The sequence below is a fragment of the Lissotriton vulgaris genome, chromosome 2_1 (assembly GCF_964263255.1).
Source record: "Lissotriton vulgaris chromosome 2_1, aLisVul1.2, whole genome shotgun sequence".
Classification (NCBI taxonomy): Eukaryota; Metazoa; Chordata; class Amphibia; order Caudata; family Salamandridae; genus Lissotriton; species Lissotriton vulgaris.
Window position 1 is genome coordinate 2,134,963,731 of NC_141687.1, and position 576,716 is coordinate 2,135,540,446.

At 45.5% G+C, this 576,716-nt stretch overlaps 1 protein-coding gene and 1 pseudogene across 2 annotated transcripts; both read left to right on the forward strand.

The window, feature by feature from the left end:
* Positions 1–32,126: 32,126 nt before the first annotated feature.
* On the forward strand, positions 32,127–484,402 carry LOC147733823 (uncharacterized). Of its 2 annotated transcripts, XM_086958408.1 has the most exons (13): positions 32,168–32,342; positions 59,610–59,689; positions 147,541–148,269; positions 156,184–156,243; positions 236,488–236,540; positions 348,457–348,601; positions 356,465–356,877; positions 368,477–368,705; positions 387,222–387,336; positions 422,250–422,364; positions 449,752–449,863; positions 478,693–478,805; positions 479,461–484,402. In XM_086958408.1, exons 2-13 carry the CDS (start codon positions 59,675–59,677, stop codon positions 479,531–479,533), a joined length of 2,172 nt encoding a protein of 723 aa, XP_086814534.1. In that variant the 5' UTR covers positions 32,168–32,342; positions 59,610–59,674; the 3' UTR covers positions 479,534–484,402. The 2 variants fall into 2 exon arrangements, with proteins under 2 accessions (XP_086814535.1, XP_086814534.1); XM_086958409.1 differs by lacking the exon at positions 59,610–59,689 and having other exon boundaries at positions 32,127–32,342.
* LOC147733824 (uncharacterized) lies at positions 287,251–289,082 on the forward strand (annotated as a pseudogene).
* Positions 484,403–576,716: the final 92,314 nt, after the last annotated feature.

Consider the following 576,716-nt stretch of genomic DNA (forward strand, 5'->3'; position numbering starts at 1 on the left):
TTGTGCTCCCCTGCCAGGACATTTTCCCAAGGCCTGGAGGGTTGATTAATTTACTAATTGCAGGGGCCTTACCTCTGTTCATGTGCTCCTGAGCTGAAGGTCTGCGGAGGGCTAAGTAGGTTAGTAATAGCAGGGGCTTTGCTGCTTTTCAGGTGCTCCTTTGCTGAAGGCCTGGGGAGGGCTAAGTAGGTTAGTAATAGCAGGGGCTTTGCTGCTTTTCAGGTGCTCCTGTGCTGGAGGGCTGGAATGATTTTGTGACAAAAAGGGGCCTTGCGTTTTTTTTTAGGTGCTCAGCATGTAGGCCATTGTCACCTTGGCCCTGTGTCCTGTGCAAGAACAGTATCCTCCCACTTTCATTCCTTGTCTGTGCAAATAGTGTTTCATGAAAGGGCACGCCCCTTGAATGTGGGCCACGCCCCTTAAATATGGGCCACGCCCCTTGAATGTAGGCCACGCCCCTTAAATATGGGCCACGCCTCTTGAATGTGGGCCACTTTTTTCGTCAGTGCCCGGGCCGAATTGTGATCCCAATCCGACCCTGATGGTAACTCAACCATGTTTACCCAATTTGCATGCTCGAATCAAAGCAATTAGCTCAGCCACTTGGGCAGAACGTATTCCTTTCAGACAAGATGCGTCTATGACATCTGCCACTGTACATACAGCATATGCAGCACTCAAAGTTCCTTCATCTGTTCTTAAACAGGAACCATCCACAAACAACACATAATCTGATTCGTCCAAAGGTTCATCTTTAATGTCAGGTCTTGGTTTAGTACAGTATTCAAGCACATCCAAACATTTGTGATCAATATCATCTTTCAATTCCACATCCAAGGTATCAGGTAACAATGTAGAAGGATTCACATTGACCCATCTTGCAACTGTCACATTGTCTGCACCCAAAATCACCTTTCAATATCTGGTCAGGCGATTATTTGTCATGTACTGTGTTTTAGTCCGGGTGAGGAGTATTTCCCCTGAATGTGGCATGTACACCTTATCCGGATAATCCATCACAGTACCTTCACTCTATTCCAAACTAACACTTGTAGCAGCCACAGCTTTCAGACACCCAGGCAATGCCTTTGCTACTGGATCCAACACTGCTGAAAAATATGCAATAAGTCTTCTCATTCTGCCATGTCTCTGAATCAGAACTAAAAATGCACACCCTTCTCTCTCACTGCAATATAGTTCAAATTATTTTTCATAATCAAGTGCTGGTGCTTTGCACAGACTGTTTTTCAATTGTTCAAATGCTTCCATTTCTTTTTCATTTAGCACTATAGGATCTTTTACATCTCTTTTTGTCAATCTCTGCAAAGGTTTTGCAATTAATGAGAATCCACTTATCCATTGTCGACAGTAACCAACCATACCCAAAAAACATCCTCACTTGTTTCTGTGTCTTTAGTGAATTCATCCCTCTGATAATTTTGATTCTTTCTGAGGTCACTTTTCCCACTCCTTTTCCAATCTTATGACGTAGATATTATACTTCTTGCTGACAAAACTGTAATTTTGATGAAGACACCTTATGTCCTCCTTCTGCCAACTGGTTTAATAGTGCAATAGTATCTGAAATACAACCTTATTTGGTCTTTGACGGTCCCAATAGGTCATCAATATATTGCACCAATACTGATTTTTCTGGCATGTTCAAACTCTCTAATGACTCTCAGTATACCCCTGAGGAATTCGGCACCATGCCAAAATACGCTCACTAAACCGGAAAGCAAAAATTGTCTGGCTGTCATGGCGTAATGGATCTGTAAAGAATGCATTACACAAATCAATAACAGTATACCATTCTGCATCATGTGGAATTTGATATAATATCACTGCTGGTTTTGGTACAATTGGACAGCATGGGCCAACTATTTTGTTTACCTTTCTCGGATCCTGCACTATACTAAAAGTGCCATTTGGCTTTTTCAGACCCATAATTGGTGAATTACATGGACTGATCATTATTTCTTTCAAAATTCCTTGCTCAATCATTTTGTCAATCACTGGTGTACCTCCTTCAATTATTTCTGGAGTTAATTTATATTGTGGGACATTTGGGTATATGGCATCTTTTTTTACAGTAATTTTCACTGGACTTACTCCTTTCATTAGCCCTATTTCTTCTCCTGTGAAGTCCCACACATCCTCCTTAACTGTTAAATTGGGATCTTTTCTCTGTCAAAAACAGGGAATGTTTCACTTCTTTCTGAATCGTTTATTGACACTGTCATTTTATACAGACTATCGTCATCTGCTGTTTGGAAAGCAATGCCAACTGGTGAACAATCAATGGCACAATTCATTTTGCACAGCATATCGTGTCCAAGCAAATTTACAGGACTGCTGTCACATACCACAAAACGATGCATCTCTTTGAATGTACCAATTTTCACTTCCACAGGATGTGTTAGTGGGGTTTAATCTGTCTGTTTGTTACACCTACCACTTGGATTACGTCTCCGGAGACAGGAAGGTATTGAATTTCTACTTATCTAACTGTAGAATGGCTAGCACCTGTGTCCACTAGGAAAGTAACATTTACACCATTCACCTTTCTATTTACAAAAGAACCAGATTGATCTACCTCCAGAGTTGCGCCAAGCACGCACTCCACTTCCTCTCCTAGGCACCGTCAGAAGCTCTTATCAGATTCATTTCCATCGGATCTTAGTTAATACTGCGGACCAGCGGTCACACGCGGTGATCTTTTTACCTGCTCTCCTCTTTAGAATCCTGTCTCTGCACTATATTTCTTAAGATTAACACTCTGTGGGAGAGGGGGTAGAGGAACCTGATTTTGCTGTGTGACTACCTGCTGCTGTGGTGAAGACTGTTGAATTACCTCATTCTGCACCTGCGGATTCAATGATTTATTTTCCGGATTAACCTTTGGGGGCAATTTACACTCGTTCCTCCAATGCCCTATCTTTCCGCAATTAACATGACCATTTCTTTTTAGCCTCGTCTATATTCATTTGTCCTTTTCCCTTACTCATAGTATTTTTAACCTGACTCCGTCATTAGTTTGATGAATAATTTGGGCTTCTTGTTGTTCTGCGACCTTTACTTGTGCCCACATTGCTTTCTCTTTCAGCTTACGCTGTCTAGTTTCAATATCCTCACTGCAATATTTTGCATATCTCAAAACATGGTCCACTGATCTGGACAGCCAGCACATCATGTGGTGCCTTATCCTATCTCCTATTTCAGGTCTCAAACCAAACACAAATCTATATACGAAATGACTCATATCTTTTTCACTTAGATTTTCGTATCCACTGTATTGTTTGAAAACTAGCAGCCATCTTTCATAATAAACATGTGCTGATTCTTTTGACTCTTGTATGGTTCTATCAATTTTTATTGAAAAGAAGGGAGAGGTGGCTCACTCGGTCCCAGGGGGCTAATCCTAGTCTAAGGAAAGCAAGAAGAGGTTCACCTGGACTCCTAGTAGTTGGTAAGTATTCACATCCAAAACTATTACTCACTCACAGATATATCATATCTTATATATCTTATATATATATATATATATATATATATATATATATATATATATATATATATATATATATATATATATATATATATATATATATATATATATATATATTATCCTAGAGCTCGATAGTCGTTGGCCCAATGGGCTCAACAATATTGAAGGAATGCATCACTTTCTAGAATGATTTAGCATCTCATTGGTTTTGTTTACATGCATTTCCGTTCTCTGTTTTCTTCTCTATGGCCTTATTTTTAACAGGGGTATTTGTTTCACAAGTTAGGTTCCCTATTTGTGATACATATCATGTCTGCCTACGTTGCTACAAATATTTGGTACTTTATGGATGGTCCTTTACCATGTAGAGAGATATGTATATATATATTCTGGTACTTTACTGCACTTTATTCAATTAATGTTCTACATATGTGCCTGTGTTCTATGAAATTTGGATTTGATACTGTGCTTTGTCTGTTCATCTTGTAAATATATGGGATATAGTGCTTTTTATATATATACCCATTTTTTAATTTTTGATATACATTTTTGATACCAGCTTTTACCATATGTGATTTTGAGTGCTATTATTTATTATATTTATTGGTCATTTTCATTCAGGGATCTGAATTTTTATGAACAATTATATCTTATATAGCATCTCTTGTCCTATGATAATGCGGCTCATTATGCACTTTGGCACTTTTTCGTCACAATCGCTTGGTTTGCACTTTATCTATTCATGCACTTTACTCCCTTTTTGCTGCTATCTAATTTTGCTACTTTGCACATGACAGTCGATTGTTTACATGTTCCTAAATATTAGCTTTTTGCTTGGAAAGTTATACCATTTGTACCATCTTTTCAATTTTGATGGGTTAGTAATGTAACGAGTAGATCACTTTTATTATGATGTACGAAATATTTGCACTCTTAGAATTCATTTATGGATTCTGGATTTAACCAGTCAATTGCATTTCTTTGTGCTATAATGTCATTACTTTCCTCAAGTGGATTTAACCTGAGACTGTTGTTCTATGTGTGCTGTTTATATTTGATTTATGCAGCAAAAGTCTTTTTTCACTGTTGTTACTCACGTGACACGGGAGGTTACCACCAGGGGGTGGTAACAGAGTGTTAGCATACTGTTAAAAGGCTTATGATTGTTTCATTTAACTGCAGCATGAACAAGGGCACTTGTGCTTAAAACGCGTCGCTGATTTGGTTCTGTGGAGCTAAAATAAACAAGATCATTGCTGACTTGGTGGTCCGTATCCCTTTTGTTGTTGGCGTGGAGGCTGTGGCCACGAGCGCAGATCAGACAGAGGAGGAACTTTGTGCTCATATATATATATATATATATATATATATATATATATATATATATATATATATATATATATATCTTTATTTATTTCACTCTTCCCTTAGTTTACAAGATTTTCCACATTGTGGCATGAATCTAGAACCAAACTAAAAAGTAGTGCTAATTTGTATTTTTTATTTTTTTAAACCATTTTTTACTTTACACAAGCATTTAATTGTATCAATACAATTATTTAAAAAAGGCTCCTTCATAAATGTATATGAAAAACATACAAAATATATAAAAACACATCAATTATAAGCAATTCATAATACAAGAACACAAGACTCTATGGCCTCAAACAACACGATATTAAAATTGAGTTGTGGCCAGACTATAGATCCAAAGCAGATATATAATGTGAAGGTAATTTCGGCAAAAGACTGTATTTTCTTTTTTGTCCTGAAAACCCTTCAGCTGTAGATTCTTAGAATGTGCGTTGGCGTGTTTCGGTGGTGTCAATGCTTATTACCCAACCACCTTCTTCAGGACTAACATTAATAGACACAGGGTCTACTATTCCACTTTTGCAACAGGTTAATCTAAATAAGATAAAACAGATGTCAGCCTCATCTCCACATATTGTATTTGTTAAAATAAGCATAGCATTCTCTTATGTCCCCTAGATACATATGAATGCAGAGACATTTTTCCATTTGTATTTCGCTTCCTACGTCATTTGGATCAACCAGATCATCTTATCATTTTACATTTAAATTTATTTAGCACTACCTTCCATTGCGGATTTCATTAAAAGGTGGGGTACCACCCCCTAGAGTCATCCCTCCTTGGAAGATATGTCCCTCCCCATGTTGATCCAACTATGTCACTACATACTATCATACCCATTCATACACAGGCACTGTACTATTGTACAATCTCATCTAGTAACCATTAGATAGGATAAATTCTGGCACTGCAACCATATCTCTTATTTGGTTCAGGTAAAAGGTATCCCAATCTTAGGTCCGCTTGCTAGAGCTAGGATGACATAAAAGGGCGAAAGCCTTATTATTTTACATGATAATACATGATCCTCCTTAGCGAATGGTTTCAAAATAACTATCTTACCTTCCGTGTATAAGGTGAGATATATATTGCTTTCTCTGATTGTGCTGTTATCTTTATAATAATTCCTTTAAGCCTTTCTCTCCTGAATCTCTCGTTTCAGTATCTCCTGTGGAGTCTAGGTAAATAGTTCCCTCATATACATTTATGAAGGAGCATTTTTAAATACTTGAATTGATACAATTAAATTCTTGTGAAAAGTAAAAAAAAAAAAGAATTTTTCTAAATAAATACAAATTAGCACTACTTTTTAGTTTGGTTTTAGATTCAAGCCACAATGGGGAAAATCTTGTAAACTAAGGGAAGAGTGAATACTTCATGCTGATATATCTGTGAGTGGGTAACAGGATTGGATGTGAATACTTACCTACTACTAAGAGTCCAGGGGAACCTCTTCTTGCTTTCCTTTATCAATTTTTAACCAATCCATCTCTTTTGGCGGAATTTTGTTCTTCAAAAAGGTTATAACTTGGTCATGTTTTTTCATTACTTCTGGACCGGGAGCAGCTGTTTTTACATCTCTTGGATATCCTTCTTTTGGCCAGTCAATCGTAATTTTATATTCAGTCCATAAATCTGCTGGTACAACTATGTCAAATAATCCATCTAAATTTTCCCACAACACTTTTGAAACCTTTACGAATCTGTCCACTTGCCTGTACTTCTACTGGTTTTTCTCACAATCATTTGTAAATGACAATACATCCTGTCAACTCCAGGGCACATATACATATCCTCCTCCCGGTATTTCTCTCATAGGATATTCTGTGGCTACTACTGGTTATTTTTCTTTAACAGGGAAAGCTAAAGACATTTTATCATTGGCTTCTTCCTTTTTAGGTCGCGCTGAGTCAGCGCGCATGCGCTGTCAGAGAGACATTTAGTAGCAGCTTTTAGAAGTGCTACTAAAGCGGAGACCAGCTTACTCTCACGCGCACAAGCACGTGCGCTGCTGTGCACGCATCCCCTCGTGTGCTTTAGCAGCGGGTCATCAGGATCACTTTCGCTTTCACAGTGATCGCATTTACTTTCTTGTGTTGGACTGTAAGAAATTAATGCTTTTAGTTCCCCTCCATGCCAATCTCGATTGCTCCTGTAGGCAGAGGAACAGATGCAGTATAAACCGAGCCTTTCCCCTTTCAGCTAGGGCACTCACATTAGAAGGGTTTCGCACTTTCCACAAATGAATACTTTTCCAATACCTGGCAAAATGTTTTTTAAAAATGCCCTCCGAACTTTGAGCTGTATGTAATTGCCTGTTTCTCACTAGCATTAGACCAATAGTCAGTGGCACTCTGGTCTCCAGATTTCAGAATGTTTCTCCCCACTGTACGCTCCCATTATCAATTATAATACCCACAGTTATTTTGTATGTAGAGCAACCACAACTAGTCTGCTCTATTGTACTCAAATTGCTTAGTACTACGAGATAAACCTACACCACGGTTAAAGAAAATACTTTTAATTTATTAGCTTGTTTTTCATTTTTAGCGGTTCATTTTTATACACAATATATAATTTCAAAATAGATAAAAAGTGGTTTTCCAGAATAAAAGCGTGCAAAGAAAAAGCGTGATCAGGAGTGTAAAACAAGTGAAAAGAAAGGGAAATTCATGATAGTGGACAGAAATTATTCACATTATTTGACAAACAATATCAGACATATAATTTGCCGTATTAAGAACCTGGCCAAACCTTTTTGAACTTTTTGCAATCAGAACATTTATTACATACAGACATACATGTCTTGAGGTTTTTGCACTATATAAAAGGTTTTGATAATTGGTCCAAGGTTATATAAAGGTAGCGTCGACGTTTCGACTCGTCTTAAGCCCAAACGGTGATTTGAACCTGGGGATTGCGAGTCTTCATCAGGACTGGAAAAACAGAAGGGGCAACCAAGGGATAATAATAACCCCTTCAAAAATGAAAGAACAATAGGGACTAAGGGTAGAATACTAGGGTTACAATTAGTGAATACATTCCAACAGAATACAGCAAACTGAAAGGAAGCTTAAAAAATGTGTTATATAGTATGCTGGGTTCTGATTTTTAAAAATGTCGCCTTTTGTTTCTCCCTCCTCCTGATCACAATGGTGGCAACACTGGGGACAACATATTTCCATACTCTTGTTTTACTTTATGGCCAAAGAATTTAATTCTGTCCATTTAGTGTAGGTGTGTCAAGCTGTGTCTGTGGAGTGAGTGCGAGTGGCATGAAGTGAAAAATTTAGGCCAGTCACCGCCGAGTGTGCCGAGTGTGTTCCCTTTTCAGGGAACATTGTTGTTAGAGGCCCCGGGCCTCAGGAAATGCAAGCCCTACACATGAAGTTCGTCTCTCTCTCTCTCTTCCCACCCACCCCATCTCTCTGTCTCTCTCACTCTCTCTCTTCCCCCCTCCGCCCCATCTCTCTCTCCAACCCTTCACTCTCTCTCTCTCTCTGTTTCGCATGTGTATGTCTGTGGATGGATGAAGTTTTTCACAGCGTACAGTTGTTTGAATTTCACGGTGTTAAAGGGCCATGCCTCCGGGGCAGGCATGGCCATGCTATCACATTTCAACCATATTGCTTCAAAACGCATTTTATCCTCTAGTCCTGAAGTACGGCATAGACCAGAAGATGCCCTTTATGCGTTACTGGCAAGATGTGTCAGTAAATCAGATGCTCACTCCTGACATCGGTTTTTACCTGCGGATCCTACACGTAAATCATGCCTAGGCAAGCTCACTCTTTCATCCTTCCAAGGCCGGTATATTACACACCCTTAAAAATTAGGTAATAGTAACGCTCGCCACTGCACAAAAAGTCTGCTCTACATTGCTGTTCACTACCGGTAGGTGAGGTGGCCTCTTATAGAATTCTCGGCGCTTCAACACTCGCCAGTCCTCTGATAGCTCCATACTCATCTCACGCATCTATGACCTAGGCTACTGAGATTAAATGTTACTATGTTATGTTCCGTCATGATGGTACCTTGACTCTACAACTTGATAGCAAAGCATGCTGTTCCGTCTCACAATCCTCATACCCCACTATGCAATTGCTCCTCTCTCTTCTATACTGTGCCTGTACTTTTTGTTTTAAAAATCTCAATTAAAAAGATGCTGAAGCGCGTATAAATACCTGTTGCCTGGTGGCGACTTCAACAGAGCACTCTACTCTCGGACGGCGGGGAGGAACCTAACGGGACCCACTAAGATTGCAGTGCGTGTGTGGAAGGATGCCAATGTGGCTATGGGGTGGAATGATCAACTGACGCGAGCGACCCCTTTGTTTGCTTCGGAACGATTGGGATGCCTCTGGACGACGAAAGGCTTCGAGAACTGGGACACGATTGGCATTAGTAGAGTGGGTGATCTTTGGGTGCAAGGTGCGGTCAAATCCTTTGCGGTGCTTCAGAGTGAGTATGAGTTAAGTGAACGGGAGTTCTTCAGATATGCACAGGTGCGTCACGCTTTGCTGTCGGTCTTCACGGCCGGTACCACGGTCCCTGAATCTTCCCCGCTTGAGGACCGTATACTCGATGGTCGTCTGCCCGATAGTACGATTTCCTTGATTTACAAGAAATTAATCAACAATCGGGCGGATCTCCTTGTGCGTCTCAGGGAGGCCTGGACTGGAGACGGGTTGGAATTGGACGACGAGGACTGGCAGTCCGCACTATCCTCCCCGAAAGAGGTCGCCATTCCGGCCCGTCTCCGTCTCGTCCAGCTCAAAATTCTTCACCGCGTGTATGTGACGGGTCCTCGTTTGGTTGCTATGGGTTTTTCTTTGGATGGTTTGTGTAGGCGCGGTTGTGGAATGAGTGCCACCTTCCTTCATCTCCTTTGGGAGGGCTGTGATGTTGCGGCGTATTGGCACCACGTGCATGCTGTAATGGAGTGTAAATGTAAATGTAAATGTATGAAACTTATATAGCGCAGGACTTACCCTGGGGCATCTCCGCGCTTGCTTAGGGAACCCGTCCTGGTATTCCCCTGTGAGATAGCCCTGGAAGGGTATCCCCAAGGTGAAAGCCAGGCATCCCGCCGCGAAGGGCCGATGTGGAGATTAAGCAAGCTATTGCCCAGAGTCGCAGAGTGTGAACCCGTGAGTCAAGAAGGCACCGGAGCGAGAATTAACGAGTCCGTGGGATTATTGAGCCCAAGACCCGCCGAGGCGGGGAATTGAACCCTGGTCCAGGGCCGAACTCAAGCTCCAGGTCTGCCGCCTCTAACCCCTGAGCCACACTTCTCCACCTTTGTCACTGGGGTTGCTCTGTTGCCTGAGCCTCAGAGATGTTTGTTGAATGTGTGGGAGCCGAATGACTACAACGTTGCCAAGGCCCGGTGGGCGGCACTTGGGAACATGATTGCCAAAAGGGATATTGCGCAGCTTTGGGGTTCCCAACGGCCTCCCACCGTGTCAGTATGGAAGAAGAATATGGATTGGTGTATGTTTAGAGAGAAGACGGTATATTTGGCTAGGGGCAAGCCTAGGGCGTGGAGTAAAATTTGGGGCCAGTGGAACGCATACCGAGGGAACATCTGTACGCCCCCCTTCGAAGACATCCCGGACATTTCCCTGTCCCCCTGACCTCTGAGGTTCCTTGACTACTGTATTCTTTTGCTGATTGTCCTGACTTCCCCACTGCCTCCCCCCACCGGTCATTTCTATTATCCTCCTGATTCTCTATCCGGTATGGTAGGTCTCCCCCACCTGAGCTCGACATCTTTTACAATGTTTCTCACTTTGAGTTTTGTTCTTTTGTTTTTCTCTTTATTCCTTTCTAAAAATTTAAAAATATCTTGTATCCTGTATACCTCCTGAGTTGCCGAACATGTATCCTGTACTTCTGCTGGACTTCTAGGGATCAGTCGCTGCTTTTTGACGCTATGTAATTGATGTACATCCACTAGCGGCCGGGCCCCATGGTTGTAGGCCCATATCTGTAATGACGTTGTTTTGCACAATAAAGTTTAAAAAAAAAAAGATGCTGAAGCCCTTTGAGCCCAATCGGCAACACGCCTGATACTGACTGACCACTGCTGTAGGTGCTGAGCTTCCTGGTGCAAGGTCGGCAATCTTTGGACCAATCTATGTAATTTTCTCTTTCAAAGTAAAACCAGCAGAATCAAAAAGTTTTAACTTGTCAGCTAGAAGAGCCATGGGCCAGATGTTCAAAGCATTTTTGTGGTCACAAGCGATCTAGTTTGGAGTTTGTGACCTCACTGCATTTTGCAACAAGCATTGGCATAGCCAATAGGTTTCGCCTTTGTGACCTTATAAGATGTTGTTGCACCAAGGATATTGTGCTGGATAATTAAACACTTATAAGATCCCAAAGGCGAGACCTATTGGCTATGCCATTGCTTGTTCTTTGTCCACCTACTTCTCCATCGATCTACATCTCCCCATTTTCTCAGCAATACAATTAATTCTTTTATTTGGTTCAATCTTCCTGCTGCGTTTAAATTATCTATGTCTTTCTCAGTGAAATCTACTCTGTAGGTCTCTGCAACATTTTTATTTTCGCAAATTCTATCCCTAATTCATTTGCAAGTTCTTCCAGTCTATTATGTAGATTTTTATCTCTCCATGTTATACTTTTACTCCTGAAAATCAATTCTTCGTCCTGGTATGTTTTTTATTTTTCTGAACTTATTGTCCCAATTATTAATTCTTCCATATCTATTTTTAGTCTAACTTCATCTAAAAGTTTAGGTTCCGAATCTTTTTGCTGTAATGTTTTAAGCCAATCAATTAATTCTTCTGCCGATGGTCGTACTGCAGTTTTAGTCAAATCTATATCATATCTTTTCTCCGGTGTTACGGTTGCTGATTCCGCACACATTGATGTCCTATATATTGGACTCTGATTCATAGTTAAATCTGGTGGTGGTGTCCTAATGGTACTCTTGGTTTCATTCAAATCTGGGTAAATCTTTTCTCTTACTTTTTTCATACTTGAGTTTAAAGGAATAGTTAACGAATGTTCATCTACTTTCTGGTTTTCAAAAACTGGTATTACAGGACCTATAGTTACTGGTACCATTACAGCTTCTATAATTTTAGTTAATTTCTTAACCTTCTCAACTAATTCTTTCGTTGATCTCTCTAATTCAGAAGTACTCGCTTTCTTAATCTGTACTCATTTTTGTTCTTCAGAAGTATGTTTTACTTCTAAATGTCTTTTTGGGGTTTCTGTTACATCAATCTCCATTGGCTGTGCATTTGGAGTCACCAATGCAGAAGTTGACTGATATGGCGGTGGTCTTCTATTCAACATGCTTTCCAGCACCTGGTCCTCTGTATCACTCATTCAACAACCACTCCTTTCTGAAACCTGATTATTTCTCTTCTCTGTGCATTTTCTTCCTACTGTTTCATCTACTGTCAGTACTTTATACATACCATCCCACATATCAGCACACCTCCATCTCTTCATTCTACTCTCATGCGTAGTTCCCCAATATCCTTTAAAATGTCCTCGTCTCTCATTTATATCTCTGAACCTTTCTTCCTCTTTTGCATGCATTTCTTCCTCCCATTCCATCAAAGCCTCAAACTGAGTTGGTCCAGGTCTCGGTTCAAGTTTCAGGTTTCAAGTTTCATAATTCTTTTTCTTAAATTACTTAAAACTGATGTGCTAAATGAACCTGTTTCTGGAAATGCCAATATACCATCATTTTTGGTGTATTTCTCCCAGTTTTCCAACCATATTCAAGTATGAAAGCTATATTTCGTCATCATGTATGTTGAGGGCGTCCTTGGTGGAGGAAGCAATTTTCCCTCTCTTGTAACTATTTCTTTGCCCTTTTTAAACCAATTCTTTAATTTCTCAAAACATGAAGGTTTTTCCCTGCCTGTTCATAATAATAATCCATTGTCACAGATTTTCTCTCTCAATACGATCGTACACCTCTTTTTAATCTGTATTGTTATCCTGACCAATCCCAGCGCTTCTCGAACTAACACACCAATCAATGCAAACTATGTCACAATATTTCTGACCAATTCCAGTGCGCCTCACACTAACGCAGCAATCAGAACTGTATATGTCACAGTTACGTGGACCTATCCCAGCGCGACTCTTGCTGATGTCAGCTCTACTCCTGCTTCTGCTGACCCCTCATTTACAAAATTTAACGGCACATATTTATATATTTTAAAATACGTAACGTGTTATTTGCTACATAAACATATTTCCATTGCTTGTTTCGCTAAACCAAAAAGAGATAGTTTGTTCAAAGTTACAAGAATTTTGTATTTCCAGTAGGCAGCGCTTACCTCTTCCCTACCACAGAATATCGTTTTGCCGATAAAGCTGCACTTCCCTCTACTTCACCCTTCTAACGAGCTTAGGGGAAAACCTGGTACTCTCCCGAGGATAAGTTTTAGTCAGAGTACATTTGACTCCTGTTCTTAAGGCTTAATGTCCCCAATGATAACACAAGACTATGTTACCACTCTGAAATCAGACAATGTAGAGTGCAACTTCTCTTGCCACACATTTCCTCCTGCTGACATAAAGGGCAAAAACCAACTTCCGACTTCCCGGACGTTTTTAAAATTCCAACTACATATAACGTAATACAAACTCAACATATAGTGTTAAAACATAAATCAAATTACCCTATAGCAACCAAAATCTCCAAACTGATGTATAGTAACCAGACCTCTGCTACCAAGAAATCTGATCCAGGGGAGCTCTACAACAACCCTCAATAATCATCCCACTTTACCCAGGGGTAACTTATTTCTACTCATTGATGGGGGCCATAGCACCGCAAGTCACTCATACACACACAAAACACTACTCCTGAATCAGTGGAAAGAAGGCGAGCTGCTGGTTAGCGGGGTACCTAGAATATACACTTTATACACAATACACATTTATAAAGTTTTATATCATGCTAACCTGATTAATAGGAATACAATACATCAAGGTACCCTGTTATTTGGTCGATGGACCAACTAGTAGAAGTCAGTTGATGGCGATTAAGACCAGCTCAATCACAGTAATCCTATACCTTTTAACATTTTATTCTGTCATGACATTTATCTAAAATAAAATATACAGACTCGAGTTTACATTTTTTAAATAGTTTATCTAATTCATTCAAGAAAGGAAATTTAGCAATATATTTAGACAAGTAAAGTTTAAACATTTTATTTAGTACGAGTTAAAAGGAAATGAAATCAGAAAGAAAATATTACCAATCTATCAAAGTTTATTTGTTGCTCGAATCATGTATCTCTTTTCAAAATGAGGCTTCCTTTCCCACGTTACTAGAAGCAAGCATCCATTGGGATACTTCCTCACTCCAGGCCAAGCTGACCTTGATATCGTTCAGTCCGTGTACAGGCCATTCTATTTGCACAATTTATCAAACGTGCATGCGTGGAGGCCTTCTTTTCTCAAAGCGATGTCAATGCTTTAGTCAACTGCCATTTTCCACAGCCAGGCCACGTAGGCCTCAATGAGAACTAATGCGGAAACAAACATAACAGAAATTAGATTGAGTATTTTAGCCCTTCTGTTTACCTCCCGCCATTCTAATATCCCAGTTAGTTTGTTACCTAGAAGAAGCAAATATGTAGCGTCATTTTACTTACCAAATGCATTTTCTCTTGCCTCGAAATAATTTTTATTACTTTTCAGCCCATCTACACACTTATTTTAATTAAATATATATTATTACAGCTCTATATTAATATAACTCGTTTACAACTATTAGTATATTATTTTTGAAAATAGCAATTAGTTTCCCACGTGTAATGTAAAATGTTTAAATGCATTTTCTTGGTCAGTTTACATGCTTCATTCCATTAGTATCATTATGGTTATGAGAGATTGACTTTACAAGGGGTACACAAAATTTTTTGTCATTCCCCTGCTCCATCATGGGCCACGCAGCCCCCTCCCCCTCAGACTTTTTTTTAAAAAGGCAGGCCGGCCCCGGAGAATGGGGTCACCGGGGCCATAATTGGCCTGAGGAGGGGGTCCTCCTTTGTACATATTAAAAAAAAAACGACCAGGCCCTGGGGGATGGGGTCCCCATGGGCCACACAGCCCCCTCTCCCAATAATAACATTTGTATTTATTTTATTAAATGCAAAGGAAAGGCCGGCACCTCGGGATGGGGTACCCGGGGCCCAATATGGCCTCGGGAGGAGGGCCGTGTGGCCCCCTTCCACTTTTAACAAAAATAGGGGTCAGGCCCTGGGGGATGGGGCCCATAAAATAAAAAAGAAAGGAGGGCCACACAGCCCCCCTTCTTAAAAATAATTCATTTTAAAAAACACACGCTCGTGCATGAGGCCCACCCCTCCCAGCAACACTCTACGGCGCGTTTTAAGTTGGAGAATTAATTCCCCTTCAATACTGGGGGTCCGTGGGGGGCAACTAGCCCACCAGGTACCTCCAGTAAGCGCCACAGGGCTGCCTTGCAGAGAGGTGGTCCAGGCCATGCCCTTTTTACACCTCTCTGCAATTCAGCTCTGTGGCGCTTACTGGAGGTTCCTAGTGGGCTAGTTGGACTCCAGGGACCCTCAGGATTCAAGGGGACTTAATCCCCCAACTTATAATGCGCCACGGGGTGCATCTGCACAGTGGTGATTGGAGGGAGTGGGGCCTGAGGTGACATGTGTGCAAACGCCATGTGACGCGTTTTAAGTTGGGGAATTAATTCCCCTTCAATTCTGAGGGCCTCTGAGGGCCAACTAGCCCATCAGGTACCTCCAAAAAGCGCCAGAGGCCTGCGTTGCAGAGAGGTGGTCCAGGCCATGCCCCTTTTTACACCTCTCAGCAACGCAACTCTGCGGCGCTTACTGGAGGTACCTGGTGGCCTTTTTGGATCCCAGGGTCCCTTAAGATTCAAGGGGAATTGATCTCCCAGATTAAAACATGCCACAGGGCGCATTTGCACAGTGGTGAAGGGAGGGAGTGGGGCCTTTCTGCACCTCTGACTTAGAGGTGGTTTTAATCCCCCTACCCTATTATGTACTGGGGCCTTACAGAGGAGGTCAGGGATACCCCAACCCATTGCCGTGGATCCGGCATCGCAAATAAGACAGTGAGTGCTGCAGCCAGTCAAGTGTGTGTGTTAATTTGGTAATGTAAAAATTATCGCCGCCACAATGGTTTCTGATTGCACTCTCTTCAGTGCACTTTGGGAAAGATATAATCTGCAACTACATGCATGTAAACTTGCTGCCAATTCGTTTTAAAATGATCGGTGGCAGTGAACAGTAGTTCTAAGCCACGTATGTCCCAGGGAAATGCCTACTGCATAGCAGACAGGCCTGTTTGGATACCTGCAGATAAAGTGCTCGACCTGTACTTGTGAAAGGATAGCAGAGGCATTTCATTAACGCCCTGCCACGTAACTCCTCCGCCCATACTCGCACAGGCTGCCTTTCGGGTTGTCTTGCTCCGGAAGCACTTAGTGTGCCGAGTTCACTGCCACATGGCCCCGTTGCTCTCTGTCCAGCAGGAGAACTGCCCTTGAAAGGCTAGGGGGTAACTGATGGATGAGCGGTGACCCTGGCTCAGCCTGTTGCCCCTCTCTAACCCCCTCTTCTGTCACTGCTCCTACCACATCCCTCAGTACACTGACCAAGCCATTCAATCAATCAATCAGTCATTTGTTAAGCGCACTACAAACCCGCGAGGGTCTCAAAGCGTTGGGGGCGGAGTAGGAGGGGGCCGCTACTGATCGAACAGCCAGGTCTTTAGTATCCTCCTGAAGGTCAGCAGGTCTTGGGTCTGTCGTAGGCTCAATGGGAGCGTGTTCCATGTCTTGGCGGCGAGGTGGGAGAAGGATCTCTCGCCGGTGGTTGTTCTTCGGATGCGCAGGACGGTGGCGAGTGAGAGGGCGGCGGAGCATAGCTGGAGGTTGGGGGTATAGAAGGAGAGCCGTCTGTTGAGGTAGGCTGGGCCTTGTGTGTGTGGATGAGGAGCTTGAAGGATATCCTCTTGTTGACGGGGAGCCAGTGCAGGTTTCTCAGGTGGGGGTGATGTGGCTATGTCGTGGTACATCGAGGATAAGTCGTGCCGAGGCATTTTGGATGCGTTGTAGTCGATTGATGAGCTTGGTCGGGGCTCCCGCGTAGAGGGCGTTTCCGTAGTCGAGTCTGTTGCTGACGAGGGCCTGGGTGACTGTCTTTCTTGTATCTGTCGTGATCCATCTGTAGATCTTGTGGAGCATGCGGAGGGTGTTGATGCAGGAGGAGTAGACGGCGTTGACTTGCTTGGTCATTGAGAACGTTGAGTCAAAGATGATTCCCAGGTTGCGTGCGTGGTCGGTGGGGGTCGGGGCTGCCCCCAGTGCCATTGGCCACCAGGAGTTGTACCAGGCTGATGGGTTGGAGCCGAGGATGAGGACCGCCGTCTTGTCCGAGTTCAGTTTCAGACACCTGATCTTCATCCAGTCGGCGACGGCCTTCATTACTTCGTGGAGGTTGGCTTTGGCAGTGATGGGGTCCTTGGTGAGGGAGATGATCAGTTGAGTGTTGTCGGCATTGAAGATTATGTTGAGGTCGTGCTGTCTGACGACGTGTGCAAGCGAGGCCATGTAAATATTGAACAGTGACGGGCTATGGGAGGATCCTTGGGGCACGCCGCAGATGATCTCGGAGGCTTCGGAACGGAACGGGGGAGGCAGACGCTGTGGGTTCTGCCGGAGAGGAAGGAGGTGGTCCATTCCAGAGCCTTGTCTCGGTTCCTGCGGCGTGGAGGCATGCGTGTAGTATGCAGTGGCAGACGGTGTTGAAGGCGGCGGAGATGAGAGGATGAGTGCTGCAGTCTTCCTGTTGTCTAGCAGGGTCCTGATGTCGTCGGTGGCAGCAATGAGGCCGGTCTCGGTGCTATGGTTGCTGCAGAACCCTGACTGGGAAGGGTCCAGGATTCTGTTCTCTTCGAGGTATCGGGTTAGCTGTCTGTTAACGATTTTCTCTATGACCTGGACCAGGAATGGGAGCAGAGAGATGGGTCAGAAGTTCTTGAGGTCTCTTCGGTCTGCCTTGGGTTTTTTGAGTAGCGCATTGATCTTGACGTGTTTCCAGCTCTCTGGGAATGTTGCGGTCTCAAGGGAGAGATTGATGACATTGCGTAGGTGGTGTGCGATGGAACTGCTTGCTTTGTTGAAGACGTGGTGCGGAAATGGGTCTAACGGAGAGCCGGAGTGGATTGTGCTCATGGTCTTGATGGTGTCATCGACGCTCACTCTGGCCCAGGCTAGCAAGGGGAAGTGGTCGATGGTGTGCGGAGGGTCTGTAGTGTTGCTGTCTGTTGGGGCTGTCTGGGTGTTGAAGCTGTTGTGGATGTCTGCTATCTTGCGGTAGAAGAAGGTGGCGAGAGAGTCGCACAGGGCTTGCGACTGCGGGATGTCGCTGGTGTTGGAGAGTTCCTTCATGATGTTGAAGAGCTCCTTGCTGTCGTGTGGGTTGTTGTCGAGGCAGTCTTTGAAGGAGGTCTTCTTGGCAGCCCTGATGAGGTGGTGGTGGTTGCGGACGGCGTCCTTGTGTGCTGCGTGGCTGTCCGGAGTTTGTTCACTGTGCCATTTCTTCTCTAGTTTACGGCAGGTTTGCTTGGAATCTAGGAGTTCTGGGGTGAACCAGCTGGCCCTCTTGCTGGTGTCTCTTTAGGGAGGTTTCTCGATCCAGCGTCTGAGCTTGTGGGTGGTGTTGTCGGTGTTGGAGGGTTAGGTGGGTGGGCTGAGAGCGAGGTTTGCATGTAGTTGGTCTTCTGTGATTTTGCTCCAGCGGCGGCGGGGGATCTGTTGGGTGCAGGGGTGTGTGGTGGGTTTCTGGAAAGTGAAGTGGATGCAGCGGTGGTCGGTCCAAAGGAGTTCGGTGGTGTGGCAGACGGAGATGTGCGGGCTTCAGGAGAAGATAGGGTCGAGCGTGTGGCCGGCGGAGTGGGTGGGCGTTGTGACGAGTTGTCTCAGTCCGAGGTTGGCGAGTTTATCGATTAGGGTTGTGGAGTTGTTGTTGTTGTTGTTCTCACTGTGATAGTTCAGGTCTCCGAGGAGGTGGAGGTCAGGGCATGCGTGCTGATGAAGTCGGCAATGGAGTCGCAGAACTGGGGGCGGGCTGGGGGGTCGGTAGATGAGGGAGCCTCTGAGGGTGGAGTTTGGGTCTGTGTGGATCTGGAAATGCATGTGTTCTGCAGTGCTGAGCGCATCGTCGGTGCTAGTCGAGACCCTGATGCTGTTCTTGTGGATGATGGCGATTCCTCCTCCGACTCCGCTGGTGCGGTCTCTGCGGGTGATCTTGTAGCCATCTGGGATGGCTATGGCGATGTCGGGTGTGGAGGAGTTGTTCAACCAGGTCTCTGTCAGGAAGGCGACGTCCAGGGAGGTTGTGTTGAGCAGGTCCCAGAGCTCGATGGCGTGTTTGCGTACGGAGTGGGTGTTCAGTAGTATGCATTGGAGGTGGTTGAGGTCTTTCTTGGCAGGTGGTTTGTCGGCTCTGTGGCTGGTGTTGCTGCAATTCCGCAGGTGAAGGGACCGTGTGTGCATTTCGGGGCGGCCTTGAGGCAGTTGTGGGTCTGTGCGGTGTTGAGAGCGTGCTGAGTGCTGGCATCGTAGTGGCGGCGGTCATCGTGGCGGGTGCGGGGGCCAGGGGTTCTGACGCTTGGCGCGGTCCAGGCACGGACGGGTACAGACAGGCTTGCCTTAGGCGCGCCAGCGGCGCAACCGAGCAGCAGCCGGCATGTATGGGGAGGTGGGAGTGAGGAGCAGCTGGGAAGCGGGAAGCGAAAGGCGGGAGGCGGGGGCAGCAAATGGGCAGTCAGGAGGGCGGAGCCGCAGGGGAAGCAGCGTCGGGAGCATTGAGGGGCGGCGAAGGAAACGGAAGGCAAAAGGGCACAACAATTGAGGGGGAAACGAGTGGCACAGAGGACAGAAAGGTCACAAAAAGGGCAAAAAGGTCACAAGAATACAGGGGGAAATGAATGGCACAGAAGGCAAAAAGGTCACAAGAAGGGCAAAATGAGTGGCACAGAAGGCAAAAGGTCACATGAAAGGGCAGAAAGGTCACAAAAAACGGGGGGAAACGAGTGGCACAGAAGGCAGACAACAGCAGTCACAGACACAACAATGAAAATGCAGTCACTACAGCAGGAGCAATGAAAGAAAATACAGGCAATACAATGGAGGATGAGCAAACCTAGGACCCACCACTGGCCACCAGGGATGAGGCGTGCAAAGGTGCCCTGGCAGCCCACTCCTCTCTCCTGACCTCCACCCTGACCCTCGACCTATACACTTTGCCCCCTCAGTATCTCAGAATGTAGTGGAAAACAATCCCTTCATTTGCATAATGTGCAAGACAGGTATCCGCCTGCCTACAATGGATCTTACAAAAGGGGGTGGTGATGGACGGAGCATCTGAATCAATCAAACACTCACACCCAGTCAAAAGATCTGGGTTTAATCCATCACCGTTCTTAGCCCACTCCGCCACCCCAGTTCAGACATGGCTATATGCAAATCAGTCTGACCCTGTGCCTCATGGGAACAGTCCAGCCCGAACTGCCAAGCCATGTCTTCCCTGGACCGGAAACAAGCTTCCGAGGACCGGTTTCTGGCATTCCAGCCGTCTTCAGCCTGGCTTGCTTGAATCCAGTGGCAAAGTGAGCAAGGGACTCACGTCTGAGCATACCCTGTCTCACTTATGGCAGCCAAAAGCGGTACAAAAGGGGGTGGTGATGGACGGAGCATCTGAATCAATCAAACACTCACACCCACTTAAAAGATCTGGGTTTAATCCATCACCGTTCTTTAGCCCACTCCGCCACCCCAGTTCAGACATGGCTATATGCAAATCAGTCTGACCCTGTGCCTCATGGGAACAGTCCAGCCCGAACTGCCAAGCCATGTCTACCCTGGACCGGAAACAAGCTTCCGAGGACCGGTTTCTGGCATTCCAGCCGTCTTCTGCCCGGCTTGCTTGAATTGAGTGGCAAAGTGAGCAAGGGACTCATGTCTGAGCATACCCTGCCACACTTATGGCAGCCAAAAGCGGTACAAAAGAGGGTGGTGATGGACGGAGCATCTGAATCAATCAAACACTCACACCCAATCAAAAGATCTAGGTTTAATCCATCACCGTTCTTTAGCCCACTCCGCCACCCCAGTTCAGACATGGCTATATGCAAATCAGTCTGACCCTATGCCTCATGGGAACAGACCAGCCCGAACTACCAAGCCATGTCTTCCCTGGACCGGAAACAAGCTTCCGAGGACCGGTTTCTGGCATTCCAGCCGTCTTCAGCCCAGCTTGCTTGAATCCAGTGGCAAAGTGAGCAAGGGACTCACGTCTGAGCATACCCTGCCACACTTATGGCGGCCAAAAGCGGTACAAAAGGGGGTGGTGATGGATGGAGCATCTGAATCAATCAAACACTCACACCCAGTCAAAAGATCTGGGTTTAATCCAGCACCGTTCTTTAGCCCACTCCGCCACCCCAGTTCAGACATGGCTATATGCAAATCAGTCTGACCCTGTGCCTCATGGGAACAGTCCAGCCCGAACTGCCAAGCCATGTCTTCCCTGGACCGGAAACAAGCTTCCGAGGACCGGTTTCTGGCATTCCAGCCGTCTTCAGCCCGGCTTGCTTGAATCCAGTGGCAAAGTGAGCAAGGGACTCACGTCTGAGCATACCCTGCCACACTTATGGCGGCCAAAAGCGGTACAAAAGGGGGTGGTGATGGACGGAGCATCTGAATCAATCAAACACTCACACCCAGTCAAAAGATCTGGGTTTAATCCATCACCGTTCTTTAGCCCACTCCGCCACCCCAGTTCAGACATGGCTATATGCAAATCAGTCTGACCCTGTGCCTCATGGGAACAGTCCAGCCCGAAATGCCAAGCCATGTCTTCCCTGGACCGGAAACAAGCTTCCGAGGACCGGTTTCTGGCATTCCAGCCGTCTTCAGCCCGGCTTGCTTGAATCCAGTGGCAAAGTGAGCAAGGGACTCACGTCTGAGCATACCCTGCCACACTTATGGCGGCCAAAAGCGGTACAAAAGGGGGTGGTGATGGACGGAGCATCTGAATCAATCAAACACTCACACCCAGTCAAAAGATCTGGGTTTAATCCATCACCGTTCTTTAGCCCACTCCGCCACCCCAGTTCAGACATGACTATATGCAAATCAGTCTGACCCTGTGCCTCATGGGAACAGTCCAGCCCGAACTGCCAAGCCATGTCTTCCCTGGACCGGAAACAAGCTTCCGAGGACCGGTTTCTGGCATTCCAGCCGTCTTCAGCCCGGCTTGCTTGAATCCAGTGGCAAAGTGAGCAAGGGACTCACGTCTGAGCATACCCTGCCACACTTATGGCGGCCAAAAGCGGTACAAAAGGGGGTGGTGATGGACGGAGCATCTGAATCAATCAAACACTCACACCCAGTCTAAAGATCTGGGTTTAATCCATCACCGTTCTTTACCCCACTCCGCCACCCCAGTTCAGGGTTCAGGGGATGAGGCGTGCAAAGGTGCCCTGGCAGCCCACTCCTCTCTCCTGACCTCCACCCTGACCCTCGACCTATACACTTTGCCCCCTCAGTATCTCAGAATGTATATACAATGCAGTGAAAAGCAATCCCTTCATTTGCATAATGTGCAAGACAGGTATCCACCTGCCTACAATGGATCTTAGACACACTATAAATAGGTAAATGCATTTCTAGGCCAGTTTATGAGCTACTGTTCATCTTGCCTCTTGGATCCTTGAGGTGTACTTCAATCCTCTTCTCTGTTTTGCTAGCTTTCCACTTCCATGTTTCTCCCCAGTTGTGGAGAAGTAACTGCCACAAACATACTTGTAAATGTGGTTGTGCAGGAGGAAGCGCTTGGCGGCCTTGGTTTCTGGTGCTTTGAAGCAGTTTTAAGATCTTATTAGAGTTTTTTTGTTCCACAAATGGGTGTAATTTCTGAATTTCATGTTTCCCTTGTCTTCACTGCTTGATTTTTTATTGTGAGAAGGTGTCACTCATAGTTGTTGAATGTCACTCATAATTACAGTGAAATTATGAAAATGTCACAAATAAGCCATCTGAAACCTTGGCAGCTATGGTCCAGTTCTGGCTGCAGCAATGTCACTCCCTCGGCAATTCGCTGTGGGGTGATGGTCGTCATTTACAATTTACTGCAACCATGATAGTGCAAACAGCGCTGCCATAATGTGCTCCCATCACCTAACCAGCCTCCCAGTCTCACAAACAACTGCAGCAGCCGCGGCAGCACTAGCAGGAGGTGACGTCCCTGTTGCGCGCCTAAAGAAGTCTCTGACTTTATCGCACGATGTGAGGTCAGTCAGAGCGGCGCCGCAGCAGGAAACCCCTTCTATATTGATACATTGTAGCAGTCAGCTGCTACTAGTTCAGCCAGCTGAGCCCCCAAGCCTGCGGGCGCAGCGCACCCACGCCACAGAGCGCTGCCATACACTCCAGCTCTATTTTAAAATAGTAGGCACCGCGAACAGCTTGACAGCTAAGGTGCTATGATTGTAATGCGTGACAATGCATTTCAATCAAGTGATGCGGAGCACAACACTGAAATGTGCAAGTCTAACACCTGATATGTGAAACTTGGTACGACTGCTTGTAACTCCTGTGCAATACCGATTGAAAATAATAAATCTACATGGTCAGGAAGCTTTAAATGATTCTATCAATTAAAGCCATTACTGGCTTCCACGGACCCTTTACATTTGCAGTTTGAACAGATGTGCACATTTACATTTCTTTCAGGCAAGCCAGCAACCTGGCAAGAAGGCTTGTTTAGCTGTCTTCCCCTTCCTCGGTTTCACTGCACAGAAACCTCCATGCCTTACATTTTAGCAGAGGTATTTCAGTTCTCGGAATTAACCTTCCAGAGACGGTTGTATTTTCACTAAGTGGGGGAATTTTTTTAATTAAATTAAAAAAGTATGGGCACATCGTGCCCCTCAGATCCCTCCCACTTCTCCACATGCAATAATTGAAAAGGCACAGAGAGTCCCACCCCCAAAATACAGATCAGGGACACATTGTATGAAGCACAGAATGTTGATTCACATGCTGTAAGCTACGCCCTCAATCACTAAGCCCACACCCTTAATCACTTAGGTCACACCTCTTCTAAGGGATTCTTAACGTCACTTAAATAGCGAAGGCCCTTTTAGAGACTCCCTACTTTTTCCATTTCACTTAAGACACTAATTAATGGTAATTGTGGGTGACAACTGCCTTTCCTTCACTACCAAGCGCATGCTTTTTAGGTCTTGACTATTCTATCCCGCAGGGATAAATAGACGAGAGTATAGTAGGCAAAACAAGCTCTTGAACCATTTCGAATTTAGTACAGTTTATGGGAACATAATCACGCGCATTCTCCCCACGGGCATTTTTTTCAAGAGCTTTCAAGAGTTTTCATTGGCTCTTCACCCTGTCCAGCGCCAACCGTGACGCTTCTTCAGCGCGCGCTTGGCCCGTTCCCCACCACTCGCTCGCATCCCGCCCCCTCAACAGGTTCACGCTTCTCCAGCTCACGGTTGGCCCGTTCCCTCCCACTCGCTCGCATCCCCCCCCCACCAGGCTCACGCTTCTCCAGCGCGCGCTTGGCCCTTTCCCTCCCATTCGCTCGCATTCCTGCCCCCCCCACCAGGCTCTTGAATAAACCTTGAGGCTTTTCCAGCGCGCGCTTGTTTCATTTCGCGGCCGATTTTGCTTGTTTACATTCAGCAGCTCACGTCATTGCTCCTGGTTTCGTTTCTTTAGATTTGCTCTGGGCCGGCATCTTTTTGTAGGCTTTCAGATGAACACTTGTTTACATTAAGCAGTGCACGTCATTGCTCCTGGTTTCGTTTCTTTAGATTTGCTCTCGGCCGGCATCTTTTTGTAGGCATTCACACGAGCGCTTGTTTTTTGGGGAGGAATAATTGTTGCAAGTGAATATATTACGCAGCATTTCCCTTCCATCGCTGCTTCTTTTTATTAATTTTGGCTTTCCCTCTTTCTGCTTTACGTTAGGAGCCCTCCTCCGACACTCTAAGCACAAACGCAGTCCTTTGTTTTATTTGTTGCTTTCACCCTCCCACCTCTCGAGCACAAATGCATTGGTTCCCTTCCCCCACCTTTTCTGAGTGCATCACTCACTACACCTCAGATCACATTCACAGTGCTCAGTTGCCCACTGGGTTGCTTACCGACGGATGTGGGCTCTAATCTCCTACAGCACAGACATCGCCAAGGGGCATCAGGGAGCGTATCTAAAAACATTTATAACTGTTGCAAGTACAAATAGTACGAATGCAAAATTTCCCTTCCGTCCCTGTTTCTTTTTAATTTGGTCTTTCTCTCTTTCCGCTTGACGTTAGGAACCCTCCTCCCACTCTCCAAGCACACACGCAGCTTTGGGGTTCCCAGCACACATGTACATGCTGATGTGGTGCTGCTATAGCTGTATTACACTACGTTCTCCTCACCCTCCACTCTTGGTAGAGCTGTGCCTCGTGTGTAAAAAAAGGTGTGTGTGCATGACAGGCAGAGCAAACCCAAGTGACAGCGACTTTAATTAAAGACCTCCCTTAAGCAATCTCATCAGTAGCCATGCTTCTCCAGTCCTGGTGTCTGTGTGTATCGCTGTAAGTCACTGTGTCGGTTTTAATGTATCTGTCAGTGCGTACTGGCTTTTACTTATATTGTCTGTTGTGTGCTTAAAGTATATCTCTGTGTCGCTGGGTCCGTTTGCAGCGGCATTTCTCTGTCACTCACACTTAGACATAGCTGTTTGCCCATGTGTTGTGTGTGTCTCCATGTGCCTCTGTTTCCTTTTCACGTCTAGAAAATTGTCTGTTTATTGTGTCTGTTTCCGTGAGTCGCACCTACACACTGATTACCTGTCTTCATCTGTGTGTGTGTTCAGCTCTTTGATGATCTAGCTTGTGCAGGTGGTGTGTCTCTCAACCCGTGGGCTCATCTGTTCATTCATGTGTGTGTCTTGGCGTGATCAACAAATCCAGACTACTCTGAAGCAGCCTCTGCCTCACAGATTGGGCCGTGTTTACATAATGTTGATCATTGTAACCACCCGCTGAATAACACACAGCAGGAATTAACACATCTCTGCAAGGACGCGCAACATCCTGTGATTCTGGGCAAATCACTTAATCTCCCAGTGCCTAATAAAAATGAATGTGCCTCTTGTAACGTTACTAGTGCTTGTGTAAAGCACTCTGATACTCTATACCTTTGATTCAGGTTTGCGCTATATAAAACGCTAAAAAAAAACACCAACATGTCCATGAGACCTGTCCCGGTGTGTGCATTAGCATGCAGTTAAAGTACAGAAGATGCATGCACAGTACCACTGTCTGTCGCATGGTTTTCTCTTGTTCATCTTCCGTTTTGATTTCCATACCACCTTCTCCATTGCGCTTTATGCCACTTGTATAGCTATTCTTCGGCATGTCTCTGTTCCCTTGGCCTTTCTGTATGCCTTCTGTTTGCACCCCTTCTATATTCCCGCAAATTTTACACCTTGTCTCCCCTTTTACCAGTCCAATCTGAAGGGACTACAAATACTAGAATCTTTGCCCCTTGAAGCAGTAGTGCACTCCGGACCTGGAGCTTCCGCTGAGCACCCCCAGCAGCCAGTGAAACTGAAGCACCCTCGACATATGGTAAACTTACCACCCAGCACTCCCACGGCCTTGTGTGTAAAGCTATACTCTCAGTGAGCAAGAGTTCAGACTGTGTTTGTAGAATCACAGATCAGAGCCAACTACACTCGCGTTTAGAGCCAGGATTCAGTAGTTTCGACACATTGATACCCATTTATTAGCTGATTTGTACAAAGTTAAACCAGAAAACCGGGACACGTTGTGCCTCATCCAGGCTGTTTTGCCTCATCCTTTTGTCCCGTCTCTCTCCTTTGTCTCCTCTAGGATTTCCCCTGTCTTCCATTTTGCTTTCCCATTTATCTCAGCTTCCCTTTGAGATTCCTATCTTTGCTTCCCGTTGTCCCATCTATCATTTGTCCGGTATATCACATCCTCGCGTTTTCTTTTCTCTTTCTAATCTTTTCTCTACTCCTCCTTTCTTCCTGTCCCTTGTGATATACTTGCATTTGTAGTTCTTTTTATCCCATTATTAAATCTGGACTACATGTCCCATAACGTGAAGGAAGATTCTGATCATGCTATACGCTGGCAAGGGAGTGTGCACCGCGAGAGGCCTGTATATTCTGTCTAAAGTGTATATACTGCTAAATTCTTTGTAGGTTTCTATAACCTAGTACACCATCGATTGTATGCATTGAGGTCTGCAGTCTGCCCAGAGGAATCTCCACCACTGTTAGCAAAATATACTTTCTTTGTAATTGGAGAGCTCAGTCGAAGCATAAGGTCGCGTTATACACGTCTCTTGGTTCAATGCAATTCTTCCAGTGAAACGAAGTGCCGGGCCCGCGCATCGCTAGAACTGGCCATGCGCAGGTTCATAGCGGGACAGCTGCTTCTGTAGCTGGAGAGACTTTAAACCCGCCCGCCAGCACCCCCTGCTGTACTGAATCACTCAGCGGCCTGCTGTGAACATCTACCGTCTCCTGGGACACCCTGGCCATCTGCTACGTTTCCTCACTAACACCATCCCGCGAGCCCTGTTAGAAAATAAACTTCAAAATCAGCTTCTAATTGGGAATTTGCACACCGGTCCTTAACGCCTGTCCCCAACCCGCCATTCAGTTTACTCTCTATGCAGGAAGAAGGGATTACAGTGAAGTCCAAATCCAGACGGGGCGAAAGTGGAGGGCAAGTTTAGCCATCGTTTGCAATTTGCCTTCTCGCGTGGTCTTTTGCACTGTCGTTGTTTACCGTAACTTTCTGACAGTGTTTGCATTGGTTTAATTAACAATCGCTTTCCTTCCACTTCTTGATTGGCAGTTGTCTGTTAGTGACAGGATTTAGAAGGATGCAAAAAACACAGTTGATGGACAGAATGCAGAACAATGTCTTACATTCACCCCAGTACAAAGATCTGGGCCTAAATCCATCGTTTTTTTGCACTCCACACCACCCTAGGTCAGACACTGGCTATATGCAAATCAGCCTTGACCCTGTGCCTCATGGGAACAGTCCAGCCCGAACTACCAAGCCATGTCTTTCCTAGACCGGAATCAAGCATCCAAGGACCGGTTTCTGGCTATCAGCCTTCTTCAGCCTGGATAGCTTGACTCCAGTGATGTGGAGAGCCTGGGACTCACGTCTGAGCATCCCCAGCCCACTCGGGGTGAAAATTGCAAAAAACACAGTTGACGGACAGAATGCAGAACAATGTCTTACATTCACCCCAGTACAAAGATCTGGGCCTAAATCCATCGTTTTTTTGCACTCCACACCACCCTAGGTCAGACACTGGCTATATGCAAATCAGCCTTGACCCGGTGCCTCATGGGAACAGTCCAGCCCGAACTACCAAGCCATGTCTTTCCTAGACCGGAATCAAGCATCCAAGAACTGGTTTCTGGCTATCAGCCTTTCTCAGCCTGGATAGCTTGACTCCAGTGATGTGGAGAGCCTGGGACTCACGTCTGAGCATCCCCAGCCCACTCGGGGTGAAAATTGCAAAAAACACAGTTCATGGACAGAATGCAGAACAATGTCTTACATTCACCCCAGTACAAAGATCTGGGTCTAAATCCATCGTTTTTTTGCACTCCACACCACCCTAGGTCAGACACTGGCTATATGCAATACAGCCTTGACCCCGTGCCTCATGGGAACAGTCCAGCCCGAACTACCAAGCGACTGTGACCAGTGACTGTCCATCAACTGTGTTATTTGCAAATTTCACCCCGAGTGGGCTGGGTATGCTCAGACGTGAGTCCCAGGCTCTCCACATCACTGGAGTCAAGCTATCCAGGCTGACATTGTTCTGCATTCTGTCCATCAACTGTGTTTTTTGCAATTTTCACCCCGAGTGGGCTGGTTATGCTCAGACGTGAGTCCCAGGCTCTCCACATCACTGGAGTCAAGCTATCCAGGCTGAAGAAGGCTGATAGCCAGAAACCGGTCCTTGGATGCTTGATTCCGGTCTAGGAAAGACTTGGCTTGGTAGTTCGGGCTAGACTGTTCCATGAGGCACAGGGTCAAGGCTGATTTGCATATAGCCATTGTCTGACCTAGGGTGGTGTGGAGTGCAAAAAATGACGGATTTAGGCCTAGATCTTTGTACTGGGGTGAATGTAAGACATTGTTCTGCATTCTGTCCATCAACTGTGTTTTTTGCAATTTTCACCCCGAGTGGGCTGGGTATGCTCAGACATGAGTCCCAGGCTCTCCACATCACTGGAGTCAAGCTATCCAGGCTGAAGAAGGCTGATAGCCAGAAACCGGTGCTTGGATGCTTGATTCCGGTCTAGGAAAGACATGGCTTGGTAGTTCGGGCTGGAATGTTCCCATGAGGCACAGGGTCAAGGCTGATTTGCATATAGCCATTGTCTGACCTAGGGTGGTGTGGAGTGCAAAAAAATTATGGATTTAGGCCCAGATCTTTGTACTGGGGTGAATGTAAGACATTGTTCTGCATTCTGTCCATCAACTGTGTTTTTTGCAAGGATTTAGAAGGATGGCATGCGAGAGCAGGGCATACTGCTTATTTTGTACAAAATTACTTCCACTGTAAACTTCAGAAGGCATTTTGCGCAAACTATGTAAATACTGAAATGTGCAGTCAACCACGAGAACAGCGGAAGCGGGTGTGTGAGACGTAATAATGGAAAACCTCAAGTTAAAAGCTTTGTTAACAGCGCAAGTTGTTAGAAAGGGTAATCCTGTGACTGAATTATTGCTTTACAGGACGTAGCCCCGGGACACACACATACTTCCAGCAGGGTGCTGCCACAAACCCCCATCGCTCCACTTTGCTGTAGGCCATTGAAACATCCGTCGGAATACGCAGCTCCTCGCAGAAATACACAATCACCTGCAAATTGCTAGGCGTAAAACACACAGACAAACATAAGTACAAAGGGAAAGCCCTGGACAACACATGCTCTTTCAGGCGCGTTCAAGAGACACCAAAACCAAACGCCACAGTTGTAGGGCAGCTGCAGGTGACATATGGCTTTGATACACCCCAATTTCCTCAAACACGCAGAAAAGCCAGCAGTTTACAGGACCTGGGGTGGAACTCAGAAGGGCACTTTCAACACATGTCTGGGCACGTTACTGCGTGCACTGAAAGTGTTGGCGCACCACCAGGCAAAAGACATGGGATTACATACTGCATGCAGCAAAGCATGTAACTCAAAACAGATGCGAACAAAAATAGCTCAGTATGAGCAGTTGAATCACTGTAAGACCGCAATCAGCAGCACAATGTGCACACTCAGCCACGAGGCTACGGTTCTGTTGGCAGGCACTGGTACTGCTGTCCATGGACATGAATACCACCCCCCCAGCCCCATCCGACTTGCAAGGAAGCCTGGCTCTTGAAGCGCAATGCTTCCCCAGCGCGCTCTTTGCTCCCCCGCCCCCACACCAGCTGTAATGAGGCTCCTCTTTTTGCACTCCCCCCTGCTGCTCACATTCCACCCTACCTTTTCCTCCAGCCCTTCTCAAAACCTTTGCTTTCAATCACCCCTCCTTTCTCCCCCGCCCACAGGCGTTCTATAGATTAATAGTTTTGCCCTTCGTATGGCGTTTTAACTAAGAGCTTAGCTGCACATCACGGACGTTTAAAGGGCTAATAATGTTTTGCTACTACGTGTTGCACTGGACGTTAATGGCACTTTCGGAATTCAAGAGTTTTACTCTTTATTTTTTTAGTAGTACTAATTCATCGGCTTGAAGTCTTTCATCCCACACGGGGTCACCTTTCAAGTTACGTGACTAGCGCGGTTTGCACAAACACTCATTGTCTTTATTGCAACAGGAATATTATTCAATGAGCATGGACGGGATCATTTCTATTCTTTCTTTTGTGGTGCTCCACTTATGATTGCATTGGTAGACCCTGTTTTTATTTATTTTCTTTACCCCAGGTCTTAGATTTGCCAAAATCATGCCCCTGACAATATGCGTGCTGCCAAGTGCATCTTGTTACTATCCTAGTAGTACATGTGCAGTCTGTTGCTCGCCAATGCAGTTACAGACAATTGCATCCTATTGCCATTCCGTCTGTATATTTGCCGTCAATTTGCACCATGCTGCCAGCATGAGAACATACGTGCAGGCAATTGCACCACGCTGCTAGCATGACAACATATGTGCCGACAATTGCCCCCCCGTGCCATCTTGATGCTCCACGTGCAGTTGGTCCCACTCTGTGCCATCCTGACAATGCACATGCAGCCAGTTTCACTCCGAGCCACACTGACAATACATGTGCAGTTAGTTCTATCCTGACAATGTTCGTTGTACCCCGGTGCCATACTAACAATGCACGTGCAGTCAGTTTCACTCTGTGCCATACTGACAATGCACGTGCAGTTTCTTCCACCCTGTGCCATCCTGACAATCCACGTGCCATCAGTTCCATCTCAGTGCTATACTAACAATGCACGTGCAGTTGGTTTCTTCCACCCTGTGCCATCCTGACAATCGAGGTGCAGCCGGTTCAATCCTGGGGCTATTATGACAATTCACGTGCAGTTCGTTGCACACAATCCCATATTGACAATGCACATACAGTCACTTTCACTCTGTGTCATACTGACAATGCACGTGCAGTTGGTTTCACCCTGTGCCATTCCGACATTGCACACGCAGTCACTTTCACTCTGTATTAATTATTAAAAGAAAATAAAAGCCATTGTTATTTGTAATATTAATACATCTAAGTCATGTAAATACAACACATATTGCATTACAAATGCTATAGGTGTCACGTTTGCAAAAGTTAAAACTATTGGCATTGTAAATGACAAAGCTATTACTTTCGCTATTTTCAAAATCAACACATAAATAAAAAATGTGTCATTTACAATACCAATACCTCAAACTTTCCTAATGCGAGACATTGCATTGCCAAATGCTTGTTTTAAAGTTTTGCTCAGGTGCTCATTGATCATCAGCACCGCCTCTGGGGTAATGTTTACTCTGTGCCCGTCTTTGCAACCCCATTACGGAACGGTGTCTCAAAACTGGCACATTGTTGGTAGCTGTGCCGAGGGATGACTGAACTTCCGCATCACGTGATTAGACGTCGTTGCTAGCAAGTTTTCCTCTAGTAGGCTTCTCGCATTACATGTACGCGCAGAAGCTAGGCCGTAGGTCGTATGTCACGCGAGGTTGCACGGTTGCTAAGGATCATTTCTCTAAAGTAGGCTTGTCACTCCCGTTCACCTACTGAAGTTGGTTAGAGTCGGAAAGCAAAGCGGTCCTATAGGGCTTTTAAGGCCATCTGTCGGCAGGTCGCAGGTAAGGGCGAGGTTTTCCAATCTATTTTCTTTCATGCGTATCGGTATGTACGTAGGTAGCAGCGTCTGCTTTAGAGGCAGCAGCTACTTTAAGAACAGCCCCTAACTCAGTGGTCTTACCATACCTTATGTTATATTTAACTGCTAGTAGTATGTAGATTGTGTAGGGAACACTTCTAGTAGCCACTAGTTCATAGTTATTAATATTTCATGTTTGTTATGTGTGATAGGTCTAAGATGTCAGTGTGGTTCTAGTGGCATTTTACTGTCAAATGTGTAACGTTTTTCTCATAAGTAAATGTTTTCTGTTACTAGGATGTGTGGAAGAGGTAGTGGTCTTCGGTATTTCTCAAAACGATCTGTCCTGTTCTCCCCTTTGCATCTCTTACCTCTGCAGTATCTCACACTGAGGTCCCATTTTTCCCCACATCATTTTGAAACCCCCCAACTGCGTATCCTGCATGTCATCTCCTATCTGTTCATCACTTTTGTTTCACTCTGTGCTTCTGCACCAAACACCCACCCGTTCTCTCTTCCCTTGTCTGTAGACAAATCTTTTTCTTTATATTTGTGTCCGTCAGTGTTTTGACAGCTGTGTGTGCATACCTTTTTCACAACCTCATGTAAAATGGTAATTACAAATGGCAAATGTGTGAACATTGCTCTGTGTGGTATGCAAAGAGACCAAGTACTGGATGAGGTCGTACCGTTAACAACTGTATCAATCACTAAAAGGCACTATGAGAAACTCTTAAGACCTATCAACTTTGCCCAGTCTTTCACACCCACCCATAACCTGAACTTACCCAGACACTTAGATGCGAATTGATTCAGAGTATGCACTATAGAAGAGTAGTATGTTAAATGGAAAAAAAAAGAAGTGCAAAAAACATCATGTCAGAACCCCTTTTGGAGTGCCATGTGGCACACAGGCGCTACTGGGCCCAACAGTGGTGGTTGCTGCCTTTTACTCCTGATGTCCCAGAGCCCTACCTACCGTGTATCCCGCTTAGCTAGGCCAAGTACATCTTCTGCACTTGTCTCTTGGTGGTAGCTGTGGCCGAGTAGTAAAGGCTCCCTTGGGGGGAAAGGGGAGGAAACGGGGATCAGTGGACATGACACACACCCCGGTAAGTTTAAGTGTCTTCAATATCTTCAAGACGAGAACCACCAACTCCAGCTGCTGATCCGCCTGTTCTCCTGGTCAACTGTCGCACACGAGACGCTACCATGGAGATGGAACAACTAGCCTCATGCAGCAATTAGAATCATTACAACAGACTCCTAACCCAGCGTGCAAATTGCACAACCAATAAATCAATTTCCAGCCAAATAGTTGCCTTTTTAAGAAAAGGTAGTATCTTATTTCTAATCCTACACATGCAAAGACATGCAATATTCAAATGCAATAACACAAGCCCCGATGAGGGCTAGCTCTAGTAGGTATCAGCTGATTCCTGGGCACACCCTCCTTCATGTAACATGTTCAGGGTTATTCCCCTTTCAGTGGTGGCCGACTCATCAGGGAATGCAAACTATTTGGCTGTACTCAAGAGTTCCCTTATGACTCTTCAAGATTTTGTCAAAAGTGTTCATGGTGCCACAGGACCTTCAGCAGTGATTCCCATGGGACCACAAAGGCCCAATCAATCAATCAATCAATCATGACATTTGTATAGCGCGCTACTCACCCGGAAGGGTCTTGAGGCGCTGGTGGGGAGGGGTCCGTTACTGCTCGAAAAGCCAGGTCTTGAGTTGCTTCCTGAAGGAGAGATGGTCCTGGGTGAGCCGAAGGTGGATGGGGAGGGAGTTCCATATCTTGGCTGCCAAGTAGGATAAGGATCCTCCTCCGGCAGTGGCTCTGTGGATGCGTGGAACGGTAGCGAGGGCGAGGCTGGGCGATCGTAGCTGGGGGGTGGGCGTGTAGAAGGTCAGGCGGTTGTTGCTGTACTTGGGGCCCAGGTCGTGGAGGGCCTTGTGTGCGTGGGTGAGGAGTCTGAACGTGATCCTCTTGCTGACAGGGAGTCAGTGCAGGTCTCTCAGGTGGCCGCATATGTGGCTGTGTCGGGGGATGTCCAGGTGAGTCGTGCGGAGGCGTTCTGGATGCGCTGGAGTCGTTTCTGAAGTTTGGCTGTGGTTCCAGCGTAGAGGGTGTTTCCGTAGTCCAGGCGGCTGGTGACGAGTGTCTGGGTGACCGTCTTCCTGGTTTCGGTGGGGATCCATCGGAAGATCTTTCGGAGCATGAGCAGGGTGTTGAAGCACGATGATGAGACGGCATTGACTTGTCTGGTCACCGAGAGGGAGGAGTCCAGGATGAAGCCCAGGTTGCGTGCGTGGTCTGTTGGCTTGAGGGTGGTGCCCATGGCGGGGGGCCACCAGGAGTCGTCCCAGGCGGAGGGCGATAACCCCAGGATGAGGACTTCCGTCTTGTCTGAGTTCAGTTTCAGGCGGCTGTTCTTCATCCACTCAGCGACGTCTTTCATCCTTTCGTGTAGGCTGGTTCTGGCGGCGGCAGGGTCGTTGGTGAGGGAGATGATCAGCTGGGTGTCGTCAGCGTAGGAGATGATGTTGAGGTTGTGTTGGCGTGCGATGGCTGCGAGGGGGCTCATGGAGACGTTGAAGAGGGTGGGGCTGAGCGATGATCCCTGTGGAACGCCGCAGATGACTTCGGTGGCCTCGGATCTGAACGGGGGGAGGCGGACTCTCTGGGTTCTTCCGGCGAGGAACGAGCTGATCCACTCCAGTGCCTTCTCTTGGATTCCGATGTTGCTGAGGCGCTGCACTAGGGTGCGGTGGCAGACAGTGTCGTACGCTGCGGAGAGGTCCAGGAGGATGAGGGCCGTTGTCTCCCCGTTGTCGAGCAGGGATCTGATGTCGTCAGTGGCTGCGATGAGGGCGGTCTCGGTGCTGTGGTTGGCTCGGAAACCGGACTGCGAGTGGTCGAGGGATCCGTTCGTCTCAAGGAAGGCGGCCAGCTGTCTGTTGACGGTCTTCTCGATGACTTTGGCAGGAAAAGGGAGGAGCGAGATGGGGCGGAAATTCTTGAAGATGGGGCGGAAGTTAGTCTTATCCACTCCTGCAGCACGGAAGCATTTGGTATTACAGACAGTGGGTGCTTTCATTATGGGCTGCTGGCGGTACATATCTGATCCTGCTCAAAGAACTTGGGCTGCTCACGCTACATGTGGCAGCGTCGGTGAATGCAGGCTAATTCTTCACAGCTCACAGTGGTGCAGTAAGTCACGTTCTCCCTGGTGGGGGGAATTCAGTCCTTCTGCTTTCTACCGGGGTCCTGTGCTGGCAAAATAGCCCTCCTCAGCATCTTCTTGGTCCACGGAGATCAGTCAGGGCTGATCCTTCAGAGTGGCTAGACCCGCTGGTCACAGCTTTACTCTCATCCTGGGGCAAAGGCCCGAAGTCATGTGATTTTGTCCCCTCAGCCCCTCCTGGCACAAAGGTTTGCTGTGGTACATTCTGGATGCAACACAGACTCTTTAGGTGGCCCCTCATAGCATACAGGGTCACCACTCAGGCCTTCACAAGTCCAGGCACGCTGGTCGCACTTCTTCACCTGTGGCCCGATCTGGCATATAGTGTCACCGCATAGAGCCTGTGCAGCGCAGCACTCCACATCTCCACATCGTACCTGATGTAGGCCAAGGGTGAGTTAGCGGTACAAAAGGGGGTGGTGGTGATGGACGGAGCATCTGAACCAAACACTCACACCCAGTCAACAGATCTGGGTTTAATCCATCACCGTTCTTTAGCCCACTCTGCCACCCCAAAAAGAATTCAAGATGAAGTAAAATGTGAATTGCAAACATTCACTGCATCGCTCTCGTAGTTTACCTTAAGGTTTTACCATTGCTGTGTGCACTCTGCAGAGAAGTCAAAAACTGGATGAGTATGTACTCTAACCACCTGTATGACCACCTACATGCATTGCAAGAAACTTTCACTGCCTTGAGCCTCTGCTCTAGAGTTTTCAATCATTCATACATCATAAACATCCATCAATAGCCTGAACTTACCCCTTCATGGAAGCAACTCAGTTCACAGTACGCACTGTACAAGAGTCCCGTTTCTTGAAAAATACAACAGAAACAACATCTTCTGGAAAATGTAAATGCGTTTTGGGAATGCAAGCTAAATTAACGTATTACCAAAGGCTTGATTTTAGCCTGTCTCATATAATTTTTAAATAGCTTTGATGGACACATTTATACTTTTTTCGATCTTCAATACTTTGCTTTTTTTCTCCATTTACGTTCGGCGTTCCTACAGGAGAGTTTTTCAATTTTCAATGATTCTGTGAACCAGGGTGATACCCTGGGCTTAAGTTTGACCCTTGAAAAGGGACCAAGGTGTTCAAGGTTAATGTGATTGCGGCCTCAAAGGATGTTGCTGCATGATCAATATTCTCGGTACAAGATAAAGAAGGGGGGCAAAAATGGGCTGAGAAAGTGGTAGGAGTGACTTTCCGCCAGGGCCTTAGACATTCTAGCTAGCAGATCTAAAACGTTCTCCTGCAGGTTTAATCATTCTTTACTTTCAGATGCCTCTTTTATTGCCTATTATACTGTGCTCATTGAGGAATACTTCCACCTTAACGACACTAGCCAAATACCATTTCACTCTATATGGGACACGTCTAAAGCAGCATCACTAGGTTTTATCATAGATTATGTTAATTCGAAAATGAAGTCTATGCCTCAAAAGTCTGCTTCCATTTTCACACATATAAAATCCCTTGAACATGATTATTATATAACTAGCAAGACGCACCTTGAAGCCTTGGCCACAGCTAAATTGGAGTTCAACAAATATACAACCGAGCAAGCATGTGGTGCACTTCTAAAAGTAAACGCCAGATATTACGAAGGTAATAAAAGAGTGGGATCTCTTTTAGCTCAGTACTCGAAACAAAGAGGAGATAAAACAACTATTAAATCCATTACAGACAACAACGCTGTAAAATACTTCAGAGACACCAGTATTGCAAACATGTTTTGCTTCTTGTTATAAGGACTTATATACTGCAAAACACATGCCATCGGTAGACTCTTTTAACAATTACTTTTCTAATTTTAAACCCAGATAATTGCCACAGGTTGAGCTCCCATCTCCAGACCTCCTGCTCGAACTTGCAGAACTCTTAACAGCCGTACAGGATCCTCTAAGGGTTAAGCACCAGGCCCAGATGTATTTACAGTCTAATTTTATCTTCAGTTTGATAATTTCCTTTTACCCAAGCTCTTGAAAATACTTAATCATGTCATAACGTCAAGTTCTGCTTCTGGTTCTTTTGCAGAAGCCATGATATGTCTAATTATATGTCTAATTCCTAAAAAAAGGTCAGGATCTGACCCAATACAACAGACCCATTTCCTTAATCAGTAAAATGTATGCCAAAGTCTTTGGACCTGATTACGAGTCTGGCAGTCCATGGATCGCCAGACTCGTGGTGCTCTGACTGCCGGATTACGACTCTCTGAGTCATTCTGGAGGTGGAGCGCTGGCTGCGCCAGGGAACCACAATTCTCTGGCGTTGGTGCAGGGGAGGGGCTATGCAATATGCTGAGCGGGACTGGCACAGTCCCCCCAAGCATATTTCGAGGTCCTCTACCGCCATCATTTTCATGGCGGTGAGCCCGCCTCGAAAAGCCTGGCAGTTGGGCAAAAAGGGGGCCACTAGTACCCCCATGCCTGACCCCAAGGGAATGCTTTCAGGGGGGCACAACATGTGACACCCTGTCTGCTTGCACCCCCAGTTCCAGCACGGCATGCACTTCACAGTCCATGCCATGCTGGAACATTTTTGCCAATCCATTACAGTGCCCTTTATCAGGCCACAGCCATGAGAATAGCAAAAGGATTGTCTGCTGCATTAGTTGAACTTGTAATCAGGCCGGCGTTCTTTGCGCAGCTTTGGCAGTACCGTGCCGGTGGAGAGCCAGGGCAGCATTGCCAAAGTCGAAATTAGGCCCTTTGCTCTTTGTTTGCTCAGTCACATGTCTAATCCTATAGACTTGTACCAATCTGGATTGATTTCTAATAGAAATGTAGCTGATAACTGTCATATCTTTCTAAATATCTTTAACAAAGCTCCCAAAATCAAGGTTCCTCTGCCAGCTTTATTACTGGATGGAGAAAAGGCCTTCGATAGGATTATTTAGTGTTTCTTATCAAAGGCCTTGGAATGGCATGATTTTGGCCCTAATTTTCATCATATTAGATCCATACTTTATTCATTACCACGTTCTTCGGTCATAGCAAATGGTGTTCAGTCTCCTTTTTTAGGTCTCGCGTGGGCGTGGCAGCAAAGCTGCTCTGTCTCTGCGAGAGATATTGTTAGAAATGTTTTTCTAAAGGGGACTCTAAACCCCGCCCCTCCTTTCAATTGGGTAGCGGGTAAACGCTGGCTTCCCAATCTAAAGAAGTGTTTTTGGGTGCCACCCTGTCCGTTTTTTCAGACAGCCCCTCCGGGCACCATGGCCTGGTTTGTGGCTTGTCGTAAAGACTTTTCCTATCTGCTTGTTTATTTTAACAAGCAGATAAGAAAATTCTTCAGTACAGCCCTGAAGCAGGCATGGAGCTGAGAGGCACACTGGGAGGACAGGGGGGTCGCGGTAGACTCATGCCAGTGAAATAAAAGGTTGCTCTCTGTAGGTGGTCTGCTGCATTCATGCCTCTCGGGCCAGGTACAGTATGGAACCGTGTGAACTTGGCCTTTGTGGAAAATAATTCACTATGAGCCCAGTTACCACCACGCAGCTACTTATGCTGGGTGGCACGTTTACTCCGAAAGAGGGGGTGGGGGGGAGTCTCGGAATCGCACTATTCTCCTTCAGCCACTCGAGGAAGCTTTGGAGGGTCTGTGTGAAGCTTTTGTAACCTGACTCCAGGGCCGGCCATATAGTTTATATCCGGCCATTTTTTCTGTCTGTTTGCTCGGAACGTACAACAAAGTTATTTATTCTGTATTCATGTGTAAAGAACGGCAAATTGTCACTTTGGAAATAGTGGAAGTGTGGGTTGGTATTTTAAAATAAAAAGGTGCATATCCCACTTTCCTAACCGCTTTGCTTGACTGTCTGAGGAGGGGCTTGAGGGGAAAGGACGTATTCCTGTGCGGAGTCCCAACAAACAAGTTAAACTTTCCCCCTGTTGTATGCGGTGCGGCCGATACCCATCTCCATTGTGGCAGGGCTGTATGCGCAATTGCAAAGCTCCCTCACCCCGGTACGGGAGACAATCCTCGGGACAGACGCCGGGTCGGGTCGTTGTCTCTTGGCCCCTTCAAAGCGGCGCTGATTACATTCTAAACAGAGATCTGAGGGCTCAGATTCACACCCCATCAAGAGCCCACTGAGAGGGTAAATAACTCATTAACTGCCTCACCTCAGGCTGGCACAGACAGCTGCAGAACTGATTCTCATCATATCTGTTTATTTTCAAAGCCCTTACTTCCTTCCTTCGGGCAGCTGTAGGGTGCAGCCAATAATGTACAGTGGCTCCTCACACGTGTCAACACTTTCTAATGTATATAAAGCAATACCTGGTCGATTATTGATAGTGCAATGTCCAGTGGCTCTCAATATTAAAGTATTTTACTTAGCGCTGACGCTAAAAGGTGGTTTTAAATAAAGAAATGTTGTCCTTCAACAGACGTTTAAACATGACAGACCAGACCAGTCCAAGCGGTGGAAAATGGTGTTGTGGGATGGGGTAAGGGCATCAAGAGGATTTGTTCTTTCCAGATAACCTTGTCCAAGGAATGTTCCAACTCCACCTAAAAGTAGAGTTTGTTTAAAGTTTATTTAAAAAAAAAAATAAAAAAAAATGCAGTGTTAGCCTGAAACTGTCCAAGTTTCAAAAAAGGGCTGACTTTTGATGTTTTGTGAGGGTCTTTCTATCTTCTACAACTGGCTCAACATGAAGGGGGGACTCCAGATTTTAGACTTCAAAGGAGCAACCAGGGTTCCTAAAATGTAAAAAAAAAAAAATAATAATCTAGATATCACCTTTTCGGACTGCTCCCATCCCACCCCAGGATTTCTCTACAGCAGCGACTGTGCTTTCCAAAACACAGTCACTGCTGTAGAGAGCAAAGTGCTTCTTGATTGTAGTGCTTTTGTTTCATTGGGACTTCTGACACCTGATAGTTTTGTGTTTTTCTTTCATCACAGAATTGCCTATGCAATAGCTTGTAGTAGCAGGGCATTTAATTTTTCCTATTTTCTTTTAGTTTTATATAGCGTGAACTGGGTCCGAAGGAATCGGATCGCTTTACATGAGCACCAGTTGGGTTACAGACAGACACATTAATTTTGTTAGGCACGAGGAGATTACGTGATTTGCTTAGGATCACAGGATATTGAGCGTCCCTGCCGAGATCAAACCCGGTTCCCAGTTTCGAGGTCGACCGCTCTAGCCGTTAGGCCACATTTTGTTGTTGACTTTGTGTTGAAATAGGTTTTACAATTATTTTTCCCCCTTTAAACTACCAGACTAACTCTATGACATGTCACGAGAGCTGCGAATAACCGCAACAAACAAGCACCAGAGGCAAAGAACTATAAAAAAATGTTGCTTACATGCCACAAATGCTTACTAATCCACAGTCCTTTGTATGTTCACTACCAGGCACACTTTCAGTATGACAGGCACAGCTCAGAGGTGCTCGACACTACAGAAGTATGTTAAGCATACGTGTTTTACCATTACCATTTAGTTGCACATAGAGATATCAGGTGTTTCTAAAGGAGTACTCCTGCATATTTCTTTCTCACTCTGCTCTAACAGCATAGTGAATGGAATGTAACCTGGCTATATATAGAGATGTAAGTTCTGTCATAAAGTGCCACCTTCTTTAGGTATCGCGCCTGGCGTTGCACTGTGTAGCAGTGCTACGTGCAGCGCGAGGCATTTTGTACACAAAAAAAGGGGTTTTCAGAACCACTTTTCACAGTAAAATGCTCATGCGTGTCCTTTTTTCTTTACTGTTACTTCATTGGCCTTGGCGTTGTTTCCATAATGAAAGACTTAAATCTATTGGCTTTTTCCACGAGCATTGCTCCTCCCATGACCTATTGGTGTCTATTACGAGCATGAAACTCGTAACCGACACCAATAGGCCGTAGGAGGAGCAACAGAGCTACGGGCATGGTAAGAGAAATGACACGCCTTGCTGTAGCGCGCGCGCATGTGTTTAGCAATTACGGGCTTCGAAATGACACGCCTTGCTGTAGCGCGCACGCGTGTGTCTTTATCGATTACAGAGAAGTACAATGGTAGGAGTGAGATACAAGCTGGAAGAATGTGCATGTTTACCAATTACTTTATTTATTTATGCATTTTATGTACTACGGACTTTATCGAGGCTTCAGAGCGCTTCACACTAGGAACAGAACATACATGAGGAGAACATAACACGTGAACATATTACAAAAGCTGACGTTAACTTACATAAGGTAAAAGTGATAGTTGTGAGTAAACAAAATACATGAGAGCAATAACACGCCTTGCAGTAGCGCGCACGTGTGTTTCGCAATTACAGGTTTTTAAAATATTTTTTTGTTGAACGGCGTGCTTTAAGGAACAGTAATAGAAATGACACTCCTTGCTGTAGCGTGCACGCATGTGTCTTTATCGATACAGAGAAGTACAATGGTAGGAGTGAGATACAAGCTGGAAGAATGCGCATGTTTACCAATTACTTTATTTATTTATTTATGCATTTTTATGTACTACGGACTTTACCCCGAGGCGTCAGAGCGCTTCACACTAGGGACAGAACTGATACATGAGGAGAACATAACACATGAACATATTACAAAAGCAGACGTTAACTTACATAAGGTAAAAGTGAGAGTTGTGAGTAAACAAAATACATGAGAGCAATGACACGCCTTGCTGTAGCGCGCACGTGTGTTTAGCAATGACATTTTTTTTTTTTTTTCATTAGGCCCTGAAGTAAACTGTTTATAGACGAGGGACAATATAACACAATAGTAAACATTGAGCAGTCAATATGTTGTAGAAAAACAAGCAAATCAACAATTGCAGCAAAAAAGAAAAAATATAATGATAAAAGAGGTAGGAGTAAAATAAAAACACGTTTGATCAACATGGGCCCCTATGCAAATATTGTTCGTTCCTTTCAGACCTTTCTGACACTGCCTCTGTTGAATGCCATCTGCTCTTTTTATGGCCAAAACATCCCTGCGCACATTCTTGGGTTATTTCTCTTCTTGAGCCATATTCAGCAAGTTGCAGCTCCTTCACAAAATATAACAAGCATTTCCAATGCAATTGGTCTAGCATTATTAAAGTTTGAGCTATTGGCCTTGTAAATGACAATGCCTTTTATTCCTTTGCATCGGTGCATAAACAAGCACTTTGTACTTATAGTCCATGCTTATGAGAAGCAAGTCTGGCAGTCTCTTTTACTGCCAGCCTTGCTCATCGTAAGCAAGGAAAATACGTTCAAAGTGCGTGTTGATGCACCAATTGCAGGTTTTAAAAACAAAATAATAAAAGGCATTGTCATTTACAATGCCAATAGCTCAAACTTTAATAATGCGAGACCTATTGCATTGTAAATGCTTGTTTTAATATTGTATGCCATTCACCACAACCATGGCGACTGGTACCTACAAACGAGCTGAAGGAATCCCTCTCCAGCCACAACCATGCACCATAGTGCAGAACTCGTGAGAGCATGGCTTGTCTAATCTGGTTCTAAGAATGACAACCTTTGGCCTCCCCTTGCTCGGGCAGACTAGAGAATGGCGACCCTATTAGACTACAAGGGCGGCCGCCTTTGTCTTGAATACACCAAATTAACAAATGATTAGTGTAGGCCTCGGCGCTCCGCCACTGGTCTCTAGGGACCGACGTGGTCTGGGTCAGTCAGAGGTGGGGGTGACTGCCTAGCGGCACAAGTCTCCAGCATTGACCCCCTTAATCTCACGCACAGCTTCGCCTCTGACCATATCCCTTCATAAATCTCTGTTTATGTTGTAGCCAGGCCCAGGGTGACGCAGCAGTCAAGCCCAATGGATAACAGCACTTCTAAATCTGTTTGCTCACAAGGACTGCCTGCTTTGTACCTATGTGCATTTCGGATTATGGGTATGAAAACAAGTTTACGATAGCAGTCTAATGACTTTGATCTGAATTGCCCAGAAAGGAAGTTGTTGCCTTATCTCCCACTAATGGGGGCAGAAAGCGGGGAGCCGGCGAGGTTTGAAAGCGGCATTACATAAAGCTCAAAAAGGGGCCGTGTAGCCATGAACTATATGGCATTACGGCCACAGGTGACAGACCCGCCATTTTATACCCCAAGACTGAGGGGTTCCGAGGGACAGAAATAGAAGACTCTATTGTAAGGTTTCTTGCACCAGTACAAACTGCTTGAAAGAAAGGTTATTACCATTACAATTATGCCAAAATGCCAGACCTAACTTAAAATATGTACCATATTGACGTATTGGCTGATCGTCCACGTAAATCGATGCGGAAAGGACCGTGAGGGGAGCAGGGAGGCCGGTTACAAGTAAAAAGGTTGGATTGATGAACAACCGTTGTTGATACTATTTGACGCTGCAGGCAGAATTGAAGGCATCCAGTGGCGCGAAAATAAGGGATATAAAATCCCATTCATAGTGTTTTCTATACACAACACAGTGGCCCCACTCCGGTATCCTCACCAACATAGAGCTCCTGATAAAATAAGGGACTGCTAACTGGAATTTAAGATACCAGAAGCTCTACATGTCCAATTGAGTTCGACCGAAAATATTCCTCTAAATTGAAAGAGAGAGGAATTTGAAAAAGTAACACACAGAATTGTTTGTCCTGAGGAAGGTGTTATCACTGATTCACCGAAACGCTGTGTCGACAACAACAACAACTGTGATTCCTGGACTAATTGTTTTAAACAAATTGTGATTTTTTTATCGTTTTTAGATCATATTTGTCTTTGGGCACTATTATTGTATACATTGTTTTAATTTGATTTGTAATAAATTGTATACTTTTATAACAAACACACTATCTAGGGTTCTTGTTTTGTTTAACATTTGTTTTTAATACGTCAATATGGTACATATTTTAAGTTAGGTCTGGCATTTTGAGGTATATGAGAATTACACTAAGGTTTCTTATGAGTTGAATCGTTCTGGGACCTTCCTCGTTCTTTCAACTTATGCTCCTTGTCCCCTATTACATTGTAAAGGAGGCCTCCCTTCCTTTTTCTACTTACATTACAATTATGGACACCTCTGGAGTCAAATTTCTAAGGGGGTAGCAGGCACTCACTTACAAGTTAAACAATTGGACGCTACATAAATATGCAAAAACATAAAATAAAATGAGTGTCAGCTGGTGTGTGTGTCCCCCAGTGGACAAGTTTCTGTTAGTGCATATGTATGTTTATTAATATGTATGTGAGTTTCAGCAGATGTGTGTATGTTATTTCCATTATGAGTGCCAATGTACATGAATTTAAACGTGCATGCATGCAGAACTGCCATTTTATGTATATATATTAATACATGCTGTGATGTTAGTTAGTGTAGGTGTTGTAAAGATTTGCAGAATTAAGGGGCAGTGAGCGTTTCCACTAAATTCTGTTACCACACAACAGTTTCAGTGAAGTTGTTACTTGAGCTCTGACTTTACAAGGCAGTTTATACCAGAATACTCAGTTAACACTGGCTCTGACTTTTAAAATTTATTTCGAAAAGTATTTCTTGGTCCGAAAATCCCAGAGTAAGTGACGTTTGGCTCTGGAGCAAGAGTAAATTGCTCGGAGGAACAAGCATTTGCAATGCAATAGGTCTCGCATTTAAGTGAACTTGAGCTATTGACATTGCAAATAACAATGCCATTTATTTTTGTTATCGTTTTTAAAACACAAATAAAAGGCATTGTCATTTACAACACCATTACTTGATTATTGCTTCACAAAGGGAAAAAAAAACCAATAACATTTTCAATGCCAATAGCTCAAAACAATGTAATGCATTGTAAATGCTTGTTTCCTCTTTAAAGGGGTACTCACCCGGGTTGCCCATTATCTCCCTTTTAATTTGTCTTAGCTCTCAAACCTTTCCTTCATTAACTAAGGATTTCAGAGGAATTTACAGGTTTTAAACTTATCACGCACATTAAATTCACAGTTTATGCTGATATTCTTTTATTTATGTCTTGCCCAGACTGCTCTCTTCCTGTTTTATTCATACTTCATTTATATTTTTCTGTATCAGGCTATAAACTTAATGTAGATAAAATTGAAGTTCTACCATTTAATAGTCACTGTACTGGGTTGGTCTTCAGAGACACAGGCTTATCCTGTGTTTCTTCCAAAATTAAATGTGTGGGTGTAGGGTACTGCAATACTCTCAAGGACACAATTAAGACTAATTCAGTTGTTTCGTGTTAATAGTAATCTGTGGGCAGGCTTTTTGCATAATCTATTTAGGGATGTTGTGACATTGGGGGTTGTTCTAGAGTCGTGGCAAGGTAGCATAGTGCAACCAATTTATAAAAGCGGCACGGTTTCAAACCCTGCTAATTAACTACTAATTTCATTGACTGAAAGGTGTTTTAATGGAACTGGAAGACTGGGCTACGAACGAGATTATTATTCGAATTTAATCAGACTGGTTTCCAGAAAGGTCAATCCACTATCACTAATTTGTTGGCTCTAACTTTGCTTGCGGAAAAGGCTGTCTTGAATAAGCAAAATTTATATATTGCTTTTATCGACCATAAGACAGCCTTCCACTCCATGCCTCGAAACTTATTATGGGTTCAAGTTAAGATTGAGGAGGGTAATTGCTTAACAAGGAGGGTTCAAGTTAAGATTGGGGAGGGTAATTGCTTAACAAGGAGGATTAGAACATATAATGGCCTAAAGCAGGGCTGTGTTCTTGCTCCCTGCTTATTTAATTTATTTCTATCAGACCTTTCACAGCACTTGGATGTTGTTAATGGGTATGTTACCAGGATAGGGGGAGTGCCAATTCAGTCCCTGAAGAGGTCCCCCAGTGTCTGGATGTCCGCCTCTTTCCAGTGCTCTAGCATCGGCCTCACGAGAATTCCGTCTCCGCCCATAAAAGCCTCCAGAGGCACCGCAGGTGCATATGTGAGAACCCGTCGGGTGAGGGCCCTGCGGTAACATTTGTACGCTACTGCCAGCAGCAGCGGGACAGGTCTTGCGGGTGTCTCCAAGGGATGAAAGAGCCTAGTGACCCTCTCCAGTGAGTACGGCGGCTCCGCCGTGGCGGTATCCTCTCTACCTCTGTCCGCCAACCAGCGAGCAATCCATTGTAGCTGCGCGGCTAAGTAATAGTGCTCGTAGTACGGAGCGGCCAGCCCACCACTGTCCGTTGGCAGGTACAACTTTGCAAGCGCCAGCCGATGCCGGGACCCACCCCAGATGAAATTGCGCAACATCGCATGTAGCGGCGAGAAGAATGAAGGTGGCACATAAAGAGGCAGGTTAACAAAATTGTACAGGAGTCGGGGAAGCATGATCATTTTGGCAAGGGCCACCTGACCCATTGTGGTCAATGGAAGGGAGGTCCAAAAGCGTATCTGTGACCTAAGCGCTGCCACTGCTTTGTCCAGATTGCCTTCTAGGAGCTCCGCTGGCTGCCGGTAGATCTGGATACCCAGGTACTTGAAGGTGTCAACCTTCCATTGGACCCTTGTGCTGCCTAAACAATACCCCGAGTCTTCGACTGCCGCGTTGAAGGCATAGAGACCGGACTTGCTCGTATTCGCCCGGAGCCCCGAGACAACTGAAAATTGTTCCAGCAACTGTGCCAAGCACTCCGGATGCACCCAACGTCTTTGACGAACACCAGCAGGTCATCCCCGTAAAGCAAGACCTGATGAGTCGCGTCTCCCAGGGGTATACCCGCCCCCAGAGTCTGCCGCATGGCCGTCACCAACGGTTCCACAGCCAGCGCGAACAATAGCGGGGACAAAGAACAACCCTGGCGAGTGCCCCGGCCCACCACCACCGACTCAGAGATGTATGGAGTCAGAACACTCCCAGCGCCGAGACTCTAGACGCAAGGGGTTACATGATGGGGTCACGGCACATATGTATTTAGCACTAAGCCAGTGGCTCTCGTTAAGTCTTACAGCGCGCGCTCAGGCGTCTGAAAAAATCTGGTGTCGGCGCCCTGAAAAGACGTGTGCAAAGGATGTTTACATTACAAGCATTGTGAGAACAATGTGCGAATGGGAAAAACGCAGCGACTAGAAAATTAGACCATTGTTTTCACGTTTAATCGGGCGCACAAAAACAACTTTAACGTACAATTGCGTGCGGCTGGCAGGGAGGGGCGCCAGCTGTACATGTTTAACAATGAAAGTGAATGTATGGCAACGGCTCAGTCACAGTGGATGCTAGCGCGTGTTCACACGTGCATCCACATTTCCAGTCCGGCCTGCAGCCTGCGCGTGCCCATCTCTTGTCTCCCGTGAAAGGCCTTAAGAGCCAAGTCAGCGACAGTGGGTTTCGCTGGCGACCGCGCTTCGCGCTTCGTCGCCAGGCGCGAGACCTAAAAAGATGGGCTCAGGCTGAGATTGCTCAGGATCCCGGATCACCACACTTGCCTCTTCTCAACCTGGGCCCGTCTCACACTCCAACTACTTGGGGTAGGACAGCAAGCACAAAGTTATCCACCTCTCTGAGAGCTACAGTGCTACAGTTGTTGCACAATTCAGAGAAGCTTATTAGGCACAACATTGCATTTTAGTGCGGTAATGAGGACACCAGTACTAAAATGCATTCTACTAACCCGAAATGCCTGGCACTCGGTAGGGCTGCCAGTTGTATTGACGATGGCTTGTAATCACCAGTGAAAGTAAATACAAAGTATAGGAACTGTTTGTGATCCTGAGAAAAAGGGGGGCGGTTTTAGTAAATGTGGGGGCAGGGTCAAACATGTAGCAAGAAGAAAAATATTTTCTATAACCATTTTGTTGGTGTCGACTACAGATTGCTGCAGGCAAAATATAATTAGGGCTCCCAGTTTTCTGTTTTTACGGATATATACATATAAATAAAGACGGAAATCTATATTTCCTTTGTCTGTATTTACATTTATAAACGGCAAAATACTCGCAAATTTTGCCACACTGTCGTCTGGTATTTTGCTACCGACAGGGCACTTTGAATGGAAGATAAGGCGCATATACCCGTGGCGGACATTTGCCACATTTACATTTTCTACACCGCAACTGTTTGTTTAAATTTAGAAAAAAATATGGGCACGTGGCTCCCACTTGTGTAAAAGGCAGCTCTCACAGGGGGTAGACAGTACTGTCCGCATTGCCCCCTCCTTGGTCTGTACCATGGCGCATCGCTATGAGCCCCCACGCAGACAGTCGCCTCCCTCTGCTTGTAAATTACATTGAGTCCACATGTCGCCCCCGCTCCCTTACACCTTACTCTGCTCCCACCAGCCAACATCAATAGCCCCCTCATGTGTCAGTCCAGACAAAGGGTAGCTCAGCTGTCCATGGCGCCAGTACCAGTCTGATGGGCAGCAGGCCCCTGCCCTTCCCTCCCATCACTGTAAATGAGGTGTGAAAGGCAGGCTGGAAATGCACCAAGCAGAGGTCACACTTCCAGGCTACCTTCAAAGACAGGTGAACAATTAGAGCAGCCCCTCCGAACTGCTGAAGGACCTGCGCCCCCTAGACTGGTAGCGGGAGGGGGTGGGTTTAAAGACACCATGCCTCATGCCATATTCCTGCATCACTGTAGTCCAGCGAGAGCACTAGGATGAACCCAAACTGCATCTCCCAGAAAGCATTTGGCAACTATTCTTAACATGCAACTCTGACTCAGATAGGTGTAGCACGCGTATATTTCCCACCCATAAAACCACCCTCCACACTTATCCGTCATACTTTCAATAGGCGAGACAGGGTTCCATGAGCATAGACCGAAAGAAGGGACTCCGGGGAGAGGCAGCAGGTTTCGTTACAGTGCGGGAGCTGCCTCACGCGCCTTTTGGGCACCGTCAGAACCTCGAGTCTGCCAGGAAGACAGACATCTAAAGGACTGAAGCGATGTCTCGTCCACTAGCTTTTATGTACTATCCACATGACTGCCACCTGACACTACTGTCTGTGTCACAGTACTACACTGCACTGGGTCTGGCCACACTACCATCTCATAGGCACCCGTACCATTCTAGTAACTGAACTCTCCAGAGGAGCCCCTGGCTGCCTGGTTCCGCACTGCCCTCTGAAGTACCCAAATTTCTATAGTGGAACTGGTTACACTGCCTACCTGACTGCCCAGTCCATGCAGTAGGTACCCCGACCACTTTGTATTTGTTTTAATTTTATTTTTGTCTCGGATTTGGAGCCCCTTTTAAGTTGGCATCACAGCCTGCACTAACTAAATGGAGGGACCGCTGCTGCTGAAACCCGGGACCCCTTAGCCTACTGGTACTCTAGGTCTGTAGCATTGTGGGCATCACAGGCTGTAGCAGTTATAATTAACTAGCAGCCCGCCCCGACCTTGTCCGGGTGCTTTCAGGCTTCCCCCTACCCCCGCCTGCCCCGACATTGCCTAGCAGCCCGTGCCCCCTCCTGCCCCGACCCCCGCCTGCCCCGACATTGCCTTTAGTAAATCCCCGTCCCCCGCCTGGGCCGACACCCGCCTGCTTACCTCATTCTCCGCTCCTGAGTGCAGGTCCTCGCCGCTCTGCTCCTCACCGCCTGTCCGCCGCCGCTCCTCCCCCGCGCCATGTCCGCCTCTCCGCTGGTCTCTCACCGCCGCTGGCCTGTCCGCTGCAGCTCATGTGACCGCTCCTCCCCTGGGCCATGTCCGCCGCATCTCTGACGCCGCTCTGACGCCGTTCCTCGACGGAAGCACGCACGTCGCGGCCGGCACTACTTTGGGGGACTACTTTTTTTTAAATTATTTTTTTTAAAGTTTATATAGCCTATAACCATCTACACACCCTGCCGATTTCTACTGGGTATCGGGTGTGTAGATTGGCGCAGTGGTTCCCGCGTTTACTTGCCTCAAAGCCTGCAAGTTTCTCCTTTATTATAGTATTATAGATAAGTGGTAGCGAGGCCTGGCCATTTATTCATGTATCAGCCGCTTTCACGTGCACTTCCTTCCTATCTTGGCACCAACATAAAAGTGGCCCCATTATCGAACCATAAACCTTAACAAGCATTGGCATAGCCAAAAGGTCTCGCCTTTGGGACCTTATAAGTGTTTATTCTTGCAACAGTTGATGTTGTTGCACTAAGGATATTGTGCTGCATAACTAAATACTTATAAGGTCCCAAAGACGAGACCTATTGGCTATGCCAATGCTTGTTATTTTTTCTAGTACAATATATACTATACTGTACTAGAAAACTAATAAAATATATGGAAAAATACTAGCTGTAGGGGGGGTGGAGCTAGCCAGCAGCGCGATGGACGCCTAAAGCTGGAGCTCCGCCAAGCACAGCAAATTTATCCTTCACAATCCTTTCAGAGCGACAACCTAGACTCCCCACCAGCTCCCCCAGACACATGAAGGTGAGGTCGACTGGCGACCCCCAGAAAAACGGGAAGAAACACATCCTGTACGGTGCCGCGGCTCGGCGAGGCCTCGGACCTGGTAGGCCGTGAAGTAGCGACCTCGCGTACGGCCAGAGGCCGGGCAACGTGACGCGATGTGCGGCTGCCCAGGGGGGAGCGACCCGGAGCTCCTGCGCCTAAATTGACTGGAGGACGCGGAGTGCCGCAGGTGAGGTGTGGAAGCGGGGAGCGCCAACTAAGGCAACAACTTGGTGCGATCGCTGTGGTGTGGGGCCTCTTTGCCCCCCCCCCCCCTCCTTCGGCCGGCGTTGAGTGGCGAGCGCGCCTGCAAGCCAAGGCCCATCTGGTTTCCCGGTGAGACGCTATGGCAACTGAGGCCTGGTAAGCTGCGTGGTTGGACCCCTTGCGGTTTGGGAGCCTGCAATGTGGAGATTGGCCAGTCATACTATCGCCGGCAGTTTGGCCGCCAAGACCCCCCCCCCCCGGAAGAGCACGAATAAGGCGGTGCGACATAGCTTTTTGCAAACGGCGCGAAAGTGGCCCACACACTATCAGTTGAAATACTAGCGCCTCCGCGCTGCCTTTGCTGCAACCTGGGCTTGCCTAGTCCATAGTTGGCCTCCTGAGCGATTAATTACTGGACCACCAGGAGTGAGGTAGTTTCCCTTCCCCCCCCCTCTGATGAGCACTCGACAGAGGGTCGCCATTGGGAGAAATCTCTAGAGCACTGGATACATGAAGCAGCACTGTGCTCGGCCCAATCCTCTACTGTCCTGAATAGGAGGTGAGCCTGGATCCTGAGACACAGCACTGGACACAGGAGGGTTGGGGAGGTTTGGCCGTGCTTTTCTACCGCACTAAGTGAGACACTATTCCAGGGGCAAGAAGAGCTGCAAGTGTAACCGGGGAGTGGTGGACTGCAGCGACAAACTTGGCGCCCTTGAGGGCAGCGAGCAGAGCCCGCGATCTCCCTACCGACGGGTGGGCTGCCAGCCGCAGGATGGGCAAAGGCGACAAAACCCAGAGCAAACTGCCCTTTTCACAAAGAAGACTACAACAACATAGCCCACTGCTGGAGACTGGGACAGTTACGCAACCGGAGGAAGACCTAGGGGCGAGCTCAGACATTAAAGCCATGCTTCTATCCATGGAGCAGAGTCTACAGTCTAGCATATCAGCGCTAGGCACCAAAATGGACGCCATCTCGTATCGAATGGACCGTATGGCAGAGCGGTTGGATAAACACGCAGAAAGACACGATATGGCCGAGAGGATGATGCAAGTCCTGCAGGACAAGACCGAGGATTTGGAGGCTCGTTCACGGCGCTGTAACCTCCGCATCACGGGCCTTCCGGAGAGTACTCATACAGGCCCTATGGAGCACTTTGTGGAAAAGTTACTTATAACACTCTTGGGAGAAGGAGTGTTTTCAAACATGTTCACGGTGGAGCGAGCACACAGGTCTCTAGCCCCGCGCCCCAAGCCCGGGGCGCCTCCTCGTCCTATAATAGTGAAGCTACTCAACTACAGCGACAGGGACACAGCTCTCAGATTGGCGAGATCCAAACAACCGCTGCAATATGAAGGGTCAGCCATATCTTTGTATCCAGACTTTACGGCGAAAGTCCAAGAAGAGCGCAAACAATTCATTCCGCACAAGAAACGTATCAGAGAGATGGGACTGGACTACGCGCTGCTTTACCCGGCAATGCTACGTGTTAACAGACGTGGACACTCCCATATATTTACAGATCCCAAGGAACTGCAGCAGGCCATGAAGCGCTGGTCGAAGGAACGATCTATGGACACTGTCGAGAACCTGGAGGAGGGTGAGAACGGTAGCCGCTTGGATGACCAGGACTGAGTCTCTCTTTGGGACGCGCACTTGCTACACATCAGATTGGCGGCGGGCGGATGTGTCTCTGACAGGCACAAAAATGAGACGCAAGACAAGAGAGGACGATTTAGTCATCGGTGAAAAAAAACAATCACAGATAAGTGGTTTGAGACATGGATGCGGGAGGTGAAGTTTGTTAACCAGAACGCATGCCCCCCCCCTTTTTTTTTTCCACACATTTATTTCCTCGCAGGTTCTAGTTTTGGACATTCTGCAATGCTTAAATCTGCACGAAGGACATTAATGGTGCGGTAATTGTTGTGGAGGGGGAGTAACTGGGGTATACATTTTAAGTAATAGCGTATAAGAGGACGTTGCTCTGATTACTCAAACTGTGCATGGCGGGGGCAGGTGGGAGGCTAAACGAGAGTTCTGAGATTTGGGCAAAGACTATGACTCGAGGCTACCTGAGCCCCTGCGCGTTAAGCATGGTTGCACTGTTAGTATTCAGAGTTGGGGTTCTGACATTGGGAGGGGGGGTGGGGGATAGACTTCTGACGGACCAGGTTGGGGAGGGTCTGCTGTGGGCGGGGAGGGGGGGCACCAGGTGGGGTAAGGGGAAGTTAAGAGTACTGATGTTAGTTCCGCATGCTAGTACGGTGAATATGTGTTGCAATGAGAAGACTTGCTGTTGTTGCTCGTCCGAATGGCACAGATGACCAGTACTCCAGTGGTACCTGCTGGTGGTGCCGCGGAAACCCTTAGAGCTTTAACCTGGAATGTCAGAGGGTTGAACGATCATCGGAAACTAAGGAAGGTGTTGAATTATTTGCAGAGACACCACATAGACTTAGCTCTCATACAAGAAACTCACCTTCCACTAACAAGTAAAATGCTTCAATGCAGGGGCCTATTGGGGAACACCACAGTGGCAGGGTTCACTACGCATTCCAGAGGAGTCCTGACGTGGATAAACCCTAGAGCCAAGTTAGATCTGAGATTAGTGCAAGCAGACCCAGAGGGTAGGTTCCTCATAGCAAGATGCACAGGGAAGGGCCACGATCTAATTGTGGTCAACGTGTACAGCCCAAATTATGACTCCCCAGACTTTTATGAGAAGTTGGCGAGGAGCTGCCGAGAATATTCCACAGCGCAGATGCTCTTGGGGGGGGGGGGGGGGGGGGGCGGGGGGGGGGGTGTGACTTCAACCTAGTAATGGACCCGGAATTAGATAGATCTTCAGGCCCCCAGCGTAGACCCTCGGCGGCTGCAGTCACACTCCAAGCTGAATTACTGACGTTGGACTTGGTTGATGTGCGGAGAGGGCGAAACACTGATAGAGGGGGATACACTCATTACTCAGCGTACCACGACATCCACACCAGGAATGACTACTGGCTGGCCTCCTTCTCAGTCTCTAGGCACATATTGTCATGTACAGTTCTATCACGCACACTCTCAGATCACTCACCCCTCCTCCTGGTGTTGGAGACACCGATAATTCGAATACCTCCCTTTCCATGGCGCTTCCCCCCCGTACTCGTTGCTTGATGACGCCTTTAGAGGGGAACTAGCTGCTGAGATCGACACCTATTTTGACACAAATATTGGTTCAGTAGAGAGCTTCCAAACAGTCTGGGAAGCGTTTAAGGTATTTATATGCGGTGTAGCAATGGCCAAACACTCGAGTGTCCTAAAAGCCATACTCCAGCGCTTGAAATTCTTAGAGTCACAGTTGGCAGACCTAGAGAAGCAACAATTGAACAACCCTGATCCCGCCACAGCAGACCAAATTAAAACCCTTATCGCGGAATTCAACGAGGAGGCAGATAGGGAAGTACGACATATGGGGAAATATGCAATAGCAAGGACATATGGTGAAAGTGAACGTCCAAGTTCTCTATTAGCTAAACTGCTGCGTAACAACAGGAGACCCCCGAAATTGACAGATCTGGATACGGCTTCAGGGTAGCTGTCACGTCAGAGGAGGAGATTTTGAAGGAATTCAGGGACTTTTACTCCGATCTATACACGTCTAAAACTGAAAATCGGAAAACATGGATGATTATCTAGAACACATACAATTGCCCTTCTTGACACAGTCTGATCGTGAGTTTCTAATGTCCCCTATACAGGAGGATGAGATATTGTAAGCATTAGCTAGCATGCGAGTGCATAGCGCTTCTGGGGCGGATGGCCTAACAGTAGGGTTCTATAAGGCGTTCAAAGACAAACTCATTCCGCACCTGACCGCTCTGTTTGGCGACATTTGCGTGGAGGGTAGTATGCCACAGTCAATGAGAGAGGCATTAATAGTCACCATTCTAAAACCCGTCAGGCCCTCCAACGTGTGTGGTTCATATAGACCTCTATCTCTACTAAATGTGGATGTGAAACTATATGCCAAGGTTCTTGCTACACGTCTGGCTCTGATAGCCCCGGACTTAGTGGCCCCGGAACAGGCAGGATTTGTGCCAGGGAGGAACCTGACCTATAATATTCGTACAGTACTGGGGACCATACAGCATGTTAGGCAGGACACGAAAGCAGTCCCCATCTTCTTCGACATGGAGAAGGCTTTCGACTCCGTGGAGTGGCCATTCATGTTACGAGTTCTGCGGAGGCTCGGACTCGGGGAACCTTTCTTACGAATGATCGGTGCATTGTACTGGAAACCAACGGCCAGATTGCGCATTGGTGATTGCGTATCTGATCCCTTTGAAATCAGCAGGGGTACTAGACAGGGCTGCCCGCTTTCACCATTATTATATGCGCTGGTGGTAGAACCATTGGCCAGCGCGCTACGGGAATACCACTGGCACCGGGGAGTTAGCTTCCCAACTTATAAGATTATAATCTCTACCTACGCAGACGACACACTGCTTTATGTACGCAACCCGGAGGTGAACCTGGCCTCAGTATTGCGGGAAGTGGTCCGATTTGGCGCGCTTTCCGGACTAAAGATTAATTGGAATAAATCAGTGGTGTTTCCACTGACCCCCGGTGACAAACCACTTTGATATGGAATACCCTCTACGTTGGTCAGCTTAGCCGGTGCTCTATATCGGAATTATGATTCACTCGGACCCTGAGGTGCTGTTCCGCAAGAACTACAGGGTAGCGTTTAGCAAATGTGAGGAGGACGTCGAGAAGTGATGCAGACTCCCGTTGTCACTGATGGGCCGTATAGCCATCATGAAGATGGTGGTACTGCCCCGGTTCCTGTTTCTATTCAATAATCTGCCCATTATTCTATCAAAAACTTTCTTCAGGAATCTGACGACACTCATGGTTCGCTTGGCCTAGGGCGGAAAGCAGCCAAGAGTGCAATGGACTACACTCACGCTTCCGTACGAGATGGGAGGTCTGGGAGCTCCAGACCTGGAACGTTATTACAGAGTGGCACAGGCTGCCCACTTACACACGTGGATTCACGGAGGAGCAAACATCTCCCACGTGCAGATGGAACGGTTATTCGCGAACCCACTCCCTCTTCCGGCCACGATATGCACCCCAATGGATCGCAGGACTGGAGTGCTGGACTCGATCACGTGGTACGCGCTGCTAAGGGCTAGAGAAGGAACATTGATGTACTCCCCTTTAATGGCAATAGAATGGGCTCTTTGGTTGCCGCCTATCGTGGAGAAGGGCGTTGTGCTGGCGATGCAAGCGCTGGGAATTGAGAAGACTGGCGAGCTTTTCGAGGATGGCAAGGTGAGAACTTGGGAAAATGTGGCCCAGACATCGGAAGGTACTACGCTATTACAGCAGTTTCAATTCCACAGAGTCCGCAGTGCATTGAAGGACGTTTTAGGCCTGGATCTGGAAGAGCCCCCGGAGCTTCCAGAACTCTCCCATGCCATAAAAACGGCACAATCACGGAAAATGATAGCTCATCGGTACAAAGCCATTGCTCCGCACAGAGCTCAGGAACCCTCGAAAGCCAGGCTCGCTTGGCAAAGGGACTTGCAGATCAATATTGACGACCCAATGTGGAAGTACTGATGTACTAGCACCAAGAGGTTGTCCCTAAATGGACGGCACTGGTTGATCCACTTTAAATTTTTGCAAAGAGTGTATTACACAACGGAACGACTACACCGCTACGGGCTCAGGCAATCTCCCGAGTGTGAGAGATGCAATGCACCCATCGCCGACCTCTTACATTTGGCATGGGGATGTCGCAGAATACGCACATTTTTGGAGGAGGGGATAGCGGAGTTAGGAGAGATACTAGACATTGAACTACACGCGGACCCAGCCCTGGCGCTGCTTGGCCACTCCAGGGGTCTGCCTGTGGCGGTTAGGCGGTTGACAGACATGGGCATGTTAATGGCTCGACGTGTAGTGGCGCAATGCTGGATGAGAGGACCGCTCCCGACGAAGAGGAGGTGGGCCCGGGACATGCTATATTGCTGCACGCAACCGGAACACTGTAGCGAGCTTCTCCCTCCCACTAGTCGCCCGAAGGACTTCTGGAGTCTATATCGCACCTTTAGAAGTGCGAGAGAGGTCACTGCTGACCCACAGACCGACAGACAGGCAGAGGACCATAGCAGTTAAATAGATTGTAATCCACTATCGCCCCACACTCTGGGTAAAAACCTAGACGCCCATGGAGGAAGGCTGTCCAGAGACTTCGTAGGACACATCAGGCAAGCGATACCTGAGGCATAGCTCTGCTAGGTGGTTTGTGGCATGCCCAGATTAGGTAGGCTGGGCTGGGGAGACACATTCATGACACCTGTAGATGGGTAATTACATAGCGAGGTAACTCGTTGTTAGGCAACACATGAAGTGAGATAAATAGCTGACACATAGCTAGGGAACCAGTTTACTAGTAGGGGGGGGAGTTCAGAGGTTTCATTCTATAAGGGGTGGGGGGTAGTCCTTAGGGGGTAGAGTACTAGTAGGGGAATTTCTGAAAATCAAACACACCAATGCCGATTACATGCTATGAGACGACCTACACTGTACTGGCACTTCAGTTACCAGGATGCCCGGCGGCCTGATATTACAGTGCGATAACTGTTAAACGGAATTAAGATTTTGTTTCTGTATATGGTACGCCGCCGGACCCCAGGGTTGTCGGCAATTCAGCTGTGTATTATCGAGCTGTTCAGAAGCAAGTCCATTAGGATAATTACGCTGCCGGCCTTAGAGGTTGTAGGCTACAAGCTGTGTATAACCCTCAGTACACAAATAAAGGTGTTTAAAAAAAACCAAAAAAAAAATACTAGCTGTAGTGTCGTCTTTTGCTTGTGGCCAAAATAGATGTGGATAAATACAGAAAAAATGCCCAAAAAATAAATATGGATAAATAGACGGAAATGGCAAAAAAATAAATACCATGAAACCGGGAGCCCTAAATATAATACAATCACCATAAATAAAAATAAAAAAGTAAGATAAACTAACCTGTGAATAATTCCTTCGTAGGAAAATAAGTTTGGACCACGCATATCAGCTACATGGTGAGGTGGGGTCCTAAAGCAGCTACCTCATTACAAGAGTGGAACATTGTTGTGGAACTGACTTCTAGGAGATGAATACCTGGAAAAGCCCTTGGTCAGTTAGCACCAGCACTGAAGTTTGTTATCAGCATATTTAAAGGCTGACAGGAAAACACTGAAACCATCAGGTGGCAAGTATCTGGGGAGACACACAAAACTAGTTGAAGGGTGAAACTCCAGTTATGAGAATCCTGAGCAAATACCAACAGTGAAGGGGCTCTTAACCTGCAGCACTCTTTCAAAACCCAAAGTCAATTCTCCTGGACAAGGGAGCCGACAGAGGGACTGGACAGCCAAAGCTGTTTGTAACATACTTTTAGGCCCTGGAGCAAGGCCTTAAATAGTCCCAATTTGAGGTGGGAAAGGAATGTTTGACAATGAAAGGCACAGCATCAGGTGTGGACAACCCAAACCTCCAATAGCAGATCGATAATGGCTGCCCTGAATAAGTGTGATTAATGGCACTATGGATTTAGGCCCACATAAGCAGAACAATGGCAGGTGACAGAGACAAGCAAGGTTTACGCTGCTCCTGCCCTTTTTGGGTATATTCCAGATAGATAGCAACATTGTGGTTTTCAAATTGCGGAACAGACATTTTTCTGGCAGCTCTCACTATTGCGGCTCTGTCCCTCTAATTGAGGATTTTACCAAAGAGGGCCTTCAGCAGTGCCCCAGAAAGAGGTGCAGATACCAGAGCACTATGCGCTCTTGCAATGACAAAGTGTTCAGAGAGATATTTAAGACGCAGCGTGAGTCGCACCTAGTTTTACAGGACCTGCTCCACCGACAGGCCCTCTATTTTTCAGGAAAACTCAGCAGGCACACATTACTTTGGCATGACATCCCCTCCGTGTTCACCACGCAATGTTTCAAGGTATAAGAGACAACTGTGAGCTGGAAATCTTGCTGTTTTAAAAGACGCACCTCAGCCTGCAGCAACTTTATATTGGGTTTCGCATTCGCCATTTGGTCCACAACCTTGCGGAGGTCAGCGTACAACAAGTTCCCCTCAGTGGAAACTCCTGCAATTAGTCCTTCAAGCACTACTCTATGGCGGTGGATGGCCTGCAGGAGGGCCACTCGAGAAGGCTCCTCTTACACTCTGGAGAGTGCTCCAGGGTCTCTGAGTGTTCCTCCAAAGTGAACCTCTGCATTGACTGAAGTACGGTAGTGTACTGAGTGATGGTATTGCCCTGCATGTGTCTCTGAGAGGTCTGTCCTACCCCATGATGTGGCCAATGAGGAGACCGGCACAGGAAATCCTCCCGGGGCTAATCATGCAGCAGAGCCAGTCCTTCACAGGATAGTGTCACAACTTTGTAGTTTCAGTCCAGGGCTTGCAGGAGGAGGAGGTAAGGTAAGTGTGCCCTAGAGGACCACATCTGGGCCAGGAAATGCCAATGGACCACGTGCAAATCAGAGGGGCTGTGGGTCAGCAGCTACTGAGGTAAGCAGCCGAGTGGCAACGGCAGAGGCCCCCAGTAGCATCTACGGGTCAGGCGGCAAACCTCAGGCCCACCTCCAGGATGTTGATCACTCCCAATCACTCCAGGCACCAATTACTCTGTGAGGAGTTTAAAAAACAACACAGATACTGTTTCAGACCTTAATTCACATATTTTGTCTGGCCATTGGTCTGAAGGTGGAAACCATAGGGGAGTGCTACCTCGATTTGCAAAAAGATTTTAAAAAATGGGAAACAAATTAGAGACCGTGGTCTGATATTATATCTTGAGGGGGCACATGCAATTGGAAATTCTTTTGTAAAAATATCAGTCCCAATTCTTTAGCAGAAGATACTTTCCTTACCGCAGTGAAATGACCCATTATAGAAAAGGAGTCAACTGTGACCAGTATGACAATATTAACGTCGGACTGGGGTAAAGCAGTAATAACGTCTGTGGATATGGTATGCCAGGGTTCTGGAGGGACAGGTAAAGGTGGTAGCAGCCCTGAATGTTTAGAATGGGAAGTCTTATTTTGGGTGCAGACTAGACAGGAACCTACATTTGACTCTGTGTCTTCCCTGAAAGACGCCCTAAAAAAGGAACGAAACATGAGCTCCTGAGTGGATTTGACACTACTGTGACCTGCAGCTGGTTAGTAATGACACATTTTGAATGCCTCGAGATGGAGTTTCTTCGTGGGAATAAATAATGTTGTTCCTCTAGACACTAAATAATTTTCTAGCAGTTACTCCTTGTAGGTAGTCCCACTGCTCTTGAGAGACTTTGAGCTACACAGCTTGGATTTTCTCCAGATAGGATTGTATGACTACTATTATTCATTGGGGAGGGAAACGGTTCTGATCAAAGAGTAATGGAATTTCAGGATATCTGCATTATACTGCACCTGTTAGAATGTTTTTGCTGCCGGGCGGGTATATAGGGTATGTCGAAGTCATACTGGCTAAAAAAGTATGCCTAGCGGGCCTGACGGCTGTTTCTGCACTGCATGTTTTTAAGGCATTAGAGATTTTGATGATAAGGTCGTACTTCAAAAGGTTCTTGAACTTAATTTAAGAAATGTCTTCACCCTGTGCAGGCTCTTTTCATGACTAGGTGCTCTTTCTCGATAACGGAATAATTATTTTCTGTATCAAATATGATATGGGTCAGATAGAAGATTGGATGCTCAAGCCAGTCCTCTTTATGCCATTGGAGAAGCACTGCTCTGATAGCTTGGTCTGAGGCAACAATTTCCACAATTAACTTTTTAGTGGTGTCCAGATGACGCCGCATTGGTGCTTGCGTAAAGGCTCTTTTTAAGCTCAGAAAAGCATTGTTGGCTATATCATCCCAGTGAAAACCGTATCGGAGCATATCTTTATTGAGAATTCTGGTAATTACGCTGGTTAGTTGGGCAAAATTCTCAAAAAATTGTTTGCAAACCCTAGGAAACACTGGCTTTCTTTTACATCACTTGGAGTTGGCCAATCCAGAATGGTGGAAATCTTGCACTGATCCATAGAGACTCTCCTTCCGTTGATCCAATATCCTGGGTATTCTATTTCGATTTAATCGAATTCACATTTCTCCAATTCCCAAAACAGTTGGTTCTAACATAGGAGTACCTGTCTGACATACTGATGAGGTAAGAGGGAATCTTTGGAGAATACTAGGATGTCACCAAGGAATACTACCACATATTGGTTGAGCATGTCTGAAAAACTATAGTCCATGAATCGTTGAAAAACTGCTGGAGCATTGCTCAAGCTGAAGTGCATAACTCAGTATTCAAGATGACCCATTGGAGTTCTTAGAGCAGTTTTCCACTCCTCTCCCTTCTTGATGCATAATAGATGGTAGGATCTGTGCAAGTCTAATTTGGTAAATATCTTCGAACCTCTGACCGCTTCCAAGGTATCTTTGATCAAAGGGAATGGGCATCAAGCCTTTACGGTAATCTTATTTATTCCCCTATAGTCAAGGCAAGGTCTTAATTTGTTTGACTTTGAAGGGACGAAGAACAAAGTAGCATAAGTCGGGGATGAGGACCAGGTCATAATGCATTCCGCAAATTCTCCATCAAATATAGCCTTAGAGTTTCATTTTTTAGGTTCAGAGAGAGAATAAACCCTTCCAAAGGGAACAGTGGCTCCATGCTCCGTGCTAATGGTGCAATCAAATTCCCGATCGGACACCAGAATCAGTTCCCTTGTTTTTTTTTAATAGATCAGCAAAATCCAGATATTGGTTGGTCACTCCCTGAAGAGAGTTGATTATACTAGTTCACATTGTAGGGGAGTTGACTCGCTACTTAGGGGTCCAGTAATCGTCTGCGGAGTAACAACATTTTAAGACAGAATTGGGAGGATAAACAAATAGTCCATTTCCAATTTATATATGGGTTGTGTCATGTCAAGCACTCCCTAGGAATACTATGTGATGAGATCCAAGGCTATAGTTTCATGATGATTACCAAAGGTAAGAACCAGAAGTAAACTAGAGGTGCTCCATCAACAGTGTGAACTTGTTCAGGAGACTCCTTGATGATGCGAGGAATGTATACACCAATGGCATCACTGTCATGAAGGCCTAATATCTTTTCCTTACCCCCACTCAGGACCTCGGTGTATCATAGAAAAAGGGAGGCTTTGAATTTTCGAGACATTTCCACAAAAGGGGTTTGAGGTCATCCCGTTCGTTCCCCCTTCACTGAGGATGGGAAATGGCGTGTTCCGGCAACTTCTGAGGGCGCACCGGACAGATTCTGACTAGGTGCACTGGAGATCCGTAGTACATACAAAAACCGAGAACACTCTACTTTTCTACTGGTGGTCTAGTACTGCTGTAGGGGGGCAAAGGACGAGCTCAACGTTTCCACAATTGATGCTCCATATGTAGGGCCTGACCCATCAATGTTAAGAGACTGTCCTCTCGGGCAGAAAGGACAGGCGCATCCTTGATCTCTTCCTTAAGGCCCCTGCAAAAAGAGTAAATAAAGTTTATTCCACCCATGTAGTTTCTCCTGGGTAATATAATATAATGGACAATATAGGGTAATATAGGACAAAACGTCTAGCCCTCCCTGTTGAATATCGCAGAGTGCCTTTTCTGCCGAGAATTCTAGGTCAGGTCTCTTGAACATTTGTTTGAACGTCGACAGGAAAGTGGAGTAATTTGACAGGCATGGATCTTCTGTGGCTAGTAAGGGGGTCGATCAACCCAGGGCCGCACCAGCAAGGCACTCATCAGGTAACCAACTTTGGCTCTACCGTGTGAAACTGCAGCTGGATGGAAGCTAAAGAATACCGTAAGGGTGTTCAAAAACTCCTTCAATTTATTAATGTCTCCAGAGAAGCATGGAATTACCTGAGATGGTTGGAACATCAGATGCCATAGCTGCCAGAGCTTGCCACAGAGCCAGATTCTGGTCTTGCAGTTGTTGGAGCTCCTCTGTCTGTTGCTGGACGGTCTGGACTAGGGCCTGGGCTTGGTCGGTCTGAACATCCTGGGGTAGAACTTGTGTCTCCATATCTGCAGAGTCAGACTCGAATAGAGGGTTTTGCAAACTGTCACGATCGGATGCTGACCTGGAAAATGCTTACATTTGAGTACGGTCTTGTTTCTTTTGGTCTTTGAACAAGCACTTGACTGAAGTGTAGTTCTTCAGTTGGCTCATTAAAGGTCTGAGTATCCGGATACCCAAAAATTTAAATGTAAATGTAAATCCAGTATTTGTAAAGCGCACAGCTACCCGGAGGCATCCTGGCGCTGGGGGCCGTCGGGAAGATTAAGCGAGCTATTGCCCAGAGTCACATGGTGCTGGACTGACCTGCCGCCGGTGCCGGGGATTGAACCGTGAGCCCCAGCGTCCGGTGTCAGTCACCCTGGCCGCAGCGCCACACCTCTTCCCAAGAACACGCCCACCTGCTCCAAGCACGAAAAAGGACCTGTTGAAATTCCAAAAACTTAAAAAAGAACTAGATGCATCACAATTACACTGGAGAAATTATACATAGACACTGATAAAATATGCCTCCACTGTTCTAAGTTACCATTTTCAACTTCCTTCCCAATATATATGTACTCGCTGAAGAAGAGAGTGTTTCTTTAGACCTTTTTATACAGCTCAGAGAGATCTTAAATTTCCACGGGGTTTTAGAACTTTTTATTATAGTTGCTCTTACTTTCTTACCAAAAGGTGTGACCAGTTTATACGATCAACACACCTTAATAAAAACATGTCATGTTTTCGTCTACTTAATCCACCTTCACATGTAACAAACCTGCACTTCCACACATATTCCTGGATTTTATGTTATTCGTGTTTGTTTTGTGCATGTTCTGCCATTGATATGGCCTCATAGTGGTCTCACCTTTAAGCTACGATGATGTATGCAAGATTATTTTTACCTGGTGTACTCTGTTGGATGTTTCTGTGTGATATATCTTGTGGAGAGTGCTGATGGGAGCAATGTGTAAGCAGACTATGTTACTTAGCCTGTTTCTATATGTGATGCTCAGGCTAATGTGAACCTTTGGGTGTGTATTTTTCAGTTTAGTTACATCATGCTTACCTAACCAGAAGAACAACTTAGGTATGTGTTAGTTTACACAATATAAATTGTCCAGTATGCCATTGCCAGTAATTTAGATGGTTTATTTACAAGAACCTGTACTCAATTTGTTTATTTCATGTACTGTTGCTTCAGTCCACTAGTTGTACAAAAACCTCATGAAAAACTAAATTGATTTTAGTTTTTATGGGCTGCTTAGGTTTTCCTTGTTTTTGTGCCCAGTGTTGTTGAATGAGAAGATTGACAAACCTAGGTCCGACTGTGTACAAAGGGGATAAATAAGCTTGGACACATGTCCAGAGCTTCTCACAAAGGTTCAGTGCCATGAGGCAGGCAATGGCACTGAACCTTTGTACGAAGCACCGGACCTGGAGCATAGGGTCAATGGCAGCGATTCTTCCTCCTAGTTTATGAAGCCCAGCACTCACACATCCCCAATGTATCTTATGGACCATAAACAATGCATTAGTTGGCTGTGATGAGCGAAGGCTCCTGACTTTGGGGGGCATTGAGACAGAAGGTCACATACGTTCCTAGTTTATGGTTGTTATTGTTATTATACCTTTGATTGTATAAAATGAATCGGCTATCTTTATAATCAACGGTTGGACTGACTATTGTTCAAATACAGGAGTTGATATACTGATTTCCTCTGATACACAGTGATATGCCTTTTCGACACACATAATATGACTAGTCGCCAAGGCCCACCTTCCTTTACAGGCTTATAGGGCATGCCTATTCTTGCAACCTAGCCATGTCATTGATGTGCTTTGTGTGTTAGGCCATCAGACAAGCATTAAAGGATATTCTATCTCTAACTGTATGCCCTACTATCTGTCATTTGCATTATCCTTGTATCAAAAAAATGAAAAACTCAATAAACAGATTTAACCAAAATCATTCATGGTTTTAGCAAAAAAACTATTAATTGAAATCTGAAGAATCAGTTGAAAAAAATAGAAATGAAGGACAACTTTTTTTGTTTGTTGTTGAAATATTTTTATTTGCATTTTATCATGGAACAACAATACAGTCATGTCATCATCGGTCAGCACACCCCATCCCCCCGCCCCTACCCACTGATCCTCACCAATAAAAGCAATACAATAGTATTCACATCGAGAAAGGTCACCAGAGTTTTCCATGCCCATGGTAAAAGTGCCCTGGCCAACTGCCTTACACCGTACTCATATCTGTGGGGTCGCTTAGACCATTATCCCTTTTCATAGCCCCCATCGAGGCCATGATACTTCCGCCACCGACTCCATACTCTACCAAATTTCTTAGGGCAGCCCCGTGCCTTATAGGTGACCCTTTCGGCTGCCATGTAGAGATCCATACCTCTCCGCCATTCCTCCAATTGTGGTATCGTGGTTCCCCCCCACTTCTTTACCACATCCCTCTTCGCAACCACCAAGGCCAGGACCAGGAAAATCAGGCGCGGGCGTGCGAGATCAACATCATTGGTCATACCCAACAGGACTAATTTAGGGTCAAGTGGCAGGGAAGTCTCCAGTACCTTCCCCAGTTCTCTCAGGATCAACACCCAATACTCCTGAATCATCGGACAAGACCATATTACTTGGTAGAAATCCCCTCCCCTCTTGTCCACATCTCAGGCAATTTGTATCTCCGACTCTACCCATTTTGTGTAGGCATAGCCTATCAAAATAGGTTCTATGAAGTACGTTGAGCTGAATGAGCCTCAACCGGAACTTAATAGCTACCTCCCTCGGGTGCATGAGTACAGTGTCCCAGTCTACCGTGTCCATTTCACCCACCTCCCTCTCCCACGTACTCCTAAGGGTACTAAGATTGTTTGGCATGTTGTTCATAAGAGTTCTGTATGTGAGCGATACTGCCCTTTCCTGTACTTGTACCTGGAGCAGGCGGCCTTCTAATGGTGCATATTCAGGGAGTGTGTCTGCTGGGACCCCCTCCGCCTGCCATACATGTTTCAGTTGTGCATATTTAAAATATTGCGTTCGGAGCAAGCCAAATTCGGCAACACCTAGAACTACTTCAAGTCCCCCTTGGCCGTCACGTCCCGAGCGTCGAGATCCCTATATCGTCCCACCTCTTAAACCCCTTCAATTTATTCAGTTCCTGCAGCCAGGTGCAATGCCACAACGGCGTTTGTTTGGTGGGCCTCTTCTCCTAGCCTATTGTCTAATTCGCTTGGTTCCATACAGTCAACGTAAGTCTAGTAGCCGGAAGCAGCCTCCCTTTCCCTTTGCCCCCGTATAAATAATGGTTATACGGGCGAGCGCCCATCGTGTACCTTTCAAGTGCATATGTGGGGTGTGAGGCCGGGGCGTGGAACCAGTCATTGATGGGCATTAAGTGTTCCGCCCAGTAATAGGCCTCGATATTAGGAAGTGAGATCCCTCCACTGTACTGGTACCTCTGTAAGGTCGTCAGTGCTATCCGGGGTTGCTTCCCTAACCACAGGAGGGTCCTCAGTTCTGCATTAGTTTCCGTGAACACCCTACGGGGAAGGGAGTAATATTCGTTCTGGAATGCGTACACGAGCTTGGGCAGCGTCCTCATTTTAAACATGGCCGCACGGCCCAGGAGTGTAAGGGGTAGGAGTCGCCATCTACTCGCATCCTCTATAAAATTACGCACTATTCGTCCAATGTTTTTGTCATACGAGCGGCCACTATCTAGTGTCGCAAACACTCCAAGGTACGTAAAGCCCTCACTAGTCTTCTGTAGCCTCTCTGGGAGGTTCGTCCATTGTTCCTGTCCCCGGGGACTTCTGCCAGTTTATCCTGTAGCCTGCGAGGGCTTCGTATCTTTCAAGCTCTGTAAACATGAATGACAACATTTTAATCCGTAATTGTTTTGTCCTGGAGGTCGATTTTCAAAAGTTGCATATTGTTGGCTCCATCAAACCTTTCTGATTGTTGGGCATACATTATTTATTGATTGTCGAAATACATGCGATACCAAGAGCCAGCAACTAACTAAGCTACAATTTCTAATGATTTTTCATTGTGTACCGACCATGCATCAGTTCCTATGGTCAAATCTAATTAATGAAATATAGCTATGAAGGAAGCTGTTTTGTTTTTAAAATCTGGGCTAGAACATGAGTTTAGTAATATTGGTTGTTGTAAATGGGGTTTCTGGTTGGCCAGAGTATGCTCCGGAGCCAGGTAGAACCCACCACTCTAGTGAAGGTAGGGGAGTTAAACACCTAAGATAACACCTGCTCGCCCCCTTGGTAGCTTGGTAAGAGCAGTCAGGCTTATCCCAGAGGAAATGTGTTAAGCATTTGCTCAACACACTCACACCAGTGACACAATAAATACACCACCAAAGATACTCCACACAATATTATATAAAAAATATATCGTACGTAACCCATAGACCAAAACAACATATATCGGTGCTTATTTTGCCACAAGGCAATCAACAAAAACATCACAATGCATACATTCAAAGAACAACTGTTATGTTGTAAAACATCATGAAAGAAAACATTTGGGTGTATTTTATGCAGCCCTGACATAGTATTGGTTATCCCATCAGTATAAGGCATCAACACAACATACATCATCATATCAGGGCCCAAAATGCAGTAGTTAAATGAGAAACAGAAGTGTCACCAAGACATCCCCATATATACATATACACAAAAACACTGATAATCTACTCAAGCTATAGGACACAGTACTTGTGTGCTCCTATTAGGCATTATGCTGTAATCTCGGGCTCCCAACGTAGAGTACAGGAACATCTTCACTCTCCTACACTGTATATGGTAAAGTCTGGAGCTCTCTGAATGTAAACACAGCCCCTCTCCATTCCTGGGGTCCTTTCCAGAGGATCCACCCTCAGGAATGCAGGGCAAATGCACCTCAAGATCGATACAAACATGGGGGCAATCCCCATGAAACAACATGTACCAGGTAGCAACTAATGCTGTGGGCTTGCCCACTTGGGGAGTTACGGTACTTGGAACAAGCCCTCTGGCTTATGAGCTTCATAAGGAGCAAGACTCTGCACTTTGACTCACTCGGTCCCCCACGTCTCCATGGGCAGTGACTTCTGCAGCTAGGTGGAGGTCTTGGCGTTGCCAGGCGACCCAGAACTCCCCTGGCCGGGGATTCCCTCAGAGGCCACCCACATCCTGGAGCATGGAAACATGCGCATCTTCCCAGGAAATATTGAGCGCCTTCAGCACACGCTGACTTTAGCAGAGGACGGTGTAAACAACAAGCACTTACCAGGCACTGCTATTGCAGAGGTCAGGAACACAACCAGGGTTCACCATGCACTGGTCTTGTGGTAAAAGACAAATGAAAACGAAGCACTCTCCACTCGTATTCTCTCAACAGAAGCACTCCCACACGCTGGATGTACAGAAAGTATAAAGCGCTCTCCATGTGCTGGCAATAGAACGTAGGAACCCTCCAGCACATCTCTCCACACGCTGGAAGTAGAGCTTGTAGCAAAACAGGTAGGGGGCACACCACTCAGCCCTTGGAGAACAACTGGGGAGCACGAAAGCACGGAACGAGCTGCAGGCCAGCACATCAGGGTACTTGAAGCAAAGCAGCATTCCTTCTTGTAGCCCAGCAGACCACAGGTGAGCACAACAAGCAAGTCAGTCGAATGGCAATTCTTCCTGGCAGCGTAAAATTTTCTTCCGGCAATGTGCAGTCTGTAGAGCCAGCAGTGTCTGGTTGCAAATCATTGTAGTGCCTAAAAACAGAAGGTCAGAGCCCCTGTACTTTTACTCAAAATGTCTTTAATCTAAGGGGAACTTCAAAGGAACCTTAGACGTGCACAACACTCCCTTTCAACCCAGCTCTGGTTCCAGATGATCCATTTATGTGCAGGCAGGCCACAGCCTATACAATTGTAAGTGTGCTCTTCCTCCCTCTCTCCCAGCTCCGGAATACCATTCAGTATGCAGATGTAACCCTGTTACACCCAAACCCTCCCTGTGTTACGTACAGCTGTCTGGAAAGTATGAACAAAGCGTAGCTGTCACTCTGCCCTAGACGGGGGTTAAAGTTAGGCTGCAAAGCACAAAGAGTCATAAGTACAGAGTATTGCCCACGTTTTAAAAGTAGCATTCATACAATAGTAATGAAAAATCCACTTACACCAATAATCAGGATTTATCACCACTATTCCAAACATACCAAACAGGGTAATGTTACTCCTTTCAAATCAGCAATTTCCACTGAAAATCAGATAAGGGAATTTCCAATGCTAACCTATGAGCAGAGCAGCACTCACAGTAGTGAAAAACCAAATAGGGTGTTTGTCCCTACCGGGACATGCCACACAATAAAGACTCATGTCCTACCTTTTACTTACACAGCACCCTGCCCATAGTACTACCTAGGGCCTACCTTAGGGGTGACCTGTATGTAGTAAAAAGGGAGTTTCAAGCTTGGCAAGTAACTTTAAATGCTAAATCAAAGTGGCAGTAAACTGCGCACGCAGGCCTTGCAGTGGCGGGTCTGAGACAGGTTTGAAAGGCTACTTCTGTTGGTGGCGCAAGCAGCGCTGCTGGCCCTAATAGCATTTCCTTTACATGCCCTGGGGATATGGGATACTACTGTACAAAGGACCTACAAGTTAATTAAATATGCCAAACAGCTGTAAACTAATCATACCATGTTTAAAGGAGAGAGTACATGCACTTTAGCACTATATAGCAGTGGTAAAGTGCCCAGAGTCCTGGGGGGGGCGTGGCTCGCCTGGCTCGAAGATGGACACAGCCTGAGTGAGCTCCGGCAGCCGCCCAACATTATCTTGCATGATTTCGCACCATCTGGGCATCTGATGGCAATATAATCGTTGGTAGAAGCGATTAAGGCGGCTGGGAGTAATCGGGCAATGTTTGGCGGCGCTAGCTACCCTGCAGACGGAGAGGTGCAGAGCTACGCAGTGGAGCTCCGCGGAGGCTGGCGACTGCCATATTGGACATTCTGTGGAGTGGGGAGACGCCTGCATCAAGCTGTGACACGGTGGCTGATCGGTGGTAAGCTGCCTCATCGACTGCGATTGAGGAGAGAATCGCCCTCTCTCTGCGTGCCAGCATCCTTATCGGCTCAGGGGGAGCGCCGGTAAGACCTGGAGTGCACATTTGGGGGCTCATGACAGCTGGTCTAACATCAGTGGGACACAGCGCCCTCTCCGGCCTGGAGGAGACACCGCCTTGACAGCACAAACCTTGTCGGTGATTAATCAAGCTCGTGGCACTTGCCTGTGATCTTCCTGCCTCGCGGCTGCCATTGAGGGTGTGCTCCTCGTGGGCTGCTGGACCTGCAGCGTTACTGGAAGAACCGGCGCTGGTGTCCCCGGCGTCACCAGAGGCTGTTTTATAAGATTGTCTTCTGGTGTCCCTGGCAGCGTGGGCTGTTCACCGTATCCCCAGAGCACATATGTGATATTTTGCCTGCCTAACACAGGTTGGGATCCCTCGCTCCAGAATGCGGGGCCATGAACACCGTGTACCAGACATTGAGGGGTGTGTAATCGAGCCTTGCACCAGCTGCACAACAAGAACTAGGATAAGTAAGGAACACCTGTTTGGCCTTGAATGGGGTGGCTTCACTCCCATTACTTTGCGTTGCTGCCCAATGTCTGAGTGAATTCTGTCCTGGGTACAATTTACCTGCATCCACTGCCTAAGTAGCCCTCTGTGACTGAGACCAGTACCCCTGCTATTCCCTCCGTGATGGTTGGCCAGCGATTGGAGCCATGGGTAAAGACGACAAGTTACAGTCGAAACTCTATTTCGACCGGCGTAAATTGGCCCGAGACGACGACCTAGAGTCCACGCTGGCTATGCTGTCCGAGGACACTGTAGGTTCTGAATGGGGACATACGGCAAATTCTGGGGGCTAGTCTTTCCTCTATTGACTCTAAGATGGACTCCCTGTCATATCGCAGGGACAGAATGTCCAAAAGGGTGTACAAGCATGCAGAAAGGATTGATATGGCGGAGTGCAGTATTTCTGAGGCAGAAGACGCTCAGACTGAACTGGGGGCAGTGCAGAAACAAAGGGAGAAACTAGTGGTGGCAATGAAAGAGAAGGCCGAAGATCTTGAAGCACGCTCCAGGAGCACCAATGTGCGAATTCTAGGACTGGCAGAGTCCACATCCCCTGGCAACATGGAAATATTTGTCAAAAAGCTGCTGGTACAACAGTTGGGCCGTGAAACATTCTCTGATGTCTTTGTCTTTGAGCGGGCACACAGTTCGTTGGGCCCTCATCCCCTCCTCCCTTCCCCCCCCTCCCGGTGCGGCACCCCGACCATTGATTGCTCGTATACCTAATTACCGGGACAGAGATGCCGTTCTGAGGCGTGCAAGAGCATTGAAAACTCTAAACTATGAAGGTTCTGAACTGTCCTTTTTCCTGGATTTTACTCCGCTTGTACAATAAGCACGGAAGAAATTTGGCTCTGTAAAGCGCAAACTAGGAGAACTTCAATTGGATTACGCTATGTTATACCCGGCCCGACTCCGGGTTAACTTTGCTTGCCAGTCCAAACTAAACTGTATGTTGACCCTAATCATTTGCAGAAGGATCTCAAAAAGTACAGTGCAGAAAAGCGAACAGGTCGGCTCCATCAACTTTGGGGGGTGAGGCCTCATCAGGAGATGCCGAACTGGGGAGTGCGCCTAGATCAGATGTGGTATCCTCGTCACTCTCTTAGGTGCACTGCTCTCTGCTAAAGAGATTATTAGACGCACACCATCATTAATAATGCCTAAATCGTAAAAGGTATGTTTTCAGGTCTCTGAGATTTGCTGTTCTTGTTCTACCACGCTGTGACTCGGCTTAAATTCACAAGATGCCTATTTGGCGATGTTATAGGCGGGCGGGTCCGGCCTACCCAATACCACCACGGGTCTGGCCGCCATTGCCTCTGTGTGTATAACACTGGGGTACCTTCCATTGGGGAACTGTTCAATTTTGGGGGGGGTAATTTTCAGGGGAACTGGGGGAGGGATCCTGCTCTGCAGTAATTCTGGCGTTGAAGCACACCGGGGAAGGCACTCGGCCTCTCCTGGTGGGGCCCGATGAAGAAGCATGTCAACAACTAGGTTGGTAAGTGAGAGCTTTTTAAAGAATCTAGTATGATTCTTCATGCTCGCTCTTCTTGAAAGAAGGCACACTCTTTTGTTGTTTGCATAAGGTTACTTAGCATCAGGCTGCTATTAGTTTCCTGTCCTGGAACGTTAGGGGTCTTACTGACCAGAGAAAAATTCGTAGGACAGTAGCATATCTGTGCAGACACAATGTAGACGTGGCTATCCTGCAGGAGACGCACTTATCCCCTGAGATGGGGTTGTTGTCCCAAAGAAGGACGAAGGGTTTATGTGTGGCAGCTGGGTTTACATCGCATGCTAGGGGGATGCTCATTTGGGTCTGTAGAAACTCAGGCATACACATATAGGCCAGTGAAGTTGACACAGGCAGCAGGTTTTTTCTGGCAAAGTGTCGTAAAGAACATTTCAGTGCTCTTTTGGTTGGGGTTTATGGGCCCAATTATGATGACCCGCACTTCTACCATTCCTTGCATCATAAGTTTATGAAGTACTCTCATATGCCCATACTTTGGGGGACATCTATTGTATTTAGAACCCTGACTTAGATAGGTCAAGGGGAGCCACCAGACCCCCATTGCACGCAGCTCGGGCTATAGGCAGCATTGCACAAGCTGAGGGACTGCAGGATGTCTGGCACCAGCTTGCCCCCCTGGGCAGGAAGTACTCGCACTATTTGGCGGCCCATGATAGTCATACCAGGATAGACTATTGGTTCGCCTCCAGTACACTGCTTTCCTCAATACATGACTTCAGACATATGTCCCGCACCTAGTCAGACCACTCCCCGGTACTTCTTAAGTTAGAGCTCCCAGATGCATGCACCAGTAGTCAGACATGGAGATTTCCCCAATACTCTCTCCTTGACTCAGTCTTTCGTACGGAACTAGGCGATTGATGACTACTTCCTAACAAACCTGGGTAGTGTCACAACAGTGTGCTCCATGTGGGAAGCTTTCAAGCTTTACATAAGGGGAATTGTGATTTCTAAGCATGCGGGTGTTCTCAAGTCCATTCACACTCAAATACATAATATCGAGACTACACTTAAGACGCTGGAGGGCAGACTCCAAGGAAACAAATGACCCTCAGATACTCTGGCAGATTAGGGCCCTAATCAGTAAATATAACGAGTTAGCTGACGACGAGATTAGGCATCTCGGGAAATTTGGCGTGGCCAGGGCATATTCGAAAGGGGATAGGCCCAGCTCCACTTTGGCAGCGACGTTCAGACCACACAGGGGAGACAGTCCCATCGCAAGTGTGTACAATGCACAACACACACTAGTGGACACCACACCAGCCATACTGGAGGCTTTTGCTGATTATTATACAGGTCTCTACACATCGAGGGGGGGGCTACAGCCCCTGAATCTTACGATGAATACTTAGCTCACATAGCTATGACTTGGTTAGCAAATAGCAATAGGGAATGTCTCAGTGAAACCCACTGAAATAATCGATGCGCTGAAAGAAATGCCTAAAGGAAAAGCCCTAGGTGCAGATGGTCTAACAGTGGCCTTTTACAATGCGTATTAAGATAATTTGATTCCTCATCTAGTACACTTATTCGAAGAGATGGCTAAGGCTGGGAAAATGCCACCTTCTATGAGGGATATATTTTCACAAACAAGGGGGACCCAAATAAGTACCTAAGGACCTTGGGCAATCATTTATTACGAAAAACAGAGGTCCGTAGGATTAAGTTTATCAAAAGTATAGCCAAATTAGGAGCAAAAATTGCTCCCATACTCTTCCCCTTAATCAGCTGGTAGAAGAGTCCATTAAAGGTAAAGAAGTTTCAAGTAACTGTAAAATGAATGATGTTGGTATTGCATGAGGGCGTGGGCGTGTATCTAGGGTTTTTTGAATCACCTTCAGAGCCGCTACCTGGGCAATTTTTGCTCCTAACTTGGCTATACTTTTCATGAATGAAATTGAAACTGAGGTTATACTCTCGCCCTCCAATCCCTTCCACTCAGGAATTGGATTATGGCGCAGATACATTGACGACATCTTCATGATTTGGAGATGTGAAGTCAATGATCTGCGCCATTTCCAACACTGGATGAATAATAATTGCTGTGGCCTCCACTTTACCCTCACATCAAACAAAACCTCCATTGACTTCCTGGATCTCTCCATTTTCCACCAGGATGGAGTCCTCTTGACGCGCCTGTTTAGAAAAACCACAAAGCGGAATACACTATTAGATTATTCCAGCAACCACCCCAGAGCCTTACGGGACTCACTACCATTCTCACAGTTCCTGCGAATTAGGAGAAACTGCTCGTCTAGGCAGGACTACTTCAAAGAAAGTGCCATCCTAGCAGCCAAACTTAAAAACAGGGGCTACCCTAGACGCATTGTCAAGAATGCCCTTAAAAGAGAATGGTACAGACCGAGAGAAACGTTGCTAACTCCAACTCAAAAAACCCCACAGGAAAGAATAGCTTGTGTTACTACGTTCTCCCCAGTGTCAAACAAACTGAGAAAAATGATACTCCGCCACTGGCCTGTTATTAATGCGGGCGCACTAGAGATTGAGCGTCCCTTATTTGCTTTCAAAAAAAGCAGAAATTTGAAGGACCATTTAGTCCGGGCCGCATTACCCAGTACCAGTCAACCATCTACACTTGAAACTATATGGGGTCTGTCCCCCATTGTAGGACATGTGAAATGTGGCAATTGCAGTGTATGTGACATAACTATTGAAGGAAAAAACAGGGTATTTAATAACATCACTTTTACCAGTTCCTCACTGTCAAACTGGTAACACTTGCAATGTGATATATTTGGTTCAATGTCCATGTCTGAAATTGTATGTAGGCCAAACCTCACAGAAGGTGAAAACAAGGATCTGCCAGCACAAGAGCCGCATTCACTGCCAAATCCAGAATGCCCCGCTTGTGGAACATTTCATCAGTGCAAAGCACACAGAAAATGATTTAAAGTGGACTGTGCTGAAGGCTTTAAATTTACCACCCAGAGGAGGCTGTATGGCTCAGCTTCTCAACAAGGAGGAACTAAAATGCATTATATTGCTGGACACAATACAAAATGGTCTTAATCGGACTGAGGCCTGGGCAGGATTGCTGTAAACTGTCAATGATGGTTCTAAAAAGCGCAATGGGGTCAAAAGTTAATTCTGCTCGTTGATCAGATATAATGGGTTTTATTAACATCCTTTCTGCCACTGCTCGTTTTTGTCTAATATGAACAGAAAAACTGAACTTGGTTAAATTGCCATGTGAATATGTGCCAAATTCTTTTGTCCTCTCATCGCAATCTGTACTGGAACTGCTGAGGAAACAACGTGTTCAGCAGGCTTATGCAAACGACACCATTCCAAGATGGCCGCTGCCTGGACACCCTTTTTGCACTTCGCAATCCTTCTTCTATGTTTATTGCACTCGTTGACAATGCCCTGTAACTGTGTGACAATTGGTACTAATTTCGCGCATTGTTATTGCCATGTAATTGTGTGCTAAATGTTAATGCCCGCATAAGCGAATTAGGGCATTGTAAAAGCATGCCCACAACATTCACGTAATGAATCCACTCCAAGATGGCCACCACCGGGAAACCACCCCCTCGCCACTCCCACTCCGACCTCGCGCCACTCCTGCCTCGATGCCCGACAATGATTATTACACGCGTCTCTGCGTTGACGCTTACTTCCACAATTTCGGGAAGCCGGCGGATTGCCATTGAGCACACCGCCCGTTCTTCGCTCGAATCGCGAGTGAAGGAGCACTGTCTCGACGGAAAGGTAAGGGTTCCTGACATCGCGTTCGCTCTTCCTGCCACGAACCCGTGGTGCCTTCCCTTGCAAACCTTAATTTTCCACTGTCTGTTTTCAGAAATTAAATCAAACGCAGAACCACAAGCGGTCTAACTTAATATACCGGCCAACTCCAGCGGAAGCCAATAGCTGGTTAAGGAACCAATGGCCATCTTGTTATATGCATTATAACAGGACATCGAGGTAACATTCTGCTCCCACTCGCCACAAATTCACGGGCACACTCACTTAAGCCCTGAGACTTATTTTATTCTTTCTCATCTAGGCACCAGCCTCTACCCCACAGTCTCTCCCAGCATCATAGGAGACTCGTGAGGATCGTTTGCAGAGGTGCGCAACTCGCCTTTTATCACTTTTAATCTCATGAGGCATATAGAAACCTCTGTTACGTCCGCCCACACAATGCATGATTCTGACACTTATAAGATTTATTATCTTGACCACAGCTCTAAATGTCCGTACTCGTTTATCATGCACCCCTACCGGCATGTCCTGAATTGCTATAAATTCCACCTGATTCTTCACTGGTCCAAAGCAACAACGGTAGTCACAACCACATTAGCGCCTAAACACTCACGGTGCCATAAACCGAACCGGCTTAGGCCAAACTGCTCTCACCATTCTGTACAGCATGAGATTGGCACATTGGAAGATAGGTTGTCAGAAATCAAACGTCACAATGGCATGAGATCAATGTATGGTTTGTGCATTTTACCTGTAAAGAACAACTTTAATTAGTGCCATATTTAAACATATTTTTCCTTTTTCCTTCTTCTCTCCCATTCTTGTTCAATGTCACGTTTATCAGAAAAAGCACATACAGGCAAAACATTGTTTATGTCCTGATGATGATCCCAGTTCACTAGGAGCCGGGGATCGAAACGTCGTCGACACTTTGTCAAATTCTGTAACCTTACCATCGTGTTGAAACTGTTACTTGAATTTGTTGTCTGAACTTGCCATGCAAATATGCCACTGATGCAAGGGACAATTGGCTCCCATGTTCTTTTTGCCTGATATTCTTTACCCTCTTTTCCTTGCTTTCTTGCCTATTTTCTTTCAATCCTTTTGGAGTGTACTTTTGGATAGGTACAGGCTTGTACCCTATCAACGTTCGCATTAGACCTCTCTGAATGGTCTTTTAAACTTGTTTATATTTGGAAATAAAATTTCAGGCCCGGCTCGGTACTGAAAACAAAATATAGTACTGATTGGAGTCTATATTTACATCTGTCCTTTTGATAAACTTAATCCTACGGACCTCTGTTTTTCGTAATAAACCTTCTATGAGGGAAGCCACTATAGTTACTATACTCAAGCCCGGTAAGCCTCCTGAACACTGTTCTTCCTATTGGCCGCTATCCTTGTTGAACATTGATACAAAATTGTTTGCGGAGGTGTTGGCAAATAGACTGGCCCCTTGCTCCCTAAATTAGTATGGCCAGAACAGACCGGGTTTGTTCCCGGTAGGTCCTTATCTAGCAATCTTCGCACACTGTGGAACCATAGCGCAAATTAATCCACAGGTTAGGGTGGCAGAACTGTTCGTAGACATCGAGAAGCTTTCTATTCCATGAAATGGAGGTTTTTATGTGCTGTCCTGCGTAGGGTGGGGGTTGGGGATGTTTTGCCATTAGTAGAAGTGCTGTATGTGCAACCACTGGCCAAGGTTAGGATCAACAGTATGTTGACTCGAACAATTGCAATAACTTCCTCTGCCCCCTTTTGTAAGCCCTGGTGGCGGTATCTCTAGTATGCGCAATGTGCGAATATCATGCATATCGAGGTATTCGGTCCTTGAATTACAACCTCACTATTGCTGCTAATGCGGATGATACCTTACTGTATATTCGTAATCCTGACCATAACTTGATCCCAATGCTTAAAGAAGTGGAACGTTTTAGTCACCACTCAGGGCTCCATATCGATTGCCCAAAGTCGATTATCTTCCCGTTAACTGCCAGCACTATGCTGGTGCAGACTACTTACCCTTTGGAATGAACTACAGACCCGGTACGGTATCTGGGCATAAAAATTCACACGGACGCCGAGATCGTTTTATCGGAAAAATATGGGTGTGCAGTGCAGAGATTAACTGAGGCTGTAGAAAACTAGATTAAGCTGCCACTATCTCTAATTGACCGTGTTGCTTTGACAAAAATGGTGGTGCTCCCACATTTTCTATTCTTATTTGTGAATATACTAATTAGTCTGCTCCAGTCCTTTTTCCGTACTCCATGTGCACTGCAGATACGGCTGGTTTGGGCAGGGAAGTAGCCGCGTGTTAAGTGGGATACCCTAACGAAGCCGTATTCGGAGGGCGGTTGAACGCACCTGACATGGAACGGTATTATATAGCTGCCCAGACCCTGCACGCCCATTGCTGGATACATGGCCCTGATCATTTGCCGCACCACCTTATTGAGAAAAATATGGTTTCCCATGCCCCACTCCCACAATTGCTGACCGGTGCTGCATGAATCACCCCACGCACGATAGACCCTGTACATTGTACCGGGCACCAGCTTTCTAAAATTGCCAGCAAGCACCAAATTAAATCAATATACTCTTCCAACTTGCTGCTGCAATGGTGTGATTGGCTTATGCTTAAGGAGGACAGAGCTGCAATGCGCACCCTGGCTAAGCTGGACATAAAGTGTCTGGGCGACTTGTTCCAAGAGGGGATTGCTAAAACATATGACCAGGTTTCTGCACAAGTGGGAGCGGGGGTGGGTGGGTTACTGCACTGGATGCTTTTCAATACTACAGGTTTTAAAGGGCCCTGCGCAAGTTGTAAGGTTCAACCATGCATAAAACCAGAAGGGATGCTATCACTGACATACCTGTTGCACACTCGATTCCCGCAATGCTGCATAACAATACTGTATAAATCTGTTAAAATCTGTAACATGATACACAGATGCTTGTATGGTACCAGCCCCAAATATCTAAGAGAAAAATTTGTACCATACATCCCTAGACGTGCACTACGTTCTAGTAACCACCTGCTGCTACAGGTCCCAAAGATAAGAAGAGCCAGACAGGGAGGCCGAGCCTTGTCTTACAAAGGACCCAGGTTCAGGTTTTAATGTCTTTATTTCGATGATAAAATCATAAAAGACAATTTTGGCAGAACATTCAAAAACAGTTTCAAAATCTCCACATTATACAAAATCTTATTAAAAGAATAATGTCAGTGTATTATCAAATATACAGTAGGCCTAAAATCCACAGTTAAAAAGTTATTAAACCATTGTTGAAAAGAAACAAGACATTAAGTATGACTAATCATAAAAGTGAGTTTTGACATATGCAAGAAAACACTATGCACATTGCACTACAAAGGACCCATAATCTGGAACTCCCTACCCACCGAACTGAAACAGATCAGGAATCTAGTATTATTTAGGAAAAAAATGAAAACTTACCTTTTCACCAGGCCATAGTTTCTCATCCTATCCTCCCTCTTCAGCCTCAATTCACAAAGTAAACTGCCCTAAATTGCAAGCAACAGCGCGGAGATATCCCTTCGGGAATTGACTCAGGCACTTTACAAGCAAATAAATAAATAAATAAATAAATAAATAAATACACTTTAAAAAATCAGGGGGCTCAGACCAAGTCACGTGTCAGCTGGATTGGGAGGAGGAACTTTGCATAGAACTCCCTATTGCACAGTGGACATGATGCTTCAATAAAAAATAGCTGATGCAGATGAATCTCAGGCAGAACACAATCGTACTGGGGCAGGTTGAGCAGCACACTACTGTGGGGCATACATTGAAGTCTTGATGAGTCTGCTACAGGGTAAGGTTTTAATACTCCGATTTTCTGTAGGAATATCCAGGATGAGAATCATATTTTCAGGCTGTGAACTTAATGTGTTGCAGAATTAATATAGTTAATGACATGTCAGCGCTGATATACAATCGCACTGCTTGGTGTTCATGTGGTACCGACATTATGGTGTATACTCCGTAATTACTGATGAAATGCCTTTTCTTATGTTTGTTTGTTTTCTGTATTGTGGAAAATGATCAATAAAGTTTTTTTAAAAGGAATAAAAGGTGCCATGAGTCCTAGAGCCAACAATAAGAAGGTAATACAAATACAGGAGGAAGACAGAAAATGTAGGTATAACCCTGCAAAAAGGGCCAGGTCTAACAGTGATTATTTTGTGCAACTCTGAATTTGCAGTTAATCCTAATACCATGTGAATCAGAGGGAGTTTGCGAAATGTGCTTACATTTTGAAGCCATAAATGAGGAGAAAATAAATTTCTAATACCAAATGTTAAGCTATTTAATTCTTCCTGATAAAAAAGGGTACTCCATTTGTGTGGCTCGGTGAGACACCTGTAATGTAAAAGACCCCTAAATGTAACAAGGAAACATCAAACGTCTGCCTTTCAAATAATTGACCTATTCTGGTGAGTTTAGCTGCTGTATTTAAACCTGTGGTACAAAAGGGGGTGGTGATGGACGGAGAGTCTGAACCAATCAAACACTCGCACCCAGTCAAGCGATCTGGGTTTAATCCATCACCGTTCTATAGCTCACTCTGCCACTCCAGTTCAGACATGGCCATATGCAAATCAGCCTGACCCTGTGCCTATGGGAACAGTCCAGCCCGAACTGCCAAGCCATGCCTACCCTGGACCGGAAACAAGCTTCCGAGGACCGGTTTCTGGCATTTCAGCCGTCTTCAGCCCTGCTTGCTTGAATCCAGTCGCAAAGTGAGCAAGGGACTCACGTCTGAGCATACCCTGCCAACTTATGGCGAACAAAGCGGTACAAAAGGGGGTGGTGATGGACAGAGCATCTGAACCAATCAAACACTCACGCCCAGTCAAGATATCTGGGTTTAGTCCATCACCGTTCTTTAGCCCACTCTGCCACCCCAGTTCAGACATGGCCATATGCAAATCAGTCTGACCCTGTGCCTCATGGGAACAGTCCAGCCCAAACTGCCAAGCCATGCCTTCCCTGGACATAAAACAAGCTTCCGAGGACCGGTTTCTGGCATTTCAGCCGTCTTCAGCCCGGCTTGCTTGAATCCAGTGGCAAAGTGAGCAAGGGACTCACGTCTGAGCATACCCTGCCAACTTATGGCGAACAAAGTGTTGTGAACGTGTCTAGGACCCTAATTAAATATTCCCGATTAATGCCCTTATGTGGTTATAACAAATCATACCCTTATAAAGGCATAAGAATCATATCCATATTTAGTAATAGCCAATGCAATCAAAAAATGGCAAGGCTACTTCCTTAGACTCCTAGAAAGTACAACGAGTTCTTTCAACAAACCAAACCTCCAGCAACCTGGGAATTCCCCATGCTTTTGTTTTGATTTGTCCTAGAACTTCTGCGAGTCCGAAAGAACGGCCAGTTCTTAGTGACATCTTTTATTGACTTCTTATGTCCAACCTTACGTCAAACACGGCACCTTCCAGGTATAAATATACCAGCGTTTGCCTTAAGCAGGACACGGTGGTTTGGAGCAGAGCGGCTATCTACTTATCCGAAGCCCAGCTGATGCGAGTGCCGAAGGAAGCCATCCCTCCCATTTGACGCACTGAGAAAGACGCTGTCTTTTTCTCCTGCCGAGAAAATCCAGCTCCAGTGTTTCCAGTCACCCTTGCGGGTTACTGGGAGATCGAGTCCTGAGAGCGAGATACTAGTCCTCCTTCATTCTAAAACCAAGGTACGGAGCTGATTAGATCCTTAAAGAATTCTTGAGTCAGATTCTTGGCAAAACTAACTTAACTTAAAAAACTCCTTTACTCCTTCCCACGTACTAAGCTTAGGTTAGGTACACTGGGGTAGGTGTATTTAGAAACATCAGTTGAGTACGTTTAGTCAACTTTTATCATTGTATGTAATTGTATATATTTTATACCTTTTAAGTATCATATGGCTCAGAAACCATATCAATGCTTTTACAGTATTATTTCAAAAATACTCATTTTACTGTACGCACTTTACTTTATGACAAGTATTGCAATTGTAGCAATTCACTTCTCTTGCATGAGAAAGAAGACTGCTCAATAAATAACACCTTTTATTGAAAACGCCCGTCTCTCTATTTCTCTGCACTCTGGTGAAACTAAGTATGCACGATTGACTGAGTGAAATAGCTATCTATTGTTTTCACACGACTCTGGAGATATACTCCTTATTCTGGGGGATGCGGTTGTCAGAAGCTAATCCCTTCTTATCTAATCAGGGAAGTTAACTCCTCCCTGTTCATTCGAGAAAGTTTCTAGTGACCTCTGAGCTAGCTGGCAAACCTAATTAAGTCTAACATATTCAATAGAGACCTAGTCGACCCCCAGTCCTACATCTAAACTATTGTTTGTTATTCCAATGCGCAGAGCCTATTGGGAAAATAGGAACTACACTACATGGCGCCCAACGTTTGGTAAGGCGATAATCTAACACAAGATACTAGAGTAACTCAGTCGTGCTTTTTCACACAGACCCCTTTTTCCCGTAAAAACTCCAATAGACGTCTGGAGTGGGTGAAAGGTTAATAACCGCCGGAACTTAGTAGGATTAGAATCCTATGTATTAGTTTTTGGTTTAGTCAACGTTGAAGGATACAGTGTTCCAAAATATTGTGCACCTAATCTTTGTTTCCTCAAAACTTGCTCTGCAAACTTTCTGTCAGTAAAAATGTCAGACAGTGAGGATGAAAGGGACAGAGCTAGACTAGCAGCTCAACTCGTAGCGGACGACACACTTGTCCGAGATGCAATATTGATCCCGGTCAATATAAGAAAAACCATAACTATAAAACTTATAGAAAACGGAGTAACATCAAGAGGTGGTACAGTCATATTTGTGGTAGAATAAACAGAACAGAATGGCTGGATAGGAAAAGTTTGTATCGTTAATATCAGTCACGCAGTCGAAATGTACTACATTACCAAGGTCTTCTGTACCAAAAACACATTTATTTAATTTTTATCTTGTTTTTAGATTTATCAAAACGCATGGGCAAACCAAAGACTGTCACGACAGTGAATACATGAATACAATATTTACATTTATACACACATACCAATATACATTATTTACAAGGTGAAAGAAACACAATTGAATAAAGACAGTTGTAAAAGACACACCACAAAAAGCAATGACATTAATCAATATTCAAACAATTGCATTTATATACAGTGAAAAAATTCCTACAAAAAGCAAGGGTACAACCAGTCCATGGGGATGTGAAACCAAAGGACAGGCGGGGACAGATGGAGTAGTACGCCTGCCTGTCTGACAACACTGTGGTTGATATTTATATTGGGTCGCACCAATAGGGTCCCAGGTGGTATTTACTTTCTCTTCCTAGGTGCACCCTTTTGAATGACCACAGGGTGGGTATGTCGACGCGTTTCGAACCGGATTATTGACGGTTCTCTTCAGGACGGGGACTGGGAACAATGAGTCTGTAACAATATACAGAGTGGGTGTCAGGGTTAGATATCATAGTTGTGTAAAAAAACTTTTTGCAATGACTCCACACCATAAGGAGACTTTTACCTGCACGTGGCAAAGAATGTGCCTTGGTGTCGGTAAATCGCCGGGGAAAGGGTTGATTCTGTGAAAACATACAAAATTGAAGCTTAGCACCCTGGTCCGCGGTGGAACTTACGGGTTATACTGATACATATCACCTAGTGCCATCAAGGACAAGAGCTCGTACCTGTGGTTAGCCGGTTCGGGTTCTTTAAGGTTTGATTGTCCGCCACGCGGTACGCACACGAGCGTGGGACTGCTTACATATTGACTATGTTTCGATGTGCAAGCTGAAAATGACACACAGAAATCGGCGCGCGAGATTAGACAAGTACTTCAGTGTGAGACAAATGCTGTAAGTTATGGAGCCGAGTAACAATTCCTACCTGGATAAGTAGCTTGTGGAACGTGTAGCCTGATGTCGAAAATCACTTCAGAGCTGGTATATAAGTGAGCCGGGACCTGTGTTACAAGAAAGCAAGGGTAATTAAACCAAGCTTTCCCGTGGGGCGGGGGGTCGTGGCGATATGGCGCTTAGCGCGTTTTAGCAGGGAACCTGCAATCCACTTACTTTATCAGGAGGATTCTATCACTCGGAGTATCTCGGACTGGAACACGCACAGTCTATTAGTGTGTCTCAGCGCTGGCTTGAATATTTGAAAACTCCCGGGCCGATTGGCTTGTGGGAGTGGCTAGGGAGCGGAGTGAGTGAAGGATCATGGTCCATGTAGTTCGGGCCATTTTTAGATAAATATTGACAGACTTTTGTAGGGCATTGTGTCCACAAGACCTAGTGAGTACAGCGTGTGGGCATACCGGGGCATAGGTATTTACAATCAGATTAACTACGTGTTGGACACTATATCAACAAGACATAGTGAGTTTGGAATACTCAGAACCTACCAACTGTTGGACAGGGTGCCAAGACAGTGCAACAACAATCATAGTATGTACAACATGTACAGACTATTATGCAGAAAATAAACAACTGTATATAAATGCAATTAATGTTTGAATATTGATTAATGTCATTGCTTTTTGTGGTGTGTCTTTTACAACTGTCTTTATTCAATTGTGTTTCTTTCACCTTGTAAATAATGTATATTGGTATGTGTGTATAAATGTAAATATTGTATTAATGTATTCGCTGTCGTGACAGTCTTTGGTTTGCCCATGCGTTTTGATAAATCTAAAAACAAGATAAAAATTAAATAAATTTGTTTTTGGTACAGAAGACCTTGGTAACGTAGTACATTTCGACTGCGTGACTGATATTAACGATACAAACTTTTCCTATCCAGCCATTCTGTTCTGTTTATTCTGTTGTTGAGATCCGGGCTGGGTAGACGTAGGATCCAAAACCTTTGTTGTTCTACAGAATATTTGTGGTAGAGGCACATGAATTTCGGCAGACAGAAGTATTCTATTCCTGGATAAATTTTCCAGCAGCACATGCTGTAACACATGAGTTCCACTACTACAAAATAGCAGAAGCTCCAGAGGAATACTCTCCTTTCGAGGAAGTTGAAATTCCACTAACATACCAAGAGCACCTGCTCTGGATTAATGGCGCTCTAAAACATCAAAATCACATTACCAGGCTCGGTCCACTAGGTAGACCAGGAGCCACATGGCAGGTTCTAGCCAGCTACACACCAAATCCTGACATTGAAAAAATTTCAAGCGAAGAACTCTTAGTTAAAATAAAAGAATTAACAAGAGCATATAGGGATTTAGTTCAATTAACAATTGACGGTACAAACTACCGACTAAATACACTAATTGAAAATCCTGAAAAAACTTTTATTAAAAATAATCTCAATTCTCAAAAGAAGAAGTGGGAGGATAATAAACAAACCACTCCCAGAGAAAAACAGTTTCATACCTGAGGAAGGTCTCCCCAACAAAGAGATAAATCTTCCAAACGGGGGGGGTAAGTCTCCCCAAAGGGAGCCCTCTGAAAAAAGATACAACTCTAGAAATAGGGACAATTTGAGAAAACGTGACAGATATCAAGATATTGATACACGTCCCTCTCGATCTTTTCAGACTTCATCAAAGAAATCGGAAAGAAGAGGACGGTCAGAACATAAAGAAGAGCACGTCAAGTCCAAAGACAAGGAACCTGCTCATCAAAGTAAAAATTACAATTTCCCAGAAAGAAGGTAGCCAGTATTAAAATAAAACATGCCGAGAATTCTGAGGACACAACTGAAAAACGGAGAGTGGGCCCAGACAATGCTAGACAGCGCAGCAGAAGTGAGCATAGCTCGCAAGATCCTGATGAATCTTCTGGAGACAGTGGCCACGAATGAATACATTGAAGTGGAAACTGCAGACACTCGAGTGAACGTGCCCCATAAACTATATGAAATAACATTACGTTTAGAGGGAGATAAAACTTGGAAAAAAAGGTCTCTTTTGGGAGAATCTATCTAAAGGCTATGATATCCTTCTAGCAGAAAAAGACTGGCCACCAGAGTTTGTCAGGGAGTGCCCACATGGCGAAGAAATGATTATGCCTGCCTGCTCCAATCACATTCCAATACATAAAAAATGCACACTTGCTAGAAAATGGGCAGTGGCCCAAGCCCCTGCAGTATATAAAAATCTTGTAGGATGGGATGAGGATTCTCCTCACCATAAAATCCAGTTAAAAAATCAACCTACTGCACAGAGGCAGTATCCTGTTAAGCAAGAAGCTAAAAAACAAGTAAAAGAAATTTTAGATCAACTTGAATATCAGGGGGTGATTGAAACATGCACCTCACAAATGAACAATCCTTTGTTTCCTGTCTCCAAGCCAGACGATTCATATTGTCTAGTTTTGGACTACAGAAATCTAAACTCCTGCTGTAAAACGTTTGCAGTACAAAACTCATACAGTGCAGCCCTAATGAATAACATTGTGCGCAAGAAATATAAAACATTACATATTTCAAATGCTTTCTTCTGTCAAAACATAGCACCTGAAAGCAGATATTTGACCGCTTTCTCCAGCATGGGGACCCAATAACAATTTTGTCGTCTCCCACAGGGATTCAAGAACAGCCCAGGATTATTTTCAGCCAGGGTAACAGAGTTACTACAAATGTATGATGATGAGGCATTATCCTATGTCGATGACATCTATCTTACAGACGATGAGCTGGAGACTCACTTGAAAAGAGTGAACACCATAATACTTGGCTTCGCATCTGAAGGGTACAAATTTAACTTTAAAAAATCACAAATTTCCCATCTAACTGTCCTATTTTTAGGATATGAATTATCAAGTGAAGGCAAAAGCCTAGCAGACAACTTCTTAGAGAAGTGTGCAGTACTCCAAGCTCCAAAAAAGCTGAAGAATTTACAATCAATACTAGGTTTCCTGAATTTCGGAAGAACATACATTCTAAATTATGCAGAGAGGGTTAAACCTCTCTACGAACTAATAAAACCTGATTTTAAACCAATTAATTGGACTCAAAAACACACAGAAATTTTAAGATCATTACAGACAGACATGTTAACTAAAACAAAACTGCAAACACGCGCAAACGAACGCAACCTTGTAATCCGAGTAATCCCAGGAAGATGCGGATTCACATACCTGACCTTTAATGAGGGAGAAACGGTACCAATAGCTTACAAATCACATTTGTAAACACAAGCTGAAATGAAATTCAGTTCTACTGAAAAAATTCTAACTGCGGTTCAAACTACTGTAGCAAAAGAAAGAGCCCTAGCTCAAGGGAAAAGGATATCTGTTTTAACAGCAGTATCAGCCCCTGAGGCGGTAACAATACCAGGCAATCTTAATGCTAAAGCTCTAGATCCAAAATGGATAAAATGGGAAACTTCTCTTGCAACTGAAGACGTGACACACGCATTTGATCCGAAAATGAAAAAACTAGAATATCTGGAATATGAAAATGAATGTCCCCTGCCGATCGAAATTCTGCCTCTCGGAACAGTACACCTGTGTAATCTCCACGGACAGATTTGCACAACACTACGTTGTGGAAAAACAGATTTACAATGCAGCGTGCGCGATTGTTAAAGGTTGCTGGCGCTTAGGTAACTTCAGACCGATGGTCACTAAAACAGAATCACTCAGAAACTGTACAGCTCAGCGAGCTGAAATAGGGTCTTTAAAGATGGCGCTTGAAAATGCCGATCGCGAATTCCCGACACTAATAGTGTGCGATTCTCCTTACTGCGTCCGATCTTACATTAATTCCATGCAGACCTGGATAAAAAACGGTTACAAAGATGAGACCGGTGCCACAATAAAGCATAAAAAAACTATGGGAACAAGTAGTTCTTTTGCAGAAAGAACTACAAAAGACTCGTGTGATACATATGCAGAGTCTTCAACGTGATGGCGTTCACGTTGCAGGGAATTCATTGGCTGACTAAGCCACAGTGGCAGCTGATCACTCGGCTTCCCTAGCCTCAAAAAAGCGTACGAAAAAACAAAAAGATGGCGAAACGCTGCTTGCAGTAAAAGCCTCAATGGAAGGTAATTATGCGGCGTTACCTCTAAACTATCCACTCGGCAAAACATACATAATTGATGCGAACTCCGTTCCGTTTGCTCAAACCTCTGGAGTGGGGGATAGAGTAATTCCAAACACGAACCGGAGAGTCTTCTTGATACAAGAAGCACACATGGGATTGGGTCTGAGGCACCAAGAGATCCTAAAATCTCTAATAGAATTACAATCACAATACTGGTGGCCGGGGATGAGCGTAGAAATTTATAACTTTACTATGAATTGTGAGGACTGCAATAGAGATCGCAGTTGTGAACCAGACCAGATACCAGCCCAGACACCTCTATTAGACAGCATTAGACTGTCTACACGCAGACGTCCGACCGGACAAATGCGGTCCCATAAATATTAAGATGAGATTCATTTAGATGAGACCCCCAGCGCTCGGCTGACACCGGAGCTGTTATAAAAGATTTGCGAGTCTTTATACGACACATACGCAATTGGCATGCTACATTCTGACCAGGGTCCTGCGTTTAGCTCTCGGGCTTACAAGGATGGCCATGGCCAGCATGGGCATTGCATTGCGGTATTCTAGTCCATTCCATCCCGAGGGAAATGCGGTAGTGGAGAGAAAAAAACTGGACATAAAGCAATCTATAACAGCGAGGGTATTGGGTTCGGGTGACGGGTGGGTCAAACATCTAATAATTGTCCAACGTAGTCTTAATAATATGCCAAGAAATTCTCCAGGAGGTATCAGTCCGTACAAACTTTTATTTGGTACTAGAAAGATCATTCAGGACTTGGATTGTCAGACTTCAGTGGTGCAACAAAAAGCCTTTGATATCAAAGATCGTTTGGTTGTTTTACAGGACTTAAATGAAACAAGAAAAAGTCTGAGTAACGAAAAGCTAAAGCCAACTACCACTAAAGAAAAACCACCTGTCCCAGCAAGACCTGTCTGGATTCCAAAGATCGGTGAAGAAGGATTTTGGGCCTTCTTACAGAATAGCAGTACCTGTCTTAGCTGTCAGCGGATCAAGATCAGTTGTACTACCGCCCCTTGCTGGTAAAAAGGAGAACCAAGTTGTATCAATCGACCTGTTGAAACCACAACCATGTGGCCAATAATAAGTAGTAGGCCCAGTGGACTCCCAAGAAATAGCAGAACACCAAATCTTGCTACAATCCATGAGGTTCAAACTAAGAGACTAATCACATTTGACAAACCTGCAGTGATTAAAAAAGGACTATGCAACAAAGCCATGGAACTTGTGCCTCTTGAAACCCAAATTGCAACAGTTAATCGAGAAACACCAGTCTACAACGATGTAGCCTCGGACTATACAAATGTAACAAAAGAAAATGCAAAGATCAATGGAAATCCGGAAGCAATCCTACCAATTGACTGAACTGCATCTGGCTACTTTATCAACTTTGATGACTTTTCTGATGATCCTAGTGAACATGGAGACAAGCCAGCAACAAAAACTTTCAAAAATAAAATCACAGAGCTCTTTCATCAACTAAGAGAAACATATCTAACTTCACCATAGATTAAATTATGGATTGTTTTAGGTGTACCTTTCCTCCTTCTATGGCTCATCTTGGTTTTAAGTTTGGGTAGATTTATTGATGGAAAATATAGTACAATGCACACAGCAAGTCAGACCATCAACTTGGTCCTGAAACCACACAGATCCTCACACATCGAAAAAAGAGAACTGTCAGTAGTCAACATCACAGCAAAGCCTATACCTGGTGGTATAGCATGGGACAAAACTGATTATGAAATCTGTTGCCCGGTTGAGCTCTTGAAATATCCACACCAATTCAAGATTTCTTTAAGTGACTTTGTATCACCTAGTACTTTCTCTGATGATTGGGACTTTGAAAATATTAATAATATGATGTCAGATTTAGAAAAGTCAGCAAAATTTACAGAACATGATTATTTACAGGGTTCGTCGAATTATGAGGAAATGTATTGTTACAATCACTTTGGGCATCATTATCTGCATAAATCTGCAAATCCTAGAAATGTTTTCAGTTATAATCAATGGGAACATTGTCTAACCCCGCCAAAAGGCAGTTCAAAAACATTTTTTGAGAAATTTCCATACTTCTCAGGGTTTAATTACACCAATCCAGAAACGTTATATTACAAAATGTTAAATAAGACAGGAGTGAAAAACATGTTGGCAAATACTAAGCTGATTTATTCTGAAAAATTTTATGAAAAAATGTCTACATTTGGTTTTGAATTTTGGAAAAACAACATTGAGACAAAAACCATCTGGGGTACAAAAGAATGGCAGATACAAGGTCTAGAAGCATTGTTTAGAGCCTGCATGATCCCAGAACAAATAATGTTCCTGACTGACACAATTCAGCAAACAACCTGTCTTGGTTTAGCCAAGATAAAAGATTTAAACATCCCGTCTATACCAAAACCTATACCGATAGAAACACCACTACAGTTGAGGGGTTAGATGTGTCCTATATTTTAAAACAAAACAGAACACTGCCTGCTTGGAACAAATGGTTGATCTGGCCCACAGATACTAATAACTGTCAAGATAGATTCCTGAACAAAGTACAGGGTTTCAAACGGAACAGGCCAGACCCAAGATATTCGCAAAGACAACATCTAGGGATAGTTACAACAAACAGTGTAGGAAAGTTATGCCTCGATTGGCTATGAAGATCCACACTTCCCGAAATTAAGCAACACTTAACTTTACTTAAAGAAGGTGCTGACTTGCGAGATTTCATAATGGGACCTCGCAAACAGCGTCAAAAACGTTTCATATACGCCGGTATATACGCAGCTAACAATGAAGCTTGGAAATTAAATCAAATTGCAACTGCAGAAAAAATACGAGAAATTGATCGTATTAATTTGGAAAAAACACTTTCTGTAGTGGACAATGGGTTAACAACTCTGTCCTCCAGAATCTATTCACTGGACAGCATTGTATCATCTGCTATTGATATAATGGAACAAGATATGATAATGTTACAACCTGGTCAGTTCCAATTGCGTTCTATTGTACAGCTAGGCTGAACGTTACAAAACCTGCGTTCAGGTCACGTGCCATGGCGTCTAATCAACATAACGTCATTATTTTCTATCTTTAACCTTACTGATAGACAAATCTCGTTGGCACAAAAAGGAGCAGACTGTACAGTGCTGAGCATTGAAAAACTTGAGAGATTACCACTGACAATGTCAGAAAGACCCGTCATTGAATGGATAATACATGGCACCATTACAATCCCGATAACAACTTTTCAGTTTCAATACTGCCAAAAGTATATACCAGCAGACCTGTATGAAAGGTTGGGTAAAGGATACATCAAATCGACCTGGAATTTACCTTATACACATAGATGTTGTAGTGGGGGCAAGAAAGAGGTATTTTTTAGTGGTAATAATTGTAAAACATCACTGAGCGGTACACTTCTATGTCAAGGTATAAACTTGAATAGAGCCTGCGAAGGTTCATCAAACAACCTTTGATGTCATCTGCACGGCACCCCAGCTACACAGATAGAGCCCTTTTTCAGACAACTTTTCAACGGTAGCTACGTTATATTAAGTGACCAAAGCTGTTGTGGCATGATGCCAGGACAACCCTATCTCATGAGCGTTTCTTCCAGGGTCATTGTTGTATGCAAGTATTGTATCCAAACAACAATCCAGACATGGAGGCAGCATTATGGCCTTCTGTGAATATCTCTTCTATTCAAATTGATACTTTAAGCCGAATGAAGTCTATTCTTTTACAGACAACTGTGCCTTTAACCTCGTCCACAGAGACGTATGACCTGCAAGCTGCAAGGACAGCTGCAGAGATACATACCCTATTATCGACAAATTGCCCCGTGCATTTCGTAGAAATGTTAAGCCAAATTTTTAACATGTCAGATACCAGTGGCATCGCACATGTATTTAAGACAATTTTTTCAGGACAGTTAGCACACTTTGAAACCGTTCTGGGCATCTTCCCAAATTTTGTGCATTCTCTTTTCGGTGGCCTGCCTCTTATTTCTGGAACTCGTAGCAGGAATTTTATTTTTGTTCCTTCTGCTCCGATATGGCAAGCCAAGACACAGACAAAACTCAGGCTACGATGGAAGAAACGATCTTAGCAATACGATACAGAGACCGTATCACTAAGGTCCTGGGATTGGCCCGGCGAAGAGATCTGAATACTACCTGGTTTCTTTCATTCAGACCGATCTGGCAAAATTGTATCTTACCTGTGCTTCGATGTCTGCTATGCGGAGAAGAATGCGTGTTGGACGTCTGTCTTACACTACCATCAGCAGTACCAATGGATATCGACGCTTTGCTTTGTCCGGTAACGACTCTTGCAACGTGTTGTCCCCAGCGGCTACCGATTCTGATGACGGCATTCATTGAGACTTCACCATTACGATTAGGTGGCGGTGAAGTACGAGATGAAAGCGACAGCACACAGGTGCAACCTTCTATGAACATTGCTGATCTGAACACCGATGATGGCAATGCATCGCATGTATGCACTATTTCTGATTTTTTAGCGTTGGCCCAACTTTCACCTACTGTTGTAGACAAATTTTTTGCTGATCTAGCTGATGTAATGTTCTCTCCTAACAACAAGAATAATATTTGAAATAGCGAGCACACAGCGTTCCCTGAACTCTGAATTCGGCCTTCCGTTTTTATAAACAACACTGCTGAAAACACTTGGAACTATTTTTTCCCTTGAAAGCAAAATTATTTTTCCCAACTTCCAAAATATTTACCTTTTTTTTGGCACAAGGTACTCTGCTTAAAGTAGAACTATTTTTAGAGAACAGAGCTTCTATTCCTAGAGACTCTAGAGACAATATTTTGCATCCGCCTCGAGCACATGTACAATCTTGTATAAATATGTGATGAAATGGTCTCGACCTTCTCTTCTGTATTAAGAGCCATTTCATAAATGTAATTTTCGCAATTCATTCAGCTGATATTTATATTTGCATTATCTGAATGATACCACTGCTTGAAAGCGTACAGTATAATACTCATTTTCGTGTATCTATACCATTTCAAATGCATTTGATGTATTTTGGGGTGGGCTAGAAAACACATGCATACCTATATGTTTATATATTGCTTAGTATTTAGTAATGATGGACTTTATACGTGGAGTGGGTGTTGTGAACGTATCTAGGACCCTAATTAAATATTCCCGATTTATGCCCTTATGTGGTTATAACAAATCATACCCTTATAAAGGCATAAGAATCATATCCATATTTAGTAATAGCCAATGCAATCCAAATACGGCAAGGCTACTTCCTTAGACTCCTAGAAAGTACAATGAGTTCTTTCAACAAACCAAACCTCCAGCAACCTGGGAATTCCCCATGCTTTTGTTTTGATTTGTCCTAGAACTCCTGCGAGTCAGAAAGAACGGCCAGTTCTTAGTGACATCTTTTATTCACGTCTTATGTCCAACCTTACGTCAAACACGGCACCTTCCAGGTATAAATATACCAGCGTTTGCCTTAAGCAGGACACGGTGGTTTGGAGCTCAGCTGATGTGAGTGCCGAAGGAAGCCGTCCCTCCCATTTGACGCACTGAGAAAGACGCTGTCTTTTTCTCCTGCCGAAAAAATCCAGCTCCAGTGTTTCCAGTCACCCTTGCGGGTTACTAGGAGATCGAGTTCTGAGAGCGAGATACAAGACCGCCTTCATTCTAAAACCAAGGTACGGAGCTGATTAGATCCTTAGAGAATTCTTGAGTCAGATTCTTGGCAAAACTAACTTAACTTAAAAACTCCTTTACTCCTTCCCACATACTAGGCTTAGGTTAGGCTACACTGGGGTAGGCGTATTTAGAAACATCAGTTTAGTACGTTTAGTCAACTTTTATCATTGTATGTAATTGTATATATTTTATAACTTTTAAGTGTCATATGACTCAGAAACCATATCAATGCTTTTACAGTATTATTTCATGTTAGACCTGACATCATTGGCTTGAGACTCTCCTCCATTTTTTCTGTTTGCCTCCACTGTTTTACGATGTTTTGCTGGTATAATGCTTTGGGCGCTGTGCCACTGCTGATCAGTGCCACAGTGCAAGTGCTCCCTATGTTAAATTGATGTATCAATTGAATTCCATGTTTGGCTTCTTTGGTTTACTGTCAGTCCCTAGTCTAGTGCACCAGGAGTGCCAGGGCTTGTAAATACAAATGCTGCTTGTGGGCTTGCATATTTACAACAAGGGGTGGTGAGGGCTTGCAGCACATGTTGTGCCACCCACAAGAACGGCCTAGTAAAAGTGTGTCTACAGGTCTGCCATTGCTAGACCTACGTGCAGTCTGGTACTGTCACGCTGACTGCACAAGTACACCTACTTGCCAGTCCCCAAACCTTCCCTTAACTTCATGTTAGTCATCCCTATGGTAGGCCCACAGGCAGGGTGCATTGTACGCATAAGGTAGGACAAGCCTGGCCAAGTTGGCATGTCCTAATAGTGAATTACAGCCATATTCGTTTTTCACTATTGTAAGGTAACCTGCTCTCCATTAGTTAGAATGGGCTGCCTGGGTTATTAATGCTATAATCCTAGCTGGCTCGGGGAGCATGGTGCAATGTCCAGTTTGGTATCCCTGAACTCGGGGTTTAATTACGCATCCATTTGTGTGGATGGTTTTTGGACTCTGGGTTTGAAAATAGCACTTTTAGAAAGTGTCTATTTTCTTGTCTAACCATTTCTGGTTTCTGCTGATCTTGCGTGTGTGTGATAGGAGCTGGGTGGCTCCAGAGGTCTGAATGAGTCAGTGTGGGATGAGTGGGACATTTGCGTTGAGAGTAGGGGGAGAGTAGTTGCTGATAGCCTGCCCTGCCTGATACAATGCTGGCTCCACCTCCTGCCAAGAGGCTGATGGCTCTGTGCCTGCCATGGACGATCCTGGCCCCACCTCCTACCAGGAGGCCGATAGCTCTGCTCCTGCCAGTGACAATGCTGGCTCCACCTCCTGCTGAGCGTCTGAGGACCCAGCCCTGCTCAGTGAATAGGCCAGGTGCCTCTGCCTGGCTCCACCCACAACAGACCCAGGATGTTGGGAAATTCCCCGGCATGGACAAAGGGATCAAAGCCAAAAAGGGGTATAAGAGAAGGACCCCTGAACCAAGACTTTAGATCACTTCTGACAAGGAACCCTGAAACCAAGGACAAGAAGCCTGCTGATCTAAGGACTTGCCTACCCCTTCTGCCAGAGTGCTGTTTGCTGGGGGGGATCCTGCAGTGCTTCTTTATTTTTGCCAAGGAACCAGGAGAGAGGAACTGTGTGTGTACTCTCACGCTTTGCTAAGAAAATCTCCAAGGACTGGAAGAGTGCCAGTCTCCTGTTGAAGTCACAGGGCTAAAGGACTTCACCTGCTACAAGTGCTAATTGCTGGAACCTGTGAATCCAGCGCCTCTGAAAGACACCAGCAATCTCGACGCCGACGGACGTCGCCGAATCCAGCTCGACACCGTGAGTAACGGCTCAAGTGTCCCACTTCCTCGACGCCGGCCGCCGGGCCTGATCGACGCCAGCAGCAACGCCAGTGAGTAGTGAGTTCGGCTCCAGCTCCAAGGGACCTCGTGTCTGCACCGCTGCTGATCGCATCGACTTCGTGCCCTCTCGACGCCGTGAGCGCTGCTCACTCTTGCAACCGCATCATCGACAACGACGCCTGCTGAGGCCTGATCGACACCGACGACGCGACGCCGGATTGCTCGATGCCGCTGATCGTCGTGTGCTTCATTTTCCAAGGTACTGTGTTGTTGGGGGTCCGTGTGTATCCGGGCTCGACGTAGCGCTCCTCGCGGTCGACGCCGAACTTTTGGATTAACTTTGCCTCGACGTCGTGTAACTCCCGTGTGGGTTACATTGTTGCTAAGAACTGTGTTTCCAAGAAGAAGAGTTGCTTTGATACTAAAGACTTTGTGCTACAAAGAAACTACGCTTGAACTATTATTATTTTTCCTTCCAAGAGTATTTATTAAGACTGTGGTATATTTTTGTCGTTATTTGGTCTTGTGCTAAGCCTTATATAAAAATCCTTATTTTTATAATACTACTGTGTCGTGTCCATTTGTAGTGTATTCACTTTATTACTGTATGTGGTCATAAATGCTTAACACACAGCCTCTGAGATAAGCCTGTCTGCTCTGCCAAGCTACCAAGGGGGTGAGCAGGGGTTATCAAAGGGTGTGATCCCCTTGCCCTGACTGGAAAAGGTGGGTCCCTATTTGTCGGAAGTGCATACCTCTGCCAACTAGAGACAGCCGGTTCTAACATTTCATAATATTCTTTTTACTGAACGCACTTTACTCTATGACAAGTATTGCAATTGAAGCAATTCACTTCTCTTGCATGAGAAAGAAGACTGCTCAATAAATAACACCTTTTATTGAAAACGCCTGTCTCTCTATTTCTCTGCACTCTGGTGAAACTAAGTATGCACGATTGACTGAGTGAAATAGCTATCTATTGTTTTCCCACAACTCTGGAGATATACTCCTTATTCTGGGGGAGCAAAGTTGTCATGTTTATGCGGTTGTCAGTAACTAATCCCTTCTTGTCTAATCAGGGAAGATAACTCCTCCCTGTTCATTCGAGAAAGTTTCTAGTGACCTCTGAGCTAGCTGGCAAACCTAATTAAGTCTAACATATTCAATAGAGACCTAGTCGACCTCAGTCCTACTTCTAAAGTATTGTTTATGTTATTCCAATGCGCAGAGCCTATTGGGAAAATAGGAACTACACTACAAAAGCGGTACAAAAGGGGGTGGTGATGGACGGAGCATCTGGACCATTCAAACACTCATACCCAGCCAAGAGATCTGGGCTTAATCCATCACCCTTCTTTAGCCCACTCTGCCACCCCAGTTCAGACATGGCCATATGCAAATCAGTCTGACCCTGTGCCTCATGGGAATAGTCCAGCCCGAACTGCCAAGCCATGCCTTCCCTGGACCGGAAACTAGCTTCCGAGGACCGGTTTCTGGCATTTCAGCCGTCTTCCGCCCGGCTTGCTTGAATCCAGTGGCAAAGTGAGCAAGGGACTCACGTCTGAGCATACCATGCCAACTTATGGCGAACAAAGCTGTACAAAAGGGGGTGGTGATGGACGGAGCATCTGAACCAATCAAACACTCACACCCAGTCAAGAGATCTGGGTTTAATCCATCACCGTTCTTTAGCCCACTCTGCCACCCCCGTTCAGACATGGCTATATGCAAATCAGTCTGACCCTGTGCCTCATGGGAACAGTCCAGCCCGAACTGCCAAGCCATGCCTTCCTTGGACCGGAAACAAGCTTCCGAGGACCGGTTTCTGGCATTTCAGCCGTCTTCCGCCCGGCTTGCTTGAATCCAGTGGCAAAGTGAGCAAGGGACTCACGTCTGAGCATACCCTGCCAACTTATGGCGAACAAAGTGGTACAAAAGGAGGTGGTGATGGATGGAGCATCTGGACCATTCAAACACTCATACCCAGCCAAGAGATCTGGGTTTAATCCATCACCCTTCTTTAGCCCACTCTGCCACCCCAGTTCAGACATGGCCATATGCAAATCAGTCTGAACCTGTGCCTCATGGGAATAGTCCAGCCCGAACTGCCAAGCCATGCCTTCCCTGGACCGGAAACAAGCTTCCGAGGACCGGTTTCTGGCATTTCAGCCGTCTTCAGCCCGGCTTGCTTGAATCCAGTGGCAAAGTGAGCAAGGGACTCCCGTGTGAGCATACCCTGCCAACTTATGGCGAACAAAGCTGTACAAAAGGGGGTGGTGATGGACGGAGCATCTGAACCAATCAAACACTCGCACCCAGTCAAGAGATCTGGGTTTAATCCATCACCGTTCTTTAGCCCACTCTGCCACCCCAGTTCAGACATGGCTATATGCAAATCAGTCTGACCCTGTGCCTCATGGGAACAGTCCAGCCCGAACTGCCAAGCCATGCCTTCCCTGGACCAGAAACAAGCTTCGGAGGACCGGTTTCTGGCATTTCAGCAGTCTTCAGCCCGGCTTGCTTGAATCCAGTGGCAAAGTGAAAAAGGGACTCACGTCTGAGCATACCCTGCCAACTTATGGAAAACAAAGCGGTACGAAAGGGGGTGGTGATGGACGGAGCATCTGAACCAATCAAACACTCACACCCAGTCAAGAGATCCGGGTTTAATCCATCACCGTTTTTTTGGACTGTTCCCATGAGACACAGGGTCAGACTGATTTGCATATGGCCATGTCTGAACTGGGGTGGCAGAGTGGGCTAAAGAATGGTGATGGATTAAACCTAGATCTGTTGACTGGGTGTGAGTGTTTGATTGATTCAGATGCTCCGTCCATCACCACCCCCTTTTGTACTGCTTTGTATTTAAACCTGGGCTCAGCCAGTAGTGAGGAAAACCCTTTCAAACTTTGGCATTTATGAAAAGAAAACACCAAAGTAGTCCAGGTTGGTATGAGTTGGGTTGATAGCGCTGTTTCTTACCAAGCCTGAATTTTGCAGCTATTTACCATGACAAGTGAGAATAAATTGTGATTTCTTTTTTTGAAAACAAATGTTTTATTGTATCAAAAGTAACATACATTGCAGTTCCTTACTCCAGGAAAAGTCTGCTATAGTAGACATTTCAAAGCATTTCCATTGACGTTTGATCCACACATTTTCTTTATCATCGCTATTGTAGAACCAAAGAACATAAACACATTAAACCCCCCGTGCTGCTTTAACTCACCACTGCGTCGTATTTGCCACTGTATACCCTGGTTCTACATCAAAGGTCTCCCACTGTTCCCCAAATCCTCCTAACCCAGGGGCCCACGTATCCCTATAAATGCCAATTATTCCACCGGGGGCACTATATCCAAGTCCAGGCCGCGATAATCTGCCCATTTCTTCCAAACTTTGGGATGCTTTTGTGGGCAACCTCTGGCCTTAAACAGACATGCCATGACCCTCCTCCAAAAGTTCGTGAGTGCTGTACGGTGCCAGAAAATGTGCATCAGGGATCCCTCTTCCCGATTTCAGCACAAACATATTGGGGATGTAACCAGACCCGCCCTCCACAGCCTGAGCCTGGTATAGTACACCCGGTGGAGGTATTTGAATGAGGCTCAATCACATCGCTATTGCTGCCTCTCTAGGAGACACCAATGCTTCCGTCCAGTCATCACCATCCAGCTGACCAATGTTCCCAACCCATGCGTCTCTGAGTTTATCTAATGTATTGGCGCTGTGTGTTACCCGGGACCTGGTAGATCTTTGATATCTTGTAGTCCTGTAGATCACCCATGAAAACCTTGGCTTCCACCAGGATGAACTCAGGGAATACTTCTATTCCCAAGATGCTGGGGTAAATGGCATGCCGAAACTGGAGGTATTTATAAAACTGGGTTTTTTCGGCATCTGTACTCGTGTTATAAATCCTGGAATTACTTCAGCTTCAAGCCTCGCATTACGTCTCCTAACATCGAAATGCCGATATTATCCCACCCCCGTAACCCGGATAACGCAGCCAGCTGCTGAAGACGACCATTGGACCACAGTGGGCTTTCCCTGGTCAGCTTATTCCACCACCCCATTTTGCGGAGAGATTGTTTCCATAATTGAAAGACCACTCTTGTTGCTGGCGGAAGAGAATTACGCAATGTCACCGGGTACAATATGGTATGGAGTGTATTCCCCCATACACCGCCGTTCCACCCCGTAAACGGGGTCCTTCCGGTCCCCATACCATTCATTCAAAACCAAAAGATGAGAAGCCAGATACTACGAGTTGACATCCAACATGGCTAGTCCCCCCACAATGCGGGGATCGGAAGCAGGTCCGCAGCGCCATTCTGGACACCCCCTGCCCACAGGAATTGCTCTAGTACCACGTTAACTTGGGTGAACCACACACGAGATACTGGGAATGAATGGTTCTGTAGCTGATAGAGCAAACGCAGCAGCGATACTGTCTAGAAGATAGTCGATCTGCCAAAGATGGAGAGGGGCATACGTGACCAGTTTTTCATCTCCTCACGTACCCGTGCCCATACTGGTGCTAGGTTGCTGTCCCATGCCACTTTTGGTGATTCTGATAAAAAGACTCCCAGGTATTTCACGCCCTCCGACGTGACCTGGACTGCTGAAGCCCAAGGCACCAGTTCTGCAGCTCCCCCTAGTGTCCTGAGCGTGGATTTAAGCGGGTTTATAAATAAACCGGATATTTCCCCAAGGATTTGCATAATGCGCAACAACCGTGGTCCTGTCCTATTAATGTCTGTTAGGAAAAAGAAGACATCATCTGCATATAAAGCGATGCGGTCGGATAGCCCCTGGTCCCATTCAAACCCCACCACTTGCGCATCCATTCTTACCTATGCCGCCAGGGGCTCCATTGCTAAAGCAAAAAGGTACAGGGACAACAGACACCCCTGGCGGGTGCCCCTACCAAATGGAAAAGTAAAGAAAGTAGACCCAACAATTCGTACTGACTCTGTACGGTCTGTGTATAGCAGTTTGAGATATGACAGGAAGCGAGGACCTATATTCAGTCGGTCCACCAATGCAAGCAAATAGACCCAGCTGAGGGAATCAAATGCTCTATTCATATCTGCCAACATGAGCGGCCCGCACTCCCTTCACCTGAACCGCAGCTATAGCTGTGTGTGATCGTCTGATATTGTGACGTGTAGCCCTGTGAGGCATGAATCCTTCCTGGTCGGTATGTATCAGGGTAGTTATATGAGATTGGAGGCGATTGGTTAGCGCTTTGGCCAGAATGCTGGCCTCAACGTTTAGCAAGGATATTGGGCGATAAGAGGCATGTTGGTCTGGTGGCTGGCCTGGCTTATGGAACACCACTACCTCCACATGCCTCCAGTCACATGGTAGATACCCCTGGTCCCGGGCTTCCTCAACGACCTGAAGGTAGTGGGGCCCTAATTTGGTAGGGTATTTCTTAAAGAATTCGCATGGGAACCCAGAGTTCAGATCTCCCAGCGCAGCGCCTATCTCCTCGACTGTAAAAGGAAGGTCCAGGGCTGCGCGCGCCTCATCGGAGAGAGTGCGCTGCGGTAAGTTACATAGAAAGCTCTGCACCACAGTATCCTGCTGGAGCTCCCTAGGGGTATATAACTCTGCATAGTAGTGTGCAAAACTCTCTGCAATGAGAGACGGATCTCCCATGATCCGACCATCAGGTCCCGGTGTATTTGGGAGAACCTGTGGTTTCAAGGCCCCTTGACACAATCTATGCAATTATTTACCAGACTTATCGCTCCATTGATAAAATCTGCTACGGTATGCTAGCCATGCGAGTCGAGCCTCCTCCATCAGGGTGTCCGCATGGGATTGTCACTCCAGTGCCAGCTGTCGGCTCACCAAGCGGCCTCCCTCCCCTCTACTACTCTGTTCCTATTCTAGTAAGTGGGCCTCCGACTGAAGGAGCGATTCCCGCCGATGCTGACAAGCTGCTGCTCAGCCGCGCATTATGAGATATCCAACCCCTGCAGGGAAGGCTTCATAGCCTCCCACAGGGTTGCATCCTCAGCTGCCATACCCAAATTCGCATACTTCGGTATTACTCTATAGCCTGCTCCATGTGTTCCCGATACTGTTCATCTTGCAGGTGGATAAACGCGAACGGAAGGGCTGCCTCTCAGACCCAGTCACAACGTCAAAAGCACTGGGGAGTGATCTGACAGACCCCTTGGGAGAATCTCTACCGCCCTCGCCTGTCCTACAGCACCCATCGGTACAAATATATAGTCAAGACGGTAGTGGGAATCATGGGTGGTCGAGAAGTACGTATAACCTAACTCTTCATGATGCAGTCGCCTCCACGTATCCACCCAACCCCTACACCAAGGCGTTCAATCTGGTACCATGTGAGATAGCGGGATGCCCTTCCGCTCTCCATTTGTCTGTGGTCAAATTCATTACATCATTCCAGTCACCCCCACAATCGCTAGCCCCTCTGAGATATCGGCTCACAACGCCATAAGGCGCTCCACCATAGCCCTTTGCAGCAGCGGGGGAGCGTACACACACCCTAAAACCACCCGTTCCTCGAATATGGCACACTGGATTAATACGTATCTCCCCTGAGTGTTGGTCCATGTCTTGATATGTTTGTAGGGGACTCTGCGGTGGAGCAAAATCACACTCCTCTGGATCCCCTGGTAAAACCTGAGTGGTACACTTGAATATAACCATAGCAAAGGAGACACCGGGCCTTATTACCTTATTACCTATTGCCTTATTACCTATTCGGTGCGTGTCCTGAAGCAGCAGGACGTCATCTTGGTACTGTTTGGCCTGCTGGAGTAGGGCACCCTGCTTGATTTTATCTAATGGTCCTCTGACATACCAGCTCACTATCTGAAGATCCCCAGACTGGGGTCGCGCCCTATCTGTTGGGACTGCCATCTAACAATCTCTGGGTAGCAACGGGTGGGACAGCTATGGACCAATGTACAAGCTGTATCTGTAAGTGGCAGTGACGCAGTGCAAACATATAACATGCATAACCCAACTTCCTCCTTTCCCCCACCCTATACCTCAAAACAACTGAAGTATCTGTTGTGGTGAGATTGGCTAGGAGGCCCCGCTCATACAATTTATTCCCCAACAACCTGCCCATCTTCCACAGGCTTGCCCCTGAACTACACCGAATCAAACAGAGGTTCTAGCCCCTGCTCACGTTTCGCCGGTTCAGCTTCATGGCACCAGCCGTCCCTCATCATGGAGTAATTTGAAGTGTCTATGATGCCAAAGGCCCCAGCCGGGAAGCTGAGGCAGATCTGCAAGGATCACTGCAGGATTTGGAGCGGCGTATGGATCTTGACCTTCTAACTCCTTTAGCTTTGACCTTAGGCGGCCTGCAAGAGGCCTCACTGAATGAGGAGTCCGATTCCAGCCGAGGCGGCGTTCGCTGACGAATCTTTACGGTTTCATCAGTTCACTGAAAAACATCTTCTGGAGACTTGAAAAATAGGGTCCGGGATTGGTACACCACTCTCAATCTGGCAGGATACAGCGATGCGTTAGGAAGTTTAAATTCGTGCAGTCTGGCCTTGGCCGCCAGAAACGATTGTCTCTTCTGTTGGACCAGCCTAGTGTAGTCCAGGAATATGAGGATGCGAGTATTCTCAAACAGCAGGGGTTCCTTAACTCGGGCTTTCTTGAGGATCGTGCCCCTGTCATGATAGTTTAACATCTGGTCGGGCGCCGGGAGGAGTCGTCTGCATCAGGGCCCTGTGCGCCCTCTCCACTATGAAACAACTGGATAACGATTCTGAAGGGAGGCAACTCGTAAGCCACCCACTCTCGAGGTCAGGCCCCTTGTGATCGTTTTCAAGGATGCAACCTTTTTTGGAAAGGTGACGACCGAGTTTTCAACTCCCGAGACTCTGGTCTCAGCCTCAGTGATGCGCTCAACTGAATTGCGAAGATCCCTCTGTAGGAGCATAACATCCGACCCCAGCTCTCCAATTTTCGCTTCCACAACGGCTCTGGATTGTGTAATGGCTGCCATGAGTGCAGCATTATCTGGAATGCCACCCCAGGCACCTCCCTGGTCCGCTGTCTGAGCTCCCGTTCCAGTGTAACGATCTATCTATGGTACTCTGCTTGGTAGATCCTCCGACCACCTTGTCCCTCGTCATTGTGCGGTTCGGATCGCCCAGTGCTCCAAATGGCGGATCGGTGGCCCTTCAAACCGGCGTCCAGCACGGGCAGTGCTCTCTTGGCCCATGGTGCATTGCCTTTCCCCCACAAAGGCACCTGTGGTGATCTTGTCACCCGTCTGGGGGCAATTGGGATGGGAGATGCGGGTGGGACCTTCTTGCCCACAAGCCACACCAAACGCTAGCCCAGCCGCTTCCGTGGACCGTTGCGGCCCCACCCCCCTTAATGAGTGTCCCCTGTCCTAATGCTTACTCGTCCTCGATCTCGCGTGTAGTGCGATCCACCCACAACAATGGATCCTGTGTCACCAATGTCTATCCCCAAGCCAGATAGAGAGCAATGTTCGAGGTGGGGTCCAATTATGCCACCTTCAGGCTCCTGCACACTGCGGTGCCAGCAGAAATGACTCACGGGGCCCGTCCAGGTCGCCCACAACCTGGCAGTGCTCTGTAGGCGTCATCCGCCGCCTCCGTGGGCCCACAACCGGCTCAGCCCTCCAGCAGCCCCAAGCGACGTGTCCCTCAGTCGGATGCAGACCAGCCCCAGGTCCAGAGTACTGCGGCCTCCCCGTCAGTGCGGAAACAAAGTCTCTACGGGCAGGAGTCTTCCGGGGCACACAATACCCTGCGGCCCCCGCAGCCACCCCCCGAGCCGCAGATTCCGGTCCCGCCACCATCAAAGGATAAAGCTGCGCGGTCCAGCCCCCAGGCAACACAGAGCCTCTGGGGTCCCGCTGGTTTGCATCTGGAGTGCTGCAGGTCCTGCGCCCAGTACCAGCCCCCCAGAGAAGAGAACCGTGTCCCACGAAACAGGATATGTGCAGGATTTTAGAGCTGGGCTGAGCGGAGATTGCCTAACACGTATCCACCATGTTGGATCGCTAGGCCACGCCCCCAGAAATTGTGACATCTACCTGGCATAGTTTGGATATATGGTCCAACAGAGTGGGGTAAATCTCGACCATTCTGTTTGTCATGTGGCATAAATAATGTCTGGAGGGGTGGGAACTGATGCCAAGGTGGATCAGCACCCCACCCCATTCCTCTTTTCACTTTCTATCACTGGTAATGTGATGCTTTAAGCCCCGGCAAAAAGACAGTTGGAGCTGTATGGGTGGAGGTGCGGCATGATGCCAAGAGTGGTTGGCTTCCCACGCTTTTTTAAAAAAATTATTATAAAAATAATCTATGCCTAGCATCCATTGGTTTTCTGACTCTCCCTGTGGGGAGCAGATTTTGGTTAGGTCCTCCATTCTCCCCCTTAGGGTGGGAGGATAAAGACTTTTGGAGCTCTAAGATTGGGGTATATAGCCAAGCGCCTTTTGTTTTATGTCTTTATGAATCCCCGGAATCTGGTGGACTTTCTGCCAGAAGCTAGATTGCTAGTGAGAAACCTCTGTCTGCAGGAAGGTCGAGAAGCCCAGGTCTTTACTGTCTTGGTTTGAAAGAGGTAAGGGTGACCCCTTCAAGCATCCATGATGCCACAGACACATAAGTGCGCCGCTGAAGATGGTGCCTTTCAGAAGGAGCCCCAGATAGAGGAAAAAGCCAAAGGAAAAAACTTGTTGACAGCAAAGATTCAGATAACCGTAGAAACCCAAGTACAAGAGGCGGGACTCCAGGGAATTGGAGATTTCAGGATATACAAGAAATGCTAGGAGCTGGAACTAAACGTCTAAAGGACTAGGAAATCCCAAAACTGATCAGGAGCCAGGCAACATACATTCCCTCTGCCAGGGAAAAGAGGGAGAGAGCTGCAAATCATAATGGCAGGTCACCTGCCACGTGGTAAATCAAACAACCATGTGCGTGGTGGCCTGCCAACAGCAGCCTGGCACAAAACGCTCTCATGAAGCCGCATTTCCTGCTCATCCAAATTCAGTTCAGGAGCAGCCATCGGGCAGGACGCCAGTTTAACACTTTCAGCTCTCCCCGAAGGGGGCAGAAACACCTTTAGTTTCAGTAATGATGGCGTGGTTCAATGCCAGTGCCAATCTAGCAGTCTTTCTGCTTTCCGGAGAACAGATTTGGTAAAAATCCTGCAGTCTGCCCCTGGGAATTTGGCATGTGTGTGCAGAAACGCTGCTAGTGCAGTTAGGGGTGTTACCATTGCCATCCCATTCCATTATTTAGAAAACCATAATAAAATCACTAGCTTTTTGCTCGACCCGAGGGAGAGCAGATTGGGGGAAAATCCTGTATATACTGTGCCTGCTGCCACTGAGTAGTACGGGTGAGGTGGAGGGATTGAAAAATACATTTAAAATTACTCACGCTGCTGCTGGCCGCCACTGCGCCTCCGTCCTCTTTTGCTCGTGCCGGAAGCAAAAAGCACACAGAGGTTCCCCTAAGCCACTCACTACACTGCTGTCACCGTGACATCAGCGTTGTGATTGGTCTGAACCCTGTGGTTCAGCGCTCTGATGGGGACTCTGATTCTGTGCATGTTCTCATCCAGGCTTTAGTACAGCCTGGTAGAGAACATGCAAAGTGCGTATGAATGTTTGGCTTTCCCTAGACGGCCGGCTAAAACGCCATGTGCAATTAAGTGCCCCAACCATGCCTCCTCTGCTAGCTGTGACAACATCACAGCCCACCACATGTACCTGCCTGACAAAGGAAAAATAAAATGATAATAACACATTGTTATCTTCTTATTTTCCCTTTTTCCACTGCTCAAAGAGCAGTGGGGCAACGCTCCTCCGCCTTAGCGGAGGAGCCGCCACTGCCTATATGTCTTCTGAATTAGGGGCAGAAAGACTGTTGTGGCTTTTTAGGGTGGAAGTATAACCATATTCCTGGGTTGGTGGTCTCATTCAGTATTTCTTTTCTAATTTATATTACAAGTGCTGATATCTAGTGGGTTTCCTACCCTCGGGGGAAGCCGAAAGACTGTGGTGCTTTGAGGGTATGGGGCGATGCCAGGGTGGGTTGCCCCACCCCATTTGTTTTTCTCTTCATTTTTTTAAAACAGACATTCCTGGGTCTAATGTGCTTAATGAAAAAAAAATAAAAAATAAAAACATTCGCCTTCCGGGGGGGTGGGGGGAGACTGAGGTCTTAATTTAATTTTTTGCAATGTTTTTATTTTTATTTTGCGGGTTGGGAGCACGTCTGGGATGAGACATTCTTGACCTCTAATCTGTACCAATGAGGTAGAAATCACTGCTAATACGTCTCGTCCACTGCCTTAATGCGTTTAACAGATTTTATACATTTTATGTATTGGGTTTACTGTGTAGGCTCCCCTCTCATAGAAATCACTGGTTTTGCATATAATAGTCTTTTTTTTACTGGCCTCCACTCTTTTCAGACCTGAATTGACTTCTGTTCCATATCACAACCTTTCGATATCCATCGACTTTTGTAGTAATAAACGCGGCAAAGGGAGATTTCATAAGCATCTTGAGCTCACATAGGAGTGCAAGCTTTTTTTCATTGTAACCGACCTCTATCATGTTACTGAGCTGACAGCCAGAAAACACAATGTACCATGTAGCTAATGACAGCTTAATTTTGTTCAGCTGCATTAAGCCCATGACGGCTAAATACATTCTGATTCCATTCATAATATTGATTGTTTTTAAAGTGTAAATAGCATTTTGTAATAATTTCGACTCATTAATGGACATAAAAATAGTGCTGGACAGTGACAAGCCACTTGCCACATAGTTATGTTATGTGTATTTGTAAAGCGTACTATTACCCTCAAGGGTATCCTAGCGCTGCTGAAGTACGTGCTCTCGTGGTCTTCAGTAACATTTTAAGTGGGATTGCAGGTGTTGCCTGTTCGCAGATGTGCTAAAAATCTGCCACAACTACGTGCATGCATAGTTGTGTATTTTAATATCCGGACTAGCTGTAGTTGAATCTCATGGCGTGTTGAGGTTTGGTAAACATTTTTGCAGCCATTTAAAAGAAATCTTTATAAATGTACGACAGAGCCTGATGTTGACAGTCTGCCCCATTCCCCAGAACAGGCTTCTGCCATTACAGGGCGAACCCCTAAACGCAGCATTAAATACTGGAAAGAAGGGGTAGTGGTAGTGAGAGAGAAAAGAAACAGCCAGGACCTCACAGTCTCGTCAAGCATAATTCTCCTTCTATTCAGGTCTTTCTTAGTATGATGTTTGCAGGGTGGTTTTCTCAAGTAGGTAAGGGGCACACTAAATGCAAAATAGAGATATATATTTACAGATATATTTAACACCGTCAGTATGAATGCAATAAAATAACCGGATTTGCTTACCAACTTTAAAATGGCGCCCGCTGGGAACCCACGTTAACACAAATGGAAGCTAGTGCACAAGTTGATGCTCGCAAGTTGCTTGCAATCCTGGAATCAAGAAGTAATAGGAAACAAATACCAAGCCGTATCCTGAATCAAATTCAAAATTCAGGCTTTAAGTCATGCAATCGAGGAAACCTAAACAGGAAGAAAATAACCAAGGTAAGGGACAAAGCAACAGCGAACAAACTGAAATGGCAAGAGGTAATGGCATTGCAACCCTGATAGTTACCAAGCACCTTCCCAGGAAAGTTCACCTCTTACATAGCGTAGTTGCCTGCAGTCTCACCCCTTGACCTTTTCCAGCTAATAGTCTTGGTTCCTCAACTTCCACAGGCCACGTGTCAAATTGTATTTGACACCACTTAGAACCAAATAGTTTGGTGATCGCTAAACATAGGTTTCTGAAATTATAATGCAATGTACGTTTATTTTTTATGGGAAATGTTATGCAGTGCTAACTACATTGGATGGATATATATATATATATATATATATATATATATATATATATATATAATATATATACATATACATATATATATATATATATACATATACATATATATATATGCGCTTGTAATGTTAATTCCCATAGGAACCTTTAGCCACACTTATAGTCCGTACCGCTGAAAGTACTTACACCACACTTGACAGGGAGGTATATGTTAGTTCAAGGAAGGGTCTTTTGCTTATTTGGAATAAATCCGTTCAGTAGTTAAGTAATGTAAGTTGAAAATTATAGTGATATCTCTAATCGTAGATATTTTGCTGTGGCTTTGCGATTAATCTTGAATATACATGCCAATGGGAATGCTCTGATTGCTGGACGGAACCTGAACAGAAAGTTATGGCTCAGGAACGGTTCCTTGGGCTGAAAATGTCTGAAAAGCTAACATAAAGAGTCAGAATAGATGTACTCTGACCCCATGCTTTAGAAATAGGGGTGTTAGTGACACAAGTTATGTGTCCAAAATTATTTTTTTTTTTGCGATATTTGCAACGATAACGTGAATGCCAGCTCGGCCACAGCGTACTATCGCCGGAGACATCACAACGGTCGACGTCATCACCAATATTGGTGGAAATCTAAAAAAAATCTGTGAGCCATTAATACGCATTGTTATAGAGCTATTAAGATTTTGATGTTATGATAGTTATTTATATAGTGAGTTATGTACAGTGATGGTTAGAATTCGTTAAATAGTAATTTTTTTTAATGTGTTGGTGGCTATTGAATTCCTTCTTTTGCTTTCCACTTTTGCTACGTAACCGCGGGGATCGCGATTACCGATGTCATTGCGATCTCCATTATCACCTCAATAACATTGGGGAGAGGAGTTGGCCTAACGGCTAGGGCGGTCAACCTCGAATATGGGGAACTGGGTTCGAGTCTCGGCAATGACGCTGAACATCCTGTGATTCTGGGCAAATCACTTCATCTTCCTGTGCCTAACAAAAATGAATGTGTCCTCATGTAACGCAACTGTTGCTATGTAATGCGAACTGAAACCCGATTCGGGTCAAGTTCACGCTATATAAAACTCAGTAAAAAATAAAAATAAATAAACAATGGGAAATAGGTCTTAGAGATGGTTGTTCTAGAAATACACTAGAAAACCACGAGTTTGAAGTGTACAGTAATAAATCCCTAGTGTGTAAAATACTGTCCATATATGTGTTTTCACTTTATGGAAAAGGCGTGATCATTGCAGTTAACGATGACATTGAGAAGTCCCGAATAACTACTAAAACAGGAAATAGGTCTGAAAGATGATGTTTACAGAAACTTAGTAGAAAAATAGGCGTTTAAACATGCTTTGCAAGAAAATTGTATGTTGTAATATGTGCAGGGCAATGCTAAGAATAGAATGTTTTAAATATTGTTTTTGGATGTGTTGGTGGTCACTGATGTCTGCTTTTGTTTACCGTTTTCACAACGTGTCTGCAGGGACGACGACATTGCAAATATTAAAATATTTAAAGAGAAAATAAAACAACGCTTATTAATCCACTGAAAAAAATACAAGCCTATAGAAATACTCCTTGTAAAATCATTTTAGAAAGAAACTACAATTTAAAAACCTTAAAAATTGAGTACAAAAATCAATGGTTACATGGGTGTTAACCTTAGAAATTCACTGAAAAAACAAAGGGTATAGGGATGTTATTGTGAGGATTTAGCATTTAAAAACCTTAGAAATTCAATGAAAAAACAAAGGTTACAGGGACATTATAGTTAGGCTGACATTTCACTCATTCAAAACCAGAGAAATTCAGCAGTTATAGTTAGTTAGCCGAGCTAAGTATAACTCCCACCCCTGCCATGCACTGCTTATGACCTTACATATTACATCTCTTATGACATGGTCAGTGACATCACCGATTATATCATCCAATGACTGTGAGTGTTTTTAAAAGGTTTATGCGTGTTAAATATATATATATATATATATATATATATATATATATATATATATATATATATATATATATATATATATATATATATATATATATATATATATATATATATATAATTATGGACCCTGCTAAATTTCACTGCTGAACGGAGTTTCTCCTCTAAAAAAAGAGCTGGTTGTGCTAAATTGTATCTTACTTAAAAGGGGTATTTTCTCTTTTTTTTCACTTTGTTCACATTTAGAAACTTTGTATAAATTTCTGCCAGTGACATTAACTGATACAGAAGCCTAAACATTGCTCTGAGCCTTAAAGAGAAATGTTGTTTATGTCTATGATTTATTGTGTTTACACCTTTAAATAGTGGGTTGAGAAAAAACGCGGGTCATGTGACCAAGAACAACTTGTTGTTAGAAACGCGTTATCTCTTGACTTTTGTGCCAGCCGAATAAAGAACTTTTCGGATGAACTGCGGGCTTGTCTGGATTCATTGGATCGGATTCTGTTTATATATATATATATATTACCTTCTGGCGGTCGCCAGTAGGTATATATAGTTAGGATTTCTTCTCTATGGGATTTTTGAAAATTCTATGTCTAATAACTTTGGCGTTTGTGGACGGAATTGGCTGAAATTTTCAGGAAAATGGAACATTTTGTTTCTGAGCAGCCCCTGACAATTTGGGGGGGTTTCATCAAGGGGGGGCCAAGAAAAAAGGGGGTCCCAAAACGCGTTTTTCCCATGTTAATTTCCATAGGGCGGTTGGCCTCACTTTTAGCTCGAACGGCTGAATGGATTTGCACGAAACTTGGAAAAATTGTAGGGACTGTTAGCCCGATGTGCCTTTGCTAGGTCTCAATATATGTGCTCCAGTGGATTTTGAGTAATTTAGGTTAAAAAAAATATATATATCTGGGCGGAGCCTAACCACACATCTGATCTGATTGGCTGTCAGCACTTCATCCAAGAAGTGTTGGCAGCCATCTTGGGACCAATATACATGATAGCACCTCATTAAAAAGCATTGTAGTTGATAGAGGGTTTTAGGACTTTAGTTACATTATAAATCATTTGTTGATGGTACCATACTCGTTTTAGGAATTGTGGTGGGTTCTAAGGTGATTTTACCATGTGAAAAAGCCTTCTGCTGTGATATCATGAATATTGTTTGAAAGAAAACTAATATCTCATGATTTTCCCACAGTGGTTTGGAAGGGGATCTATAAGCTAAACTGAAAGCATATTTTCTGTAAATTCACATTATCTTTCTCAGTCATGTGAAAATGAAGTCTGACATTCTCAGTAAAACATGTACATCCAACAAGGACAGAGACTGTCAGTTGATTCCTTTGTGCTCTACTGCAGCCTCCTAAAGTGTTCTAAAGAACAACTAGAGCGCTAACAGTCCTACGTATTACAAAGGTATAGCACACCTGGAGCCATCGTGATGGGAATAAAGTGGTAACTCTTAAAACATTTAATTTAAAAAGGAACAAAATGAGGGGGTATATTATGCAATAGAAGGTATTATTAGTGCTGCAGAAAGAAAAATTAGGGCACATTTTGAGTGACTTTTCAAATCCTCTTCTATTTCATTAAAAAATTCTGACATGCAGTCTCCCAAAATGGCCACCAGAGACAAAAGAGCCCAAATGTAGCCCAAATATCACCCAGATGTAGCCCAAGTATAGCCCAATGACAGAATGTCCCAGAGTGTTCTAAAGAACAACTAGAGCGCTAACAGTCCTACTTATTACAAAGGTATGGCACACCTGAAGCCATCTTGATTGGAATAAAGTGGTAACTCTTAAAACATTTAATTTAAAAAGGAACAAAATGAGGGGGTATATTTTGCCATATGAATTATGATTAGTGCTGCAGAAAGAAAAATTAGGGCACATTTTGAGTGACTTCTCAAACCCTCTTCAATTTCATTAAAACATTCTGGCATACAGTCTCCCAAGATGGCCACCAGAGACAAAAGAGCCTAAATGTAGCCCACATATCACCCAGATGTACCCCAAGTATAGCCCAATGACAGAATGTCCCAGAGTGTTCTAAAGAACAACTAGAGCGCTAACAGTCTTACTTATGACAAAAGTATGGCACACCAGAAGCCATCTTGATTGGAATGAAGTGGTAAGTCTGAAAACACTCCATTTAAAAAGGAACAACATGAGGGGGTTAATTTTGCCATAGAAAGTATGATTAGTGCTTCAGAAAGAAAAATTAGGGATCATTTTGAGTGACTTCTCAAATCCTCTTCTATTTCATTAAAAACATTCTGACATGCAGACTGAAACATGCACTTTGAATACCAGCAGCAGACGTCCCTGGTGAGCAGTAGCTTTACTACAGTGATCCAATGTGCAACTAGAGTGCTAACATTCAGAATTTATGGCAAATGTGTGACACATCTGAATGCCTTCTTGATGGAACCAAAGTAAACAAGCATTGAAAATGCAATAGATCTCGCCCTCGTTTAAGTTAAAGCCATTCTGTTTGTAATGAGGTGGCTTTTTAGCTTTGCTTTTATTAGTGTTTTTTCAACTTTCATGTAAATAACATGCATCTGTATGCATATAAGTATATGTATGCATGCATTTATGTTTGTATTTATATAGATATACAGATGATATATGTTTATATATGTATGTATATATATATATTCACTGAAAAAACCATTGGTTATAGACCATATATAGTTAGGAATTAGCATTTACAAAACCTTGAAAATTCACTGAAAAAACCATAGGTTATAGACCATATATAGTTAGGAATTAGCATTTACAAAACCTTGAAAATTCACTGAAAAAACCATAGGTTATAGACCATATATAGTTAGGAATTCGCATTTACAAAACCTTATTTTACTCACACAAAACCATTGAAATTCCATATATAGTTAGTTGCACTAACTATATATCGCGCACCCGCAATCCACTGCTGATGATGTCACATATTACATCATTCATGACATGGTCAGTGACATCACTGATGACATCACTGATGACATCTCAAATGACATCACTGATGACAACATCCAGTGACTGTATGTTTCTGTAAAGTTAAAATATGTCTTAAATATTGAAGAATGAGTGGATGTATAAGTGTCTGGATGAAGGATTTAGTAGGTGCATGACTGACTGTATGAGTGAGTGATTAAATGTGTCTCACTGAGTGCATGGGTTAGTGACTAAACTGTCTTAATTTGTGCATCATTATGTCTGTTGTTCTGTAAACTGTTGCATGTGTTGATAAGTAGCTATATGAGTAACTATATGGGTTATTGATTGGTTGCCCAAGTATTTGTATGAGAGACTGAGTGTGTGTGTGGGTGGCTGGGAGGTGTATGACTCTGTGCATAGATGTGTGAGCAGTTGATTCACTAGATGTATTGTTTCAAAAGTGCATGTGGAAACAGCTGTATGGGCGGTTGACTGTGTGCATGAGTGTATTGGTGAGTGAATGGATATCTCAGTGCTACATGTCAAAGTAAGTACATATGTAAAACACAGTACATGTGAGAGTTGACATATATAAATAACTGTGAATAAGAGCCAGTGAATGTGTGAGTGGCTGTATGGATCATTGTGAACTTGTATCAGGGATTGTATAAGAGAGTAAATATGTGTTAGTATATGTTTGAATAAGTAAAGTTTGTATAACTGTATAGTTGAGGAAATGGAGGTGTGCTTGATTCTTTGCATGACTGACTAGGTGTGTGAGTAACTCCATGGATGAGTGACAGTCTGTGAGTGTCTGTTTACACTGATTGTATCTAAGGTTATATTAGAGTCTGAAGAGGTTCATCGTATTATCACATGAATGATATCATCAGTGATGTGATCAGTAATGTCAAATGAGATGTCATCAGTAATGTCATCAGTGATGTCATTTGAGATGTCATCAGTGATGTCATTTGAGATGTCATCAGTGATGTCACTGACCATGTCATGAATGATGTAATATGTGACATCATCAGCAGTGGATTGCGGGTGCGCGATATATAGTTAGTGCAATTAACTATATATGAAATTTCAATGGTTTTGTGTGAGTAAAATAAGGTTTTGTAAATGCGAATTCCTAACTATATATGGTCTATAACCTATGGTTTTTTCAGTGAATATATATATATATATATATATATATATATATAGAGAGAGAGAGAGAGAGAGAGAGAATCTGCTGCGTCACAAGCAAGTTTAATGGAAAGTTGCACATTATGGGTGAAAAAGCCTTCGAAATTCACTTAAAAAACCATAGGTTTCAGGCCTTATATAGTTAGCAACTAGCATTTAAAAAACCTTGCAAATTCACTTAAAACACCATATAATAATTTGCAAGGTTTTTAAATGCTAATTCCTAACTATATAAGGCCTGAAACCTATGTTTTTTTCAGTGAATTTGCAAGGTTTTTTAAATGCTAATTCCTAACTATATCAGGCGTGAAACCTATATTTTTTTTCAATAAATTTCAAAGGTTTTGTAAATGCTAATTTTATTAGCGGATAACGTTTATATATGTTATTATCCTTCTGGGACCACCTGAGCAGCCATCTTGTTTCTCAGGAGAAGTGAGGCACAAGAGAGCACAAAACAAGAGTGGAAAACGCGAAAAGGGGGGCAGGGTAGAGACCCCCTGACCCCCTAACCCTTCTCAGGTTGTCCTAGAAGGACCCCCAAGGGCAAAATGATTATTATTTTTTTTTTATAAAGTCACGTAAGGCCTGAAACCTATGGTTTTTGAAGTGAATTTGCAAGGTTTTTTAAGTGCTAATTCCTAACTTTATCTGGCGTGAAACCTATTTTTTTTAAAAAAACTTCAAAGGTTTTGTAAATGCAAATTCTATTAGCGAATAACGTTTTTATATGTTAATATCCTTTTGGTACCACCTGAGCAGCCATCTCATTTCTCAGTAGAACTGAGGCACAAGAGAGCATAAAACAAGAGTGGAAAACGCAAAAAGGTGGCCCTAGCCCTTCTCAGGTTGTCCCAGAAGGAGCCCCAAGGGCAATTTTTTTTAAATGAAATCACAGGGTACGCGCACGGTACGCGTACGTACGTGGACCTGTACGCGTACCGTGCGCGCACCCAGCGATTTTTTTCAGGTTTTTTTTTTTTGCCCTTGGGGGTCCTTCTGGGACCCCCTGAGAAGGGCTAGGGGGTTGGGGGGTCTCTACCCTGCCCCCTTTTTGTGTTTCCACTCTTGTTTTGGGCTCTCTTGTGCCTCAGTTCTTCTGAGAAACAAGAGGGTGGCCAACTCTTCCTGGTTTGGACAGTTTGAAATGTTGACAGTCGACTGCCAGCCAATCAGGATCGCGCTCGCGCACGTAAGGGTACGCGCACGTACGCGTACGCGTACGGTGCGCAGACCCGTAAGCTCATATAGATATATATGTGTTTTTTAACCTAATTTTCATAAAAACCACTGGAGCAAATTTCACCAAACATAGCAAAGGCAGATCTGCGTACCAGTCCCTACAATTGTGCCAAGTTTGGCGTAATTCCGTACAGCGTCTATATATATATATATAATATATATATATATATATATATTTATATTTATATTTATATATATATATATCTGCAAATACCTCGCAGCAGCGCTCCTTACAAAGAGACTCGAGGCAAGGACCAGCTTTTTCTCAGCATTCTTTTATTCAGCCATTCGGTAGTATGTCATATATATATATATATATACACGAAGTAACAACAATGAGCACTCAAACAAATCAGACCATAATAAATCTGACCCAGCTTGTCCTCCCCAATGATGAGAAATACATTTTGTGTTTCGTATCACCCCCACGCAATTTCAACTAACCGAGCACACAATGTGATTTGTATAAAGCTGTCAGGAAGCTTAAGCTGTGGAAATTCTATGCACTTAAACCAAAGAATAAAAACATCTGTCAGCAATCCTCTATGACGGCATTGGAGGATGTACCAGGTACCCCCATCCCTGAGGAGATTACAGAGTTATGGATTACTGAAGGGGCGGGATATGGGCCTCAGACCCTTAGATCAAATTGCATTGACAATATCGATGAAGTTGGCGATCGGACTTCAGCTATCACTCCCTTCAAGCCCCCATCAGTGTTTAATCCCATTTTACCTCGTGATGCGATTGATGTTTTTCACGTGAACGTTGTCAAACAACTTAAGGATTTACACAAGAATACATGTGCACAAAAGAAAAAATATGATAAGCAGTCCCAGTTATACATGGCCCTTACCTCACGTCTTACCAAAGAAAAGAACATTGTTATACGTGCCAGTGATAAGGGTGGAAATATTGTACTGATGACAAGATCTAACTACGACAAGGAGGCATACCTCCAACTCAGTGCGTGCTATGAAAGAACCAATATAGCAAATCTCAATACAATCAAGGCTGAATATCACCGCAAGTTATTGAGATGGAAAACAAGTGGCATGATTTCTGATATAGAATTTAAATATTTGAAAGTTGAGAACCCTGTGACTCCTCTCATATATTTTATACCCAAAGTGCACAAAAATGCTGAAAACCCCCCTGGCAGACCCATCATCTCAGCCAGAGCGGGGTTTACTGGAACATACATCTATGTACATCGATTATTTTTTGCAAGGGTATGTTCGATCATTGGAATCATATGTGCCGAACACAAGTGACTTTTTACAGACAATTCAACACGTCGATTGGATGGAGGGTGATTGGTTAATGGCTCTTGACGTCACCGCCCTATATACCAGCATAATTCATTCTGATGGTTTGAAAGCTGTAAATCATTACTTATCACGACGTCCCCCTATATTCAAGGATCACAATATGATGCTACTTCAGATGTTGGAATTTTGTTTGTGCAATAATGTCTTCATGTAAAATAACCTCCTTTATAGACAGCTACAAGGTGTGGCAATGGGGGCCAGCTTCTCCCCGAGCTTCGCATGTTTACACATGGGCGCTTGGGAGGAGCTGGTCCTCACAACCACACACAAGGAGGCATTTGAGACTAATGTGAAGGGTTGGTTTCGATTCATTGATGATCTTTTTGTCATTTGGAGGGGGAGTGAATCACAGGCGGTTGAATTCATCAATGCAATCAATACCAATAATCTTAACCTTGCATTTACTGCTACTTTGAGTCAGGAATCTGTCACCTTTCTTGACACAGTGGTGTATGTATTAAATGGCAAATTGGAAACAAAATTGTATCGGAAAAGCACTGCCGGCAACAGCATTTTGCATGCGAGCAGTGCCCATCCCTCCCATCTTATTGCTAGCATCCCCTACGGGGAAATGCTACGCATAAGAAGAATCTGCAGCAATCCAATTGATTTAGAGGCAACCCAATTAGCAAGCAGTGAAAGATTTTTACAACGAGGCTACTCTGCACAACTTATTGAGGGAGCTTGCATTAAATCCATGGTTCCCAGCAGACAGGACCTGTTCAAAAAATATACTGAAGACAATAGGTGTATTGAGATGGCTCTGACAAATGATGGTGACTCCAAATCAAATGAAAACAAAACGTTTAGGATCATCACTTGGTATAGTAAACAGCACAAGGCCATATATAATATCATTAACAACAATGGGCCTATTGTTATCAATGACCCGGTTATTGGATCCACTTTACCGAACAGAGCAACACTTACTTTCAGTAAAGCCCATCACTTAGAGATCAGGTGGTAGATACCTGCCCTGAGACCCTGGAGAGGACGACGTGGCTTGACAATAACAGTGGGTTCTTTCGGTGTAAAACCTGCAAGTCATGCACACATGGGGTCAATAAGAAGTTTTACAGGGACGGTTTCAGTACTACTGAACATCCTATTACACAGTTCCTGACATGCAAAACTGAATTGAGCTATGTTGGCAGCACCAAATTACCTGTACACAAGCATGTGCTACAACATTTAAGAGCGATAACGAATCAAGACAACACGTACCCGGTGGCACGTCATTTTCGTGATCACCATCAGAGTAATAACAACAGCCTAAAGTACTACGTTATCGACTCAGTTAAGGCCAGCCGACGGGAAGGTGATAGGGAGGCAAAGCTGCGAAGACTTGAAACCCGTTATATATTACAACTGGATACTAAGGCTCCGGGAGGCCTCAATATAACGGAGGACATGTACACATGTCTACCAGAAAGATGATGTCTATTACACTCCTGATTGACAACTGACTCTGTGTGTTTCGAATATATTCTGGCCAATACTCTGGTATTTGCCATTTCATTGATCTATCTGTGATACCACTGTGATATACTCCTATATTATCTTCCCCCCCACAAATCATATGACCAGTTATTGACCGGTCCAAAAAGGAATGTTGGCACCCCGGCTGGGGGCCATTAGGTATTTGACCGGGATAACAACTGTTAATATCTGGCTTTGCTCTGAACTTTTATACAATTTGATATATCGTTTTTTTTTAACGTTCTACTGCTGCTATGATCGATTCGATCAGATATGTAAATAGACACTAATATTTTAACATCACAGTTGGATTGGGCACTTATTTTGATTTGTTACTCTATATGAGTCTTAGTAGCAACATGGACATTAGCAGTCGACATGTATTAGACATACTGTATTTATTCCAGTCGGTGGAAGGACTGGAATGGAGTGTGTTTACAGTAACACTTGTACGTCTATCAGCCTTATTATTGCACATTTGAAATTCTAGCTTTGTTCTTCTAGGTAAATACTGTTATTCACAATAAACAAACCTATGAGGACTACAATTACTGATGTATATAATATGTAAAATTAATTTTATTATTTGCGTATTTTGCACATTATCATGAGAGTATCAATGTGATTTTGCACTATTAGCTATGTAGCACAATATGATTAATATCCATAACCCTCGATATATCAATGGGCTAATGAGATACAAAATGTTTACAATGCGTATTTTGCACTTATTTTGCTGATTTGCACAGAAATTGTTTCAAAGCGAGAATTTAGGCTATTTATTTCTGGGACAATCTGATAGTTGTTTATTCTAGTTTACACGTTGTGACATTTTTATATGCGGTATTTTACCAGTATTTTATCACGTTAGGGGAAGCTTTAATGTATTATATCAGTATGCATTATCATCAACAAGTTTTTAACTGCGTATATTTCTTTTATGTTCATTGAACTACACATCATGTGGTGTTAATCAAATGAAATCACTGGCACTTTAAAAATGGGCAAGCATATGTGGGACGTTGTCATGTGAGCAAGGCTCCAAGGAGCCGAAACGTCATGCGGCGTACTCTGCGATAAATAAATGATATGCACCTAACTGGTCCGTGTCCTGTTGATCTTTGGCGTCCTACCTGGTGTTGACATGTATGTTCGTAATATATATATATATATATATATATATATATATATATATATATATATATATATATATATATATATATATATATATATATATACATACACATTTTTTAAATGTAATTGAAACATTTATTCTTTTAAATTGCAATATTTATAATATTTTTATTTATTATTTTATTTTATTACCCTTTACACCCTAAAAACTAATCCCACCCTGCTCCCTTTAAATACCCCTGCACCCCATAATCATAACCCACCCTTACTCATTAAAATACCCCAACACCCTTAAATACTAACCCATCTTAACCCTATAAATATACCCTGTACCCCCAAACCCAAACCTAGCCCTGAACCCTATAAATACCCCTGTACCTCAAAACCCAAACCTACCCCTGAACCCTAAAAATACCCCTGTACCCCAAAACCCAAACCTAGTCCTGAACGCTAAAAATACCACTGTACCTCAAAACCCAAACCTACCCCTGAACCCTAAAAATACCCCTGTACCCCAAAACCCAAACCTAGTCCTGAACGCTAAAAATACCACTGTACCCCAAAACCCAAACGTACCCCTGAACCCTAAAAGACCCCTGTACCCCAAAACCCAAACCTAGCCCTGAACCCTTAAAATACCCCTGTACCCCAAAACCCAAACCTACTCCTGAACCCAAAAAATACCCCTGTACCCCAAAACCCATACCTAGCCCTGAACCCTGAAAATAACTCTGTACCCCAAAACCCAAACCTACCCCTGAACCCTAAAATACCCCTGTACCCCAAAACCAAAACCTACCCCTGAACCCTAAAAATACCCCTATACCCCAAACCCAAACCTAGCCCTGAACCCTAAATATTACCCTGTACCTCAAAACCCATACCTATCCCTAAACCCTTAAATCTACCCCTGTACCCCATAACCCAAAACTATATCTGAACCCTTAAAATACCCAAACACCCCAAAACATATACCTCAGTACCCCAAAACATATACCCCTATACCCATACTTACCTTATCCAAACATTAAAAGAAAACCATGCTTTTACCATTCATGCATGTACAACGAATTTCGTTGTAAATGTATGCGTGGTAAAAGCATATAAAATGTAATGCCATGCCTTATAATGGCATTGTGGAGTCATGGTACTTTCGTAATGAAAGTATGCAGATTGATGGTATGCAGAAAGAAAGTTGCGGAATAATGGGTGTTTACCCTCCCCCGGTAAGTACATTGGTGGCACGGCGGCCCACATCTCCAGCACCATACTCATATTTTTTCACCATACATTTGAAAAATGCACAGGTCTCTCTCATTGATGGCCAGCACCGACATACACTTTTAGACACACCTCCCGCCACAAGTTCTAGAATTGCGAACTTTAGAGCAGGGGAGCTACTTTCGAATCTCGGCATCAGCTCAACATCCTGTGATTCCAGGCAAATCGATTTGTCTCCCTGTGCCTACCACAAATGAATGTGTTCTTCTGTAATGTAAATTGTGCTCATGCCATGTTGTCGAGTTCGCTCTATATAATATTGCAGGGAAACTCGAGTTCACACACTACTGAACGTGCACTCTTAAGTGCATCAGCAGTGCACTGTGAATCGGAGCGTTTCACAGGACTGTCACATATAAGAAATGCTATCAAAACGAAATCCTACAAAACAATATACTACTGGCCGGCAGATATATATATATATATATATATATATATATATATATATATATATAATCATGGGCTTCTGTTGATCGTCTCGTCTCAGCCATACATACTGTAGTAGAATTGAGCTACTACTACTTTGTCATATATACAGTTGGCTTGGGCACAGGTGATCTGGGTGCAGTGCATTATCAGAGGCAGATGGTAGTCCCAGCAGGTACCAGGAATTTGGTTCTGAGAACAAAATGTGGGGTGCAAGAAAGCAGAAAATATTGATGTAAGACCTGACCCATTAACTACTCGGATTGAGGGCATTTCCTCAGGATGTTCCCTTTGACCAAGACCTGAGATCGTTATTCACTGTGTGTAGCCAAATGTAATTTCCAGATTGTGAGAAGTTGGCCTGGCATATTCTGTCGACTAGTTCTAGTGGGCACCTTGCACCAGTCCAAACAACCCTTATTGATGATAGGTTTAAGACAACCTTTATTGAATACTATCCTAGTGGTAGCTAGGGAGAGCAGCCTTCAGGCTAAGTCTTGAAGGGGTTTAAATCAGCTTGGTTTACCAGATTATAACATCTTGAATTACCAAATGAAAGGAAAACCACACAAGGTATATATAAAATATATGTATTTATTTCTAAACACTCACTACTAGCCTCTTTATGAGATTAGAGAACAAGATACACAATATCAACACAATAGAACTTCAGTAAATATCACAGTATTTATTGGGCCCCAGGGGGAGACCAAACCATATATTAGGAAAGTGGTATAAGAACCAGGACTTGACTAGACACAGTGCCTGGAGCCTGTAGAATCGCCGGGACCCCAAGGAACCACCCAAGGTTGTGAAACAGGGGACCCACGGGGAACATGTGCAGTGTGAGAACACTGCGTTAGCTTCTATGGGGAAAGTCGCGGTTTGATTTTTAAAGTTAAAGGACACATAGGAGAGGACTTTGAGCAAACCCCTTTAGACTTAGGGGGTTTCTAGGGCCAACACCCATGGGAGCACAGGAGTACTAGAGTTATCTCACCCAGGGGAAGCCGGGTGCATCGGTGTCAAATGGTGTTGGGTCGCTTCATCGTTTTCAATGGCGACCTGCTGCAAAGTGCTGCTGCCGTGAAGAAGGAAAGTGTCCGGAGGGATCCATGACTGGATCGAAGATATGAAGAATCTGAAAGCAGAGGAGACAGAGTCTGGGTCACTTGCCATTGACCAGGGGCACGATGGATGAACGCCCACCGATGTCGGGTGCTTCAGGTGCGAAAAGGTGAAGCTTAACTCTGCAGCCATGAGGACCAGGAGGAGTCGATGATGATCAGGAGCTGGATTCGAGCTGACCCACGAAGGATGTCGAGTGCTGCAGCATCGGTGTTCAGATTGAACACAACAAGCCTTGGCAACCGTAACCCACGCAGGAAGAGAAAAGATGCTTCGGTGCGGACCAGTAAGGTCCGGGGGACTCCCCAGGTGGTGGAAAGTCAGAGCACGTCTGAAGAAACCAGGGAAGCCCAATTAAACTTAGAGTTGCCTTCCCAGGGACCCACCAGTCGACGGACCAGGGATTGCGAAGGGACCTCGAGAGGAATCACACAGTACCAGCCCACGGGACACTCGGTAAGTGTAGGCCGGTAATCTTCGAATGCTGCTCTGGGCTTGGACTACAAATGGGCCAAAGCACAGCCTCCAGGATCGCCAAGAAGCATTTGCCCTTGCAAATGTGCACAGTGTCCAGGGGTTCCGGTTCCACAGTTCCTGCGAGGGCTACTGGTCACCGCTTTGCTGGGACACCGGGTTCGGCCTCTGGGAATTCTGGGAAACCACCTCCTGTGTTCCAAATTCTTCGTAGTCCGGTGGGAACTTTGGAGATGCAAACCGGTCAGATGCGTCTTAGGTGCCTGCCTAGCAGGGGAGTAACTCCTTTACCCCAAGTGTAGCGCCTTGTAGATTGTCAAAGTTCCAAAATTATGTATCAGAATTTCGTCCAGGTAAATCTAAAGTACTGTAGTCAGGGGTTCCTACTTTATACCCAAGGAAGGGGTGGGACAAACTCTGACATCCCACCTATGGAAGGGTCAGGAAAGAAGGGTGGTTACACCCATTTTTTTTGTCCATTTTCGCACCAGAGCAGGGGCTACCAGTTTGAGCTGGACTATGCACAGGGACAACATAAAGTGTAGACATCAAAGCACTCTTGGAGTGCACCCACCCAGCCCCAATACACTAAAGCCTGTCTGGGGGGTGGTTACACATCCCTGTGACAGGAAACCAATTGTCCAGGCCTCCTCTGCTGGAGTTTCTTCCAGCAGCAGGAGGCCAGACTCGTGTCTGTGGCTGCAGCATCCATTTTGGATGCCAGGGTTCTCTTAAGCTGGTACCGGTTGTACCGGTGTAGTCCCGTTTCTTGCTCTAGGAGTGTGGAATCATACCTCCTCCACCAGGACTGGCGGGGAGGTATAATTCCAAGGTGTTTGACACAAAACACAACATGTTTCCTTGCACCCATTCCAAAGTTAGCATTTACTGCGAGGTTATAATGCACTTAAGAGTATATGGTCTGGCTGCATCACAGAACAACCCTTGATAATAGATTCGGTAGGCTGCAGAGGGGCCCTGCCCATGCATGGGCACCCTCTCACACAAAATCCAACACCCTGCCTCCAGGATTGATAAGGCCTGCCGCAGGGGTGACTGCTAGGTATATGTGTGCAGTGATATAAGGTATATATAGGGAACCTATATCTAAGTAAGGGGTGCATACACCACCTTACACAGGCTTCTGTAGCAGACCTGTGGTGTCATTTTGAATGGTCTTTCAGGGTTGGGATATTACTTGCTGCAGCCCCCGAGAGGCCTCTGGGGTACCTATGCCCTAGGTATATAGGATTCCATATACTATGGACTTATAAGGGCACCCCAGAATCCAATCTGTGGTGTACCTAACGTACATGCAATCATTTTAGAGAGGAAGCAGCTATGCTGGGGTCCTGCATAGCAGGGCCCCAGCAGGCTAAAGTCGAAAAACAGTGAAACATCAGCAAAAAGTGGGGATAACTAGAAGAAGCAGATCCTACTCTCCTACAAAGACAAATTATCTGTTGTATTAAAAGCTACATTTTTTGTGTATGATCTGTATCTTCTTTACAGCATGCTTTATTGTTAGCACGCTTACCTCTAAGGAGAAGAATTGTGACAGTTTCATGAGGTTTTAGGCTGCCAAATCAGTGTATCCCATAACTATCAGATTTATAAAACTTCCTTGTTGTTCAGCTCGTTTCCCCCCGGAGTTGTTCAGAGGTCTTCCAGCACCTTGACTCAGTATCGCAACCAGTTTTGTGATTTCCGAGCAATCCCCATCCTTTAAACTTCCCAAGACAGCCTCTCCCATAATGGTATTTGTGCTGTTCTTTTCACTTTCCATTACCTCAATTCCACTGAGATCTTAATCACAGTTCTTGTTGGGGTTGGGAAAACAATCTCTTGGGTACACCCAAAAAATAGATGCATACACGCTTTATCTCAATTAGCTTCAAGCATTAGATTTACAGGTGGGTCCTTTCTTGGTAGATAGACTCAGCGATTTATCGTTGCAATTTGTAATACCCAGTAAAAGCTTATGATATCAGGTACCACAGTTTGAAATACCAAAGAATCATTTTTTTGGATTGAATTCCAATATATAATGTAAGATGGGCTGTTATGAACAATAATAAACTTGTCATAAATGACACTGAGTAGTCGCCCAAAACCTGTTTCGTTGAGAGTTGTTCTATTTCACTTCCAGTCTCCAATTTCACAACTCGCATGCAGTGCACAATATTCACATTTTGGAGTCCTTTTGTATTTCTTATACATTATTTTCTGCAATACTAACATTAGACTATTAGACTGTGAGTTGGTCCAATATGTTCTTCTGAATGAGTATTTTTTTGGGAATATGTTCGCGAATCCCCTTAAAAGAATAAATAGTTGTATTGAGTGACTCCCCAGGAACCTAGGTGTTTCTTGTTAGTTTGTTGTCCCGCTGCTTTTCCCAAAGTCTATGACTGTCTTTTTCAATATGCCAAGTATGAAATCCCATTCATCTGTGTCCAGTGAAAGGCTAGTGAGCGGCCCTTCATAATGATCTGGGCAGAGCTGACTATTGCTCTGATTTCTGCTGTTCATCCTGTTAACTCTTCCTGCATTAAAGCCTAATTGATATGGTTGCACGAGTCTTGTCATCACTATACAAACTGTTGGTGAGGGGGCCAAGGAAAGAACAGAACAATCTTGACTGATATAGGCGAAGATCAGTATGAAATATACTTTGGCATGCTACTCTAGAGTTGATTCAACAAATATGTGTACCCATCAGCGAGTAATAGACACCATGTAAAAAGTTTCCAGAATTGCACATTTAACTCATAGTACCAGGGCCCATCTGCAGAACTTAAAGTTCACGCAGCCAGGAAAGGCAGGGCAATACTATGCTGGAATTGTTTGGGCGTCCCTAAACGTATGTAAAACCACACCCTTGTGATTCATGTTTTCCAACAGCTCAATCAATTCAACGACCTGCTAGGAATAGGCAGATGTTTTAGTCAAAACACAACAGCTTTCTCTTTTTTATTCTGTCTGTCAGGAGGAATCAGCCTTTGTTAACAAGAAAGGCTCCCTCAGACTACAGTTACTGATATATTCATATGGTCATGTAGGTGTTATATCTCCCTTTCCTTTCTGTGTTTCAGCTAACGTTTCGAAGGGTTTGACCTTTGGCATATCACCTTTGTTTACTGTTTTTGTCTTGGCAAGGAGGCCAATTTATAACCTTCTTTGAAAACTAAAATGTATTTATTATTTTGTTGTAAAATAGATAAAATATTTATTCTTTTAGATTTTCCTCTTAGTTCTATGACTGGTGATTTATGAAATGAATACATTTGTTCTAAAATACTTTAATACAGCATTGCCTTCTCCAAATCAAGATTTGGAAAATATCGCTGTGTGTGTCTGTGAATTTTAACACAGTGCCTTGCACCCTAAGATACTTGGAAGATTCCCCCGCCCCATCCGCCTCCCTTCCCCCAACCTGATAAAAGGTTTAGCAACACGTCTGGATGGAATGCTTATTTGTTTGGTCTTGTTGGAATAACAAGACCTAAGGTGTAAGATCCATTTTATCCATTTGTTCTTTTGCCTGGGATTGTTTGTTCTCTTTTTGTATTGTCAAGATTGGTATACTTAAATATACTAAAAAGTGATGGGTAGAGTGCGTGAAATTACTAGCTGCATCCCAGTTGGTTATTTTGCACACCATAATACCAATTTCGAGACAAAGCGGTACAAAAGGGGGTGGTGATGGACGGAGCATCTAAACCAATCAAACACTCCGTCTACAGATCTGGGATTAATCCATCACCGTTCTTTAGCCTACTGTGCCACCCCAGTTCAGACATGGCCATATGCAAATCAGTCTGACCCTGTGCCTCATGGGAACAGTCCAGCCCGAACTGCCAAGCCATGCCTTCCCTGGACCGGATTCAAACTTCATAGGACCGGTTTCTGGCATTACAGCCGTCTTCAGCCAGGCTTGCTTGAATCCAGTGGCAAAGTGAGCAAGGGACTCACGTCTGAGCCTACCCTGCCAACTTATGGCGAACAAAGCGGTACAAAAGGGGGTGGTGATGGACGGAGCATCTGAACCAATCAAACACTCAAACACTCATCTTCAACAAAGCCATCGCCACCATCGCACCCCATCTCCACAGAGCCATCAACATCTCCTTTTAGACAGCGACCTTCCCGGAGAGCTGGAAGCACTGCCCTACTCAAAAAACCCAAGGCTGACCCTAAGGACCTCAAGAACTTCCGACCTATCTCCCTGCTCCCGTTCCGGGCGAAGGTCATCGATAAGACAGTCAACAGACAACTGACCCGCTACCTCGAGGAGAACAGTATCCTGGACCTATCCCAGTCCGGGTTCTGCAGCAACCACAGCACTGAAACCGCCCTTATCGCTTCCACCGATGACATCAGGGCCCTGCTGGATAACGGAGAAACCAGGGCCCTCATCCTCCTGGACCTGTCAGCTGCCTTCAACACTGTCTGCCACCGCACCCTACGCCTGTGCCTCCATGACGCTAGGATTCGAGACGAGGCTCTGGAATGGACCCCCCTCTTTCCTCTCTAGCAGAACCCAGAGCATCCGCCTCCCATCTTTCCGCTTTGAAGCCACCGAGATCATCTGCGGCATACCCCAGGGCCCATCCCTCAGCCCAACATTGTTCAACATCTACATGGCACCGCTCGCCCACATCGCCCCACTGCACGATCTCAACATCATCTCCTATGCCGGCGACACCCAGCTGATCCTCTCCCTCACAAAGGACCCCTCACTGCCAAAACCAAACTCCATGAAGGAATGAAAGCCGTTGCCGAGTGGATGAAGAGCAGCCGCCTCAAGTTGAACTCGGACAAGACAGAAGTCCCCATCCTCAGCCCCACCCCCTCGGCCTGGGAGGACTCCCGGTCGCCATCCGCACTGGGAACAGCACCAACACCCACCGACTACGAAAAAACAGTCAAAACCTAGAGAACGGACAGTGGATATGAGCACCAAGATATAGCACCAATCTCGTATCAACCAAAAGTAATCAGTAATTCAGATATATGTCCAGTGTGCCACTTGCAAAAACGGTACCCTCTGTCCAGGGGCACCTCACGTCAACCATGAATCCAAAATGTTTATCATCAAGTTTTTAGGGCACCACTCCAATCATATACAATCAATTTCAATTTTTCAGAGTCCACATCCAATTAAGAAGTCTTGATATTTCCTCAATTCGTTTTTTATTATTTTCTTATACTCAAAAGGATCATCAGCCAACGCGTTTCGTTCTGACCACCAGAACTTCTTCAGGGCGTGTATAGTAGTAGAAAACACCAGCTGTAAATACCACTGATATGTGTAGGATCCTTCCAAACCACAAGAAATTATTATTGTTCCAATTAAGATATCTGAATAAGTATAACTGGCTGGCTTAAACCCACACAGGCAATAACGCGTTTCGTTCTGACCATCAGAACTTCTTCAGGGCTGGAATAATCAAACATACATAAAGACAAACTGTCACATAAATATATATAAAATACATATAAAATTGTACATACAACAATATACATACATTTACAAACATATATACCATGTGTGTATTTTAAAAACACGACCAAAGACATTACATGACAATAGATTTACTATGTTTGTAATTTTTTAGAGGATTACAACCTCATTTCTCTTTGACAGTCAAAAGTTTCTCACTTGTTCCTAAGATACTGGACTCTTGCTACATGAATTGATGAATTCAAGATGTAAACTATTACTATAGAGAATGGAACATAACGACAATCAAAGGTTCAAGCGAAACAGAAAAAGGGGGGGGGGAGGGGATATAAAAATAGAAATCTCTGCATACCGTGTATAGTAGTAGAAACCACCAGCTGTAAATACCACTGATGTTTTCTACTACTATACACGGTATGCCGGATTGAGGAAATATCAAGACTTCTTAATTGGATGTGGACTCTGAAAAATTGAAATTGATTGTATATGATTGGAGTGGTGCCCTAAAAACTTGATGATACCCACCGACTATGCACTCAACCTGGGGTTCTCCCTCGACTCTACTCTCTCCATGACAAAACAGGTCAACGCTGTCTCGTCCTCCTGCTTCAACACCCTCCGCATGCTCCGCAAGATCTACAGATGTATCCCCACCAAAACAAGAAGAACGGTTCCCCAGGCCCTCGGCAACAGCAGGTTGGACTACAGAAACGCCCTCTACGTAGGAGCCTCGGCCAAACTCCTGAAACGACTACAATGCATCCAGTACGCCTCTGTGCGCTTGATCCTCGACATTCCTCGCCGCAGCCACATCGCACACCACCTTAGAGACCTCCACTGGCTTCCCGTCAACAAGAGGATCACCTTCAAGCTCCTCATCCACGCACACAAGGCACTCCACAACACCGGACCGGCATACCTCAACAGACTTCTCACCTTCTACACACCCAACCGCCAGCTCCACTCTGCCGACCTCGCTCTCGCCACCGTCCCCCGCATCCGAAAAGCGACCTCCGGCGGCAGATCGTTCTCCCACCTCGCCGCCAAGACCTGTAACACCCTGCCCACCCTCCTACGGCAGACCCAGGACCTGCTAACCTTCAGAGGACTACTCAAGACCTGGCTATTCGAGCAGTGGCAGCATTCACACCCCCATCTTTCTCCCCCCAGCGCCATGAGACCCTAACAGGTGAGCAGAGCGCTTAACAAATGTTTGATTGATTGATTGATCCATAACTAGATTTGGAACCTCTAACCAATAATGTACACAAATCTCTGCTTTGGGTGCAATTAATAACTGCATGATCTTAATGGAATTATAGACTGGTGGTCTGTAGGGATACACATTTTCTTTTCATTTATTTGCCGCCTTATACAGCCTGAATCAGACACCGAGGTGTATCATAACATCGATCTCTGCAGTAGGTGCAGGTACCAACAGTTTTCTGACAGGAATTACAACTTGAGACCTGCATGCTAAATGGGTATCTTTGGAGTGGTTCCTTAACCTACTAAAATATGACTAGGGTTGAAACCGGCAAACTGCAAATTAGATGTAATTCTGCAACGTCCACATTCCATGTGGCATCTGTCGACTTGAATTTCTTACTTAAAAATTAATTCTTCGACTTCTAAATATATCAGTTACCTGGCTTTTGTCTCCTTTTTGTGATAGGCCAGTAAGATTCTCACACTGTACACTGTGTGCTAGGTTTCTTGATGCTAGACTATAGGGACCCTATGCTCTCAATTTTCATAATCTTAAACCTAGAACAACCCTTTTTTTAAACCGGTTGTAGAAAGTTCTTTCTTGTTTCCTAGATCTGCAGTCTCCTTTAATTATTTCCCTCTGGTGCTTTTTATTTTAGCCAGTATCGTTCTTAACATTTGCTGCTTCATATTTTGATGCTCTTGAGAGCTCATGTCCTAGCTTTCTTTGTCTCATGTTTCTGTCCTCTTTCTGTTTTCTCAATTACATTCCTCTTGCTCCAGATGTCTTTTTTCCTCCCACATGCATGGATGGGTGCTGGAAAGGGTCATGTGGAGTAGAATCTTTTTGACAAAACACCTGATATCATAGACCTGTCGATATCAGAGTGGAAGCCCCCATCCAAGCTCCACCTACACCGTCACATGCCCATCTTGTGAAGAGACACAACCTCCTGAAGAGCCGAATACACATTACACAGATCCTCCAAAGAATTACGCACACCATGCAGACATGCTTACCACCTCTGCATCGACAAAAACATTCCAACAGAGACACTCACCCCGAACAGACATTTGCAACCATACTCCCCCGGTGCTGTTCTGTATTTGTTATTTCTGTGGGCTCCTCTATTGCTTACGTTATGGTATATATATAGAATGTAATCACTCTGTTGGTGCTTTTACCATGTGTTATGCTGTAATAAGAATTGTGTGGACAGTGGATTGGAACACCTGTATCAGTTGGTGCTGATCGCCTGGGCTCGTTGGACATATGCTCTTGAGTTCAATAAACTTCAAGGAAAAGCTGCTCTGGCTGTAGATCTCATCTTTACACCCCTCCCCCCTCCCTGCAGTCACGAACATGCAGACACGCACCCTTGAAACACTCTCTGGGGGGACGGCCACACCTGGTTTCTCATGCTTAGTGGCCTGTACTGTGAAGAAATAGCCGTTCTAGACGTGCTCCCCTCATCTTGATAAGTGCTTCCTACCCCGTCCCAGCAGTGCCTCTATGAAGCTGCGGCCCCAGTTGAGGGCGGCGGGAATTGGCTGCAGACACCCCTTCTTCATGATGAAAAAACTAAAAATTTCCCCCTCTGCTCGCTTCAAAGGTAACCTCACTATCTCACTCTATAACAACGGTACTGTCTTGATCCAAGGCAAAGACAACTGCCTCTCGCTCTTTGACTGCCTCTTCCCCTCCTTACTCCCCTCCTCTGCAACCGGATTTCCCCATGACTTTCCTTCCAGCTCCACCCATTACTCCCTTTCCCCTCCGCAGACTCCACCTCACTCCAATTGGCTGCTCCCTCGAGAAGCACAGGTCGGCCCCCTTCCTTCCCCCTCCCTTGTGACCTCCCCTCCTATTCCTCCCCCCTCACAGTATGTCCCTTCACACATCACTTCAGCCTTACCACAAGCCAATACATTCCTCATCCCATCTCCACCATCCCGATTCTCCAATCTCTTCTCCTCCCCCATATTCCTTCCCATCACCCCCCTTTGTAGTCCACCTCTCCTCCGTCCCTCTCCCCCAGTGTACTTTACCTATGCTCCCCTCATCCCTTCCATCCCTCCTCCCCACCCCCTCCTCCCCTCGTTATTCACCCCGTCTTCTCCTGAATCCCACGGCATCTCTCTCCTCCCTCCTACTCCTCCAGTAATGCTGCACCACCCCCCTTCCCTGCCCAGTAACCCCTTCCACTTCCCTCCCTCGGGCCCAGCAGAACCACTTCCTTTCCTCAACTTCCCTTTCTCCCAACCCCCCTCACTCTGCCAGATGCCCGTTCCCTCACAGCCACCTCTCCTAGCTGACAGGTCCTCCACAACCACCGCACCTCTTTTCCTCCCAAACCTCCTATATTCTCATGACTCCACACAGGCCTCCCCTCTCCTTCTACCCTACCGCCGTGTTCCACACCCCGCTCCCCCTAAATTTGTCCTTAATTCCTCTCCCTCTTGCAACACCAACAAAGACAACTCTCCCTTAACCTCCGTTTCACTAACTCCCGCTCTCACCCACCACCCTTCCCCACTTATGAACCCCATACCCCAAATTACCTCCTATCCTGCCACCTCGCCCTACCTGTCGCCACCTACTCCACCCCCCCTTGTTTCAATCGAGCCACCCAACCTTCCCCAACCCAACCTTCCGTGCTCTGCCTCATTCTCACTGGAAAACACGCTAGGCTCTCTTATCACTTCCATCTCCCAGCTTACAGCTGCCATCTCACTTTTATGCTCTAAGATTGTCACCCCTTCTTGCACCGCTACTCCTTCCCAACTTCCCACGAGATGCACCTCGCCCCCTCACCCCAGTACAGCCAAGCTTAACCTATCGTCTGAAAACTCTGTTAACTCACTCAAGCCCCCGAACGCCACCCTTCCTCAACCGGCATACCCTAGCAACCCCACTATCTACACCATTCCGATCATCACCTCTGTCAGAACAAAGCATCCACCTAAACCCTCCCGAGCACCCCCTTATAAGTACAATATCCCGATCATCCTTCAGAGCCCTAGTGCCCCCGTCACCAAAACAGTTTTGACAGAGCTGCGCTGCATGCTTCACAACTGCAGATCTGCAGTAAAACACAAACTTGAAATCTCCGATACCATCACCCTTCATAATATTGACATGCTCTTCCTCACAGAGACCTGGTTCAAAGATACGTCTCATTCTATATTTGATCTCCTGTTACCCACAAACTACTCTTTATTTAGGAATGACAGAACTGACAACACTGGGGGAGGTGTTGCAGTCATCTTTAGAAACACCCTCCAACTTAAGGCCTCTCCTAACAGCTCCTCCAAAACCTTTGAATGCCTTTCTCTTGAGCTTCAATTGCAACACCGTTCATCCCTCAGATTCCATGTCATTTACCGCCCGCCTCGTAGTGGCCCTTCGTTTATGGATGAACTCACCGACTTCATCAGCGACCAATACTCGCGAAGTGACAATCAGACCTTCGTGGGTGACTTCAATCTCCACTGGGGAGTACCGCAAGACTCCTCTGCGAACTCACTGGCCACTTTCCTCTCTGCAAACGATCTTATCCAACACTGCACTGAATCATAAGGGCGCAATTCTAGACCTCGACATCCCACGAACCAGCCACATCTCCGGACATCTGAGAGACCTTCACTGGCTCCCCGTCAACAAAAGAATCACCTTCCGCCTCCTCACCCACGCACACAAAGCCCTACACGACCAAGGCCCGAGCTACCTCAACAGCCGGATCAACTTCTACGCTCCCAAACGCCACCTCCGATCAGCCAACCACGCCCTCGCCGCCGTCCCCCGCATCCGAAGAGCGACCACAGGAGGAAGGTCCTTTTCCTACCTGGCCGTCAAGACCTGGAACTCCCTCCCGACCGACCTGCGCCTGACCCAAGACCACCTCTCCTTCAGGAAGAAGCTGAAGACCTGGCTGTTCGAGCAGTAGAGGCACCCCCCCTCCCCCAAGCGCCTTGAGACCCTACGGAAATGTAGCGCGCTCTATAAGTGTCATTGATTGATTGATTGATTGATTGATTGTTATTTCTAAAGCAGGCACGCTTTCTACCACTACCCCAATTCATGTAGATTGGTCTGACCACCTCCTCATCCCATTCTCTCTTCAACTTTCACACTCTATAACTCTTGGCCAACCCAAGAGGGCCATCTCATGGTTCCGGGATGCCAAAAATATTGATGTCGGTCCCCTCTGTGAATCAGCTTTGTTATCACTTCCAAGGCTCGACCCGAACCTAGATGTTGACGAACTCACCTCCCAATGCCTCATAGTTCTTGCAGCTGAAATTAATAACGTCGCTCCACTCAAAAGCAAAAGGTTAAGGCCCACTCCCTCAGCACCTTGGTTCAACAAATCCCTTTATGAGGAAAGGAAGCAGCTCAGATGCCTGGAGAAACATTGGAGGCAAGTGCCCTCCTCCGACAATTTGGCCATGCTTCGCTCAGCAAGATCCAAGTACCACAAGCACATCTTCCTTGGGAAAGCGACACACTTCAAAACCCTCCTTGACTCCGCCAAAAATAGACCCAAAAAACTATTCGATCTCATCAAAATGCCTAACTGCTCTCCCCCAACCTCCAAGGTGGATGATTCTACAAAGAGAGCAGCGGACTTTGCTATTTTCTTCGATGAAAAAGTGAAATCACTTGTGGATCAGGTCGCTCATCCTACCCCTCCAGAGGAGCGCAAATCCTTAGCCATTTGGCAGAGCTTTGACCCCATATCTGAAGATGCCCTTCTCAAGTGCATACGAAAAACAAAGCCATCCAACCATTCTCTTGACCCTATCCCCAGTGCCATTGCCATTGACTTATATACCCACTCCCTCTCCTATTGGACCACTCTGATCAACCTCTCCCTCTGGCAAGGCTCCCTTCCTGCCTCCTTCAAAACTGGGCAGGTCACCCCTCTTCTTAAAAAAACCCACTGCTGATGCGAATGACCTCAGCAACTTCCGCCCCATCACTAACATTCCCTTTCTGGCGAAGATCACTGAAAGATGTGTAGCAAAACAACTCTCCCGTCATATCAAGGACAATGATCTTCTTGACAACTGTCAGTCTGGCTTCATTCAAAACTGCAGCACTGAAACAGCTCTACTGCAAGTGGTTGATGACGCGTTGAGGATACTCGATTCAGGGGGGTCCTGTCTTCTAATTCTCCTTGACCTCTCCGCAGCCTTTGACACTGTCAATCACAACACCCTCCTCAATATTCTTCAACAGAGAATGGGCATGGAGGGCACTGTGCTTAAATGGTTTGCATCCTTCCTTTCTGGCAGATCCCAAATGATCAAAATAGCGAACAGTCTTTCACCTCCTGTGGCGGTAGGTCAAGGTGTTCCCCAAGGCTCGATACTTGCTCCCACACTGTTCAATCTCTATCTAGAACCACTGGGAAATCTCCTAAGTAAATCCGGGATTCACTATCATCTCTATGCTGACGACACTCAACTCTACCTCAAGATTGCCTCTACTCACGATCTCTCCATCCTAAGCTCCACTCTCGACTCCATTCAAAACTGGATGTCAACTCATCAACTGATTCTGAATCCCTCCAAAACTGAATTCCTCCTCTTCTCCTCCTCACTCTCTCCTCCCCCGGTTCAATCATGGATGGATCAGATGAATCTACTAAACAATAAACCCATCATTGTCGACAGCGCCAAATCCCTTGGTGTCATACTAGACAAAAAACTCAATCTAATTCCCCACATCAATTCCATTGCAAAATCTGCTCGATACCAACTGCGCCTTCTTTGGGGCATCCGTCGCTTCTTCCCGGAGCGGGACCTTATAACCCTGGTGCAATCACTGGTCCTCTCCAGACTCGACTACTGCAATTCTCTTCTTACTGGCCTCCCCAAATCCCACTTGTCCCCACTTAAGTCTGTTTTCCACTCAGCAGCTCGTTTCATTTATGGGGCCAAAAGAAGCGATCACATCACACCGATGTTATCCACCCTCCGCTGGCTTCCCTTTGAGGCTAGAGCTATCTACAAGACCGCTTGTATCACCCACAAAGCCCTGCACTCCTCTTCTCCTCGCTACCTGGCGAATAAACTGAAACTCTCTGGAGGCTCTAGACCTTCACGCAATGCGGAGAATCTACTGCTTGAACCTCCCACTTTCAAGAAGGAAAGAACGATGGCCCAATCCTTTTCGGGCAACGCAGTGAGAATCTGGAACTCATTCCCGCCTCAGCTCCGGACCACCGCCTCCTCACAGGCCTTTAAAAGGGACCTCAAAGTTCTCCTCCTCCAGAGACACCTCCAAAAGTAATTCACGTCCTCTCTTTTATATAAAGGAAGACCTCCCACTACGGAAAATTTCTACTTTTCATGTCCATGGAAGTGCCTTCCCAGTGTGTTCTTGTGGTTTGAGTGTTTGCCTTTTATTGCAGTATTATCCATGTACTTGTGTTGGTACCCTCTTGCAACTTGCACTCACCACTTTGCCCCTGTAACACACGGTTTGCTTCCTCTCACATGTTTTTTACCTTGGATACTTGCACAAGTGCCACCTTCGCCTACGTAACGTTTGTTCTTGTGCCTGAGTGTCTAGCATATATTGCAGTATTATACCTCAAATTATACTCTATTTTCTCTTGTAGCCTGCACACTTGTCACTTTTTCCTCCTGCACTTTTTACTACCTCATGTATTTTGTTTGCTCAGAAGTGTCACTATTACCTTGTCTATCTCATGTATTTTTGGTTGCTCACAATTTTTACTACCTCATGTATTTTTGTTTGCTCACAATGATCACTTTACCGTATGTAACGTAACGTATGCTTTTGCAATCTGCTGTTCGTGTAATGTTCTCAGTTTGTATAATTTCTGTTCCTATTGTAAAGCGCTCTGACGCCTTCGGGTAAAGTCCGCGCTATATAAAACTGCATAAATAAATAAATAATAAATACCGTATTGGTGTGTTATCCAAATTATTTCAAGGACTAAAGATTACAATTCCCAGGATACACGAGGTTGTTTAACAAAAATCCAAGACTGGAAATGGTATCCACAAGGAACAGATGGCAACGCTAAACCGAACAAAACGTGTATCTTAAACTGAGAGGAAACACTCATTTAAACCAAACGCCATCGCCTGCTTGCACGCTCCCAGACTGTGCAAGAGCCTGCGCATGCTAGCCGCTAATAAGGACTTGTAGGTTCTAGGCAACAACAAGAAGCATCTTGCATACATATAAAAGCATTTAGAGATCCGGCCAAAAAGCCTTGCGCAAATCATAACAGATTTGGCAAGATCCAACCCTGCCTGACTGGAAACGCCTTGCATTTAAAGAAAACAGACGGTTGTAAAAGCGGGTTTGTTCCGAGGACGAACACAAAATGGCTGTTATGTAACTGTGGTAGCATTGGAAGGCAGTGTATTGTGTGAACGTAACAAGCAACATGCAGCTGGATTTCTTTTCTAAAGCTTCGGGTGTTGCCACCAATTATGTCAGTTTAATACCTACTTTAAAAAATAAAATGGCTGGGCGGAATTTGCAGCCTGTTTCATCGCGTCAGAGGAATGATACTGTGGTGTCCTGTAGTAACAGTTCGACACCCACTAAATCCACTAAACCCACTTCATCGGTGTTGTGAAAATCTTGCCTGTGTCTATTTAAATATACTTGGATGTCGATTGTAATGTAGTACTTAATTTGCTACAAAGCAGAATGACGCAGGATCTCTACGCACGCGCTGTCCGAGCAGAAGTGTAGAGGTGAGGTGTGATGGGCCTCGAGGAGCTGTGTTCTGGCGCCACACGGGAAAGCGATTCATTTATGACAGTGAAAGGGCAGCGGAGGGTCATAGATAGAATGTTACAAACGAAACCCAGGAGCGCTCGGTGGGACATGACTGGCACCTCCTTTCTTTTGTCTCAAGCTTGAGCTGTTTGTGAGCTGTATCAGGGCCCCTGCGATCCATGCTTTAACCTCCCGAGAGAGCTGGACAGCGTTCAGGGAACATCTGGCTCCAGGATCAATAGTGCCAGCTCAGAAGCGCTGCTTCTAAATTTCACCCCAGACAAATAGCTGCCTTGCATACACTTTTCTCCATCTGGTGGGTGGTGAGGAATTTGGGAATCAAGATAGCTCATTCTGTGTTTCAAATCACTGCACTTCTTTCCATTCCTGAGGGACTCGAGAACATCCCTCCTCCCTCTTCCAGCCCCCCCCCCCCCCCACACTGGGGCACATGAATCACACGCATTCCTTGGTAGTGTAGCCATTGCAAGGTTGGCAGTCCTACCTCATATACTGTAAGTTCCAGGCTATCTCTCTATCCTTGTCGACAACCTTAATCAGCCGGTTCCAGGCGACCACCAATAGCTTCATGTAGAGCTGGAAGCTCCCACATGTTATGAATAGTTTTATCTTTCGCCCAGCAACAGCCGGAAGACCAGCTTTGCCAACTCTACTCTCCTACCAAGCCATGCAGCTGTGCTGTTTTTTTAGTGGATTGAGACAAGATTGAAATATCAAAACAATGGTGCTTCTTTGACTACTTCCCTACAGGAATTCCTATGTTCAGAGACACATGCTTATGAGAATAGCATAAGAGTTGAGATCTGTACTCTTCCCCTTAAAAGAAACAACCGTGGAAGTGTAGGAGCAGTGAGACACATGAAAGAGTTTCACCTCTTACCCCTCTCCATTCACTCAAGTCAAGTCAAGGTATGTTTATTATGACCGTAGTCTTTAAACAAACAAGCAGTGAGCATAACGCAATAAGGGGGGTGTATACAGTAAATACCTATACTTATTTTTAAAAAGTTATTCTTTAAAACAATTCTACATTTCATTTCCAAAAATACAAAGTCCAATTATAAAATACTAATCACCAATAAAAGTTACAAATGCCTTAAAACATGTTATAAAAATTAAAAACCTATTCACTTTTCTTCCCATCGTAACAGTTTCAGTCAGTAAATCTTCATACAGTACTACATTTTTCCCTTGGTTCTCAGTACACTCTGGGTCACCTTTAAAAATTTCCCTAGGGCAATTGCGATGTCAATGAAGGGTACTTCTGTTAGGAGGCTGGCTGCCTGCGTCCTTGTTTTAATTCCATATTTTAGGAAAACTGGGCGCAGCCATAGTTTTCTCTGCTCTAGGAGAAACAGGCAGTCCAACAAAATATGCGGCCAGTCACCCTTAGTTCTCAACTTACACTTGCAGCGGCCTTCTTGGTCTAGAATTGTGACTTTGAGCTCTTTATTTATTATCCACGGGTTAATCCCAATTCGACACCTCAGGATCTCGTGCCTGAACCCGCGGTTGGGTAGTCTATCAAGGTAGGGGAACCAGTTTTCGTTGGGCCAGGCATTTAGCATATGCGCATCTCCATTCACTACTGTACAGACTTCACCCCAGGCCTTGACAAAAGGAATCGAAATTTGCCTAGCTTACGTAACGGTAAGTTTCAATTCTATTAAGGACACGGAGGCGAGGATTATGCTATATCTTCCTTCGCTTTATTAACATAAAGAAACCACAGCAGCTCAGGAAAAGATATAATAAGAACACAAGATGCTTTAAACATAAAGCATTGACGTAATGTTCAACAAAAATCAACAACAACTCCCAAGAGTCTCTTTGCTTATAATAATAGTCCATAGTCCTTTGTCTCTGTCCATCGTCCCTATATAACCGGACTTCCCATCATCTTCCTCCTCTTTCTTCGCGCAGATCACGCTTAAGCCTCATTGGTCCTGTTTCGCACCGTCGTTGCCTGCCAAAAAAGGAACAGCATCAGCGAGGTGGCCCAGGAAATGCGACAACAAGGCGAGGAGCATTCAGAGAACAACACAGTACTGACAACGTAAAGGAAAACGCTTTACTTACTGCCATACGGGTGGGTAGAGACACCACCGTAGTCCGGGTGGGATAATCCTCGCCTCCGTGTCCTTAATAGAATTGAAACTTACCGTTACGTAAGCTAGGCAAATTTCGATTCTATGTCAGGACCGGAGGCTTCAGATTATGCTAGTTTAAAGCTTACTTACCACCAACTGAGCCAAATCCACCACCGGCTTAAAATAAAACCTCTTGAAGGTGGCATCCGAGGACCAGTCCGCTGCTCGCATAAGGTCCTCCAGACGAGCACCCACCGAGAATGCCTTAGAGGCCATGGCCCCCCTGGCGGAGTGTGCTCCGAAGAGAGAAGTATTGATGCCCGCTTCCTGCATGACCCAACGCACCCACCGAGCAATAGTGGGGGAGGAGACAGCTTTGTGTGGCTTCCGCAGGGCAATCAACAACTGACGCTCGCCCGGAGGGCGCAGATCCAAGGTCAGGTCCTCATATGCTTTGAGGCATTGCACGACACACAACTTAGGAGTGTCACTAAAGGCTGGATAAGAAATGGAACGCGACGACGTCTTAGTGCGTCGGCCCACCGTAAAGGTAACCCCATCCGGGGAAAAAATGCGTGCAGAAACATCCAGCGCGCGCACGTCCGAGACGCGCCTACAAGAGACCAGACATAACAACATGGCTAATTTCGCCGAGAGCTCCTTAAGAGACAGATAAGAATTCGCTGGCCACGACAGGAACAGATTCAGAACCAAATTGACGTCCCAAAGGACGGAGTACCTGGGCTCTGGCGGCAGTGCGAGGCGAACCGCTCGCAGAAGCCGGCACACAAAAGGGTGTTCCCCTACCGGACGGCCATCGATGTTATCATGGCCCGCAGATATCGCCGACCGGATAGCATTGATCGTCCTATACGCTAAACCCTTGTCGGCCAAATGAGCCAGGAAATTCAGCACGGGAACAAGGCCGGCGACCATGGGATCCAAATCCCTTCGTAAACACCAACGCATCCACTTAAGCCAAGCGGATCTGTAACGCTTTGTCGTACTATCGGCCCATGCTTTGGAGAGCAAGTGCGCAGCTGACCCCGAAAGGCCCGGGAGCGCCCAGCGTCTCCTGAGAGCCTCCACGCCACGAGGCGGAGAGTGTTCTGCATGACGAGAGGGTGAGGTTCCTGATCCGGGCTCGTCAGGAGCAGAGGAAACAGGGGGAGTAGGATTGGAAAATCCCAAGAAAGATCCAGAAGAACCGGAAACCATACTTGCGACCTCCACAGCGGTGTAACCAACACCAGGTCCGCACCCTGGCGGCGTATTTGAGCCGCCGTTCGCATGATCATGGAGAACGGGGGAAACGCAAACGGCTGTTCCCGACTCCAATCCTGCAAGAACGCGTCCGTGGCCTCCGCCAGAGGGTCCGGCCTCCAGCTGTAGAACCGCGGCAGCTGGTGGTCGAGACGGGACGCGAAGAGGTCCACCGAGAAGGGGCCCCAAAGGGAGTGTAGCCACCGGAAGACTCCCGGATCCAGTTTCCACTGGCTGGCATCCCTGAGATGTCGAGAGTGCCAATCCGCTACCTGATTGCACTGGCCTGGCAGATACTCCGCCGTCACCGCAATGTGACGAGACAGGCAATAATCCCAGAAGTCCTTCGCTAAGTCCGCCAAGGCGCGGGACCGAGGACCCCCTAGGTGGTTCACATACCGGACCGCCAAAATATTGTCCATCCGTAGCAGGACACAGGCCTTGACCGAATCTTTGGTCCAACAGCGAACAGCGAAGGAGCCCGCTAGGAGCTCCAAACAATTGATATGCAATTGTTGTTCTTCTGACGACCAGGCGCCGCCGGTGGAAAAATCCCCGCACCGGGCGCCCCAGCCCGACCTGCTGGCGTCGGACTCTATGATCAAGTCCGGAGCCGAGCCGAAGATCGCTCGCCCATTCCATGCCTCCATGTGAGACAGCCACCATGACATCTCCTCCTTCACTTCGTCCGTGAGGGGGACCCACTGATCGTAACACATCCCACGGCGCAAATGCTGCGCCTTCAGGCGCTGAAGAGCCCTGTAGTGCAGCGGGCCTGGGAAAATCGCCTGGATGGAGGACGATAGAAGACCCACCACCTTGGCGACATGGCGCAGTGACGTACGGTCCCTCGCGATCGTCTGCCGAAGCAGGTGTCGTATCTTTGCGACCTTCCGACCCGGTAGGCTCAAGACCGCCTGTACCGAGTCCACCACGAAACCTAAAAAGGTGATCTGCTGGGAGGGAACCAAAACCGACTTGGAGCTGTTGATGACGAACCCCAGTCTCTGAAGCAGGTCGACAGCTTGACCCAGCTGTCCTGCCAGCACCTCTGGGCACTGCCCCATGAGGAGGATGTCGTCTAAGTATACTAGCATACGGACCCCTTGACTTCTGAGAAACTCCACTACCGGGTGGAGGACCTTCGTGAAGCACCACGGGGCCGAAGAAAGACCGAACGGCAGGGCGGTGAATTCGAACACCTTGCCGTCCCACAGGAATTGTAGGAAACGACGATGAGGGGGGTGGATGGGAACGACCAAGTAGGCATCCTTGAGATCCAGTCGCACCATCCAATCCCGAGGGAGGAGCACGTCCCGAAGGAGGTGGATCCCCTCCATCTTGAAGTGACGGTAGACCAACCACCCATTGAACTCCTTGAGATTGATCACAGGCCTCTTGCCCCCATCTGTCTTGTCGACCAAGAAGACGTTGCTGAGGAACCCATGTGGATGGCGCGTTGATAGACGGATGGCTCCCTTGCGCAGCAAGTCTGAGACCTCCTCGTCTATCAATCGCGCGTCGGAGTCTGAAAAAACCATCGGGCGCGGGGGCCACGCTTTAGTTGGCTGGTCGTAAAACTCTATATGGAAACCTCTCACAGTTTGCAAAACCCAAGCATCGGCAGTGAGCAATTCCCACTCCCCGTAAAAGCTTGCCAGCCGCCCCCCAATCGGAACTTGATCCAAGCAAAGTACACTTACTGGGGGCATTTCCTTGTCCGGAGTTCTTCTTGAACCCTCTGCCACCATAGCGCTGTCCCCTCGTGGGGTAGAAGTTGGTGTAGTTGGCCGAGGTCTGGTACTGACCTCTTCCGGAGCCTTGTCCACGGTTGTTGGTCTGCTGACCACGGCCGATCGCGCGGCCCCTGCCGCGACCGGCCCCTCCAGAAAAACGCTGGTGGAACACCCTCTTGATGCTGGACTGGGCCTTGTCCAGCGACGTGAACGTATTCACGAACTTTCCCAGCTCGCGGATGAAAGGCTCACCGAAGAGGCCACCCTGGGCCACGGCACCTGCCTCCGACGAGGCCAGGTCCCCTAGCTTCGGATCCAGCTTGATAAGGAGCGAACGCCGCCTCTCCGTGGATAGGGCACAGTTGGCGTTGCCCAAAAATACGATCACCCTCTGGGCCCAGTTGGAGAGCACCTCCGGTGAAATGGCGGTGCCATTCGCTCGAGCCTCCTCCGCCATATCAAGGATCTTCGTGGCGGGCCCGACCGCATCCAACAGCTTGTCCTGGCAGGCCCGCCAGGACCGGTCGATCCCCTTCCTGGGGTCCTTCATGAATTTCGCCAGGAAGGTGGCCATCTTGGGGTCCAATTCTGGTGTCATGGCCACTTTCCCTTCCAGAGTAGGCCGAGGGCATTCCCCGCGCAGGCAACCCCTCGCCTCCTTCTCCAGGGGCTTGCGCAGCCTGCCCGCGACAAACTTCGCCACCGTCTCCCCCGGGGCCCAGGCCGCGGATCGGGGGTGGACGATCTCGTCCGGGTCCAGCATGCCCGACTCGTCCCGGGGCATCTCCTTCGATGAAGGTGTCGGGAGCCAGGAGCGGGTCGACTCCCCGTCGTCATCCGTGTCCGGAGAATCGTAGATCGGGGAGGCGGGCGCCGTAGACACGTCGCCCGAAGTGCCAGGGTCCACCAAGGGCGCCGGAGGCACCGCCGTCGCCTTGGCCAGGAAGGCGTCACGAAGCCGCTCGAAAGCGCCCTTGTCCACGCCTTGGGCCTCCGACGAAGGTCCCTCACCACGGGGCCTCTTCGAAGCGGGTGGCAACCCGCCGGACGTCCCCGGGAGTTCGGGGGACGGAGGCACCTGTGCCGCTGCCAGCTTCGCACACTCCTCCACGATGCGGGCAGAAAGGCGGTCCTCCATGGGCCCTACCACCTCCGTCACTCAACGATAGATGGAGTTGTCCACCGCCTGATAAAACTCATCATCCTGCAGATAGGGGCAGGCCTCCTCATCGTACTCCCCTTCCATCTCGGAACCAAGGGCAAATGCGGGGCACCCCAGAGGGCGGCAACCGAGAAAGTTCTCGAATGTGGGCAGGCCCAGCGGCTGCGATCACGTTTTGGGCCAGCTGACGTGGCAGGTGGGCTGCACCAACCCCCAAGCACGCAGACCCTCCTCGCCGGGACCGGGTCTACGTACCCCTCAAGCGCGCTAGGCCACACACGGGAAAGAGGTGCACAGATCTCGCCCGAGGGCGATTCACGCGGTCAGAACCGCTATACAGACCCCAGAGGGCGTCAAAATTGGTAAAGTACAGACCCGGATCACCAGGTGTCAGAGGGGTACGCGAGGGTCGGCCCCTGCGCAAGCAGACCCCACGGCGCGGCTCCTCGCACTGCGGAGGCGCGCCGGAGGGTCGGCGAGACGACAGGCCGCCCCCTTGCGGTCTATGTACACACCGCACACAAGTGGGAATAAAGTCGCGTAGGAACGATAGAACGTTCCCGCAACCGGGGACTCTGAAAGGGAATAAACCATGCAAGGAGTCCCCAAAGACCGCACACAAGACAATCAATCACAATCAAAAGAAGTCGAAATAGAAAAGCACTTATCTGGCTGCGGGAGCAGCGAAGAAAGAGGAGGAAGATGATGGGAAGTCCGGTTATATAGGGACGATGGACAGAGACAAAGGACTATGGACTATTATTATAAGCAAAGAGACTCTTGGGAGTTGTTGTTGATTTTTGTTGAACATTACGTCAATGCTTTATGTTTAAAGCATCTTGTGTTCTTATTATATCTTTTCCTGAGCTGCTGTGGTTTCTTTATGTTAATAAAGCGAAGGAAGATATAGCATAATCTGAAGCCTCCGGTCCTGACATAGAATCCAAAAAGACTGGACTCCAAGAAGTGGAAGGGTTTTGCAAAGTCGAGACTGTGCACAATGGCTTAATGGGAAAAAAACAATGACCGTCTACAGTGCCCTAGATTAATTCAATGCAGCTAGGAAGGGCAACTCAACAGCACATTGTGAGCTTGGGAACAGTACATACTGAAGTAAATGGCCAACAGGGGATTATCTACAAAGTATGTGATACAATTATTTACTGTATTACTGACATGTCTAAAATTTATAGACTTATAATAATTGAAGAATAATCAAGGAAACAAAATATAAACAAAGCAAAACTGATCAACACAGTGCAAAGCAACAAACAGGAAAAAGAATAGGCGTACAACAAAGAGAGCATTAACTCAAAGAGTTTTACACCTAAAAAATTAAACAACAGTAGTGGGGTAAAAGGCAGCAAGATGTAATGTGCCAGCTTGAGTCTAAAACAAAATTAGTCATTAGGCACTAATTAGTGCCACTTCTCATAATCGGAATTCAATTTCAAACCTTAACTAAACATCTAACAACTGATCGCGGACTGACTAGTCCCTACTGAGAGTGGGTTATCATTTGTCTAAATTTGTACTAGACCACCATGAAGAAAAAAAACATACAGGCACCAACGAGTGTATTCCTCAGTGCCATGCTTTTATGTTAGGGGCTAAAAGAGAAATGCCACCTGACTGACTGGCCAGGTTGTGTCTCCTGCCATTTGATTGCTTAGTTTGTTTCGAATTACGAGATACGCAGTGTTTGTAGTTTGTTTCCGTCAGGCCTCTGGATGGTATTTGCCATTAGTGCACCACTACCAGCGAGTCACAATGTAGAGACTGATGCAAATAATCACATAAATTACCAAAGCAGAACGCAACTCTTGTAAAAACATGCACATACTTGGTATTCCATTCTATGTTATGAACCTGCCGAGACGATAGTTAAAAATATTTATATAATACATTTCCAGCGTTAGCTTCTTTCCTGTCTATTCATGCGTAGATGCCTCGTACAACAGTGCTTTTTAATTATTACGCACGATCATATTGGTGCCTGTATGCTTTTTATGAGAGGGTAAACAGGAAGGGCCTTGGCAATGCGTATCTTGTTTGTGACTAATCAGTAACTCGGCTTCCACCGTTTGTGTGACCTTGTGAAAACGAGGATTGACGATTGGTATGACTCGGCAATATGCAAGCACAGTTCAAAGTCTGCACACGACTACAAGGTTAAATTCAATAATGGTCGTGGGCGGAAGTGTATTTAATCATCGAACCAGATATTGTTTGTTTTATGATAGAGGGAAGCCGTCCCAGCCTGACCTCTGAGAGCGCGTAGACTTTGTGCTTTGAAACCATTCGTCTCTTTGAGGCGGCTATTTTGCAAGTCTTTAAGTGGAGGCCCCGAGAATGATCACAACTGAGGCCTGGTTACACGTTGAGGCGGTATTTATTGCCCCAGATAAATAATGTTGCCAGGAGGGGCGTTATTTATCGGGTGCGAGAAATAACACTTATGAGTTTATGAGGAATAACGTGGATTTCGGTGTTTAACGCACCAAAATCCGCATGATCCAGTAAACACCGTATGTTTTCTCCTATAAAATGTTGGCAAGTTTTACCTGCCGAAATGTAATGAGTCTGGGATCATTTGATAATCATTGGACGCGTTAAATAAAAACAAACTTGTAATTCTGCCCCGTACATACACAGGGGTTTACGCACCAGACGGAATTAACCACCCACCTTGTAATCCGGCCCAAAATCTCCCCATAGCAGTTTCTGTGCAAACTTGAGGCTATGTGGTTATTTGTTTTGAAATTAGTAATGTGTGTACCTGACATTGCTGTGTTTTTATTAATTTTGGAATTGGTTAGTCGTTACTCAACTACCACCACATCCCCAGACCATGTGCATGAGACGCCAATTTGCGCAGTTCTGTTGGGTTTGGAACTGAATTGGGTATTCCTAGTAGCCATAACGTCTTTTTCTTTACAATATATGTTGGCATTGAAGGTAGTTCATATTGAATGACTACACTGTTACTAAGAAAGTAGGGTCCTTGATAGTACAAAGACTAAACATTTTTATATGCCCAGAAATCTGCGCGGTCACTTAACTTAGTGTATTTTCTTTTTTTATTGATGATTCTGTTTCTTCTCTGACATCCCCACCACAAATATTTTTTTCTGATGGAGGAATCCACTCTTAGACCTACGTAAATATGATTTAAGTATTGTTTTTGCCATTTAAATTCTAGTGTTTGATGGCATTTCTGGATGTAATTAGAATCAAACCTCTTCCAAAAACTTTTACTTGTATTTGGGGAAGTGTTGGTGCTGTACTTTTGGGTAAGCTGGCAACTTGCCATTACTGTTGTCCCATGTTCAAAGCTTTCTTTTTTAATTTAATAATATACAATGGTTCAAACTCGCTTTACCCTGCTTCCAAAATCTTTATGGACAACACTTGTGTGAGAGCAAGCCTTACCTGACTATAGATACCTTTGCTAGATATATCTTTGCATCAATAAGTGACTAGCTCTATTTGTGATCATTATAATGCATTGTTTTACCTGGATTGACATTTCTACAAAAACTGTATTTTTCTTTTTTAATTTCAGGTTATAATGGAAATTATTCAACCACTTGCTCCTGAACCTCATGCAGTACAGGATAGTACGAGTTCTGCAAACCAAGCTCGATGTACAGTAGAGAATGTCCACGTTGGTCAAAGATTATGTCGCTTCTATTCCCAAGGAAGGTACTGCCAGTTTGGTAAAAGATGCCGTTTCCTCCATCAACAAGTGGATCAAACTGCATTATCCAGAAGACCTACACCAGGCCAAGAGTATGGTGGTGATCAGGGACCCTCATTATCCTCTGAGAGCACCTCAAAACCTAGTGCTGTGGAAAAGTCTAATGAGATCACGTCTGCTGATGTCTCTCCAGCATTGCAACCATCAACAAATGCTCCAGTAAAAGCTCCATCAAAAAGGCAGCGGGCTCCAAAGTTATGCCGGTACTTTGCAAATGGTTACTGTGCCATGGATAACAGATGCCGATTCTGGCACCCGGATCAGCCACTGCCCAGCCAACCACCCTCTGTAAAGAGACATGAGCCTCCAAAAGCCAAGCCTGCAGCACCGGAGAGTCCTGCTAGTCGCCCTTCTGTACTCAAGGAAGAGATGAAGTTGAGTGAAATGACTCCTGAAGTTGCCAAGCAACTGAGGGAGACCGAGATTGCCCAACTCATAAAAAGGATTCCAAAGGATAAACTGATCATCCAGGAGAGGGAAGATGGCAAAGTCACCTACTACAGAGTCACTGTGCAGCCGACCGATCCGGACTGGGTATGTTTTATGTAGCCTTGTTTTAGGTACTGAGCTGCTTACATTAGAGGTTAAACACACAGAACGTGATAAGTATACTATCAGTTCATAATGTTTCTGCTTTATATGCGGAATGGTGGTGCAATTGCTTGTTTTGAAATTGCCCCTTTGCTCAGTTGAGCTTCACATTATTTGTAAATCATTCAGCTTAACAATGGCCATGTTTGAACTGTGTTGAATTATTTTTTAGTGGTAGGACAGTGGCATGGTGATTATATGTAGATATGTGTGTCTACCCTTGTAAGTGGTAGGTGACTCGGCATGCTTCCTTTGTACAAGATACTTCTTCACATGTCCATACTTCGGAAAGTGCCACAAGTATTATCCTAAGTAAGTATACCCTATGATACTGGAAACAAGTATTGATATAGTCCAACAGTAAAAAGCTAAACATTTACTCCGGTGCTTCCCCCTTCCTAATCTAATAACCATAAACATCGACTTATCATCATTGCATCATTCCATAATACTATTTTGCTAGCCATCTACATATTGAAATATTATTAATCAAAGTACTGTTTGAATCCCAAAGCCTACTATAAAGCTGCACATGAGCCACATTCATGCACAGGTGGTATGAATGTCCATCTCACGCTTAACATTTTGGATTGTTAGTTAGTATAACAGATAGAGGTTATCTGATCTGCGTTACAATGTTGTGGATGGAGTAGCAGGAGCTAAAATTGAAAGCTTCTCTGATAATGACACGCCTCCATCAGCTTCTGTTGTACTCGAAGTGATGGCCAAAAGAGGAGAAGCTGCTTCACTTACACACCCATCTATTTGAGGATCCCTGGTTTTTATCAAACCCATCGTACCTCAGGCATAGAGTAGAAATGCTCACATCTTTTCTGCTATGTAATGGGTGCCTCACCAAAACTGAAGCCCTAGTCCTTGTAGGTAGTCATTTTTCCAGTACATCAATGGTTGATGCAGTGCTTATGGATATGTACTAAATTGCATCAAGATCCCTTCAGGCCAATGCTGAAAATCATTGATTGCATATTTGACTACAGAAAGGCTTAATATCAAACACATTGGAGGCAATCTCAGGCCTATTGACTGAACTACGCCTTTTCCTAGCACTGTAAATAACCGGTATATATTATTATTCCGTTTCATGATACTTAATCTGTTGAAATGGGTAGGATACAGGCAGGGTTGAAATGGTAACCCCAAGACCTACAGGTCAAATGCAGATCTCAGCAAAAATCGTGTTAATCAGCGATCCGCCTTACAACCTTATGTTGTACAGAAGTACACTGTTTTTGGGCTAAGTGTAGTAATGAAAGATGTTAGCAATTAATAATGTCATGCCGTCCTTCTGCAGTCACCTCTGCATTAGCTCATTTTGCGAGTTCTTTTCATTGTACTGTATAGTCCCTTTTGCGATGTAGCTCTTTATCTAGGCTCAGGAATCCAAAAGAGGTCTCCTCCTTTGAACTCCTATATGGCATCTTTCTAAATCTCATCTCTTATCATGTAGTGCCTTTTTTTTCGGAGTCTTAGATGACCAACTCCATGTATGGGTGCTTTGAATGACCGCTCTCGCTCCTTAAATCACAGTTCATTTCTCCTCACGTTTTTTACACTCTTTATTGGATATTACCCGCCTGTCAGATCTTTGTGTCATCTGTGAATAATCTGACCTTCCCTGCAGGGTCACTATTCATTGCATCCAAAAACTTGCATGTGTGTTGAATAAAGTCAGGCACAGGGTTCTCTGAAGCACAGATAAAACAGATATTGAAAGTCTTTGCAGCATTAGAATGGGAGCCTGAAGGATCATTGTTTTCATTAAAGGGACATTCAGATATCAACCGCAAGAAACGGTGTTTAGCCTCTAGGCTTGTAGATCTCCATCGTGGCATCTTTATTAATATCCAGAAGTATTGAAAATCACCCCACATATGCAGCGTCCTGAAACATGTTCTTGCAGAGAAATATCTCTATAAAAATAATAGTTAAAGAGATAACTGTCTAACGGCAGCACATAATGTGTATTTTTAAGAACGTCAATTAATGTCACAAGCTTGCATAGCAAATCTGCTTGGTTTAAAAGCCCGTGCTTTAATTTCTCATTTTAAGAGGAAAATAATACACTAAATGTAACCAAATAACACTTTTTAAGGCAGATCGCTCCTAATTCCTATAGAAAGCTGGGACTACTACCTTTTCCACTCTAAAGCAAGGATACATATTATTGTATTTCTCTACTTCTCTATAGAAATTCGACACTGGATTTTGTGTATTTTGTTTATCATTTCCAACCATTCCCTTCGCACATTTTTCAAATGTGTTACTATTTACAAACCCCTATGTTATGTTATGTTATAGGTTTGTTGAGCGCGACAGCTGCCCCAGCAACGGGGCGTCCCGGCGCTAAGAACCATAGCACAACCTGCAAGGGGGGGGGAGAGAAGGGGCTTATAGAGGTGGGAAGAGGTGAGTTTTTATTGCTTTGCGGAAAGCGGACAGGTTGTCGAGGCAACGGATGTGAAGGGGAAGGGAGTTCCAAAGTTTTGCTCCCAATAGTCTGAAAGAGCGACCCCCTATGCGGCAGAACTTCGTGCGAGGAACCACTACTAAGTGTTGCCCCGTATAACGAAGTATGCGTTGGGGGGTGTAAGGTGTTAAAAGCGAGCGGAGGAGTTCGGGCCATCAGTTTTCAGGATTTTGAAAACAGTGGTAAGGGCCTTAAATTGAATGCGGGCTTCCACAGGAAGCCAGAGGAGTCTGTGTATGGTGGCTCTAGCAGAACACCTTCTGGGGAGGCCTACTATTGCCCTGGCCGCAGCGTTCTGTATTCGCTGAAACCTAGTTGTCTCAGCTTTGTTAGCGCCTAGTAGTAGGACGCTTGCGTAGTCTAACCTGACCAGGATGGTGGATTGGACAATGAGCTGCCGTGTATTGTGGTCAAAGAAGCCTAGAATGGGGTTAAGGCTTCTCAGCAACCCAATGCAGGTAGCAGCTACTTTTTTGGTGTGATTCTGGTAGTTCAGTGCGGAATGGAGCCATACACCCAAGTTTTTAACCAAAGATTTGGGAGGGGGGTGGGGGGGTAGGGCCCAGCAAGGAGGGCCACCAGTGGTCGTTCCAGCAACTAGGGTTCTTGCCTAGGATTAACACCCCGGTTTTTCCTGCATTCAGTTGTAGGCAATTTGCAGTCATCCAGTTGGCGACTGCGGCCAGTCCATCCCTAAATCTTGTGGCGGATGTGGAGGGCACCTCAGTGAGGGTGATTACCAGCTGTGTGTTGTCGGCGTACAACACCAGCGTGAGATCCCATTCTTTGGCCACTGCCGCAAGGGGCTGCATATATAAATTAAAAAGGGATGGACTGAGGGAAGAGCCCTGCGGGACTCCCTGGCCGATAGCTTGGGATTGGGAGATAAATGGGGGGGCTGACACACGAAAGGACCTGTCCGTAAGGAATGATCGGAACCATTCAAGTGCCAGTTCCTGGATCCCAATGCTTTCCAAACGACGCAGTAGGATGTTATGGGAAACCGTGTCAAAGGCTGCGCTGAGATCAAGCAGTATCAGCGCAGCTCTCTGACCGGAGTCCATAATCCTCCGGAGGTATTCAGTGGTGGAAAGAAGGGCGGACTCCGTACTGTGCCCAGGCCTAAACCCATGTTGGGAGGGGTCCAAGATGTTATTTTCTGCCAAATGGTTCTTGAGTACGGTATTGGCGTGGGTCTCTGCTAGTTTGGATACCCAGGGGAGCAGTGAGACGGGCCTGTAATTCTCCGTTTTTGTGGGGTCTAGGGTGGGTTATTGATTATGGGATTGACCCAGGCCTGTTTCCAGCATGTGGGTACTGTAGCCGATGAAAAGGAAAGGTTAGGGAGCGTGGCCAAAGAGGGGAGAAAGAAATCTAAAGCTCCTAAAAAATGGGCTGGTCTCATGGGATCTGAGGGGGCACCGGATTTCACCTTTCTGCAATATTTAGCTAGGTCCTCGTGAGAGATAGCTGGCAGACGGGTGAGCCTGGAACCCTTAAAGGGGAACTTAGGAGGGCTAGTGCAATCAGAGGGGTTCTGTGAGAAGGTATTGTAAAATTTCCTCACCTTATCAGTAAAGAAAGTGGCGAGATCCTCACACTGCTGAGTGGAGGAAATAAACGAGGCAGGATTGTCTCTGGTTTGTAATTTTTGAACCAATTTAAAAACTGTTTTTGTGGGATTGGAGCTTGCATCGATTTCCTTGGCATAGAAGGATGCGCAGGCAGCGCGTATAGCTTTGTGATATGTTTTGAGTGAGGTCAAATAAGATTTGATTATTAGATATTATTAGATATTAGATATTATTAGATATTAGATATAAGTATTTAGGTCTGGCGTTAGCCAAGACCTCTTGATTTTACCAAAATATGTATAATCAACTCACCTATAGGGGATATCAGCCATCTCTCTTCATCCATTGGTCTGTTGTATCATTCACATTTTGCTTCCGCCCACTAAGGCATATAGCATGGCACAGTGGATCAGCCTACTTCAGCCACTAGCTGGTTAACTTTTCTTTGAATGGCTGCACTTAGCCGTTTCATAAGGTGCACATCCACACAACATCCACACACAAGCTAGTTCCCTAAAGAAACAATATTTTTGTTTCTGCTTAATAATTTATTTTGTGTTGTCTTTGTGTTCAGAGCCAAATGTGATAGTCGGATGCTTCTGATGCACATTCTATTTTTATCCGATCCCATCTCCTGCCTATGCTGTTGTAATATTTTTTGGAATGTTTTGCTTTTCCGATGCTTCTGCTTTTCTGAATGCTGCTATTTCACAGTATATCAGATTGTATCATTTTGAAACTGTTCTGTATTAAAGTATCCTATTTTTGCTCTGTATTAAATTATCCTTTTTTTAAAAGTTTTTTCCTTTCACTCCTTTCTTTCTTCATTTCCTAATTTGTTTCTTTCCTCCTTTGTTTTTCTTTTTTCTGCCCTGTTTCTTTCTTTCCTCTATTCAGTCTTGCCTTCTTTGATTCTTGACTTTTATTTGTTTTTCTTTCTCCTTCCTTCTCTTCCTTGCTCTCTTTTTAGCCTTTTGTCTTTCCTGCTTTGCTTTCTTTTATTTTTCCTCTTCTTCTTTCCTTCTCTTTCTATCTCTTGCCTTTCATTCTTGCCTTCTTTCATTCTTTCTTTCTATGTCCTCTTTCTTTTTTCCCCTTCTCCCTTGTTTTTCTTTCTTTCCTTCTCTCTTACCTTCTTTCCTTTTCTTTCTTACCTTCTTTCCTTCTCTTTTGTTATTTTTCTTTCTTTGTTTCTTTCGCTTTCTTTGTTTCCTTCTCAAAGGCAAGAGGCTTGCAGCCGCTGTTAAATGCATTGACTTTTTTATTACTGTGTTATTTAAGACCGTGTGATTTTACAAAAATTATGTGTATAACATTGTCACTTATTCGGGTTTCAGCGAGACTTCATCCATTAGTCTGTGGTTGGTGTCATTCATATATTTTTTCCACCCACTCCTGCTTGCATTAAGGAGCTATGTATCAATGAGCCCACTTCAGCCATTGACGGACTTAATTACGAGCTACGGCATGCCGCCCATTAACAAGGAACACACCCTCACACAAAGTAGTTGCCTTCAGTGCAAAAGAGTACTATGGTAATGTGTGGTTCTTCTGAGACCAACATTTTTTTTTGCCTTAAGCAAAATATATTTTTTTATTGAGACCCGGAATATTCCTAAAAGATAACATTTTGCAAAAACATAGACACTGCAAGAATACCTCAAGGCTAGCAACCAACATCAGACCTATTGAATTTGAAAATGCTTGTTCGAAGGTGAAGTGTATATTTTTGAACTATTTTCCCCTTCTGATCTCTTTGACACTGTTTAGGTCCAGTAAATATATAAACAGGCTGTTGGTCTCGGAAGGAGTTGCATTATGGAGGAATGTGATATTTGTCAGGGTTTTGTATTTTAGAAGAGAGGAAACTCTTCTGGAGGCAAAGCTGGGCTGTTAAGAAAGCGATGGCGTACTCCTCCTTATAAAAGAATGCTTCAGCATTAACTCAGGTTTCCAACACTGAGGAAAAGGGGGTCTCAGGAGGTGGTATCTACCTCCATGTCAAAAGTTATTGAGACTCCCTCTAATACCTCTAAATGTCCCTGATCTAAAGTGCTAGCATTAACGTCCAGGCCAAGAGCTTCAATTTGGAGGGCTTCAATGCCCAAGGCCTCTTCTGTGACTTGCTTGATATCTACTTGTCCTTTGACATTGCAGTCTGTTCTGATATAAAGGATTTTAGCTTTAAGTGATATATCCGTATTGGCAGGGACCTCTGGCCCAACATTGACATTGAAAACCTCTCCTTATAGGACCCAGGCTGTGCTTCTGTCTGTGATTGAGATGAAAGAGACATAAAAACATGAGAATTCCCTCCAGGATGAGGGATAGATCATCCAGAAAATGTTACAGAAACTCTGAGCCAGCTGGTAGAAAAATACATCCTATTAATACCAGCCCAGTAATGGGAAGGCACATGCATTCAGCTTCTCTAAGCTCGCCTTTTATTATCTCATCCTGGATGATGTCTCAACAAATGATCTCACTTCCATAGTATATACTCATTATGTTTTCTCTATTGGAACATACAAGCTTGCCAAAAAAAGATGAGGCCTATTAGTTTGGTTGGTGCTGTTCTTTGGACTACATCACGAGGGCGGAATGCCACGCCATGTATGAGGCATCAGTAATATCAAGTTGCAAGGTTACAACTGTTCCTCTGTACAGGATTCCCTGGATCAGGGAGTAACAAGCTGAAACGAGTGTTAGCTCTTGGATTTCCACATGGGGTTTTCTAAATCTGGCCTTTTTGCGTGAATAAATTCCTGCATGTTTGACTTGAAGGATTTGTCTTTGCAAACGATTGTGTAATTACTGGAGAAACTCAAGATTTTGTCCCACATCGTGTTAAGAGGCCACTCATGATTACCGTATTTTCCGGCGTATAAGACGACTTTTTAACCCCTTAAAATGTTCTGGAAAGTCGGGGGTCGTCTTATACGCCGGATGCTAAATTTGAAGAATTGTTTTTATGCGTTTTTACATAGCGCGGACTACACCCGAAGGTGTCAGACTGCTTCTGCATTATATAAAAATGGGCTGATGTGAGCAACAATAACAATGGACAAATTACAAAAGCAAACATTAAGTTACATGGATCAAAAGTGACAATAGCGAGCAACCAAAATACATGAGGTAGCAATCGGTACATTCCTGGAGAAAAAGTGATAAGTGTGCAGGTTACAAAAGCATACAAAGCATACAAAGTACGAGCCAAAATAAAATAAAATACATTCTCAAAATGGCTATGCAGGACTGCGTTGGACTGCACTGGAAGTGGGGGTAGTCTTATACGGCGAGTATAGCACGAAACCTACATTTTATTAAGCAAAGTAGGGGGTCGTCTTATACGCCGGGTCGTCTTATACGCCGGAAAATACGGTAGGTCATTTGTGTTTCACTATCTGTCTTCTCCCTGCTGTCATTACTTAATTTTCCACACAGTCAGAGTGCATGAACTTCAGGCAATACTTTAATTTGAGAGTTTTACACTTTTGATTTAATTAAGAATGGAGGTGAAGACGTTTAAGAAGAGGCTTAGTCGAGTTAGCATTGTGTTATCGCACACCTTATCCATCCTATCGCATTACAATAATAACAGCCTAAGTGCCACTTGTCTTCAGTCTGCACACGTCCATTTCTCCCAATGCCTTGGACTGTCTATCTAAGCCTGTGTAAATCATAGATGTCAAATTGCTATTCTTTCAAGACAGAAGGCAGACCAGAGGGACGCCTGAATGACGCTGTGCCCTAAGCTCCTCTTTATTTATGAATGTCATTCTCTTTTCTTCATAGCCTTTCGACCTGAAGGAAATGGATATCATGGTGTGCTTCCCAGAAGACTACCCTTCAGAAGTAAGTGCTCTTCCATCTACATTGTACTGCTGTATTTTGTAAGTATAGTACTTTAAAAAAACCTAATGTACAAACTGTTATACAAAATATTATTGCTAGTGATTTTCCATTAATTCAGATGGTTTTATTCTTAATTCTGGGTTTAAGCAATGTAGATTTGTTTTGCTCTATTCACGTGCCTCTCCGTTCTCACTAAGGTATTTTAAAAACGAGAAGAAAGAAGCCTTCTGGGTCCAAACCATTTAAAATGCAAAAAAAGGAGGTAGTGTCATTGTGAAAGGCTTTTTGGGTACTTGAGATGGTTTAGCCGTATGCAGCCCAGCTCTCTCATCAATTGTAACAAGAGTGGCTGATTCATTGGAAACAGGCAGTGACCTATATACCCAGGATTAATTTTGGACACTACACCGACAGTGTTTTCAAATGCCTGCGTTAAAAAAAGTTCTGGAATCCTGGAATTCGTGTTTATATGTTTTGAAGCTGAATCTAAAATTTCCTATTTATGCTGAAGAAAAGTTATAAGTCTTTTAATGCCATGGAGGCGAGGATTATGTTTGCTCTTACTTTGCTGATCTTGCCGTCATCCAGTTAAAAAAAATAACTTTAGACCTTCTGAGGAATATGCTGCATAAAAAATGATCTGCCATACTAATTGAGTATCTCCAAAGTTCACACACTCCTCCTTTTTAGGTCTCGCCTAGCGTTGCAGCCTGCATGCGCTACTCGCTCTGCGAGGCATATTGTAGTAGGGTAGGTTTTAGAAGTGGAGTTGAAGCCCCGCCCATCTTTTTTTATTGGCTGGTGTCATCATTTATGGTAAACGCTGGCTTCTCATTGAAAATGAGGCTTCTTTGTTACCGCCCTGTATACTTTTGGGACCGCCCATCTGGACTGGATTGTTTACTTGCTGCGTTACACGGTGGACTTTATCTGGTGGGTGAGCACTATTTTGAAAATGGACACTGATGGGGATAATGGCGGCTGCAGCGCTCTGCGCTCAAAATTGTATCCTTTTTATTACTTCAATGAGCGTGGCGTCGCTAGGGACACCGCGCTCACTTCACTTACATTTAGCATTTATGTTGAGCACGGCGTCCACTTCAGGGACAATGCTTTCTGTTTTTTTTTTTACTTTAAAACTGAGAGTGGCGCCGCTTTAAGGACACCACGCTCGGTTTCTTTATGTATTTTTTGACTTTAACACTGAGCGCAGCGCCTGCTTCAAGGACACTGCGCTCAGTGTTAAAGTTAAAATAAGAAAAAAAGAAACCGAGCGCGGTGTCCTTGAAGCTGCATGGTGCTCAGTTTCATTGCAAATGCTTGTTTAACATATTGGGGATGTGTCAGAGAGTCGTGGAGCTTTGAGAAGCATCTCAGCGCTATAGAGGAGAAGGGGAAGCTCTGAGTGCAGTCATCGGAACAAGGCCAGATAGTGGTGTTTAGTCACAGGTGGCGTACTCCACGGGTCAGCGAGGTGGGAGTGTACATACTCATTGGCCTTTTACTTAGAGTAGGATCCACACCAGTTTCTAGTCCAGCATCCATAGCTCAATCTTAAGCTTGGTGACCCTCCTGTGAGTCTGGCTACAGACAGCTTCAGCTGTCGGTGCTCATGTGGTCGATAAAGGAGCGCATATAGTTGGATTGTGGAATTGACTTTACATTGTGTCTTTGGTGATGTGGTGAAGTAGTTCTTACTGCGCACACAGCCACCGCAAATCTCTCTGAAGCAGAGTCCCTTCTCCGGGCCTCAGAGGGGCTTCCCACCGGGGGCTCGTAGCCCTGCCACCCGCACTCGGCCTGATAGCTGCACATACCCCAAACCTATCGTACTGAAGGCTACTCCCCCTAGGTAACCACCCCTTCACCAGATCTTGTCCCAGGTATGTTGGCTTTGCCAGTACTTGTGTACCCTCGCTGGGGTGGGTGGGGTTGAAGTTCCTGATGGAGGGAGAGGTTAGAGGGGGCTCAGACTAGTATTCTTTTTCAGGAGGTCACAGGGTTGGTATGGAGGTGTTCTTCCAGATTAGGGCCCTCTTTGTGTGTGTGGTTACTAGGCTGTGTTTTCCTGGTGAGTTGGCTGCTAATGGGCAGTGGTTTCTTTGGTGCAGCTGAGAGGTCTGGCGTCGAGTCCTGGTTTTGCAGGGCAAAGAACCAAGTTGAATTTTCACGGCGCTGGGTTCTGTTTGTAAGTAGCACGAGCTCTGTTTTCGGAGGCTCAGCTTCAGAAAGACAAGGCATCCTAGTTTCAAGCCCCCACACGCAATCCCTGCGAAAGGACCTGGAGCACTAGTGAAAATGAGTGAATAGAAGGCTTTGTGTTCAGGAACAGTTTTACCTCTGGCCTCTCTGGTTACAGCTTTTGTTATTTTGACCCTCTATTTTCAAATGCTTTAAAACTGATCGATAATTTGAGGACTACAATGTAAGATACATTTTAGCTTTGCCTTAAAGCTGCTTGGAGCATTCTGTTACTGAGGTTACCAGCATTTGTATAGCGCTCTGAACCATTAGCGTGGCTTCGTGGCACTTTCTCAATCTCGGTTCCCTAACCCACATTCCTGAGGCTTCTCTCCTTCAATCCAGTTAGTGGTTTAGCATTTTTGTGTGTGTGCCTCCTGGAGAGCTGAGTGTTGAATATAAAAGTGGAAAGGTCGTGGTTTCGGTCTTCGAATCTCTTTGTAATGTCTTATTTGAGTGGACGACTGAGCCGAAGGGTTATTCCTTCGATTTGGGCAGTTGGTTGTCCATGGTACAGCCAGTTTACATTCAGGCTACCAGGGGCCTTATTTAAAGGAAGGATATGGGCCCTGGCTGCTGTTTGAACGATTCAATATAGCATAAATCAGGATTCAGTGGGCCCCTCAGGACTCTGGGTCCCGTTGCTACTGCACCTGCTGCACCAGTGGAACCCACGGCCCTGATTACTCCATGCAGATAAATCAGATGTATGTTGAACATGTGATTGTGTGATATGTTTGTGCTTGGTGTATCTGAGTTGGTCTGACATTTGTTAGTGTAGTGACATCCTTTTCGAGTTGGTTGTTTTGTGATTTTATACATTTTTTTTCCTGCTATGCATGATGGTATCTTCTAAGACTTTGCACCCTTAGAAACGGAGTCGCAATATATAATTTTTGTGGCGCTATGCATGTCGTCACTTTATGTAGGGCATTTAATGTCGTTCCTAAATGATGCATGTATCAGACTGGAGGTTTGAGATTTTACAAAGATTGATTTAAATAAGTACAACGTACCATTGTTTTATTACTGTTTTATGTCGTGTGGACCTCCATAGGAGTTTCTTATCATAATAAATTAAACTGAAACTGAGTTGGCATCCCTTTGTCAAGTGTACCAGTGTGTCTCTTTGGTGCCCTGCGGCCACATGGTTGGGCGTGGTCTGCTGTGCACTATTAGATAAAGGCCAGCTGTGGACACGATGGGAGAGATGGTTTGTGGTGTTTTTGACGGCTGTCAAGTGCAGTTTATGGCATATCGGGTGTGTAATGGATGCATGAGGTAAGGACTGTCCTACCTGTAATTATCATCATTTGTGCGGTCTACCTTAAATTTGGGGGCTCTAAACATTCATGCCTGATCTGTTGGTCTCCCAAAAATAAGGGTCTCTGCCCTGGCCACGACAGAAGATGTGATGTGACACCACCCACCTATAATATGGTCACACTGATTGAGATAAAACTATAGGCAGTGTATGCGCCGTTTATGATAACTCACTTCTTCACTGTAACTACATTAAAAATTCAATAAAGAACCACGGGGAAGAAAGAAAAGGATGAGAGAGACTGTTCGTGTGTGTCTCTGTCTATCTCTTCATGGAATATTTTATTTTCATTGTGGTTCTTTTAAAAAAGTCCTGTCTTTGTTTATAGCATAATGGAACTGACATTTGCTATAATAACCTGCAACTTCATTGCCTGACCGAAGTAAGTGATTCGTTTGGAAGTGGCTCTTAAAGTCATACCTTCCATCTAACATGATTTACTGCACAGGTTACCTGTGACTGCAAGGAAATGTAAACACAAGCTAATAAAAATGTTTGAGACTGAAAAAGAGTAAAATAATTTTGTGGAACGTTTTTGTAAGATGACTACTGGAAACGTTTCATTCCCTCGAAAGGACGACAATGAAATTAAGTTAAATTGTCAACGTCATTAACATCACATTCATGTGTTGTGCAGAGAATGAAGTCTGATCAAATGTAATCATGGTTTCTGCAGTATAACTAGTGAGGAGGCTTCACCAAATACCCCTAATGTATTATATAAATGTTGTTATCACAGGAGTAGGATTAAACCAAAGAAATTGAGGCTAAATGGGCTTATTCGGGTGCACCGTGTTAATTTTCGCGAAGACCAGGCTTGCTTGGGCATGGCCTCTGAAGTATTCCATTACAAATTATTCTCGTAAAAGAGGCCAGAGATTGAATGGGTGTTAGGATTCCTCTCTTTTCTCCAACTCGAATTTCACTTCCTTCGCAGAGTTGCTACATATTAAGGATGCATGGGCTCTCCAGCCATGTGGCATCCATCAGTTTAGTGGTTTATCTATCTGTCTCTGTCCACTCTTCGGTCTGATAGTCGGTTCCTCCATTTCTGAGTCTGTGTGTTGACTGTTTGAGTTTATGTATATGCGGGGCCTGTGTATGTGTTTTTGTTTGTGTGCGTGAGTGTACACAGGTTATTAGTTTGCTGCTGTTCTGTGTGCTTGGGGATACACGTGTATGCCTTTTGATCTTTGCTAACGTACATCGTGTGTGTGTGTTTGTAGCAGTATATCTGCATGTGTATTGTTCTTCTGTGTCCATGCTCTACATAAACTCGAGACTTCTTGGCTTTATCTCTAGACATCTTGGCTTTATCAGTGCAAGCTTAATTGGTCACTTCCTTTCCCTCAAATCAGAACTAACCCCGTAAAAATGACCATGTATGCCCCTGGTCTTCATAGAGCTGCTGGTGACATTCCCGCAGGGCTGGCACTGCCTGTTAACCTTCCCAGGCGTATTACAAAGTTCACTAATGCTGCCCATGAGTTCTTTGAACTAATTAAAACAAGCATTTGCAATGAAATATGTCTCACATTTGTGAGAGTTTGAGCTATTGGCATTGTAAAGGACAATGCCTTTTATTTATGTGATTTGAAAACCTGCAAGTGGTGCTTAAACGCGCCCTTTGTATTTATAGTTCTGGCTTACGAAAAGCAAGGTTGGCAGTAAAAGAGGAGCAGTTACTGTCATACTTGCTTCTCGTAAGCAACGACTAAGTACAAAGTCCATGTTTACGCACGGCTTGCAGGTTTTCAAAACACATAAATAAAAGGCATTGTCATTTACAATGCCAATGGCTCAAACTTTTGTAAATGCGAGACCTATCACATTGCTTGTTTTTCGTAGTAGTCAGCCAATGCATCCTTTTTTGCTTCACCACAGTAATCTTGCACACTTAATTTGTTTTGTTTTGTAGCACCCTCTGTTAACTGCAAAAAGAACAATTGATGAAAGAATGCAGAACAATGTCATACAGTCACCCCTGTACAGCGATCTGGGCCTAAATCCATTGTTTTTTTGCTCCCCATGCCATTCCAGTTTGGACCCAGCCATAGGCAAATCAGTCTTCACTCTGCACCCAATGGAAACAGTCCAGCACGAACTGCCAGAACAGGTCCTCCGTCGACTGGAAACAAGCATCCAAGGACCGGTTTCGGGCTTCCAGCCCTCATCAGCCAAGATAGCTTGACTCTAGTGTCATGGAGGGCACGGGACTCACGTCTGAGCATACCTGTCTCACTCGGGGTGACAAATGCAAAAAGAACAATTGATGGACAGAATGCAGAACAATGTCGTACATTCACCCCAGTACAGAGTTCTGGGCCTAAATCCATCGTTTTTTTGCTCACCATGCCATTCCAATTTGGACCCAGCCATATGCAAATCAGTCTTGACCCTGCACCCAATGGGAACAGTCCAGCCAGAACTGCCAGGCCAGGTCCTCCCTGGACTGGAAACAAGCATCTTAGGACCAGTTTAGGGCTTTCAGCCCTCATCAGCCAGGATAGCTTGACTCCAGAGGCAAGGAGAGCACAGGACTCACTTCTGAGCATACCCCTCCCACTCGGGGTGACAAATGCAAAAAGAACAATTGATGGACTGGAGGAGAGTGCTTGCAATGTTCAACACTCCATCCATCATCCCCTTTGGATTTGCTCTGTTCGCCCTAAGTTGGCAGGTTATGCCCAGACGTGGGTCCCTTGCTCACTTTGCCACTTTGATTCAAACTAGCCTGGCTGATGACAGCTGATTAGCTAGAAACTGGTCCCAGGATGCTGACTTTCGCTCCAGGGAAGACATGGTTTGGCAGTTCGGGTTGGAATGTTCCCATGGGGCACAGGGTCAGACTGATTTGCATATGGCCATGTCTGAACTGGGGTGGCGGAGTGAGCTAAAGAATGATGATGGATTAAACCCAGATCAGTTGACTGGGGGTGAGTGCTTGCAATGTTCAACACTCCGTCCATCATCCCCTTTGGTTTTGCTTTGTGCACCCTCTGTTAACTTCATATTAACATCGCCCTGTCATGGATTGTAACTCATTGAGGCTGGAAAGGAACAATACAGATTGATAAAGTCTGACACTACTCCTGCTTCATGGAAGCAATAATCCCATCCTTGTGTCCTTAATTGAATTATTACTTTGCTTCAAGTAAACTGGGCAGTTTTACATCCTATGTTGGGACCAGAGGCAAGGACAATGCTCTTAAAAAACTCACTCAACACCACAAAGGCAATATCAGTCAGCGTTTTTTCATAGTAGTTTTTAAAAAGTTAGTTCTGCAGTACAGTCGGCCACCATCTCATTATCTTCAACTTCCAGCACAACAGGAAAGACTTTGAGCCCAACGCCCCTCTCAATGAATTCCAAACCTCAACAAGTCCAGCTCCACCTTCTGCATGATCTACCTGACCCAGCAGGCCAGAGTAAGGAACACAACTTAGCAAAAGGCTTCCTGAACAAAATCAATAGCTGATGGACTCACATAGACCTGATCTCTCCCTTGTACTGTAAACAAAAAAAAGTACAGGGTGGTCCATTAAGCTCTGTTGTTGTAAAAGTGTTTGATTTGATTCTCTTTGAGAGAGTGAATGTTAGAGCTTTTTGAGTAGACAGTCAGTCCCTCACTCTCTTCAGTGCTAACAATTCAAGACTCTCTTTTACTTAAAACCAGACATAAAAGCATTGTGATTACACCTTTCCTAAAAAGGCTTCTCTTTAGTAGCCATGCTAGAAATAATTCTAACAGCGTATTGACACCCCAAAAGATGAATACTTTAATTAGTGGGGTTCAGCACGTTTTGGAAACCTCGGCCCTTGAGGAGCTTGCACCCTAAAGGGTGCTCTCCTATTGGTACATCAGTCAACAGGACATATTTCACCAATATAGCTGATCTAGAGGAAGTCATCATCCTGTCTTCGTTTTTTTCTTTTACGTATTGCAACAGAACATTGAAGGTGTGGATAACCCGTGCTCCATGGGTTTGTGATTCCTTATCATATAACAACTGCTCCATCTCTTCCACTGAGACTGGTCCCTTTTGTTAGCTACTATGCATCAGCCCTGTTTCAGAGCATAGGGCAGCATCTTACATGTAAGTCAGATTTTGCCGTGTATGTTTTCACATACAGTTGTAACCTTAAATATATTGGTAGTACCAAGTTGGAAGTGCACAAGAGGATCCTGCAACATATCCGTGCCATTAATAACAATGATGACAGCTATCCAGTGGCGGGACACTTTAAAACCTACCACAGCAGCAATCCTAAGTATCAAGTATTATGTTATAGATGCAGTGCCTCTGCAGAGAAGGGGTGGAGATAGGGAATCAAAACTAAGACGTTTAGAAACTACCTTCATTTTACAGTTTGATTCCAAACACCCTGGGGGCTTAAATGTTAGTCAAGATCTGTACACATTTTTATGAATATTAATGACTGTTGATTATAGTCTGACACTGAAAATAAGAAATATACATAAATATGAAATGAAACTTAGGCCCAAATGGAATGTATGGATATTTCCTCTTGAAATGATTTGGATACATTAATTGGGAGATTTTATTGGGATTTTTATGATAGTGCAACTGTATTTTATACGTATATATGATATTTATAGTTACATTTTAGAAATCATTTTTTGTATGGATAGTATGTTTTATACTTCTATTTAATTATGTATTTTTTAGGGGCTCTACTATGAAATGTCTAATATATATAAAGTTGCGTTGATTTAGAGTCCTTAGCACGGTTGCAACTTTGATGTCATTATTGCACTTTAATATCGGCCTTTGGATGGGACCATAAGTATTTTACAGGAATATCTGAATCAAGGCCGATTAAGACAATCTGACTACAGCAATATTTGCCACTAGTGGTTAAGTCAGGTAGATTTCCTTTCTATATGCTGGAACTAGATATTCATTTTTATATTTAGATTTTTTACACAATTAACAGGTTGGGAATGCACTTTTATATTTTTTAGCCTCACAATGTGATTTGGAATGTTTTTAGGATAATTTTAGGCATTTTACGCCGATATTAATATAATAAATTTATTTAATATGAAAGTTATCCTATTATTATTTGTGGTGACCAGTTTGCATCTAAATATTATCCCCCTTTTTCTACATATTTATATGACAAAATGTTAGGGGATTAAGATGTAACCTTTATGTATTTATTAAATGGAAAAGTCCCATTTCAAAAACAAATGTGTTTTTATGCCCATTGTGAGGTCATTTGCACTTGCACTTTAAAAAGCGGAGTAAATGTCTAGGATGTGTCATATGATCAAGGGAGGGATCGTCTGAAACGCGTCATGGCAGACTGGCAATAAACCTAAAATATTGCACAATATATGGGTCCAAGCTCTTCTTTTCCTGGAGGTAAAGCTGGAGTTTTGATGGAGATATATATATATATATATATATATATATATATATATATATATATATATATATATATATATATATATATTATCTTAAACACACTCAGTGCTCCTGCACTGAGATCGCCATGACCCTGCCACTTACGACGGCGGTCCGTGGTGAGGAGGCGAGCCTCCAAACAACAGAAAACTCACTGTGAAAATCCAAAGGACGACAACAGCAACCACGGACTCCAACTGGCTTCATAAGCAATGATTTATTCGGCAAGAATACCGGCAACTCAATGCGTTTCGGGACCCTGTCCCTTGATCACGAGTGCCGTTAGTGCAATCCAATTTCTTTAAATAGACACTTGACTTGTCAAAACACAAATAGTGAAAACAGACTTCCTTTCCAAATGTGTGCAACAATGTAACACAAATAAACAATAATTTTCGCCGCTTTTGTCAGACAACAAATCCTCAAGAAAAACTATCACAAGTAAGTGTCAAAACTTGGCAGTGTTCAATGAGTTAAATACATATACCGCGATGTGTGCTCGCGCTGGCAGTTCGGGAATTGCATTCACATAACCTGCGTGTTCAAATGTTCACGTGAAACAAAGTTACGGAGCATATCAAACAAAGAAGCATAGTGCTACATTACTAAATTCAAGAAAGCAAACTTGCTTCTAACGTGTCGCACTGGCAGTTTTGTGAGTTTTATTCACTTAACCAACGTGTTCAAATGTTTCCGTCGAACAATAAAGTTACGGGGCATTTCATTTCTAAAGGCAGAACGCTTCATATATATATAAAAACAAAGTTGCTCCTTCCGGAGCGCAGGGACCCATGAAGAGTGATGTACACGCCGGCAGAGCGTACTAGCAAATAGTATCCCAAACAAAATTCAATGACGTACCCTCTGAGGAGAATAAGCAGGTCATACATTGGTGACCTGCTTATTGTCCTGAGTGCGTACGTCATTGTATTTTGTTTGGGATATATATATACATAATATATTTACTGAAAAAACCATAGGTTTCAGGGACGTTATAGTAAATTGGACATTTCACTTGTACAAAACCATAGAAATTCGGCTCTTACAGTTAGTTCTGCTAAATATAACTCGCGCCCCCGCAATGCACTGCTGATGACGTCCCATATTACATCATTCATGACATGGTCAGTGACATCACTGATGACATTGACCATGTCATGAATGATGTTGTATGTGACGTCGTCCGCAGTGCATTGCGAGGGCGCGAGCTATAGTTAACAGAACTAACTATAACGGCCAAATTTCTATGGTTTTGTACAAGTAAAATGTCCAATTAACTATAACATCCCTAAAACCTATGTTTTTTTCCTGTGAATTTCTAAGTTTTTTTAAATGCTAATATCTAACTATAACGTCCCTGAAACCTATGTTTTTTTTAGTGAATTTTAAAGGTTTTTTTAAATGAGATTTGCTAACTATAACATACCAGTCACGTTTCCAGAGTGGTGGAGAAAGGTGAGCGTGGCCTCCGAAACACCTCTTAGCAATCCCACTGTGTGGGATTTACTGGAGGTAACAGGAGGAGTAGTTAGCCCCCAACGTCATCCTTTGGGGCCAACTACCCCTTTTATTACCATCAGTAAGTCCCACACAGCAGGATTGCTCACTTCTTAGAACAGGCCCGCCCCCTACCTGCATCACTGTGCAAACGCGACGATATAAGTTGGGGGATTAAGTCCCCTTCAATCCTGAGGGTCCCTGGGGGCCAACCAGCCCACCAGGTACCTGCAGTAAGCGCCACAGAGCTGCTTTGCAGAGAGGTGGTCCGAGGCCACGCCCCTTTTCATACCTCACTGCAACGCAACTCTATTGCTCTTACTGGAGGTACCTGGTGGGCTAGTTGGCCCCCAGGGACCCTCAGGATTCAAGGGGACTTAATCCCCCAACTTAAAATACGTCACTGAGCGCGTTTGCACACTTGTCACATCAGGCCCCGCCCCCTGCCTTCACCACAGTGCAAACGCACCCAATGGAGCGTTTTAAGTTGGGGTATTAAGTCTCCTTGAATTGTGAGGGTCTCTGAGGTCCAACTGGCCTATCAGAGCTGCTTTTCAGAGAGGTGTAAAAAGGGGTGTGGCCTCGAACCACCTCTGTGCAGTGCAGCCCTGTGGCGCTTACTGGAGGTACCTGGTGGGCTTGTTTGCCCCCAGGTACCCTCAGGATTGAAGGGGAATTAATCCCCCAAATTAAAACGCGCCACAGGCCGTTTGCCAAGTGGTGCAGGGAGGGGGCGGGTTCTGATGTGACAAGTGTACAAACGCGCCCTGTGGCGCGTTGTAAGTTGGGGGATTAAGTCCCCTTGAATCCTGAGTGTCCCTGAGGGCCAACTAGCCCACCAGGTACCTTCAGTAAGCGACACAGGACTGCGTGCAAAGAGGTGTAAAAAGGGGCGTGGCCTCGGACCAACTACTGCAATGCAGCTCTGTGGCACTTACTGTCCCGGGGTGGGCACCCCGGGACTCTGCAGGAGCCGACCGTGGGGGGTGGCGGTTCCCAGGGCCATCGAGGGCTCCAACGTTTGAAAAGCCCCGGGGAGATGGCGGTCCCCGGGGCTGCGGGGGGGGCCATAAGCCCCCCGTGGTTTAATATGAAATCCCCGGGGAGGTGGTGGTCCCCGGGGCAGCGTGGGGAGGTGGTGGTGGCGGGCTGCTGGGGCCCATAGTGCCCTACATACATTGTAATAAGACCCGGGGAGGTGGCGGTCCCCGGGGCTGTGGGGGCCCCAGCAGGCTCCCGCTATTATTTTTTTCGGCAATGCTACCGGGACCTGACCCACCCGGGAGCCTCATTAAAATGAAGTGCGGGATCCCGGCCTTCCTTCTTTAAAAAATTTCGGCGGGATTTGCAACCCCACCACGAATTCCGCCCCCCCAAAAAAATGCTTTGTTTGGCCCTGGGGGTCCTTGTGGGACCCCTTGAGCAGGCTTAGCCCTTCTCTTCATTTTTCCCTTTGTTTTACTATTTTCTTGTGACTACTGAGTCACAAGATGGCTGCCAGCAGTTCCGGTTTGGAGTGTTGCCAGCCAATCAGAGTAAAGCTCCTGCTCGGGAGGGTTCGTGAACTCACTGTGGCCTTAGATATCGAAACTTTTTCTTTTTTAGATTTCTCTGGAACTACAAACGGATTTACACCATTTAAGAAAAATGACTCTTTCTGAACCAACACCTACCTTTTTGCCAAATTTTGTGTAATTCCGTTCAGCAGTACGGGCTGTAGCTATGGAAAAATACATGGGGAACATGTTTTGGGACCCCCCTTTTTTCTCGGCCCCTGCTTGTCGAATAAACCCAAAACTTTCAAGACAGGAGCTGACTGGAGTGCCCCACGTGTTTTGAAAATGTCGTGAAGATTCGTCAACCAGCGCCAAAGGTATTGGGGAAAACAAAAACTGCTTTTCCTATGGAAACCAGGTCCTAACTAGAACTACCTACTGGCGACTGCCAGTAGGTAATATATATTTATATACATATATACATACATAAATGATGTGTCAACATTTACTATGGCAATTTCTTCCCGTCCCGTTTTTAATTCGGAGTATTTAGCCACCCTAGATTTACATTGTTTGTCCCCTAAACCCCCTAACTGCATCTGGGAACAGATATATCTTGGTGGTAGTTGACCATGACACCACATACCCAGAAGCAATACCCCTCAAAAAGGGCTCTGCTCCCACAGTGGCCGGAGCCCTATTTGGCCTCTTCACCAGAGTGGGGTTTCCTAAGGATGTGGTCTCAGACAGGGAGACTAACTTTATGTCCACATATATGTGGGTGATATGGGATAAATGTGGTGTTACTTACAAGTTCACCACCCCATATCATCACCAGACCAATGTTCTGGTGGAAAGATTCAATACGATCTGAAGGGAATGATCATGGGCTTATCAGACTAGCTCAGGAGGAGATGGTATTTTCTCCACCCACGCCTGCTATTTGTTACAGAGAGGTGCCACAGAAAGGGGTTGGTTTTAGCCTCTTTGATTTACTGTTTGGCCATCATGTAAGAGGGCAATTGTGTTTGGTGAGAGAAGCTTAAGAGTAGCCTCTCAAACAAGACGTGCTGGATTATGTTCTAGGCCTGTGGTCCTGCATGGCCGAGTACACGAGGAGAGCAAGCAACAACCTGGAGGCCGGACAAGATTTTATTAAGCTTTGGTGTGGCCAGAAGGCCACTATGCCGGAGTACCATTCAGGACAGTTTGTCTCGTTCTTGGAGCCCTAATAAAAACTCCTAATTTTTTTTGCAATCTAAAGACCTTAACCCGTCCACCGTGGTGCAACTTGCAGTGGTTCTGTGTCCTTTCCCATAATACTATACAACACTTGAAAGTACGTACACGGCTAACATTACTCATTTATTTACATTTTGTTATGGAAATTTCTGTAATCTGTTGAGATCCATAAAAACAAACCAGCATTCCAACATGTCTCCACATAAAAACGAAACCCAATTTTTGTTTGAAAAGGATAAAAACAGAACACAGACATATCCAATTTATGCAGTGAAAACTTAATTTTTTTGCAATGAGGGTAGCTATGGATTTTGGCCCCTCAGCCGGCACCTAGGCAAGCTTGCGCATTTTTTAAAACGACACATCCAGGGGAGCCCAGGGCTGTGTGACTTACGTGGCTCTCACTAGGTAATTCAAAAACATTGACGGAAGCCGCTGTCACAGGGTTCCTGTCAATGCCTTTTTACTCTTGACGCACTGCTTCATCAACATGATGGAGCCGTCGATCAATTTTTAAATTCATTTTCAAAAACAAAATCCTGACTATGGATTTTCTTTTTGGGGGGAAAATGCCCCTCTCACCATGGGAGCAGTGCATTAGACCGTTTTCACAGCGCCTTGCCATCATGGTTTTTCAGGTGGTGACAGAGAGTAAAAACTGACCCTTATGCATATCTAAAATGGGTGGGCAGTCATAGAGGTCAGCTGCAGATGCCCCTTACTCTGTCGGGTAATAGAAGGGGTGCAGCCATGCCAGAGATTTAGTAGTCTTTCCCATTGTTACACCATTGGTCCGTGCACACATTTCTGACAGGCAGACGCTTATCTTCATGGTAAAGATACTCTCTCACCATTGCGATGGAGTATCCTGACTGTCACCGATATATATCTGGTACAATGTTTTAAAGCTAACCCACCACTTAGCCTGATTGGTTTTAGCACCTCCAGAAATGCTAGCTTCAAAGCACAAATACTTTTCAGGCTATCTGAATATAGAAACCAAGACAACCGATGGTGAGCCATAAAGCCACGTCAAGGCACCAACCGCTTTATGGTCCATCCACACGCCATTCACGCACCACACACAAGATTTTCATATCACTGGCCTGAATGTGGTGCAACATACAGAGCTGCCAACTTTGGGACTGGGGACACAGGTTCGAGTCTCTGCATCAGCTCGTCCTCCTAATCAGTAACAGACTAAATACTCATTTAAATTAAACTATATCACAACAAAAAAGGAAATGAACGCGTAGAGGTTGCGTTCCCTGTCATGAGGAAATGAGTTATTGCCATGGGATAACTAATCAAAGGACAGGCTGCATGCCCAAATGGGAGCAGGGGCCATCACACCGCTGTGAAGCAGCATGACAGCATTGAGATGGATGACCAAAAGAAACAATTTGTGAAGTTGCCATGAAGAGGGAACAGACACGCAAAGGAGGAAGAAATACCAACAAAGCTTTTCAGAATGCCACAGGTTACAACCAATGGGCGTGTCAAAAGCCTACAGAAGAGATAACAATAGGTCTTGCAGAGGCTCGATCTAAAAATGAATAAACAGTTTACTATGTTTTTACCACCTGTCAAGTGACTGCCTCCTTTCTAAACATTACAGAATGCATACCTAGTGAACTTTTACCAACAGTTCCCACGACAGCCACATGAGACTCAGAAAGACATGTCTCACATGCGTCTTTAGCTCAATCACTGTGGTATATCCAACTCCTTCTAGTTTGTGGATGCAAGTTGGGGTGTCTGAGGATGCCTTATGAGGCCTCCATTGCTCGAACCGAGTAAGCATATATACCTTTGAAACTAAGGCAAACATGCTGGGGATTACTGCCTAATATCCCTAAAGAGCATGTCAAATATTGCGACAAATGTTAGTTTTTGACACATAGGGTGGTCAGTGAGAGCGTAGCATATGTCACGTCCACTGCTAAATGCAGTGCTGTGACTGTAATGCGTTTTTTATACAGTAAACTGAATATACACTAAGTCCTGATGGAGGATGTACATAGAAAGCAGGGCTAACATTTTACCCATATGTGCAGCGTGGGTGCAGACTTCTATGTAAAGTTATGATTTTTTTTGTAAAGTGCATTATCACCCAATATGCACTAATTTTAAAGACTGCGCATATGTGTAGAGGCAAGTTATTGACTCCAAAAGAGCGGAATGAGGGGAAGAAAAAATTGACCTCAAATGGACTAAAACGACCTCTCTTTCTATTTTTTTTAAAGGAAATGTGTGGTTTCCCATGGGGACTGCGTTCATCCTAATCTCCTCGTCTGTCCCGCCCTCAGGAAAACATACATTTAAAAAAATTAAAAATAATAGTGCCCACTGTGGTTGGGTAGCCCCAACCCCTAACAATTTCATATATTTTTAAATTTTTTCCTTTCCCCCAGCCTGGAGAGAAAACATTATTTTCATTTTTAAAAATGTGTTTTCCCTTGGGAGTGGGGAGGGTGTGAGTTTGGGGGGTTGGCGCATTACTGCGAGGGCTGACCCTCCAAATAAGGCCCGTGGTGGCCTAGCGGTTTTCCTGGCTGTATATTGTGGTTGCACTGTGATACACAGCCACGAAAATCTTTCAGGAAGGCATTGTTGGAAAGAGGAGACTCTCCTCTTTCCAACGATGCCTCCATGAAATCTGGGGAGATATTTGGGAACCCCAAAACCCACGGGATGGCGGAGCAAGGACTCACCTTTTGTCTTCTCTGCCACCGGGGGGAATCTATGACTTCAACCTACAGATGAGAGAAAGAGGGAGCTGAGGCTGAAACGAAAGCAATTTCATGCCCCCCCAGCCCTTTTGTTAAAAAAATAAAAATCCTTTGCTGCTTGCCCTGAAGGATCCTTTGTAACTCTCCCTAGTGTGGGCCAATATCCAAAACCTGCACTAGAGGGGTTAAAGTCTGTACAAAAGAATGTTCATGATTGCTTCTGATCTTTTTTTAATCTCTTTAAGCCTCACCACCTATCAAGTTAAATGACTAAGAGATGCAAACCTCTTAGTTATTAAGCAACGTAATCTCAAAATGTATGGAGGTAGATCACTAATTGTACACCCTACCTCAGCCATTAGAAACTAAGACACATCTACTGCATTCCTTGTAAAGCCCGGCCTACATGGTGCTCATCCAAAATTAAAACCATGGAACTTGCATGACAACTCCTCACTCGTTCTACATATTTTGTTAGCCATAATCATAGGACAGGCCTACCATTGCACAGACCTAAAGGCTTTCACACTTATGGAGACATTTTGCCTCTTTTCATATGAACATTCGATTACCTTTTCATTAGGCAAGCAAACAGCCTCACAAACAGTTGTGTTACATAAAACTAAGGCACATCTGCATGCATCTGTACCAGATTGGCACCTAGAATATCCAGGAGAAATAAATGCAGTGTTAGATAGTAAAATTAGATTAAGTTTTTATCTTGCAGAAAAGCAGTCTCCTGTGTGACTATTCATGCTGTCTGTCAGTCATTTTCTTTGAGTACATCTTCACCAAGCCTCCCTCTGCACTAGAAATGTATTACCAGGCATTTATATACCCCAGAAGTCACAGGCAGGGTGAAGAGGGAAAAATATATTGGTTTGACCTCCCCACTACTAATACATAAATCTCAAGAGTACCCAGGAAAAAATGCAGATTAAGAAATTGGTGAAAGAGCTCTAGCCTTCAAAACTAAAAACCATGGTCTCTGTTTTTTAGTACGGGTTGAAATTAGAGTATACCTTGATATGTATTTGCCAATGCTTATTCAGCTATATGTCTTGGTGCCATGCTGTTGCATATTTGTTTCTGGAATTGTGCCTAATGCGTACATTTTATGTGATTTATGTATTCTGCCCACTAAGATCTGCTGAATCCAGAATTGACCTGGAAGAGGGAAACCTAACCAGTCTTTGCAGACATAAATGCATTAAAACCAGAGCAGTCATCTGGTTAGGTTCAAGGTATCAAAAATTATTTATAAAGCACTGCTAATGCTCAAGTGCGTCTAGGTGCTAAGGACATACGTTAAAAAAAGATGACTTACAAAACCTTAGCGCACCCTTGGTTAAGGAGCAATGCTTCAAGATCTTTAAAAAAAAAACAGTGCAATCTGATGTACCAGGGCCAGCCTGTTCTGTACTGTGGTTTCTTGAATTGCTTCCAAACATCGTCCAATACTTGTCCTGCGAAATTTGGATGAGGAGTTCTGAGATCTCCGATGTCTACTGGGCACCTAGTGCTCATACTCATCCTGCAAGCTATATGTTATCGCTGACTGATGAACTACAACGGGTCCGGCTCAATGACTATATCCTCCATGAGTCAGGGGATCCACCTCTCTATTTTCCTTATCTCTGTTGCATTACTGCTGCTTTGGTCTTAATTGTACTGGGTTTAGGCAAGGCTGCCCAAGGGTATTTTCGGGTTGCCCAGTTTGTTTTGCGAGTTCTATTAGATACAATGGTGGGGCAGCATTCAGTGTACTTGGGCTGCAGGTCTCCTTCCCATTCTCCCCGCATACCCATTATTCAAGAGTGTAATATTGGAGGTCTCTCTAGAGTCTAGGTTAGTCATGAGCTTCCAGGACTACCTCTGTGTATGTCTGACCATCCTCAATCATGTGGGCACTCTATTGCTGGCTTTTTTGTGGGTATTCACTGTGTGACATTTGTATTCATTTCTTTAGCTGCCTATCCTGGTGTATTTTGTCAGTTCGCTGTGGCTCTCACGGCGAAGAGTACTCTAGAAATGTAGCATAACCTTCAGCTTCCTGCCTACTTCAGTTTTCACATTTGCGACTATACTTATTAGGGGCCTTTTCATCGATAGCCATTTTTTTTATCCATCCAGACTTTTCCGTTTTGATGCTGTTACAGATTCTTGGATTCTGTTAGCCCACTTGCTTTCACCCTGTGCTGAGGGCTGAGGGTCACTTACTTCCTGTTTAGTTGATGTCTGTCTCTCCGACAAGTCCGTCTGAGAAGTGCCAAGGCATGAGTCGGCACCATCATTGGAGCAGTATTCCTGCCACCAACTCAGATGGCTACGTTGAGGACCTTTTGATGATCCTGTTGCAGTAGGTTAAATATGTGATCAGGAGTGGCTCTGACTACTAGTGATCCTGTTGTGTGATCAATCTGGATTGGGCCATTGGACCCTATTCTGCAATTTCATGGCAATAAGTGTTGGGCTGCTTGTCTGTCTTTTTTTTCTTTTTCACTTTGCCCTTGTGCTCTTCCGCATTCCTCAACATTTGCTTCTGGGGTTCCCAACCACCTGAGTTGAGGCAAACTAAGCTAGTTTGCCTCAACTCAGGTGGTTGTTACGTCCATTAAGTTTGTGTGTGTGGGTGTCCTTCACTTGGATTTCTTTGACAGTTGGACAGTCTATGGTGTGAGCATGTGGTGTGTCTCTTTTGCTCCTTTATGGGTCGCATTCCGGTGCTTTAGTGTCTTATGAACCTGAACGATGTAAGCTCACTTGTTCTACTGTTGTGCTTCTGGTTCTGTTTACAGCTGTTTTGGCATTCTCTCTTCCCTGATTTCATGGCTACAGATGGGTATTTCGTCAGGGTTGTACTACACTAGACCACCCATTCGGTCTGAGCTCTTTCTATCACTCAGCCCTTTAATCAGCTACTTCCCATTGTTGGTGGTTCTGTGTCTGACCCTGGGTTAGGACTTTTGTACTAGCAGGATGTGTCATTGGTGAGCTACTATCTATGGCCCACAAGGAGTGGGATCTATGTATGGGACAGAGGTAATATTCAGGATTTTGATGTTGCACAAAATGCTTTGGATGTGAGACAGGCCTTCAAGAAGCAAATTCTCATTACAATGAAAAAGTACAAGGACAATAAAGGGATAATCGGGGAGTAAGCCTGTGGCTTAGTAGCAGCTATAAAAACCCATTCTACAAACGTGAAGGAGGATGAGGCTTAGTCATGGTAGAGGAACATCTCAGCAGTAAACACTTTTACAGACTACAAAAGAACACCGATTGTTGTGCAGTTAGCAAAATATTTATGTTTCTGATCAAAATAAAAACAAGCATTGAAAAAGCCAATAGAACTTACCTTAAAAATGTGATCGCTAAGCTTCTGGCATAGTGCAAATGATATATATTCATTCAAAGCGGCTAGTGATGGGCCCCAGGTGGATGTATTGGCGACCATTTTGGAATGTTTTGTCTGTATGAGAAAAACCCATTCCAAGCTGGCCTCTGGTTCACCCTGACGTGTGTGCTAGTAAGTCTATGTCTTTGTATTGTGATGTTATAACTCAATTTGTACACATCGTCAACACACCATGGGTATTTTTCAGAAGCTTTTTTGTAAGTTTAATTACCTTTTCCAAGTTGGAATTTTGAATTGTACTTGAGATTGCACAAAGTAAGCAAGGTAGCACAAAAAACAGAGGAGCAAGCAGCCCAGTAACAGTGTGCAGATGCCAAGAAGAGAAATAAAAAGCGAAGGGGTGTGGAGAGCTGACGACTGGGGGAGGAAAAGCAATGGAGGAGGGGATGAAAAGATGCGTAAGAGCAGGGGTGGTGGAGCAACAGAAGGACTAATGCGAAGGGCAAAAAGCAACAGTATGGGAAGTTGTGGCTAAGCTATCAAAGAAATGGGGAGGGTAAGCTCCATGCATTGTAGAAAGTGGGTAGCCGAAAATGTAAACCCTCAATTGAGAGGGTTGTTGAGTTGCTCAAATCAGATAAATCTGGTTCTCCCTTCGACCCTTGTCCTCCCAAAATAGCAGTATTAGGGGCTGATACCATTGCACCCAAGCTCAATGCTATCTTCCACCTTACCTGCTGCTCTAGGCAGTTTCCATCAGAATGGGAAAAGGCACTAGTTCTGCGTGTTATTAAAAAATCTTCTCTAGATCCTTTGCACCCGAATAACTAATGCCCAATATCCTGCCTGCCCCTTCCAGCAAAAACTAATTGAAAAGATCCTGAATGAGCAATTGGTTAGCCATGTCCAGGATATTAACCTATTGGATTCTACTCCATTTTGATTTTGGGCCGGACACAGCAAGGAATCCGCTCTCATAAAAGCAATAGAGGAAATTAAAAGTTCTCTAGATTATGGGGGCAGCTCTGATTCTGTTTGACTTATCAGCAGCCTTTGATACTGTAAGTCATGGGCTGATGATGGAGAGGGTAAGCAGGGTAGGGGCAACTAAGGTGGCATGGAAATTGCTAGACTAGTTTCTTAGCGGACAGGTACAGTCGGTTCAATTGGGTGACTTTTCATGTCATTAATTTTCTTGGCCTTGCGGTGTACCCTAGGGATCGGCAATTAGCCCTACACTGTGTAATGTCTACATCACTCCTCTGGCAGACCTAATAAGATCTTTTGCCTTCAACCTTACTTCTTATGCAGACGACACACAGGTAGTTGTCTCGTTGGATAGTGGGATCGAGGTGGTTGGGGCAAAATTCTGTGAGTGTGTACAAGCTGTCAGTTTATGGATGGCCTGGAACTGCCTGAAGTTAAAATCAGGGAAGTCGGAGGTTCTTATCTTCGGTTCTCAGTAGGCCTGTAGAGATAGGCCCACTCGCCTCGCTGGTGAAGAGAACTAAAAATGTGAAAGTTGTTATAAATGATTTGCTCTCCAATATCAGGCAAAAAGAAGTCACTTTGGCTGCTTTTTACACTCTGAGATTCAGAAAAAAAAAACCTCCGTATATACCCAATCATTTACGGAAAATAGTAGTTACCTTGCTGATGTTATCAAGGATTGACTATGCGAATTGACTGTATTTAACTGCCCATCAGCATGTGTTAAGCAAATGACAGACACCGCAGAATGCTGCGCCTCGTACTCTTAAAAATCCCCAACTATCACTCTGTTTCAGGGTCTATTCGAAAACTACACTGGCTCCCTGTGAGGCAGAGGTTGCTTTTTAAGGCTCTCCGTAATGTTGACAAGGTCTTGCACAACCAAGGTCATGAATTTTAAACAAAAAGTTTTATTTGGCACTCACCTCCCAGATCACTGCAAACTGCCTCTGCTAAAGTGGTATTAGTACCTAGGTATAAGCGCGCCGCCTGTGGCGGCAGAGGCTTTGTCATGGGAGCCACAAAAGCTTGGAACAATCTTCCGCTTAATATCAATTCAATTTCAAATTTGCAGGCTTTCAGAAATTCGCTAAAAACTTATGTCCTGCTAAAACCCCTCAGGTTTATTTCTTTGGCAGTTTTTCAGCTAGCACCAAGACGCCCATGGGCATTCGAGCGCTTAACAAAACTATCTAACATACCATAACATAAAACAAAACAAGCACACCCAGGTGAAAGAGGAAACACATGCACACCAATGGAGTGCTAAAGAAAACATATTTCCATAAATGTTAATTTTTTATAACACCGGAGTCAATTTTAGATAAAGATCCCTCTAAGAAAAACACACAAAGAGCTCCCTTGAATTTTCAAGGTTGAGTCCGCCGAGATACCTCTTTGTATCTGGGCGAGAACTTCATGATGAAGTATGCTATTGAAAAAAGCATGCTATTGAAAATAACCATGGTATCTGACAGTCCTTTAAAAAAAAGTTGAGATGCTGAAGTGGGTCGGTCTGTATTCCCCACTGGGGGTGTGTTCACTTCCTTTGATGTTTTGATAAAGAAAGAATACAAAACCTGAACAAATCACAGATGGCAATCTTCGATTTCAGTGCCCATTAACTTCTCCCTAGCCTCGTCTTAACCAACCAGTCTTGTTAAATTTTCGAGACAATGACAGATTATTTTTCTCAGATTAACATACATAGAGCAGTAAGTGTTTAGTAAATCAGAAATAGATAGCATACATTAAAAAAAACAGTTCTAATTTTCGGTGTCTTGCTTTATCTTCTCTTCTTCCAGCTTTTTTGCTATTACCTATTCTTTTTCCACACTTTTATTCTCCCTCTCCTTCATCAGGTCCCATTTCTCTTCTTTTATTTCTCTTTACTCTAATCCTTTCACCATTCTCCTTTTTCTCTCATTTCTCCTCTGCTTTGTTTTTTCTACTTGTTTCTCCTTCTCTTATTTCAACTTCTCTTTATTTTTACTTTTTGTGTTTCTTCCACATAATTTTGTCCCCCCCCCTCCATTTTATCATACCTCAGGTGTTTTTTCTGTCACTCACTCTCATTTTTACATGCTATGCCTTTTTAGGTCGAGTTTACTCGAACCTATTGTTGTCAATCCCAAAAATTCCTTTCCTAACAGGCGGATTTGGCGGATTTTGGACAGTGCACGAGAGAGTCACGTGATTCCTCGTGGACGAGCATGCCCAGCCTTCCCACTACCAGCAGCATTTCTCCACGGCAGCCAGGCCACATCAAAGGCTTCCCCAGCACTGCCCCGCCCATCAATCACCCTCCCACGCCAGCAGCTCTTCCCGCTCCGACCCCTGCTCTCCGCCCCCTGCTGCATCAAAGGCTTTTTTTTGTGTGGAGGCGATGTTCTTTGTTAGGGTTTACTCCTTGTGTTGATTTGAGAGGCAGGCACAATTCTGATGTGTCTCCGTCTCCTTTCGCTGAACGCTAAACTCATCGGTCTGAATGTCTGCTCTTATTCAACTCTATTTTAATTTTGTAGCATGTTAAGTCAATATATTTAGTCATGTCATGGCCAATCGTACATCTACCCAACCACTCACTGGCACATTTTCTTCTGGCATCTCCTTGCAGATCGGAACTAACGCAGCTCTTAATAATCCCGCTAACATGAAGATGGCTTAGTGAGTAACTATTTGCAGCTGACATCTGTGACCTGCAGGTCACAAACTTGAATCTTGGCATCCCGTCCGTGTACCGTTCTGAGGTCAATATATTAAGTTCCATTAAATTTGTTTATAGTACCACTTCCTATTTGCAGTGCTTAGAAATGAGGAAAGCACATGATTATTACTCTTGGTCCTCAACACCTTTTTAATTTACTCTCATCTAATGCTTGCCACGCATTCCACATACTTCCCACCGGCCTCATCCCTTGCACCCTTATGCATCTTTAAGTCATGCCTCCTTTGATGGCCCTCCAAATGCCTTTAATCTCACTACTGCAGCTGCCGTCACCATAGAAAGTAAAGCTCCCATACACCAGGGCTGCAGCATCGGCATGCATTGCTGTAATCAAATTTCAAAAGAGACATGTGTGTGCTTTCTTTCAGTGACTCACGAAAGCCTAGAAAAGCTTACTTTCTAAACCATCGACATGATGGGCAATCTAGAGGTCAGCTGCATCGATTAATTCTTTTTGACATTAGATCTGCAGTCCATTCTATAAACCATTTTGTATTCTGTTATTTACTTAAAAAGATATGAGCTGGAAAAATGCATGTGAAAGCTGCTGGAATTGAAAGACGTTGTTGATATACACATGCCAACAGACCGTATTTGATTCAGGTGGTTGCCTAATTATATGTCAATGGGGAAAAATCATTCCCCCTATTTTCTTTTCAAATCTCCTACATTCCAATCAGAAAATGTTGACATGTATGTTGAAAACACTCAAAGAGATTACACTGCTTTGGTCTGTTCTGTGCCACAAAAGTCAAACTTCAAACTTCTGCTCCACAAAAGTTGCTGTACATTGCTCCCGCTTCACGCTCCTTTTAGCTAGCAATTTTCACTTCCACAAGCAGACCTGATGTTCCAAAGGCAGAAAGATCACGTGACAGAGCAGCCGTCGATATCTTGGGTCCAACGGCATGCAACCTCATCCTTTGTTCCAACAACTAGTGAAATGCCAATGCTTTGAGATCGTGAAGCGAAAAATAAATAATTTCTACCGGTGCATAGAGAGTCCTATATCAAATCCATGAGTGAAAAACACAAATATAATATTTCGTGTTTTAACGCTCACAGAAAGTAAAGCATATAATTAATTACATGTGCACCAATGCACATCATCCCACTTTTACTATTTTCTGCTGATGTTCAATGTTAGACCTGGCATCTTTTAGCAAGGGTTCCCCTGCACTTTTTAGGTTGCGTAATATAATTACTCGAAACCTATATTGGTATGCACAGCGCACTCTCTCCCCCCTCCCTCCTCCTCACACCAACATTTGTCTCTCACACCACAGGCTGCTGCTCCCCCGCCCACCCAGCAATGCCGAGAGCTATTCCCTCCCACTTACTGGCTCCCCTGCTCCCCCACCCGACTTGAAAGGAAGCCTTGCACAACACGACCAGGAAAACACACACACACATTCACAGCAAGATTTTTCTGTGTTTTAAACGCTCGCTGCTGACATCTTCAGTTATGTGATAAAGGTAATCTGCGCAATCAACAAGCAACAGACATCCACAAGCAACACACATCCAAAGACATCAGGCATCCACAAGCGTCAGGCATCCACAAGCGTCAGGCATCCACAAGCGTCAGGCATCCACAAGCGTCAGGCATCCACAAGCGTCAGGCATGCACAAGCGTCAGGCATGCACAAGCGTCAAGCATTCACAAGCGTCAGACATCCACAAGTGTCACACATCCACAAGCATCTACAAGCAACAGACATCCACAAGCAACAGACATCCACAAGCAACAGACATCCACAAGCAACAGACATCCACAAGCATCAGACATCCACAAGCATCAGACATCCACAAGCATCAGACACCCACAAGCATCAGACACCCACAAGCATCAGACACCCACAAGCATCAGACACCCACAAGCATCAGACACCCACAAGCATCAGACACCCACAAGCATCAGACACCCACAAGCATCAGACACCCACAAGCATCAGACATCCACAAGCATCAGACATTCACAAGCTTCAGACATCCACAAACATCAGACATCTACAAACATCAGACATTCACAAGCATCAGGCATCAGACATCCACAAGCATCAGACATCCACAAGCATCAGACATCCACAAGCATCAGACTTCAGGCATCCACAAGCAACAGACATCCACAACCATCAGACATCCACAAGTGTCAGGCATCCAAAAGCATCAAGCATCCACAAGCATCACACATCCACAAGCAACAGACATCCACAAGCATCAGACATCCACAAGCATCAGACATCCACAAGCATCAGACAACCACAAGCATCCGACATCCACAAGCATCCGACATCCACAAGCATCCGACATCCACAAGCATCCGACATCCACAAGCATCCGACATCCACAAGCATCAGACATACACAAGCATCAGACATACACAAGCATCAGGCATACAAAAGCATCAGGCATCCACAAGCATCAGACATCAGACAACCAGGAGCATCAGACAACCAGGAGCATCAGACAACCAGGAGCATCGACATCCACAAGCATCAGGCGTCCACAAGCATCAGGCATCCACAAGCATCAGGCGTCCACAAGCATCAGGCATCCACAAGCATCAAGCATCAACAAGCATCAAACATCCACAAGCAACAGACATACACAAGCATCAGACATCCACAGGCATCAGACATCCACAAGCATCAGGCATCAGACATCCAGAAGCATCAGACATCCAGAAGCATCAGACATCCAGAAGCATCAGACATCTACAATCATCAGACATCCACAAGCATCAGACATCCACAAGCATCAGACATCCACAAGCATCAGACATCCACAAGCATCAGACATCCACAAGCATCAGACATCCACAAGCATCAGACATCCACAAGCATCAGGCATACACAAGCATCAGACATCCAAAAACATTAGACATGCACAAGCATCAGAGATCCACAAGCATCAGGCATCAGACATCTGCAAGCGTCAGGAATCCACAAGCGTCAGACATCCACAAGCGTCAGGCATCCACAAGCGTCAGACATCCACAAACATCAGGCATCAGACATCCACAAACGTCAAGCATCCACAAGCATCAGACATCCAAAGACATCAGGCATCCACAAGCGTCAGGCATGCACAAGCGTCAGGCATCCACAAGCGTCAGGCATCCACAAGCGTCAGGCATGCACAAGCGTCAGGCATGCACAAGCGTCAAGCATTCACAAGCGTCAGACATCCACAAGTGTCACACATCCACAAGCATCTACAAGCAACAGACATCCACAAGCATCAGACATCCACAAGCATCAGACATCCACAAGCATCAGACATCCACAAGCATCAGACAACCACAAGCATCAGACACCCACAAGCATCAGACACCCACAAGCATCAGACACCCACAAGCATCAGACACCCACAAGCATCAGACACCCACAAGCATCAGACACCCACAAGCATCAGACACCCACAAGCATCAGACACCCACAAGCATCAGACACCCACAAGCATCAGACACCCACAAGCATCAGACACCCACAAGCATCAGACACCCACAAGCTTCAGACACCCACAAGCATCAGACATCCACAAGCTTCAGACATCCAAAAGCATCAAGCATCCACAAGCATCAAACATCCACAAGCAACAGACATCCACAAGCATCAGACATCCACAAGCATCAGACATCCACAAGCATCAGACATCCACAAGCATCAGACAACCACAAGCATCCGACATCCACAAGCATCAGACATACACATGCATCAGACATACACAAGCATCAGGCATACACAAGCATCAGGCATCCACAAGCATCAGACATCAGACAACCAGGAGCATCAGACAACCAGGAGCATCAGACATCCGCAAGCATCAGACATCCGCAAGCGTCAGGCATCCACAAGCGTCAGGCATCCACAAGCGTCAGACATCCACAAACATCAGGCATCAGACATCCACAAGCATCAGACATTCACAAGCATCAGACATTCAAAAACATCAGACATGCACAAGCATCAGAGATCCACAAGCATCAGGCATCAGACATCTGCAAGCGTCAGGAATCCACAAGCGTCAGACATCCACAAGCGTCAGACATCCACAAACATCAGGCATCAGACATCCACAAACGTCAAGCATCCACAAGCATCAGACATCCAAAGACATCAGGCATCCACAAGCGTCAGGCATCCACAAGCGTCAGGCATCCACAAGCGTCAGGCATCCACAAGCGTCAGGCATCCACAAGCGTCAGGCATGCACACGCGTCAGGCATGCACAAGCGTCAAGCATTCACAAGCGTCACACATCCACAAGTGTCACACATCCACAAGCATCTACAAGCAACAGACATCCACAAGCATCAGACATCCACAAGCATCAGACATCCACAAGCATCAGACATCCACAAGCATCAGACATCCACAAGCATCAGACATCCACAAGCATCAGACACCCACAAGCATCAGACACCCACAAGCATCCGACACCCACAAGCATCAGACACCCACAAGCATCCGACACCCACAAGCATCCGACATCCACAAGCATCAGACATACACAAGCATCAGACATACACAAGCATCAGGCATACAAAAGCATCAGGCATCCACAAGCATCAGACATCAGACAACCAGGAGCATCAGACATCCACAAGCATCAGGCGTCCACAAGCGTCAGGAATCCACAAGCGTCAGACATCCACAAACATCAGGCATCAGACATCCACAAACGTCAAGCATCCACAAGCATCAGACATCCAAAGACATCAGGCATCCACAAGCGTCAGGCATCCACAAGCGTCAGGCATCCACAAGCGTCAGGCATCCACAAGCGTCAGGCATCCACAAGCGTCAGGCATCCACAAGCGTCAGGCATCCACAAGCGTCAGGCATGCACAAGCGTCAGGCATGCACAAGCGTCAAGCATTCACAAGCGTCACACATCCACAAGTGTCACACATCCACAAGCATCTACAAGCAACAGACATCCACAAGCATCAGACATCCACAAGCATCAGACATCCACAAGCATCAGACATCCACAAGCATCAGACACCCACAAGCATCAGACACCCACAAACATCAGACACCCACAAGCATCAGACACCCACAAGCATCAGACACCCACAAGCATCAGACACCCACAAGCATCAGACACCCACAAGCATCAGACACCCACAAGCATCAGACACCCACAAGCATCAGACACCCACAAGCATCCGACATACACAAGCATCAGACATACACAAGCATCAGACATACACAAGCATCAGGCATACAAAAGCATCAGGCATACAAAAGCATCAGGCATCAGACAACCAGGAGCATCAGACAACCAGGAGCATCAGGCGTCCACAAGCATCAGGCGTCCACAAGCATCAGGCGTCCACAAGCATCAGGCGTCCACAAGCATCCGGCGTCCACAAGCATCAGGCGTCCACAAGCATCAGGCATCCACAAGCGTCAGGCATCCACAAGCGTCAGGCATCCAAAAGCATCAAGCATCAACAAGCATCAAATATCCACAAGCAACAGACATACACAAGCATCAGACATCTACAAGCATCAGACATCCACAAGCATCAGGCATCAGACATCCAGAAGCATCAGACATCCAGAAGCATCAGGCATCTACAATCATCAGGCATCTACAAGCATCAGACATCCACAAGCATCAGACATCCACAAGCATCAGACATCCACAAGCATCAGACATCCACAAGCATCAGACATACACAAGCATCAGACATACACAAGCATCAGGCATACACAAGCATCAGGCATCCACAAGCATCAGACATCAGACAACCAGGAGCATCAGACAACCAGGAGCATCAGACATCCGCAAGCATCAGACATCCGCAAGCGTCAGGCATCCACAAGCGTCAGGCATCCACAAGCGTCAGACATCCACAAACATCAGACATCCAAAAACATCAGACATTCACAAGCATCAGAGATCCACAAGCATCAGGCATCAGACATCTACAAGCGTCAGGAATCCAGAAGCGTCAGACACCCACAAGCGTCAGACATCCACAAACATCAGGCATCAGACATCCACAAACGTCAAGCATCCACAAGCATCAGACATCCAAAGACATCAGGCATCCACAAGCGTCAGGCATCCACAAGCGTCAGGCATCCACAAGCGTCAGGCATGCACAAGCGTCAGGCATGCACAAGCGTCAGGCATGCACAAGCGTCAAGCATTCACAAGCGTCAGACATCCACAAGCATCAGGCATACACAAGCATCAGGCATCCACAAGCATCAGACATCAGACAACCAGGAGCATCAGACAACCAGGAGCATCAGACATCCGCAAGCATCAGACATCCGCAAGCGTCAGGCATCCACAAGCGTCAGGCATCCACAAGCGTCAGACATCCACAAACATCAGACATCCAAAAACATCAGACATTCACAAGCATCAGAGATCCACAAGCATCAGGCATCAGACATCTACAAGCGTCAGGAATCCAGAAGCGTCAGACATCCACAAGCGTCAGACATCCACAAACATCAGGCATCAGACATCCACAAACGTCAAGCATCCACAAGCATCAGACATCCAAAGACATCAGGCATCCACAAGCGTCAGGCATCCACAAGCGTCAGGCATCCACAAGCGTCAGGCATGCACAAGCGTCAGGCATGCACAAGCGTCAAGCATTCACAAGCGTCAGACATCCACAAGTGTCACACATCCACAAGCATCTACAAGCAACAGACATCCACAAGCAACAGACATCCACAAGCATCAGACATCCACAAGCATCAGACATCCACAAGCATCAGACATCCACAAGCATCAGACATCCACAAGCATCAGACATCCACAAGCATCAGACAACCACAAGCATCCGACATCCACAAGCATCAGACATACACATGCATCAGACATACACAAGCATCAGGCATACACAAGCATCAGGCATCCACAAGCATCAGACATCAGACAACCTGGAGCATCAGACAACCAGGAGCATCAGACATCCGCAAGCATCAGGCATCCGCAAGCGTCAGGCATCCACAAGCGTCAGGCATCCACAAGCGTCAGACATCCACAAACATCAGGCATCAGACATCCACAAGCATCAGACATTCACAAGCATCAGACATTCAAAAACATCAGACATGCACAAGCATCAGAGATCCACAAGCATCAGGCATCAGACATCTGCAAGCGTCAGGAATCCACAAGCGTCAGACATCCACAAGCGTCAGACATCCACAAACATCAGGCATCAGACATCCACAAACGTCAAGCATCCACAAGCATCAGACATCCAAAGACATCAGGCATCCACAAGCGTCAGGCATCCACAAGCGTCAGGCATCCACAAGCGTCAGGCATGCACAAGCGTCAGGCATGCACAAGCGTCAAGCATTCACAAGCGTCAGACATCCACAAGTGTCACACATCCACAAGCATCTACAAGCAACAGACATCCACAAGCAACAGACATCCACAAGCATCAGACATCCACAAGCATCAGACATCCACAAGCATCAGACATCCACAAGCATCAGACATCCACAAGCATCCGACAACCACAAGCATCCGACATCCACAAGCATCAGACATACACATGCATCAGACATACACAAGCATCAGGCATACACAAGCATCAGGCATCCACAAGCATCAGACATCAGACAACCAGGAGCATCAGACAACCAGGAGCATCAGACATCCGCAAGCATCAGACATCCGCAAGCATCAGACATCCGCAAGCGTCAGGCATCCACAAGCGTCAGGCATCCACAAGCGTCGGACATCCACAAACATCAGGCATCAGACATCCACAAGCATCAGACATTCACAAGCATCAGACATTCAAAAACATCAGACATGCACAAGCATCAGAGATCCACAAGCATCAGGCATCAGACATCTGCAAGCGTCAGGAATCCACAAGCGTCAGACATCCACAAGCGTCAGACATCCACAAACATCAGGCATCAGACATCCACAAACCTCAAGCATCCACAAGCATCAGACATCCACAAGCATCAGACATCCACAAGCATCAGACAACCACAAGCATCAGACACCCACAAGCATCAGACACCCACAAGCATCAGACACCCACAAGCATCAGACACCCACAAGCATCAGACACCCACAAGCATCAGACACCCACAAGCATCAGACATCCACAAGCATCAGACAACCACAAGCATCAGACACCCACAAGCATCAGACACCCACAAGCATCAGACACCCACAAGCATCAGACACCCACAAGCATCAGACACCCACAAGCATCAGACACCCACAAGCATCAGACACCCACAAGCATCAGACACCCACAAGCATCAGACATCCACAAGCTTCAAGCATCCACAAGCATCAAACATCCACAAGCAACAGACATCCACAAGCATCAGACATCCACAAGCATCAGACATCCACAAGCATCAGACATCCACAAGCATCAGACAACCACAAGCATCCGACATCCACAAGCATCAGACATACACATGCATCAGACATACACAAGCATCAGGCATACACAAGCATCAGGCATCCACAAGCATCAGACATCAGACAACCAGGAGCATCAGACAACCAGGAGCATCAGACATCCGCAAGCATCAGACATCCGCAAGCGTCAGGCATCCACAAGCGTCAGGCATCCACAAGCGTCAGACATCCACAAACATCAGGCATCAGACATCCACAAGCATCAGACATTCACAAGCATCAGACATTCAAAAACATCAGACATGCACAAGCATCAGAGATCCACAAGCATCAGGCATCAGACATCTGCAAGCGTCAGGAATCCACAAGCGTCAGACATCCACAAGCGTCAGACATCCACAAACATCAGGCATCAGACATCCACAAACGTCAAGCATCCACAAGCATCAGACATCCAAAGACATCAGGCATCCACAAGCGTCAGGCATCCACAAGCGTCAGGCATCCACAAGCGTCAGGCATCCACAAGCGTCAGGCATCCACAAGCGTCAGGCATGCACACGCGTCAGGCATGCACAAGCGTCAAGCATTCACAAGCGTCACACATCCACAAGTGTCACACATCCACAAGCATCTACAAGCATCAGACATCCACAAGCATCAGACATCCACAAGCATCAGACATCCACAATCATCAGACATCCACAAGCATCAGACATCCACAAGCATCAGACACCCACAAGCATCCGACACCCACAAGCATCCGACACCCACAAGCATCCGACACCCACAAGCATCCGACATCCACAAGCATCAGACATACACAAGCATCAGACATACACAAGCATCAGGCATACAAAAGCATCAGGCATCCACAAGCATCAGACATCAGACAACCAGGAGCATCAGACATCCACAAGCATCAGGCGTCCACAAGCGTCAGGAATCCACAAGCGTCAGACATCCACAAACATCAGGCATCAGACATCCACAAACGTCAAGCATCCACAAGCATCAGACATCCAAAGACATCAGGCATCCACAAGCGTCAGGCATCCACAAGCGTCAGGCATCCACAAGCGTCAGGCATCCACAAGCGTCAGGCATCCACAAGCGTCAGGCATCCACAAGCGTCAGGCATCCACAAGCGTCAGGCATGCACAAGCGTCAGGCATGCACAAGCGTCAAGCATTCACAAGCGTCACACATCCACAAGTGTCACACATCCACAAGCATCTACAAGCAACAGACATCCACAAGCATCAGACATCCACAAGCATCAGACATCCACAAGCATCAGACATCCACAAGCATCAGACATCCACAAGCATCAGACACCCACAAGCATCAGACACCCACAAACATCAGACACCCACAAGCATCAGACACCCACAAGCATCAGACACCCACAAGCATCAGACACCCACAAGCATCAGACACCCACAAGCATCAGACACCCACAAGCATCAGACACCCACAAGCATCAGACACCCACAAGCATCAGACACCCACAAGCATCCGACATACACAAGCATCAGACATACACAAGCATCAGACATACACAAGCATCAGGCATACAAAAGCATCAGGCATACAAAAGCATCAGGCATCAGACAACCAGGAGCATCAGACAACCAGGAGCATCAGGCGTCCACAAGCATCAGGCGTCCACAAGCATCATGCGTCCACAAGCATCCGGCGTCCACAAGCATCAGGCGTCCACAAGCATCAGGCATCCACAAGCGTCAGGCATCCACAAGCGTCAGGCATCCAAAAGCATCAAGCATCAACAAGCATCAAATATCCACAAGCAACAGACATACACAAGCATCAGACATCTACAAGCATCAGACATCCACAAGCATCAGGCATCAGACATCCAGAAGCATCAGACATCCAGAAGCATCAGGCATCTACAATCATCAGGCATCTACAAGCATCAGACATCCACAAGCATCAGACATCCACAAGCATCAGACATCCACAAGCATCACACATCCACAAGCATCAGACATACACAAGCATCAGACATACACAAGCATCAGGCATACACAAGCATCAGGCATCCACAAGCATCAGACATCAGACAACCAGGAGCATCAGACAACCAGGAGCATCAGACATCCGCAAGCATCAGACATCCGCAAGCGTCAGGCATCCACAAGCGTCAGGCATCCACAAGCGTCAGACATCCACAAACATCAGACATCCAAAAACATCAGACATTCACAAGCATCAGAGATCCACAAGCATCAGGCATCAGACATCTACAAGCGTCAGGAATCCAGAAGCGTCAGACATCCACAAGCGTCAGACATCCACAAACATCAGGCATCAGACATCCACAAACGTCAAGCATCCACAAGCATCAGACATCCAAAGACATCAGGCATCCACAAGCGTCAGGCATCCACAAGCGTCAGGCATCCACAAGCGTCAGGCATGCACAAGCGTCAGGCATGCACAAGCGTCAAGCATTCACAAGCGTCAGACATCCACAAGTGTCACACATCCACAAGCATCTACAAGCAACAGACATCCACAAGCAACAGACATCCACAAGCATCAGACATCCACAAGCATCAGACATCCACAAGCATCAGACATCCACAAGCATCAGACATCCACAAGCATCAGACATCCACAAGCATCAGACATCCACAAGCATCAGACAACCACAAGCATCAGACATACACAAGCATCAGACATACACATGCATCAGACATACACAAGCATCAGGCATACACAAGCATCAGGCATCCACAAGCATCAGACATCAGACAACCTGGAGCATCAGACAACCAGGAGCATCAGACATCCGCAAGCATCAGGCATCCGCAAGCATCAGGCATCCGCAAGCGTCAGGCATCCACAAGCGTCAGGCATCCACAAGCGTCAGACATCCACAAACATCAGGCATCAGACATCCACAAGCATCAGACATTCACAAGCATCAGACATTCAAAAACATCAGACATGCACAAGCATCAGAGATCCACAAGCATCAGGCATCAGACATCTGCAAGCGTCAGGAATCCACAAGCGTCAGACATCCACAAGCGTCAGACATCCACAAACATCAGGCATCAGACATCCACAAACGTCAAGCATCCACAAGCATCAGACATCCAAAGACATCAGGCATCCACAAGCGTCAGGCATCCACAAGCGTCAGGCATCCACAAGCGTCAGGCATCCACAAGCGTCAGGCATGCACAAGCGTCAGGCATGCACAAGCGTCAAGCATTCACAAGCGTCAGACATCCACAAGTGTCACACATCCACAAGCATCTACAAGCAACAGACATCCACAAGCATCAGACATCCACAAGCATCAGACATCCACAAGCATCAGACATCCACAAGCATCAGACATCCACAAGCATCAGACATCCACAAGCATCAGACAACCACAAGCATCCGACATCCACAAGCATCAGACATACACATGCATCAGACATACACAAGCATCAGGCATACACAAGCATCAGGCATCCACAAGCATCAGACATCAGACAACCAGGAGCATCAGACAACCAGGAGCATCAGACATCCGCAAGCATCAGACATCCGCAAGCATCAGACATCCGCAAGCGTCAGGCATCCACAAGCGTCAGGCATCCACAAGCGTCGGACATCCACAAACATCAGGCATCAGACATCCACAAGCATCAGACATTCACAAGCATCAGACATTCAAAAACATCAGACATGCACAAGCATCAGAGATCCACAAGCATCAGGCATCAGACATCTGCAAGCGTCAGGAATCCACAAGCGTCAGACATCCACAAGCGTCAGACATCCACAAACATCAGGCATCAGACATCCACAAACCTCAAGCATCCACAAGCATCAGACATCCAAAGACATCAGGCATCCACAAGCGTCAGGCATCCACAAGCGTCAGGCATCCACAAGCGTCAGGCATCCACAAGCGTCAGGCATCCACAAGCGTCAGGCATCCACAAGCGTCAGGCATCCACAAGCGTCAGGCATGCACAAGCGTCAAGCATTCACAAGCGTCACACATCCACAAGTGTCACACATCCACAAGCATCTACAAGCAACAGACATCCACAAGCATCAGACATCCACAAGCATCAGACATCCACAAGCATCAGACATCCACAAGCATCAGACATCCACAAGCATCAGACATCCACAAGCATCAGACATCCACAAGCATCAGACACCCACAAGCATCAGACACCCACAAGCATCCGACACCCACAAGCATCCGACACCCACAAGCATCCGACACCCACAAGCATCCGACACCCACAAGCATCCGACATCCACAAGCATCCGACATACACAAGCATCAGACATACACAAGCATCAGGCATACAAAAGCATCAGGCATCCACAAGCATCAGACATCAGACAACCAGGAGCATCAGACAACCAGGAGCATCAGACATCCACAAGCATCAGGCGTCCACAAGGGGGGCGTGGCTTGGGCGCCGATGGCGATGGTCGCCTGAGAGCTCGGCTCCGGGACAGAGCCCGGATTTATCCTGTAAATCGGTGGCTGCGGGGCACCCCAGACCCTGCACTCGGCTGAGCGGACCAACGGAGACCTGCCGGGGCCCTTGGTGGAGCTCAGACGAGGGTTGTTCCGGAGCGCAATCGAAGTTTGCGGAGTCGCGGAGTGCGTCCCAACATGGCGCCCGGACTTCTTTGTCCCCCTGGCCGGACCCACTGACTTGGAGGGGCGTAGCGAGCGGCGACTTGCGCCCGACTTCGCCATCCCCGACTGCTCTGTGCACTGGCTGTCTATTGGATCGGACCTCTCACGACGACTTTGCACTCGGCTGGGTGGCCGGGCGGGTGCCCACGTTGTGGGGGACCCCGGGAGCGGACGCCCTGTGCTCTGGGCGGTGACCCGTCTCGCGACTCCGCACCTAGCTACATCTTCCCGGCCAGCCCACTTCCATGGGAGGCGCGACACCTTGGCGCTACACATCGTCCAGTGGAGTTGGGGACCCTCACCCTGGATCCCTAGCGGGTGAGCGGGCTTGCCTGGCACGACGACGGCTGTCTCCGCCCCCTCATCGGTGCCCTCGGACGCCGTGGCGGTGGCGTGAGTTGAAGCGGAGAAGTCTCCACAGGCCCTGGAGACGGAGATCTCCTGTATTCGATCTGAGGACCAGGAGCCGGGAGGGTCGTGGTCGACACCTGCGCCCGGAGACGCCTACTCCGGGACTTTCACGGAGTGCCCCCGGCGACATGGGGAAACCTAGGGGAGCCAAGGGGCCCACCCCGACCGCCTCGGACTCGGAAGCCCAGGACAAAGAAGAGCTTGGGGACCCAAAGAGTTCTGATGGCGCGCCGATGCAACGGCAGTTTGACCGCGTCCTAGAGGCGATAACGACTACGAGATCGGCCCTCCAACAAGACATTGCCCAGGTGGCGACGAGCCTTGGTCTCCTCAGAGCGGACCATGGCAAACTTTCAGACCGGGTCAAAGAAGTGGAGGGCTCGGTGAAGACCTTGGAGCCGGCGCAGCGAACCTTGGCTGCGACGATGAAGGATGCCCTGTCCCGAATTGCGTCCCTGGAGCAGAGGGCGGAGGATGCGGAAGGCCGCAACAGGCGGAACAACATTCGTGTCGTGGGCCTCCCGGAAAAAATCGAAGATGGCGATATGGTGACATACTTGGAGGCCTGGCTCCGCGACACGGTGGCTCCGGAGGGGCTATCCTCCTTCTACACTCTGGAGCGTGCCCACAGAGTCCCGGCGCGGCCGCCGCAACAGGGACGCCCCCCGAGGCCGGTGGTGGCGCGTTTATTACATTTTCGGGACAGGGATCTAATCCTCAACGCCGCCAGGCGTGATGGTCCATTCAAAGTAGCGAACAGTCAGGTGAACATCTTTCCAGATTACACCTACGAGACTCAACACAAGCGTTTCTCCTTCCTGGCGGTCAAGCGCGAGCTCAGGAGCGAGGGCATCCAGTACTCACTTCTCTACCCTGCGAGGCTCCGCATCATAATAGACGACAAAACTCAGTTCTTCGACACCCCGGAGGATGTCTGTGCCTGGCTCGAGCTATATAGGGCGGGGAAAGATGGTTTCGGCTCCTCGTCCCAACAGGCAGATGAGCCGGAACAGAGGCGGCGATCCAGGAGGATCAGGAATCGCCGTGGCCGCACGGGTGGGCCCTCCACTGCAGAGACATCATCGGAGCGGAGGGGAGTGCTGGAAGTGTTGTTGGAGTTGTCGGGTGCCCGGGACGAAGCCATCGAGGAGGAGGAACACCCGGGTGAAGAGGTGGCACCATCGGACTCGGAGGACTCAGTAACTGATAGTGCCCATACTCCGGTGATCACACCGAAATCGGTGGAGGACCTTTTGGATGGACAAGGGTAACGGGGTTTGCTGCCTTCTTTTGGGTGGGGGCCCGGCAGGGGGGAGGCGGTTGCCGTCTATAAGTTGCTGACAACGAGGGGGGGGGGCCCTGCTTCTGCCCCGGGAGAGGTTGTCGACACTGTTTAGGGCTTGCAGTGGTCCTGGTGGCCTAAGCGTCGAGGGCCCACTGCCTCCGCCCAGCCCGCACCTGGCCCTTAAGGCCTTCCCACGGTGGCGACCGTGGGATTAGTTGGGGTTATTGGGTTGCTGGAAGGCGAGGTTTGGATGGGATCTGGATGGCATAGTTTGGGTCCTGTTCTGGGGCGGGTGGGTGAGGGTTTGGTTCGTTCTTGGGTGGTTTGGTTTTGGTTGGGGGAAATAGCCGCCATCAGCGCTGGGAAGAATGATGTTTTTCTATTGTGGGGACCCGGATGGGGAGACTGTGCGAGAACATTATGGGACAATGCCTGATGTTGCTAATTTGAAATGTGTCACTTGGAACGTAAGGGGGCTTCATACTATGTCCAGGCGCCACAAGGTCCACGCTTACTTAGTGCGTAGGGGAGTGCAAATGGCGCTGCTGCAGGAAACTCATCTGAACAAGGCGGAAGGGGCGGCGCTACAGCGTAGATGGCGGGGGCAGGTCTTCTCCACCTCGTACTCCGCTTATGCCAGAGGGGCGCTAATATGGATCAGGGCGGGGGTCCCCTTCCAGGTCACGAAAACAGTGGTAGATCCAGAGGGGCGTTACGTGGCCATCTCGGGAACACTGGGAGGGAGGGACTTGAACGTTTGCTGTGTGTATGCTCCTAACGTGGACCAGACTGCCTTCCTTTCCAGGTTATCGGGCTCGTTGGCCCACTTCTTCTCCGGGCCCCTTCTGCTTGGCGGAGACTTCAATTCCGTAGTGGACGTAGACATTGATCGCTCGCATCCACCACTTCCCGATTCTCCGGTTCGTCGCACAGCTAAGGGTCGCCAGGATTGGCAGACTCGCTGGGGTTTGACGGACATCTGGAGAGCGCATCACCCCGCAGCTCGGGATTATTCATATTTCTCGAGCCTTCATGAGCTACATGTCAGACTCGATGGCTTTCTGGGGTCGCCCGAACTGGTCTCGGCGGCGCTCCGATCCGAGTACTTATCCAGGACCATCTCGGACCATAACCCCCTCCTGCTGGACCTTCGCTGGTTCCCCGGGAGGCCGGCGGTGCCCACCTGGAAGCTGCAACCCGAGACCCTTGAGGACAGTGTTTTCAGGGCGGACCTGGGGGACAAGGTGGTGGAATTTTTTGCGTCCAACGGCGGCACCGCGAGTACCAGAGCGTTAGAGTGGGATGCTTTTAAGGTAGTGGTGAGGGGTTACTGTATCTCTAAAAAGGTGGGCATGAGGCGGGTTATCCTGGCTGACTTAGATGCAGCGGATCGGAAACTCCGCGAGCTTGAACTTCGGCGCCCCGGGCACCCGGAATTGCAAGTACCAACGGCGGAGGCGAGGGAAAAGGTGGCGGCAGAGGTCGAACGGCTCCGCTGTTTTGACTATAAGGCCTACATGGTCCGATCCATTGCAGAGGGGGACAGATCGAGCGCGTTGTTGGCGTGGTTGGCGAACCCTACGCGCCAATCCCAATCGACGACGAGTATGCGACAGGCGGACGGCACCGAGGTGCACACCCAACCCGAGATTCTTAGCTGCTTCCGGCATTATTACGAATGTCTATACCGTAGTCGCTCCACTCGAGACCCTGACCGACTTGAGGATTATTTACGTCCACTGGAGCTCTGCACGGTGGAGCAGGAGGTGGCGAAAGCCCTGGGATCCGACATTGAGTTGGGAGAGATCCGCGGGGCCATCAAACGGATGGCGAGAAACAAGACCCCGGGCCTAGATGGCCTGCCGGTAGAGTTTTATGCAGCTTACGCTGACCTCCTAGCCCCTCGGCTATTGGTGGTCTACAGGGAGGCGAAGAGGCTGGGGCGACTCCCGAGCTCGATGTGTGAGGCGTTGGTGGTTCCTCTCCTGAAGCCAGGCCGCGACTCATCCGACCCGGGGTCTTACCGTCCTCTATCGATGCTGACGGTGGACTATAAAATATTGAGCAGCATCCTGGCCTTGAGGCTGCTGGGACACATGAGTTCCCTAGTGCATGTGGACCAAGCTGGTTTCATCCCACGACGGAACACGACTATGAATATCCGCAGGTTGTTCCGTTTGCTAGGGGAACCTTTTGTGGATGCCCCATCCCCGGTTGTCCTGTCGGTGGATTTAGAGAAGGCTTTTGATAGCCTGGAGTGGGACTACCTCTGCGCGGTACTGCGGAGATTCGGCCTCGGAGAGGGCTTTATCAGGTGGACCACGGTTCTATATGCCTCCGCGTCGGCCAGGGTCCGGGCGGGACCGCTGATCTCCTCGCAGTATCCGGTAGAACGAGGCACGCGGCAGGGGTGTTCGCTGTCCCCACTTCTCTTTGCGCTGGCGGTGGAGCCACTTGCGCTGCATCTTCGATCGGGAGCCCATTATACGGGCTTGTGGACACCTGCGGGCCCGCATTATGTTTCACTGTATGCGGATGACCTGTTGCTCTTCCTGGAGGACCCGATCGACGCTTTACGTGGAGCGGCGGAGGCGCTTACGGAGTTCGGGGAGGTCTCGGGGCTCCGTGTGAATTGGCCCAAGACCTGTCTTTTTCCGGTGCGCAGGGGCACTCCTGCCCCTGCTCTAAGTAGGGAGATTAGGTGGGAACCCGACTGCTTTAAGTACCTTGGGGTGTTTGTCTATCACGACCAACCTGACCTCCTAGATGGGAACATTGCCCGCAGCATTCGGGCACTCCGAGGCTGCATGGCCTTTTGGGCCACGCTGCCGCTTTCGGTGGCGGGACGGATCGCCCTGCTTAAAATGGTGGCGCTTCCTCGGCTATTGTACTATTTCCGGACTCTACCGATCTGGGTCCCACCGGCCACGTTTCAACTGCTACGCTCCATGGTGGTCGGATTCCTCTGGGGATCGGGCCGCCGGCGGGTGGCCCTCAAGACCCTGATGAGACCGAAAGACGAGGGGGGGCTCGCGGTGCCGGACTTCGAAAAGTACTATCTGGCGGCACAGCTCCAGACCTTCACCCAGGAGGTCGCCAGGGAATTCCGGGGCCCGGAGGATGGGAGGGGAACGGGCATGGCCAGGCATGTTCTATCCTTTATAGCGCTGCGACAGCGACTGGCCCTTCGGGACTTGTCGATGGAGGAGCGGACTATCCGCCTGTGTTGGAACCGGGCCCACGCCCGGGGCCAATTGAGGATCCCGTACGCGCCTGAAATACCGTTGGGGATGTTGACGGCCCTCCCCCACGGCGGGGATTGGTCGCGCTTGGCGGCCTGGGAGGATGCCGGCTTACAGCTGGTTGGGGATTTATACGAGGACGGAGCGCTCTTATCCTTTCAAGATCTTATTGACCGCTTCGAGATCCCCCGTGGTGACTTTCTGCTACACTCGGCCATTACGAGAGCGATCCAGGCCCACTGGAAGAACGGGCAGGAGGAACCCCCCTTATCTCAGGTGTGTCAGTATGTGATGATGTCGGCGGGCACGGTGAAGGCGGTCACTTGCCTCTACGGCAGGCTGATCAACGAAGGGTTAGCCCCTCTCACCACTCTCAGACACCGCTGGGAGGAGGACATTGGTAGGGAGATCCCAGAGACGACTTGGTCCCAGTTGGTGAGACGAGCCTGGAAGGGCACTCGCAACGCCCGTTTCCAGCTGGTGCACTATTACGTTCTCCATAGAGCGTACCTAACTCCGGTGAAAATCCGGCGATATTTTGCCACGAATTCGGCGGCATGCCCTAGGTGTCCGGCGCCGGAAGCGGACCTCCTACATATGTTATGGGCCTGTCCAGGTCTGTCATCTTACTGGCGGGAAGTGGAGACGACCCTGGAGGAGGTGACGGGGAGAGCCTTGTCATTCGATGCGGCGGTGGGGCTCCTGCACTGGTTCCCCCATACCCCCAGAAATAAAATTTCTAGTAAATTTATCGACCATGGGCTCCTCCTGGCTAAGCGAGAGGTGACCAGGAACTGGAAGGCACGGGTTGGTCCGACAGGCAGCAGATGGCACAGTGAGCTTTTGAAATGGGCGGCGGGGGAGAGCGCGCTGAGGTATCAACTAGCTTGGAGGCAGCGTAATGAGAAGGCGCAGGAGGCCGCGTTGGAATGGGAAATGTTGGTTCAGGCCCTCAGGGATTATTGTGCCCCCAGCGACTCGGAAAGTGAAGAAGCGACTCGCCCCGAGTCCCAGTAAACGATTGTACTGATGGTCCTATTGCTTTCCCCGTGGGTCCCAAGGCAGATCCTATATAGATGGCTCCCTAGCGCTGGTGGTGGGGTGGGGTGGGGTTTCTTTGCTTAGAATTTTGTGGGTGGGGGTTTTCTTTCCTTTCTTTTGGGTTTATAGGCTTGTTTAGAAAAGCAGATGACGGACAGTGTATCATCCGGACCAGCTCAAGCATCCTACGGACCCCCCTCTGTTTTTTCGCCGCCCGACCCCAGGGTTGTGGGCCGGATGGCTGTGTTTGGGATTGAAGGTGGGGGGCCAAGGGGTTTTCTACTGTTGATACTGCCTATGATACAAAGCTGGTCGATACTGTAACGATTTACTAATTCCTGCAATAAAAATATATTAAAAAAAAAAAAAATCAGGCGTCCACAAGCATCAGGCGTCCACAAGCATCAGGCGTCCACAAGCATCAGGCGTCCACAAGCATCAGGCGTCCACAAGCATCAGGCATCCACAAGCGTCAGGAATCCACAAGCGTCAGACATCCACAAGCGTCAGACATCCACAAACATCAGGCATCAGACATCCACAAACGTCAAGCATCCACAAGCATCAGACATCCAAAGACATCAGGCATCCACAAGCGTCAGGCATCAACAAGCGTCAGGCATCCACAAGCGTCAGGCATCCACAAGCGTCAGGCATCCACAAGCGTCAGGCATGCACAAGCGTCAGGCATGCACAAGCGTCAGGCATGCACAAGCGTCAAGCATTCACAAGCGTCACACATCCACAAGTGTCACACATCCACAAGCATCTACAAGCAACAGACATCCACAAGCATCAGACATCCACAAGCATCAGACATCCACAAGCATCAGACATGTACAAGCATCAGACATCCACAAGCATCAGACACCCACAAGCATCAGACACCCACAAGCATCAGACACCCACAAGCATCCGACATCCACAAGCATCAGACATACACAAGCATCAGACATACACAAGCATCAGGCATACAAAAGCATCAGGCATACAAAAGCATCAGGCATCCACAAGCATCAGACATCAGACAACCAGGAGCATCAGACAACCAGGAGCATCAGGCGTCCACAAGCATCAGGCGTCCACAAGCATCAGGCATCCACAAGCATCAGGCGTCCACAAGCATCAGGCATCCACAAGCGTCAGGCATCCACAAGCGTCAGGCATCCACAAGCATCAAGCATCAACAAGCATCAAATATCCACAAGCAACAGACATCCACAAGCATCAGACATCCACAAGCATCAGGCATACACAAGCATCAGGCATACACAAGCATCAGGCATACACAAGCATCATGCATCCACAAGCATCAGACATCAGACAACCAGGAGCATCAGACAACCAGGAGCATCAGACATCCGCAAGCATCAGACATCTACAATCATCAGGCATCTACAAGCATCAGACATCCACAAGCATCAGACATCCACAAGCATCAGACATCCACAAGCATCAGACATCCACAAGCATCAGACATCCACAAGCATCAGACATCCACAAGCATCAGGCATACACAAGCATCAGGCATACACAAGCATCAGGCATACACAAGCATCAGGCATCCACAAGCATCAGACATCAGACAACCAGGAGCATCAGACAACCAGGAGCATCAGACATCCGCAAGCATCAGACATCCGCAAGCGTCAGACATCCGCAAGCGTCAGGCATCCACAAGCGTCAGGCATCCACAAGCGTCAGGCATCCACAAGCGTCAGACATCCACAAACATCAGGCATCAGACATCCACAAGCATCAAACATCCACAAGCATCAGACATCCAAAAACATCAGACATTCACAAGCATCAGAGATCAGACATCTACAAGCGTCAGGAATCCACAAGCGTCAGACATCCACAAGCGTCAGACATCCACAAACATCAGGCATCAGACATCCACAAACGTCAAGCATCCACAAGCATCAGACATCCAAAGACATCAGGCATCCACAAGCGTCAGGCATCCACAAGCGTCAGGCATCCACAAGCGTCAGGCATGCACAAGCGTCAGGCATGCACAAGCGTCAAGCATTCACAAGCGTCAGACATCCACAAGTGTCACACATCCACAAGCATCTACAAGCAACAGACATCCACAAGCAACAGACATCCACAAGCATCAGACATCCACAAGCATCAGACATCCACAAGCATCAGACATCCACAAGCATCAGACATCCACAAGCATCAGACATCCACAAGCATCAGACATCCACAAGCATCAGACACCCACAAGCATCAGACACCCACAAGCATCAGACACCCACAAGCATCAGACATCCACAAGCATCAGACATTCACACACATCAGACATTCACAAACATCAGACATCCACAAGCATCAGGCATCAGACATCCACAAGCATCAGACATCCACAAGCATCAGACATCTACAAGCATCAGACATCAGGCATCCACAAGCAACAGACATCCACAACCATCAGACATCCACAAGTGTCAGGCATCCAAAAGCATCAAGCATCCACAAGCATCAAACATCCACAAGCAACAGACATCCACAAGCATCAGACATCCACAAGCATCAGACATCCACAAGCATCAGACATCCACAAGCATCAGACATCCACAAGCATCCGACATCCACAAGCATCCGACATCCACAAGCATCCGACATCCACAAGCATCCGACATCCACAAGCATCAGACATACACAAGCATCAGACATACACAAGCATCAGGTGTCCACAAGCATCAGGCGTCCACAAGCATCAGGCGTCCACAAGCATCAGGCATCCACAAGCGTCAGGCATCCAAAAGCATCAAGCATCAACAAGCATCAAACATCCACAAGCAACAGACATACACAAGCATCAGACATACACAAGCATCAGACATACACAAGCATCAGGCATACAAAAGCATCAGGCATCCACAAGCATCAGACATCAGACAACCTGGAGCATCAGACGACCAGGAGCATCAGACGTCCACAAGCATCAGGCGTCCACAAGCATCAGGCGTCAACAAGCATCAGGCGTCCACAAGCATCAGGCATCCACAAGCATCAGGCATCCACAAGCGTCAGGCATCCAAAAGCATCAAGCATCAACAAGCATCAAACATCCACAAGCAACAGACATACACAAGCATCAGACATACACAAGCATCAGACATACACAAGCATCAGGCATACAAAAGCATCAGGCATCCACAAGCATCAGATATCAGACAACCAGGAGCATCAGACAACCAGGAGCATCAGACGTCCACAAGCATCAGGCGTCCACAAGCATCAGGCATCCACAAGCATCAGGCATCCACAAGCATCAGGCATCCACAAGCATCAGGCATCCACAAGCATCAGGCATCCACAAGCGTCAGGCATCCACAAGCGTCAGGCATCCAAAAGCATCAAGCATCAACAAGCAACAGACATACACAAGCATCAGACATCCAGAAGCATCAGACATCCAGAAGCATCAGGCATCCACAATCATCAGGCATCCACAATCATCAGGCATCCACAATCATCAGACATCCACAAGCATCAGACATCCACAAGCATCAGACATCCACAAGCATCAGACATCCACAAGCATCAGACATCCACAAGCATCAGACATCCACAAGCATCAGACATCCACAAGCATCAGACATCCACAAGCATCAGACATCCACAAGCATCAGACATCCACAAGCATCAGACATACACAAGCATCAGGCATACACAAGCATCAGGCATCCACAAGCATCAGACATCAGACAACCAGGAGCATCAGACAACCAGGAGCATCAGACAACCAGGAGCATCAGACATCCACAAGCATCAGGCGTCCAAAAGCATCAAGCATCAACAAGCATCAAACATCCACAAGCAACAGACATACACAAGCATCAGACATCCACAAGCATCAGGCATCAGACATCGAGAAGCATCAGACATCCACAAGCATCAGACATCCACAAACATCCAGAAGCATCAGACATACACAAGCATCAGGCATCCACAAGCATCAGACATCAGTTAACCAGGAGCATCAGACATCCACAAGCATCAGGCATCCACAAGCATCAGATATCCACAAGCATCGAATATTCACAAGCAACAGACATCCACAAGCATCAGACATCCACAAGCATCAGGCATCCAAAAGCAACAGACATCCATAAGCATCAGACATCCACAAGCATCAAACATCCACAAGCATCAGACATTCACAAGCATCAGGCATCAGACATCCAGAGGCATCAGACATCCACAAGCATCAGGCATACAAAAGCATCAGGCATCCACAAGCATCAGACATCAGACAACCAGGAGCATCAGACAACCAGGAGCATCAGACATCCACAAGCATCAGGCGTCCACAAGCATCAGGCATCCACAAGCATCAGGCATCCACAAGCATCAGGCATCCACAAGCATAAGGCATCCACAAGCGTCAGGCATCCACAAGCATCAAGCATCAACAAGCATCAAACATCCACAAGCAACAGACATACACAAGCATCAGACATCCACAAGCATCAGACATCCACAAGCATCAGGCATCAGACATCCAGAAGCATCAGGCATCCACAATCATCAGGCATCCACAATCATCAGGCATCCACAATCATCAGGCATCCACAATCATCAGGCATCCACAATCATCAGGCATCCACAATCATCAGGCATCCACAATCATCAGACATCCACAAGCATCAGACATCCACAAGCATCAGACATCCACAAGCATCAGACATCCATAAGCATCAGACATCCACAAGCATCAGACATCCACAAGCATCAGACATCCACAAGCATCAGACATCCACAAGCATCAGACATCCACAAGCATCAGACATCCACAAGCATCAGACATCCACAAGCATCAGGCATACACAAGCATCAGGCATCCACAAGCATCAGACATCAGACAACCAGGAGCATCAGACAACCAGGAGCATCAGACAACCAGGAGCATCAGACAACCAGGAGCATCAGGCGTCCACAAGCATCAGGCGTCCACAAGCATCAGGCGTCCACAAGCATCAGGTGTCCACAAGCATCAGGTGTCCACAAGCATCAGGCGTCCACAAGCATCAGGCGTCCACAAGCATCAGGCGTCCACAAGCATCAGGCGTCCACAAGCGTCAGGCATCCACAAGCGTCAGGCATCCAAAAGCATCAAGCATCAACAAGCATCAAACATCCACAAGCAACAGACATACACAAGCATCAGACATACACAAGCATCAGGCATCAGACATCCAGAAGCATCAGACATCCACAAACATCCAGAAGCATCAGACATACACAAGCATCAGGCATCCACAAGCATCAGACATCAGTTAACCAGGAGCATCAGACATCCACAAGCATCAGGCATCCACAAGCATCAGACATCCACAAGCATCGAATATTCACAAGCAACAGACATCCACAAGCATCAGACATCCACAAGCATCAGGCATCCAAAAGCATCAGACATCCATAAGCATCAGACATCCACAAGCATCAAACATCCACAAGCATCAGACATTCACAAGCATCAGGCATCAGACATCCAGAGGCATCAGACATCAGACATCCACAATCATCAGACATTCACAAGCATCAGACATCCACAAGCATCAGACATTCACAAGCATCAGACATCCACAAGCATCAGACATCCACAAGCATCAGACATCCATAAGCATCAGGCATCCACAAGCATCAGGCCTCAGACATCCACAATCATCAGACATCCACAAGCATCAGACATCCACAAGCATCAGACATCCACAAGCATCAGACATCCACAAGCATCAGGCATACAAAAGCATCAGGCATCCACAAGCATCAGATATCAGACAACCAGGAGCATCAGACAACCAGGAGCATCAGACGTCCACAAGCATCAGGCGTCCACAAGCATCAGGCATCCACAAGCATCAGGCATCCACAAGCATCAGGCATCCACAAGCATCAGGCATCCACAAGCATCAGGCATCCACAAGCATCAGGCATCCACAAGCGTCCGGCATCCACAAGCGTCAGGCATCCAAAAGCATCAAGCATCAACAAGCAACAGACATACACAAGCATCAGACATCCACAAGCATCAGACATCCACAAGCATCAGGCATCAGACATCCAGAAGCATCAGACATCCAGAAGCATCAGACATCCACAATCATCAGGCATCCACAATCATCAGGCATCCACAATCATCAGACATCCACAAGCATCAGACATCCACAAGCATCAGACATCCACAAGCATCAGACATCCACAAGCATCAGACATCCACAAGCATCAGACATCCACAAGCATCAGACATCCACAAGCATCAGACATACACAAGCATCAGGCATACACAAGCATCAGGCATCCACAAGCATCAGACATCAGACAACCAGGAGCATCAGACAACCAGGAGCATCAGACATCCACAAGCATCAGGCGTCAACAAGCATCAGGCGTCCACAAGCATCAGGCGTCCACAAGCATCAGGCGTCCACAAGCATCAGGCGTCCACAAGCATCAGGCGTCCACAAGCATCAGGCGTCCACAAGCATCAGGCGTCCACAAGCATCAGGCGTCCACAAGCGTCAGGCATCCAAAAGCATCAAGCATCAACAAGCATCAAACATCCACAAGCAACAGACATACACAAGCATCAGACATCCACAAGCATCAGGCATCAGACATCGAGAAGCATCAGACATCCACAAGCATCAGACATCCACAAACATCCAGAAGCATCAGACATACACAAGCATCAGGCATCCACAAGCATCAGACATCAGTTAACCAGGAGCATCAGACATCCACAAGCATCAGGCATCCACAAGCATCAGATATCCACAAGCATCGAATATTCACAAGCAACAGACATCCACAAGCATCAGACATCCACAAGCATCAGGCATCCAAAAGCAACAGACATCCATAAGCATCAGACATCCACAAGCATCAAACATCCACAAGCATCAGACATTCACAAGCATCAGGCATCAGACATCCAGAGGCATCAGACATCCACAAGCATCAGGCATACAAAAGCATCAGGCATCCACAAGCATCAGACATCAGACAACCAGGAGCATCAGACAACCAGGAGCATCAGACATCCACAAGCATCAGGCGTCCACAAGCATCAGGCATCCACAAGCATCAGGCATCCACAAGCATCAGGCATCCACAAGCATCAGGCATCCACAAGCGTCAGGCATCCACAAGCGTCAGGCATCCACAAGCATCAAGCATCCACAAGCAACAGACATACACAAGCATCAGACATCCACAAGCATCAGACATCCACAAGCATCAGGCATCAGACATCGAGAAGCATCAGGCATCCACAATCATCAGGCATCCACAATCATCAGGCATCCACAATCATCAGGCATCCACAATCATCAGGCATCCACAATCATCAGACATCCACAAGCATCAGACATCCACAAGCATCAGACATCCACAAGCATCAGACATCCATAAGCATCAGACATCCACAAGCATCAGACATCCACAAGCATCAGACATCCACAAGCATCAGACATCCACAAGCATCAGACATCCACAAGCATCAGACATCCACAAGCATCAGACATCCACAAGCATCAGACATCCACAAGCATCAGGCATACACAAGCATCAGGCATCCACAAGCATCAGACATCAGACAACCAGGAGCATCAGACAACCAGGAGCATCAGACAACCAGGAGCATCAGACAACCAGGAGCATCAGGCGTCCACAAGCATCAGGCGTCCACAAGCATCAGGCGTCCACAAGCATCAGGCGTCCACAAGCATCAGGTGTCCACAAGCATCAGGTGTCCACAAGCATCAGGCGTCCACAAGCATCAGGCGTCCACAAGCATCAGGCGTCCACAAGCATCAGGCGTCCACAAGCGTCAGGCATCCACAAGCGTCAGGCATCCAAAAGCATCAAGCATCAACAAGCATCAAACATCCACAAGCAACAGACATACACAAGCATCAGACATACACAAGCATCAGGCATCAGACATCCAGAAGCATCAGACATCCACAAACATCCAGAAGCATCAGACATACACAAGCATCAGGCATCCACAAGCATCAGACATCAGTTAACCAGGAGCATCAGACATCCACAAGCATCAGGCATCCACAAGCATCAGACATCCACAAGCATCGAATATTCACAAGCAACAGACATCCACAAGCATCAGACATCCACAAGCATCAGGCATCCAAAAGCATCAGACATCCATAAGCATCAGACATCCACAAGCATCAAACATCCACAAGCATCAGACATTCACAAGCATCAGGCATCAGACATCCAGAGGCATCAGACATCAGACATCCACAATCATCAGACATTCACAAGCATCAGACATCCACAAGCATCAGACATTCACAAGCATCAGACATCCACAAGCATCAGACATCCACAAGCATCAGACATTCACAAGCATCAGACATCCACAAGCATCAGACATCCATAAGCATCAGGCATCCACAAGCATCAGGCCTCAGACATCCACAATCATCAGACATCCACAATCATCAGACATCCACAATCATCAGACATCCACAAGCATCAGACATCCACAAGCGTCATGCATCCAAAAGCATCAAGCATCCACAAGCATCAAACATCCACAAGCAACAGACATCCACAAGCATTAGACATCCACAAGCGTCAGACATCTACAAGCATCAGACATCCACAAGCATCAGGCATTCACAAGCATCAGGCATCAGACATCCACAAGCATCAGACATCCACAAGCATCAGACATCCACAAGCATCAGACATCCACAAGCATCACAAATCCACCAGCATCACGCATCAGACATCCACAAGCATCCACAAGAATCAGACATCCACAAGAATCAGACATCCACAAGCATCAGACATCCACAAGCATCAGACATCCACAGACATCAGACATCCACAGACATCAGACATCCACAAGCATCAGACATCCACAAGCATCAGACATCCACAAGCATCAGACATCCACAAGCATCAGACATCCACAAACATCAAACATAACAGCTCTTCTGCCGGGCCTTTCTTCCCTGTTCATTCTTGTCTCTGAGCCCACAGCAGAAGGCGTGCAGTGTGTTTTATTTATTTTACTGTCCATTTAAATCTGATTTTGTTGGTCAAAAAAGGATAAACGTCTGACTCGCCCCGACTGGAATCAGACCCCAGATACTTCTTGTTGCACGCAGAAATATGTGGTGTAGTTAACTTGCTGAGGTGCCTTCACTTCATGGCTGGATAGAAAGAAAACTGTAAGGAGGCAGTCAAAACAATGAGCACACTGGTAGTAAGCATGGGCGAATTTTGCGGATCTCGCGTTCGCGAATTTGCGGATTTTTGAACTCGCAATCCGCAAAATCCGCGAATTCTTGCGAATTTGCGGATTTTTTTTTTTTTTGTGTTCGCAAGGATTTCTGCCAGTTCGCGAGGGTTTCGTACCAGTTCGCAATTGCGAACTTACATTTCGTCGCGCAACGGTCGCGAATTATGTTGTTTCTACGTCTGGTTCATCATCACAGGTTCCCAGCACCCTCTGTTTCACCACTGCAACCCTCTGTTACATCAATGCCACCCTCTGGTTCATCATTACTGTAGATTATGGGGGGGAAAAGCAAGCACACCATCCCTGCTTCAACTCAGATGAATTAATTTGGGGTTAGTTTATTAATGTGTCACTGTTTTAAAATTCCAGTCTGGCACCTGCTTCCTTATCTGTAATTTTGCTTTCTGTTGCAGTGCATTTTTTTTCCCCAGGACCTTCTTTGTGGCCTACTTGTAGCTATTGTATGAGCCTGCTGTGAGGGTCAGAGCAGGGTCATACAATTGTTGCAACTAGCAACTGAATTCTGGAGGGGCCCCAGTCAGGAAGCACTACCGGGAATTGTTACTAATGATGAGTTTGAACTCTTGCCCCTGCCGAGTGCTTTCACTTTTGAAAAACTCGTTTTTCTGCAATTTCGCGGGGTTCGCGGGGTGCGAACACGCGCAAGATCGGATTCGGAAGCCGCAAATTCGTGCGAATATGCAATTTGTTTTTTTTGCGGCGTGTTAGTTGGCAAGGTTTTGTGCGTTTTTGCGAGCCGCTCGTAGCGCAAGACGCGAAGTTACCCTCGCGGTCGTTCAAGGGCGCAGCCATCTTGTTTGCCTGACGTATTTCCGTTTCCGGGCGCGAAGTGTAATCTCGCAAAGTCCGCGGTTTGCCAGTACAGTCTCGCGCGTGTTCGCAAGGAAAATCTCGCGCGAACTTACCCGCGCGGTCGTGAACGGGCGCGGCCATCTTGTTTCTCATTCATTGCTATGGTTCTGGGCATGGTCTTTGTATCCTCTGTCAATCTCTGCCATCCTTTGCTTGTTTGAAGTTTTTTTTTATCTATTTTACTTATTATCTATCCCTCTATTTTTCTAGCCCTATATTTTTGTGTTTACTGCTACTTTTGGTTAATTTTAAACTACTTTTGTAAACTCTTTTCTTTTCTTCTCTTCCCTATTCTATTTTCTTTATTCCTTTCCGCCCAGACCATGGTGAAGGGAGCCGGGAAGCATCCCGAGAAGGGGAAGGGTCCCGCACCCCGTGTCCGGCTCCCGTGCGGGCGTTTGAGGGGGGAGCTAGTGATGCCACGGGAGATCTTTACCCCGGAGGAGGTGGGCCAACTCATTTTTTATGTTCAGCGCCGCCTCCCCAGGACCATCATGGGAGGCGGCAAGATCAGTGCCGGGTACGGGGCCCGGGAGCGCCGGAAGCGGTGGGAGAAGGTGTGCCAGGCCATTTACCACCACTCTCGGGTCTGGCGCACCTACAACCAGGCCACCCACCGCTGGACGGATGTCCTGACCCGTGAGCGAGATCTGCTCGACCTCCTTGGCCTTGAGATCCCCGGGCTTGGTGAGTAGTAGTAGCTATGTCTTTACTACTATGTTTTCTCCTGCTGTGTTATTATATTGCAAATTTTTGTTTTTTACCAAGAGCAATAATGCTGCTCATTACATTGTAGGTACATTTTATTTCAAAATCTTCTGTGCATTTCAGGTACACTGCTCTCCTTCTCAGTAGTGTTGCTACTATGCTTATTTGTTTTAGATTTTGTGTTCATTTCATTGGCCTGTGAAATTATGTATGAGTGTAGTTGAAAGAACTGCGCAATGCTACACACTAAGGTTCAGATTTTTAATTACCGGCGCATCCCTGCAAAGTTGCAGGGATGCGCCAGTAATTGTGCGTCACGCCACCATCACCCATGGTGCGCCGTATTACAATGCGGCGCGCCATGGGCCCAAAACGTCACCAAAGCGTTACGCATCTGTGCCGTAAAGGTGGCGCATTGCTGGAGTTGCGTCGCAACGATGGTGCAGCTCCATCAATTCTCTGGGGTGCCCTATCTCCCCAATGCTGCGTCAAGCCGTACGTCTGCTTCAAGCAGGCGCAGGGTTTGAGTCACGCATCATTGTCCTCAAAGTGACTGATTGAAATCTTGTAGATTTCCCTCAGCCACTTTTAGGATGCGTTCCTGCGCAGGAACGCCCTCCCTTGCGCCAGAACACCCCTATTGGCGCAGGGCTTTACAACGTGATGCATCTCCCAGATGCGTCACGTTGTTAATATACGCCGCACCATTGCGCCTCTTTTGTGCTGTCGCTGCGTCACAAAAGTCACGCAACAATGGAGCAAAAGAGCCGCAAGGGCCTTATAAATCAGCCCCTACAGACTCAAGTCCAGTCCTTCCTTTGTACACATGGCGATAAGAAGAAATAGTGGTGGTGGATTAATAGTTTGAGTATTTTAATGACTGGTGAATGTAGTAGGAAACTTTAGTGTTGTCGCTGATCTTCAATCACGATGGACTTTGGCTGTCACTTTGCGTGCTGCGGACTGCTGCCTGCCAATCCTAGGCAAACCTTTTTAGTACTTTGTTTAGTGAGTTACATAGGGTAGTTTCCAATTCGACGGTCCGCAAATCAAGCAATACTAAAGTAATGACGTAGTCGACCACATGAGATTGGTCAATAATATATCCCGTGGAGTCGTTCCCTATTTGCTATTTCGCAAAAATATTCTGTTACTTTGTTAGTTCTTTTTTAAATGTTTGATTTGGTTGAGAAATAAATATCATCCATGTTTTCTGTTTTTCTTTCTTTCATGTTGTACATCAGCTTCCCCCAGGGGCAAGAGGAGGACACAGGAGGAGGGTGCTGTTGTCGATGCAGGCCAGGACCGGGCAGTCGAGGGCTCCTTTGCTGGCCCCAGTAAGTTTTAATTTTAATATAGAGTACTTATTTTTTCCTAGCGTTCCTCATTCGATTTTTTCTAAATCGTCTTTGATCTTCTTGTAGACAGGATCTAAATTCTTATCCCTATGACTCCGTGTGGTATTACTAGATTATTCTTATTAGTCTGTCTGTGTAGCTAACTAAGATTGCACATTTGGCATTTCCATTGGACTCCCATTCTAGTCAGCAATAGCTCTATGCACTGAGTGTAGTCCTCTGGGATTGTCCATATTGTCTTTTCAAGTATTCTAAATGTTTATGCTTTGACCATTGCCAACAATAAAAAGGTGAATGACCACCACCAAGAAATAATAAGATACTACTTTACTTTTGGTTTGGATAGGACAATCCATTCTACTACTGTTGCAGGGACAAATCTGCACAAACAGAACTATGGACACTAAATAATGCATCGCTTAGCTTATCAATTATAATAGGTGCTGTAACTGTTAGACTTTCCACAAACCTCAGTGATAACAGACTTTGTAGTTGAACCCCGGCCCCAATCTCCTTACTGACTAGATAGTGTGGCAGAGTCATTTAGCTCCCAAAGTCACCGATGGCAGAGGCACGGACTCATGCTTGCAAAAATTCGAAAACCTTTAGCTCATCCACTCTAGTCTGGAGGACCAAAAACCACAGAGTCTATTTAAGTTTAAAAGCTTTATTAAAAGTAAACACATTTATTAAATTCAAGTTTGTCATAAAAGTGAACGTGTAACTGAAAATGGAAAAGTGCTTAGTGCTGACGATTAATTGGACACATTTCTTGTGGTCGAGCCGAGCTCTCACCTGGTTTGAACTTGATCCTGCTCGTGTTCTTAGAAGTCAAGGTTCTGTCTGTTAGGAGAAAAAGTGGTGCGTGTTAAAAAGTAAAAAGCAAACATTCATCAGTTGTGCCAAAAAGTGCAGCAAGACAACAGCCTTCCCTGGAAAAAGGGACATTTTTACTCTAGAGTACACAGTCAAAAATTATTAAATTGTACACTTTTTTTCACATTTCTTTCTTCCTCCTAGACCAAATATTATATAGTAGTGAGTGGTGTATTCTAACATTATTAAATGTACTTTGTAGGTGGAACATCTGGAGACGGGGCCAGCGCGGAGGTGGTGGCATTGGACGAGGAGGACAACTCTGGGGAGGAGGCGGTGCAAGTGCCGGAAAAGGACATGCCTGTGAGGGTTCACACGGTGGTGGCGGGCAGAGGTAAGCTATACATTCCTTAGTCATTGAGATTGAAGACTGCAGAGTGTGCTTTCTGCACGGGTGTATTATAAAAAAAGCAGGTAGTAGCCTCCTCTAAATGTACTTCGACTTAGCTGTGAAGTTTTTGGCGAGAAGAATCCCAATCAGATCTGAGGTGAACTTGATGGATGGGATGAACGAAAAGCGAAAGAAGGGTGTAAGTAAGTGTGGAAGCACGAGAAATGTAATGATGACTGGCAAAGAAGAATGATATGTGTTTGCTTGGTCCCCGAGGTGGCTGGGAAGGTAAGAAAATGGTATGGTGCATGGCTGGGTGAATGATGAAGCAAGGATGGGTGGAAGGAGAACAGCCTGGGTGGGTGAGACAGAAACTGTATGTGTGCAATATACTTTGAATGGATGGATGCCTGGATCATTCATGGTACTATCTGACTCTTAGATAGCATATGTGAATCTAGAGAGAGTAGACGGTCACTGGATGAACTAAGTGTTACTTTGAAGAGCATGTAACACCGCACCCGCACGTCCGTTCCAGTGTAGGAAAGGCAAGGAAAAGAAGTTGTAACGTTGTCCAAAGACTACCATGAATAGTAGCAGTAGTTTGTATTGCAACTGCAAGCACAGCATATATCCAGTTATTACGGTGGGCACTCCCTACCTCCCTTAATAACTTTAGTTTAGTAGTAGTACGTCATTCATGTGTGGGGGTATCACTGTTCACTCAATAATAAGCAAAGCACCTAAAGTCATCCCATATGTCATCAAATACATCCCATGTGAAGTGATAGATAATCAGATAATTTAGCTTCTTCATTTTCCTTTTCTAATACTCATTTGCACTGTAGGGTGAAAGCTAAATTAATTAAGCAGTAGCCCTTTTAACAGAGTATTCTCAGTGCCACCCGTAATAGAAAAGTAAGAGCTTCACCACCTGCATGTACTGGACCGGTACAGTAACGCAAGTCTGTCTCACTCACCATGGTGTGCGTCTGTTTTTCTCGGGTGCAAGTTCACTGCGCTGGCATTATGCCGGCTTGCATAAGATAACGTACCAATTTTCCTAAACAAGAGAGAAGAAGAAGAATAAGAGTGGTGTACTGTCATAGTCCACTGTAATAGAAGTCCATAGTGCTCGTAGAATTTGTTCCTTAAACTCCCACTAATGTTAGAGCAAGGATGAAGAAGTCGGAGGTTACATAGATACTGTCCTCAATAGTTATGCACTGTGCTTTCAATTTGCTACTTGTACTGTGACAACTTTCTGCTCAATCATTTTGTGTTAATCTTAAGGAGCATTGGTTACAGACTATGTCTTTCTTTTTTCATGTAGTTGCTCCTTCCAAATCCAAGACACCATCAAGGAGGAAGGAGCAGGCTCGAATGGCCCGGCAACGGAGGCTGGATGCCACTGTTGCTGAATATCGGCGGCTGGTGGCCCTGGAGGAGGAGGAGACGCAGTCTGGAACAACAACAACGTCCACTGGGACAGCTGCCTCCTCCTCCGTGCGGGCTGCCAGCCAGCGCAGTGCTCCAGCGGTACGGAGCCGGGCTACCAAAGCCAAACGCCACCGCCCAGCAGCAAAGAAAGCAGCTGCCCCTCACAGGATTTGCAAGGCACACCGGCGCCGCTTATCCCTCAGACTGTCCTACCTGGAGCAGGAGGTCCATAATTATAAGAACGTGGTGGAGGGCCTCCGCTTCGAACTTGCCACCCTCCGCAAGGAGCATGATGCCCTGGCTGCTAATTCCAACAGCACCCTGCCATAGTGTCCCTTGCCCCTTTTTTAGAGACTTTTGGGGGGTGGGAATTGGGAGTTGTGATTTTTGGGGACTTTTGAAGGACAATCGTTGGGGTTAGGGAGGGTCTTGCGGGAGATTCTTTTGTTAGGGCTATAAAAATATACTTTTTGAAACTTTATCTGACCATACCTGTTTTTTACTGCTTTTGAGTCTGGTGGGTGGGGGTTTAACATAACAGTAAGTTTGTTTTCCTGAATAGTCCTAGGACTTTAGTAGTACTACCGTCAATCAAATCTCTCGTCTCTCCTAATACTCCATTATACTACCTCCAACCAAACGCCTATCTTACCTGTAATTTCTGTTTGCAAGTAGGGCTAGGCCCAGGGCTGGCTCCACGGGAAACAGCAAATAAGGTTGGCAATCCTGGGCGGATAAAATTTCCTCATGGCGGTGATACTACTGGTGTGACACAGTGGCAGTTGCTTGCCTATGAAAAAAAGAAAATGAAATCTGGTTTGTCCTCCTGAGCAATACAAAGGTACAATACAGAATATAGCAGGTGACAGAAGTACACTAGAACAGTGCCACGTTGTAGCTTAACAAATGTTAAAGTATAACTAATTGGGTTGAAGTTCTTTGACATTAGCCATGGGTCTTTGTCAAGCAGAGTAAGAATATATCCTCGGATTTCTTCACCAGCCTGTTGCTATCACCTTATCCTCCCCAGCAAGTGTGTGGATTTATTGCTGTAATTTAGTCACACATCAATCAAAACCACACAGCCCGGGGGAAGAGGGTTAGGGCTTGAAAAATGGATGGGTACGGGGGTTTTTGGGAAAGGTTTTGGGAGACAAGAAAAAGTAGCACAGCATGGACGAACAATTGTGAACATAAACAAATCTTTGGGTACAAACCTATCCCTCAATCTTTGAAAGTGCATACACTACTGTAACTGCATGCATGTCAGTTAAAAGTAATTAGTACTTTCGACAACTGTGGAAGAAAGAATGCAACAGTACAGGGCGTGGGTGGAAATATTGATAACTATATTCAACATAAGGTCTCTGTAGCCAGATACCTGAGAGCCTTGCTGGTCACTATAAATCCATTCACAACAACACTCAATGGGGTTGGTCTGGAAGGTGTCAGGTTTACTCCCCGTGAATGATCCAGTTGATGCAAATATGGTTCCACCTCCAAATGTCACCAACACCCAGAAGTGTAAACACAGGGTGTTCGAGGCATTAGGCGGGGGAGAAAAATAACAAACTAAAATAAAAAATGTGGGATGGGTAAAGGTAGGGTCAGCAGGGAAAGGATACCTGTAACAGAAGACAAGACAGGCATCAGTGAAGTGCTGTCCTAACATACAAGGGTACTCTCATATAGTCTCACTAAATAGTCTGCAAGTCTCCCGCCTACTCATGGGAAATGTAGTTTCATAGTACGGTAGGCGCTTAGGGGCTGCGTAACCTGACAGAAGGTATAGTAGATAGAAAAGGAGAAATTGCTTTTTTTCTAGGTGTCCCCTCACTCACCAGGGTTGCCCCTTGGTGACATGCTTCATCATTGGGGCCATCCCAGTCCTCTACGGCCTGGGGCGTGCTGCGACTTGCGAATTACGTAGGAGCACTTACAAATGACTATGTGTGGTGCAGATGTGATAGTGGAGTGGACTAAGTGATGTGTTAAGGGATCAATGTAGAAGCAGAGAGAGAGCCAAGAAATGCAGTCACAGTCAGAGAAAAAGGCAAGGGATACTGTATCTATGTGGTTGTAGTGGTCCTGTTGGAAGTGGTAAGTAAGTTGCCCGCAGAAAAAAAATCCTCCTATTAGCGGCACTCCTCCATTGCAGCCGACGCTTCGTCCATCGATGTTGGTCACCAGAAGACACCCTGTCCACTGCCTGCCTGATGCTGAATTGTGGCTCGCTACTGTGAAGCCTGACTCCATCCTTTTTTCCCCATTGCAGAGACTGAAACCCGGCCTGTAATTATTCAACGAAAAACAGGAAGTGATATAATATTACAACACCACTGATAAATAAATATAAGGCATGTAGGCTGTGGAGTGCAAAAAGTCACAATTTGTTTTTCCTAGTAGACAGTACAATGTTTTTGAAAGTGCGTACTCTGAGTCACCTTTTGAAGGATGTATGGGCAAATTAATGTATCGGATCTTGCCCCTCAAGCTAGGTGTACTGTAAACTGTGTTTTAGAACAAAATTAGATCTTCCTAGCAGTGCTCCCACCCAGACCCTTACTAAAGCCAGTCGCAAAAATGTAGAAGACCCCCAATCAAATCTCAAAAAACGAGGCCTAGCAGAAAACTGGTGACAAAACTTACTTTGAAAGTAAAAGTAGGCCGAAGTACCCTAATTACCCATTACCCACCGTGGATTGCATTCAAACCACTTGCAAGCAACCAAGCAAAAGTAGCCATAGCCAGCATCGCTCCAAGACTCGAAATCCCCCCCACTCAAACACATGCAATAGAAATACTGCTAACCCTAACGAACCCTAAGTTAAGAATAGTGGCAAAGGCTTTCTTTAACTATGCCAAATCCCCCCTTTCCCACCATGGATTTTCTTCAAATGACTTGCAACCAAAATTACACATTCTCACGAGTGCTCTAAGACCCCAGAACTCAGTTTGAAAAATCTAGAACACCCCGAAACACATGCAATCCTGCTGCTAGGGCTAACCCTAACGAACCCTAAGTTACAAAAAGTGCCAAAGCTAAAGGCTTTTCCGCGCGGATTTTGTCCCAACCACTTCTACCCGGTATTAGACCTTCCCAGGAATGCCCCAAGACCCGGCAACCCACCCGCCAAGAAGCGTAACACCCCCAAACAGGCCAAAAGCAAAATCTCATACTTGCAATATTTCTGGGCCTTCGGTCCAAACGCGCTGCGTAGCTAGGCCATAAGTCGGGGTTGGCACGACGGATTTCCTGAAAAGCAAATGCAATCAAGATTAGAGTGTCCCAGCAGTGCTCCCAGACCACGAAACTCACCCGCAAACAGACGGAACCCCCCCTAAGAGCACCTCAAAGGCAAGCAAGTCATCAAAAACACAAAAAAAAATCCGCCTGGGATTTGGTCCAAAACACTTTTATCCGGTATTAGAGCTTCCCAGCAATGGCCCCAGAGCCGTCAACCCAGGAGAAAACGAGTAGAAGACCCCCAAACAGCCAAAGAGCAAAAGTACAAAAATGGGGACTTAGTCACTTTTTCACAAATTTCCCAAATCACTCCGCGCGCGCTCTGCAGCTAGGCCCTAAGTCCCCTCAGCCACCATGGATTTGCTTCAAACCTCTTGCAAAGTAAAGTATATATAGCCAGCAGTGCTCCCACACCACGAAACTCACCCGCAAACACCAGGAAGCCCCCCAAACAGGCCCCCGAAAACGCTACATAGAGCAAAATGTCAGAAATAGCCCAAAAAAAAATCGGCCTGGATTTTGTCCCAACCACTTCTACCCGGTATTAGACCTTCCCAGGAATGCCCCAAGACCCGGCAACCCACCCGCCAAGAAGCATAACACCCCCAAACAGGCCAAAAGCAAAATCTCATACTTGCAATATTTCTGGGCCTTCGGTCCAAACGCGCTGCGTAGCTAGGCCATAAGTCGGGGTTGGCACGACGGATTTCCTGAAAAGCAAATGCAATCAAGATTAGAGTGTCCCAGCAGTGCTCCCAGACCACGAAACTCACCCGCAAACACCAGGAAGCCCCCCAAACAGGCCCCCGAAAACGCTACATAGAGCAAAATGTCTGAAATAGCCCAAAAAAAAATCGGCCTGGATTTTGTCCCAACCACTTCTACCCGGTATTAGACCTTCCCAGGAATGCCCCAAGACACGGCAACCCACCCGCCAAGAAGCATAACACCCCCAAACAGGCCAAAAGCAAAATCTCATACTTGCAATATTTCTGGGCCTTCGGTCCAAACGCGCTGCGTAGCTAGGCCATAAGTCGGGGTTGGCACGACGGATTTCCTGAAAAGCAAATGCAATCAAGATTAGAGTGTCCCAGCAGTGCTCCCAGACCACGAAACTCACCCGCAAACACCAGGAAGCCCCCCAAACAGGCCCCCGAAAACGCTACATAGAGCAAAATGTCTGAAATAGCCCAAAAAAAAATCGGCCTGGATTTTGTCCCAACCACTTCTACCCGGTATTAGACCTTCCCAGGAATGCCCCAAGACACGGCAACCCACCCGCCAAGAAGCATAACACCCCCAAACAGGCCAAAAGCAAAATCTCATACTTGCAATATTTCTGGGCCTTCGGTCCAAACGCGCTGCGTAGCTAGGCCATAAGTCGGGGTTGGCACGACGGATTTCCTGAAAAGCAAATGCAATCAAGATTAGAGTGTCCCAGCAGTGCTCCCAGACCACGAAACTCACCCGCAAACACCAGGAAGCCCCCCAAACAGGCCCCCGAAAACGCTACATAGAGCAAAATGTCTGAAATAGCCCAAAAAAAAATCGGCCTGGATTTTGTCCCAACCACTTCTACCCGGTATTAGACCTTCCCAGGAATGCCCCAAGACCCGGCAACCCACCCGCCAAGAAGCATAACACCCCCAAACAGGCCAAAAGCAAAATCTCATACTTGCAATATTTCTGGGCCTTCGGTCCAAACGCGCTGCGTAGCTAGGCCATAAGTCGGGGTTGGCACGACGGATTTCCTGAAAAGCAAATGCAATCAAGATTAGAGTGTCCCAGCAGTGCTCCCAGACCACGAAACTCACCCGCAAACACCAGGAAGCCCCCCAAACAGGCCCCCGAAAACGCTACATAGAGCAAAATGTCTGAAATAGCCCCAAAAAAAATCGGCCTGGATTTTGTCCCAACCACTTCTACCCGGTATTAGACCTTCCCAGGAATGCCCCAAGACACGGCAACCCACCCGCCAAGAAGCATAACACCCCCAAACAGGCCAAAAGCAAAATCTCATACTTGCAATATTTCTGGGCCTTCGGTCCAAACGCGCTGCGTAGCTAGGCCATAAGTCGGGGTTGGCACGACGGATTTCCTGAAAAGCAAATGCAATCAAGATTAGAGTGTCCCAGCAGTGCTCCCAGACCACGAAACTCACCCGCAAACACCAGGAAGCCCCCCAAACAGGCCCCCGAAAACGCTACATAGAGCAAAATGTCTGAAATAGCCCAAAAAAAAATCGGCCTGGATTTTGTCCCAACCACTTCTACCCGGTATTAGACCTTCCCAGGAATGCCCCAAGACACGGCAACCCACCCGCCAAGAAGCATAACACCCCCAAACAGGCCAAAAGCAAAATCTCATACTTGCAATATTTCTGGGCCTTCGGTCCAAACGCGCTGCGTAGCTAGGCCATAAGTCGGGGTTGGCACGACGGATTTCCTGAAAAGCAAATGCAATCAAGATTAGAGTGTCCCAGCAGTGCTCCCAGACCACGAAACTCACCCGCAAACACCAGGAAGCCCCCCAAACAGGCCCCCGAAAACGCTACATAGAGCAAAATGTCTGAAATAGCCCAAAAAAAAATCGGCCTGGATTTTGTCCCAACCACTTCTACCCGGTATTAGACCTTCCCAGGAATGCCCCAAGACACGGCAACCCACCCGCCAAGAAGCATAACACCCCCAAACAGGCCAAAAGCAAAATCTCATACTTGCAATATTTCTGGGCCTTCGGTCCAAACGCGCTGCGTAGCTAGGCCATAAGTCGGGGTTGGCACGACGGATTTCCTGAAAAGCAAATGCAATCAAGATTAGAGTGTCCCAGCAGTGCTCCCAGACCACGAAACTCACCCGCAAACACCAGGAAGCCCCCCAAACAGGCCCCCGAAAACGCTACATAGAGCAAAATGTCTGAAATAGCCCAAAAAAAAATCGGCCTGGATTTTGTCCCAACCACTTCTACCCGGTATTAGACCTTCCCAGGAATGCCCCAAGACCCGGCAACCCACCCGCCAAGAAGCATAACACCCCCAAACAGGCCAAAAGCAAAATCTCATACTTGCAATATTTCTGGGCCTTCGGTCCAAACGCGCTGCGTAGCTAGGCCATAAGTCGGGGTTGGCACGACGGATTTCCTGAAAAGCAAATGCAATCAAGATTAGAGTGTCCCAGCAATGCTCTCAGACCACGAAACTCACCCACAAACAGACGGAACCCCCCCTAAGAGCACCTCAAAGGCAAGCAAGTCATCAAAAACACAAAAAAATTTCCGCCTCGGATTTGGCACAAACCACTTTTAGTGCTTCCCAGCAATGGCCCCAGACCCGTCAACTCACCTGCAAAGAGGTAGAACAACACCCCCACAAGTGCTGAGTCTTTCTTCATTGGGCGTAAACCAGCCCTCTGCTTTGATGGAAATAGGAGTCTGGACTCTGGAGGAGGAGGATAGAGGAGCATGTTCTTCTGAACTTGTGAACCTGAGGAATGCAGACTGCGGCACCTTCAAATAAATTAGCAAACAAGTGAAGACAGTTCTGCTGATGGGCTTGTCTTTGTGATTATCTGATTAAAGTTTGAATTATATTAACTGTGCACAACAAAGAAAGACAGACACACAGGAATAAAAGTGAATAAGGATGAAAAAGAAAGTTATTGATTCGTTGTCTCATTTTCAGGGCTCGAAGTCGGTATCACGGTCCAGGAATAAGAATAAGGCTTCGTCATCATACTCTGCGAATTCAGCCCGGGTGAGGTCAGTGCCACCTGACAGAGTAGAAATTCCCTCATCTATGGTGCTGGCCACCTCCTCTTCATCCGGCACGCTCTCTCGTACTCTTATATCTGGTGGTATGAGGTGCTGATTCATCTTGATCATTGTTAACCTCTCCACATTTTTGGGCGAGAGGCGGCTCCGTTTGGGAGTTACAATCCCACCAGCCGCACTGAAAACCCGTTCAGAAGACACACTTGCGAGTGGGCAAGACAAGTAGTTTAAAGCCAGGTTGGTGAGCTGTGGCCACAATTCTTTTTTCCCATGCCAATACGCCAATGGGTCAGAATTAACATAGACCTCTGTGGAGTCATTCAGATAGTCCTTCACCATCGACTCAAGGTCCTCCTCCAAGGTTCCTCCACTTTGCGTAGCTCTTGCTGTGCCTCTGACCTTTTGAGAACCAAACCCACGCAGAGCTAGCCAATCCTCTTCAGCCTCCAATGTTTCTGTTGTCTTTCGTGCAGATGATCCGGTTGCCGGTGTCTTTAACGGCTGAGAGGTCACTTGTGCCACAGCCACAGGTGCAGAAGTGGATTGTTTTGACTGGGGATGGCCTGCTGATGTACTGCCATTTCCTTCAATTTCCAGCCGTTCTGTTTCAAACTTCTTGGCTGACAAGGCTAGCCAACGTTTGTACTTTGTAACATCTTCATCAGCAAAAGGAAAGAATGCTCTGCCTGCCAGCGCCTTTTTGTAGCGTGGATCCAGAATAGTAGCACAAATGTAATGCTGTTCTGAGTGGATCTTTTGAAGACGTTCATCACCTTGTAGGAGCTCTAATAATTTCTCAGCCAGAAGCAAAGAGTCTTTCTTTTTGTCATCTTTTCGAAACACAGAACACACCTCCTTCAGTTGGTCCTCCAGCATGTACAACAATGGGATAGCTTTTCCCAAATTAGAGTCCTCCTTGCTGACTGCACGTGTGAAGACCTCAAAAGGACGAAGCATGCGTGTTAGGCTTTCAACTATGTTCCATTGCGGCCCACCCATCCTCAGCTCCTCTATACCCTCTTTCAAGAAATATTGATCGAGTTGCGTATACTGCTCATACAGACGCTCAAGCATGTAGAAGGTTGAGTTCCAACGTGTTACCACCTCCTGGATGAGTGCTTTCACTGGCATTTGACTTTGATATAGCATGCTCCTCAGCTGCTTGCGGGCCTTAAAAGAATGCCTGAAATGCTTGCAAATTTTTCGGCAGTTCTCCAATACACTGTACGCTGCACTGCGTTTATTACCCAAGAATTTTTGGACAACCAGGTTTATACAGTGCGCCAAACACGGCACTCTGAAATAGTAACCGTCCCTCATGGCCTTAACTATATTGGAGCCATTGTCTGTGGAAACATAACCAACCTTGCGTTTTAGTGGGGACAGACAGTTAAGGACCTTTGTGTTAAAGACATCCAAAATGTTTTCTGCTGTGTGACGTTTCTCCAAACCAAACATGGCTAGTGTTGCATGTTTCCGAGCACCTTTAAAAACAATGTTAGTGTCAACACCTGAGTTTAGCTTTGCTTTAGCCCCTGAAAAAGAGACCCAGTGTGCAGTGATGCACATGTAATCAGCGCCTGCGCCACTGGTCCACATGTCTGTTGTCAGATGTATAGTGTGAACAGCACTCTTCTGCAAAGCTTCCCCAATCACCTTCAGAACATCTTCATGTAGTGCTGGAACCGCAACTCGGGCAAAATAGAACCGGCTAGGAACCTTCCATTTAGGGCAGAGCGCTGTCACTAATTCTAGAAAACCAACCCCTTCTACAAAAGAAAAAGGGAGAAGGTCCAGAGCTAGCATTTTAGCCAGCTTAGTGTTATACAGACGGGTCATTGGGTGGTTGCGTTCATATTGCGCTTCTGTAAACAACATCTTTTTAATGTTGCCCTGGACCAATGATTTACGGGATGATGATGATCTCTTCGACCCAGTTACGCTCGCTGATGAACTTTTCCGCATTGATGTCTCACTCTCTCCCACACTCTTAGTGTGGCTCCCATGGGGTGTGCTGCTGACATGGGAACTGGGTGTAAGTGAAGTGTTTGAATCGTCTTCTACCTCCTCGTCATCAGCAGATGACAAATCAACGTTTTCATTACGTGCAATTCCGGCTTTCTTGACCGCCTCTAGGTGCGGAAACCATTCGACAGGGTGCCTTCTCTCAAGATGACCTCTCTGGCCTCCGGTACCATAGTTAGAACCAAGCTTACCACGACTAAATCGAAGCTTACAAAGGCTACAAATGGCTATGTTTTCCTTTTTTGGGCAAACACTAAAGAAGTCCCAAACTGGAGACTTGAAATGTCTTCGGGGGCCGGAGGAGGCGGCGATACTGGTGGTGGTGGTCCTGCTGCTAATGACAGATGAAGTGGAGGATGTGGATTGCCGAACTTCAGTACGTTTTGCACTTTCACCACCGCGAATTGAGGTCGAGGACGAGGTGGGTACCTTCTTGCGAAGAAATATGGAAGCGGTAGGTTTTGGTGTACTACTTAACTCCAAATCTAATGATTCCATTTCCATTGCCTCCTCGCCGACATCATCATCACGCTCAGCAGCTTCTCGGGATAGGGTCAAAATGTCTCTTTGCTGCATGCCCGGTGGGGCTGCAGTGACCTTTGTGATGACTGGCTCGTCGTCATCGTGAGAGGCTTCATCACCAGCAGTATCTGTCACTTCTTGTTGAGCCTCATCACACTCCATAGGTTTGAGTTTTTGGACGACCTTCCTTTTACGCTTAGGTACCGGTGGCAGATCATGGTGTGCCTCTGCCTCACTGTCAGACCGCAGTTGTGGTGGTTCCCAAGACAGATCACTTGCACCAGAACGAGGTGGGCTTGAAGAAGATGTAGACACCCCCCTTGATCTTTTCCTTGCTAGGGATGTGGAAGACAATGAATGATCATCAGGAGGAGTGGCTTCCAATGATACCTCAGCTTCATTGTCGATTTCCAAATGTGCCCCTACTTCGGGAGGAACAACTATTGTGGGCACTTGTGAACGTCCATGCACCTTTGCTTGCGCATCTCCTTTTGCTGCCTCTCCTTCCACATGTACTTGGGCGTGTACTTGCACATGGTGTTGTTGTTGCGGCTGTGGTTGTTCAACACTTGTCAGATGAGTTACAACAACCTGTGTTGATTCAGGGACATTGCTGCTACTTTCTTGCGATGAGCCAACATCACTGGTCGATGGTGATTGGAGAAGTACACTGACTGCCTCTGAAGCACTCAAGGGCTTTGACTTAAGTTGGCGTGGTGGTGGAGGCACTGAACCCAATGGAGCAGGGGTGCTGCTCTCAGGTTGGTCCCCAGCAGATCCTGCTGCTGCAGGCGTACTTTTTTTTTTGCTCCCAAAAAAAGTGGCGGGTGGCACACCAGCCTCCTTGGTAACTTGCTTCTTCTGCTCCTTACTAGCAACTTTCTTGCTAGAGGAGCTACGGAGAACTTTCTTTGGGGCCATCTTCTTCAGAGCAGGTCAGACAGCAGGCCGCAGTTGCACGAATTGTAGAGTTGTCTGAGGCCAGACGTGACGTCGCGTGACGTTATGCTGCACACACACACCGCTGCAGGACTTCTTCCTGGCACTGGTGGTTCTCTTGAGTCTTGTGCACCTAAAAAAAAAGGAAGACAGAGGAACATCAGTTCAGTTATAGAGCACAAAAAAATCGAAAAACACTGCAAAATCAGCACAATCCCAATCCATCCATGCCCTCCATAATGTTTAAATTCAAGACAACCCACAGAAAGACTAGGCCCATGCAAGACTCACTACCCCTGGGCATAAATAAAGGTTGAAAAGTAGGGAAAATGGTTGGAGGCCTAACAACAAAGCCTGCATTCAAAATGGCCACTTGCCTGCCAGCACATGGCCAGTGCCTGTAGCTGCACTCAAAATGGCCACCAGCCACATGGCATGTCCCTCCCCATGAACACCCCCAAAAATCGAAAAACACTGCAAAATCAGCACAATCCCATTCAATCCATGGCCTCCATGATGTTTAAATTCAAGACAACCCACAGAAAGACTAGGCCCATGCTAGACTGAAATACCCCTGGTGAAAAGGCCACAAGTACAGGCCCAAAAATCGAAAAACACTGCAAAATCAGCACAATCCTATTCCATCCATGGCCTCCATGATGTTTAAATTCAAGACAGCCCACAGAAAGACTAGGCCCATGCTAGACTCAAATACCCCTGGTGAAAAGGCCACAAGTACAGGCCCAAAAATCGAAAAACACTGCAAAATCAGCACAATCCCATTCAATCCATGGCCTCCATGATGTTTAAATTCAAGACAACCCACAGAAATACTAGGCCCATGCAAGACTCACTACCCCTGGGCATAAATAAAGGTTGAAAAGTAGGCAAAATGGTTGGAGGCCTAACAACAAAGCCTGCATTCAAAATGGCCACTTGCCTGCCAGCACATGGCCAGTGCCTGTAGCTGCACTCAAAATGGCCACCAGCCACATGGCATGTCCCTCCCCATGAACACCCCCAAAAATCGAAAAACACTGCAAAATCAGCACAATCCCATTCAATCCATGGCCTCCATGATGTTTAAATTCAAGACAACCCACAGAAAGACTAGGCCCATGCTAGACTGAAATACCCCTGGTGAAAAGGCCACAAGTACAGGCCCAAAAATCGAAAAACACTGCAAAATCAGCACAATCCTATTCCATCCCAGGCCTCCATGATGTTTAAATTCAAGACAGCCCACAGAAAGACTAGGCCCATGCTAGACTCAAATACCCCTGGTGAAAAGGCCACAAGTACAGGCCCAAAAATCGAAAAACACTGCAAAATCAGCACAATCCTATTCCATCCATGGCCTCCATGATGTTTAAATTCAAGACAGCCCACAGAAAGACTAGGCCCATGCTAGACTCAAATACCCCTGGTGAAAAGGCCACAAGTACAGGCCCAAAAATCGAAAAACACTGCAAAATCAGCACAATCCTATTCCATCCATGGCCTCCATGATGTTTAAATTCAAGACAGCCCACAGAAAGACTAGGCCCATGCTAGACTCAAATACCCCTGGTGAAAAGGCCACAAGTACAGGCCCAAAAATCGAAAAACACTGCAAAATCAGCACAATCCTATTCCATCCATGGCCTCCATGATGTTTAAATTCAAGACAGCCCACAGAAAGACTAGGCCCATGCTAGACTCAAATACCCCTGGTGAAAAGGCCACAAGTACAGGCCCAAAAATCGAAAAACACTGCAAAATCAGCACAATCCTATTCCATCCATGGCCTCCATGATGTTTAAATTCAAGACAGCCCACAGAAAGACTAGGCCCATGCTAGACTCAAATACCCCTGGTGAAAAGGCCACAAGTACAGGCCCAAAAATCGAAAAACACTGCAAAATCAGCACAATCCTATTCCATCCATGGCCTCCATGATGTTTAAATTCAAGACAGCCCACAGAAAGACTAGGCCCATGCTAGACTGAAATACCCCTGGTGAAAAGGCCACAAGTACAGGCCCAAAAATCGAAAAACACTGCAAAATCAGCACAATCCCATTCAATCCATGGCCTCCATGATGTTTAAATTCAAGACAACCCACAGAAAGACTAGGCCCATGCAAGACTCACTACCCCTGGGCATAAATAAAGGTTGAAAAGTAGGCAAAATGGTTGGAGGCCTAACAACAAAGCCTGCATTCAAAATGGCCACTTGCCTGCCAGCACATGGCCAGTGCCTGTAGCTGCACTCAAAATGGCCACCAGCCACATGGCATGTCCCTCCCCATGAACACCCCCAAAAATCGAAAAACACTGCAAAATCAGCACAATCCTATTCCATCCATGGCCTCCATGATGTTTAAATTCAAGACAGCCCACAGAAAGACTAGGCCCATGCTAGACTCAAATACCCCTGGTGAAAAGGCCACAAGTACAGGCCCAAAAATCGAAAAACACTGCAAAATCAGCACAATCCTATTCCATCCATGGCCTCCATGATGTTTAAATTCAAGACAGCCCACAGAAAGACTAGGCCCATGCTAGACTCAAATACCCCTGGTGAAAAGGCCACAAGTACAGGCCCAAAAATCGAAAAACACTGCAAAATCAGCACAATCCTATTCCATCCATGGCCTCCATGATGTTTAAATTCAAGACAGCCCACAGAAAGACTAGGCCCATGCTAGACTCAAATACCCCTGGTGAAAAGGCCACAAGTACAGGCCCAAAAATCGAAAAACACTGCAAAATCAGCACAATCCTATTCCATCCATGGCCTCCATGATGTTTAAATTCAAGACAGCCCACAGAAAGACTAGGCCCATGCTAGACTCAAATACCCCTGGTGAAAAGGCCACAAGTACAGGCCCAAAAATCGAAAAACACTGCAAAATCAGCACAATCCTATTCCATCCATGGCCTCCATGATGTTTAAATTCAAGACAGCCCACAGAAAGACTAGGCCCATGCTAGACTCAAATACCCCTGGTGAAAAGGCCACAAGTACAGGCCCAAAAATCGAAAAACACTGCAAAATCAGCACAATCCTATTCCATCCATGGCCTCCATGATGTTTAAATTCAAGACAGCCCACAGAAAGACTAGGCCCATGCTAGACTGAAATACCCCTGGTGAAAAGGCCACAAGTACAGGCCCAAAAATCGAAAAACACTGCAAAATCAGCACAATCCCATTCAATCCATGGCCTCCATGATGTTTAAATTCAAGACAACCCACAGAAAGACTAGGCCCATGCAAGACTCACTACCCCTGGGCATAAATAAAGGTTGAAAAGTAGGCAAAATGGTTGGAGGCCTAACAACAAAGCCTGCATTCAAAATGGCCACTTGCCTGCCAGCACATGGCCAGTGCCTGTAGCTGCACTCAAAATGGCCACCAGCCACATGGCATGTCCCTCCCCATGAACACCCCCAAAAATCGAAAAACACTGCAAAATCAGCACAATCCTATTCCATCCATGGCCTCCATGATGTTTAAATTCAAGACAGCCCACAGAAAGACTAGGCCCATGCTAGACTCAAATACCCCTGGTGAAAAGGCCACAAGTACAGGCCCAAAAATCGAAAAACACTGCAAAATCAGCACAATCCTATTCCATCCATGGCCTCCATGATGTTTAAATTCAAGACAGCCCACAGAAAGACTAGGCCCATGCTAGACTGAAATACCCCTGGTGAAAAGGCCACAAGTACAGGCCCAAAAATCGAAAAACACTGCAAAATCAGCACAATCCCATTCAATCCATGGCCTCCATGATGTTTAAATTCAAGACAACCCACAGAAATACTAGGCCCATGCAAGACTCACTACCCCTGGGCATAAATAAAGGTTGAAAAGTAGGCAAAATGGTTGGAGGCCTAACAACAAAGCCTGCATTCAAAATGGCCACTTGCCTGCCAGCACATGGCCAGTGCCTGTAGCTGCACTCAAAATGGCCACCAGCCACATGGCATGTCCCTCCCCATGAACACCCCCAAAAATCGAAAAACACTGCAAAATCAGCACAATCCCATTCAATCCATGGCCTCCATGATGTTTAAATTCAAGACAACCCACAGAAAGACTAGGCCCATGCTAGACTGAAATACCCCTGGTGAAAAGGCCACAAGTACAGGCCCAAAAATCGAAAAACACTGCAAAATCAGCACAATCCTATTCCATCCATGGCCTCCATGATGTTTAAATTCAAGACAGCCCACAGAAAGACTAGGCCCATGCTAGACTCAAATACCCCTGGTGAAAAGGCCACAAGTACAGGCCCAAAAATCGAAAAACACTGCAAAATCAGCACAATCCCATTCAATCCATGGCCTCCATGATGTTTAAATTCAAGACAACCCACAGAAATACTAGGCCCATGCAAGACTCACTACCCCTGGGCATAAATAAAGGTTGAAAAGTAGGCAAAATGGTTGGAGGCCTAACAACAAAGCCTGCATTCAAAATGGCCACTTGCCTGCCAGCACATGGCCAGTGCCTGTAGCTGCACTCAAAATGGCCACCAGCCACATGGCATGTCCCTCCCCATGAACACCCCCAAAAATCGAAAAACACTGCAAAATCCGCACAATCCTATTCCATCCATGGCCTCCATGATGTTTAAATTCAAGACAGCCCACAGAAAGACTAGGCCCATGCTAGACTCAAATACCCCTGGTGAAAAGGCCACAAGTACAGGCCCAAAAATCGAAAAACACTGCAAAATCAGCACAATCCTATTCCATCCATGGCCTCCATGATGTTTAAATTCAAGACAGCCCACAGAAAGACTAGGCCCATGCTAGACTCAAATACCCCTGGTGAAAAGGCCACAAGTACAGGCCCAAAAATCGAAAAACACTGCAAAATCAGCACAATCCTATTCCATCCATGGCCTCCATGATGTTTAAATTCAAGACAGCCCACAGAAAGACTAGGCCCATGCTAGACTGAAATACCCCTGGTGAAAAGGCCACAAGTACAGGCCCAAAAATCGAAAAACACTGCAAAATCAGCACAATCCCATTCAATCCATGGCCTCCATGATGTTTAAATTCAAGACAACCCACAGAAAGACTAGGCCCATGCAAGACTCACTACCCCTGGGCATAAATAAAGGTTGAAAAGTAGGCAAAATGGTTGGAGGCCTAACAACAAAGCCTGCATTCAAAATGGCCACTTGCCTGCCAGCACATGGCCAGTGCCTGTAGCTGCACTCAAAATGGCCACCAGCCACATGGCATGTCCCTCCCCATGAACACCCCCAAAAATCGAAAAACACTGCAAAATCAGCACAATCCTATTCCATCCATGGCCTCCATGATGTTTAAATTCAAGACAGCCCACAGAAAGACTAGGCCCATGCTAGACTGAAATACCCCTGGTGAAAAGGCCACAAGTACAGGCCCAAAAATCGAAAAACACTGCAAAATCAGCACAATCCCATTCAATCCATGGCCTCCATGATGTTTAAATTCAAGACAACCCACAGAAATACTAGGCCCATGCAAGAATCACTACCCCTGGGCATAAATAAAGGTTGAAAAGTAGGCAAAATGGTTGGAGGCCTAACAACAAAGCCTGCATTCAAAATGGCCACTTGCCTGCCAGCACATGGCCAGTGCCTGTAGCTGCACTCAAAATGGCCACCAGCCACATGGCATGTCCCTCCCCATGAACACCCCCAAAAATCGAAAAACACTGCAAAATCAGCACAATCCCATTCAATCCATGGCCTCCATGATGTTTAAATTCAAGACAACCCACAGAAAGACTAGGCCCATGCTAGACTGAAATACCCCTGGTGAAAAGGCCACAAGTACAGGCCCAAAAATCGAAAAACACTGCAAAATCAGCACAATCCTATTCCATCCATGGCCTCCATGATGTTTAAATTCAAGACAGCCCACAGAAAGACTAGGCCCATGCTAGACTCAAATACCCCTGGTGAAAAGGCCACAAGTACAGGCCCAAAAATCGAAAAACACTGCAAAATCAGCACAATCCCATTCAATCCATGGCCTCCATGATGTTTAAATTCAAGACAACCCACAGAAATACTAGGCCCATGCAAGACTCACTACCCCTGGGCATAAATAAAGGTTGAAAAGTAGGCAAAATGGTTGGAGGCCTAACAACAAAGCCTGCATTCAAAATGGCCACTTGCCTGCCAGCACATGGCCAGTGCCTGTAGCTGCACTCAAAATGGCCACCAGCCACATGGCATGTCCCTCCCCATGAACACCCCCAAAAATCGAAAAACACTGCAAAATCAGCACAATCCCATTCAATCCATGGCCTCCATGATGTTTAAATTCAAGACATCCCACAGAAAGACTAGGCCCATGCTAGACTCAAATACCCCTGGTGAAAAGGCCACAAGTACAGGCCCAAAAATCGAAAAACACTGCAAAATCAGCACAATCCTATTCCATCCATGGCCTCCATGATGTTTAAATTCAAGACAGCCCACAGAAAGACTAGGCCCATGCTAGACTCAAATACCCCTGGTGAAAAGGCCACAAGTACAGGCCCAAAAATCGAAAAACACTGCAAAATCAGCACAATCCTATTCCATCCATGGCCTCCATGATGTTTAAATTCAAGACAGCCCACAGAAAGACTAGGCCCATGCTAGACTGAAATACCCCTGGTGAAAAGGCCACAAGTACAGGCCCAAAAATCGAAAAACACTGCAAAATCAGCACAATCCCATTCAATCCATGGCCTCCATGATGTTTAAATTCAAGACAACCCACAGAAAGACTAGGCCCATGCAAGACTCACTACCCCTGGGCATAAATAAAGGTTGAAAAGTAGGCAAAATGGTTGGAGGCCTAACAACAAAGCCTGCATTCAAAATGGCCACTTGCCTGCCAGCACATGGCCAGTGCCTGTAGCTGCACTCAAAATGGCCACCAGCCACATGGCATGTCCCTCCCCATGAACACCCCCAAAAATCGAAAAACACTGCAAAATCAGCACAATCCTATTCCATCCATGGCCTCCATGATGTTTAAATTCAAGACAGCCCACAGAAAGACTAGGCCCATGCTAGACTGAAATACCCCTGGTGAAAAGGCCACAAGTACAGGCCCAAAAATCGAAAAACACTGCAAAATCAGCACAATCCCATTCAATCCATGGCCTCCATGATGTTTAAATTCAAGACAACCCACAGAAATACTAGGCCCATGCAAGAATCACTACCCCTGGGCATAAATAAAGGTTGAAAAGTAGGCAAAATGGTTGGAGGCCTAACAACAAAGCCTGCATTCAAAATGGCCACTTGCCTGCCAGCACATGGCCAGTGCCTGTAGCTGCACTCAAAATGGCCACCAGCCACATGGCATGTCCCTCCCCATGAACACCCCCAAAAATCGAAAAACACTGCAAAATCAGCACAATCCCATTCAATCCATGGCCTCCATGATGTTTAAATTCAAGACAACCCACAGAAAGACTAGGCCCATGCTAGACTGAAATACCCCTGGTGAAAAGGCCACAAGTACAGGCCCAAAAATCGAAAAACACTGCAAAATCAGCACAATCCTATTCCATCCATGGCCTCCATGATGTTTAAATTCAAGACAGCCCACAGAAAGACTAGGCCCATGCTAGACTCAAATACCCCTGGTGAAAAGGCCACAAGTACAGGCCCAAAAATCGAAAAACACTGCAAAATCAGCACAATCCCATTCAATCCATGGCCTCCATGATGTTTAAATTCAAGACAACCCACAGAAATACTAGGCCCATGCAAGACTCACTACCCCTGGGCATAAATAAAGGTTGAAAAGTAGGCAAAATGGTTGGAGGCCTAACAACAAAGCCTGCATTCAAAATGGCCACTTGCCTGCCAGCACATGGCCAGTGCCTGTAGCTGCACTCAAAATGGCCACCAGCCACATGGCATGTCCCTCCCCATGAACACCCCCAAAAATCGAAAAACACTGCAAAATCAGCACAATCCCATTCAATCCATGGCCTCCATGATGTTTAAATTCAAGACATCCCACAGAAAGACTAGGCCCATGCTAGACTCAAATACCCCTGGTGAAAAGGCCACAAGTACAGGCCCAAAAATCGAAAAACACTGCAAAATCCGCACAATCCTATTCCATCCATGGCCTCCATGATGTTTAAATTCAAGACAGCCCACAGAAAGACTAGGCCCATGCTAGACTCAAATACCCCTGGTGAAAAGGCCACAAGTACAGGCCCAAAAATCGAAAAACACTGCAAAATCAGCACAATCCCATTCCATCCATGGCCTCCATGATGTTTAAATTCAAGACAGCCCACAGAAAGACTAGGCCCATGCACCACTCACTACCCCTGGTCAAGGCCCCAACAACAGGTCAAAAATCGAAAAACACAAAATTTTACAAAAAAAAAAAATCGAAAAACACAGAAAAATCAGCACAATCCCAATTCATCTATGGCCTCCATGATGTTTAAGTTCAAGACAACCACAGTCCACCCACCACTGAGTACCCCTGGGGAAAAGGCCCCAAAACAGCCCAAAAATCGAAAATCCCAAAATTTTAGTTGCAGCAACTGTAATGCCCCAAACAAACTTACTTGTAAAATTTCTAATCCAACAGTGATCCAAAGAAAGTCAAAAAGGCCTCAAATCCAAAGATCCAGCAGCATCCACAAAAAGTAATCCTTCCAGGTCCACATCCGAATGAAAAGTGACCAGGAGATGGACAAAGCACTGGGAGGAGCCTGCTGAACAGGAACAGGAAGTTGAAGACTATGGGGCACTTCCTTCCTCCCACCCCCCTGCCCCCCTCCCCAAAATGGACTCCTCGCTAAAAAAGTGCAGGCAAATGTCAAACTAAGGAGTTATTCACATAAAAATCATCATTTCTAGAAGGTTTATGCTGCTTGCTGGTGGATTTCTTGTGCAGAATTGCAAATTAATATTTTCGCTCGCCGCATCTCAAATCTCGCAATTGCGAAGTACCGCGAGACGTGATCTCGCCGTACTCGCGTTGACAAACTATCGCTGGCAAGCCGCGATGACGTAATCGCGCTCGCCAATTCCCGCGGGATCACACAGCAAGATCCAAAATGGCGCAGCACTCGCAAACTATCGAAAAAAACAACTCGGCAAACGATGATAAACGCCGCGCGCCGCAAAAATTGTATCACCAACGCCGCGCGCCGCCAAAAAAATCCGCTGCGTGCGAATTTGCGGATTTTGCGGGAAATCCGCAAATCTCGCGGATCGCGGATTTCCCGAAAATCCGCAAAATCCGCGAGCGGAACGGATTTTCCGCCCACGCTTAACTGGTAGTCCGGCTTCTCAGCACTCACTGTGCCCGCCCGCTGAGAAAGCACAAAACTGTCAGATAAGACGCTTTGCCTATGTGCAGGAACTAAGATCTGAACTCAGGTTTTGTGCCTTTGAAGCCAGAGGCCACATGCCTTTTGTTTGGTTACAGTGATTAATATCTGCAAATTAATTTTTGTTAGTAGCATAACACAGGTGCTCAATTGCACACAGTAAATTCCTCGAATACGGGATGTTTACTGTCGCTATCTATCTATCTATCTATCTACCTATCTATCCATCGCTCTTTATCTATCTATCTATCTATCTATCTATCTATCTATCTATCTATCTATCGCCCTCACTCTATCTATCTATCCATCTATCGCTCTCACTTTATCTATCGCCCTCACTCTATCTATTGCCCTCACTCTATCTATCACCCTCACTCTATCGCCCTCCCTCTATCTATCTATCGCCCTCACTCTATCTATCGCCCTCGCTCTATCAACTATCTATCTATCTATCTCCCTCACTCTATCTTTCAATCTATATATCGCCCATACTCAATCTATCTATCGCCCTCACTCTATCTATCGCCCTCACTCTATCTCTCTATCTATCGCACTCACTCTAGCTATCTATCTATCGATCGCCCTTACTCTATCTATCTGTCTATTTATCGATCGCCCTCACTCTATCTGTCTATCTATCTATCGCCCTCACTCTATCTATCGCCCTCACTCTATCGTCCTCACTCTATCTATCATACTCATTCTATCTATCGCCCTCCCTCTATCTATCTATCGCACTCACTCTATCTATCACCCTCACTCTATCGCCCTCCCTCTATCTATCTATCGCCCTCACTCTATCTATCGCCCTCGCTCTATCAACTATCTATCTATCTCCCTCACTCTCTCTTTCAATCTATATATCGCCCATACTCAATCTATCTATCGCCCTCACTCTATCTATCGCCCTCACTCTATCTCTCTATCTATCGCACTCACTCTAGCTATCTATCTATCGATCGCCCTTACTCTATCTATCTGTCTATTTATCGATCGCCCTCACTCTATCTGTCTATCTATCTATCGCCCTCACTCTATCTATCGCCCTCACTCTATCGTCCTCACTCTATCTATCATACTCATTCTATCTATCGCCCTCCCTCTATCTATCTATCGCACTCACTCTATCTATCACCCTCACTCTATCGCCCTCCCTCTATCTATCTATCGCCCTCACTCTATCTATCGCCCTCGCTCTATCAACTATCTATCTATCTATCTCCCTCACTCTCTCTTTCAATCTATATATCGCCCATACTCAATCTATCTATCGCCCTCACTCTATCTATCGCCCTCACTCTATCTCTCTATCTATCGCACTCACTCTAGCTATCTATCTATCGATCGCCCTTACTCTATCTATCTGTCTATTTATCGATCGCCCTCACTCTATCTGTCTATCTATCTATCTATCGCCCTCACTCTATCTATCGCCCTCACTCTATCGTCCTCACTCTATCTATCACACTCATTCTATCTATCGCCCTCCCTCTATCTATCTATCGCACTCACTCTGTCAATCTATCGCATCACCACAGCATCACTCACCCCCACCACAGCATCACCACTCAGGGGCACCACAACATCACTATGCGCTACCATAGCATCACTGAACGCCACAGCATCACTCGTCGCCACCACAACATTACTCAGCGCCACCACAGCATCAATCTGTGCAATCAGTCAACAACAACTGGTTCAAATATGTCCTCTCAATGTTTCAAGCTTTATTACAAATGTCACAAAAAGATGCTAATATTTCACTTCTGTTCTTGGATTTTCGTCACAATAAATTACACTGAACATAATCTTTACAAAAGTTATTTGCAAACATTCAAGCTATTGCCATTATAAATTACAATAACTTTTAAGTATTAATTATTTCAAAAAATTAAAAGCCATTGTTATTTATAATATCAATACATCTAAGTCACGTAAATACAACACATATTGCATTACGAATGCTATAGCTGTCACATTTGCAAAACTTAAAACTATTGGCATTGTAAATGACAAAGCTATTAATTTCGCTATTTTCAAAACCAACACATAAGTAAAACATGTGTAATTTACAATACCAATAGCTCAAACTTTCCTAATGCGAGACCTATTGCATTGCAAATGCTTGTACTTCATATCTTCTTGCTTACACCTTCCCTCTGGATCGTACCTTTACACACACTCATCTTACCAGTTGTCTCCTAACTCTCTAACCTTGTCTTTGTTCCCTCTTTCTCCTCCACTTTCTCCACCATCAATCTCTTTTTTTTATGGCCTCATACCACCATGCAGAGGATACGTATAACAGTAGGGAGGTGCCATATGCCCTATGCGTTAGGTTTGCCAAGTCTGGATGTGAGGTGTGATACAACCCGAACCACTTTGTCCACTGTGCTGTAATCGTAGGAGTGGGTTTTGCTTTTTAAGATTCAACAGGCTATGCCATATACCACCCGTTCTCCTACCAGAAGAACACTCAACATCCAGTTTACAGGTGCATTCTATGGCTATCAGTCACAACAGAGGGGAAGGTGTGATAGAGTGTAGCCAGAGATAGAGGGGCAGGCTACAAATATATGCTTGTCATTAGGCTCGAGGCAGCCACACCTTCTACAACAAGGGACCTGATTTTTTGCAAACCCCGGGATCTTCTGAGGGGTCTAATAAATCCTCAGAAGGGTGTAGAAATGTTTTCTTTTTAGTGTTGCAGATTTACCCGTGCTATATAGAAGTTTCAAGGATAATTCTCAAAAGTACTGTAACTCCCTCTCCTGCATCGATCCCTCCCAATCTGGTGTGCGGCCTTCAGCGCACCATCAATCTCTTTTCAGTCACCAGTCCATCCCATCTTGCCCCATTTCTCCCTTCACTTGACCCTGGTCATTTCACAATTAAAATATGTAATTTGGCTCCCTTTATAAACTCTCCTTTCTCGTCACCGCCTTCTTTTTTTGTCCTGCACTTTCTCCCCTCTCATCTTTCCTTTTTCCTCATCTTCCTCTCCAGATACCCCTCCTACTCTTCCCACTCCCCCCTTTCTGTCTTTCAAAAGGCATGTGAGACAGTCCTCCAGGAAATTGCTTGGTAGACACCTGTATGGACCGCAAGAGGTTGGTAAATTTTAAGGAATCGCTTTCCTGGCTGTCTACTGGCCAAGTACCCCTTGCATGTTGGAAGTATGCAACCTGTTCATAAGTCTTTATTTAATTGATCTGTCAAAATTGTTGAGGATAAGCCACTGTCTTGTGCATGAAATGGGTTGATCCCTCAAAGACCTGAAAATGTATAATGTTTAGTTATGTTGTAATGAAACTTTTGCCACATTGCTAATCATGCTCTGTTGCATATAATGAACAATTTACTATGGATCTCCAGTTGTACTATTTGTATTTTCAGGTGTTCTCGTTGACCATACCAGAGGATCAAGAATTGCGATCCGTTATGGGCAGGTAGCGTAAAATTATTTTTAAATATGTATATAAAATTCTCTTTGTCAAAACCTTTTTCTTATCGGATTCCAGATGGCTTTTAATGATGTATTGTGTTTAGTTGGTGCATGGGTGCTTAGTGGCTAAATGGTTGCCTCCACTTTAAATTACTGAGCATCTATAGATGGTGACTGTACATCTTCAGTTTGCCATTTCCACAATGGAGAGATTTCATGTGTGTATTGTCAAAATGCCGCAAAGAAGGTCTACACCACAACCAGGGCGGCCAGGGACATAGATGTATGCAACTGGAAGTGCAGGTTACCGTGGAGATAAGTGAGTAATTAAATAGGAGAAATACTGAGCAAAAGACGTCTTTGTAGAATATGGTCTGATGCAGGAGGGAAAACGAGTCAAAAGTGTTTGGAAGAGTCACTTTCGCGTTTTTCCTTTTGTTATTTTTAAGTAAATATGTACACCAGTTAAAAATAGACAGAACAAGGAATATTAAGCCTATTATGTAGCATTAGTCCAAAAAACGTGTACAGTGATCAGTCTCCTTTTCATCGGGGATTGGAATTACCCATTTTCAACCTGTGTAAACATATAGTTCAGCATAGCACCCCAAACAGTTGATGGATTGATCTATAGATTCATTTAATTCTCTTGCACTAAATTTAAATTTGTGAGGTTTTTTTTTTCGGGGGGGGGGGGGGAAATAAAGTCTAAAGCCAACCACCTCCCTTTATGTGGACACACTTCTAAATCTTGTGGTGAGAGTAAAATGTTTTAATCTAGAATTTTGCTGTTCCTTTATGAAGGCGATCCGCAACCTGATTGCCAGACGTTCTTTTGTTTTTTTTACACGTTTATTTAACATGTTATGATTGAAGAACATGACACACTTCTGACATATTCTATGACAAGCATAAAGGTAACGGGTTGTGGCAGGGCAGTAGAAATATCGTTGTCACTCTATAGTAGCATTGCTAAACAGATAGTCTTCTACTATGAAAAAAGCATAACTTAATGTGGGGAAAGGGGCTCATCCCTCGCAGCGCCTAACCCCAGGCTACGAATGACTAGTCTCACAACTCTTCGTCAGTGAGTGGGTCACTCATCGATTCTGGGCCAGACAGTGTCCATCTTTTAGATGCTTTTAATGTCTTTGACATGATAAGGTGAAGACCCCCTGTCTTCTGCTGGCACTTTATGTAAGTGGTGATTGAACGCCGTGTCGTGTCAAATTTAGCAACTCTTACCTGTAGTATGGTGGTGAGTTTTTCCATGGTGTATACAGACCATATCTTCCTCCAGCACATGTTCATGGAGGGTGTCTGTGGTTGCTTCCTCATCTGAGTAATCCTCAATCTTGCTGCTACGAGAAAGTCGGAACAGAGTTTGCCTTGCAGAGTTGTAGTGGGGAAAAGTCTGTCCGCACCCGGGTTGCCCTGGAGAACCAGGAGCGGGTCATGTGGCAATGTGACGCTGGTGATGGAGTGTATTATACTTAAGACTGCGTCCCAATATAACTGTATTGCTGGACAAGCGCACCAAGTGTGCAAAAGTGTGCCCCTACCACCGCAGTCCTTGCAACATTTATTTCTCTGATCCCCAAACATCCTATGAAGCCATACTGGGGTGAGATATCAACGGATTATTTGTATGAGTTTTCTGTGTAACGGAGGCAAATAGAGGACCTGGAGGCACTCTGCCAGATTGTTCCCCAGGTATCATCTGTGATTTCTGTACCCAGGTCTCTTTCCCACTGCGGCACATATGCATAGGTTTTTCAATGGCGTAAAGTCATGGATATAATAGCCATTTTACACCTGTGGCATATATTATAAAATCAGAATCAAAAAAAGATATAGAGTTTCTATGGGTGTTTCCTCCCTTTGCATGGTCCTGCCTGCTGTGGGTCACCAATGTAATGCCTGACTTATTCAATATGCCTCTTGCCGTGGTAATGTATATTTCTCTGCAATGTCTCCATTTGACCCCTAGTCCCTGTCAACATAGACATCTCGAAGGTTGGCCCTACCTAAAGGAACTAGGGTAACCTGTGATTGGGAGGAAGGCAGGGTTGTTTGCAAGCGGCGTAAGAGGAAAATGATAGGAAGTGAACTTGTGCCGAATGCGCACGTCTCCCCAGTAAGGATCCTAGGAGCATAGATGTCAATGATAGTAGTCACCCCGGTTGATTTGGGTAACAATAGGAGGCCTCCGGGAATTGCTGCAGAGAAAGCATGTTCGCCTTGGACTGTAGGGTCGTATCTGTGCTGCTAGAATTGAGCTGTCTGGGAAACCTATGCCGCCTACAGCTGTTGTACGAAACAGTGATGCCCAATCCACCCTCGGTGATTTCCCTCCCCAGAGGAAGCATTACATTTGTCTCTTAGCTGTACCTGCATCGATTTGGGGGCAGAGTCTGAAAAACATATAGTAGTCCTGGTATGAAGTTAATTTTAAGGCAGTTGAGCCTGCATAACCAGGAGATCGCTAATCTGCCCCAGTTGTATAGATCTTTGTAGAGAGCATTAACCAGAGGGGGGATATTACTTTCATAGAGGGCATTTGAGTTCGTCTGGGATATGGGGGTGGGGCCCAAGCTCAGCTGTGAGATAAGGTGCACAGGAGCGGGATGGTAGAAAAGTGGATAATCGGGCCTGGAAGTACTTGTTTTGAAGCCTGGCCTTTTGGAATTTGAGTGTTTGCACTTAGGTCCAGACATTGCGCTTATTTTCAAATAACTTTCTATATGGTCTGTACACCCACAGAATCGATCCATTGAATCATGGTGACTGTTTGCAAGTAGATATGATGGAATCTAAGGCTTGTAGGCTACCAAAAGAAGCAACAAAAGGCACCCTTGGCCCACCCTAAACAAAATCCTGGAACCGGGCCTGCTGCACCCTGCTCATACATGCACCTCTGGTTTTGACGGGAAACTCCGGCCCTGTCAAGTAAACTATGGTGTTGCTTTGGCTTCCTCCCACTAAAAATGATCTCTATTCAAGGGCAAGTTAATGGGGGTAAGTTATATTTCCCCAAGTATTATTTTCTTCTCCCTCAGTGTTGCCTTTTGTGTATGCTTACCTGCAGGGCCTGACTGGCCGTAGCGGGTACCGGGCATTTCCCCGGTGGGCCTCTGGGTTGGGGGCCGTTTTTGTTACAAGGCCGTTTTTGCAGCATAGCTGCAATATCGGTCGCTGCAACAACATCGGACCAAACCGGCCCTGGCAAAAAGCTGGGCCAGACCTCCAATCTCCCGGGGGGGCCTGCTTACCTGTCTGTACCTCGACACCAGATAGCTTAAAGTGGCAGCACAACACCAAAACTGTGATGTCAGCTTCCCATGACTACATTCAGACTGCTGGGATTCAGTCTCGCCACAACTACAACTACTGTTTTTATTTGACAGCCATAAAATGAATCACTATAAAATAAACATTCTGTCCATATAAGTACAGGCATAATGGGCTATTGGCCGCTTAATACCCTACCTAGTTCCTCATATATATTCACTTTTGCTGCCTCTCTCCCCCCACCTTTCCCTGGCCATAGTCTACCAACATAGTAATTTAATGATTGACAGAATTCTCTTCTGACTTTGTTAGTTATTATGCTTCTATTCAACTGGATTGCCATGTAAGGCTTATCGAGTTCAAGCTTTTGCGCTCCCTATTTTGCCCTCTAAACACCCCATTGTTTCATTATCCCAGTTTGCTCAAGTAGTGAATCCCAATTTGTCAACCTACCTCCCATTTTGGGACTGGTCTATGCTGTTGTCCACTGTGGCTATGTAGCGTGGTACTTGGGCCCCAAGCCTTGCCATCCAATGTCCCAGCAAGCTTGCCCGTCAGTTATTTGTCTTTTTCTTCTGGTCTCAAAATGCGTGCCCTAATTTAGGGAACATCCCCTGGTCACTGCTGTATCCCCTGCAGGGGTTGTAATACTTTCAAAGCAAATGTTAAATCAAAAAACTTCTTCGTATATCTCATTTATTATTTCTTTATTTAATTTTCTCTTTTTTCGAGTTGTAATTCACTCATCTTTCCAATTTTTCATATTCCCAAATACATGTTATTGAATCATCCAATGCATTTCGGCTAATGAATAGCCTTTGTCAAGGAACCTGTTTCTGAAAATAATTATATGCTATTTTTAAGCTATTTAAGACACGAGGACATAAATGGTTTAAGTGTTGTAGCATATGCCAAAGTGCAGTGATGATACAGTGACAATGTAAACTACTTTCCCACTCGTGTGTGTAATAGTGCTCTATATTGCGTCAATATAAAACGAAAGTGAATGGTTAATCAAGGGTGTCAATCTGACAAGAAGAATAAGTTCAATGGGTGAAAAAGATGGACTTGGCCAGTATTGTGACTGTCTGAGTGCTGTGCTCGAACAGTAGTAAGTGACCCATTGGTTCTCGAACAATATGTGATTAAACGTGCAAAGTCAAAATACAGTGTGATGGTCATATATGGCCCGTTTGTTGTCCAGCAACAAATGTTAAAATATACGGAACCAGTTGTAGGGCAATCGTTAATAAAAGTAAGTGATGAGATGCTAAGAAATTCACTGTTACTGCCCCTCAGATCGGTTCACGTCGCGACTGTGCGCTATACCTCAGAGAATTGTCCTTTGGTGAAACGTGCACCGCTAATAGTGCCTCTAATTAAATCTATAAGCGTCGCAACTTACTTGGGGTATTGCGTAGGGTGTACAATGTTATCCTTCACGAGTTTATCGAGCATTGTATTAATGCCAACATAGTCGATGGACTAGAATATGTAGAAGGCTGAAAAATAGGGACCATCTTGTAATGCATAAAAATATAGATGAAGGGCTGAATGTGGGGGCCATCTTGCCTAGATAGACTCTGATTATAATGTGCGGAGAAAAGGGACTAATGAGGCTGCTATAGTGGGTGCCATCTTGAAAACCTGATAACTTGTGATTAAACCTTAATTCTCAGGGTAATGTGTTTCACAGTAAGGTGTTGACGAAACCCAAAATTCTAACATATTAAAAAAGTGATGATGCAATATATAAGCATTAAGATGTGACTTCTTCAGTTCAAATATATCAAACAAAGAAAATAATCCTGTTACTATCCAGTTGGCAAGGGAGATATTTCAGAGGCTAGTTAGAAGCTTAGAAAAACTAAATACATTGATCAATGTTTATAGGTAACAGCTATATTCGATTCTTTCATTCATCCCCAATGGTTTGAGGCTTTCCAGTCTGCGTATCCAATAGTTCTCTCTTTGCAGCAGTAGTTTGTTGTTATCTTTTCCTTCAGTTTTTTGTACAATCTCCAATACTGTAAATCTGAGTTGGCTAATGTTGTGTGATCCTTCCATGAAATGGCTTGCCACCGTCGATTTTGTCCTTTTGTTGCATGTATTAGATTTATGTTCATTTATCCTGCTCTTAATTTTTCGTTCTGTTTTCCCCACATAACCTTGTCCGCAGGGACATTTAAGAAGGTACACTACGTTCGTCGGGTCACATGTACAGATACTTTGAGTTAAATCTTGTGGCCTTTCCTTGGGTGGGTAATCGTTGTACCTTTTATAACATTATTGCAATTACTGCAATTGTTACATGGTATTATACCTTTGTGTATTGCTTCTGTATTGGAATGTTTGGACTTGAGTATCTCTCCCAGGTTGTTCGCTCTCTGATATGCGAAAAATGAGTTCCTCCTTGAATATATTATTGAATTCTTGTTCTTGTGCCAATATGGACCAGTGTCTTTTGATGATGTGTTTACAGGCCTTACTTTTGGTAGGGTATTTGGAAACTATTACTACCCGGGTGTTTTATTTTTTGGGTGTTCTTACCAAAAGTTCATCTCTGTTTCTTTGTGCACACTTGGTCTAGTACATTCTGAGGGTACCCTCTTTGTCAATCTTTTTTCCATTTCCTGAATGCGGTACTTAGCTCTTTCTGGTGATGATACAATTATTTTTACCCGAAGCATTTGTGAGTATGGTAGGTGCTTTTTTAACCTATCCTGGTGGAAGCTGTGATAATGTAGGAGGTTGTTGCGATCCTTGGGTTTGCGGTATATATCCGTATTGAAACCTGTGTTATTTCTTGTGATCTCCACGTCCAAGAAAGTAATTTTAGTAGCCTGTATTTCAGATGTGAATTTAATACGTTCATCCTTTTTATTATTGAGATCCGCAATGGCTTCGATTAAGGTTTATTCAGGTCCACTCCATATTATGAACACATCGTCTATTTATCTTAGGATGAGTTTGGTGTATGTTTTCCATGGTTCTTTTGAAAGGATATTTTCTTCCTCATATCTTTCCACGAAAAGGTTTGCATAGGCAGGTGCTGCCGAATTTCCCATGGAAGTTCCCGATTGTTGCAAAAAGTATTGTTCTTTCCATTTAAAATAGATGTGGAATAGAGTAAAACATAGCAGTTCCATCAAAAATACTTTCATTTCCACGTCTAGCTCTGTTTGTGGTAATGGGTATTCAATTGCTTCAATCCCATCTTTGTGGAGGTGTAAAGTGCTTTGACATCCATAGTGCAAAGTAAGATAGGTTCTTCTGGTGTTAACTTAATGCCTTATAATTTGTTCATGAAGTCGATAGTGTCCTTAACGTATGTTCTCATTTTCATCACTCTTGGTTGCAAGTATTTGTCTAATAGTTGTCCAATAGGTTGGTGGATGCTTCCCCTTGTGGACACTATTGGCTGGCGAATAGTGTCCACAAGGAGAAGCATCCACCAACCTAGGGGAAGCATCCACCAACTATTGGACAACTATTAGACAAATACATTTGGGTAGAGGGTCTTACAGGTTAGGGAAAGTATGCAGACAGACCAAATTGTTGGTATTCTTTGTTCAACTATTTTGGATGGAAATTGTGAGTATGTTTTTCAGCCACTCTTTTGCCTTTGACCCACTTAGCGACATTCACAGGTAATGTTCTTCCAGTCCGTGATTGTGAACCTCCTATGTGGTATCAGGTGTGCGGGGAAAGGTGTTATGAAAGGCAAGAATGTTGTTGAAGATTGATAATCTTAAAGATGAGTGGCCCGAATGGGCACATAGGTAATAAGGATCTGGGTTTCACACTGGCTGATCCAGAAAAGGGCCAGGTGGTCTATGATGTCTGTGTCTGCTACATACTTAGCCTTGTTGGTCTGCGTGTGTCTAATAAGGGGTTTAAGCATCCATTTTATTAGAGGGAAAATAGTGAGTCGTACCAAATCAAGAAAGTAGAGGTAGACAGCTGTGACAGCAACCCTGTGGACTACTGCTCAAGTACAGCAAGATGGTGGACGAGGGGTTCAGAAGTCCCAGCGAAGGAAATTATCTTAATGTTGAAGTTATTGGAGCTCTCAATCGGATATATCCCCAGATCTGGCGGAACCTAGGTCGACAGAACATTTAAACATCTATTTTTATCATCTAACTGAAATCATTAGCAGAACAACTTGCCTCCCTCCTAGTGATAAACCCTCAATACGTAAGTGTCCTGCAATTCCATCACCACCCAGATATTGCTTTTAGTAGGGTGGCAGAGTTTGTCGTTATGCGCCATGTTCCTTACTAGACTGTAGTAGAACACTTAATCCACAGTCTTTTTTCTAAGTTATGATAGTTTCTTAATTTGTCCAAGAGTATATAAATAATATTTTACTTGAAGTTAAATACGTTGTCAAACTATATCTTTATTGCTTAGTAGAGAAATGGTTTTTCTTGAGGGAAAACGTTTGTTACGATAGTATATGAAAGAGTAGAGATAAATGCAAAAGGAAAAATATGAATTAACATTGTGCAAAGCACAGAGTACAAACAGCTGTGTACAATGCAAAGGAGGTGCAAAGAAAAGAGATTAAAAAATAATAAATTTAGTGTGCTTAGTACATTTAAAATAGGAGCTACTCCAAGATTTTAACAAACCAAGGTCTGAAACGGGGGTGCCTCCTGGCATTTCTATACTTGTTCATTTTATAAGCGGCTGGCTACAGTAACATGGATAGATAGTGAAAAGATCTGCCCACCCAGAGTTGTCTCTGCTCTTTTGCCCATCTAGTAATAGGTATATTATTGGATGACAGCAAAGATTTCCTGGAGCAAGCAATGAGAATTTGGATTATTAAAACTTATTTAGTAAACTGCTGGAGAATGGCCCTAAGACTAGTAGCAGTATCTGTGCACCCTAAGAGGGAATCTAGTGTTTAGTTTTTTATTACCTCTCAGATTCAGTAAATTGGTAGTTGCAATTACCAAAGGCATTTGGTTGAGGATCATGGTGCGCAGTGAGACCACCAGTTAGACTTGAAAAGTAAAATATAATCTTTGACTTGTATATTGAAAATTTGCATGTGAAGTTGGGAAGTCCCAAGGCCACTCCTACCGTTGACGTTTTGAAAACTATATTTTTGCCTTCTCTGAAATGGTGTGAAAGCTCATCCTGAAAGGTATACTTATTAGTTGAATCTTGTGCAGTCATTACTTGGTGCTATAGTTTCAATTTGACAGCCACAGATTAGGCTAGAATCTAGTCTTTATTTTTAATTGAGGTTGTACAGCCTTTCAAACTCTGTGACAATTTCCAATTTCCTCCTATGTATGATTTGGGAAGGATTGGATCAACACTATTCATGTCTCAATAACTGTTGTCTTCTCTTTCTAGAACATAGTTTAGAATATCTAGAATTCTATGTTAATGTTAATAAATTTATAGAAGCGCTCAAATGCCCATATACGTTTTGGTGCTAGCTTTGCTGCTATCAAAATTACCCAGTAATACATAGAAGAATATAGCTCATTCTACATTGAAAAATCACGTTTTCAAAGCCTTCCTAAAAATTAGTAGATTGGGCATGGCTCTAATTTTCAGAGGGAGAGATGTTAAAGCCTTTGCAGCCCCTATTATGAATATCTTTTAAAACCTAGACACTACTGCACGTTTATTTGGCTATAATGGACCGTAGTGTCCTGCCTGGGACATACCAGCAAAATCTGTTTTAGAGAAATTCTGGGCCTTGGTCGTGTATCACTTTGTAAGCGGTTCATAGGCCTTTGAATGTGATTCTCTGTCTAACTCTCAGCCAGTGTTACTTTCTGACTTCTGTGACTTAGTGGATCATCATATTTCAAGTATACTGCTAAAAAAACTTTTCACGCACTATAGTACAGTGTTCTTTGAGACTGTAGTAGAGACATATCAAGTAGGTACCCTTCAAAATAATTTTAGAAAGGCCATCACTCCTTTTGAGTGGGAACAATTTATTAATATTCAATTTTCTTCCCATTTAAGGTGTAGACTGTGTGGTTTTAAACAAGAATTTTTATTGCAAAATTACAAGCCAGCATGCTCTAAGCATAAAGATTCTAATGCAACGTTTAACTTGTGAAAATTTTGTTTGCACATTCAGTGGAAGTTGAAATTTTGCAACTGTTGTGATAAATTGTTATTATTTTTTCAAAGTGAGATGGCTTAGATTAACTTTCAGTAGAAAGATGTAGTTTGATTATACAGTGAGCTTCTTCAGAGAGTGCATTTACGAGAAGCAAGACAAAGGGAGAAATAAGGGTTTGGATTAGGATTAAAGGTTTGAATTATTAGTACACTGACCTGTGGGGGGGACGTTCTTCACTTCCTCAAAGAAAGTTCAGTAGTCATATGATTTTTATGAGGATTGGTGGGCATCTCTGCATTGAAAGCTGGAAATCTCTTTGTTTTCAGCCAAAATTAAATTTTCTAGGTCTAGAGCGTACCAGGGATTTTCAAAGGACTGTGTAGCTTGGCAAGGCAGTGCAAATGGACTTCACATCTAAAATACTGTGGAGCTTACTTTTGAATTATCTTGAGTGTTATATCAGCATTTAGTAGGGTGCTGAGCAATGAGACCCAGCATTGTAGAACTGGCCATGTGTGTGGTTTTATTCCCTGATTCACTGTTTTTCTAGTCATTCTGCTTTGAGTCCTTTAGATTTTCAAAATATCTAATTTAAGAGTGAGGTGAAACTAATGACACCCTCGCCCAGCTCAAGAAACCCTCCAACAGCCACGCCAACAGGAGAGCCACCTGGTTCACCAACGAGCTCCAGACCTCCAAACGAGCATGCTGGAAACTGGAGAAGACATGGCTGAACGAGCACACACCGGACAACCACGCAGCCCACAAGGACGCCACCCGCAGACACCACCACCTCATCAGATTAGCCAAGAGATCCTCCTTCAAAGACCGCTTGGATAACAACGCACACAACAGCAAAGAGCTCTTCAGCATCATAAAGGAACTCTCCAACCCCAGCGCCAACGCCAACAACATCCCGCCCTCACAAGAACTGTGCGACTCAATAGCCATCTTCTTCCACCGCAAGATCGCTCACATCCACGACAGCTTCAACACCACGACTGCCGCGACTACGCCAGACTCCACCCCCTCTGTGAAAACCACCAGCATCAACCGCCTGACCTCCTGGTCCAACGTCAACGACGACGACACATTCAAGGTCATGAACTCCATCCACTCAGGATCTCCGTCTGACCGGTGCCCTCACGACGTATTCAACAAAGCAGACACAGCCATCGCATCCCAACTACAAAATGTCATCAACATCTCCTTCGAAACAGCGCCATTCCCGGAAAACTGGAAGCACGCCAAAATCCGCGCCCTCCTAAAGAAGCCCAAGGCAGACCCCAAAGACCTCAAGAACTTCCGGCCCATCTCACTGCTCCCCTTCCCGGCAAAGGTCATCGAGAAAATCATCAACATGCAACTGGCCCACCACCTGGAAGACAACAGCATCTTGGACCCGTCCCTGTCCGGATTCAGACAAAACCACAGCCCCGAGACAGCCCTCATCGCCGCCACAGACGACATCAGACGCCAACTAGACAATTGCAAAACATCAGCCCTAATCCTCCAGGACCTGTCAGCCGCCTTCAACACGGTCTGCCTTCGTACTCTAAAGACACGCCTCTTAGAAGCCGGAATCCAAGAGAAGGCTCTCGACTGGAACATGTCTTTCCTCGCTGGCAGAACCCAGAGTGTCCGCCTCCCACCCTTCAGATCCGAAGCCACCGACATCATCTGCGGCGTCCCTCAGGGCTCACCCCTCAGCCCGACGCTGTCCAACGTCTACATGGTCCCCTCGCACAAGTGGCCCGCCATCACGACCTCACATCATCTCCTACGCTGACGATACCCAGCTCATCCTGTCCCTCACCAAGGACCCACAAACCGCCTAAACCAACCTCCACGAGGGAATGAAGGCCGTCGCCGTCTGGATGAGGAGCAGCCGTCTGAAGCTGAACTCGGACAAGACGGATGTCCTCATCCTCAGACCCACCCCCTCAGCCTGGAAAGACTCCTGGTGGCCGACCACACTGGGAACAGCACCAACACCCACCGACCACGCACGCAACCTAGGTTTCATCCTCGACTCCTCCCTCTCCATGTCTAAGCAGGTCAACGCCGTCTCCTCCTCCTGATACAACACTCTCAGCATGCTCCGCAGGATCTACAAGTGGATCCCGACCGAAACAAAAAGAACGGTGACACAGGCCCTCGTCAGCAGCAGACTGGACAACGGCAACACACTCTACGTAGGAATCCCAGCCAAACACCTACAATTCTACAACGCATCCAAAACGCCTCCGCCCGACTGATCGTCAACGTCCTCTGCCGCAACCACATCACCCCCCACCTGATAGACCTACACTGGCTCCCCGTCAACAAGAGGATCACCTTCAAGCTCCTCACCTACACACAAAAAGCATTCCACAAGGCCGGACCAGCCTACCTGAACAGCAGACTCAGCTTCCACACCCCCACCCGCCAGCTCCGCTCCGCCAGCCTCTCCCTCACCGCTGTCTCCCGCATCCAACGGACGACCTCCGGCGGCAGATCCTTCTCTTACCTCGCCGCCAAGACCTGGAACACCCTCCCCACCCACAGACGGCAGACCCAATACCTACTCACCTTCAGAAGGCTTCTCAAGACCTGGCTCTTCGAGCAGTAGCAGCACCCCCTCACCCTAAAGGAGTGAATAGAAAGAATTTTAATGAATGAAACTGGCTCTCTGTTAATTTGCGTGGTTGAAGGAGACCTGTGTGATTGTTGATGCTGCCTTTTTCCATCTGTCTTAGTTCCCCATGGCATTGTTGAAGCGTCATATGTTAAACTGGTTTCTAAACAAGGGCAGCAGCAGTGGTCAAGCTTCTTCAAAGTTAAGTAACCCAGTAGCCAAGAAGTAAAAAAAGACTTCCAGTTAGGAATCCTAGACTTCCCCCTGGTAGTGTAGATGTTGTTCAGAGTGACAGATTTCTGCCTGAGAAAATGTGCATGTTGTGTTTAAGCAGCTTCAAAATAACGATAAAGTAAACAAGCTAAATAGTGGGAGTCAGGACTTTTTCGCGATCGAGATGGATGTGATCAGGTAGAGCTCCGGTGCAATCATCTCCTCCTGCTTCTTGCATGGGAAGGGGGTAGCTGCATACAGACCTAGCAAGTGGCATAGAATGGTGATGGAGATGCCATGCAATTGGTAAAGCTGTTTGGTTCAGCACCAACAGCGGTACAGGCTGAACCATCAATTGATGGTTCAGCACCAACAGCGGTACAGGCTGAACCATCAATTGATAGAGTAAGGCTGTTATCTCCAGGGAATCAAAGGGTGTCTTGACATACCAAGGAGCTGCCAAAACAGTGGTGTAGCAAGGGACCAAATGCAGTCCTAGTGGGTGAAGCACTGCTGGCCTCCAGGCCATAAGATGCACACACAGTATGTAGTGCAAGTAAAAGTGAAATCGTATTGAAGGGTCAAGTACACCATCTTCTCTTCCTCTAACATATAGCCACGAAGCTGGCAAAGTAAAATCTCTGAGAATAGACAATAGTGACTACCTGATGCCTCTCTTATTTCTGTTGAGACATCAGCCTTCAGGTAGATTGTTCTTACAGACAAAATGAATGGTCCAGTTCCATCTTTTGATAATAAGACCCTCACCTCCACTGACTACTCCCACAAGACAAATATAAAAAGGATAACATTTCTACCTCTGTAGCTCATGCTTAGGAAATGGTGTATACAATTCAGTCTGCCATAACCTGTTGTCATGTGGCTCATGATGAATGGCTGCTCTAAAGAATTTCACACCCTGGATTAATTAATAATTTTCTTGGACTTCGCTTGATGATTCTTCAGTGGAAACAACACAGAACTATCTGATCACTCATGAGAACTAAGTGATCATTGAGCAGAGCCCCGACATGTCCGATAGGCGTCATACTGACTGGGTCCAGTCCTTTCCCAAAGCTGAAAGCATGACACTTTGAAATCCTCTGAAGTATATTTAAGGGGGGATTGAGCCCATGATGGTATATGTACAACTGGCATGGCTTACTATTCATCTAATCTGTATACAGAAATGGGTTGTGTGGTTAAACAAGATATAGGGGATACCCTCAACCCCATGCACCTGTTATAGGTTCTTCATTTAGTTGACTACCACAACACCATCTACTCTAGCTCCACACATGTGAAATATGCAATGAAGTTTACAAAAACCTTTAACTTTTAGGCATGTGGTGCCGCCACTTCTTCGCACAAACTGTTTGTTAAAGATTCCACTACAGTTCTTAGGAAAGGACTCTGCAGAGAAAATGTATACCAACCCTTTGCAACTCCATTCAATTTAATTCCTGGAATGCAATCATGTAACTCCTCCCCAGTGCTACCGCTTGGCTCTAAATATTGTTAAATGTCAGTGGGCTAAATATGTTGCTACTAAATCATCAAACATTGGACCTGATTTAGAGTATGGCTTAAAGGATACTCTGTTTCAAAAGCAACGAGGTATCCTTTCCACTGGACTGAAATTCTGCCTTCCGCCTTTAGAATCGGATAGACCTTCAGTATGTCAGCAGCAGACACTACTCTGTCTCCACTGCTGCCTTTCATCTCTGATGGAATAAGGCCCTTCAGAGGTGTTTGGCCATTTGCCTGCCCCCTCCAGAGCCCCTGATTCAGAATGGGCGGTCAAATGGCCAGTTTTCACTGTCTATCACCAATCTAAAACCTGGTGGTAAAGAGCAGTGAAAACTTGTAAATGACCCCGCGTCATGGGAAAAACAGTTTTTGTGACTTTGTCGTTGAAAATAATAAAATATTGAATGTTTGATGTATGGCTTCATCATGTTGACACCGTGACGGCGGTTCCTGCTAATGCAAGAAATGTCCACTGGGGCTGTGGACATCTCTAAATTCAGTGGGTGGGTACTCTGTCAGCACAACATAGTACTTTACTCCATCGTCCTGACGAAGAAAATCCACTCCACCAAACTATAAATCAGGCCCATGGTCCTGTTACAAGAAATCCAACGATGTTTCAAAGATGTTGAGAAACCTAAGCGAGAAAGTTTGTATACTCTTCAGGCGCCCGGTCTCTGGTGATGGAACCACGGCACGCCACATCTCCTGAAAGAGTGGGGCTAATTTCCTTTTTCCTTACCTATCCAATTACTAAGATCCTGTTCAGACTCTGAAAGCTGTTTCATGTATGCTAAATTCAAATTGCAGAACTCTTCCTTTGCTGTAGACTTAATATATGTCCCCAAAACCTGTAAATCTAACTTTATTGCTTAATTGAAAAGGACCATGGTGAAGTTTAGCAATTCTAAACTTCCCATGGAGGGACTGGAATCTAGTCTTTGACCCTGTCGTGGATAGATCTGGAAAACCCTCCAGTGTGGGAGCAGATACAGGGGGGTATTCTTAAAGACCTAATGTCTGATCATGCAGTAATGGATCCTTGGTGGTTAAGAAACGCATCCAAGGAATTGTGAATACACTTTTCTTGTTACTTGAAAATTTGTGATCACAGGAATGTATTACTTTTTGAGTTTTCACCAGCCAATGAAAAATATGCGTGGAGGGTGGGCGAGGCGTCCACAGCACTTCACATCATACCCTACTACAGCATACCATACAGAGCGAGCAGCGCATGCGTGCTGTAAAGTTAGGCTCGACTTAAAAAAGAAGGGGGCTGACAGCACATTAAGTGACATCACGGTGCGTGACATCGCGTGCGGCATCACAGGAAGTGGTATCACAACACATGACCTCACACGAAGTGACATCAGATCCCAAGACCTCACATATGTTTAGCAGGTCTGTTAAGAGTATATTTGAGCGCTTAACAATTTATTTATTTTTTTAAACAGACTTTATTCAGCCTATTGCAAAAATTAGACAGTAGTATTAGAGCACACAGCTTGTAACCAATAACAGATATCAATGGGTATTGATGTCGGGCGCATATTTCCCGGTGCATATTCCACCATGCGTAGCCCATGCTGAAATCGAGATCAAGTACAGTGGTCAAGTTCAAGTTCTCAGGGAAGTTATGCGCTGTGTCAGTAGGGTTAGGAGATCAGCATCCCAATAAGTTGTCCCTGTCCGAACTGATTTAGGTCACAACAAACAATAATCAATAAGAATAACATACCTCTTCCCCCTATGCAACTCCTCTCTCCCCCTCCCCCCAGGCATGCCGCTGGGTCGTCAGTAAGTTCGTGGAGAATCGTACCCATCCATGGAAGACAAGAGGTACAGTAATTCCAATAGGGAGGCATCAATCACTGGTAGGCCGCCACTTACTATATATTTGTATTCCTCCCACAGGGCACAGCTCAATAGGGCATGGTTTCAGTCTTCGCTGACAGGTCCACTCACTCAGTGTGCAGTTCAGTATTATCTGTCGGGCCCTTGAGCAGCTCAACTTGAGCGCTTTACAATATCTAACAAATTAGATTTTGTATTGGGGTGTGCCAAAATATTGGCGCATCCCTGACGCAAAATCTGGCCCTCAACATATACATTTAATTTTTTAAGACCTACCACAAAGAAATTGGCAACAAGGGGAAACATGGCAGTAAATCTGTTCTGCTTAATTGGTTGCAGTGTCTGCATTTTAAAATATCTTATTGGGTGATAGCACCTGCTGCACAGATCTTTTTGTACCACCTAAATCTCAGATAATAATAATATTGGTAAGATAACTCTGGGGAATAACTTATTTGTTGGAGACATCTGTGTTTTGCCTAGTCCTAGTTTTGAATCAAAGTATGATAAGAGGGTTAATATGTCTCCTGCAAAGCACATCATGTAACACAAAGTTGACAGAATGTTATTTTATGTAAATGGGTTACTGCTTTAAGACCGGAATCCTTTTGTTACTTGCCGTTCATAAATTGTACTCCTTCTAATGTATCACAGTGAGGTTTGAAGGCCATGTGGCTGCTACACCTTGTAGCACTCACTGTCGTATGTAACTATGGCTTTTGTTATGGGCGGAGCTGGAGTCTAATAATCCCCTTTTCTGCTTGCACACGTCTCAGAACAAAAGCAGACAACATGCACGTGCTGCTGAAAGTGTCTCGGTGTCATAAAATTACACCGGAACTTGATCAGCAAATTTCTGGGAAAACTGGGAAAAGTAGTAAAGGACTGTGGCACCGCGCTGTGTAGATGGCGTTTCCCTCTGAAAGTAGTCGGTAGACCGCGTCTACCCTCCTCTCGACTCGAGCTCTGATGATGCCCCTTATAGCCGCATGATGAGGCAAGAACATAACACACCAATACTGTTTGGGCCTGACTGCTGCCCTCAAAGCCATGGTTGGTTCTGGAAGCCTGTGTAGTGGCTGTTAAGGTGGATATGAATTAGGGGTGGAGGAAGCTTGCGCTGATGGCAGCTTCTGCATTCTGGGAATTGTAGTCTTACATTGTTTCTTCCTAATCAAACGGACTGACGGATTCCAGAGTTGAAATTATAGACGTCAAGATGTGGTCCTTTTTGTTACCTTCTTAAGTATGTGTTTGACATTGTGGAGTGAATTGTTTGACAACATTGTCATTACTCGAATATGGTGTAAATTTCATGTTCCGATTACTCGTACTTTTTCCTCTCATCACACCACCCAGTGTCTTTTACAAATTCACCCCTGATGACGTAAGTCCATTACGTTTGTTCAAGTCAACTATTTACATTTCTGCCTTAGCTCAAATCGAAATGAAACAATTCCACATAACCATCAGTCTTAATTTCGAAGAGCACCATATTTCACAACACTATTTCCTTGAGCAGGAAATCCTGTCTTTGTTCTACCCAATCCGAGATCATCTTTCTAAATTGTAGGTGTAGACACCGCTGAAATACGATGGATATCATACATATTATTTAGAATTGTATAGCTTATCTCCAAGGAACCTAATGCAGGCAGACCTTATCTCCTGATTACTTTATGACTTCTCAGCAATTACCTTGAGATTGCAAATGGGGCAGAAAAAGCGTTTGACTTTATATTAAGGGCTGACCACCTCCGGCAGCGGTGCTGTGTGAGGTGCACTCTGATGCTGGATTGGTCCCGAAGAGAGCATTTTAATCCCTGTGCTTAATATTCTGTTCTTGTTTAAATGACGAGGATGAACAGTTAAATCCTCCAGTGCAGAAGATCATTGCTCTTTTTAATACAAAGAGCGTAAACAAACTGCAGATGCCACGAAAGCGTTGATATATATGTTTTATTTAAGTGTTCTCTACGTCATCTGCTACTGACCTTAGCGATTGGCAAATCGACACTATTAACTGTTTCAAAACCAGTCACTGGTCTTCCTATAGTACTCAGCTGGATATCTTCGGATTCTTGCATCCCGATGAAAATTGCCTGTGTGATGTATGTATGTTTGTGTGTGTGCATCTCTAAATCCTCCAGCTGCGTAGCAATAAAGCTGCTTATCTCTCTGGTTCCAGTAGCTTTAGAAACAAGATCAGCTCATCCTTTTAGTGCCGAGCTCCTCTTAACCCATTACAAAACCAATATCTTTTTATCAGAACGCTGTTGCCGTATAGCATCAACTCCCAATTTTATTGAGAAGAATAGTTGATTTTCAATTTTTGCAGAAACAATGGAAGGTTAGGTTGTGGACCTCTGTTTGTGATATGTAGCAGTTTGTTTTCATATGTTATTTGACAGCGTAAGTATACATTGTAGGTCTTAATATATGTTGACAGTGTTTGTGCATCAAATATGCTCAGTCAGCACTGGGCTTCAGAATCAGTCCTTTTTTTTAACCACTTTATTTTAAAACTTTTTCACTGTTAAAGCATTAAAATAAATAAAAGTAGGCAGTATTCCAGAGCTTACATAGGTCCTCACATAGTGTAGGTAAGATGTGCTCATAACACAATTAGTATTTGTCTGTATGGACATACTTAGTCTGGAGTATCCTGTTCATATGAACTAAAGAAGGGCAACAACCATACATGGAGATCAGTCGTTAACAGAGTTCGATCTTATTTCATATAGGCTTTGAAATTAAGCCCGATTGCGTTGAACTTGTCTTTTCTCCACCAGCGCCATCAGTTTCTCAAGGGCATAAATAGTCCAGAGTTTGCCCCACCAGACATGTATTTATCAACTGTTTCCAGAACTGGGCCGTGGCCAGGAATACTGCGGTCAAAAATTGTGTAATGAGTTTGTCAGTTGGTGTGGTTGGAGGTGTATATGCTGCCTACACCAGTCTCGCCCAGAAGAATGAGCAGCGGGTTGGGCAGTCGCGGGCGTGATGCCTACTATAATTCTAGTGGGAGAGAGGATTTCTTTCCAGTAGTCTTGGACAAAGCAACAGGACCACCACATGTGAGAATGAATTCATCTCGCCCACATCCCTTCCAGCAGTTGTCAGAACTATTGAATATTGTGTGTACAGGGGAACACTTTGCAATGTGTGAGGAACTTATATGTTTTTTCTGTATGTAAAATGCTGAAAGATGATTTTGCTGCTCTACTACAAATCTTTTCCCATTGGTCAGTTGGAATTTCATGCCCTCGTCCCCTTTCCATGCCACTATGTAGTTATGTGGGAATTAGTGCCTTAGTTTTGGTAGCACTTTGTAGAAGGGTTATACGTTTTCGTCGTAACCCCTTCGCTGCTGATGACGAGCTCAGCTCGTCATCAACTACGGGTGGCGTGTGCTGATGACGAGCTGAGCTCGTCATGTAACGCGGTAAAATGAAAAAAACCGCACAGCGCAAAAATCGCCGCAGCAGCGATGCGGTTAATTTTTATTTGCAAATATCGCTTCCAGAGTAGTTTTATCCCTGTGTGATGCAGGTTCATCTGAGTTTCCCTTAAAAAACGGGACATTTTTTGATTTTAGGAGAAAGTATTCAGTTGCCAGGATAGTCCTTCAAACACTGGGACTGTCCGGGCAAATCTGGGATGTCTGTTCACTCTAATACTTGCGACAGTTCTTCATGATCAATAGTAGGTCAGGTACTGGGACATCACTGGGACATTAGGAGTCAAAAGCCTTAACCACCACGGTTTGTGTTAATTTGTTTGCAAATATCGCTTCTAGAGTGGTTTTATCCCAGCTAGGGATAGTTTTGTCTATCATTTCTCATGTACCCGCCCAATGGAGCAGCTATGTGAGGCAGAAGTCAATTTGGTTACCCAGGTGCCATTCTGCCTGTAATTCGTCTAGAGGGCAGGGCTCAGGATCCAAATTCAGTTCGTCCAGGGTAGGAGGGTTCCACGCATTTCAGCGAGCAAATCGCGGTGCTGTAACCCTGGGCGGGAAGTCTGCATTTCTGACAAAAGGAGTCATTATAGACAGGAATGATGTGGAGTCTTCTTTATGTGTAATATGTTGCCAGTACTTTAACAGAGTAAGCGTAGTTTTGAGTTTAAGCTGCTTTTTGGGCCGTGATTTCTAAGGAAGCCAAAGTATTGCCTGGATTAGAGTGGGGCAGGGTAATAGTATTGTTCAATATACAAAAGGCTTTTTTTCACCCTCATTAGAGTTCCAGTCTAAAGCTGGACGAAAATGTGCAGCCATAATGTAAGATCTAATGTTCGAGAACCCCAAGCCTCTATCAGCGGAGGATTTGTAGAGGGTTGCTCTCGGGACCCTGGTGTTATGCAGGTCCTATGAATTAAGTAGGACTGTGTATCTGGACAACATGAACTTCAGAATATGGGGAATCAGTTCACACATATTATTAGAAAATGTTGGCATAATTCCTAGCTAGATCACAGTGCCTCATCTGAATCCCTAACCTTACTACGGTACCAGATATAGGACAGAGACAGCAGGGTTGCATCCCAGTCACAGTGCATTGCATTCCAAGACAATCCCAGCATAAAGTGCTCCTCTGCTGAATGTGGCATGGAGGCTGTATATATAATAAAAGCACCAATCCAACTGCACTGTGTCAAAGGTGCAGAGCTGATGCCATGGTTTGTCTGGTAGCCTAGAGCTGTCGCCAGCCAGACAACGTAAATGCAAGAGCATCATGCTCTGTGTGCCTAGCCTTGGACCGAGTGTATAAATGACATGATAATAATACTCACTAAGAAATTAACTGCATGTGTAATAGCTTCTCAGTACATTATCGTGTAAGTGTAAAGCATGTAAAAGTCAGTACTAAAAAAGAAGCCAAGCTAAACATAAAACTAAAATTGAGACCCAGAGCAGTCCCTAATGTAACCGTACAACATTAGGAGCCCACTTTCTCCAAATGAAGTTTAGAAACTTTTTTCAATATGGTCCAGAATCGAGGTAGGAAATTTAAGCAGTAGGGTTTACTTCACGCCAAGAAGCCTCTGTAAGAGGTTCATCTTTACAGAGATCATCCAGCCGGCCAAGAGATTTAGAGTCCCTTTGGGGAGTGTAGAGAAGAAATGGTACTTTGCACAGATATAATTTCATTGGAGACTTAGGGATGTGAACTGCTAAGTACAGAATAGTGTCTTGTGCCTATGCAAAGCCATTATATGTGATATTGCAGGACTCCGACATGGTAGCTGCCATGCTCAATCCTAAAGATGTTCTACAATTCAGTGAATCCTTTGTAAACTGTGCTAGTTCCTCCTCTAACCCGGGGATGGAATTGCTGGGGTCAGTGAAGAAGCGTAGCACATTGTGCACATAGATTGCAAATTTGAATTCTTTGGTGCCCACTTTCAGGCCTTGAATATTGCGTTTAGTCTGTAGTCTCTGGACAAAGGGCTCCATCAATAAGACATACACCAGTAGGGACAAGGGTCAACCCTGCCTGGTGCCCTGCGTGATGGGTATTCATTCACTTTTAATTTAGCTGTCCGTGTGTGGTAGCTGGCTAAGATCATGCGATTCAGTCTCAGACCAATGGGGGTTCTATCTAGCAGTTTAGAGAGATAGGGCCAGTTGACTCTGTCAGAGGCCTTCTCTGCGTCCAGCGAGAGAAAGACCATCTGTGTCTTGGTTCGGCTGCTTCGATTCTTGGCAGCTAGTCAGGTATTGACCATTGTGTGGCAATTTCGATTGAAACCTTTTTGTTGTGGTGAGCTGAGATTAGACCATATTGAGGGCAGACGAGTGACTAGTATGGATGTAAAGATTTTGGCATTGGTGTTGAGGAGTGCAATAGGTTTGTATAAGGAGCATGAAGTATCAGTGACTATATTGTGTATAACTATGTCGGTGTAAACGACCGCCAGAGGTGCTGCTAATAGTGTGGTGAAAGCTATGTAAAAAGATGCAGGGAAACCATCTTGGCCGGGTGTCTTTTGGCCTGATAGGTTACAGATTGTTATCCTGACTTTTTCTGCTGTTATCTCCTCCTCAAGAGATATGACATCTTAACACCTCATTGGGCAGTAATAGGATGCATGGTAAGGGTCTTAAACATCCTGTGAGAGGCCATCGCCCGCCATGAGCGTTGAGTAGTACATAACGAAGCAAGTGAGGATATTCTTGGTGTCTGCATGGGTTGTTCCCTGCTCATTGTGGATGATAAGGTTTCTAGTACATGCTTGTTCAAGTTGTTATGCTATTTTGTCACTTTTTTGTAGTATGTGCATTTTAAGTAAAGGAATTCTTTTGCAGTGATGCGCATTAATAAGGGCTGTAGCTCGCCCCATACCTTTTACTATTTTCTCGATGTGCAAAGCGAGTTGTCCGGTATATGCAAAGCCTCTAAGCGACCTAGTCCCCCCTCTAATTCATCTTCTTTTGTCAGCAATGCCTCTCGTAGATTGTGGTATTGGACATGAGTTCTCCTCTTATGACCTCCTTGGCTTCGTCCCCTTGGACTTCCCGGCTCACCTTACCGTTGTTGTTCTCTTGAAAATAATTTGCAATCACTGCTTTTATGCGGTACCTCACTACTGGGTCTCTGAATGCCACTTCATTAAGGAACCATGGGCTGCAAGGACAAGCAGAGGGCATTATTGTGTCAAGATTCAACCACACTGCCGCATGGTCTGAGAGTGTTTTAGGACCTATGTCGGTGGAGACAATGTAAGGTCGGAGAGCTATAGAAGTTAGAAAATTGTTAAAATGTGTATGTGGCCTGTGGTTAGAGTAAAAAGTGAAATCCCTGTCCCCTTGATGTTGCACTTTCCATATGTCCTCTATGTTCAGATCTGATATACCTGTGATGAGTGAGGGTGTGGATGTCGCCTGGCTAGGTCGGGCTGGAGATCTACCTAGATCAGAATTAAGAGTAGTATTAAAATATCTGCCTATTAGGCTATGGTCTTTGGATGTATGTGCGATCTTGGGCATTTTGGCTGCATAGAATTGTTTTCTCTCATCATTGGAGCTTATAGTGAATATATATTCAGGGGAAGGCCTCTTAGCCTGCCTTGGATTCCAACCAGCCTCCCTTCCTATCCAGAGATTTTGATTCCAACTGAAAAGTTAAGCCATGCCTTAGCAATATAGCCACACATCTAGTTTTAAAAGTGATAAGAGCAGAATCTTGGAACATATTTTTGGAGAAGTTGAGTATGGCTATATCAACATCCTTAGATTTAAGCCATTGTAATATGTTTCTCCTCTTGACCGGGCAGTTGAGTTCTTGAACGTTTAGTGTGACAAATGATGTAACTGTCATGAAGATGGTAGATTGCACCTATGTGAGGGCAAATTTGACAAAGAACGGGTCCCCTTGACCAGCAAACACCACCCCTCCAACAGTTGATCTAAATGGAGTGAAGTACTATATTGTGATACTCTGTATGCAGGGTATTGTTGGGCACTGTCTAGGCTGTTGCTGTATGTGCAGTGAGATGGCGAATATAACAGGGAACGATGAAATAGCAAAAACATAACTATGAAGTAAAACATAAAAAACTAATTCTTAAGAGGAGTTATACGAACATGTCCACTGGCCATCCGTGTGGGTACGGACCAGATGGCATGTGAGGCTTGCTCCGGGAACAACTCGGCGAGCCCCCACCTTTCGCTGAAGGAAAGATTGTGGTGTGGTGACAAACACAAAAACTTACCACCTAGTCAACATCCAAAACCGGCGTCGACTGGAGACCCCAGGAGCACGTTGACCACATTCATGAGAATCCCCCATCCCGAAGGGTAGTCGAACGACAATTGAGCCGTTTAAAAGCAACCTCTTCTACATTGCAATTACCTTAAGCTTTCAACGGAACTCAGTCATCTTCAGAAGACTCCCTGTAGTCGCTGTTGTCTTTTCCATTCCATAGGGACTTTGCTAGTGTTAGGTGTGCGCCAGGCTCCTCAGACGTCTGCTTTGGGTTGGTGCTGCTCCTTCGTAGACTAAGTCGCTGGTGCTCCCCAAGCCAGCGATGCTCTTCGCATCAGCAGTCTCACTGACTCAAATTGTGGCCTTTGACACATATTGTGTGTCTTTGTAAGTGAAAAGCAAGCAGAAGGGAAATTCCCATCTGAATGGAATGTTCTTGTTTGTGCAGATTAGTAGTGATCGGTGCAAATTCTCTGCACTAAGTCAACATGAGTAGGGAAACATCAGAGAATTGAGACCAGTCTTGTCTCTGAAGTGGATGGGTTCCTCTCATAGTCCGGCATGTAGACTAGCTTCTATAACAGTGAAAAAGGCACCCTCATGCGGACATAAAGTTCCTTTCTTGTTGGCAAGCGGAGAGCACTCTGTTAGTGTGGTTGAGCCAGGGCGGGGTCAGCTGTTGGATTCTGCAGGAGGTGTGGAAACTGCTTACTCCGGACGGAGAAGTTAAAGATGCTCACGTTGGAAACTGCTTCCTCCGGACGGAGAAGTTAAAGATGCTCACGTTGGCTCAGTTCTTTTCTGCCCTCGACCCTCAAGACTGGATTGTAGCATTGGAGTTGCAGGATGCATATTTTCATATCCCAATCCTGCCAGCCCACAGGCGTTACATACGGTTCACGGTAGGCCACGAGCATTTTGAGTTTGCCGTGCTCCCCTTTGGCCTTAGCAGCGCCCCCCAGGTGTTCACGAAAGTGATGGCAGTGGTCGCAGCTCATCTGTCCAGATCAGGAGTTCCAGTCTTCACGCCTTCAACAGCCAGTTGTCGAGATGGGGGATCACCCCAGGCTGTCTTCTCCCACCTCCAGACTACAGCAGACCTCCTGCACTCGCTGTAGTTCACTATCAGCGTGCCGAAGTGACACCTGACTCCCCCTCTGAAACTTCTTTTTATCGGAGCAGTTCTGGATACAACACAGTTTCGGGCTTATCCTCCTGAGCAGCACCACGTTTCATCCTCTATCCCGGAATTCGGTGAAATTGACCCTGAGGCTGCTGGGCCTCATGGCCTCTTACGTCCTGCTGATGGATCATGACAGGTGGCATATGCTGGCTCTGCAGTGGGACCTGAAGCTGCAGTGGGCGCAGCGTCAGGGGTATCTTTCTGACGTCATGCAGGGGATTGCACGTCAGCTCACGAACCAAGTTGGGTTAGCGGCAGATCCTTTCCCTTCCCCAAACAGAGCTGACAGTGGTGACGGACGCATCACTGCTGGGATGGGGCGGCCACCTGGGGGAGGTGGAGATTAGAGGTCTCTGGTCCCCGGCAGAGTCCAGTCTCCACATCAACCTTTTGCAGCGCCGGGCGATTTGTCTTGCACTGAAGGCATTCCTTCCTTTCACCATAGGAAGAGTAGTGCAGGTGTTCTCAGGCAACACCACTGCCATGTGGTACCGCAACAAACAGGACGGGGTGGGGTTGTGGACCCTATGTCAAGAGGCTCTTCACCTTTGGACATGACTGGAACATCAGGGCATATCCCTGGTGGATCAACACCTGGCAGGTTCTCTAAACGCTCAGGCGGACAAATTCAGCCGGTGCACGATGGATCACAAAAGCCGACTTCACTCGGAGGTGGTGCCAGGTCTCTTCCAGAAGCTGGGAGGGCTTTGGTTAGACCAGTTCGCTACCAACCAGAACGTGCAGTGTCCGCAGTTCTGTGCGTTGGAATTTCCAAGGCAGCACTCGCACAGCTACACTTTTTTTCGCAAGTGGAACTGCGGCCTCCTGTACCCCTTTCCGCCTGTATCACATCTGCAGAGAGTGCTCAAGAAGATCAAGCGCGACTGGCTCCAAGTCACTGTTGTGGCTCCCGACTGGGCACAAAGAGTCTGGTACCCCGAGCTCTTGATCATAGCCATCGATCCTCAGATCAGACTCCCTCTTTGGGAGGATCTTCTGTCACAACAGCAGGGGACCGTCCTCCACCCGAACCTGTCCAGCCTTCACCTCATTGCGTGGAGATTAAGCCGCAACAGTTCACAGCTTTAGACCTTCCTCCGAAATCTGTTATGTCAGCTCGGCAGCGAGGTGTCCCTCCACTAAAACGGTATGCGCCGCTACTTTTCGGCCATATCTGCCTTGTCTTTTCAAGTCCCCTATTGTAAATAGATTTCTGGAGGGCATTATTCATCTATTTCCTCCTACTCCATTCATAATACCCCAGTGCGACTTGAGCCTGGTCTTAACCTATCTTATGTGCACTCCCTTTGAGTCTCTTCACAACTGTCCTCTCAGGCTCCTTACTCTGAAGACAGCTTTCATTGTTGCCATTCCCTCTGCTCGCAGAGTGAATTAGCTTCAAGCTCTATCCTCAAAACCTCCTTTTGTGGCTGTTTCAATCCGGACAAAGTGGTCCTTCGCAGCAGGCCCTCTTTTCTTCCCAAAGTGATTACCTCTTTCATATGGGACGGACCAGCCCTTTTCCCACCTACTTCCCACCTCCACACCCTTCCAAAGAGGAGAGTACACCATCTGGACCCAAAACGTGCGCTGTCTGTCTATCTCGACCGTACAAAGGATTTCCGGGTGGACGATCAACTCTTTGTTGGCTGTGTGGGTGTCAAGAAAGGTTGGGCTGTGCTATCTCTCAGTGGGTTGTCTTAAGCATTAAAATCTGCTATCCCCAGAGAATAAGGAAGCTCCAATGGTACTGCATGCCCACTTCACTAGTGTGACGGCAGCTACTGCTGCCCTGGGACGTGGAGCCCCACTCATTTTTTTTTTAAACAGATTTTATTGCCATTTATCATTCAGCAAAATTCAGATACATTTTCATCCAATCAAGAAATATCTACAAACCCCAACATAGGGTCCGTCCCAGTGGGTCGTGTGTCCCCCCTCAAAATCTCTGCGTATCCTATGACTGTTTGCTACGTTATGTAGTGCTTGCTGTACTGGATTCTCAGCAGTGTGAACAACCAAACAGTACCCCCCTCTAGTGGAGCCCCACTCATAGGCATCCAGGTGGGCATCACAGGCGGCCAAGTGGGCATCTCTGCACACGTTTACTAAATATTATTGCCTAGACAGCCAAATCCGGAGAGATGGCTATTTTGGCCGTTCTGTTATCCAGGATTTTCTGGTATGAACTTAGTTCGCATATCCACCTCAGGGGTTGGCATTGCTGGGGTATCCATTCTAAGGTAAGGAATCTATAACTAATAGTCTCTTTCAGATGAACAAGTTACTTACCTTTGGTAACATATGTTAGTTATAGATTCCTTACAGTCCCTCCCTTCCTACCCGTTCTGCGAACGGACTTCTAGGGAACGGGGCTTCCTTCCAGGGTCCTAGTTATGTGCACCAGTGGTCAGTGTCTTTTGATGGCTCTGCACTTCTGGCATGGAAAGTCGTGTGTCAGAACTGACGTCAGGGCGCAGTGGCTGCGTCTAAGTAGACATTGCAACATCATACCGGAGCCCACGACGTACTCGGAGTCGACTAATGCCACCTACCGATGCTCAGGGGTACTGCTAACGGAAAAATTGTACGGATCCAGTCTGACACCGGGGGGTAATTCTAAGGTAAGGAATCTATAACTAACATATGTCTCGTACAGACACTTTGTTATCGAAGGTAAGTAATAAAGGACTGGGTTTCTCTAAGACCCAGCGGTGCCAGGGATAACACCTGAAACCTTCGTGGGTTACCTGTTCCGGCGTACAAATAACAGAGACACGGGACACTTCCTTCGGCGTCAAAGATTCAAGGTTTATTTACTGCAGGGAACACAGAAGTCACGAGAAGTACATAGCATGTAAGTTCACGGAGTCTGATTCGAATTGTATCTGTAGATCGCTCCTTTTATACAATTTTCCGTCATAGGATAACATGACAGACAAAAGGTTACAACCCGCTTCCCACAGTAAATCTCACAGGGGGTCGCTTTCATGTATTCAAGGCCCGGAACATAATTACAGTAGCATTTGGCAGTTCCCAACTGTAAAAGTACATCTTCCCACCATTAGTACATTCCGTTTGACTGTAAACGAATCAAGGAAGAGGCAGAAACAGGTGCAGAGGAAGACAAGGACAGCGAACAGATCGAAGAGAGTGAAAAAGGGGTGGTATCAGGAAACACGATTGCAAGGATCAAAGGGAACGTGCCTAATGAATGTACAACTGGAGACAATAGATCGGAACGGCAAGATGAGCCTCGAGCGGGGCCATCTGCCTTACAGTGTCATCCCCCTCATCATAAAGACACCCTTAAAGGAACACGTGTCTTCCGCAAGAGTTTGGGAATCCCAGGGTCACGAAGCGGACAGCGTCCGTTCGCTGGCTACTTGAGGGCAAGAAACAAAATGGATGCCGTATCTAAAATGGAACCCGTGGGTTCAGATGAAGAAACCCACGAAACAAACGAACGGTGTAGGTTAGTACAGCGAAAACGCGTACACCCACTAAACTCATCATTTGCAGTTCATAGATACCAGACTCGACCATATTCGGGCGAGTCGAAAACACCACTTACAATTGTCACAGAACCTCAGTAACTTGTTCATTATGTTATCTACTGTGGAGCCACATAATACTCCCTGTACAGCTGTTGTGGATCAGAGAGTTCTATGTTAAATCTCTTCGGGCCGAAGGGTAAAAGGCTATTCTATCTGGCCTACCACTGGCAGAAGGGGAAAGCCTCCTGGAGATTACTAGATTACGGTATAGGAGGCCATGGAGACAGGGTGAAATACGGGAAAACAGGGCAGTGGAGAATAAGGAATTTCATCACCAGAACTGCAACTCGCACTCACACGCAATGCCTCATCCACAGTTGGAAATTTCTCTGAAGAGAAACTTCTGGGTTATTAGTGGCTACAGTAATTATGTCCTACCAGGGTACAAGGGGCAAGTTATCTAGTAACATTGGTTGTTGTGACTCTTTTGACACCCACTATTGTTTGCTCCTAGCTATTCTGCTTCCACACATTTATTTTCTCCCTCCTCAGTTCCCTCCGCCCTGCGTTTCCCTGATTTTTGACTTGCCCATTTCCTTCATCTTGATCTTCATGTGTCGGTCGTCTTGACCTCCACTAGTCTCCTTCCTTCCTGTTGCATCAGTGGAGTTCCATCCTTGTTTAGTTTCTGAGTAGAACTCCTGGTATGTTCAGGGACAAATTACATATAATCTCATGCTTGCACTGGGTAGGACCATATGCACATCTTCTGAGTATATGTTATCCTTTTCCTTTTTGTGACTCCTTCACTGATGTGTGTCCTCTTATATTTAGATGGAAACCTGGTCTGCTCTCATTTGTGATCTGAGGTCTTGTGCTATGTTCCTTCCAGTACAGATATGCCACAACCAACCTGCAGGAGCATATCTCTTCTTATCTCTCCCTAACTCCTTTTTCCTGTAAGGTTGGGTCCTTACCACCTTGAGTCCTTACCAGAGGGGTTGGCAGACTCCTAAGTCTGAGCAGTAGGGACTGACCTCAACCTTCACACATCAGAGTACCACGATTGTGACCGAATGATCTCCTCAGATGCATTGCTTGAGGATAAGGGGCTTCTGGCACCCCGGAGCACAGACCCCAGAAGAAACACCACACCCAGGGCACCTTTTTCATCTTCTGCACCGAGTCAGTCCCACTGGGTTCAATCTCAGAAGTGCTCACTTGGAGGTTGAGCACTGCTCCTGAGGGAGTTGGACTAAGAGCCATGAGCTTAGCCTAAAAAGCACCAATCCTCTGCGCCTGTTCATACAGCCAACACCAAGAGACCACCTCCGGCCTGAGCGAGCTGCAAGTCCGGGGCGTTGACCAGCATCTCTCATCCACGCCACCTTGACCCTAAAGGCCCAAAAACATGTCAGTCACAAAGGAAGTCAATACCTAGAACCCTATCATATTGCACCACCCCTCTCCCCCCTCAGCCGCCATATTCATCCTAGAATCAGGTTACACAGTTCAGATCAGGGTAGCCCATATGACACTGGAAAACCATGTTACAAGCCTGTTGCACCTGGCCTAGTTCCTGTGCGAACTATCGAGTCAACCATCAAGATGACCTCGACCTAGACCCCTGTTCACTTAAGTCGTCCCCTCCCAATAACACCACTGTATGCCACATAGTTAATCAAAGGGCATCTCAGTACTACAACATCAAACTTCACGTAAAATGGAGATGACTTTTTAGTGTAGACTCCGTCCTAGACTGAAAGATTGGTTCAGTACCTCCCTATGCTGTGCAGCATGATTAAGACCTCCAACTACAAGGACCAAGTCAGTGCTAGAGTTGTAACTCCTCCTGGGGTGAAAAAAAGTATAAAGCAACTCCTGACACCCTGGTGTACATCATAGGCCAGATCGCGCAGAAATCCCTATCGGCCCATACCACTAGAGATAGAACCTCAGACCAGGCTCAAAGCATGTTCCTCCCTCAGACAAGCAATCCATGTAGCTGGCAAGTGTGTGGCTATTGGAGGTGGTCACACAGTGGAAAATTGTTATTTCAGTGAGACTATTTACCAGGTCCGGCTCCAGCAAAGGGACGAACTGGAGGAGCAACCCAAATACTCCCCAAAGCCCTTTAAAAGAGGGGTCATAGTGGCAGAAGGTAAGATCATTTCAAACACCAATATAAGGTGTTTATTGGTCCCTGATGATACTGCCTCTCGTGTGAAATGAACACCAGTATCCTACTGCAGTACAGTCTAGCTGGTGTCTCTGGCTTCAGACCAGAGTAACAACAACATCTCCTCAATGTGCCACTCAAGGGTGAGCATCTGTTTGGCCCCCAGGTCGATTCGATGCTAGAAAAAATAAAGAAGACCATGGAGACTGCCAAGTAGACTTACAGACCTACACACCTAGGTCTTATGTTCCACAAACAAAAGGCCAGAGGAGGAGCGAAGACATCTCCGCCCCTGCAGAGGCAAAGGTATCTCCGCAAAGTGTGTTTTCAGGACCCACGAGCACCTAAGACCTACAGAGGGGCATTGTTCCAAGGTAACAGTAGAGGTGGCTGCAGCACGGGCACCTCTGCCTCTGAGTAGTGACTTCACTGCCATCCCCCTTCCAATCATTCAACACCTGCCGAGGGAAGACTGAGGTTCTTCCTTCCTCGATAGGAGGAAATTACTTCAAACTAATAGGTACTTCTGGTGGTGTAGCAGTGCCACTGCCTGACATTCCACACGGCCAACCATATCACCTTGCCATAACAACCTCAGTCGCAACTTGCGGAAGTGAACGTGTTACTACCCAAAGAATTTTCACTTCATGGTCACTTCGACCCCAAATGTCTAACAGCAGTGGCTGTACACCTCTGCAGAAATGCCATTCCCCTCTTTTATTACCTAGACCATTGACTGATAAGGAGCAGAAGCAAAGGCCAAAGTCTAGCACAAACTCTGACTGCAGTCCCTCTATTACACATGCTAGGTTTCACCCACAGTGCCAAAAAAGTCCCACCTCTAACCATCGCAGGTTTCTAGTGCATGTTCTAAAGGCTGTCACAAGCAAAGACTACCCCTAATAAAAGAGTCTGATGGTATTCCAAAAGCTGCTGCCTCTTTTACATGACGCCGTCTCATGGTAAGGGCCGTGATCTACAGCATTTCTACGCTTTGAACAAATAGTTAAAGGCTTACTAATGCTTCCCTTAACATAGACTATTCTGTTCCTAGTCCATATCTCACAGAGATGTTACTTGCTGCTACACAGATGTTTTACGACGAAGGTACCATTGCCCTCTGATAAACCTTGTTCCATATTTTCAGGTGCAGAGGCTAGCTGTGGTGGCATTCTTGGTAATGCTACTGCTGTAAGATTGCTTTGAATAGTTTATTGCTCTTTTTTTATAGAAAGTTCACTATATGAACTATTTTTAGTTCATTATTTGAAGACATAATCCATGACTAATCCTTTAAGAATAGCTCCCGTAAATACTGCAGATTTTGCTTCAGGGAAGGATGGTTTAATAAGATGAGTATTATGAAAGTGGAAAGAACCTCCATGTTCTGTAACACTTTTATTGAAAAACATCACTAGGATTTTCATATACTGATTTATGTACTGATATGTGCATTCGTTTTGTGCCGCACACCTTATTTTGTTCCCTGAATTGGGACCTCTTATGTATTTATTTTTTTCAACTTTATTTTTATTTGGATTTCTTTCATCCCTCACCAGCAGTACAACAACCTGCTGTCTGACCATGTCAGATAGATCCAAAAAGATACTAGTGTTATAAAATTAGATTGCTCATATCTTTATCTGCAACATCGACTCACCTTTAGCCTACATCGGGACAGCAACCTATGTGATCCATAGGAGAATATTTACCTACTTGGTGTGCCTCTGATGCAGCTAGAGTGTTGCATGTACCCAAGACTTTCAGTAATATGGGAACAAACTAAAGGTTATGAGGAGGAAAAATGGGTAAGGATTTTGCAGGTAGTGTGCAACCTGGGGGAGGATATTGGTTAATAAAGAGCCTACGAAATAGCCCTGGCCAGGGAAGGTGACACTCCTAGAAATTAACAAGTTAATCCATGCAGGGCGAGACACCAGAGGAGTCTATGAAGGGAAGCTTGTTTGTCAAGACTCCCCCTTCAAGAACTGGTTCTCCCCTTTGCATAACCTCACATTATCTGTATATCTCTCCATGGCATCCTTTGTGACTTCAAATTTTATCTGAATGAAAGTGTGATAGGAACTACACAGGATAGTTGTGATTCTAATATACTAGGAGTAATGAAACCAGCTTCTTCTGTATTTCTCGGTTCTTGAAGTTCGTCTAGGAAGACTACTGATATTTCTGTCCGGTTAAATACTGAGATTGCTTCTCCCCTCATAATGGATATGCTCCAATAAACGTTCATTATACAAAGCACCAGCATATCCTGATGGTGACAGCAGAAAACAGTCATGACGATGAGCGAGTTTATGAAGAAAAGGGGAGTCAGGAGACCAGCAGCAAACGGCAACAGATAGAAGATTGTTAGCTGAACAGAAAAATCTCTTGCCTTCACTGAGGTATAGTTAGCGTCGCAGAGGAGGGAGAAACGTAGAAAGAATATATACTTTAAGAGCCAATCAATCAGTCTGGTGAAGCTGGCACGAGGACGAAGGCATAAACACGGAGAAATCGGTGTGCTCGAGGCATGTGGGCTGCTGAATTCATATCTTGTGCATAGATCGCCGCCTAGTGTTGGGTCCGGATGATTGCACATTGTTGTCCTGGAAGAGTTTTCGTAGTATCACGAGATAGGTGGCTCCTCCCCTGGACTACAGTGCGCATGGGCATCCTCTCCATCTTCAGATTGTTTTATTCCGCCATAGGATTCAGATGTACTTTCTTGACTCAAGTTCGGAATTGATATAAAACACTTTTCGCAAAACCAAAAGGCCCTTCGGGGCGTCGGTATTGTCTCTCGCTCGGTGCCCAGTACTTGATCCAGTTCTTCGAACAGGACGTCGAAGGCCGTTTGCATTATCGACACCTACGGCCCCGACAACGATCGACGATGGAACGGAGCCCGTTCAAGAGATGCCCCGTCTGCAACTCACATTGATGTGCACCCAGTGTGCAATAAGTGCCTATCCCCGGACCACGACGACGCCAGCTGCATGGCCTGTTCCAAGTACCGGTCAAAGAAGACACTTCGGCTTCGGTGCGCCGCACGGCAGTCGGCGCAGAAAACAGCGCCCGACCCTGAGAACATCTTCGAAGCTGATGATGAGGGCGTAGATGAAGAGGATCCTGACCAGCAGTCAGACCCTGTGTCGGAGCATGACTCAAACTATACTGTGGACGAAGAAGAAGACTACGTCCATGAGGAAGACATCGTCGAGGTAGGAGACGACGCAGAAGCCATCTGAGCCCTCGATGACGACTCGAGCGATGAGCAAGGCCTATCTGCAGTCGCGGGGCCCAATACTGACACTGTACTCTCTAAGGCTCAGGTCGAGGCATCGCCAGAAGGCCTTAGCCAAGATCTTAACCCGCATTCTATAGCCCCGCGTCAAGGCCCGGCTAAGAATACTTCTACGGAGCCATCGATCGATCAGCCACTTTCAGCGGTGAAATCGAAACCGAAACCGACAGATGCTAAATCGAAATCGAAACTGCTAAAGACAGTCCTCGGATCGACAGCCTCGGATTCGTCGGTTCCAATCAAATCTAAAAGTGTCATCAACCCTTCGGGGTCACAAGGGGGCGTCGACCCAAAAACTGGGACGCCGAAGCCTGTCTCTACCGTCAGGAACGTCGCGCAGACGCTGTCGACATCCACGTCCAAAGATGGCGACACTGGCAAAGGACTCAAGGCTAAGAAGGCTATCGATCCGAAACTTCCAGCCTCCAAGCCAATATTAAGCAAGGCCTTCGAGTCGAAGAGTACACCCGACCCGAAAGAGCATGTCACGTCGAAGCAAAAAAGCGTACCTGTTGCGCACCGAGAGCTCGAATCGACTCAGGGCCGCAAGCAACCCAGTGATCAGACGAAGTCGGTCGGATCGAAGACAGCGACACCCTCAAAGAAGGTCGGTTCGTCTCCAATGCTTACGCCACCAATTAAGTATGAACTGCCCCCCACCGCTCGACCAAAAACGTTCGAGCCACAAATGGGCACCGACACAACCAAAAAAGTGTTGGTGGTTTCGAGGACTCAGCCCGTTGAGGAGGATGTGGTGCTCCAAGCACCCTCCTATGACAATCAGTCAAAACTGTTCATCGACTCGGAGTCTGGCAGACTCACCATTTACAAACGGAAAATCATTCCAGAAAATCATTTAGAGTCATACAAAATCTCTCTAAAAAGAAAAAGGGACTCGGCCACCTCACCTGTTCTTTTTGAACCTGTGGAGTCCTATGGACAAGACTATGCCTATTCTCCCCCACGCACCAATGAGGATATGGGGGAGGAATACAATGAGGATGACTTTACTTATCCTGCTGACACAGATCAGGATGAACATCAACCCTGGACTGACCCTGTTGACCCTGGTGAGCCACACACCACGCCTGACACTCAGTCCTATACCGTCAAAACCTCGCCTACTGAAGATACTGCTGCGTTTAACGCATTGATTGAAAGGGCAGCCAAGAACCATGACGTGGAAATGCATGCTGACCCAGTAGAGGAGGACTTTTTGTTTGATACTTTCTCAACTTCGGAATGATCAGTAAAAACATTGCCTATGCTAAAGGGTGCCCTTAAACACGCTACTGATATTTTCAAGGACACCACAAGGGCAAGGGTTGTAAACCCAAGGATTGAAAGGAAGTACCGGCCTGCTCCTGTGGACCCTACGTACATCAAAGGCTAGCTCCCATTGGACTCCCTTGTGGTGGCTAATGCTCGTAAAAGAGCAAACTCTCAAACAAGTGGTGATGCTCCCCCTCCGGACAAAGAATCCAAAATCTTAGAAGCATCTGGCAAGCGAGTAGCGGCTCAAGTGGCAAATATTTGGAGGATCTCCAATACACAGGCCCTATTAGCCAGATATGATAGCGCACATTACGACACGTTAGAGCAGCTACTACAACACCTGCCTGAGGCTTATAAGGAGGGAGCAGAAATGCTCATACAGGAGGGGAAGTTGATTTTCAATGCATCCATCAAGTGTGCGCTTGATGCAGCAGACACAGAAGCTAGGGCCATCAACACAAGTGTGATGTTTAGAAGGCATGCCTGGCTACGCATCTCTGGTTTTAAGCCGGAGATACAAACAACTTTACTCAACCAGCCGGTTAACCCTGACTTTCTCTTTGGTCCTGATGTAGACACGACCCTTGAAAAAATAAAAAAAGACACTGAGACAGCAAAATCCATGGGGGCTCTGCAGTCACAACAGTTCAGGGGCGGTTCCTTTCGTCGCTCCGGTAACAGGGGAGCCTCTAGAGGTCAAGCATCACAGCAAGCCCAATACAACAAAGGGGGCACGCAGACCACCTATAACAAGAACAATAGGGGTGGATATCGTGGGAACAGCACCAAAGGCAGAGGACGCGGAAATAATAATGCCAGATCCTCCGCCACCAATAAACAGTGACGTCTTGTCACTGCCCCCAGACCATATAACACCGGTCGGGGGAAGACTTCAGCAGTTCCTGCCAGTCTGGGAAGGCATTACCACAGGCAGATAGGTGAGAGAACGTATCCAATACGGCTATTGTCTAGAACTAACCTCCACTCCACCCAACATACCCCCAAGACACCATCCTATGTCCGCAGAGCACCTGTACTTATTGCAGCAAGAAGTACTCTGCATGCTGCAAAAAGGGGCCATAGAAATCGTGCCTTTAAAACAGCAGGGTACAGGGGTGTACTCACTGTACTTCTTAATCTCAAAGAAGGACGGGTCTCTCAGGCCCATTCTAGACCTTAGACCCCTGAACCAGTACATCTTGTCAGAACATTTTGACATGTTAACTTTACAGCAGGTTCTACCATTGCTCAGTCAGGGGGACTTCCTAGCAACCCTAGACCTAAAGGACGCATATTTCCACATTCCCATTCACCCAGGACACAGGAAATATCTCAGGTTCACCATAAACAAACAGCATTACCAGTTCAAGGTCCTGCCTTTCGGGGTCACTACTGCCCCCAGGGTGTTAAACAAGTGCTTGGCGACAGTGGATGCGCACCTTCGGAGACAACACATCCATGTCTATCCTTACCTGGACGACTGGCTTGTCCAAGTAAAGTCAGCCCAGCAGTGTGCCAGCCACATGTCCCGCACGATTCAACTCCTACACAGTCTAGGATTCTCACTGAATTACACAAAATCACATCTTCAACCCGCACATGTACAACAGTACCTAGGTGCGACAATAAACACAACAGCGCAACCAACCTCTGCCAGAGTCAACAGCATGTAATTGCTAATTCAGAAATTCAAGCCCCAACACTCACTCCCAGCGCAGGTATTTATGCAGCTGATAGGCATGATGGCCTCCTGCATCTTCATAGTCCCTCACGCGAGGCTACACATGCGTCTGCTTCAGGAGTGCTTGACACAACAGTGGAACCAGGCTCAGGGACATCTAAAAGACCGAGTGTTGGTGACCGGTCGTGCATACAACTCTCTGCATTGGTGGGACACACAAAACCTTTGCAGGGGACGACCGTTCCAAGAGCCTGTACCACAGATAGTGCTGACAACGGACGCCTCTCTCCAGGGCTGGGGAGCACATGTCCTCCACTATACAGTGCAGGGACTATGGACGACGCAGCAGCAAAAGTTGCATATCAATCTGTTGGAGCTGATGGCAATCTTCATGGCGATGAAGGTGTTCAAATTGCATCTGTGCAACAAAGTCGTGCTGATCCGGACGGACAACATGACTGCCATGTATTACATCCAAAAGCAGGGAGGCACTCACTCTCCACAATTGTCTCATCTAGCCCAGAGCATGTGGAAGTGGGCCATTCAAAGAAACATGTTCCTCATGGCGGAACATCTCCCAGGCAAGGACAACCAGATGGCGGACCTGCTCAGCAGACACAGCCATCAGATGCTCGAGTGGGAGATACACCCCTCGGTGCGCCAACCATATTTCCAGCAGTGGGGTCAGCCAGAGATAGAACTATTCGCCACAAAGGAAAACGCAAAAGGGCAATGGGATATGGATGAACTGGTCAGGCAGGTTTGCGTACGCTTTTCCCCCAGCACCGCTCATACCGCTAGTGGCACGCAAACTTCGACAACACTCCATGACGCTCATCCTGGTTGCTCCAACGTGGGCAAGGCAGGCGTGGTACACCACGTTCCTAGAACTTTCAGTGGTGCCTCACCAACGACTGCGCCTCACTCCCAGTCTCCTCACTCAGAGGCCTGGAGACATTCAGCACCCAGATCCGCAACAGTTGAGCCTTGCAATATGGCTCCTGAGGTCATAGTTTGGCTACCTCAACTTGCCCCCTGACTGTATGAACATCATCAAGGAGGCAAGAAGACCTACAACCAGAGCATGCTATGTGGCCAAATGGAAGCGATTTGTCATTTACTGTTCCAATAATGACATAAATCCGCTAGATGCGTCCACGCAAAACATTATATGTTATTTGTTGCATCTATACAGATGCAATCTAGCATATAGTTCCATCAGGATACATTTGGCTGCGATGGTAGCTTATCTTCAAAACAGACAGCATCTTTCACTTTTCAGAGTGCCAGCCATTAAAGCCTATTTGGAAGGTCTCAAAAGGGTGATTCCTCCTAGGCACCCTCCTTCACCTGTCTGGAACCTGAACATAGTTCTCACCAGGCTAATAGGACCACCCTTTGAACCTCTTCACTCTTGTGAGATACCGTTTCTGACATGGAAAGTGGCTTTTCTAGTTCCAATCACGTCGCTAAGAAGAGTTAGTGAGCTTCAAGCCCTAACTATTCAAGAGCCTTTCATACAGATTCATGCTAATAGGGTAGTGCTACGTACCAACCCTAAATTCATGCCTAAGGTAGTATCGCAGTTCCATATTAATCAAACCATAGAACTGCCCGTTTTCTTCCCAAATCCAGATTCAGTGGCAGACCGAGCACTGCACACATTAGATGTTAAAAGAGCTCTCCTGTATTACATAGACAGGACAAGAAATTTCAGGAAAACTAAGAAACTGTTTGTTGCCTTCTCTCCTCAACACAAAGGCAACCCCATTTCCAAATCAGGTATAGCCAGATGGATTGTTAAGTGCATACAGATATGTTATCAAAAGGCTAAACGCACCTTAACAGTTCCCCCAAGAGCGCATTCCACACGCAAGTTAGGGGCATCCATAGCTTTCCTGGTAACATTCATCTAGAGGATATATGTAGAGCAGCCACATGGACCACCATACATACATTTACCAAACACTACTGCGTAGATGTACACTCCAAACTGCAAGCTGCTGTAGGACAGGCTGTTCTCAGAACTCTTTTTTAGACTGCTGCAGCTGGCACGGGCAACCAACGCTAAGGAGGTAACTGCTATTTATTCTATGCAAAAGATATGAATTCAGCAGCCCACATGCCTCGAACGGAATATGCTACTTACCAGTATGCATCTGTTCTTGGCATGTAGGGCTACTGACATTCATATCGCCCACCCTCCTCCACGGTGCCTGACGCAGCTGTAGCACTCAGAATCATTCTCAGGCATGGTCATCACTTACTGTATTACACTCCATCTCTGCCACAATGGCAAAAAACAATCTGAAGATGGAGAGGATGCCCATGCGCAGTGTAGTCCAGGGGAGGAGCCACCTATCTTGTGATACTTCGAAGACTCTTCCAGGACAACAATGTGCAATCATCCGGACCCAACACTAGGCGGCGATCTATGCACAAGATATGAATGTCAGCAGCCCTACATGCCAAGAACAGATGCATACTGGTAAGTAGCATATTCCTTTATAGAGGTACTGTACCTGACAGTGCATGAGTACAAACCGCACACAATCATTTTGAAGAGACACGAGATGTGAGGCGAGGCGATGTGAAAGCAGATTACGCACATATGTGTTCAGGAAGTAAGCCTCACTAGTGCTAAAGCATGAGCTACTACTGTGCTTTATGGGCAAGTGCTGAAGCATGAGACAGGACTGCGCTATACATGCGAGCTGACGCTTGAGCAAAAATTGCGACATTCCAGAAATAGGTGCATGTATACAAGATTTAAACTGCACCCTAAATGAAATCATTGCTGCATTATGTGAGATGTAGTTGGGGGTAGTTACTGTGTAACTTTGAAGGTGGATCTGGTAGCAATGATTTGCACACCATTTACAATATAAATGGAATTGTACTCAACCAAGTTTAAAGTGGCAGCCATCTTAGGTTGTAAAACGAAGCAAACCCATTTTCAGTGATTCTCACATGAAAGCCCATTAAACATTGGTGATATGGACCCCTGGGTTAACAATTACAAGAATATCCACTATATATTGAGTGTATTTGAGAACAATTATTCTTACACCTTGTTTAAAGTTGGAAAACACAGCACACACATTTAGCATATCAGCAAACAGTGATACGCGCACCCAGTCAACAATATCCATATGCATATGTGTTGCTTGATAAGCTTTTTAATCATTTTTCACAGATTGTACACAAGGTAGAGATTTCTGTGCATTAACATCAGACAATATATTATCCATACACAGTTAGTGTGGAATTTGCTGGGTCTGGTGGCTCAGTAGACTAATGTGTCTACTGCAGGGGCCTGTGTTCGACCTCATGGGTTCAAATCCCGGCGGGTCCACTCAGCCGTTCATCCATCTGAGGTCGATAAAATGAGTACCATTGAGTTGGGTAACAACAGACATCTGTTATTCAGTGCCAGGATACCCATATTTGTGAACATGTGCTTTAAAAATACACATGTTAGGTTATGTTAAACATCGTATTATATAGTTGTCAATCAATTTTAAGCCCTGCCCACTTGAGCTGAATGCATACTACACGTTTATTGTAATTCTTTTTTATTAATTTTATTGTTCAAGAGAACAGATGGGGGGTGAGACAACCCTTCGAACAAACATACTGGATAATACTCATAGTTTAGAACATAATTTTGTATTAATCAAACTAAAGTTAACGTAAGAGGATAAAATGAAGAAAGACAAAAATGAGTTTTGATATAGCAGCCTGGACCAAATCTTCCTCTATTTTAGAAAAGAGCAAGGGCCTCTGGCCTTTGCTAGAGCCAGATCGGTCTCAAACACCTGTCTAAGCAAAACCCAAAATTCATAAGCCTTTGGGGTAGTAGGGTTTATCCAAGCCCTGGCAATACAGAGACCGGTACATACAATAATATCCTTATCAGTACGCTGAATTGTCCGACCAAGGCGCTCAGTTAGCAGAGAGCAAATATCTTCCCAGAATGCTTTCAACGTGGGACAATCAGCAAACGTTTGCTTTAAGTCAGCTGTATAAAGCTTGCATTTCGGGCAATACGCCTTATCAGAGACTCCAAATGTTGTCCACTTAGCAATAACCTCTGGTGTATAATACAACATAAACACTGTCCTATGTTGCTGCAGCTTCAAACTAACAGATTGATTGTTCTAGCATATCTAGGGCCACCTATATATCTGGTACAGTAATATCTGATACCAAAAGCCAACTTAATTTAAGAGATATCTGCAAACTATCATCTGGTGCCGAATACATAAGACTTCGATAGAATGAACTGATGGATGTTTTAACAAACTTCCCGTAGATGCCGGATAATATTTCAGAAGTAACTGGGGTATTGTGCAGATTCTGAGCATGCTGTAGGTAGTCCTTTACTTGCAGGTATTTTAAAAACCTTCTGAGGGAGCCCAAACTCCTCTCTCAATGAGAGAAAGGAGCGGAACACTTGGTCATCATACAGTTGGCGCAAGTTAGATATCTCCATGTCTTGCCAAGCTTTCCCAACATTGTCCTGAAATAATCCTGGAAGTATTGGGTTGCCCCATAAAACAGTAAAATAGTGAAGCTGAAGCAAACAATATGCTTTAGAGGTTTCATGTCATATCCTGGTTTTATCCCTAAGTACCTTAAATCTGACTCTTTTGTATTAATTTGGATATGAGGTCTTGCAAAGAGTAAACCCAATCACTAGTCCACAGGCTCATTTGATAGGCGAATGAAGACAGCCCGCCGTCCTGCCCACGTAACAGGCTCTGGATTCTTCCAGTGAAGGCAGCCCACCATTATAACTTAAAGTAGGGGAGCTTAAAGACCCCCTGCTTATAAGAGAGTTTAAAGGGTCCCTAAGCGCTTCTGGCCCGCCTCTACCCCCAAATATAACTACTGATAACCCTTTCTAGCCGCTTAAACAAAGAGCCTGGGGACCCCGAAAGGGGATCGAGCGGAATAGATACAAAAACTTAGGCAGAACAATCATTTTAATAATATTGCTCCTGCCAAGGATACTGAGTGGGAGTTGATGCAAAGATTGAATTCGCTTCACACAACAATAATAAATTCCCTCATGGCCTATATACTTTGTACATTGAAACATAGTTCATTTCACTTTCTAGGACCTCCAAAACACTGCAATAACAATTTCTTTGATTATATTTTCAAATGTTTATTTCTTTTTTATATCAGTACTTTTCCTTTTTTTCCTTTTTTTGAATTCATTCTATTCTTTCAATCATTTTAGACAAATATAGCATAAAAAAGTTTTTTCATCATTTAAATACATACATTATCCCCATTTTATATAATTCAACACATTTTATATAATACAAATTAGTATTAACTTTTTTCAAAAAACAACCCAAGAAAAAAAGGAAAAAAGAAAACCCTGATTTCACAACACTAATCACATTCATATACTACTCTCACACAGAAACATACACTTTCACACTAATCACTTCTAATCAAATCTGTACATAAGGTATACTGTCCAGCAGAGAGAACTCTGCCTTGATGAAAACCACAGAATGTTTTTGTGAGGTTCCACGCCAGGTCGACTCGTGTTTCGGTGGATTGTTACCACCTTCCTCAGGACCTCAACAGATATATTCTCTTCTTTTTGTGTGAAAACAGGGCATCTGTAATTACAAGTAAAACGTATTGCACACATCCCAAATTGCTACAGATGGAGGACAATTTATTAAACATTACAATATTATTATAACATTGATTTAATTGGAGCTGACGCACACACAAATGCCACATACATATGGGAGCATCAAGTTTAATACAATTAATAACTCATAGAGGAAATGTCTCAAGCTTATTTTACGTGTGACTATCCTCAAAGAATGATCCTATCAACACTCATTATCAAAGAGTAAAAATTCGCTTTAACCAGCTTAAGGAGTGACTCATAATTCAATGCAAATATATCCTCCACTTTACTACTGAGACAAATACCTTAATAAGTAGCAGTGTCTGAAACCCCTAAAGATGTTAACAGGGTATCTGGTTGATAATTCAGAATAGTCAGTGTCGTAGCCAGGTTTCGCTTGTACCCAGAGAAGGAGCCGAAAAGCTCGGCCTCTTCTGAGAAACAAGCTTTAGCGTCCTATAGAATAATAGAGAAAATAGCAATATCGTCCGCATATGCTTTAAGCTTAAGTTCTGTTTCATTTAAGCAAACTGGGAGGGTCCCTGGATTACCCAAAAGATGTATAATAAAAAGATCTATATACAAGGCAAATAAGAGCAGGGAAAATGGACACCTCTGCTGTGTCCCTCGCCGGAATGGGAAGTATGTTGAAGAGACGACAATTAGCTTGATTTTGGCTACCAGGTTCTTGTATAGTTTCTGAACCAGGGTAATAAACCGGCTTCCAAGTCTGAACACTGTCATGGTAGACCAAAGCGCTTCCCAGGCTACTCTATCAAAAGCTTTCTCGGCGTCCAGCAGTAGCATGCTAATGTGTTCCTTTAATTTGCCGGATACATCGAAGGCTGTGATAGCAGTATTAACATGAGCCGGTGTGGCCCTACCCGGGAATAAACAGTATTGTTGTTCTGAAATTTACATGTGTAAGAGGGGCCAAGCGATTTGCCAGAATTTTGGAGTAGGTTCTAAACGGGCGGAGCGTTGCCAAGCTAATAGTCTACATGCCCCTCCACACAGGCGGACCATGGGGCATATTACTGCTAATACCTAAATACTACGGATTCAAAACTAACCGTATGTATACCTGATAGATACACACATTAGGTGTCTCTATCTATTTAATTGTTAACCTTATTCTAGATTCACCACCGGAGTGGCATACATGGGGCTGGCCCCCATGTTGTCCGGAAGAAAACGTGTAGGGGACACCTTGAAACATGTCGACAAGATAGCTAGGATTCTGACCACATTATTGATCTAATTCCTATATCTAACCCCTTTTTACTATACCAACTAGAGGCAAGAATAAATGTGTTGGCTTACTAGCTAGGTATTTTTAACTCACACAAAATCACCAGTCCACAATACACTGTACTACACATAGTTTCACCATAAAGTGCTCCTACGTATCCTTCGCAAATCGCAGCACGCCCCAAGCAGTAGATGCTTGAGAAGCCCCAATGGTGAAGCATGTCACCTAAGGGCAACCTCTGGTGAGTGAGGGGACTATAGAAAAGAATTTTCTTTTCCAAGAAAGGCTTACCCATTTTGGAAAAACCTGCTATTACCTTTTGACAGGCTAGTTTCTCACAATCCATTTGACTATGGGTTATAGTGCTATACTTTGGGATTCAAGAGGCCGAACCTAGCCTTAGCCTCTTTCTCCCTCCTTTTGATCTTAACCCAATAGTTCAACACTTAGATAGTAAACATATCAGGACAGTCGGTGTTAGGGCCATGAACCACACATAGCAAGATTTTTCGTCCCAAGATCAACAATTGAGCTATCGCCCATCTCCCTTTAGGGTCAGCTAACGTGGGTAAGACAGTGACCTCTCCATTCTTAACTTTCAAAATGCCAACCCCTCATATTGAAACTGCCTGAGAAGTGCATACTTATACATCAATTCCTAATTGATTCAACATAGAACTGTCCTTATAAGCCATATGCCCGTCAACAAAAGAATCACCTTCCGCCTCCTCACCCACGCACACAAAGCCCTACACGACCAAAGCCGGAGCTACCTCAACAGCCGAGTCAACTTCTACGCTCCCAAACGCCACCTCCGATCAGCCAACCTCGCCCTCGCCGCCGTCCCCCGCATCCGAAGAGCGACTACAGGAGGAAGGTCCTTCTCCTACCTGGCCGTCAAGACCTGGAACTCCCTCCCGACCGACCTGCGCCTGACCCAAGACCATCTCTCCTTCAGGAAGAAGCTGAAGACATGGCTGTTCGAGCAGTAGCGGCACCCCCCCTCCCCCAGCGCCTTGAGACCCTACGGGTATGTAGTGCGCTCTATAAATGTCATTGATTGATTGATTTGTGACCAAGTATATTTGGCTTAAATGCTTTAAGTTCTTGACAAATCAAACACCTCTTCCTAACTTGATTGAGTCCAGCCACATTCCAAAACATACATTTCACATTAGCCATTTCATAATCTAAACCAAACTGCCATCCCTTTAAATCTTTTTCCTTGCTGCATTCCATCTATGTGTATACTTCCACAGGCCATCTGGCCATCTGACCCCCCCATCCCAAACTATAAAATAACTGAGAGTTACTCTCAATAAACACCACCCTCCAACCCACCCAACCCAAAGCCACCAATCCCCGTACCTAAGAGAGGGAATCATACCCCTGCCCTGGTGTCGCTGGTTGATAGCCTACAGGGAGCAGCCTCCAATCAACCTCCCCTCCCCCCCGGGCCTCCACAAGCCCCCTGCGCCGTCCCATCAATATAGGAAAAAAAGGCGGATCCATAATCAATAAAAGCAAAGAGCCATAAAACGAAGAGCCGCCATCAATACTCCTCGTTAAGGCCCCCCCTTAAACTGAGTCAGATTGCCACCTGGAGAGCGTTTGCTTAGCCTCTGTCTCTCTATAGAAAAATTGCGAATGTCTATCTTTCAATATCTTCAGCTGGTTCCTGCATAAACACTTGCTAACATACTGCCTTGAAAGGGTCAATCAGCTGACGAAGCTTCCACCTTCTTACCTTTGTAGCCTTACACAGATCTGTGTAATCTGTGTCTCATGAATAAGGAGATTGAGTCGATTTTTTACAGGGGTGGTGGAAAGAGCCTTTACATAAATGGCCTGTCGGAGTAAGAAGTTGCAGATGAACACCTGAATTGGGCGAGGGTGCGATAGTTGGGCTTGAGCACCCTGTGCTAAGAAAGATGGTAGGCGATGAGCCTACTGTGCCAGTGAGTCCATATCCCAGGCGGCCCACTCTGGAAATGCCTGCGGAAACATGCTGACAATAAATGGCCTAGGTTCCGAGCCCTCCCTCCCCTCCGGAATGCCAAAGACCCTCCGATTGTTCCGGCGCTGTTGATTCTCAAGGTCCTCAACTTTCTTCTGTAGAAGCGCCATATGAGTTTTTTGTGCTTAATAGATCTAGCAACTGAGGTGTTAGCTTCCTCTGATACTGTGACCCACTGTTGCAATTCCAAGACATCCGAAGATAGTGAGACAACCTTTGCTGTAACATCTGTTAGTACCTGCTTAATCTCTCGGCTATCTGCTTTAGCTTGTGAGTAATATTCTTGGGCCTCTGTTCTTTGGGTGAGCAGGATCTGAAGTATCATGGCCAGGGAGGGTTCCTCAAGGTCTAAACTTTTCTGACTATCGGCAGCTGGCCCTCCCAGTGAGTCAGACTGGGCCGTTTCTGAAACAGGAGTAGAGTGCTCAGACCTACCGGCTTGAAGTAATTCACCTGCCTTCCCCGAGCGTAACAGCCTTAATATGAGATTGCCAACCAAAGAGGCTGAGGCAGCTTTGGAAGTCTGGCAGAATCGAGGAAAGGATGCTGACTCACTCACGAGTTCAGAGGCACCAGCGGCAGCCGCTTTTCCTTGGCTGGGAGCTGCACCATCACCAGCTCGACTGCACCCCTTCTGAGCGGCAGGACACTGAGGTGCCATGCTGGGATTTACTGACGCTCCACTGATGCGGAGACCAGACACAGAGCAGGACACCGAGGCGAAACACCTTGCTTCCCGAATTGATGGGAGAAAACAGCAGGCTGACACGGAGCACTGCCAACACATCCATAGGCAAGGTCAGAGCAGGAGTTCGCCGTTACATTTCTGGGTGCTTTATTCATTTTAATTTGATGGATTTTGATTGTAGTTATGAAACATTTGTTGTAGAACATTAATGTTTCGATTGCACATTATGTTTAGACGTTTGTTGGTTATTGGTATTGTCTGGTTCATGTAGGTTCATAAGGAATTTATATTCATAACTAGGAATTAATGTCAATTTTTGTATATATTTTAGCCCTGAAGAAGTCCGTATGAGGATGAAACGTATTGGCGATTATGGATTTTAAGAAATTGAGAAAAGAATAAAGAGTTTTATCACTACAACCAAAATCCATCAGTGTTTCTTTACTTTTTGAGAAGATCTTAATATACTGTTGTCTGAATGTTGAGTCTTAAAATTTGTGGAGTATAAACAAGTTCCATTCACATGATCTATTAGTTGAGTGCTGGGCCACCCCTTGTTCAATCATAATTATATACTCATCATCGCTATAAACGGGCACATAGATAACATCACTGCTCCAATTACAAGTTTACCATGCTCAGGTGAACCAGTTTGAAATGGACACAACGGTAAAAGAGATTCCTGGCATATATTGAAGCAATTGTAGGGGATATTTATATAGATACATGCAAAATAGCTCTCTTGAAACATTGTTTGGTGACAGAAGGGTGTAGAGTACTAAAACATTACTTCCTCATGTAGATGAAGATAAATTACATTTGACACAGAATTGAAACAATTGGTTTTACTGTGTAAAAACAGTAATGTAGGTAGGTGCAAGACGCATGTTCTTGGGTAGGGGTCAGCCGACAAATAAAACTATTGATTCATATGTAAACTTATCAAGAGTTTCAGCTGCTACATGTAACTAGCAATTTTTTATAACCACATGATACAAGTTTAATTGGTGCCTAGAATTAATTAAAAATCAAGTTACAATAAAAGATGCTTTTTAGGTGATGATTTAACACTAGAAAAACCTTTGCCACAGCTCATCACTTCGAAGAAATGACCATTGGCACGAGAGAGCTATCTCAGCAAGATAACAAAGATTTGAATATACAAGTGGATAAATAAAGCACTTGAAATGAGAGAAAACAAAATGTAGAAAATTAAATAAATAGATAATGTGTGCTCTTAATTTGCCAATCTGTGGCATTAGGTTATTGATATATCTTGTCAGTCTATTGGGCAAATGTGTCGTGTGTAAGGTTAAAGGTCACTATGACGTGTAAAACCAGACACATCAGAGTAACCTTTAATCTTACATACTCTACTACACATGCGAGGTTTAATAAAAAAAAAATCAACTAAGTTAAATATCTCAGGAGAATAGGGCTTAGAGCAGAGGTCTTCAAACCTTTTTACTCTGAGCCCCTCCTAAGCCAAATGTTTTGAGGTTGGGCCCCCCTCGAAAACTTTATGGCAAGGATTGGGGGAGCGGAAGGGACATGGCGGCATGCAGGGAGGGGGCCTTATGAGATGATTTCAGGAATACTTTGTTCGAGGCATATGAGCTGCAGATCATACACTGTGCATTAGATCGCCACCTGGTGTTGGGCTCGGATGATTGCATGTTGTTGTCGTCTTGGAAGAAGTCTTTGTAGTCACGAGATAGGTGACTCCTCCCTTGGACGATAGTGCGCATGGGCATAGGCTCCATCCTTAGTTTTTTTCCGCCACTGGGTTCGGATGTACTTTTTCCGTTCTGGTTCGAAATCTACTTTTCAAGTACTTCCACATGTAAAAACGTATTCAAACTTCACCAAACTACTTTCGATATTGACAAACATCGTCTCCACTCCATCAGCTCGCTTCCGGTCATCGACGCGGGCCGTTGGGCTTATCCAGGCCGTGAGGCCTACACCTCCTGGAAAGGACCAGTTGGGGCCATTCAAAAGATGCCCCAACTGTGGAGCAAAGTTCCCACACAGTGACCATCACGAGGTGTGTAACCTGTGCTTATCGCCAGAACACGACAAATCTGCACAGCCTATGTGTCCTTTCGATCTAAGAAAACAATTTGAGATCGGAGGGCCCGTCGACACGACATGCAGAGATTGGCACCGGAACCGGTGGCTATCTTTGACGAAGAAGTTCCGCTCATTCCCGAAGAAGAATCAGACGATCTCCAAATCATATCTGGGGCAGACGACTCCGAAGACTCCATACCATTGGGTCAGCGTATCAGTACTACTGCCCCTGCCCCATACCCAGCACCCAAATCGAAGGCAAAGGTCAAGACTCCGCCTCCGGGGCCCAGTCGAGACCGAAAATACACTTCGAAAGCCCCACCATCGAGCCCGGCTCTGAAGAAAATACTCAAGCCTTCGAGTAGCTCCTTACTGAGCAAACCACACTTGCCGATCCCACCAGCACCGAAACCGAAGGAAGTCTTGGCTCCCAAACCGCCAACTTCTAAAGACAAAACTATGAAGCCAGCGTCTGACGCCTCAAGGCCGACGAGACCATCTTCTACTCCGAAGCCAATATCTTCAGTACCGAAACCTACAAGACCTGATTCCGATGCGCTCAAGCCCTCGAAACAGCCTTCTACTCCAAAAACAACACCTTCTGTGCCTAAATGTACGCCGAAGGACACAGTTACAACTCTTAAGGCTAAAGACAAGCAGCAACCACGCCCGGAACCGAAAAAATCGGCACTGGCAAAGGTTCCGCTAGGAGAAGAACTTTTCCAGCCTGATCCTCTACAAAAGAAGATCTACATTGACCCAAACACAGGTCATGTATCCACTACACCACACAGGAAGAGGAAATCAGACACAGCACCTACACCTCCAATGCCTGTCAAGAAGAAGGACTCTGCCACATCTCCTATGCACCCTTCTTCTCCTATACTTCCTTCTCCTTCATCTCCTGTTCCTCCTAACAAATCATCTCACAATTCTCCTGAACACTCTCCTCCTCATTCTTCACCACATACACCTCAAAATGATGATGAGTATAGTATAGGGGGAGGTGTAGACCCAGATGAGCCTTTTCCCTACCCTGTTGATGATCCAGATTGGGAGTACCCAAACCCACAAGATGTGCCAGATATTCCTGACCCACAGTCATATCCATCAAAACCTTCTCCCCCAGAGGACAATATTGGTTTTGGGCACTTACTGAATAGGGCTGCCATTTATCATGGGGTCACCATGCATTCAGATGAGGCAGAGGAAGATTTTATATTTGATACGTTTGAACAATCCCAAAGGTCTGTTAAAATTCTTCCTATGATCAAAGGGGTCATCAAATATGCTCCAGAAGTATTTAAAGATCCTGTACGTGCTAGGATCCTAAACCCTAGAATTGAGAAAAAGTACAGGCCTGCTCCTAGTGATCCAGCCTATATTAAAGGACAGCTACCCTTAGAGTCACTAGTTGTCTCAAATGCTAGAAAAAGAGCAAACTCAGACGTCAGGTGAAGCACCACCCCTGATAAAGAATCTAAGGTGATAGATGTTTCAGGAAAAAGAATAGCTGCACAAGCTACTAATATATGGCGTATAGCTAACACACAAGCCCTCCTTGCAAGATATGACAAGGCTCATTATGATCAGTTAGAAAAATTAATGCTACATCTACCTGACCAATAAAAGGCACAGGCAAACAAACTTATACAAAAAGGCACATTAATTTCAAATGCCTCAATCAAGTGTGCACTTGAAGTAGCAGAGACTGCATCTAGAGCTGTAAACACTAGTGTCCTACTTAGACGTCATGCGTGGCTACGCATTTCAGGATTTAAGCAGGAAGTGCAAACTACCGATACGGTGAACGGTAGGGGGGTGGAGTCCAAGATGGCGGAGTGAGGACTGCTGTGCGGCAGACCGAGAGCTCTCCCCTCCACACTGGTATCAGCGGTTCGCTAGAGCCTCTAAACCCCTAAGATCTAAGACTGAAAGTGGGGAAAAACTTGAAATTCTAATGATTGTGTACACGGCGAGGAAGTAATCGGAAAAAGGAAAGACGAAACGGACCGGACCTGATTGACTGAATCGGACCGGCATTGCGGCATTGCAGCCGCTCCCTTCTACTTCTACTTACAACTCTCCCGGGTCGTCTCTCCAGCACTCTCCACAGCGCTTTAATCGGATGACTGATGCTGTGGCTGTCTACAACTATCTGGCGAGCGGTTAGGGACTGGTTTGAGAACCGGCTCGCCCGTTCAAGTATCGATTTGTTTGGTCTGCCGGCGGCGTTCAAGATGCGGAGTGCAACTGTTTCACCAAGAGTCATGTCGCCCAAACACCCTCCGCGCACAACGCGGAATACCAAGACCTCCGCAACAGCTGCAGCAGCGGCGGCGGCCGCTCTGCCTACGTCTACAGCCCCAGCCTCTGTCACTTTGGTTACCACGGCCGTGGTGACAACAGAAGATACGGCGACGGGGGGAGCTGAGAAAGCGAAAGGCAGCGCCGGCAGTACCGGCCCAAGGAGACACGGACGTTCTTCAAAAGGCTGCTATCTTGAAGGGGAGCGATAGGAAGGCGACAGGTAAGACGATCCTGCGCCCTCCTCTACTGTTGAACTGCGGGACAATACCTAAAATGGCTACACAGAAAGGTGCAGACATTACTGATGGTGCTAATTCCGGGGTGGCTTCGGGGGAGGTGCGGGACCCCTCGTTGAATACCAGGACACAAATCATTTCCTTAGCATCAAATGGCGAAAGGGAAATACAGGTTGCCTCACACTCCTCATCAGGGCTATGTATGGATAAAGCCTCTTCCCCCAAAGAAGATGGGGCAGTAGCATCTACCCAACCTACTGTGCTATTGGATAATGTAAATCTTGATGATTTTGCTCTAGCAGCACTTCCAGTTATCTCGACTACATCTTCTACCCTCACTGAAGGCAGTGAGACCCGGGAGACCTTAGAAAGCCTCGAGGTAACAGAAGGAATAAAGGTGGCAAATGGGGGGCCCCACTCATTAAATACCTCCACGACACTACCGGATACTTTAGTCATCCCCTTGACTATCAACCCCAAGGCTATAGCTACATTTTCGAGGTTGGAAGGCCCAACAGACACAGGCACTGGCATAATAGAAGAAAATAACGGTCCTGTAATATGCCCAATGGGTAACTCTTATTCGGAACAGGCCTTGGAATTGGCTGAGGAACACCTCTCCTTTGAGGACTGTGATGATGATACAGAGGAGGAATTGGATAAGTCTACGGATAAATCCTTGAGCAGGCTACCTCCACAGAGATGCAGAGGTAAAGCCAAGACAATCCACAAGATGAGAGGGAGAGTTTTGTCTAACCTGGCTACAGGAGCAGCCCCCTTGATTACTAAAAAAATGGTCATCGACAAGAGCCCGCTAAGAAAGTGGATTGAGGCCAAGGGGTTAGTCAAGAGCATGGCTTTAAGGCTTTCAGGGGGTAGCCCTACAGATAATGAGACGCTACATGCCCCCGTAATAGGGCCTCTATGGCGCAAACTCCCAGCCACGTCCCTTCTGAGTTAACCGCAGGGGAAAAAGATTTCCCATTAACTGCCACAGGCTCTAATCTACCGATATCTGTGAATATAGATACTGACTTAAATAAACCCTTTGTTGAAAATACAAACACAAACTCAACGGAAGAGATCAGGTTGGGACATACTGGCCACCCCCAACTGGATACTATATTAAAACTTTTGATAAGTCAAAGGGTAGAATCGGAAGCGCACTATCAGCAACTGAAAAGTGACAATGTAAGACTGCAAACCTCCATAACTGATCTAACCTCTATACTAAAGGGCGTTACACAGGAGACAATAGAGCTCCAGCAGCGCACAGTCGTGGTAGAAGAAGGAACCCAACGGTTAGAAGCCACTGTGGGGCGCCACGATGCAGAATTAACTCAACTTCAGGGGAAAGTCGAGGACCTGGAAAACCGACAAAGGAGATCCAACCTCAAACTATACGGAATCCCGGAAGGGCTAGAGGGATCCGATCTAAGGGCTTTCATGGTGAAACTTTTGCCTCGCGCCTTCCCGGATCTTTCAGACTGGGATTGGGACTCCCAAATACAAAGAGCACACCGACTTCCACTTGTCCCAAAACGTCAGAATAGTAAATTCCCACGCCCACTCTTAATATATTTTGGTAATTTTCTGCTCCGACAAGCTGTGTGGCAAAAAGCTAAGCCTAATACCCCAATAACTATTGACAACCTTACCATCTTCACTCGTTCAGATCTTAGTAAAACTACGATGGACAAAAGATGGGAAATGCGAAAATTAATCGACCCAATCAATAAGTTGGGAGGCCTAGCATATCTACAAGAACCCGCCCGACTTAAAGTGATTATGAACGGGCGCACAAACTTCTTTAGCGATGTACAGGAGGCACAGACATTTCTTGCCAGCGTCAACAGGAGTAAAGACTGAAGGAAAGAGAGGGGGTTAATCTTTCTCTCTACATATGCGATATAGAACCACTAGATAAATAGAAATGTGATTATGAAGGGGCACGGGGAACTCAAGACCTAGGTGGGGCACTGAATCATCAAACATTTAATCACTTAATTTTTATTCTACTATTAAGTATTGCTAGACCGTACTGGATTTATAATACACCCAAATATAACGTGCTATCTCGAAGTTAACATCAGTGTTGATGATGCAATACTAATAGCTGACGCTCCAGTGGGAGGGGTTATCGGTCCACTGCCGCAGGCGCTGCCTCATCAACGGCAGCAGTAGGTAAGGGGGGGGTAGGTCTTCGCAGACAGGGGAGGGTGTGGGAGATGAGGGAAGGTGGAGGGAGGGTTGGGGGAAAAATGAAAAAAAATATTTTCAACCTGGTAGAAGGACATGATTTGAGATTTGTGTTTGTAAAATATATTCTTTATTTGGAACTATACATGAAAAAAAAGAAAAAACGAAGCATTTGGATTAACAGAAATGATCGAACGAATGCTGATTATCGACACTACATCTTACATCAGTGATGCATAATATTAAATGTTTGGCATGGAATGTCTCAGGGTTGAACAACAAACGTAAAAGACGCTTAGTTGCCGAAGAACTAAGATTATACAACCCCCACTTAGTATTTTTGTCAGAAACCCATATTATAGATAAAGATAAGAAATTGCTTAGCCAATTGGGCTTTGAGATGATAACCAACTCGGCTGTTGCTTCACCTACAAGAGGGGTTGCTATACTGAAAGACAAAAGGTTAAGGCAGAAATAATTAAAACAACGTGTGACAAATGGGGTAGATGGGCAATTACTCAACTCTGCTTTAATAATGTGAAGCTTGTAGCCTGTGTTGTCTATGGGCCTAACAAAGAAGATCCCAGAATATTTGAACAGTTAAACATAGCTTTATTAGACTGGGAGGGAGAAGTAATAATTATGGGTGACTTCAATTGCATTCTGAAATGTCTAACGGATACTACACGTCCGGGTAATTACAAACGAATGCCCAAAACTAGAACATCTATCTTAGATCTATGTAAGATACACAATGTCAGAGACGTATGGAGATCTCTATACCCAAACTCTCCTGGTTACACATACTATTCAGCACCCCACAGGCTATGTTCACATTTAGATATGGCTTTTGTTTCAGATTCACTGATGAAATCCACATCAATGGTAATATATCCACGTATAACATCTGATCACAACCCCATTATGATCAAATTCACTACTTCTCTGAATCGTAAACCCCCGAGACCTTTTACATTTCCTAGGAATTTAATATCAAATGCGACTTTCATCTCGCAACTAAAACAACATATTACAGAATTTTTGACTATTAATAGAAACACTGCTTCAGGCTTAACAGTATGGGATACATGTAAAGCCAGTATCCGAGGGTTTACGCAATCATTTGTCTTGAAACAGAACCACGAAAGATACAAATATAATTTAGCCCTGACCTCTGATATCGCTGCCGAGGAGACAAGGCTAGTACAAGCTTTAAGAGATAACTTATCCACTCTGGAAATTAGTGCAAATCTTAGCCAGCTAAAATGTAAGACTAAAGAAATACTTCTAAAAAAAAGAAGCGCACAGATCCATAAATATAAATTCTCACAATATGAGGGCGGAGATAAAATAGGCAAAATTTTAGCATTTAAAGTGGCAGAGGATAGAGTGGAGTCTACGATCGTCCAAATTTTGGGGGTTGACAATAAGAGATACAATCAGCCAAATTATATAATCCAACAGTTTGCTAAATATTATGAAGCTCTGTATACACCGGAGAACATGCCTAATGACCTTGTAATTGAGAATTATTTAAAAGAAAATTTAACGAACCAGATAACAACAAACGAATTGGCTATAGAAATAACAAGTGAAGAACTAAAGGAGGCTATACAATCACTGCCTATAGGAAAAGCCACGGGTGAGGATACCATTCCTCTGGAAATCTATAAACTATGCTTAGACGAGTTAATACCCTTTCTTTTAGAAGTAATAGTTCATATCGGCAGAACTGGGTCAGCCCCCCGCTCCTGGAATAAAGCCAAAATAATCTTTTTTCATAAATAGGGTAAACCTAAAGAGAAGATGGGCTCATATAGACCGATCTCCTTGATCAACGCAGACGCAAAGATCTTTGCAAAATGCTTGGCTAAAAGACTTGCACCACTAATGCCCAAAATTGTAAATACACAGCAGCACAGGTTTATAACAGGGAGGGATACATCAGCTCATGTCAACACAGCAATAACAGCATTTGACATAGCAGAGATAGAGGTAACCCCCCTTGCCATGATAATGCTCGACGCCGAAAAGGCATTTGATCGGGTGGGATGGGACTATTTATGGCATACAATGGGATCAATGGGGTTCGGTGGAGAATTTTTAAACGGGATTCGAGCACTTTATGACAAGCCAACGGCATACACCAGCTATGGAGGTCTCACCTCGTCGCGCTTTCCAATTAGGAGGGGCACACGTCAAGGGTGCCCCCTTTCACCTTTACTATTTGCCCTCTCATTGGAACCGTTTTTAAAGGCTTTGGAAACTCAGCCTGGAATAATACCCTTTAAGACTGGTAGGCAAAGCTTAAAAATCACTGCGTATGCCGACGATATCGCTATCTATTCGTCTGAAGCAAATGAGTCTCTAAGAGCTATTAATATTGAAGCATCTAAATTTGGCAGAGTATCAGGCTATAAATTGAATGTTCATAAAACCCAAATAATAGCTAACTTCGTCTCCCTCAACCGGTGCCTGAAATATGTAAGGTCGCGACTTATCTCGGAGTTAAAATTACCTCAAACATTAAAGAACTTAATGCCATCAATTATAATGATCTAATGAAAACTTCTCGAATTTGAAAAAATGGCATCGACTCCCACTAAGTCTAATTGGTAGAATAAATTTGATAAAAACGAAAATTATACCTAAATACTTATATTTATTTAGATCAATCACTTTGACACAGAACAGGCTTTTCTTTAAACAACTAGATGGGATTTTTTGTAACTTTATTTGGGGGTACAAGAAGGCTAGGAGATCGTTAAAGTCACTGAAAAACCAAATTGGATCTGGCGGTCTTAATTTTCCCGACATGAAATTATACTTTTGGGCTTCATTTGTAAGACGTATACGATCATTACTGAATACAGAGGACTTGCTTTTCTATCACCATTTATTACTAAAGGGAGATTCTAAGCAATTTCTACTTCATATCACAGATCCCAACTACTACAAACGGGTCAAATTCAAGACTGCACGGGATATAGTAAGAGTATGGAAGGATATCCTTGATTATTGTAAAACTACTATATTTCATTCTCAATTGATTCTGTGGAACAATCCTGGTCTTCCGAGTGTATTTAGTGATGGGGAATCTCGAAGGTGGCAACTGAAAGGTATAACGGTTCTGGGTGATTTATATAACTCTCAAGGCATATTAGATTTTCTTACTTTAAAACACTTATTTGGATTATCTGAAATACATAGGTTTAAATATATGCAAATTTATGACTTTTTAGTGCATAAGAACAGAATTAATACTGTGTCGAGCGGGGGTATCTGGGACTTCTTAAACTCTAAAAAAGAGAAATCTATTATTAGCTCGACATATACATTTTTTATAGGTTTAAGATCTGACGACAACGATGCACTTGCTAATAAATGGAATTTAAAATTTGGAACTAATCTTACAGGAAAACAAATAAGTAAATCCTACACTAATATTCATTATCACGTACGGTCATCTAGCCTACGACTTCAACAATATAGAACTATCTATATGTTATATTATACTCCAGAAAAATTTTCTAAATGGTCCTCAAATAATATCTTGGGAGAGAAAACCAAATGCCCGAAATGTGCTGAATATGCGGCAGACCTTGTACACATGCTGTTTTCATGTCCAAGACTTGGAAAGTTTTGGGAAGAAGTGGAAAAAACTTTAGTTGCAAAAAATATTCTTAGCTCTCCAATAACGGCACCTATGGTAATACTTGGCCCACATTTGACTAATCAACCACATCATATACTGTTATCAATATTATTTTCATGTGCCAAATTAACTTTAGCCAGGGCCTGGATTAGCCCTAACCCACCTAATGCTATGGAGTGGTGGTACTTGGTCAATGAAATTAAAATTATGGAGTGCACGTTGGCAGAACTTAGAGGTGTTCGATCGTTAAAGAAATTTGAGAAAATTTGGGGGAACCTAGAATTGAACTGATGGATCCAAAGACTACTTTTAACTGTCTATTTGAGTTCGTTGTTATGGCTTAGCGTTTATACTTAGTAATTTGAAAAGTGATCTATACATGTTTGGTTGATGTATGTGACATACTTGATGAACTGGAATTACTTTGAATGTATTGAAGTCTCATACCAGGTGAAAATAAAATAAAACTTTTTAAAATAAAATAAAAAAAGGAATTGCAAACTACCATCTTAAATCAGCCATTCAACCAACATCAATTGTTTGGACCAGAGGTAGACACAGCACTTGAGAAAATGAAAAAAGATACAGATACAGCCAAATCTATGGGAGCTTTGCAAACCACACAGGCCAGAGGGCTCCTTTCGTCGCTCCTTCTATAGAGGAGGCTCCAAACAAACTGGAGCAGACAATACAGCTTCCTTCAAATTCAATATACAGCCATCCTATAGTAAAGGATATTTTAGAGGAGGCTATAGAGGCAACAACAATAAAGGAAGAGGTTGAGGTAACAACAATAATCGAACCTCTTCCAACACAAAACTTGACTTTCCTCTGCTCCCCCAACAGCACTCCACTCCTGTGGGGGGCAGACTAACACAGTTCCTACCTGTCTGGAATTCCATCACAACAGACAGGTGGGTAAGACAAATTATCCAGTATGGCTACTGCCTCGAACTTACAGCTACCCTTCCACACATACCACCCAAGCAGCGTCCAATGTCTGCAGAACATCTTACGCTGCTCAAACAAGAAGTCCTATCACTTCTTCAAAAGAACGCAATAGAAATAGTTCCTTTACAACATCAAGGAACAGGGGATATTAAGACAAATTCTCAACCTCTGGCCCCTCAATCACTATATACACTCAGATCATTTTCATATGATCACTTTACAACAAGTGCTCCCATTGCTGCAACAAGGCAACTTCCTTAAAACACTAGATCTAAAAGACGCCTACTTCCACATTCCTATACATCCTTCTCACAGGAAGTATCTAAGGTTTGTACTGGAAGGACAGCATTATCAATTCAAAGTCCTTCCATTCGGGGTAACAACTGCACCAAGAGTGTTCACAAAGTGCCTAGCAGTAGTAGCTGCACATCTCAGAAGACAACAAATACATGTCTTCCCTTATCTAGACGATTGGCTCATAAAAGCCAAGTCATTCAATCAGTGTGTCCAACACACATCTCAGACAATTCAAACATTGCACGACTTAGGCTTCACAATCAGCTACACCAAGTCGCACCTACAGCCCTCTCATTAGATCAGTATTTAGGGGCTAAAATAAACACGTCTACGGCTCTAGCGTATCCCAGTCCAGCAAGGGTACAGAGCATTCAAGCTTTAGTCACAAAGTTCCAACATCAACACTCTCTCCCTGCCAGAGTGTTCATGAGACTAATAGGCATGATGGCATCTTGCATCTTTATTGTACCATATGCAAGACTGCAAATGCGTCCGTTACAGGAATGTCTAGCACAACAGTGGAGTCAGGCTCAAGGACAATTAACAGACCTGGTGTTGGTAGACAGCCGCACACATTACTCTCTGCAGTGGTGGAACACCAAAAACTTGAAAAAAGGGCGGCCGTTCCTCGAACCTGTTCCACAAATAGTACTTACAGCAGACGCATCTCTCACAGGATGGGGAACCTATCTCCTACATCACACAACTCAAGGGCAATGGACCAATCAACAAAAATTGTTCCATATCAATCACCTAGAGCTGCTAACAATATTCTTAGCATTCAAAACATTCAAGTACAAGTACAGAGCAAAGTGGTCTTAATCAGACCGAAAACATGACATCTATGTACTATATACAAAAACAGGGGGACACACTCTCTACAGCTGTCCCAGCTTGCAGAGAACATTTGGAGATGGGCCATTCCACAAAACATATATCTGTTAGCAGTACACCTTCCAGGAGTTCACAATCAGATAGCAGATCTGTTAAGTCGGCAGACACAACAGATTCACAAATGGGAACTACATCCGCAAGTTCTGCAACCATTCTTTCACAAGTGGGGTCATCCGGACATAGATTTGTTCGCCACACACGAAAACGCAAAATGCCCAACCTTCACCGCCAGGTTTCCACACCCGCATTCCAAGGGCAATGCGATATGGATGAACTGGTCAGGCAGATTTGCGTACGCTTTTCGGCCACTACCACTAATAGTGCGCAAGCTATGACAACAGTCGCTCAAACTGATTTTAGTAGCTCCCACATGGGCACGCCAACCGTGGTATACAACTCTGCTAGAACTATCCCTAGTTCCTCACCAAAAACTACGCCTCACACCATCCCTGCTAACGCAAAACCATGGAGACATCAGACATCCAGACCCAAGTCAACTGAATCTGGCGATCTGGCTCCTGAGGTCTTAGAGTTTGGTTATATTAACCTACCACCAGACTGTATGAATATCATTAAAGAAGACAGGAGACCTACTACTAGAGCTTGCTATGCTACTAAATGGAAAAGATTTGCCATTTACTGCAACAATAACCAAATTGATCCACTAGATGCTTCCATCCAAAATATCATTTGTTACCTTCTACATTTACAAAGATGTAATTTGGCATATTCGTCTATACGCCTACATCTGGCAGCAATTGCAGCATATTTACAAAATAGACAACATCTGTCTCTATTTAAAGTGCCTGCTATTAAAGCGATTATGGAAGGATTGAAAAGAATCATTCTTCCCAGGTTACCACCCTCTCCAGTGTGGAACCTAAACATTGTTCTTACAAGGCTCATTGGACCACCTTTTGAACCTCTACACAAATAGGAAATACAATTCCTCACATGGAAAACAGCTTTTTCTAATAGCTATTACCTCTCTTAGGAGAGGAAGTGAGATTCAAGCTTTCACTATACTAGAACCATTTTACAATTACACCGTAATAAAGTGGTTCTCAGAACAAACCCCAAATTCCATCCAAAAGTCATTACTCCGTTTCATTTAAACCAATCTGTAGAGTTACCAGTGTTTTTCCAAAACCCAGACTCTGTAGCAGAAAGAGCTCTACACACACTAGACGTTAAAAGAGCTCTCCTCTATTATATAGATAGGACCAAATCCTTTCGCAAAACAAAGCAATTGTTTGTAGCTTTCTCCCCACCACATAAAGGCAACCCCATCTCTAAAGATGGAATTGCAAGGTGGAATGTAAAATGTATACAGATATGCTATAAAAAAGCAAAACTTACATTAACAGTTCCTCCTAGGGCGCACTCCACACGCAAACTAGGAGCCTCCATGGCTTTCGTAGGGAACATTCCCCTAGAAGACATTTGCAAGGCAGCAACATGGTATACAACACACACCTTCACTAAACACTAGTTGATGTACAAGCTAAGCAGCAAGATGCAGTAGGCCAAGCTGTCCTCAAAACCCTCTTTCAAACTACTGCAACAGATACCGGTGACCACCGCTAAGTGGAGACACTGCTGTACAATCTATGCACAGTGTAAGATCTGCAGCTCATATGCCTCGAACGGAAAATGCTACTTAGCAGTATGCATCTGTTCTTGGCATGTAGAGCTGCAGATTCTTACACGCTCTCCCGCCTCCCCAGTGCCTTTCCAGTTCTATCTTAATTAGATATACACGCAGGACATCTTTTTTTCTTTCTACAAACTCCATCATTTCCCATCATGGCGAAAAACAATCTAAGGATGGAGCCGATGCCCATGCGCACTATCATCCAAGGGAGGAGTCACCTATCTCGTGACTACAAAGACTTCTTCCAAGACGACAACAACATGCAATCATTCGAGCCCAACACCAGGTGGCGATCTAATGCACAGTGTAAGAATCTGCAGCTCAACATGCCAAGAACAGATGCATACTGGTAAGTAGCATTTTCCTTCTATCGATTATGAATCGCACCAAATAAGAGACATACAAAACAGCAAATGCATCAAACAAAAACAGATATCCCAAACAAACTGCTCCCCATAATTGGGGTGTTGTGAGCCCCTCACAATCTTTGACCCCCAATGCAACTGTACCTCCTGCACTAATGATAACTGCAGTCCTTAGTAGCAGGCTATCTCCTCTGCCTCTTTTACTTCTTCCCCACCATGAAGGATTATCACCTATGTCCTAATGCGTGAAAGGACAATAAGCTCTGATGCCCCTTTTTAGGTTTTGCCTCGCCAAAAAGATGCGCTCTGCGCATCTTTTTCGGCGCAGGCGAAAACCTGATGAGAATTGTAGTGTGCTTTGGCTCGGCCCTCGTCATTCATTGGCTGGCTCCGTAAATGGAGCCTTGCCATTGGACGAGGGGCCTGTCCGTCAATGCCGGACCAGACACGGGGGCGTTCCCGACATTCTTTGGCTTTTGCCGACGTCACGCGACGCCGGGAACACCCCCGAGTCTGGTCCGGCATTGCCGGCACTTCTGCGTCTCTCCTGCCCCGTGACTGGCCGGCCGGCCAATCCTAGCGCGGCCGGCCGGCCGGAAGTGCCCGCCCCCCGCAGCCCGGGGGAAGAAGGAAGACGGCAAGCAGTATGGCGGCGCCCGCGGGGCTCCCGTGGCCTGGAGGGAACCCCGGCAATCGGAGGACAACACCCGTCTACACACCCCATGGATATCAAGCTATGACCTCCACTCACCACTTTTTCGGATTCCAGATGTCTGGGCTGCCCAGCCTGTCGCTGCTCGCCTCCCAGACCGATCGTCACGGTGCTCTGCTAGAGGTGCCTCGAGATCCTTCGAGGTTCCGCTGCCTTGACGCTCTGCCGATTTGGAATGCCTTGTCCCGTTACCTCCGTTTCCCTTCTTTGTGCGATGGTGCCCAGATGTGTTTGTCTGCTCTGAGCCTGGGATCGGCTCCCATGGACCTGCCTGGACCATCGTCCTCACTCACGCGCTGCTGCGGGGAGTTTGCTTGTGCGTGGTCAGATTGCCCTGGACGACATCACGGCACGGGCTCCGCTGGTAGTACTGAGCCCGGGACGATTTCGCTGGTTTATTCTCCACCGTGGAACGCAGAGCTGCACCAAGCGTGGAGAAAAGGTACACCATGTCCACCGCCCGGTCCCCCGCGTGGATCATGGCCACACCAGGTACCCAGGATGGCCGAAGAGCACCTGACTATCGAGCGCTAACCGACCCAGCGCTAACGGGCTCAAGATCATGCCCACCCAGCACAGCTAGCCGGCCGGCCATGCCAGGTAAGAGCGCTACCAGGGGTCTGCATCATGTTGCTGATTTGTGTGTCTAGTGTGCATCTCGTTGTGTTGTGTCTGTATATGCTACCTCTAAATCGGATGGGTTGTCTGTGTGTGTTTTGTGCTGTTTTTTGTCTATGTCCTGTTTCCTACGTGTCACCAGGTGGTGTAATATATTGATGGTCCTGTATGTGGGTCTGTGGGGTGTGCTGTTTTTTGTGGTGTCTGTCTATGTTCTGCGAGTGTTGCACTGTCTGTGTGTTTGAGAGTCGTGTGGGCCTGTAAGTGCTGTTGTGTGTTGTGTATGCCTGTGCCCTGCTTGTGCTGTGCGTGGGTTGTCTGAGAGACTCGTCTGTTCACATGAGTTGTGGGTGTTTTACTCTTTAAAATATGATGCCTTTTTTATTTTATGTTGGTAGCTACTACTTTATACAGTATATTATTAAGCTAGATGCCCGTGTGTGCTTGGGGATCTGCTAATTTGAGGAAAGTCTCTGTGTTGTAGGTGTATTTTGTGGTGAGAAGCTTTCAAATAGTCACTTGTTCACTGTGTATGCTGGACGTCATTGCGGGCTTTGTGGGTGTCCAGTCTTCCAGAACATGAATAAAACTACTGTGGCTTACACGCTTCCTTTTGCCTTGAGCTTTAAGCCGAGCGCGTCGAAATACATTATGTATTCGCTTTCCGTGGCCCTCAAAAGGTATGCTAGTCAAATTTAGACTGTAAGCACCACCCTCGTGCATCTTAATTTGTGTTTACTTGCTGGCTTTTTTTGGGCTTTAAAGGTTTTCTTTTTCAAACTGCTGGTGTTTTACCTGTATTTTTTTCAAACCTTTGTACCAGGCAAATAAAAAAAAAAAATTACCCATACCCAAGTCATTCCATAGTGCGCTTCAAAGCGCTATGTGCACTCCAGTCTCATGGAAGTTGGCCCGTGGCACTTTCCGTTGCCCGAGCATTCTGGCAGTTACTTCTATTCTGACTTAATCGGTGTAGAAGTGCGCACACATGCATTTTGTTTTGCAGCAAATGCTACAAAAATCCCCAGCAACGTTCAGTTCTTCTGGGCTCCTGGGCTTCTGGGATCCTGAGCTGTGTGGCGGTTGTAAAGTAGACTGGGCCTCGCATCCAGGAGGCTGTAGTGATGAGGATAATGATTCCAGGGACTTGATGGTTGGGTAGGAGAGTGGAGAAGAGGAGGGAGGGAGAGAGACAGAGGATTGGAGAAGGAGAAGGAGAGAGCAGCGAGGTGGTAGGTGTTGTAGTCTGTGAGCTGTCGCAGATAATGGCTTGTAGTTGGTGGTTTCAAGCTGTATACAGACATCTCTCACAAAGCTCTTTCAAGGTTAAGTTTATATCAGGGAGGAGACGGAGCAGAGGCTGCTATAGAGAGAGAAGAGTCGAGTCTGGACTTGTCAGGGCGGACGTGTGTTACAAGACCATTTTTCTGGCATGGGAGATGGTGTGCCAAATGTGTGTCGGTCCGCTGCCCACACTGTGAAATACCCGCAAGCTCTTCTATATACAATGGCAAGTACCTGGAAACTGCGGCACAGATGGACAAAGGCTAGTAGTTCCTCTGTACACATGGCAAAATAACCGCAAACTCCGCTATATAGACTTATGCATACAAGCTAAGTTAGACATACAAACCTCTCCAAGCTCTGCTGCACATAACTGACCAATAACTAGAAGTTCCAGAAATCACTTGCCTCTGTTGCATATGGGGCCAAATTCACACAACCTTTGCTACATGAATGGGTAAATACCGGGGCCCCCACTATGTACAAACAAAAGTATGCTATAATGCACACGACAAATAACCACAAGCTATACTACAGACCCCAGAAACTGCTGCACTGACGGACAAATACATGCATCTCTACACATACGGAAATGCTAAACATACAGTCAATACTTGCAAGGTCGCTGTGCACACAGATTTTCTGCCCTTCACCCCCACCCTGTGACTCCTAAGACTTTCCTTTATACGTGATTGTTTTTCCACCAACACAATGGATACATTGAACAACTCCTAGTGTCCTTGATTTAGGGGTGAATGAGCTTTGTCAAGAGAAGGTTAACTGCTTCTGCAGTACATGAATAACAAGCATTGGAAATGCAATAGGTCTCGGATTTATTTGAGTAAGAGCTAATGGCATTGTAAATTGCAATGTCTTTTAGCATTGTGTTATGGAGTGTATGCATGTGGTGTGTACTGGAATTATGTGGGTTGGATTGGAATTGTAGCAATCTGCGCTTTGATGAATATGTTTAAAAAGTTTTTTTTTTTTTGGTCCTTGTCTCTGACCCTGCCTCCACAGCGCTCTGAAGCGTAGTAACCGTACTCGTGGTCGCTTTGACTGCATATACAACAACAGTTTGGTTGTGTTTGTTGTAAAATTATATATTTCTGTCAAATGGCTTCAGATTTATTAGCAAAACAAAATTTTTCGGCCAATAAATAGCGATCATAAATATAGACGCACTTTCCCCGGTTTTGTAAAGCAAGTCCAAAATCAAACTCTCGAGCAGTAAAACTGATCAGGCGTTTACTTATTTCATCTACATTAAAAATAATGAGTGAGTCGGCCCTTGGGCCTGGAATTTTTTGCATGCCGGTTGCGCCAACCTCTTTTAAGTCGGCGCATTGACCCGCTGAGCTGCCTCGCTAGCCTGCAAGCCAGGAGGTTATTATGGGTCACCAGAGCTGCAATGCTGCATTGTTTTACGCCACATCAGCCTCTTGCGGAGGCTAGCGCAGCGTACGAAGGGGGTGTTGAACGGCTCCTGTCAGGATTGGGAGGTGGGGGCTGCGTCATGCGCGCGCAGTTTATTTTTCCGGGTATCTCGCGCTCTCCAGTGACGCAGAGATTGATGGATCGAATACAGACTGCGCAGAATGATAACTAATGCACACCAGAAGGGTCTGGTATCCTCTGTGGATGAGATCTAAAGCCCTGTGACTCGCATTAAATGTAGCATACTTCTGCTCTGTGTGGGGGGGGCTCTGTGTGGGTGTATGTGTGGAGGGCGCTGTGTGGTTGTGTGGGGGGGCGCTGTGTGTGTGTGTGGGGGGGCTCTCTGTGGGTGTTTGTGTGTGGCATTTGCGAGAGATTAAGCTATTGGCATTGTAAATGACAATGCCATTTATTTATGTTAAAAAAAACATAAATAAAAATAATGTCAAGAGCAATGCCAATAGCTCTAACTTTAACAAAGGCAAAACCATTGCATTGTAAATGCTTGTTTAAAAGGTAGACAGTCCTAATTGTGATGCAGTGGGCTCCCCAAATTCCTGGTCCACAGTCCTGCTGCATCTGCTCCTTTATGATAACCGCCAGTGGTGGCCATTTACACACTTGGCAGCAGTACCAGCTTCACTAGTGAAGTAGTGTGGCTCACCGGTGTGAAGTAGTGTGGCTCACTGGTTAGAGGCGGCAGACCCGAGAGCAGAGGACAGCCCGGGACCAGGGTTCGATTCCCGGTGCGGCAGGTTTCTGGACCAGGGTCAGCGGACTCGATAATTCTCTCGCCTCGGTGCCCACTCTGATCAGCGATCACACTCGGCAACTCTGGGCATTAGCTTGCCTCATCTTCACTAACGGCCCCACCAGACCGCCGGGGATGCCTGGTCTCACCCTGGAGATACCCATTAAGGGACCATCTCTCAGGGAAGCCAGGAAGGGTTTCGCAGCGGTCGAAGCGCCTTGGGACCCTACGGGTAAGTAGTGCGCTATATAAATGCCAATACACATGTCCCTTTAAAAAAAAACACTTATATTTGTCCCCTTCTTTGGAGTGTCTCTCTGGAGAAGCAGTCTCTGGTCATTTGTAAACATAAAAATGAGGCTGCATACAGTGCTCCCTATACTGGGCCTTCTCTTTAACAATATCTATGAATCTCGATCCTTTCCTCTGTCTCCTAGACCATTTCTGTGAGGCCCCAAGGAGAGAATTAGGGCTCTGCATCTGAATGCAACCCTGTTGGCCTTCTACCTGCCACCCCATGGACTCGGCATTCACAAAAAACTTTCCATGAATGGTTAATACTGGCTTTGAGATGCCTTTGCCTGAAATCGAAGTGTGTGCTGGTAGTGCAGAAAGTTGCAAAATAAAACAGCCATTTTACCAGCCATTAATTGATTGAGCCACTTAAAACCAGGGCCACTGGAATTATGAGTTTCTGCAGCAGCAGCGTTTTCCACATAATTATCAGTTTACTGCATTTGCTACATAATCTGCAGATTTCAACAACAACAAACTTGATTGTAGCTCAAATGGGACAAAAGTTTCTTAAAGCGTGACAAAGTGTTCTGAAGCAGTGGAAGACCCTTTGCAAATTGACTGATAATCTTGTAGTTGCTTCCTGCTGTATTTGGGTGTAATATATGTCCCCTGACAGCGTTACCGTGAGTTAAAATGACAAAATAATGAAGTAATGCTAACCACAAAATGTGGCGCATTGTGCCACATAATTTACCTTTTCTTGCTGCATAATTTAGTCAAACCGGGCTGCATAATTTTGTCCTTCTGCTGAATAATTCCAGTGGATCTGCTTAAAGCTTTATGGTGGAAAACATCTTTTATTTTTAAGATGTAATGTAAAGGAGTTATCAGCTGGGTTCTGGAATTGTGGAGACACTAACAAAAATGTCTGCATTAGATACAGTTTGATTACTTATTACTAAAAAGTATATTTTGAAAGAACTTGTTTTATCTCAATCACTGCATAATTTTGAGGCAGCATAGCTTAGAGTATGTAAATACTGTTTTAAAATATTGACTTGCATATTCACAATGCTTTCTGCCACAGGCTGGGTCCTCATAGCACTATAAACAGGGCCATTGGAATTATGCGGCAGGAGAAGGCCAAATTATGCGGGATGGTTGACTAAATTCTGCAGCAAGCAAAGGCGAATTATGCTGTATATTTTGTGATAGCATTACTGCACTATTTTGCTACTTTTACACTTGTTAACATTGTCCTGGCCTTTATTGCTCCTCATACGTGCCACATAAACACCCGCATATAGCAATAAACAACAGAAAGGTGACCAGTCAACCTTTAGAAAGGGCCTTCCACTGTGAGGTAACATGTGTTGCGGCATTTTTTAATCTGCAAATTATGCAGCAGATGATGGATTATGTGGCAAATGCAGGAAAACCATAACTATGCACTGTGAGTGCAGGCTGAGCGTGAAAGTGAAGGGTGAGAATGAGGAGTGAGTTGTCTGAATGCCGGGTGCATTCCCAGACACTTGAAGCAAATCACATCAGTGCAGGATGAGTAGTGTGCTCATGCGACGGCAGGGTGATGTACAGGGTGGTTCAGTGCAAGTGCATTGGGAGTGCAGAGTGATCACTGTGAGCGCAGGGTGAGCGGGTGAATGGTGTGAGTGCATGGTGATTAGTGTGAGTGCATTATGATCTCTGTGAGTGCTGGGTGAGTGTGAAAGTGAAGGGTGAGAATGAGGAGTGAGTTGTCTGAATGCAGGGTGCATTCCCGGACACTTGAAGTAAATCAGCATGTTATTGACTGGCATAGGGTTTCATATAAGTTAAACTATTGCTTTTATGGAATTAATCAGGGAGTCGAGGTTGAAGGAAATAATGTGCTTATCCTGCAACAAACTTCCATTCTTATGATTGGGGTTGCCAGCTCATTATTTTATTTTGATGTTGCAGACGGTACAAAAATAAACAGTCACCTAAAGCCCTATTTTCAGCACTTATCTGTGCAAATATAAAGCACTTTTTAAATGTGTTCTAGGGCTGCCTGAATGATTCATGACTGAAAATAAAAGGAGCAGACAGAAAGTCCCATTACAAATGAATACATACTTTTTTATTTGCAACCCTTGTTTGTATTCTTTTTCATGAAATGCATTTTCACAATACAGCAGTAAATTTAAAATACAAATGTAAGGAATAGGCAGACTTGGGGCTCTAGGGGTACTGGAAAAAGAAAAGTAAAACTAAGCCTTGGTAACCAGTTTCCAAAGGTATGCAAATGGTCTTTAAAGACCTGTGAAAAACTCAGGCGTGCTAGAGTCTTAATAAGACTCCAGACACTGCACAGCCGAGCCCCCAGCAACACACCCACTAACCTCTGAGGGCTTGGAGTAAATGAAGACAGCCTAGAAATGCAGCAAATAAACATCACTGCACTTCCAGGCATCTTCATTTACATGTGCTTGGAGAGGCCTTTGCGCCCTCCCCTGGGAACACATCCACGCCCCCCCAGGGGGCGCGCCCCACAGTTTGAAGAACTGCGGCTTAGAGTAACACATTTGTTTAAGAAGTATGTGAAGAAGAACTTTTATAATATACAAATATATTCACCAGATATAAGGTTTTTAGAAGGTTATGGCAACAAGTGCATTGATTTGGTAGGATATTTTCAGCCCACCATTGACTTTAACAGTAAATTGAAGATATATACAAGGGAGGAGTCATGTTTATTGGGGTGGCCACAACAGAGAGAACTAATGATGACATTATACCCCAACCACCTTGTTTATGTTCTGTGGTGCAGTGATCTAACTTTGAGAGTTTAAGACAAGAGGACGGGTAGCTGCTCAATGGCCAAAATATTTCCAAAAGTAGTTTGAGGCAAATTCGGACTATTGTAAGGATTCACTTAAAAAATCATATTAAAGAGGCGAGCAACAGCTAAACTACATTAAAAACGGAAATATTCTGATATCAGTAAGGAAGACGATTAAAAAAATGTGTGTAGAGCAATGAGTGCAGTATTGAATTCTGCAGCGTAAAAGAGGCCATAATGTAGGCTTCTGTGTGTGACTCCTTTGATACTAAGTGTGTATCAATTACAATGACTGATGCTAGCAACACTGGATTGGAAGCAAATGTGTTCCAAAAGCTGAGGTGGAATGGTGGTAACCATAGCTTATGCATCTAGAAATTAGGATGAGCAGAAAGAAGTTATTGAACATTAGAAAAGGAAACTCTAGTTTGATGATGGAGTACTAATAGATATATATATATCATATATCATCCAATCATCCACCAATGTTGCCCTTAAGGAGCCACCGCACAAGAAAGGGTTAACGCTCACGGCGCCACAGGTAGTTAGCTGTCAGCATGACACATCCCATTAAAACAGCCATACGCGTTCGAGATAGAGAGCTCTTGTTCACTGGCGAAGTGATGAAAAGTGAGCCATAAGCTGGGAACATAATTTATTCAATACACGAGTCCCGCCCATGTGGGCGTTGCTACAGGCATGCTGGTAAAGGTAGTCCATAATGTGCCTGAAGACTCAACAGTTCATTTAGGCAAGTGCGCTGCACATAACATCACTTAAAATGTTGATCCCCAATGGGCAAAAGTTCCTGCAGCATGGCGATCAGCTTCCTAATATAAACCTGTGGCTCAGGCCCCCTCCTTTCCTGCGAGTGTCGTTTGTCACCAACACCTAGGATCCACTGGAAGCGGCGGGGCAGCTCCGCGACCGACAAGGCCGCTCAAAATTTCATCCACCAAGGTTGCCCTTAAGGAGTTGCCGCACAAGGAAGGGTTAACGCACACGGCGCCACAGGTAGTTAGCTGTCAGCATGACACATCCCTTTAAAACAGCCATACGCGTTTCAAGCTAGAGAGCTCTTGTTCACTGGCGAAGTGATGAAAAGTGAGTCATACGTTGGGAAGATAATTTATTCAATACAAGAGTCCCGCCCATGTGGGCGTTGCTACAGGCATGCTGGTTAAGGTAGTCCATAATGTGCCTGAAGACTCAACAGTTCATTTAGGCAAGTGCGCTGCACATAACATCACTTAAAATGTTGATCCCCAATGGGCAAAAGTTCCTGCAGCATGGCGATCAGCTTCCTAATATAAACCTGTGGCTCAGGCCCCCTCCTTTCCTGCGAGTGTCGTTTGTCACCAACACCTAGGATCCACTGGAAGCGGCGGGGCAGCTCCGCGACCGACAAGGCCGCTCAAAATTTCATCCACCAAGGTTGCCCTTAAGGAGTTGCCGCACAAGGAAGGGTTAACGCACACGGCGCCACAGGTAGTTAGCTGTCAGCATGACACATCCCTTTAAAACAGCCATACGCGTTTCAAGCTAGAGAGCTCTTGTTCACTGGCGAAGTGATGAAAAGTGAGTCATACGTTGGGAAGATAATTTATTCAATACAAGAGTCCCGCCCATGTGGGCGTTGCTACAGGCATGCTGGTTAAGGTAGTCCATAATGTGCCTGAAGACTCAACAGTTTATTTAGGCAAGTGCGCTGCACATAACATCACTTAAAATGTTGATCCCCAATGGGCAAAAGGTCCTGCAGCATGGCGATCAGCTTCCTAATATAAACCTGTGGCTCAGGCCCCCTCCTTTCCTGCGAGTGTCGCTTGTCACCAACACCTAGGATCCACTGGACGGGTCTCTTGTATTGAATAATTATGTTCCCAACGTACGCCTCACTTTTCATCACTTCGCCAGTGAACAAGAGCTCTCTAGCTCGAAACGCGTATGGCTGTTTTAAAGGGATGCGTCATGCTGACAACTAACTACCTGTGGCACTGTGTACGTTGACCCTTCCTTGTGGGCAATCTTGGTGGATGAAATATATATATATATATATATATATATATATATATTTTTTTTTTTTACAGGAATGTGATAGCTGCTTGCCTACCAAGCCAAGACTGCTATTGAAAGAGGACAAGCTATGTGGAAATGAAGACCAAAATTCGAATACAGTGGTGTTAGAGTGTGACGTTTTAGTGCGTTATATCACTAAGGAACAATGGAATGAGGCAATAGGGAAATATGTATCTATGTTGAAGGTATAGAATACATTGGTACAAACTGGCCAAGAAAGAATTTGTAAACAGAAGACATTTAACCAAATATTAATGTTGTTGATGATCTTTCTGTGATAGAAGGATTCGTTTTGAGGGGCAATCAACTTGTGGTATCTCTAGGGTTAAGGAAGACAAAGTTGGATATGGCACATGTAGGACTTACATGCATGTCTAGTATGAAGAAAAAAGTTAAATGGGACTTTTGGCTGTGAGGAAATTTATCAAAGCAGTAAGATCCTGTATAGAGTGTGCAGTAAGTGAGAAACACAAAATATTAATACACAATCTTGCAAAGTATTGTCTAGCCCAAGTTAAGTTTATGAACTGGTGCTTGCATTGCTCGCATTGCCTCTTTGGATAATTCTGCCATTCTGTAAATTGGCCGCTTTGCCTTTAAGAGTGTCTGGGCCAGTTTATATCGTAGCGCTCGCATTGCCTGATAGAGTTTAATTAATACTGCCTGATTGTGCCAGTGCCTCTGCCCACAGCGTAATTCCTATTTGTGCCCCAACCTGTTCCGGTTTCACTTTTGCTGCCATTTTGTTGTTGTTGTGCCTCGGAGCCCGTCCTCTCCACCCCGCTCCCGCCTCGCAGCTGCTCCTCCCTCGCTCCGCCCCTCTCCTCTATCCACTTATGACAAACGCATTTGGTGCAGCGTTCACGCGCAGCGGTCACGCCCCATGCGCGCTGAAGGTAAGCCCGTCTACGCCCGTTCGCGCCTGGACCGCGCCCAGTGCCAGACCCCCTGGCCCCCACAAACTCCTCTCCACCAGCATAACGTACGATTCTGCAACCCTCTCAGCAATCAACTCCGGCCGTCTCCCAGACTGCTACCAAGCCGCCCCAGGACACACCCATGGACCCTTCACCTGCCACTCCTGCAAGTTCGATTGCATCAGAACCCACACCAAATCCACAGACTCCAAGCAGAGCTCTGACGCTAACCACCTGAAGTGCATCCTACTCAACACCGCTCGGTCCACAGACACGCCATTGAGCTTTGGAACCTACTCGACACCACATCACCGGACGTCGCATTTCTCACAGAAACCTGGATGAACGCCTCATTAGCGCCCGACATCGCCATAGCCATCCCGGACGACTACAAGATCATCCGAAAGGACCGCATCTACCAAACAGGAGGAGGAATCGTCATCGTTCATAAGAACACCATCCGCATCGCGACCAGTTCCGATGACAACCTCACAACCGCTGAACACCTTCACTTCCAGATTCACACCGACCCGAAGACCACACTCAGAGGCACCCTCATCTATAGACCACCCGGACCCCGCACACAATTCAGCGAAGACATCACTGACTTCATCAGCCCTCACGCCCTCCCCTCTGAGGACTACATTCTACTGGGAGACCTCAACTTCCACCTGGAAAAGAACAACGACAGCAACACCACCACCCTTCTGGACAACTTCGCCAATCTCGGACTCAAACAACTTGTTGACACCCCCACCCACTATGCCGGGCACACGCTCGACCCAATCTTCACCTCCAGCAAGCACATCTCCTTTAATCACACCACAGCTCTCCATTGCACGGACCACAGCTGCGTTCACTTCAACTACAAAAAGACTACGACCCACATCCACCCACAACCAATTCCCCGGAGAAACTGGAATAAAATTACCACCGACCAGCTCTTCACATCGCTTCACCAAAACCCTCCTGCAAAATCATCGGACCCAAACCAAGCAGCCACCAACCTCACACAATGGATCACCCACAGCGCTGACGAATTAGCACCCTTGAAAAACCACCAAATCAAGCAAGGCAGCAAAAAAGCCCCCTGGTTTAATGATGACCTTAAGAAATCCAAGAAGATCTGTTGCACTCTCGAGAAAGCCTGGCGAAAAAACCCAACCACTGACAACCTGGCCACCTTCAAGAACGCCACCCGCAAACACCACCAACTGATCCGATCCACCAAGAAATCAGCTTTCAAGGATCGACTCGCCAACAACGCCCACAACAGCAAAGAACTATACAACATCGTCAAAGAGTTTACCAACCCCACCGCCGGCACCAACGACATCACTCCATCCCAAGACCTCTGCGACTCTCTAGCCTCGTTCTTCCACAACAAAATCGCTGACATACATAACAGCTTTGGAGACCAGCCCACCCCACCTACCTCTGAACTAAAACTCCCCTCCAACAACTTTTACGCCTGGAACTCAATCACCACTGAAGACACCATCCGCCTGATGAACACCATTCACTCAGGATCGCCAACCGACCCATGTCCCCACCACAATTTTTCAACAAAGCAGACTCCATTATCGCACCCGATCTTCGAGACGTCATCAACTGTTCCCTCAACTCCGCCACCTTCCCGGAAAGCTGGAAACACGCCGAACTCAGCGCCCTCTTGAAGAAACCTACAGCAGACCCCACTGAACTTAAGAACTACCGCCCCATTTCGCTCCTGCCATTCCCTGCCAAAGTAATTGAGAAAGCAGTCAACAGTCAACTCGCCGCCTTCCTCGAATCCAACAAATCCCTCGACCCTTCACAGTCCGGCTTCCGAGCCAAACACAGCACCGAGACTGCCCTCAACGCTGCAACAGATGACATTCGAACTCTACTGGACAACGGAGAAACTGCTGCCCTCATCCTTCTCGACCTCTCTGCAGCCTTCGACACAGTCTGTCATAACACCCTTATACAATGCCTCAGCAACGTCGGAATACAAGGGAAAGCATTGGACTGGATAATCTCGTTCCTCGCCGGAAGAACCCAGAGAGTCCGCCTCCCCCCTTTTAGATCAGAGGCCACCGAAGTCATCTGCGGCGTACCCCAAGGATCTTCACTCAGTCCCACCCTCTTCAGCGTATACATGAGTCCCCTCGCATCCATTGCACGCCAACACAACCTCAACATTATCTCATATGCAGACGATACTCAGCTGATCCTATCCCTCACCAAAGACCCAAACACCGCCATAATCAACCTACACGAAGGGATGAAAGAAGTAGCCGAGTGGATGAAGAACAGCCGTTTAAAACTAAATTCGGACAAAACGTAAGTCCTCATCTTAGGATCATCCCCCTCCGCCTGGGACGACTCATGGTGGCCACCGGCCCTGGGAACCGCACCCATACCAACGGACCACGCACGTAACCTGGGCTTCATCCTGGACTCCTCCCTCTCAATGACCAGACAAGTCAACGCCGTCTCATCATCATGCTTCAACATCCTACGTATGCTCAACAAAATCTTCCGTTGGATCCCCACCGAAACAAGAAAGACGGTCACCCATGCACTAGTCACAAGCCGACTAGACTACGGAAACACCCTTTACGCCGGAACCACAGCCAAACTACAGAAAAAACTCCAACGCATCCAAAACGCCTCAGCCAGACTCATCCTAGACATCCCCCGCCAAGCTCACATTTCCGGTCACCTGAAAGACCTCCACTGGCTCCCCGTCAACAAGAGAATAACGTTCCGCCTCCTCACCCACGCACACAAAGCCCTCTACGACCTAGGACCCGAATACCTCAACCCGCGCCTGTCCTTCTACACCCCCACCCGCCAACTTCGATCGTCCAATCAAGCCCTCGCCGCAATTCCACACATCCAAAGATCCACCATGGGAGGAAGATCCTTCTCCTACTTAGCGTCCAAGACCTGGAATTCCCTCCCCACCCACCTCCGCCTCACACAGAACCACCTCTCCTTCAGAAAACAACTAAAAACTTGGATATTTGATAAGTAAAGCTCCCTCCCTCCCTCAAGCGCCTTGAGACCCTATGGGTGAGTAGTGCGCTTTACAAATTTAAACTTGACTTGACTTGACTTGACTGTTTAATATGGCAGTTTCATTTGCTTATCTAACAGAACATATTATTGTTTAGTATCAATAGATCCGTTTTCACAAAGGCCTGAGATAAAACTGGGTTATGATATGACGTCGAAGTTTGTTATAAAGTTTCTACTGGAAGTATTTGAAAGAGAAAGTTTTCCCAAAAGCATAATTCCAAACAGTGGAGTGCAAATTATGTCTAGAGAAATGACATTTCATTGAACATATTCATAAATCAGTTTACTATTCTCAAGGCAATGACATAGCGAAGAGCTGAATAACAGGATTATAATAAGGTATACAATTGGCCATAGTTAATGGACAAAATTGTTACAGTGCTTTGTGGGAAATGGTATGTAACTATTGCACCGTTCTCAGGAATGCAGGTGATACATCCCCATTTTAAAAATGTGGGGTAGGTCTGTGCTGGGCAAATTAAAACAAGCTTGTATGTTGGAACATTCTAGAAATCGTTCTGGGGTTAAAGAGTGTTCAAGAGAGCATTAATTTCAATCAATAAACATTTCGACAATAAATTAAGAAACCCTGACGAATTCAAAGACAAAGAATTGAACTGTATCGTTTTTTGTTGGTGATTGGGTGAGAATCTGAAAATATAGGGGGTTAAACCGGGCAAATTAAATATACTAATCCTTAAAAAGTTGTTATAGTGGAAGATCAAGTGTTGGAATTGTATGATGGCAATGTGTGGAACATAGGTAAGGTAGTGGGGATGTCAGTATGTGCATTAACACCATTGTAGTGTGATGTGACGCAGGACTTGGACTTAAGGAAAAATGGAGATCCACATAGCAGATCAGGTCGGACACAAAAACATTGGTGGAAAGACTATGTGGTCACATGGTCATTAATTCTAAAACATACAGTTATCGATTGTAAAAACTTGTGAAAAGCTGCATATATAAAATACCATTTTGTCGGTCGGAAAGGCTCCAAACGACATTCGGATTTTCCCAACTCGTGCCGGAACCCATGTTTCCGACTGACTTTGACACCCTTCCGACCTATTACAATAGAAGGTAACCGGTCGGTCTTTCCGATTCGGTTCCGACCTGCATTCAGAGACTCAGAGTCATTCATAGCCAACTCGTACAGCTATATGAACCGCGTTTCCGACTGAGCGATTTGATGTCTGATTCAGACAGCCTTTACGACTTGGTTTGTCCGACACGGAATGGATGTCGGAAACTGACTTTGAGGGCCCATAGCAGGCCCCCCTTCCCCCAGAGGCCTACGTTTGGGGCCACGAATGAGACCCCTCTTTACAACCATGCTCAGTGTGGCATGGGGTGCCCGCCAAAGGGTGAAGGTTTTCCGCAACTACCCCTTTCTTCAATGGGAGCCTGTGTTGTCGGTCAGAACACAGGCTCCCATGGAAGTCAATGGGAGTCCGACCAAACGGTGTTCGAAACCATTGAATTCGGTCGGTCTCCCCGAATCCCGTTCGGTTGGACTCCCCGAACCCAAGTCGGTCGGAAACTATTCCGACAGGGGTCGGTCGGAGTACTTTCTAACTGACATCGTAATGAGGCCCTAAATTCATGTTTGAGTAATCCTATCTAGAATTTTAATTAACTGCATTGTTCTTTTAGTTTATATAGTAATGAAGGGGGATGTGTGGTATCTGAAAAAGAAGGTTGATGTAGAATGTTTCTAAGCAAACATCAAGATTTTTTTCTGGTCCAGTATCCCAGGTCCCCTTAGAAGATGATGTTGAAATGTTATTTCAAATAAGCCATTATACAACTTCCCTGTGTTTCCTCATAGTGGAGAATAGAACACAATAGCTTCTTTTTTTCTTTTTTCTTAAGCATCCCATGAGAGGGCATGTGTTTTCCAGTTGTCTCCTTTTAGTGTTTCCCTCACAGTGCTTTGTGCTGCATTCTCTCATATGTGTTCTTCTGTCCCCACCTTCATGTTGCTCTCTATAGCTTATGTTTTCATCCCCTGTGTTGCTCTACCTCTCATGCTCCTTTTCCCTCCATCATCCAGTCCCCACCTGGTACTCTGCTATCCCCCACCTTGCCCTCGTTTTTAATTGTGTTTACAGATTCTATGCTTATAAACATGCTTTCGCAATACTTCCTTTTTATTTAACAATGTTTTTGAGTTGTGTACTTTTGGAGGTGCATGCTTACATATGCATGTGGCATTGTGCCTTTTTCCTTTTGTTCATGCTGATGCTGTTCAGCATAAACAAAAGACTTTGGCAAGCCATTAGGTCTCAGCGATGAGACCTGCTAGCTTTGCCAGTGCTTGTGATTATACGCCGATCCACAGATCGGTGGTTACCTCTCTAACTGGCTTTCCCTGTCTGGCGAGTCCTGCATTGATGCCCAAGGGAGTGATAGAGCATCAAGCACGCCCAGAATGGGCTCTGGCAAAATCAGCTATTTGTGACCAGAGACATGTCAATTGTTCATAAGCCAGTGATCGAATGTAGCGAAAATGCTGATATTCCTTTTGTCGCCAAACCAATGTATTTCAGTAGTCATTGTGTTCAGTACAATGACCTTTCTGCACTTTCGAGCCTTTCTGCCCCATCGTTAGTAAACGTTTTTTTTTAGACCTTATGGGGTGAACTGTCCCTTACATGTGGTGTGATCCTTGAATTTTGCCACTGTCACAGGAACCAGGGGCGGTATTTTTTTGTCTCATTTCACTTAGATTTATGAGCAAATGAATTGCTGTGACATGTTTCATATTCATGCTTCTTTTTCTGCCTTCTTCGAGTATTGTACCTTACCAAGGTAAAATGTGTACTTCTTGTGACCGACTATTTTCTTTACAGGTTAATTTATTTTTTCTTAACTTTGAGCTCTGGGTGAATATTTTTCTACAGTCTTCATCATGTTTCTGCCAAATTTACGAAAACTGCTTCGTTCATATTATGTCTTGTATGCCCACTGAAAATGTCAGTTATAATCTATCTAAATTAAAGGTTTCTAAAGCTTCGGAGCTGTCCAGAAATCGAAACAATATGTGCAGATACAAAGGCAAAGAGAGGCAGGAAACCCCTCTTCTCTCTACTGTAGAAGTGTCCTGTTGCTACTCCTTCTCACAATAAGAGTGTCCTCTTTCACCTCCATACGCAATTAGATGGTATTTATTGATTTGTTTCAGCAAATATAACAAGCTGTATCCCACTGAACTCTCTTCAAAGTAGAAGCTTTCATCATAGACGCTTTCATGTCCTTCCGCCCGAAGGCCAAGGAGCCAGCTCTTGTGATCTGTAAGCAAAACAACACTTGGGGTGTTCCCATAATCAATACCATTGGCGGCCCAAAAAGTACTACTAAAGTGACGTAGACACCAAAACTTGTAGCACCATAACCTCTTGGCTAATGCCTTTCTCATGCCTCACAAAAGGGCAACTGAGACACATTACCGCCTCTTTCACATTGTGTAATTTACTGTTCTCGCTCTCAAAAAGATTACTGCTGCAGCTGTTAGTTCTCTCTAATCTGCAAGCCATTAAGATTCACTATTCTTTTTTGGTTATATTATGCACAATCATTTTAAACCTATAACTTCCGGTGATTTTGCATTTAGAGGCTTGGAATATAGATTGTTTTGTGCATCACATAATTCATTGTGAGAGTGTATCGGCAGATATGGAAATTACTTTTATTATAAAATCACTTAAGATATTTAGGTTTTGTCTGGTAGGCGTTACTTCTCATTAGAGGTGGCGAGGGTTAGTATGATATTTGTGACTTGTATTTCAGGTATTCTCCTTCCTAGAATTGAGACTTTGGTTTCCTTACCAGGTCAAATGAGATTGTCCGGGAACTTCACCTCCTAAAGAAAGCAGAAGGTAGCAATGTCAAGAACTATGCTCTTCTTTAAACTCCTCCCTCCAACTGACTATTTTCTCCGGTTATGTTATATTTTTCCATGTTCTTGACTCCCCTTTGCATGGACACAGGCCACGGATCAGGGTGTGGACAATGTGGTGGCGGACTCCCTGAGTCGGTGGTTTCCCTCATCTCTGTCCCTGTGTCTGGCACCCGGGACCTTTCGGATGCTTTGCCTGAGGTTCGGGACTCCGGCTCTGGACTTGTTTGCCTCAGGGTCCAAATGCCCTGGTGCCCCTGTTCTGCTCCGGGTCTCCGGAGGTGGGCGCTTGGGGGGTGGATGCCATGTCTCTCCTTTGGCCTCCTTGGCTTCTCTGTGCCTTTCCTCCCTTTCCTTTGATTCCTGCATTTCTGCTGAGGGTTCAGCGGGAGGGGGCTCAGGTGGTGGCAGTGCTGCCTCGCTGGCCGAGGGGGTCCTGGTTTCCTCTGCTGCTGGTTCTGGCGGTGGGGCCTCCTTGGCTTCTGCCCGCCACCCCTCTCCTCTGAGGTCTCTGTCCCTCTTTCTGGTTCCCCCTCGCCTTGGTGGTTTGGAGGTTGAACGGGTATGTCTCTTGGGGCCTGTGGTCTGCCCGACCACTTGATTTCGGTGCTGCAGGCTTCTCGTAGGTAGTCTACCTTGTGTTCCTATTCGGAGCACTGGTCTTCTTTTTCGTGGTGGTGTTCCTCCTCTGGTTACCTTGCTAGGCCATTAGGCTGCTATCCGTGCCTTCCGGGTCCCGGATTCCTTTCTTCCTTCTGATGGCTTGTTGGTTTTCTCGCCTTTTTAGGAGTTTCTCTCTTCTCCTTTTCGCTCTTTGGAGCCCCCTTGGGGTCTCTCCTTGGTGTTGGGGGTTTTGCAGTCTTCCCCTTTTGACCCTTTGGAGTCTGTGGACCTTGAATTTCTGTCATGCCTGGTGGTTTTTATGTTCTTTCTTTTGTCCTTGAACTTGCTTTGTCCATTTCTGTGGCTCGTTCTGGGGTGTTTCGCTCTTCTGACTCTCTCTCTGTGTCCTTTGGCTTGGCTGGTTTGGATACGGCTGCTTCCAGGCTCTCTTTGGGTCGCTGGTTTATGGCTGTCTTTACTCTTGCCTGTCTTGGTGCTGGTTTGCCCTGTCCGGCGGGTGTCCTGGTGCGTTCCGCTCGGGGCGTGTCTGCCTCCTGGGCTGCTTGCCTGGGTGTGTCTCTTGGTGTGTTTGTCGGGCTGGGTCCTGGGCCTCCGAGTCCACGTTCGTGCGGCACTGCTGGTTGGGTTGTGCCTTGTCTGACCGGACCAGTTTTTGGTCGTGGGGTGTTGCTGGCTGTGGGGGTTTTCCCCTCCGCTCTGATTCTGTTTTGTTTTTTGCAACTTTATCTTGCTGCACTCCTTTGTGTCTGGTCTGTGTTTTGTTGTGTGTGGGTTGCCAAAGGCCTGTTTGGGCGTTGCTTTGGTATGCCTCATAAGTGATGACTGGGTCGAGGACGAGGGACGTAGAGGTAATGCTATGATTACGTATGGTAAACCCCATTACTCTTAGTCCTACTCGTCCTCGACCCAGTCATACTTCCCACATTCCCTATCCAGGCCTTTGTTGCTTGGTGTGTCAGGATGTGCTTCTGGTGGTTGGGTGTGATATAGCACCTGGCAGGAGGGGGGGTGGAGCCTAAAAGTGTTTCCTGTTTTGTTTCCTGTCTTTGGAATACCTCATGAGTGATGACTGGGTCGAGGACGAGTAGGACTAAGAGTAATGGGGATTACCATACGTAATCATAGCATTTCTGAAGATCCGGAAATGTCAATGACAAAGCTATTAATTTAGCTATTTTCCAAACCAACACATTAATAAAAAAATGTCATTTACAATACCAATAGCTCAAACTTTCCTAATGCGAGACCTATTGCATTGCAAATGCTTGTTCTATCTGGGTGCCTACAACAGGATCATACAACCTTACTGGACTTCTCCTATGTGTTTGCTGTGCACGAGGATCTCAACCGCTTTCCAATGCACGTTGTATTCTAGCTTACAGTGCTTTAAGGTGTTTCTAGTCACAGTCCGCTCTAGTCTATCACTTAAAAGCTTGTCTCATCTCGAACTCTGGTGTGTAACGCAGTACTACGATGACACAAACACCCATCTTTCCTACAGTTAGCAAATTAAATGTTACAGTGATTTGTATTGTAAGCCTATTGCATGCTTTGCTGTGTTTCCACCTTATGCATTTTATTTCTGACTTTTGAAACATTTATTGTGGGGATTGTCTTATTCATACTTACTCACCATTGGGACTGTGTTTTAAGCTCATGGACTCTGGGCACTTTTTCTCAGTGATTCATTTGTCACTTTACACATGTACGTCCTATACCTTACGCTTCCTTCATAGGGATGGCAAAGGGCACTTGTCCCTTTTGCTTATATTAAGCTTGCCTTCATGGCCCACACCTTTCATGTATGGACTCTGGGTACTTACCTTCTTAGGGTTCATGTTTCTATTTACACGTTCACAATATTTTTCCCTACACAGGTATGTGAATGGGTTCTAGCCCCATCTGCCTACATACAACTGCCTACTTGAGCTACACACAGGTTCCCATACACAGAGCACAGACACTGGGCTGAGCAGAAGGAGAATAATTCTAAACCTTACAAATGCAGGATACTACACTTTATATTACCAGGCAATACACAGAGCAGCTCTTCCCCATTTTACTTATTGTACTGTACGGTACAGGCAGGAGATGAGGGTGAAGTATCACTCTCACAAATGACCTGTATATAATGTATGCCATGCAGCTGTAAATAAATGTGGCCCCTTAAAGCATGTCATTTGGAGTAACTGTTGTAACACCCACAGATGCAGACACCTATTACTCTAGTGCAAAGGTCAAATCACATATTGATACCATAGTGGAGACAAGATGGGTCCTGCTCAATCAACCATGACCTGCATCTGCATAGTTTATGTTAGCGATGAAGTGTGTTTGTTGTCACCCATTTAGTGGTCCTCATTGTATTGACATTGTGACCACGAGGTCAAGCACAGATCCCTGCAGTGGATTGGTCAGTTGAGCAAACACACTAGGTTCATGCTTTGCTCTTGCCTGCTTCACACTATGGGCCTTTGCAATGAGATTATGCTCTTTTTCTGCACAAACGCATGATAACTAAGGCACATAAAATAACAGCATTGCATAAAGCATGGAATCCGACGTGCAGGCAGCAATATTTTGTTTATTCCCATTGTTGAGGAAGGACAGGGGCAGCAGGACTCATTTGAGGCTTTGCCTCTAGTTGGTCCTGGTCCCTCTCTGCACAGGTACTAAACAGCATATTACACTAGGCACGCCGGTACACATATTGCATATGTGTGTGGATTATTTTGAGAAATTCACTTGTGCTTTAATAAAGATTTATTTGTATCCCTAAAGCTTCCACTTTGGCAATTGAAGTATGAAATTGCTATTTATATTTTTATGGCTGCGAGATTGGCAAATACATAATTTCCTGAACGTAAATTGTACAGTGCGGTGAAATGCCAATGATAAACATCTGTCCACATCCTCTGCGTAGGCTTTGGAGCATTCTTGTGTTTATTTCAACTTTTAACAAGCATCTGCATACCTACTCTGCTAGACCCAGTTTATAGACATTTCATCTTTATCCTTCCTGGTGAAAGCATCCTCGTGTAATCCCTGTGAAGGCTTCCGCTTCAACTAATGCTCGGATTGAGCCACTTAATCCTAGCATGATACGCACCGGTCCATGGAAACAATAGCATTCTCGCGTTACTACATAAAACTGTAGTGATTCTATTGGGCGTGGTATACTTCTGAAATCTAAATCTTTCAGAGAAGTGGATGCCTCTCGCAGGCGGCTTACTCTGCCCCCTTTCTTCTGTAAACAGGCGTCCTGCATCCAACGCATGTCAGCCGGCAATCCGCATCCTTTCTCTTTCGGCAGTCCTTCTTCACTTTCTGACAGGCCCCCCTAACATTCTTCTGACACATTCAAGGTAAACGGGGGAAACTGTTACTCAAGGCTGCTAAAATATTTATTTATTTAGTGGGTTTTATATGAACCGCCCACTTTTTACTTGGTTCCCCCTTTAATTCATCAACAGTTTAAAACTGAGTAAAGGTAATTGTTTTTCTGAAATACTCCGGATTTACTGGTTTCAGGATTCGGAAATTTCTGCTGAATGCATCTTCCCACAGATTTCTCACCTTATAAATATTCTCCAGGTGCCGGACTTCATGCAGAACCTTTTGTGGTCTCAGCTGTGATTCTGCCCCCCCTCCGCCCCTCCCCCCCCCCCCCCCCCCCCCCCCCCGCCAATGTGACGATAGTGGAGCACATTAATCTCCAACCAGAATGCTGGTGTCACTTCCAGTTTTTCCTCACCTCATTGACGCAGGTCTTCCTGATGTGGCAAAGATTAAAGTTGTCACCTGTTCAACAGAGACTGGATGATATATTCCCTCCTAAGATTTCTGAGTTTAAACTGTAGTGTAGGTGCCATTAGATGATGCCCTTGCTTGACCCACTCGACATCTGTCTGTGGTATCTAGAATCAGAACTTGACCCCTTGGGAGAGAGAGAGGCTGTAATGGCTGGATTTCCTGTCTAGATGGGATCAGCCCCCAGGGGCCCCTGTGACCCAGCCAAAACGTACTCACCTTCCCTTCTTAGATCGTATTCACAATAAGTACCTATACAGATAAATATACAGATTGCACCTAAGAATGGGGAATGACAATATACATATATGGGGTTTTTTACAGTATCTTATTCACATCAGTTGGCCTCGCGGTCACCCCGACCCAGACCGTTCTACCCTAGGGCAGATCTGACACACAATCCGGCGTGTCTACACACGGGCCTGCAGAACCCTATGCTCCCTTTTCCAAGCGTTCGCGATCCTGCGAAACATCCACGCCAGTATCCCTCCTGGCGCTCTCATTTATCTTATACCACAATCCGGTGGCTTTACACGATAGTATCCTCCCTATCGTTCTCATTAACGCCGCATATCAACGACGACCACATTCCTATGAAACGTTATTGGGATGATATCTCAGCAATCTACTTAGAATAAAACTAAAGTAATAACTTTGGATATGGATTCAGATTATATAATGTACTTTGTGCTCACGACATCAAAGGTCCACTCACTCCCTCCTTATTTAGTTACCACTTGTCTGATCGGGATTTCTCATCCGTTCGTCTAAATAGTGCCTAACTAGAAGTGCCATTTACCAAGATTGAACATAAGCACCAGATACACAATAATTCTATATGAATTAGGGTATTTATTAACAATAGGCATAAATCACATTACTATGCAGCATTACATTTGCAAAGAGAATAAAAGATAAAGGTTAGAGTGCACGCACTATAAGAGTCGGTCGGACATCACCTGGTTAATGGGAAATCGGGACTCGGCAGTCATCTAGGCTCCTGTCTCGTCTCTGGGTCCTGGCTCGCCTTGCAGTCACCCTCAGCCGTCACAAGTACACGTCTGCACCGTTAGGCTCAAACTCGTCTGCTCTCCCTCAGGACCTCGGAACCTTGCTGTTAATTAGCTACCGTCTCTCTCTCTCTCTCTGCATTAGTGCGCTCCGCGCCACTTCTCGTTCAGTCTGTTTTCAGAGAGTCTCGGTCTTAAATCTTTCTCCGACTTCAAAGATGGCGACTTGTCCACCATGAAAGTGAATAATAGCAGAGATGCTAACGGCTAGATGCCGCCTATGGACTAACTGACTCAAAGACTAACACCTTCGCTAATATCAAAGCCCGTTCCTTCATGGAAATTCACGGCCAGTAACCTGCCGCCCACCAAATTCTTGTACCTCCCCGTACCAAGGACACTTTCCCAGCCGGCCGGCCTGAAGTTGTGTCTTCGGAGTGGAGAAAAATACATTCCTTTGATAAGGGTCAGCCTGAACCGGTTCTCTCCAAGCGGACAACAGCTTGAAACTAAAACATTACACTTCACCTAGAAAGCCTTCTCGAGCTACCAGGCAGAAAGCAAAATGGAGTCTGTCTCGCTTAAGGCCTACGGAGCCCATAATATGCATAGCTCCATGAGAAACAGATCGGCATGTTAGCAAATGAGTAAATCATGACTAATACTTATATATCTAACCCCTCACTTAAATTCATAAGCCTTACTCTAAGGGAAATGGCACGAAAATGCCCTTATATCTGTAAGACAGGGTCCCTGTCTATCGGCCTAATCCCTATGTTATGGGGGTGATAGGCTGGAGTCACTCTCCATCATTCTTCTTCTCCAGAGAGCTGGCAGAAAGGCAGCCATTACATTACACCCCTTGACTCCAGTCTATTAACCACAAACTAAATGGAACTAACGTCAGCAGACGAATAATATGAAACAAAACTAACTGATCTATGAGCCTTAGTAAGTCTAAAATATTGTAGCAGGGAAGGAATACACTGAATAAAGCAACAAATCCCTATAAGGACGCAGACAGTAATAATAACCCCTCCCAAAATTTGTCGTAAAAAATGCATGTCAGGGAGCCAATTAAAAAGCCAGTCAAAGAAACCCTGATCTATGTGTTCCTTAATTTCTGCAGTCAAGTCGTGGAGTTTATTAATATGGGATTGGATTTCTTTAGAATGGTCAGACAAATTAAAACAGCATAGACCTTCAAATTCAGAGCACTCATGCCCGTGTTTCAGCAACAAATAATCGATAGCGGCACGATTCTGCAAAATAGCTCTACGTTCACCTTGGGAGTCCAATAATAAATCTGATAAAACAGTAGATGTTTGGTTGATCGATTTGACCATCCAGCAGGCCATTTTGCCGATTGTTTTGGCATTATAAACGGCCAATGCAGGAACACCAATAATAGAAAAAGCTAAACCAAGATATTCTGATCTGGAATAAAGATGAACAGAGGAATCACAGTCTTCATGCAATGACATAGAGTCTCGAACAATACGGGAATGTGAAGGAGGATGTGAAGAAAACATTAGCAAACTTAATCTAGTGATGGCACATGGGCCACCAGAAATATTCGCAGGAATATAGGGCCAAGATGAATTCCCGCATGAAAAGAGCCATCCAGCCGGTAACAACATTGAACGATAATGGCTAGTGGCGACAACTAAACTTTTGCAAGTCATATTGTTCTTCACTGAAAAACATGAATTAGGAAGTCTTTTCGTACATAACAAACGCTGGTGAAATGAAAAAGTAGTAGCAGCTTGGAGTTTCAACCGCAAACATTCAGAGATGGCTTTAGGATTACAGGTCATCATGAAGCAAAGGTCACCAGGGGTAATGTTAAAAGTAGTGATTCTAGAAGTAAGTAGGACATCTTGGTCTGGAAGAAGAGTACATGAGGGACAATATTCATGGGCCAAAAAGTCGCCCAAAATGACATTAGGTCGGGCACTGGATATATTAAATACATGACGAAGTGTATCAGTAGATGCAGGGACAGCAACCAAACAGGTCGATAAAATGTCAGTGACGGACTTCATGGGTGTAAGGCAAAAATGCGGAGAGTTCGTCACTCGCTTCGCGAGTGTGATCCAAAAATTGGAGGACTTCTGCCACGCGGACCGCGCGGCTCTTGTTATCCCATCACTCGGCGTCGGTAGATGCTCTCCTCTCCCGGCGTAGCAAGCCAAAAGGAGTCCAACGACGACACATCCTGCAGCAGCAGTCCCAAGAATGATCTGAAAGAATACAAACACAGGCCTTAATCATTCTCGTAAGTAACATTTATCAGCTGGGACAGCTTCCCAGCCATCTTGCCCTGGCTTCATCACCAAAACGGTGTTGTCATGACCGGTCGCAATAATATCAGCCTGTTCAGGAGGATTTTTAGGCGATTGCACCCATATTTTAGCTCCAGGAAGATCAGATGATCCGAAGCCTTTTTGTCCACGCACAGTTAGCAACGTTGGGGCAGAGCCTTTTTTGATCTCACCACTGAAGACAGGCATAATCAATAACTGAGCAACACGGTCAGACTTTTTGATAAACAAATCCATCTCACTGCTATTAAGCAAGAGAACCTTAATCTCTCCCTGATAATCACTGTCGATCACGCCACCAAGGACTTGAACACCTTTCAGGGCCAGGCCAGATCTAGGGGCAATTAATCCAAAACTACCGGCAGGTATAGAGACACCTATGCCAGTTTCAACAATGATTCGATCCTTTCCTGGGAAGTGTGCATCATTTAAAGCATGCAGGTCGAGGCCTGCGGAACCTGGGGTTGCTCTACATGGAGCCAAAGCACCGGGGGTAATTTCCCAATAAGTGACAGTACTTCCAACAGAATTAGGTTTCGCATCAACATGTGGAGGAAACAAACGCATCAAAGGAGATTCAGCATGCAACAAAGGACGATTATTCAGTATTAACAAGGCTTGAAGTAAGACATCTCTCCACTGGCTGTAACGGTCATCAGTCAACTTGCGCAACTGCTCTTTCAACAAACCGTTCATTCTCTCAATCAATCCTGAAGCTTGTGGATAATATGGAATGTGAAACACCCAATCGATATTGTTTTCCATACAGAATTCCTGCACCAATCTTCCACGAAAGTGGGATGCATTATCTGATTGAATTTGGAATGGGACACCATAATATAAAATAATCAGCTCCAGGGTTTTAATTGTATTCACTTGGGTAGCATTCTTGCAAGGGAAAGCGACCAAAAGGCCACTATAAGTATCAACTGCTGTACAAATGTATTGACAATTTCTGCTCATGGGGAGCGGACCAATATAATCAATCTGCCAAATTTGGGCGGGCAATTTACCTCGATGTAAGTGACCTCGAACAATTTGAGGCACCTCTTTCTTTCTAGAATGCTGGCAAATGGGGCAATGTAAAATGGCATCTTTAATTAAAGAAAAGGGAATATGAATTCCTCTATCAGCAGCCCACCTGTTAGTGGCTTTCTCTCCAAAATGTCCTGCTTTCTGATGGGCCCATTTCGCCAATCCCGCCAAATCAGAATCTTGCATGTCAACCACTGCCTCAGAAATTTTAGACTGTTCATCTGCAATGTTATGGAAAAATTTGTCAAGGGAGTCGATTGGAGTATGAGCATCCACGTGAAAGATTGTTACAGTACTCTGCGGAAGCAGTTCCCAAATTTCTTGCCACAACTCTTTACCCCATAATTCTTTAGAGTGCAATTCCCAATTGTGCGAATGCCATGTAGGCAACCACACCGCTAGTCCATTTGCAGTGGACCAAGAATCAGTGAAAATATGACATGTACCTGGTAACTCCTGTTTCAAAACTTGGTAAACTGCATAGAGTTCAGCATATTGACTACTCTTACCGTCTCCAGTTGTGCTCAATAATTTCTTTGTAATCGGGTTATAGGAGACAGCTTTCCAATGTCTCTTGTCACCAATGAACTTCGCAGAACCATCCGTAAACCACTCATGTTTTCTATCCTCCACGGACAGATCATCAAATGATTTACCCCACTTCACGGGAGACTCCTGCACTACGGGAACCGAACGCTCACTCTCAGCTTCATTGGAGGGCGCCTGCGCCACTCGCTCATGTAGAACCGCAACACCTTTCGGACCCACACGTGCCCTGTCCTGAATGTACCATTTCCATTTAATCACACTAGCCTCCTGAGCATGTCCAATTCGATGGGACTTCGGTGAACTCAAAACCCACTGCATGATGGGAATCTCAGGCCTCAAAATCACAGCATGGCCTAAAGTCAATTGCTCGGTATCCACCAGAGCCCAATAACAAGCAAGCAACTGTTTTTCAAAAGGAGAGTAACGTTCACCAGCCTCTGGTAGCTTTTTGGTCCAAAAACCTAATGGCACTTTTTGTCTGCCCTGCTTTTGCCACAAACTCCAATTGGCATACAGACCTTCCACGGACACATTCAAATCCACATTACCCTCACTCACGGGCCACAAATCCAAAGCATACTGAATAGCTTCTTTAGCCAAATCAAAAGCAGTCTGTTGAGGTTCACCCCACTCAAACGCATTCTTTTTACGAGTGACTCGATACAGTGGAGCCAAGATTTGACTCAAATGTGGAATATGTTGGCGCCAAAATCCAAACAACCCAATAAAGGATTGCGCCTCTTTCCTATTTCTGGGAACTGCAAAATCAAGTATTTTACGTTTAACTTGTGGGATCACTTCTCTGTGACCTTCATGCCAATTAATTCCTAGAAATTTCACAGCTTGGGATGGAGTTTGTAATTTGTCAGGATTGATTTCCCAACCTTTCGCTCGCAAACAGTCAATGATCTGATCCAAATGAGACTGTACTTGGTCTTGCGTTTCACCTTGAATCAAAATGTCGTCAATATAATGACAAATCTGAACTTGTGGAATCGTAGGCACTTCAGATAAATGTTCCGCCACCAGCCGGTGACAGATTGTAGGGCTATGTACATAGCCTTGAGGAAGACTCCGGAACGTCATTTGACGTCCATTCCATGTAAAACTGAATTGTTCTTGGCATTCGGGAGCAATTGGAATCGAAAAGAATGCATTAGCAATATCGATAGAAGCATACCATGTACCAGGATGCTTTTGAATTCTCTCAATCAATGTAACAATGTCAGGCACTGCCACAGTCAATTTAGGTGTATGTTTATTCAATTCTCGATAATCAACAGTCATGCGCCAAGAGTTGTCACTTTTGCGCACGGGCCAAACAGGATTATTCCAAGCGGATGTGACCGGAGTAATGACTCCCGCGTCAACCAAATCCTGAATCGTAGCTGTAATTTCTTCATGACCACCTGGGATGCGATATTGTTTCTGAGAAATCACTTTCGTTGCTAAAGGGATCTTAATAGGTGGCATGCGTAAACGGCCAACCCGTACGGGTCTGGTCGAAATGTACTGTCTAGTACCAAACTGATAGTAACCATCATCCAAATGCAAAGTCATACCTTTCAAGATGTCAATTCCAATAATGTATTCCAAAAGTGGCACAACCAACACAGAGTATTCTCTACGAGGAATCCTACCAATTTTAATCTCAAGTGCAGTTTGAACTGCGGGCGTTTCTTTACCACCCAGGCCAGTAATTGTAAAAGACTGTCCATGAAATTTCCTTGCTTTACCATGAATTAAAGTGGCCTCCGCCCCAGTATCAACTAACGCTCGGGCCCTTTGGATATTACGATGTTTCCAAAAAATCTCAATATCTACATATGGTCTGTAATCTCTGTGGGCCCACCTGCGTACCGGAGCTTGACCTATTTCCTAGTCATTTTTCCTGCGTTCAGTCAACCAAGACAGATCAGGGTAGATGTTTTCAGTTTTCTTCGGTATCAGAATTTCTTGTTCATATCCGTCTCCAGTACGAAACGGATTAGTGTCAGGCTCAAAAAGTTGTGAATTACGGTCGGAGAATCTGTTACGATCCTCCCTCCTTCGTACATCAGGGGAAAAACTCCTTGCATCTCTACGTCTGTTAGAACCACGATCATCTCTACCCCTTTCACGATCATCCTCTCTCCCCCTCCCATCATTACGACGGGGGGAATCACCACGTTCTTGGCGCCGATCATCACGGCGATCAAAAGTCACACGTCGTCTCTCATCACCACTGTCATCCGAACCACGATCATAATCATTCTTTCGCACACGACGGGCACCTTCCTTCCGATCCAAACCACGCTTACGAAACATATCCCATAGGATATTATTAGGTTCACCATCGATCTCCTCCCTTTTGACACCATCAGCAATGAGAGCAAGAAACATGTCACGTCTAGAGAACTTATAATCCCCACCAGTACGACCCTCAGGTCGGGATTGTCTTTCAGGTTTAAACCATTCACCCAGCTCACCAAGCTGACGAACAGACTCAAGCACAGCAGACAAAGGATTGCCAGTTTGATTAATCAATAGTGTCATCATGACCTGCTTGTAAGCAACAGGAGAAGTACGTATAATGCGGTTACGCACGGAAGATGTTAACAAACCATCCAATAACCTGTCAGCAGTACTAAGGAAGATACACGTTTTCATGACTTCCTCCTTTAAACGTTGCGACGCATCGCGCAGAGTATACCACGGCTTTTCATCAGAGGGCCAATCAGACTCAGTTGGATATTTATGATTACAGCCCTCAGACGCAAGCTGGAGCAAAGAAGTCTGGACATTACCATTAAAATTCCGAAAATGGTCCTGAATAGTAGAATCAGAACTCAAAGAGCAAAATCGTAAGCAATCAACAGCATCGAGCATAATACCGGAAGCGCCAAGCTCATAAAGACGCACCATCCAGGTAAGCAAGGCCTCACCAGGCCGTTGTTTAAAACGTTGCAGGATGTCACTAATCTCCTGCTGAGTAAAATCTTCAATACAGTCAAGAGGGATGCCACCCGGATTACCAGGGGCTTGTTGTAATTTCCGTCGAAAGATCGGGTGAGCAGAGACTGCGGGAAGAGCTTCCGTGGAAGCCCGCATTTTAGATTTAACAGAACAATCAGGGCAAGCTACGTCATCCGCACGGGAAGAACGAGCACGGTCAGAATCGGTAGTCAAATCAATGCATGAAGCAGATTTACAATCACGTCCGGAGCGAGAAGACTCGCGCTTATCACCCTCCTCTGCCGAGGAGTCAGAAGTATGAGAATCCCAGATATTACCGTCCCACTCATCGGGGTTCCAATCCATTCCAGCTTTTGCTACAATCATACGCACTTTACGGGACGACACGCGCCCACGACGATGTTTGTATTTATATCGTGCAATACGGACCGCAGCTCTTTCGGCAATGGTCTGATACGTTTCAAGTTTGTCGGCAAGCAGTTTATTTTGACAACGTAAAAGAGTATGCGAATTTTGCAACTCAACACACTGTCCTTCCGTATCTTTAAATTGTTTCTGTAATTGAACAAACTTCTCATGCAACATTCTGTATGCAGTAAGAACAATCCACCCTCTGCGTCCTAAAATAGGAAGCTCATCACCCTTCACTACTGGCGCTTTCTGTAGGCACGAAATCACATCAGCAGGCTCCGCCTGCTCCAAGAATGAAGACCAATTTTCACTTAAACCAGTAGAATCAGCCCACTCGCGGGCCAAGGCCTCGTAAGGCGTAGACTCCCAGCCGGGAATCTGAATCGGTAATTTGAAAACCGACGGAGATTTTTTCGGAAACATATTAACACGCAAAAAATATATACACAATTATAAACAAAATTTTATACGTACAAGCCGAGCGCAAACCAACGAGATTAAAACAACACAATGCACACAGGCTTCGTAAACAGTTCGTGACGCCAGATGTAATGGCTGGATTTCCTGTCTAGATGGGATCAGCCCCCAGGGGCCCCTGTGACCCAGCCAAAACGTACTCACCTTCCCTTCTTAGATCGTATTCACAATAAGTACCTATACAGATAAATATACAGATTGCACCTAAGAATGGGGAATGACAATATACATATATGGGGTTTTTTACAGTATCTTATTCACATCAGTTGGCCTCGCGGTCACCCCGACCCAGACCGTTCTACCCTAGGGCAGATCTGACACACAATCCGGCGTGTCTACACACGGGCCTGCAGAACCCAATGCTCCCTTTTCCAAGCGTTCGCGATCCTGCGAAACATCCACGCCAGTATCCCTCCTGGCGCTCTCATTTATCTTATACCACAATCCGGTGGCTTTACACGATAGTATCCTCCCTATCGTTCTCATTAACGCCGCATATCAACGACGACCACATTCCTATGAAACGTTATTGGGATGATATCTCAGCAATCTACTTAGAATAAAACTAAAGTAATAACTTTGGATATGGATTCAGATTATATAATGTACTTTGTGCTCACGACATCAAAGGTCCACTCACTCCCTCCTTATTTAGTTACCACTTGTCTGATCGGGATTTCTCATCCGTTCATCTAAATAGTGCCTAACTAGAAGTGCCATTTACCAAGATTGAACATAAGCACCAGATACACAATAATTCTATATGAATTAGGGTATTTATTAACAATAGGCATAAATCACATTACTATGCAGCATTACATTTGCAAAGAGAATAAAAGATAAAGGTTAGAGTGCACGCACTATAAGAGTCGGTCGGACATCACCTGGTTAATGGGAAATCGGGACTCGGCAGTCATCTAGGCTCCTGTCTCGTCTCTGGGTCCTGGCTCGCCTTGCAGTCACCCTCAGCCGTCACAAGTACACGTCTGCACCGTTAGGCTCAAACTCGTCTGCTCTCCCTCAGGACCTCGGAACCTTGCTGTTAATTAGCTACCGTCTCTCTCTCTCTCTCTGCATTAGTGCGCTCCGCGCCACTTCTCGTTCAGTCTGTTTTCAGAGAGTCTCGGTCTTAAATCTTTCTCCGACTTCAAAGATGGCGACTTGTCCACCATGAAAGTGAATAATAGCAGAGATGCTAACGGCTAGATGCCGCCTACGGACTAACTGACTCAAAGACTAACACCTTCGCTAATATCAAAGCCCGTTCCTTCATGGAAATTCACGGCCAGTAACCTGCCGCCCACCAAATTCTTGTACCTCCCCGTACCAAGGACACTTTCCCAGCCGGCCGGCCTGAAGTTGTGTCTTCGGAGTGGAGAAAAATACATTCCTTTGATAAGGGTCAGCCTGAACCGGTTCTCTCCAAGCGGACAACAGCTTGAAACTAAAACATTACACTTCACCTAGAAAGCCTTCTCGAGCTACCAGGCAGAAAGCAAAATGGAGTCTGTCTCGCTTAAGGCCTACGGAGCCCATAATATGCATAGCTCCATGAGAAACAGATCGGCATGTTAGCAAATGAGTAAATCATGACTAATACTTATATATCTAACCCCTCACTTAAATTCATAAGCCTTACTCTAAGGGAAATGGCACGAAAATGCCCTTATATCTGTAAGACAGGGTCCCTGTCTATCGGCCTAATCCCTATGTTATGGGGGTGATAGGCTGGAGTCACTCTCCATCATTCTTCTTCTCCAGAGAGCTGGCAGAAAGGCAGCCATTACAGAGGCGAAGCTATGTTTAGCAAAGACCCACTTGAGAATGTCAAAGCTTTCCTTTTCTTTATGCAAGTCCCTGCACAGAGAAAGACTTTACCAGAAAAGCCACAAACAGTGCCATAGAAAGGAGAAATGCAGCTTTTCCTTGCAGAAAAGGTTCATAATACATGGCTGTTCCTTTCATTTGAATCTAATGTAACTCTTACATAAATGCAACTTTAGAAAGTTGCCACTCTGTTGCCCAAGTTTTCCAGTGGCCGTTCTTGGATGCTGGGCACAATACTGAATTCTGTCCCCCTGGGAAGAAGTAGGAACGACTCACAGGAGCGGGAACAATCGAGGCCTGCTGGTGGAAGAGGTGTTACCTCTCGCTGGCAGGAAGATATATAGGTTGTAAGTCCAAAAGATGAACATCAAAGGGGAGGCCGCATGTGAAGGGCAACTAGTAACACAAGAGGGGCAGCTGTTTGGTTCAGGTAGATTAGTTGGTGTCACTGAGACCAGTTGCCAAACCAATTTTTCTGTGGGCGTTTAGCCCTCAGGTTGCCACACTTAGGTAGGCTACCAAGCTACACCAACCAAGAGGAGGGTTCAGCCATCATGGGAGTGGGCAGGATCGTGCACTCTAGAATTTCTAGATGCCATATATTGCAGGAAGTCATCAACAGGTGGAAAAAGATCCTGGTAGGCCATTGACTAGCAAATGCTGCATCCACTGAGGCCCCTTCTGGGCATAAATATGGCACCTCTGGCACCCAGACCTCAGATCACATCTGGACTGGAGAGAGTAATGAAGAAGGACTACCCTGCTGATTCATGGACCTGGCAAGAGAGACTGCACTAACTGCTGGACTGCACCTGTGGTGCCTTGCTTGAGGAAAGGTCTCTTCTGCGGTGACCTCCAAGAGTCAGTTGGCTGATTTCCTGTTATATCATCAGGGCCATAAAAGTTGAGGAAGCCCGTCTTGGCTACTATTTAGCCACAATCACTTTATTACCACTGATTTCCACCGTGCATCCGGGGAGACTAAGTTTCAGTGCTCATAAGTTGCACCTGGGTCTTTTAAATCTTGGAGAGTCATTAAAGTGTAGTTTGTCCACCCAAGATGGACAATAGCCTTCACCAAAGGTAACCGCAGGTTTCGATGTGACTTGAAACCTGTAGTCCAGATGTAACTGGACTTTTGCTGGACCCAAGATAAATTCGAGGGACATCAACCCCAGAGGCCAAAGTCACCCCACCAATACCGTGGACTGAGGAGTAGCCCCAGGTACTCCCTTTTTGACTGCACAGCATGCAGAGCACCTTACAACATCTTCAGTATTCTGTATTCCTTGGATCAGGACTACTCCATTTAAATCTATGGCGATTCCTTTACCAGTTTTAACCTGCACTTTACACCCCATGTAGCTACCTCACTTGCATTCATGAAACCGCAAGCCCCGAAACAGATCTCCACTGAAGCGACCCTTCGGAGGACCCATTGGGCATTGCAGCGCCGGACCAACGAGGAGCACCGCCGAATGATGAAGCATGACACCCTCTAGGAGGTGTGTGCAATTTAAACAGTTCAGTTGACCGTCCCGTTCCAATACTCTGTCCCAGGCACTCTTCACGCTCTGAGAGATTGTGCCTCTCCCCCTTTCGAATCTTCTCAGGAAAACTAGCCCTATTGTTGAATTTCGTGATTTGCCCATAAACCCTGGAAATGGATTTAAGACTGGTTTGGTGGCAACGTAACTGTTCTACAAATCCTTATTAGCCTCCTTGACCTGCCATAGTTTGCCACCGAAATTGGGCCAGAGTAGCCAAACACAACTTTATAAAAGTTTTATAAAGTTTCCTATAACAACAGTAGTTGACAATGCTTGTTCAGTTTTTGAGTGAAAAGCAATGATTTACATTTTACTTCAAAACCTATATCTCCGAAACCCTCCGGTGAATTTTGTTGGTTTTGGTGTCTAAAAATTCATAAACATGAGATCCATTTTTATAAGTTGATGTTGGATTTCATTTGGGTTGCGTGACATTCTTATTTAATAGTTTTTGTGCTTCTAAATGCTTTACAATCGTTCCTTTGGTTAAACTTGACTGCTGAAAGCCTCAGGCACCCAGGATTGAGCTAAAGGTTTTACAAATGAGCCTGAATGGACTCAAGTCGATATTGTGACCGTATTACAAGGTGAGGTCTCACAACCATACCCTATAATACACCATTTTCCTCACACTTTTTAGTAAGCTATCATACACCTTGGCCAAGAAACACCTTCCTGCTACAATTTGTAGTCACTCTAGTAGAGGCATGGCAGCTTCCACAGATCTCAGCTGCAGTGTCCCGGTTGTTGACAACTGCTGGGCGGCCACTTGGTCATCTTTGCCTACTTTTGCTAAACATTACTGCCTCACAGCCCTAGCACACAGTGATTGGTACTTTGCCAGGTCAGTGATGTATAACTTCTTTACTAACCGGCACTACTCAGTCCTGCTTCCCTGGGGGTATCACTTTCAGACTCATTCATAAGGTTAGGAATCTGGAGTAAGATGTAGGCATCAGAAGAAAATGAATTACCTAGGTAAGGATTTTTCTGGTGGATACATTATCTTCCCGCAGATTCATCACCACCCACTCTCCTCCCCAGTTAATTTGTGCTGCGATTAATAATGTACCAAAGTATATCATGTGCTATATTTGGTGCTGCAGTTGATGGTGTCTCTGTCCCTCTTCTCACGCCTCGATGAGGTGTTGCAAAAGTATCAGTAACCTGATTCCATCTTGCCAGTTGGCTCATTATATATACACATCAGGGTGGGAAGAGCTACAGCTGAGGCTTCCTGGCATCTTCAGGCGGCGCCGGAGAGCCTTTGGAGGTGAACTGTTCCCAGACTTACACAAGCACATATTAATCTGTAACAAGATAATGTATCCACCTGAAATGTTATTACTTTAAGTACGTTTCTCTTTTCGTCACCATCCACTGTTCTGATGACTAAAGCTATTTACAGTGTAATTACTTTATAATCCTGTCAAACAGCAGCTAGCTTGTGAATATAATTTGTGTATCTTCAACCATGCTTACCTTTTTTTAATCAGTGTATTTGAAACAAAAATTAGTGCAAAAAGACAGTCCACTGTGTTGAGGTGCCCACATTTATGCTGAGGCATATACATCTTTTTTATATTGGTACAGTAGAGATCATGTCCTATCAGGTCTCGAATCCATCCACGTGTGAGTCTTTCGGATCAGTGCTTGCTTACCACACTGAGACCTGCTATGTGCATCAGTGCAGTGATACCATCAGGGTCAGCGCCCACCCTCCTGTCTCAATTCGTGAACGCCTAGAAGGGCAGCCAAACCAGCTCAGAATTATCTATCATACTTACCTTTAATTGCATTGGTTGTTTTATTCTATAGAAAGGTACTCACCAGTCAATAACTTTTGTCAAACTATGTTCCTCCTGTAGGAATGCATGTGCTAGTGTTTTAAGATCTAGCTCATGTGTGCCAATCATTGAATGGGTTAAAAATTCAAGTTTATAAGAGGCATACAAATATTTCTAGTATGACAATTTGTCAGTTTTCAATTAAAATACGTCACTCCCGAAATCATTTTGCCTCTGATATGCTTTACAATGCTCCTTGGCACATTATAAATCCCTTGGTGACATAACATACCATCTTGGCCTATGGGTGCGCGCCATTTTTGCATGTCGCCAGGTTTATTTTCGCTTTTAATATTAAATACCAGCATAGCTTTTAGCTATAAAACCTCGTAACCTCTTTTGTGTTGCGCGACGTTCTTATTTCATTGTTTTGGTGCTTGTAAATGCTGTACACTTGTTCCTTTGGTTAAACTTGACTGCTCTAAGCCACAGGTACAAACAATTGAGCTAAAAATTTTACAAATGAGCCTGAATGGACTCAAGTTGATATTGTGACTAAGGCGACACCCCTGTCCTCCGAAAGATAACCAGGCACAGCTGGTTTTTCTGAAGTCTTACATTTGTTCATGAATATCTTTTCCTGTGTGCTTACAACCCGCAATTAATAATGTCCTGAACATGTATGTCTTAGTTGTTGGGGGATTGATTGGTGGGTGGTTGCATCACCTTGTCACTTCAGCCACAGTGCCTCGTGCCAGGTCGCTGAACGCCTTGCTGCATTTCTGTCCTTGAAATTAAATGTTGCTATGACAAGAATGAATGAGCGGTCGTAGCTTGATGGAAGCGATCTCAAAGCCTTGCAATGCGTTACAGATATATTGGTATTCTTTTAAGCTGTCCCACTTTTCCACCGTGGTGCTTTGAAACATGTACCTATTGAAGTAAAGCTAATTTACAGGTCTGGTCACTATTTTCAGCTGCACAAAATACTCCTTCCTGAATCTGCCTTTATAGCAGAACGGCAAAAGAAACCTTCCTCAAAATCCAACTGGACAAAGCTAAAAATCACCCGAAACAGCTTTTTGAACTGATTAAGTCACAATCCAATAACACCTCTATCCAATCTCCACACTTCTCTTGCACTCAACCAAACGGTGATGCTGTTGCTTACTTCCTCCTTAAGGCGAGCAGGATTGAATCAGATCTTAAGTCTGCTCTAATTGAACTCTCACCCTCCCCTTACTCCTCTTTATCCACGCCGCTCTGTCTTCTCCCCCAAACACGCCTCCTGGAGTCACTTCACACTCCTCAATAACACTGCCATCCTCAACATACTCTTTTTTAAATATTTCTTTTTATTAAACCAAGGCATCAAAAGAAAAAGCACAGTACAGAAGAATCACATCACATTACATCTTTCGGGGGAGGAGGGGAGCGAGGATCAAGGTATATGCATGTCAAGGACTCACGGGGATGGGGGCATATCAAATACAGAGTCCCCTATATTGGTTCCAAAGCCCCCAAACTGACGCCCACTTTTGAGGCGGGCCTCTCGCTATGTAAACAGTCTTTTCGCGAAAGATACACCAATCCAGGTCATCTTTCCAGCCCTCGAGGGTAGAAGGCAGCTCGGATCCCCACTGCTGAGCAATATTCCTTTTTGCAATCATGTAACCTAGTCTGTGCCAAATTAAGATCAGTGGGCTCCCATATACTAAAAGTCATCTCCTTGCCTCCGGCAGCACTGCGACCCCCAAAACCTCCTGTATTGTGTTATTGATCTTACCCCAGAACTCGACAATATACAGACACTCACAAAGAATATGGAGGAATGTACCCACTAGGCCACATTTCCGTCTACACAAACCTTCTTCCGATAACCCCATCCGGACAAGGCAGGGGCCCGTGACATAGATCCTGTGTAGTATTTTTAACTGTACGAGCCGTAATAGAGCTGGAATCGCCACCACTTTTGGAGAGGATACAGTCAATTGCCAGTCTATATCATCTAATTCCAAGCCATCTTGCGTCCATTTATCCCTCAACTCCTTAAGGAGATCCGCCCTATGATTAATTATTTTCTTATAGATCAGAGAAATAGTTTTCACGGATAGATGGCCATCTAAAATTCTATCCTCGAGAGGTGAGGCAACAGGTAGGTCTGCCTCTTCAGGCAGGGCCGCCTTCAATGCATGTCGGACTTGCGCATAGCGAAACTACTCAGTTCCCATCAGATCAAATTCGACCTGTAGTTCTTCAAATGTCTTAATCCTCTCCTTGCCCCAGATATCACTGATAGTTGAGCTCCCTATCAGATCCCACTTATCAAACCCTCTCGTATTCTAAAGGTTACCCAGACGTCCCGAAAGAAACAGCGGGGTAGCCAGCGTCAACCGGTCCCTCCATCCCAAAAAACTCGTGGCATCGTGCCAGATCCTCACCGCATGCTTAGTGGGCCCTGTCAAATTCAACTTCGCTGACTTAGAATACAGTGCCCTGTTGTAACTACCTCCAGGGAAGAGCCACTTATCCATCGCATATCCGGGGTCGGCCACGGGCCCGTATGTTCCCTGGTTGATTGCAGCCAGCTGGGAAGCCCAATAGTATCGCTTGATGTCCGGGAGGGCAACACCACATCATACCAAGGAAGCGTCAATTTAGCTAAAGCAATACAGGGGTCTACCCTCCCATAATAAACTACGCTGCAGCCCTTTCACCTCAGGAAATAACTGGACGGCACTACATCCAAAGTATTCTGAAGGGTGTAAAGAAAACGAGGCAATAACATCATTTTAAAGAGGGCTGCTCGCCACAACAGCGAGAGTGGAAGTTTCTTTCAATTAGCAGTGTCGCTCCTAAGCCTCTGCAAAGGGGGGAGGAGATGCCTCGCATACGGGATCGTCAGGTCCAGTGAGATGAAAATCCCCAGATATTTGAAACCGCCCGTTTTAACCTGGATAGGGCAATTGCGCGGAGGTACCGGGTTCTCTCCCTTAAGAACAAACAAGAGAGATTTCCCCCAGTTGATTGATAACCCAGAGTTTTTACCAAAGGACGCCAACACATCACACACAACAATAAGGGACTTCCTAGGTGAAGTCAGATAAAGTAGAATTCTATCTGCATACAAGGAGATCTGATCCTCCCAGTCAGGAGACCGCCGAATGCCTCAATTAGACGGCTCCCAGGGAATCCAGGTCGCTAAGGGTTCCAGGGCCAGAAAGAAAAGAAGGGGGGAGAGGGGACAGCCCTACTGAATGCCTCGACCGAGAAGAAAGGACGCAGATACTCGATTATTAACCACTATCTGAGCGAGTGGTTCAGTGTATAATAAACGCACCCAGCGGATAAAGTCGGGGCCAAATCCAAATTTAGCCAGTGCTACCCACAAATATAGCCATTCTACTGTATCGAAAGCCATTGTTGCATCAAGTGAGGCGATTATGGCCGGTCCCCGCAGGGTGTGAGCTATCACGCCATGTAACCTACGTAGGTTTAGGGCCGTATTTCTATGTGGAATATAGCCCGATTGATCCGGGTGGATCAGTCCGCTAATCACCTTAATCAGCCTGTTAGAGAGAAGCTTGGCAAGTGTTTTGGGCTCCACGTTCAATAAAGAAATAGGCCTATAAGAGGCGCAGTTAGTCTTAGGTTTACCCTCCTTATGGATGACCACCACTGACGCCACTATCTGATCATAAGGCAGTATCCCCTTCTCACGGGCCTCAACAAACATATCTTTAAGGTGAGGAGCAGCTTATCCGGCCTAAGCTTATACAATTCAATTGGGAGCCCATTGGGTCCCAGTGCCTTACCCCAGTTCAAAGAGCGAAATCCAGGGCTATTTCGTCGGTCGTAAGGGCACTATCCAGAAAATCACGGTCTTCCTTGGACAAGCACGGGGGCTGTATGTCCCGGAGCAGCGAATGGGAGTCCTCCTCCAGCCGATCCGAGACCGAGGTATACACTGTTTGAAAATATGTCGCAAAGCCATCGACAATACTCTGGGGATCGGTGAGCAGCGCTCCTTCAGCAGTATTAAGTTCTGGGACGACACGCTCAGCCCTATCCTTTCTGTCCAACCAAGCAATAAGTTTCCCTTCTTTATCTCCAATGTCGTAAAGTCGACCCTGCTGCTCCCTGCCGAGAGCCCTGGCACTATGATTGACCACAGATCTATAATCATGCTGCTTAAGAGTCAGGATATGCAATTTAGCCCGAGTTACCTCCTGCTCCAGTTCTCCCTCCAAGCGACCAATCTCTGCCTCCACTTCAACAACATCTTTATTCCTTTCCTTTTTCGCTCCAGCTATCAGTGACAGGGCCTGACCCCTGATTACCGTTTTAAAGGCTTCCCAGAGAGACACAGAGGAGGACACCGATCCTTCATTTTCCGAAAAATAATGGTCTAGAACCTTGATGAGGTCCTTACGAAGTCTGGGGTTACGCATATATCAGGGGTTAATAGGGGCTACCCTACCTGCCGAACCCAAAGCAACACTAAACCGGAACCAGAGAGGGGAATGGTCAGAGACACCCCTAGCCAGGTGAACAGCCTCAGTTATATAAGATGCATGTGACACAGACACTAGACGATAATCCAAGAGAGAGAGACTGCTGTGGGCCCCAGAGTGAAAAGTTTATTGCCTCTGGTCTGGGTGGAACAGTCTCCAGTCATCCACCAAACCCACCGCATCGGGAAAGTCGGGCAGCCATTGCTGGGTGCGCCCGTATCTCGCTGGGGATGCTGATCCATAATTCCAGAAACCACTGCATTGAGATCCCCCCCAAGATCAAAAGTCCCACTGGCAGGTCCAACAGGAGCTTTTCCCAAATCAACAAAAGTAGTGGCCCGCATACCTGGGGGGATATACACCTACAAGAGGGTAAGGACATGCCCCTCCCAACGGCCCGTCACCCCAACATATCTGCCTCTGTCAATCACCAATGGGAGCACCTTCCGAATCAGGATGCCCACCCCGAAGTAAAACAAGCATGAGCCACCAACTTGTACCCCATTCTGTGCATCGCCTTACAGGTATTACCCACTAAATGTGTTTCCTGGAGCAAGACCACATCCGGTGAATGACGTTTAAGATACTGAAGAACAATGCTACGTTTAATTTTGACCCCCAACCCATTCACATTCCAACTCAAAACCTTCAGTTCCCTACCCCCTATCATCAAACATGAAAAGGAAGCGATGATCATCTGTCTGTTGCAAATCACAAATGCTGCAGTCCCACCCGATGCCTGGACAAACGAAAACTGAAAACACACCAAACAAATCAAAAAAACAAAAGAACACCCACCCCAATAATAACATTCTCAACTCTCCTCCCCCCACCCTGCACCCCTGCTCTTGGCTTTCGCCTAACCCCAGCTTGCAGTGTGCCTGTTGCCCCATACTCTAACTAACCGACTAACTAAAGATAGAAATGAGGAGGAAGACCACTCTTAAGAACCCCCCACCCCCATCCCCTTAGCTCCCAACCTATGACAATAGCGACACTCATCTCTCAAGGTCATTATGGAAAAACACACTTGCCAGACACCCCCATGTTCATTTCCAAAGGCGTCGCCCTCTATTCCTTCTCTAGCTCATCTCCCGCCTCTACATTTCCAGGTTTCTCAGTCTCCAGCTCCGGTTGCGCATCCAACCAGTCTGAGGCAATGTCAGGATTGTCAAAAAAACACGTTTTCCCATTAAGCTCAATCCGCAGTCGGGCCGGGAACATCATGGCATACTTCAAACACTTTTCTCTGAACCTCTTCTTAATCCCCAGGAAACCCTGGCGCTGTCTCTGCACTGCTTGCGTAAAATCCGGGAAACAGGAAAGGTTAGAGTTCTCAAATTTCAGAGGGCCTCCCGACCTGGAGGCCTGCAATATAGCGTCTCGATCCCTGAAATTAAGTACTCTCGCAATCAGCGGACGTGGGGTAGCCCCAGGCCTTGGCTTTCCACCCGGGACTCTATGCGCCCGTTCGACAGTAAAGAAATTACTCAGTCCTTTGGATTGAAGATGGGTGAGGACGAGATCATCCACGAATAAATCTGGTGCCGAGCCTTCAGCCTTTTCGGGAACACCAACAATCCTGACGTTATTTCTTCGGGCCCTCCCTTCATAGTCGTCTAGCTTCTGGCTCGTAAGCTCCCCGGCCCTCTTGAGATCCCCTACCTCCTGCTGTAGCAATGCCACATCATCTGTCAAGCTTGTTGTTTTAATGTCTAGGGACTTAACCTTCTCACTAGTTTTGGTGAGATCCGCACGGATAAGATTTACTTCAACAGTCACCGTATCCAACTTATGATCAAGCGACTCCATTTTCTGTCCCAGGGATGTTCTGACCCCGTCTATAGCTGCCATAACATCAAGAAGCGTCAGTTCTACCAGAGGGCCAGTCAGTTCCTTTCCCGAGTCCTGCGCCTTCTTCAAGTCTTGTGGGGACCCCCTGGACGTAGTATATCGGTGCAGTTTGTTAGTCTGGACATAATGAGATCCCTTAGAGGAACGAGACTGGGACTTCTCGGTTTCAGGTTTGGATGCCATCTTTGATCCCCTGCCAGGACTCCCAACAGTAAGCAAAGCGTCCAAGACCCCACCAAACTGTATTATAAGTATATCCGTTTCCTCCACACACCGGCCCCCGCCCCCCGCAGCCTCAATGTCTTCTGTTCCCCCCGGGCATTGGACCGACCTTCAGACCACACTCTTCACCTGTCACCAACCGCCTCCAGGTACCAGTCGTTAGCAACACAGGCCGGCCAAAAAGCCCAGATCTCCACAGTTTCTTCGCCGATCCTCCCTTCATTCGCGCCGGTGACTAAAGGGGGCGATAGGAGGGGGGCAGGATGACAAGCTTCTCTCCTGCAACCAAGGCAATCGAGTGAACACACTCCCCAAAGGCCTCCTCCAGTGAGGCAGCCGATCTCGCCTCTTGCGCTTTTTGTGGCCGACCGGAGTTGTCTCCCAGTGTTCTACGCTGAGCGGCAGGGCAGCGTCCTCAGAGGTCCCCCAGCTCTCTCATAACCAGGGGTCGCGTGTCTCAGTTTGCCGCTCCAGCCCTCGCTCCCGCTGTGGAACCGGAACCAAGTCTGCCGCACACATGTCCCCCTGCTGAGCCCCCGTGCCCCCATCCCCCAAACCCCGTCGGAGCTGTTCACCTACGCGGCCCTCTTAGGCGCGCGTTAGGTTCCTCCCTCCCTCAACATACTCTTCACACTGAAACCTTCTAATCACTTCAATGATCCCCTTCCCCCAAACTTCTTAAAAGAAATGATAGGATCTCTAGTCCCGCTCTGGTCCAAGGTCATCAGTGCCTCTCTTCTAAGGTGAAATCCCTGGCTGCCTGAAAGCTGGCCTTGTGCTCCCTATTCTCAAAAAACCCACGGCGGACCCTGAAAACCTAAATAACTAGTGACCAATCACAAACATCCCTACCCTTGCAAAAATCCTGGAGAAATGTGTACATGAACAACTGTGCAAACACATTGATCAATTCCAACTTCTCAACCAATTCCAATTCGGCTTCCTCATGGGCCACAACACTGAAATGGCCATCACTCATATAGTGGATGAAGCTCTCACTCTTCTTGACCAGAATGAAACCTGCCTACTAATACTACTTCATCTGTCATCTGCATTTGACACTGTCAAACATGACAATCTGCTGAACCTCTTGGAATGCAGAATGGGACTATCCGGCACAGTCCTGAAATGGTTAGCCTCTTTTCTCAACAACAGCACGCAAAGAGTCAAATCCAATCAAACTCTATCCAACTCCAGCCCCTGCACTCTGGGTGTCCCCCAAGGATCCTCACTCTTCCCCACGCTCTTTAACCTTTTCATTGAACTACTGACTTTAATCCTCAAAGCATCCAACATACAATATCACATGTATGCGGATGACACCCAACTGTACATGAAAATACCCTCCCCCGAAGACATCAAGACATTCAACGGAACCCTGCTCAAAACACTAAATTGCCTAACCACCAACCACCTCAAACTAAATGCCCCCAAAACGAATTCCTCCTCATCTCACCCACTAAGCAGCCCCACTCTGTGGTTAAACATCTAAGTAACCTCACCGCTCTCATCTGCACACCACACATAATTGACTCCACTAAATCACAGGTGTTAGATAAGAACCTTAATATGCAAGATAACATCAGAGAATCTACCAAAGGAGCGAACTTCCAACTGAGCATCCTAAAAAAACTCAAAACCTACCTTCCCCAAGATGACTTCAAATCTGCGATGCAAGCACCAGTCATCGCTAGACCAGAATATGACAGTGCTACTGTATGCAGACTGCCAAAACTCAGCTTAGCCCCCCTCAGAGCTTCGCATAATGTGGCGACCAGACTCATCACCGGTTGCAAGAAAACCAACCACATCACTCCAGACCTGAAATTTCAACTGGTTTCCATTTGAGGCAAGGATTCACTTAAAAATTGCATGTATGACCCACAGAGCCCTACTCTTCAATACCCCACTCTACCTGAAAAACAAGCTCGAACTTTCTGGCTGCACTCGGCCATCAAGGAGCACCAACACACAGCTTCTTAAACCGAAGAAATTAAAAAAACTGAAAACATAAAATCGTAGATTCTCTGGCATTTCCAGAGAATCTGGAACTCCTTACCAGCGGAAACCAGACTGATTCCTAATGAACAATGCACTGACCTAGAAGTTTTGCTCCTGCTTCCGATCCTGTTTAGCTGTTTTAGCTACTACCTGACATTTTCTACGGCCCTTGTCACCTGCACTTTGTCATCTTGTTCCTGCTTTATATTGTTTTTGTTGTTCCTGTTATATATGGTTTTTTCTTTCTTTTCGCCTACAGCTATCATCCTATGTCTCCCGCAACCCATATGTAAAGCGCTGGGATACCCGCCTGGTCCATATTCGCGCTATACAAAACATTTAAAATTAAATAAATAATTTACCCGCACTTCAGCCCTGAGGGGAACGGCACGCCAACAGCACGCTAAGTAGCACATCCACCCTCCTGACCTGCCGTGAGGGAAACGGCTTAGACACATGCCTACATCCACTCGGAGCCACACGCAGCTGGGGAACTACATCACCCAGCTGCCCCGGGGCTCGACGCGGCGGCTCTGACGACGTAGACGCGCCTGGAGGCGCCTTATCAGGAGGGAGCACCGAAGCGCTCTGGGGACTCGCACTTCAGCCGTGAGGGGAACGGCACGCCAATGGCACGCTAAGCAGCACATCCACCCTCCTGACCTGCCGTGAGGGAAACGGCTTAGACACTTGCCTACATCCACCCGGAGTCACATGCAGCTGGGGAACTACATCACCCAGCTGCCCAGGGGCTCGACGCGGCGGCTCTGACGACGTAGACGCGCCTGGAGGCGCCTTTTCAGGAGGGAGCACCGAAGCGCTCTGTGGACCCGCACTTCAGCCGTGAGGGGAACGGCACGCCAACGGCACGCTAAGAAGCACATCCACCCTCGTGACCTGCCGTGAGGGAAACGGCTTAGACACTTGCCTACATCCACCCGGAGCCTCACGCAGCTGGGGAGCTACATCACCCAGCTGCCCCGGGGCTCGACGTGGTGGCTCTGACGACGTAGACGCGCCTGGAGGTGCCTTATCAGGAGGGAACGCCTCTCGCCCCACGAGTCGCACGCGGGAGCATCCGGGAGAAGTCCGGGCAAAGGGCGGGCCGTCTGTGGCGGTCCGTGGCAGGACGATGGAGGGCAGGGCCACCTCCCTAAGAACTGGACAAGGACATCCCAACTGCAGGGAACAAGGTACTGTGGGACTTTTAAGGGGGAGTGGGCATAAAAGTTGGTGCTATATCACTGTAGTGATATTTTGCTGGGGAGTGAATTTATAGCGAATTATAGGCAAGAGGAAGGTAACTGAGGGGGGCCTTTCCCAAGTGCAGGCAAAAAAGGGGATTTTTTTTTTTTTTAAAACAGCTCTTGCGACAACTAATTGTGCCCTTCCAAAATTGAAAATATTGTAAGTGAATGTGAGGAGGTTTTGGCTAGGGAGCCAAACACGAATTTGGCCGGAACCCGTGATCCTCTTTCTGATGCCTTACTTTTACACCGTAAAAAAGTGATTCCTGCAATCTTCAACAAAAAAGCCCTCTACATGCCCCCCATTTGTGAAGTTCACAACCCCCTTGAAGGGCCACCAAATCCCCCGGTCATTCAAACCATTGAGAACACATTACCAGAGTCTGGGCTCAAAGGGGAGGAGGCTGAGTTATCTCTCAGTTAGGGTATCGACTGTTCCAACAGATTTGCTGTCTTAGAAGGCCTTTTGGGTGACCAACCTGATAACCCAGTAGCTGGTACTAAGGATTTGGAGCTAACGTCTGCTGGGGGTGTGGGTTGTGCGAACTGTTTCCATCTAAACAGGATATTAATGCAGAAATTAGAGAACAAATTGGATTTTATTAAAAATATTTTAAAGGGGTTTGTTGACAAACAGAAACCGGACACGTTTAATGACTTTTTGGTTAAAGCACCCTCACCTCCAACTAGGGTTGTTAAAAAGGGGTCAACTGCTCCCAATATCCAACCACATAAGGGGAAGTGCAGAGTGGGTTGGAGCATAGGGCATAAGCTTTTAAATGAAAATAGGGTAATAGGGCAACCCAAACCGAGCACTTACGCAGGAATGGTGAAATCTAGATTAGAAGAAGGCAAGCGCAGGGGTTCCTATTTAAACAAAGAAAGCACTCCAGGAGGAATGAATGTAGGAACCAGGCAGGTTACTCCATCTAATCACCATTCCCCCCTCCAGAAACAACCCATTAGTTGTTTATATGACTAAAGTCCCAAAGTTAGATACAAATGCTATCAACGAGGATAGGGAAGCTGTTCATAACAAAGCCATACACTGGCTGTGTCACGTGAGGGGGTGTCGTTCCATCATTAGAGAAGATATGGCCAAGGTGGAAAGAATGACCCTCTTCAGTTCTCAGACTGATTGTATTAAAATTGAGTTATACAATAGGGAAATTGCGGAGAATTTGCTGGCCCTTGAGTTTCGATCCTGCCCACCCAAACACTCAAATATCCAAATTAGGCCTATGCCACTCTGGTCTTTTATAGGGGAACAGGTCGACTCTGAGCTCAATAGTATAGATTGACTAGCCAGCGATGGGGGCATTACCCTGCCCCCCCTGCAGAAACACCTGCACTTGAGAGGCAAGAGATCTTGCCACCCATTGTGCAGTTGACCTCAGGTCTCCCCGGTGGGGCATCTAACGGCCAAGCAGTCCAGGGCACCCCTCTTGTGGAGAGTAGGACTGCAAAAGTAATTAAGCTCCTTTCCGGGAACATTGCAGGCCTTGAGAAAAAAATGGTAATCCCGGCATGGAATGGATTCGTTTCCAATTATGACGTTTGCATGTTCCAGGAAACGTGGCGTATGACCCCCTATATAAATCAGGGTACACTACCTTTTTTATCTCGGCGACAAGCTCAGGTAAAGGCCGGCCAGCAGGTGGCCTTATTATTTGGGTTAATGTGGCCCTAAATTGGTCCATTAAAATGAATGTCTCAGGTTCGGAAGACATTCTACACTTAACAATCAAAGCGTCCCAGAATAATTATAAGGTGGAGCTCTTTAATGTGTATGCTCGAGGCATGCCGGGGGCCCAAATATCGGACACTATATCGCTCTTAGAATCAGCCCTGGCAGATTTCCATTCACGGGCTAAAGTATTGGTGGGAGGAGATTTAAATAGTACTTTTGAGCCCCTTAGTGAGGATGATTTGTTGGGAACCAGTGAGGAGGACTCAAAACACTCTATACCCCTGCTGAGCTTGCCCCAAATTAAAAAGTGGTCACCCAGGGCGATTCAAATTAATGCCTTGACTTTTGAGTTCAATTTGTGTGCTCTTAATGGAAGAACACTATCTGACTCAGAAGGTGCCAATACTTTTAATAGAATTGGCTGCCCATCGCGGATTGATTATTTATTGTTGGATATGCTCTCATGGGGGGGACCATGTGGATATGAAGATTAAGCAGTCACAGGATAGTGACCACAACCCATTATGGATGGAAATTAGATGGGGAGCTACCGTGGATGTTCCCAAAGTCCCACTTTTTCATCAAAAGAAGTGGTCCCTTCCAACTGCAACCGCAGACTTAAATGGAATAGAATTGTAAGCCAAAAAGACATACTAGATCGCATAAAAGACACAGAGCACCTAGGAAACATAGATCTTGATACTCTTAATGTATCCCTGGGCATTAAGCAGAGTTCCAAGGCAAGTAACCTTTACAGGGAAATGGTGGAGAAGTTGGGGTTGTTTTTCTTCACAAATGTCCCAAGAAGTCATAGTAGCAAAGGTTTAAAGCAGGGAAATTTATGGTATACTCCCTTGTGTAGGTTAAAGAGACAGGCAGTATCCTTAGCACTACGGTCAAAAAACACAGAAGCAGTAAGAGAGGCTAGGAAGGACTACAATAACATCTTATGGGTGGCAAAGCGGGAATGGGAGGAAGACCATTGGCAAAACTTAAAACTTGCAGTCCAAGCAAAAGATTCAACTAAGTTTTCCGGATTAAGTTAACGTTTCTAATCGGAGAGGCTTGGATCCTATTGTAAACCACATCACCGCACAACAATGGCATGCACATTTCTCGAACCTATATCGTGGTGATGCGGCTTTGGAGTTGGAACCAGAGCCTATAGCTGTGTCCTATCTGGAATCTAGCTTGGAAAGCCGTCTTGACCCTGACCCCTTTACCCCTAAAGAGGTTGAGCGAGCCATTAAAAACATGGCCCCACGCAGGGCTGCTGGCCCGGATGGTCTGCCTGGCGACCTACTCTTACATGACCCAGCGACCTGGGCTGCCTACATTAGTCTCTTGTTGAACCTAATTGTTCAGGGCCAGGATGTCCCGGAGTCGTGGCAGGCGGCAGAGGTGGTGACAATATACAAGAAGGGGGACAGAGAGGACCCTGCCAACTACAGGCTGATTTTGTTTAATCGACGTGGTGCAGAAGGTAGTTGGCAGGGTCATTGTCTCGAGAATGGGAGCATGGCTGGAAGAAGGAAATATCTTGTCACACTTCCAGGCAGGTTTTAGGCGGGGAGTGGGTACGATGGACCAGGTTTTCAGATTCTTTGCAGTCTTCTGGAAAATTGTGTCCATCGGGAGGGGTTCCCTTTACCTGGCTTTCATCGACCTGAAAACTGCTTTTGATCTGGGGCCCTTTAACAAACTGTGGCAGGTGCTACATGACATGGGTTTCCCGATCTATCTCCTTGAACTAATAAAGAAACTACACAAGGGCAATTATGCCAAGATTAGATGGGGGAGCCAGGGAGAACTGACAGAGGGGGTAACTGTGAACAGGGGGGTGCGCCAGGGCTGTGTGATGGCGCCGACCCTGTTCTCCCTCTTTGTGAATGGGGTGGTGGACCATTTGAGGGAGGACCTGGCCGACGCTCCATCCCTGGCGGGGGAAAAAACACCAACCCTCCTCTTCGCAGACGATACCCTCATGCTCTCTAAGACCCCATTGGGCCTTCAGAAACTCCTGGACAAATTCAGCTTGTTTTGTGATGAGCGTGGCTTAACCATCAACACCTCCAAAACAAAGCTGATGGTATTGTCCTCATCTAAAAAAGCAAAAAGGCTAAACATCTCACTCAATGGGGCACCCCTGGAGGTAGTCGAGGCATTTGATTACTTGGGAATAAGAATTAACAATAAAATGACCTGGAATTCCCACGTCTCGAAAATGCTCCTGAACCTTAAAAGAGTGTGAGGAGCTGTCGCAAGAGACCAGCGGGGATCGACCAGCAGACCCATAGCCCCGGCCCTGGCAGTTTTTGAAGGGAAGGCATTGGCTTCAGCGGTTTATGGCTCCGAACTCTGGGGGTTCGAGAACATCCCGGAACTGGTTAGGGCAGAGAACAAGTTTTTGCGAGATCTAGTCTCGCTCCCAGTCTCAACCCCTCTAAAGTCACTTTTTCTTGATTTGGGCAGACGCTCAATCAAGGATATAGACCGCCTGCACCCATTATTGTTCTGGTGCGCCTGCGAAGATCAACAGATCTAGCAAATTACGCCGCAGCATTTGACGAACTCATCAGCTCGGGCAGCTGTGTCAAGATCCGATGGCTGAGCAAGCTGAAGGAGTTGGTCACGCGGTTAGGATTGGGTGAGCTCTGGCGGACTCAATCCCCCCCCCCACCAAAGATTTTGTTAAGAAAATGTATTGGGATTGGGTCCAGAAGGAGGAATTAGAGGGGCATAGGTAGGGACCTCTGACCGACCAATTTCTGAACAATAAGTCTGTCAGAAAGCTCGAACCATTTCTGGATTTCATCCAATCACCCAGCGACAGAACTCTCTTCCTAAAATTTAGGTTTGGAAGCTTACCACTAAACTCATTTACTGAGAAGTGGAGATCTTCCCAGCCCGACCATACTTCATGTCCATGTTGCCCATGCCCCAAAGAGTCTTTAGCCCATTTCATGTTCGCTTGTAGAGCCTTTAGGGGGGCAAGAAGACGGTGGCTTAGGCCGATCTGTAGGGAGTTTGGCTTCAGACAGCATCTTAACGCCTTACGCATTCTTACAACAGATGTAACATCTTTGGCTTTGGCGTGTGGGGTTGCGAAATATCTGGGAAGAGCCTGGCAGATACGATCAAACCAGATAAAGATGATTTCAAACGAGGGTACCAAAAGATAACTTGGCCTAACTGTGTTTGACCCTGCTGCTATTCTGTTTTTTAATTGCCCTCCTGGTTCGTTCAATTTTAATTGTATATATGTCTTTTTATTGCTTTTAAGATCTGTATACTGTTTTGTATGAATTTTTAAGGGTTGTTTGTACTTGAAATTGGTTTTTACTTTTATGATAAATGCTTTTATCGAATAAAGTACTACAACAATTAAATAAATGTCTCTTTGTTGCTCGGTGTCCTGTTATAAGCTCACATCACTGTCTTGTTGCACAGTATTTTCTGCTTGATCCTTACTGCTTCCATGTTGAGTTATACTATTGTTTTTTTCTATTTCAATGCAGGCATATCTTCCAAGCATCTCAGGAGTGGCTACAGGCAAAGTTTGCCACCAATCAACTGATGGGGAAGGTGGAGCTGCTTTTCCGACCTTACCTGCGCTGGCTGGATCGCAAAATGGAGAGGCTTTTCACGGAGGGTGCCCGGCTGGTGAGACACCTGAAAGGATCATATTATCAAAGTATTCATGTTGAGCCCAATTTACAAAATTCTTTGTTCCAGGAGTAGGTGTTAACTTCTAGAAATCTAGGAGTAAGTTACACTCTGCAGACAGACATTTGCTTACCGGGTCCATTTACTAGTTTGGAAATATAAATATGTGCGATTGAACAGGTGTAGTTAGAGTTGAGCTTCTTTGTGGCAGAACGTGTTCTATGTGTAAACAAACCAATAACAGTGACATCGAGACTTAAATTGCCTTATCATAGTTACATCACGTCATGTTTTCTTCCAGTACGTTTGTGAAGTCTGCCTTCTGTGGGACAGAAACAGTTGCCCATTCCACGCGCCAGAAGCCAAAGCAAAGGTGGTCGTGCCTTCCCCCTTTTGGCCTCTACTTTGGAATAAAGTTTTTTTCTGCCTAACAATTTAAGACTTCACCTTTCCTTCCAGTCTGTGTTTTGCTATTTTTCTTCTCTTCCTTGTGTTGGAGTGTCTTGTAAACTGTTTTGGTTGTACAAATGAGCTCTTTACAAAAGATAAACCCGACGTTGTCTTTATGATTTATAATTATAATTCCTGCTATTTGTAGAATGTTTTAGGATCTTCTATACGATTACATAAGTAACATAATCATACAGGCTACGTGAGACTGTGCTAGCGCAGCTAAGCTTTGATGCAAACTACTTTCCTAAGCTACCTCACTACATATTTTGACATTTGTTGCAAATGGAGAAAATCTTCCTCTAGACTTTTTTTTCTCAATAGCGAATACCCAAAGTTTCTGGTGTTGTCTGCTTGAGAAGGTTGTTTGAGGCCTGAGCTGGACAAGTAGGTGATTTAATCCCTCTGGGCATGCCTTCCGCATGGGTCGTTTCCTGGTATGTCAATCAATCAATAATTTGTAAAGCGCACTACATACCCGCAAGGGTTTCAAGGCACTAAAGGTGGGGAGAGGGGGGCTGCTATTGCTACTGGCCGAACAGCCAGTCGAACTAGTCTCCTGAAGGCCTGAAGGCCAGAAGGTCTTCGGTTTGTCGTAGGATGAATGGGAGGGTGCTTCCGGTTTTGGTGGCGCGGTGGGAGAAGGATTTGCCTCCGGCTGTGGTTCTACGGATGTGTGGGACAGTAGCCAGGGAGAGGTCTGCGGAGCGGAGTTTCCTGTTGGGTACGTAAAAGGAGAGTCGGCTGTTGAGATAAGCTGGACCGGTCTTGTGGAGTGCCTTGTGTGCGTGGATCAGGAGCTTGAAGGAGATTCTTTTGTCGACAGGGAGCCAGTGCACGTTCCTCAGGTGGGAGGTGATGCGGTCATGGCGCGGGACGTCGAGGATCAGGCGTGTGGAGGCATTCTGGATTCTTTGCAGTCTGTTGATGAGCTTGGTCGGGGCTCCGACATAGAGGGCGTTTCCGTAGTCGAGTCTGCTGCTGACTAGGGCCTGGGTGACTGTTTTCCTTGTGTCTGTCTGTATTCATCTGTAGATCTTGCGGAGCATACGGAGGGTGTTGAAGCAGGTTAAGGAGACTGCGTTCACTTCTTTGGTCATGGTAAGTTTCAAGTCAATCAATCAGTCACTGCATTTCTAAAGCGCGCTACATACCCGAGAGGGTTTCAAGGCGCTGGGGGGGGGGGGCTGCTACTGATCTAAGAGCCAAGTCTTGAGAAGTCTTCTGAATGCCAGCAGGTCCTGGGTCTGTCGTAGGCTGGTAGGGAGAGCATTCCTGGTCTTGGCGACAAGGTAGGAGAAGGATCTGCCGCTGGTGGTTTTCTGGATACGAGGAACTGAGGCGAGGGGGAGGCATGCAGAGCGGAGGCTGCGGGTGGGGGTGTGGAAGCTGAGTTGGTTGTTAAGGTATGTAGGTCCGGTGTTGTGTAGCGCTTTGTGGAGAAGTGTGGCTCAATGGTTAGAGCAGGCAGACCTCGATGCAGAGCTCTGGCCAGGGACCAGGGTTCGATTCCCGCCTCGGCGGGTCTCGGGCTCATTAATTCCCCTGACTGGATATTCTCGCCTCAGTGCCTAGTCTGATCATGGGTCCTACGCTGCAACTCTGGGCAATAGCTTGCTAAGTCTCCACAACGGCCCCCACAACGCGAGGGATGCCTGGTCTGCACCATGGGAGTGCCCAGGAGTGAACACTTCACAGTGAAAGCCAGGAAGGGTTCCCTTGTGATATTCGTACAAGCGCCGGGAAACCCACTGCGGGTAGCTGTGCGCTATACAAGTACAAAAACATTTACATTTACATTTTTGTGTGTGTGGATGAGGTGTTTGAAGGTGATCTTCTTGTTGACGGGGAGCCAGTGTAGACTTCTCAGATGGGGTGTGATGTGGCTGCGTCAGGGGACGTCAAGGATCTGTCGTGCCGAGGCGTTCTGGATTCGTTGTAGTCGTCTCAGGAGCTAGGATGTTGTTCCTGAGTGGAGGGCGTTTCCGTAGTCGAGTCTGCTGGTGACGAGGGCCTGGGTGACGGTTTTTCTCATGTTGGGGGGGATCCATTTGAAGATCCTGCGGAGGATTCGGAGGGTGTTGAAGCAGGACGCGGAGACGGCGTTGACTTGCTTGGTCATGGAGAGGGCGGAGTCGAGGATGACCCCCAGGTTGCGTGCGTGGTCGGTTGGTTCCGGGGCAGTGCCTAGCGATGTGGGCCACCAGGAGTCGTCCCAGGCTGATGGGGTGGGTCCGAGGATGAGGACCTCCGTCGTGTCTGAATTCAGCTTCAGCTTGCTGTCCTTCATCCAGTCGGTGACGGCCTTCATTCCTCTGTGGGGATTGGCTTTGGCGGTGTGGGGGTCTTCGGTGAGGGATATGATCAACTGGGTGTTGTCGGTGTAGGAGATGATGTTGAGGCTATGTTGTCGTGCGACGTGGGCGAGAGGTGCCATGTAGATATTGAACAGCATCGGGCTGAGGGAGGATCCCGGAGGGACGCCGCAGATGATCTCGGTGGTTTTGGAGCGGAAGGGTGGGAGGCGGACGCTCTGGGTTCTGTCGGAGAGGAAGGAAGTGGTCGCGGCCAGGGCCTTCGCTTGGATTCCGGCGTCGTGGAGGCGTGCTGATAAGGTGCGGTGGCAGACCGTGTCGAAGGCTGCTGATAGGTCCAGGAGGATGAGGGCGGCTGTTTCTCCCTTGTCCATCAGGATCCTGATGTCGTCGGTGGCAGCAATGAGGGCGGTCTCGGTGCTGTGGTTGCTGCGAAAAACCAGATTGGGAAGGGTCCAGGATGTTGTTTTCTGTGAGGTAGCGGGTTAGCTGTTTGTTGACAATCTTCTCTGTCACTTTTGCCGGGAACGGTAGCAGGGAGATGGGCCGGAAGTTCTTGAGGTCCTTGAGGTCCGCCTTGGGTTTCTTCAGTAGGGCGTTGATCTCTGCGTATTTCCAACTTTCTGAGAAGGTTGCTGTTTCGAAGGAGATGTTGATTGCTTTCCGTAGGTGGGGTGCGATGGTTGGGCTGGCTTTGAAGACGTGGTGCAGGCAGGGGGCGGATGGGGATCCGGAGTGAATGGAGTTCATGGTCTTCATGGTGTCTTCGTCGCTGACTGTGGACCAGGCGGCTGGTGCGGGTGGAGGTCGCAGGGCGGTGGGTGGTGGTCTCGGTTGTGGGTGCGGGGGTGTCGGAGTTGAAGCTTTCGTGGATGTCAATGATCTTGCGGTGAAAGAAGTTGGCCAGGAAGTCGCACCGGTCCTGTGATGGTGGAATGTCGTTGGTGTTGGAGCTGGGGTTGGAGAGTTCTTTCACGATGCTGAAGAGCTCTTTGGTGTTGTGTGCGTTGTTGTCTAGGTGGTCCTTGAAGGTGTTCATCTGATGAGTTGGTGGTGTCTGCGGGTGGCGTTCTTGTGGACTATGTGGCTGTCTGGTGTTCGTCGTGGAGCCATTTCTTCTCCAGCTTCCGGCAGGTGCGCTTGGATGTCCGGAGGTCTTCAGCGAACCAGACGGATTTCTTGTTGGCGTGGTTGGTTGTGGCGGTCTTGAGAGGGGCGAGTGTGTTGGCGCAGTCGTTGATCCACTGTTTGAGGTTGTTCGCGGTGGTGTCGGGGTCGATGGGGTCGGCGGGTGGTTTCAGGGCGAGGGTGGTTGTCAGTTGATCCACAGTGACCTTGCCCCAGCAGCGGCATGGCAGCTGTTGAGTGCGGTGGTGTGTGGTGAGTTTCTTGAAGGTGAAATGGACGCATCTGTGGTCGGTCCAGTGGGGTTCGGTGGTGTGGTTGAAGGAGACGTGGGGGCTTGCGGAGAAGATGGGGTCCAGCGTGTGTCCGGCGGCGTGGGTGGGTGAGGATGACTCCCAGGTTGCGTGCGTGGTTGGTTGGTGCGGGGGGTGTCCCCAGCGACGCAGGCCACCAGGAGTCGTCCCATGCCAAGGGGTTGGGCCCGAGGATGAGGATCTCCGTCTTGTCTGTGTTCAGCTTAAGGCGGCTATCCTCCATCCAGTCGGCGACGGCCTTCATTCCCTGGTGGAGGTTTAATTTGGCAGTGAGGGGGGTCCTTGGTGAGGGACAGTATCAGTTGCGTGTCGTCGGCGTAGGAGATTATGTTGAGGTTGTGCTGTCGGGCGATGTGTGTGAGAGGCACCATGTAGACATTGAACAGCGTCGGGCTGAGGCAGGATCCTGGCAGGACACCGCAGATGATCTCGGAGGCTTCGGATCGGAACGGGGGGAGGCGGACTCTCTGGGTTCTACCGGAAAGGAAGGAGGAGGTCCAGTCCAAGGCCTTGTCAAGGATCCCTGCATCATGGAGTCGTGTGCGTAGTGTGCGTGGCAGACGGTGTCGTAGGAGGCGGAGAGGTCCAAAAGGATGAGGGCCGCCGTCTCGCCGTTGTCCAGTAGGATCCTGATGTCATCTGTTGCGGCGGGCGATGAGGGTGGTCTTGGTGCTGTGTTTGCTGCGGAATCCTGACTGGGAGGGGTCCAGGATGCTGTTGTCTTTGAGGTAGCGGGTGAGCTGGATGTTGACTATCTTCTCGATGACCTTAGCCTGGAACGGAAGCAGGGAGATGAGCCGGAAGTTTTTGAGTTCGCTTGGGTCCGCCTTGGGTTTCTTCAGTAGGGCGTTGATCTTGGCGTGTTTCCAGCTTTCAGGGAAGGTTGTGGTCTTGAAGGAGAGGTTGATGATGTTGTGCAGGTGGGGTGCGATAGAGCTGCCGGCTTTGTTGAAGATATGGTGTGGAAAAGGGTCAGACGGAGAGCCGGAGTGGATTGTGCCCATGGTCTTGATTGATCATGTTGGCCCAGGTTGTCAGGGGTTCGTGGTCGGTGAGGTGTGGTGGTTCCAGCGTGTTGGGGCTTGTTAGGGTCGTCTGGGGGTTTCAAGCTATCGTGGATGTCAGTGATTTTGCGGTGGAAGAAGGAAATGGCGAGGGAGTCGCACAGGGCTTGCGACAGCGGGATATCGTTGGCGTTGGAGCTGGGGTGGAGAGTTCCTTCACAATGTTGAAGAGCTCCTTGCTGTTGTGTGTGTTGTTGTCGAGGTGGTCTTTGAAGGAGGTCCTCTTGGCGGTCCTGATGAGGTGGTGGTGGCTGTGGTAGGCGTCTTTGTGAGCTGCGCGGCTGCTCGGCGACTTCTCACTGTGCCATATGTTCTCCAACTTCCGGCAGGTGCGCTTTAATGCTAGGAGTTTCGGGGTGAACCAGTTGGCTCTCTTGCTCTTGACTGTGAGGGTTTGTTTTTGTTTTTTCAGCGATGCTAAGGTGTTGGCGCAGTCGTCCATCCATCGTCTGAGGGTGTGCGCACCATCGTCGGGGTTGGAGGTGTTGGTCGGTGGGTTGAGTGCCAGGTTTGTCTGTAATTGTACTTCAGTGATTTTGCCCCAGCAGCAACAGGAGATCTGTAGGGTGCAGTGATGTGCTACAGGTTTCCGAAAGGTGAAGTGGATGCAGTGGCGGTCGGTCCAGGTGGGTTTGTGGACGTGGTTGAAAGAGATGTGGGGGCTTGAGGAGAAGATGGCGTACAGCGTGTGTCCGGCGTCGTGAGGGTGCCTTTTAGGGTGGTCTTGGGGTCCATGTGGATCTGGAAGTGCATGTGTTGGGCAGTGCTGAGAGTGTCACCTGCAAAAGACAATTGTTCTCTGTGGCATTCGTAATGTATCCTTTGTATTTATTTTTAGTTAAATACTGCAGTAAAACAGAAGATATACGTAAAGATACAAAAGAAACTTCCGATTATGGTGGACTTCTGTCAAAGCAGCCTTTTTTAGGTCGAGCCTAGGCAGCGCATTAGCTGTCTGCAAGACTGTTGTAGCTCACCTCTGTAGGCTTTTGGCACGCCCATCATTGTCTTTCGCTATTTGTTGTGCAATTCAGAAAAGCACATTTTTATTGGTGTATTCGCTATAATTGTTCCTCCTTTGGATGCTTGGTTCCCTCCTAGGCGATTTCACTAAGTGAATCTTTTTAGGCCGAGCCTAGACAGCGCTTGCGCTGTCTGGAAGATCTATTGTATGTACTTTGTGGTATCCGGAGTTCAGCCCTAGGACTTGTCTGCTTTCGCCTTTACTTAGGGACTTGTTTTTTCTGCCTCTATTTACCTGTTTTGATAGAAAACGACCATTAGAGGTCTGTAAAATACCAGAATTGCTTTCTGCTTGTTCAACTTCCTCTAATTAGTCAGTAAAATACAAGAACCACTTTAGCATTCCCTAGATTCCAGCCCTTAGAAACTTGTATTCAAAGAGCACCCGTAGAAAATAATATTTTTTTTAAATATTGTATTTTCAGTGATATGACCACAGAAGGGGCTGATTTTATATTAAAAACAGAGATTTTGACAATACAATTTCACATTTTTTACTCAAACTGTGTGCATGTTGGGATACAATTGTGCTTCATAAATATAACATGGGAGCTAGTTTGATTTATTTTTAACTCCACTCACCTGGGTACCATATGACAAACTTGGATGTTTAGTTTAACACACAATACCACACATACAATACGTATCAATTCACCAACGCACAAATCAACACTACCCAGTATTTAGTTATTACTCCACATAATACCTTCAGTACAACATATTTCAACTCCACATAATAACACTCTACTCACTGCAACATAATTACACACCAAATAAAAGAACACTATACCACATAGCAAAAATCCCCACAAAATCACTCTGCACCATGCCAAATAATTTCATCCGCAAAATTTCACTCCATGCCACACTATTCAATTCAAAACATTTCCATTCAACACCACTTAATTTGACAACAAACAATTCTAATCAACAACACAATTGCATAGCACACCACATACATCCACTGCATACCACATAATGACACTTCATACCACAACATTCTACAAAACACCACATATTTAAAGTTCACTACATAACACTCCACAACACAAAATGACATTCCACATAATTACTCTCCATAACATATAATCCCACTAAGCATAATTCCAATACACTTAAATACAGAATGATTACTATCCACATAATTCCACTGCACATCAAGCCGCATAATTTCACTACAAAAATCCACTCCACACCACACAAATCCATGCCTCACTATTACAGAATTAACTAATCCAATCCAATGTACATAATTCCACTACTCACCACATCATACATACACTCCATAACACATAGGTAAAAGACATTGCCATTTACAATGCCAATAGCTCTAGCTCAAACAAATGCTAGATCGATTGCATTTCCAATGCTTGTTATTTCAGGGTTTTTAGCTCTTGCATTGGAAGAATGTACAATCATTTTAGAAAAATTTCAGGACAGACACATTTAGTGTTGGTACACATGTAACACAAAAGTGATGAGAAATGTCGCTCTTAATGCCAATGTGGACTGTCATCTTTGCTACACCTTCAAAGACATTAATTAATATTGTTTTCTTTGTGCATCCAGTTGAAGAGAGATATTGATGCAGAAAAGGCTGGACTTGAGTTTGTCCCCTACCAGCAGCTTCAGGCATCAGCCTCAGCAGACTCCACTCAAGCTACAATCCCTGGCAAGGAGACCAAGACTGGCCATGAACACCAGAGCACTGATGAAGCGGAGGTGAAAGAAGGTTTGGAAACCGTCAGTGGAGCAGAGGATGAGGATGAAGACAGTGATGACTCCGATAGCTGGGTGAGCTGTGATGAAGATGAACCCCAATCTACAAGCAATATTGCGGGCCCCAGTGTTCGTCGTGTGGAGGAAGATGGAGGCCATGGTCCCCGGAAAGGGACTGAGATCCGCCTGCTTGACTTGCACTTGGGAGAAGGAGTTGGGACACTGGTGGCTCAGCAGATCACAGTTTCACTGCAGTGCAACAGGTAATGCCTTTACCAAGAGTAGTAGGACAGAGGTTAATGTTCGAGACAGTTTTTTAAAATACAAATATTGTATTAATAATTCTATCACAAAACAGGGTCAGCATTTTCGACAGTTGTTTTATACCTAGTTGTTTTATATTTGTATACATCACTACTAAAAATATGAATCAGGTTGGTGCCAATAGCGTCCAAATGATTCCTTGTCTCCCAAGCATTTTTGGCTGAAAACCGTTCTAGTCCTAACCCCATGGCCCCCATATGTTTTGATTTTTGTATATGCACCCATACGACACACATATTGATCTCTCCATGATCCTACAGATACCAGCCCTGCCTTCCTCCTCGAGTAGCTTAGCATGGTGTCGCCTCTACTCTCCAAATCTCTGCAATGTCATGTTTTACTATAAGTCCAAACCCAGAAAAAGTCACCGATATCTGCCATTGTCGAAGTATTCCAGTAATATTGCAATCTGTAGTGTTGATGTCCCAGAATCATGCAAGGAAAGAGTCTCTCCCTCTGCCTCTCCCCCAAAAGTCTTTCCCGACTTGTGTCTTATTCATGCTCTCAAAGTCTTGAGTGAGAAGTTGATGCAAACTTTTTATTTTTATTGACAGGATAAATTGGAAACGTCAAGTATATTTTTTTGTTGACTAGAATAACATTCGTAGAATTTCCTGCCACATTCTAGATTTATGTTATTTTTAGTCTCTGCCCATTTGCCAGCGTTTAATTTGAGCAGGAAGTTGCAGATGCAGCCTACCAGCGTGCCTTTTTGGGGACCAGGACTTATTTTCCCTTAACTCGAAGCAATAGAGAAAAACACGAACAAGGGGGAAAGTAGAAGGAAGGGAAAGACGGGAAAACCTTGACGGAGGGAGGCACTTGAACCCGCACTCTGAGATAAAGGGGCAGGGAGTGTCTGATGGTGCTTTAAAGTGGCATGAGGTGGAATTAAGACTACGCAGCCGTGGTGCTCTGCCCACCGACATGAAATAGTGCCAGGCAGGGCTTCTGAGCGGAGCTTTGGGCCCTGGCAGTTATTCTTTTGCAAGTGAAATACTGCCTTTTGGTGTCCAACACAGCACATTCTGAATGCAGAGATTTGGCACAAGAGCATACGAATGAGCCGTCTAATGCAGTCCTTTATTAGTCATCTTTGTGTAGTTCCTCTAATGCGAGACTCCGTGTCTTGGGGAAAGCTGCTCTGTGCTTCTTCCCCCACTTTCTCTGCAGTGCCTGATTCAAGTAATTGCTATTAATGTTGTCCTTGCCTCCAGATTTTTAAAAATATTTTTTTATTGAATATTTTAACTAGTCAAGTGCCCACGATTATACTGTGCAACATATAGAACAAGCATCCTGGCTATTATTACAATTCAGTTTCCTCATTGTCATATTCTCAAGTGCGCCCCCCCTCCATGTCCTGCAGATACTCTTGTTCGAGATAAAAATGTCCCCTCTATGCACATTCCATTTTCCCCATTTCTTACCCCCATTTTTTCGGGCAGTCTCTGGACATATACACATCTTTTTCAGGCAACATACTTTTATCCATATCTTTTGTCCATCCGTGCATGGTGGGTGTCTCACTCGATCCCCATCTTAGGGATATGTTTCACTTGGGCAGGGTTAACCCACATCTGCTTAGTAGCCGTTAGGTCAGTGGCTTCCCCAATGTTCAATATGCCTAGTTTTAGGCATTAGGTGAATCTCTTACTCACATACATTTTGCATCTGGATCGTGATTGTTCCTCAAAAGGGCTGAATAGCTGGGCAGTCCCAGACAGTGTGATAAAATGTGCCCTCTTCTGTGTATCGGCTAATGCAATTGGAGTCCTCCCTTTGTACGATTTTAGTCAACGTCCCACCAGAGAGGTAAGTTCTATGTAGTATTTTAAGTTGAATCAATCGGTATCTCAGTGAAAAAGCTGCCTCCCTGGAGGAAGTCAGTGCTTCTTGCCAATCTTTATCATCTAACTCACCTACATCCTTCTGCCAACATAGTCTGAGTGAGAGCAGTGGGTCAGGCAGATTATTACTTATCTTTTGATACAACATTGATATAGCTTGGGTCTAAAAGTAATCTATCTTCTAATGGAGAAGCTTCTGGTAGTGTCTCATTTTGCGTGATTATTGTTATTTACTCGTCTTCTTGGCAGGTATCCAAACAATTCCTTGTTGGTCATTTGGTAGTCAGCTTGCAGTTTAGCAAATGGGATTATTTTTCAATTCTTCCAGAGACCCGCTATGGAGGAGATGCCCCACTAGTGCCATTTATCGAACCCTGGTTGACTCCCTAGTTTGCCTACTTGTTCTGATGCCCATAGGGGCATAGCTTGTGTCACTTTCTTGTGCTAGCCTAGTTATTTATGTGCTTGGTGCCAAATGACAATCGTCAGAGCAATTAGGCCGGTTAGCCATTGATGTCAGTGGTCTATGTATAGGGCTCCTCTATATCCTTCAGGACCCATCAACAGTCTGTCCATCCGGTATGCCAGGTCATTATGTCGGTGGTATGCCCAATGGTTGACGCCCATCAGTTGGGCTGCCAAATAGTACAATTTGATGTTAGGCAGTTTGTTCCCCCCGTCATACCAGCTTTTCGTTAGTTTGTTTGTTGCTATGCGTGGGGGTTTGCCATCCCATAAGAGTGTCCTCACTTCACTTTCGATACTTATGAAGTATGTTCCAGGAACTTTGTTGGGGTTAATTTGTAATATGTATAAAAATCGCGCAGAGCGAGCATTTTAAACAGCGCTGCACGCCCCATTAGGGACAAAGTTAGTGTCTCCCTGTGCTGCACATCTTTTTGTAGTCTGGACAGGGGACTCAGGAGATTTTTTGTGAAGGACAGGGTGGGATTTGGTGTGATATATATCCTCCGATATCAAAAGCCCTCCACCTCAATCCTAACCCCACATCCGGGTCTCAGTTTTGGTGGTGGACCATGAAACATCTTTTCTATTGATTTGGACCAGTTGATTCTAAAACAAGAGTATTTGCCAATGGTTGTGAGTATTTGGAGGATTCTGTTAATTGACTTGTCCAGGGTCGCTTAATATAGTATTATGTCGTCTGCATATAGGGATAGTCTGTCTTCAAAGTTACCCGCCCATCTTAGTCCTATGACTATCGGGTCTGTGCTCACCCAGGTTGCTAAGGGCTCCAACATTAAAGCGAATATTAGAGGTGACGGGGCATCCTTGTCGCGTCCCTCTTCCAAATTAAAATGTTCGTGAAGTATGTCAATTCACAACTACTTGCGCCATCGGCTCCATGTAGAGCACCTTGATCCATTTAAAGAATTTCGGGCTGAAGCCCATAGGATCCAAGACCGTAAAGAGGTATTGCCATTCAATCATATCAAATGCCATCTGGGCATCAAGGAAGAGTATAGCAGCACTCTCTCAAAGAGTTTCTATCCTGCCCAGTACCCAGTGGAGATAACGTATGTTGTGTGCTGTGTTTCGCCCGGGCATGAAGCCCGACTGATCTGGATGTACTATTTTGGTGATGATAGGGATTAGTCAAGTAGCCAGTATTTTTGCCAGGATCTTTGCTTCCGTATTAAGCAACAAGATGGGTCGATAGGAGCTACAACTTTCTGTCGGTTTATCTTGTTTGTATATAACCACTATAGAAGCCAGTCTCTGATCATACGACAACTCTCCCTATGGTAGCTCTCCAGATTCATGTTGCTCAAGTAAGGTGTTAGCTGTGATGCCGTTAATTTAAAGCATTTGATTGGGAGGCCGTTGGGGCCCATCGCCTTCCCCGATTGCTTACTATTGATTGCAGTACATAGTCCCTCCTCTCTTAACTCGTCGTATAGCGAGTCCCGGCCTTGAGCGGATAGGGTTAATAGTGGAATGTCTTTCGTGAGTTTTCCCTTGTCGTCTTAGTTGCAGATGCATTAAAATGCTCGAAATGGTCCCCGAAGGCTCCCGCCATTTCTTGGGGATTTCTGAGGGTTTTATCTCCATTTAATTTCAGTGCAGGTACCCAGCGCTGGGACTGTTCTCTTTTTCTAACCAGGCAAAGAGTGTACCTGCTCTATCCCCCATTTCATATATTTTATGTTGTGATGCTTCGAGTTGGATTCTGGTTGCCTCAGCAAGTAGTGATTTGTGCTTGAGCCGCTTATTGTCTATGGCCATTCTATATGAGTCATCTGGGTTGTCAATAATCTGTCTCTCCCTGTCCATAATTTCTTGCTCAAGGGTTTCAATTCTGGCTCTTTATTCTCTTCTATGCACAACTGTGAGTGAGAGTGCCTGGCCTTTTAATGCTGTTTTAAAAGCCTTCCATACTGTTTGCGCCGATTCAGTGGACTCTTTGTAAACTTTGAAATAGGTGTCTGTATATTGTATGATTTCCTTCCTAAAATTGGGGAGGGTAAGGTACCATGGGTTTAATGTGATATTTGTTCGTGTAAAGTGCAAGTCTGAAACTAATCTGGCCCGTACCGGAAAATGATCAAAGATGCCTTTTGCCAGACCGCGAGCTTCCCTGAAATTGTGTACTTCGTTTGATAGTGTCAAAATATTGTCTATGGGAGTTAGGCTGTCATGGGCCCCTGAGTTAAATGTATATTGTGATGCTTGAGGGTTAAATAACGCCAGACATCCATCAGACCCAATGCAACAAGAAAGAACACTAGGATTGTGTTTTCGCATGTCTGTACTCTTGCCGGGTGCCGGTCTATTTGGTCTTGCGGTGTCAGGTCAAATCTTCCCCAAGCACTATGGTTCCTGTTGGTAAGTCTAGGATTATTTTACTCAGTTCAGGTTTGGCTACTTATTGGAGGGCCAAAGGCATATATTCAGACAGTAGGTTGATATAATTCCCCTCCCATAGCGCATCTACTTTGTCAAATCTGCCCTGCGCGTCAGCCCAGGTCTTCTGTATTATGAGGTGAAGACCTCTGCGGACCATTATGCCCGTCCCCCTGGAGCCGACGTAAATCAATTTATATCCTCTGTTCATAGCTATGCAGGTGTTGCCAACCAAGTGCGTTTCCTGTAGGAATACTACATCGGTGGCTTGCCATCATATAAACTGGAGCACTATCCCTCGCTTGAGTTTATCACCCAGTCCGTTTACATTCCAGGTGAGAAATTTGAATGCAGTCTCACCTACAGTTTCTGACTTGTGTTGTGGGTCTAATTATGAGTGGACACCAGCCTAGCCCACTCGGGTTCATGGCGTTTGGCATCCCGGGCTTGAATAGTCTCATTACGTTGCGGGTGTTGCCTTGCTGCAAGGCCCATTTAGTTATCTGCATTCTTTGGAACAGAAAATGTAGTTGCACATCTATAATTCCTCCTTTCACTTCTTTGCTGACTGTAGCTTGAGTAAGCTAAAAACTAGCCCCTCTCCCTTGAGATAACAAGTTCCCCATCCCTGCATGACAGTTAACAAACTACCTGCCTCCTCAACATTGCAGAGTGCCTGTCGCCATCCCTCAAAATACAAAGGTTATGGTCACACCGGTCCCTCTCCCCTCTCCCACCCAACAGACTTCAGGCATCTTAAATCCATAGCACAGTACCAACCCTTCCAATTAATATCTGAACATTAGCAGTTTTGCACCCTGCTACCTGCCATAGTTGCTGTCCGATTCGAATTGTAAGGGTCCTACTATATCACTCCTGCACTGCGGGCAAGTAAATTTGCCCTTTAAGTCTCTGGCTAACTAATAGTGGACCATGTGATCTTGTGATCAACCTCTCCCAGTCCCGGGAGTCTTAGTGTACATTCTGTGCTGTGGTCGCATTGCCTTTCGTTGAGCTCGTTCCTTTTGGATTGTCTTGCACCTGTTACTGGTGGCTCCACTTCTGTTTCAGACGATCTCCATCCAATATGCGCTTTCCTTCTTGTTTCCACCCATCCACCCATCCCCCGCTTCTTCAGGGCTTAAAAAGAACCATGTTTTACCTTCTGCTTCCACTCTCAGTTTCGCTGGGAATAACATGGCAGATTTAAGGTCTTTTTTCTTAGTGCTTTCTTGACATCCAGGAAGCTTCGTCTTAGTTTTTGTACTTTAACCCCTTGGGTGCTCATGACGAGGTCAGCTCGTCATGAGCTACGGCGCTCCGGTGCTCACGACGAGCTGAGCTCATCATGACCTCGCCCGTTCCGTGGAACGCTCCACGCTGAACGTTCCATTGGAACGGGTGTGACCATGTCGAGCTCAGCTCGTCATGAGCACCAGAGCGCCGTAGCTCATGACCCGCTGACCTCGTCATGAGCACCGGGGCGCTGTACGGATCCCCCGCCCCCACAGCACAGCGGGGCAAACAGCCCAGCACGGAAGGGGTTAATTGTGAAGTCTGGAAAGAATGTTATGTTGATGTTCTCTCATAGATGATGGTTGGGGCACCACAAGCCGTTTGCAAGATAACGTCTCTATCTCAGAAACTGAAGACTTGAACAAGTATAGGTCCAGTAGGGGTCTCAGGTTTTGGCCTCCCACTAGTGTCTCCATGAGCCCTTTAGAAAGAGAGTCCCCATGGTTGTAGGTATTTAATAATGAGTTCTTCCACAAATAGGTCTGTTGCCGGTCCCTCTACACGTTCTGGCACTCCTAGGATTTTGATATTATTTTGTCTCTCTCTGCCCGCATAGTCATCTAGTTGGGCTTCCATGAGTTTGCTTTTGGTTTGTAAATCAGTGAGTTGTTGCTTTTGGCAGGTTACGCTCATAGAGAGGGATTGCGTTGTGGCTTCCACATCCTTAACTCTGGCATCCATCTTTCGTAGATCTGCCCTGACCAGGGTGACCTCAGTCATGACTGAATCTATCTGTGACTCCACTGAGGTTTACACATTGGTAATTGCCACCATTATATCTTGGAGGGTGACGTCAGCTTGGTCTGAAGCTGATTGTGTCTCTAGCTGACCAGTATTTGGTACAGTCTCTTGCATTTTTTCCCGCTGCCATCTTCTCAATTGTAAGCATTACTTTAGTGCTGTTGGTTCCCCCTGGTTAGTCCCTGCTGCCTGTTCTGCCTTATTTTTATTTATTTTTATTGAACTTGTATTGCGCACAGCTACCCGTAATGGGTTTCCCGGCGCCAGGGACAGACTGGAGAAGAAAACAAGCAATTGCTGAGAGAAAAAGAAAAACAGAACAGAAGAACTTAGAACAGAAAAGTCTTCAATTTTTTGCGGAAAGCCAGAAGACTGGTTTCTGTTTTTAGCGCCAACGGGAGAGCATTCCACATCTTGGGTCCTAGATATGCGAATGACCGGCCTCCCATTTTTGCCAGTCGGATTCTAGGAATCACGAGATTGCCATTGTTGGATGACCTAAGGGAGCGGCCAGGCTGATATGGCTGGGCAAGATTGTGCAGGTAGATGGGAGCAGAACCCTGACGAATCTTAAATAGGAAGCACAAAGTTTTGAAGACCACACGAGCAGAAATTTTTAACCAGTGAAGGTCACGCAGAGCTTGCATTGCGGACGTTCTCCGTGGAACATTGCGTAGCAGGCGAGCAGCTGAGTTCTGTACAACCTGGAGTTTATTGATTGTGGCTTTATCTGCTCCTAGATAAAGCACATTGCCATAGTCGATGCGAGACATCACAAGGGCCTGTACGACAGTTCTTCGAGTGGACTCAGGCAACATCCATATGATCTTCTGCAACCAGCGTAGAGTATTGAAACAGATTGCAGCGACCTTAGTTACCTGCTGCCTCATCGAGAGTTTATCGTCGATCAGGACACCGAGGTTACGGGCAACAGGCACGGGGGTAGGCAACGGACCCATATCACTGGGCCAGTGTCTAGAGCCCCACAGATCTTTATGTTTGCCTAGTACGATCACCCCGGTCTTGTCTCCGTTGAGCTTCAGTAGATGCGTTTGCATCCAAGCTGCAACACGAGAAAGGCCAGTTTTAAGGTCAGAGGTGCCCTGAGCCCTGCTGCTTGACAAAGAAAACAGAATCTGCGTGTCATCTGCATATGAGTATATAGACAGACCGGCGTCCTCTACGATAGAAGCAAGTGGTCTGATGTAAATATTGAACAACAGAGGGCTCAATATAGACCCTTGAGGGACGCCGTAAGCAGAGGAGTGAATCGCAGATTCAGCTTTGTTTGAGAAAACCTGAAAGGTGCGCTTATTGAGAAATGAGGCCACCCAGGCAAGCGCTGGTGCCTGGGTGCCTGTTGGGTTTCCCCGGAACGGTTCCTCTTTTGTGAGCTACTTTCCCTCGTGGTGAGTGAGAGTATTTCCTTGCTATTGCACTCTGCACAGCTATAGTGGAGATGTACTCACTGTTTACTCACTATCTGCTTTTGGTGCTGCAGTGTTTACTTCCTTTCCCAGTGTTTCCCAGACCCAGCGCTGTCTGTAGTGCTTTTTCTTCTTTTCTGGCCAACCAATGTCTCAATTGTCCCACTATCTCTCAATCACCCTGCTTTACTGGCAGTATCACTCAGTGGTGTTGTTCCCTCACGACGAGTGTAAAACGCTGCATACTGCTGCCCCGTTGTCACGCCACTCGCCTCAACCCACGGCCCAATCCAGCGAGCAGCCTCGCAACTAGAGTCACTTTGACTGCTTCTTTGACCTGCGCCTCTCCGTTCCTCCCCGGGGGCCAAGGGTCACTACTTCACAATCATTTTCTGAAGAATGCCTCCGGTCTCGCATAGGCAGCTGGATGAGTCGCCTCCGCAACAAAGGTAACCAAGCAAAAGGTGGTGTGCTCAGCTAATAAATTCCAGAGCCTTTAGAAGCGTTTAGTTGGATGATGTGGCAGATATTATAGGATTTTGGGAGTGAGACTACTGAGCTACATTAGTGTGTGGTCTTTACCTTCGTTTGCCGGCCACACTCCCCTCCTTGCTTCCAGTTTTTAAATGAAAAGTAGCAGGGATTAAGTGCCAATGTGAGGACAAAATGAATTGGAAAATCACTGGATAAGCTTTAGTAGAAGATGTATCAAGCGCAGTTTGAAACCATCATGAGAATGCCATTGAATACAGTCAAGTCAAATGCTTGTAGAGGCACAAATAACAAACTCTGGTGGGTCAGTAATGGCAACCGTTGGTGTAGACAGGCATGGGAAATGCTGAGGCTTTGGAGAAGCTTTTGGAAGCAGTCCTTGCAATTACTGATGTAGTCAGCCATTGTAAACACTAATAGGCTGATGGAAGAAGAGGAGTCTTGTGCCATGTTCTTCGGTTGTGGCACATTGGGAAAGAGCTGTGTCCTGTGGTACAGTGAGATAGCACTCCTACATTTAATCTGAAAACCTGGCTCCTCTAATATGTTCATAGGGACTACACCCCTACACACCTGACCCAGCACCTTGATACCCTCATGGTGCTTGCCACAACTCGACATAACATAACCTGTAGTTTCCCATTGGTCACGTTTGACTGAGTCCAGCTCTTTGGTTCTCCCCAAAATTTGAATGTGTGTCCTGGTTTTTAAGTAAGACTTCTTAGAAACCAGTGCCAAATCATGCTCACAGATTTTTAAAATTAGTGCTTTAAGTTTCTCATCTCACTGAAGGACAAACAGGACAAACAACATTTCTTGCACCTGAACCCAAATTAGCAGGATGCTCATACTTGTTTGTCGGCCAGACCTATTTTATGCTAGTTAGAAGCTGGATTGTGATCATCCTGAGCCGGCCAATTATCCTCTTATATATTTACTCAAAACATGCAAATATAAATTGGTCACATATTTGGGCAGTCGCTTTATGTTGTCTGAGAAGGGACCCCATGCAGTAAAGTAAGTTGAACAAAACACAGGGGCAAGGCGTTTGGCACTCGTTTAAATTTGTCCTTCATTATGAGCATGGTCCTCTTCCAAAAAGATCAGACTTGGAAAGAACTAGGAAACTTATTAGAGAATGGTATGTTGAGAGAAAGACAGCTAAGTGTCCAGGAGGTAAATTAAGGGTATTGGCAAGGTCCTTTGTAATAGTAGAGTTAATTACCCTTAGTGAGTCTTTTGCCTGGTCTTCCCATGTCCAAAAGTGCCAACGTAGGCTGGAGCATAATATGAGTGGCATTCTGAGGGATGTTAAGGGCTCTAGCTGTAACCCAGTAACACCATCATTTCAAATCAACAACCTGCAGGCACTGGGGGTTTATACTGTGAAGAACTGTGGAGAACTCTGGGGGCATGATAACGTAAAAGACATAGAAAAGGCGGAGAATCGTTTTCCACGACTGCTCGCCAACTTGCCAATTAACATCCGCTTGTTCCCCTGGGGCTAGACCTGGAACCCAGATCTCTTGCCCATAGGGTAAGTCTTAGACCTCTGATGAATTGGAGGAAGATTTGGTTCTCCGCCGAGCTGGCGCCCTTAAGGATGGGCATAGATGACATTTTCAAGCCGTATGGAGTCAATAAGATTCCTCGATTAGAATACATCAGACGTAGCTTAATTGAGATCGGATGTGAGAATCTTTGGGTACATCCAGAATCTGCTTGTATGCCATGCTACAAGAGATGTATTGGAGACACCTAGACGAAGGACTTCATAGTCTTGGGAGTGTGGGCTTCTTGACCTCAGGTTTTTTAGAGTTGAAGGATGCTCACTCACTGGAAGAGTACATGGATGTTATCGAGGCCCCGGCTGCTAGAACTTTGTATATAGAATATAGATTGTGGATCCTACCACTTCAGCCATTTACGGCGAAATGGCAGCATTCCCTTACCAAGTTGAAGTTGAGCTGCACATTTTGACCTGGGACTAGGGAAACCTTAGAGCATATATTGTTCCCCTTCCCTCAGTATCATGCACACCGGTGGGCTTGGATTTTGCCGTTAAGTCGTAACATGGGGGTTTGGGGCCCTAGATGCACATTAAGAATATTAAGATCTAATACAGCCCACTCAATAGTCTTTGCCGTCTCCCAGTTTTTACTATACATGTGGAGGCATAGACTGAAATGTGTTGCTTCCCCACCAGCAGATTAGGTTGGGGAACTTGTATTTTTTCTCCTTTGTGTAATATGTGAGTGGCTGGTATTGTATGAGTGACAATTTGATTTTATAAGGTATTTGGATATCGGCTAATGCATGTTCTTATCTATTTTATCATTGTTAGATCATGATCGATTGAGACCCACCCACTGTTGCTGTAGGAATTATGTTTTCGTTGTAGGGACTGCGTTGTTTTAACTAACATGAATGTTTTTCACTTTCTCATTTTTTTTGTCTCCTGGATTAGTATGACTGATTGCTTCCGATCTGCTGCAATTTCCTTTACAGGGCTTTTAAAATATGACTTGAGATGCTTTTAATGTTTTATTTGTGAATTATGACTTGTGCTTTTATAGCTAATTGCTGAAATAAAGAAATTGATTGATTGGTAGAGTAATGCCATTACAAAACTTTCCAGGGCTTCGCAAAGTGCTTAGGTAGAATATACATTTTTTAGTTAGGAAATCAAAGGTGGTATAAAAATATTTAGGTCTTGTGTCTGAACTGAGGGTTTATTTGCTAAATAAATAAGTTTTACTTTGCTATATAACTGCAAGCTTGTTTCTCATTATGAGAGCTATTGGGCCAAAGACCTGTGCTTTCTTTTGTGAAATAATTTTTCTGCATGTCCTTTTAATCTCTCCAAGGTGCAAAACAACAGCTGACCTAACCATGCTGCGAAAGCACCCTTACATTGCACAGTGTGACAAGTGCAGTGCCCGCATTGGTGCCACCTTTCATCCCTCCATGGTGCACCACTATTCCACTGTTGTTGGCCACCTTGACCTTCGAGGAGTGGCACCCATCGATCTGGTTCTCCAGGACTGCATCTTTGTTGTGAGCTGCTTGAGTTGCTCACAGGAAGGTCCAGTGCAGGTAATTGTTATTGTTTTAAATAGCAGATAGTGTCATATGATTATATTTTGTTCATAGCCCTAAGCTCTGTGTGCAGCAGCCTGCCGCTTTGGCTCGGTTATATCACTGTCTGTAATGCTCGGTTTGTGCTATAATGAAATGTAAACAATACATCACAACACAAATGGTTTCAGGGTGATGGAGCATACACATAACTGCTATTCTTGCTTTCAGCAGAGTTAATTATACAATCATTTACAGTGTTTGTGCTAAAAATGTTTGAAAATAGTTTGTTCCTAGACATATAGTGCCTGGGAGGATGTTTGAGGGCCTATTGGACTTCAAATGTCCTCCACTGAGAAAAGGTTTGGCCCCATTCTATCCCATTCCCTATGACCACTCCCAAGTCTGTTGGCAATATTTAATGTATCCAGGCAAGAACTACTTTCAAAAGTTTTTAGAAATAACCATTTAAACATCAACTGCAAATGAACATATTACAGGGATATTTTCTACAACACAGTTATGGGCTGCTTACAAAATACGATATATATATATAGATCTCTATATTCACTGAAAAAACAAAGTTTACAGAGACGTTATAATTAGGCTGACATTTCACTTGTACAAAACCAGAGAAATTCAGTAGTTATGCTTAGCTAACTATAACTCGCGCTTCCACAACGCACTGCCTATGACCTCACATATTGCGCCACTCATGACCTGGTCAGTGACATCACTGATGACATCAGTGATGACGACTCAAATTACATCACTGATGGCATCTCTGACAGTATCATCCAGTAACTATGACAGTTTTTAAATAGTTTGGGAATGTCAAATATATATACCACAGTGTATTGGGAATCAGTGAGTGTATGAGTGCCTGCATGAATGATTTAGTGGTTGTGTGACTGACTGTATAAGTGAGTGATTAGGTGTCTCAGTGAATATATGGGAGAGTGACTGGTTGTGTGGATGTCTTTGTCAGTATATCAGTCAGTGTGGAAGTTGCTGAATTGGTGTGTGAGTGGGTAGGTGAGTTGCTGTATGGCTGATTTATTGGTTGTCTGAGTACCTGTATAAGTGTCTGTGGGTGAGACAGAGGCTGTAAGGGTTAGTGAGTGCGTCTGTTAGGGGCTGTATGGGTGAGTAAGTGTGTGTATGGTTGTGTCGGTGACTGAGGACATGTGTCAGTGGTAAATGGTTAGTAACTACATATGTAAAAGCAGAGGCGGCTCCTCCATTAGGGCGGAGGAGCGTCGCCTCACTGCTTTTTTGCAGTGCTTGAAGCAGAAACATAAAATGGTACTTTAAATACCATTTTATGTTTCTGCTTCTCGCACTGCGAGAAAGCAGAACGGTATGCCTGGTTGGGGGTGGGCGGGTCAGGGATGAGTGGCTTGCCCAATGTTATTAGTCCTGACAGTTTGGTCGGCCCTCTGCGGCGACTACCCAACCAGTCATGCGCACTCTGGATTTTCTCTATGAAAGCTGCAGCCTACATAGAGAAAATGGCCTCTCCACAGTCGCTTGGCTGGGCGCTGTCCGCACCAATCACAACACAGCCATTGCAGTGTTGTTGTTGGCTTAGAGGAGGGGAGGGAGGATGCCTGCCTCCTATTCCTGACGGAGGCAGGAGAGCAGGAAAGCAGCGGGAAAAAGCAGATGTGGGACCCTACCAAGAGCAGAGTGGAGTTCTGGACTTTTTCGGTTCCGTCCAGAGGTGTCAGGGATAACACCCGAAGACCCCGGAGTTCTACCTGTCTCGGTGCACAAATAAACAGAAACACGGGCTTCTCGATGGTGGCGTCAAAGACCAAAGGTTTATTACTGCAGGGACACAGAAGTCACAGAAACTACACACGGGCAGTGTCTAGGAGCCTGTTCGATTTGTACAAGAAGGGTTGCTCCTTATATACTAAATATTGGCCTTCAGGCAAATTCTTCACATGTTAGTACATTTCCAAAACCTTTGTGTCCTAAACAATAAATATTTGGCGTTGCACAGGAATCGTCGATAATATCTGATGTCAAACATTACGAAGAGGGGTTCCCACTATTCCATCACAATCCCATGTCAACATTTCATTCAAGAGCCGGACCGCCTCATCGTAAATTTCGTTACCTCCCCCTAATAAAGGCCCAGAAGGGAAGGAGCAGAGCCAGGTGCAGAAGATAGAAAAGCAGGATAAGAGATGTTTGCGGGTCGTAAATGGGCAAGGCTACCAGCTTCGACCTCCTAATCATGATCAGGCCAACGAACACGAGAACCAGTATAGCAGGACTGGCCTCAGGCAGAGGAGGCAGCCTTTGTCGAGTCATGCAGCCACAGCGTGTTCTGTTCTAAGGTGCACGTGTCACTAGAGAGGTGAATCTCCGGCTAAGCCTACGTGTCCTTAATCGAAATGGAGTAATCAGAGGTCATTGCGTGTCCATTGTCTATGTGAGGGCAAGAAACACAAAATGGCTGCCATGATCTAAGATGGATGCCATGGGTAGATCAGAAATGTGTTTGTAACAGGAGTACTCTCGCTCGTAGCACTGCGAAAACACCAGGATATGCTAAATGGACCATTTGCGGTTCACTGATACCAAAATTATGTATTTACGACAATGTTGAAAACACGGGTTCAAATCGTCACGGAACCTCAGACCCTCCTTTTGCCCTTACATAGGCAATTACTCAGTCTATGTCAGAATCTAGTTCTATGCTCATCAGGTCAGTGACATGCTGTTGTATCATCATCCTTTCTTGCGCCTTTTCTCCAAACGCAGGTGGTTTTCTGAAACAGATTGCAGCACAGAGACTACACAGAGCAGGACCACACTGGATAATCAGGCAACACGAGAACAGGAATACTAGGATGACACCAATGACCATCAGAACCTTCCATCCCCACGCTGATATCAGAGTCCAAAACCACTCCATGAAGGACCAGTTTCCCTTGTCTACGTGTATAGAGTCGGAAATCTTGTGTAGCTTAGAGATCGCCTCATAGACAGTTGGAGCATTATTGGGAATAAAAACACAGCAGCTCGATTGGATCATTCTGCATACCCCACCTCGATCTGCAAGTATCACGTCTAGAACCATACGGTTCTGTAACGCCATGAGTCGATCCGCCTGAAGCTCAGCTGTCAAGTTGCTAAGGGCACCAGCAGTTTCGGTAATAGTAGATTCAACTACCCGTGTTAGCTGACGTATGTTTCTACTATTGGCCATAGGCCCCCAGAACGGAAGGAAACCTTTGAAGAAGTCTCCGGCTTCCTGACCAGCGGTATCTTCCTTGCTGAAAACACCTCTTGCTACTCTGGTCTTGTGATAATCAGATGAAGCAGTGTATGTTGGAGGCAACAATCGAGCAATATAACATGAACCTGAAAAGTCAGCAGGCAGCCATGTATACGCTCTGTCTTGACAGATGAAGTAGGTACCCCTAGCAGTAAGGAAGGCAGGGGAAGAGTTAGACGGAAACACATAGGTCTCAACGCACTCACTCCTCCCTAGCTGAGCTCTCGGATTTCTCCCATTTCCTTGCAAACAGACCTGACCTCGGTGAGGCACGACCCAGATTGGAGTTGAGCTTTTACGCTTGCTTTCTCCCAAACTAAGGCGATACTCTGAAGAGTTCCAACTCAAGTATACTCGTAATTCATCTCTAGGGTAAGATGGAGTATTATTGACGTCCTTGATCATGTCAATAATTCCCTGGACTAAAGCTTTGTTGGCAGAGTTATATTTAGTGGAACGTGGTGGACGCGGAGGATAGGTTTCAAGGGCATAAGCAAAAATGGTCTGAAGGGCCTGAAATGATCCATTATAGCTAAAAGGCAAAACTAGATATGGAATGCCTTTATCCATAGTGTGGGGTATCAAGCCACACACCCAGCAGTCTGTAGTGTTAACTACCAGTTGGTGTTGGTGCAAGAGCTGTACGAAAGTGTTATTAATGAATTCTGAGCGTCGAGCTTGCTCATGTTCAGGAAATGAGTGAAAAGAATGCATAGAAGAAACAGTAGAAGTAGCAGGATCAAGGGGAGGTACTGTAGTTACTGGCATAAAAGTTAAATTCACACCAAAGATGATTCCACCCACCAACGTTATCAAAACAATTAAAAATGTAATAGCACATTGCATCAGAAAGCATTTGCTGTGAAGAATTCTGTAAAGTCTATTTCTGCGAACATAAATCACATTTTCTCGTTGCAGCGCAGGAAGCTCCATCTTCTACAATCCGCTCGCGACCACTGATGATGTGTACGTAGATGAAAATGCCTCTATCAGCCCTGGGAGTTCCCAGAACTAACAGAAAGATCGACCTTGTGTCTGACCCCCGCAGATTCAACTAGGCACACAGCCACGACCCTACGGCTACCCAGACGGCAAGGCAATTTAAAACAATAAAAACAATAGCAAACTTCCTGGCTGAGGGCAAAAGTGTCAAAATTCAAATATTACAATAGGCAGTTTCCTGCTTTATTTGTCCATATTGCGAGACCGTAAATTGTATCTCAGTCTTGCAGGAGTTGTTTGATCTGGAAACAGTGTATTATCAGCAGAGGTTGCAATGTTCAAGTTCGCAGATGGCAAAGTTTCTTCTGATGCAGAGGGCAAGTGTTCAGGAGTCAAAGAAGTAGTTTCAGGAGGAGAGCCAGAGTTCGATGTGTCAGTTATCAATTCGGCATCGCTGAAAGGGATAAATCTGGGTGTTCGTTCAAACTCAGAGGCACCAATTCCCTTCTTCACCCAGTTATCATAAGGAAGCGGCAGGGGCACACGTTTGACGTGCGTCGTGTGTATCCAGTTCTTGCGGCCGGCCACACGAATAGCAGTTCTCGTCGCCAGCAGCACTTGGTAGGGGCCGACAAATCTGGGTTGAAGGTTTTTCGTCCTCGCAAAGTTGCGCACCACAACGTGGTCCCCTGGTTTCAGCTGATGACCTGGACTCTCCGGTGGCTTTGGCAATGCATCGAAAACCTGTTGGTGAATAAGACTCAATTTAGCAGTCAAGTCGTAAAGGTAATCAATCAACATTGGATATTCCAGAGAACAGAATTCTTTTGGCCTTGGCACTCCCCAAATATTCGCAGGACGACCAAAGACTATTTCATAAGGACTAAGCCCTACTCTAGAATGTACAGTCGCTCTCGTTGATAACAAAGCCAAGGGTAGTGCGTCTGGCCAGGACAAACCAGTGGATGCCTGTATTTTAGCAAGTTTCAGCTTGAGGGTGCCATTGTAACCCTCAACTAAACCAGCAGACTGGGGATGGTTTGCACTGTGAAATTTCTGCTTGATCCCTAAACCGGCACACACACTCTGCATAACTTTCCGTACAAACTCACTTCCGTTATCTGACCATACAATCCGTGGCATTCCATACCTAGGGAAGTATTCTTTGAGAAGGATTTTGGCAGTTGATAGGGCAGTGTTGTCCTTTAGTGGATATGCTTCGATCCATCTGGAAAAAGCACAAACTACCACCAGGACGTATTTTAGGTTGTTGCAACGATCCATGTGAATGAAATCTAACTGAATCACTTCAAAGGGGCAGGAAGGAGGAGCGAAGTGACCAGCAGGCGTTGGGACTCCCTTGCCAGGATTATGCATCAGGCATACCATACAATTTTTCACCACTCTCTCTGCACACTTACTAATCCCATCATTCTTCCAGACTGGAGCCAACATCTTACAAATCCCTTTAGAACTAATGTGTGCTACTCCATTCTTCAAGTCGATAACTGAAAACCATGTGGCTGTAGCAGGAATCAACGTTAACAATGCAGTAATGTCTGGAACCACAGGAAACTGCGAAACCACAATCTTATTAACCTCTCTGAGATCGATAACAAACCTATAAACTGGAGGCTTTGAAGGATCAGTACGTTTCAAAATCGGTAATACAGGACTGTTACAGACATTTCCTCTAGTTTCTTCAACTACACCTTTCTTAATCAAATCTTGCACAATCAATAAAAGTGCTCGTTCACCTTCACTAGAAATCTTGTATTGTGGAATTCGTGGAAATTTGACATTTGCTTTCAAAGTGACTACATATGGTGGTATTTCCAAAAGGCCTACATCATTAGGACCAGTCGCCCAAAGAGTATCAGGGAGTGAACGCAGCTCTGGCGGGAGTGCATCCATTGACAAGTACATCGGAGAGGTGATTCTTTTACCCAATGTAAGCTGTACTCCTGACGGAGAACAGTACAATGTCGCATATAGGCGTTTTAACAAGTCTAAACCAAGCAGATTCTCATTACAACCTGTCGTCAAAATCAGGGGTGCTTTTAATTGACACGGTCCAACAGAAATAGACAAAGGACCAGATACGGGATTGTAAACAGGGGCGCCTGAAAAACGTACAGAAACATTTGTTAAGCCAGACAAAGGTGCGCCAGGGAGTTTCGCATGAATGATAGAACTTTTTGCGGCACCAGTATCAAACAGAAATGGTTCGACTACACCTGATGTTGCTACTGCGACATAAGGCCCACTCTGATCCACTGGAACTGATACTACTCCCTCTCTCTGTCCATGGCTGTCCTAGTATTCAGTTTGTTGAAATCCCTCATCTACTTCACAATAATCCTCAACATGATACTGTTGAGATCTATTTTGCTGGGCAGACTGTCCATTTCGTTGATCAAAGTGATTAGAAGGGCGATCATTCGTTTGTCGGGCCATAGCACCTCGTCCTCGACCTCTAGAATTTTGCATAGAACCACCACGACCTCTTTGAGCTGCTGCAGCATTATTTTGCGCTAAGATCGGACAATCATTCTTATAATGACCCTCTTTCTTACAGTAGGCACACTGGTTCCACTGATATTGAGGCCTCGGTGAAGTATAATCTGTCCTTTGATATGACCCTTGCTGTGTATTGGTTTGATTCATGCGAGGCGGATATGCCTGTTGTAAAAGAACTTTAGTCTTTAAATCTTTCGTTTTCTTATCTGATTTCTCTTTCTCCTCTTTATCCCTATTCTCATAATACTGTGCAGTTGCAAGTATTTGCGCAGTTGTGGAGACAGCCCACGCACTTTCAGAATCTTTCAATTTATTGCAGAGCTCTGGCAGCAGATTGTGTACAAATTTATCGACAAACAATCTCTGTCCTCCTTCTGTACTCATATCCTGACCACTGTGATCTACAAAAGTCTCTTCGAACCTTGTGAAAAAGTCGGAGACACTTTCGTCTTTCTTCTGCCTGCATGCGCCAACTTGTCCCAGTTAACGCGCAATGCTGGCATCAGAGTCTTCATTAAGTCAATTATCCTACCTGGAAGATTAGCAATTAGAGGTTCGGGTTTGGAACCACCTATTTGCTGACCATCCGCTGCTATGATAGCTGCCCAATCACCACCTAGGGCAACTGGATGATTCTCCTTACGTATTTTAGCCCAAATTGGTTGCGGAACTACATTCCCAAATAACATGTCAATGTCTGCTAGATTCATCACACATGCCTCAACTGTCTGTGCTAATTCCTTATAGTATCCGGCAGGATTCTTACGCGGATCTGGCAAGGCCTGTTTCACTGCTAACACTTCAGCTCGCTTCAATGGAATGTGTATCCACACCCTCTGGAATTGCGCCGGAGCGGCAACAACACCATTTACTGCGTCAGCTTGCACAGCTTCACGCCAAATTGGTGGAACCTCCCTCATTGGATATTGGCGATTCTGCTTCGTACTGTGTCTTTCTAAATCTCTCGGTGAACGAAGAGATGGATCATTCCTATAACTTAAGATCAGTTCCATCGCTTCTTTTATATTTTGACCTACTATCGTACCTGCAGCAAACTCTTTCTGAACATTAATTAAGTCTTCTAAATTCGATTCAGAGTCATCTTCCTCCAATTCCTCCCGTAAAAGAGAGCACATCTCGTCGAACACATATCATTGCGTAGGTTCATTCCACTGCATAAAAGTATCTAATACATCTCTCCTACTATATCTCCTACTCTTCGAAATCCATCTGAGAGCCGTGGAATCTAAGATTCCCCGTTCCTCAGTACTTGGAAGCTGACTACGTCTCTGTACAGACTCAGAGGCAGGAGTCTTAATTAAAGTTTTATAGAAAGGAGACAGAATATTAGAGACAGAATCAGTGATTCTTCGACGAACAGAAAGCGGAGTCATAATACTAGCAGATGTAGAAAACACAGTAGCAGTTGGAACAGATAGAATAGGAACAGTAGAAGTATCAGGTAAGGTAGCTTCTGAAACAGTAGGTGTAAGCGATACAGGTATAGGCAAAGAAGCCGGCACCCCAGGAAGAGGGGGTGCCGAAGGAACATTCACATTGACCACAGGAGGTACAGGAGCTTGATTCAGGGGAGCAGGAGCAGGAATACCAGGTTGTCCAGCAACCGGCATTTGAACATTCGGTAAAGGAGGAACCGTAGCACCCTGTGCATACGTGGGGGTGACTGTAACAAGTAAGACAACAGAGGATCGCTTTCAGGGTCCTCTACTATCTTAGCTGTACTCGATGGCAAAGCAGGATAGCACTTGTCGATCGCTAAATTACACTCTCTAGTATCCACCTCTATTGCCTTCTCAGACTCGTTGACTTGCAGCTGCTTAGCAGCCTGTTCAAAAGTCAACTCTTGTTCTTTCTGTTCTTTCTTTAACCTTTTAATTTCTCTCTGTTTAGATTCTTTTCGCCAGTAACGGAAAGAATCAAACATTGCCGGCCGGGCTTTCTTCTTAAACAATTTCACTTCTAAATTGTCAAGGACTTCAGGTTCAAAACTACCATGCAGTGGCCAACTAAGGACACCGTCTTTTTCCGTATATCGGACCCACACCTCATTATAAGATATAGGACCCACACCATGTTTACAATAAAGATCATATAGAGGAGTTCCAATCGGAGGAACCAGACATGAGTCCTCCAACCGGGAATCACTGTTGCAACCAAAACACGACAACATACAATTTTTCCGACTTACCATTTTGCAATCCGGAACACAGAACGAACAAAAACACGGACAGAAATGTGCCCTTGAACCAAGAACTTAGGCCTACCAAAAACGAACCAATGTATCGATACCCAAACTAAACCAATAGATTATCGTAACCAGAACAACCAGTGATAATCTTACGAAACCAAACCAAACCAAGAACTAAAAGGATTTTAACAACCCTTACAAAGTAACCAACTAGCAACCACTAAATACTTAACTGAGGCACTGAAGACGTCACCAAGGAGAAACCCGTCTCGTCTCGCCGTACTAAGGACTGCACCTCGGGTCCAAGACAGGGCGACGGTCAAGGCAACGGACCACTGCAGCCGTCCTGAACGGGAACCCTCGTGGAAGAGAACGTCGGGCCACTTTTGCGATATGCGGGTATCGATGAAGTGGGGCGCCTCCCTCAGGAATCTTCACACGAAGCTTCTCGAACTCTTCAGGCTTTTGGACCGGTACCGAATGACGTCACCCCACGTTGGGCGCCAATTGGAGTTCTGGACTTTTTCGGTTCCGTCCAGAGGTGTCAGGTATAACACCCGAAGACCCCGGAGTTCTACCTGTCTCGGTGCACAAATAAACAGAAACACGGGCTTCTCGATGGTGGCGTCAAAGACCAAAGGTTTATTACTGCAGGGACACAGAAGTCACAGAAACTACACACGGGCAGTGTCTAGGAGCCTGTTCGATTTGTACAAGAAGGGTTGCTCCTTATATACTAAATATTGGCCTTCAGGCAAATTCTTCACATGTTAGTACATTTCCAAAACCTTTGTGTCCTAAACAATAAATATTTGGCGTTGCACAGGAATCGTCGATAATATCTGATGTCAAACATTACGAAGAGGGGTTCCCACTATTCCATCACAATCCCATGTCAACATTTCATTCAAGAGCCGGACCGCCTCATCGTAAATTTCGTTACCTCCCCCTAATAAAGGCCCAGAAGGGAAGGAGCAGAGCCAGGTGCAGAAGATAGAAAAGCAGGATAAGAGATGTTTGCGGGTCGTAAATGGGCAAGGCTACCAGCTTCGGCCGCCTAATCATGATCAGGCCAACGAACACGAGAACCAGTATAGCAGGACTGGCCTCAGGCAGAGGAGGCAGCCTTTGTCGAGTCATGCAGCCACAGCGTGTTCTGTTCTAAGGTGCACGTGTCACTAGAGAGGTGAATCTCCGGCTAAGCCTACGTGTCCTTAATCGAAATGGAGTAATCAGAGGTCATTGCGTGTACATTGTCTATGTGAGGGCAAGAAACACAAAATGGCTGCCATGATCTAAGATGGATGCCATGGGTAGATCAGAAATGTGTTTGTAACAGGAGTACTCTCGCTCGTAGCACTGCGAAAACACCAGGATATGCTAAATGGACCATTTGCGGTTCACTGATACCAAAATTATGTATTTACGACAATGTTGAAAACACGGGTTCAAATCGTCACGGAACCTCAAGAAGCTGCGCGGCACCCAGCAAGGTACTTTTTTTTTTCCAACCCTCACACCGCTTGAACGCCCCACCCCGTGCTTCCACCGCATCTGTGAGTCATGCGAGCCGCGACTGTGTGAAAGGCAGTAGAGGTGATTGCTGGGGTATATGAGTGATGTATGAGTGAGTAAGTGAATGTGAGAATAGCTGCATGGGTTCTTATGTCAGTGACTGTATAGGTGAGTATGTGTTAGTGTCTATGAATACAGTATCTTTATGAATACACAAGTATGTGTGTATAACTGGTGATTAAGGGGCTGTGTGATTGATTTTATGGGTGAGTGAGTAGGTGTGAGACTAGCTCTATGGGTGACGACTGGCAATGTGTGAGCGGCTGTATGGGTGTATGAGTGGATATATCAGTGGCTGTATTAGTGAGTGAGTTAGATTAGGAGTGATCGTATGGATGGATGAGTGAGTGGATGTGTGTGTGTAGACTGTTGAATCAGTGAGTGGGTGTGTAAGTACTGGTACGGGTGTGTCAATGATTTTGAGAATGGTCATATTTAAATTGAAGTGGTTGTATGGTATATTGGGGTGTGAGTGATGCCATTTGAGATGTAATCAGTGATGTCACTGACCATGTCATAGGTGTTGTAATATATGAGGTCATAAGCGTTGCATTGTGGGGGCGTGAGTTATAATTGAATTTCTCTGGTTTTCAGCCTAACTATAACATCTATGTAACCTTTGTTTTCTTCAGTGAATTTCTAAGTTTAAAACAAATTCTGTTTCCTAACTATAACATCCCTGTAACCTTTGTTTCTTTCACTGAATTTATATGTTTTTTTTAACTAGCAGTTTTGTTTGCAATGTGCTGGGGAAAGGAGGGTGAGCCTCCGACCAGCTGTCAGGAATCCTGCTCTGTAGGACTTGCAGGAGGCACCAGGAGGGCTTCTTGGACCCCAAGGTCTCTCAGGAGTAAGGTGGACTTCATCCCCCAGCCAGTAGAGCACGACGAGCAGCGTTTGCAGAGTAGTGTATAAGGAGGCATGGCCTCCGAAGACCTCTTAGCTACCCTGCTGTGTGGGACTCGGAGATAACAGAAGGGGTAATTGGCCCCCAAAGACGTCCTTGGTGGCCAACTACCCCTCCTATTACCTGCAGTAAGTGCCACACAGCAGGATTGCTGAGTACTGGTAGGAGGCCATGGTCCTTTTCTCCACCATTCTGTAAAAACGCCTCCTGGCACTCAACTAGTAGAGGTATGAAGTCCCCTTGGCTATTGAGGGTCCTTCGGGGCCAACTACCCCTCCTGTTACCTCCAGCAAAAACCACACAGTGGGTTTGCTTTGAGGTTTCCGGTGGCCATGCCCCCTTTCTCCACCACTCTGCAAATGCGCCTCCTGGTGCACTAATATTTGGTAGTTGAAATTTCCTTGGCTCTTGAGTGTCTTTGGGGGACCAACTAGCCCTTCTGTTACCTCCAGCAAGGCCCACACAGCTGGATTGCTGAGAGGTGGTCAGAGGCTATGACCCCTAACTCCACCACTCTGCAAGCGCACCTCCTGGGGCGCTGCTGCTTGGGGGAAGAAGTTCACTTTAGTCCTGATGCCCACAGGAGGCAAGTGGATCTCATCCACCGACCAGCAGGATGCCGAGAGGTACGTTTGCAGAGTGGTGGAGAAAGGGGGCATGGTCTCCATCCACCTCTCAGAAATCCCACTGTGTGGAGCTTACTGCGGGGAACAGGAATCCTTCCCGGGCTGATTTCGGCCCTGGGATCCCAAACCCCTGTTGCCCCACCTATCTTTTTAGGTCGAGCTGGTGTAACCAGTGCGAAGCACTGGTCCAGCAAAGCATCTATTGTTACTCACTTCCTGGGAATGTGAGACCGGGGATGGGCACGCGCAGGGGATTCTCCCATGTGAGCGCGCACGTTCACACACACGCCGTGCACATCTCCTGTGCCACATTGCCAGGAAGCGGATAACACATACACACAGATGCACGTGCGCGCACACACACACACACACACACAAAAACAGACACACGTGCGCGCAAACATACACATGCACGCACCCCTCCACCCCTTACCTCACCGGGCTCTTGTCGCTGCTGTAATCTCTGCATCATCTGGCACACGCCCCGCAGAGCACTCGAGCTCCTCTGCCAGCACGACGCGGGGCTCTCCCCTCAGGCATGGGAGCCCCGCAGTGCTTTCCGATGATCTTCACCCGGCCCCCTCCTGGGACCCAGTACTTCAGCTGCCGGACCTGTGAGGGCGGGGGCTACCCGCGCATGCACGACATTTCTAACCGGGGCTCTTCAGAACGAAAGTTAGAAATGGCGCGCATCTGCTGGCAGCCCCCGCCCTCCCAGGTCTCCTCAGAGCCCATATCCGATTCAAATAGCACATTAACTCTTTATCTCCCATTCTTGGCACCAGACGTTACACCAGGCGTGACTCGTTTTGGTTGCAAGGGTTCATGAGGGCTCGCGATCAGCTGCAACCAGGTATCTGCCTCGAGCCACCCGTGCGTCGCCCACCTCTACATCAGGCTCTCACACGATAAGACGGGCAGCGCTTGCTACAACAGTACCCCACAGCAAGGCGACGAGGTGACCCATCCATGTTACTGGGACACCACTTTCACACTCCTGTGCTTATACAGCTCAGTGCATTCTGGGAGTTGTGGTATTGCTTTATTGAACCAGCACAGCTGATAAAAATGATACGTGAAAGCAAAGTCCAGGAATGGAAAAGAGGTGTGTCATAATAGACGTACTTCCTTCCCTCATACCTGTTTTCGCAGTCGCAATGGCTCCTTTACTGCAGGTGAGGTAAGACGGACAGACAACACCTCCTCAGTGCCTCAGTGCCTCTGTTTACCTGAAATGTGTTTTAGGATGACGCCGGAGGGCAGACGCGAGCCTGTCTGCCCAGTCTACCACCGAAACAACGGCCACCCCACCCATCCTTAATCCCCAAGGGGATCGGGGTTGCACTTTGACCTCTGTTTACAGCGTGTGCTACATCTAGCGAAGGTCTGCTGTTTAACCAATAAACATGCTACATCTGTGTGACATTGGGCACCGCGCTGCTGTTCAAACTACACCAGTGCTATGAGGCGGAGCCTGCTACTTCTGCGTGACCTGAGAGATAGCTCTGCTTTGCAAACCTTGACGTGCCTCGCGGCGCAGCCCTGCTGTTTCAACTCTACATTTACTACATCTATAGTTGGAGGGATGTCTGGGGTGACTCGACGTCTGATTAGTCAATATGCCTGTCAATCACTTGATGCTTATTGTGTATGGGGGGTGTTTTTTTTTTTTATAGAGAGAGACTGGCGCTATCAGCATCTGGAGACAGGAATAACAGGCGTTTTGGGGATGAGTGCTCTGAGGGGAGTAGTGTGCGCAATCTTTTTCTTTCTTCTGTCTGTTTAATATCTTCTCCTGCGGTGAGCTCACAGTGCTTCATTTGTAAATAAACAAGTGCCGGTACTGCTCAGGAGCCTACTAATGATGCACTGGAGACAGGGACGACCATCACCACCATGTGTCAGTACAACGCATCCCACCACTCAACGCCACAGCACCACTCAATTCCACAGCACCACTCAACGCCACAGCACCACTCAACGCCACAGCACCACTCAACGCCACAGCACCACTAAACGCCACAGCACCACTCAACGCCACAGCACCACTCAACGCCACTGCATCACTCAACGCCACTGCATCACTCAACGCAACTGCATCACTCAACGCCACAGCATCACTCAACGCCACAGCATCACTCAACGCCACCGCATCACTCAACGCTACAGCATCACTCAATGCCACAGCATCACTCAATGCCACAGCATCACTCAATGGCACAGCATCACTCAACGGCACAGCATCACTCAACGGCACAGTATCACTCAACGCCACAGCTCAACGCCATAGCATCACTCAACGACACAGCATCACTCAACGACACAGCATCACTCAATGACACAGCATCACTCGACGCCACAGCATCACTCTGCACCACTCAATGCCACAGCACCACTCAACACCACAGCACCACTCAACACCACAGCACCACTCTATGCCACAGCACCACTCTACGCCACAGCACCACTCTACGCCACAGCACCACTCTACGCGACAGCACCACTCTACGCGACAGCACCACTCTACGCCAGAGCACCACTCTATGCCACAGCACCACTCTATGCCACAGCACCACTCTATGCCACAGCACCACTCTATGCCACAGCACCACTCTATGCCACAGCACCACTCAACGCCACAGCATCACCCAACGCCACAGCATCACCCAACGCCACAGCATCACTCAACACCACAGCATCACTCAGCGCCACAGCATCACTCAATGCCACAGCATCACTCAACGCCACAGCCTCACTCAGCACCACTCAAAGCCACAGTATCACTCAATGCCACAGATTCACACATCACCACTGAATGCCACAGCACGCCTCAACGCCACAGCACCACTCAACGCCACAGCACCACTCAACGCCACAGCACCACTCAACGCCACAGCACCACTCAATGCCACAGCACCACTCAGCGCAGAGCATCCCTCAACGCCACAGCATCCCTCAATGCCACAGCATCCCTCAATGCCACAGCATCCCTCAATGCCACAGCATCCCTCAATGCCACGGCATCCCTCAACACAACAACATCCCTCAACGCAACAACATTCCTCAGCGCCACAGCATCCCTCAAAGCCACAGCATCCCTCAACGCCACAGCATCCCTCAACGCCACAGCATCCCTCAACGCCACAGCATCCCTCAACGCCACAGCAACCCTCAACGCCACAGCACCACTCAATGCCACAGCACCACTCAGCGCAGAGCATCCCTCAACGCCACAGCATCCCTCAATGCCACAGCATCCCTCAATGCCACAGCATCCCTCAATGCCACGGCATCCCTCAACACAACAACATCCCTCAACGCAACAACATTCCTCAGCGCCACAGCATCCCTCAACGCCACAGCATCCCTCAACGCCACAGCATCCCTCAACGCCACAGCATCCCTCAACGCCACAGCAACCCTCAACGCCACAGCAACCCTCAACGCCACAGCAACCCTCAACGTCACAACATCACTCAACGCCACAGCATCACTCAACGCCACAGCATCACTCAACGCCACAGCATCACTCAACGCCACAACACCACTCAGCGCCACAGCATCACTCAGCACCACAGCATCACTCGGCACCACTCAACGCCACAGCATCACTCAGCACCACTGAATACCACAGTATCACTCAGTACCACTGAAGGCCACAGCATCAATCAGCACCACTGAAGGCAACAGCATCACTAAGCAACACTGAACGCCACAGCATCACTCTGTGCAAACATTCAACAACAACTGGTTCTAATATGTTCTCTCAATGTTTCAAGCTTTATTACAAATGTCACAAAAAGTTGTTAATAATTCACTGCTGTTCTTGGATTTTCATCACAATACAATACACTGAACATAATCTTCCAAAAAGTTATTTTCAAAAGTTTAAGCTATTGCCATTATAAATTACAATAGCTTCTATTTAAGTATTCATTATTAAAAAAATAAAAGCCATTGTTATTTGTAATATTAATACATCTAAGTCATCTAAATACAACACATATTGCATTACAAATGCTATAGGTGTCACGTTTGCGAAAGTTAAAACTATTGGCATTGAAAATGACAAAGCTATTAATTTCGCTATTTTCAAAACCAACACATAAATAAAATATTTGTCATTTACAATACCAATAGCTCAAACTTTCGTAATGCAAGACCTATTGCATTGCAAATGCTTGTTTAATATTGTTATTTGTTTAAAGAGGGGAGCGGAGCAGCCCCCGTACTGGGCCATTTTCGGCCCAGGTACCCCATCACCTGGGGCCTGCCACCTTTAAAAAAAAAGTCACAAGAAAGGGGAGGGGTGAGGCCATTTTGGCCACATGTACCCCATACCCCAGGTCCTGGCCTATAGTGTGGGTGCTGTGGTCCCACCCAGGGTACCCACATTTAAAACTTTGGGGACCGTGGGTCGGGCCGCAAGGCCCCCGCAGTCCCTGCCGCCTCATGTGTGTGTGTGCCCCGGGGAAGTGGCGGTCCTGGCACAGGGAGGATCCCCAAGGTCCCCTCACTTAATTTTAATTATTCCCAGGGAGGTGCCGATCCCTGGGGCAGAGGGGATCGATGAGGACCCTCCACATAACTGCAATTAGTCCCGGGGAGGTGACGGTATCCAGGGTTGCGGGCGGGCCCATTCATAATTAAAAGTGAGCCTGGGGAGGTGGCGACCCGGGCTTTAAGCCCAAGGAAAGGGCCCCTGTCTGCCCTCCTCCTATATTTATCATATGCCCCTGGGACCTGGCCCTCCCAGGGGTTATTGTAAAGCAAACATGGGAGCCTGGGCTTGCTTTTTAAAAAAAATATGACCACAAAAATTGCAATTACGCGATTTTGCTGCAATTAAAAAAATAATAATGCTTTTATACCGTAGCGGAGTCCCTGGGTGACCCCAAACACCATGGCTTGGGGGTTAGGGTATTTCTACCCTGCCCCCTTTTCTTTATTTTCACTTCTTTTGAGGGGAGACTCGGCAAAGCTGAGTCCCAAGTTGGCTGCCAACACTTCTAGTTGTTAGCAGGCAATCAGAGCTGCTGTGCAAAATTCCCTGCACAAGCTCGTCTTTTTTTCGCGGAGGCTTCGCGACCAGTGATATATCTATCTTTTTCTTAATAAATTTCTCTACAACTACTGAATGGATTTGTGCTAAATAACAAAAATCACAATCTGCTAGACAGCATCTACCTTTCTGCGACTTTTGGTGTAATTTTATCCAGCAGTTAGGACTATGCGTTCGAGAACACGATCCTATGGGAATTAACATTACAAATGCACCCTTATTTCGCACCCCTATTTCTCGGTCCCCACTGCCGGATCCCTCGCAAACTTTCCTTGACACACACAACCTACTGTGACAGTTTATTGGGAAAATGTCATGAAGATTGGTCAAATGAAACTAAAGTTATAGTCAAGTCAAAAAATGCATTTCCTATGGAAACTAGGTCTCCACTTTACCTACCTACTGCCGAACGCCAGTAGGTAATATATATATATTTATCTCACAAGAAAATAACCACTTAACCCAATGAATGGTTGACTCCTCCAACATTATAGTGGTCAAATCATGAATTAATATTACAACCAAATCCCAAAGGAATGGAGCAGTCACGGGTAAGTAGAAGACTGATTTAATACATTAGCCAGATGCATTTCGGCAAGGACTGCCTTTCTCAATAGCGATAATGTTTGCAAGAAATCACATGGCATTGACTTTCAAATAGGAGCTTTTATCCCTGGGTGACAAAGAGAAACCACTCTTCCTCTATGAGATTTTATTGCCAGCAAAGCTTCATTACAGTATGAACAGTCCTGATATCGGCATCCGTGAGAGCACCTTTCACTTAAATAGCTTTCCCAACCTTAGTGGATAACGGCCACCGGGACAGTTTAAATACAGCATGCCGGCTCACAGTTGCATTCATTTCTCCACAAACATGATCACTGATGCCCTATTACCTGTAAAATCCAGATGACACTTACTTGGTAGCATGTGTCTTTCTATTTGGTAATGCCCCTTCCCAGCAGGAATTGCCCTCTTCCTGGGCTGCAGTGATTCTGGCAGTTAGAAAACATCACAAGCAAATGGCCACTTAACTGCCAAACACCATTGAACGGGTGCCTCCGTCATGATAGTGGTCAAGTCACACATTTATAATACAACTTAATCCTAAAGGAATCGAGCACTCGCGGGTAAGTAGAAGCTTCAGTTGTTTCATTAGCTAACATCTAAAGGATGTTTATCAAATAGGGCATCAGCGGTGACAAGAGATGCAGTGTGAATCTTGCTGCTTATTTTCTGTCTAAACATTTCTTGTCTGCAGAGAATAAGAGGAAGTAGGTAGTAACAAACCATTATCAGTTGTGCACACTTTGAATTGGATATATATTTATCATGCAGTCTATCTTTTTATATTTGTTCTCACTCACTGGTTCTGATGTCTTGTGTCTTTCTGTTTTCCAGAATCTCTCGTACGGGCAGAGCAGAGACATTCACTGTTTGCACTGTCATAGCAAACTGAGTATCCTTGCGGAAGCCACCCGTTTCCAGAAAATAAGTTTTCCTCGAAACACCATAGGTACAGTGTGGATCTGTTTTGCAGGATGAGAAGGGGCTGCCAGTAGATGCACTGTTCTGTCACATTCAAGCTTCCCTCACCTCGAGTAGAGGTTGGGTAACCCCCGGGTCTTCAATTTTTTACCTAACAGCTTGTCTGCCACATTCATCATGTCTCAGTGGCGTTCATCCCACTCTCTAAAATGAAATAGCATCATGTATTTTCCCCACCTGGGACCACAAATTCTGTGAAAAGTTGGCCACTGGATGGACACACCTCACTGACCACCATTTGTAAATGGGATTTATTAAAATATAACAAACTCTACTTGAAGATGCAAACCACGCACATATGTGCAGACCCCCATCCTGGAATCGTTCAAACACAATTTTAAGATGGCCGTCCAGATAGTGTGGCGGGCAGCGCACAAAGTGCCAAGGGGACAGAGGTGGAAAAGCAGACGCTAGGTGAGGGGTGGAAAAGTGAGGTGTCAAGCAAAGGGGCATGGAGAAGGACGGAAGCAGAGAGAGATTGAGGGAGACTAAGTAGTCCCTCATAGTCTGCTGATTGAACATACACAATAATATAGAGGAAAGTCATCCTGTTACCAAAAAATGTTAACGGATACTTTTGCAGTTTCATACTGCTGTTTGCCATTCAGAAATTAATATTACCCTTCATAAAAAGAGCTGTGGAGAGCATGTTTAGAGAATTTGTAGCACTATAGGACACATTAAGGGTATAAAACCACATTATTTAAAGATCTGTGGGCAAGATGTTTCAAGAATTGCTTTTGCGTTTCGTAAACAGCAAATTTTACCGGTTCACTATTTAAGAATCGCAAAATGCAATGTATGTAGGATTTGAAAAAAAAATTGTGAATCCTACATATTCCAAATAGCGAATCGCAAATTGCAATTCGCTATTAAGGAATACCTTCCCATTCATTCCTTTGGGCGTATAGGCCCATGGGAATGAATAGGATTGCAGTCACAATTTGCCAGTACCAAATAGGTACTTACATGTTGCGGATACTATTTCAAGGGTGCAAGGGTGCCAAAAGGACACCCTGTTTTACCCCTGACTTATGCATGTGTGCACATGTAGCGTACATACATGCCATAAGGGCATGTATGTGCACCACATGCCTTTTAGAAAAATGCTGAAAAGTGTATTTTCAAAGGAATTCTGCAAATGACCACCAACTAGAAGTTGGTGGTAATTTGTGATTCCTTAAAGCCAGGTCGCAAATGTTTCTTGATACACCTGGCCCTGTGTCTGTTGTGCAGCAAGCAGAAGTGGAATCCTATTATGTCTCCCACACATTAAATTAGTGCACTGTATTACATTAAGATCACTTCAGTCTGCTGCGCTAGTACATTATGTAGACTATTTTATTGGTTTTAATTCATTTCAAAACTATACTACAATTCATTAATGGCAAATACATAGAGTACACGTGTAAGACCTATAAAATCCTATAAGTGGGGCTGGGTCTGTATAGCCAGGAGTCCGATACTGTTGATGCTTTTTTACTAAACCTCTCCATTTGTAGATCACTTTTGTCTGATACAGCATAATAGTCAAATTATCTTGTCCATTCACTCATAGCCGGAGAGTATCTTGCCACCAGTGTTACACAATGGGCCAGATGTATGACTCATTTACCAGTAAAATGCATGTTCGAGGCATATTAGCTGCAGAATACATACTTGTGCATAGATCGCCATCTGGTTTTAGGCTTGGATGTTTACAGTTTGTTGTTGTCTTGGAAGAAGTCTTTGTAGTCACGAGATAGGTGACTTCTCCCTTGGACCATATGCGCATGGGCATCGACTCTATCCCCAGATTGTTTTTTTTCCACCATCGGGTTCGGATGTGACTTGCCGTGCTCTGGTTCGGTACAGTATTTCCATACCTTTTTCGACGCACAACCTATCACACTCGACTGTATTATTTCGTTTGCGTGCCTGTCGATGCGCTAACTCTCAGATCCTCGATTCCGGTCGTCAACGCGGGTCGCTGGGCCCATCGGCGCCATTTGGGCCTACGGCTAATGGAAAGGACTCCATTTAAAAAATGCCCCTAGTGTGGAGCTAAATTTCCACACAGTGACCACCACAAGGTCTGCAACCTTTGTCTATCACCAGAACACGAAAAAAAGGATTGCCAAGCCTGCGCCTCTATTCGATCCAAGAAAACCATCCGTGATCACCGGGCTCAACGACAAGTTATAGTGCAACGAGCTGCACCGGTGCCAGACTGAAGGCCCGACGTTCCAGAGGCAGAGGATTCCGAAGAGCTCGAGAACATCTCTGAAGCTGACGACACCGACCAAGATGACCACATCACTCCAGGGCAATGAGTGAGTACAAATGCCCCTGCCCCACCCGACAAACAGAAGGCTCCCGACAAAACTATGCCCGAAGGCCTTAGTCAAGACCGAAAGAAAACTTCAGAAGCCCTGTCTCTGACCCCGGCTCTGAAAATGAAAGAAAAGCCTTCTGGCAGCTCGGGACCGAGCAAGCCGCAAATCAGTACCCAGAAGACACTTTTGGTACTGAAATCGGAGATACACATCTCCATTATGCCTAAATAGGCCTTGTCCCCGAACCCTTCGGCACCAAAACACTAAAAGACCTCGGACCCAGAAAAGCACCAAAAATCTTCGGATCCCAAGAAGAGTTCCAACTCTGCTCCAACTTCAAAGCCAAAGGAGGACAAAGCTCCTCCTACGGCTATAGAAACCAAATCAAAGCCACGCTCGGAACCGAAAAAATCAGCCCGAAAGAACACAATCGGGAAGAACTGTTTCAGCCAGGTCTCCTCGATTCAAAACAAAAGACATTAAATGTGGACCCTAGAACAGGCCGTATTTTCAGCCTTCTAACAAAGAAGAGGAAATCTGATGCCTCACCCACACCTGTGAAGAAGAGAGAGTTTTCAACTTCACCCAAAAGACCCTCTTCTCCTATCCTTCCTACTAAACCTTTGTCTCCTATAAACTCTCCTATACCCTCTCCTAGTTTTTTTCCACGCTCACCCGTACCACCACAGGAGGAGGAGGATTTAGGGGATGGGAGTGGACACAATAAGGATCCCTTAGACGACCCTGATGATAACACCACCCCACCACAGGATACATGGGACGATTACGATGATCTCACAGATCCTCCAGACCTTCCTGATCCAGACCCATACCCTTCTAAAGCTTCACCCCCAGATGATAGTATAGAATTTAGTCAGCTCATTAATAGAGCTGCGCAATATCATGGCGTGCAACTACATTCCGACCCCAATGAAGAAGACTTCCTACTGGGCACCAGCCCAGTCACAAAAACCAATACACACATTACCAATGATCAAAGGTGTAATTAAACATGCACCAGACATATGTAAAGACCCTGTTAGGACCAGGATTCTCATTCCCCTGCTTGATAAAAAATATAAGCCTGCCCCTAAAGATCCAGTACATATCAAGGGACAACTCCCCTTAGATTCTTTAGTAGTGTCCAATGCAAGAAAATTTGCAAATTCTCAAACCTCTGGTGAAGCACCACCACCAGATAAGGAGTCTAAACTGCTGGATGCATCAGGTAAACGAGATGCCTCCCAATCACCCCATCACTGGAGGATAGCTAACACGCAAGCACTACTTGCAAGATCTGACCGGGCTCTCTACGACGAGCTTGAAAATCTTTAGAGTTCCAAAGTAACAACGGCGAACCTCTTATGCAGCGCCTCGTGCCAGTTCCTAAGTATACAAACGCTGTGCAGACTACCCCTACACCAGCCGTTGAGTGGCGTCACTGTGCTCCAGATCAAAGAATCATATAACAAATTGGGGGTCCACTGCTTCAAGAAGTCCACTGGACCAATGTAGGTAGAAAGATAACTTCTTTATTCACAGAATATTCCTCATAAAAAACATTTTCAGACATTCCAGCCAACGCATTTCATTCCTATATAGGGAACTTCCTCAGGGTAAACAAAGTGTCCCACAGTACTCTGTAGAACAAATGTCGGCAACAGTAGGTAAAACTTGTTACTGTTAAGATCGGTGACCCTCTCCAAAAGACCAATACGTTCCTGTATGGACCTGAATAAAGCAGGAACAACTTCCCCCAGATTTCTAGGATGTGAAGGTCTAATATCGGTGAGGTGGCCTCTTATGACAGGACCAGCGACCAGGAGGACAAGTTAATTACAAATGCATCTATCAAATTTGCCCTCGATGCAGCAGACACTGCATCCAGATCTATTAACACCAGTGTCTTACTCCGCAGACATGCACGGTTACGCATTTCCGGGTTTAAACAGGAAGTGCAAACAACTATTTTAAATCAGCCATCGATCAAGAATTCATGTTTGGCCCAGCTGTGGACTCTAGAAAAAATGAAGAAAGACACAGACACTGCAAAATCTATGGAAGCATTACTATTTCAGCTCACACGAGATTCCTTTCGTTGCTCCTTCTATAGGGACGGATCCTAGTACATTGGCACAGACACTACTTACTCCTCCTACAAAACTCCTACACAAACATCCCCCAACAAGGGATATTTTAGGGGAGGATACAGGGGAAATAATAACAAATGGAGAGGTTGCGGTAACCACAACGAACGTCCCCTACTACCAAGCAATGACTTCCCTCTAGACCATTCCACTTCAGTCGGAGGACGACTATCACAGTTCCTACCTGTCTGGAGCTCCATCACTACAGACAAGTTGATAAGACAAATTATCCAGTATGGTTACTGCTTAGAACTAATCGCAACTCCCCAACTATACCACCCAAACAACGTCCAATGTCCAAAGAACATCTAACGCTCCTCAAACAAGAAGTTCCATCACTACTTCAAAAGTATGCATTACTCCCTTAACTTTCTCATCCAAAATAAGGATGGTACTCTCAGATAAATACTGGACCTCAGACCACTCAACCTCTACATACAATCAGATCATTTTCACATGATCACTCTTCAACAGGTCCTCCCACTACTCCAACAAGGCAACTTCCTTGCCAGTCTAGACCTCAAGGACGCTTATTTCCGTATTCCTATACACCCTGCTAACGGAAAATACCTAAGGTTTGTAGTGGATGGTCTACACTTAACAATTCACGGTACTCCCATTCGGTGTAACCAGAGCACCCAGAGTCTTCTCAAAATGTCTAGCAGTAGTAGCCGCCCACTAGCGAAGATAAAAAATTCATGTGTTCCCATACCTGGACGACTGGCTAATGAAAGCCAAGTCATACAGTAAGTGTGTTCACCACACTTACTGAACAATTCACCTGCTTCACAATTTGGGGTTCACAATAAACCACACCAAATCACTTATCCAGCCGTCCCACAAACATCAGTATCTAGGGGCCGCAATAGGCACTTCCAAAGCCCTTGCATACCCAATCAAATCAGTACAGCCAGTATACAAAACCTCATAACAAAATTTCAGCCCCAACATTCACTACCAGCTCAGGTATTTATGCAGCTGATAGGGATGATGACCTCTTGCATTTTCATAGTACCTCATGCAAGACTTTACATGCGTCCTTTACAGGAATGCTTAGCACGTCAGTGGAACCATGCTCAAGGTCAACTTTCAGACCTGGGGTTGGTAGACAGCCGCACATATCACTCTCTGCAGTGGTTGAACACACAACACCTTTCCAAGGGGCGGCCGTTCTTAGAACCATTTTCACAAATGGTGCTAACAGCGGACGCATTGCTCACCAGCTGGGGAGCCCATCTCTCAAACCATACAATTCAGGGCAGGTGGGCCCCTCAGCAATAGGTGCTCCACATCAATCACCTCGAATTGCTAGCAATATTTCTGGCATTAAAATCCTTCCAGACAAATCTTATCAACAAAACTGTCCTTGTCCGTACGGACAGTATGACAACAATGTATTATATATAAAAACAAGGGGGGACACATTGCTGCAGCTTTCTTATCTAGCGCAGAACATATGGAGATGGGCCATCTCACAAAGGATACACCTTCTAGCAGAACATCTTCCAGGCGTACACAATCAGACTGCGGTTCTGCTCAGTCTTCAAACACAGCAGATACATGAATGGGAACTTCATCCTCCAGTTCTTCATCCATTTTTTCAGATGTGGGGCCACCCAGACATAGATCTGTTTGCCACACACGCAAACACTAAATGCCCCACCTTCGCCATCAGGTATCCACACCCATTGTTCAAGTGCAAAGTGATATGGATGAATTAGTCAGGCAGATTTGTGTACGCTTTTCCGCCACTCCCACTCATTCCATTAGTAGTACACAAGCTCAAACAGCAGTCTCTCAAAATAATCCTAGTTGCTCCAACATGGGCCCGGCATCCATGGTTCACAACACTCCTGGAACTCACAGTAGTACCACACCACAAACTACATGTCTCCCCAGAGCTTCTCACACAGAACCATGGAGAGATAAGGCATCCAGAAACTGAACCTGGCAATCTAGCTCCTGAAGTCCTATAGTTCGGTTACCTTAACCTCCCGCAGGATTGTATGAGCATCCTTAAAGACGTGAGACGCCCTACTACTAGAGCTTGCTATGCAGCCAAATGGAAAAGATTTGTTATTTAATGCAATTCCCCACTAGATGCATCAATTAAAAATATTATTTACTACTTACTGCATCTACAAAGATGTAATCTATCATATACATCCATAAGACTACATCTGGCTGCTCTCGCTGCTTACCTACAAAACAGACAATTGTCATTGTTAAGGGTGCCAGCTATCAAAGCCTTCATGGAAGGACTTAAAAGAATAATTCCTCCTACAATCCTAACCTCTCCAGTGTGGAATTTAAACATTGTCCCTGAGTCTAGACTCATGGGCCCTCCATTTGAACCTTTACACAAATGAGAGTTGCAATTCCTTACATGGAAAGTAGCTTTTCTAGTCGCGATCACCTCTCTCAGGAGAGTAAGTGAGATCCAGGCTTCAACCATACAAGAACCATTCTTACAAATACATCATAATGAGGTGGTTCTCAGAACAAATCCAAAATTCCTTCCCAAAGTAATCTCTGCTTTCCATCTCAATCAATCTGTGGAGCTACCCATTTTCTTCCCAAAAATCAGATTCTGTAGCAGAGAGAGCTTTTCACACACTAGATGTCAAAAGAGCTATACATTATTACATTGGCAGGACTAAACCTTTTAGGAAAACAAACCAACTGTTTGTAGCTTTTTCTTCACCTCATAAAGGAAACCCCATCTCCAAAGCTGGAATTGCCAGGTGGATAGTCAAATGTATTCAAATATGCTACCAAACAGCAAAACGCACATTAACAGTTTCCCCTTGAGAGAACTCAACACCCAAACTAGGGGCTTCTTAGGGAACATTCCCTTAGATGACATTTGTAAGGCAGCAACATGATCTACAACTCACACCTTCACCAAACACTATTGTGAAGACGTGCACACAAAACAACAGGCTTCCGTGGGCCACGCTGTTCTTAAAACACTTTTTCAAACAATTACAACAGATACAGGACACCACCGCTAAGAGAGAGTGCTGCTAATACAGTCTATGCACAAGTATGTATTCTGCAGCTTATATGCCTTGAACGGAAAATGCTACTTACCAGTATGCATCTGTCCTTTGCATGTAGAGCTGCAGAATTCATATGCCTACTCGCCTCCCCGGTGCCTCCATCTGTTCCAGTGTTATTTTACTTAAATATATTACACATGGACACTTTTCTGTTTCTTACATACTCCATCATTTCCCTTCATGGCCAAAAACAATCTGGGGATGGAGTCGATGCCAATGCGCACTATCGTCTAAGGGAGAAGTCACCTATCTCGTGACTACAAAGACTTCTTCCAAGACAACAACAAACTGCAAACGTCCGAGCCCAAAACCTGATGGCAAATATGAATTCTGCAGCTCTACATGCCAAGAACAGATGCATACTGATAAGTAGCATTTCCTTTACTGAGAACAAACCATATTTTGCGAGTCGCTCACCTATTGCTGACTCTCAAAATAGGGTTTGCAAGTCGCTATTAGGAAGAGACGTGCCAAGGGCGTCCCTTTCTAATAGAGAGTTGCAGAGTAATTTACGATTGTTTTGTGACTGGAATGCGGTCACTAAACAATTGCAGGTTACCACCTACGTCAAGTAGGTGGTAAGCTAGTCGCAAACAGGAAGGGGTCCCCAGGGGACCCATTCTCCTTTGTGACTGGCAGCGAAAAGTTTTTTAAGAGCATTCAGTGGTCCCGCAATACGGGCTGCATAAAAAAAAAAAAATTACTTTGCTTTATTTAAAAGCAAACACAGACATGCTGGTCTGCTGTCCCCATCCCTGTTTTATTGCCCATTCCCAATTATTCGTAAATTGCAACCTGCCTCGTGAAACTTTGTGGCCTAGTGGTTCGTTATCAACCTAGGTTCAAGTGGAGTAACATCAGGGACTGTATCTAAATTATCTTTGAATGCATTGAGGGCATGATGGAACTACAGACATCTGTAAGATTAGAATTTGTGCAATTCAAAATCTGTCACTAATTCTTTGAAGGATTTGGTATGGTTGTGTTTCCAGATATTCCCCAAGTATGAGATTCCAATAAGGACCTACACCCTGAAACCAGGGGCCTGCGTTACTTGCACCAACCGCTTCAGCATGGCTGGAGGGTGGGGGGGGGGCTCTAGTTTGTGAGTTCATCTAACCAGTTGATGTGCTTTAGGGTCTCCTGCCAGCACAAGATTGGGTGTCTCGTGATTTGTTGGAGTGAGTGCTTGGTATGGTAAGAGCAAAGTGCCAAGCTTTTAAGCGTCCACCTCCAGCTGGAGGCCGAATCCTGTCTGCCCACAAACAGTTGTTCACAGATCCGAACCAGCTGTAAAGCCCAGTGGTAGAGGTGAATGCTGGGAACTCCCAGGTCCCCTTCCTATGAGAACATGGTGCATTTCTGGCAGGATACTCTAGGGAGTTTGCCTGCCTTAGGGTGATCATTGATTGCAGCTCTGAGAAGAAAGTAGGCAGGAGAATAAAAGATAGTTGGGTAGCATGTGCATGCAACGTGGCAAAGGGATACATTTTTTAAAGGGCTGCTCTACCCATCACGGCACTGGGAAAAGCAGGCCATGCTTCTAACTCCCTTCAAGTAAGTCGTATTAAGGAGGTGATGAATAAGCCACAGTCCCTCTGTTGGCCTTGGGTTATGATTATACCCAAGCATTTAAGAAGGCCTTCAACTATTTGAAGGCGGTTGTCTACTTGTCTCTGCAGTGAGGGCCAGATATTTGCACATAAGTGCTCTTACTCCAATTTAGCCAAGAGGCGTCTCCATAGACTTTTAGCATCTGTGTCAGCTGCTGTAACAAGCTCTCTTGGTGCTAGCTGAAAAGCAAGATATAATCCACGTATAGAGACACTCTGTCCTTCATCCATTTGGAGGGAGGGAGCAGCTCTGGCAGTGCCTTGCTCAGTAGGGAATGGGAAGCACAGAACCCCATTTACTGTGCCTGTATCTTATGGGCAAGAGTTCAGAAACACTTGGGATACGAAGGGCCTAAAGACCTATTTTAAGCTTTTTCATAATCTGTAAGAACTAGTGTCACCCACCCTGCGGCCTGATTGAGCCCACGTGCCGGCCCGGCAGCTCGGCACTGGGACGCTGACAAACGAGGCAGCCGGTGCTGGAGCGTGGGCTGTTACTGGGCGGCTCGTGCTGGGGGCTTGTCGGGGCTCCCTGCAGAGGCTGATGTGAACCCTGCATGGGATGTCAAATGCCAGTCGTGACCCTTGCCAATGCATCAGCTGCCCTCTCGCTGCAAGGTGGGTGAGGCCGTTGAGAGGTGGCAGGGCTTGTTGCCTGAAAGTCTGATCCTGAGGCTGGGCCTGCTATTAAGCCTTATATCAGCCTTTGATCAGTGAAGTTGTGGCTCGAGGAGGATCGCCATTTGGAGGGGGTGGAGTCTGATTTTTGGCCCCCTCCCCTCTTCTCCACTCTCCCTCTCCCGATGGAGATTGGAGGCTGCCGGTGTGGGCCCGCGTAGGATTGCCTAAAAGTGAAGAGAGGGCTATTTCGACCAAGCAGAGGTGAGGCATTACAGGCTGGACTGCTGAGAGCCTTTATGGAGGACACAACTGTGGGTGGGGATAGAAGGGGAAGGAGACCTCGTCCGGCTCTCTTTGCTTGGGATTTGATGCAGGCCACATGGACCCAGATGTCTTGGGCTTTGAAGATTTTGGGGCCTTGAGGACAGAGCAAGACCCATTTCCCCTGGATTACTGGTGGTTGGGTCCGGCGCGCTACCCTGGTTGTCCATGTGGGCCCTAATAGAGCTCCTGAGCTCGTGTTGAGGACCGCACCTAGCCTTTTCATCCATCAACAACCCAGTGGCTTGAACTGTAGCTTCACGCATCTGCCCAGGCCTTGCGGACCTCACTGTTGCCTTGTCATAGACTACATCCTCTGTAATATCTGACTGCTTGTACTGTTGGATGAGCTTTAGGTATCAAGTCACTGCAAGCGTGTCCGTCATCCCGCTCAGAGGCCTCTTTTAACTGCTCCTGCACCTCCCCCTACTACTGACATCATCGCCCAGACTGCAGACATGGGGCACCTTGGCTCCGAGCAGATAGCGATGTGCGCCCAGGAACAACTGACTTTGCACACAAGATACATTGATCTAGTGTTGTGTCCCCTACCCCCAACCACCCCCTCCTCCCTCCCCCCCCCCCAACAACCATTAACCACCATGGTAGAGTGAAACTTAGATGTGGTCCTGGAGGCAATCACAAGGTCTCCGGTATCCCTTGAAGGCAAAATTGACACTAGCAATGGACCTTAGTTTCTTAAGAGTTGGCCATATCAAACTTAACGACAGGGTCTGCACAACAGACTAGATGATGTCCGTGCTTCAGCTGCAGGAGGCACAGTCACAGATTCAAGCACAGCAGAGTCAGATCCGCACCCTTGCGGACAGAGTGGAAGATGCTGAATGCGCTCCCTCAGAAACAACATCAGAATAGTGGAGTTCCTGGGGGACACGGGAGGGGCAAGATGCTATGACATACCTAGAGGCATGACTCCACAGCTTCATTCCCGCCTTTTTCACAGTTTTCTTCTACTTGAAAAAGAGCCCATCGAGTGCCAGCACGCCGGCTTCCCCCAAGTCTCCCTCTAGGCCACTTGAAGCTCACCTGCTCCACTATAGCGATTGCGATCTCATACTATGAGGAATCCAGAGGGAGGACATCCTGGTGATAGAAAACAGAACAGTGATGATCTTCACAGATTATACACCCACTGTTCAACAACAAAGACGCACGTTCTTGGCTGTCAAACGGAAATTGTGAGAATTAAACCTCAAATACACACTCCTGTTTCTAGCTGCCTCTGTTGAATGCGCAGTGTCATTTTTCCACCCACCCCTAAGACTCATGAGAGTGGGTGGGGCATAGGGGGCCCTGAATTTCCCCTCCACACAAAGATGGTCCACACATGCGCAGCCCTAGGGAAACTGTAGACGTTAACACAGGAGCTCTCCTCATTTGCCCTGCTCCGCTGACTTGGATTAGTTAATACAGGAGCTAGAAGTGTGCTGCGGGCTGCTTCGGCCTTCTGTGGTCCTACCCCTTCTTCAGACACTCAGGAGGGAGAGCCGCCAAATCCACCAGTTAAGCAGGCTCCACATCTTCCATCCTCTTGCTCTGGCCCCTGGCACACCACCAATTGTGACCCCACAAACTGCGGTTGATGATTATTTCACATATATATTGATATTTTTGACTTTGATATTTGTTGATATTGCCAGTACATACAGTGTATTTACACTACAAGTGCATTATGGACAATGTATGCTGTTACTTAAAGTGACCTGGACAATTGGATAAAAGGCCTTCAAAATCATGCACTAAGATCTGGCTCACCTGTGAACAAGGCTAAACGCAGTCGAAACATGTTGGGGAAAGAGAGAAGAAAATGCTGCCACTTTGTCTAAATCGAATCTGTACATATATATGGTAGTCCTTGACATCATACCCCAGTGGGCTGCCAGCAGTAATTGAGTCAAATATGATTTCCAATCACAAATGCTACTGTTCAGTTCTCACCCATGTAAAGTAAGCGCCAGTTGAATCTGCAGCATCGGTCGTAGACCGGCCACGGAACTGTCTGAGTCCACAGCGGTGCCGTCATTACATCAAGATTCATACCAGTCCCAGAATACTTTGAGACAACTATACTCATAACATTTGAATAAATGTGGGAGTATATCTGGAGTCCTTGTGCTGGCAGTTATTGAGTAAAGCAGCAAGCCTCAGAGGAAGGGTGTAGCCCGAAACGCGTCAGGCGCTGCTGACGCTGGATGCTCCTCTTTCTTTCCTAAACTTGAACACGGTGTTGGGAGAGTGCGCCCGAATCTTCGGGTAACTCTGAACCTTGATATATATGCAAAGCAGGGCATGCTGGTCTATGTAGTTTTGCCCATCGCTGCTGACTCGCAGTTCCTTTCAAAACCCGATTGGGTACTCTTTTGCCACAAGGAGAGTTCACAAAATATATACCCAAGTGGGCACATGGGATGAGAGTGCCGCTTCTGAGCCTGCCAATGATACTCCAGCAGCCAGGCTCCCTTCGATTCCACCAGCTCTCGGCATGTAAAGCGCCGCAGATCTGCCAACTTTAGCGGTGGGACCTCCTCGCGGCTAGGCTGCCGCTATACACAAAACACGAGTTGCCCAAAATGAGGAGGTCACACAAAGAAGGGGTCACGCACACAACCGCTGGCTGCAGACCCTTTAGCCAGCTATCCATCTCAATGCTGTATGACTGCCAAACGCGTTTCGAGCATGTAATGCTCTTGTTCACTGGTTCTCCCCCACAGATATGCTGGAAAAGCAGTTTTCAGGTGGAACATCATTTTATTCAATTATACAGTCCCGCCCTTGTGGGCGTCGCAAAGCAGGGCATGCTGGTCTATATAGTTTTGCCCATCGCTGCTGACTCGCAGTTCCTTTCAAAACCCGATTGGGTACTGTTTTGCCACAAGGAGAGTTCACAAAATATATACCCAAGTGGGCACATGGGATGAGAGTGCCGCTTCTGAGCCTGCCAATGATACTCCAGCAGCCAGGCTCCCTTCGATTCCACCAGCGCTCGGCATGTAAAGCGTCGCAGATCCGCCAACTTAAGCGGTGGGACCTCCTCGCGGCTAGGCTGCCGCTATACACAAAACATGAGTTGCCCAAAATGAGGTCACACAAAGAAGGGGTCACGCACACAACCGCTGGCAGCAGACCCTTTAGCCAGCCATCCATCTCAATGCTGTATGATTGCCAAACGCGTTTCGAGCATGTAATGCTCTTGTTCACTAGTTCTCCCCCAACAGATATGCTGGAAAAGCAGTTTTCAGGTGGAACATCATTTTATTCAATTATACAGTCCCGCCCTTGTGGGTGTCGCAAAGCACGGCATGCTGGTCTATGTAGTTTTGCCCATCGCTGCTGACTCACAGTTCCTTTCAACACCCGATTGGGTACTGTTTTGCCACAAGGAGAGTTCACAAAATATATACCCAAGTGGGCACATGGGATGAGTGCCGCTTCTGAGCCTGCCAATGATACTCCAGCAGCCAGGCTCCCTTCGATTCCACCAGCGCTCGGCATGTAAAGCACCGCAGATCCGCCAACTTTAGCGGTGGGACCTCCTAGCAGCTAGGCTGTCGCTATACACAAAACACGAGTTGCCCAAAATGAGGAGGTCACACAAAGAAGGGGTCACGCACACAACCGCTGGCAGCAGAGCAGCAGACCCTTTAGCCAGCCATCCATCTCTATGCTGTATGATTGCCAAACGCGTTTCGAGCTTGTAATGCTCTTGTTCACTGGCTCTCCCCCACAGATATGCTGGAAAAGCAGTTTTCAGGTGGAACATCATTTTATTCAATTATACAGTCCCTCCCTTGTGGGCATTGCAAAGCAGGGCATGCTGGTCTATGTAGTTTTGCCCATCGCTGCTGACTCGCAGTTCCTTTCAAATCCTGATTGGGTACTCTTTTGCCACAAGGAGAGTTCACATAATATATACCCAAGTGGGCACATTGGGATGAGAGTGCCGCTTCTGAGCCTGCCAATGATACTCCAGCAGCCAGGCTCCCTTCGATTCCACCAGTGCTCAGCATGTAAAGCGCCGCAGATCCGCCAACTTGAGCAGTGGGACCTCCTCGCGGCTAGGCTGCCGCTATACACAAAACACCAGTTGCCCAAAATTAGGAAGTCACACAAAGAAGGGGTCACGCACACAACCACTGGCAGCAGACCCTTTAGCCAGCCATCCATCAAAATGCTGTATGATTGCCAAACGCGTTTCGAGCATGTAATGCTCTTGTTCACTGGCTCTCCCCCACAGATATGCTGGAAAAGCAGTTTTCAGGTGGAACATCATTTTATTCAATTGCCCTGCTTTGCGACGCCCACAAGGGCGGGACTGTATAATTGAACTCGTGTTTTATATATATATATATATAAATATCTCCTGTTTGGTGTGCAAGGAAAGCTGTGGGGCTGAGAGAATGGGAGCAGAGGCGGAGAAAGTAAGAATACCAAAGCGGCTTCCCCAACACCGGACTGCCAACATGCAGCATTGTGGGACTGGTAGTCCCCGTTATCGGCGCAAGCTGGCGGAAACGGAAGCAGGTGGGGCCTCTGAAAGCATCTCTAGCGGAGCCCATTGAGACCTGACAAGCACAGATTTCTGGGAGCATTGACAAAGGCTAACGCCGAAACCGGTCTGCTGTATCCAGAATTAAAAGCCTCCACGAAATCCGAAGTGTCTTTTGGTTTCTTTTTGCTGTGTAGTGAGGAAAAGTTGAATTATATATATATATATATATATATATATATATATATATATATATATATATATATATATCCTTCTGTAGGTTATGCAATGTTGTTGCACCCATACACACACCTTCCCCCACCCCCTTTTCTCCTTTTAGTAACCACTTCTCTATCGATAATACAAGGGGGTCTTGTCCCTCATGGCCTGAAACAGCCCCCTTGACTGAGGCACATACACACACTCTCTCTCACACTCACACACACATTCACTCACACTCTGATGAGAGCATCTCACACAGTGGGTACATACAGGGATGGCAGACAAAAAGTGGAATGAGACTGTCTCCCACATCCTACGGGATCACCTCACTTGCATACCCTACACCATGTCACTTGCCCCCCTATTCGCGGCCACAATATGGCTCACATGGTTTTTATGTTTTTCCAGAACGCCGTTGCATCTTTGCTTACTTTGGTATTAGGTTTTCTTACTAGTTGGGTTATGTTTGTTTCTGAGTGATCACTGCACCTATCCTAAGCAATTAACCTTGTAGTTAGTTGTCTCCCCACTCCCTGTACGGGTGGGAACCAGAGCCGACCTTCCTACCCTCTCTCCCTCTCTTTCCCTACAACAAATATGACGTCCGATACTAATGTAATGACATGGAATGCCTATGCCATGCACACACCCTCTCGCAGGTATGCACTCGGACTTGCGTCGCAATACTGATAGTCATCCTCCAAGAATCACACAGCCTGAAGCCTTACCCCTACAAACAAGCTGACAAATGGTATGCAATGCACATGCCCGGCTCACATGTACTGTAGGCAAACCGCCTTTGGGTGCACTTTTGAAAGCCCTTACTTTAATCTCGCCAAAGCATCCCTAATGGGATGGCTTCAGCGAGACCTAAAAACGTTGAGGGGGCAAGTCTACTCCACTAATTATTCCACATACTTCTGAGGTGTGCTGCTGTGGATAGATGCTGAGGTGCCATTTGTGGCTGACACTATTGTTGGGCACCTTGGGGGACAATACATATTTGTTTACCTAGAGGTTCAGCAGCTACTACTCGACACAATCTATGCACCCACCAGTGACCAAGAACGCTTCCTGCACAGCTTATCGGGAGTCCTAGTATGCAGCTGTAAACATCCATGGGTGATAGGTGGTGACTTTAACAGGGTCCTTGTCTGAGCCTAGAAAGACCATTCCCTCCGCTCACCTGTAGTCTGCTGCCACCAACGCTCAGGCCCTTGACAGACTGGCTACTAGAGCGGCACTTGACGGACATACTAAAGTCTACTCATTTCACTCATATCCACACAATGTATAGATCTTCTCACCAAAGCGGAGATACTGCCTCACTTCATATGCGTGGATTATCTAGGAAGGATATACTCTGAGCATAACCCAACAATTGTACATATGCTGGAATCATAAGCCCTCACCCATACTCATGTAGCGACTCTAGGCAGACGCTCTGATTGACCCACCCAAACGAGCCTCCCTGCATAATTGCATCACTGAATATTTTGATGTTAACACTAGCACCGCCACATCTGGGATGATCAAGTGGGACACTTTCGAGGTGGCAATCAGGGAGAATTACATGGGAATACCATAAACATGAGGTGCACCTGGATAAAGATATCGCAGGAACAGAGCAGAAGGTGCTACGATTTGAGGAGCGAGCCCCGGAATCCCCATCTATCAGGGAGCAGTTGCAGCAGGTGAGAGAGAAGAACAAAGGCTGCAATACCTCAATTAAGAAGCCCACACCACTGAGAATCTGACAAGACAGAGAAACTGCTGGCATGGCAGATCTTGCTGGAGCACCCCAAGCACCCAATACTGTCGATATACCACACCTCGGGTGTTTGTGTGCACATACACGAAGCATTCACACAATATTATACATCCCAATATAAATTTTCACTTGCGGCTTCACCTGAAGACATCGGTGCCTTCTTGGAGCCTGTGATACTTCCCTGATCAGCGGGAGGCACTCCACTGGTAAATCAACCTTCACGAGGTTCAGGAGGTCATCAGGGCACTGGCCATTGGAAAAACTCCTGTCCCAAATGGACTGCAATTGGCTTCAAAATTGTAAACCTTATACAACGAGTCTATAGCTGCCTCTTCTCTCCTGCCCTCACTGTGCAAGGCTCTCCATTCATTATTGCCAAACCGGGCAGGTATAGCAAGGATCTAGCCTCTTACAGGCCACTGGCACTGTAAACAGATTACAAGACATTAGCTAACATATTAGCTGACAGGCTGGCCCCTCTGATTCTGCAGATGGTTTGTAACGGCCTGTAAAACCTCCCTGAAAGTATGAAGATTTGTTTGGGTCCTTAAATTCGCCCCCCACTGACTGTCCGAATTACGGATGTCTAGTGCCTAACCTGGAGAAGGCCTTTGATTCTCTGGAGTGGGCTTACCTGGGGGCACATTTTATTTGCCTGGTCCAATTGTTGTACACAAACCCGACAGACCGGGTTAAGACAGGCCAACTACTCGGAACTCATACAGATTTATCAGAGCACCACCCAGGTTTGTCCTTTTGTACCTGCTGTTATTTTCGTTGGCCGTGGAACCACTGGCCCATACTCTAAGACACAGAGGACTGCAGTGAGGGATTCCCTTTGAGAGATGGACATCCGTCAGTGTCACTTAATGAAGACAACATGCTCTTAAATCTCAGGGTTATCTGGGACATCCCTGCCCTTATAGCACTTGCACTTGCCAAATTTGCAGCGGTATCTACATGTATCTAGCTTTAGGATCAACTGGTGCACGTCTTGTCTTTCCACTTTGTGGCCCCCACGCCTGACCACATGCTCCAAATAAACATTGTCCCCTTACTGTGGCAGCCCGACACATTCGGCTACTTGGGAATATGCATATATCATAATCCATCAGATCTGGATGGTAATTTGGGCTGGGCAGTCACCAATCTACCGTCACAAATGGCTTTCTGGCAGACCCTGCCGCTACCCGTAGCAAAATGATCATGTTACAGCGACTCCTATATTCTTTGCCAACCTTCAACTCTTAATCACTATACTGTTTTTCACTAACTAGAACGATCAATGGGAGACTTTATTTGGCACTTGTCCTGCCAAAGGGTGGCTCTAATAAAACTCTGTCTCCTGTCTGATCATAGTGGCCTGGGCTTTCCAACCTTTGAACATTACTACCTGGCCTCCCAGCTACAGTGAGTGTCCAAGTGGTTGGCAGGTTGCCAACTAAAGGACGCAGCATCGGCTTCTCCCTATGGGATGTGGCCCCAGTACTGCACTGGTTCCACTCCGCACACTAGAGGGCTGATGCCTTTCCACGCTGCCACACAATAGACACGGACTAACTGCGCATGCTCTGGGCATGCTCGTCGCTCTCCCAGTACAGGCACAAGATCACAACCCGTCTTGCCAGATGCACAGGATAAACAACACTGCTTAACTTGGAACTTGCCTATTGGGCTAGCTGCACTGCACCAAGAGAAACTAGGCTCTTGCTCAGTTCATAGACATGGCAACACTGCTTGCTAGGCATCAGATTACACTAGAACAGAAATCTTCTATTCCCCCACTCTGTCTGGCTGGGCACTCTCCATGAGTATGTGGGTTCAAGGCAAAAGCAGGGCCCTACACAAAGAAAACACTAAGAATGCGCTTCAAACCCATAGCGGCTGTGTGGGATAACCTTCTGACAGACCTTCAGGCTGGCATGCGCAACGGAGTTCACCCTCTTGCACCAGAACCTGAGGCACCCACCAGCTGTCTTGCATAGCAATCCAGAACCCATGGCATGGAAGGCGTCACATGGTCATGCTCAATACACAATGAAACGTTCTGCAAAACTATCCCTGAACTATGTAGACAGGTGCAGGATAATTCTAACAAATGTCATTACAGAAAACGTTTTCATCTCTTAATTTGTGTCCGCGGATCCACTTTCTTGTGTTGACACTAGATATTCAATAATATTGGAGCATTAATCTACAGATCCTGCGATATAATGAGCTAAACTGATGTTTATCTATGTTTATCGCAATATGTTTGACGTTATCAATATATTCTGCCTCTGATTTATGCCTAACATTGTCCAATGTATTCTATACATGAAAATGCATAATAGAGTTAAAAAATGTTTTATCTGATATGGTCCCAATATCTCTTCTAAAGAGAGCAGCAACTCTAGTTCCTTACATTTGGCCCAGGCGAGCACCCTTAAAGTTAAGTCATTTGTGATGGGGTTAAGCATTTTCAATTCCGTAGGGGGGTATTCTCCGTATATAGCTCTCAATAGTAGTCTTTAAATACTGCTGCGTTTGCTAGTGAGTCTGTGACCCTCTGCCACTCAGATTTTTGTATTAAGGGAACAATTTTGGCTTCAATATTCCTATGTGCTAGACAATATGTAAGCGTTCCTGCTTTATTCACTGGCTCATACATTCGGTATTGGGATATTGTCCATGCCAGCTTGGCTGTAACTATAAGCTTTTGCGCCAGGTGGAGCGTCTCAAGTTGCGAATGCTCCACCTCTTTGTGCTCGCTTGGCAGATACCATTTGAGCTACAGGACTTGCTCCTGGAGTTCAGCTATAGCTCACTCTGTCCCTTTATTTTCCCTGGATGTAGGATAATGGCCGCCTCTAGATCACTGCATTGAAGGCCTCCCAGGGTTACCAAAGATTACGCTGAGGTAGCATGTACCTTAAATTCATCCTCTATGGCATTGTGCAGCAAGCCAGTCAAACATAATCTTTTAACCACTATGCATTAAGGTGTCAAGGCCTCTGGAGCCGCAAAAAGGGCTTCAGAGGAGTACCCCCACTGTGGAGTAATCTGACAACCCTCTGGCCAATATGCAGGCGCCAAGGGTCCCATTAAGGTTAGTTTGTGAATTGTTTCTTCCTGGGTAACACTTAACGCAGTGAGTCACTTAACCCCAGGGAGGTCGCTCATTTGAAACCAGCGGCATTCTGGTAAACATGGAGGGGATGTCTATATTTTGGATAGTGTTCATTATTCATAATAGCATTGAAATCCTCTCCCACCACTGTCATCCCTACCAGAGTATGGAGTATGACATGGGAGACTGTATTATTAACAAGTGTCTGAGGAACATAAACCCTGCAGATCGACCACGGAATTCCCTTTAGTGTCCTTGTTATAACTATAAACCTATCTAAATCTTCCATCTGTACCTTGAAGGCTACAAACGGAAATGTCTTATGTAGTGGGATCACCACACTTTAGCAGAATCTTGTAAACCCTGTGTGGTAGATTATTATACCTGTGCTGCCCCAAAATTTCATTGCAGGTGCCCAGAAGGGGAGTGTTTTGTAATACCATGCAACATGACTGCCCCCCTTTTTATTTTGTTCAGGAGCCCAATAAGATTCCACATTACAATATTATAATACCTCTTGGTGTTGCTTGTCTGCTTGAGTTCTTTATGTCTACATTATTGTCTGATCTTGAGTAACCTCTTCTGCCTCCTTAAGCTCAACCAAACAGTTCCCCAACACCCTCACCCCATACTACCTAGCTAGAAGCATCTTCCGGCCTAACATTTGATAACTCCTCACTTGTGAACAGTTGTGGCACTTATTACCATCGGCTGTTCACCTTGCCGTATAATCTTAAGCACCAGTTAAACAAGTATACTTACCTGCACGTTGGACTTTTACACGCCACCTCTTGCAAATGTTCATTGTCAGGGCTGGATGTCAGATGGCCCCTCCTTTCTTCTATGTTTCAGTGCTTGGCTGGTCATTGTTGCCCTCAGTCTTCTGATCTGTCATCAGTGCAATTAGTCTACATTTTGTTCTCTGGCATTGTCGCCATTTTCTGTCTTTCGAGCCTTGTGTCGCTCTTTCCTGCTTCTCAGCAGTCCTCACCCAGCAGACAGCCTTGTGCTCTCCACCCACTCACAGACCTGATTTGCAAGGTCAAACACCTGTTTTTAGGTCTCGCCTAAGCCATCGTATTAGCAAGGCTTTGGAGAGATATTAAGTAAGGTGTCTTTCAAAAGTGCTCCCAAAGTGCGGATCGTGTACAGTGCATGTGCACCGGGCGCGTGCACCATTTGTCCGCCTGCTGATCACTGCCGCGGCCGCTTTGATGTTCTCAGTGAGCCGCGTGGCCACTGAGAACATCAAAGAGGCTGCAAAAGTGCTCACCATTTGCCACCCCCTCATTTATCCCACTTCCTGTTTTCTCTTATTGTAATCAAAAGCATAGGAGCCTCAGCACTGGCCCCGGGGCGGCAGCTGCGAGGGCTTGTTTTCAAATGCATGTTTCCTGTTGTCATTTTGGCTGCCTCTGAATTCCCCCTTTCCTTCTGACTGCACCTTCCTTTAATAGCTTCTTCCCTTTGCTTAACCCCATGTACTCATTCCTCTCCATCTGATTGCTATTTTCTCTCTATGTCGATCTGGTGTTGTTCTCTTTCCTCTCCCTCTCTCTGGTTGCCATCCTCCGTTTATCCTTCTGTGAGCACCTCATTTATTTGCAGCTTTCTGTCTGATTTGCCCCTGTTTAAGAAATTACACATGTGCCTGCGAAGCCACATGGATGCATATTCAGCGCGAATTCATTGTGGCCCCCCAGTAAGACAGTTTGCTCGCAATATTCATTCATTCCTCCGTGAGTTGGGTTATTGCAGCTGTGTAGCCCTAGATTATATCAAACGATTGCATGATAATGAGTCTGTGGAGCTGGGGTTTTGCTTGGAGTACACTCCCCCACCCCACCCCTGACATACATACATGCAAGTATTCTCTTGCATCACCCCTGCCGCAGGAAGCCTTCGTTTTGATTTAGTAGGTCTGACTAATAAGTAAAATGCAGGCCTAAAAGAGGTCTTTGAAAGAGTGAAAAAAGGCACACTTTTCCCTTGAGTTTTGTCGTAAAAGCGCACCTCCCAACTGTATTCCCCGCCAGTCTCTGCATATATAAATCTAGCAAACAATTGCCGTTTTGCCGACACACGCAAATCTCACTCTTTTCTACTCGTCAATTTTCAGCTTCTGAACCATTTGCGCAATCTCAGGTCTTCATCTATTGTGTTTAATCACTAGTCCTTTGTGGGAACCACCAGGTTCCGAAAGCAGCAGCTCTGAGTGAAGAATGCAGCATGGGAGAATGTCTTGGTTTCTGTGTCTGCAACTCACTGCCGTTATTACCCAGACCCACATATTTTGATAAATTATATGAGGGTTGATGTGGCGCTTTTCTATGTTTGTTGTGTTTGAGTTGCATCCATCATTACTGCCGCATGCAGTTTAGGGTAGTAGCTGCCATCACAGTGCTCAGTTAGTATTACCGTTGTTAGTGTTGACACTTTCAGTGGCATACCAAGGATTCCATAGGCTCTAATGGATGCATGAAAAATGGACCACTTGTTTTTACCGTCATCAATAGGCGAGTTCAGTTCAATTTGTTTTGGGAACAAAAGTATCCATGAAAGTGCATAAGGAAATAAATATGCTTAAAAACATTTATACACTTTTATGTCTTCATTCCATAATAATAAAAATCAATAAAATTGCAGCAAGGCCCTATCATTAAAAACGAAAAAGTAGTCTATGTAAGACTAGCCCGCACCGCTGTTTTCATAAACACACCTACATGGAAGGTAACCTCATTGGTATTTAATAGAAGCAGTTTACTGTATACATCTCAAAAATCAATAATGCGGAGCCTCTTGATTGTTGTGTACAAAAAATAAAAATCATAAAATAGTAAGAAGTGTGACATAGATTTGCCTGATCTTCCATTGCAAGGGCAAATATGTACGTTTGCTTGAAAACCTAGTAAGCTGCTTAGCAAATATTAACAGTGTTTGCCCTGCTACTTTCCCACTGCCCCAAGGGACTTGTCAAATAATTTAACCCCGCGCCGCACGGCCACCAGCTGCTGCGTGTGCCCCCAGTGCCTGCCTCTGCCTCAGCGCCGGCCTCGCTGCCGCCTTGAGCGATCCCCGTTGGTTTTGACCCGTTTTTGCCCAACATTTGTGCTTGTTTCTTTGTGTGCCGTCAGATCGTCAGCTTATCTGTTTTTCCCCGTTTTGACCTGAATTTTGCCCGACATTTGTGCTTGTTTCTCTGTGTATCGTCAGCTTAACTGTTTCCCCCCGTTTTTGACCTGTATTTTTGCCTGTATTTTCTGTGCCGTTTCCTCTTAGTGTGCTGACCCCCATTGTGCATTGTGCCTGTCTCCTTCCTGTTTGCCCGCCTACCTCGCCGCCCTCCGCTCTCCCTCCCCGCTCCCGCTTCCCGCCACCGCCATTAGCCCCGCCCCTTTCTCTTCTGTTCCCTCCCCGCTCCCGCCTCCCAGCTGCTCCGCCCACCCGCGCACTTCGCCTTAAATGGCGACCGTGCGAACGCGCAGCGGTCACGCGCAGCGGGCGCGCCGATTGTGCACCGAAGGCGCGCCAAAGGTAAGCCCGTCTACGCCCGTCCGTGCCTGGACCGCGCCCAGTGCCAGGACCCCTGGCCCCCGAAGAGCCCGACCAACCCGCCTGACGTACTCCGCCGCCACCCTCACCGCACTCAACACCGGCCGACTCCCAGAATGCCACCAAGCCACACCACGACGCACCCACGGACCTTTCAGCTGCCACGCCTGCAAGTTCTCCTGCATCCGGACCAGACTCGCACCAGCACCCGCCAAGTTGAACACCAGCAGCACCCACCTCAAGTGCATCCTGCTCAACACCCGCTCCGTCCACAAACACGCCATCGAACTCTGGAACCTTCTAGACGCCACAGCCCCTGACGTTGCCTTCCTCACGGAGACCTGGATGAACGCCTCTTCAGCTCCCGACATCGCCATCGCTATCCCAGAGGGCTACAAGATCGTCCGGAGGGACCGAAACGCCAACCAGATGGGAGGAGGCATCGCCATCATCCACAGGAACACCATCCGTCTCACGACCAGCACCGACAACACCCTGAACAGCGCCGAACACCTGCATTTCCAGATCCACACCAACCCGAACACCACCCTCAGAGGCACCCTGATCTACCGACCCCCCGGACCACGCACACAATTCAGCGAGGACATCGCCGACTTCGTCAGCCCGCATGCCATCCCCTCCGCCGACTACATCCTCCTGGGAGACCTCAACTTCCATCTGGATAACAACAACGACCACAACACCAGCACCCTGCTCGACAACCTCGCCAACCTGGGACTGAAGCAACTGGTGTCCACCCCCACCCACCTTGCCGGACACACACTCGACGCAGTCTTCTCCTCCAGCACAGACATCGACTTCAGCCACGCCACAGAGCTTCAATGGACGGACCACAGCTGCGTCCACTTCACCTTCAAGAGAACGACGACCCACCACCACCAACAACAGGCCGCCCGCAGAAGCTGGAACAAGATCACAGCAGACCAGCTCGCCACCTCCCTGAGCCAGCACCCTCCTGCCAGCTCAGCGGACCCCAGCCAGGCCGCCGACAACCTCACAAAGTGGATCAGCAACTGCGCGGACGTACTCGCCCCTCTGAGGACCCCGCCTAGCAGACCCGGCAGCAAGAAGGCTCCATGGTTCACCGACGAACTCAAGAGCTCCAAGAAGAACTGCCGAGCCCTCGAGAAAGTCTGGAGAAGGGAACCGACACCGGACAACAGGACCTCCTTCAAGCTGGCCACCCGGAAACACCACCAGCTGATCCGCGCCGCCAAGAAAACAGCATTCAAGGACAGATTGGACAACAACGCACACAACTGCAAGGAACTCTTCAACATCGTGAAAGAGCTTTCCAACCCCAGCGCAGGAAACAACGACATCACCCCTTCGCAAGACCTCTGCAACTCCCTGGCTTCATACTTCCACAACAAGATCGCGGACATACATAACAGCTTCAACAACCAACCAACGCACACCATGACCGAACAACCACCCCCCACCACCACCCTCCACGCCTGGACCCCGATCAGCACCGAAGACACCATCCGCACGATGAACTCCATCCACTCCGGATCACCGACCGACCCCTGCCCTCACCACGTCTTCAACAAGGCCGACGCTGTCATCGCACCCCACCTGCGAGACATCATCAACACATCCTTCGACACCACCATCTTCCCTGAGAGCTGGAAACACGCCGAACTCAGCGCTCTACTCAAGAAACCAACAGCGGACCCCACCGACCTCAAGAACTACCGCCCCATCTCACTCCTCCCGTTTCCAGCCAAAGTCATCGAGAAGACCGTCAACAAGCAGATGGCCGCCTTCCTCGAGACGAACGGATCCCTCGACCCCTCACAGTCCGGCTTCCGAGCCAATCACAGCACCGAAACCGCCCTCATCGCCGCCACCGATGACATCCGAGCCCTGATGGACAATGGAGAAACAGCGGCCCTCATCCTCCTAGACCTCTCCGCGGCATTCGACACGGTCTGCCACCGCACCCTAGTACGGCGCCTCAGCAACATCGGAATCCAGGACAAGGCGCTGGAATGGATCATCTCCTTCCTCGACGGAAGAACACAGAGAGTCCGCCTACCACCGTACAAGTCAGAGGCCTCCGAAGTCATCTGTGGCGTCCCTCAAGGATCATCTCTGAGCCCCACCCTCTTCAACGTCTACATGAGCCCCCTCGCGGCCATCGTACGCAAACACAACCTCAGCATAATCTCCTACGCCGACGACACCCAGCTGATCCTCTCCCTGACCAACGACCCCACCGCCGCCAGAGCCAACCTGCACGAAGGGATGAAAGAGGTAGCCGAGTGGATGACGACCAGCCGCCTGAAACTGAACTCGGACAAGACGGAGGTCCTCATCCTGGGCCCCTCACCCTCCGCCTGGGACGACTCCTGGTGGCCTCCCGCCCTGGGCACCGCACCCAAACCGACAGACCATGCACGCAACCTGGGCTTCATCCTGGACTCCTCCCTCTCCATGACCAGGCAAGTCAACAACGTCTCCTCGGCGTGCTTCAACATCCTGCGCATGCTACGGAAGATCTTCTGGTGGATCCCCACCGAGACCAGGAAGATCGTCACCCAGGCCCTCGTCACCAGCCGACTGGACTACGGCAACGCCCTCTACGCCGGGACCACCGCCAAGCTCCAGAAGAGACTCCAGCGGATCCAGAACGCCTCAGCCAGACTCATCCTCGACATCCCACGAACCAGTCACATCTCCGGACATCTGAGAGACCTTCACTGGCTCCCCGTCAACAAAAGAATCACCTTCCGCCTCCTCACCCACGCACACAAAGCCCTACACGACCAAGGCCCGAGCTACCTCAACAGCCGAGTCAACTTCTACGCTCCCAAACGCCACCTCCGTTCAGCCAACCACGCCCTCGCCGCCGTCCCCCGCATCCGAAGAGCGACTACAGGAGGAAGGTCCTTCTCCTACCTGGCTGCCAAGACCTGGAACTCCCTCCCGACCGACCTGCGCCTGACCCAAGACCACCTCTCCTTCAGGAAGAAGCTGAAGACCTGGCTGTTCGAGCAGTAGCGGCACCCCCCCCCCCCCAGCGCCTTGAGACCCTACGGGTATGGAGCGCGCTTTACAAGTGTCATTGATTGATTGATTAAGATTGAACTATTTCTTTTCATATTTAGCACTCACTCTGGGTTCAACTGACTCACTTATCAGACTCTCAGCCTGTAATAGTTTAAGCCAAATAGTCTGCAACTGTTTTTTTGTTAATAGTGTATGGACCGCTAGGTTCCTTAAACAGCTGTTGGTAACCTGACTTACACAGGATGGATTCTACGTATGCCAGCCAAGGGATGCTCCTGTCTTTATAGCAAGAGAGGCAATCTTTGAAGATGTCTCTTAGAAGACCTGCCTCCATATTTCTCCATGCGGCGAGCCATAGCAAAAAAGGGCGGGCACTAATCTTCAACAAATGGGATGTTCAGTTCTCTGTTGAGGTTGAGGTAGGGATCCGTGCCCCTTAGATTCTTCTAGAGAATTAAGTTGCACTTATCAATACCCCAGACTTCAGCTCCATAAGTAGTGATTGGGAGGCACAGCATTTTAAAAATCTTCAATAGAGGCTCAAGGGCTCCCCCCTTCCTGGGTTACGGTAAGCTAAACAATGAACTGGTCACTCTGTAGAATTTATTCCCACTATAGGCTTCTTTGGGCTGCAGGTCATAACAAAGCTTTATTAAAATCAGTGCGTAAATCCAGCAATGTCATAAAAATTACAAAACCACCTACTAACTGACAGAGGGCCTTTGGAGTACAGGCCATTAACATGGCATCATTGGCATACAGCAGTGATGGTAAAAAAAGCCTTTAATTTTAGGGACATCAGGCGTAGTGGTTAGTAAAAACAATAGGTCTCGCATTATTAAAGTTTGAGCTATTGGCATTGTAATGTCTTTTATTCATTTGTTTTTAAAACCTGCAATCGGTGAACAAACACGCACTCTGAGCGTATAGTCCTTGCTTACAATGAACAAGGCTGACAGTAAAAGAGATTGCCAGCCTTGCTTCTCATAAGCATGGACTATAAGTACAAAGTTTTTGTTTACGATACCGATGCAAGTGAATAAAAGGCATTGTCATTTACAACGCCAATAGCTCAAACTTTAATAATGCGAGACCTATTGCATTGTAAATGCTGGTTTCTCTTGGGAGGACCTTCAGTTTTGCCAGATACTGTAGCATATATTTTAACTCCATTGCTTCTGTTTTACTAGTTAGTAAGGTTTCCTCTGGCTTTGCCCCAGCTCACTTTAGTCTGGGAAGATAATCCCTTGTGTGATCTCTGCATGACCTCCCCCAAATTTCTCACTGCCCGGAGGATTAAATCCCTGTCCCTGTAGTGAAAGAAGCAGTTGATTATGGACCTTGGCGGACCCAAAGCAGAGTCTTTTGCTGCGGTGGGCCTACTGGATGAGATCTTTCTTGTCAGATAGAAGACTTTCATCCAGGATGTGAGGAATTGCTCCAGGTGTGCACCTTCAAGGCTCTCACAAAGTCCCACAAAGTGTAGGCTGTTGCTTCTCGTGTGAAAGCCCACTAGCAGCTGCATTTAGAAGCCAATGCATGGTGCTGTATGGCCCAGGCAGTAATTACGCCAACAACCCATAGAAACACTTAGGCTTCGACGTACATGTACATGAAAGCGCCAGAACACCGTCTCAAGAAGCCCATGGAGCAGCAACACAACTAAGCGTAAGAGTGACGCAGACGCTATTGCCTTGAGAGGCCTGTATTGCCCCTGGACACTTTGATAGTGGTGCCTTTATTCCACCTGCCATTCTTTTTAAAAGATGTTTTTTTTAGCCTTCACAAAATGTTTGCAGTGTGAAGCAGTGCTGTCTGACCCTGGGCTAGGAAACGTCTTGTCAGACTTTGCAAAGGGATTTCCACACAGTATGCCCCGAGGGTTAACTGGGGGATACTTATCCCTCTCAGTACCACTGACTCCTCACTTATTTCAGTACCTTGGTGGTCCATATTCTTCGTTTCCATCCATATTTCACTGATATCTGTTCCCTAGCAAGATCATATAGCAGGTCAAGTGGGATTTCCTCATTTTCATGTGACAGACCCATTCAATGAGCAAACAGCACTCTCTTAATAAGTTGGCGCATGCTCATATGATGATACGAAAGAAGCATACCTACTCAGTTTATTTCCCCAGCCAGTCAGGGGAACAGGGAAAGCCAGAAAGTTTCCAGAACACATATTCACTGTATGCTGGTGTTGCTGCTACAGAGTAAAAAAATGTTGGGGTAAAGTTAGGGAAGGGTCTTCAGTAGTCTGCTTAGTCTCCGAGTACATTCCTGTTGTCTAATGCATTGAATGTGTGTTTGCTTTCTACATGAAGTGCAGGCAACTGAATGTTTGTCTAAACAGAAATTTAACTCTTGTATACATGAGGACACCAGTCTAGCAGTAGCCATCTCAGCTCCCATACGCTACTGTCTAACTGGCAGTGATTCTGTGCTATATCCTGCTACGCATTCCTTGCTATGGACAGATTGGGAGATTATTGGTGAGGGAAGCCACACTGGAGCAGCAGTCACCAACAACACGACATAGTGCAACTGCACAGATTCCTATAGTATAGTAATGCCATGCCGCAAAGCCACCATGAACCACAATAGTGTGGACTGGGCATGAAGGGGTTTCCAAAACCTGTTCAATCCTAAACATCCACAGCCTCTCATTCCAGCAATCTAAAGTCACACATTTGCTATTATGGAAAACCACAGTGGGTAATGCATTGTCACATATTGGAGGATTGACTTGAGCATACTAGGTGGGTTGGGGAGAATATGGAAGTGGCTCGTACCCAGTGAGAGAAGGTTTTTGATCCTACGCCTTTCTACAGCTAAAAAGAGGAAACAATTCTTCTTGACAGTTCGCCACACTCATTTAATTCCCAGCAAGAAGAATAATATACGCAGACAGAACCTTTTTTCCAAGGGTCAAATCAGTAGAGGATGGTCATTTGCACAGGTTCTTTTCATGATTTGACATTCATAAGCTATGGCACAAATCTTCCCAGTTTGAAAAAATAATAATAATACTTAAGCCTTGATCTAGATTATACTGTACAATCGTTTGTCCTGCATATAACAATTCTGAAAGACTCACTAATCACACATTTTGATAATGGTAGTAACAGTGGTGATGATGAAGCTAACACTAATGAGAAATTGGAGGTCAGGTCTCAGGATCCACCAAACTTTAACAACTTTGTAAAAGAAATAAGGCAAGTGACATGGTGGAAATTTATAGTAGCTGCATTCTATAAAAATGCATGAAAAATCGAAGTTTGGCAGGAAGTTAGTGGTATGATGTATGATTCCCATCAGCTTCCCAATCCCACACTAAGAGCTGAAGCATGGGTATTGGGACAGCAATTGACACTGGGAAGAAGGAAGCGTCATGATGCCCAAGATATATTGTGCTCCAGAAATCGCGTAGACCCTAAAGGCGCCAACTTAGATAAGTACATATTTTTCCCAATTTGAAGTGCAATGATTACACGATAAGGCCAAGGCTCTCAAATAGCATTAACTCAGCGTATTTGACATGAAGTCTCCCTCTATGTCTCTTTGCGGTTGAAATCATTTTATGAAGTTTTTGTTTGTCAACATTAAACACAACACCCACCTACAACCACTGGCCGGTAGGGAATAGCAAGGATTATACGTATATTGTAGAAGATCGAGATAGAGGAGAGAGAAAAAAGAAGATAAAGTAGTAAAACCAAGGTTTAGAAAGGAGAAAGTCAGAGACCAATTCCCAGTACTCGAAGAAGTAGGGTTCTAGCCAACGGATAACATCACCTCGTCCTGAGCTAGTTGCTCGGCAACGGTGGGGGAGGTGGGTGGAGGTAAACCGAAGTACCCGTAAGTATCTTGGGCAGGTGAGTTCTACAAACTCCGAAGACAAGTAGGCCACGGTGTATCCCCAGGTCTTATCAAATTTGGGCAGTGTGTGGTTAATCCCAGCTGTGATCCTTTCCATACCCACTATCTCCCAGACTCTATGAAGCCAGTCAAATGTTGTTGGGATGCCCACCGTGTCCCACCTTGATAGTAGCCCTTGTTTAGCTGCCCTTAGTGCCAAAGTAATCGCTCTGCTGCTACATGATTTAAGAGGATAAGTAAGGGGGTTGGGAAGTCCCAACAGGATGTAGCTAGGAAATCTAAGGAGCTCCATATGCTATATATTATCAACATCAGATAGGATTGAGTCCCAGAAGGCTTGTATCTTAGGATATTGCCATAGAATGTGGGTCAGTGTGCCCATCTGTGCTCATCTGCACCATATAGTACTAATAATGCACAATTTTCAATAGCATTTCCTTACCCGTGGTACTACAGGAAGGGTCTAGGGCCCTCTGAATAATGTCCGCCCACTCCTTCGGGGAAAATTCCCTCTCCAGTTCTGATTCCCACCTGTGTTTCACCAGGGACGTCGAGGGGTTCTTAGCTTTGTTCAGAAAGTTGTAGATATCTGATGAGACGTTTATTTGAGTTATGGGTGATGAACCAGAGCTCAAACTTAGTAAGAGGGCGACCTGCGTGTGGACGTACCTGGGGTTGGGTGACCCAGTGGCGCAGCACCTGGTACTTCCTTGGGTATCCCAAAGCCCGTCACAAGTTGGGGGAAGTCCATAACTCCCTGTGTGTCAAAAAGGTCTCTTATGCGTTTGCAGTTGGCTTCCGGCCATTTCATGTACGCATCCCCTGTATGAACAGGGGGGGGGGGGGAGTCCCGGTTCCCTATAAAGGGGGTCAAAGGGGACACAACAGTTGAGATCTTACATCTCTCTTGTACTCTGTCCCATACCTTCATTGTTGGCCTCAAAACCGGGAAAATGTACTTGCCCAGTCTACTGTGTCGCTTTGGAAGCCAGGGGACCTTCCAGATGTGGATACCAGCTACCCGTCGGTCGATGAAACACCAATGTTTTTCTGATTCCAGTTGGTACCACTCTAACATGTAGCGTAATTGGGCTTCCTCGTAATAACGCCCCAAACGCGGGACCCCGAGTCCCCATCCTCTTGCCTCAAATATATTAGTTGGCGAGCTATGCGCACCCTCTTCCCACCCCATATAAAGCTGTCAACAAGCTGCTGCAGCTGGGCCAATATTTTATGCGGCGGACGTAGTGAGAGTGTCAGCATTATGTAAAGAAAACTGGGTAAAATCGTCATCTTGATTGCAGCAATCTTGCCCAACCATGAGAGGATGTGTTTCTTTCAGCTGTGCAGCCCCTGTCATACTTTGGTTAAGATCTCCAAGTAGTTTACCTGGGCAATCTTATCAACTTTTGGGAAAACCCGGATCCCCAGATACCTGATGCCACTAAAAAGCCCATGAGAATGGGAACTGTGCTGCTACTTGTTGCTGGTCCATTTTGGGCAATGTTAGGCTGAGGGACTTTGGCAGGTTGATTTTAAAACCTGACGCCATGCTGAATGCATCTTTCTCTGCTAGAAGGGGAGGGCGTGAGAGTAGCGGTTGTGTCAGAAAAAGCACCACGTCATCTGCATAAAGCAAAATATTGTGCTCTCTCTCTCCCGTCCGGATCCCGGTGATGGTAGGGAGCTGTCGAACTCGTTCAGCAAATGGCTCAATATTGAGTGCAAATACGAGAGGTGAGAGTGGGCACCCCTGTCGCGTGCCCTGCCCGATCTGAAAGGGAGGAGAGGCTACCCCATTCACTCTGATGCATGCCTGTGGGCTATGGTATATACAATTCACCCACTGCATACATTGCTCCCCAATACCAAATAGACAGAGGACGTGGCGGAGATAGGGCCAGTGGACCCGGTCAAATGCCTTCTCGGCGTCCACTGACAGGAGTACCGCCGGGGTCTACGTGCGCTGCATCTTATTCAGTAGGTGACAGCACCACCGGGTCCTGTCAGTACAGTTACGTTTTGGGATAAAGCCCAATTGATCCGGGTCAAATGGACCCTGCATGTGAGGAGAGAGTCTCACTTCTAAAACCCTCGTAAAAATCTTCAGCTCGACATTGAGCAGAGAAATAGGGTGGTACGATGCACATTCCTGGGGGTCCTTCCCCAGTTTGGGGATCACTACCACTTCGGCCATTGTCTCTTTATGAGGACCCCCTAATAAAAGAAAAATTCAAGTTGATATTTGGGAACAATATTTGTTTTTGAGGAAAATGACCAATCGGAGAGTTCTGAATAAAATTAGGCAATTTCCTAAAATTAAAAAACTGGTGCTGTAAAAAAGTTAGGGTACTTGTTAGAAATGGGGATCTCTAGTTGGCAGCGGCTGGAGCGGAGGTCCAAATAGGGCTCCTTCTTCCTAAGTCAGAGTAAAGGGGCTACACCCTTTGATAACCCCTGCTCAACCCTGTGGTAACGTAGCATGAGCAGACAGGCCTATCGCAGAGGCAGTGTGTGTAGCATTTATGACCATACACAATAACGCAGGAAGGATGCTACAAACGGACACAAGTAGTTATAGAAAAATAGTTCTCTTTATATAGATTGAACACAAGGCTTAAGAGCCACAATGCACATAATTACAGATTCACTTCAAAGCAATAAAAGCACTCAAAAAGTGTGGGGAACGAACTTAGTTTGAGGTTGGGGTCCACGGGACCCGGTGAATCACAATATACCTGAGATTTAAAGGGGCGCGGCACGCAGCCTCACAAGGTAGCTGAGGGACTGAAAGGCGGACTCGTAGCGGCCACAGCTCCCGGCTGTAGAGGTCCGTGGCGTGCACTCACGATAATCCTGGGACGGGCACCCAGCGGCACACGCAGGTGATAACAAGATCCTCGAAGTGGTGACTAGTGTGGGCACTCAGCGGCACAGCTTCTCAGCTGCAGCGGCCCACAATAGTGCTAGCAATGATTCTCGTAGGACGGCAAATGCGGGCTCTCAGCGGCACAGCTCCTCAGCCGCAGCGACCCGCGATATCGATGATTCTCGTAGGATGGCAAATGCTGGCACTCAGCTGCAACAACAGCTCAGCTGCTGTGGCCCACGATAGCAATGACTTTGGTAACACAGGCAAATGCGGGCTCTCAGCGGCAACAACTCTTCAGCTGCGGCGGCCCACAATAGCGATAATGATGACTTTAGTAACACAGGCAAATGCAGGCTGTGAACGGCAACAGCTTTCTCCTCTGCGGCAGCCCACAATAGCGATGACTTTGGTAACACAGGCAAATGCAGGCTCTCAGCGGCAACAGCTCCTCAGCTGGGGTGGCCCACAATAGCAAAAGCGATGATTTTCGTAGTACGGCAAATGCGGGCACTCGGCTGCAGCAGCCCACACTAGCGATACGTTGACTTTGAGACAGCGTTCCCCGCAGTAGAACCAGAGGCTCTGAATCTCAACAGGGTCCTCACCTGCAAGGAGAATTCCCCTCAAATAGGAATCTGAACAGCTGATGGGTGAAGTCTAAAGTCCCTGAGACTTCAGCAGGAGGCAAGCTCAAATCAGGCCCTTTGGTAGTTGCTTCAGCAAGATGGAGGAAAGTTTCAAAGTCCTTTCCCTCTCGGTACACGGAAAGAGGTCTGTCTTGACATCCAGATGTAACACACCACAGCACCAGTTTGGTGTCGTCCTGGAGCACTTTGTTTACAAGTCTGCATCCTGCCTTTCAGGAAAAGGGGGTCTGCCATTAGACGCACAGTGGGAGGTGGAGCCATCATTCACCTTGCCAGGCACAGCCCTGCTCAGATCAAAGGTTCACCCCATCCCATACTCCAACTGCAGATCTCTCTATTCAATCCAGGTAGGGCTCAGCCTGCCCTGTCCCTCCAAAAGTTGACAGCCAATACACATAACAGCAGAGCACACTGGAAGGCTTAGGCAGGAAAATACCCATATTCTAAAAGTGGTATTTTCAGCCACAGAATATAGAAATATTCTTTACTACCAGATATGCTCAGGCATACTAAATTCGGCTTTCCTATCAGGTCCCTTGAGGCATAATTGCAAGAATTATAGAATGTAATAGTCAATTTACAATAGGGAGCATTCGCGCTGTGGCGATGAATGGCAGTGGCATAGCGCCCAGAGTATCCAACACCAGCAGACAGAGGAGACAAAAGCAAAAAATGTAAGGGAGACCCACGCCAATGGTGCCATGTTTAACAGTACTCAATGAAAATTATATGCAAATGATCAGTTAATAGTTAATTTCAAAAGTAGCTGAAGCCGGTAGTTCAAGCTCATTCCGAGATACACTGCGGATGCTATGACATCCTTAACTTGATGTGCAAGATCATTTTGATAGCGATCTTTTAACAAAACATTTAAATATTTAAACAATTCTTCTTCAGACCTGCCTAAAAAACCTATGGTTTTAGCCAATTTCTTTGTAATAATGTTTTATTGTTGTATTTTAAAAAATGTTCCTTCTGAGAAGAATGCCATTTTCCACCCCAAAACACTGACAATCATAGGCACTCATTTTACTTGCTGGTGTGATATTGGGCAGGTTTTACAACATGTTCCAGAGTTACTTTTGGTTTTTAGCTTTGGGATGTTACAAATCATTGTTAAAAGCTCCATGATTATGTGTTCACCGAGGAAATGGCTGCTTTGTGAAGTTATGCTCATGCCTGTTTATCTATTCTTTACATTTTAGGAGATCCTTTGCAAAGACCGAGAAAAGCGTTGCGAGATCCTGCTATTCAAGCTGGAAAACCTCTGCCTGAACGTGGTACATGTCAGCATTTCAGGAAGAGTTGTCGGTGGCTAAGGTAAATTCAACGGAGTACAGCTGTTGCTTATGTCATGCCTTGGCATCATTTTGTGTGATACTGAATACAGCATTAAAGCAATGATGGAGACATCAAAAAGAAGATGTTTATAGTTATCAGACACATTCCCAGAAAAGCTACAGGGAGTGGCACGGTTTTGCATTACACCACTGTACGGAATTCTATTATGGAAACGGAGGTGAGGATTATGCAGTGCTTTCGACGTTTTATTAAAAGGCAGCCATCTAAAAAAAACACAATAAATGACTTTGTGTCCTAAATGCCAGTGGGAAAAAGTCAGTAGTTCAGCATTGATTTACCATCCAATCAACGATATCTGGGACTCCTTTATAATCCTTCAACTCTGTTGCTGCCTTTTCTTTCTTCCTGTAACCAAGATCGAGTAATGTAGCCTTCATTCCTGCCTAATTCCATATGAACTTAAAGAAATATTGAACACACATTAATAAACATGATATAAAGCGTTGTAAGTAAAGCAACAGCATACATACCTTCTAGATAATCTGGAGTTCCAAGTAAAAAGGACTACACCATAGTACCCACCAGTACTGAGAAATCCCCTATTTGGGAGTGGTTATGTACCCTGACAGGGTGGGCTAATCCTCGCCTCCGTATCCTTAATAGAATTGAAACTTGTTCATTTTGTGTCAGGACCGGAGACGAGTATCAGGCAGGCTTTAAGCTTCTACATCACCAGGGATGCGATGCTAGCGGCTGGTTTAAAGTAGAACCTTTTGAATGCAGTTTGCTGCATTAAAGATACCCTTCAGGCGAGCCCCAAGGAAAAAAGCTTTTTAAGCTCTAGTGAGTGAGCGCGAAAAACGGAGGTATCAATGCCAGCCTCATGCATAACTTATCAGACCCATCTAGCTATAGTAGGTGAGTATGCTGCCTTGAATGGCCCCCCAAGGATAAACAAGAGTTGCCTTTCTCTGTGTGGACAGGTGTCTGCCGTCATTATCTCATAACTCTTAATACACTACACAACGCACAATTTAGGGGAATCTGGAAAAGAAAGGGTAAGTAACCAAATGTAAGTTACATTTTCTAAGACAAGAGAGAAGTAATGTAACCTCATCTGGAGTAAAAACTCTTCCTGTTATGTCCAGTGCTCTGACGTTCGAGACCCTTTAGCATGAAATCAGATGAAAAAAGGTGTCCAATATGGATGAGATATCCTTCCTGGAAAGGTACTCATTGGACTGCCAAGACAAGAAAAGGTTAGGGAACTTATTGACATCCCAAATGGTTGAGTACTGAGGCTTTGGAGGGAGGGATAACGAAATGCCTCTAAGGAGTTTCCTCACCAAAGTGTGTTCCCCTGCTGGGCCATCCCCAATCACCACATGGCCCGCCCACCGATATTGCATACCTGAAAATGTTGATGGATCTATAAGCTAGGCCTTCTGCGGCCTGGAAGGCTAAGAAATTGAAGATATGTACAAAGTCCGCCCCCACTGGATCTAGATATCATTGGAGACACCACCCAACCATCGAGACCATGCCGATCTGTTCAGTTTGATGGTACTGTAACCCCATGCCTGGGAGAGGAGCAACGCAGCATTGTTCGAAAGCCCTGGGACCTTCCAGCATTTCCTGTAATCCTCCATGCCTTAAGAAGGAGGGACCCTTCCAGCACCAACGGGTGGCAATTCCCCTCGGGGTCCCGAAGGAGATCTGTAAAGAAGGGATAGAAGTATTGGAAAATCACAAGAAAGTTCCAGTAGAACCAGATACCAGGCTACCGCTTCACGATCCGGGCACCAGCTGTAGTACCTGGGAAGATGATGATCCAGGCGCGATGCAAAGAGATCCACTGAAAACGGACCCCACCGGGATTAAAGGGCTTGGAACACCGACGGGTTCAACTGCCATAGACTTGCATCTTTCAGATGGTGCAAATGCCAGTCCACCATTTTGTTGGACTTCCCTGGGAGGTGCTCTGCCGTCACTGAGACCTGATTTGAAAATCAATATTTCCAGAAGTCCCTGGCCTGATTTGAGACGGTCTTGGATTGAGTGCTCCCTAGATGATTTATGTAACACACTGCTGCTACATTGTCAATCTTGAGTAGGACACAATTCTTCATTTGATCCTTGCTCCAACACCAGACCACGAAGGAACCTTCCAGAAGTTCGAGACAGTTGATGTGCAGGGATCTTTCGTGAGAGGACCAACAACCTCTGGTGGATAATTCCCCACACCATGCACCCCAGCTCATCCTGCAGGCATCAGCCTCTATAACTAGGTCTGGGAGGGAGCTGAAAATTGCTATGCCATTCCAGGCCTCCATGTGCGTTTGCCACCACTGTATCCCTTCTCTGGCTTTGTCTGTTGGTAGGACCATTTGAGAATACGTGAGGACTTTCCTGAGGTTTACCTGCTCGAGTCCGTGGAAGGCCGATAGTGGAGGGGCCCCGGAAAGATGGCCTGAATTGAAGATGACAGCAAGCCCCCCATCCTTGTTATTTGCCATAAGGAGGCCATAAGGAGGTGGTCAGTCTAGCTGCTGTTCGACGCAGTTAGTGTCTTATCTTTTTGGGAGGAAGGCTGAGAATGGCTCGTTCTGAATCCACTTAGAAACCCAGAAACACTGGAGACTGAGTGGGCAAAACGACAAACTTCTATTGGTTCATGATGGAGCCAAGGGATTCAAACAGGGAGACCGCCATCTTAAGTAACATTGAAAGGTGCCATTGGCACTGGTCCATGAGGATAATGTTGTCTAGATAAACAATAAGGCAAACACCCAGGGCTCTGAGGAATTCTACCACAGGGCGCATCACATTTGTAAAACACCAGGGGGTGCAGGACCTGCTGAACAGAAGAGCGGTGAATTAGAATGTCTAGCCCCATCATTGAAACTGGAGGAAGCGATGGTGGTGTTGAAAAATCTGAACACCAGATAGGCGCCCTTGTGGTCGAGGTGCACCATCCAATTGTTGAGTTGAAGGAGCTCTCTCAGGAGTTGAGTGCCCTCCATCTTGAAGTGCAAAAACCACAGTTGATGGACAGAATGCAGAACAATGTCATACATTCACCCCAGTACAGAGATCTGGGCCTAAATCCATAATTTTTTTGCACTCCACACCACCCCAGTTCAGACATGGCCATATGCAAATCAGCCTTGACCCTGTGCCTCATGGGTGCAGTCCAGCCCGAACTGCCAAGCCATGTTTTTCCTGGACTGGAATCAAGCATCCTAGGACCGGTTTCTGGCTATCAGCCGTCTTCAGCGAGGATAGCTTGACTCCAGTGGTGTGGAAAGCATGGGGCTCACGTCTGAGCATACCCATCCCACTCGGGGTGACAAATGCAAAAACCACAGTTGATGGACATAATGCAGAACAATGTCATACTTTCACCCCAGTACAGATCTGGGCCTAAATCCATAATTTTTTTGCACTCCACACCACCACAGTTCAGACATGGCCATATGCAAATCAGCCTTGACCCTGTGCCTCATGGGAACAGTCCAGCCCGAACTGCCAAGCCATGTCTTTCCTGGACCGGATTCAAGCATCCTGGGACCGGTTTCTGGCTATCAGCCGTCTTCAGCCAGGATAGCTCGACTCCAGTGGTGTGGAGAGCATGGGGCTCACGTCTGAGCATACCCATCCCACTCGGGTGACAAATGCAAAAACCACAGTTGATGGACAGAATGCCGAACAATGTCATACATTCACCCCAGTACAGAGATCTGGGCCTATATCCATCATGTTTTTGCACTCCACACCACCCCAGTTCAGAAAATTGCAAATCAGCCTTGACTCGTTCGCCATAAGTTGGCAGGTTATGCTCAGACGTGAGTCCCTTGCTCACTTTGCCACTGGATTCAAGCAAGCCGGGCTGAAGACGACTGAAATGCCAGAAACCGGTCCTCGGAAGCTTGTTTCCGGTCCAGGGAAGGCCTGGCTTGGCAGTTCGGGCTGGCCTATTCCCATGAGGCACAGGGTCAGACTGATTTGCATATGGCCATGTCTGAACTGGGGTGGCAGAGTGGGCTAAAGAACGGTGATGGATTAAACCCAGATCTGTTGACTGGGTGTGAGTGTTTGATTTGTTCAGATGCTCCGTCCATCACCACCCCCTTTTGTACCCCTTTGTTAGCCATAAGTTGGCAGGGTATGCTCAGACGTGAGTCCCTTGCTCACTTTGCCACTAGATTCAAGCAAGCCGGGCTGAAGACGGCTGAAATGCCAGAAACCGGTCCTCGGAAGCTTGTTTCCGGTCCATGGAAGGCATGGCTTGGCAGTTTGGCCTGGACTGTTCCCATGAGGCACAGGGTCAGACTGATTTGCATATGGCCATGTCTGAACTCGGGTGGCAGAGTGGGCTAAAGAATGGTGATGGATTAAACCCAGATCTGTTGACTGGGTGTGAGTGTTTGATTGGTTCAGATGCTCCATCCATTACCCCCCTTTTGTACCTCTTTGTTCGCCATAAGTTGGCAGGGTATGCTCAGACGTGAGTCCCTTGCTCGCTTTGCCACTGGATTCAAGCAAGCCAGGCTGAAGACGGCTGAAATGCCAGAAACCGGTCCTCGGAAGCTTGTTCCCGGTCCAGGGAAGGCATGGCAGTTCAGGCTGGACTGTTCCCATGAGGCACAGGGTCAGACTGATTTGCATATGGACATGTCTGAACTGGGGTGGCCGAGTGGGCTAAAGAACTGTGATGAATTAAACCCAGATCTGTTGACTGGGTGTGAGTGTTTGATTGGTTCAGATGCTCCGTCCATCACCACCCCGTTTTGTTCCGCTCCATCTTGAAGTGGCAGTAATCCAGCCACTCTTTGAATTCCTTCAAGGTGATTACTGGACATTGACTGCCATCCCTCAAAGAGATAACTGATGAAACCCTGGCGGTGAGAGGACGTTTGAACGATCGTACCCTTGTGGATTAAGTCCATCACCTCTACATCCACCAGGGTTGGATGGCAGACTATAAACCCCGCTGGATAAGAGGCCTTCCTTGGATAAGTGAACCGTAGAACTCTATATGGAAACCTTGTACGGTCTGTAGTACCCAAGCAGGTAATTGCTGCCCAGTTGTGGAGAAACCAAGGACAAACAGCAGTAGTAGTGCTGTTTGAGCTTTCTGTAGCTTTCAACAGTGTCTCCTATTCTTTGAGAATTATTGTCCAAGACCAAAATATGTAGTCCGGCTTTTGGCTTAGGATTTCACAATCAGACCGTTGCCAGACTATTTTTCTTTAGCTGTTCTTGTCTCACAAAAAGATTTTTGTTCATGGTGTCACACAGGGCTCTGTCTTGAACCCAGCCTTGTTCAAAGTCTCAAAGTGTATCTGGCATCATCTGTCCGTTTGGGTTAAATGTGATGTCGTATGTGGACAAGGAAAACAGGTCCTGTTTTCCTTCCAGAAAGTCAGCAGTGAGCTACAGAACACTTTTAAGTCCTGCCTTGTGAAAGTATACCAATGGCTGAAGAACAGTTATTTAAAGCTTAATTCAAATAAAACAAAAATACTGTTATTCAAGCGAGCGCTCACAGTCTATTTGGTTTAGTGCGTGGTGGCCGTGCGAGCTAGGAGGGATGGTGGAGTGATCAACCCCAAGGGAACGAAAAATTTTGCATTTCTTTTAATTTTTACTGCTGCTTTCTTGGCCCCACACCATGCATACCCTGCCGCCTCCCTGGGAAGCACAATTCTGGGGGTTGGTATAGGTCATATCTCCCTTGTGAGGCATACTACCATTTAGAGATTTTCACATTTCCTTCGGTAGGGGGCGCAAACAGGGCACAGGGGTGCTATCAGACACCCCAGGAAAAGGCAAACCTGGCAACCCTTTTGTCTTCAGTGTTGCTACCCAGGGTTCCTTTGCACCCCACTCCTAGGCCACATTATTATATAGCTGCCCACTATAGCCACTGAGCAGTTATCCAGCCATTCATGTTTTGCTATGTCCACCACATTTAGGAGGCTGTGGTGGGGAGGGATCAAAATGTGAATGGCTGGATAATTAATCAGTGGCTGAAATAGTCTGACCCATTGCCCCATGATGTAGGTGGTAGAGGGTGAAAAACAAATGTAAATGTAAATAGCACAATAACTGAGCAGTGACTAAAGCGGGCTGGCACATTCCCCGATGCTGTGGAGGGCAGAAATAAAATGTGAATGATTGAATAACTGATCAGTGGCTGAAGTGGGCTTTCTCACTGTCCTATGTTGTGGTGTGCGAAAGCAGAAGGGTACAGGTAGGGTTAAGTATGAGTCACCCGCATCACTCTGCTCTTCTACAAGGGGCACACTGTCTTGTAAGGAAGGTTCTCCTTGTACGATTTATGACAATGACAATATGACCTTTTGTGTTTTTTTCTCGCTACACTTATTTGGATGTTTTTGCATCACAGTACGGAGTCAGATAAATGTTTCCCCCATTTTTATTGAGACTGTTGATGTTAACACACGTTACCACACTCTCACTCTCAGAGCATTGAGTTGCATTTGTTCATATCATATCAGAAACACAGAATGCACGTCTACAATTACCTATGCATTCTACTTAGGACATAGCATTTGAGGTACAGAGTTTTAGACTGAAAACAGAGATGATATTTCATTGAACTACTGTTTCCCAGTCCCCAACTCAAATATAGGAGGCAAACTAGATGGCAGGGATATGCAGAGCAGGTAATTTACACCTACATATGCTACAAACAGGAATTTGTTTTCCTTTGAGGGAGAAGGTGAAATATCAAAATATTTACAAAGACCCCCCTCACCCACCGCCCTGGTCAGAAAGAGGGGGTATTTCAAAGTAACCTAATTGGTCTTGGGCAGGCCATGGAGGTTTAAACAGTCAGCTCAGCTTTCGGTAAACCCCGGGCGGAGTTCGAGCCTACGCGAAGCAGCAAAAAAACAATGCTAAGCAGAGTTACAAGAGCATGCAAAGTTGCTTGTAACGCATGCTTGCGAGATGTTTTATTGTGTTTTATCTACTGTTTTATATTACTTGCTTTTTTACTTTCCTACAACTTCTCCTGACTATTTTTTACTCCTACATTTTCTTTTTCGCTTCGCCCATCCAGAACCATGGCTAAGGCTACTACTACCTCTAGTAGTAAGAAAGGGAAGGCCAAGGCTACTGCTGCGCCTGCAACCAAGAGCTGCCTTCCTTGCGGCAGACGGCCCTGGAACAGAATGGATGCAGCCCACGCCCTTTTCACTGAGGTGGAGGTGGAGGCCCTTGTTTCTTTTGTTCAGAGCCACATCCCCTTAAACGTGGCAACAGGCGGCAGGCCAGCCCCGGCTACGCTACCCAGGAGCATCGCCACAAGTGGGCGAGGGTGCGCCGATCAGAGTTTCGCTGCTCTGGGATCCGGGGCACCCATAAGTAAAGGGAAGAAGTGCTCCTCCTCAAACTCTGGTGGTTCACCCAGAAGTAGGTCATCTAACATACACCCATGACCTAAGTCGCTGGCCTCACCTTCCTGCTGTGTTACTTCAGGTATGGTGTAATCCAATGGTATAAAGTTCTGATTAATTTTGCTCATGGTTAACCTCTCCACGTTTTGGGTTGAGGGACTGGTCCTTTTCACTTTAAGAACAGCAGCAGGAGCTCTGAAAACACGCTCAGGAGAGACACTTGCGACAGGGCAAGCCAGATAGTTTATCGCCAGCCTGCTGAGCGCTGGCCATTGGCGCCTTTTCCCATACCAATACATCAAGGGGTTTTGATCAATGTAGACCCATGTTGGGTCCTCCAAATAGGCCTGGACCATCCTCTCAATGCTCAGGCGTGCTCCGCTTTGCTCGCCCTCTTTTGCCTTTTCCTCAGTACTGGACCTTCCAAGCCATTGTGGTAGAAACCAGTCCTGTGCCGATTTTGGTGGGGCTGATGCTCCTGTTCTTGTTGTTAATGTTGTTCTTGGAATTGTTGGTGGTTTTGACTGCTGTGAGCCAAACGCACTGCCCTCAGGCTCTGAAGTTGAACTTGACGCCAGCTGCCCTCCAATACTTATTGTGGGCTGGAGTAGCAGACCTCTATTTCTTAGCCGTTCTTTTTCTAAGCGTCTGGCTTCCGCAGCTAACCAAGTTTTGTACTTGGCAACATCCATTGCTGAAAAAGGAATCAATGTATTCAGTACTGCTTTGTACTGTGGATCCAGAATTGTGGCAGAAATGTAATGGTTGGATGACACAATGTCTTTTATCACCCTTGTATTTGCAGATTAGCGAAGGGTTAAGCTCTCCACCTACTCGTATGCTTCTTTTTTTTTCCTCCACACCTGCGCACATTGCAGACACCCCCTTCAGCTGTTCTTGTAGCATGTGCAACAATGGAATAGCATGGCCCTAGTACAGTCCTCCTTGCTGACTTCACATGTTAAGAACTCTAAAGGAAGTAGCATCTCTTTCAGGCATTTTACTAAGCCCCATTGGTCCATCTCAATGGTCATGCCTTTCATAGTATTATACCCTCTTTGCATGACATATTCAATGATTGGTCTGTCCTGCTCAAACAGACGTTCAAAGGTGTAATAAGTAGAGTTCCAATGTGTTGGCAGCTCCTGGATGAGTGCTCTAACTGGCACTCTATTCTCAAATTAAATGATCCTCAGCTGCTTCCGGGCTTTAAAAGAATGGCTGATATGTGTGCAGATTCTTCTGCAGGTGGCCAGTAAGTTGCTGACTCTGTCTTCTTTTTTCAGAAAGTCTTGAACAATGATGTTAATGCAGTGCACCAAACACAGGACCCTGAAATAGCCACCATCGTACATGGCCCTAAATATATTACTGCCATTTTCCGTGGCAACAAAACCGATGTTAAGCCCTCTTGGGCACAACCATTCGACAACCTTACTGTCAAAGTCTTCCAAAATGTTTGCAGCAGTATGAGATTTCTCCATGCTGAACATGGCTGCAGTTGCATGTTTCCGAGTGGCATTAAAAATCTCAGTAGTGTCAACAACACCTGCTGCAGATAACTTTTCTCTAACTCCCACAAAAGAGATCCAGTGTGCAGTGATGCACATGTAATCAATGGCATTGGCAACTGGTCTACATGTCTGTTGTCAGGTGGATAGTGTGAACAGCACTCTGCTGCAAAGCTTGTCCAAGCAATTCCATCACGTCGTGATGTAGTACTGGAACAGCAACTCTGGCGCAATAGGACCAGCTGGAAACCTTCCACAAATTAAAAAAAAACACCCCCTTCCACAAAAGAAAAAGGAAGGCGGTCCAGCGCTAACATTTTAGCCAGCTTCGCATTGTACCGTTGGGTGGTTGCATTCGTACTGCCCCTCAGACCTAAACATGCTGAGAATGGTAGCCTGGATTTTTTATATTCAGGTGACACTGATGCAGGTGACTTCTTGGCGCATATGTTGTGTGCTCAACTCACGTTTTTCTGTTGCGGTACTCTCTTGCCTGGGACCCCTTGGTGTCTCAGCCTGACTCTTACTGTTGGGCCATTGAGATGTTACTGATGAGGATGTGGACAGTACCACTGTACTGCTTGGGACAGGGCTACTTTGTGTCCCAGAGGAAATGTCTTGTTCACCTTCAACCGCGATCGTATTTTCAACTTCTTCTTTATCCCCAACTGCAGTAATGGGTGCAGTTTTTGGCTGCTGAGGTGCGCCTTCCACTGGATCAAGTGGTGTTTTTTCAGATGGGTTACTTGGCCTCTGGTACCATAGTTTGTACCTAGCTTACCCCGACTAACACCTTATCCACAATTTGAGCATATAGCAATGTTGACCTCCTTCCTGCTAACTGAAAAGAAGTCCCAAACTGGGGAGGTCCACTTCCTGGTGCTGCTGCTGGTGCCACTTGCAATGCCTGATGAACTGGTAGGTGAGTGTGAAGTTTGACTCTCTTCAGTACCTACTTCAACAGTGGTGGTGCTTGTGGAGGATGTACGTGGCTGCCGGCGTAATATGGAAGCTGGAGGTGGTGTTGGTGGTTTGATCCGTGTTGGTGGTATCAGTGCCACATCCCTCACAGCAATTTGGGATGGGGTAATGTCGGTCTCCACTCGGGCGGGACTAATGTCCATGATGACTGTCTCGTCATCCTCTTCCTCCTCTTCTACATCTACCTCCATAACTCTAAGGCTTTCTGGAACATTCCTTTTCCCTAACCTTCCCTTGTGGCGTGTCTCACTCTCAGACTGAGGTGGCGGGATCCACGTGGCATCTAGATCATCAGAAGGGGGGTCTTTCAGAAGAAGTTGATGGATTAACCCTAGTTTTCTTTGCTGGGGATCTAGAAGACAATGGATCTTCTGAAAGAGTGGCTTTCTCTTCTTCCTCTGCAGTAAGCTCTATCTCCTGAACTGCCCCTACTTCGGGACGAACAACTACTATTGGGGGCGGTTGCGGCTGTTGTATCCCACTTTTCTAAGTTCCCTGGATTGATTGGGTACTACTTTGTGTTAACGGTAAGTCAATTTTAACATCACTGCTATTCGGCATTGCCGTTATTAGACTGCCTCCCGATGGCAGTGTAGGTCGCGAAACAGGCGTTCACTGAACGTTGGACACACATCGGTGTCCACACGAATGCCGGATTCTGTTGCAGGCCCCCTTAGACAACAAATGTGGGTACTTACCTGAAAACGTGTTATGTAGTTTTTCACTTATCATGTTGTATAGATAGTTATTTTGGTCCTGAAGAAGTGCCTTGATCCTCCTGAAGCTTGGAGCACGAAACACGTTGACCGATTGAGAGTAGAGAATACACAGCTAGATACTTAACCTCTAGTTCACTGCCACTCTTCCTGTTTTTACTCAGGCAGTTTGCCTTTACCGAATAAATTACTGTTAGGACTAACTGACCTGTTTTAATTCTCGTACTCCACATCTACACACACTAGGCCCCTTACCCCCACTTCACCCAATGGCAGGAACAAAAGATCCCCGCTAAAGAACCCCGTACTGGGTGCCCGTCCGGTATTGCAGTGCCGACCTGATGAGGGGCAGGCTCATATGATGAAGCATGACACCTAGCTTGCTAGGTGTGTGAGAGCTCTAGTTCCGAAAGGGGAATCTCCCCTGTTTCTACTCTGAGTTGGACCACCACTCTTGGTGTAGCTCCCACCTGTACTTCAACGTTCATTCACTCTGCTTCTGAGGAACTCCATACCCTATTTTGCTCACCGCCTCTGCAACAGACATGCGTTTGGGCCTAGTTTAAAGGGGTAGGTCCAGTGATGCGGAGGTGCTGCTCCCAGCTTGCTGCCCAGACACCGCTGCTGCAGGCACAATTTTTGATTTCCCAAAAAAGATCTTGGGTGGCACACCAGTCTCGGTAAGTGGCAGTTTCTTCTTTTCACTGGCAACTTTCTTGGTACTGGAGGGTCTAGTAACTTTCTTTGGGGCCATCTTCTTCAGATGTCCGCAGCACGCAGTTGCACAAGTTGAAGAGATGTCTGTGGTCACACGTCACATGACGTTGTGTGCAGCAGGACTTCTGTTTGACAGTACAATGGGTGAAGACGCCTCCTCCTCTTTCGTGCACCAAGATTGTTCAAGCACTCCCTCCAGGTTATGTAATATCAAGGCAGGATCGCGTTACGGGTAGAGGAGGCAGTCTAGCTATTATATACAAAAATAAATTTGAATGTCGCTCTACTAATAACCCCCTTCCAGACTGTGAAAGCATCCATTTTACCTTGACTATTTCCCACATTAAGACCTTTTCAGGAATTCCTATATATCGACCTACAGGGGCTGTAGGCAACTTCTGTAAAGACCTACCCGATGCGGTTGCCAATTTAGCTAGTTCTCTTCCCAATCTAACCCTCCTTGGGGATTTTATTCTCCATTTTGACGACGCCCTATCTTCATCTAGATTCGAGCTAACAGAAGGATTGGAGAGTCTCCAATTTACCCATTTAGGCAAAGGCCCCACTCACTGTTAAGGCCATCTATTGGACCCAATATTCTAAAATATCCCTGATCTTCTGGTCAACGATCCTATAATTACCGTGGACTGATCGTTTTTTAATACCATTTTCCTGGATAATAGACTGGAACTGCCCCGCCCAAAAAAATGTATAAGTTCTGACGGATTTGGTCGAAATTGCCCATAAAATCTTGGGTGACCAGCCTGGAAAATACGACCCCTAATCTAGAAACTGATCCAGTCATTGTGAATGGAAACCTAGTAAACTGGCTTGAGCCATCTCTTGATAAAGTTCTACCAAAACAAGTGATCCATAACAAACTGGGATCCAATCAAAATACTTGGTACACGCCTAAACTTAGGGAACTTAAACAATCCAGCAAAAAGTTGGAAATAATGTGGAGAAAAAACTCCCCTGCAACTAATAAAAAGAATTACAGAGAGGCTATAAAGATTTATAAAGTAGAAATAAAGGCAGCCAAAGCTCTCTATTATGAGGAAAAAAATCACACTATCAAATAATTGACCACGTGAAATTTTACGGTCTGTAGGAACTCTCATTACTCCTCCCACGGCCCCCATTTTCATTACAGATACACCTAAATGGTGTAATGATATGGTAGAATTCTGCAATAAAATTCTAAAGATTTATAACTCCTTTCCTCAAGTACTGGCTTTACACAACCTTCTGATACCTGAAGAGACAGGTCGAGATGGAAATTTGTTATTGGAGGTTTTTTCTCCTTTAAGTCTTTCCTCTCTCCAAGGACTCCTTAATCAGCTTAAATCAGGAACACCATCAGATGTAGTACCCCCCAATATTTTAAACCTAATTACTGAGACGGTGTCTCCTGTTGTCTTAAATGTGATTAATGCTTCTTTGGCAACTGGTAGAGTGCCTTCTCAATGGAAACAGGTCAGGGTGAAAGCACTTTAAAAAAAAACCTAATTTGGGCCCGAGGTTTTTGCTAACTATCGGCCTATTTCTTTATTACCAGGCATTGGCAAACTAGCAGAAAAGCACGTAAATTGGACATTATCCACCTTCCTCGAAGAAAATTCTCGTCTGCATCCATCACAGAATGGATTTAGACAACAACATGGTACAGAAACTGCACTGTTGATAGCAGTGGAAGAACTGAGGAAAATATTAGATAGAGGGGGCTGCGCTGCACTCATATTATTAGATCTCAGCGCAGCCTTCGATACGGTTAACCACCAATTGTTGGTCCAAAGACTAAAAATGATTGTAGTGGCAAGAACTGCATTAGAATGGATACAATCCTATCTAGAAGATCGATCCTTTGTTGTCTTTTAGGATGATACCACTCAGATGTGGGGGGCCTCAGGGCTCTTCCTCGAGTCCCACCCTATTTAATGTTTATATGAGTTTGGTAGCGGGCATAGTTACTCCTTTTGTTATCCAAATTATAGTAGTACTCAGTTTGTGGTTGTACATGACGGAAAAGAGAACTCCAGTTCAAATCTAGGTTTATGTCTGGAAAAGTGTTCCAGCTGGATGGACGATTCTTATTTGAAGTTAAATGGAGCTAAGACTGAGGTCATACTGCTGGGTAAACCCACTTGGGATCCATTTGGCCCAGCTGTTTAGGGGCTCCCCCTGCCCCTTAGGACCATATTAAGAGTTTAGGTGTATGGCTTGATTCTAAGTTATATTCTAAAGAGCAGGTACGTAAGGTAGCAGCCAGCTGTTTTGGAATCCTAAGAATGATTGGGAAGATCCTTTCGTGCTTCCTCTTCTAGCCAAAAATATATTAGTCCAGGCATTGATTTTGTCACACCTGAACTATGCTAATGCATTATATCTAGGAGCCCCAGCTAAAACTATAAATAAATTACAGATTGTTCAAAATTGTGCTGCTCGCCTGCTTCTTAACACCCCTAAACGCCATTCAGCTAAACCCGCACTCTTTTTTTTTTTTTCTTTTTTAATCCTCATTTGCGTACATGGCTCCAATCTATCAAAACAAAAAACTGCCGCAGAGGAGAAAATCAGGCAGTGCCTCTGTACTGTCTCGGCGTCAGCTGGCAGGGATAGCGTAAGAGGGATGGTGACCAGATCCCAACAGTAACATCTGGCAGGCCGTGAAACTAGTGTGCGGGCTGTTTTATTGGACAATAGTGCCCGAGGTACCAGGGCCCTTAAAGCACCGCCACTACAGTAGCAGAACCAGAAGGTGAGCCATGACTGCGTTAATCATTGGACCTGGGGGAAAAAAAAAAACAGGTATTAACGTGACCTCTCCAGCAGCTTCCAAAAGACTCTTTTTCCCTGATTCCCTCCCCTTGCCAGATCATGTTTTGAAATCTGGAGAATTGAAGAACGCCATTCGTAAAAGGTAGGTGGCAAGGCGTCTTTCCAATGTCTGCAAATTTCCCTGCGAGCCGCCAAAATGGAATAGAACACCAGGTTAGAGGCAGCGCTGCGGGTCTTTCCACTCAGGCCAAAGATGACTAAGCCCAAATCAATAGTGATCTGAAAATCCAGTATCAAGGACAGTTTATTACTTATGGAATGCCAGAAAGGGGTAATTTGTGGACATTCAAAGAACATATGAATGTCGGACGCCGCCTCCAGACCACATCTAGGGCAAGAGACCGGACCTGTCAGGGAAAATTTTGACAATCTCTGCGGGGAGTAGTAAGCCCTGTGCATTGTACATACGTGGTTCCTTCGGAGCCAAACAGGCTTGACCAAATCCCACAGCATCCTGCATGAAGTTAGCCAAAGTTCTTCCACATCTTTTCCTGGCATCGACTCAGCCCACAATTGCGTTGGAAGACAGAATTTACCATCTGCTTCCTCTAGGATCATGTTATACCAGAGTGAGATCTCTTTCTTTATAGGGGGTTTGTCCACCAGACACACCTCTAATTCACTCCCTCCCCCTATGGGAAGACTGCTGTTCCGCGAGGACTGTGTGCTAGATGCCTGAACCCAACTTGAAATTTGTAGATATTTAAATCTTGAGAGTCTCGGCCCGACTTTGTTGGTCAAATAGTTCCATGGAAGTAGAGATCCATCAGAAAACAAGTCTCCCCAGGATATAATTCCAGCCTCTTTAGGTGGTAAGGCTAATGCATCTTCCGCCCAGGCTGGGGGCGCAGGTAAATCCCATATTGGAGCTCTGCTTGAGTGATATCCTAGATTAATCGAGTGCCTCACTCTATACCACATGTTGGCCATCCCATGTAGTACCTTCAGCTTTATTTTTTTTTAAATTTGGGGTCTCCAAATTTGAACAAGAAACTGGCCTGCCAGACTCCCTCACAGCTCAGCAAGGTGGAACACATAAGGCCCAGGCCTGTCTCAGTTGCTATTTTCAAAAGCATGCGTGCATGCGCTAGCTGAAATGCCCATGCGTAAGCCTGAAAGTCTGGGCCCGCCAGCCCGCCCTTCTCCCTGCGACGCCTTATCTTTTTCCAAGCAATTCTTGGATTCTTGTTATTCCAAATGAAAGAGGAAATCTCGCTCTGCAGCTTTGAAATTAATTTAGGGTAAAAAAACAGCGGAATTGAATTAAATAAAAAAGAAACCTTTGGCAGTATAGACATTTTAACTAAATAAGTAAGGCTGCAGGAACTGACGGCTTACCGTCTGAAATCTACAAAAACTTGCAACTAGAGGTATCTCCCGTTCTGGTGGAACTGTTTAATAAGATCTTGTGGGAAGGAGAGGCCCCCACAGCATCCTGGGACAACGCCTCCATAACACTCATCTTGAAGCCAGGAAAGCCCCCATCCGACTGTGGCTCGTATTGGCCAATATCAATTTTAAACGCCGACTACAAGATCTTTGCGGCAATATTGGCCAAAAGGCTCGGTCAGGTGGCCCCGGATATACTGCATCCCAATCAAAAAGGCTTCGTAAAGGGGAGGCAGCTATTTGAGTTCACGTATGATCTTGTGGGCGCTATAGATGTGGCGACGAAGGAGACTCTGCCCCTCTCGGTCCTCACTTTGGACGCCACCAAGGCCTTCGACAGGGTGAATCGGCAATACCTGTCGGAGGCCTTGTTGAGGTTCAATGTGGGGGACAAGTTCTGTAGAGCAATAAAATTGCTTTACGGAAGCCCTTCGGCCTCAATTTTGATCAATGGCGGCTTATCCGAGACATTTAGGGTAACGAGGGGCACGAGACAGGGTTGTCCTCTGTCTCCCCTGTTATTCGATTTATATATAGAGCCATTCACGCAGAAATTGAGAGAAAACACACTAATTAAACCTTTTGTCTACTGCGACTGGGTCAAAAAAGTGGCCCTTTACGCGGACGATATCATGATTTTTACACCAGACATTAACACTGCGTTTCCAGCGGTCATAGATCTAGCCCTGGAATTTGGAAAGGTTTCAGGATATGAGGTGAATGCCTCCAAAACTGAGTCAATGTCATGGAATGTCAACCTAAATACCCATAGTGAGACATCAAGAGTTAACTTGCGGTACCTGGGGATAAATATAGACAAAAATATAAATTTGATAGCCTCTTTAAATTTTGCAAAAGTAGCAGCGCAGTGCCGAAAACTGATGAGAGCATGGGCACATCTCCCTCTTACCATCTTGGGGAAGCTAACCCCGCACTCTTATCACTACACTGGTTGTCCATTCAAGAAAGAGTTCAATTTTAAGCCAAGAGGAACAAAGGAAAGAAGACATGCAGGCCTATGGCAAAAGCAAGCACACAAACTACCACCACCACAAAATGGCCACCTCCCACATGGTCACTCACAAGCAACAACAAGGAGGAGGCCTGGAAAACAATGAACTCAAAGAGGCCTATAATGGACACAGACTTTACACAATGGCCCGTGGCCACGTGAGGAGGCTCAGCCAAGGCAATTGCTGGCTCACTATTACAAACACACTCACACACCGGCCGGACAAAGGAGGCATGCTAAACAACACAGCTTTAATACAGCAATGCCAAAAACGAAAATCCACAGGGCTAAAAAAGGTTTGCAAGTTACACAACAACCACACACATCCAACAAAGGCATTTATTTAACACGCATGAAAAAAGTGAACACCTCCCAAAAAACACATTTTGCATTTCAATCCATGCCCTAAATGATGTTCAAATTCAACAGATGCCATAGAAACAGTTGTTTCATGCACCCATGAGTAGCTAAGGGCCTATTGGTTGGAAAACCCATTGGCAGACTAGGCCACATAGTGAATCAATTCAAATCAATAATAATGCAAATTTATTAGAAACTTTAGTGAACTGTGCTACATTTTTTGCTGGATAAAAGAAGAAAAGATGTCATGCAAAACAACAACCAGCAAGAAGACATGGATACCACAAAGAAGGCTTGCAGGCCTAATGCAGAAGCACACTGACTGCCCCTTCACAAAATGGCAGCCAGCTACATGACCAGGCCACAACAACAAGCAAGGGAAGACAGACGCAATGCAGGCCTATGGCAAAAGCACACTGACTGCCTCCACAAAATGGCAGCCAGCCACATGGCCAGGCAGGCCACAACAAGAATGTGAAGACAGACAATGTGGTCCTATGACAGATGCACAATACTTACCTTCACAAAATGGTCACCAGCCACATGGCCAGGCCGGCTACAACAACAAGAAAGGAAAGACAGACAATGCAGGCCTACAGCAAAAGCACACTGGCTGCCTTCACAAAATGGCCTCCAGCCACATGGCCAGACAGGCCACAACAAGAAGCAATAAGCAAAGATGAACAAAGGAAAGGAGACATGCAGGTCTATGGCAATAGCACTAGCACCACCACAAAATGGCCACCAGCCACATGGTCACTCACAACATCAACAAGCAGGAGGCCTGGAAAACAATGAACTCAAGCAGGCCTATATGGACACAGACTTTACAAAATGTCCCCTTGCCACACCGGGAGGCTCAGCCAAGGCAAATGCTGGCCCACCATTACAAACACAGTCACACACTGGCCAGACAAAGGAGGCATGCTAAACAACACAGCTTTAATACAACAATGCCAAAAATAGTTAGCAAGTTACAACCACACACATTGAACAAGACACTTATTTAACACACATTAAAAAAAAGTAAAATACAAAAAAAAAACATTTTGCATTTCAATCCAATGCTATACATGCCCTAAATGATGTTTAAATTCAACAGACATCACAGAAACAGTTGTTTCATAAACCCATGTGTAGCTCTGGGCCTACTGGCTTAAAAACCTATTGGCAGACTACTGGGCTAGTGCATTAAATAAATTTTGCAAATTGATTTCAAAAGTTGGCGAAAATATAGTGAACTTTGCAACATGTTTCTTTTATAAAAGAAAACTAGAAGAAAAATGACATTCAAAGAAACAACTAGGCCCCTACTGAAACTATAGTACACCCACCACAATACATTTAAAAGAAACAATGAAAAGTACAAAGAATGTAGGTGCAATGCCCCAATCAAATAAACACCAATTTTCCAACTTACTTGTGAAATCTTAAATCCAAAAGTACTCAAATCCAGTGCTATATGATGCAGCAGACACAAAGAGTGATATTTCCAGCTCCAAGTCCAAATGAAAAGTGAACAGGAGATGGACAAGGAGAGGAAGTTGGAGACGCTGGGGCACCTCCTTCCTCTAAAAAAAAGAAAAAGGAATCCTTGCTCAAAAAGTACAGCCATATGTCAATCTGAGGAGTTTTTCTAACTCGTGGCGCTCGCGAGCGGTTGGGAAATCTTGTAGTTGAACCCTGGCATCCTGTAAGTCGCACACACTTGCGGGAAAACGCATTGCGAGCACGCAAACACAAAAAAACTCTGCTCCAGAACCCGGAGTTGCCAAAAATCTTGAAACTCCGCGAGTGGAGCGGATTTGACACCCAGGGTAATTTCTTTATGTTCTTGCTCAGCACCATACATGCAATGGTGTTCCCATTTGGGATATCATGGAGCTCACGAGCCCTAGATTCCAGAGTGAATAGAAAAAACCAGTGTGAATGGCCAGCTAGACTGCCAGGAAAGATCTAATGTCCCCTCACTCTAGAATCGCTAAAATCCTCTCACTGAAGGCATGGTTCTGAATAGAAGAAAAGAACAAAAAGGAGGAACTGGAAAACTTAAATGGATAAACAAGAGTTCAAATGAAAATAAGACTGTGCGTAAGCTCATTTAAATACTACTGATGTTTGCATATATCGAACTGCAGCTAGTTTATCAGCAAGTTCAGCTTAGGAATTACAATCCTTTTTTCCATACAAGCATCCAAACTAAAGTCCTATAAAGTTAACAAATGAACTAACATTTTTCCTAGAACAAGAGTGAAAAAGCAAATAAACAGCTGGTCGCAGGATTCAGAAACTGGCCATTTCTAGAATAAAATTTGCAACTGGACTCAGTTTGAAATAGTAAAGACTCATTTTTCCAACATGACTGCACACTCAATAACTAAAAGCTTAAACTCGGGACAGTAGTACTGTGCAATTCAGCTAAATGTCTCATCAACACTAGTAAGTGCTATATAATTGCATTTTACAATATAACATATTTGCTACATCAAAAAAGGTGTTAATGAAAGCTAGTGTTTTAAAGACATGGAGCTAAACAAATCATAACTTTTCATAAATAATGCATGATGTTGTGTTATTTGTTGTGAATATACATTATATGTTTATTCAAATGCACCTTAATTGGTATAATACTGTCTTTCCGCACTACCAGGAATAAGGATCAAACAGTCCTGTACTGCAGCACGGAAGTTGCAAAATACCCCTCTTGAGGAACCCACAACCACAAAAACGTTTGCCTGTGGCTTCAAAAATGTTTGCACTATATCTTTCTATGACTAGAAACTTTGTATTAAGTGAATGACATCGATGAATGAGTAAAGTTGTGTAGAACCATTGGATGCAGATGTTCAGTCTCAAAATGTGTCCTTTGGGTAAAATGAACCTACCTTAGTTTTCCGAATGTATGCTCATTAGAATAAATGTACATTTGTTTAGATTCAGTTCGTATGTGCTGGATAGGTAGCGAAGTGGCATTCCTACTAGTTTCTTTATGCAACAACCTATTGTGGTGGCTGGATAATAACCATAGCTACAGAATTTGCTTTGGCCATGGCTTTGTAGAGTACTATGTTACACTGAAGCATTTATATACACTATTCTACCTCTAAGGATTCCTCAAAGTTATTTTTCGGGTGGCCAAGTAAGGTTAGAAGGCATGGCTGGTAGAGTGTGTGTTTAGTATTGTGGTTTCCATTGGAAGTTATTCGGAGGCTTCCTCCAAACATGCAGTAGTAAATGTGTGGCTATGCTTAACCATGGCATGAAGCAGAAAGATGTGGGAAACAGAACCATATTTGCCTAAATTTCCCCAACTAGGATCACAATTATTATTTGTTATGGTGACTAAGGGGTGATCTTTCACCGTTGCGCTTTTTGAGCAGGTAACCTCGGTTAAGAAAGGGAATGACCCAATGCAAATTAATAGGCACCGTTCTTATATGGTGCACTCAGACAGAGTTGCTTTTAAAATAAGTGATCAAGCTATCCCATTCATATATCACCTTCAACCAACGTCACATGAACTAACTTAAATACTGTACCTCCCACTGTACATACGGTGTGCCTGCACCTTCAACCAACATCACGTGAACTAACTTAAATACTGAACCTTATCCACTACTATATTGTGGGGATCCCTTTTGCCTCGCATCAGCTGAACTCTGGTGTGCCTGATCTACCTCTCTCGGTCCTGTGCATGATCAGACCTACGCATCCCACAAGCTATGGCAATACCTCAGTGAAAGGTTTCATTGTTGGGCTCTGGGTTTTGCCGGCTACATCGACTTTCTACTTTAAGGGGGGGTCATGCCCCCCTGCCTGACCTCCCGCTCACTCAGCCAGACCCTGTCCTGACCCTCAGGTCCCCTGTCCGCAAGTACAACCTGCACCTTTGGGCTTTGATACTCTGAACATCAGAGCATCCATCATAGTTCAGAGAATCCGGAAATCCTTGTTAGATTTGAAGAACATCCTTCTCCTCACTGAACACTCTATCGCCACCCTCAAGCCCTCCCTTAATTCAGTCCTTCCCCTTCTCACCATACCCGCCCTCCAACCCATGCCACAGGCCAGCAGACACCTTCGCCCTCGCAAACATCCCAACTACCTCTTGGAGGAGGAAACCCTATCCCTCCTCTCATCCTACATGACCGCCCCCGGTGCTCCCGTCCTCCTGACAAGACAGTTAATTACATGATTCCCTATGTCTCAGTCAACACCAATAGATCATCATCTCTCCGTAATAGAGGAGTAAACAGCAGCAACTTAACACAAGTACCCCTATCCTCCCCTTCTTACAACATTTGTCCAGATGCTAGACTCGCTGGCCTCCTTCTTAACTGCCATTCAGATGCGAAACACGCCTCTGACATCGCCGCCCTCATCCTAAGCCATGAAACTGATGTAGCTATCCTAAAAGAGTCTTGGCTCAATGAATCTTCATCTCCTTACCTTGATTTATTGGTCCCGCCAAATTATAACATCATTAGACGTGATAGACAAATAAAAAAAGGGGGCATTGCATGCATCTACCGCTCAAACATCCTTGTCACAGAACTCCATGCAGACCGCACTTACTCCTGCAAATATCTGGCTCTCTCCATTTGTAACAACACTACTCAGTTATGCAAATTGCACATCTTCTTCCATCCCCTGGCAAGAATGACACATTCATGGATCTCCTCATGGAAATCATTACCGATAAGGTCTCCCCCCCACTCCAATGACATTTTTCTCAGTGCCTTTAATCTGCTTTGGAATGATCCCTATGGCTCCCAGGTCAAAGCTGCCAAAGTCTTCCTTGCTGACCAAACACTCACCCAGGCCTGCACCCTTCCAACCCACTCGAAAGACGCACTTTGGATTGGATCATCGCTAAGGCATTGGCGGTCAGGCTGAATTCAATAGATCCATACGACTGGTCAGACCACCATGCCATCACCTTCCTAATACCTGACTACTGCATAAAAAGACCTGGGCAACTGGTGAAACCGAAACGCTGGCTCACAGACACTAAGTACCTTGACCTCGAGAAGCTGACTGCTCGCTGCGAGAATGACCTACACCCCCCTCTTCCCCCCCTCCCCCAGGATTACCGGACCCCTCAATAGCAAAAGGAGAGCTCTACGACTTACAGAAAGAAACTGGAGACAGCACCCCTCAGCCTCCCAACTTAAACTTCTCCATCAGGCCTGAAATACTTACAAGAACATCCTCATATCCAAAAAAGAGTTCTTCGGATCAGAACTGGAAAATGCCAAGAACAGACCCCGCAAACTCTTTGAAATAGTCAAACTTCAATCAAACAAACTAGCTAAGTCATCCAAAGAAACTACAAAATCCCTAATAACCTGTGATGAGTTCTCCTACTTCTTTACAAGCAAAACCAACTCTCTAGGTAATAAACTTAATGTCACCTCAAACTTCCCTCCTCCTCTTACCGGGACCCATCTTCCCTCTCTTCCCCCTCCCCCTCCCAGGCAACGCCCAAAAATCAAGCTCACTGGTCCAACTTCGAACTATGTGATGACCATTCTATCTCAAAAATTCTATCCCCCTTAAATCCTTATACCCACTTTAACGACCCTCTCCCCGCCAACTGTTTGGACCGACCTCCCTACTCATTGTTCCCATTTGGACTACATTTATCAACGTTTTCCTTCTTCAAGGGTCCATACCTGATTCCCTGAAAACCGGGCTAGTCATCCCCAGCCTAAAAACACCCACTCTGAATCCTGTAATTCCAGACAGCTTCAGACCAATTTCCAATATTCCTCTTCTGGCAAAAGTGCTGGAGAAATGTGTGCAACTACAACTAAGCAAATATATTCCTAATTTCAACTTGCTTGACTAATTCTAAGCACTGAAACTACTATTCTCACATTGTAGATGATGCTCTCCAAGCCCTTGACCAAGGCAAATCCTGTCTCTTGATCCTTCTGGATCTTTCCTCTGCATTCAACACAGCCAACCACGAGAAACCTCTTGAATGCCTCGAACACTGGATGGGTCTAGGAGGAACTGTCATCAAATGGTTTGGTTCCTTCCTCCAGGACCGTACCCAGAGATTCTTAGTCAACAGCAACCTATCTGCTCCTTCCCTGATATCAATCGGTCTCCTTGAAGGCTCTAATCTGTCCCCTACCCTCTTCAATCTCTACCTTGAAACATTAACTGAAATTCTTTGCTCTGCCAACATCTCCTTCCACATGTACACCGATGATACTCAGATCTACATCAAAATGCCTTCCCTAAAGGAGATTACCCATCTGAATGACACCCTGAAACTGACTGTTCAGCACCATATCAAACTTTTTGCACATGTCCCTTAAAAATGTATTTACACATGATTAGGATATGTGTAAAAGAATATATACACTTGAGGAGCTGTGACTCAGGGTTAGAGTCTCCCTGACTGCCGCCCTTCTGCCAGGCTAAGTATGGTATAAGTATCCTGTTGGAAGAATTTCAAGAACGCTTTCTGTTGTTAAAGGGGGTTAATCGACAATATCGTACAGAGAAGTCTGTTTGGAAAGAGCTGAACAGTCTAGCTGCATGACGACCTGTGGAAGATGTTGTAGTTGTGAAGTCTGTGCCGCTGCAGAACACAATGTCACTAAGTTACTATAAAGAGAAAACATCTACATCTGTCTGCATCACTTAGGGCACTGTAGGGACACCCAAGTCTGTCCCTCTTTGCCTTCTGAACCTTTCACAACACCCTCAGTTCTATCTCCTGGGCAGGTAAGGCCATGGTGAGTCTGTTACTGTATCTAAATCCGTTGCATGGTTTCAACTTCAAGTCCCTGCCTCCAGCTCTGCTTTCATTGAGGACTGCACACATCTGATTTCTTGCCCCAGTACTCTAGGCACCCTCCATCACTGTGAAAGTCCAACTGTGACTCATGGCTTCAAAGATACAAACCTGCAAATGTGGCACCCACACTAATGCACTCACATATTTTGCCGAAGGTGGGGTACAAAGGAGCCCAATGATTATCCTCCGTGAAGACTCACTTGAGCATATTATGCTAGTATATGGGTGTGACAACTGGTCTTATCCATGGCCAAAAAAACAGCGAAGTAACAACTGCAGAGAGTGATCTTTTGTGCAGGATACCATACCAAAAGGGTCTTATTGTAAGATTTCTAGAACAGATTTTTTAAAGTGTTTTCCGTTATTGGAAATGCACTATGAACATGTCAGGTGTTAGTTAATCAAAATTCATGCCTGGATACAAAGCAATGGCAATTATGCTGGAGAAACAGAGATGAGAATGGTGATGCTGTGACAAACCATACACATGCAGTGAGCAGGGGTGCAGGTATGCTTTTTGAACATTTAATATGATGAAGATGCAGCTTCTGCTGCATTCCAACAAGATCCTGAGAGTGCAGCTGCACAAAAATTACACATCTGAGAAGGGAACAGTGCAGCTGCAATATTGCTGATTGATCCTGAAAAGGTCTAGTAGTAGTATGACAAACAGAATTATACTGGAAACCTTGAAAAACTTTACTTACGAAACCCAGCCAATGTGGAACTGAAACCCAGCTGTCCCAGATCAATGCTGGATTGTTCAGAGAAGCGCAAATGAGTGATGTTTAAAGCAAAAGCTGAAGGGTCTCTTCTACGTGTACCTTTACATATGTGAGGGATCAACAACATAAGCCTTCAAACTCTGTGAATATCACCACAACAGTCCCCGATTATATGTTGCAAGACCAGATGTACGAAGTTTTAAGCTTTCAGTACTTGGTAACATTTGACAATGTTCAGTCTGCGCCATCTTCTAAATGCACTGTATCTGTTGAAGGCATCCTGCATGTCACAGGGGTCATGCATATTTTTAGAGCACATCAAAGCCTCTGAATAATCAAATAAATGGTAGAAATTGTGGACAAGAACAGGAGGAGGATAAAGGAAAAGGAGGTAGGTGCATAGCCAGATAAGGAAGCAAAAGATACAAAAACATGAGAATATCAAGAGAAGAGATGGAAAGAGAATGTACATAGAGAAAGGGAGAAGCAATGGAAACGACCATATTAAAGAATGAGCAGAGAGGGGAGGATGAGAGAAAATGAGGTGACAATAGAGAAGCAAATGATAACTAGTTACTGGAAAGGATGATAATAAAAGATGACCAAGGTTAGACTTGACCATGGGTTCAACCAACAGGAATGGTACTTCTTGAAATGGAAACTGTCAGAAGCAGGTATTTAATATATATGGCATTTCTTGTTTTATGCTTAAAGAGCCAGTTCTCTACGTTTGAAATTGAATTAAGTTTGGTATGAGGATACCCGCCTTAATCTGTTCCCCTCACTTCCCTGCTAATGCAAGACAACTGCAAGTAGTACACATGCAACTCACTCTTTTCCTTACACTGTAAATACTCCTGGTTGTCCAGAACCGTTTCAAATTATTTTTCTGATGAGACTTAACTCCATCACTCTTGATAGTAGCCAGTTTCATGCATTTATCATTCTTCCTTCTGTTAGGCCTGTACTGATCATTTTCCTATTCTTATGCCATGACTCTTACGCCTCATAAAATAAAATAAGAATAACAGATATTAGTAGGTACCCACCTCACTGGTATTCATGTTACTGACCTCAGAAGAAGAAAAGGCTGGTCGGACCTGTTGGAATCTGAATTTTGTAACATTGTGGCAAACATATATGCCAGCAGGGAATGCATAAGTCCACCTAACTTCACAAAAGAATTCCACTGAAGTACTCCTATTATGCCATCAGTAACATTTCCTCTGATCTAAATTGAAGCTGAGCATAAGCAATGTTTGGTGTAAATTACTTGTTTTGACATTGATTCTGTGTTGTGGTTGCCCCTTGGATAATCACAGTTCATGCCTAGTTTCTGTGTTTCCTGAGTGCCTGCACAGTAAACATTTTTCCAAATGCGGGCTTCATATCAGGTCTTGGAAGTGCCTAGAAGTGCTAAGCATATCAAAGAAAAAGAGTATTTGGTGGCAGCTAAAACTCAGGGTTAATATTTAGAATGATGAAAATTCAACAATCTGTGTGCTACAAAGCCCGGAACAGAGGTGGTCTTTCCCTTGACTGTAAGGAAGTGGATTCATGTACTAAGGGCCTGATTTAGAGTTTGGCAGCAGGATAGTCTGTCGCAAACATGGCGGAGTACCCTTCCTGACAAACCTTTGATCCTCCCACCTTATTCAGATATGGACGGACCTTAAGTATTCTGTCAGCAGAGGCCCTGTTGGTTCCATTGATGGAATACTTCCTCCGATGGCTCAGTGGAGTATGACCCAAATTTCACAACTTGTCAGGGCTAATGGATGAATGTGTCACACAACAATATGAATCATGTTACAATTCCTTGAGGGAGAACCTGAACCCAGTGTAAATATTATTAAGTCTTCTTATGCGTAGACCAGCAATATTTGCCAGTGAACATATAATGAATTATTGAATGCATATCTTTGAGAAAAATAATACCACGCATCATGGTATGGCACCAGAAGAATGACTGGACCCCCACTAGCAATTTTTATGCACCTCTGAAGATTGCTCTCCCACGCCTCACTTTTTTAAGTGATAGCCCCCCCCGTCCAGAGGTTGGGTCTAGTTACACCCCTGCTGTACCCCCCACTCCAAAAAACTAAAAACGAAAGGCCTACCTGCTGTCTAGTGGGATCTGTGCTCATGGATCATGGTGCATTCCCAAATCCACAATCAGGGATGTGAGAGGCCTCATTGGAAAGGGAAGATTCTCTCATTTCCAGTGATGCCTTCCTCAAATTTGTGGGTGCCTGCTCAGAGAGCGGTATCACCGACAAAAAGCAGAGATACTCCTACCTGCTCCTTGTGCTGCTACCCCTTGGGATTTGTGAACAGTGTGCTTTTTTACTGATGGTCAGGGGTTGTAGCGGGGGTTGAAATGGAGAGATTCTGTGTCAGTCCCCTAAGTGTTCAAATGAGGGGAAGCCACTGGTGAGAGTACCGGAAGTTCACCCAAGCTCCCCCCTCATGAAGATCAGTTGACGTCCATCGCACTGCTAAGGTTACATAAGGGCGGGGATAAATATCTCTTGTTCGTATTCACTGCCTAGGAATGCCAGGCAGGGCAAATCTGGCAGCCCACTGGTGGAATGGTCTTTAGTTTAAGGGTTTCCACTGGCAGAGCCAGCTGGAGCCCTGCTGGCAGAGAACCAGCTGTTATATCAACTCTAAAAGGGGGTGGGGGAGTATGAGGTTGGCAAACAGAAATTTGGTGGATGTCCTTAATACACCTACAGTAAGTGCACACATCAGAACTTAGTATGAGGGTCTTACAGACTGCAGCAAGGGTAACTGCTGTCTTGCACATATCTAAGGTAACGGAACCTGGATGTGCAACAAAGGGGCATTGTGAAATTATTGCCTTTTTCTGATTCAAATGCATTTTCTCAGTCCATCTTATACATTTGTTGTAGATTTCCTTGCTGTGGTAAGGCCTACCCTTGCGATATCTGTCACAATGCAGCTCAGAACCATGAGATGGAGCTGGCCACCAGAATGATTTGTGGCTACTGTGCAAAAGAACAGGTAACCTCTGGGGTGTTTTCCTTTCATTTAATGTACCCTCTTTATCCTCTTACTGCTGTTTGCCTGATACACACTGATGCAATCTTTACATTTTAATGTATTGCATGTCGGTTACTCATTCAATTATCATCATGAAAGTAAAATATGCGATAAGGAGTTTGAATTTCGACGCAATATGCCATAAGCTGTCTCTGTTGTATAGTATACGCTTTAAAATGAAACTTCTTTTGTCACATTTCTAGCACATTTATTAAACCGACCCCTTTCTTGTGCTACAATTATGCAGTGATCTTGTGGGATCATTGCCTCTACTCGCTTCGTCTTGCTGCATTGGATTTCATTTGTGGAAGGACATTCATTTATTAAACTTAGTGGAATAAACCTTGGCGAATCTAACAAGACTCTTAGCCAAGGTGAGCCAAGTACTGTCTAGTTACAGGATGTGGAAAGCAGCACAAGGTAGTAATTGTCCTGGTACTGGAAGCAGCTTGCTGTTTAAGAACTAAATGTGCAATACTGCAACGTATGGTTTCACTAAAGGTTTGTTTCCTCAGCAGACATATTGCTGCTCAGTCTCAGTTCTTGTCTGTTTTCAAGGTAGGCAGTTCCATTTTTCCTAAAATAATTTCCTGGCAAGGTTTGCTTCATTTCCAGAGAAAATCTGGGCATTACCCATTAGAGCTCCGAATCTACACATGTGAGGGGCCATCTGCTAGATGCTGTACTTAGCAACATTCACAAGCTCCATGTGGGTCCTCCAACGCCCCTCCCTTGGACCGATCATCTGCTTGTGCCACTAATGTGGGAAACAGTGACTTCTCTCCCGGTTCCTACCCTAGCTCCGCTGATGGGGATGAACTGCTCGAATCTCCCCACCAACCAATGGGTTCGTTCCTTGACTGCCGCGCCTCTGGTGCTGGGCAAAGACCCAGAGATATCTAACAGGAACTTCAACATTTGGATCCAGACCTCGCTGGATTCGGTAGCCCCACTAAAAATTCTACACAAAAAAACCAAGGTTAAAGAAGCGCCATGGTTCACCCCTAAACTACGAGAGCTGAAACAAAAGTGCAGGAAATTAGAGAGGGAATGGAGACATGCTTCAGGGGTAGAAAGTCGAACCAACTATAGAGAAGCGATAGGGTGGAAATAAAAACAGCGCAATCCTCCTTTTATGAGTAGAAGATAAGGACTGCAGCCAATTCCCCAAGGGAAATATTCCAGATCGCGAAAACACTCGTTAAGATCCCTCAAAATCTCCCTGACCCCAAAGAGGCCCAAAACCGCTGCGATAAACAGGCGGAGTATTTCCATCCAAAAATTGAGCTTATCTCTCTCTCCTTCGCCCCCTCTAAGACTGAATCTAATCCTCCGCAAGCCGAGAACATCACTGCAACCACTCACTGCCCTCTTATGGAATTCCATTTGCTTGACGAGGAGTCATTGTATGCCTTAATGCTAAAAGTGTCATCTGGCTCTCCCACTGACCCAGCCCCTCCCCGTCATCTGCTACCGGTGGCAGATATAATTAGACCAGCGATTCTGAGTACACTAAACGCCTCCATTGCCACAGGAACAGTGCCGCTGGCATGGACACGCGCACAAGTTAGAGCCCTTTTGAAAAAACCCAATCTTGATCCTGCAATTATGGCTAACTACCGCCTGATCTTTCTCCTGCCTTGGCTGGGCAAACTGTTAGAGAAGCACATCAATCTCTCTCTGGTCAACCATCTGGAGTCTCACAATTTACTCCATGATGTCCAAGCAGGCTTTCGTCCGAAGCTCGGAACGGAAGTTGCCGTTCTGGCAGTGACAGAGTCAGCCTGGAGAGACATGGAATAAGGCAGGACCACAGCAATTATCTTGCTAGACCTGAGTGCCGCCTTTGACACAGTGGATCACAACTTCCTGCTAGCTTGTATTAGGTGCCTCGGAGTAACGGGGCTAGCTCTCTCCTGCCTGCAATCCTTCCTGGAAGACCGGGTGTTTCAGGTCTCAGAGGTTGCCACTCAATCCAAGCCATGGCCCCTCAACTGCGGGGTCCCGCAGGGTTCCTCTTTAAGTGCAACCCTATTTAATGTCTATATGGAACCCCTAGCAGAGATTGTGTGCCCGTTCGTCATTGAAATTGTCACCTATGCAGACGATACCCAACTGGTGGTTGGCTTTAACCATCCCAAGGGCTAGTCGAGCCCTCTGGGCAGCTGCTTAGAAGCAGTAGCTAACTGGATGGCACTCTCCCATCTGAAATTAAATGGGGAGAAAACTGAACTGATGTTCCTGGGGAAGTCCCCTTCTCCCTGATCAAATATTGACTGTCCGACCTGTATGGACACTATACCAGAACCCAAAGATCAGATTAAAAGCCTTGGAGTATGGCTTGATAACACCTTAGGGTTCAACCATCACGCCACCAAGCTTTCGGCAACCTGCTTAGGTCTGATGAGGATGCTGACAAAAATCTTGCCGCTCCTCCCCTTCCAGGCCCGGAGGATCATGGTGCAGGCTATCATCTTGTCCCACCTTGATTATGTATTTAGACGACCCGGCGAGTACCATAAAAAAACTGCAGGTCACTCAGAATTCTGCAGCTCGCCTATTGCTCGGACTTTCTCGTAGACCTTCAGGGTCAGCCGCCTTGAAAACACTCCAACTGGCTGCCAATACAGGCTCGGATCCAATTCAAGGCGATCTGTATAGCCCACAAAGCCATGTGGCGCACTGGTCCAGCATTAGTATGCTCTCTAGTCTCCCTCTACCATCCGCCAAGAACCCTACTATCTGGGGGTACCTGCCTGGCAGTAACTCGCAAAATCAAACGAGCAAGGTGGGGGGGGGGGGCTCGTTTTCTTGGAATGCCGCCTCCCACTGGAACTCCTTGCCCCTCACCCTACGTAGATCTACTCAAGTTCTGCAAACGGCTGAAGACCCTTCTTTTCCAGTAACGTGCACATTCTGACAGTTGCTTTCACCCACCCGTCCTAAGCGCTACGAGGCCTCAGGGTAGAAGTGCGCTCTATTAAACCCCATTACATTAGAGGGAGTGCATAAATGTTCCCTCTTAACCACCGGCAAGATGATGCACAAATGTATTTATTTCCATTTATCTCTCTTTCTTTCTCTATTTTTAGGCTAGAATCTATAATTACAAAGTATTTTTATCGCTTTTATGTGTGTAGAAGGTCATGACCTGTAGATGCCGAGAAGTATAATTCTAAGAATTAATTGAATTATACATACTTTTTACAGGGTAGAATTAGCTTTATTCAGAATTACTGCGCAGGCTCTAAACATCTTGACTGTTTCTCTGAATTTCCTGTGAAACAAGGTCTCGCCTTGGAGCAAAGATGTAGGTCAGTAGTAGATGTTGGATCAGTTGTTATGAACTCTGCAAAAGAATGTGTTTGTGAAGCGGTAGAGGCACGCCCTGGACATAATAAATATGCTATTAACTGATTCTGTCGACTGAAAGTGTCTAAAGGGTAACTAATCTGCCTCGTTATTTCTGATTCTGTCAAGGCAGCTGATCAGTCTCCAACTGCCAAGTTGACAGTGGATTTAGAGGAAGGCTGTGTTAATACAAGTAGCAATGTTCCTGTCTTGTATTTTGCCCAATGACTTAATGTCAGTATCACTACCACAACTTAAACAACCCTGTTTGATGGCATGTGCGGCAGTAGATACACATGCTTAGCATAAGTCCGCCTTCTAGTGTTGGGCTCAGAAGTGTGCAAGTTGTTTTTCTTGGAAGAAGTTATTCAGACCACGAGTTATAGTGACTCCTCTTCTTGCTGGCCTTACGCATAGTCATCGATTCCATTGTTAGATTGTTTTTTCCACCGTCTGGTTCGGTTGTGTGTTCCGCTTCTCCGGTCGACACCATCAATAGGATCCTTTTCTATTACCTTTGGTATTGTTATCGATCGAGATTCTTTATGTTATACATCTAAAATCATTCAAGAGAGATTCGATTCCATTCCGGCCTAACCGTCCTTTGCCCTTCGGGGCGGAAATTCTCGTAGGTGTTTTTTTCTTTAACAAAAACTACTAAAAGGTATGGAATGGACACCTTTTAAATTCTGTCCTTCCTGTCATTCAAATTTCCCTTCTACAGATTTATACAAAGTGTGTAATTCCAGCCTCTCATCGGATCATCAGGACCAGAACTGCAAGTCCTGTAAATAAAGAAGACTCTTCGGGACCGTAAAGCAAGAGGAATGCAAATGTCTCGACACAGCATTGATGATACAATGGACATTTTCCGTTCGGAGGAACCGGAAACAGAAATGGAGGCAAACCCTTTGGCTGTAGATGAGGGTACTTTCTTTCTAGAACAAAGCTTTGACTGTGATGCATAAACCCTTAAACCTGGGCAACAAACCGTGAGTAAAATGCCCCAAAAAGTTACACCCAAAGTACAAAAGTCTTCTGTTGGTTGTCCACTGCCTTTGAGCCATGGTCAGCACTGAAGGACAGATCACGGAAAGTTTGTCCTTGGCTCACCTCAAAAGACAGTCAAAGACTATCGATCCGAAACAGTCCACCTCAGAATCAAAAAAATCTTCGGAGCTAGAAACATCCAAAGCAGACATGTCCACATCTTCGGTACCGAATCTTCGGATCCGAAAAAATATTTGGACTTTAGCTCTAAATCTAAAGATTCGGATCCGAAACACTCGTCACCCAGGCATCCAGGAGACAAAATGGAGTCTAAAAAACGTACAGTTGACCATTCTTCATAGGACGTTCAAACAGTCTTTGAAAAATTGCAACAGCCTTCAGACAATAAACAAAAATATCTACTTATTCATCCAGATACAGGAAGAATACTTACTAGAATTCCTCAAGAACATGTACTTCCTGCAAAGAAAAGAAAACCAACAGGAGGATAAAGCCACCAGTGCACTTAGCATTACTCCTACTCCTATACCACATACACTTACACCTCAGCAGTCTCCAGACCATGAGAATATACAATATAAACCAGACAGTGGTGTTCTTTTTAGGTAAACAGCTCCACATAGAAAATTCAAACAAATTATCACAAAAGAACCCTGTATTTGACGGTGCTGTAAGGTAAGGAGAAACCACCCCTCTCCTTATGATAGGCCACAGCCTTCTTGAACAAACAACACTCCCTAGCACACATAATAGTTTAAATAACACAAGTATGTGACGTGTTTCTACAAAAGATGCAAAAATTAACAGAAGGTAAGTATTCTTTCTTCTTTGTTGGTCACTTTATTCAGTGTAACTTTTCCCGGAAGTTCTCAACAGCCAACACGTGTTTCGTCGTAACTGGGAAATTGTCCCACAACTTTCTCAAGGCTGTGTATTCATAAAAAGACATCAAGAAAAAGTGTATGTAATACTGGGACTACCACATTAGTCCCATTAAATACAAGATTCTCCATATTTTAATTAAAACTGGAAAGTCGCCAAAATCAGTGAATCTCAAGGTAGTGGTGAGTTAATGATCAGAAAGGAAGACCAATGTTTCAAAACATGTTTGTAATTACACAAAGAAGTACCTCTGTGAAACAGTAGGTCTATGAACCTAATAACAATGGAGAGACCAAGTACGTGCGTTTAGGTATAGCTGGTGCCGTGTTGTAGGTGTGCCGTTTATGTCTGAATGATAAGTCGTGAGAGAAGTGAATCACTCTTTGTGCTTAAATTCAATATCTCCGATGTGTTCCTTTAAAAGTTAAAAGATCCAGTGATATGGTGAAATAGTGAGGTTAAGGACCATATATAAGAGCAAATTTGTAAGATAATATGTAAATACCTAATTCCAGTAAGTAAGTATACCCTGAAAACTAAGCATGAAAATATGTATAAGTCAATCCTTATCTAGGTATTAATGACCATGAAGTATTTCATATTGGAATATTATACTGGATTTACTTAATATGCGGTGATAATTCCAACCCGCATAGGGTTTCCAAAATGGTAGCGTCCTTTAGTATGAATCTGGTGTCTCTGGTCTTTTAATCTCGTGGTTTTAACATTCTTCAGTGCTGAAAAATATTTTAAAAGTTGCTAAATCATGTTTGTCTTATTCTGTGTTCCCTACTGTTATCTCATACCGTTTCGTGGCAGCAGCAGGTCTGGTTATGAGTATAGACATAAAGTTAATAATATGACCAAAATAAGGAACCACTTAACATTTACCAAGTTCAGAAGACCGGGTTTTAAGTGGCCAAAATGCCAAATGTTAACGGTATTTAAACCAATGGTGTGCAGGGATAACTTGTGCACTAGTATATTGTTTTTATTCTTTCTAAGCACTATTACATCTGATATGTTTTAATTCCCTATGCGCCCGTCTTTGGAACTATTCAAAAGATTGGCTCCTAGTTTAAAAGCCACCCATTCCGTATCTATTGATATTGGCCATAACCTAGTGGCAAAGTCAGACCCCCATTAGGCTTCAGTAAATTAAGTAGCCGGTACCGAGAAAACCTCGTACACAATGTCAAGAAGTTGGTCATAGGAAATGTTCAACGCTACAAATCGCGCTGATCTATCTGCTACTCTTACCTTCTTACTTTCTTGATATTCGCCGAGACGCCACCCAAGTCCTCGAGGCAGAGTACGCTCGAGTGAGGTAAACGCCAATCTCAATAAATGTCATAGTCGGCGTTCACCGTCCTACGTCGCTTCCCATCCCTTTCAGATGGTATAGAAAGTGTAAAAGGTCTTCTCGCTTAAACCTAAAGTAGCGGCCATCTTTAAAGCCAGATCCATTTCACGTGTGTTGGTATAGTGTATTGGTATATCGTATTGTCACTGGGTTTGCCCTTTCTAAATAATATGAGATATTGCTATACTGATTGTCGAGCGGAATTAGTGTATTTTTAGTAGATGAAAATAAGTCGTAGTAATATAGAAAAAATTGAGGGTTTTTTTGGACAGATCAAATTTGGTCAGTGGTGCATGTGAAATCTGAAGTGTTGTTTAAAAGTTATGTTAGCTATTGGTGTCCATTCTGCCTATGATAAGTTGGTGAAATTATCATGCATTAAAATTCTAACTCTTCTCTCCATCCATTAGAGTCAGTGCAATATAAGAGACTGACAATCCCATCATGCAGAGTTATAAAACAACAGTTAATATAGGGAAGTTCAGCAATGTGTATGGAATGTTGATGTCTATCAAATTTACAATATAGTTTTCCACATGATGTAGTAATCAACAACACTTGATACATTTCAAAATTATTTCAAAACAGCTTGTTATCTAAGCAAAATATTAACAATACATATTTCAGTCAATGTCAATTATCGACATCGTGCTAAGGCTCGTTAGACAGTCTGTACCAGTATATCCCTTATAGCTTTGTGTTGCTTTTATGTACGTGGGGGTATTGGTTGGTCTTTACTCTGTTAACATTAGTGCTTATGTTTTTCGAGCTAACATCTATAACTTCTATTTGGCTGACAGAGTACGGGGGTAACTTGGTTGATTTCTACATTCCAGCCCCTAGAGTTCATGAGTGTCTTGTCCATGTTAGTTGTCTCCTGGGTCTGAGTGTGTACTGGTCCTGTGTTGTGTTTATCTCATTTTCACTGTTTCAATTGCCCAGGAAGTAATGCAGTTCCTGGTCAATATTCAAGCCCTGTTCTACACTCCGTAGTTTCAAAATCCAGTGTGCCTCTCTGCACCTCAGTGCCAGTTCCCTATTCCCCCCTCTTTGGTGTCTAGGGACATGTTCTATTCCATAAAACTCGAAACACCGGTTGGTTGTTTGAGCAGAGCAGATCGACATGTGTGCAGCCAGGGGGTCTCTTATGTCCCCCTGTTTGACTGCTCTTATGTGTTCGCTAATGCGCTCTCTTAGTGTTCTGATTGTGCTCCCGATATATCTTTTCTTGCATTTGCAGTCTATTGCATAGACCACAAATTTAGTGAGGCAACTGATGTTGGTGTAGATTCGATATTTTTGTTCTCCCTGGTCCCTCAAATTCTGTCTTTCTACCACATGCCCATTTACATGTGCTGAAATGTCCACAACTGAGGAAACCCACTCAGGTTTCAGGTAGCTAGGACTCAGAATATTTCTCAGTGAGACCCCTCTTCTGTATATAATGTTTGGTTTGTCAGTAATGAACTCTCTGAGTGCATTGTCTGTTTTAAGTTAATGCCAAAGTAGTGCTAGAGCTAACTGATCTCACCACCCCTGTGTTCTGGGGTGTAGGTTTTGGCACTAAGGCATCGTATTTTTTGGCGAATATGAACACCCTGCCATTAGCGTAATCACGTTTGTCTCTTTTTAATTTTCTAGTTGTACGTTGTTTGAGGTCAGCCACATGACGTTGTATAATGTCATTTAAGATTGTATATTTTTTGTCTGTGACCTCTGGTAAGTTATGGTCCTTAATTTCGGTCTCCAATTTGTTTATGTCTTTCTGAAGTTGAGCAACCTTCCTCTCACAGTTTTCTTTTAGGACCTCCATTAATCTGTTGGAATTACTGGTGACTTCCTTCTCCCAGTCTGCTAGTAGGTCTGCCTCAAGATCCTCATAGGTTGGTATGATTTGGGATTTTAGGCCTCTGGGAACTCTTTTAACTTTTAAGTATTGTTTCAGAGTTGCTGCGTCCCACCACCTTGACATTTCATTGATTCTAAGTCTTTCCAACCTGATACATTTTTCCTTCAAACTCTCCTGTTTGGAGGATTGTCCCCCTTGCGCTAGTGAAGTGGTCGGTCTTTGACCATCTATATTGTTAAAGAGGTCCTCTGCCTCCTTGTCTCTATTTCCCCTGTCACTTGAAAAGGAATTCATTGTGCTTCTGAGGCTGCCACCTGGATGCGGAAAGTTTGGCCTTGGCTCACCTCAAAAGACAGTCAAAGACTATCGATCTGAAACAGTCCACCTCAGAATCAAAAAAATCTTCAGAGCCAAAAACATCCAAAGCAGACGTGTCCATATCTTCAGTACTGAATCTTCGGATCCAAAAAAACATTTGGACTTTAGCTCTAAATCTAAAGATTCGGATCCGAAACACTCGTCACCCAGGCATCCAGGAGACAAAATGGAGTCTTAAAGGCGTACAGTTGACCATTCTTCATAGGACGTTCAAACAGTCTTTGAAAAATTGCAACAGCCATTGGACAATAAACAAAAACATCTACTTATTCATCCAGATACAGGAAGAATACTTACTAGAATTCCTCAAGAACATGTACTTCCTGCAAAGAAGAGAAAACAGGAGGATAAAACCACCAGTGCACTTAGCATTACGCCTCCTCCTATACCACATTCACCTTCACCTCAGCAGTCTCCAGACCATGATAATATACAATATAAACCAGACAGTGGTATTCTTTTTAGGTAAACAGCGCCACATAGAAAATTCCCACAAATTATCACAAAAGAACCCTGTATTTGCCGGTGGTATAAGGTAAGGGGAACCCACCCCTCTCCTTATGATAGGTCACAGCCTTCTTGAACAAACAACACTCCCTAGCACACATGATAGTTTAAATAACGCATGTATGTGACGTGATACCACAAAAGATGCAAACATGAACAGAAGGTAAGTATTCTTTCTTTTTTTATGGTCACTTTATTCAATGTAATTTTTCTCGGCAGTTCTCATCAGCCAACATTTGTTTCGTCGTAACTGGGAAATCATCCCACGACTTCCTCAAGGCTATGTATTCATAAAAAGACATAAAGAAAAATGGTATGGATACTGTGAATACCACATTAGTTCCATTAAATACAAGATTCTCCATATTTTAATAAAAACGGGAAAGTCTCCAAAATCAGTTAATCTCAAGCTAGTGGTGAGTTAGTGATCAGAAAGGAAGACCAATGTGACATCTGTTTGTATTTACACAACCCAATATCTACCAATGTTAAAGGGTATACTTGGACATACTATTGATATTTTTAAAGAGCCCTAAAATCTAGAATTATCACTCAGAGTGGACAAAAAATATAAACCTTCCCCAAAAGATATTACCTACATTAGGACTCCGCTTACACCCAATTCCTTAGAAGTTGCAACAGCACGTAAAAGAGTAAACTCTCAGGCTACTGGTGATGCTCCACCACTAGATAAAGAGAGCAACGCTTAGACGCAGCAGGAAAAAGGGTTGCAGCACAATCTTCTAATCAATAAGGAATTGCAAACTCTATAGGTCTATTATCAAAGTATGACGGTCACACTGAGACAAGATGGAAGACATTTTACAACATCTCGCAGAACAATACAAAAATGAGCATACCAAATTACATTAGGGACTCCCTTGATGCAACTGATACAGCAACTAGGGGAATAAATACCGGCCTTATGCTAGGAAGACATGCATGGCTAAGAGTATCTCGATTTAAACTACAAGTGCAACAAAATATTATATGTCTTCATATTGATGGCGAACACCTTTTTGTTCCCCAATGGGACACTTTTCTGAAGAAAATCAAAAAAGGCAATGAGACTGCAAAGTCAATGAGAACACTACAAACGCAGTCTAAAAGGGGCACTTTTCATCGCTCTGCATATGGCGGGGAGTCTAAAACAACCTCCACAGATCCATCCATCCCTTTTAACAAAACTCAAACAAGTCTCCAAAGAGGATATTATAAAGGATCCTACAGAGGAAATAATAGGGGTTGAGGTAGAGGAGGTTTTAACAGAAACACTTACTCTCCTACAACCAATCAGTGACTCAGCTACCATTCCCCCTGATCACATAACACCTGTCCGGGGAAGACTACAATAGTTCATTCCACAATGGGTAAACATCTCATCAGGTCAACTGGTGTTGGATGTTATCCAACATGGTATTGTCTGGAGCTAACCTCAACTCCACCAAATATACCACCTTGTTTTCACAAAATGTCTACACAACATCAAAATCTGTTAGTAGAAGAAATTAAAGCTCTGTTATAAAAGGAGCAATAGAATCAGTGACAATACAACAACAAGGAAAGGGGGTTTGCTCCCTTTACTTTCTAATTCCCAAAAAGGACGGAACTCCAAGACCCATATTAGATCTCAGACTTCTAGAGTATTATATCCAATCACAACATTTTCATACGGTCATATTACAGGATATAATCCTATTTTTCCAAAAATGAGATTTCATGACCGCATTGGATCTAAAAGATGCATATTTCCACATTCCAATTAATCTAGCACACAGGCAGTATCTCAGGTTTGACTTCAATGGACAGCACTTTCAGTCCAAAGTGCTACCGTTCAGGATCACCACAGCCCTCAGAGTATTTACCAAATGTCTGGCAATAGTAGCAGCCCATTTAAGGAGACAAAATATACACGTATTTCCATATCTAGATGATTGTCAAAAGCAATACAAAATGCACTAAAATCACACCTACAGACACTGCAAGTGCAGCCTTATTTGGGAGCTATTCTAAATTGTCAGACAGGAGTAGCTTACCCAAATACAGCCAGATTCAGACTTTCAAAACTCTGGTGACACTATTTCAGCCTCAAAAACAAATATCTGTGAGAACAATAATGCGTCTCCTAGGAACTATGGCCTAATGCACTCATGCCAATCTAAATTTGTGTCCTCTACAACAATGCCTGGCACAACAATGGTCTCAAGCGGAGGGTCATTTGGATGATGTATTGTTGAGCGCATGGCACAGAGCGCAGCGTAGAGCACAGCGAGGGCGAGGAAGAAGCTGCGTCCCTGCTGCGGCAGATTCTGTGGACTCCCGCTGCCTACAGATCCCAGGCCATTCGGCGCGTTCTCTCGCTGCCACTGCGGAGGAGTTACAGCTCCCCAAAGCCCCCGCTGGAAGCCGAGTCAGGCGGGGTCGAGGGTCCTGGTGTCTCTGCCGCTGCTACCTGCCGTCAGCTGTTGCCACAGCTGTGGGGAAGGGCTGTGAATAGACAGGGATGTCCCAACAAGCCACAAAGCAAGCAGTAAGCAGGCAAGCAAGGCTTTGGGGCTTAGAAGGGGTGGTGAGCGCAGCCATCATCAGCAGACGGCTGCTGAGTGCGAGCACAGGCCGTACCATGGAAGCGGCCCACAGCTTGTGGTCTACGCCTAGAGTGCCCAGTTAGTCTGGCATTCCTCTGAACAATCGGAGCAAACAAGAGCAAGTTGGGAGCAACTGATGCACTGGAGCAGCTTGGGGGTGACCGCAGCAACAGTAAAAGGGAACAGTGGTGCAGTGCAGTGTGCACTGTACGGCATTAGGAGGACCGGGGAAGTGGGGTTGTGCAGGGGAAGTGGGGTGGGTTTGGGCTGCGCTGTGCTGTGCTGGGCTAAGAAGGGGAAGCTCCATGCTCCATATCTTTTCCATCTTCTCAATCACAGTCCCCGGTCTTGATATCAGGTCTGATCGCAGCTCCAGCCACAACTACACTTGTACCTACCTCTCCTGCCCCTGCATCCTACATCCCACTGCCTGCCTATTGCCTCCTGCCCCATTAAAATAGAGTGTTAGACACCTTGTGCTGCTGCCCAGCAGCAGCACAAGGTGTCTACATCATTTTAAGGTACCCTAATGGCTCAAATATCCTCAAATTTGCTCTGATACAGCAACAATGGAAATGACTTACCATTAAGGGACCCCATGGATTGTTGAACAGTTTGCTGAGTACCACCCATTCAACCGTCCAACTTTCATCAGTAATCACTGCCTGTGCCAGACCCAGTGTCAGGGTCAGGTTCTTTCTAAAGGTCAGTTGCACCTGTCACTGGTTACGCCACCAGCCACCAAGAAGCACGGTACGGCAAAGATCACGTACCGCAAGCATACTGATGAACAACTGACGACTGCCAAACTGCTGAAGAGTGTGCCCTCTTGTACCTACAAAGGTTTCAGTTGCAAAAAACACACCAAGCTCTCCTATATCATACCGTCAAGGCACACTGTGAGATCAGGTTGTGTAAGAGGGGGGGCGTACTCTTAAAAGCAACTCAAGGAAGCGGAGATGGAAGTCCCAGTTAAAAAAGGATCATACAGACAAATTGCAGTCGAAACAAATGGTGGAATCACAGTTAAACCGCTCTCTAATAGTATTGGGCACCGATACAGCGATACAAGTGGCGTCGTATTGGGAAGGGGAGAGACAAATGCTTTGATGCATTGTCCAATCCTCTTTCAGCCACAAATTTGCACTAAATTCAGTTTTTTTTTAAATGCAGGAGACACTCTTCTTTCAAGTACCACTGCAGTTCTGGGTCTCCAATCACCCCTTCAACCATTTCAAACACATCGATCACATGATTGTGGTAAAGACAGCGGTAATGATAGCTGCAATAAGGTGTAAAATCCTGGTATTGGAGCAGAGCAAACGAGGATAGAAAAATCCCAGACCGGCAGCACAGGTTTGAGCCCACAGTGCCAAACCACACTTAAGAATCCCCAGATACCGTCCGTAAAGGTCAGAATGGTCGTGGCGGAAGTAAATGGAACTCGAGAGCCGGGTCTAGAGCAAGAAAGAAGGCCAACCCCTGAACGGCCCGGAGGCAGTGAAACAGAGCTGCTCACTTCTAGTAACACGACGCACAGGAGAAATAATGAGGGAAATTGTACCACAACTGAATGAAGTGCTAACTATATCAGAGCCGGACAGTCCAGGGATGCCTGAATTATCGCATAAACTGAACTGGGCCTCCTCTAAAGTACCAGAGTCTAAACCTGTACCACCGACAAACAGCTCCGAAATAGAACACTGAACACCACCTGTATTAACCGAACTAGGGAGGACACGAAGACATGAGCTCAAAAACCAAGACCAGCGTTCGTATCTCGTCACAGAAGAATGGGAGGACCTGTTGGCGACTTATACACAGGATTCTGCAACTAAAGACGAGCACACCTCCCCAAAAAAGCAGAATGCACGAGGACAACCGCAGGGTAGATAAAATACCCACAAACATATAGGACCAGGCAGTCCTTCTAAGGAGGAGGACAAAACAGATTCCAAAGTGCTTGGACAAGTCTGCTAAAAACAATGCAACTCTTGGTGGAGGCCTTTCAATCTATATCTATACTACTATTATAAAGAGAGAACTGGAAACCTTTGAGGCGGGTAAAGTGAAGAACTACAGCACCAATCACAACACCCAATACACCATTGGAAAGGGTAGTTTCAGCAGATGGACATAGGCTATACAGCACCACACCATATACATTAGGGGGGGGAAGAACGTTAGGGGAAAAGTAGTCCGTTGGGGCATGGGCGTATGCATACAGTGATATGAACGCAGCGTCATGGGCGCATACAACGCTTGCGAGAGGCGCAATGGCGTGGCGTTAGGTAAACACCGCGTTTGGCGTCATGGGCGTCTGTATACAACGCTTGCGAGAGGCAAGATGGCGTGTGGCCGATGGCGTCAGGGCGTCTGCATACAACGAGAGGCAACATGGCGTGTGGGCGATGGCGTCAGGTGCGGGTGATGAGGCGTGTGGCCGATGGCGTCAGGGCGTCTGCATACAATGCTTGCGAGAAGCTACATGGGACCTGCCCAGAGGTAAGAGCGGCATGGAGCGCGGGGAGGAGCGGCCAGGAGCGCGGAACTGACACCCGACATTGACATGACCAGGGGTGCAAGAAAGCTGCTGGAGTGCCCGTGTCCGGTGTACGCGATGCTGGTGAGTACCTTTCACTTCGCAAAGCCTACCCGGACAACGTCGGGATGGGCTGCTAGTATCAGATAAAATGGACACTCTACTAATCTTTCTAAATACCCTAGCAGTTTTCATGGTAGCTATCGATGGGAAGCTGGGAGCTTTGAATACCTTTCTCCAAAAGGCACAGGAACATACGTAAGCCAATGAACTAAGCTATGGATATGGCCCCGTTGACGATTAAACTAGCCTTTCTCCAAACCAATTTGAGCAATATGTGCATACAACGTAAAAAATTATCTTAACGCCCATATGGGCTGGCTTCAGATGACAAATCAATCACAGTAACTCAAGATAATACAGTGATACAAGATATCAGGGCAACACATCAGGTTATAAACCAGGCTACATCACAGGAAGACTAATCCGATCCCAACGTAATCTCACCAAAACCAAATGTAATGGAGGAGAGCCGGGAAAAAGAACTAACACTAAACCAATCTGCAAGTCTTTTTATGAGCCACCAACAGGATGACAAAACAAATGCAAAGCAAAGACGAGCCCAAAGAAGGAAAGGTCGAAATAAAAAATCAGGTCATAATCCGGAAAGGATTTCGTGCCTTTTAAAGCCAATAATAGCTCAAAGTCAGACAACCTCGGAAATTACAACTAGACCAGAAGGGAGCCAGGATCCCATTTTAGACATTGGAAAGGGTTTCGACCAAAACCCTACTAGAGAAATGAACTGTGCAGACATGTTGAGGTCACTTGAAAAAGATGTGAAGGAAAATATAAAAACCTTCAATTCTAGCAGTGGCGTCAGTGGCATCCAAATAGAGGAAGGCACAGTAGGAAACAATAGTAACAGTCCTTTGGCTGACATAAACTCAAAGCACCAGCAATCTAATAAGTTCTCAACAACAATCGCTAACTATCGACAAGACAAGGCATGCCAGCCAACTACGACCAGGACGAATACCATAAACTTTTTTCATGTAGACTTCAGTGAGCCAAACTGCATCAAGGCAAGCGAAATTGATTTGACAAGTGCAAATAAAACTCAAATAGCCTTGATCACACAACCAAGCATGCAAGGTAGGAGGCTAGAAGTATTGGCCCCTAAGAAAGAAGATCAGAACAGCTTGGAACCATGGTGTTTGGGAATTAAGGGCAAAGCACTCAGAACCAAGTCTAATCAAATTGATCAAACTGGAGATGGAAGACCGGTAGTCAAAGCGCCCCTAGATTTATTGGGTGTACCTGGATAACAGATCATTCCAGAGTGCTGAGAAAAATGCAGGTCTACTCCAAATGAGAATCATGGTAGGGATATATAAATCATCAGGGTCACACCTGCATATACATCTAAATGTGCACACAATATTATGAATCGAAGGAATATACTACATCTGCTGTCACACATAGCATCGTTGAGAGATGTAACAACCTCCGATTTAGTCTAAATAGAATTTATCTGACTTAATGATTCATTGGATGGTGAGGACACTAAGGCAACATGGAGCACGGCATCCATTGCCCAAAAAATATTTTCAGAAAAATTGAACATTCTCCAGACAATAGCAGAAGCAGTGTGGAACCCGCAATTCCATAGTTATGGCAAGCCGACCTGACTAGGATTTCAAGGACAATTAATAATTAAAAAAAATAACAATACTGCGAAAAATCACAAACAATCATTACCACTAGCTCTCTATGGATATGTTCATGGAACATAAATGGATTGGCCAGCAAAATATCATCTTCAAGGCTATTTGCGCTTTTTCACCCCAGCACTGAAGGTGGCAAATTTTTTACATCTCCAGGGAGGTCTCACATCTTACGTCTCAAATATTAGTACAACAATAGCCCGCCAGTCGGGCCAACATCTCCAGCAACCAAAGCAATACATTTCCTACCCCCATCGGAAACATATGGGGAAAAGAGTACTAATATCATATTAATAAATGCTTATCTTTACCCTAAAAGGAAAATGACGGCGGCAAAGATACTGTGCGAGTTCTTGGAGGCATGTAGAAACGAAGAGGCAGCAACTGACATCATTCGAATTGAGGATTTATATCTCAATTCAATTGGCTCCTCTACAGGGGATGAAGTACTTATTCAAAACTCAATTTGGAATATTTCCTCACAAGGAAAAATCTGGCAAGCGCTTACTGGAGGAACTCGAACATTTCAATCTTAGACCAATCAATGGTAGATCCGCCGGCGACAACCCTCCTGCAGTCACTCATTACTTATCAACAGTTAACTCTATATTAGACTATACTTTTGTCTCCTTATCTCTAGTCCACCAAATGTTTTCATTTCAACTGGGTGATTAGGTTGACAGTGATCATTGCCCTCAAGAACTTACAATTCAAACAAACAAGCCCATATTTGATAGGACTCGAACCCCTCATGGTTCAGATTTTACAATAAACTACAGAAGAATCAAATTTGTACAAATAGCATGTTGGAAGGTGCAACACTCCACTTTGAGTCATGCGTCGGACCGAACAAAACTGAGAAATGGGAGAACTTCACTACAACAATGGCAGCCTATGCTGTCACAATTAAATCAAGGGCACCACAGAGTTATAGTAGCATGCTGCATATATCAAAATCACATAAAAAACAAATGAAACTTTTTTAAAAACTCAATCTATTGTACAATGAGACTTATCCAACATAATCCCAATGACAAATTGTACTTAGCACTGCTACGAGAGCAAAAGATACAGTTAAGGAGACAGAAATGGGAAGCTCATAGATTTACAGAGAACGAAATCAGGACGAAATTACACGGCAATACCAAAAAGAACGATAGTGCAAAATTCTGGGGAACAATCATCCGCTTCATCCGTCCCTCACATGAGGGAATTTCATTGAATGTCTTGGAGGGAGACTGGGCAATTTACCTTAGGGCCCACTTCCATCAGGAAATTAAATCCCTGGCTATAGAACAAGAAACAACACTTCCCCACCAGAAGATGAGCGTTAGGAGACTTATCGGGTGGAAGGCAAAATATCAGTACTAGTAATATTCTGGGGGAACCTGCCAGGAGATATACCCTCAAGAAATAAAATCAGGTCAATCAAGCGGCAAATAGAAAAGGGAAGGAGAGAGGGGGCCCCTGGGCCCAAATGGAATACCACCAGTTTTGTACTATCAGGATGTAGACCTCTGGGCCAAGGCCCTCGATCCACTCTTTAGCGAAATAAGGCTTTCGGGCATACTGTCACGTTCCTGGAGAGGCTCGATAATCTCCCCAATCTTTAAGTCAGGAGATGAGTCCTTGCCAAAAAACTATCGATAGTGGCACTTCAGAATAACAAGGGAAATGTTTTTGCGGGGACCCTATTAGAAGAGCTTCAGGCTTGGGCTGACAAAAAATCCCTTATCCCCTTAAGCCATACCGGGTTTGCAAAATCTGTCGGAACAACCACAAATATTTTAAGAATGGCAATGTTAATCAACAAGGCTGAGTCAACAGCAATGCCTTTACACCTATGTTTCATTGACTACAGAGCCGCAATCAACAATGTAAATCATAACAAGCTTTTGGTTAAGTTGGCAAACTGAGGTATACCACAGACGTTGTTAAACCTGATAATAAATCCACATACAAATACATGGGTCCAGATAAAACTGGGAGATGGATCCTTCCTGTCAAGGCGTATACCGAATGAGAAGGGGCTCAAACAAGGATGCGTGTTAGCCCCAACCCTGTTTAATCTGTTTTTAGCATATCATGTTCCGGAACTAAATGCCTGCAACTCACATGCACCAAGGGTAGTAGGTGGCTTAGTATTACCAGGCCTCCTTTATACGGATGACATAATCTTGATCAGTTATACACTGGTAGGTCTACAACATCTTTTTAGCACCATTCAGAAATATTCCGAAGCAAATGGCCTAATTATGAACCTGAAAAAAACAAGGACTATGACGATCAAGAAAAACTCAAAGAAACCCCAAACCTGGTTCTGGGGCAACATACATATTGAATCAACATCAGAATATAAATATCTAGGCGTTGTTGTCGACAAAGGGGCCCAGTTTACTGCTCAGAAAAATTGCATCTGACGTAAAGGCCTTGCCTTGACAGTATATTTAAAGGACCTTAATACCAAACTGCGAAGCCCGTCTATAGAGCCATTGATTAAGGTGATACGTGCCAAACTCATTCCAACAATTACCTACGGCTGTGAAGCAAAGACCGGTAAGAATTTGAAAGTACTAGACAACATGATTACAACAGTTTATAGGCTTATTTTCGGCTTACCCAAATACACCCCACCTGCACAGATCAGGCTAGAATTTGGAATACAGAAACAGAACCTGGCAAGACAGTGGGCATATATCATTGTCTTGGATCAAATCAGGAACTCTTAATCAATATCTGTGGAAAGAGTTACAACTACAGGCAGCATTGCCAGCTTCAAAGTATCTCCACAACAGCCTCATCAACACGGGGCGAAAGCAGCTTTGCGACACACTGACCAATAACACCCCTTTTAAAAAACTGGTATGGAAAACTGTCAAGCATCTGTCTTGGATCGAGGACAAGGCTTCTCTCTCCAAAAGGGCTCATGGTTGGATGACTCTAAGTAGTTACATAGCCCTGGCTGCTCAGAATTATTTTGATTTGGGGTACGCTAAAGCAACTAAAATTAAGTTTTTAAATTATTGATTAGGACTTTTACCTTTTCTTCAGCACCTCCCTCACTGGCTCAGGGAGAACGCAGGCCTCAACTGCCGCTTATGTGGCACAGCACAAGAAGATCTGCTGCATCTCCTATGCTCATGTAAAGAACTCTTGGAAGGCAGGAAAAAACTATTGAAGCCTCATTTTAACCGGTGAGGGTTGCGCACTAGGAGACAAGCAAGGTTGTTGCTGCTCGGTTCGCACCCGGAGATCCACAGTTGAACTGCTGTCTTTATTTATTTATTTTATTTATTTACGTATAGGGCACTACACTCATCCCGAGGGATATCAAGGCGCTAATAGCGAATATCCTGGCTCGACTGCAAGAGGGAATCTTAGTACTTGGGGAAACAATTGTGTTTTTAGTTTTTTCCGGAATAATAAGTAGTTGGAGGTGAGCTGTAGTTCCAGAGGCAGTTCATTCCACTTCCTAGCTGCCAAAAAGGAAAAGGATCGCCCTCCGGTCCTCATTTATTTAATGCACTTCGTTCTGGCCAATGCTAGATGAAGTGACCGCAGGCTCCTAGTGAGGAAATAGAACTCAATTTTTTTCCTGGAGTATTTTAGGGCCGCTTAGGTACAATGCTTCATGTGCGTGACTCAGTAGTTTAAATACTGCTCTTTAGCGCATGGGTAACCAGTGCAGGATCTTCATGCACGTCGAGGCCGAACTTAGCCTGCTCTTGTTGCAGACAAGTTTGGCAGCGGGGTTCTGAAGCACCTGTAGTCGCGTGAACAGGAGCTTGGTCATACCTACAAATAGTGCATTCCTATAGTCCATCTGACTTATCAGCAGGGCTTGTGTGACTGATCTCCTGCAGTCCAGCGGTATCCAAGGGAAGAGCCTGGCTAAAAGTTTCAGGGTTGCAAACCCTTTGCCACAAAGGGTCCGGACGTGGTCTTTAATAGATAGGGTGTTGTCAATAATGATGCCCAAGTTTCTTGCACAATGTTTGGGAGTTGGGGCAATACCAAGTGTTTGTGGCCACCACACGATGTCCCAAACTAGCTTGGCACCTCCAAAGAGCAAGATCTCTGATTTCCCTGCATTCAGCTTTATGCAATACTAATGTATCCATTATGCCATCTCTGTAGGGCAATTATGTAGTTTTATCTGGAGACGTTTCTGAGGCAAGTGGAGAAAAAAAATGCCTGAATAAGGGAGCGGCCGAATAGACTATGTAGGAGCCTCTGAGTGAAGTGAAGTATCAATGGAACGTTTTATGAGAGGTATTTCTTAAGACTCGGAATATGAAAAGGACCCTTTTTTAGCAGATATGAACGTGCAGTGTAATTTTATTACTATGTTTATTAGTGATTTTAAGAATTTATTTTTTTGCATTGCAATGGTTTTTGGTAACTATGCAAATAAATTAAACCTAGCCTATTGTTGATTAGCTGTCAAGTTTGACAATCTTCATGCAATGAGGACCACTGGACATTGATCTATTTGCAACACCACAACACGCAAAATGCCAAAACTTTGCCTCCAGATTCCAACATCCACAATCCAAGGGAAATGCACTAATGATTAATGGGTCAGGGATATTTGCGTATGCTTTTCCACCTCTCTCCCTGTTTCCATTTGTCATTCGCAAACTAAAACAGACATCCCTCACACTGATGCCAATTGCTCCAACAAAGGCCAGGCAACCATGGTACACAACACTGCTTGAGATGTCGGTAGAACCACATCAAATGTCACCAAACCTACAAGATTTTCTGACACAGAACAAAGGACCAAGACTGCATCCAATTCCCAGATCTCTCAATCTTGCCATTTGGCTGCTGAAGTCTTAGAACTTGGATACCTAAACTTACCAAAAGAATGTATGGGTATCCTAAAAGTCGCAAGAAGACCCACAACAAGAGCATGCTATACAGCAAACTTTTAAGCGTTTTGGTTATTACGGTCACTCAAAAGACATTAATCCTATACAAGCATCATCTCAAAACATTATAGGTAACATGCCTCATTTACTAAATGCAGGTTTGACTTTCACTTGTATTAATATACATCTCACAGCATTAGCTGCATATCTTCAGAATGGGGCTCAAACTTCTCAATGTAGGATTCCTGTAATTAAAGCCTTTTTACAAGGACTTGAGGGTTATTCCATCTCGAGCCCCACCTATATTAGTGCAGAATTTAAATATTATGCTAACAAGGTTAATGGGTCCACCATTTGAACCACTGCATACATTCCAATTGCAGTTTCTATCATGGAAAGTCACTTTTCAAATTGCAATTACCTCACTGGTAACAGTAGGAGAAATTTAAGCATTGACTTTAGAAGAACTATTCTTTCAAGTAGATAGAGACAACGAGGTTTTAAGAAATATCCCTAAATTCCTACATCAAGTAATATTGCATTTTCACATGGCACAATCCATGGAGTTAACTGTATACTTTCCTCAACTAGAATCAGTAGCTGAAAGAGAATTACATACATTAGATGGCAAAAGAGCAATAATGTTCTATATAGACAAAATACAATCTGTCTGTAAAACACAACTGTTTGTGTCATTTTCAAAACCACATAAGGGTAAAGCAATTTCTAAATCAGATATTGCACGTTGTATAGTTAAATGTAACCAAACAAATATACTAAAGCCAAGAAAATACTACCTATTCCACCAGGAGCCCATTCCACACTCAAACAAGCATTTGCAATGCAATAGGTCTCGCATTAGGAAAGTGTGAGCTATTGGTATTGTAAATGACAAATTTTTTATTTATATGTTGGTTTTGAAAATTGCGAAATTAATAACTTTGTCATTTAAAATGCCAATAGTTTTAACTTTCGCAAATGTGACACTTATAGCATTTGTAATGCAATATGTGTTGTATTTACGTGACTTAGATGTATTGATATTACAAATAACAATGGCTTTTAATTTTTTAAAATAATTAATACCTAAATAAAAGTTACTGTAATTTATAGTGCCAGTAGCTTAATCTTTTGTAAATAACTTTTGTGAAGATATGTTCAGGGTATTTTATTGTGACGAAAATCCAAGAACAGAAGTGAAATATTAACATCTTTTTGTGACATTTGTAATAAAGCTTGAAACATTGGGAGAACATATTTGAACCAGTTGTTGTTGAATGGTTGTACAGATTGATGCTGTGGTGGCGCTGAGTGACGATGTGGTGGTGACGAGTGATGATGTGGTGGAGACGAGTGATGATGTGGTGGCGACGAGTGATGATGTGGTGGCGACGAGTGATGTTGTGGTGGCGACGAGTGATGTAGTTGTGGCGGCAAGTGATGCTGTGGCGTTCAGTGATGCTGTGGTAGCGTATAGTGAAGTTGTGGTGCCCCTGAGTGATGCTGTGGTGGTGCTGAGTGATGCTGTGGTGATGCGATAGATAGAGTGAGGGCGATGGATAGATAGACAATGGGTTGAGAGGGGGTGAAGGGTCAAATAACTTGCAATACCATCGTCCTGCCCTAACAGCCCCTACTAACGCCTTAATTTGCCAAAATGTGAGGGACAGTACAGCAGCAAAAAGTGGATTGAAAGGATAACGCCAGCAGCGTAGGTAATGAAATGAAGGGAGTGGCTTAAATAACGTGCAAAAACAAAAATAATAATGTGTGCTTAGCTAAGGTTGCTGCCCCACTTGTATTTAGACTGTTTCTGTCATTGCATCCAGATATATGATACAACGAGTAGCAGCATACTGACAATAAGTCGGGTCTATTGGCTTTGTCAATGGTTGTTAGTTGCAGAAGATAAATAAGCAGCAACGATGGCTTGGGCTATAGTATGCGGCAGGGTTGGGTATAAAAAAAATAATTTTAAAAAGAGGCCAAAATATGCGGTATATGCAGCACATTTGGGTGCATGGGAGGACAAAACAGGCGCAAGCTGCGGAAAGATAGTGTGAAAACAAGTCACTTGTGGGACATTATCTGGCCTGTAGTCACATCACACGGCTGATGTACGCCCATCCAATACCAGGCCTCTCTGAAGAGAGCACACAGAGTGTGTGTAGTAGAGTGTGTGTAGTAGAGTGTGCGTAGTAGAGTGTGTAGTAGAAGAGTAGTAGAGTGTGTAGTAGAGTGTAGTAGAGAGTGTGTAGTATAGAGTGTAGCATGTGTAGTAGAGTGTGTAGTAGTATATAGTAGAGTGTGTGTAGTAGAGTCTGTAAAAAGAGTAGTTGAGAGTAGTATAGAGAGTAGTAGAGAATAGGAGAGTGAGTAGAAGAGTGAGTTGTAGAGAGCAAGTAGTTGAAAGCAAGTAGGAGAGTAGTAGAGTGAGTAGTAGAGGGTGAGTAGTAGAGAGCGAGTAGTGGAGAGTAGGAGAGAGTGAGTAGTAGAGAGTGAGTAGTAGAGTGAGTAGTAGAGTTGAGTAGTAGAGTAGTAAAGAGTAGCAGAGATCATAGTAAAGACTGTAGCAAAGAGTGTAGCAGAGAGTAGTAGAGAGAGAGTAGTAGAGAATAGGAGAGTGAGTAGTAGGGAGAGAGAGTAGTAGAGAATAGGAGAGTGAGTAATAGAGAAAGTAGTAGAGAGTGAATAGTAGACAGTAGGAGAGAGCAGTAGGGAGTGGGTAGTAGAGAGTGAGTAGTAGAGTGAGTAGTAGAGTTGAGAGTAGTAGAGTAGTAAAGAGTAGCAGAGAGCATAGTAGAGACTGTAGCAAAGAGTGTAGTAGAGAGAGTAGTAGAGAATAGGAGAGTTAGTAGTAGAGAGAGAGTAGTAGAGAATAGGAGAGTAAGTAATAGTGAGAGTAGTAGAGAGTGAATAGAATATCGAGTAGTAGAGAGTAGTATAGAACAGGAGAGAGTAGTAGAGAGAGAGTAGTAGAGAGTGAGTAGTAGAGAGTGAGTAGTAGAGAGCAGTAGAGAGTGAATAGTAGAGGGAGTAGTAGTGAGTAGAGAGTAGTAGACAGCGTAGTAGTGTGTAGTAAAGAGTACTAGAGAGTAGTATAGAATAGAAGAGTGCGTAGTAGAGTGAGTAGTAGAGAGCGAGTAGTAGAAAGTGAGTAGGAGAGAGTAGTAGAGACTGAGTAGTAGAGAGTGAGTAGTAGAGACTAGTAGAGAGTGAGTAGTAGAGAGTAGCAGTGTCAGTAGTAGAGAGTAGTAGAGTGAGTAGTAGAGAGTAGTTGAGAGTGAGTAGTAGAGAGTAGTAGAGTGAGTAGTAGAGAGTAGTACAATGAGTAGTAGAGAGTGAGTAGTAGAGAGTGAGTAGTAGAGAGAGAGAGTAGTAGAGAGAGAGTGTAGTAGTTAGTAGAGAGTAGTAGAGGGTAGTAGAGTGTCTAGTAAAGAGTAGTAGAATAGTATAGAGAGTAGTAGAGAATAGGAGAGTGAGTATTAGAGTGAGTTGTAGAGAGAGAGTAGTAGAGAGTGAGTAGTAGAGAGTAAGAGAGAGTAGTAGAGTGAGTAGTATGGAGTGAGTTGTAGAGAGTGAGTAGTAGAGTGAGAGAGTAGTGAGTGAGTAGTAGAGTGAATAGTAAGTGAGTAGTAGAGAGTAGTAGAGAGTGAGTAGTAGAGTGAATAGTTGAGAGAGTAGTAGTGAGTAGAGAGAAGTAGAGAGTAGTAGAGAAAACAAGCTACCATAATACACAATAATTAACAAAAAACAATACCACAGGACAAAGGCAGACAAGGCAGCGCTTCCTTCAGCTTCTTGGTGCTTTAATCCAGAGAAAGCACTTGCATTAACCAGGTTCTGTACAGTGGACTCAATGAGCCGCGGCTCTCAAACGTCCACTGACTGCTTCCAGGGGTTTACATCGAATTGCACGAGGCTCAAACCAGTTGGAAAACACAACTGGTAACAAAGTGTAGAATGAGACAGAGAGATGGGTGTGTGTAAAATAAACCGGAGTGGAACATGTAAAAAGTGGGGGAAAGAAAGAAAACAAGAAATAAGGGGCATGGCCATCACAGGAATAAACAAGGGTGAAAGTGCTACTGCTGTGTACGGGGTGAGAAGATAAAAGGAGGAGCGGGTACCAGGCTCTATAAAGATAGTCGATCCTTCAATGTGTATGTTCAATACATACAATTCTACTCACCTGGTAAAACAGAAAACGGCTGTAATGCTTTGAAAATGAGCAGAGCAAACATATTAGCTCTGACGAAACAAAGCTTCCTTGTATAAAAGCTGTACGGCTTGTTGTGGCAAACCCGTGCACGTCCTGATTTCGGATGTGGCTGCAGTCCCTTTTGAAGGAATGGATCCAGAATAATTTTTCCATAAATGCCCCGACTCATGACCGTAAAACACTTTATCATATTCGAAGACTTAGCACTTTAAAAGACTCCCAATTATACCGAACCTGAAAACTGCAACAAATTCTTTGATCGAACTAATATGCTTTCTGTAACAGAACTGAAAACTCTCAAATTCACGGTAAATAAAAGCCCTGCCTGTTCCTTAATTATATTTAGGTCCCCAAAACAAATCTAAAGCATGCTACTTTCTCTAATGCAGATTGCGCGTGGTCTACAGTAGACACTCGATGATCATCTCAAAAACTTGACATCCTTGTGCGAATATTGACTTACACGACAGTGAAATACATTCCCCTTCTCTACTTATCTGCGGCATTCCACGCTGCCCTTCCAGTTCTGGGAGGAGTGAAGTTGTCCTGCTCTGCTATCATTAACCTACGACCGCTGACCCGTACCTTGAGCTGATCAGAGATAGAATACTCCTGTTTCCTTGTAGGTGTGCGGCACAGTGCGGGAGATGCCCAAATGCGGTAAGTGCCTCCGCCTGAGTTCGGGATAAGAATAAGTGATTACAGATATTACATTTTGTGTTACACGGTGACACATGATAATTTAACCAAATAAATGGCGGTTTCGAGCATCGGAAACCAATGGCTCAAATTAAGCACTGGCGTATTGTTTATAAGAGTGCTTCTGCAGGGTCTATAAATCTTTAAAAAGGGCCTCTCTGAACCTGCCCAGGCAGGAGTGCTTGGTGGCGAATGGTAAAGGAACAAATAAAATTAAGAAAGAACCAGACAGCACTGACTTCAAACCTGCGTGAGAAGCATTCGGAGTGCTCCTCTTTAAAGAAACTTTCAGGGCACACTCTTGTTTACAATCGATGTAATGCATCTGGTAATTATGTGAGGAGCCTTTGTTAAGCAGGTGCTGTTCCACAAGCCGTGGATCCAATCACTGCAAATCTCAGATTTTTAAAAGCAGACATTTTTCTGCAGCAATATTGAGAAGGGTCACAAACACAACAAACAGTATATTCACTGTCCCTACCACGCAGTTGTCACGGAGAAGCACTCCACAACATTCACCAGGTTTGAAGCACAGCTTGAAAGAAAACCAAAAAAAGTGCACTTCCTTATCTAACAGAAATCAACCATAAACCACCGGTCTCCGGGCCGACTTGACATGCCTGAGGCAGGGCGCCAGAAGAATTAAAGGGGAATGGGAGGGGGTGAGACACAGGCTACAGCGTGAATGAAAAACAGAGTGGCACTGAAAGAAGTGCAAGCAGAGTGAAATAACACTGTAGTTAGGCGCCGCAGCCTGGGGACTACACGGAAGTTAGGAAACCACCAACAGCCAACAAAAAAGGAGATAACAATAACACTACCACAACTAATCCAATAGGAAGCGGAGAGACAAATGACATTACATGTAACCCAACATACAGATTACTTAAGTCTCGCTGAGACAGCGCAAGCTGAAATAGCTTGCGCTGTCAAACGTGAGACCTAAAAATGGGCTTCTATGGCATTTACAGGGAATATTCCTATTGCTGACATATGTAAATCAGGTACATGGACTATCCACATATATTTACAAAACATTATCGTGTGGATGTTATGGCAAGACAACAAGCAAATGTTGGTCAAGCAATATTACGTACTTTATTTGAAACAAATGCATCAAACACAAGTTAATCAACGCTTACAGGGCGTACTGCTTTACTCTATGCTAAGCATGTGTAGCTGCAGTCACACATGCCATCAAACAGTGAATGTTACCCAGTAAGCATCTATTTGTGGCATGTAGTGCGGTAGATTCACATGAACCCACCCTCTTCCTCAGTGAATTTTGCTCTTTGTATTTATATATAAATATCATACAATCACTACATGGTCATCTCTATAGCATATGCTATCTTTTCATTCCATCCACACCTGCCAAACAGAAAACAATTTAACAATGTAGTTGATGACCATGCGCAATGGAAGCAAGAGGAGGAATCACTATAACTCGTGACTTAAAGAACTTCTTCCAATAAAAACAACGTAGACACTTCCGAGCCCAACACTATGCGCAGACTTATGCTAAGCATGTGAATCTAAAGCACTACATGCCACAAACAGCTGCTTACTGGATAAGAAACATTAACCTTATACTTGATCAACGTAAACTCGAGTACCACAACCAACATAGGGTGCAGTCTAGTAGAGGTAACCCTTGTGCAAATAAGGGCTATAATGTACAAAGATACGATCAGAATACCGAAATTGTATGAAAACTGTCATGCCTCAGGGGCTAAAATAATACCATTGCCCAATAGCGTAATGAATATGATTCATTTTGAGAATCAATAAATCAATATGAACTTCTGAAGAGGATAAAGAATCCCCCAAGAGAAAGGAAGCTCAAGGTTTTTAAGAGATAGAAGCTACAAGAAACACTCTAGTTTAAGAGTTTGTGAAATTGCAAAGGAATACATAAATCTACCGAAAAATATAGATAAGGTAGTTTGGAACAATCTTTCATTAATGTATTAGCCCAGAACCAAGGGCCGGATTTAAAGTTAGTCAGACCGGTTACTCATTCTCAAATGTGACGGATATCCTGTCCACCTTATAACAAGTGCATTAGGATATAATGCATTTGTAATAGGGCAGACGGGATATCCGTCATGTTTGTGGTGAGTAACCAACCACTAAACTCTAAACCAGGCCCTCAAGTGCATCATGGGGATGATCAGGTCCAGTAAATTCTCCTCTACGTTTTATATAAATCAATAATGTTCATACAGGTGCCTTAGTTTGAGAAATAGTGGTCCACTTCCAGAAACGATAGAGCTTTCAAAATGCTTGGAGCTAAGCTGAAGGAAATGAATGATAGTGACAGAGCTTGAAACGCTGGATTGGGAGTTAAAAATAAAAGGTAATTCAACCCCTTTCATACCTGAACAGATGCATGAATAGGACATGTTGAAATAAACTCGAAGAGTTCAAACACAAAAGTAGGAAAACACTTTAGGTTTCTTAGGTCTGCCAAAGAAAATGTAGATTGTCCAGGTCTCAGTACAGCAGTTGACAAAGGTCACAAGGCTTTCTTCCAGATAAGCTGATCCCCAACTGCTTCCTAGATCTGCTTTTAGGGGTTGTAATATGGAATGGATGGACCACTAGAGCACATTGTCACTTTTATTAAATGGATGGAAATATTCTACCAATTCTCAATTCTGAAAAAGTATGTGTATTTTGTTTGAAAAAGAAGCGTGGCATTTTGTAAAATATGCCTCTTGTGCCTCTTTGGCCTATAGATGCCTATATGTTCCACCCCTAGGATTAATCAGCTCGTTCTCGCTCTTTTCTCTAGCCATACAGCAATGGGAAGCCGTGCATTTCTTGTGCGAGTATGATGACCAGAGGAAGCCAAGCGCGTCACTGGGAAGGAGGGCAAGGATGTCGAAACAAGATCAAAATGTCCAGGTCTGTTCCAATAAAAAAATGCACCTTTTTTATTTTAGCAACAGGTCTGCAAGTTTCTGTTTTACCTGCTGTCTAAATCATTTACTGTTATGTCTTCACTTCCCTTGGATTGGCTTCCCATAACTGTCTGTCCCTTTGCGGTCTATTCACTCAAGCCTTTCCTGGGTTGTAAAGAGTCCTTCGTTAGATGTATCAATTCTCCAATTATGATCAACTCTGCACCACACAGTGCTGACTTCAGGAAATTGCAGAATATGCTACCAATGATGGCTGTGGTGACGCAACCCTCAAAGCGAAGGTGCAACTTCTACAGCGCTCTGCTGCTAAAGTGGTTGCATTGAAGCAAGTGGGATTCGTCGCCCTGGGAAACAAGCAGAGACCAAAGCTTTTCTGGGTTGCCAAATTTGTAGTCCGTTGTAGCGGGGCACATAAAAGATACTTTGTGACTGCCCTCTCACCACTGGAAGCAGTTTTACTAAAACTGGGTTCATAGGTTTGCGGGTAAAAAATAATTGTACATTTGGTTTAAAAGCTCAGTGCAGATCCTAATCTGTCCTTCATATCCGACTTTCCAGAATCAGTAGCCGCCCTTGGAAGTGAGAAGTAGATTATACTACAGTTAAATTACATGTTATTTTGTTTTTGTCATTCGCAGGAAGGACAAACAGAAATACGCAAATACTTCCAAGACAATATCCCGCAGAACTGTCAACCTACAGAAGAAATGATGAATTCAACCACAAAATGTATTTTAAGAAAAAGAAAAAAAAGAGCTGCCCGGGTGAACCGTCCCTAAATGGCAGTAATTGACTGTCTTTAGTACTTTAAAGCACAACTATAATATGAGGGTTTTAATCTAGCAAGGGTTGATTAATAGAGCTGGCAATAAGCGCTATATTAAGGGTCCCTGAATACTGATGGACTATCTCCATTCTGGCAATGTGTTTGTTAAAAAGTGGTGCTAATAATAATTTGCTACAGGTTGGCGAGGCTGTTAGTCATACTAGCATTTGCTCTCCCATGCAGGGGTCTCATTTTTTAAAGATGCCGCTTGACGCTTTCTCATCCTCCTTACACATCACAGAGCAGCGAAGCCGAATCGATGCAATCAGAGCAAATTGAAGCAGCATTGACTCTTTAACTGAGAGTCTTGAAGGTACTAATAAGGAATTGACAACATACCCCAGCAGTATTCCCTGTGGTGGTTAAAGACTATTTTAGTCTTCACATTTTATCATATTCAATGGCAGACTGTGTATGGTTTGATGAATCCAGTCCATGCAGTCTGTCTGGCATATAGGATCCAGAATATCAACGGTGCACTTTGTTTCTATTGGCACATTTACAAACCACTCCACAGGGTCCTACACTCTGCCATGGTGGCGAGTGAAAAACTGACAACTCAACGATCGAGGTTGTTGATCCTCCTCGTTATGTGCAGTAACAACCACCCGCTTATTTGAGGTACATAGAACACACATGTACATAGAATTCACTGACTGTACAGGAAGAGGCTGTGGTCACCTGAATCCAGTGACCAGGTCAGCTAAACATTTGTGAAAGAGAGCTGGACACATAAGATCACACCGGGGGCTTCAAACATTTCCATATGCACATCTGTTTGTTCATGCTTTCCTTTGGCTCCCCTGCTCGGAAAAGCCATTTCAGTAAGCGATTAAAGGTGCACCCACCATTCGTTGAGTGTGGCTCTTGAGTGTTCGTTACATAGAAGTTTCCGATACAAAATGGGCTATTGCCATCCAAATACCTCGGAATGGTGAATAAACTGCTCATTCAACAGAGCGATATCACCTTCATTTCAGCGCTCAAGTGTCACCATAGTGACCACTTATCTCTCCAAAGACAGATTCACAATTAAGATTCACACTAGTTTGCAGGGCATTAACTCTCTTCCTGTGCTTTCCAAAGGGACCTGGTGAGCACATGAACAAATGAATGGAACGCAATTAGGTCTGGTAGGCCAGTGAAGAGAGTAGACCCCTACACTCTCAGAGGAATTATGATATGTTTCACCTCTGCTGTTCTTGCACGCACCCCCTAGACAATGTAGTTGGTGGCGCAACAGTCGTGACCTGACCTGTGACCCACCTGCTACCTGAGAGCCTAGTTTCATTTTAGATCTAAAGAGAGCAAGGGGCAAAGAGAGTGCCAGACTCTGCCAGCCAGAGGCTTGACCCATTCTAGAGTTACCTAATCCAAAACCTTCCATCACAGACTGTCCCCTCCTCCTCCCAGAGGAACCATTGCCATACCTGGGCACTCCTGAATTAGTAGCACAACTTTCTGTTGGCTTCATCTTTTCCTTAGGAGGGCACAGTTATGTTCTACACCAAATATATTTTGAATGAACTGCCCATAAATAAGCTCACATCAAGCACAGAGCCTACCCCCTGCTAAAGCACTACCAGTGTGGTGCCTTAACCATTGCCCATCTGAATATTCCCATCATCATTGCTTCACCCCACCCCCTATTCGCTCGTAGGCGCACCACACTCCGCAAACTGACATGTATTCATCGGAAAGGAAAACATCCTCTTACCTGAGCGATTTCATAGCTTTCCAGGCTGAACATACTTTGCAGTATGTGCCACGCATGTAGCCCTCTTAACATACGAGTGACGATTACATTGTTTCAGTGTGACTGTACAGGCTCCGATTGCATCAAAACAAAAACAATAGCACTTATTTCAAACCATGTAGTCCATCTGTCCATAAAATGGGAGTACAACGTAATATAATCAATAATATGTATTGCTTTGCAAAATCAAATGTATTTAATATGTAGCATAAAACTGGAAAATTATTAACAAGGCCAAGGCAGCAGGGAATGGCATCTTTGTGATAAAGTTATATACATACCGCCAGGATGTAGAAGCATCACTTTCCACACCCAGCACATATACTTCATATATTTTAGTTTCAAATATTTTCCATGTGTTGTGTTTCATTGTTGGCTTTACAACTGAATGGGGACTATTCTTTCAATAGCATGGCATAAAACAGAGTTCAGTCAGACATTTTATGACATGATCCCATTTCATTAGATCTGTAATGGCTGTGACTCCTCCAAAGGAATACTTTATAAAATGTATGCCCAAACTCACACTTTTAATCAAAAGTATTACATTGCTACACTGCTATGAATTATAATCAGCAGCACATTACACTGGACCTTTCAGTGAAACTGATGTTGATTTTCTGTTTTATTTACAAGCACCTTACGAAATCCTGGCCATCACACGCTGTAGGTCTTAATGAGCCTTTGTGATACAAGGACTCTTTGCTACATGCTGGTGTTTTAGGACACTACAACATTTATATTGTATCTCGTGCACAGTTGGTTTAGTTCAGGCCACTTGCAATGATCTAAGTGCTTTATAGTAAAAGGATGAATAATATTCGTCTGTCAAGCACATTGTGATGTGATAAAATATTTGCTTTGAGGTTTATGGTTTGGAAAAAACTCTTAGTTTTCATTAATGTCGCTAAGTGGAATATGGGGAACGGAAGGAGGCCCACAAACTACCAGAACGGTTTGGTTAAGATGCATTTACTATCAAGAGTGGTTGTTTAATTGGTTTTCTTCTCAACTAATCACCACCACCAGGAGCTCTATTTTCTTACTGTCTAAAACGGGGATTAAGGGGCATTTGTAGCCTTTGCAAAAGGTAATAAACAGTCCCTTTCATTCTCCTACAGCAGGTCTACTCATATCAAAATGCAGAATATTGAGGCAATTTCCTTACCTAGGTTAAGCTTTGCTAAGAAGACAAAGAAACATTCTAGTTTTTTCAGTTCTGTTGAATACTGTGCTTCTGTTTATCAATAGGTGATGGTTCATTAAACGACAATGCTCTGATCATCAGGATTGACCTGAAAAGAATTTTCTGGGGTGATTTAATTGATTTGCTTGATGCTGTCATGGCGGAATTTGTTTTTTCGTAATTTCATGGAAATGTAAGCTTGTGCCTCCTAAAGGCCAGACTCTGTTCCTTTGAGGAGATGTAATAGAATTTAGATTGACAATTGACCAACCTTCTTGTCCTCTGACACTGTTGGAGCTCCTCTAAAGTTCCATGCTTGGAATGCTTTGCTGAGTGGACATCCTCCCTCAACTGCCCATCTTTCCCAAGCCTATTTAGCAGTCTCAACGTGTTCATATTGCCTGGGCCCTTAGCTTAAGGACTCATTGTAGGTCATATCATCCTTCTGACTTTGAAGTATGTACCTTCCTTATCTCCTCAATGACCTTCTTGGATACTTGCCTATATTTAGTGTAATTCTCTAGCAGATCCCCTTCTTCTCCAGCTAAGATCATATGGTGTAGGGCGTAGTGAGGCCATGCCTCCTCCTGATAATCACATTAGTAGCGTATGTTCCATAAGACACATTCAAGATGACACTATTGTTGTTAGGCCTTGAGATAAACGTGGGATATTTGGTTTCACCTCTGTTCCCCCCTTAATATGTTTCAGCCACTTGGTGCATCTCCTCCTGATGATAAGAACGAGTGTGTGATGATCCGGGCGTCTTCTTTGGAACACTTGCTTACCTTTTACTGAAGCATTGTTGGAACCGAATCTTGATCTGTGAAGGAGGTTCTTTTTATTAGAACCTACCAGGGCGATTTCTAAAGGAAGTGCAAGACCAAAAGGATGGCTCTGTGATCCCCTCTACTCAGCCAGAACGCAAGGATACTGTAGTCATGTTAGAGATTTGTATCTGAGAAGTACAATGAGAATGCACTTTTGTCAAAGGGTATGCTATATGCTCCTTTACACCTATCACCTGATTCATATAGATGCCTTCTCACTGAGTTATTGTTTTGGGTTGTGAGCTAAAGGAATAAAGTCAGGAGCATGATTAACTCATTTCTTAGTGCACAGCCAGACTTTAGTAGAAGACTATAGAAACAACTGTCCATTAAGTTCCATTGCTGCTCAACACAAAGACAGAAATAGCAGAAGAAAAAAGTAGATCTCCCAAAGAAAGACATCCAAAAGCCCTGCTGTCGTGCACCTCTGGGAGTCAGAACACCCAGGGTCAGTAGCAATGGGGAATAGGCAGCATGAATGTGCTCCTTTAAATTATTGAAATGGCACTTTATCTCAGTAAGCATCAACAGTTAATATTTAAGGTGCATCCTTCGTCTATACAGTCATGAAAAAGAGCATTAATGTAGCACCAAAATGTTACCTTGTGTCTAAGGGTGTCTTGCCCTTTCTGTCTTTACTGTTGTATCCCTGTGAGGAAAATGGCCTGGGGAGTTTTAGACTGGTTATAATGATAAAGATGCATCTAGGGTTTCATCTTTATATGATCCTCATAGGAATCAATATTCCACATATCAATATCTAATTAAAGTGCAGTGTGCGATTGTTTTAAATAAGAGATTATATGATTTGAGCAAATTAAGGGTATATTTAAATAAATGATGTTGCTTGTATTAAAAGAAAATCTTTACGATGATAGCTTTTAGAAACAAAATAATATGTAATGCAAAACTGTCTTATAAAGTGCTGAATAAATTCCATTGGTTATAAAGAATTTAATAAATATGAGTTACCGTAATTTCATACCATGGTCTCTGTCTTCTTGAGTGGACGGGTGAGTGATGGAGAGAAAAATAAAGATCACAACTACAAAAAGGCACCACACACACTAAAGAGGAAAAGCTGGATTCTTTATTTAGTCTGGAATGTGGCATGGCATTGTCTGTTTATATGCTGAGAGGGTCACATTGATATTAAGTGCATCCAGGTGCAGATAGCGATTAAAGTGGATAGCGGGAAGAAGGAAGAGGGGGCAGCTAATGTACAGCTTTGGGAAAATAATGTGCTTAATGAATTAAATAAAATTAGGATATACTTTACAAAGTTGCAACAGTGTCTCTCCATTGGTTTATTTTACAGCTTCCTGTAATAAATTGGAGTATTTGGGGTAGGTGAATATCCACCTCAAGGAATGATCACAACCCTTATCAGGGTGAACCCTCAAAGTCACTAAATTAACTGAGTTCATCCCCCTGGTAGCTGTGACAGAGAGTAGATATTCTTAACTCAGGGCAATATATAAAGTATTCAGTTCCAAAACCATGATAAAGTCAAAATACTAAACAATAACAACGCATACCGAATTTGAAAAATAGAGTACAACTTCAATAAAATGATATCAACACCCAAGATATGAACTTTTAAAGTTTTAATTAGAAAAAGCGCAAAGCGCCTGTGGTAGTCAAATGTTGCATTAGACCTGGACCTAGGCGCAATTTGAGGCTGACTGCGATGGAGAGCTGGTCGGATACACAAACCAGCTTCATCCTGGTCAAAGATTTTACCTTCTGAATTACTCATTTAAGACCCACTCTACCATGAGTACATTTCTATAGTGCCCCAGGGCTACAAGTGAGGCACAAAGAGACTGGCAGAGTGTTAGGCAGAAGCCAATAGAAGAGTCCAGTCTAGGTCCACTTGCCACTGGTCCGGTGAGTACTTTCCGGAAAAGCCTCCTGTAGCGCGAAATAGCCTTTACCATACAACGCCATTCCCATGCATCTTTTACCATGCAGCCTTTACCTTGTGTGTCTTTACTACCCATATGCCTTTACAATGCATGGTAAGTATTTAAGGTAAGTATATCTAGTAATTTTAGAGTTTAGGAGTGAGTAGTGATAAAGGGTTGCAAGGGTATTTTTTTTTGTTTTTTGGGGTGGTAATGGTAATTTTAGGGTTTAGGCATGGGTAGTGGAAAAGGGTGGTAAAGGTAATTTTAGGGTTAATATTAGGAGTTGGTCCCTGGAACTCCACATAGTTGCATAAAAACTCTGCAAGACTCCGTTGAGTTCCACAAGCGGGCGGAATCTGCAAGTCCTGCTGGTCACACTAATTTTTAGCACCAGGAGCTTGTTACCGGCTATAATATCAGTGCAAATTGCACCTTGCAGTGCGCTAGAGGGTGCTGCTTCTTACTGGCATTCGATTCGAATTTCTACTAAGGGGCGGCAGCTTTCTCAAGACGAACTGTTGCAGCCAGCCGTGACTGCCCAAGTTGGGAAATCTCGCCAGAATTCTAGGGCCCTAAAATAGCTTTAGAGGACATTCTCGCTGGTGTTCGCCAACTTAACGTTGGCGAGCTGCACACAAGAAAAAACTCTTCCAAGTGGAACGCGGAACGGGCAAAACTCCACCGGCAGAGTAGAATTATTTGCCTACTCATAGATTATATATAGGTTTTACTTGCCTTAATTATACTTACCATATGTGGTAAAGGCATGCGTGTTAAAGACATATGCATGATAAAGGCTTATGATGTAAAGTCCTACAACCCATGTAGCTTGTTGTATCCATGTAATTTGAACAGGAGGTAGTATTGTACTTGGAGTCCACTTCTTTTTCCTGGGTACAAGAGGGAGAAAGCCTAGTCATTCAAGGCTCCTCATATTTCTATGTGTAACCTCAAACATATGATTGCCACCACAAGAACTTCCATGTCCATAAATAGCTGCATATGTTCATCCTTATCTCTATATACTCCACGTGCTTCAGCAGACTCTCATATATGCCAAAACACAACCTCGGATATCTAAACACTGCTCAGATGCACAGGCACTTCTTGACATTTCCTGGCACAACTCTAAATGCCAGAGAACAGGATTAATGACAAATTAAAGCATCAGAATTCCAAGACAAAGCCCCAAGTACCCAGATGCAGCCCCTACCAATGCCTCACATTCCCTGGCAACACCTGAAGTGCCTAGGAAGCCTAGGTAAGCTCAAATCAAAACCGGGCCGAAGACGGCTGTAATGCCAGAAACCGGTCCCCGGGAGCTTGTTTCCTTCCCAGTGTAAGAATTGGCTTTTGTAGTTTGGTTTGCCCTGTTCCCATCATGCACTGGGACAGGAACAGACTAATTTGCATACAGCCAGGTTCTGAAACTGGGATGGTGCAGTGAGCTAAAAAACGGTGTTGGATCTAGCCCTGATCTTTTGACTGGGTGAGAGCTTTCTGCTTAATTCAGAGACTCTGTCCCTCACCACCCCTTGTTGCAAATCAAAACCCTGGCTGTCACATAATTAGCTAAAAGCCATATGCCAAAATTATGCAGGCTAAATGCTATCTCTCAAGGATAGGCTGAACAACAACAAAATACAGCTACGTATAACTTTCAGTCTGGAATATCCTTCACATTGCTGCATGTATTCAAAACATATGATTAGAACTAGTACATGATCCAAAATATTATGATCGGCTGTTTCTCTGTAGGAAGGAACAATACCATGCACACTACGCCTACTGCATAAATTATTATACTACTATTGACTGTGGTGCAGAGAGTGATACATTTTGGGAAAATTTTAAATTACTACATTTAAAAAAAATAAGCCTCTGCCAAAGAATGACGCTCATACTCTCCAGTCTCTATGTTAAATATAAACACTAAAATGTATATTAACCTGCAGAGAGAAAAATGGCCCTTGTTATTTTGAATAGTCTCCCAGTGGAAACATGATTTTATGCTAGGTAAATACACTAATAAACTTATCAGATATCATCAATTTACCATGAAAATACCTTATAGTGGCACGAGAAGTTGTGGGATCGGATTCTTTCTCCTGGAACTGAGTTTTCAAGTTAACAAAATGCACTCTACATTTCTTGTGAACTTTCTGCCCAACACAAACGTGAAACTTGAAGATATTTTTTTCTCCTTGCATGTTTTTTGAATTTCAGTCACTCCTCTTTCAGTGAGTACAGATACATCGTCATCTTCTTGAAACACCACATCACAAATGAAACACTTTTCTAAGTCCATTTTCACTGTATCTCACAGCAACTTGCAAGAACCTGTTACACATAAATGAAACATTTTTGATTAACAAAAAAACAAACAATAACAACAAAGTTACAAAACAATAGCAAACTTTTTATTTCAAAAGTTAATTGTATTTACGTTCATTCACACTTTGTCATATAAGTCAATGAAAAATGTATACAAACTTTGTCTATCTGACATATTTCGCGATTATTTGATATTATTGTCATCAGAAACAATTTTTGATGTTGTTTTTGACTTTCTCGTCCCTAAAAACATATAAAATGATACCACACATGGGCATATAAACAGTTATACCCTATATCTCAAATAATGGGCAGCCATTTTGAAAAATCTGCCATATTGGATTAACGCGTCATGATAGAGTGGTAGACTTTTCACCATTGTTTTCTATGGGAAATTTTCAATAAGAATCCACTCACAGAAATTGTTTTCAATTAGTTCTAGGTTAGCCCATTTTTTGAACTAATTTGACTAGACTAAAACCAGAGACAAAGCCGGAAAGCTTCTGGCATGGCTCGAAGAGGGAGCGGGGTAACACAGGGATAGCAAAGATTCAGACGGAGGAAGGGCAGATGACGACGCACCCATGACTGATAATCCGCACACTAGCACGACACTACCAGAAAGTGTACACCTCATCGTCCACGATGACAATGGAGGAAGCATTGACCTATATTAAAGACATAGCAATGCCTAGGCTCACCCTGGAGCCGGCCCTCGAGTTGGAGGCGGACCTCACGGTGGAAGAACTACAAGTCACAATCCGATCATTACAATCTGGCAAAGCGGTGTGACCCAATGGTATGCCTATTGAGCTTTACAAGATGGCGGCGAGCACTATTGCCCCACACCTACTTCGCATGTACTCTGATAGCCTGGAGATGGGTGAATTACCGCTCGATCAGCGATTAGCTACTATAGAGCCAATTCCTAAACCAGGGAAGACTTCGGTAGAATGTACCTCATACCGCCCGAAATCGCTGATAAATGTGGAATCTAAAATCCTCACGAAATTACTGGAGATTAGGCTAACACCGCATCTAACGACCCTGAAACATGAAGACCAGTCTGGTTTTATGCTGGGCAGAAATACGACACTGAACCTGAGGCGCTTACATGGGGTAATGGCCTGAATCCCGTATCTTCAAGAACCAGCTGTCGTGCTATCCTTGGATGCACGGATGGCTTTCGATATGGTTGAGTGGCCCTTCTTGTTCGCAGTGCTTCACTATCTGGGCTTTGGCCCCAGGTTTTGCGCGTGGATACGCCTCCTGTACACTAAATCAATAGCACACGTTACGGCCAACGGGCACATCTCTGATGATTTTCCACTTGCAAGGGGGACACGCCAGGGCTGTCCCCTGTCTCCGCTGCTCTTTGCCCTGGTGCTGAAGCCACTGGTGGCGTGGATCAGATGGGAGCCAATAATAAGGGGCCTCAGGTGGACAGATGAATGGGAAGACCACATCTCCCTGTACTGGTGCTGAAGCCACTGGCGGCGTGGATCAGATGCGAGCCAATAATAAGGGCCTCAGGTGGACAGATGAATGGGAAGACCGCATCTCCCTGTGCGTGGATTTTGTATTGTGATACGTAACCTCCCCCAGGCGCTCGATACTGGTTCTCCTCAATATCTGTGAGATTTTTGGAAGGGTATCGGGATACACCATAAACTGGTCTAAATCGGTTTTGTACATATTACACGCCCCCCCACCGCAACTCCCTGCTGACTGTCCGCTCCAGGTCATGGACAACACATTTAAATATCTAGGCATAAACATCACAGCAAACCCAGATTACTTTTTCGCAAGAAATCTGATGCCCCCACTGGAGAGTCTAAAGAGAGATGTTACACACTGGGAATCGTTACCGCTGGCATTGCTGGGAAAAGCTGCACTTTTTAAAATGATGGCACTTCCCCAGTTTCTATGTGCACTGGAGAACATGCGGTTCCCTGCATCCCCAGCATATTTCAAGAAAATCGCAGCCCAAGTGTCTACCCTGGTATGGGGTAGCAAACCAGCGCGTATAGCACAGAAGAAGTTGACCCATGGGTGGTACAATGGTGGGATAGCACTCCCAAATATACAACTGTATTAGTGGGCGGCACAATTAAAGGTCATTAATTTGTGGATACATGCCCCGCAAGCAGACCCTGCATACAGAGCAGACAGATTTCTATTAGGGCCAGGAAATATGCTCTCTGCACTTTATAATAAGGAACTTACCTCTACACTGATCGGGCCCACAAAACACACAGTCACCAAATGGCATGCAGCGCAGGCAAAATTGGGCTGGCATGGGGTCTACACCCAACGTACTCCTCTCTGGGGCACTAAGAGGTTGGGGCTACTTCGGAATAGCAAGGGCTTTTAGCAATGGGACACCATAGGCACTTCCACAGTGGGCGACATGTGGTCTAAGGGAGACGTAGTCACATTTCAACGTCTCCAGCAACAATACAAACTTGCACCTTCAGAAATGTTTCTCTACACACAGATAAAACATGCACTACTCGCGGCCATACCGTGCGGTACCGAGGTGCCTGAGGCTTCCCCTTTGGAGGACAGGCTGCTGACGGACTACATGCAAAAGCTGGCTACATCATACACTTATCGTAAATTAGTTAATATCCACACGGATCCCACGATGTCGCTCAGGGACAAATGGACCCGCGACTTAGGCGACCTTGATGACACAGAATGGCAGGAGGCGCTGGCCTCGCCAGGAGAGGTGGGCATACCCTCGCGCCTCAGATTAATACAAATTAAAATCCTGGATCGCACCTACTACACTAAATATATTCTATGCAAGATGGGTAGAACGTCACATCCATATTGGCTTAGAGGTTGCGTGGAAGAAGGTACCTTTTTTCATACCATATGGCACTGCCCTAAAATTGCTGACTACTGGAAGAAAATAATGAGAAAAATGTCACATAACTTAGACCAAAGGGTTAGCCTGTCTACATGATCAAAGGCAGTGGTAAAATCAACATAGACACAGTAAACAACCTGCTGCTTCGTTACTACAAATGTATCTATGACTGCTTGCAGGACTGCAATATTATCTGTTACAGAATGCTTTGGTCGAAAGCTAGCCTGAGTCGTTGGTTTCACTCCTGTGCAGAATGCCCAGTCTTCCAGGTGTTCCTACATGCATGTTGCAAAAATCTTCCCAATAACGTCCAGTAGGGCTATCGGTAGTTGTTGGGCGACAGTCGGGATACTTTTTTCAGGATGGGAACCACGATCCTCCCCTGCCATGTTTTTAGGATTCTCCTGGTAGAAAGACAGTGGGAAAATAAAGGGGCCAAAAACTTGCTCCAGTCTTCGAAATTACTTTGTTGAACTTTAATGGAGAGTTTATCTGGGCCTGTTGCTACAGTTATCTTGCTGCCGTTATGTGTAGTGTTATTTATTTCCCTGATTGTGCTAATGCGTGATGAAGTTTTTTCTCCTTTCTGGGCCAAGATTGTATTGGTTTTGCCAAGCCGTAAAAATTTGGTTTATAGAGCTCAAAGAGATCCTTTTCCCACTCTGAAGGGGAAACTGGAGAAGAGTGGAGATTTTTCCTTGTACCTGTTGCTTCTGCTACTATCCTCCAGAACTCCTTACTATTTTTTCGGTTTACTGCAGTTTGAATATCCACCCAGTTTTTATCATTTTATGCACTTCTGATTTTTTCCTTCTGTTGTTGCTGCTTTTTTCAGCTTTGCAATCTTTCTTTCTGACTCCAGAGTATTTTAGAAATTGCAGTCTGATCAAGTTGTTTAAATTAGAAGTTATGCAGTCTGAATGCTTTAGGACTGAGTGACCGCTACACACACCACACCTCGCTGTGCGGCCGGTCAGAGAGTCCAATATCTCGGTAACTGTATCCTCGTAAACTGTAATTGGGTTGGCAACTGTGCTTCCATTGATCAGTAATGAGGTAATGATAGCAGAATTCATTTTTGCAATTGCTTTAGAGTTCCATTTTATCTGCCCGTTTCTTGAATCGACTTCTACGGTTTCGTTCTGATGAGATAGGGACCATGTATCAGAGAATTGCAAAGGGATCTCAGTTGCCAAAAATAAAATTGCGTGATCACTTTCCTTTGTGTTTTTAAAATTCAGGATTTGCATTTTCCCAAAAAGGTCACAACTGCAAATTACATAGTCATGAATGGAGCAACTAAATGACCCCTTTCTGGTGTAAACGGCACCAATATCCCCTTCTAGTCTTCCATTTTGTATGATTCCATTAGAAGCAGTCTCTGAGGCAACCTGCATTTCCCTCTTTTATAAGCTTTGGCCTTCGTAGGGAATAGCGGTGATGGGATTGACAACATTTCCTCATGTGCATGAGTGCCGCATTCAGTCAGTAAAGTATTAGAAATGTTTCCATTAAAGTCCCATGTTATTATTACCAATGGAAATCTTTTTCATGAATGGAGTCGGATTCTCGTTCCTATACACTTCATCTTTATACTTTGGATATTCGGCAAACACATATTGACTACTTCGTGATCCCAGAATATATCTTCTTTCAATAGAATTGCAAGGACTCATTTTTCGTGACTCCCTCTCACAGCCTATGCCGGGAGATATATATTATATCATCTTTTTGATCAAGGATGCTAGTGCCCATGTTTCTTGCAAGGTCACTATCGACAGTGAGTTTTCCAGAATCAGAGCTAGTTTTCTAGGGTCCTTCTCAGCTGTGTTCCATGAAGCAATGCTTAAAGATCTAATAAATGGGTAGCTTGTTCGCCTTACCCTGCTTGTGACTGTTCAGGGTTTTAGATATATAAGACCAAGAGAGATTGTGGGACTGAGACCTACAATTCTTTTCGGTGTGGTCCAGAATTCGTTGCACTGCTTTTTTATGGAGATGATTAATGATCCTTCAGAAGCATTCGTTTGGGCTCCTGCGCTGTGGCAAATGAGGTTATGGCAAGTGATCTTAGTATCTACCTTTACCTTTTGATTTGTTTGCCATTTTGAGTTTTCCTTAATTTCGACAAAATCATATCCTTTTTTATTGATAGTATCCTTCTCTCTTAGGATAATTTAGGGTATCACAATCGACCAGAATTCAACATTTGCCGTTGTATACTGGGACTGATTTGGAAAGGCCACTAGTTTTATTTCTGAAGGCGTAAAAGAATGGAGTAGATCTATTTTCTGAAGCAGGTTTACTATTCTCCCACGGTTTAGGGGAGCTTTTCCTAAAGGAAACAGATCGGTTAAGTCTAGGATACAAGGGACAATCGGCTTCTCTTTTTCTTTTGGATTTCCTGGGGGGAAATGACCTTTGGTACCTAAAATGTTCACTAGAAGGAGATCATCTGAGTTATCTATAATAAAGTTAGATGCAAGAGGATGTAATTGCGACGAGAGATTGTTAGTATTGTACGAAGGTGGTAGCTGGTCTTTTATTAAGGTGATCTCTGGAGATTTTGAGAGTTGAGCCTTATTCTCCGTTTCCCTTTCTGGGGATGTAAAGAGTGGGAATTTTATTTTCCATGTTGATTGCTGAGAGAGTGTGTATGTTTTACTCTCTTTTTATGCCCTTTACATTTACAGTGAGTTTTGTTTCTCTTTCCCTTATGCTTTTACTGTAATCCTCTCTCTGATGAAGTCTGAGATTTAGTAGTGACTGTTGCCTCTTTACCAAGTGTTTGATTTGTCAAGTCTTGACTTCTTTTCTGGTCAAAGATTGGAAAAAATTAAATACCTTCTTTGATATTGATATCACTTGAAGAATCCTTAAATAATTTCCGGAGTGAACACATTTTGTCATTGAGTGGCTCTTTAGTTAAGTCTTTATTACCTGTAGCCCTATCTGTCTTCACCCCCCTTTGAAACCTAACTGTAGGGTTAAATTCAGTTGGTGGAAAGAGTCCCAAACTTTGTACTGTTTCCTCATTTGTTTTTTTCTGATTTTCATGGTGGAATTTGTTGATTTTGGTTAAATTGTTTTTTGCTCTTTTTATCTAATAGATATTGGAGAATACCAGTTGGAGTTCAGAGTTATCCATGTAGTTTTCCATTAGAGCTAATATAGATTCTAGAATGTTTTGGTGAATAAAAAGTGCACAGAATATATAATTTTGTCTATTAGGTGAGTGAAAACAGAAAATCTCGTGACTAAAAAAGATTTTCTATTTGGTCAGAGGTGAGACTAGGAATACTGTTACATATTAGCAAAGTCTCCTTTGTTGGTTTTAAGACCACTGAGGGAAGAGCTGAATTAAGATTTATGTCTGGTAGGGTAAATTCATTTACTGATATTGAGGGTGTTATCTCCGCTGCTTTTTCTAGTTTTAGTTTCTGGGGGCTCCTTTTGTTTAATCCGTAGATAGTTTCCTTTCTTGTTCATCTTCAGGAGCCGGATCATATATGAGAATTGAAGATTCACTCTACAGATGGGTATGTTTTCTCTGAAGGTTTCCATGGTTGGCTCCTATCGTTGAGTCCGCACCCGTACTAATCGGGCCGCCTCCGTAGGTCTCCGGGGGGCGCTCTCTGCGGCCGATGACTGTCAGTGGCCACACTTGCGATCTCAGAAATAATATCTGGTCAGGGAGGGGGCCTCCAATGGCCTCTCTCTGCAGCCGTTGGTTCTCTGCAGCCGCAATCGCGGTCCCGAAAATGTTTTTCTGGCCAGGGGGAGGGGGTGCCAGAGCCTTCTTCCGAATGCTGGGCAGTTGTAGTTTGGAAGCTGTGGAGGGCCGGGGCAAAGAATGGGCAGTGACCGACAAATTGCTGCAACGTGCTACTCCTCCCCATCCTCCGATAGCGTTTTGGTGATTTTGACAGCTCTGGCCTCAACGCCCATCTCTAGTCACTTGCCTTACAAACAGCAGCAGTACAGTACAGGCGATTCGGCTGCGGATCAGGTGGCGGTCCGGCCTGCTCCTCTATGGCTCCTGTACCCCACCCCCAGCCACCTCAGTCATACTTGGTCTGGGACTGGACCTGTAGCAGGGCAGCGGGGTAACCGAGGTAGGAGTGCGATATAAGCTGGGGCGCAAACGCGGCCAACCGCTCCCTGCTCGTCACTTCCTCTTGCTCTCACTCAAGCCCTTCCTCTTGCTCAAGCCATTAATGGAGCTATTGGCAGAGTCCCCAGCAGGAAAAGCAAAGGCTGCCCGAAGCAGAAGGGCAACAAAAGTAAGCCCACAAGTGTGCAAAGGCAGATAAAACAGGCAAGTTTAAACAAATTTAAAACTGATCTCAATTCAGTGCAAAATAGCCAACACGCACCCCAGGTCTCCCATAACACCCTCATCAGAAGACTCCACATGATTGGCATACAAGGATCTGCTCTGAAATGGATGTGTTCCTTCCTCACAGGAAGAACCCAAATGGTCAGGCTGTCACCCTTCACATCAGAGACCAAGAGATTGATATGCGGAGTCCCACTGGGATCATCCCTCAGCCGTACACTTTTCAGCATATACATGACACCGCTGGCCGACATCATCCAATCACAAGACATCACCGTCATCTCCTACGCAGATGACACCCAACTCATCCTCTCTCTGAAGGACAAAACAACCACCACCAGGAACAACTTTGCCTGCTGCATGACAATGGTAGCACACTGGATGCAAATCAACTGCCTCCAGCTCAACTCTGACAAGACAGAAATACTGGTCTTTGGCAACATGGGACTCAATCTGGTGGCCATCGGAGCTAGGACCTACATCCACACCAATAGACCACTCGAGAAATCTAGGGATCATCCTAAACGAAAAGCTAAGCATGACGGCTCAAGTCAACACAATGTGCACATCCTTCTTCCACATCCTACGCATTCTAAGCAAGATCTTTAAATGGTTTCCTCAGAACACCATAAAGACAGTCATGCAAGCTTTGATCACCAGCAGGCTGGGTTACGGTAACACTACACTTGAATCTCCAAACAACTTCTACACAGACTCCAAACCATTCAGAACACTGCTGCAAGACTCCTACCCCACCTCCCATGCCGCTCCAACATCACACTGCACCTTAAGTGGCTTAACTGGCTTCCCATTCAAAAGCACAGCCAATTCAAACTTCTCATGCACACTTACAAAGCCCTACATATCACAGGACCAGATTACAGCCGCATATACTGTTGCCAATGCACCAGACAGCTGCGCTCTGCCTCACTCTCAATAAAACACATTCCCTGCATCCACAAAAGCAAAACTGGAAGTTGCTCATTCTACTACATCACCTCCAGGACATGGACTGTACTTCCTCAACACATCAAATCCTCCTGCTCACTTCTTGAGTTCACCAAGAAGCTGAAGACCTGGCTCTTCACATAGGCACCTTGGGGACCTCACACTTACACACCTTCTCAAGCGACTGGATAGCCTCTTGGGTGATTAGTGCGTTATACAAATCAAAATAACATAGAAAATGAGACTAGGACCTACCTGCTCATCAATCCGCCCAAGGTGCATCTCCTGTTGGCTTGACTTCGCTGCAGCGACAACTAAGTTCTTCTCCACATCAGTAAATCCTGTTGAGTGCTACCTGCAGAAGGGTTGTCTGGCCTTGCGGAGCTGTCGTCGGCTAGAGCCTGCAGCTTCGTCTTGCTGAAGATCTTCAACTTCAAAATAGAGACCGACGAATGAAGGATTCTTCACCATGATTACCGCCAGTAGCTCCCCTATGATGATGCATGCTCCTCAAACACCGCCAGCTGTCTAGCCCCATTGAACTTTACCATGCCAGACATTTTTCTTCTAAGTCCGAAGCGAAGCGGAGACTTGGCTAAATCCACTTCAGGTATCTGACCTGTGCTCCATCGCGGTCGACTATAACGTGCAACTTTGCCCCAGTCTCGTGTTTTGAACTTTTAGGCACAATGTTATTCTTTAAACTTTAAAAATTCAGAACTCCAGTACTACTGTTTGGATTTCTGCCATTTTGTTATCAAATAATTTATTAAAATGTACTTCATTTTTAGGTTGAGAGTAGAGTTAGCGCGCATAGGGCTGGCTTTATCGCAGGTGGCTCCCAGTGCGACAATATTTGTTGGCGCCCCCCAATGACTGCATCCACCACGGATTCCATGACTACCACTCTTTAACAGTACCCCTTCAGTCTCCATAGCCACTCTCTCCCAGATGCGTTTAATTAGTTTTCTAGTTCTGCTGCCACTCATACCAGTGAAGGGTGTAAGAGCATTTTACCTCACACACTACACATAGACAATCAATCATACATGTGTAAATCAGTGTATGGGAAATGTTACGTTAGGCAGAACTACAAGATTGTAGGAGTCACATCACATGTCATCTATACTGGTAGGTAGTACAGTTTAACCGTGCTTGGTCTGGAGAACCACAAACTCAGATTGTAAAACTTAACACCATGTTTGGGAGTTCTCTTTAATCATCAGATTTGATTTCTATCCAAATGAACACTTTTTGCAACATTAGGATGAAGAAAGACTTTAAACTAACCCTCTGCACTACCATTGGACGAGTCAAAACTTCCACTAGACAAAACTCATCTTGCTCCAGGAAAAACATTAATCACAGAAGTTATCTTGGCATTTATATTGTTGCCTGAAAATGTCTGGAGGCCAAGAACGCCACAGCAGGTGATTGTAAAACAATAATATACTTGCAAATAGGATGCCCCCACCCGAAGTTAGCACCCAGTGCGGTGGCACTGGTCGCACCACCCTAGAGCATGCCCTGAGCATGCATATGCTGCTCTGCGAGGCATGCAGTATTAGAGCATGGACTTGAAGCTCCGGCCACACTCTGCCCATATTTTTCATTGGCTTGTGTCTTTGTCCTTCGTAAATGCAGGCTTCTGATTCAGTAATCAGCTTGTTAGTCCCTCCTTAGTACCGCCTTGTCTTCATTTGTAACCTCCCATGGCTAGTAGCCTTGTTACTTCTGTTGTCGCACAGTATGTCTTACTTAGTCTAAGGGGACCCTCCAGTAATAGATGACCTAGTTTAATTGTAGGTTGATAAAAGGAACTCAAGCATCAACAACTCTGAAGAACAATTGTATTTTAAGTCCAGACACTTCACCCCTAAGGTAAGAGCAGAGAGGTGATGCAGCAATATATAAACAGCAAATAAGAATGAAATTAGACTTAGATAAACTAATACCATCTATTTAATCCCTGCAGTGAGACTAAGGGTGACCTGGCCGTCCTGGTAACATCTAGACATTTATATATAGGTTTGAATCCACTAATTAAATCAGAAGACAGGATGGAGGGATAGAAATAAAATCCATAGTAAAAATTATATCCGTAAAAAATATTTTTTGGGTAGTTGGAGGTTTTTCTACCAAAGGAAGAGGAAGTAAAGTGACAGTACTTACCTTATAACAAGATATACTTGAAATTCAAAATCCAAGGTACTTAGAGGTAAGAATTAATAAACTAAAAGTGAATTCAACTATGGGCGATTTAAACTAGACCCACATTCTAAAGAGATTTCATTGCGTTTAAATTCATCCTTTGATAGGTGGCGATACCCCATATCATTGAAAGAAAAAGCAAATCTGGAAAACTCCAGCCTAAATGACTAGATACCGATGAAGTTTTAATTTGAGGTACAGTTATTTAAAGGACAGATACATATGCAGTTGGCTAACAAATTAAAATTGGAAATGAATTAGCCCCCTGTTATGGTTTTTTAGTGTCCTCTGTTTAGCTTCGCCCAACATTTCGGGCAAATATCATGAATAAATACGGGAGTAAGAGGTCCACAGTTGAGGTGTTAAAACCAAACTGAGAGCCAATCACCACATTTTAACAAACACTGAATTGATACGGGAAAAGAAGGGGGTAAATATCTGGAAATGAACAAACTAATTTAAATCCTCTTCATGTTTTAGAACAACTTCTTAAGAAACTAAGTTGATCATTCTGCAACAACATTTCAAGCTGATTGAATACAGCCAAATCAATAAACCAATTTAGGTAGGTTGATATATGCTTGTGGATATGTCATTTTGTTGGCACCACCCGACTTTAGGGTAACGTAATAAGAGAATCCATGGATCAACAAATACTAAAATAGTTGGGTAGATGTATAATGAGTAGAGGTTAGGCATGACTCGTGTTTAGATAGATATTTTTTAATTAGCATTATTATACTGTATACAAAAAAAATTCTCTAGAGTGTTAATGAATGTATAGATAGAACAATAGAATTATATAGTCTATGTGAATGTGACCAAAGCTTATGTATGATGACGAAAGGGACCGCAAGCAGGAATACTGTTGTGTTCATTGTTAGAAAGTAGATGGTCAAAAGAAATGCTCTGGATAGTTATAATAAAACAATGATGATGAAAATTCAACAAGATGTAAAGGAATTAAGGGCAGTAGGCTGGGAGTAGTAGAATAATTAATACAAATATTGATGTGAAGAGCCAAGTCAGCTGTGGCTATAATATATGTTTTATATTCTTCTTTGATTTAGATTGTTTTTAAAATGAAAATAGTGTCCTGAAGAAGGTGACGATTTCACTCACCGAACGCCGCGTCGACAACATTTTCTTCCTAGAACATGAATTGTTTTATTCTGTATTATGTTTTTTTAATAAATATGATGATGTTTTTATAAATGTGATTTAATAATATACAAAGAAAAGTGGGATAAATAAAATAAGAAATAGAAATCTGTTTTTCTTGCTCTCCTGCCCTTATTGCGATTTACTGCATAATGTTGAGAATGTGTTTAGGTGTCGATATCATACAGCTGTAAATTTGTTGATCTACTGTGAGACTCCACGTTATACCCTACTGGACTTCGATTTACTATTCATGCAAGACCTGTAGAGATTTTCTCCTTGCGTATTAAGGAAAAGGGACTCTTGTATTTGTCTTATTTAGTCTGTAAGCACTACTTTCTTTAATGAGTTTTTCCTACTCCAGGATCGACATACTTTCCTGCAACATTCAGCCCGCCATGCGCGCTTACACTTTCCAAGCAGCGCGTCACTTGTTTTAAACAAATTGTGGACATACCCTATCAGCGCGACGCCCGTTTCACGAATGCTGCGCAGATTTTGTTTGGCTTTTATTGTCGTGTCTTTTCACCTCTCCTCCATCCCACTCTCTCCTCTCCCTCCCCCTTCCAATCAGTTAGCTGGCTCCATCCTTCCTCGCAGCAGAGCCACATGTACAGAGAGGGTGGGTTGTGCGGCAGCCTGCCTCAGAGCAGGGGACACTGCTGTCTGTGCCTGCACTTCTCCTCCCTGCTTCGTCTGCCATGAACTGACTTTCAGAGCTGCAGACAAAACACGAGTGTGGGAAGACACTGGTGCTGTCAGTAGCATCGTCCTAGACTATTTAAAATGAGTCAAGGGTGTGTAAAATGTTAGCATATGTTCGCTTTGGGCCAGAGGGGGGCGCAGCACAGACCACAAAACTCTCTATATGTGTGAAAAAGGCTGCTTTATTAAAGACAGGGTCACTTCACAAACATGTTCCTTGGCCTTTGCCGTACAAAACTAAACCTCGCTATACATTTATTCAGCTACCTTGCCTCCTGCCCCCACCCCTAAGGTTTCCCCTTTTTCCTTTCCTTGCAATAATCTAGTGACCTCTTACTTGCGTCCGAAAACATCTGCCTAACTTAGCATTTCCTGTGTCAACTTCCCCTTATTGCCTGCTTCCAGAGTAACTTGTTCCCAACCATAAACCTAACCTGTACACATATAAAACTATTTTCCACAAGCCACGCACCTGCTTCAAGCAACAACAAAGTACAACTTCCTCCTTAGCGCACCTGTGTTCAACAAAGCTGCCAACCATCTCCATTACTATTTTGGGTACACCAAAATCCCCCCCCCCCCATCCAACCGAAAGGGAGAGCGGGTGGGAAACACTTTCAAAACTCCCTGCCTACCCCAAGCTTAAACGGGCTGCTGTCATCTAACAATAGTTGGTGACATGACAAACAAAATGTCTGCTTATAAAATCCGCTCCCCCAGCCCAAAAAGGTTGCCCAACGAGCACACAACTGGCCCAAAACCCCGGGGCGGGGGCAAGCCTCCCTGCAGCCGGCTGCTACCCCCAAAGCCCCATTGGGCTAAAGGGGGGGGCAGCACAGACCACAAAACGCCCTATAAGTATGAAAAAGGCTGCTTTATTGAAGGCAGGTTGTCGTGATTACAAGCAGCGAAAGAACACGCATGCGCCACTAACCTTATTCCAAAGACCAGCGGGGACGATAAGAAGATAGTCCTCAAAGCCTCTCTCCGTAATACCTCAACAATGGGTACTCCACCACTGTTTAAGGGAATCAGGAAAGAGGCCGCGAGGTGAATGGGCAGAGGACGTCTAGGGTTCTTCGAATGCTTCAGATACACACTACCATAGTAGACACAGGGGTCGACAGTACTGTAAGAGGATGAAAAGAAAGACAACAGGCTCTTAGTAATCATGCGGTTGTTGTCCTCCCCGCCTTTTCCCTTTATCGTTAAACCTACCGAGATCTATTCTTCTCTCGGTATAGATCCCATGATAATCAGAACCACATAGTTTTGCTAATAAAGTACAAGAAGTTACGTCACTTCTCAACAAGATCCTTCTCTCGGTATAGATCCCATGATAATCAGAACCACATAGTTTTGCTAAGAAAGTACAAGAAGTTACGTCACTTCTCAATAAGATCATTCACCTCGACTAAGTACTGAACTGGTAGCGGATTTCAGATTAGACGTTAACAGCACGTCTTATAATCACCACCCTACTTCGTGTGGACAAAGAGTTAAACAAAAGAGCAAACTTCCTCTTATCCCCTGCGTCTGGAGGGCACAGGGTAACCAGACTTCCCCCCGCACGTAGGGTTTTCAAATGGTGAGGCGGCAATACGGGGACAACAGTAATACTGTGAAACACAAAAGAAATTATGGAAGCAATCCCGCTCTCCCTGTAATACTTGCTGTGAGAAGATCTCGGCTTGTGCAATTTCACGAGGACGGGAATCCTTCAGGCTTGTTCTTCCAGAGAGGCGCGTATGAATACTCTGCCCGCGCTGACTCTGGAACAGCGCTAAACACTCCACGGAGTCTGACCGCGCTGGCTCTTGGTCTGCGAGGGTTTCTCCACGGAATCTGACCGCGCTGGCTCTTGGTCTGCGAGGGTTTCTCCACGTAGTCTGACCGCGCTGGCTCTTGGTCGGCGGTGGGCTCTCCAAGACGTTTGGTCACGCTGGTTCCTCGTTGGCTAAGTGACACACGAAAAAGCCAATCTCTCCGCACACCCTGACGGCTCGTAGGAACAGGCATTCACAAGAAGGTAAACAAAACAGGCTCTGGAACTTCATTGACAAGCACCGGTCCAGTGATAGGGAGGAACCTATATAGTGTCCGCCCACTTTCCTGGTTCCTGGCGCCGCTTTGCTTTCTGGGACCTGTAGTTTCTCCATTTGGGAATCATGACGAAAATGCACTTTTTCCTTCTTGTGCCATTTTGGGTGATCGCTACAGTACCCCCTCTCGAGGACCGCCGTCCCGGCGGACGACCAGGTTTCCCAGGGTAGGTATCATGAAACACTGCCAATAAGTCAGGACAATGTAGATTGGCAACCGGTTCCCAGGTACGGTCCTCAGGGCCAAAACCTTTCCAATCCACCAGGTATTGTATCCTACCTCGCACCATCCGGGAGTCAAGGATAGCTGCAACTTCGTACTCCTCCTGACCTTCTACCTCCAGAGGTGGAGGGCGGACCGGCACCCGAACATCAGGCAGACAAGGGCGAAGAAGTGACACATGAAACACAGGATGTATGGACCATGACAGAGGAAGAGAAAGCTTCATGGCCACAGGATTTATCACTTCACAGATACCGTAGGGACCTATGAACTTCGGCTTCAATTTACTGATCCCTTTCAATTTCAGGTTCCGTGTAGATAGCCACACTTTATCCCCAACCTTATACTCAGGTTCCAAGGAACGATGAGTGTCTGCATAACGCTTCTGGGCCTTTTGAGCATTCTCCAAGCAATGTCTAGCATCAATCAAAACAGCCCGGAGATGAGCGTGATGTTCCTGAACAGTAGGAACCAATGATGTGGCCGGCCACTCAAAGGGAAGCATGTTAGGATGTAAACCATATAAACAAAAGAACGGGGAACATCCTAAGGTAGAGTGTACCGCATTGTTGTAGGCGAACTCCGCCAACCACAAAAGGGTGGTCCAGTCGGTTGTGCTTTGCAAAGTGAAACAACGAAGGTATTGCTCAAGGGTTTGGTTGAGCCTTTCCGTTTTTCCATCCGTTTGCGGATGGAAACTAGAGGAGAGGCGTGCATCGATTTGGAGCAATGTACATAAGGCTTTCCAGAAATGGGAAGTGAATTGCGTTCCACGATCCGTGATCAACACACTCGGTAAGCCATGCAGCCGCACGACCTGTTGCAGGAACACCTTGGCCAATACCAATGAAGAGGGTAGACCTGGCAAGGATATAAAATGACCCATTTTCGTGAGGTGGTCAACTATCACCAAAATAACAGTTTGGCCTTCACACGGGGGCATTTCCACAATGAAATCCATAGACACAGTATGCCAGGGTTTAGGTGGTATCGGCAACGGTTGTAAGAGACCTGAAGGTTTCGCATGACTAGACTTCCCTTGAGCGCAAACAGCACAGTTCTTGACGTATTCTGTCACGTCGGCTCTAAGACTAGGCCACCAAAAAGATCGTTCCACTGTGGCAATGGTTTTATGTATACCCATGTGTCCGCCTAGTACTGAATCGTGAGCCCATTGTAACACTTGTAGTTGTAACCCACTTTGGGGGATGTACAATGCATGATAATGGTATGCAAGTTGGTCTTTCACACAGCGATGTGTTGGATCTTCTTGTATCCAGGAAGCAACATCAAGAACAGAAAGGGCAACTTTACAATCCTCCAGAAAATCCTTGGAGGTAATCAAGGCTATAATGTCATCTTGAATGTGTGTCTCTTTAAGGATGGACGGTGGGTCTGAGGGGGCAGCCGTCTCTTCTTCTCCAAGCCGCGAGAGGGCATCAGCCTTCCCATTTCGCGTTCCAGGTCTGAACTTGATCACGAAATCGAAGTCGGAAAAGAAGAGAGTCCACCTCAGCTGGCGAGGGGTCAGTGCTTTAGCCGTCTTTAAAAACAACAAATTACGGTGATCTGTAATGATCTCCACCGTATGCAAGGCCCCCAGAAGATAATGCCTCCACTCTTCGCATGCTCTCTTAATGGCAAGAAGTTCTTTGTCTGTAATAGTGTAGTTAACTTCACAGGGAGAGAGCTTCTTCGAGTAATATGCCACGGGATGCAGCTGTCCTGTAGAAGGATGTCTTTGAGACAACACTCCCCCAAGAGCGTACTGTGAAGCATCGGTCTCTAGAATGAACGGTAGATGGGGGTCTGGGTGTCGTAGGACAGGAGCTTGTGTGAATTTCTGTTTCAACAGCCGAAAGGCGCTTTCTGCTTCCTCTCCCCATATGAATGGAGCATTCTTTCTCAAGAGCGCCGTGATAGGTTGTATGGTCTTTGAGAAATCCTGAACAAATCTCCTATAGTAGTTGGCAAAGCCAAGGAAACTTTGCACAGATTTCACGTTTCTAGGCGTCTTCCATGACAAAATGGCTTCAACCTTTTTCATGTCCATCCTGAATCCTTGTGCGTCAATGACATACCCTAGAAATGCCACTTCTTGTACATGAAAGAGACATTTCTCCAACTTCGCATACAGAGAATTCTGTTGCAATCTGTCCAATACGGCCTTCACATGGGAGATGTGTTCAGGATAAGAAACAGAATACACCAGAATATCGTCAATGTACACTATGCAAAAAGACTCTAAGCACCCCCTTAAAACCTCATCCATAAAGTACTGGAAGGCTGCGGGGGCGTTGCAAAGCCCAAAAGGCATCACCCGATATTCATAGAGTCCAAATTTGGTTCTGAACGCGGTTTTCCACTCATCCCCCTGTTTCACCCGTACTAGATGGTATGCTCCACGAAGATCAAGTTTGGTGAAGTATCGAGCGCCTTTTAATTGGTCCATTAAGACCGGAATCAGGGGGAGAGGGTATCTGTTCTTGATTGTCACTTTATTTATGGCTCTGTAGTCAATGCAGGGTCTCAATTCATCACAGTCCTTCTTCGGAATAAAAAACATGGGTGATGAGGCAGGGGAGGTGGAATGTCTTATAAAGCCCGTAGCCAGGTTGTCCTCAATGTAGGTCTTAAGATACTGTGTCTCTTTCTCCGTTAAGGCATACACTCGACTACAGGGAATGTCTGCTCCAGGAACAAGGTCCACGCGGCAGTCGTATGCCCGGTGAGGAGGTAATTGGGTGGCTTTTTGTTTGTCAAACAGAGCACTATACTCTATGTACTCTTCTGGCAATGTCGTGGCACAACAGAACAGGTCGACTGTACAGGAATTCGCTAAGTAAGTAGCAGGTGATGGGTCGGGTGTGGAACTATAGATTGCCTGACATCGACAATGCTCTCTGCAGTACTCAGATGTCATACTGACTGTTCTCGAGGACCAGCTCGCCACAGGATCGTGTAATGTGAGCCAGGGCATTCCCAGTATCAGACGAAATTGTGGTGCGTCTATGAGATCGAACTGAATATTTTCGCTGTGTTCCTTTCCAAATTCCATCCGTAGAGGAAGGGTATGAGACACAACAGGTCCTGAAGAAAGAACCGTCCCGTCCACTGCCTTGACGGTCTCAGGTTTTTGTTTCTTTTCACATGGTATGCCCATGCGAAGGGCATATTCTCGATCAATATAATTGCCCGTTGCTCCCGAATCAAGCAGAGCATCTACTAGGAAAGACTCCTGCATCGTAATCCATAAGGAAACGCTGACATTCATATGGGCAACAGCGGGATGAAGGGTATTCGCCACAAAAGGGGAGACCATGGGAGAAGGGTGTCTCGAATCAGAGGCCTCTAACTGATCCGAGACCTTTAGTTTTCCGTCGGTTCTTCCGTTCTAGAAGTGGCCTGTACACGGGAAGGAGGATTTTTCCCAGTTACGTAAGATTTTGCGCGACATTCATTTACGAAGTGCCCACTTTTTCCACAGTAGAGACACAGTTTGAGTTTTCTTCGCCTGTCCTTCTCTTCTTTGGTGAGTGGACCACGGATTCCCCCGATCTGCATAGGTTCGGGACTATCTGACACCTTGGCCTTTTCTTCACCCCCTTGTCGACTTCTGGCCAAGGGGTACGAGAACCTGTAGTCACCTCTTCCTCGATCCCCCTTTCGTTCCAACAATCGATGATCAAGCTGGACCGTCAGATCAATGAGTTCCTCGCAAGTGGACGGTAGTTGCACCACCTGTGCCAATACGTCCTTCAGTTCACTCCTCAGTCCTTGGTAAAACAAGGATATTCTTTTTTGAACTGGCCAATCCGTTTCCACTATAAGACGATTAAACGTGGTAATATAAGACAAGAGGTCTTGGGAACCTTGTCTTAAAGTCATTAATTCCCTGTCCAAGGACATCATGTGAGACTTTCTGTCAAACAACTTCCGTAGTTCCAGACAAAAATCAGAGAAATTCTGAAGTACAGGAGCATCTCGTTCCAGCAAAGGGATTGTCCAACTGGAGGCATTCCCTCCCATGTACGACATCATGAATGCTATTTTGGATGAATCATCCCGAAACACCATGGGTTTACATAAAAAATGTAGACGGCACTGGTTCAAAAATGTTTCGAATTTTCTGGGGTCTCCATAGAATCTTTCGGGTGGGGCTAGAGGTATCCCTTGATTCTGAATGATGTGTACGGTAGGAGTAGTCTCAGTAGAGGTGGAAGGCGCAGCAAAGGAACCTCCTGACGGGAAGGAGGCTGGTGGGGGCAAGGTAGCTGGTCTCAACAATGGTTTAGTAACGGGTTCTCTTTGTGCAAGATCGGACATGTCTTTACGCAAATCCGCCACTTCTTTGTACAGAGCTTGGTTTTCTGCTCGAGAGGTCTGGACTTCCTGTTGCAAGTTCGAGAAACTTTCCAGTAAGGAAGTAAGGACCGCGTTTGTATCCATCGTCCAGGCTGGACAGTATTCTTGGGCTTGTCAATCTGTCGTGATTACAAGCAGCGCAAGAACACGCATGCGCCACTAACCTTATTCCAAAGACCAGCGGGGACGATAAGAAGATAGTCCTCAAAGCCTCTCTCCGTAATACCTCAACAATGGGTACTCCACCACTGTTTAAGGGAATCAGGAAAGAGGCCGCGAGGTGAATGGGCAGAGGACGTCTAGGGTTCTTCGAATGCTTCAGATACACACTACCATAGTAGACACAGGGGTCGACAGTACTGTAAGAGGATGAAAAGAAAGACAACAGGCTCTTAGTAATCATGCGGTTGTTGTCCTCCCCGCCTTTTCCCTTTATCGTTAAACCTACCGAGATCTATTCTTCTTCTCTCGGTATAGATCCCATGATAATCAGAACCACATAGTTTTGCTAATAAAGTACAAGAAGTTACGTCACTTCTCAACAAGATCCTTCTCTCGGTATAGATCCCATGATAATCAGAACCACATAGTTTTGCTAAGAAAGTACAAGAAGTTACGTCACTTCTCAATAAGATCATTCACCTCGACTAAGTACTGAACTGGTAGCGGATTTCAGATTAGACGTTAACAGCACGTCTTATAATCACCACCCTACTTCGTGTGGACAAAGAGTTAAACAAAAGAGTAAACTTCCTCTTATCCCCTGCGTCTGGAGGGCACAGGGTAACCAGACTTCCCCCCGCACGTAGGGTTTTCAAATGGTGAGGCGGCAATACGGGGACAACAGTAATACTGTGAAACACAAAAGAAATTATGGAAGCAATCCCGCTCTCCCTGTAATACTTGCTGTGAGAAGATCTCGGCTTGTGCAATTTCACGAGGACGGGAATCCTTCAGGCTTGTTCTTCCAGAGAGGCGCGTATGAATACTCTGCCCGCGCTGACTCTGGAACAGCGCTAAACACTCCACGGAGTCTGACCGCGCTGGCTCTTGGTCTGCGAGGGTTTCTCCACGGAATCTGACCGCGCTGGCTCTTGGTCTGCGAGGGTTTCTCCACGTAGTCTGACCGCGCTGGCTCTTGGTCGGCGGTGGGCTCTCCAAGACGTTTGGTCACGCTGGTTCCTCGTTGGCTAAGTGACACACGAAAAAGCCAATCTCTCCGCACACCCTGACGGCTCGTAGGAACAGGCATTCACAAGAAGGTAAACAAAACAGGCTCTGGAACTTCATTGACAAGCACCGGTCCAGTGATAGGGAGGAACCTATATAGTGTCCGCCCACTTTCCTGGTTCCTGGCGCCGCTTTGCTTTCTGGGACCTGTAGTTTCTCCATTTGGGAATCATGACGAAAATGCACTTTTTCCTTCTCGTGCCATTTTGGGTGATCGCTACACAGGTGCACTTCACAAACATGTTCCTTGGCCTTTGCCGTACAAAACTAAACCTCGCTATACATTTGTTCAGCTACCTTGCCTCCTGCCCCCACCCCTAAGGTTTCCCCTTTGTCCTTTCCTTGCCACAATTTATAAACCCCCACTCATTCCTTAACTGTTGAACTTTAACCCTATGACCTCTTACTTACCTCCCAAAACATCTACCTAACTAAGCATTTCCTGCGTCAATTTCCCCTTGTTGCCTGCTCCCGGAGTAACTTGTTCACAACCATGAACTTAACCTGTAAACATATAAAAACTATTTTCCACATGCCACTCAGAAAAGTCCTTACCTGCCTCTGACTTTTCTGACCCACCCCAACCTAGGGCTTCCAAGGAAATTTTGTAATGTTCAAAATCACCTCTATAAGCTTTGCATTCCATACCAGGCATATATCCATCCAGAAGCGAGACAATCGCACCCCATCATCCCTGCAAAAGTGTACTACCTCCTAACTAAAATCCCTATTTTCTACTCTCCCAGCATCCTCCTTATCGCAAAAAACCGTTGTCCCTGATAATTTCTCTCCTGTTTTGTCTATTGCTGCTCCTGGGAAAGAAACAACCCCGACCTGTTGATACACCACTCCCATCCCTGCTGTTTACCTGCCAAAAGGACCCCTACGATTTTCTACCCAAACAGGACAAGGACCCTTACTCACCTTAAAGTCTTAAACTCCTTGAGAAATATCAACAAAAGCACTTTACATGTATTACTTATTAATATTGTAAACCATCCAAGCGAATGCATGCCACCTTTCCTCTGCCAATACTCGTTATTGACTCTGTGTACCAAACACGGCTAATTCTTTTCAACTTCATAGCGCGCAACCCATTTCCAACGGAAAGCCCCCTATCAGTGTTGGCATTTCCTCCATTGCCGACCTCGCCACTGTACCTGAAAAAATACAAGCGTAAATATATGCACACCAACTGTCACCAACCTTGCTCTTCCCAGTTAATGTATATGACAACCGGCAGATTTCCCTTGCCCCAGTCACATAAACCTGCCCCTTTTCCAGCCCTCATTTCTGTAAACATTGATATTAAGCATGGGCGAATTTCGCGAATTTGCGGTTCGCGAATTTGCATATTCACGAATTCGCAATCCGCAAAATCTGCCAACTTCTGCAAATTTGTGGATTTTTTCCCTTTTTTTGTGTTCGCAAGGGTTTCTGCCAGTTTGCAAGGGTTTTGTACCAGTTCGCAATTGCGAACTTACTTGTTGGCTCGCAACGGTCGTGACTATGTTGTTTCTACGTCTGGTTCATCATCACAGGTTCACAGCACCCTCTGTTTCACCACTGCCACCCTCTGGTTCACCCATGCCACCCTCTGGTACATCACTGCCACTCTCTGGTTCATCACTGTAGATTATGGCGGTGAAAAGCATGCACACCTGCCCTGCTTCAACTGACATGAATTAATTTGGGGTTGATTAATGTGTCACTGAATTTAAACTTTCAGTCTGGCACCTGCTTCCTTATCTGTAATTTGCTTTCTGTTGCAGTGCAATTTTTTTTCACAGGACCTTTGTGGCCTACTTGTAGCTATTCTATGAGCCTGCTGTGAGGGTCAGAGCAGGGCCATAGAATAGCTACAAGTAGGCAACTGAACTCTGGAGGGGCCCCTCAGGAAGCACTACAGGGAATTGTAGGAAGGTGGATATCTGACTATGGTTACCCCCAAACTTTTTGCCTGGTGTTTAGCTGGTTTTTGACTTAGTTGGCCCGGGATCCTGCTATTCAGGACCCCAGGCTGATTGCTCTCTCCTTAAAATGGACTCCATGTACCTTAGGTGCATAACACAATTGGAACTGGTTCACCTTATGAGCCCCTGTAGTAGTGTACCCTAGGTACCCAGGGCATAGGTGTATCCAAGGCCTACCAGGGGCTGCAGCATGTATTATGCCACCCCTGGCCTGGCCTCCATATTTGACACAACTGGCTGATCACTCAGCTGGGGTAAGTTGGTGTAATCACCTCTTACTTAGGTCCAGTATGTCTGTGCCTAACCCTAAACTGGACACATATGTTCCTATCAGCCACTCCTATGGAAGGCCTCATCAATCCTGGAGGCAGAGTGCTTGGAAATATTTGAGATGGTGCTCTAGCATGAGCTGAGCCTGTCTGCAGCTGTCGGGAACCACTCCCTAAGCTGTTCCGGGATATTGCCATACCATATACTCTTAAGTGCATTATAATCCTCGCGGTTAAATGCTATCTTTGGTTTGGCTTTATCAAAACATGTCGAGTAAGGTGTCATACGAATTGGAATACTATCCCCTTGCCAATTCTGGCGACGGGGATAGCATTCCACCCTTCTAGAGGGACACGACATGTGTGTAGCCTTAACCCCGGTTAAAGTTAAACAGAGCCTCAGCATCACAAAATGGATGCTGCCACCACAGACACGAGTCTGGCCTCCTGCTGCTGACCGAAACTCGGCAGATGGTGGCCTGGACAAAGGGTTTCCTGCCTTGGGAGGTGCGAGCACCACCCCAGACAGGGTTTTGTGTATTGGGTAGGACAGGGCTGAATAGAATCAGACATGCCCGGGGCACACAAGGTGTCCCCGTGCATAGGCCAGTCCAAACCGGTCCTGGGACTTTCCAGACCCAGGCTTGGCGCGGAACTGGACAAAGGAAAGGGGGTGTAACCGCCCCCCTTCCTGGTTCCTCCCAGAGGAGGGACCTAGTAGGTGATCCACCCCTCAGATTGGGAATAAGAGTAGGAGCAGTGCCATTGCACAGCAGATCATCCTGAATCAACTTTACACGAAGAAGAAGACTGGACTTCGACAGTCTGCTGCACAGAAGACTGAAGAGAATCTCCCTTGTGGCCTAGGAGTGGCCACCCTGTGAACACAGGTACCAACCAGCAACTCGACGTCTGCTTTTCCGCCGCCTCCCGCCGGAGCCCGAGCCCAGAGCCCAACAAGAACCAGACTCCTAGACCTCTCAGAGCCCGATCCACAGTCCCTGCAAAGAAGGGACCCGTGGAGGCACCGAGTGACGTGGGACCGGACCTCTTGGAAGACACTCGAAAAGCTGACTGCGCAGCTTCTGAGGCATCTTCGATGTTGTGCTTTGGGGACTGAGAACCCCCACCACCGAGCAGCCCTTGCACCGAAGATCAGCCCTCCAGCATCTCCACGATCTGCGTGGGGCCCTTTTGCATTGTGCCACTCGACGCGCCATCCCGGCCACTAGCCACGTGGTCAGCGGCCATCTTGGCGACGAAACCGACGATTTACACAGCAGGTCTGGTTGCTCCAGACCTAACCCAGCTCCTGTAAAAAGGAGCACCCGCTCTGACCTTGCTGGTCCGAGTGATAAGCATCTTTCAAGTTCTGCGTGGCTTGCATTTGCCAAGGCCTGTTTGCTCCGATCAGGTCGCCAACACCGCCAACAGCGAGAAGCCTACGTGGGACAGCTCGTGACCGACTCCTGGACGTCCTTGACCCCGGGTATCCACGTGGCTGCAGAAAGAAGCTACCCAAAAACGCCTGTTTGCACCCGACATCGCCTGGTTCCAATCTGGTTCCACGGTAGTCACCGGCTAGTGACTTTGAACACTGTCCCCTCTGCTTTCAGGTCTTCACATCTTCAGATCCACCCTTGGATCTACCGGAACTCTTCACATCGAGCCGCCTGCAACATCTTCAGCTCCAAGCACCATCGACCGGCGTGACGAAACCCGACACTACTTCGACCCTGTGCACCCGCTTCCTGTGGGTGAGGTAACTCAGCTCCGCCAGTGCTCCTGCACTGGTACACATCTCAAGGCCCTATGTCTTAAGTTTCAGCTCCGTAGGTCACTCGGAAGGTTCCTAACTTTCTAACTTTGTACTTTTTACGCACCATAGACTTTGCATTGGAAAGTGCGTGCACTTTGAACACTGCACCCGAGTCCCGTGGGCCTTTCCCGACTTAATCATTGCTAGTCTCGAATAGCTCCAGCGATTCCCAAGGCCCTAGGCCTGTTCCCTTTCCTATTGGTATCTCTTATACCACTTTCTTAGTATATGGTTTAGGTGGCCCCTAGGGCTCATCCATATTGTGCAACTTTTGTGTATTTTAAACTGTCTTGTGATTTAACGCTTGTGCTTCTGTGCTCATAAAGAGTCCAGGGGATTTTATAGTTAATAAATCAATATATATTTTCAATATATATCTGTGTGGTGTCCCTTTCATTTGGTATTCAAGGGGGTTGTGTATGGTATAACAGCTGGCTTCACATGCCTTTCAGAGTTTAGCCTAAGACTGCTTTGTCCACGTTACCACTAGGATAACTGGTCTACAAGGTTGAATTACAACCATCATAAGGGTTGCTTGGCATGGTACAAAGTGATCACTAAGAATTAGTGAGCATTATATACCAGGCCAACTTCTCACAAGAATGGTTACTAATGATGAGTTTGAACTTTTGCACCTCCTGAGTGCTTTCGTTTTTCTGCAATTTCGCGGGATTTGCAGGGGGTGAATTTGCGCGAGATCGAATTTGGAAGCCGCGAATTTGTGCGAATATGCGATTAGTTTTTTTGCGGCGTGTTAGTTCGCAAGGTTTTGTGCGTTTTAGCGAGCCGTTTGTAGCGCAACGGCGCGAAGTTACCCTCACGGTCGTTCACGGGCGCGGCCATTTTGTTTGTATGACGTATTTCCGTTTCCGGGCCCGATGTGTAATCTCGCAAAGTGTGCGGCTCGCTAGTACAAGTTTGCGTGTGATCGCGAGGGAAATCTCGCGCAAACTTACTCACGCGGTCGTGAACAGGCGCGGCCATCTTGTTTCTCATTCATTGCTATGGTTCTGGGCATGCTTTCTGTATCCTCTCTGAATCTCTGCCATCCTTTGCTTGTTTGAAGTTTTTTTTAATCTATTTTACTTGTTATCTATCCCTCTATTTTTCTAGCTCTATATTTTTGGGTTTTCTGCTACTTTTGGTTAATTTTAAACTACTTTTTTAAACTCTTTTCTTTTCTTCTTCCCTATTCTATTTATTCTTTATTGTTTACCTTCCTTTCTGCCCAGACCATGGTAAAGGGAGCCGGGAAGCATCCTGAGAAGGGGATGGGTCCCGCACCCCCTGATCTGTAGCGCGGAGGAAGTGGCCGCACTAGTTTTTTATGTTAAGCGCTGCCTCCCCAGGACAATCATGGCAGGCGGCAAGATCGCTAGCGGGTACGGGATCCGGGAGCGCCGGAAGCGGTGGGAGAAGGCGTGCTGGGCCATGTACCAACACTCTCGGGTCCGGCGCACCTACAACCAGGCCACCCACCGTTGGACGAATCTCCTGGACCGGGAACGCGACTTGATCGACCTGCTCGGCCTTGAGATCCCCGGGCTTGGTGGGTAGTAGTAGCTATTTCTTCACTACTCTGTTTTCTCCTGTTCTGTGTGTTATTAAATTGCAAATTTTTGTTTTTTACCAAGAGCAATAATGCTGCTGATTACATTGTAGGTAAATTATATTTCAAAAGCTTCTCTGCATTTCAGGTGCACTGCTCTCCTTCTCAGTAGCGTTGCTACTATGCTTATTTGTTTTCGATTTTGTGTTCATTTCATTGGCCTGAGAAATTATGTATGAGTGTAGTTTAAAGAACTGCGTAATGCTAGACACTAAGGGTCAGATTTTTAATTACCGGCGCATCTCTGCAAAGTAGCAGGGATGCGCCAGTAATTGTGCGCCACGCCACCACCACCCATGGTGCGCCGTATTTACAATGCGGCGCACCATGGGCCCAAAATGTCACCGAAGCGTTACGCATCTGTGCCGTAAAGGCGGCGCATTGCTGGAGTTGCGTCGCAACGATTGCGCAGCTCCAGCAATGCTCTGGGGTGCCCTATCTCCCCAATGCTGCATCAAGCCGTACGTCTGCTTCAAGCAGGCGCAGGGTTTGAGTCACGCATCATTGTCCTAAAAGTGACTGATTGAAATCTTGTAGATTTCCCTCAGCCACTTTTAGGATGCGTTCCTGCGCAGGAACGCCCTCCCTTGCGCTGGAACACTCCCTGATGGCGCAGGGCTTTACAACGTGATGCATCTCCCATATGCGTCACGTTGTTAATTTACGCCGCACCATGGCGCCTCTTTTGTTCTGCCGCTGCGTCACAAAAGTCACGCAACAATGGAGCAGAAGAGCCGCAAGGGGCTTCTAAATCTGCCCCTACAGACTCAAGTCCAGTCCTTCCTTTGTACACTTGGCAATAAGAAGAAATAGTGGTGGTGGATTGATAGTTTGATTATTTTAATGACTGGTTAATGTAGTAGGAAACTTTTTAGTGTTGTCGCTGATCTGCAATCACGATGGACGTTGTCTGTCACTTCGCGTGCTGCGGACTGCTGCCTGCCAGTCCTAGGCGAACCTTTTTAGTAGTTTGTTTAGTGAGTTACATAACTTTCCAAGTCGATTGTCCGCAAATCAAGCAATACTAATATCCTAGTAGACCACATGAGATAGGTCAATATATCCCGTGGTATAGTTGTCTATTTGCTATTTCGCCAAAATATTTTGTTATTGTTCCTTTGAAATGTTTGATTTGGTTGACAAATATCATCCATGTTTTCTGGTCTTTCTTTCTTTCATGTTGTACATCAGCTCCCCCCAGGGGCAAGAGGACATTGGAGGAGGCTGCTGCTGCTGCTGAACAAGGCCAGGATCGGTCAGGCGAGGGCTCCTTTGCTGGCCCCGGTAAGTTTAATTTTAATATAGATTTTTAACTAGCGTTCCTCATTCGATTTTTTCGAAATCGTCTTTGATCTTCTTGTAGACTGTATCTAAATTATTATCCTGTCTCGACTATGACTCCATGTGGTATTACTAGATTATTCTTATTAGTCTGTCTGTGTAGCTAACTAAGATTGCACATTTGGCAAAAGGTGTAAAACGAAACTCCCATTTTAGTCAGCATTAGCTCTATGCACTGAGTGCAGTCCTCTGGGATTGTCCATAATGTCTTTTCAAGTCTTCTAAATGTTTATGCTTTGACAATTACCAACAATAAAAAGGTGAATGACCACCAAGAAAGAATAAGATACTACTTTACTTTTGGTTTGGATAGGAGGACAATCCATACTACTACTGTTGCAGGGACAAATCTGCACAAACAGAACTATGGACACTAAATAGTGCATTGTTTATCAATTATAATAGGCGCAGGTAGACTTTCCACATACCTCAGTGATTTCAGACTTTGAAGAACCCCCAATCTTCTTACTGACTAGATAGTGTGGCAGAGTTATTTAGCTCCCGAATTCATCGATGATTGATCCCCAATGATGATTATCCAACGCAGGACAAGAGTACGGAGTCAGAGTCCAGAAGTGTCAAAGGCACGGACTCATGCTTGCAAATTGCAAAACCTTTTGCTCATTCACTCATGACCGAAAACCACAGAGTCTATTTAAGTTTTAAAGCTTTATTAAAAGTAAAAATATTTATTAAAATCAAGCTTGTCATAAAACATAAACGGTTGATTAAAAATGGAAAAGTGCTTATAGTGATTTATTTCACACATTTATTGTGGGCGAGCCGAGCCCTCACCTGGTTTGAACTTTAATTTTTCTTTTTGGTGCTGAATTGTTGGTCCCTCTGACCTAGTGGTGATGATGATTTGTTCTTAGAGGTTCTGTCTGTTATGAGAAAAATGGTGCGTGTTAAAAAGCAAGCATTCATCAGTTGTGCCAAAAAGTGCAGCAAGACAACACCCTTCCCTGGAAAAAGGGACATTTTTACTTTAGAGTAGACAGTCACAAATTATTAGATTGGTTTCTGTATTCACATTTCTTCATTCCTAGACACAATACTAGTGAGTGGTGTATGTCTATGACATCTAACATTCTTAAATGTACTTTGTAGGTGGAACATCTGGTGCTGATCCCAGCGCGGAGGTGGAGGAGGAAAGCTCTGGGGAGGAGCCGGTGCAAGTGCCAGACCAAACTGCTGTGCGGGTTGCCACGGTAGTGGCGGGCAGTGGTAAGCTCTTATATTCCTTACTTATTGAGATTGCAGACTGCATAGTGTGCTCCCCATGAGAAAACGTAAGGTTTGTCCAGATGAGACATGAAGAAGAATGATTGACATATAGTTTGAATCGATGGATGCCTGGATCATGGTACTATCTGACTCTTAGATAGCATATGTGTATCTAGAGAGAGTAGACGGTCACTGGATGAACTAAGTGTTACTTTGAAGAGCATGTAACACTGCACCTGCACGTCAGTCCCAGTGTAGGAAAGGCAAGGAAAAGAAGTTGTAATTTTGTCCGAATACTACCATGAATAGTAGCAGTAGTTTGTATTGCAAGCACAGCATATAGACGGCTATTACAATGGCCATTCACTACCTCTGTTAATAAGTTTAGTAGAACTCGGTCATTCATGTGTGGATGTATCACTGTTCACTCAATAAAAAGCAAAGCACCTAAAGTCATCCCATATGAAGCAAATACATACCATGTGCAGTGATAGATAATCAGATTAGTCATCTTCTTCATTTTCCTTTTCTAGTATTCATTGGCACTGTAGGGTGAAAGTTAAATTAATTAAGCAGTAGCCCTTATAACAGAGTATTCTCAGTGCCACCCATAATAGAAAAGTAATAGCATCACCACCTGCATGTACTGGACTGGTACAGTAACGCAAGTCTGTCTCACTCATCATGGCGGGCGTCTGTTTTTCTCGGGTGCAAGTTGACTGCGCTGGCATTATGCCGGCTTGCAGAAGTTAACGTACCAATTTTGCTAAACAAGAGAGAAGAAGAAGAATAAGACTGGTGTACTGTCATAGTCGACTCTAATGGAGTGAGTCCATAGTGCTCGTAGAATTGATTCCTTAAACTCCCACTAATGTTAGAGCAAGGGTGAAGAAGTGGGAGGTTAGATAGATACTGGCCACAATAGTTATGTACTGCGCTTGCAAGTTGCTAGTTCTACTGTGACACAACTTTCTGCTGAATCATTTTGTGTTAATCTTAAAGAGCATTGCTTACAGACTATGTCTTTTTTTTCTTCATATAGATGCTCCTTCCAAACCAACACGGAAGGAGCTGGCTAGACGGGCCCGGCAACGGAGGCTGGAGGCCACTGTCGCCGAATATCGGCGGCTGGTGGCCCACGAGGAGGAGGGTCAGCCAGTCAGCGCTGCAGGTCACCAGCGGTACGGAGCTGGGGTACCGCATCCACCCGCCACCGCCGAGCAGCAAAGAAATCAGCTGCCCCCCACAGCAGTTACAAAAAAAGGATGCATCGCCTTTCCCTGAGGCTGTCCTACCTCGAGCAGGAGCTCCTCAACACCAAAACCCTGCTCGAGACCCTCCGCAAGGAGCATGCCGACCTGGCCCGGAAAGTCAACAGCAGCAGCCAGAAGTAGGAGGAGACTGTCCCTTGCCCCTTTTTTAAAGACTTCTGGGGGGTGGGAATTGGAAGTTGTTTTTTTTTTTTTACTTTTCACGGACATTCATTGGGGTTAGGGAGTGGGGGTGGGTTGGGTCTTTCGGGGGATTATTTTTGTTAGGGATATAAATATACTTTAAACCAGGGGTTTCCAACCAGTAGCTCGGGAGCTACTGGTAGCTCACCAGCACCCTTAAAGTAGCTCTCAGAGGTGAAGCCAAACCAAGCCAATCTCAGAGATTCGGTGTATATTGAAGAAGGCAGCACTGCTCATTTCACTACCCATAAGAGTTACAGACAGCCAAACCAATGGCAGGGCCTGTTGATAACACTCAAACACACACTGTTGTGGCCTATCAATCAATCAATCAGGGATTTATAGAGCGCACTACTCACCTGAAGGCGTTGGGGGAGTGTGTGGGGGTATTAGGGCAGCTTAGGTCATTCGAAAAGCCAGGTCTTGAGGCTCTTCCTGAATGCTTTCACTGTGGGGCTTCATCTGATGTGGAGGGAGAGTACGTTCCAGCTATTGGCCATGATGCAGGAGAAGGGTGTGCCTCCTGTTCTAGTTCTGTGGATGCAGGGATTTCGGCCAGGGCCTGGTCAGCGGAGCGGAGGTTTCTTTTGGGGGTGTAGAAGGAGTTTCTTTTGTTGAAGTATTGGGGTCCGGTGTTGTGGAGGGCTTTATAGGTGGGTGTGAGCAGCTTGAAGGTCACTCTTTTTTCGACGGGGAGCCAGTGAAATGCTTGTATGTGCTGGGCAATGTGGTCTTGCCATGTGATGCGGAGGATGAGTCTGGCTGCGGCGTTCTGGACAGTCTTAAGTTTGTGGAGTAGAGATTTGTTGATTTCGGCACAGAGGGCGTTCCCGTAATCCAGCCTGCTGGTGATGAGTGCATGGGTGACGGTCTTCCTGGATTCAGGGGTGGGCCCATTTGAAGGTCTTGCTGAGTATGGGGAGGGTGTTGAAGCATGTGGAAGCTGCAGCGTTGGACTATGGGTCTGCCACATGAACCATATTTACCCACTTTAAATCTGTCTAAGAAGGAGATTGGCCATGTTATCCGCCCTTCTCGATCAGTTGCACTGTGTGTGACATCAAAGAATATAGCAGCAGTAACCGCGGCTGACCCACCAGAGGGTGTGACTAGAGTGAAAATGTGTTCGTTGGGAGCATGATCAACCAAAGAGCTGAGAAGAGAGTATGCATCCAGGGCAGAGAAAATTGAAAGCATCTCATTAATTTTTGTTTGGCTGTGTGACATTGTGTCCGTCCTAAATAAACAGCGTTCATTCCTTAAAGCTACTCCTAGCGTCAAGGACTGCCAAATATGTATGCTGGTTTCCATCATAATAGTATTATCTCTGAAGTAATTGCGCCCATTCATGGTATAATTGTGCTATAGCCATAATATTTTCGTCCTTGACTATTTTGGGCAAACAAGTCTAGTAATTACATACTTGCTGCCATCACTGACATATTAAGAGCATGACAGGCCTGAGAGTGGCAACCGCTTCTCCCTTAACAATGGCCATTATTGATATATGTTGGGCATCCAGCTGTGGCACAGTGGTAGCCCTGGTTTAATGGTGGGCATTATTGGCATAACAGAGGCATTCTTAGTGTTATGGTCAGGAAGCATTGTCTATGATTCCAATACCTGGGTATTTGAAGCATTATTTGTCCAAGATAGGCATTTTTACATGGTGGTACTCAATGAAAACAAAAAGCTGATGTTTAGGGACTGTGTATTTTCTATCGATGAAAACTGATTTGATTTTTAAAGCAAAAAAATATGCTTTTTCAGAATAGGTTTTTCTTCTGGAAAATTGAGTTTGATTGCTCAAAGTTGAAAGGGATTTTGATAGAAAAATGTGTATTTTCAAAAACGAATATGCTGATGACGACAAAATATTGCAATTCCAAAACACATTTAAAGTTGTTAGCTGAATGTTAATTCAATTTGAGTTGGGGGACTTACTGCTGTGATAATACCCTTTGTGGCCATAGTGTAATGTTAATACATATCATCAGCATTGTTCAGTGATAAAATATGCTAGTAGCTCAGCAGGACTCTGCTTGAGAAGAAGTAGCTCTCACTACAGAAAAGGTTGGAGACCCCTGCTTTAAACTTTATCTTAGCATACGTGTTTTTTTACTGCTTTTGAGGCTGGTGGATGGGGGTTTAACAGTAAATTTGTTTTCCTGAAACTTAAGTGGCATCTTGATTCAAGTTGTGTAATTAATTGCCCAAATGTTTTCAAAACTAAGTGACTCTCACAGAGTAAGTGAATTCAATAGTCCTAGGACTTTACTAGTACTAGCGTCAGTCTCTCGTCTCTCCTAATACTCCATTATACTTCCTCCCCCCAAACGCTTATCTTACCTGTAATTTGTGTTTGGAAATAGGGATAGGCACAGGGCTGGCTGCCCGGCAAATGGTGATTAAGGTTGGCAATCCTGGGTGGATGAAATGTCATCATTGCGGTGGTACTGAGGTGTTACACAGTGGCAGTTGCAGCATCTGAAAAAAAAGAAAATGAAACCTTGTTTGTCCTTACCGTAGCATTAGAACGGTACAATAGAGAATATAGCAGGTGACAGTACACTAGAACAGTGCCACAATGTAGCCTAACAAATGGTAAAGTATTGAAAGTATAACTAGTACTTGCGTTGAATTTCTTTGACATTGGCTACTACTACAAGAAATAGTACCGAAGGTGAAGGACACAGCAGCGTAATAATTTGCCACGTCTAGGAGGAGGATGTTCTTGATGACCAATCAAGTTGATGGCGCACATGAAAATCTGCTTTCCTTTGCCAATAGTGACTGTCAAGCTGAGTAAGAATAGAATATATCCTCGGATTCCTTCACCAGCCTGTTGCTATGACCTTATCCTCCCCAGCAACTGTGTGGAATTATTGCTGTCATTTAGTCACACATCAATCAAAACCACACATCCCGGGGGAAGAGGGTTAGGGTTTGGAAAATGGATGGGAATGGGGGATTTTGGGAAAGTTTTGTTGAGAGAAGAAAAAAAAAGCGCAGCATGGACACACAATAATTGAAGATAAAGAAATCTTTGGGTACAAAGCTAACCACAAATCTTTTAAGTGACATAAAGGAAGTGCATGCACTACTGCATGCATGGTTACTGGAAAGTAAGTAGTACTTTCGACAACCGTGAGTGAAAGAATGAGACAGTACAGGGCTGCAGTACTAATTATGCGTTTTCACTTGCCTATCTGTGCACTCAGAGAAACACTTCTTACATTAAATTAGGTTTAAAAAATAACACAAGTAAAACCTATAGAATGGCTGTAGGGATGAAATTAGAAGCAGAGATCAAAGAAATGCAGATTCACGCTCATAGAAGTTCACAGCAATAACATTACTTAAAAGATCATTAGAAAAGAACGGATACTGTATCTGTATGTTGTTGTAGTTGTCCTGTTGAATTTGGTAAGTTGCATGCATCAAACCATTCCTCTTATTAGCTGGACTCCTCCATTGCAGCTGACGCTCCGTCCATCAATGTTGGTGACCAGAAGACACCCTGTCCACTGCCTGCCTGGCGGATGCTTAATTGCGGCTCGCTAATGTGAAGCCTGACTTCATCCTTTTTTTCCCATTGCACAGACTGAAACCCGGCCTGTAATTATTGATGGAAAAACAGGAAGTGATATTAGAACACCACTGACAAATAAATATAAGGTAAGTACGCTGTGTAGTGCAAAAAGTCACACTTTGAGTTTCCTAATAGACAGTACAATATTTTTGAAAGTGCGTACTCTGTCTGAGTCTCCTTTTGAAGGATAAATAAGTATGGGAGAATTAATTTAGCGGATCTTTCCCCTCAAGCTAGGTCTACTGTAAACTGTGTTTTAGAACAAAATTAGACCTTCCCAGCAGTGCTCCCAGACCCTTACTAAACCCAGTCACAAAATTGTAGAAGACCCCCAATCAGTTCTCAAAAAACGAGGCCTAGTAGAAAAATGGTGACAAAACGTACTTTGAAAGTAAAGTAGGCCCAAATCCCCCCTTACCCACCGTGGATTGTATTCAAACCACTTGCAAGCAAGCAAAAGTATCCATACCCAGTATCGCTCCAAGACTCGCAAACCCCCCCACAAACAGCCCCCCGCCCAAACACATGCAATACAATACTGCTAACCCTAACGAGCCCTAAGTTAAGAATAGTGGCAAACGCTTTCTTTAACTAGGCCAAATCCCCCCTTTCCCACCATGGATTTTCTTCAAATCACTTGCAACCAAAATTACACATTCCCACGAGTGATCTAAAACCCCAGAACACAGTTGCAAAAATCTAGAACACCCCCAAACACATGGAATACTGCTGCTAGTGCTAACCCTAACGAACCCTAAGTTACAAAAAGTGCCAAAAGGCTTTTCAGCATGGATTTTCTCCAAACCACTTTTATCCGGTATTAGACTTTCCCAGCAATGCCCCAAGACCCGCCAACCCACCCGCAAAAAAGAACAACACCCCCAAACAGGCAAAAAGCAAAAATGGAAAATCTCATACTTACAATATTTTTCGGCCTTCTTTCAATTCTGTCCAAACGCGCTGTGCAGCTAAGCCCTAACTCCCCTTTTCCACCATGGATTTCCTGAAAAACAAATGCAATCAAAATTAGACTGTGCCAGCAGTGCTCCCAGACCCGAAAACCCACCGACAAACACCCAGAACCCCCCCAAACAGCACCTCAAAGACAAGCAGGTCAGCAAAAACGCAAAAAAAATTCGACTCCGATTTTGTCCAAACCACTTTTATCCGGTATTAGACCTTCCCAGCAATGGCCCGGGAGCCGTCAACCCATGCGGAAACTAGTAGAAGACCCCAAACAGCCAAAAAGCAAAACTTCAAAAATGGGCACTTTAAAAATTTCAGGCAAATTTCCAGAATCTGTAGTGTAGTTCCTAGTTTCCCACTAGGCCCTGCGCATTGGAATAACATAAACAGTAGTATCGACGTAGAAGTGCGGATCTTCCAGGCCTCTACTGACTATGCTAAACTTAATTGGGTTTGTTACCAACTAGCTCAGAGGTCACTGGAAACTTTCTTGACTGAAATAGGAAGTGATCAGCTTCCCTGGCACAGACAAGAAGGGATTCAGTTTTCCAACAACCGTGCACCATGACAACTTTGCTCCTCAGATCAAGAGTCAATCTCTAGGGTCGTGTGAAACAATAGACAGTTATTTTACTCAGTCAGGTTGGTGCAGATTACTTTCACAATATGTAGAGAATAGAGAGACGGGTGTTTGTCAATAAAGGGTTAACATTTATTGAACAGTCTTTCTTCTCGTACAAGAGAAATGAATTGCCACAATTGCAAGACTTGTTATTATAAAAAGTACGTACAGTAAGATAAGTATTGGGAGATAATACTGTAAAAGCATTGATATGGTTTCTTAGCCATACAATGGTTTAAAAGTAATAAAATATATATACATTCATATATACATTAGGCTAAAATACTCAACTGGTGCTTCTAACTACGCCTACCCCAGTGTACCTGACCTAAACCTAATACGTGGGAGGGGAGTAAGTAAGTAGCTTTAGTTTAAGTTGGTTTTGCCAAGGTTTGCTTCAAGAATTCTCACTAAGAGTTTAGTCAACACCATACCTCTGAATAGAATGATGGAGGTCTGGTATCTCCTTCTGGGAAACTCGGTATCCCAGTCACCCGCAAGGGTAGACCAGAAACGCTGGAGCTGGATTTCTCGGCAGGAGAAAAGCAGCGTCTCTCTTCAGCGCGTCGAGGAGGAGAAGGAGGGGGGACAGCGTCCGCGGGCAGCTTGCATCTGCTGGGCTCTTGCAGAGGACGGCTGTTCAGCTCCTAGGTTCACCACACCATCGTTCGCCGGTTAGCAGCGATAGCAGTAGCGATAGCAGCTATGGTATTATCAGCATGACAGCTTCTTCAGCAGCAGCGAGATAGCTGGCAGCACAGCAGCGATGGCATTAGCGTAAACAGCAGACAGCGTTTGCTTAAGGCAACGTTGGTAATATTTATACCTGAAAGGTGCCTTGTTTGACGTAAGTTTGCTGGACATAAGACGTCAATAAAGATGTCACTTAGGAAGTGATCGCTATCAGTTGCTCATTAGAGTTCTATTACTAATCAAAACACAGCAAGCGGGGATTTCCAGGTTTGCTGAGTTTTTATCTTGTTGAAGAACTCGGAGTGTTAATCTAGGAATCTCAGATAGTGACTTCTGCTCTGTCATTGCACTAATTGGTTGCAAAGGAAGTGGCAGAGAAAACTATTCTGGAATGTGGCTCTGTTCGTGTGAGGCCAGAGATGACTTTCTGAATATTGTACTTGAACAGTTATGCCAATATAGGGAATAAATGGATTTATAGCCGAATAGGGGCATAAGGTCACAGTATCGATCAGGATCCTAGATAAGCACGCAACACCCACTCCACGCATTCATGTCCATCAAATTACTAAAACTAGAGCAATAAGATGCATGTGTAACATCGCCCACCCCAAAATACATATATGCATTTGAAATAGGCGTATTTGTAATTAGTGAAAATTATAGGTACTGTACGTTTTTGAAGCATAGAAATCATTCAAAAATTATAGCATATGAAATCAATGAACGATTATGCAAAAAAAATTACACATGAAATATCTCTGAAACAGAAGAAGGGCGAGATAAATCATCACATATAAATGCATTGCAATAAAATGTGCTAGAGGCTGGTGTAAAGTTATTATGTCTCTAGATGTGTGTAGAAAATAGAAGTTGAAGCTTCTGTTCTCTAAGAATAGTTTTTACTTTAAGCAAAGAATTTTTCGTGCCAAAAAAGGGTGAATATTAAAAAGTGTTCAATTCAAAAGAATTAATGCTTGAACGGGGAAATAGAGTTCCAATGCTTTTTAGCAGTTTTTGTTGTTATGTTATGTTATGTTTATTTTTGTATAGCGCACGGCTACTCAAAAAGAGTGTCCCGGCGCTTTTGAAAAGGAGACCTACCGCACAATAACAGAACACATTAAAAACAGGGAGAAGGATACTGCGAAAGAAAACAGAAGAAACGGCGGGACAGCCTACTGGGTAAATAGCCAGGTTTTGAGGCCTTTCCTAAATGCGAGTAGGTTGGTGGCTCCACGGAGTGTGAGTGGCAATGAATTCCACAGCTGTGGCGCCAGCAGCCCAAAGGAGCGGCCTCCAGTGCGAGCTCTCTTCACTCGTGGTGCGACCGCCAGGAATAGAGATTCAGACCTCAGAGAGCGAGCCGGGTGATAAAAGGCAAGTCTCTTCTGGAGGTACTTTGCTCCCACCGCATGGAGAGCTTTATAGGCCAAGGTTAATGCCTTAAAAGCAATCCGTTTGCGGATGGGAAGCCAGTGTAACGTCTGCAGCAAGCCCGCGGCACTGGCTCGTCTGTTCAGACCAAAAATGGCCCTCGCGGCAGCATTCTGCGCAACTTGAAGCCGCTGTAGCAGGTACTCTGGCAGGCCCAGGTACAGAATGTTGGAATAATCTAACCTAGAGCCTATCAGAGCCTGCACAGTCAGCTTCCTATGGTCCTCAGACAAAAGATGTAAGAACCTCCGCAGCATCTTAAGGAGGCCGAAGCAGGTGCCCATCACACCGAGGATCTGGGATTTCAGTGTGAGACCCTTGTCCATCTTGACCCCCAAGTTCTTAGCAGTATGGGATGAACAAGAAGGAGGGAACATGTCAATGGGCCACCAAGCTTGCCAGTCTAGCTCCGTCGCACACCCGAAGAAGAGTACCTCGGACTTATCGGAATTGCACTTGAGGCTGTTCAGTTGGAACCATTTAAAAACAGCCCCAAGGCAATTCCGGATACTCTCCCCATCGAAGTCTCCTCCTCTCTTACAAGAGAAGAGGAGCTGGGTGTCGTCGGCGTAGGATACGATCTGGGCCCCGAACGACTCCGCCAGCGCCGCCAAAGGGGTCATGAAGATGTTAAAAAGGGTCGGGCTCAGTATAGAGCCCTGTGGGACCCCGACTCCCAGAGGCGGCATCACAGCGGAATCTGGTGAGGCCCAGACCGTTTGCCGGCGGCCAGCTAGAAAGGAGGAAAACCAGCTGAGCGCCGTCCCCCGTAGGCCAATCTCATAGAGTCTTGCGAGAAGGCCGTCATGGGGGACGGTGTCAAAAGCCGCCGACAAGTCCAACATCACCAGCATGGCTTTGCCCCCAGTGTCCAGAACCCCTTTAATGGTTTCTGAAACCTCTAGGAGCGCGGTCTCTGTGCTGAGGTTTGGGCGAAAGCCGGATTGGGTTGCATGCAGAATCTCGTGTGTTTCCAAAAAATTGGAAAGCACCGTCTGAACATGCTTCTCCAGAATTTTTGTGAGAGCCGGCAACAGAGAGATGGGCCTATAGTTGACTGGGGCCCTAGGGTCAAGACCAGGCTTCTTAAGTAAAGGGATGATCATTGCCTGCTTCCAGGCCTGCGGAACCACTCCCTGACTCAGCGAGAGGTTCAGGAGAGGGTTTGCCAGTGGGTTTATCACTTCCGCGATTTTTGCCAAAAATTTGTCCGGGCACGGGTCTAAAGGTGACCCAGATTTGAGATTGCCCATCAGCGCTAAGGAAGCAGGGGCTGAGATAGGTGGAAACACAGCCAACATCGGACCAGACTGGGTCAGAGGGTGCAAGTCATCCTCTAGGATGGACAACCCTGCGGGCACCACCGATGGAAAGGAGTCTTGTATAAGTTTGATCTTGCTGGTGAAGAAGTTAGCGACATCAGACGCCCAAGATACAGAGGGCATCTCGTCAGATGTATTAGACCGCGGCGCCATGAATTCTCTCACTATGGTGAAAATCTCCTTACAGGAGTTGGAGGCGGCTTCTATCCTCCCTGCAAGGTAGGCTTTTTTTCCAAGGCGAATGTCCCGGTGATAGGCCTTAACCGGCGTCTTATAGTTAAGCCTAGCCACAGAGTCGTATTGTGACCGCCAGGCTCTTTCGGCCACTTTGCACTGCTGCCGCTTAGCCGACAGTGCTGCGGTGAACCAAGGAGCCGAAACCCGTTTCGGAGTTAGGCGGGGAGCCAACACCGGGGCCAGATCGTTCAGCCTCTCTAGAAGCCATGCTTGCAGGGACTCCAAATCCTTCTCCAGGTCACCAGAGAACGGACAAGGGTGATCCAGAGCGGCCTGGGCCAGCATCGCAGGGGTCACTCGGTGGTATGCCCTAGGGACTCGACCCCGCTGCTGGGATACAGACGTAGACGGTTTAGTTGTACCTCTAACCAGGAATTTAGCAAGCCGATGGTCTGACCATAGCACCGGGATAATTTCCTTCACCTCAAGAGGGGATGTAGAAAAGACCTGGTCGAGAGTATGTCCCTTATCATGCGTAGGTCCCTGAAGGTGGGGGATCAGGCCCAGCGGGGCCGTAGCCTCCAATAATTTTATAGCATCCGGGTCCGACGGATCATCCATACGGAAGGCCGAATTCAGAGTTCATGGGAACGCTGTGTGTCGGAAAGTTTCTCCAAAGTTATTGTTTCTGTTCGGGTGAGAACATCATATCAGACAGGCTCTCAAAGAATTGGTCTACAAAATCAGGTGACAGTTCGACCAAATTCGATAGTGCTGTAACTTGGCAGGTGTGAGAATGATTGCTGTCATCATAGTCGGGATCAGCAATGCTCACAGAAGGTCGTAATGGGTGATGTTGCTTTTGTCACTCGCTCCACTGTTACCACCTAGTCGTAGCACAGGAGTCTCAACGAATGCCGTCATCAGGATTGGTAGCCGCTGGGGACAACACAATGCGTGAGCCGTTATCGGACTTAGCAAAGTATCGACGTCCATTGGTACTGCTGAAGGAAGTGAAAGACAGATTCCAACACGCACTCATCTCCGCATAGCATACATCGAAGTACCGGTAAGATACAGTTCTGCCATATAGGTCTGAATGAAAGGAACCATGATCTCTCAGCCTGGCCAATCCAAGGACGTTAGTTATCCTGTCCCGGTAGCGCATTGCTAGGATTGTCTCTTCCATTCTCATGGGAGCTATGTCTGAGCTTTGGCTTGCCATAACGAAGCAGGACGGTCAAAAATAAAATCCCTGCTACAAGTCCCAAAAATAAGGGTATGCCGCCAAAAACAGAGTGGACAAAATTAGGAACGATTCCCAGAATTGCTTGAAATGGTGTTAGCAGTCCCGTAAAAATCGTCTTAAATATGCCTGGGATGCCTGTGGCACTAGACATGTTAAGGAGTTGGCTAAGCATTTCTACGAAATGCACCGGGCAATTTGTTGATAAAAGGTCATGAACTTCCGTAGCTGTCCTTGCAACTAGAAGATCATACGTCTCTTTTGATGACGTTATGGGCACTGTTGTCTGTAAAAGCACAGACTTCATTTTGCTTAAAGTATCAATTCGTATAGAATAGAGATTCAGACGAGGCCAGATGGGAGTCTCTGTGTCTACAGGCCCGCTCGGAAACAATGCCTGCATACAACATTTGACCATGGATGTTACGCTTACTAGATAACTTTTCCCTGGAACAAGGCCACAACATCTGTGATCCGTTCTAAGAATGTAACTCCCGTTAGCAAGTTGCATAAAGAAGGGCTCTATCTGAGTTGCAGGTGTGACTAGCTGGTGGCATGAAAGGTTGTTAGAATTACCTTCACAAGCTCCGTGTAAATTAATACCCTGGCACAAAAGTATACCGCTTAGTGAATGTTTACAGTTTTCACCACTAAGAAATACATTTTTGTCGCTGTCACTATAGCAACAATGTGTGTATGGTAATTTTCATTCGGATTTTACATATCATTTACCCAATCGTTCATACTGGCCAGTAGGTATGTATTCAAGGCACTTTTTAAATCGGAAAGCTGTTATCGGAATAGTGATAATTCCGTGTATTATCCATTCAATGACAGGACTTTCTGACATTGTCAATGGTAATCTCTCAAGTTTTTCGATGCTCAGGATTGTATAGTCTGCTCCTTTCTGTGCCAAACTGATTTGTTTATCAGTAAGGTTAAAAATGGAAAACAATGACGTTGTGTTGATTAAACGCCAAGACACATAGCCTGAACGAAGATTTTGCAGCGTCCAGCCTAATTGTACAATAGAACGTAATTGAGATTGGCCATGTTGTAACATTAGCAAGTCTCTGTCTATTATGTCAAAGGCAGAAGATACAATATTGTCCAACGAATATATTCTGGAGGACAGAGTCATTAACCCATTGTCCACTACAGAAAGTGATTTTTCCAAATTAATACGATCAATTTCTCGTATTTTTTCTGCTGTTTCAATTTGTGTGACTTTCCAAGCCTCGTTGTACGCAGCATAGATACTGGTCGCTATGAAAGGCTTTTGACGCTGTTTGCCTGGTCCAAGAATGAAATCGCGCAAATCAGCACCATCTTTTAGTAAAGACAAGTGTTGCTTAATTTCAGCCAATGTGGATGTTCCTAGCCATTCAAGGCAGAGTTTCCCTACACTGTATGTTGTTACTATCCCTGGATGTTGTCTCTGGGAGTATCTAGGGTCTTGTCTGGTCATTTTTAAACCCTGTGTTTTATTCAGGAATCTATCTTGACAGTTGTTTGTGTCAGTAGGCCAGATTAACCACTTTTTCCAATCAGGATGTGTTCTGTTAAAATGTAAAATATGTGAAACGTCTAACTCAATATCTGCAGTTGTATTTTCAGGTATTGGCTTTGGAATAGACAGTGTGTTAAGGTCTTTGATCTTAGCAAGGCCAAGACAGGATGTTTGGTGTATTGTGTCATTTAAAAACATCATTTGTTCTGGTATCATGCAGGTTCTGAATAGTGCTTCAAGGCCTTGTACCTGCCAATCTTTTGTACCCCAAATTGTTTTCGTTTCAATGTTACTTTTCCAATAATCAAAACCAAATGTCATCATTTTTTCATAAAATGCTTCTGAATATATCAATTTAGAATTTGTCAGCATTGTTTTCATTCCTGTTTTATCTAACAGTTTGTAATAAAACGTTTCTGCATCACTGGTGTTAAACCCTGAGAAGTATTTGAATTTCTCAAAAAATGCTTTAGAACTGCCTTTAGGTGGTGTAGCACAATGTTCCCATTGATTATACTTAAAAACATTTCTAGGCTGTGCAGATATATGCAAATAATGATCGCCATAATGTGTGTAGCAGAATAATTGCTCATAACTAGATGAACCTTGTAAATAATCATGATCAGTGAATCTAGCTGACATTACTAAATCAGACATCATCTCATTAATACTGTTAAAGTCCCAATCATCAGAGAATGTACTAGGTTTTACAAAGTCACTTAAGGAAACCTTCAGTTGATGAGGATACTTCAGGATTTCGACCGGACCATAGATCTCATAGTCTGTTTTCTCCCATACTACCCCACCAGGTATTGGAATTGCTGTGACATTTACTGTTGACAGTTCTCTTTTCTTCACGTGGGATGATCTGTGTGGTTTCAGGACTAGGTTGATGTTCTGACTTGCTGTGTCCATTGTACTATATTTTCCCTCAATGAATTTTCCCAAACAAAGTACCATGATGAGCCAAAGCAGGAGGAAAAATACACCTAGACCGAACCAGAACTCTAGCCAAGGGGAAATAAGGTAGATTTCCTTCAGTTGATGAAAGAGTTCCGTTACTTTTTCTTTAAAAGTCTTTTTTGTTTCTGGCATCACTTCGGTGTCGTTTTGATCTTCAGAGAAGTTGTCGAAGTTGATGAAATAACCAGAGGCAGTACTGTCAATTGTTGGAATTGTTCTTTCCATCTGTCTTTCGGTAGCACTGTCTGATGCCACATTGTTGTAGACTGGTGTTTCTTGACGAACCGTTTCAATCTGTGTCTCAAGAGGCACGAGTTCCATGGCATTATTGCATAGTCCTTCTCTGTGCACTGCAGGCTGATCGAATGTGATTAGTCTTTCAGTTTGAACCTCTTGGATTGTTGCAAGTTTGGGTATTCTGTTGTTTCTTGGGAGTCCACTGGGCCTACTGTTGATTATAGGCCACATGGTTGTGGTTTTACCAGGTCGATAGACACAACTCTGTTCTCCTTTTTACCAGCAAGGGGCGGTAGTACAACTGATCTTGTTCCGGTGACTGCCAAGACAGGTACTGCTTTTCTGTAAGAAGGCCCAAATTCCTTCTTCACCGCGATTTTTTCTCTGACTAGATCCCCAATCTTTGGAATCCAGACAGGCCTTGCTGGGGCTGTTGCTTGTGGTGCCTCGTCAGTGGTAGATGGCTGTTGCTTTAACTTTATGTTGCTTAAGGATTTTCTTGTTTCATTCAGTTCCTGTAAAACAGCCAAACGATCTTTGATGTCAAAGTCTGTTGTTTTTTCTTGTACCACTGACATCTGACTATCGAGGTCCTGAATGTTCATTCTAATTCCGAACAATAGTTCGTATGGGCTGAAACCTTTTAGAGATTTTCTTGGCAAATTGTTAAGACTGGACTGGACACTTATTAGATGTTTGACCCACCCAGCGCCTGAACCTAATACCTTCGCTGTTATAGATCGCTTTATGTCCCGGTTTTTTCTTTCTACCACACTATTCCCTTCGGGGTGCGACGGACAAGAATACCGCAACCCAATTCCCATGCTGGCCATGGCCTCCTTATAAGCTCGAGAGCTGAAAGCAGGACCCTGGTCAGAATGGAACGTGGTAATTGCGTATGTGCCGATAAAGACTCGCAGATCTTTTATAACCTTTCTAGCGTCAGCCGAGCGCTGGAGGCCACATTTTTTAAGTGTGTTTAGCCTTAAGGATGTACAATGGGACGCGCTTCTCTTCTTTGATTGCGCAGATAGACCGCCTTATGCTGTCTATCAGGGTTCCTGAAACTACACTGGCCTGTTCATTACTGCGATCTCTGTTGCAGTTTTCACAATTTTGAGCAAAACATTGGATATCTATGCTCATTCCTGGCCACCAATACTCTGATTGTAATTCTTTCAGAGAATCCTTAATTGTTGGATGTCTCAGACCCAACCCCATGTGTGCTTCCAGTAAGAGGAAGCCCCTCCTGCTCCTGTTTGGAATTACTCTGTCCCCCTCTCCAGGGATTCGAGCAAAAGGAACGGAGTTTGCATCGATTATGTATGCATAATTGAGTGGATAGTTCACGGGTAGTGCTGCACAGTCGCCTTTTACGGTCGTTTTTACTGCCAGCATGGTTTCCCCGTCTATGTATTTTTCTGTACGCTTTTTTGTGGCTACGGAAGCCGGTTTAGTTGCTTCCGCTGTGGCTGTATTAGCCAATGAATTCCCTGCAACGTGAACACCATCACGTTGAAGACTCTGTGCGTGAATCACGTGAGTCTTTTGTAGTTCTTTCTGTAAAAGAGCTACCTGTTTCCAGAGCAATTTATGCTTTATTGTGGCACCTGTGTCATCTTTGTATTAGTTTTCAATCCAACTCTGCAGTTTATTATTGTAAGAGTTGACGCATAAATGAGAATCGCACACAATTAGTGTCGGGAATTCACGTTCTGCATTTTCGAGCGCCATCTTTAAACATCTAATTTCAGCTCTCGGAGCCGAACAGTTTCTCAATGATTCAGTTTTTGTTACTTTCGGTCTGAATTTACCGCACAGCCAACGACCTTTAACAATCGCACAGGCTGCATCGTAGGATTTGCTCTCTATGTTGAAATGCTGTACAAATCTATCTGTATAGATTATACAGGCATATTGTGGGAGAGGCAGAAGTTCGATTGGCAGAGGATATTCTTCTTCATATTCTAAATCATTCAGTTCTTCAAATTGCGGGGCGAAATAGTATTTCGCATCTTACGCTCCTAGAGAATCTACACACTGTATCCATTTCGGATCCAGTGACACTGTAGGCAGGTTTACTGGGCTGAATAGCGCCTCGAAGGCGGATTCCGCTGTGAGGATATTAATCCGTTTGCCGTGTGCTAGTTCTCGTTCATTTGCTAATGCAATTTGCACTGCTTTCACAGTTCTTTCTGTGTTACTGAATGTTTTTTCTGCTTGTGTGTACAAGTGAGATTTAATTGAAATAGGTACCTTTTCTCCCTCATTAGAGGTTAGGTACGTGAATCTGCATCTTCCTGGGATGACTCGGATTACAAGACCGCGTGTGTTGTCACGTGTATCTAATTTTGTTTTAGCTAACATGTCTGTTTGCAGTGATCTCAAAATTTCTGTGTGTCTTTGAGTCCAATTGATTTGTTTAAAATCAGGTTTAATTAGTTCGTAGAGAGGTTTAACCCTCTCCGCGTAATTTAAAATGTATGTTCTTCCGAAATTCAGAAAACCTAGTATGGATTGTAAATTCTTCAGCGTTTTTGGAGCTTGGAGTACAGCGCACTTCTCTAAGAAGTTGTCCGCTAGGCTTTTTCCTTCACTTGATAATTCGTACCCTAAGAATAGTACTGTCAGATGGGCAATTCGAGACTTTTTAAAGTTGAATTTGTAACCCTCTGCTGCGAACCCAAGTATAATGGTGTTCACTCTTTTCAAGTGAGTATCCAAGTCGTTGTCTGTGAGATAAATATCATCTACGTAAGATAATGCCTCATCATCATATATTTGTAGTAACTCTGTTACTCTAGCTGAGAATAGTCCTGGGCTGTTCTTGAACCCCTGTGGGAGTCGACAGAATTTTTTCTGTGACCCAAATGCTGAGAAAGCGGTCAAATATCTGCTTTCCGGTGCAATGTTTTGACAAAAGAAACCATTAGATATGTCTAATGTCGTTTTATATTTTTTCCTAACTATGTTATTCATTAGGGCTGCACTATGCGAGTTTTGTACAGCAAAAGTTTTGCAACATGCATTAAGGTGTCTGTAGTCCAAAACTAGACGATATGATTGTCTGGCTTGGAGACAGGAAACAAAGGATTGTTCATTTGAGAGGTGCATGTTTCAATCACCCCCTGGTATTCAAGTTGATCTAAGATCTCCCTGACTTGTTTTTTAGCTTCTTGCTTAATGGGATACTGCCGTTGGGCAGTTGGTTCACTTTTTAACTGGATTTTGTGAGGAGGAGGGTCCTCATCCCATCCTACATGATTTTTATATAATGCCGATGCCTGGGCTACTGCCCATTTCCTTGCATATGTATATTTTTTGTGAATCGGAATGTGATTCGAGAAGGCAGGCATAATCACTTCTTCGCCACGAGGGCACTCCCTGACAAACTCTGGGGGCCAATCTTTTTCAGCTAACAGAATATCATAGCCTTTTGAGAGTTTATCCCAAAATAGACCTCTTATTTTCCTAGTCTTATCACCCTCTATACGCAATGTTTTTTCGTATATTTTATGGGGCTCGCTAAGTCTGGTGTCGGCAGTTTCAACCTGAATGTATTCATTCGTGTCCACTGTCTCCAGATGACTCATCAGGATCTTGCGGGCTATACTGATTTCTGCTGCACTGTCCAACATTGTCAATGCCCACTCCCCGTTTTTCAACTGTGTCCTCAGTATTCTCGGCATGTTCGATTACTCTAATACTGGCTACCTTCTTTTTTGGAAATTGAGAGTTTTTACTCTGAGCAGGTTCCTTGTCTTTGGACTTGGTGTGCTCTCCTGGGTCTGACCGTCCTCTTCTTTCCGATTTCTGCGAAAAAGATCGAGAGGGACGTGTATCAATACTTTGATATCTATCAGGTTTTTTCAGATTATCCCTATTTCTAAGGTTATATCTTTTCTCAGAGGGCTCCCTCTGGGGAGACTGGTGTTCTCGAGTTGGAGTTCTTTCCCTCCGTCGAGGAGACCTTCCTCTGGACTGGAAAACTTTTTCCTTCGGAGTGGATTGTTTATTTCCATCCCAGCTCTTTTTAGGAGTGTTTAAATTATTTTTAATAAATAATTTTTCAGGATTTTCGAGCAGTTGGGGCTTTACTGGTTTTCCACCCAAGCTGTCTCTACCTAATTCTTCATAGCATTTTTCTATGATTTTGGCAAGCTCAACTGGCTGATCTTTTATATCTGTTTCCTTCAACTTCTGGCGAATCGCCACAGATGCTGCTTCTCCCTTTATATTGGCTAATAATATAGCCGAGACCTGCTTGAAGTCTTTCAGTAATTTCATACCAAGAGTTAAAGCGGGCTCTGGACCGTATTCATTTTGAATCAGTTTTAGCACTTCTGGTATTACCGCCATAGACGGAACACCGTGTGTTTTTGTGTAAATGGAAGCAAAGACTGTACCCCAAGTGTCGCAGTCCTCCACGTGTGGTGCGATTCCCATAGGAAGGCAGATTGTCAAGATTCTGTGTTTCTCTATAGGGGTAGTATCAGGAAATACTGCCTCTATTTGAGTGATTTTCTGTGCTAACCAGAAAGGAATTTGTTCCCGTTTTATGGGTGTTTTACCAAGACATGATTGTATGTTCTGTGGTGTAATTTTGTTAGTGTTCCCCTGATGAGGGGTCGGATGTGGTACATTAACAGCTGGTTGGACTGTTGCAGTCCGCATTACTTATTGGACTAATTGCCTATGTATTTTTATAAGTGTTTTTAGCTGTACTAACAGCTCTTCTTTAGACATTTTTGCAATGTCAGGATGTGGTGTGTAGCCGGCTAGAACCGGCCATGTTGCTCCTGGTCTACCTAGTGGACCGAGCCTGGTAATATGATCATTATGTTTTAGGGCGCCATTAAACCAGAGCAGGTGCTCTTGGAATTTTAGTGGGATTTCAGTCTCCTCGAAAGGAGCGTACTCTTCCGGAGGTTTCTCTATTTTGTAAAAGTGAAACTCTTTTGTTCTAGCGTTTGCCGCTGGAAAGTTTATCCATGAATAGAATACCTCTGTCTGCCGATATTCGTGAGCCTCTATCACGAAGACGACTGTACCACCTAGTGGTGTCAGTCCGTTCTCTATAAGTTTTAAAGTTATAGATTTTCTTAAATGGACCGGGATGATAATTGCATCCAGGTCTGTATCTAGGAGACTCGAGTCTTCCTCTATTAGTTGGGCTGCCAGCCTAGCTGCTTCCCTTTCTTCTTCACTGTCTGACATTTTATAAATGCAGGCTTTGCAGAGTTGGTCTCCAAGGAGACAAAGATTAGGTGCACAATATTTTGGAACACTGTATCCTTCAACGTTGAATAAACCAGAGCTTTACATAGGAATCTCTTCCTACTAAGGTCGGGCGGATTTTAACCTTTCACCCACTCCAGACGTCTATTGGAGTATTTACGGGAGAAAGGGGTCTATGTGAAATATGCACGACTGAGTTACTCTAACGTCTTGCGTTAGTTTATCGCCTTACCAAATGTTGGGCGCCATGTAGTGTAGTTCCTAGTTTCCCACTAGGCCCTGCGCATTGGAATAACATAAACAGTAGTATCGACGTAGAAGTGCGGATCTTCCAGGCCTCTACTGACTATGCTAAACTTAATTGGGTTTGTTACCAACTAGCTCAGAGGTCACTGGAAACTTTCTTGACTGAAATAGGAAGTGATCAGCTTCCCTGGCAAAGACAAGAAGGGATTCAGTTTTCCAACAACCGTGCAACATGACAACTTTGCTCCTCAGATCAAGAGTCAATCTCTAGGGTCGTGTGAAACAATAGACAGTTATTTTACTCAGTCAGGTTGGTGCAGATTACTTTCACAATATGTAGAGAATAGAGAGACGGGCGTTTGTCAATAAAGGGTTAACATTTATTGAACAGTCTTTCTTCTCGTACAAGAGAAATGAATTGCCACAATTGCAAGACTTGTTATTATAAAAAGTACGTACAGTAAGATAAGTATTGCGAGATAATACTGTAAAAGCATTGATATGGTTTCTTAGCCATACAATGGTTTAAAAGTAATAAAACATATATACATCCATATATACATTAGGCTAAAATACTCAACTGGTGCTTCTAACTACGCCTACCCCAGTGTACCTGACCTAAGCCTAATACGTGGGAGGGGAGTAAGTAAGTAGCTTTAGTTTAAGTTGGTTTTGCCAAGGTTTGCTTCAAGAATTCTCACTAAGGGTTTAGTCAACACCATACCGCTGAATAGAATGATGGAGGTCTGGTATCTCCTTCAGGGAAACTCGGTATCCCAGTCACCCGCAAGGGTAGACCAGAAACGCTGGAGCTGGATTTCTCGGCAGGAGAAAAGCAGCGTCTCCCTTCAGCGCGTCGAGGAGGAGAAGGAGGGGGACAGCGTCCGCGGGCAGCTTGCATCTGCTGGGCTCTTGCAGAGGACGGCTGTTCAGCTCCTAGGTTCACCACACCATCGTGCGCCGGTTAGCAGCGATAGCAGTAGCGATAGCAGCTATGGTATCATCAGCATGACAGCTTCTTCAGCAGCAGCGAGATAGCTGGCAGCACAGTAGCGATGGCATTAGCGTAAACAGCAGACAGCGTTTGCTTAAGGCAACGTTGGTAATATTTATACCTGAAAGGTGCCTTGTTTGACGTAAGTTTGCTGGACATAAGACGTCAATAAAGATGTCACTTAGGAAGTGATCGCTATCAGTTGCTCATTATCAAAACACAGCAAGCGGGGATTTCCAGGTTTGCTGAGTTTTTATCTTGTTGAAGAACTCGGAGTGTTAATCTAGGAATCTCAGATAGTGACTTCTGCTCTGTCATTGCACTAATTGGTTGCAAAGGAAGTGGCAGAGAAAACTATTCTGGAATGTGGCTCTGTTCGTGTGAGGCCAGAGATGACTTTCTGAATATTGTACTTGAACGGTTATGCCAATATAGGGAATAAATGGATTTATAGCCGAATAGGGGCATAAGGTCACAGTATCGATCAGGATCCTAGATAAGCACGCAACAAATCACTCCGCGCGCGCTCTGCAGCTAGGCCCTAACTCCCCTTTGCCACCATGGATTTGCTTCAAACCTCTTGCAATCAAAAGTATCCATACCCAGCAGTGCTCACAGACCCCGAAACCCACCCACAAACACCAGGAAGCCCCCCAAACAGGCCCCCGAAAACACTAATTGAGCGAAATGTCAGAAAATGCAAAAGCTTTTTCCTCATGGATTTTGTCCAAACCACTTTTATCCGGTATTAGACCTTCCCAGCAATGGCCTCAGAGCCGTCAACCCAGGCGGAAACTAGTAGAAGACCCCCAAACAGCCAAAAAGCAAAAGTATAAAAATGGGGACTTAGTAATTTTCAGGCCAATTTCCAAAATCACTCCGCGCGTGCTCTGCAGCTAGGCCCTAACTCCCCTTTGCCACCATGGATTTGCTTCAAACCTCTTGCAATCAAAAGTATCCATACCCATCAGTGCTCCCAGACCCTGAAACCCACCCACAAACACCAGGAAGCCCCTCAAACAGGCCCCCGAAAAACATGATCGTGAGCAAAAAGGCAAAAACTTTTTCATGTCTGATTTTCGCCAAACCACTTTTATCTGGTATTAGACCTTCCCAGCAATGCCCCAAGACCCACCAACCCACCCGCAAAAAAGCACAACACCCCCAAACAGGCAAAAAGCAAAAATAGAAAATCTCATACTTACAATATTTTTCGGCCTTCTGTCCAAACGCGCTGTGCAGCTAGGTCATAACTCCACTTTTCCACCATGGATGTCCTAGAAAACAAATGCAATCAACATTAGACTGTGCCTTCAGAAACAACTCCCAGCTCCGCTACACCTAGTTGTATGGCCCTTCGCTCACAAAACATGGAAGGAGCGCTGCATAATGAGAGTCTGCCCACTGAACATACTACAACAGCAGACACAGCTCCGACTCCAGAGGTATCAATACAGCAGTGTAGTACTGTCAGCAATAGCCCTAGCGGTTCTATGAGTCCCAAAAAGGCAGACTTGACTATGGCAGTACTTACAAGTAACACCGAAGATGCACACTCTCACCTTCCTGGTAAACATACCAGCCTGGAAGCAGACGCAAATCTAGAGGCAGCAGCTCTAGAGTGGGACAATCAACAATTCCCAATTTTGGAGGGCCCTTTAAATGAGGATCATAACACCCAACTGCAACTACCTCTTGACTCTTCCCTTATTCCTCATACTTTGGCAACAAACTCAACAGCAGACCCTACTGCCTCTGCCTCTCCTTTTGATCTCTCAGTCCTAACCATGATCTCTAACCTGTCGGCCGACATAAAGCGAGGCTTCCAGGAGTCATCCAAAATCCAAAAAGAGATTAGAACTTACTGTGAATCATTGGATAATAAAATTGACGGACTTTTTTCTAGAACTGGGGCACTCGAAGAGACTACTGCGGTAATGTCCATAGAATTAGATAATGTCAAAGAAGAAATAGTGAAACTTAAAAAAGAGGACATTCTATTAGCTGACAGAATGGAGACCCTGGAAAACAACGCGAGGCGTTCCAACATTCGCATTTTGAATGTACCAGAGGGAAGTGAAGGAACTAACATCAAAACCTACATTATTCAACTTCTCATAAAATCTTTAAACTTAACACACTCAGAGGATGAGCTCAGCCTAGACATTCAAAGGGTTCACAGGGATCCCTTTAGGCGCAATTTGCAGCGGACAAAGCCCCGTAAGATTCTCGTGAACTTCCACACTTTTCTTTTGAAGGATCACATCCTTAACCTTGCCCTTAAACAAAAATCCCTGTCTGGAGAGGGCTTCTCTTTCCAGGTACGGTCAGACCTGTCAAGGGCGACCCTCGAGAGGCAGTGGGAGCTGGGTAGGAGAATGGAGGCATTTAGAGATCTAGGGGCCTCAGTGCAGCTTAGCTTCCCTGCTGCACTGAAGATCATGCTTAACAATAAAATGTTTAATGTCCGCACAGTTCAGGCCGCAGATGAGCTATTAATGAACATTGGCACTTCAAAAAAAAAAAATTGATCATAGTCTAATCTGTAACCAATAACCTCGAGTGTTTTCTGCATAACCCTTCATTTTATTGCTGTTTGAGTGCTGACATAAACCTCAGTAGCAGAAGTGAAGTAGAGTAGAAAATAAGTTATCCTAGAATAACAAAAAACAAATAAATAAATAAATAAGCACAAGAATGTGGAAAATAATGGGAGGTGATCGAAAGGAATAATGATAAGATAAAGTAAAAAAAAAAAAAAGAAGAAGGAAAAAAGATAAATGAACAGAAAGTGGGAGAAAAGGGGAAAGAAGAAAACAAAAAAAAAAGAAAGATAAAAATGAAAAAAATATATAAACTTCATAAAATAAAATCACGAGAAATATAACACAGGGTGCTCAAAATTTTACATATACCTCTAAAAACCCTCTTAGAGCTACAGCCAATGTAACTCAATCTAACACAGTTTATGACTATAATAGGTCTAATTGCTATCGGATCTATTTAGCCCTTAAACATTATTTTCACCAACGCTTTGCTTTAGCTTAGACTGGGTCAGGGGTATCACACACCGGTTCACTCCGGTTGATCCACATGGGGTTCCTCATGGGTGGGGGGGGGGGGTGGTTTGTGGGTAAGGGTTAGGGTTACAAAAATCAAAAAGTTTCTCATCTCTAAACAGGCGGCTGATAACTGTATAAGTGAAAAATGGACGAATTGTGTATCTTCAAGTAATATTAAGGTGTGTAAGTCAGCAGGGCCTTGCACCATTAGATATATTAAATATGAGTACCATTAAACTCCTCTCCTGGAATGTTAATGGCCTGCGCACCAAACCTAGATCTAATACAATTTTACAATACATCCGTGATTTTGATGCGCAGGTCATTATACTCCAGGAGACACACTTAGTAGAAACTGAAGTATCAGACTTGGTGAAAAAAAACAGGTGGATAGACTTTATTGTTGCCACCTCTCAAATAACTAACACTAGAGGGGTAGCCATCTTATTTAAAAAAACTATTACATCGAGACTCTTGAAACAGAAGGTTGATCCCTTGGGTAGATGGGTAATTGTGGCTGTTATGTTAGGTAGTGTACGCATCACCTTGGTTGGATATTACGGGCCTAATCGGGATGACCCTTCTGCCCTGGCCTCTCTATTTTCCGAGCTCTTGCACTTTCCAGAACCAATGATAATAGCGGGAGATTTTAATATTGTGCTTGACCCTTTACTGGATAAGTCCACTTCTGCCCGACAACTCGCTCTCTCAAAATCCAGAGAGTTCTTGCTAAAATCTATGCATCAGTATGGATTTATTGATATATGGAGAGCGAGATCAGGGCAGAAAATCGGCTTCTCCTTTCGAAATTATAAGTATCGCCACAGGTCAAGGATAGACTTTTTCCTAATAACCAGAGCTCTTGAAAAATCAGTAAGGAGTATCATTTATGTACCATCTCATCTGTCGGATCACTCGGCGGCGCTCCTTGACCTTCAGTTTCAATCCCAACCCATCATTAGATCATGGTCAATCGATAGGTCTCTCCTCACATCTCCCGAGGACTTGGAACATATTAGAGTGGAAACACAAGAGTTCCTTAAAGTCAACATTGGTTCCGCTTGCTCTAGTACAGTATGGGACGCCTTCAAATGTTTTTTGAGAGGTGTTATCAAGAACAAAACTTCGTTTCGTAAAAAACAGTATACCCAAGGGGTCGCGCTGATAGAGGCAGATATATCGATTGTCCAAACTGAGTTAGACAGTCTTGACATTGCTCCTGAACATGTCATTTTGGCTAAACTGGAGGAGTTGTCAAAGCTTAAAGGGCGGTTAGCTTCTCTTCTAAACCAACGCATCCTGCAAAGGTGGGAAGCTAGCAAGTTAGCTAATTTTGAATTTGGCGAAGGGGCGGGTAAACTCTTAGCCTGGAAGTCAAGAACAGACCAGACCCGTAACAATATTGAGTCGATATCTACTGGCCTGGGAACAGTATCATCTGACCCAGAGATTAGGTCAGCTTTTAAAGACTTTTTTCAAGCCATCTACCGTGAAGACAACGACATTTCCTTTGATAATGTAAGAAACTGGCTTAACAAAATCTCACTCCCATCATTAACTATTGAACAAGCGGCCTCTTTGGACCAGCCTATAACGGTAGAAGAGGTATCAGAAGCCATACTCAAAAGCAGTAACGGGAAGGCGGCGGGGCCTGACGGTCTCCCGGCAGAGATTTATAAACATCTTGTACCTGACATTGCCCCTTTTCTTACCAGGTTATTTAATCAAGTCCTGATAGTTGGCGATATACCACCCATAACCTGGAATAAAGCATCAATTACGCTAATATTGAAACCAGGAAAGGCATCCACCGCATGCGGCTCGTATCGCCCTATCTCAATACTCAACGCAGACTATAAGATCTTCGCCTCACTGTTAGCTAAAAGGTTGGGCCAGGTCGCCCCTTCAGTCCTACATTCAAATCAAAAGGGCTTTGTTAAAGGCCGCCAGCTCTTGAGCTGACTTATGACCTAATAGGAGCGATCGACATGGCAACTAGTTCATCGTTGCCTCTGGCTATTCTCACGTTGGACGCAGCCAAGGCCTTTGACAGGGTCAATTGGGTATACCTGTCGGGGGCCTTGGAAAAATTCGGCGTGGGACAGGCCTTTCGTAGAGCGGTGGAATTGCTATACCATAGCCCTTCGGCCTCGGTACTGGTTAATGGGGGTCTGTCGGAACCATTTACCATCACAAGGGGCACCCGGCAGGGGTGCCCGCTTTCACCCCTCCTGTTCGATCTATATATTGAGCCATTTGCTCAAAAAATACGGGAAGATACTAAAATCACACCTTTTAGATATAGAGATTGGACAAAAAAAGTATCCCTGTATGCGGATGATATTATGATCATTACCTCTGACATTAATTCCGCATTTCCGAGAGCCATAAAATTAGCACAACAATTTGGCAATGTCTCTGGCTACGAAATTAATGCCACGAAGACTGAGGTCATGGTGTGGAATGGCATAGCAGTGGGGCTTCCTGTGCAACCCTGTGATAATATGAGATATCTCGGCATAAAGATCATAAAGGATATAAAGTTGATTGCCTCCACAAATTTTACTTTAGTGGCTAAAGAATGTAGGAAACTAATGAGCTCCTGGGCACATCTTCCTTTATCGCTCCTGGGTCGGTCAAACTTAGTTAAGATGTCTATACTACCAAGGTTGACTTTTATTTTAAATAGTTTGCCACTTTATTTTGAGAAAACACTGATAGCAAAGATGCAGAGTGACATTACTTCATTTGTTTGGAGGAATAAGACTGCCAGAATTGCTTGGACCAAACTGAGGCGACGTAGGGAGAAGGGTGGTTTGGCTGGTCCTGACCTCCAGATTTATGCTTGGGCCTTTCAGTTGACACACGCCCGTATGTTACTCAAAACTCCAGCACATCAAGGCATCGGGCTCATGTTCACAGCATTATTGCAGTGTGAGGGTCTAAACCAGTCAGGTTTTTTATTTAAGTTTGGAGATCCTAAATTTTTTAAGAAGATCAAACTGAAGGTATTGCAGGACCTTGCAAGAACTTGGTATAACCTTCGAGTTGCTACCAAAATAGGCTACCATTCTAACAGATCTCCTATATGGGATCTTCCTGCTCCCCCTGGCTGGACCAATGACACATTGATTAGCCCACTGAAAGACGCTGGTATATCATCATGGGGAGATTTATTTTTTGAAGGGGATATGTTCTCCTGGGAGCACCTAGTCAGTCTGGTAGGTCCCAATCTCTCTAGATTAAAATTCCTACAAATTTCAAGTTGGGCACAAGCACAAAAAATAGGGCCACCTTTTCGACAACAACCACCTCTAGGAGGAAGCAGCCATCTGGAATCTTCTCTACTCGATAGGCCACCAGCACCTAAGGAGGTCTCCTTCTTTTATAATTTAATCCTAGAAGAGATCGACGGAGAATTCCATCTTCCAGACCAGCTCTGGGGCTCCCTATTGCCTACAATAAACGTGCATGAACTTTGGCTAACCTCCTGCAATGTCCTCTGGGATATCGTTAAACCTGCCTGGCTTCGTAGAAATCACCTTTTTACTCTCCACAGGGCTTATTATTCGCCTCTGAGGCTGTCTAAATTTTCTCCAGGTATACCAGTGGCTTGTCCCCGATGTGGCCAAGAGGCAGCCTCGGATGCGCATATGTTTTACGAATGCCCACGTCTAACATCTTACTGGCAATCAATAGGCACCAGATTAACATCTTCAATAGGCTCCATCGTGAACATAGATCTCCGCTTAGTAATTTTTGGTGTAGTGGACACGAAACGTAATGCTAACAATAATTTTTTGTTCTACTCAATGTTGGCGGCGCGACGTGAGATTTGCAGGCGCTGGAAAGAGGCTTCTCCCCCGACCTTATATGACTGGTGTTCCTCCATGCTACAAATATCTAAAATGGATCTTTCCAGGGCTGGAAAATCAGATAAAAGAGCTTTTTGGTCGAAACTTGATTGGTCCCAATAACTCGAGCTGGGGTTTTTTTTTTTTTTTTTTTTTTTTTTCCCCAGTTCCAATGATTACGAACCCATGACACACTCTCTTCGCTATATCACTGTCGTCCTTGGTTTAAGGCGAATCAGCGGTAACAGCAATAGTGGAATCTGGTTAATGGCATTCACCTGTCGATGGGTGCATAGGGGCCAGAGATTGAGTGAGATAACGGCATAGCTGTAGGGTCTTGTCGGTTCCGCAATACGATCGCACCCCAACCAGTCCTGCACTGAGGCAGCATGTCTACTCTCCACATCTCTTTTTTCCCCTGTCCACGATACAGACGGGCCAGCCATGGTTGAGATGAGGAACAAAAAAAAAAACATTAGACTGTGCCAGCAGTGCTCCCAGACCCCAAAACCCACCCCCAAACACCAGGAACTCACCCAAAAAGACCCCCGAAAACATGATAGTGAGCAAAAAGGCAAAAACTTTTTCAACTCTGATTTTCTCCAAACCACTTTTATCCGGTACTAGACCTTCCCAGCAATGGCCCCAGAGCCGTCAACTCAACCGCAAAGAAGTAGAACACCCCCACAAGTGCAGAGTCTTTCTTCATTGGGCGTAATCCAGCCATCTGCTTTGAGGGAAATAGGAGTCTGGAGGAGGAGGATAGAGGAGCATGTTCTTGTGAACTTGTGAACCTGAGAAATGCAGACTCCGGCACCTTCAAATCAATAGCAAATAAGTGAAGGTAGTTCTGCTGATGGGCTTGTTTTTTTGATTAGGTGATTAAAGTTTTTATTTATATTGATTTTGCAAAACAAAGAAAGACAGACACACAGGAATAAAAGTGAATAAGGACGAAAAAGAAAGTTATTGATTCATTGGCTCATTTTCAGATTCATTTTCAGAGCTCGGTGTCAGGGAAGAAGAGTTCGTCCTCATACTCTGCGAATTCAGGCGAGAGTAGGTCACCTAACAGAGAAGAAATTCCCTCATCTAAGTTGGTGTCCTCCTCTTCTGCTTCTGGCGTGTATTCTCGTACTTTGTAATCTGGTGGTATGAGGTGCTGATTCATCTTGATCATTGTTAACCTCTCCACATTTTTGGGCAAGAGGCGGGTCCTTTTGCAAGTTACAATGCCACCAGCAGCACGAAAACACGTTCAGAAGACACGCTTGCGAGTGGGCAAGACAAGTAGTTTATAGCCAGGTTGGAGATCTCTGGCCACAATTCTTTTTTCCCATGCCAATACGCCAATGGGTCATCATGAACATAGACCTCTGATGAGTCATTCAGATAGTCCTGCACCATCGACTCAAGGTTCTCCACGGTTCCTCCACTTTGCTTACTTTTTGCTGGGACCGTTTGAGAAGCAAACCCAAGCTGAGTTAGCCAATCCTCTTCTTCACACAATGTTACTGTTGTGTCTGGTGCAGATGATCCGGTTGCTGGTGTCTTTAACGGCTAAGAGGGAAAATCACTCACTTCTGCCACAGCCACAGGTGCAGAAGTGGATTCTTTTGACTCCAGATGGCCTGCTGATGCTGATGTACTGCCTTTTCCTTCAATTTACTGCCGTTCTCTTTCAAACCTCATGGCTGACAGAGCTAGCCAACGTTTGTACTTTGAAACTTCTGCGTCACCAAAAGGAAAGAATGCTCTGCCTGCCAGTGCCTTTTTGTAGCGTGGATCCACAATAGTAGCACAAATGTAATGCTGTTCTGTGTGGATCTTTTGAAGATGTTCATCGCAAAGTAGGCGCTGTAATAATTTCTCCGCCAAATTAAAAGCTTCTTGCTTTTCTTCATCTTTTTGAAACCTAGAAGACACCGCCTTCAGTTGGTGCTCTAGCATGCGCAACAATGGGATACCTTTTCCCAAATTACAGTCCTCCCTGCTGACTGCACGCGTGAAGACCTCAAAAGGACGAAGCATGTCTGTCAGGCTTTTAACTAGCTTCCATTGCTCCGCATGTATCCTCAGATCCTTCATAGCTGTACCCTGTGTAAAGGAATACTGATCGACTACCGTACACTGCTCATACAGACGCTCAAGCATGTAGAAGGTTGAGTTCCAACGTGTTGCCACCTCCTGGATGAGTGCTTTCACTGGCAGTCGACGTTCATGTAGCAGGCCCCTCAGATGCTTCCGGGCCTTAAAAGAATGGCTGAAATGTGTGCACATTCTTCGACAGGTGGTCAGTAACTTTCTTCACTCAAGAATTTTTTAACAACCAGGTTTATACAGTGCGCCAAACACGGCACTCTGAAATAGTTACCCATATCCATGGCCTTAACTACATTGGCGCCATTATGCGTGGAAACATAACCAATCTTGTGTTTTTTTGGGGACAGCCATTGAAAGACCTTTGTGTTAAACTCCTGCAAAATGTTTTCTACTACATGACTTGTCTCCATGCCAAACATGGGTAGTGTTGCACATTTCCGAGCAGCTTTAAAAACGTTGGCCGGGTCAACACCTGCCCTTAGATTTGCTGTAACTCTTGAAAAAGAGACCCAGTGTGCAGTGATGCACATGTAATCAGTGCCTGCGCCACTGGTCCACATGTCTGTTGTCAGATGTATAGTGTGAACAGCACTCTTCTGCAAAGCTGCCCCAATCACCTCCAGCACATCTTCATGTAGTGCTGGAACCGCAACTCTGGCAAAATAGAACCGGCTAGGAACCTTCCATTTAGGGCAGAGCGTTGCCACTAATTCAAGAAAACTAACCCCTTCCACAAAAGAAAAAGGGAGAAGCTCCAGAGCTAGCATTTTAGCCAGCTTAGTGTTATAAAGACGCGTCATTGGGTGGTTGCGTTCAAATGGCGCATCTGAAAACAACATGCTTCTAATGGTGGGCTGGACCATGATTTTACGGGATGATGATGATGATGACTTCTTCGACCCAGTTACGCTTGGTGATGATGAACTTAAACTTTTTCGCAATGGTGTCTCACACTCCCTCTCACACTCCTAGTGTGGCTCACAGGGGGTGTGCTGCTGACAGGGGTACTGGGTGTAATTGAAGTGTTTGACGCTTCTTCCTCCTCGTCATCATCAGATGAAACATCAACGGATAGTGTTTGTTGACTTGCAATTCGGGCTTCCTTGATCTCCTTTAGGTGTGCATGCCATTGGACAGTGTGCTGTCTCTCAAGATGACCTCTCTGGCCTCCGGTACCATAGTTGGTACCAATCTTACCACGACTAACTGCAAGCTTACAAATGCTACAAATGGCTATGTTTTCACTTGTTGTGCAAACACTAAAGAAGTCCCAAACTGCGGACTTCAAATGTCTGTGGGGGGTGGAGGAGGCGATACTGGTCATGCTGCTAATGCCAGATGAAGTGGAGGATGTGTGTTGCCGAACTTTAGTACGTTGTGCACTTGCAGCACCACTAATTGAGGAAATGGAGGTCGAGGTGGATGGAGGTCTCTTCTGGCGAGAAAAAAATATGGAAGCGGTAGGTGGTGGTGTACTAGTTAACTCCAATGATGGTGGTCCTATTGCCTCCTCGTCGACAACATCACGCTGAGCAGCTTTTCGGGCTAGGGTAAAAATGTCTGTTTGCTGCATGCCCGCTGAGGCTGGAGTGGCGTGTATGATGACTGTGTCATCGTGAGAGTCTTCATCAGCAGGAGTAGTATACGCCACTTCTTCAGCGTCATCATCACACCCCATAACTATGAGACTTTCGGGGACCTTCCTTTTACGCTTAGCTACCTTTGTCAGATCATGGTGTGCCTCACTTTTAGACGGCAGTGGTGGTTCCCAAGTTGGATCCATATCATCAGAAGGAAGGGGGCTTGAAGAAGATATAGACACCATCCTTGATCTTTTCCTTGCTAGGGATGTGGAAGACAATGAATGATCAGGAGGAGTGGCTTCCTCAAATGATACCTCAGCTTGAATGTCGATTTCCTGATGTGCCCCTACTTCGGGAGGAACAACTATTGTGGGCACTTGTGCCCCTCCATGCACCTCTGCTTGCGCATCTCCTTGCGCTGCCTCTCCTTCCACATGTACTTGGGCTTGTACTTGCACATGTGGTTGTTGCGGCTGTGGTTGTTGAACACTCGTCAGATGAGTTACAACAACCTGTGTTGATTGAGAGACATTGCTGCTACTTTCTTGCGATGAGCCAACATCACTGGTCGATGGTGATTGAACAACTAGACTAACTGCCTCTGCAGCACTCAAGGGCTTGGACTTAAGTTGGCGTGGTGGTGGTGGCACTGAGCCCAATGGAGCGGGGGTGCTGCTCCCAGCTTGGTCCTCAGCAGATCCCGCTGCTGCTGCAGGCGGACTTTTTTTTTTATTCCCAAAAAATGTGGCGGGCAGCACACCAGTCTCCTTGGTAAGTGGCGCCACTTGCTTCTTCTGCTCCTTACTGGCAACTTTCTTGCTAGAATAGCTACGGGGAACTTTTTTTGGGGCCATCTTCTTCAGATGTCAGAACAGCAGGCCGCAGTTGCACGAGTTGCAGAGTTGTCTTGTCTGTGGCCACACGTGACGTCGCGTGACGTTATGCTGCACACACAGCTGCAGGACTTCATCCTGGCACAGGTGGTTCTCTTGTGCACCTAAAAGCAATGGAAGACAGAGGAACATCAGTTATACACCCCAAAAAGTCGAAAAACACACAAAAATCAGCACACTCCCATGCCATCCATGCCCTCAATGATGTTTAAATTCAAGACACCCCACAGAAAGACAAGGCCCATGCACCACTCACTACCCCTGGGCATAATGGATGAAAGCTAGGCAAAATGGGTGCAGGCCTGAGAACACTGCCTGCCTTCAAAATGGCCCCTTGCCCCCCAGCACATGGCCAGGCCCTGCCTGTACCAGCACTCAAAATGACCCCTACCCACATGGCCAGTCCCCATCAACACCCCAGAAAATCGAAAAACACACAAAAATCAGCACAATCCCATGCTATCCATGATGTTTACATTAAAGAGACCCCACAGAAAGACTCAGTCCATGCACCACTCACTACCACTGGGAAAAAGGCCCCAACAGCAGCCACCAAAATCGAAAAACCCACAAACATCAGCACAATCCCATGCCATCCATGCCATAAATGATGTTTAAATTCAAGACACCCCACAGAAAGACTAGGCCCATGCATCACTCACTACCCCTGGGCATAAAGGATGAAAGCTAGGCAAAATGGGCGCAGGCCTGAGAACACTGCCTGCCTTCAAAATGGCCCATTGCCCCCCAGCACATGGCCAGGGCCTGCCTGTACCAACACTCAAAATGGCCCCCACCCAAATGGCCAGTCCCAACAACACCACCAAAAAGTCGAAAAACACATAACTATCACCACAATCCCATGCCATCTATGCCCTCAATGATGTTTAAATTCAAGACACCCCACAGAATGTCAAGGCCCATGCCCCACTGAGTACCCCTGGGCATAATGGATGAAAGCTAGGCGAAATGGGTGCAGGCCTGAGAACACTGCCTGCTTTCAAAATGGCCCCTTGCCCCCCAGCACATGGCCAGGCCCTGCCTGCACCAGCACTCAAAATGGCCCCCACCCACATGGCCAGTCCCCATCAACACCCCAAAAAATCGAAAAAGACACAAAAATCAGCACAATCCCATGCCCTCAATGATGTTTAAATTCAAGACACCCCACAGAAAGACTAGGCCCATGCACCACTCACTACCCCTGGGCATGAACACTGCCTGCCTTAAAAATGGCCCCTTGCCCCCCAGCACATGGCCAGGCCCTGCCTGTACCAGCACTCAAAATGGCCCCCACCCACATGGCCAGTCCCCAACAGCAGCCAAAAAAATCGAAAAACACACAAAAATTAGCACAATCCCATGCCATCCATGCCCTCCATGATGTTTACATTAAAGAGACCCCACGGAAAGACTCAGTCCATGCACCACTCACTACCCCTGGGCAAAAGGCCCCAACAGCAGCCAAAAAAATCAAAAAACACACAAAAATCAGCACAATCGCATGCCATCCATGCCCTCCATGATGTTTACATTAAAGAGACCCCACAGAAAGACTCAGTCCAGGCACCACTCACTACCCCTGGGCAAAAGGCCCCAACAACAGCCCACAAATCAAAAATTCCAAAATTGTAGTTGCAGCAACTGTAATGCCCCAAACAAACTTACTTGTGAAATTTCTAATCCAAAAGTGATCCAAAGAAAGTCAAAGAGGCCTCAAATCCAAATATCCAGCAGCATCCACAAAAAGTAATCCTTCCACGTCAAGATCCAAATGAAAGTGACAATCACATGAAGAAAGCACTGGGAAGAGCATGCTGGACAGGAACAGGAAGTTGGAGACTGTGGGGCACTTCCTTCCTCCCATCCCCCCCCTCCCCAAAATGGACTCCTTGCAAAAAAAGTGCAGGCAAATGTCAACCTGAGGAGTTATTCTGATAAAAATCATCATTTTCAGAAGGTTTATGCTGCTTGCTGGTGGATTTCTTGTGCAGAATTGGAAATTTTGCAATTTCGCGAGTGCGTGATTGTTGCTGCCCGCCGCATCTATGTGTTCGCAATTGCGAACTCTCGCGATGTGTGTGCTGTGTGTGTGTGTGCTGTGCAAGTTGGCAAGCCGCGATGACGTAATCGCGGTCGCCAAACTCCCGCGGGATCCCGCAGCAAGATCCAAAATGGCGCAGCACACTCATAATATGGAGAAAAACAACTCTGCAAACGCTGAATGACGGTAAGTGAACGCCGCACAACGCAATATTGTATCATCAAGCAAAAAAATCCGCTGCGTGCGAATTTGCGGATTTTCGCTTAGCTGCCCCATATTGCCGGGCATGCTTCACCAGCTGCTACCTGATCCCCTTCCACCAATTATTCACCTGGCTGTTCCTTCCTACCCTGCAATTCTAGAACCAGGAGAGCCCCACAAACCTACATAGCGCCAAAAAAAAGGGGGGACATACGTTATCCCCATGAATCCTGCCACTCATCTGAATGCGCAAACAGGCTCACCTAAAAACCTTGGCCACTTGTTTCCTCATTCGTGGACCAAACTACTTCTCTCTGTCCCAACCACTGAACCTGCGCCTGCCCGGTTACCCCCCACTAAGACTTCCCCAATGAAAGCCACCCTTAACCACATTACCTGCAGTAGTGCCCTACAACCACCTGTCAATCGTTGACACCTACCCTGTGCAGCAACTACTTCCTTTCCCTCTCTATCTAATCTCTCCTGAACCTCCCTCTAAACATATTACCTATGCTTAGCCCTTGCTTTCTCAGTGTACTACCACCTAAGACCGTACCTGGCTTGAGACCAATTATTGTGTTTCAGACAACTTACTACCGGCACTCACAATGGCTCTAGTGCCTGTGCGAACCTCCAGGTATTGTACATCGCCCACTTGTATCACTGCCATGTTGCTCTCTGATTCTACCCCCTAGTATGCCCCCTTCCCCCTCACAAAGTTTTGCCTCCTGTGTAACTCCTCCTTCATCCCAGCTGACTGGCACATGTCATGCTGTGTCAACACAAAGCCTGTTAATGACTTTTCCCATCACCAAATAGTGTTCTTCTTGTCTGTGCCGCCGTACCTGCGCATTTAAGCTGTCCCACAGGCACCTGTACTTTTCTACCCCTCACTTCCTGTAGAGCCACCATGTTGCATACCACCATCACCATATGCAGCTTCTTCACTATCAGTAGGCGTGTCTCCCTCAACTCCGAAACAAAATCACTACCCAAAACGATAACACCGTACTTGGACTTTGTGTCTCCTCTGATGCAAATTGGACCCCAGTGATCTCTTGTAAATTTGTCAGGTGTTTCCAACAGTCTGCTGAATCTGGTTACCCCCAGGACGAAGTTGTCCCACTAGTGTGTCACTGTGTCTTTTCCTGACTGCACGAAAACCCATTGCAAAAAGAAGATGATACGCTCAAAACATGCACAGGATCCAGCACAGCCCCTTGCTAGCGCTTTGTTCACCCTTATTTAAGACCTTCACGTATGCAACTTCTTCTCCATCAGTAGGTGTGCGTCCATCACCTCTAAGTCCAAATCTTTACGTAGAAATGACAACACTGTACTCGGACCTTGTGTCCTCTCTGGTGCCCAGGGGACCCCGATTGCTCCATGAGCTCTTGTAAACTGGTCAACTGTTGCTGCCTGTCCGTTGAACTGACTTGGCCCACCAGGAAGACGTTGTCAAGGTAGTGTGTCACCCCCTCTTTTCCCAACTGCAATGGAAATCCCATTTCCCCAAAGAGAGCTGAAATGCTCAAAAAACGCACTGTATACTGAGCAGACCATTTTTAGCCCTTTTCCCCCCTCTTGTTTATCCATCCCCATATGCTGTTTCTCCTCAATCGGTAGGTGTGCCTACATCACCCGAGTCCAAATCAATACCCAGAAATGACAACACCGTACTCAGACCTTGTGTCCTCACTGGTGTCAAGGGGACACCCAATTGCCCCATGAGCTCTTTAAACTTGTCAGCTTCTGACAGTCCGCAGAACCAGGTTGGCCCCCCTGGAGGAGGTCGTCAAGGTAGTGTGTCACCGTCTCTTGTATTAGCTAAAAGGTACTGGGCTGTTCCTAAAAGTGGTGAGTTTATGGGTCACACTGGTGTTTGGATGTAGTAGGGTCTCAGAGGAGTCCTACAGTTGGGCATCCATTTTGTTGGATTTAATGTCCTCACACACCCTTACAGGTGTCATGCTTCATCATTGGTAATGCTCCTCGTTGTGTCTGCGGTGCAATACCCAACGGGCGACACCTCAAAGTAGGGCTCCTTTGGCAGAGATCTTCTATCCAACAGCCGTTTGGGTGAAGTGTGGGTGTGGGGCCAGGATGGTGTAGACGTTATAGTGAGTTAAAATGGGGCTAGGAGTACCAGGATCAAGTTTATTCTGGGGGTCCCCTGCTTCAATTAAAAGAAAGAATTAGCCTGTACTCAATGGAATATTATGTTCCCTTATTCGAGACTCGACTAGTATGTGCAGAAATTGGTCGACATGTTTCTCGCTAACGTACAATGACTAGCGATTCATCAGGACCTATGTCAGAAATAAATCATTATTGGGAAACTGTCTACAATAAATAATCACCTAAGTATCAGGTATTCATTACTGGCTGTTAAGTGAAAACAGTGGTGTACCTGTGTTGCGTTGTGGGAGACAAAGGAAGCAAATCACAACAGGTTTCAATACACAAACATTCGTAGGTGACCTTGTACACTCAGTGTAACATGCTAGTGAAGGTGCCGCTAGCATGTGAGTTAAAAACAACAATAAGTATGATCCTCAGTGCACACGGTGGTGAGCATGACCCTGTGGAAAAATACAGTTTAAAATGCATATACAGCACTATTCTCGTAGATTTTGGCGAACACCTCACTCACCTATCTGGTCAAGAATGAGTACAACAACAGTACCCGGTGGGTAGTACATCGGGAAACGACCTCTGTAGTATAAGGCTGGATGTAACAAGAAAGTGACAGTAGAAATGTTGAACTATAGGCCTACTGTACCACCTTAAAATCAAGCAGTCCTGCTGGGAATGTAGGCTAGGAAAGAGTGGCGAAAACATTGGGCCAACATCCCTTCCCCGGCGGGATGACGCATCCGGGAAGGAGTAGTGATGTCCAGGAAGGTATGGTTAAGTCCTCGGCGGACATGCACCGTGTAGGGTGTGCCTGGTGTGTGTAGGTCTAGGTAAGGCCTCTATGATGTGGCAGAAGAGCAGTGATGCACCCCGGGCCCGTGTAGCTGAGGCTGGAACACGGTTGCGTGTTAGTCATCAAAAAGTTTATACATGCCCGGAAATAAATTTATAAGTACTAACTCGTGTGTGTCAATTAATGTGGTGTCCCCGCTATGTATCTAGAAGCCGGGAAACCACTGCAAACTAAGTCACTTAGGTCAATCGCGCACTGAGTGTTGGTGTTATCCCCTAGCCATTACATCCTAATCGCCCAGTGCCAAATGTTCGCTAGGTTTGGCGTAGGTCTATTCGGTTAGGCAGGCCGCCGGTGTGACTCAGGCCTTCCCAAGGGACCTTAATTAAGCTGGCCTAAGTCAAAAGATATCGCGCGGTGTGTGGTAGCTACCTTGTGTCTCTGAGGATTATACCAGTAGTTACACCATGGTGCATGCAGCGGCGCACAGCGTGTTGTGCAGAGGAACCATACTACAACGTTCCCTGAGTGTAATGTGGGGATCAGGACAAATTTAACGGACGTGGAACACACAAGGCCACAGTTCCAAGGTAAGGAAGGACCGGGAAGGGACGGCAGTAGTAACGACAAGGGCCTGCCTCCTACACCACCCTCTAAACTTTATGATGGATATGGAAACAACTAGGGTTAAATCAGCAGTCCCGAGGGCGCACCAAAGGGCGAGTACTTACTTGTGTTATCCCGTGTCTTTGCGGTGCGACCTACCCCTCTCCGCCGGGTCCGGGTGGTGATCCGCAGCCCGGCGTCCATGTATTTTATTGAGTATCAAGCGTCACCTGACTGTGGGGGTGGGATGGGAGTGTCGGTGATCAGAGCGCACGTCACATGGTGTGTGTGATAATGAAGGCGGCCATTTCATAGTGGTGAAGGGGAGAGCGTTGCCTTATGCTATCAGTGGGTGCATCATAGCCACGTAAGGGGGTACTGTTCGATTTTTCCCCCCTTGGCAGACTAGATGTGGGCTGGGATAGGATAGTATTAGTGCTACTAATATTGGCAGTGTTTGTAGTATTGTTGGTACCTCATATGCTTAGGATTGAACTGTAAATCGCTGTACCCTCAAAGACCGTTGCCATAGTAGAGTGGTACAGAACTGAAGGCTGGGGCAAGCCTGCGTGGTTGCCACCCCGGTGTTTTCAATTACATTCAGCACTAAGTTCTTGTGGATAATCTACAGCGCGTCCCATGGTGTATGTGAAAACTCAGGCGGCCATGTCATAGTGGTGTGGAGGAGAGAGGGGAGAGCATTCCCTTGTACAGCAAAAAGTTATATATATATCTTGCAGCCACGTGGGGCTTTGTTAGTTGTAGGTTGCACGCTTAATACAATAGGTATATGGCTAGGGTAGAGTGGTATGAGTAAACTAACAGAAGTGCCGTGCCTAAGGGTCACACTCATGGTACCTCTTGGCCTTAGACCATGATGAGTGTGCAGGTTTGAATTCAACCACCCATCCTGCAGGTGTCATGAGTGGGTGATGAGTTAACAGGTGCGGGATGACTGATAAGGCGTCTGTGACCTAGTGGCCCTACTTCGGTGAGTGGGCTCGTTGTGGGTACAGTCAGAGGGAAGACACTATGATGACTACAGCAGTGAAGTGTGCGTATGGGCCAGGACAGTATGGTTAGGTCCAGGACAAGCACCTCTTGTTGTCACAGTGACCCTAAAATGGAGCAACCCGAGTTAAATGTCAAGAACCGTTGGAGTTGCCCTAGAGAGTGCTCCACGGGATGTCCTCATTGAGCCCTGTACTATCAGAGGCCAAGCGGTGTATCCACCTTTGTTCTTTGAAAAACAGGTTCTGCTTGGATGTGCTGGTGTTGGCTTTCAAGATTAACCGCTTCAAAGAGTCAGCCATGTGACTCCGTTCTATGAAGTGCCTGCACATCTTTACGTTGTTTTTCTTGCAACGGAAGTTACTTCGGTGCTCAGAAATGCGTGTTTTTATTGGGCGAGTTGTCATCCCCACATAATACAATCTGCAAGGGCATATCAGGAGGTAAATGCAGTTGGAGGTATTGCAATTGGTATGCCTCCTCAATTCCCATGTCAAAGAATCGGTGAGTTGGATTGTCTTGTGTAAGGCTGTGAAGGGGCATGCGCTGCACACCCCACAAGGGTAGTGTCCCTTGACCAGTGGTAGTTGCCAAAGAGTGGTTTGTGACCCGCTACATTTTTCTTGGGTCTAGTCTGAATCAAGATGTCCTTGATGTTCTTTGATCTCTTGAACGCGAAACGGGGCGGGTCAAGAACAAGGCTCCCCGTGTTGAGGATCTGCCAGTGGCGTTTAAAGATTTTCTTCACTTCATTGGAGGCTGGTGTGAACGTGGTAACACATGTCATTGGTTCGTTCTCTGTGGGGTTTCGTACCCTCCGTTCCAATAGACCTCCCCTATGATTGTTCTGCGCTCTTTTCTGAGCCTTGGCTATCTCCCTGCTGGGGTAGCCTCTGTCAGTCAGATTTCTGGACAGGACAGTGAATTGGGTTTTGTAGTCGGCCAGACTGCTACAATTACACCTGACCCTCAAGAACTGCCCAAACGGCAGATTTACGCGCAGTTCTTTTGGGTGATGACTCGTGAAGTGGAGGAGACTGTTCCGATCTGTTGCTTTTCTAAACATGGTTGTACTAAGTCGTCCACCCTCAACCATGATTGTCAATTCAAGGAACGAGATCTGGGAGGAGGATGCGGTCATAGTGAAGTTCAGGTATGGATTGAGTGAATTGATCCAAACAAAGAACTCATTGTAGGAGTCCCTATTGCCAACCGTCTCTTGTCTCATCTGCCCCGAAAGGCACGTTGCTAAAAGAATCTGAAAAGCTCACACCTTCACCGTATATGTACATCCCATTGGTAGCACTTTGTCCACAACTATTTGCCCTCCAGTGAATACTGTGCCAGTGAACATTCCTCCGGGTGTACCAACAGTAAAAAGGTAAGCAGACTTTGTCCTTTGCTCTCAAGGTCCCTGATCCTGCCCTCTCCCCCAGTCCTCTGGTTACCTCTACTGACCAATATGATCCTGATATCTTTACTTCCGCTATCAAACTTTATTGCTGCCCCCTTTGGCCTCCATCCGACTTGCCCCGGTTCCTTTTTGGGGCTTAACTCCTCCTGGCAAGATTATCCCAAACTTGTGTGCCCTTCCATGGCTGGGCCTTTCCTATGCATCTCTGCACTTCCTTATGCCTTCATCCTGCAGTACCGTCTTGCGAGTACTTACTGATTTTAAGTTGTCCACCCCTGTCATACCGAGGCCCCTTGTCCCTAGCCGGACCCCTCTTTTTAACCTACGCCTAATTAGGTAGCATCACCCCGATAGGGGTAATATGCCAGCCAATGTTCTACACATGGCTGTTTGATGGTTGTACGAGCCTTTTGTCTTATAGAGCCCTGTGCTCCTCCTCCCCTGCTGTCCCCTATTTTATGCCCCTCTTTTATGCTGAGTCCTATGTACTCCCTTGTGCACAATCCCTTTATTAAAATCGCCAAAGGACCCCTGTACTTCCCCCTGGGTTTTGTCTGCGTAGCCTCCACATACCCATCTGGTAGGTGCATCTGAAAACAAACAAGGGAGCTGGGGGGGTAAACCAATGGAAAACAGATGGCTGTGTACTAAGTCTTCCCCCTACCTGAATGCCCTCCTTTTCCTGCTGGTACTGGTTCATGTCTATCGTCTGGCTACTTCCACATTCCTAGCTCGCAAACTCAAGACCCCCGCCGACCCCTTCGCTATGGTCATGGCTACCTTAGGTCTTTGACAAGTCCTCTTCTCCCACATTTGAACCCTCTTTTGTCCTAAGGTCCCTGTATTGCAAACTCAACGTCTCTATGAACTCACTTCTCCAAATCTTTCCTTTTACCTCCCCCCTGGTTTAAGGTCGTCAAAGCTACATCACTCCCTCATACATCCGCCCGTAGCGCTGTACCTCATATTTCTTTTTGTAGTTTTGTCTCAACCTTACCAGACGCTGTTGCCCTCCCCTCATCCTGTCGATGTTCTACCCCCTCCCTTTTGTTCCCTCCCGTCCCCATTTGCGTTCCAGTACCTACCCCTAATAATTTTACCTCAGAACCACCGCCATTGAAACACTAGGATTTGAACACATAACCTTTGGAGTAAGAGTCAGAGACCTTAACCCCTAGGCCCCAGTGACTCCTTCCGTCCCCGCTGCCCTGGATTCCATCACATTGTCATGGGCCGGCCAATTTCTTTCTTTTCCACCTGAAATGAACTATGCACATTGTTACTATGACTCCCCACCCCCTCTTTCCTTTCCCCTTCCCCCTGCTGCTTTAGCACTCTTCCAATTTTTAGCTTGTATATATCTTGGCAAACTGCCTTTCTAATCCTGGTCTTCTGCCCAGCATCTCCCGCTGCAGCATCGACCCCTTGGGGGTTGTTGCACCACTTCAAAACCTCTGCGCGTCATTTCATTATGTCCTACCCGTGCCTCAATGTTCTGGTTGTCCGCTTCTGACATTGACATCTTTTCCTCTCGGGCATGTGGAGCCGCATGTGACTCACCCTAGACCGTTACCTCCCACGCCTGCTGCCCTCCAATGTAAAACGTAAGGTCTGGCAAGCCGGTGTTAAGGGCCGCAACTCTTCCTAAGCCTTCTCACTGACTTCCCCCCTCCTCCACTGCCTACTCTCATGGGCCGTGGTGGATCCCCAAGTGCCCTTCCCCTCTTAGCCCCACTGTGGGCAATCCTCCCCTAACTACTCCCCCCCCCCCCCCCCCTCCACTCTCCTATGGGTTCAAACTCCCCCTGTGGCCTCAAGCGCTCTCCCCTAACGTGTTGCTCCCTACCCAAACCTGCTCCTTATCCCTCTCCGTCTCCCGGGGACTTGCTTCACCCCCCACCATCTGCAAACCCACCTGACCCATCCCAATGCCTCCCGCTTTAATGCCGGCTACCTGATAAGGACCGCTGAGCCAAGTCTGGCTTTTGACATTTTTAAAGGCCAGTATAGGTATCGAACCCACGGCCACCTTACAGAGTCGAAAAAGCACCATAACCCTACTTAACACTTTTGAAACTCCCTGCCTACCCCAAGCTTCAACCGGCTGCCGTGTCACCTTACAATAATTAGTGACACGGCAAACAAAATGTCCGGTTATAGACCCTGCTCCCCGAGCCCAAAAAGGTAGCCCAAAGAGTTCAATTGGGCTCTGGGCTGCACCACTGGCCCAAAAACCCTGGGGGGTAAGCCTCTCTGCGGTCGGCCGCCCCCCACCCAAAGCTCCATTCGGCTGACTTTCTAAAACGTTGTAGCTCAGTGGTAAAGTCCAAATGTAGCCTTTTCGTTCTGAACACAACCTCGTTATATGAGGGGAACATACTTTCAAGGTATATGTTGTATTCAATGTGTAAGCGGTGTCAGAATAACTACACGATTTCAAGCCTGTCAGTTTATAACAATAAAAATAGAAATGGTCTAGTTGACATTTGCGGTTTCACACCTCACAAGTCTGGACAAAATCAGTCAATTCAATAAAAACGTATTTCTATTTTTCATCCATTTTATACATCCAGGTTAAATGTGGTTCAATTCACCTAAACAGCAGCCAATGCAATCATTCACATATAGGTATGTGTTAACCCATTTCGGTCGTTTACATCAGTGTATGTGATGCCTCACGTTGTTTACTGCACTCAAGGAAGTCTCCACATTTAATACTGAATTATGAATTTGACAGAAATGAAGGAATCAGGGGATATTAGGCGATGCGCAGCAAAACAGAATAACGATGCATCGGTTGGAAGAGATTTCCAAATATAAGCCTTGTTAAAGTTAGCGTTCTATTCTTGATATGTTTAGTTAAGAAACGTTCTTGTTCCATTGCTACTTATTGTTATATATTTCACACCACTCTGGATCAACTCCGATCAGTATATTTCACATCACTCTTGATCAGTTCTAAGTTCTGCACCCAAAAGAATATTTTTTTCCCCTTTTAAAATTCTGCAGACATATTTTTTTTCCCTTTTAAAATTCTGCAGACATATTTCTTTTTTCTGAAGCGTGAGTGTAAAAACAGTATTATTTGCTTCGGACATTTGCAGTTTTCCTTCAGACCAGATACAAATATGGCCCTTATGGCAATATATAACGATGTCGGCTGCATATTTTAACAAGTAAATTATAAGTGAGAGCAAAAAGAATTATGTGGTAATGCATTTTTTATAATTTAAACTTCAACCGTTTGCTTGATTCGGAAGAACGAACTACTGCAGTCCTTTCATTGGGTGAATAGTGGCTTTTGTTGCAGGTTCAATGCTGGTAACACGTACACCAATTATATCCTGAACATGTGATGTCCAAATATGGGTTAATCCCCACTTGAATCGGCTGCTAGGTGTGAGGACCGTTGTGAGGATTTCCATAATGGCTCATTATTAAACACAGCTCAATATGCTTTCCTACCTCCATATTAAACTACACCTAAACAGAATTCACATAAAAAGCATATATTGCTGCATGCTCTTGGCTGGCTGTCGGGTGGATATACCAGGTGATTGCCCTCTGGAGTCTTGTATCTGGCTGGACTAAGCACAGAATTTTGATACACCCATGCAGACTTTTTAGTGACATTCTTTAAAACTTGCCAAACATGCAACACAAAGAGCCCAAGACATGGTAGTACCAGGAAACACGACGTGCTCCCAATTTCTGTCCTGCCCTACCTACCCCTGTTGCTATAAAATGTGTGGTTATTTACTGCATGTGAACAGACTCTTCGTTTTCCACCGACACGTTACAAGCATGGTGTTGATGCTGAACCAATGCAGGAACCAATCATGATGGAGCAGCTTGTTACCCGCCCTCTACGAGCTTCGGAAAATAACTTTAAAAACAATGTTGTCATTTTGCTCCTGATATAGTCAATGCATATATTTCTATTTGTTTTTTAAGTCTCTTTGCAGAAAAGAGGACCAACAGTTTAAGCGTCCTAGAAATACACAAGGTAATTGGAATGGGCTGGTTTTGGGGGGGGGGGGGGGCACATATGCATTTTAGAGGGTTCCAATTGCTCCAGGGGAAATGGATATTTAGTTCCCTTTTACTTCACCAAACATTAGCATTAAAAAAGCACAACCCAACAAAATACATTTATTTATTTATTTATAAAATCTTTATTTCGGCAAAATAGCCATAAAAGACACATATATATACATACATAATTCAGAACGAATTAGATTCCAGTTTTCAATTCATAAAATGAAACGTACATAAGCGTTTTTACTAAGAAGGGTCACCAATCAACAATCTCCTTAAAAACGTTTTAACAGTAAAAAAATTCATTTTAGCGTGATTCAATTTAGCAACAGAAGTGCACAACAGGTTTTCCTCCTTGGAGAATCTGACACATTTACTCAAAGCATTACATTTAACAACTTCATAATACTACTCTTTATTAATAACCACACTACTAAACTCAACAATACGGCGAGACCGATTGGATTTGCCAATGCTTGTTATAAATTGGTGTAGGATTTTTTTTTCTGTTGTGTTTTCACTTGAAAACTGTTCTTGTGCTGCATACATATTTTACACATTGCTTCTAACCAGTGTCCTGGATGGTCTGAAGTCTTTGCAGGAGCTGCTTCTAGATTCCGGCATAGTGTCCATTGAAGTAGTCGAGTCTGCTTGTGATAAGTGCTTTTGTTGCAGTGTGTATGGTGATCTGTGACAGCAAATTAAAGACTTTATGAAGCACATGTAGGATATGGAAGCAGGTAGCGCTTACTGCATTAACTTGTGCCGTCAAGTTGAGCTTGTTGTACAGGATGATCCCCAGATTTCTTTTATGTTGTGGTCCTAGCTCTGTCGGCCTCTAAATGCGGTCCCATGGGGAGGTCCTGTTTCCAAAGACCAGTACTTCCGTGTTGTCAGAGTTGAGCTACAAACAGTTGAATATCATCCATTCTGAAACAATGGCCATGAATTGGGGATGTTGGCTCTGGTGGTGGTTGTCTTATCTGTCAGGGAGAAGATGAGTTTGGTGTCATCAGCGTAGGCAATGAGGTTAATGCCTTGGAATCGGATAATGTTGGTGAGCAGCATCATGTAGATTTTGAACAGGGTAGGGCTGAGAGACGATCCCTGGGGTACTCCACACATCATACTCTTGATCTCCAATGTGTAGTATGGCAGTCTGACTTTTTGTGTTCTTCCCATAAGGAAGGAGCAGATCTAGTTGAGTGCATGTCCTTGGGTGTTGACCTTCTGGAGTTTTCTGATGAGGGTGTTGTGGGAGACTGTGTCTAATGCCATGGAGAAGTTGAGCAGAATAAGTGCCTCTGTGTTTCTCCTTGGTCTAGGAGGGTCCAGATAACGTTGGTGGCTTCAATGAGTGCTGTTTCGGTGCTGTGGTTTTTAAAAATTCCTGATTGAGAGTTGTCCAGTAAATGGTTGGTGTTCCAGATTGGTTGTAAGTTGCTTATTGATGGCCTTCTCTATTGGCTAGGTAGGGAAGCAAGGAGATAGGATGGAAGTTGCTTGGTTGACTGAGGTCACTGACTACTTCTTGACTAGGACGTTGCATGCTTCAATTCTTCCGGAAATATGGCAGATGTGATAAAGGTGTTTGTTAGTGGTGCCACTGCTGATGGGTGATGATCCAAGGTTGTAGACATGGTGGTGGAATGGGTCTGTTTGGGTTCCAGAGTGGATGGTCTGCATGATTGTCGCTATATCTTCTCTGGTGAGAGTTTTCCATTCGGTTATGTGGCCATCTTTGTTAGTCATGGGCAGGTTTGCGATGAGATCGCTGAAGTCTAGTTAATGTGTGAAAATACTGTACATGCTAGCAATTTTGTTGTGAAAGAAGTTTAATAGGTCGTCGCAGAGTTCTTGGGAGGGGGTGAAGCCGTTGATGGAGGCTGATAGTGTGGTGAAGTCCTTGACAATCAAAAAGATCTTCTTGCTGCTGTTGGAGCTCCCTTTGGTGTGTTCACCAAGCACTCTTTTCTTGGTGTCTCTTTGTTGCTGGTGGTAGCGTCAGAGTGCAGCCATGTAGTTGGTTCTGTCAGTGGTTTTTGGCTGGCTCTTCATTTTCTTTCTAGCTGTTTACAGTGTTGTTAGAGTCTCGAAGGTCCTCTGAGTACCAGCTGGCCTGCTTGTTGTTTTGTCTTTGCTTGTTGATTTGATGGGTGCAAGGACATCTGCACAGTTCTTGAACAAGTTGTTAAAGTTGGCTATGTCCTCATTGAGGGGTTGGATTGATCCATGCTGAAGGCGTTCAGTCAGTCTTCAGAAATTGTGATGCCCAAAAATAAAGGATCTCCAAGGAAGGCCTAAGAGTAGGCATGCAGCAATATCTTGTATGATCTTAAATCTTTTAGTAATGTAAACAGGCACTCCAAGATAAAATGCATTGTAGTAGTCTAAACGTGAGGCAGTGAAGGTATGTAAAACTGCAAAGCAACAGGAAACCAGAAGGATAGGCATCGTTTTTATAGTCATTTTCAAAGAGACACAACAGATGCTGAACACCTCATCTAGATAGGAAGTCACAGATGGAACTCATGTGAGCTAAAGCACAGCTTCATCTCTGGCCAGAGGAACAGAAGAAGCACTTACGGTCACACAAAAAAATATTGCCTGCCGCTAAAACGCTGTTGTGTTGTACTGGAGCCAGGTTTCATGGCATTACTTTTCCTCCTCTCAGCAATAGCCCAGAGTCACTTATGAATATTGGCGTGGGCTGACTAAGATTAACCTCAAGTTTCGGGTTAATCCGTTTATCATCCCAATAAGTAATTAATTATGGAAAGAACAAATGAGAAATGTCGAAGGGACATAAAGATTAAACAATGTGAAGCATTGCGATTAACCTTGTGAAACTTCATAAATAAGGGGGAGAGAAGAATACTGAAAAAGAGGGACGGTAGCAGATCTAAAAACATAATTTTTCAATATTGGATCTTTTATTGATTCACATGTTTGAATCCTCCTGGTCATTGAGCTGGGAGTCCCATGGTATTATTACAATGGCAGTCTAATGTTAAACATAGCCCAGAGAGCATTCATTTGAGCAGCAAAATCACACCATTTATAAAATTCAGTCAATCACGTTGAAGCAGACCGAAGACCACAGCTTTCTTCAATGGTGTTTCTGTAAGGAAGACTAAAGGTACACAGTTGTGTGATGAGTGACCCTAAACAGAGTCAAACCCATTTGTTTGAATATCCCCATAACCAACCTAATATGTACAATTAAATTGAATATATTTTTAGATACAAAAATAATGATACATGAAAATAATTGTATTTCTCTAACAATAGTCTTGTATGTATTATATACAATTTTGTAAAATGATTTTGCATTGTACAAAAAAGCTACATTTCTTTCCGTTTAGAAAAATTAACAGGAGACAGTCAATACGTTTCACATTGAGCAGTCCACCGCTTGGTGCCTACCCTTGTGTAAGGAATGCCTTTAAAAGATTATATGTCCTGTTATTTTTTATACCAATCCAATCCAAACAAGCCTTATTCAACATATAGTCATGAAAGCACATTACAAAAAATATTCAATAAATATTCATAACAAATGTCACCCATAGGTTATAAAGCAATCCTTTTTAGGGGCAATTATTTAAGTATAGGTTACATATAAACTTTCAATAGAGCAAAACATTATCATAAAAAAATCGATATTTACAAATGATAAAACTTGTACAAAATTATCGATCAATGGAACCCAGTAAGAACATCTTCATCTTTTGTGGTTTTGGCCTGGGCTAAAAGAAAGGCTGGATGAATAGACTGACTAATCACAATTTGCATAAGCATTTCACACAGATATTGTTTTCAGCCTTATTGCCCACATCCACCCAAGATATTTTGCAACTACTATTGAGATAATAGATGAAGTACTAGTGCACATAATACTTTCAGCTTCCGCACTCCTCCTAGTGTCTAGCAGTTTACATATAGGACTCAACCAAACCCGACGAGGGGCTACATGGGCGGAACAGGCAAAAAGCATATGTGCGACTGATTCTTTGTAGGCAGCACAAGCAGGACACTTATTACCACTTCAGTTAGATGACCTATAAGTGAAAATACACTTTCCTATCCAGTGTTTTGGTTATGATGTCTCAATATGATTCGGGCTCGGAATATGTTTAAATTCCAAAATGATTCCTGTCAAGGAGGCTGAATCACTATATCTCAGGGTGTTATAAGTAACCATCTCCCAATACTTTTCTTTAAGGATCTTTTTCGAGGGAAAGCACGCCTTAGGTTGATCCTCCCAGAGCACTTACATTCCAATATCTACTAAAACTTCTCTGACTCCCCGTAACCAACTGATTTTATGAAAGTTATTGGATTTTATTACGTCCATAAAGTCCGCTGCATAATGGCATCAATTCTGGTGTAGTCCACAACCTGCGCCAGTATAACACTGGACGCAGTTTGCCAACATCAGATAAAGGCTTTCCACCAAGATCATATAGTAACAGACATAATGGTGTTCTTTGGGGGAGGTTGGTGATACTGCGTAGGCACTTATTTTCTGAAATACTCAGATTAGACATATTCTCAAACTCCCATAGTTCTACAACGTAAAGGGCTGAGCTGACCACTTTCATATCATAAACTTGGAGCACAGGTCTAATTGGTTTAGTAAGTGAATTTTTGTGCTCTATGCTTAATGCTCCCGAGTGTTGTCTGTGCTTTATTGTGGCCATGTCAATTTGGTGGTTCCACTTTAAGTCACTCTGTATGTTTACCCCCAAGTATGTAAACGCTCCAACTTTTTCCAGTGGTTGATTATTCATTAAAATACTACCTTTAAAAGCTCTATGTGGGTTAAAATCCATAACTTTCATTTTCAACACATTAACTTCAAAACCACGAGCGCAGCAAAATTCTTCAAATATTAACAGCGCTCCCTGCAGCCCACTTGGGGTCCTTGAAAATATTAATGTGTTGTTCGCGAACATTACAATGGGGATTTTTACGCTTGCTAAAGACGGGGCATTAATATTCACGGGTGACATGCAATCAACTATTCCATTGATGTACAAAGAAAATAATGTGGGTGCCATAGCAGTAAGTAAGTAAGTAAGTAAGTAATCCACATTTGTATAGCGCACAATCACCCGTTAGGGTCTCTAGGCGCTGGGGGCCGTCTGGAAGATTAAGCCCAGAGTCACATGGTGCTGGGCTAATCTGCCGCCGGTGCCGGGGATCGAACCGTGATCCCCAGATTCCGGAGTCAGTCGCCCTAGCCGCGGCGCCACACCTCTTCCAGCCCTTGCACACCTCTCTTTCAACTGGAAACGGGCTGGTAACCATGCCCTGGAAGCCCCATCTAATTTTGGCATAATTATCATCGTGCAACCTCATTATAAGTGTGAGAAGTTCTATGGGCAGCCAAATTCAGTCAGCGTCGCCCACAAGCTGGAGCGGAAAACAAGATCGAACTCTGACCTTAAATTGGCAAATGCAGCGTAAAAACTGCCTTTGCCCAGAATAACTATCTTCCACTGTAAAAGGATGAAACGAAACACCTGGCCGATGGTGCTGGTATATGCCCGAAAACCTGCCTGCAAAGGGGACAGTATACCATGATCTTCAATCCAATCTTGGATTTTGTTGAGGATCAGCCTGCCCTCAATCTTTTGCATCTCGTCTATCAAGCTAATAGGTCTGTAATTCCCCGGTAATGATTTGTCACCTTTTTTATATACGGGGATTATTTCAGCCCCTTCCCAGGAATCCGGTATGGGGCCTCCTTGGGCAACTGCATTAGCCATCAACAGAATATATCTACCTCATCTTGATTTATCATAAAAGAACACGTCAGCAGGAACACCATCTGGACCTGGCTCTCTGCCCCCAACCACTGCTCCAAGAGCTAGCACAACATCATTAGATTTGAAAGCCTCTTCTGCATAAAACACATGGCTGGTGTAATCAGGAATTTCTCAGTTAAACTCCGGGCGTATTGTGGTTTAAAATGTTTGACCCAATCTTCCTGCAAGACATGGTTTTGCGCTTGTTCGGGTTGGCCCCCTCTGTCCCATTTTATGATGTTCCAGAATAATTTAATGTTGCTCTGGGTACTAGCCTCTTTGATGTCCTGCCATCTTTGCTCATCCCAGGAGCGTTTGGCTTTGTACATAGATCTTTTGTATTCCTGCCTGGCTGTGCCTACCATAACCCGCTCTCCACCTTTAATCGCGTTCCCAAGAAAGACTCTTGCCTGCCTGCATTCCTTATTATACCAGCGGCAGGACTTCTGATCTATTTGTTTCTTTGGTTTGCAGTGCTTAACAAAATAGGATCTCATACGCATAAACAATCTTTCGTGAGACTGAGTGAAGAGCTCCAATTTTCCATTAGAGGACAAAATATTCTCTAACTCTATTAGAGCGCTATCAACATCCTTGTTAATGCTGACCGTGGACTCAGGATTTTCAACTATTCGTGCCAATTTGAGCCGTCTCATATCATTGCTGGGGACTACATCCTGGGAATGCTATTCTGCCTCCCCGCCATGCAATGACTTGTGCTTCCACCATCCATGGGTTACACACAAAGGATTATGATCACTTTCAGGACGATCCCTTATAACCATGTCATCGATTGTATGCCAAAATATTGCACTCAAGAGAATATAATCTATCCTACTCTTGCTGTATCCATTATTCAATGTGTTTGCCCCTAGTCTATTTTTATACAGATCCAAAGAGACTTCAGGTTACCAAGTTCAGTGTTGCCATACTTATTTATGTCATTTATGTTTATATATGAGTTGCCCAAACTACAAAAACCTCTATGTTATTCACGAGGGCCAGATTTAGATTAGGGCATACCCTCGAACAGGTCCTGATGAATGTCTCTGACCCAATTGACCAACATGGACACAAAACAAAAACTAACAGAACAAAAAATGTATTCAGAAATTCAATATTCCAATCGATTATGCTTCATTGCCATTCATAGATGAAAAACAATGTTGTTATTAATGATCCATTTTGCCACACCTGTGTAAATATCTCATTAGGAATTTTTTTTACAAATATGTTTGTTTTACTTTTTTTGGGCTATAGATAATGGCAACATTTCCTTGTATTACAGTCACAAAGAGAGGGACCACATTTCTATTTCTCATGTTCCCTAAGAGAGTGACTGTAGAATCTTGTCAAATAGATTAACAAATGTGAAAATTATGATATTCGCCATCAGGCCTACACTGCTACTGGTAAATAATCACTCTTACATAATTTTCTCCAGCAGTATGTTTGCTTCCATTCCTAAGTATGTTTATAGTAAATTATTCTAAAAATATTAGTAACCAACTGTTAATATGAGATACAGCTTTAAATGAGCCACTTGTGTACTAACCAATTCTATCATACTCATCATGACTAGCAGAAGTGTACTAATTCTTAGTCTAATAATGTTCTGAAATTTGCCTATAATATCCATCAGTATCCTAATGTACATTAGTAGACTTCTTAACCTAAATCTACACTAGAATAACAGTTATTATAGTGAAAGTGTAAATGTCAAATATAAACACTACTCAGATTAACCAGAACTTTCCTAATTATAATCCCAAGAAAGGTTACTCTAATCTTCAGAACGTCTTCCTAATTGCTTTAACCATTTTCCCATACCAGAATTGCAACATCTTCATATACTACAAATTCTAGATGCAGCAACACAATAAGAACCAATTTGAAAGAGACACGTTAGTGATAGATTCCTTACCTTAGAATATCCCCAGGCGTCGGTAGGTGGCATCGTGCAGCTCCGCATCCGTCATTGGCGCCGAGATGATGTCACAGAGACTACTTAGGCGCCACCCATGCGCGCTGACTTCAGTTCTTTCTTTTTCAGCGCCAGCAAGCGTAGATCCGGTTAGAGCATGTACCCTAGTCATTTTTTTACTAACTATTTTGAGGCTTTTGTCTCTACTTTTTTTTGAGTCTTTGACTCCTAGTGCCACGTAGGGATGCTTGGGTTTAAATCCTGCAGGGCCTTTCACCGTACGATGTCGGTGGCCGACCCCCAGGGTGTCTGTCTCTACTGTCTGGAGCGCGACCATGACTCCCGGTCATGTTCCAACTGTCTGTCCATGGCTCCAAAGGCTTTGCGGGAGTGGTCCCGAAAGATGCTGGAGGCCCGGCAGACATCTCCAGGGGACACTCGAGGGACCGACCATGGAGCCATCATCGTCGCTCGTCGGGGTCGAAGTCTTCACAATCGAAATCGGGTAAGAGACGTCACAAGAAAAAGTTGAAGAAGCGTTTGCGTTCTCTGACGTCCCCCCGACAGTCTCCGGACATGGACAAGGGGGACAGGGGTACTTCCCCCATGGCTCAGTTGGAGCCTGAGAGTCCAGTGGCCTACCCACCTTATTCGGGTCCGTCGGCAACTCCGGCCTAGGAGGAAGAATTTCTTGCTGCCATGGACCGCCTTTTCAGGCCTCGGGCTCCCGCCGGTGTGCCTTTGGAGCTTGAGAGTCCAGCGGCCTACCCACCTTATTCGGGTCCGTCGGCAACTCCGGCCTAGGAGGAAGAATTTCTTGCTGCCATGGACCGCCTTTTCAGGCCTCGGGCTCCCGCCGGTGCGCCTTTGGGCCTTGCGGTCCCAGTTGAGGGCCCTTGCTTGCCACCACCTTTGCCACCGGCGCCGCAAGGTCCTCCACCAGCGGCTCCGGCCCTGGCACCACAGGGTCCTCCGCCGGTGGCTCCGTCCCCGGGGCCTCCCGCCTCTCTGTTCCCGGCACCGCAATGGGTCCCATTCATCCCACCTCCGCCATCGCCTGGGTTTCCGGACAATTTTGCTCTGGGTTGGGACACTAATTGGGTCATGGAGCCGTATCGGAGCCAACCGGCGCCGTTGGACCATTTGTATTCCCCTGTCCCTCCCCCACCGCAGCAGCCTGTGCCTCAGGCGGTGGAGGTGGGGGACAACTGAGAAGGGTCTGAGAACCTTCTTGCATGGCAGTGCAAGTTTGAACAGGAGTGGGCGGAGGAATCGTAGGTGACCTTGACCTCTCCTCTGAGCCTGGTTTTCTGTCTCCTCCTGCTGTCATGGAGGAGGGTGCCACATATACTGTGATGCTCTGTAGAGCAGCTGAGAGCCTTGCCTACTGTCACACTCAAAACCAACCTCCTCACCGAAGTTTTTCAGCCGGCGGCAAGTTCTATGGAGCCTCTGCTTCCATTCAATGAGGTCTTAGCGGATGTTTTGATGGGCACCTGGTCTATACCAGCCACAGGGATAAGAACGTGGCCAGGCGTCATCGCCCGGCACCGGGTGACCCTGCCTTTTTAACGACCATTCAACTCCGGAAAGCCTGGTCATCCAGGCCTACACTTCCCAAAGAGCATTCACTGCAGCCCCGCCGGATAAGGAATCAAAGAAGCAGGAGCAGTTTGGCAAGAAATTGTTTTCCTAGGCCAGATTGGGGCTGCCGTCAGTGAACACTGCATGCCTCTTGGGCCGCTATTCTCATGCTGTGTGAAACACGGTGGCGCAGACACTGCCCCAGTGTCCGGAAGAGGTTTGGACTGTACTTTCCCAAGCTGTCGCGGAGGGGAATGACGCCACAAAGTTCACCATCCGGTGTGGGCTGGACAACGCGGACTCTTTGGGTAGGGCGATCTTCACAACAGTGGCCCTACGTCACCACGCCTGGCTGTGGTCCACTGGGTTCTCGGGGGATGTTCAGAGTTCCCTCATGGACATGCCTTTTGATGGTACTCGCCTGTTTGGAGATAAGGCAGACAGTGCGCTGGAGCGTTTCAAGGACTCTCGGGCAATGGCCAAGTCTTTTGGTCTCTCCACCACGCATCCGGCCATGTCTGCCTTTTGTGGCCACGTAAGGGGCGCCCCTACATGTTCGTTCAGCCAGAAGCCTGCGCAGAACCAACCTCAACACGGGCGTGGTGGACGCCGTGGCAGCACAGGGGGCCAGCGTGTGGGTCAGTCCACCTTCGTTCCCGCAGCATCCGCCTCAAATTCTTCCTAGTCCATGCTTTGGGGCGCACCCCACACCAGTGGGTGACAGAATTCAACATCAACTCCCCCACCGGTGGGAGTTGTCCCCCAGTGCACCGCAGTGTTACCCGAAGGTATAGTAAAGTTCAATCAAAACACCATTGGTTCTGTTACTTTGGACAGGTGGGTGATGCAAATCGTCTGAAGGGGCTACTTCCTCCCCTTCGAGTCTGCCCCCCAGCCAGTTCTACCGCATGTCAGGGAATCACTTCTCCAGCAGGAAGGCATGGCCCTCTTGCCCAAGGGGTCCATTGAGCGCATTCCTGGGCCAGAAGTAGTACTTGTTTGTTATTCTCACTACTTTCTGGTCCCCAAGACCAGAAAGTGGAGAAGTGTGGCTCAATGGTTAGAGCTGCATACCCTGATGCAGAGGTCTAGCCCGGGACCAGGGTTCAATTCCCCGCCTCGGCGGGTCTTGGGCTCAAAATTCCACGGACCTGATAATTCTCGCCTCGGTGCCTATTCCAATCATGGAGTCCCACTCTGCAACTCTGGGCAATAGCTTGCTTAATCTCCATAACGGCCCCCACAACGCTTAGGATGCCTGGCCTCCACCTTGGGGGTGCCCAGGAGTGGACGCCTCACAGGGAAAGCCTGGATGGGTTCCACAGCGGTATTCGTACAAGCGCCTTGAGACCCTTTGCGGGTGAGTAGTGCGCTATACAAGTATCAATTTACAATTTACATTTACATTTCATTACATTTACAAGAAGGAGAAAGGTGGCCTTCGCCCCATCTTGGACCTCAGGAGTGTTAATCGCTACCTCTGGAAGGAGAGGTTCAACATGTTGACTCTGGCTCAGGTCTTGGCTGCCCTCGACCCTGAAGACTAGATGGTAGCGTTGGACTTGCAGGACACATATTTTCATATCCCCGTCCTTCTGGCCCACCGGCGTTACCTGCAGTTCAGGGTAGGCAAGAGCACTTTCAGTTTGCTGTGCTCCCCTTCGGCCTTACCAGTGGCCCTAAGGTGTTCACAAAAGTGATGGTGGTGGTCGCAGCTCATCTGCGCAGACATGGGTCTCAGTCTTCCCCTAGCTCGACGACTGGCTGTTGAAGGCGGGCTCACCCCAGGCAGTTTTCTCCCACCTCCAAACTACGGCCAACCTCCTGCATTTGCTGGGGTTCGACATCAACGTGTCAAAGTCACACCTGAGTCCCTCTCAGAAGCTCCCCTTCATCGAAGCCGTTCTGGATTCAACGCGGTTTGGGGTTTATCCTCCCGAGTGGCGAGTCTGGGATATTCAGGCTATGATTCTGATCTTTCAGCCTCTATCTCGGGTTTCAGTCGGGATGACCCTTCGGCTCCTGGGCCTGATGGCCTCCTGCTCTGCAGAGGGACCTGAAGTTCCAGTGGGCACAACATCAGGGTAACCTGTCCGATCATGTCCAGATCTTGGATGGCACTGCACGACAATGGCAGTGGTGGCTCACGAATGGCGATTGGGTCAATGGCAGAACCCTCTCCCTTCCCCAACCGGACCGCACAGTGGTGACTGATGTGTCCCTCCTCCGATGGGGCCCCACTTAGGAGAGGCAGAGATCAGGGGCCTCTGATCTCCGGCGGAGTCCCGGCTCCATATCAACCTTTTGGAGCTTCGGGCGATCCGACTTGCACTGAAAGCATTTGTGAGAAGTTAGCCTGGCATATGATGTCCACTATTCTAGTGGGCACCTTGCACCAGTCTAAACGACCTTTATTGATGGTGGTTGTAAAGTCAACCTTATAGACAAGCTATCCTAGTGGTAGCATGGACCAGCAGTCATAGGCTAAGACTTCAGAGAGCATGTGAAGCACGCTGTTTTACCAAATATAATCCCTTGAATACCAAATGAAAGGACACCACACAAGGTATTTATCAAATATATATGTATTTATTTCTAACACAACCCCTCTGCACTCTTTATGAGATCAGATGTAAAAGTACATCACAAGTTACTCAATTAGCATATGATAAGTTGCACAAATACAGTTATGCCCTAGGAGCCTCACAAACCATATACTAAAGAAGTGGTAAAAGAACCACAAAAGAAACAGTGAGTAGGCCTAGGGCCAAATGAATCGCTAGGGCTACACTAAACAACCAAAGGTTAGGTAGAAGGAGGCCCAAGGGAGACTCGTGCAGTGTCTAAACACAGTCGCGAGCTGCCATTGACTTAGAATGGAGAACGTAAAAGTTACAAAGTTACTGTTTAAGGGCACTTCCGGATGGACTATGACAAAACCCCTTTAGACCAGGACACTTCGAGAGTCAAGACCCACGGGAGCACCGAAGTACTCGTGTTACCTCACCAAGGGAAGCCGGGTGCATAGGTGCCTTTTGGTGTCGGGTTTTGTCGATGCTTTCAATGGAGATCTACAAAGAAGTGCTGCAGGCGACCAGAGGAAGAGTGTCTGGGTGGATCCAAAGGTGGATCGAAGATGTGAAGAACCTTAAAGCAGTGGGGACAAAGTCTGGGTCATTAGCCAGTGACCAGGAAGGTACCACGAAGGAACCAGGTGATGTCGCGATGATCTCAGGTGAAGAGGTAAAGCTTGTCTCTACAGCCACGAGGACCAGGAGGTGTATTCAAGCTGTCCCATGAAGGATCTAGTTGACTGCGGCGTCGGTATACGGATTGGACCCAATAAGTCTTGGCAAATGCAACCCTTGCAGGAAGTGAAGATTGGCTTCGGGGCAGACCAGCAAGGTCTGAGGAGCTTCTCCTTTAGAGGGAAGCTGGAGCAAGCCTGGAGAACCAGGAAAGCAGTTTGGATTCAAAGGTTTGTCTTCAGGGGGCTTACTAGCCAATGGGCTAGCAACTGGGAAGACACGTTGAGCTGAAATGCAAGAGTGGACCCCACGCGGCACTCGTGGAGTGTGGAGGGCTGAGCTTCAGTGCAAATGGTGCTCGGGTCTGGGGCTTCTCATACCCCAATGCACAACTTTGAGTTACCTCAGGAGTCAATGCAGTCAGCAAAATGCAGGATGTCCAGGGTATCTGGTCCCACGTCTCTCGGGTCTGCCATGGGTCTCAGCTTTGCTGTGGATGTGGGTCGGAGTCAGAGAAGTCTGAAAGTCCAGTTCCTGTGTCACTGAGTCTTCGGGTTCCGGCGGGAACGTCAACAAAGCAGACCGGCAAGTTACTCATGGTGCCTGCTTTCACAGGGTGGTCACTCCTTGACCACAAGGGAGATGTCTTCAGTCTTCTAATCAAAATAGAATGTTGAAGGTCCAAAAGTTCTGTATCAGAGGTTCATTCCATGATAATCTAAAGTCCTGGGGACACAGCTCCTATACTTATACTAAACTAAGGGGCTGGATTACCTGCCTAGGTCCCTCCTATGGGTAGACCTGGGAAGGGGGTGGTTACACCCCTTTCCTTTTGTCCAGTTTCGCACCAGAGCGGGGCTGGAGTGCCCCAGCAACTGGTTTGAACCGGGCTATGCATGGAGCACCTTGTGTGCCCCAGGCAGTGTCTCAGAAAACATCTGCTGATGCAGCCCTCCCTGTCCCAATACACATCTGCCTGTCTGGACAGGAAACCTATTGTCCAGGCCTCCCCTGCCGGAGTTTCATCCAGCAGCAGGAGGTCTCACCAGGCTCTATACGAACTGGTCAAGACGGGAAGGGGACTACGGACGTTTTGGGAACATCTCATGTTTGGCGAGTCGGCCGCTGTATTCGAACCAGTACGTACTGCTTCATAACATAAAATAAAAAAAAGGGAAATGCCGATTGGAGCCACTGAATAAAGGGCTAAGCACTATCCTTGACTCGCCGTAATCCTTGCAGGAACTGACTTCTTTGGATGCTTCATTATAAAACACGCATCCGCATCTTTCAATCAACCAATGGATGCTAGTCCCACGGAATTTGGGCCCCCTGACTAACTGTAACAGAATAACGTCCTATTTATTGAACCGAACGATATACTTGATGGTTTCGAACCAGTGATCCTGAGACCCTATACGACCTGGTCATCTTTTTGCAACCTTGCTTCTTCAATAATACATCGTCGCGCCCAAGGAGCTTCTACTACTTACTTTGCCCTGAAGAAGTATATTGACTATATCTTGTGTGCAAACTAGAAGACCTTAGTTTACACATGTCTTTGTTGTGGTGCACCTTTGCTTAAAATTACAATTTGTATCTCAAGTTCTATATAGAACTGCCATTGTGATGGTGGGTGGTTGTCAGTGTGCACACTACTCCCTTTGTGGTATTTAGAGGGAAAATATTAATTTGGCTATTGTGGTCAGGTGCTCCGTTAAGAAAGGTTCCACCATCCAACTTGCTTCTTTGTAGGAGGTCAGACTTGTGTCTGTGGCAGCAGCATCCATTTTGTGATGCTGGGGCTCTGTTTAACTTTAGACGGGTAAAGTAGTAACATACATATCTTTTCCCTCTAGAAGGATGGAATGCTACCCCCGCTGCCAGAATTAGTGGGGGGTAGTATTCCAAAGTGTTTGACACCTTACACAACATGTTTTGATAAAGCCAAACCAAAGTTAGCATTAACCGCAAGAATTATAATGCACTTAAGAGTATATGGTATGGCTATATCATAGAAAACCTATAAGGAGATGGTTCCGAAAGCTGCAGAGGGGCCCAGCTGATGCTAGGGCACCCTCTCACATAAAACCAAGCACTCTACCATAGGAGTGACTTATAGTGCATATGTGTCTATATATATGGGTAGATATAGGTATACTATATTGAAGTGATGGGTGATTACACCACCTTACCCAAGCTGAGTGATCAGCCTGTGGAGTCAGTTTGGATGGCCAGCCAGGGGTGGCATAATACATGCTGCAGCCCCTGGTAGGCCTTGAATGCACCTATGCCCTGGGTACCTATGGTACACTATACAGGAGCTCACAAAGGTGACCCAATACCCAATCAGGTATGTACCTAAAGTACATGGTATCAATTTAGAGAGAGAACAGCTGGGCTGTGGGTCTGATTAGCAGGCCCACAGCCACACTAAATTCAAAAATCCAGAAAATCACAGCAAAAAGTGGGGGTGACCATAGGAAGCAGACCCTACTCTCCTACACAAGCCCCCCAAACGTAGGGACATTAAACTAACCTTGACCAGTTGAGTGGAAATATCTGGAGAGTCCATCTTCCTTGGCAAGGTCAGTCCCAGGTCTATGTTCCACTGTAAAGTCCATCCCTTGTATGGAAATGGACCACCTAAGCAGTTGGGATTTTCACCCTTCATCTGATTTAGCCACAAGAGTGGTTTATGGTCTGTTTGAATCTTGAAGTGAGTACCAAACAAGTATGGACTCAGCTTCTTCAGGGCCCAAACCACAGCAAAGGCCTCCCTCTCAATAGCTGACCAACATTTCTCTCTAGGGGTCAGCTTTCTGCTAATAAAAGCTATTGGCTGGTCTTGACCATCTTTATTCAGTTGTGAAAGAACAGCACCCACACCCAACTCAGAAGCATCTGTTTGAACAATGAATTCTTTGGAGTAGTCTGGACTTTGCAGAATAGGTGCAGTGCACATGGCCTGCTTCAGGTCATCAAATGCCTTTTGACAGCTTACCGTCCACTGAACTTTCTTTGGCATTTTCTTTGAAGTTAAGTCATTGAGAGGTGTCACAATGGACCCAAAACTTTTGACAAACTTCCTGTAGTAACCAGTCAGGCCCAAGAAAGCTCTGACCTGTGTCTGGGTGGTGGGAGCAGTCCAGTCCTTTATGGTCTGGATCTTGCTCTCCAATGGTTGAACCTGACCTCCACCTACCAGGTGTCCCAGGTATAAAACTTTGCTCTGCCCTATCTGGCACTTGGTAGCCTTGATAGTTAGGCCTGCCTTTTGCAGGGCCTCCAAAACATTCTTTAGGTGGATCAGGTGATCTTCCCAAGTGGAGCTAAAGACAGCAATATCATCAGGATAAGCTGCACAGTAGTCATCCAGACCTGAGAGGACTTGGTTCACCAACCTTTTGAATGTGGCAGGTGCATTTTTCAGACCAAAGGGCATTACCACAAATTGATAATGTCCTCCTGGGGTTGAAAATGCTGTTTTGGCTTTTGCATCATCAGCTAGTCTGATCTGCCAGTAGCCTGCTATCAAGTCAAATGTACTCAAAAACATGGCAGATGCCAATCTGTCATTGAGTTCATCTGCCCTTGGTATTGGGTGGGCATCTGTTCTAGTGACAGCATTGAGGCCTCTGTAATCCACGT

What these genes read in the sequence shown, in the direction of transcription:
- LOC147733823 (XM_086958408.1), top strand. An exon ending in AGCCGACCGATCCGGACTGG is followed by an intron (nt 148,270 to 156,183) that starts GTATGTTTTATG and finishes TTTTCTTCATAG; the next exon opens with CCTTTCGACCTGAAGGAAAT. An exon ending in AAGAGTTGTCGGTGGCTAAG is followed by an intron (nt 422,365 to 449,751) that starts GTAAATTCAACG and finishes CATTTGTTGTAG; the next exon opens with ATTTCCTTGCTGTGGTAAGG.